At 32.2% G+C, this 576,716-nt stretch overlaps 12 protein-coding genes across 20 annotated transcripts; 10 read left to right on the plus strand and 2 right to left on the minus strand.

The window, feature by feature from the left end:
• The first annotated feature begins 40,172 nt into the window (after positions 1-40,172).
• On the plus strand, positions 40,173-191,782 carry LOC124534345 (POU domain, class 6, transcription factor 2). 8 transcript variants are annotated; one of them, XM_047110125.1, is made up of 14 exons: positions 40,173-40,501; positions 45,563-45,656; positions 63,403-63,423; positions 76,028-76,125; positions 153,620-153,749; positions 154,019-154,195; positions 155,502-155,642; positions 155,747-156,233; positions 172,335-172,516; positions 182,310-182,490; positions 184,228-184,281; positions 185,154-185,237; positions 187,894-188,030; positions 188,791-191,782. In XM_047110125.1, the coding sequence occupies exons 4-14, from the start codon at positions 76,051-76,053 to the stop codon at positions 188,913-188,915; spliced, it is 1,773 nt and encodes a 590-aa protein (XP_046966081.1). In that variant the 5' UTR covers positions 40,173-40,501; positions 45,563-45,656; positions 63,403-63,423; positions 76,028-76,050; the 3' UTR covers positions 188,916-191,782. The 8 variants fall into 8 exon arrangements, with proteins under 8 accessions (XP_046966081.1, XP_046966083.1, XP_046966088.1 ...); XM_047110127.1 differs by having other exon boundaries at positions 153,623-153,749; XM_047110132.1 differs by lacking the exon at positions 185,154-185,237.
• A 1,930-nt stretch (positions 191,783-193,712) lies between these two features.
• LOC124534342 (tyrosine-protein phosphatase non-receptor type 4) lies at positions 193,713-208,030 on the plus strand. The gene is made up of 15 exons (XM_047110117.1): positions 193,713-194,284; positions 194,427-194,555; positions 194,883-195,096; positions 196,475-196,683; positions 197,617-197,769; positions 198,758-198,996; positions 199,404-199,556; positions 200,131-200,395; positions 200,676-200,781; positions 201,753-201,995; positions 202,751-202,867; positions 204,020-204,243; positions 205,599-205,731; positions 206,731-206,942; positions 207,500-208,030. The coding sequence occupies exons 1-15, from the start codon at positions 194,135-194,137 to the stop codon at positions 207,578-207,580; spliced, it is 2,628 nt and encodes an 875-aa protein (XP_046966073.1). The 5' UTR covers positions 193,713-194,134; the 3' UTR covers positions 207,581-208,030.
• A 22,042-nt stretch (positions 208,031-230,072) lies between these two features.
• LOC124534191 (fibroblast growth factor receptor 3-like) lies at positions 230,073-379,220 on the plus strand. Its single transcript, XM_047109901.1, has 14 exons — positions 230,073-230,502; positions 238,718-238,853; positions 243,262-243,356; positions 247,005-247,149; positions 268,468-268,645; positions 273,733-273,989; positions 274,789-274,826; positions 275,603-275,766; positions 364,246-364,312; positions 369,974-370,127; positions 373,720-373,980; positions 374,868-375,072; positions 378,253-378,464; positions 378,858-379,220. Exons 1-14 carry the CDS (start codon positions 230,203-230,205, stop codon positions 379,145-379,147), a joined length of 2,502 nt encoding a protein of 833 aa, XP_046965857.1. The 5' UTR covers positions 230,073-230,202; the 3' UTR covers positions 379,148-379,220.
• LOC124534359 (glycine-rich cell wall structural protein 1-like) lies at positions 335,396-336,962 on the plus strand. Its single transcript, XM_047110154.1, has 2 exons — positions 335,396-335,542; positions 335,850-336,962. Exons 1-2 carry the CDS (start codon positions 335,528-335,530, stop codon positions 336,789-336,791), a joined length of 957 nt encoding a protein of 318 aa, XP_046966110.1. The 5' UTR covers positions 335,396-335,527; the 3' UTR covers positions 336,792-336,962.
• Positions 379,221-380,366: 1,146 nt separating the features above from the next.
• Positions 380,367-382,372, plus strand: LOC124534402 (integumentary mucin C.1-like). Its single transcript, XM_047110262.1, has 2 exons — positions 380,367-380,459; positions 381,584-382,372. The coding sequence occupies exon 2, from the start codon at positions 381,586-381,588 to the stop codon at positions 382,198-382,200; it is 615 nt and encodes a 204-aa protein (XP_046966218.1). The 5' UTR covers positions 380,367-380,459; positions 381,584-381,585; the 3' UTR covers positions 382,201-382,372.
• Positions 382,373-383,594: 1,222 nt separating this feature from the next.
• LOC124534400 (integumentary mucin C.1-like) lies at positions 383,595-385,277 on the plus strand. Its single transcript, XM_047110260.1, has 2 exons — positions 383,595-383,733; positions 384,405-385,277. Exon 2 carries the CDS (start codon positions 384,442-384,444, stop codon positions 385,192-385,194), a length of 753 nt encoding a protein of 250 aa, XP_046966216.1. The 5' UTR covers positions 383,595-383,733; positions 384,405-384,441; the 3' UTR covers positions 385,195-385,277.
• A 7,252-nt stretch (positions 385,278-392,529) lies between these two features.
• On the plus strand, positions 392,530-450,543 carry LOC124534327 (BMP and activin membrane-bound inhibitor homolog). Its single transcript, XM_047110098.1, has 5 exons — positions 392,530-392,994; positions 436,304-436,472; positions 444,899-445,053; positions 449,032-449,200; positions 449,788-450,543. The coding sequence occupies exons 1-5, from the start codon at positions 392,889-392,891 to the stop codon at positions 449,957-449,959; spliced, it is 771 nt and encodes a 256-aa protein (XP_046966054.1). The 5' UTR covers positions 392,530-392,888; the 3' UTR covers positions 449,960-450,543.
• Positions 450,544-462,808: 12,265 nt separating this feature from the next.
• On the plus strand, positions 462,809-468,154 carry LOC124534358 (4-hydroxyphenylpyruvate dioxygenase-like). The gene is made up of 10 exons (XM_047110153.1): positions 462,809-462,844; positions 463,361-463,459; positions 463,912-464,013; positions 464,789-465,001; positions 465,544-465,644; positions 465,856-465,960; positions 466,173-466,260; positions 466,541-466,663; positions 467,309-467,548; positions 468,065-468,154. The coding sequence occupies exons 2-10, from the start codon at positions 463,367-463,369 to the stop codon at positions 468,137-468,139; spliced, it is 1,140 nt and encodes a 379-aa protein (XP_046966109.1). The 5' UTR covers positions 462,809-462,844; positions 463,361-463,366; the 3' UTR covers positions 468,140-468,154.
• A 10,444-nt stretch (positions 468,155-478,598) lies between these two features.
• On the plus strand, positions 478,599-485,329 carry LOC124534281 (4-hydroxyphenylpyruvate dioxygenase-like). Its single transcript, XM_047110032.1, has 9 exons — positions 478,599-478,742; positions 479,083-479,172; positions 479,467-479,571; positions 480,613-480,828; positions 481,432-481,532; positions 481,851-481,955; positions 482,375-482,582; positions 483,128-483,367; positions 484,040-485,329. Exons 1-9 carry the CDS (start codon positions 478,740-478,742, stop codon positions 484,112-484,114), a joined length of 1,143 nt encoding a protein of 380 aa, XP_046965988.1. The 5' UTR covers positions 478,599-478,739; the 3' UTR covers positions 484,115-485,329.
• Positions 485,330-486,549: 1,220 nt separating this feature from the next.
• LOC124534326 (translocation protein SEC62) lies at positions 486,550-501,186 on the minus strand. 2 transcript variants are annotated; one of them, XM_047110095.1, is made up of 8 exons: positions 501,053-501,186; positions 493,406-493,532; positions 491,166-491,299; positions 490,114-490,233; positions 489,550-489,767; positions 488,404-488,590; positions 487,658-487,839; positions 486,550-487,064 (listed from the first exon to the last, which is right to left on the minus strand). In XM_047110095.1, the coding sequence occupies exons 1-8, from the start codon at positions 501,086-501,088 to the stop codon at positions 486,920-486,922; spliced, it is 1,149 nt and encodes a 382-aa protein (XP_046966051.1). In that variant the 5' UTR covers positions 501,089-501,186; the 3' UTR covers positions 486,550-486,919. The 2 variants fall into 2 exon arrangements, with proteins under 2 accessions (XP_046966051.1, XP_046966052.1); XM_047110096.1 differs by lacking the exon at positions 501,053-501,186 and adding an exon at positions 497,980-498,098.
• Positions 501,187-502,707: 1,521 nt separating this feature from the next.
• Positions 502,708-511,329, plus strand: LOC124534239 (probable serine hydrolase). Its single transcript, XM_047109973.1, has 2 exons — positions 502,708-503,017; positions 509,995-511,329. The coding sequence occupies exons 1-2, from the start codon at positions 502,981-502,983 to the stop codon at positions 510,900-510,902; spliced, it is 945 nt and encodes a 314-aa protein (XP_046965929.1). The 5' UTR covers positions 502,708-502,980; the 3' UTR covers positions 510,903-511,329.
• A 3,986-nt stretch (positions 511,330-515,315) lies between these two features.
• Positions 515,316-525,237, minus strand: LOC124534330 (NFX1-type zinc finger-containing protein 1-like). The gene is made up of 14 exons (XM_047110101.1): positions 524,487-525,237; positions 524,011-524,224; positions 523,468-523,513; positions 523,112-523,346; positions 522,411-522,575; positions 521,226-522,092; positions 520,524-520,679; positions 518,688-518,835; positions 518,308-518,391; positions 517,461-517,735; positions 516,969-517,115; positions 516,292-516,466; positions 515,913-516,055; positions 515,316-515,493 (listed from the first exon to the last, which is right to left on the minus strand). The coding sequence occupies exons 1-14, from the start codon at positions 525,156-525,158 to the stop codon at positions 515,428-515,430; spliced, it is 3,393 nt and encodes a 1,130-aa protein (XP_046966057.1). The 5' UTR covers positions 525,159-525,237; the 3' UTR covers positions 515,316-515,427.
• Positions 525,238-576,716: the final 51,479 nt, after the last annotated feature.

Below are 576,716 nucleotides of genomic sequence, written 5' to 3' on the forward strand. Positions count from 1 at the left end.
TTTAACTTTGTAGGTCACATGGTCATGCTGTATTTTGACAGTCAAGCCGTAGAAATATTATTATTCCATACAATGCCCCATCGACTTTAGGAACTAAGATGTCATGTTCCTTGTGCCTGTAGTTACACTGGGTCACTTACCCATCAAACCGGAACACAACACTACTAAGGATTTTTGTTTGGGAGTAGAGTATATAATTTTGTGTTTAGTATAAATTGGTATCCGTTAATAAATAATTCGTATTTCGAATTTGGAATTTTCAAACCGGTTTATTTATTTAAATCTGAGTTAACTCGAATTCGAATTTCGAATATTAAATCTGTACATGTAAAAATCGATGTTAGTAAATCTTTTTGAGATAAATTGACACCGACAACCTGTGATCATGAATCCACACATATATCATAAAGGACAACAGTGCAATGGTTTAGTTATGTGAAAAGCAGGTACGATTACCCCTTTCGCTATTCTGGTCCTCAGTCCCAGCTTTATACTTATACTAGTAGTTGTCCGCGTTTTCGCTCACTTTTTAGGGCTTTAGTTGTCATGTGTCAGGCGAAAAAAGTAGCCGATATCATTTCTTGGAGTTTATTATATATATTAATATAATTATAACATAATTTAATAATAGAAAGATTCATTTATTTAAATTATTGAATTATATGTTGCTAATCTATAATAAAAAGTTAATATTACTGTCAATTTATGTTAATATAAGAGTAATATATTACATTTTTTAAATATGTATTGTAAATTTACTTGGTGAGAAATAAAAGGCTTTTTTATTTTTATTTATTTATAATATTCATATAGATTAATGTATTATTTCATGAAGAAGGCATACCACCCATGTTGTTATAGCTCGCCGTAAGATGGCGCTGTGTTACATTCTTCTAAACCGTTCAGCAGGCATATACATACAAGATACACAGGCTCGTCAATATATGGTAAGCTAGTATATATTAAAACAAATAGATTTGTTTGTATCGTCATATAGTAACATAGAATGCTAAAATAACATTTTTATTTTTACAATGCAACTATAGAACGTAAATATTAATACTAGTTCGACTTGCGGCTTTACCCGTGAAAAATTTAGAAAAAATTACCTATACCTACTTCATTTATTTATGTATTCACTCACCTGATCTTATACCGTCAACAGTACTCAGTTTTGTTGTGAAGAAGGGCGGATGAGCCAGCGTAACTACAGGCATTAGGGACATGACATCTTAGTTCCCAAGTTCGGTGGCGCAGTGGCGATGTAAAGAATGGTTAATATTTTTTACACAGCCATTGTATATGGTGAACTTATACCATAAAAAATATCATACAAAGTGTCACCCCTGTTTGAAGAGATGAATGAAAAAAATAGGCTATATCCTTTACTGAGACTGAAACTATCACCAAATTTTAACTTTAAAGTTTAAGCGTAAAGACGTAACAGTTAGTCACATTCGCAATTATATTAGTATTACCTAGAAAATACAATGTACTCGCATTACAACTAATAAGTACCTATATTAGGTACATAAAATCAATAATGAATGCAGCTTATTGTTAAATAAATTCATAAATATTTTTATTATGTAATTTATTATGTTTGAATTAATTAAATATGTTATTTATGGAGCTGTAGAATGTAGTTTAACGAATGGTCAGTCATCTTGGTTAGTCTCACACAAAGTTATTGTTAATTATTTTTTTTATGTAATAGCTTGGCGGACGAGCATATGGGCCAACTGATGGTAAGTGGTCACCATCACCCATAGACAATGACGCTGTAAGAAATATTAACTATTCCTTACATCGTCAATGCGCCACCAACCTTGGTAACTAAGATGTTATGTACTTTGTGCCTGTAGTTACACTGGCTCACTCACCCTTTAAACCGGAACACAACAATACTGAGTACTGTTATTTGGCGGTAGAATAACTGATAAGTGGGTGGTACCTATCCAGACGGGCTTACACAAAGCCCTACCACCAAATTAATAGCATATAAGTAGCTGCGTCAGGTTACGCGTACTTAATATTCGTTCATCTATACTAATAATATATATGTAAAAGTAACTCTGCCTGTCTGCCTGTCGTTCTTTCACTGTCAAATCAATGAACCGAATTTGACTAAACTAGTAATGAAGCAAACTTGAACTCCAAGGAACTTTGAACTCATAGGCTACTTTATTGAACACGTGACAACTGACCCTTTGAAACGCGATCGAAGCCTCGAGCAACCACTTGTACATATTAATTTTAAACTTCTTAATTAATGTGTCTTCAAAATATTTTATTACATAAATAAATAATAAAAACGTTTAGATTATTTATGTATCAAATTAAAGTATCGCAGTACGAAATAATTAAAATAAATATTTTTATCTTGGTATGTGTGTTTGAGACTCGACAAATGTCAAACTATTTTATTTATTATTGTGGGTGTACTTTGTAGCAAAGTAAAGTAAAGTAACAGCCTGTACATTTCCCACTGCTGAGATAAGGCCTCCTCTTCCATTAATAAAGGGTTTTGGAACATATTCCACCACGCTGTTCCAATGCGGGTTGGTGGAATACACATGTGGCAGAATTTCGATGAAATTAGACATATGCAGGTTTCCTCACGATTTTTCCTTCACCGCCGAGCACAAATTATAAACACAAATTAAGCACATATATATAGTGGTGCTTGCCTGGGTTTGAACCCGCAAACATCGGTTAAGATGCACGCGTTCTAACCACTGGGCCATTTCAGCTCTCTTGTAGCAAACTGTTGGTCAATTTTATAAACGAGGTTTGACAATCTTTCTAGACATACAAGTAATCAAATTATTATTGAAATATGTGTATATTATTGTAGAACAAAAAATGAGTGACGTAGTCAAGGAATATAATGCGGTATTAAAAGCTAGTCATATATGGAAATATATGATATATTGGCTTCACTCTTTTTAATTTAATCTATTATATCTTGTTCAAGAAATGTTATACATTCTTCTGCTTTATTAGGATCGTAATTGCGTGAATTATTAAAGAAATTTCTATTATATTCAATATTATATTATATAAGACTCATTAAATATTCGAAGCACACTAGTAACTTATGCCTTTATAGCATGATAATGGAAATAAATATAAAAACGATGATGTAACACATTCTTTATATTGATCCAAACTTAGTCTTGAATCAAGTGAGGCAATACATTTGAAAAGATACGACTTTTATTTTTTTTTAAAAACAATTTATAAAAAAATAGTTCTAAATTTGAATTATTAAGTCAACCTGACATGCTGGATTGCCATCCAGTCAGATAGAAAAACAAAAAAATTACAACTTTACGCAAACTCTCAGACACTAAAAGATTTTATTAATTATTAAATTCTCATCTTGGTCCTCGATATTAGCCTGAATTTGAAATAAGAACTTCTCCCAAACATCCCTAATATAATACTATTTTATTAAAAATACGTATAGTATGATACAAATTAGATGTAGCATCGGCGAATTTGAATCGATTACTGCCGATTTATACAACCAATAAAAATAGCTCCCTATCGCGCCATTCGACGCTATTCGTCGCTATAGATTCCCGTGTCAGTTCAAACTGAGAAGAGGCTTTAGCCCAGCAGTGGGAAATTTACTGACTGTTGTTCTTGTTGTTAATTATTACCATTGCTCTTAGACACAATAATTATTTCACAATCTAATAAAGACCACAGACTAAAATTTATTTTATAAATACTCGTATAGAAATGCAAATGAGACGATTATTCTAGATGTTTATGGTTTTTAAAGATGGACGAAACAAATTCTTTACGTTAGGCCATTCTTAAATTGTTTAATTATTTGAATAAGAATTTAAATAATGTTTTAGCAATAAAATTTTACAACCCGATTCCAAGTTGTTGTAAAGTAGGATCATAATGTTTTATTTATAAAAGTCAAATGGCGTCATTGTTCTTAGCGCATTTTGTTTAATGTATATTTATTTAACACATTATAGTATTCGGACGATACCGTGACTTCATCTATAATAATTTATATTATAATAAATAAAGAAATAATAAATTTTAGACAACATTACATACATTACTCTGATCCCAATGTAAGAAGCTAAAGCACTTGTGTTATGAAAAATCAGAAGTAACGTCGGTACCATAACCGGCGGCCGTCAAAATCGTATTTTATGAATATATTAACAGCTCATATTTGAGTGGCTTGAAATCTTTACTTACATTACTTGGCTTTACACTTAAATAAATATAACAAGGATCCAGCCTAAATGAAAGAGGCGTACTATTTTGGCGACCTTTTCGCTACATAGCGATCTCTTCCAGGCAACCAACGGTGTAGGACAGGTCATAGAATTATAGGTGGGTGGTGCTGTAATAATCGACTACATAAGACTTTCGTCACCAGCTATATAAATATAAATACAACATATATTCATAAAACTTTAACGCTTCTGTTGTTGCAAATAATTGTTTTTAAAATAATACGAGTTTATTGATTTTACTTGGTGGTTGGGTTACGTGTCGTCTGGGTTGGTATTTCTCATCACCTCGAGCATATAATTAGTTAATTTGTGTTTTCGCGAAACAAAACAGCATAAGTCACATAACGTCTTAATTCCCAAGATGGTTGACGTATTAAATTTTTTATCTTACGTCTAATAAAGGTGGAATAATTAAAATTTGGAAAATTCGTATCTTCTAAGTTCTTTACCTTTTTTAAAACTGATTTTGACATTAGGAATAATATGTTTCTCTTTTTAAAAAATGTAAACTCCTTGTGTACAATTAAAAAAAAAGTCCCAATCAACGTTCTTTAATCAAATACCAATAAATATTACGTTCATTTAATTCCGCGGTTTAGTTGTGATAGTGTGATGAAACAGACACACAAGTTTTTGAGCCTTTTTAATATTAGTTCGATATAGTGAATATAAGATAATATTATTAGTTTTAATTAATAATGTCTCGAACTAAGTATTTTCTTTCTACGGGCATTGGGTTACACTTTTAAAATTCTCGAAATAGTTGAAAAAAAAAATCCATACAATAATTTCTTGGTATTAATTATTTTCTCAACATAATATTTTTTACAGAAATTATAAAAATGTATATTATACGAGTTCCATATCAGTATCTTATTCCGCGAATCCTCTTAAAATAAAACTAGCCAGTTGAACAAGGTGTAAACTCGAATCCAAAGACTTTTATAATAAAATATTTTTATAAAAGGTGTTGCTCGGACAAAACGTGGGAAGACGCGTGTTAAGACGTATAAAAAGCGATAAGTACATTTTTTTAAAGACGTCAATAATATATTAGAGCTGTCTTTATAAACAATGTCATAAGGCATTGGGTCTTACAAAATGACTTTTGTAATTTACTCAATCAATAATTATGTCTTTAATAATGATCACTGGCAGTATAGATTTTTTCTTTTTTAGTTTGACATTCATGTTTTCTGGAATGATCTCGAATAAGTTAGTACAATAATGAAATCCTTTATCATCGTTACGTTGTTTGTATTTCCAACATGACCCTATCATAATATAGGTAGTTAGTTAGTTATACCTCGTTGATAGAATTTTATATTGATTAATATTAAAGAAAAAAATGTATAAATAATTATTAAAAATTTCCATGTAAATTCTTGAAAAGTTAAACTTTCAATTTATTGAGATTTATTCAAAACAGCAACAAACAGTACGTGACGAAATTACAAGTCCCGAAAGCCTAATACATGATAACTAAGATCTTCGCGGGCTCATTAGGACGTTATTTAACAAGCCCACATCACAGAACGCATCAGACATATTTACATATGCATGTATGCGTGCAAAAACACGACCGCGTGCAGGGACCGCAAAGAAAATGCAACAAATGACATACATAAAATTAAAATTAACTTGCATTTCAAATGTTGGAAGAACTCTTTATAAGTTCATTCAGCGTACGGAACTCACATTCCCGTAGGAAAAAGTATTAAAGGATAAAAAAAAGTCGCAAAACCGAGTCGACCCACGGCCGAAAGGTGAAGGTCGCAAAACAAAGACGGTCGATATGTACATAGTAGTGCTCTCAAACCGGTAGTGGGCAGACAGACAGCCGGTGCAACAACACTGCTACTCTGTTACGTGCCGAAATAAAAAGATACTTGAACGAGATTGGATCTCTTAGGAGCTGATGCACTACTTATTTTTACAAAGTAATATTACATTTATATACGTCAATATGTGTTATATACGTCATATCAAGGATACATTTCAGTTTATTTGTATGAATTACTTGGGATGCAAAACAAATTACAAATTATTTCTACATCAATCATAGTATCGTTTTGGATACAGGATTTTGTGCGTAATAAAGAAAAATTAAAAAAAAAAGTGTGACAACATCACATACATTGAAATGGCCCAGTGGTTAGGACGCGTGCATCTTAACCGATGATTTCGGGTACAAACCCAGGCAAGCACCATATGTATATGTGCTTAATTTGTGTTTAAAATTCATCTCGTGCTCGGCGGTGAAGGAAAACATCGTGAGGAAACCTGCATGTGTCTAATTTCATCAAAATTCTGCCACATGTGCATTCCACCAACCCGCATTGGAACAGCGTGGTGGATTACTCTGATCCCAATGTAAGTAGCTGAAGCACTTGTGTTATGGAAATCAGAAGTAACGACGGCACCACAAATAAGAAATGGTCGTGTCGATTGCAAGCTGTATAAATAAAAATTTATAACAATATTATATATTTGAAAAAACTCTCTCTGTCTATCTGTCGCTCTTTCACGAAACCAAACCGGTGAACTGAATTTTGAAATTTGATATAAAGCAAACTTAAGGTCCAAGAAAAGATATAGGCTACTTTTTTGCCTATCACAAGACAACCAACCAACGTTGCTAGCAACTATAATTGTATTCGTAATAATAATATGACGTAATATATTGCAATTAACATCTCTATATATGTCGAGATCGAGGCGAACGCCAGAAGTCGCTGTTCTCATATTTTACGAGTAGTGGAACTTCACGTGATCTTTTATATCAGTTTCAGCTTTCGCTTTTCATCATATGTGATATTTGATAGGAAAATCGATTATATTGGTACAGCTCGCTACGTAAATAGGGCAGATATTCGTTTGAACTTGCTTTAAAGCATTTGATGTGAATACAGGAAATGTTATAAAGGTTAAAGAGCTAAGCGTTACGGTATACGGTTTGATAGTGTTTAATAAATATTGTGTTTAATACACATATGAATATGAATCGATTTGATCGATTAAGGCTCTACTGATGCAAATATGTTTTACAGTGCACACAACTTCGACAAAAGAACAAGGAAATTTCTTGGTTGTAGGGCTTTGTGTATGTCTGGGTAGGTACCACCCACTCATTATATTCTACCGTCAAACAACATTATTGCGATCAGATTTGAAGGGTGAGTGAGCCAGTGTAACAACCACAAGGGACATAAGATTTTAGGTGCCAAGATTGGTGGTGTTTTGGAAATGTAATGGTTAATATTTCTTACAGCGCCATTGTCTATGGGTGGTGGTGACCTTTTACTATCAGGTGGCCCATATGCTCGTCCGCCAACATATACTATAAGATAAAAAAAATAAAAATAGAGTTGAAATCATTTGACCCTAGTGGCTTCTTGGATTAATTTTAGGTGTCGAATATTATATTTAAATATTTTTAAAACAATGAAAGCAAAGAGTTCTGTTAATTATCTATTTCTGTTTGTTTGTTTGTTTGTGCCTCAAATTTGTAACATGTCTCTTCAGGCGTATACGCTGAAATTTTACATACTTTTCTTTAGTGACGACGACAATACAACGGCGTACTTATTTTAGTTTTTTTCGAACGAAATACTTTTACACTTACAGTGGAGTGAAATGTCTAAAATCTTCATCTAAGGAATAAGTGTTATACCTTTCAGAACTTTCTTTTCTGAAAACGGTATAAAATAAAATTATTTCAATTTATTTTTCATTTATGTTTTAATTTACATGGAACTAAATAAAAAAAACTCTTGACAGTTAATTATTCTCAAACATTAATAATTTATTATATTGTATGGTATTTCATAGATATATAATAGCAAAAGCGAACCATTATCTTTTATAATAGCTAGTGATTCGTTCAAGCTTCACACGGGTGCAACACTGATATTAAATGGATTACAGAATATTTTTATGACATCACATTGGAAACTTCTAAAATTATCAGTGTATCTTTAGTCTTTACTATATTGTCCATGTACTATTCAAAAAAACCTTCCTCTCGAATCACTCTATTAAAAATTATCGCCTCTAAATCCGTTGCGTAATATTAAAGATTTAAGCATACATAGGGACAGACAGCGGTAAGCGACTTTGTTTTACACTATGTAATAATAATGACATGTTTATGATTAGACATAGGCTGGAGAAAGAAAGAGAGAGATAGATATACTATCACGAAAAGTACATGAGAACAAGACTGTGTTTAAAAACTAATCACAGAATTAAATCAAGACGCAGTGTTCTCTAAGAACTCACCTCGTATATCACTCGAGAAATATCGAAGATAGTTTCACAATAGTACGTTATTTGCATGTGCATGTTCTATAAATGCAATGACTATTATGTATAAACTCGAAGTCATCATTGCATATTATTAAATGACATTTCGCGATCGCGTTCCGTAGTGAGTTTCGAGATTGTTCTTAAAAATTTGTTTTATGTATAAATGTATTCAATAAAATCTTGAAAAAAGGATTTACCTAATAAGGATAATATAAAAGAAAACTTATTTAAGTAATTAAAATATCTAATCATATATTATTATATGAAGTCGATGTTCCTTTTTTAAATAGACCTTTCTGACGTCACCTTTCTAACGGACTCATTATATAATAAAGATAACAATTAACACTTAATCTGCAACGGATCACAATTATGTAAGGACTCTCATGATACCTATACATCGAAATCTATTAAGGTATTTGAACGTTATGACGTAAAAATGAAACAAACACAAACATATACGTACCCTGAACACATTACAGTACTTCTTGGATAGTCGTATAATCTATATTAATATTATAAATGTTAAATTAACTCTATCTATCTTTCAAGACCAAACCGTTGAACCGAATTTGACGAAATTTGTTATGAATCAAACTAGGACTCCAAGTAAGAACATATGCTACTTTTCTGTCTGATATATGATCAGCATCACCCTTAAAATCAAGCAAAGCCGCGTGCGACTATTATTAATTTATATTTGTCGAAATCTCTGACAATGACTAGTAATAATACACGATTACGTCAGCGGTATAAGAGTAAGTTAGTTTAACACGTTCGTTAGTGTTAATGCGTAATAAAGCGGACATTATTCTCCTACAAATACAATGTAGCTGTAAATTACTTACTGTCGCCAAATAGCGCATCAACGAATAGTTTGCCATTTGCCATAGCCGCCGACTAATCTTGATCGTTGGTATTTTGTTTGTGGGGAAACTTATACCTGTACGTATTTTCTCATACATATATTGTGTATTCGTTATATAATTATTATGACAATTCATAACTGCTTAAATAAATAAATTACCAAATTATTATTCGAGTATGTTTTGCGTTGTAACTGCTTAGTATAATGTATTTTGTTTTTTTGGTATAGGTTGGCGGACAAGCATATGGGCCACCTGATGGTAAGTGGTCACCATCACCCATAGACAATGAAGCTGTAAGAAATATTAACTACATCATATTCCTTACATCGTCAATGTGCTACCAACCTTGGGAACTAAGATGCTATGTCTCTTGTGCCTGTAATTACACTGTTTTTGTATTTGTTGCTATGTGTGTTTTTGTTTAAAATTTAAATATATATTTAATACAAATTTAACTGAAGTCAATTGTTTTATTAATAATGGATATAATGAAAACTTCTGGTTCTGATGTTTGGTTTTTGTACCTGTGTAGATGGGAATTACTTCTATTATAGTTGTAGTAAGTACTAACATCTTCAATTAACGTATTTATTGTTTTTTTTAAAGTATGTATTTTACTTCGAAGTAATCAAAATGTTATGCATGTATAATAACTCTAAATTGTTATTTTAAACCAATTTTGGTTATATTATCGAGGAATTTGGGAACACTTACATAATATTACAAACGATTTTTTTTTATTCATGTTTTTATTTATTTTTTAATTAGTAATAATTACGGCTAATTCGTGTCGGATCAAATGGAAAGCGCAGAGACAGGGCGCGAACTTGTGTCCCATTGTGTGGACTTGAAACAATGATCTGGAACTGTAATAATGAGTCCACGAGCCAAAAACTGTTCTACAATGACGCCAGATTTATACAGAGACACAGATTATACAAATTAAGAAAAGTAATCGTTCTATTTATCATGTATTGTTTTTTCAATATATATTAAATTTTATTTCCTTATATATCGTAGATTAATTAAGATATAAAGATTTGATGTAATGTTTGTATATTTTAAACATAAAATTAAGTACAGAAAAGAGATAGTACATTAATAAATAAATAAGTATATTTTCCTTTTATTAATTTTCCTTAGTTCTCAAAGTGTATTAAAATAAAACTATTAATACGGAGTTATAAAAAGCAAGTTGGCATGACATTAACACATGAATACGATATTACAATATTAAATAACCCTTCTTTTGGCTTCACCGTAGCTCGGAACAGATGTCGCTTCGCGGCACTTTTTGAATCGTATGAAATTCAATGATGTTTTTATTGATTATCAATTCGCTACTTATTATACCGCTACAGTTGTCTTGAAAGTACCGCTAAGTATCTCTAAATGGTTATTGTACATGTATTTTTTAATAATCAAGTTTTAAGAATGTTATGTTTATTATAATTAATGCTTATTTAAATGTTATCTTTAATTTTATGTATACTGTATAATTTGTTTCGTTGAACATTCCAAATCGATCCGTTTGAGGCGAAATTATCGCTATTCTTTAAGAACAGAACTTGGGAGTCGCTGCGAAAAATAATCTCGAAATGTCAAAAACTGATTTTGATTAAGGCATTTAAAGGATATAATAGCATAACGACGTAAGTCTTCTGTAACTGCGACGGATTTTTTAAAAGTAAAAAAGTATTATTAGTATTATGTTCATTATTGTTACTGATCAAATAATTTTATGATTTTTTTATTTACATTAAAATATTTCACTCTTATCCCTCTGCATTCTATGAATAATATTTTCAGACACATATAGTATAGGCATCTCTCGTCTCAAAGGGGTTTTGTTGTTAATCATCTTCGAAATCATTTATAAAAAAATATATTGATTTGTTCAAATTGTTAACTAATAAAAGACAAATATCCATAACTATTTCATCCGTGTTGGATGATGATATTTGTAATCGAAGGTTCGTGGTGCAAACCTTCAAAAAGCGAGCAGAAATACTATATATATATATATATATATATATGAGTAGCCCAACATCCCCTTGCCAAGCATCTCCAGTTTTGAGTAACATTTGGAGTTTAGTCTACCGTTGCTGCAATGTGGACATGTCAAAATTCGTGATAATACCTGCACAAGATATCTCCTAATTGACGAGTAACAGATAGATTTAAAAATAGATTTAAAACATGAAATGATGATTGGATTTCGTACATAGAATTATGTTGAAAAACGGTTCTTCCATAGGACTTTCTTGTCTGCATACATATATTATGGTAAATGATAATTTATGTCAAAATAATGGATCTTGTCTTTCCAATTCACATCAAGCACGTTCCACAGAAATAATTTTTGTATCAATTAAGACGTCAGATACGATAAATTCGTTGAAAAACGTATATTGGTTGAAAAACTTAATTTTTTGACGAATAACACATATTAACAGCGCATACAACGTTTTACAATCGGTAAAGATGCTTTATAGCGTCGGAATTGTTCTCTTACTGTTCATAATGTACTCAGAATTCTTGACGATAATTATCGTATGAAATTCTTCGCCTCCGTTTGATCGCTAATATCACGTACAGAGACAATATCCCTATTAAAAAGCGGTATCGAGCGTATTTTTTTTCCATCATTCTTGTGGGTTATTTTACCTCGAAACTTATGTCACATAATACTGTCACGTTCGGTAATTTGCTTTTTATAGTCTGCGACAATTCTAGTGTCGCTTCACTTTGTGTCATTTGTCGTATTTCTAATTATGCAATATTTTCAGTGTGACCTTTCGTTATCGGCTCCTAATACGGGTATTAACTGACGTCGATGGCTATCTTCGAAGGCTCATAATGCATCAAATTACCATTGTTTTGTTGCAATTAAAATAATTTATGCTTGATTAAATGTCGTTTGACTAATTATTATCATCGGCTACCTCAGGAATTCTTTTCGGTATCATATTATAAAGGCAGATACACAAGATGCGTGTGCAAAAAGTTAATGAGTTCTTTGACGGTTTTAGACTAAGAGTTTTTTTTCAGATATCATCTTTTTTATTGCATGTAACTTAACATCAACGGCAATTGTTATCGATCGAGATAATCCAGTTTGTTTTTTAAGCGATTAACAATAGGACATGACTTACCGGATCGCCATTAAGTGTTTACGCGAACACATAATTATAAACTTAAATAAGTACACTATTAATATAGCAATCATATTTAAAAATAAGAATCCAAAATAAATGTTTGTGTTAATTAAAAAGAATGTGTTCGATATTTAAAATTTAGAATATTAATAATCTGTTATTAATTTATTAATGAATAATAGTTGCGTGTATTGTAGAACGATCTTCATAGTCAAAGGCTCGAGGTTGGCTTCTTATGCAGATTTTACGAGCAGCGATTGCTAAGCAGACGTATCGTTTAATTGTGTGGACCAGACATCGAGGAAGAAATACTTCTTTGCTATAAATCTACACATATAATATATAATTATGCTATTTATTTACAAAATATACAAACATAACTATGTAACTTAAGATTACTGACAAATATTTCAGACAAATTTATTTTCTCTGCAAAACATATAGAGGATCTTTCTTGATCCATCATATTGAATAAGAAATTTAGGAGATGATTATGATACATGGATATGCAGTCGTACAACTAAATAATAAAGTTGTTACTTTTAATCTTAATATTTGTATGAACTTTAATTGATAAAGTGCAGGGGATTTTGACTTTACTACATGTGACTGAAGAGATGATGTCATGACTCATGTAATATTACATTAACCATTTCTTAACTATTTTGCAGTATATTTAAAATGAACTGTAATTAATTAAAAAAATAATTTAGTAATGAATTTTCCTTTAAGAATGTCAAAACTATTTTCTTGAGAAATTAATTATCACAGTTTTTTTTAAATATATTATTTAAGTCAAAAGTCACCATTTTTTAAATCTTTCTATGTCTATTTCTACCACAAAGGTGATTTGAAAGAGATCCGTATAGTAACAAAACGCCTTTGTAGGTTTTTCACTTATTGTACATCCCGTGCCATGATAATACATGCGTTTGTGAAACATAACACATCCCAGCACTGGATTTGCGTACTGTTTCCAATACAATACATTTGATTATGAAGTAGATATAAATTTCGTACATACGCCCTCGTAACGAACTTGACTGCACTTAGCGACATCTAAGTTAATACCAGATGTATATATAAGGCTCGTAATGCATGCCAACATTTTCAACTAGAATTGTATTGACATTTTATAATTGAACTAGCGACCCGCCCCGGCTTTGCACGGCAATGCTGTTACTATTATAAATATACTACAGATTTTTCTTGTTTCTTTACTTTATTGTCTATGTATTATATACAAAACCCTTTCTCTCGAATCGTACAAGATTTTATAGATAATAAAAAGGCGTTAAGTTAATATGTGTTGACTTCCAAGCAGGATATATTAATTTAAATAATTGTATTAACTAACATGACTTTGTATTTTTAAACGTTGAAAAAGAGTAACTACTGTATTACTTGCCGGTTCTTCTCGGTAGAGTCTACTTTCCGAACCGTATTGTAAAATGACGATTCAAAAGTGCTTGTAAAAGCCTACTTGAATAAAGTTTATTTGATTTTTGATTTTTTTGTTCTATATATTTAAAAAAACCGCATCAAAATCACTTGCGTAATTTTAAAGATCTGAGCATACACAGGAACAGACAGCGGTAAGCGACTTTGTTTCATACTATGTAAATATTTGCGACATCAATTACCGATTTTAACGAGTCTTGCTTATCTAAGATCGTTGTTGCTTACTATTCTATATTTGTACATGAATACTAGCGATTATATACTTCTAATAGGCTAATAGTGTTACACCTATCTGTTAGAATGGGATGTTGTCAGTGCCGCATTTAGGCGCCGCCATAAAAGTTATAATTGCACACCGACAATTCCATATTGTTGTTTTGATTGCAGTATATGTAAACATTAACATAATATAAGTCTTTTCAATAAACATTTTCATAATCATAACTCAATATTGTAACAAAAAGTAAATGCTTTTCTATATCTTATCATCATCAATTAATATGACATAATTACATTTAAAGATATAATATCATCATATTTATATAAGTTACTTAAAAATGATATATTAAAGTAATAGGAAAAATCATAATGTAAGTTTCAGTATACTGTTAAACAAGGAATTTATTATGCTTTATCTTAGTATTTTCCATGTACTGTAACAGGCACAACAATTAATTGGTATCATGCTAAGGCGCGGCCGATGATAATTGCGCAGGAATAATGTCAGCATGATTCATCCCCGTCTTAGACAGCCTATACGAGCTAGTGATGTCATCACGAGCGAATGTATGAATGACACGTGCTTCATTAGTGTTGTTCTATCGAGTGATTAGGCTTACAAAACATGATTCTTATTAAAAGTTCATCCGAAGAGGTTATTTTGTTACAGTCATATTTTTCACATTGAACCGTGTTTTTTAAATGTTCAGTTTTACTATTTAAAATTGGAATATATCAATACTGTTGAAGCAATTCGATGAATAATAGTACAAAATTATAATTGATTATTTATGTATGCACAGCATGGGACATAAGACATTTGTGTGAGTCAGCGAGTGAGCCAGTGTGCAGTGCAGAGGCCCAGATATAAAACCTCGTTTTAGGCTAATGAAAGTTATGCGATTATTCTGTCATGAAATTACCAGTAACAGGCTTCGTGCAAGTATCCGTCTGAGTAGGTATCACACACTAAACACATATACTACCGCAAAACAGCAACATATAATATTGTTGTGTCCCTGTGTGATGGGTGATTACTTGTGTAACTATAGGCACAAGGGACATAACGTCTTAGTTCCCAGGATTGGTGGAGCATTGATCTGCCAACCTATTAATATTTAAAAAAAAACACCAGTACTAGGTTCCGTTTGTGAAACGGTGGATAAACGAGTGCCAAAATTTCATCCCCGTTGAAGGCGTGCTTCTACGCGCTTACATAAATTCCAAGAAATATTGTGATTTGATTTCTTCACCTTTAACGTTGGTAAATCTCGAAGGCGTACCAATTGCAGAGTTCACAGTGAAGATATTTCCTACTGTCCAATCAGAAATATGCCGTATGGAGATTGATCCACTTCGGTATTACTACTGTGATGTGCTGTCACAAAAACTATTTAACATTTTGAAGGAATCAAGATCTTCAGTCATATAAGCTAGCCGCAATTCCAACGAGTCAAATTTAAATATTATTATAGCATACTGCCCTCACTTTGACACCGTTTATGGTGATGCCATTATTTGTCAACGAGACCTGTTCAGTCGTGAGAGGGCGAAATGAGAAAAAAATTGTAATTTTGACATTTATCAGCTTCGACATAGTTTGAATAACTACACTTGTAAAATATCAAATGAGGATCATTACCAAATATTGCGGACTCATGTATACGAATTATTGTTTGTTTTTGTGTTCTTTGAACTGTTAATACTGGCACCTGCGTAACAGTTTCTACCAGAGCACCATAAACTTAGACCTGTTGATGGCCCAATAATATTTGGCCCAGTTGAAAGAAAAGACCATCTTTTGGTCGGCAGGCGGTCGGTCTACAGAAAACATCGTGAGGAAACCTGTATATTAAGAAATCCGTCACAACAATCTTTTTTTTTAAATATAAGACAACATCACATACATTACTCTGATCCCAACGTAAGTAGCTAAAGTGCTTGTGTTAAAATCAACAATCAATTAATAAACTCAAAACCTTTTTTCTTTATTCGAGTAGGCATTTGCAAACACTTTTAAGTCATCATATAATAGAATTTACTTAAATTTAAAGCTAATATATATAACCTACTTACATTGGAGTCGGGATGGGATCGAAGCGTTGTCCTCTGGAGGACAGGAGACGCCACACCAGAATGGCATTAACAAACTCTTATCCACTTTTATCAACGTAAAAAGATGATCGGTTCGTCAAATAATTGCCAACAAAAAATTTCAATATGCATTGCAACGCATGCCATCAATGGACTACTTGAAAATGACGTTAAAAATGCTTGAATTTTAATTAATATATGTATTTAATTTGTATAATAGTGACCAGTGAGTTTATTGGCGGTACTTCTTGGTAGAACTTACTTGTGGGACAAAAAATAGATATTTATCGCATTTTAAATGTAATATAAAGAAATTATTAAATAGGAATTGGTATGTGTAAACATTTCTGGGTTGTTTTTTAATTGAAATATTAAAATATGCAACGGTTTAACGCGATTGGGTGTATCGAGTAAATATATCGTGTGTAAGAAGGAATCAATTGTAAATAATTGATACGGAGATAAAAGGAAAAGATAACACGAGAGAACAAATTAATAATGATGATGATTAAATATGTAATTTCATAATTAAATATTTTATCTAGAGGGATATATGAAATAAACATTCGACGGACTTTGTTTTAGTTTTAGTCATCTTCTATATATATAATAAAATTGGAGTGTCTCTTTGTAATATTAAAATACCCCTTTTTTACTCAATGAACATTTTTTACATTTTTTGTCGGTCTGTCTGTCTGTTCCGGCTAATCTCTGGAACAACTGGACTGATTTTGACGGGACTTTCACTGGCAGATAACTGATATAATAAGGAGTAACTTAGGCTTCAATAACATTTTTTTTGTTAAATTCAAACGCGTACAAGGTCGCGGACACAGCTAGTACAATATAATAAGAAATGATAATACATAATGATGAATTTAATGATAAGGCCGTATGATATTAATTATTAATGACGCTAGTCCAAGATTTATCATTAGCAAGGCACAGCCGTAAATACGCTGAGTGCATCTCTAACTTCTCAACATCAATATTCAACTGAAGCGTTTATTATCATATCTCATTATACGAGTTAGTGCTTGTACAGGGTAGCAGCCCCTTCTTAGGTTATGACCTTACAACTAAGCACTAAATTTAGCTCTTAAAACAACGAAACAATATCAACTCTAGCTAACTTTCTTAAGGTACCTTATCGAATGTCGTTGTGTAGTTGTAAAGTCGAGATTCAGTTTCGAAATGCAATTTGGAAATGAGATCCGGAGGGTAGATGTTACCCTTAAGGGGTGTAGGGGGAATGGGGCCTTACCACTATTATTTATAAGGGTGGGGGTCAGTCGACGGATCGCTGGCTAGCTATAGCTTTGCGCACTGCAGCCGGCGTCGTACGTAAGCGTATCCGAAAATTGTTTTGTTGTATTGATTAGGACTTCTAATTCGATGTAATGGTATTCATAATATTTGTGTTCATTGTGTTGTTGTATATCTTCGATTTCATTGTCTTTTTTAATGAATTTGTAATAAACATAGTTTAAGGGAAATAGAGATATATTCCATTCGTTAAAACAATGTCTAGTATTTGTTAGTTAATAAGACTTTTCTTTATATATAAGCAATATTGAAAAATTGTGGGAAAAAATTGCAAACATATGATTCGAACACTTTTTTACTACTCATATTTACATATTTTTTTAAATAAATTAATAACAAAAGGAAAATAAAACAGAAAAAAATTTCTTCAACTATTTTGTCCTTGTTTGCTTATAGAGAAAACAAATTTGAAATCAAATGTTAGTACCTTGCTTATCGCACATTTAAATTATAATAAGTAGTAATTACCTATATAGTGTAGCAATTAAGATCTACATTTTTACTCGTCATCACAACAATGGGCTTGATTTTATTTATATTAACGAATATTTGACACCACTTAAGCTCAGTAGTCACAACGGGTTCCTGTAATAATATGTCTCAGATACGATCAGTGGAGTCGTACTATCGTGTACGAGTTATTTGTGTACGCTATGAGGCGTTTTCCTAGAAGCTTTGTATTGTGTGCTTCCAGACATTCAGAGGATAAGCTTTCACTAAGTTTCTAACGATAATACTTTTAACATGTAGTATTTCTTTATCATTGTAATAAAATTAGGTTAATGATTTTGATTGGTATGATTTTTAGAGATTTAAATAATTATAATTGTTGTATAAAATCTGTTTAATATTAAATGTATCATAAGCAATATGTAATATAGTAATAATATTTAAATTGAGCTTCACACTTTTTTATATTGAGGTCTCAAGTGAAACAATAAAAACTACACACTAAATCAAATCAAGACGCGTTGAATCGCAATTCCGATCCTCTGGGCGAAAAATGAACCAGTGTTCGCCAGTGGAGCCAATAAGAGGTGCATACGAGGTCTTAGTAAAGTTTTTGTACAATAGTGATTTTTTATATTTGAAGTAATAACTCCAAGGTCAAACTGTACTATAGTCGTATGTATGTAGTGTATTTTTCAGTACTATAGTCTAGTTTACTTACGAGACAAATAAGGCATATCAAATACATGAATTGAACGAGGTTATTACAGGTATTAATAACATTAAATAAAAAAAAATATATATATAGCATTCAACTTAAATAAAATGAGTATCAATAAAGTTTATTTAAAAAAATTTAGAGTGTCATTAATAATAAAATAAACTAATATTATAAATGTGAAAGTAAGTCTGTCTGCCTGTCTGTCTGTTATGAAGCAAAATTGAACTCCAAGGAAGAATATACCTAGGCTTTTTTTTGTCCAACACATCGCTCATCCAGAACGACATCGTCGCAATTGCAAAAATCTCTAAAATGACTTTTTCATTCCAAACGATCTCATTTCGTACATACTTTCCAGTGTAATATTGTCAGAATTATTGTTATATAGAAGTCATTCAAAAACTATTAAAATGACAAACGACCCCTAAAACCCAAGTGAAGCCGCGGGCGACTACTAGTTACATATAAAAGTTTTACCGAAATCTGCGTGTGTATACGTATTAATAAAAAGCAAGCGGACAGCGTTCTCACAAAATTATACCATAAATCTTTTCCGATGAAAACATTGATACGTTGTCGGAACTATTCATTGTTCGGATGTATTTGGGGCGAGGAAAGCCGAATGAGTAACTAGTTTGTATAAAACATTATTAATTTCACGCCTATCTAATTACGGAAGCTAGACGTTTATTAAATCTGTTTCCATTGACTTACGACGATACAGTTCTTATTATCTATTGTATTTATTTTATTTAATATTTTACTGTAGAGGTATTATATCAAAAAATCAAAATATATTTTATTGGAGTAGGCTTTAACAAGGACTTTAGAATCGTCATTTAACAACTATTCTTAACTAAAGGTAATCCATTTCTCTTTAAGAGTATCCTGAGTCTTCATTATCTTCAGCTACGAATTTTTTTACCTACATTTACATATGTAACGTGCGTTAATGAGACATGTTTCTACTGTTTAATTAACGCAATTGCAATTATACAGTAACTTACTAACTTTTAGTATAAATAATAATAAAAAAAATAAATAACATTTTAAAGATATGTCTACTTGAGTCCATTATGTAAATAACATAATTTTTACCTGTCAGTCAAAAACATTGTTCCATACCAAGTTATTCCTGATATTCATTCAAACATCAACGTATTATTTTAAATTTATTCAATTCATATAACTAGTGATAGAAAAACGAAAGTTGGAAGAAAGTAAGATAAATTATCAATTTCCTTAATATATTTACGATTTTGGTTCGTTGTATAATGGAAACGCGTCATAATCTTATGTTTATACAAGAAGGCCACATACTTAAAATAAGTAGGTTGTTGAAATGATTTACATTAATATTTTGCCCCAGCCTTGTTGTATTTTAATTTAATGGCCGCTAATAGCTCAGTAAAACAATTGTTTTTATACTAATTAACTTTTCTACACTAAGTATATTGTTAGATAATACGGCGTTGTGTTAATAACAGGGTTTGATTAAGACGTAATATATTATTATATTATGACGTTTAATTACTTTGTATAACAGTTAAAAAAAATCAAACATACTTTTTTAAAAGTATAATTTATTAGGTGTATTTTACTTATCTAACGATGGACGGATTATGTGAAAGAATGTTTTTTTGTGAGATGACGTCTGACAGAGAAATAAGGAAAAGACATGCTGCGCCGACACCAAATAAAATTGGAATACGAGGATGATGAATTAATTAAATGGTATGCCGACACGGCGGGTCTTTAAGGCTCACCAAGCAAGAAAATTGTATGTGCGCAAACGCATATCAACAGAGATGTCATGAAGCTTGAACTTTAATCGTTGTTATCAAATCAATCATCGAAACAAGAAAGAAATCATAACAAAACCCGATAAAAATAAAATATTAATTATAATTTCTAGAATATACTCAAAGCTAGCTAATTGTTTATTAAGGATATTTTCATAAAAATACAGTCACATTTTTATCCTTTCCAACAGATGCAGCCTGAAAATTTCCCACAGTTAATCTAAGGCTTCCTCTCTCTTTGGTTAGGATCATATTCCACCCTACTGCTCTAATGTGGGTTGGTGGATTCACATGGGGCAGAATTTCGCTAAAACTAGACACAGGTTGGCTCACGATGTTTTACTTCACCGCCAAGCACGAGATGAATTATAAACACAAATTAAGCACATGAATATTCAGTAGCGCTTGCTTGTGTTTGAACCCGCAATTATCGGTTAAGATGCACGCGTTCTACCCAATGGGCCATCCCGTCTGTTTATAATCGTCAAGCCGTTCTTGAAATATTTACATCTTCGAATAATTCAAATGGAATCGGAACTGTTAGTATCATTATGAATAATGACATCTTAATAAGTAAAATTGTAGAATCTTGGTATTTATATAAAAAAAGTCGAGGATTCCGTTTGAATTGAATATAAGTGTCTAGTTATGGCCCGTAAATGGTTTAAAGAAATAGCATCTCAAATGCAACCTCAGATATCACACTAAAATTTGTGTAAAGTCAGTGTCTTATTTAGGTCGTTTGTAGCTTTCAAACATATAAACATAATGTAAGTATTATGTGTACGAATTAAAGTCTGTGTCTTTTAACAATTTTCAATACAATTTTTCTTTTTTTTATGTAATATGACTAATTAACATTAATTATACTGGCTTCTAAGGTTAGTATCATGACTGCGGCCCGCCTATGCTTTATTTTGCCGCCTAGTGGCCCTTGCCTACCAAAAGGTTGCCGACCGCTGGTGTCGACTGTTATCTGTGTAGTGGCCAGTTTGTAAGGCTTTAGGCATCAAGGTCCTTGTTTCCAAATAGGAGTCCTTTTACTTAAAAGTGATTGAAATTTTCTGACAAGAACTATCCTTAGAGGAGTTCGGATATTGGTAGGTTACACACCTGTGCCTTGATAAACAAGTAATAATACGAAGTGATATCTATGACTCCTGCGATCCAAGTCTCTAGAGGATATCTAGAGAACTGCCTTGGCCGAATTCAGTCACGGAAATATTGTTATGACTTTCTTGATAGTCTTACGCTTTTTATTTGTCTTCTGCAATTATAATATAAATAGTTCTTAAAGGCATTACGAATAAATTGAATTAATTGTTGGGATGTACATACATTAACATAATATGACATCCAAACTACATGAAGTTGCTGTCTAAACCACCAATTAAGTGTCAAATACCTCGAAATAAATAACTTTTCACACCTTTTCATATTTTATTACAAATTAAAATAGTGAATGTTCTGTAATAATTATAATAATAATTAAAACTTTATAACGAATTAATTATTTGCATGCAAATAAAAACATTTAATTGCAACGAAGAAGTGGAACCATTCACGCGCCATACATAATAAGTCCACGCACCATTTTTTTATTTTACAATTTATTCGTAATCGTAACTAACTTCAATTTAAAAAACATTAGCGCTATTCTGTAATATTTTACATTGAACCTCATTCGTGACTAAAACTTTTTGTTATGCAATATCGAACGTAATATTCATAATTCATGGAATCGACAATTGTTCTACAATTTTCAAAATTATGATTCTTTTTTCGAATAATTTAAAATTAGAACGCATATATTATGTGGCTGTTAATGCTTAAGACACAGTTTACTATAAGTTTTAGCGAATGCATCATATTCTTTGTGGTTGTTTTTTTCACGATATCGATATATTTTCTGTTCGTAATCACTGTTATGACCTATGACATTCAACATTTTAACTTTAACTTATATAATTTTTTACAGAACACTATACAACTCAGGGGCTCGAATAAAAACGGCTTGCGAAGCAGTATATTTAAATTTTCTTACAATACTAATTGTTCTAATATCTGGCTCGTCTTTTTAGGGGCTGTAAAAATCTGTTACCTTTGCCTTTAAATTAATTAAGGCTATTCAATTCCTTTATTATATATTTCATGAATGTTTCATTACAATGATTAAATAATCTATGTATAGTGATAGAAAAGAGTAAGTACTGAGTTTTGTTGGGTTCTTTGATTCACTGTGTACATTCTGGTTAAAGAACAATTATATATGTATATTAGCTATAAATTCATTTGAAAATTGTAACATAATAAATATTAGTTATTTTATGAGCTTACTTGAATATAGAATATTTAGTACTTAGATACTTATTTAGTATTAATAGATTTTTCTTATGATGGTAGCTGTCCGTGACGAAAAAATAAATATTATAAAGCTGTACTTAGTTACACGTTGGACCATTAACTTTATTTTTACAAAAAAAAAAAACTTAATAGTCATAATTAAGCGTCGATTAAATGAAATAAAACAATATTGATACTCTTTTGAGAAATGAAAGAGTTGACATTGGCAGCGAACGGTCGATATTTAATGCGGGCGATAGTTCGAAGGGGGTTAATTAATAATAACGGCCGTATGGGTGATTAATGAAACTGTACCCTTCCTAATTTATAGTTGGACTTAGCCTCCCGCCCTCCCCTCGGCCCAAAGCAAACTAAATATCCGATACCTCGATGTCGAGTGCCGAGTTAACGGTCTTGATACTTGACATTATCTCATTGCAATTAATTTTTAATTTAAGAATATTAACGCATTTTACATACGTCCTTTTAATTCTAAGCTTTAATACAGTTAACTTAATTAAATTGTATTAAGTATATTTTGTATCAATATGTGACTAATTTTCTAAAACTATATCGAATATTGTAATTGAATTTAAAGGTATGTAGGTATACATACATATATATATTTAATTGTTAATTAAGTACTTCTATGGTCTTCATTAAGCAAGTGGGCAGTAATATTTCAAGGTCAAATTCGTGTTCAAACATCAAGATATAATATCGCAAAAACTTAAGTTCGTGGCATTTCTTATGTCAAACTAAACATTTAGTGTGAAGTTTAATCTCCGATGAAAGACATATGCTTACATCAAGCCTCAGTACGGGATAGTAAAAAAATCAGATGACCTTTAAGTATCAAAACTATGCAGTCCCATTACATTATTATGAAGACAAGTACGAGCAGTGTATTCGGACTTTGAAAATCTAATTACGTAGCCAGTACCCTTACCTCGATCGCTCCTTCGCGCCCCCGCCACCCCGCGCACCCCGCACCACCCCCACTGGCATGTTTCACTTACCACCTCATTTATAAAATTATATCATTTCCTAATCAGAATAATACGTGTATGGAATAAATTTCGCAGAATTTATACTATACTATTTCCAATAATTATTTAAAGATTATATTATAAGCCGAAATGGTCGAGGGGCTAGTAGGCGTAAATCTTAATTGAATCTTGTAGATTCAAATCCGGGTAAGGAAATGTATTTTAATCTGATTAATTTATATTTATATGTACATATGAACCTGCATATTTCAGACGAACATCTTACGCCTCAGTAGACAATAATCTATTGTTGTGTTATACGTTTATGGGATTATAATTTTTCTATATGTTGTGAGTATGTTGATAGTGAACTCTTAGTACGTTGAATATTTTTAGACTAACATTAATTACCGTAGTTCTAAGACTTTAATTTATATTCGAAAATCTAGTGTATATTATCATTATTTTATTACATTAATCAGTATATACAAAAATCACGGTAATCGAAAAAAGGTTTATTCAAGCCTAAGCCTAAAAATCGAAGTTTTTTTTCATTAAAAAAATAAAATTATATAATTATACGTTCTAATTCAATCTGTTTCTATTATCGTGAAAATAATTATATACTATACAATTACAGTGAACGTAAATACTACTATATACGCGTGTAAAATGTAGTATAATTATATTAAATTTATCTTAGACAAACATACTATTATTTGTCTGGGATAAATTAAATCTCATATATCAAATAGCATAGTACATATATGATTAGGACCATGCATTTTTTAATTTCACGTAACACTAATTATAAAAAAAATACTCGATTTTTTAATACCTACCTAGTTGTAGTAATCTGTTACATCTTACATGTGTATTATGAAAGTTACACCGAATATACATATGATACCAAAATCGTCATTCAAATATCACCCCTTAACAGAAGAATTGAACCAGTGCCCAGCAATAGAGCCTTAAGCGGAGCGAGCCAAGTTTGTCCAAGCGCACGAATTATACATGGTGTATTAATACGGTGTTCAACTCTACTATTGCTAGTGAAGTTTTAATTCGATAACCCGCCGCCTCGTGTTGCCCCTCTCCCCCCTCCGTCCACCCCTCGCACCCCCGCGATAATGTATTTATGGACGATACCGCGGACCTAATGAGCGCTCATACGCCTCTTTATGCGGTCCTGGTACTTGGAACTTGGTAACTGATGCTTTTAACGGGCAGTTATGATCAACTTACTGTACCCACAAAGAAAATCTGATCAACTCATTCATCAGCCATGATTTTATATTATTTTACAATCGACTAACGTGTTAGTTTGTTATATGTATCTAAATCAGTATTAACCAATCACTGTACAATTAAATTGATAATTAAATTATATTTGGTAACATATAACCTATCAATGAAATTGTAAGAACAGTAAGTATTAAGTTTCTATATTCATTGATACATTTACAGTACTCTAAAATTTATGAATATTTTTGTTTTAATTTTTACCATTATTCCCAATTAAAATCAAAGTAAAAATACTCGTGAATTTTAAGAATATTCATCTATAAATCAAGATGTGCAACATTCCTTGAACGTATTCATAGAGCAAGTATTTTACAAGGAAACAAAATTTACACGTTAATAGAGCTAGCGGTACCTAACCTTCGGTTGACATAAAATATGATCTATTATCTTTAGTTGATACATAAAGGAGTTGCATCCGTTTTATTTACAAGCTAAACGATTTCACACGATTATGGATAAGGATTTATATCGTCTGTTGAATCGTATTATTAAAATAAAAAAGTAAGGTCAAATAGACTTACCTTACAATATCTATTTTTAATAGATTAATTTTATTTGGTGTAATTAATTTATAAAGGCTTTGGCATAACGAATATGTCATTACACACATACATACATGTCATTACATACATCACATATCGTATCATTGTGCTAACGAAAAGACCTTTTCTATACAACGTGTTTTAGGGAAAAAAATTAGGCCGTCATAAAGATTCTTTAATTTGTATTAAAGAATATTTAAGACGGCCCAAGACTTCAGACTTAATACAATGAGTGCTACAAGTATATTTTATAGTAAGTCACAATATGTTTTTATTATTATTTCCTTGACAAATAAATAACGGAAACTCACATTTATTTAGACAAAGTTCTCAATTTCTCAAAAACATATTTATAATAATGCGTTATTATCATAACACTACATATATATCGAACACAGTGTAGACATCTAAAGAACTTAAATCTGAATTCCTAAATAAAAAACAGTTTTTATTTTTATATATTACTGATGCATTTTTGTATACACCTTAATTAATAACTTGGTGCTTATCAACGCTGCCCTTATATTTTGCTTACATTGTAAATATTCAAGGGATGCAAGAAATAGTGCGCTTGTGTTTACAAACATACTTGGTACTATGTGTTCGAAATTCAGTCAAATCAACAGCCAATGTATCAACATCGAAAATCGTCCTACATTTTATAACATACCTATAATATATTATGATTATGTTTTATGGGGTAATCAAACAGATCATTCGAAAAGTAAATAAACGGAATTCATTCACACGCGATGTTAGTTGATATTAATGGGATATAGAATTTAAATATTTATTTTATATTTACTCTCATAAAAGTTAAAAGCCATACGTCAAATTTAATTCAAAATTGAAATTATCAAAACGTCATATGTTATTGTTTTATCGTAGACTAGAGACCCTCCCTGAATTCGCACGGGCAAGACTGATTCTAAATATACTCGTACGACATCACATTAGAAACTTATAAAGTTATCAGTGTTTATTTACTACATTGTCCATGTATTTTATACAAAATCTTTTTTCTCTCGAACCACTCTATCTATTAAAAAAACCGCATTAAAATCCGTTGCGTAATTTTAATGATCTAAATATACATAGGAACAGACAGCGGTAAGTAACTTTGTTTTATACATGTAATGATAAACATAACAAAAATAACATTTAAAACTTTGAAGATTATTCAACACAATTATAAATTTATATTCGTTATATAATTATTTTAAATAATTATTAGTTTTTATAAGTTTTTATAAAATACACAATTTGTAATATACGACCTTTTGTATGTTACGTAAAAGTGAAAATGAAAATCTAGCGCTAGAGTAGTGCGAAACAATGAAAGTTGTGTCTAAGATCGGAGTGTGAGTGCAAAATTTTAATTATAAGTAATAATGATTAAAGCCATCAGTAGCACGACAACGGGCTGACCTCCTAGCACCCTTTGTAACATCCACAGCATAAACTATGGATGCGGCAACTGCGAGTAATCGTTAAGCGACGACAGCGCTACAACGGGTTGAACGTTAAAAATGATACGAAAATATCGCGTTTTTTTATTTTTATATTGCGCTTTTTTGTAGATTAACTATCAGTAATATAAAAAATAATTAACTGGATGATGTTAAAAATGGATACGTTTTTATTTATTTATACCGGTAGCTAAAGAGATTTTAAAAATAAATTTATATAGAAAAAATAATTAGATGTTGCAACAGTTATTTATTAATTATATTAGAGATTTTTATTTAATTTGCTTTAAAATCTCAAACGTAAACATATTTTATTTAACTACAAATGCAAAAGTTTATATGAATAGGGGCTTGTATGCAACCACCAGAGAACGGCTTAATGAATTTTGATGAAATTTAGCACAGAGCTAGATTATAGTCACGGATAGAACATCAGTTACATTTTATGGAAAAATGTATCTAACGCCTATAATCCTATTAATTTATCTAAAGTTATTTTTACGTAATGTCGCTACCCGCCTCGAACTCAATCGTCCAAAACTATCATTGTATCCTACTATGTTGTATGTATTATACATATAAACCATCCTCTCGAATCAATCTATCTATTAAAAAAACCGCATCAAAATCTGTTGTGTAATTCTGAAGGTCTAAGCAAGCATAAGGACAGATAGCGGTAAGGTGACAAGCGACTTTGTTTTATACTATGTAATAAAATGATGATACGACAACGTTATATTTATAGATTGAAATTACGACAAATGACAATTAACACAAGCACACGACATATAATAAGAGTGCACAAGTGTGCACTCAAAACACAACGAGCGCACTCGTTGTGTCCTTTAGTATCCGAAGGGACCGGATATCCGACACGGTCGGAAAGATTTTAGGCGCACGACCTTGACCACGTTTTTGAGACAAGAAAGTATCCGACTTCCAGACTCAGGGCTTGTACTGAGAGTTTCCCGAGGGTAAATGCCAATAATAAATTTTACCTGGTGGTAGCGTCTTGTACAAGCTAGTCTTGATAGGCTTACTCACTCATCAGATATTCTAACGCCAAACAAAAGTGCTCAGTATTGTTGTGTTCCCGTTTGACTCACTCGCCCTAGTGAGCCAGTGTAATTAAAAGCAAACATTCTGACTTATTATTTCCACTGGTTTGATGACACTATAGATCTATTGTGTATGTATCAAATTCGCGTTTCACCGATTTTCACGTTTCGATTGTTAATATTTCACGAGTGACATACGAAGTGAATACTTTTAAAAACACTGTAATTTCGGATTATATTAAATGGGGGAAATGGTTATATGTATTTTAATTTTAGATATATTCTTGTATTACTTCTTCAATGTGATTAATTATTTATTATATAAAGAAATATTTTACATTGAATAAGTACCTACATTAATAATAAATTAAAGAATAGTTTTAAATATACATGATTTATTTTTCTCTGACGTACTTAGTTCCTATTGGTCAAATTATTCCAGAAGTTTCACTGTATACTGTAAATCGATTGGTGCGATATATTTAGACGGTTGTTCGAAATTTATTTTATTAATATAAAATCTATTTATAATCGTAGGAACGTTTGTTAGATCGAGCAAGTTTGGAAATACTTGATCGATTGCGGCCATATTCACACAATATATTTGTTTTGTCGATATGAAGATTCATATCTAGTGCCTATCGTAAACTAGTAGATAGTAGACCGGATAATCCGGATAAAATCCCTGGTTGCGCTGTAATGAAATTCTTAACAAATGATATTACCCTTTAGACCAAAATAACTTCAATATATAATGGCTGTAAATCTGTAACGCTGGCTGTGGTTGCTAGTCAGGCTAGTGTTTTTTTTTTGGTATAGTTTAGTGAACGAGGCTATGGGCCACCTGGTGGTAAGTGAACGCCACTGCCCATAGACAATGGCACTGTTTATTAGTCATTCCTCTCATGGCCAAAGCACCACTAACTTCGGAGCAAAGAAGTTATGTCCCCTTTCCTAGACAATGGTGCTGTGAAGAATATTAACTTTTGAAATAAAACTAATTATAACGGCAGTCTACCCGTGACCACGAACACTGTAAAGTGCTCGAAACGTCGGAATGTCAAAAATAATTAATATACGCGATTCAAATCCATTATAACTAGTTTTATTTCAATGTGTAATAATCGCGAAAATTTAAGAAGAATATTAACTATTTATAACATCATCAATGCGCCACCAACTTGGGAGCTAATCAGCTAAGATGTTATGTCCTTAATTATTTTTGTTACACACTGGGTCACTGACAGTTCATTATTATTGGTCCGATAGTTATATTGGGTCCCTTATCTTTAAAATAGTGAGCCAAATTATAAAGCACTTTTTTATATAGTAATGAAGTGAAAGTAGATTGTTTGCTATGCTGAGATAAATAGGTCTTGCTGGAGTGTTTCTTATGAATTCTTGCCACTGGTTCAGCTAGTTTACATATGAAACTTAGTCTTTAATAATACCCTGTCCATCATTAAGTGTTCCTCTACACCTTCCATTCTCCGTCCTCCTCAGTACGTCTTGAACGAACTTCCTATAATTAATTACACTCATTATCATTATTGTTCGGAAGGCAGTTTTGCTTCTATAATGAATTGTTCGGCTCCATCATTAATTAGTTTATTATAATAAGAAGCGGAACTCCGTTCGTAGATTAATCAACTTTTATCTGATTGCCATTGCTTTTGTGTTTTCGAGTTGCAAAAGTAAATGAATTGAGGATTTTATTTCGATCTCAAGTGTTCATTAGATTTGTTATACATTTATGCCTTAAAATTGTAGGAAAATCTTGTTGTCTCAGCCGTTTTTTCGACTAGTCATTAAGTATATAGTTCTGCGGTTAACAATGTAATGTGTATATTTTCGAAGTCTTTATATTACATCAACTACACTGTAAATACGCATTTGTGTGTTAAATCAAAATGCTGGTGTCACGACATATATTTGTTTTGACTAATTATCTCGTAGGCCTGTTAATATGCAGATCTTGACGACTTAAATCCAACAAGGGAATACAACTTTATCTGTCAGGGAGCCCAAATATTTGAAGTGGCGAGTGTCGACTTGCCTCATAGAGCACGTAAGGCCTTCGATCCTGCGTCTGATATCCTTCCGGTATCGCATTTATCGAACTACGAGGGGGTATACACTGTACCTATATCTAGGTATTCACTATAATATCTTGTTCAGTGTTGACTTATGTCTACCTAAAAAGAACTAACTTCTGTTATCAATAAAATATATTACAGCTAAGCTTCAAAACACCAAGCGTTACATTTTTATTTACAAATAGCTGCCCGCGGCTTCGCTTGAAGATTTAGGGTGTTGGTTCTCATGTGTCAGGGAAAAAAGGAGCCTATGTCCTTTCTTGGAGCTCAAGTTTTGCTTCATACCAAATTTCATCAAATTCGGCTCAGCTGTTTGGTTGTGAAAGACAACAGACAGACAGACAGATTTACTTTCACATTTATAATATTAAATAATGTTGTAAATTATTTTTCTAGTTTTTAAATTGTAGATTATTAATATTAAACTGAAGTTCAATTAACTAGAACCCATTTTGTATCTTCAAGAGATATGTTGTCACAATTTCATCCATTCATGACAATGACTTTACAAATTAAAGGATATATCTTAGAGGATGTAGTCATAACTAATATCGTACCCAAATCACCGAAAATAAGCTAAGGAAAAATAGTGAGCAGTTCATAAATATGGCTCTGCAAAATCTATTTCAAGTGTAGAGAAACGAAAGAAGAATAATTATATTAACGTTGTTAGTCTTATTTCACAATCTCATTTATTATTCACGCCTCAGTTTCAAACTTCTTGTTTATTTTGTCAACGAACGTCTGAATCTAGAATTATAGTATTTATAGCAGTTTATTGCTAATTAAGAGATAAGTTTGTGCAATGAAATATGAGAGTGATAAATGATTAAGAATTAGTGTATTTTATTTTTAAAAATTAAACAGGAATAGTTGGTAGATGTTCTCTTGGGAATACTGGGTCTCTGAGATCTCCCTTCAGTGTTGGTTAGTCAAAAAAGCGAGCATGGACAGGTGATTTCTACGAAAATAAAGTTGACTCGTGTTTCAGGATCATACTGCAATTTCAGTGGATAATTTCTCACGACTAACTAGGCCTTTGTGCAAAAACGTTTGGGTAGGTACCACCCACACATTAGGTATTCTACCGCCAAACAACAGTACTTAGTATCGTTGTGTTCCAGTTTAAAGGGTCAGTGAGCTAGTTTACAGGCTGAAGGGACATAAAATATTATTTCCCAAGGTTGATGACATTGTCGATGGTTATGGTTAATTTTTCTAAAAGCGCCAATGTCTATGGGCGGTGGTGACCACTAACCATCAAGTGACCCATACGCTCGTCTACAAATCTATAGCATAAAAAAATCGAAACTGCGCGACAAGAACTTGAATGTATTTGCTGTTGTATATCCAGAAGACCCTTGCAATTTATTGGTTCCTTTTTTGTTTTGATGCTGCTAAAAAATATACAATAATAGAATTACAGGACTAAGAAACGTTTGTACAGTAATTATGCCTAATATATATTTTTGGAGAGATGATATCATGAGTCTTGTTTATTTTCGTTGTGTAAGGCGCATGAATGAGAACCGAGTTATGATGACTAATTATCAATTCTGTATTGGTTTAAAAATAATGTTGTTTAAAGTAACATCCCGTTAATGTCACACGGCTAGGTCAAGGCCTCTTTTTTGATTGAGGGGAAGGCTTGGAGTTTATTCCATGGTCGTTCAGTACAAGTTGTGATAAAGTTGCAATAAAGTTTTGATGTATCTTATTTGGATTTTCTACAAATGTAAACATTGGTAGTAACTTTGTAAATAATGACCGAATGGCTTAATGGTAAATATGCTAGGAGCGTTTCCCAGTTCAGATTCTCTTGGTGAAAAACGAACCAGCCTTCCTATCACTAGTGGAGGCAATAAGCCGACGTGTTATACTTTTAATGAAGTTTTTGCAAAACTTGATTTGATTATTTAGGGTATTTGAACTCATAGGTGGTCTATCTTTAATTTGTAAGATTCCAAGTCCTCATAACTTTTTCTGTAAAAGTAATGGAAGAAGATTTAAAAAGTAATTGCATTAATCATTTAAATACCACGTTCAGATTATTGCCCATATTTCATGCACAAACTATAACAAATAAGTAATTACTCGTTAAGTGAAAAAGTGAAATAAATTATTTGAGTGCTCTAGCACCAATTCTAAACGTAAAAAATTGCTTATTGTTTATATTTAAATAACAATTTTTTTAAGTATATAGCGTCACAAGATTTGTGTTGACAAATTGTTTAATTAATCAGTTAAAATGTTAACTGACTAATTAACGTAAAACAATTACGTAACACTTTTGGCTATTGACGGTAATATAAAAAAAAAACATAATTGTTAGTGTATATTTCAACTTTTATTGATATATTAGTTATATTTTATATATGCTAGTGACAGACAGCATATTTCTGATGCAACCAGCCATGGTCGCCAACCAAGATGCTCAGCTAGTCTATTACGAAAAAATGTTCATGATGCCAAAACAGCGTGAAACTATTAAGTGAAGAATCTATAAATATCTATTGTAGAATTACAGGTATGTATTCTGAACGCTGTAAATTAATATATGCGCTGATACAGTTACAACATACAACGCTCCAGCTAATCCTAATGAAAAGTCTTGCAAAACCACATCATCTTTGATTTTAAGATGCTTGAGATGATGATGATGGACGAAAGATGATGTCTTCTCCAAGCAAAATATAATATACATATACATAATCAAAAGTTAATACAGACAATTTATCAGAAGTCAACCCTGACGAAATGGTGCTTTTCCATTTTATAGTTAAGAAAAAAATTATTATTAAATCTTAAAAGCAGAAAGAAGAACTGATTTTGACTCTACCCATTTTGTCCTGTACAACTGTGTAGTCTATGTTTTCCGAGCCTCTAAAGCCGTATCCTATTCTTAAAATTTAATGTTTTTTTCATCTGATATCATCTTAGCATTTATGTACTTTTGGAAACAACTTTTATTCCCTCGAACTCCTGGTCAGCTCTGGTCTGACTTTAATCTTTGCACTGAAGTCTATTAACTGGTATTCATACTTTTGGGATCTTATCACTCAGAACATTCGAATACAGAACTGGCAATTCTGTCATCCTATACAGAGACAGTGGTACCCTGAAATTGCTTATTGAAACACTAGAGAATATACATATAAAGAATCAATGTAACGGTCTGTTTGTGATAAGGATACTTTTATAAATTTGAAGGTCTTTATGAACATTTACCAAAGCATTAACAGCAGAGGTACAATATTTTTTTGTGAGTTAAAACAATTAAAAAATGTCATGTGTTTTGTACACTATCACCATAATTTTTCCTTTTCATTTCCTTGATTTTATATTATCATTTTTTTATCACTTTACCACAAAAATATATCCTAATAATCGCGATTTCAAATGAACAAATTTAGATTCGGTTTTCATGTAGCTATTGCGTATTGCTAGCTGGTTGCCGTAGTGGTCATTTCAAATGGCTGTTACGCTTGCGAGTGTAGAATAGATACCTGTTAATGACTAATACTTTATTGGTTATACTAATAGTTATCTTGGTAAGTATCTTTCCTGTTATCTTGGACTCGGTGTTAGTTTGCAAGCACACCTGGTTGGTATTCTTTCACTTCTAATTAGCACTACTTTTACTTTTACTTGGTGGTAGGGCTTTGTGCAAGCCCGTCTGGGTAGGTACCACCCACTCAATCAGTTATTCTACCGCCAAATGACAGTACTCAGTATTGTTGTGTTCCGGTTTGAAGGGTGAGTGGGCCAGTGTAACTACAGGCACAAGGGACATAACATCTTAGTGCCTAAGGTTGGTGGCACATTGACGATGTAAGGAATAGTTAATATTTCTTACAGCGTCATTGTCTACGGGTGATGGTGACCACTTACCATCAGGTGGCCCATATGCTCGTCCACCAACCTATACCATAAAAAAAACAAAAACTTACTACTGTCTTGTTCCAGTTTGAAGTGTGAATAAGCCTGTGTGAGTGAATAACTGGCAAGGGACATAACTTCTGAGTTACCAATTTTGGTGACGCTTTTGCAATATCAAAAATGGTTCATATTTCATTTTAGTGGTAGTGATTATAGCTAATGGTGACTTACCATCTCGTAGTCGAGGCCTATTTGCCAGACACAGTTATATTTACTTAGACTAAAAAACTCGCGGTACAGGTTATTCTAGTAAAAGCCATTGCATGTGAAAAAATCTAGTTTTACATTCTGTTGATTTGTTTCTTTTAATAGCGAACTAGTCTATATGAAACAGATAGAGAGCGGCCCAATACGACGCGCCCTATTACGTATTCTTCTACATAGAGATTTGTATTTTATTATATTGCTATCAGTTAATTTATTTTAGTGTAAGACTGTAGCGATAACGTTAACTCATTGTGATGCAATAATAACATTTTGGTGACTGTTGATGACATTACATAATTCAAAGATATTTAGTCTAAAAGCAGACCAGTAAGTTGAATAGCGTATTTTATATTCAACTACCAATCATAGTCATCTTGACTCTGCAAGGACAGAATAAGGTACCACATAAAATGTTAAAAAGAAAACATAGATACAAATAAAAATCTAGATTCTTATCTCATCTATATAGACGTACATAGATGAACTGATTAATACTTTATCAATCGAATGGACAGTTTAGAGAAGCACGTAGGACAGACATAAAAAACCTTTATTTATATTCATATAGAAGGATATATAATTTCCTCTATATAGTAAAAATTCCAGCTGATTTTTGAGAAGATACTATAATAGACACTAGACGGATTTGGAAATATTTCAAGTATTTCTTATATCTTTTATATTCGATTACCTTATACAAAAACGATTAACAGTGTCTTAATGAATTAAATAAATTATTTCAAAACAATTAATCATAATAATAATCGAATACGCAATCCCGATCCTTGGAACTGGCTAATTAATCATTTAGACAGAATCGATATTTAAAATTGAAAGAATGTTATTCGATACATAATCGATACCATTGAACGTAATAGTGGCACGTGATCAATTATTTAGCGAAAGGCAACTTTCGGCCTCTCCAACTTGGCCGGATTTAAAGTTTTGACGTCATTTAGTTATTTAGGTACAAGACTTGTTTCCAAGGATCTATCTAGTTTAGTATGAGATTATCTTCTATTTCTGAAACGCTTGTTTTGATCACTGTATCTAAAATAGATTGATTATGATATTATTTCCTAGATTTTAAAGAGTCATGATAGCCCAGTGGCAAGAAGACTTTAGTATTAACTGAAGATTAGGGCTTCCAACTAGGGCAAGCAATATTGAGTTTTATCTTAGCTGCAATAACTAAAAGTTTGGTAGTTGACAGTGTCATATTCCAGTATCTCGGAAAGCAAGTAAAACCTTCGTATTTGCGTTTGACTCCTCAGAAATTGTGTTGGTTAGCCGTCCGATTTAAAAAGTAAGTAAAAAGAAATAGTACTCTCAAGTATATATACGCAAACGCTACTGGACTATAATATTTTTAGCGTAGTTAGTTCGTCCTTGCAATTGACCGCCGTTGCTGAAATTCGGTCAGGAGGCCTCCATTGTATAAATATAGCACCTTAACGAACACGTCGACGACATGTTTCGAGAAACGTATGATACAAAATGATTTAAACACTTAAATTGAATCATGCTCGGACGTAATTGTACAGCGTTGGATTTACTAACCAAGTGCTTATGATTACACACACATTTAAAAAATTGGTTTATGTACGACTTACAGGCTGTCGCCCGCGGCTTCGCTTGCTTTTTTAGTTGTCATGTTTTAGGCAAAAAAAGCCTTCCTTGGAGTTCAAATTTGCTTCATACCAAATTTCATCTCATTCGGTTCAGTGGTTTGATAATGAAAGAGCAAAAGATAGACAGACAGATAGACCGACAGAGTTCCTTTCAGATTTATAATATTAGTATAGAAGTAAAGATAAGAACATGGAACATAGTCCCATGTGTAATTTTTTAATATTATTATTTATTAAAACCTTTTTCGTTAAAACCTTTTTCGAGACGCGCGGCATCTTGTAATGTAAGTATTATGTATGTATTGATATTTTACTTTCTACAAAACAAAGCTGTCTTTAATTTTTTAAAGAAAAAAAATTTGCGCTTTAATAAAAAGGTTTTATTAAAAAAGGTCTTTAATGAAAAGTGTGATAATATGATCCAAGTCTTTTAAGAAGTGCAAGTTTTTTAAACGTACAAGTGATTCGAGACATTAAGTTTAGTTTCCGATGTCCTAAGACAGCCAAACTAAAAGGATAGAACGTTGGGACATGACCGCAATAAAATTTAGATGCTGGACCAAGTTCATTTGACAATTATTAAAGCTATTTGGAACTTCGCTTTCGTCAAAATCATTTAATTCAATACATCAATTTTTAGATTACGTGCTAAATTAATCATCTAATTATTTACAATTTTTGACACATATTCCTTTTTACAAACGAAAAGGGTTTTTGGTTTTTTACAGCCTCTAGTCCGCTGATGTTTTTGTAATTATAAGGCGTTTTACAGCTAATATGGGATTTTGTATTTTATAAGAAAACGACATTATTAATGTATCATCATAACTTTTCACTTGTCTTTCTTTCCATTTGTGTCATCGGGATCCGTTTCTAAATTGATCTTGTTTATTCAAGATATAAATAAAACTTGCCGTGTAAATGAAAACAATTAAAGTAATGTGTGTGGTGTGTGGTACCTTCGGTACTTCTGATTTCCATAACACAAGTGCTTCAGCAACTTACATTGGGATCAGAGTAATGTATGTGATGTTGTCTCATATTTAAAAATATTTAAATATTTAAAATTTAAAAAAAATTGTCGTATTTTTATCTATTCTCTCCTGTAATGTGTCAGCCAGTGTAGGGTTATGCAGGTGATAATTTAGGTGTGATGGGCGAAATAAAAACCAAAATATAGACAATGTTGACGTTTATTAATAAAAAAAATATATATTTTTAAGTCAGAAAAGAAGTTTAATTTGTATATATGGCTGTACGTCGAAAGTCAGTTCTTTTCCGAAACATCATGACAAAAAGTTATTAATCGTAATTCACGAATAAGAAAACCTACGAGTACATGTTTCATATTAAATTCTAAGATAATTTCTGTCTCTACAGAGTAGCAGAGTGAAATGATTTGTATATTAATAAACTTTAAGAAAAGAGAACGAGATACAAAAGACATTACTGATATTTCTTCAATATTTCATAAACGCAAACCAACCAGCATTGACTAGATAGTGACCAAAGCAAGCCACGACCGACTCGAAAAGAGAGAAGGTCTAAGCCCAGAAGAATCACAAAAAACTGTTATTGGTAAGAAGAATATGTAAATCTGTCCTATTTATTGGCTATTATTTAAATTGTTAACCAAAACTTTTATTACGTATTTTTTACTCCCTTTCAACATATTTAAAATACGTCTGTTTTGTAAGAGGGCTATTGATTTTACTGTCTTAAAAATCATCGTTTCGACTATAATTACAGACCTTATATATAATAATTACTTATTTATTAGTATATTATAGTCATTCATTTATACATCCTCTTCAGTTTTTATGTTATCGAAAGTTTATTTTTCATATTTCTTATTATGTGTGCATGTAATTAAATTTGGTACCACACAACTGATGCTATAGTGATGATAAGAGTTTATTCAACTCTTGTTGTGAACCCTTTAATTTAAAGTACTTTCTTTGTTATGTAAAATTTTACGATGTCATAATTTTATTTATATCAATGTGATGAATGTGATATTTTCGAGTGTTTTGGTTTTTATACTTGTATTTATTTTCTTTGATATGATTTGTAAAATCGTTATCGTATTTAAAAAAAAAAGTACGAAATGTCTTTGTCAGAAATTATACGTTTGACGGGAAATTCAAAAAAGTTTAAAAAAAAAAGAATTCGAATTTCGAATGCGAATATAATAAGACAGTGATATATAATGCATTAGTTGCTGGAGAGTTAAGTACTAAGAGTTACCCGTGTGAATAGTAGTAATAGTGTGTAGTGTGAGTAGTAGTAGTAATATATCATATTACTAAGTGTATACCGACGTATTAGAAAAGGTAAGCAGTTTAAATTTGTGAAATATTTTTAAGAATATTACTTTTGGATCGTGTCTCGCGTACTGTAAAAATTTTATTTTATATTTAAAGATCTTTATTTAGTTAGTATTTATTTATTTATGATTAATTAGTAAACAAAAGTTAATTCGATTTTTTTTATTTATTATTTATTTGGATTTAAAACTCTAATATTAATTTGTTCTTTGTACCAATGAGATTATTTGTATTCTTATTTTAGACGCGACTTATACAAATATTACTTATTTAGTTGTAGTTATTATACTTTCATACTTAAAGATTTCATTGTGTCATTTCATTCCGAATCTTATTTTATTACATAGTTGCTTTTGCAAATTTAGTATACTTTTATGCAATCTTATATATCGTTCGTATTTTATAACTATTTACGTAAGATATTTTTTTATATGTCGATAAATTCTCGCGAAACTAATATTAAGACGATGACAAGTTGTGATGTTAATTTATTCAATATTTCCATATTAGGCGAGTCTTACTTGTAATTACTGAGTTGTCACTTGTCAATTTTTTTGTCTCTTTGTTGCGACGTCGTGAACTTTTGTACAGTGTAAGCTATGTTACAGTTATAAGTCACGTTACTGAATATAGTTTCTTAAATTTAAACAAATAAAAATTTAAAAGTTTTATTTATTTACTCTCTTATGTAATTGATACGTTATGAAGTTCTTATTGTACGGTATCGTATTTTTTTCGGTTACATAATTTCTCTATAGATTTTACCGGACTCGTTATTTTTGACAACAAAACCTTAGCTAAATATTATTCGCATAAAGGCTATGTGCATGGCAGAATAGTGTATTCAAATCGAGTAGTTTCGAGTGGAAATGGCCCACTAAGGTGATGCGCTCGAATCGGCGGCTCGCTCCGATAATGCATTGTCCAGTAACGCGAGCACCCCCGAAAATATAGCATGCGAAAAAACCGTCCTCGCCACCCCCCGCTAGCGTTAATGTCCCCCCACCGCGCACTAAGCTTCTTTTTTTAATACATAACTTTTTTTCAAGATGCATTTTTACATGTTTCGGCCTAAAACTTTACACACCCAGAAGCGCGAGCCGACAGAATCGGTAACGCCTATCGCCGCTCGGATTTCTCGCTCGCGCGCCGCCGCAGCGCCGGCCGGACGATAGTGGCGCGAACGAAACAGCACGACTCATGGCCGCTGTTGCGTCTTAAACCAAGATTAAGGCTCTATTCCGCTCTTCCGAATATAAATTCTTGTTTGAAACGCATCGTACATCAATATTTGCTTTCGAGGCCTAATTCGAACGTAGACATGATATCATGCGTCGTACGCAACTATTAAACTTTAATATTAATATTAAAACTGCGACGTCTGAAAGAATGCGAACGCTATACATCTCACTCTAGCGTCCAGTGCGAAGGCATTCGCGCCACGACAATTGAGTTGAGTTGAATTGAATTGAGTCGGTTAAACTGTAAAAATGGTGCGGGCGGGCATAGCCGCGCGAGAAAGAGACGAACGAAAGGCGGGTTGGCCGAGACCGCTGCCTTCTTCTCCTCGACTTACGCCGAGTCGCGACTAGTGAACGTCAGCGTACTGACGTGGACGGCCGTATACGCGTTCGCCCGTTTCGTTTGACAGCCACAGAAAAAAAAACATTTCGCGCGACTTTTGACAGATAATATCAAACTTTTTAGTGAGTTCGGAAATTGGACAGATTGTATCAGTGTTGTTTATTATTATATGAACAAGGAGATATATTTGCAGTGTATTTATTATCGGCTTGGAGTGGCCGTTGAAACGCTATAAAGTGATGAATCAGCGAACGCCGGCTAATTAACAACTGTTCACTGTTACGAAAACAAATCCAAGCACCTCAACGTCTTAACAATTGAATATTGTAAGTACAAAATTTTTCATTAATTAATTATTACATAGTTTTAAGTAATTATAATATCATACAAAAACATATAATATAAGTATATAGAATGTAATACTTACATATATAAGTTTTCCTTTAATATTGAAATAAATGTAATATTTAATCATAAATATTAATATACCCTCCAAAAATTTTAACTTCTATTTTATATATTATAAAAGTTAGAAGAAAACTAAATTATCACATAATCGAAACATTTCAAAGAAAGAAAATTATTTGCAATAATATAATCATTAATGTATATTATTAATAAACAAAAAAGTATCGATTCGAAGATTTAAATGAGGTCCCGTGCAAAAAGTTTCTTTGCATAGTCACAGAAAATAAATATTATCAAGTGAATTTCGTTCGTTTAAAAAAGGAGAGGTGATGTTTTTCGCGATTAAGAGGAAAACTTGTATCTGGGCGGGGCGAAGCGGCAACAGCTGATTGGTTCAGTCCGTCATGTGTTCAGTTTTTCTGTAGGTATTTTTTATACGTTTTTGTTTTCAAGTGAAACCCACGCTGTAGTGGAAATTTTAATATCATGTATATAAGAGCTATGTACTGAAGTTAGTGATGTAGGTATTGTTGTACGATTGGCGGCAAGTTCGTTTTTTTTTTTAAATACAACAGATTATAAATATTGGTATAAAAAATGTACTTCGAATTATTTAATTATCGCTGCATGGTGTTTGTTCATTATTAAATATTAAATTAGGTTAATTTCAAAATACATAAAATAAAATGGGAAAAAATTGCGTTTAATTATCATTTGTGTACAAATATTTAGTTTTAAAAATACGAGAATAAATACTAAAATTCAAGACAAAAATGTATTAATGCAATTTAAAATAATTAATAATGTGCAGCAATAAAATAGTTTATGTAATATAAACTCCATGAATTATTTAAAAAATATTCTTGAAATTAGTAAGATAACATAAAATTATACATATAATACTCAACATACTGATGTTTAAAAAAAATCGTAATTCATATTAAAAAAAAAAGTTATTGTAACTAAACTGCAATCTAATTGCAAGCAAAAAGTAAACTCGTGTCTATGGTTAAGTGAAGTAGAAAAACGCATTCGAATGCATGAATAAATTAATCTACAAAGAAAATAATTATTCAATAATTCTAACACTAACATAGTTATTATTATTTTTTTGTATCAATATATTTATCGATACTACCTAGAAGCGATTGTTAAAAAAAAACATACTATAAAAAATAATTCCATATCAGTACCTATTTAAAAATTAAATTACATTTGAAAAAAGAATAATTTCCACCAAAAAAAAAAATTATAAGAGTATTATTTATTATAGTTATTTTAGAAACAGGAACTATTAATAAACAATTCAATTAAGAAGTAACAACACAGAACGACGCAAGATATGAATAAAAATTGAAATTCAAACCAAACTGAAGAACAAGGATTGAAATTCAAATTTGGAATACTTCAAAACAATCCGTTCTATTTCTATCTGATCACATCACTATTCCTCTAAATTCTTCGTTCATTGTGCTTAATTAATATCACACTCATGAGTCAGTATCTCATCTTCATTGCTCTGAATCATTTAATTGTACCACGCCATCCTCTTGATGCGGTGATTGTACCAAAATATAACATTTCATATTATCTTAGATTAATGCGAAATTAATCTTATCGAATATCCAAAGTATATTATGCATACATATCTAATATTCTATCGCTCTGCTTGTTACTAAATACCAGTGTAGACTTGAGTATGTAACATTAGAATTGGGTATATGTTGAAAAGACTATTTAAAGATTATTTTGTGTTTCAATTTATCTTCAAATTAAATGACAGCATATAAATATATAAAAAATAAATCAATTCAACAAAACTAAAATATATGTATATTTTATTGTTAAATATTTTAAGTACTAAAATACGATTTGAAAATTATTGTCTCAATTAATTCAATGCAATTGGTTTCGAAAATTGAAACATAATATATACTTTAAACGATGTAAAGTCCTATGTATATATATGTACTTTATAATATATATTTTATATCCTTATTATGGCCCAGCATCTCCCTATTTTTTAACGTAAGAACGTAAAGAAGCAGTAACATCTTACCATTTTACGACAAACTGAACACCGTCTCGACATCAAGTTTTATAACCGTTCGAACAATTACATCTAATCAGTCCAGTCTTTCCTCTCATTTCCTCGCATTTTTCATCAACGGACCAGAGTGGGAAAGATAGATCGACTCCGCTACGCCCATCAATGTCTAATTGCTTTTATTATTTTAAGGCATCGTAATCATTATGGCCGCAATAAAAATTGTAATTACTTCTCATTAGTTCAATTAAGAATTTTCTAGACACGGTATAGTTGATATGTTGATTGCAAACGTATGATGTATTGTTGAGAAAGCGGCATTTTATTGTTATTACGGTAATAACAAGAAAATTTGTCTATGGCTAATATCCTATAGCGATTATAGTAATAAATTATACGTATTAGATACGGTTCATATCAATCAATATTAATGATCGATACAAAATATGGAACTAATTGTTTATTTTTTAAAATCTTGAAACGATTATAAATCCCACCCTCGGGCCTCGGTGTAATGGCATTATGCTTTAAAACGCGCCAACGAAACCTCATATTAATATTTAATACTCTTTAAGAAAATAAACAATTATATCAAATCTTTTTCGAATCGAATTCGATTTTTAAAAACTTTCAGAACTACAACTGAAATGTCATCATTGAAATCATAGATAGCAAATTGCATTTTATAATCTATAAATTACTGTTAATATATTTAAAAAACGAATTAAATTAAAATTGGAATGGAACACCACACAAACAAATCACGTACATCATAAGTACGAGCGTGAAAAACTTCAAGCGACTTAAGTGAAAAGTTACACGCACGTGGATAACACGTGGCGAGGGAAAAACGCGCAGCCCCGCGCCCGCCTCCCCCGCGCGACTTCCTAAACGAACCGCGGGAAGATACGCGATTGCCTGTTTGAATTTCGAACATGATCTACGCTTATGAAACCATTCATTTTATTAAGTTTGAATTTCGAATTTAATTTAAATAAAGAAAATTATATTGGACTGTATTCAGGCATTTTTTTAATTTTAATTATAGAATTATAATAATGTAGGTTTAATTTGAAATTTAACGAAACGTAAATAAAATCTTTTTTACGGAACAAAAAAGTAGTGAAGCTTATTTCAAACAACATGCAGGCTATTAGTAAAATTATAAATAGGTATTATATTTCATTAAAAATCTAACGATAATTGCATTTACTTTTTACATGATTTATGTTTTTTTTTAAGAGAACCGACTAATTAATATATTATAAAGGTAAACCTAGATTAAAATAGTTATTAATAATAGCTCGGAAGACCTTGAACATTTTGATTTTATGCATCAGTAAAAAAATAAGATAAAAAAAAAATTTTTTTCAAATTAATTTCATAATACAATAATTAAAAAGCTTATATCCTTGTTTGACCTCCGCATAATCGTTTATTTTAAATTAAGTTAATCTCATGATATTACCAAATTAGATTCGCATATTAAAATTAATTTGTATCTATAAAACATTTCGGATGAGTATAATTAACCGATCTTAAAACTTTATTGCGTAATTATTAATTTATAATAATTTAACGAAATATAAAACGAAAATGGCATTGGACACGTGTTAGGAGGTTATTTGATTTCGATTAATATGATATAAATATGACTTATAAAAATAGAATTTGTTTGATTCTATTTTCAAATATATTTTATTTTTTATCTATTCTAAATAAATGAGGTGAAGCTTTTTTTATACAGCCTAATTGAACATGCTTTATATTGTGATATAGAGTCAATTTCAGTCTATTATGTATTAAATATATTGACATAGTTTAGTACAACTGCATCCACAGAGTATGTAAATCTTTCATCTCACTGGTATCAGCAGAATGAACTTTTGTAACAGTCTCTTAAGTAATTTGAAAGGACATGGTATTGCTTTCTCTTTTTCATGAATAGATTTGAAAAAGATAGCAATATAGTTTTCTTGTTCTGAACGTATTACCTCATTGATGAAAAGGCTTATACGCCTTCCGATTCCAAGGTAACGGATTTTAAATCCTGATCTGGTCACGAAAACAGTTATTGAGTCAAGAAATTCTTGTTATCAGTGTGAGGGTTGACATTTGACTCTATTTACATTCCCGTGTAAACATAGAATGTTTCGCAAGTGACATTGGCGGAATAATCTGTGCTCTCTTGGCACAAATAAAAGCTAAAATGAAAAAAAAAAACAATGTTACTGTGTTTGCGACCACGATACAATAAAATATTTTGTCCAGTTCCTAAAGAGAAGCACCTTAGCGGGAATCAGTTAGAACTTTATTTTATATGATGGAAATAAAAAGTATTTGCTAAATAACAATCAAATATTATTTTTGATTTAACTTCTAGTTAATATCAATAATAATACCGATTTCTGCCCGACTTTTATTACCATGGATGAATTAATCGATTCTAACAATTAGTTTATTTTAAAATATATATAAATTTTATTTCAAATATTTTTATCTTAAAATTAATATCACATTGAAAATTGAAACACGATATATTCATTTAATTTTACATCAACTTGAAATGTATTGTAATTACTGCATAGGACCTAAAATTAATAATTAAATCCTTAAATAAGATGCAAATTTACATAACTTTTATTTTAAAATCTGGCAATACTTATAATTTTGGTTTTAGATAAGTATTCGTAGCAAACGCTTTTTTAAATAAAAAACTAATAAAATTAACGTAAACTATGTATTCATAAAAATACAGATAAAAAAATACGAAAAATATATTCAATTACAAATTTCTACAGACTTTATCAAAACACTTATTACTTTATTATAACCGACATGCTATATAAAACTCAGTTAAATATAAAAAATGACTATTTTATCTGTCAATGTATTTTTAATCTGTTACAATTTTTCCTTTTATGTGTGGCAGTCGTGGCGCTAGTCCCAGCACGGCGGCAAGCTGTTTTACCCCTACCTGAAAACGTCATCCCTACAAAGGGACTTCCTTTTTGCCAGTGGCTCCGGTAAGTCGCAATTTTTTTAATTATAATATATTATTTAAAATTATTTTCATAATTATTTAAGATTATTAAATCGAATCTATAATAGGGTTATTAAGATATTTGTTACGAACGACAATTTTTTTTTTTTGTTTAAATTTGTGTTATTTAAAAATAGAACAATATAAAACAATAATAAGTGTGGAACGTTTTAGGTAGTTTATTATTCTTCGAATTTTTGTACTATCAAACCTCATTTTTTAAACAAGTTGCTATAATTTCATAAATAACATTGCTTTATATATCAAATATTTGATTATGGCAATAATTAAATATTCCGAGGCACACGTCTTATAACGTGAAAGTCTATACGTTATCTATGCCTAGCTATATAGAAAGGCACCAAGTTATCTTATGTAATGTTTAAAGAATTTGGTATTATACAAAACGATACCATTGATTTACAATAAATATAATGTTTGTATATTAATGAAAATTTTCGAACTATTTTTTGTTTAAAGTTTTGTATATTATTTTGTTTATCTAAAATAAACGTTGATTATGATTATATACTTGAAAATAAGTTAATAGCTGCGTGACAAACTTCTCCTTTTATATGAAAAACAATATTATACAGTATTATCTCAGACTCATTTTTGAAGGCCCTTTAAAATAAATACATATGATATTTAAAATTTCAATCATATATTCGGCAATGATAAACAAAAAGAAATGCATCACAATTAAACTCTAATAAAAAAAAAAACATTTTTTTGTTAACGGTAGTGAAATTCGAAGAACACACATGTTAACGGTGATTATACTGTCAATGCATAAATTAAACGCACGATAATGATAGTGGAACATCTGTGAAGTATTTCAACTTAATCTCCAGTTATCGTTCCTATAATAGTTAAAAGGGCCTTCGAAGCTATAAAAATTGATCTCAGTTTGTTTGTTCGTAAAAATATTACAATAAATATAAATCATGGCGCGTCGAGTGAAGTGTTTATTGTTAAAACAATTCGACTATTAAATTTGAACGGTGTAATTTTAGGGATTAAAATCTTCTATTCAGATTCTATTTCTATAGTTTATATTTTTCCTTTAAGGTAACATTCAGATTATTAAGAAATCTTGTAACTAAACAGTAGTGACGTCATAATACATCCATACATTTAATCAATAAATAAGACAAAAATCATTAAACATAACAATATTGCTTTGCAAATATTCCAGAATTGAGCAAGAGCTCATACGGAGTCACATACAAAATTTCCATAATGTTTCAATTATTTCTGGATCTTACAAAACTTTCCCAAAAACAATTATTCAGAATTTTTTTAGTAGACAAGTAGCCATGGTCATCCATAGACATTCCTACCATAACAAAGGAGAACTCTTTTACATTCCAAAACTGCATGCAAAAGTATCATAAAAAATAGAATTTTTGGACTAGGAAATAAAATCACCAAATATGCAGCGAAAGTATAAAAGCCAATTAAACTTAACACAAATATTATATTATGCGATTTCTAATTCTTCTTCATCAATGATTCTTCTGTTTTTCTCAAAAAAGATAAATAAAAGCGGTAAGTACGTTGGGGGTAACATGTCCCCTACGAGAGTCTTTGAACGAGAACCTAATGCAATTAAAATGCCTCTAAGTATCCAACTAATTGGATGTCAAGCATAATACAACGATAATAGATTGTGCACTTGACACAATCTTCGATTAACCGATTTAAAAATAGAAGACATTATACATGAAGGTTTTACTATATGATCTCCAATATTGAGATCACTAATCATTGTATCCATTGACAGAAAAAAGGTTGTTATTAAAAAAAAAAAACTAGATATATTTTTATTCATAAAAAGAATACTTTTAACTGAAATATATATTGTATTCGGTTTTGAAATAAGAACATTAAAATTTAAATATTTAAAAATCGAACATAGAAATGAATAATCGTATCATATAAAAAATGACTCATGATATCCTAGAAGGACGTTAGCGTTTCGTTTCAACTGTTGGCCAAATTCAGAGTTGTTAAGAATAATTGTTTATATAGATGAGTATCCAGCCGCCACACTACATCGCAACCGACACGATTAGATCGCCTCCGAGAACCGCTCATAAATCCCTAACACAACCGCTCTGTTTAGTTTGGAAGCTTCCATCCCAGTAATTATACGATAATTCATACTTTAATAAATACTAATAAATCCTTCCCACACCGCCGCATTATCAACTATTACACGATGTAATTACAGACAATAAATTACCAAATAATACATCAATCAGATGTGTTATAATTTTTTTTTTATTCATCGGACGGCAGGCAATTTTATTAAAATTATATGCCGGTTAAATTGGGGTAGCTCGAGGCTAAGTCGGAACTTAATTATATAGGTAATGTTTAATGATATATCCTTATAATAAGCTACCTGATGTTCACGGCGCGTATAAATCAAATATTTCATTAAAATTCGAATCGCTATCCCAACCCTTCATTTGGATACTGTTATTAGGTACGGTGGGACTGCTCCGCGAATCGTCTGAAAACGCGAGACTCTACTTTTCGATGGAAATAGCATTAACGTGGCGACGTTGATGTATGGGATCGATTTAGCGCGTGCATAATTATGTTTTTGCGAACCCTATTTTACTTTAATCCAAGGATTTTTAATTAATTCGAAATTAGATGATTCACTCGTTCGCTCGTGGCTTGCAGTCTTAACGTTTTTGCCTTAAAAAAGAGAAAAAACTAAACGAAGTGTTAAGTTTTAGTCTTAGTTTAAACTAAGTGCAATTTTAATGTTGAATAACTTTTCTTTTAGTTTGACATTTCGTTATGATGAGAATTAGGAATCTGTGATAATGATATTAGGTAGTTATTAGTTTTGAAAATAGAATAAAATTTAAACAAAGATATTATTAAGTAACGTCTTAGGCTTAAAAAAACAACATGTGATCCCAATGAAATTTATAGGTATCCATGAAACGTAACACATTCTGTTATTAAAAAAAGCACTACGAACAATTTGTAATAATTTATTTTTGAAAATAGAACGAAAATAATAAAACTAAATTACGATACAAAAACAAAGTCTAAATATGTTAAAAATTCACCTGTAAAACAATAAATATTGCAATGGATACAAGTAATAGTGCATACAGTTTTTGCTAATTCGTTTCCCGACGTGGCCCGCGCAGTGTTGAACGTCGCCTCGGGCGGTACAGTCTGCAGAAAAATAATACTAATGTTATATTTTGTAAAATTCAATTATCAAAATTAATAATCTTTAACATTATTATCTAACATTGTCGTATATTTGAGAATTTAAATATAATAAATAATAATTAAAAAAAACTAATTACGAATTTTTATAATGTTTATTTTACAATGAAATATATATAATTACATTTCCATACAAACTATGTTTCTTATAATTATAAAGTGTTAATAAAATTTTTTAAGATATATTTTTATTAATATATTCGATTAAATAATAAAGATGTCTTATAAAAATGATTATTTTTAATCGAACGAGTGCACGTAATTACTAGTTCTTAGACACATGCGTTGGTCGCAGCTCGCAACTATCGAGTCCCATCACCTGGAGCGATAATAGACATAAAAACTAGAAGCTGGTTTAGTAATAAATTGTAATACTGACTTATTGATAACTTATACTTTAGAAAGTCGTAACTAAAATTGTTTGATAACTTAAGTATATACTAGATGAAGTAAATTTGAATTCAGTTTAATCAATTTTATCTAATATTACAAGTTACTTTTATGTTGCATTAAATCTTGTATATAACGACGACAGCAAAATCATTTTTTAAAAAGACTATTTTTGAAAGTAATAAAATAAAATGTGTATTGATATTTGTGTTGCTGTCTGTACATTCAGAGCGACCTTGGCTGTAATAGAGTGTTTTGTATTTTCAATTAAGCTAAGTGCATTGGCTTTTTAATTACGCCAATATTTGCTTTTTTAAACTTCACTTTATTTAACGATTACTCTAAGTTTAAACAGTTTTAACAAAATGTTAAATATAACTTCTAACTGGGACTGGTGCAACTTTTTGACCTAATTAGCTCTGATTTTCAGAGTATTGGGAAAAGTAACATTTTGTTATGTCCCAACGCTGGGCAAAGGACTTGTTTCGTGGGAAGAGGCTTGGAGCTTAGTCCACAATGCTGGTTGGGCAAAGGACTTCTCTGATCATATAGAAAAGCTTATTCTCATTTATATGAAACATTTATGTTTTATTACAGTATTTTAATAAATTGTAATTAAATAATCGTGAAAGAAAACTCAAGAAAGTGCTTGACCTTATTTTCTGCATAACGGCTATGCAGCAACTCTCACAAGCAAAACAGCACTCTTTAATATCACTCCCCTAACCCAAAAATGGAGGGAATTCAGGCCCATGCACTACTCCTTACATCCTTGTATGACTTTTCATACTGGGACTTATGAGAAATCTCAAAACTATACATCACATCCTAACGCGTTGTCATTACAAAGTATAAAACAAAGTCGCTTCTCGCTGTTGCCTCTACGAATGCTTAGATCTTTTAAATTACGCAACGGATTTTGATGCGGTTTTTTTAATAGATAGAGTCATTCGAGAGCAAAATTTTTGTATATAATGCAAGGACAATATTGTAAAGAAATAGTGATCAAATTAGAAGTTTCTAATGTGATGTCGTAAATAAACAAATTCTTTAGTATATTCAGTATCAGCATTGCACCCGTGCGTAACCGGGGCGTGTAGCTAGTTTAATATAAATAAAATCTTTGACGAATTTATCCACTTAACAAAAATTAACGTTTTTGTTAAGATGAATAGGATAAAAAGCCCCCATGGTAATTTTAATTTAGTACGTATTGTAATTCGATGTTACAATTAGCTAACTACGCGGAAGAAGGCACTCGATTTTAAATTGGTTAAATTTACAACTATAAATGGGGGGCAGGTTTAGACAATCATTACAAGAGGTCGCTTCCTTTTATTTTCATTACATAATATATTTAACAGAGGTGATGAAGTGGTGAAACCGCGCTGCTTATTTCCCACGGGTTACCGGTTCGAAACGAGTCACATCTTGTAATATGTATGCATGTATGCTTCGAATTAATACTTTAATAGTAACCAGTGAAATCAAAAAGGGAGCACAACTCGAAAAGATAGTCTAAACCGATTTTTTAATCGACTAAAACCCTTTTTATTTTGAAATATAAGGGATAGAGTCAATGTCTGACTCTATTTTTTCCATGATAACTTAAATAACTTTCTTTAAAAACAACAGTCAGATTTTATTTACGTATGGAGGACATGAAATAATTAGTATTTCAATTTTTGTTTTGTCTTCGGTAGTAAGTGTGTAGAAATTTCACGTCAATAAGTTGTGTTGTAGTTGTCGTTGTAGTTGTCTGGTTTAAAAAATCAATTGTAATGTCGGTTCCACACCGGGAGCATTCGTCTGTAATGTAACAATTTAACTTCGATTTTGAGCATTTGTTTGTAGTCTTGTCAGTTGTTTTTCAATGCTGTTAAAATACTTGCAAATGCTCTCGGTCACTTTTCTTGTATTTAACTCAAACATACAATTAAAATATGTAATACATATATATGACAATAATGTATCTAAATCTGTATACTTAACATATTTTTTTACGTTACAGTATCATTATTAATTGACTTCATCATTGATTTAATTCATATATTTTACTATTTTATAAACAAAAATCTGACAAAATATAAGTATAGAAAAAACAGCGAAAAAGTCATCAAATCGCTTTTAATTGTGTTAAAAAATCATACACTATATACCACCTCAAACTCTTTAGTTGATTTATTTAAAAAAAAAATACTAAGATCACCAAAGTATGTACTCATCAATGTATATGCAAATAAAACAAAATTTTCGTTGTACGTTTATATACGAACTGTTTTATCGTAAGTGCTCCATCAGACGCTAATTATTACATTTAAATATGTCTAATTTATGTAATATTGTTATCTCTGAGTCGTGGAATAAAAGAGAATATCAACTTTTGAATATTTTATACTTTACGACCGCTATTAAGCAGTAATAAAGTATAATATAATATTTCTTTATCTCATACTAATTAAGGTGCCGCGAGGTCGTGCAAGCGTATTTAACGTTATTTTCCAAAGCGATTTATTTATTAAAATAATTTGCGTCATTAGATTGCTTCAGAATCACTTCGCGGGTGCGATGGATAGTATTTATAAGAATTATGTCCTAGTGGGTTTTACTTTATTAATATTGAATGTAATTGTTACATTATCCATAATATATCTATACATAACAAAATGTATATACAAATATTCAGTGATGATGTTATCCACATACAACATACATACAACAACAGCCTGTAAATTCCCACTGCTGGGCTAAAGGCCTCCTCTCCCTTTGAGGAGAAGGTTTGGAACATATTCCACCACGCTGTTCCAATGCAGGTTGCTGGAATACACATGTGGCAGAATTTCTATGAAATTTGTCACATGTAGGTTTCCTCACGATGTTTTCCTTCACCGCTGAGCACGAGATGCAATTAAGCAAATGAATCAGCGGTGCTTGCCTACGTTTGAACCCGCAATCATCGGTTAAGATGCACGCGTTCTAACCACTGGGCCATCTCGACTCTCATCAGTTATCCACATGTTTCTATTACTATTGTGGTATAGGTTGGTAGACTAGCATATGACCTACCTGATGGTAAATGGTCACCACCGCCCATGGAGTAAGGGATATTAACCATTCCTTACATCGCCAATGCGCCACCAACCATGAGAACTAAGATGATATGTCCCTTGTGCCTGTAGTTACACTATCACACTCACTCTTCAAACCGGAACACAACAATATTGAATACTGTTTTTTGCAATAGGATATCTGATGAATGAGTGGTACCTACCCAGACGGACTTGCACAAAGCCCTACCACCAAGTAATAAAGTGTCTTGAGTAATTTAATGTTTTATTTCCAAGTAATGTCATAATCAAAATTTCATTTTTTATTACATCTTTACCGTTGTTCGTTAAGTATATATGTATTACGATAATTAAGATTTAAATAGATATTTTGTAACGAATGACTTTTAAATGATCTCAAATTGCGTCTGGACGAAGTCGTTATTGTTGTTGCTTACTTTTTGCTTTTACTACATTTCAAAAACGAGGTGCGATCTTATCTCTGAAATATTTGCCTATTACTTTGTTGGTAAGTGTTTTCGTCAACGGGAACAAACTTTTGTTGATAGTACAAAAGTTGCTAACCATTCTTGTGGAGACGGAGAGATCTTGTAAATAATATTTAAATTACATTTATATAAAACACTTATATATAACTTTTTTATACGCTATAGAGATACTTTTCTAACACCAGTTTCAAAAAAAAAAAATCTTGACATATTCAAAACTTTAAAGTCAATAATTTGGAGTTATAATCCTATAATATGATAGCTAATATTTTTTGTAACTATGATATTATTACAAAATTTGTATAGTTTTATGATTAGAAAGTACAATTATAGCCTTAATGAGATATCTTAGCGGTTATGCATTTATATATCTAGATTAAATGCAGGTGTTAAAGTAGAGCAGACACACATTCATAATCAGAGGGTTGATGTAATATTTTTCATATTTATACATAAAATCATTAGTAGATCATAAAGTAATGAAATTTACACTAAACTATGTTTAGACAACCCTGTATTTTTTACCTTACTAATAGAATTAAATTAGTCAAATTTCTTATTATTGTTAGTTGCAAATGTACCAGCTGTTGGTAACAAGTTACCACCACCCATAGACATAGGCTATCAATAAACATTATTTAGTTATAGTCACGAATTCGCAAACATAGTTGGTGAACTAGTTCGGCGGGTGTACCTATGATCGTTAATATGATTGTAATAGTTAATGAGATGAAAGTAACAGCCTATACATTTCCCACTGCTGAAATAAGGCCTCTTAAACTATGGAGAGGGTTTTGGAACATATTCCACCACGCTGTTCCAATGCGGGTTCGTGCAAAGCACATGTGGCAGAATTTCGATGAAATTAAACACATGCAGGTTTCCTCACGATGTTTTTTCTTCACCGCCGAGCACAAGATGAATTATAAACACAAATTAAACATATATATAGTGGTGCTTGACTGGGTTTGAACTCGAAATCATCGGTTAGGATGCACGCGTTCTAACCACTGGGCCATCTCAGCTCAATAGTATGAAATGGGTCGACGAATGCCAAACGAATTCTTCGGATGTTCTTCCTCGATGTGCTGGTATGCGTTCAATCCTTTTCACCAATTTAAGCTTATGATGTCTACAATAGTTATTTTAAAATGTGATTTGAACATATATATGTTTTCAAATTTGCCAATGCGAAACCAACTTTGTTAACTGTTACCCCTAAAAACGGGTTATATATCCTCTTGGTGTGTTTGACATTCGTAATTTATAGATGTTACATTTTAACATCACATTTAAAATGCGAGATGTTTAAGTACAGAGTTTCAGGAACAAATGCCTCTGTGAGTTTCAAAGCTTCCTCTACTTAAGCTTTTTAATAGAATAAAATCATGAAATATCAAATATTAAAAGGATACTCTAATCAGAATACAATATAGAATATAGCTGTAAGACGATAGTAGTTCCCAATATTGTACCTTAAATGGTAGATGAGGCTTTGTTTTATTACAAATGTTTTAATTAATATATACTTTAGAACATTCCATTTATCTATACTAATATTATAAATAGGATTTCTTTGTTTGTTTGTGTGTTTGTAATGAATGGGCTCAAAACTACTGGACCGATTTAAAAAAAAACTTTCACCATTCGAAAGCTACATTATCCACGAGTAACATTAGTATTTATTGCTAGAAAAGATAAGGAATCCTTACTAAAACTTAAGTAACGTAACCCAAGGTGTTAAAAAACTTATGTCCCGTGCGCAGCTGGGACGGGCCGCTAGTAAGTAATAAAGCTAGACATATACAAGGTTGTCTATTAAGAAAGTGTAAAGTTGTATGTTTGACAGCATTAAATCATTACTACAAAACCAGACGGTCAACAAACTGAACCTACACACTTGAATAAAAACAAGGCATCCGAACATCGTTAACTTGTACAAAATTAAAAATACAACCATATAGAATTTAAGACCATTAAACGATATGGTCTGTAAACATTTGTATATGACGTGCTACCAAATTAACTTCTAATTAAGGTGTTTATTACGATAACAGGGTTAATTAAGTAATTAATAGCTCATTAACGGACAATGTATTATGATGACATCAAACGCATAATACGTATCGAAATGTAATTTAATATTCGCTGCAGTCCACGCTGCTGTGTTCTCGTTTCAATGCAATGCTAACGGTTAATAAAAGAATATAAAAACGCTAACAATACATAATATATTGTCTATTGTAACTGAAACACTATAAACATAACTCAGATTTGTATATTGCATGTGATTAATAGTTTTTATATGGATTAGAAATATTTTTTTATTATTTATATCGACTTTAAATTTACTTCGAAAGTTTCGATTATGAATTCGCCAACATTCAAAGCGCACATGAGCGAATCAAATTGGATTATCATAGATTATATTCTAGATTTCGACCAATGAGATCGCGTCAATTTAATATGATTTTTTTATACGGATGTGTTTAGAATATAGCTCTATAATTCCCACGCACACATAGCCATCCCACGCACACGTATTAACTACATTTTATTTAATCAATTTTTTTTTTTATATATTTTAGGAAGGCAGACGACTAAATGAGCTTGATGATGGTCACCGACGCCCATAGATACTGGAACTGTAAGAAACATAAAATACTCATCACTACATATTATAAAACTAAGAACCCCGACCGCATCTATTTGTCTGTTTGATCGTGATAAACTCTAAAACTACTGAACGAATTTGCACGCGATTTTTACTAATAGACAAACGGATTCGTAAAGAAGGTTTAGGTATATAATTTATTAAGGTTTTTTTTTGTAAATAATTTGAAATGGAACGTGAATTGTTAAACGGGTCAGAAATAAAGCAACCAAAAAATATAAATAAAAGGTAAAAATATATTTAAAAAAAAAAACGTAAGTCAGCCCGTGCAAAGCCGCGACTGCCCGCAAGTACTAAAATACAATATAGTTCACTGGGCTTTGAGCTATCCCTTCTGGCAAACCACACATCAGATATGCTACCGCCAAACAGTAGTACTCGGTGGAGTGTTCTGAGTGAGCCAGTATAACTGCAGACACAAATGACATAACCTTTTAGTTCCCAAGATTGGTAATCCATTGGCTATGGTAAGGGTTAATATTTGATAAAGTGCCATTGACTATTACATGTGGTAACACTTACCATCAGGTAGACTATTTCATAAATAAACATATATGTGCTGACAACCCGATCTACGATATCCTTTGTATCTGTAATTAGTGACTCAGCATTCAAGAAAGTCTACAGAAAGTTTTACCAAGTCAATTCTAAAAGCCAAGTGCTACACAATATAATTGAATACAATAAATAATCTTGTAAAATTATTTCGAATTGCTTTTATAGTCTATTTAAATCTTACTAAGCTGAGGAAGTTGTTGAGTCGAGATCGTTGTAATGATAATCAAAGGTAACTAAGTGTTCTATATTGTATTAAGCGCTTGAAGTAAAAAAGGTATTGTTTGAAAGAGAATAGTCTTATTAAAACGAAATACAAATAGCGATAGAAATGTTAAAATATCAGTGGCACCGTGGATAGAATACGTTCATACAGATTAAAAAACATCACGAAGAAACTTATATGTCGAATAAATTGTTCCACAATTATCTAACTGCAGAAATGGTGTGGCATATTGGAATGAGCTTGAGCCCTACCCTAAAAGTAAATCATTTTAATTTTTATATATAAGAAGTAATTGTGCTTTTTATAAGTAATCATTTAAGAATAAAAAAAAATATTTATTAATAAAATATAAAATATTCTCATTTGCCAAAACTGACACGTCAGAAAAATTACATTATTTAATTTGTTTTTAAATATTAAATTAATAAAAACTTAACATTTCGCAGATTTGTTACTTATACAAATTTACGTTATTTGTCTTAATTTATTAATGTATCGAATTCTAGTTTAATGAACTTAAATATAAACGAAAGTTTGTAGTTTGGCTGAAACAATATATTTCTATTACTCTGCCACAGACAATTCAAAGTGACTTTAAATATGGCGGGAAACTTTCAGTAATGCACTTTGCAACTATTTGTTTTTTTTTTTTTTAAACGTCAAATGAACTCGTACAAAGTATCATTTTATCGAGCCTAATACATTATAAAGCATCATAATATATACATTGCTGTAACAGCCATATCAATATTAGTATTAATTGGAAATTATTTAATTTTTTTTTATGTCAAATGAAATGTTGCCAGAATGATTAATATAAATGTCTCCAATAAAGTGGTTGGAGTAAGGTATAGCATGCTGTTTTGTTATTAATGTGCTTCAACCTTTACCATCATATAATTTTAGAAAAGAGCGTAACGTCGACCTCTTTGAAATTTTCCAACAAAATAATAACAAGAAAAAGGCGGAAATTAATTTCGTTTTAATATTAATTTTATACTTTTGCAATTTCATTAACATTAAATAATATTTTCCATACTAAATGAACCTTAATAAATGTTTCCAAACGTAAAACTGTTTAAGAGTTGTAATTTTGGACATGAAAAAAACATGCAATTTGAAATTAAAATCGCTAATGACTTTAACCATTAAGTTAATCATTTTAATTAGAAGTTGGCGTTCGTTTGCGTTTGTAACGCTTTTTTGTTAAGACTCGGGCTTGTACTATCGAAGCGACGATGGCGTCTTAAAGCATTAAGCACGAATTACAATGCGTCTTAAGTAAAGAATGAATAAAAAACTCCTGAACTAAGACAGCGATGTATTATAATTGTATTTATAAGTTTCACGAGCGAATCTAAAGATATCAAAATTAGTTTTGGTGAGTGTACACTGGTAAACGTGACGAAACAAATAGTATCTTATTTAATATGAAATAGAGCTCATTTTCGTGTCTCGTTCGGGATTTAAATTATTATTATTATTAATCTGAACTTCGTAGTATTGTGTCTACTTTCAAACTGATTATGAGTTATTAGATAAATAAATAACTAAATATTATATGAAATGAGCTAGATAATTGTTTGATTCGCTTTTGCAAAGTAAACTGAATTAAGTATACTATACATATATGTATATATAGTACATAATACATATCTCAGTATATATATATTATATACGTATGTGTCATTATAATTATACATGTCTGCCTCTTATTTGTATTTTCCTTCTCGGACATGCTTCAAATCTCTTCAAGGATCATTTGTAAAGGTTATTTTGTGTACATATAAATAATTTAAAATAAATAGATACATCGATAATATTTAATATTTAAAAAATATTATAATATTTGTCTAACATATATTTTATAGAGCGTTTCTTTAATAATACAAAGTTCGTATATATTTCAGGATCCTCTGGGTATATCCCTTTGGTAGAGTCGTGGAACTGTCAAACTTAGGCATAATTGTAAACTTTAGTAAATAAACTATATTGAATATCTGTGTATATGTCGAGATGAGAAGGTTTTATGTCAAGCCTGATGTAAACTATAAGCTATGTTGTCTTGGTAAAAATAATAGAAGTAGATTCGATAAAGAAATCGAAACTCACCACAGAACACGGTCGTATATTCATTCACAGTATATTCATATTATTTAAAATATTTGTCTTATAAATATCAAATCACCGTGAATCTGTTATCAACATTTTGCGAATGATTTACGAATTGATTTCTGAAAGATTACAGGTACTAACTTACTAACTAAGATAACACAACAAATGATTATAAAAAGCTGTTTTAATTTGTATATAAAATATTATATGACGTTTTTAGTTTTTCAATAAAAAAATGTAGTAGGGCGTAAAATATATACGAACAGATTTATAATATTATGTTGTGTTTATTTTGACGACCTCCGTGGCCGAGTAGTGTGTACACCGGTTTTCATGGGTACGCCACTCCGAGGTCCTGGGTTCGATTCCCCGCCGAGTCGATGTAGAAAATTAATTAGTTTTCTATGTTGTCTTGGGTCTGGGTGTTTGTGGTACCGTCGTTACTTCTGATTTCCCATAACACAAGTGCTTTAGCTACTAATTTTGGGATAAGAGTAATGTGACGTTTTCCAATATTAGAAAAAAATAATAATTATAATTTCGTAATAATAATAATTTTGTTACGAGTGTTAATTGATCTTATATAAAACAATTATTAACGAATATTATGAAAGCTATTCATAACCTTAAATTGATTAAAGCATTGAAATAAGGCAATTATATTCTAATACAAACTCCAATAAATAAGCCTAAGCTCCAAATACAATTATTGTAGAAGTTATAAATTATACAGGCTCTTAATATAAAATTTAACTGAATTAAACCCATTCATTTTGGGTCTGTCTTAGTCAGTCGGAGACGGACGTGGAGCTACGAAGTTTTTAACAAGAAGGTTTCATATTTTTAATTCAATATTTTTTATTATAAAATCATATTAATTTTTTTTACAAAGTTTTTGGGGGTAAATGTTTGTTTTTGTTAGAGATTTTATAAATAATACACTTATTATTGTTTTTACTTTTGCTAAGTCGGTCACAAATTCATGTGACTTTTGTTTTATCATCAAATAGACATATAATATTTACAATTTTATTCAAGGGACAAAGGAATAAACTGAAATTCCTTAATATCGATAACAAATAGCATAAATTAGCGTAGGCTTTGAGCTAAAATATAAAGCAATCGTCTGATTTGTTAAAGTTCACTGTATTGACAAATCACGACACTTTTAGACCAGGGCTGCGACTGCAAAACTGTCAATTTTTTTTAAACATACCTCTGAAATCATACATAATTATTTATTCAAATAAAATAATTATTTAATAATTATAATCTGTAACAATATCGAGTAAGTTTTTCTGTTGATTTGACCTAGTAGCACGAAAGGAAAGAATAGTTGTCAAAAACACATCTTTTTTTACACTAAAACATGTTTTAACAGTTATTTCACTAAACATCCCGTCTTTTGAAAGAATTTAAATGTGTTACAAAAAAGTAACAGGATTAATCTAAACTGAGGCCGATAATAAGGGGCGTGGATTTGTAATCGATTTTTATTTACACTGTGTGAAAAACGATCGTAAAATTATTAATTAAAAATAATTTTATTTTACAATCGAAATATTCCTATGAGAACCTTATAATCAGGACTTGACTGTGCTTATGATATGACTGATTTTAATATATATTTTTATCTATTATTATCATAAATTATTATACTTGGTAATAAGCATTGGTGCAAGCCCGTCTGGGTAAGTACCACCGACTAATCAGTTATTCTACCGCCAAATAACAGTAATCAGTATTGTTGTGTTCCGGTTTGAAGGGTGAGTGAGCCAGTGTAACTACAGGCACAAGGGACATAACATCTTTGTTCCCAAGTTGGGTGGCACATTGACGATGTAAGGAATATTTACTATTTGCTTGGTGACCACTTACCATCAGGTGGCCTCGTCCGCCAACCTATACCATAAAAAAATATAATTAAAATTGTATATGTAAAATTTATACGCTCCAAGCTATCTCTCATCGTTCTCTTCAGGACGCAGACGGACACTTGAATGGCGTCTCATTATCTCTAATTATATACCAATTCTTCGGCTTCATAATTTCTTCTTAATATAGAATATTATAAATGTTTTAAGCATAACTCCATACAAAATTCATTGTATATCATATAAACTTATAATAAATTAAAATCAATTTAAAAAAAACCTGTAATAAAAGTAGTATTTTTCAAAAATATTGATATAGTCACTTATTAAATAAATATAAGAAAAATATTAGCGTCATAAATAAGAAACAGGTATAGGTATATATATGTGTATATATTCTCCCTGTCTAATATGAATATGATAGTATAAAACTACATGCAAATTTTCACGGTCAGTATACTTCTTTATAAATCTCTCAGCAATATATATTAACATCTATTTATATATTTTAGATATAGTGTTGCACTTTAAAATATAATACACGAACTGATTTTATTTTAGTGTGCGTGGCAGCTACGGTTGACCATCGTCCAATGTCATTCTTTACTATTGTGTGTGTATAGTACGACACAACTTAGATGTAGCATCGGCAAAATTCGTGAAACCGATTACATCCGAATTAAGTACGCTATACCAAATTATCAATATTCATTCCTTATGTGAATATGATCTTTACACAAACGTAAGAACTTGTAATATCATATAACCTAATATATTCGCCAATCAGATACGTCGATTTACATGCACTTGCTTTCTTGGGTCTAACTGACTCGAGAATCTATAGCGTCTTGGTTGTTTAAATCGGCAGTAATCGGTTTTATTGTATTTGCCGATGCGAAATCTAAGTTGTGTCGTACTATACTTAGTGACCAACTGCTGACCACTATTTTTTCGATGCCATCTCAGCTTTGACTCTGTCTAGATATAAAAATAATCAAACGACGCAATATTTTATATTAAAGGAAGATTAATAACAGCACAATGTCGACGATTTTAATATATTCACAATCTTTATACGAATTTGACAGGTCCTCAATAAAAAAAAAAAACTTGCTATATGCTTCTTGCTTCTTATGCACTAGGAAAAACATAGTACTAAGAACTATTTGAAATTAACTCTGCTTAAAACAAAACCGTGGGCACAAATCTATTTAAAATAGAATAAAAAAGCACAATAGATTACTAAATCAGTTCTTTACTCGTTTTTGACGTATTCATTGATTTGAATTGGGAATTATGTGTGTTAAAAATTTAACACTGTCAATAAATAAAATCATTATTATTAACTGTATCTACTGTCAATTAAAAAAAAAAACAACTGTTTGATTAAAAAATATTGTCCCATTATTTTTTTAATTTACTGTAAATCCGTTAAACTCTCATTATAAACGATTTTCTTGCTTTGTCGCTTTATTTATTAAATCTTAACGCAATATAATACCAATTGTTTTCGTTCAAACTTTATTTCATTACAGTAAATTTTAAATCAAAATGGTTATATTATTATTCTTATATATTAATATTCTTATCACTAATCAAATAAAAACTATTAAACTTTCATTATGTTTAATATCTTTCACTTCCGTATTGTTTATGTGACTTATGATTTTTGGCAGTATTTTTTTGTCCTATAACATCTTGCAATAAAAAAAAAATAATAAAAAAATCGTGCCGCTGACGTTTATTTCTTGTACGTTTGGCGCTAACGTGTAACACGGAAAACATAGTATTGATAACGCTAATTTAACGCGGTCGTGTGGGTTAATCCCTATCTATTGGGAATTTATGATTTATAATTATTAATTCGATTTATAAATACTATAATAATACAAATAATATAATAATAAATAATACGTGTCGCTATAAGAATAGTTGCAATATTTTATATTACTATTTATAAATACTAATATATTGAGTCATGAATATTAATAATAATTTTTATATCAATCTTTATAACTGAATATTGTTATTTTAGTCTTTTGGAATTACTTGAATTAATAAACGTAAAATACACTTGTGTTAAACTATGTTTGTATAATGTTTATTAAATAACTTTTTAAACAACTTAGAATATTTTCTGAATAAGTTAATACATATCGATATTATTATTTTTTCCGGAACATCAATATAATGAGGTATTTAATATCTTACTAACACTTTGTGCAAATAAATTATGCAATATGTAGGTACGTCATAATTTTGTAAGCTAAGCAAATTACAATAATTTTGAAAACTGAAACGTGTAAATCTCCAATGTGCGTCTGCTTTTAAAAACGACATCAAATAAAACTGTCATTTAAAAAAACCAATGTGAATGAATAGCTTCTTTCTACTAGCACTTAGAGAGTTAAGGGGAAACCGGGGTAAAAAGTGTAATTATGTTGATTATTTAGGTCGTAATGCGCTGACTATCCCGCGCCTCCCCCTGTCATTAATCGCCACCCCACCCCCCCTTTCTTACTCCCTTTATTATTTCGTTTCAATTATTTTTGTGATTATCTTTTTATAGCGGGCGCGCATTAAAACTCAAAAAAATAACAACCACATTAAATATAATTAGAATTGAAATAACAAGATGTCCGTTCTTCGCGCCTTTTTATGGTAAATATAATTGTATTAAGGAATAAGTCGTTTCGTAGTACTTACATTTCGAGATTAATATTGGTTCTTTGATTATTATTAAGTACCAATTCGCTTAGTCAATTAAAAAAAGCAGTCAAGTATTAATGGTAATTAGGAAAATTATATCTTTATCCGATTATACTTACGAAGATAATAAATTATAGCTCTGGACTCTCACATACGAATTTAAAAAAAAATATATGAAAAACCTTTCATCCTATAAAATTAAAAAAAAAATTATGCACACCTTATTGATTACGAATCTTGTTATCTATTGGTTATATCGAATATCGATATATTGTTTTTATTTATTCTTATAAAATTTTATGTATTGCAAAATTAAAAAAAGAAAAATCTTTAAAGTCAGAACTATATAATATTTTTTGTTGTCAGGTTACCACCGATGGGATAAGAGTAAGATTCTTTTTTTTATTACTAATCAGCTGGACGCAGACACGTGCTCTAGAAATTACTGAACCGATTGTGATGAAACACATAATAATGGATATGTAAGAATAAGAACGTGAATGCGCAAATCTATTTAATTAATCAAAATCAATGTGTCCTATAGCTTAAATTTAATAAGCATTTATAAACAGTTTTTTTTTTAATTAAGTGATACTCATTTGTTTTTAAAATTATTCCTTAAACGTTTTCTTACTAATATTTTTACTATGTTTGATAAATTATATGTAATGAAATCTATATATTGTATATTTAAAACATCAATACATACTTTGTTTAAGTAGTTACAAATAGGAACACTTTTGAATCGAAATACAATAAGACCGGTTGAATCTAAAGTCATTAGAATTGGATGTAGATTCTACAGAACCGAAAAGAATCTTTACGCTATTTAAACCATTAATCTTTTTTTACTATCAAAAATGAATTCAATATATCATTCAAGTCTAATCCTTTGAAATAAAGCTTTGTCGAACGATTTAGTCTTATTCACATTCAAGTAGTACCAATAATAATAATTTCTATACGTAATATAATAACGCATAATTATATTTAATACATTGACGCGTGACTATTAACAATAGAAGTTGGATTTGCCAACCCTTTCATTCAAATCACTAATGAATCGTTAATTCGTTAAATAAAAATGAACTCTAAACTATATATATAAAGTTGATTATCGAACGATAGGTTTTAAAATCATATTATTATAGGGAACGTTTATGGATGAGCAATTTTTATGATTGTACACGTAGTGTATGTACAGATGTAAGTGGAATAAATCGTAAAATCTTTTCGATGGTAGTGAGGAGCACGAATGCTTTCGTATCGTTTGAGTCGCCGCTTTATTGTGAACATTAATTACGTTATTGTTTCAAATAATAATGCTCAATGCAACGTGTAAATGTAGAACGTTAATTCGGTTTTATGTGTGATTCTGTTCGTGGCTGCGTTTAAGAATATTCATTTTTATTTATTATCTGTAATTGTATTATGAGCGTTTCTTAAATTGGAAATTGTGTATATTTTATTACATTTATATTGTATAATAGGCTCGAGCTTCTTGTTGCTACCTATTTATGTTATTTTATATGATGTTTTAATAATTTATAATTTTCTTTAATTTATACAAAAAACAATACAACATATATTCACTTATCTTTATTAATTAATAAACGATACAGATAATTGGATTATTAGACAAAACATTTTTTTCTCGTTTCAATGTATTGTGTTCATTGTAACATACTTAACTTGCTGTACATATTATCTTAGAAAAAGACGAACTATATAGCTATATGTTTTTCGACGATGTTCTTGGTAAAACTTACATACCGAATCAGTATCAAAGTGACATTTAACTTTATGCTACAACATCGAAATTCGAAAGTGCTTAAATAGACTTTGCGATTTGTTAACTTTAAAGTCTTATTAAATTTTTTTAATATCAGCCATGATACTTCTTACTTCTTTCATCTTTTTGGTACAACATTCGCAATCGATATTGATCTTTATCGCCATTCATAACAATCCGAAACTATATTAGTACTTTATTTAGAGCGATCATACAAATGCGTTTTTAAAGTAAGCGAACATTTTTAAATAAAACAATTAAAATTAAACTCAACAATGATATAAAACAAACAATTCCGATGAATCTGAACAATTCAAAGCGTGCTTTTAGTCTATTATTTATTAAAACCAGTAAGTATTCCGTAACAAAACATGTGGTCAAAGCGCGCGTCAACAGACTATACGAACATTTATTTAATCTGTTTCAACGTTCGGAAATTGAAAGTGGCGGGACAGACAATCGAAAACATGGCCCTTACTGCGTCAGGATAGAGGCTATTATGCAACGAAAATAAAGAGTACACACGGTGGACCATTGATGTATCTACTGATCTATTATTATATTTAGCGCGTTAACCGGGCCTCGATGAAAGTGAAACCGATTTCAATTGTTATCTCACTCGCCGGTTAATTGACCGATATTTGTAAATGTTCGCGGGGTTAATTTTGTGTTTAAAGCGCGTTTGTGATGGAGCGGAATGCGGGGATTTCGGTAACAGTTCGTGAAAATTGTACACTAGTAAATAAGTTTCATAATTGTCCCGTATGAAACAGTTTAACGATTTAAGTCGATGCGATAATTAAACGATACTTTTGTTGATGCGTGTGAATGTTGGTTGAATAGTTTCGTGTAAAACAGTAATCTGTCAGTATATACGAAACAGTTTGTCGTTGTGTGTGACTTCGAAACTGTCATACGGCTTTGTATTACACTTATTTCATTATATCTTTGTCTTAGAATATTAGCAGCATTAATCTGTCATAAAGTAGGGTAAGCGTGCACATACATCTTCATTCGCAGGAGGTTTTAGTGGGTACAAATACTCTTACAATTTGACGACTTATCTGGCAACACTTGGAAATGTCAAAATTGACATTTTAATTTCATCATCACTTTTGAAACAAAAGTATTCAGATTAAATGTTACTCTTAAACCTCGTATAACTTGTTGGGTAGCTGCACAATCTGCTGACACCCTCATTAGTCATGTTTGAACATGTATATATGACATAGATACAACAACAAACAACAACAGCCTGTAAATTCCTACTGCTGGGCTAAAGGCCTCCTCTCCCTTTTGAAAAGGTTTGGAACACAATCCACCACGCTGTTCCAATGCGGGTTGGTGGTGCTAGATAATATAAAATAGATGAGAATATTCTATGAGCTCTCCTACCCTAAACCGTTGATCGCTTGTAAAAAATCGCAATTTGTATAAGATAGTCAAAATTGTACACCTCTTTTATTTAGGCTGGAACCATATGGTATATGGTTTTCTCAATGTGGTGTACAATAAATCATAAAGAAAGAGAGTCCTTGACGTATTCATATCATATTCATTACGGCTGTATATGAGTCAAACAGTTATTTAAATAAATTAATCTTCACAGATACATTAAAGAACACATTTTTCACCTTCGTAGCGCCGCGGCACGTTCACATCAATAAAACAGCTATAACACAGCAGCTTAGGAAGGCTGTTTTACATACACTCGTAAAATAGTTAATTAGTTTATGTGAGTCGGATATAATTAAGGTGTTGCCATAATTATGGACCGAGATAATATAGATTTTTGTTATAACACGAGTACCATTAAAAACTAAAAGTGTCAATAAATTATAATAAATATAACTACGTAGGTTTATATATATGCAGGGGTTATTCACCACTAAAAGAATATTCTTCAATCGAACTCTAAAAATAAAATGATAAGCACACTCAATCAATCTGTATAGGTATATAATAGATAAATTATGTACTAAACTAAAATTTAAGTAATAAAAATAATATGTATATATAATCAATGTAACATTAGATACATATATGCCTCTGATATTAAAATTAAAATTAAACTCAGCATATGTAAAAGAATATACGAAAATTTGCTATAAATAAAAAACGAAAGTTTAACTAAGGATAACTCTGTAACTATATTGAATCTTTAAAAAAAGTTGCAATTCTGTTTGTAGATTTGATGAAAAAACTTTAATCAACAATAAATTTTACTTATTTTTACTTAATCGCAGACTTATTTTATACAATAGTGTGTATAGATCGGCCCACAAGACGCGCCCCACCATTTTAAATTATTATTATCGTTCTGCATTAGTATGTGTGACGTTCGTGCTTAAAATACGTGTGTGTGCGTGAAACAATTAAAAGTAACGTCAGCAAAATAAATACAAGTTAAATTTAAATAAGTATAAATTTATTTTATTAAAAAATATATAAATCTAGATAGTTTTCCTTTATTTGTGAATAGATCTATTTGCAGAATTGACAGTCGAAAATCTTTACGTCAAAAACAATAGTACAAGTGTTTGTAGTAATTGTATTAGCATTTTTAAAACAGTATGTTTATAATGTTTAGTTAGCCCGCGGAGTAAGTCCTACCCTACACACACGCTGTCCGCTCCGTGAACGTGCCATTGCAACGTGTAATACGGTCATAAATCACGCATTAGGACATTTTACACCGCGTTTCCTTCATTACGATTTAGTTCTCCTGATGTTACAGTAATAAACTTTTGTTTCAGCTACAAAACTATTATTATATTACTATTATTAAAACAGTTCAAAGGAACGTGACAGTGATGTTTGTTATGATAATAGATGAACAAAGGACATCGTTTTGTCCTTTTTACTCATTAGTGATATAGACAAAGATAGAAAGAAATGACGCGTTATTTATCGTGTTTTATAACGTCCACTTATCAGTTATGAATGTTACGGGTTTTGAATAAAGCGTGATTACACGATACTGAAAAGTTAGCGTTTTTCCTTTTGTGGAGACGCAGCTTTACACGTTATCTCTTGGAAGTATCTAATGTAATCGAACAAGTTACCATCCAAATACTTTGACAGTTGCGTTATTACACTGATAGTTTTTTTTTTTTCAATCGGCAGCGGTGAATATGTTTTGAGTTTTATTTATCTGAATTTTTGTATTCTTTCTTTAATTAAATATGGAACAGATAATTAATATAATAAAAGTCAATTAAAATAGTCCTTGATATGATCAGCGATTTTTATTAAGAAATATTTTTAATTTTCATCGAATGTTTTTAAATAATATTATTACATGAATTACAGTAAAGTCAACTGACAAATTGCTACGTAAGGAAAAACCGTTATTATCCTCTCTAGACTGCCGTTCTCTCTCTTTCTCATATACGATTTCTTTTTTTGTAGTTATATTAATTCCTATTTTAAAATTGTTATGAGGTTTTTTTTATTTTAATTATATTTTGATGACATTTTATTATTGTCAAAGACTGTTTATCTTATGGTGTTATGATATTTAGTATATAAGATATAGAAACAACTTTTTGAAATCTGTTATACCAATAACTCATTATTTTAAGTATACACATAGTAATACTGCTATTCTTAAAAACAAAACCCCTCAAGACAATGAATTAGTTTAAATATCGAAGGATAAAAATCTGATTAGCCTCTATGTGACATTTATATAATGTTACCATGTAAAGAAACAGTATAAAATACAAACTATATAAGACACTATAATTACTGTATATGGAATTTGGCATATGTAACAAAAATTGATATCTGCAATTTTTCCTTTTTTTTTACCTCCACCCAAAGCAGATAAAAACCTTCAAAGGAATTGCACTGCAAGTGGAATGTATTAAAAATTATGAATTTAAAAAAATAAAATTACATTACAACAGTGACGTTTTCCATACTTATTAATTGTAATTGCATCTCAAATAAAGTAGCCCTCTACGTTCGGAAATAATACAAAACGTATTTATAATTGAAGACTAATTGATTCACATTAAAACGCACTTCATTTAAACCTTATTAATAATTGAAACTTTTTACGAAACATTGTCACTGCGCTGAAAAAATATAAAATTAAAAAAAAAATCTCTCTGGATTCCTCGAAGCGCGTACGTAGAGAGCCCTCGTCGCACTCGACGTACAAAAGCACTCATCATTGCCCTTCGGGTGTCCCGATCACTTATTATTTCCGAACGGCATTGTTCTAAATTTAAATTGCGCGGTAAAATCGTGCGTGTGCGTCATTATGTTTTTTTTATGATGCCTGTTTAGGTATATATTTACTATACAGCCAGCATTAGAAAAAATAAACAGCAGTAAGAGTTATTTAATGTGTGCGTTTTATCGAATTTTACAAATGAAAAAAGGTTTTATACATACAAAGTCTCTTTCACAAAGTAATATTTGATATGATAAGGATGAAATTTAACGCACTTATAACATAATGTTAGTAAGAACATTAAAAGCGTACATTTAACATGAATAAACCCGTCATTAAACATTGAAGTCGTTTATAATACATTCGACTTTTGATGATTTGAAATTCGTGGAAGCCGCATAAATATATAGCATTAAAAACACATAATGGCTGTATAATCAACTGTTTTTAGAATTAGACATCAGCCGTCGCTGGCCGAAAAAAAAAACAATAATTATAAAGCGCGCGTAATTCTAATTTCGAATTCAAATTAAAGCCGCTTAATGCGCGGGAGCGACCCCGTTAAAAAAAAAAGAGTTGACGAGTGCTCGCGGAGGGTGGTAATTTTTCATTAATTTAAGTTCACCATTCCCTGTTTTGTTTGCTTTTAATCGCATTTCTAATTAATCCCGTCGAGAATAACGTGACAACTGTCGACTATGGCGGGCATATTTTTTTTCGAGCAGTATAGCAGATGTCGGCCGATTTCCATTTGTTTCTGAGATTAATGATTCGGTACGATTGTGAATTTTTCCGGTCGGCTTTTGTTGTTTTAGAAGCAATTTGTCCGCTTACTTTTGTAGAGAGGCATTCGTTAAAGCTTCGACAAATGATATTCGAGTCGGAACAGAAAAAAGCATTAAGCGAAAAGGGTATACTGTTAAAATAATCTCGGCTAAGTATTCAGCGATCCTTACTAATGGATCGTCGTTATTCCGTTTGTTTGATACCTATACGAGGCTGTTACGAGTTCAATCCGCATTCGGTATGCCATAAAACTGAAGTTAGAATACTGGCACGTTTTATGAAATATGACTACGTACTATATACAGGCTGGTTTGATTTCCACATCAATAATTTATTCAATACACAAATCTATATTAATTTTATAAATATGAATGTAACTCTGTCTGTCGCTTTCACATCGAAACCATTAAACCGAATTTGATGAAATTTGGTATGAAGTAAACTTGAACTCTGAAGTAAGGATATAGGTTACTTTTTTGGCTGACACATGATAAACAACACCCTAAAACGCGAACAAAACCGCGGGCGACGACTAGTACTATACACTCAAATTGTATATTGTCTAGATGTCACCGATTTTTTTAACCAATAATGAAGATGGATAATATAAGTACGGAACTCGTTTTCTATAACAATGTGATCCGAGGAACCCTAATAAAGTCTAGTCTCGTTGATAGAGGATTCCTTAATTTAATCATTTTCAACAATGCAGTTACAAGATGTGAAATGCTATTGTCTAAGAGCTCGTGCACATTTGCCGCGTAAGATGTTGGAAATCAATTTACAGTGAGAGACACACTATTTGGATGCGTGTCCCTATTGTTATGTATACATAAAATAAAATAGGAGTGTTTGTTTGTAATATTAAAATATATAAAATAATTATCTTTGTTAATCTGTATATTTATCTATTTGTTCCGGCTTAACCGATTTTGATGGGATTTTCACTGGCACATGGCTGATGTAATAAGGAGTAACTTAGGCTACAACAATAACTATTATGTTACAAACAACACGACTGATTCTTAATTATATTCGACCAGTTGTCGCACATAACTTCACGTTTTTGGAATTACTTAATAAAAAAATGTCCTATGACTGTCATAGGGGGTCAAACTTAATTCATACTAAATTTAACCAAATACGATTCAGTGGTCCAAACCACTGAATAGCCGAAACGACCGATCATGACATAGTAATGGGTAGAGTTACTTTCGCATTTATAATATAAGTACAGATGTCGTATATTACCTTTTGACATTAAACGGTCCTACGGACAGTTTCCATTTTGTTCTTGTAACAAAGCTCTACTTTTACAAGTGTGTGACTGAACTATAAAAAGGAGGCCCCAGCAACAACCTAAGTGCGTCATTGTATTGAACCTGAAGATATAACATCTTCATAACCATATAACATCTTATTTCTAAAGATCAGTAGCACATAAGTGATGTAAAGAATACTTAATAAATCTTAGGGCTATCCTGTGGCCCAATAGCTCGTCCGCTATCTTTTTTAAAAAACGGCTAATAATATCGAACATGCTTACGCCTTGTTTAAAATAAGATATTAGTGCAGTACTGTTGAATATCGATAGTATCGATAGTATTGATCAAAACAATACTATCGATAGTACTATAGATATTCTGAATAGTTTTCCAAGTCAACTATCGGTAGTTCTGCAAGAAAGTAGTGTAGTTTTCTATATTGTTGCAAATAATTGGAGATATTTACCGAACTATAAGGAACTCAAAATTTAAGTACCACTAATCCATAATAATAAAATACGATTTTTATAAACAAAGCTTCCAGCTATTGTCAAAGTTTTCATTTTACTTTGAAGGCAATTTCACTTCCCCGTAGCTGTTTGAATACCTTGCAAGCACTGCGTAATACCGCGAATAGGATTAAGAGATTCATAATATACTGGACTTATAACTTTCTCATCGAGATATTGTAGTTATAGATGCGCTCATCACGTTTTTTGAACAAAATTTAAATTCAATATTGAAGATAACTATGCAAGTACAAAATACAATTTTCTGTATTTAATAAAACTGACTTAATTTACTTTAAAATTAAACTCATAAACTCAAATTCCTTTATTCAGTATAGGAGCATTACACTTACTTATTGATGGTCAAATCAAACGCCACCACCGTTTCGGAAAACAAATATACCGCTTTTAAAAGAACCGGTTCATATGTATACAACAACAGCCTGTAAATTTCTCACTACTGGGCGAAGGCCTCCTCTCCCTTTGAGAAGAAGGTTTGGAACATATTCCACCATGCTATTCCAATACGGATTTCTAAGAAATTTGACTCATGCAGGTTTCCGCACGATGTTTTCCTTCACCGCCGAGCACGAGATGAATTATAAACACAAATTAAGCACATGAATATTCAATGGTCCTTGCCTGGGTTTCAACCCGCAATCATCAGTTAAGATGCACACGTTTTAACCACTGGTCATGTGTATATCCTATAAAAAAATAATGACAAATCTATGTGTTAAATTGACGTAACTATTAATGGGGAATACATCAGATTTTCCCCATGATTTACGTCGTAATTTCGTGACGTCGCATCGTGGCGTCAAGATTAAGTCACAAAGTGTTGAGCGTCACAAATTTACACACATAACCCAGTGCCAAAATAGCCGACACCTTAATATATAATACGTGTACACGGCCTTTATCGTCTGCAGTGCACTATAAGTGTCTGGTGCCTGTAAATTTTCGCAGGCGATCTGCGGCCGGTCTTTGTGCTATTAATTTGTAATGTCCCCCCCTGACCGCCTGGGCGCATGAGGTTAACGCAAGGCGGATAAGTCTCGGCTTTTGATGACTATCGACGATTCGTTACTTATTTAATATCGATTTATTTTGTTCGTTACTATTATCGAGTAGAATATGGACTTCAAAATGATGAATTACAGACTATTAATGATATCAAAGATATCATATACATAAAATCACAGTGATTGATTTACTACGAAATAAATGATCAGGCAGATGCTTAAAATAGTAATTAATTAATTCTGTTGTAGTAATGATTAAATTTAGAGAAAATTTTCATGAGTTTATTGCCATATGGAATATGTATGGTTCTATCGAAAGAAAAGAGTATTAGTATTTTTTAAGTAACATTTTCTCTGAAAGGACGTAAAGTATGCCGGATTAACTGTGTTTTACTACGTTTATGTAATTAGAAAACAGTGTAGTTTAAGACTAATTAATCAATAGTAAAGTTCTAATAATAAAATATTATCTGATTAGAGAACGCAGCGGCGCCACCGGCTAATCGGTATTGAATTATAATATATGCGTATAGATTGTTATCGTTGCTTGCCGTAATTTGTATAAACTATAATAGCAGTGCAAACATCCGCAAAAATGATTTGCAACGTACGATGTATAATTAACAGCCGCTCTCAGCTGATAAATCGTTTCACTCGAATACAGCCACCGATCACAAAACCAACGTTGACTAAACCGATATCTCGAGATATATCGACGGATCGGTGCCCCGCATTGAGTCCTCGCCGATCTTCAATGGGGGTCCGCGTTTCCGATAGGATTAAGCCAGACTTACTGCTCGGTCAGAAACACGGCGCGACGCAGTAACCCCCCCTCCCCATCTCAAACCTAGCCTCACCCCCTTATCGCCCGCCGCATTAGGAGCAATCATATTCGACGGCTGCTACGTTTTGGCATCAGTTCCTATTGCTTAGGCCGGCCGGCTATTTGCAGAACAATGATCGGTGGTGTCTTAGTTTGTAATGTTGTTAAGGTTCGGATTTGTTTGGAGCCGAGCTGATTGAAGTGCTCGTACGCTTTTACTGTGTTTGTTTTTAAGTGAAAATTTTCACATTGATCACATTTCGTTTGGAAATCTGCCACTTTAACGAGTTCATTACGAACGACATCGAGTTAGGAACATTACGAAATTGTTTTGTAAAATAACATGAAATTAGCTGATGGCTTTATATTATATTTATTTATTTTCCATATTTATAAAACACTTCCCAGATCCAATCATAAATTATTATGATGAATGACTAGAAATATATAATCTTAAGCGTTAAATATGAGCGATGTTGCTGGTGTAAATGTTCTTAATCCGGAAAAATATGCCGACTAATATAAGTTTGTATCTTAGAACTCGTAAAACATGACTTTATCGACTATAAGGTATTGAAGAATCATTCGAATTTATCGGAAAGCAAACAAAATCAAACGGAACTATTATTCGATGTGATTCCCAGTATTGTAGATCTTACAGAGGCTTCTAGTGAAATCAGTGCAGTACAACGAATAAACAAACGAGCTTATGTGATGACGATGCGTTTGCTAAATGAATATTTAGCTACAATACCTTAAATCTATAACAAAAAAGAATTCCAATACAAAAATAACACAGATTTTTTTATTATCATAATGTAAAAAATGATAAACACTTAGATCTTAAATGCATGTAACTCGAATTAACTTAGTTCACAATTGTGTAGCTGAATATCAGAGACGTTACGGTTCCCCCAGGTAAATAGACGTGAATTTTCCTTCCTAATTCGCCGGGTCTTGACCTACTTGCAGACGCGTTGGGGTCGGTCATGGTTGCGTTCTTTCCTACGTTCCTTTATTTGGGTGTACGTACGGTATGTTGTGTTATTCTTCAATTTATCTTCGATGTGTGCGTGTGCTCTTTTGTATTGAATCGTATATTATTTATTATATCAATACAGATTGAAAGATACGTCTTTCTAATATTGAATCTTGTTTTATGACGTCATTCTTTATAAAAAGAATACCCTTTTTTGGTTGGATTATAATTTTGATATTTTTATTGTTTTTTTCTTGTCTTCGATAAAAAACATCTAGTCATTTTATTGACTTTGTATTCAAAATTTTAATATATTTAGTGCACAATTTATCTCACAGAAAAGAGCAGATTTGTAATATTGAAACTTGTATTATGTCGTCAATGTTTTAAAAAAGATTACCCTTTTTAAATAGGTCGGATTATAGTTTTTATTGTTTTATTGTCTACGATAAAAAGACATTAAGTCTATATTTTATTGACTCTGAACACAGAGAACTGTGTTCAAGGTTTTAATATATTGCGAGCACAACTTATCTCACTTGTAATATTATATAAATTAGGACGGTAGATATTCAAACATATCCTCCAATGTTTCTCATTTCCTTATGTCTTTTTATTTTAAAACGTCTAGAATTTTCTCGACGCATTATTAAAACTTTTAACTGGCTAAATGATCTCTGTATATAAATGAGAATTATTTTACAAATTCTCTCTTAACTTGGAACTATTAGAAGATTTAAATAAGTTCCTAAGTACATTTCTTTCTACGTCAAAATAATAGTATTACTAGCGCCCCGGCTTGATACTAAATATACTACAGAATTTATTTATTTATGACATCACATTAGAAACTTCTAAAATTATCAGTGATTCTTTACTATCAATGTATAATATACAAAAACCTTCCTCTCGAAACATTATCTATTAAAAAAACGCATCAAAATCCTTTGCGTATTTTTAAAAATTTAAGCATACAAAGGGACATGGGACAGAGAAAGCGACTTTGTTTAATACTATGTAGTGTTGGGTTATAATACATAGAAAATGTTGTCAATCCTTACGAATAAAAGATAATCTGTTTCCGTCCTCGCTCGGCATATCTTGACCCGAGTTTTGTAGACGCGTTAGGAACGGTCATGGTTACTCGTTCCTTGTTACATTCTTTATTTTGACTGTGTGAGTATTATTCTCTGTGTGAGTTTCGTCCTTTCTATTTTGTTGCTTTATTCGTTTTCTGCAAAATCTATATTCCATTCAACAAAGATTGCATACTTTCAATCATACTTTTTATTTATATTCTTTATGGCATTTAAACACCAAATATATATACATATTATTATTCATAATTTGATATTCGGTTACAAATATATCAGTAATTGATTTTAACAATAATAGAGAATTTTTTATTTGTTATTTAGTTAGTAATAGTTTGAGAACTTTGAAAATTACTCTACAAAAAAAACTAGCATTTTTAACTTAACGTAAATTTACATAATACACATAGTACATATACAAATTGAGAGAAAATAATTCTAAGAAAAAATATCGATGAAATATTTGTATATATTTGTTATTGTGTATGATATCAGTATACGTACACATGTATTTATCTAACATTGTTATTTTCAGACGAGTCGGGATGCGAGGCTGATATGCTGGAGGGCGCGGAGGGGGGCCGGCACTCGCCGCCCCGGCCGCAGCAAGAACCCATCAACCTGAAGAATGAGGTGAGCCTCTTAACCTACTACCTCTTACTTATTACAGCACATTGTTATCATTTGTCCTCTTTATCTTAGCTTCTTTCCTCTTAAAGTGTTCTTTTAATATATTTTTTTTTTGTTTAAAATCTTGCCTTTATTAAATCGAGAAAGGTTATAAAATAATTTAATTGTATTTATCTGTCTTACGAAACTTTTATTTCATTTAAAAGAATCAATTAAAATTTTCAGAAGCGGCAACAATAAGCCGTTAATTAAAACTTAATAAAAAAAAAACGCTAATCTTCTCCTTCAGGAGGAAGTAGATTATTTCAAATCTCTTATTAATTAAATAATTATAAGAAACAAAACTTTCCATACTTCTTGAAATACTTAAAGTTATCTTTGCCTCGTTATTGTTTTACTAATAAAAAAAATACAATTCTAAATTTAAAAAAAATGCATTAACCTATATCTAATTATTAATAAAACGAAATGCTTGAATTTCCAATACATTCGATCAACAAAATAAGAAATTACAATTCTAAATTTAAAAAAATCACATTAACCTATATATAACCTATTAAGAAAACGAAATATTTGAATTTCGAATACATTCGATCAGCAAAACCACGAAAGTTGTGACACAAGAATTAAAAAAACCCTTAATCCGCAAAAGGGCGAAACAAACGATGTCAAAAGGAGAACCGGGGTTAGACCAGGGATCCACTTTAGTGTGAAATAGGGAGACAATGCAACCAAGTTCAAAGGAATGCGGCAATTGGTTTAGGTAAAGTGTGATCGCGATTTGATATCGTAAAGGTTAATTTCTTTGTGTACACTTCTATGTTATATAGTGATACTTTTATATAAAAATATACTGTGTAATATATTTTTATGTATAATAATAATTGTGTGACTTTTCTGTCTCTAAATGTTAAATCTGGTCAAGATGATCTTTTGTTTAGGATAGGTTTTTGGCTTATGAAGATTCCTTTGTTTTTATTGTATTCTGAAATTATCGAATTTATTATAAGAATTGAAATTTCGACAATTTAAAAGTCGAACTGAATCTACGTCTTAATTTAATAAAAAAAACAAACTAAGGGAAAAATCATACGTATAAAAAAAAACAAAATACATGTATTTACGTATATATAATTTAATCTTGTCAAAAAGAACAAGATTAAATTCGTCATCAAAAGTCACAAATCGCCCCAGCAATTCTCACAAAACATGTATCCAAGTCAAACTCGGCAGCTTAAAGCAAAACTTAAAACCCGCCCCAAAACAAAAGAGCCCGATGTGTTTCTTTATAAACACGTGGCTAAAAGAGTAGGAACAAGGACAAAGTTAAGTGCGAATATGCACGCTTAATTTTCAAGTGTTGACCGTCGAGTTAGGCAGCAACGGACGGTAAAAAGACGACTCGGCCGCGCTCAGCTCAAAAGGTGCTCACGATTGCGCCGAAAGACTAAACATCCACCGCTTCGTTAGAGGCCTCCGTAAAAAAATTCGAAACGATCGCAGCCGACCAATCGGCGTGGTACCGGCGCAACCTACTTGCCTCAGAATCTATAGTATCGATTAGTGAGCTTTTTTTACACACACGCACTCACACACCGCCGTCGCGGGGGCCAGCCTTTTTAACAATCTTTTTTTCGACCACCCTCGCCCCCGAAACCGCCATGTCCATTGCGCGGATGCAAAGACCACCCCGCACCCCAACCCTCATATAGCAGCATTGAAAATGGAATTTCCATGAGTGATGGAGTGTCAAACGGGAAGTGCAAAAAGGAGAAAAAGTACATTATGTTAATTATTGAACGCGTGGTCCGTCGTCCGGGTTTAAATTGAATGTCATGTCGCATTGTGCCGCGTGTCCTCCGATGTTTTCCCTCCTATTCCACTCCGGGCCTAAGTTCGCTTTTATTTCCTCGTCACGTAATAAATAATTACAAACATTTAAAAAAAATATACACAATAATCATAAGCAAATTTACTTTTGTAAATTTTTAAACACCATATAAACATACAAATTAAAAAAAAATAAGAATGATTTTAAGTTTTAAATTACGTCGAAGAATTAAGAAGAAATTTATAATTAAACGTATAGTTACAATATACCATTTCAATAAGTTTTACAACGAGTTCTAATCTCGAAAATCTAAACAGGATTATAAAACAACCTTACGAAATAAACTGTCGACTTACGCGCGCATGTCTGTTTATTTCGCGCCAAATGATTAAAACGCGCATTCAAACAACAGCTGTTGTATATTTTATTCTACATTCAAATAAAGTTATACTATCATTAGATCCGTTTTTTAATTCCAATTGATATCTTTATTCGATATCATTCAAATATGAAGCTTAAGAAAGCATCGTCTTGCAAATTCTTTTGCAATGTCTAAGGAGTTATGTAACCTCGGAACACAATAAAGGACTAGTTTAACTGTATGGAATAATATAACACGCAAAATAAGTAACCCTTTAAGCAGTTATCGAAACTAGTCCCCGAAACTATCCCCACAGACGCTTTACTAATGGAAATCCCGAAAAAATATTGGGAAAAAATAAAAAAAAATAAAAAACGCAAGCACATTTGAATGAAAATTGGGTGGGGTCGGGCGGCCCGGTCCGGCGGCCGATCGCCTATTATTATTATTATTACTGGCATTATATCTGCATTTTTTCCCGCGCACGGAGGCGCCGCCATGTTTATTTTTCTTCGTTTTTCTTTTTTTTCGGGAAATCGGCGGGCGTTGCCCCCCCACATGTGCGATACAGCTACAGCGAACTATGCGATGTCTACAAGTGGACGAACATTTAAATTGGCTCTCATCAAATATTGACTGCGTGTAGTTTTTTTTCATTAACCGGTGGGCTTTTTTGCGAGATTTCCTCTCCGATACAGTATCAATTTGAATCAGCGTTTCTTTTGAAATACCTGGATCGTTAAATTATAAAATTCAATGAATTAACTATATTTTAAGGGGATTTGTACGGTTTGCGTTTATGTATCGAGCAAGAGTGATTGTGCACACAATGTTTTATCGTATTCATCCATCCATTTATGTATGTGTCCATCCATCCATCGTTCCCTGTGTACATTTGTCTGCCTGTTTACTTTTAGCGCGTAAACTTTTTTCAATGTCTCGAACCGGCCTCGGGTAAACAGCGCTAGTAAAAAACTTGAAGTGTAAAAATTTAAAACGATTTAATTTACGAAATAAACTCGCTAGCGGGATGTAGCTAAGTTTATATAATATAAAAATAAAATTAAACGGGAGAAGTAGTGTAATTTAATATGAAGGAAAAGCGATGTCGCTTATAGAGGTGATCAGATTCAACAAAAAAAAACTTACCGTTATGAGCGCACGCCGCCGCAGCCACGCAAATTTATTATCATTAAAAAATGCAAAAAATCATAATTAAAGGGGTGGCGGTGGGGTGCATCCCATTTTTTATTTTAATTGCCTTGTAAATTTACAAACTTATAGTGAAAATGTCGAGGTAATTTTTTTTTAATGCGGTTTTGGTACTAACTTCGATATTCATGTCCAATACCTATGGCATAAATATATGTTTTTAAACTAAATGTAAAATTTAATTTTACTCAAAAAATTTTAATATATAATTAGCAAAAAAAAATACTCTTTACACTTTTAAGGACTGTTATAACATTGTATCTTATTTAAAATATATTATATGATATATTAAAAGGAAATAAGTATTAAGAAAACATGAAAGTTGAAAAATAAATAAAGTAATAGCAGGTTGTACGTAAATACCTTAAAATTATCAAAGAGCTAAACCAAACTAATCGAGAATATGATTTCCACTTAAAAATAAAGCAAGCATAACAATCAGTGTCCAAAAGAAATTGAATGAATATGACGGAGAATTAACGCTGAGCGAGACAAAGATAGCGGCTAACGAAGTACGAGCGAGATGGAAGATTTTCATTTAATTTTGCAACTCATTTATCTCCAATCTTCCATCAAACGACACATTTTTAATCTGTGATTTGTCTTTTTAACAAACCTCTTTACTGTTGGCTGAACTGAATTAATACTTTATTTATGATACACATTCTTGATTATATCTTTTTGTTATGTTTATTTAAATTGTTAATATACTTAATTTTGCGTCCCTTACGGATGGTGTAGATAAACTTTTCTTAGAAATATTTTAGGCGAGGGCTTAAGATAATCTAACCTACCAAACATTATTATAATATAATGACTAATCATATACACAAAAGTATTAAGTAAGTTAGTAATGAAATATGTAACTTGACTAATTTTCGTTTTGGGTGTTGAGGGAATACATGACCTTTTCTGTACTTCCGATATGTATCAATAATTTCATGATTATTATTCTTATATTTTTACGTCTTAAAGCCAAGCAAACACACTTACTTAATTGATAATGTCTCATATGTCCTTTTAAATACTCAAACCACACGCACACTAGCTTAGAATATGAGATATGTGAACATAATAAAACAAAACGTCATAATACATTTATAAATTTTTAGACCTAAATGACGCATGTTTAAATCAATCCGACCGTAATAAAACTCGTAAAACTAAGTGAAAACAAGTTAATTTATTTATTTTGAAAATATTTCATAACATAAGAAATAACTCGGTGAAATGTTTTTCCTAAATTAGATTTCGCGCGATTATGAGAGGAATATTTTTTTTATCTATGAAATGAACAATTTTTGACACGCATTTTAAGCTGAACAATTTTGTACCTAGTTAACGAATGATTACCTATTTCCCTATTGCTAAAATTATTTCATATATATGTAATTTGTATATAATTTTGTATTTTCATCAGAAATCTTATCTCAGGAACTACAATGGCTAAAATACATATATTTTTTAATTAAATTAGATATTATACCACTAAACAACAAGTGTTGTGTTATGGGTTTGAAGGGTGAGTGAGCCAGTGTAACTACAGGCACGAGGGACATAACATCTTAGTTCTAAAGGTTGGTGGCGCATTGACGATGTAAAGAATAGTTAATATTTCTTACAGCGTCATTGTCTATGGGTGATGGTGAACACTTACCATCAGGTGGCCCAAATGCTCGTCCGACCTACTTACCTACCGAACCTATTCCATAAAAATAAAAAAATATATTACACATTAATCGTTGCCCGCGGCGTCGCTCGCGTTTTAGCGGTTGGTCATGTATTTTAAGTATAAGTAGATTATCCTTTCTTAGTGTTCAAGTTTGGTACATATTCAAACAGAGAGTTAATGCACTTGTGTTTAAAGACGCATACCTACATACATAGGACTCATAAATGAAATTTTGAGCACAAATATTAAGAGTAAAGTCATTAAGTGTAAATGTTCAAGATGTTTTTAGAAAAAAATATTTAAACAAAATATATTAAATTATTGAAAATCTTTTTTTGTCTTTTAAATTTTATAATGTGATGTGTCATATATAAAGAAGCGGTAATATTCAGTATCGTTGCATCCAGTTTGTAGTTTAATATCTTAGTTCCCAAGGTTGGCGCATAGTCTGCAAGGAATGATTAAAATTTCATACTATACCAATCTTTATGAGTAGTTGTGGCCACTTACCATCAGGTGAACTATTTGCTCTCCGATACAAAAAAAATAATAATTAGAAATAACCATTAGTTGCTTGCATTATCAAATGAGATTGCAGCATAAATGTGTGGAGGAAAGTATTTTGAAATATCCTAAAACAAATACACTTTTGAAGTTGCTTGGGACTGTATATATTCATCACACATGAGATTTACACTAGAGGGACACTATTGTAACAAAAAAAAAATTTTTTTTTTTTTAGAAAAGAGTACATGTGGTCGTTTTTTTCCATAACATATCTCGATAACAAATAAAATTTTGAAGGGTTGAACTATTGTTACTTTTGTTCGTACATAACGACTCTACGCATTTTGAAGTCTACTCAAAAATTCTAATAAAAAATATATTTTTTTCTTACAACTGTACCTAGTGTAGCTTTTCATGAAATAAAATAAAAAACGTAACAGAGAAGAGGATGGACTATTTTTTCGGAGTTTTTTTTTAAATTTATTTATTTCGTCATAATAAAAATATTTATATAAGAATTAAATATAAAAGAAATATTTTACAATATATTGCCGTCGATTCCAATAATTCATTATCCTTACTAATAAATAAACAATATCATCAAATAAGTTTTGGTTACGAAAGAATCCTACATCATATTTCACAAGACTGACGTCATTTACATATAACACAGTAAAATATGTTCCCTATTTTTATATACATAGAGATTAGAATCGTAATTATGCCATTCGAGGTAGGGTTGAAACAAATCGCGCCTGGCCAGGGCTGGCCAGAGACGGTGATTGATCAAAGTCGTTTGTCAGGCTCGCGTCGCGGCTGCTAGCCCTGTGCTATTAGCACGTGATTCTACGTCTAATGCGACCGAATTTAGTTTTAATTACCGTGGTGGCAATGCTTTTGGGCTTGTGACGTTTGAATTTGGCAAGATTATTCCTTTTTTATTTCGATACTACTAATATTTTCATCCTTCAAATATCACTAATATCAATGGACTTTCTGATTAAATGACTAACTTGCATTTGTCTTATTAATAAGTTCAATGCAAATGATAAAGTGATCATAATTAAAAACAAAAATACATGTATGCCACGAATACGTAAAATGGAAAAATTCATTACAGAAAATTAATTTTCCGTTTCACGTACATTTTGCCGTTAGAATGTTTTTTCGCAATGCTTATACTCGTACAGATTGTTTGTGGTGTGAAGAGAACTTTCCAATTAATATTTACCTTTCCAATTGATTGTGATGTTATCAAACAACGTTAAAAATTTATTACAATGATAAATATATTATCTCTAAACTTTTATTCGTAGTCAGTAATAAATAGCTCGTGTTGTACATTCATAATCTATTTTGGATGATAAAAGTAAAAATTTTTACATGCAAAATAAAATTGTCTATTGATGTTATTGTCTAGACGCGGTAGAGTGTTAAGTCAAGTTCGAGTTTCTTTTATACTCAGTGGAAGTTCTTCTGGGTAGGTAGACTTATTCTACCGTTAAACAATATTAAGTATGTTCCAGTTTGAATAGTGAGTGTCTCAGTCACATTGACAATGTGAATATTGTAACTTCTTTCAGCCCTTGCGCCTACAGGCTATGACCACCTACCACCAGATTATACATTTGTAAGTCTGTCTAAATCTAAACTAATATTATAAAAAGGTAAAACTTGTTTTTTTGTTTGTTGGTGTTTACGTTCCCAGTCAATTATACAATTGTAATTTTTTTAACTGACCAGGTTATCGAATTAAATACAATAAATTAAGATATGCTACAATTTCTCACAAATTTCAGTCACTGAAATATATCTTTATAAGAAGCTAAAAGCTTATATTCTAAATTTAAAATAAGATATAAGATTCACGATCACATCCAGTAAAATCAAAACATAAAAAAACAGTTTAATCATTTTTATTGTTTAAATAATGAACAATTAAAAATGAAACGAAAATGAATGATACATTTACAATCACAAATGAAAAATCTTATTTAAAAAGGCAATAGATTCATTCAGGCACGAGATAAAATGGATTGTCACCTATCAGTGCACCCAATAAGGCTATTACGACTAATGCACAACTAAGAGAATTCATTGCTAGCTTAGACTTGCGGCTGGCAATACTAACAATAACATTTTCAAATGAATCATTTTCATCGCTATAACAAAAGCGAAGTTATATATTTTTAAACGATTTTTTTGTTCTGGCAACATTGAAGGAACAATGACAGTTATTTGTGACAGTGATTTTAGAAATACTTTTTGTCTGTTAGAAGTGTTACTCCTTAGTAACGGTAACGTTTTAGCAGGACAATGTGTATTAGTTACTATTATTTTTTTTACTTCGATGTAATATAAATTGAAATTTTTTGTTTGCTTATAGACAAGCTTTTAGGACCGCTGTTTTCGAGATCCCAGTTTCAAATTCAAGGTCAAATCAAAGTCAAAAAAAAAATTCAATTGCTGTTAACTGTTCTGAAAATTGAACAAGCTAACGACTTCACAAGAATATTTTATTGTTAATATGTAGGAAACTCAATACATTTTAACTATTGATCTATAGTAATCTATATTCCAATATCTATTCTACTTACAACTAATCTATACATACAACAGTAACTATGTCTGTCTGTTTGTGAGTTGCTCTTTTACGACCTAACCAAAGAACCAATAAATCAATGAAATTTATTAAGAAGCTAGCTTTAACTCCGAGAAAGGCTAAGGGATTTTTATGCCTGCCTAACCTAACACATTGAAGGCAAATCTTCTTGTCACAACTAGTAGTATATATGGAAAATAAAATCTTATTAACTCTTTGATTTGGTTTATATAGTATTAAACATATAATACAGTTATTAAAAGGATATTTTCACTGTTTATACATACTGCTTTGTTAAGGTAAGAAGACATATGTCTTTATGAGTTAATATACTTATATGCACATAGATATAATTATCAGATATGTTTGTAATAAGGGTAAATTACGCGTACATTGAAAATCATTTAAAGGAAATTCAAACTTTAAATTTTCATTAACATTTATTGAATGTGAAACACTTCGATAGATTTGTAACACAACACAATATGAAACAATTCAATATTTAGTTGCTTTACCAAAATATTTTATGCTAAATTAAAACTTTATTTGGAAGCCAAACCATCGTATTTGTCTATTAATAAATAATGTATCCAGTAAGGCTATTGCGAACGCTATACAATTTTATTTGTTTAAAGATATCTAAAGTGTGAATGTTTAAATGGAATTATTTTTATATGGCATTTATGCGTTTGCTTAATTTCTGTAATACCATAAATGTATATGATCATATTTGGTTCGGTGGTAAAAATGACTCTGCATTAGTCGATTGGATTAAGTTGAATATTGAGGAAAGCATCCTGTTAACATAAACATATTGCAAAATTCCTTATTAGATTGTGGCTTTAGTCTTTGTTTCGAAACGTAATTCTCCTCCAAATTTCACATCTTTCAGATATACTGTATACATATATGATAAATGTCATATAAGAGGTTTTAAGTTGAAATATTTTCAGACAAAAAATCAATTCATTAGTAGTTACGTAAATATTAGTGTAGTTTGTACGCAACTGGAGGCGACTACTAGATATTTTCATAAAAATGAAGTCACGCACATAAAAGCCGGGCGCTTCAAACGCTACGATGGAACCGCTCGCTTGCGACGCACCCAGCCTGTCCTCTGAAAATGGAGCGGCCGATAAAAAAGGTAACGAATTATAAAAAAACGTAGCGCACAATCGCGAGCGCGGATGTGTGGGCGGTGGGCGAAATGAAATGAAATAATGAAAAAAATGGGCAAAAAGCAGTACAAACATGCATTGTCCTGCCGCCCCCTTAATGAGTGGTGGCGCCCTGCCCGCTGCGACGTGTGCCCGAAGTGCCTGATTATCACCTGATTCCATCAGCGCGCCGTATCATATTTTTTCGCGGCTTTTGTGCTATGACAGATATATTGGGCACAGCCCAACACACGCTACAAGATACGTTAGAAGCGAGGCTTCATTGTAAAATACCAGATTATTTTAATTATACTACGTGTCTTTTAAAATGAAAGAAGAATTCTATGTTTCTATAAATTAAAATGTAATTCGTATACGTTTTTTATATCAATGAAGTAAATAATAATTTATGTATAAAAGAAATCAAATTATTGTAATGTAGTTTTAAATGTTAAACGTGTTTTGTGGTTATTGGAAAATTACGTTGCAAAAGTTAATAACGCCTTAGAATTGTATTTGAAAAGGTTCACGATTAAGGTTTATTCCGCGTTGTTGGTTCACGATCACCCGACGAATTAGGCATCAAAAACAGCGGCCGAAATTAATTTGTTTATGCGAAACAAAGGTGGGCACTGGCTGCATGCACCCGTGCTTCGCCCACCTCCCGAAAAAAAGAAAAAAAAATAGGAAAAAAGGGGGGCGTGGGGATGGGTACCCACTCCCTCCCGCGGCGCGATCGGCATCGGACTTCTTTTTTTAATCGCGTCGCATTCAGAATGGTCGTTTTTGGTAAGCACACACTGCGCATTGCCTATTTTCCAATTTAGATTGCTTTGTATTACCGTCTGAGCGATGCGCAATAGTTTTTGAGGCTCGTGACACGTGAGCGCCGGAAATTAAATTCTGTGTAAAATAAAAAAAATGTTTGACTGTTTTTTTTTTTTAAATACTCGCGAGCCATTGAGAGTCCTTGATCTTGCTTAATTCGCTTGTTTCCCATTCTTTTGCGCGAAATGAGAGTTTTGATTCGGACGAAAATCAAAAATAAATTAGAAAGAGTAGTTATTCTAACGAAATGGTAGTTAGTGTTTCCGTGGAATTTTAAAACAATACTTTCGCTGGATCAGTTTTGAACTGACAATAGTGACTCGTTTTGAAGCTAATGCTATTCGGAAAAATAACGAATTTATTACAATACTTTTAGAGACCCATTTTTTTTTTTAAAGAAACATGAATATATACATAAGAAAAACAACTTATGGTTGATAGTTAAAATATGTTTACAAAAAAATATCTAAGAAATAAAACGTACCTTCATAGTATATTATACTATATTTAATTACACACTCTCTTAAAAGTATACTATGCTTGCTTTGAGTCATTGCTGACAAGTTCCTTCTAAAGGACTCATACATAAAACTCAATATAAATTTTTTTTTTCAGTAGCAATGATTTTCACTTGCATTATAAATACATATAAGTCCAAATTTTTTTTTAAAAAAAAAGTATTTAATGTCATTTCATTATTTCTTAATTATTTCCCATACATTTTGTACTTTCTAAACGGCAAGTAATTTGTGTTTATAATAATAAACAGGGCATTAAAAGCGCAGACCAATAACTCAAGTATCAAAATTCCCTGATAATTAGCAGGCTATAGCAATAAATATCGCCAAGACGATTATTAAGCGGCGACGGCTAATCACAAGGAGTTGTAGTACGACTACTAAAATTTGAGACTTGCTTATTATATCGTGTGTCGGATGTCTTATAGATAAGATATGAATAATAGATTTAATGAATGTGATATTAAATGAAGAAGATTTTTTTAATAATTAAAGTTCATTTTATTTTTATAGTTCATCAATGTTCAGTACATGAAGATTTTTTCTCAAGAAACTTAGGACTAAATTCGTTGAAGTTTTTAAAATTATATTTATTTTAATAAAAAAAAAAAATAACTTATTAGATGCCAGTTAGCAATAAACACTTTTTTCTTAAATTAACAAATCGATTCTCTTGTCCGATTTGTTACCCGGTGGTCAATTTCAACGGAGCTAACTCGATAACGGAGAAGATATAATAGCACGCATATGTTTTTCGCACATACAGATGGACTCTTTAATCTCTTACTCTTATAGGCCGATAAAAGAACAATCGTACTAATCCGGAAAGAGATCCGTCCCGGGACCAACGGCTTTGTATGCTTTTACAGACACGAAAGAGTAGAGCCAACTTCCTAACTTCTTAACTGTTACAGACAATTTATAGGAAATGTTCCAATATCGAAAAAGAAGCTAGCTCAGAATATGTAGCCTTACAAGCCATTAGAAATTTGATAATATTGTGTAAAATAATGATTCGATTTTTAAATACACCGAAAAGAAATAAAACCGTCTTTACATTAAAAAAACAATACAACAATTATTCTGATGTTCGATTTTTAAAAAACATTCCTACTACTTTGAGTAGGTAAATAAACGCATCTTATTAAAAATCCAAAATATCAACTCTTGATACAGTACATGCAAAGCCTAAACGGCAATTGAACCCACCAGCTCTAAATATTAAAATTATCACAACCCATAAGCAATTTACATTCGATATTATTAGAAATAAAATTATGTTAAATATTTATATAGTATATTCAAGAAACTACATATTCACGTCAAAGCCTACCCGTACAAAGTCGTGCTTAAAGCAGGTAGCGGTCGAGTTACCTGTTTCCGTGGTATAACCGCCGTAGCGCCTCGAGCCTCACTGGTTTTCTGCACCCTTCTATATAATTAAAAGCCAAGCTGCTGTAATTAGAGGCGCGTACAAAGAAATCATTCCGAAAGGAAAGATTATATCACTTAGAGCTAGTAGCGTTTACAAATCACCTATAGATTGTAACCGTAATAAAGGAAATTTTGTAACAGATATAATAATCTATAATCTCACCGTAACATATGTTTTAATTTAATATAATTATAGCGTTTGTATTAAGAGACATATGCTATTGATTTAATTAAGAAGTAATGACCAAATATGTCTTAAACGTTTTTATTTATATCATAAAATTATATACTCAGAGTGTACTTTTAATACCGTTTTATGTATTAATTAGAACAATAAAATTAGCCTCCTGGCTATTTCATTTCATTTTAAATTGTTATATAATATATGAGACAAAAAAACCCACTATGTTTCTTTCGCCGGTTCTTCTCTTTTCCGAACCGGTGGTACTGTTTCAATTGACCATCAATAAGAAAGCGTAATACTTCTACATTGAATAAAGTTATTTGAGTTTGAGTTAAATACATACATAAAACATATGTAGCACTAAGGTCGTTAATCACAATTTTAACTTAAAATAACACACAAATCCGTTGTATGTATATCTTTGTAATATGAACAAACTCCTTCATTTGATAGTTAAACCAACACTTGTCTTTTTTTAAATCACGATCTTATGTCATATTGACGTCATTTTAAATTGAGTATGACGTCACACGACGATGATTGCAATGCTTGTAATGATACATATATTTTTTGAAATTATATCAGAAAGTTTGAAAGATATGCGAGTCCGTTATAATCTAAAATCATTTACTTACAATCTCCGTAGTCGGTTAAAAGGGATATTGTAATAAAATATAATAATAAACATCACAAGACAAGACATGATAGATCATTTCTCGGTGGTATCAAATAGCGAGCCTCCGATGGTCGAGTGTACTTACGACGATATAAATGCGATTCATTAATCAGTCTAATTAGATCATTACTGGGATACAGTTACTGGCCGCTCACTATCGTTGAGATTTTTTTTAAATTAATTTCATGATTTGCACGATCTATATTAATATTATAGATATGAAAGTAACTCTGTCTGTCTGTCGCTCTTTCACGACCAAACCGTTGAACCGAATTTCATTAAACTTGGTATGAAGCAAATACGAACTCAAGGAAGGACATAGACTACTTTTTTTGCCTAACACATGAAAACTAACGCCCTAAAAATCGAGAGAAGACGCGTGCAACTACTAGCGATTTATGTTTAGTTATGTGTAATGAGATTTTAATATCAAGTGAAGGCTGTGGTTGTTTATGACAATACAGATTATTATTATCTTATTATTACGATAAGCATTTGAACTAACGTAGATCCAGTTTAATATATAACAGAGCTCATCCTAACAAATTATCGAAGTAACAGCCTGTCAATTTCCCACTGCTAGGATAAGGCCTCCTCTTCCATTAAGGAGAGGGTTTGGAACATATTCCACCACGCTCGAATCAAACATATTATATATTTACAATGATAAAAAATAGCGTCAATATCCCTCGATCTGTTTGACAAGAGTACTGATTTTCTTGACGAGTAATCTAGATAAAATTCCTATACATTACCGTAAAAACTATACTTGTGTACCGTTTCGGCTATTAAATGATATTCATTGATAAAAAAAATGTGAAATTAGCTTCGCTAAAAATATAAAGTAAGTATATGTCTTATATAACGTTAACAATATCGAAATTTTAGTATATGTTAACGTTAACAATATTATTGATTGTGAGTCGAAATTCTATTATTTATCACAGATCAAAACTTGTCTACGGCTTATAGATTTAAACGGTAATTTTAACTTTCAAAGTGGTTAAGGAGAGGGAAGAGACAAAAACAGAGAGTGGCTTTGTTTTATAGTATTGCAGATATAAATATCTCAACGAGCTGTCTTGTATGATTCCTCATGTTTCTTCGTTTTTTCTCTAGATAAATTGCTTAAAGATATATTTTTTTTTATTGATATAAATTAGCGGACAGACAGGTGGGCTTTATGATGGTAAGTGGTCACCACCGTCAATAGACCAATGCCCTACCAACCTTGGGTGCTAAGACGTTACAGCCTTTGTGCCTGTAGTTACACTTACCCTTCAAACTAGAATACAACAATACTGAGTAGGTACTATTGTTTGGTGCTACAATATATGATAAGTTTGTGGTACCTACCCAGACAGAGGTATCTATCACCAAGTAAACTAAAATAAAACATTTCATACAAATTGACCATTAAGTCTTTTAGATTTATTTATAATGAAGAATAAAAAACTTCATATCTTTGGTATACCAGTATATTCAATTACATCTTTAAATACAGATAAATATGCCGCGATAATTTATCTTAAAGTAAATAACTTGAAGTAATAAAGTCGTGTACACATAATTGGCTACTTAAAGCGATTTTTCCGCGTTCCTAAGTCCACTGTCCTGTATCAGCTTAATTAGTACGCCATGATTTATTATCGTTAATTTTATGATAATGAGCCTATGAATAATTTGCGGCTATTCTGCAAGCCTTTGATATACGGAACCAGACTTCGTACTAGTCGAAATAGTAGCTTGGTTAAAGTTAATTTAATTATATTATTATTAGGAAGTAAGCAATATGTCCGTTCGATCTTGGCTTATATACGTAAAGTTCAATAGACAACGTGGGATCACATGTTTTATGGTATAGATTGGCAGTCTTGGCGAATGTGCCACCTGAATTGAATTGGTCACCACATTGGCGCTGTTACAAATATTAACTATTCCTTATATCACCAATCGCCGCCAACGTTGGTAACTAAGATTGGACGAAGTTACATTGGCATTTACTCTTAAACAGGAGTACAATAACATATTGCCATTTGGCTGAATATGATGAACACATGGCAGGTGGAAAATGAATAAATGAAGTTACTTATGTAATGACGAAATTCCAACTTTATCTAGTGTTAAAGTCACCGCCTGTTTCGCTATATGCAACCTTTGTATATTTTAATAGTAATACCCATCCATGTCCTGTATACAGCATGTTTCATAGTACCCAAATTGATACATGATTAACTCTCTTGTTTAAGTCATTTATAAAGTACCATCGTATTTGTTTTATGCGTGTTTTGTACTTTTTCGAGCTTCATGATTTGTATACTAAATAAAGTTATATATTTTTATCCGATGATATTCTCAGTCCGGAATTATAAAGACGAAGGTTTTTTAAGAAGACGATATGGCTGGAAAGAATGTTACTTGTGAAATGACGTCAGACAGAGAAGTATGGAAGGAGACATGTTGCGTCGAATAAAATTAGGATAAGGGAAGGATGATGAGATAATACAGTCGTACATTGAAAGATGATATTATAAACTGCCATCACACTATGAGATAATTTATATACGTTTGTGTTTTCGTACATTCTTGTTTTCTCTGTTTCTTGATATTGGTTGCCGGTCTTACAATTTGGGCAGTTAGAAACCTTTTTTTTATATTGGTTCTTCTTGCTCATGATGAATCAAAATTTGAAAAACTTGTATTAGGTCTTGGATCATCAATTTGTTTTAAAATAATTTCAAGCAACACGGAACGTTTGCCATTATGATATAAGTGAAATACAAAATGCATTTAATTGACCTTTATTTTTTCCTTTTTAAACGTTTTTATTAGTTATTATTGAGAATTTTGTGAAGGTTTTGACATGTACTTTTATTAATAGGTATTTTATATAAATATAAAATATACAGGTAAAACTACTATATAAATGTGTTTGTATGTACGTTTTAGTTTTTTCCTTGTCAATTACATGTTTGATGTGGTTTATTGCGGTATTCGGATTCTTTAATACTCATACTATACACACAGTTTATTTATTTATCTCTGTCTTTTTCTATCCTTGAGTTGTCTCTCTCTCTATGTTATAAATGAAAAAACCGTATTTATTGATGGTTCCTCTTAGAAATTGAGTGGATACCAAACAGCGATACTCAGTATTGTTATCTTCCGTTCGAAGGGAGAGCAATAAGGATATAACATCTTATTTCTTAGGATTTGAGGCCTAGGAATGTTTAATATTGCTTACAGAATTCATCTCTATGGGTAGTGAGTATTTCCCATCAGATGGCTCATTTGCCGATCTACCTACCTATACTATAAATATAAAAAATGGTTGGCACAGTGTTCTGTGAAACAAAACATTAATGTGACATTGGCGATAATTATAATCTTCTTAATATAGTATAAACAAAGTTACGCTTACCGCTGTCTTTCCTTATGTATGCTAAGATCTTCAAAATTACGCAACGGATTATGATGCGTTTTTTTTTAATAGAGTGACTCGAGTGGAAGGTTTTTGGTATATTATAATACATAGATAATTTAGTTAAGAAACAGTGACATTTTTTTAAGTATCGTACATACGAGAGCACATGCTCTTAATAAACAAATTCTGGTGTATATTTATGGCAGGGATTTAATATAGTTTACACGGGTAAAATATTATTACTTTATTTTATATTTCCATCATATAAGTGTTCATATTAAAATTTAAACGCGATTTTTTAGTTAGTCTACTTTATATGTCAATATTACTATGTTCCCACTAACCCACCTATGATGTTATTAATAAAATATACAATGATACGACAACAAGCCGTTACTACAAAATAATTGTATTAAAATTCTCACATCGCTTAGCGAGGAAACGGGTTAAGTCGACGCAATGTTGTTCAATTACCGTCCCTATTTCGTATGCATTAAGACTCATAATAATATTACGTTACGTATAACCACGTACCGAACCTTCAGGCCCGTGTATCAGAACAGGAGCGGATTGTAATAAGTTGCCGGTAATTTATGTTACACGCAATTAAAGTAAGATTGTGCCGGCCTCCAAGCCACTTCATAGTCCAGGAGTTGCATTGTTATTTCAGAAAATTGCTTTATAATGATATTATTAATACATTATTCATGTCCGATACTACAGACTCGTTAATAAGTATCCTTTAGTTTAAATTTTAGCATCTGTCGTTTTAATTGCTAATACAAATTCTGTTGCCCGTGTAAAATGATATATGGAATTAATAATTGGTCGTGTCTCGTGATAAAATGCATAACGATTTCCATTGCGAACGCTTTCATGCTTATAAACAGATAAAACCAACAAGTAATACAGTAACGATAAGAAATGAGGTACCGCTAAAAGCACCTATTATGTATTTTGTCTTAATTTATCTACCGGTCTAACAGTGCAGCTTGAACTAAATACGTTCTAGAAAGTCTATGTTAATGAAATATCATCATTCGTACTATGTTAATAAAATTCATAATCAAATATCATATAACCGACCCACGCTCGGTTACTATAATCGCCGATACGAGGTTTCCTGTCACTAAATGAGATTAAATATATCCACGGCGAACGTTTCGCAATAACATAAGAACGTTTAATAAAGTAGTCCAGTTTGTGACGTCATAATTTAAAAAATAATAATAAAAATGAATACCTTATCGACATTTTAATTATGCACCGAATACGAGATATAACGCATGCGAAAGATTCATGATCTCTTTGCAGGAAACTATAGTAGCATGTCGTGTTGTAAGCCTTCACTTAAACGGAATGAACATAAATTAGCGCTCTAAAGAAGTGTTCTATTACAAAATCATTTTAAAGGGCAATCGCCGTAACTTGGGAACCATAATGAGTGTTTATAATATTGTATTTTAAATAGATTCTTTCATCATAGTTTTACAACTATAAAAATAACAAATCACTTTTGTAATTATGAAATACAAATTAAACCATTAGATTTGACCAATTTTAGTGCTATGACAATATAAAAATTATGGATAGACTAAGCTAAACTATGTATATACACCATCACTACCAAAAGATGTACTGTTTCCGTAAAAAACGCCTATAAAGGAAAGTTCACGGCTTATTAAACAACTATAGGAAACTGCAGACGGCTTCAAAATAATCTTGAATCTTAAATAATCTTTAATCTTTTAAATTTCTAAGTTAATAAATGCATATTTTAGATTTTATTTCTTTTAATTTTACAGCAAATATTATTTTTCCAAATACAAATAGATCGGTTTAGCGAAATAGTTTGTTCATTAATAAATATATTTCAATCATTTATTACCAAAAATATGATGATGTTGTATAAAACGCGGGCTTATTCTAAAGGCATTTTCTAGCAGTCAGCCCTAGAAAGTGTAGTCCTTTAATTGTGTGCAACAATAAAAGTAACACACACTAAGAAATGATTTACTTAAACATACATACCTCATAGTATAGTATTAGATAGTTTTAGGTATTACAGCATTAAGTTTGCATTTGTCCGATCTCAGATTCTAATCAATATGCAAAGAGATTGCGTGCGCCCGCGCCGGTCGTTCCCGCTTTTTATTTAATTAACTACGTTACTTTCGTTTTTTAATCTGTTAATGTAACGATACCGTGCTCAGAAGATTTGTGAGTTCTTATGAACTGTCTGGAAAATATATGTTAACACGAAATTTTCTCAGTTTATAAAATCATCTCTGAAATGATTGATACGATATATTATGAGTAGATCGTTTTTTTTTTAATAATATTTCAAAGTGACACTGTGATTCTATTTATAGAGCCTAAAAATCAAGTTCATAATTGCTTCTTGTGTTATTTTTAGTAAATATGTGTTCGTAACTCGTTTGATATTTTTGAAATAAATATCTCCACCAAGTACTTTATTAAAGGGATATAATTTTCGCTTAATTAACAAAACTAAACTCGATTGTATGCGTGAACCAGTTTTTGTTAATTAAAATATAATTTATATCTTTGCCTGATCAGCGCACTTGTATACATAATTTATTGACTTAATACATTCTTAAGTTTAATTACACGAAGTTGTATTTAACAGAACTTGTATTTTTTTTTATTATTTTTAGTAGATTGATTTCATAATGAGGGCTTTTTCTTATAAGTGGAAAGATTAAGATTCTATCTTGATTTCTTCGGCGCAAACACAATCGGCTACGTTGCTTTGTTCCTATATTTTAAGAACATTTTTCTATCCATATTTATTTATAGTATACTTAAAACTTTGACGTTCAATTAATTTGTTCCTGTATTTTAAGGAATTTTTTCTATCCATGTTCATTTATACTATATTTTTTAAAACTTCGACATTCAATTAAAAAGGTAAGGAACTCTAAGTTTCTGTATTAAACGATCTCGTTTTTATATTGGAGAAAGAGAAAGAGACGCAAATATCCAATACATTTGTGATATAACGATTAACATTTTATAAATACTATTCTACACGCGCTCTTTGTCTTGTGCCTTTCAAAGGTATTCGGAAGGCTCTGTAGGTGGTAGGTGGTACGAATAAAGAATATACGATTATTACAATAATCAAATATAAGCTGAGCTCTCCTTTTCTAATTCGAGATTTTGAGCTCGCTATGTATAAAATTACTTTAACTCTCCAGATATACTTTGATAACCAATAATGTACATAAAAATAAAACTAAGAATTTAGAGACGAGCAATTATCCGATAGAAGGTTTGATAGTGGAAATCGTATTAGTGGATTCAAAATGTTTATTTGCGATTGAAATTGCTAACACATAGCCTGATATGATACCTATATATATCCTTATCGATTCTTATTGATATAATCCACATTCAGATCCAGTGTTACACAAATACGACTAATCCAAAATACAACACAACAATTATAAAAACGTTTTTGCGTAAGGCTGCCTTTAACTCCTTGTGATAAAGCTTGCAATTGCAGATTAAATAAAAATACTTCTCAAGTTGATTGTTTGTTCTCATTACCTATCTGTACCGGAATCGGTTAAGAGCACCACCCATAGCACATCCTCCATAGGTGGAATAAGAAATGTAAATAAGATTTATCGAGCTTCAACCAATCAAAGAGCTGCCGATTCCTCAATTATACCTTTTCCTCCTCTACACTTATGAATGCAATTTCGTTAATTAATTTTCGTATAGCATTTATCTTTTCGTGCAACGTTAACGCATCACCTTCATTATAATGATTGGTACAAAGAATATATTTATATTAATTCAATGCATAAAATGAGTATAAAGTAACAGGATACTTTCCATTGCAGGCTTAGAAAGTATGATGTTTAATGGTGTAGTGATCTTAGTGTTAATGTAATAGGAAAGGCTGTTTGTCATACATTTGCAAACTATTGTTTAAGTTTTTTGTTCTGTAGGATAGCCTTCTTAATTGGTGGTAGGGTTTTGTGCAAGCCCGCCTGGGTAGGTACCACCCACTCATAAGATATTCTATCGCTAAACAACAGTACGCAGTATTGTTGTGTTTCGGTTTGAAGGGTGAGTGAGCCAGTAACTACGGACACAAGGAACATAGCATCTTTGTTCCCAAGTTTGGTGGCGCATTGACGATGTACGGAATAGTTAATTTTTCTAACAGCGTCATTGTCTATGGGTGATGGTGACAGTTTACCATCAGGTGGCCCCTATGCTCGTCCACCAAGTTATTTCATAAAAAAAAAATAGCCCAGAGGGTCAGAATTCTGCCTATCAATATATCATCTGTATACAACGAATATAGATGGTAATTCCATGCTTGCAACAATGTTTGCGTGTACAGATATAGGTAATTGACAAACCTTACTCCCATAAGAAATCAAAGTGAACTGTTACGATAAATTTGTACAACACATATAAAATATATATTAAATAGACCATTAACTAGTGTTTCTTATCGTTTCTTTAGTATTTACATTTCGAACCAGTAGAGTGGTTCTGTATGAACAGACTTGACACTCATCGCAGGGCATGGTCGTGAAATGTCAGTTGTGATATGCGGCATTGACTGTAATAATTATTACACTTGTACATTAATATAGCGGGTGAATGTAAATCGTTTTTCAACATGAACTAGTGAAAAACGAAGTGAGTTATTACACTAGTAAAACATATTTGAAATAAGAAGTGAACTGAAGAGAATATCGAAAGTTATACGTCAATTTTAGTTGACATTAATATTTTTAAAATGTGTTCCTTTTTTAAAATTTTGAATGTATTTTTTTATACCTAATTATTAAGTAATAATGTGTGAATGGCCTGTGCTATTCACAATCTTAATGATTACAAAATTTCATGTTAAACCTTTTTTTATGAATTTATAATGCAACGCTGACTTCTGAACTTAGTATGTGACAGAAGTTCTTCCAATATAAAGAGAGTTTATAAAATTAAAAATGAGTATTATAGCAAAGAGGTGTTAACACTAATTAATTAAAACATAAGCAATGCCAATGTGTCCACTTAATTGTGTCGACAGTTAACAGTTCCGATACTTATTTTATAAAGAATCTTATTAAGTCATGTGCTTAATTTAGTTTTTAAGCGTTTATTACAGTTAACCTTTTAATTAAATTTATGTAACTATAAAATAAATATCGATTGAATTTTTAGTTATAGTATAACAAAGGAATATTGTATGAAATTTAAATAAATACCAAAGAGTATTAATGCTGGTTGAATTATTCGTAAAAGAAAACGTAAAGGATTTGAAGAGTTTAATACTTGAGCTTCTCATTCGCATTAACTTACTTATTAAGTGCCTCCAGGGCTTGGTAGCCATATAATATATCAATGCTTTACGGTCTGCTCCGCCCAACGCTCGTTCGAGTGCAAACGTAATGCGTTGCCTCCGTCGTCAAACAAATGAGTACACTGATTAAAACCATGCACTCCTGTTTGTTTCTTTTCAGCGTAACAGCTACTCGCTTATGATATCCTGGTACTTTTTTTTTATCGAGAATCGGTGATGGTTAGTTCTTTGTTTTCTGTATGTCTCTTTGTTTATTTTGACTTTGGTATTTTATTAACTCTAAAATGTCAAATCAAGCGATTCGTTGCACGTTACAAATTAAAACATTTTTGTATAAAGAACATCTTTTCAGCTTATGATATCCTGGTACGTTTTTTATTATGAGAATCGGTGATCGTTACTTCTTTGTTTTTTGTCCGTCTGATAGATATTATATGACTTTGGAATTTTTAAAATATAACTTGTAAAATCTTGCAATTCGTTGCACGTTACAAACTGAAACACTTATGCATCAGAAATGTTTGTAGAAATAGTGACACATAAGTTAAAAAATATCTTCGAATTTTCGAAGTACATAAACTCAATTTTAGATGCATGGTGTATTATTTAATTGAGTAGATTATGGATTTATGTTTTTTATCTTACGCTATTTTATGAAAACTAAAAAAACATCAATAAAGAAAACACCGAGAAAATAAGGAGGTTTTATTATATTTTTTCCATATCGATGACTCGAACAACTCAAAATCGTTTCACCACAAACAAGTTCCTTGAAATTGGCAGTGCACTTTGAACACAATAATGTTATTCATTTAATATCAAATAATGAATACTAAAAACATGAAATGAAATAAAGTTATGGCAGACATTGTCCGCCGGGAATTTATGGTGACGTCGAGACACTTGGTTATTGTCTTTGGTTCTAATAATATCGCCATAATGTTAAGGTTACTCAAGATATATTCATATTATATTTGATATGAATGACGTTTAAAGATAATACGTCTTTCATAATAGTCCACTAATGTTCTTAAATATACGAGACATTTCTTTCATCAGCATTTATGTATTTTAGTTGTAGGCATAATTTGTTATATATTGTAAGATTTGAGAAGTCTTTACAATTTTAAGGAATACGTGTATGTAATATTTGACCATTCATATTTAAAAAACAAGTGAATTACGTCATTTCTACTGTCATTCGTCTGGCTAACAGGTTGTACCCAAGATCAGAGCTTCGCCGAAAACATTCTCATTAACAGCAAAAGTGTGAACTCTCCCCTGGCTCTGACAAGCACATAAAGCCATTGGTCTTGTATCCGAACTCTTTCCTGTCCTGTGTACTGTGTTTGATTTACCAACCCATTATGAGAGCAAAGGTATAGAGATTGCATCTGTATTTGCACTAAAATATGTTCTGAGTAAGTTAGCCAGTCTCCCTAGAGAATGGCTACCGTGGGCGAAATCGATAAGGACGATAATACTACTGAAAATTAAACAAATACTCAAATATATACATACATATCACACATAAAGACAATACATACATTCTTAAAGACAATTTTTTTTTAAATAATTATATGTCATGTACTTTCTAATTTTAACATTAATCAATTTTGCGTTTGTTTAATTTCAGGTAAGTTTCGAGATAGACGTAATCAGTACGTAAGTCGAGTTACAAATGAATAATTCATTCATAAATCATAACTAGTTTAGAACAGGGAGTTTGTACTACAAATAAACTATCAACGAATGTTATATCAATATGTCTTTAGGTTTGGTGTAGACAGATATAGAATCAGCGAGATTATTATAGTGCGAGCGTTTGGTTGCAAGAACTATACGCCTTGTAATAAAAGAAAGTTACCAAAGAGGTAATATAAAAAGAGTACGTGAATATGTTTACAGTATAGCGGTAATCATCATACATTTCTTTATATTTGATTAATTTGAATTTTGCAATTTGTTATATTCGTCAAATACCCTCAGGCCCCTCTCTCTAACTTCCGCTAGCAATATTTTTTGTGCATTTTTCCTCTTTTATTTACGACTTCAATATACCTTTATATAAATGTTTGGGTATACCATTTTTTATGACCCGATCAAATCGTTCTTTTTGCGTTGGGTTCAGTATAGCGTCGGTTGGTAATGCATTGGCAATCGTATTTAACTCTTAGAAAACTGAAAGTTTTTAAAGGCATGTAACTTAGAAAACGTTTATAAAAAATCTTCTTAAATATATATCTAATAATATTATATTTCTTTATATCGATAAAGCCGTTTACGAGTGATTAGACTTAAAATCGAAAATGTGTCGAGCACACTCCCTTTTTATTTAAATCACACACTTTCTTATGCAAAAATTTTGTTTAACCGTCGGTACGTTTCTTCTTGAAAAAACAAGCCAATAGTAATAAATTTGATAACATTTATACGTATTACATAGTATACGAAATTTCTTAAGTAGTATGAAATTTTCATTGAACAAAATTATTGTAACAAATTGAGTAGATTGACTTTTGTGGTTTTCAACCGACTTCCAAAAGGAGGAGGTTATCAATTCGTCTGTATTTTTTTTTTTTTTTTTTATGTTTGTTACCTCATAACTTTTCACTGGGTAGACCGATTTTGATAAATTTTTTTTGTTTGAAAGGTAGTGCTTCCCGTGGGGTCCCATTTTTTTTATTTTTTTTTCCGATGATGGTATCCATGTGAAAACGACATAAGTCTTAAATTTGCATTATGTATATGCGCGACAAATAGGTGAATAACTGAAAATCACGTTAACCAATTTTGATAATTCTTTTTTTATTATAAAATATATACTTCAAGGGTAATTTGGTAAAAGTTTGGTAAGGTTCTGAGCACAGGATCCATGACAAAGTAACGGAACGGAAGGGAACGGAACAATTCTGAGGAGCACGTTAGCGATACTCGGTCGAATCTTTTATTTATAGGTTATTTGGATATTTGAGTCACCTTCCGTAATGTGGTTATGTTTATGTAATTATTATAGTCGAATATTATAATCAACTAGCTACCCACCCCGGCTTCGCACGGTTATTTCATACTAAAAATACTACAGAATTTGTTTATTTACGACATCACATCGCAAACTTCTAAAATTATCAGTGTTTCTTTACTATATTGTTCATGTATTATATACACAAACCTTCCCCTTGAATCACACTGTCTTTTAAAAAAAACCGCATCAAAATCCGTTGCGTAGATTTAAAGATATAGGGACAGAGAAAGCGACTTTGTTTTATACTATGTAGTGATGGAACTCCTATACGGCTCGCAGTTAGGGTGCGATATGGAGCAGAATTTCTTACTATCTTTAATCAAATTTTGTGTATGTGATGTGATGTCATATGATGTCCGAAATATAGTTGGTCTTTTTCAAAGTTTTTTTGCTGAGTTCGATTACAGCTCTTTCGAGGGATCCTTGTAGTTTACGCCACGTGACGTATTAAATTCGCATTTTCGAAAGTCTATTTTTGCTTTATTCGCAAGTTTCCTTTGAAATTGTCCTCGAAGTAGTTTCTGACTCATATAAACGGAACGCTTAATCTATCCATATTAAAAAAAATTAGTTAGTCAACATCAGCTTCACTTAAAATCAAAAAAATAAATAAAATTTTAACAAAAAGAAAAACCGACTTCAAACAAAACACTATTTTAAAACAAATGAATATGCACGAAAAAGTAATAAAAATAATTGCGTATTCAACATATTTTTTAGAGTCTTCCTAAGTTACATGAAATGAAAAATATTAGACTACTTAAAAGTCGATTAACGATTATATCATGTAGTTATAATTATTGTTATATTTGGAGTCGGTGTCAGCCAATAAAACCCTACATAACCCTATGTATATCCATCAAAAAACAATACGAGAATACTTTAACAAATATGTTTTTTACAACTTACCTTTTACACAATAATATACTGGATCAATCAAGGGGCTCGTATCGCTTCATTTTTTTGATTGTTGGGGCAAGGGCACTGTAGCTGACACCGGCTCCAAATATACCAATAACTATAACTACATGATATAATCGTTAATCGACTTTTAAGTAGTCTAATATTTTTCATTTCATTTAACTTAGGAAGACTCTAAAAAATATGTTGAATACGCAATTATTTTTATTACTTTTTCGTGCATATTCATTTGTTTTAAAATAGTGTTTTGTTTGAAGTCGGTTTTTCTTTTTGTTAAAATTTTATTTATATAAAAAAAATTACTTTTCATCTTTCATATAAGTAAAGAAAAGTATTTGACGCACTGGTTTTGTTCAAGCTATATGCTAAATATAAACTAACAATTAAAGTATCATAGCTCGAACATACTAGTTTATATATAACAGACCTATGCTTTTTTTTAAATTGCTTTGTAATCGAATACATGCAATTCAAAATACACACACAACGAATTTATTGTAATTAAATTCTAAAACATTGAATCTTCAAAGATTATATGAATTATTTCAGTTGTTCAAGATTGAAAAACATGTAATTCGATTTTTAAATTTATAAATATATTTGGATATGTAAGATGTGTCACATCCAAAGCACACTACCTAGTCTGCATCATTCCTTAATCGAGGCGAATCGCATTTTGAAGGCAAATTATCAAGGCGTGGTGGGGTGAGGTGGATAATTAAAATCCGTTGATTAATATGTAAATGTAATAAGATTACTCTCTCCTGAATAATTTAAGGGGAAGCTGGGGTAGGTTATACAAGCGACGGCCTCTCATTATGGCTTTGTATCGGCCACTTTAATTCATATGGGACGCGGTATTGGTCCAACGCTTTTTAGATAGACAACCTTCATCTGTTTCAACGTGCTTGTTCGCACGAGTACCTCCACATATAGATAATATAGTATAATATGAACTTATAGATTATAGTATTCGAATTTGAACGGTGAGTGAGCCAGTGTAATAACAGACACGAGATATAACACTTTAGGTCTTGCGTCTGGCGTATTGGCGTAACGCAGTAGGTTTTATATCTTAGTTGTTACTAACATGTGACTTTACATATTACTAAAACAATATGTTGCAGATAAAATACGTACAGTTAATAAAGATTATATTTTCAAATAGTGTTTCCTCTCCACTCCTTAAGATTATAGTTATTTTTCCATACTCCACGTCATTTAAAACCTACGTCCTCAAAATTTAATGTATTTTTTTACGATGAGGAAACAAAAACATATTTCTTTCACATTTATAACATTGGTGTGATATTTAAATCACTTCCTGTTGTATTTGTCAACTATTAATATATTTTAATAAAGTACTTAATTTTAAAATTTATTAATTAGTTTATTTGCATTGCATCATAAATAAATATATGATGCAATGTCTTAAATTATATTGTATTCTTAAGGCTCTCGATGCAATATTTGCAGAACTGCAAAATAACTATTTATACTTATATTATATTTACATTATCTATTTATTACGTTGTATAAGCTACTAGTAGTAGAGTTCAAATTTGCTTCACACCAAATTTCATCAAATTCGGTTCAGCGGTTTGATCGCGAAATGTCAACAGACAGACAGATAGACAGAGTTACTTTCACATTTATAATATAGATTATTTAATATATTTATTTTCACTCATATGTAAATATTGAATTGAATCTTAAACCGGTTCCAGGCAACTGACCTGAAATTTAACACAAACTTGGCTAACCACTGTTATATCTTAAATTCCGTTTATCATTCTTTTCAGACGATAATTAAAAACTTGATTTAAAAAAAGGTTTTAATGACACATTTCAATGTTCACGTTTCATATTATTTATTTAAAATATCACACACAATTTTAAATATTCTAAAATATTTCAATAGAAGTATAATTCGCTAGCTCAGTTCCTTTGTAATTGAAATAGACTAAGACTAGTGCACCAGTATGTACGAAGTCTACATAAGTCTTGATACATAAAGGTTTACTCCGAATATGTTATGTTAGTCTCAAAATCTAGCTTAGAAGCTAAGCTACACGTTTTCTCATAATTCCTCCAAATTTCTCCCGCCAAAACGGCCATGTTGTTTCCGCCATCTTTATTAAGAACGCATGGCCTCCCGCCTCCTGGCGTTGGTCAACAGCCAGCTAGGCGTTAAAGGCATCAGCTACGGCCACCCACCAACTATTAGACCTCTCTACGTTTCTATCGTTACTTTAAGCTGGGCTAACTTTCACGGGTCAGTTTATATTGGTTGACGGTGTTTGGCTCACTTGTCTAATGGCTTTGATTAAACTGCCAGTTTATTTGACGGTACGATGCGTGCGTGCGGCCACGTATGAATTTATGCTTAGACGACGTCCTAGGATAGAATTATGATCGACGGTGAAAATTACGCGACGTTAGCTATTCAACTTATGATCAACTTTCCGTTGGCTTTCATTGGTTTTTGTTCGAAATTGATACAATATTGACTAGATATTAACCTTGTTAACTTAAAAACAATTCTTAAATTCATAACATTTAAGAAAGAATATTATTTACAATATTCTCCAATTTAACACAAAGATTTAAAATATTCTTGAAAAATAAAATCGGTATTAATTTACTTTATCAAGTTCTGACGATAAACATAGAAACACATTGATAATTACACACACACACAATAACACATTTGAACGAATAATTAATAAAATATTAAACATACGGAACCATGGATTTAATATAAAGTAAAGTCGATTAGTATCCATGTTTACAGCTTTAAACAGGCTTAACGCCATAAAAAATGGTCGCTTGAAATTGCTCTGAAGGCGTTTAATTATAACGACGTCAGCAAACATTGATGTCATTTAGAACCTGTCGAAACTTCAAACTTATGACGCAAATATTAACGAAGGAACTACGGTTTTATTTTTAATAACATAACCTCGATCTCCTCGATATATTATTTACATAAATACTTTGAATTATATATTAATTGTTCGGCTTTCAAAAGTTATTTTAATTCATATGTATATACTAGTCGTTCACGGTTTCGCTCGCATTTTAAGGGTTGGTTTTCATATGTCAGGCAAAAAAGTAGCCTATGTCCTTTCTTGTAGTTTAAGTTTGCTTCATACCAAATTTCATCAAATTCGGTTCAGCGGTTTGGTCGTGAAAGGGCGACAGACAGACATAGTTTTTTTACATTTATAATATTAGTATAGATCTAATTGTTCGGCTTTCAAAAGAATTTTTAATTCATATATTTGCATATTAAGTTCGAACTTTAGCAGTGATCTAATTTATTTTTATACCGGCTGACGTTTCGACGGTAAGAACTAGCGCGCACTGGTAACTTTTGTCACGGTGACTGTCGAACGGTGACTGACGAAACAGTCACCGTGACAAAAGTTACCAGTGCGCGCAGTGCGTTACACCTGTCTTGGTCACGATTCGACCGTCAGATCCTAATTAAAACTCGAATGTAATATATTAATCGTGAAAGTTTGAAACGTAATTACATACTTAGTATAATTTATTCGCACAAGGACATTTTTATTTAACAAGCATATAATCTTCTAGTCAGATACAATGTTACGATCAGTATAGGCGATATGATATTTCTGGTAAGAATTGTTACCCGTTCCTAGAACGAACGTGTTAAAGCTTTACCTAACACGAGAATAAACCTAGTATTCTCAGTAATAATATTACCTTTCCCAAACAATAGGTTTCCGAGTCTTGCTTCTGGCCTCTCAATAATTAGGATAGTGCATCTCCGAACCGAATGAGAATAAAGCCAGCCTACCTTTGTACGGTTGTGAGGGAAGACTGTGCGTGTGTGAGTTAGTTTGTATATGCATCTTGATTCTGGTATTTATGTGGACTACTAGGGTTGTGATAACCGTATCTTTGATATATACGATCGTTAATTAATTTTGATATTGCATAATTTTAAACGGATTATTACTAATATGATTGAAAAGATAAAGTTTCTCGTCTTGGATTTTAATTGATCATAAGTAACAATTAATAAATCTTAATGTATAGAAATGTATTCATTTTTTATTATATATTCAAACTGTCTGAAAGGATTCGACATTACTGTATTTAATCAAATGAGAATTATTTAAAAATAGAATCACATTTTTTCTTTTAAATAATATTACATATAACGCAATAAAAAAAGTCCCAAAAATACTTTTGAGTTATTTCCGTTGATCAAATTATAGAACAGTTTAATAAATATAAATAGAAAAAAAACAATCTCCAAATAAATATTCGTAACGTATGACAAAGTAAATGACTCGCATAAAGTTCCTTGGCGAAAACAGCCCTGTTTCAGCAACACAGAGGCACGTCCTCCACATGCCACCGTCTGATAGTAACGTCGTATATTTCCGTCAGTGCGTACTGCCCCGTCTTATTATCCAGTTGCAAGCCGACCAAACCCGACCGAGAAATATAAAATCAATCGCAGAACCTTTGTCTCGATCGTCCATCAAATTTTCACCAGCCGACGTTTAGTAATCAGAAAAGTCTTCGGAGACTTTAATTTTTCCAGTATTGAAATTGGCGTTCCGTTAATTAAAACCAAATCGAATTAATTACGAAGAGGAAATTATTCCGCCCTTTGAGTTCGTTAAAAATTGGTCAAGGCATTTCTGTTGTATACGATTCGGTTATATACGTTCGGAACGAGAAACACCGCATGCCATAAACTAATATTCGCTCGGACACTACTTGGAGTTATTGGACAATGTAAATGAACGCTATCTCCTATAATGCCTGCCTTATTTCCCCCTAGCCAGGCCAGTGCCCGGAGCGACCCCGCCCGAGTGGGAGGCACCTCCACCCGACCGATGTCTCATCAGTAAGGATTGAACCCTTTAATGTATTCACCGTAACTTCGGGATGAGTCTTGTATTAGTGTTATAATGAGACGTGGCCCTTAGGAATTATGGCTATACTTATGGGCCCTCTGGGGTCGGGATTACCTTCAACCTAGTTTCAATTTCTATGTATGGAAGGTTTCATTAGATCACGTTGCTGATATTATATTAAACGATACGAAATATGTATCTTTATACCCCTGTGATAATACATAAGCAACCCGATGTGGCTATTTCTTTTGCAATAATCAAAGATTTGTTTCCTTTGACGAAATGATAAGAGTGTCGAAAAGTACGTTCTCAATTTCGGTATGATCTAAAATTAATCTAATTGTTCCCTATTTCTGGCTTTTAATTTTAAAAGGATCTTATTTATTAGATTCCGTCCTGAAGTCACTAACAAATCGATATTGCTACCAATTAGTAAGTACCAATTTTCCAATAAAACTTCAAACTGTTTTCCATTCCATTATCTCTCGCCACCCTTTATTGCCGGCAAAGTTAAGCTACGATTCCTCTTTCCACTCCGCTCAGAAATTATTACAATAATAATATTATTATATTAATAATTGTATTGATAAGGAGACTCTCGTAATAAGGGTAAACCGTTCCCTTTCTGCCAGCCATCCTCAATAGGAGAATTTATGTAACTAATGAAATAAGCGAAGTGCCGCTCCCCGCTCCCCGCAGCCCGTCCCAACCCTCTCCCACCCACCCTTCATTATCGGAAAGTTTGAAATATAATTTGAAATTATGCTCAATGTTATATTGAAGATAAGAGAAACACAAATTCCTTTAATTGGACTTGTTAAAGTGACTCAAATTAAGTTAACACCGAGTTGATGGTATTACTTTTGAAGTTCAAAATTATGACGGACTGTCCGTCGGTTCTGCGGAATTCATGGGGTGATTAGCGGTTGAAAGAACAGTTATCGGTTCCTCGGGCCGCCTATCTTATTTAATGGTCTGACTTTTATGGGAACCTATAGCATTGTTTTATGAAGTTCTAACGAAGTTCATCTAGTCATTTTTATTATGAAATGTTCCTACATTTGAAAAAGATAAAATTAATTATTATTAATTAATAGTTTCGCTTTAATTGATACTGTCTTGTGATGAGAACTGTTTTGTTTTTAAGAAAGTGATTTTTTATATTCACTTTTTTTAATTGTAACTTATTTAGTTTTTGTGAAAAACGTTTTATTAAAATCAATTGTCGAATGGTCTATAGTAAAAGTTTTGTATGGATATCCTTAAGGGTCATACGATAGGTCAGCTATTGATTTTGTCAATGCGCCCAGCTCGGCTTGTATCTAGGGGTTCGCAACTTGAGACCATCACAATTAGGCGTCGGCCTCAATCTAATTATATTTCTGATTGGCCTGGTGTTGACGGATTGAAGCTTATACGACGATGTATCGAATAATAAATCAACACGATAAATAAATCGAATTTATTCTCGATTCTAAAAAATCGATAAATAAAAACGTAAACAGTTGTATATAATATTGCATAATGATAAATTAAATTTGATGCTGAAATTTAACTACTACTAAAAAAGTTGATGTTTAAGTTATCTCGATTAAGAATTTGGAAAACCTGATCGGCTTTAAGAATCGAGGATCGATTGAAACGAATTACAATCATCGCAATTAGATACAGATCGGGATCTAATTATTCGGATTCGATTCGTAGCCAGCACAGCACTACTCTGATTGTCGACAAGCGATTTCGGAAATTACTAAGGCGTCGACGCCGCCTCATTCCACCCGGTTCCTTGCGTTTCGGTTAGACGGTCAATCACTGCGTTTACCCTATAAATTTTAATAGGAGAATTTACATAGGCACATTTTGTTTATAAAACATTATCATTTCACAGTTTGAAGTCATTTTTAAATACATGCAAAAATTCATATTTCGAATGTATTCTATTGTTTGCTGTTATTAAAAATTTGTCATATCGTATTTCATTTAACTTTTTTAGTGTGACTACAGGCACAAAGGACATAAAATCTTAGTCCCCAAGATTGGTGGCGCATTGGCCATGTAAGGAACGATTAATATTTCTTACAGCTATATTGTAAGTGACCACTTATCATTACCATAAAATAAAATTATTAACTTTCCTTCAAATATATATTATATATCATAACTCTATACACAATAATTTCAAAGGATAATAGGTACCCACGATACAAACTATCCCGTCGTCTTCCACAGCGGTCATATAGCAGCGACTAGCTAATATCGACCAAAAATCCCCGGCACTCATTACCATAACAATTTAATTAATCAAGTCCCTCCGTTATACGCACAATAACTATCAACTATTGTCGTTTATAATCTGTAAGTCTAAATTATAATTGAGTTTCGTAAATTTTAATAATATAACGTATTTCGTTATTATTTAATCTGACTCTTGGCTTAGTAAAAGATTAATTGAACTTCGTTTTATATAAATATTTTAACTAAATTATTGTTGTATGAATTTTCATCAAGATGAAGTATAGTTTGGGATATTATACATACTAGCCGCTTTGTCTCGTTATAGTACACGAGAATCTGACAAAAAAGAAAAATGTCCTAATAGTTCACTAATGTTTCACAACTGGCACAAAACAGTCCTTAACTCTAACTAAAAAAAAAAGAAAAATTTAAGAAAAAGTTTTAACATCCTTACTGCTCTACAGAGGTATATATGTGACAGATTTAAATCTGAAGGTCAAGTTAGATGTTAGTCTATCAATCTGATGCGCTCTATACGCATATAATTAAATTAAATAATTTGCTTACAAGAAGTATGAGGTTTTAGTTTTTACATCTTATGTTGTTCACTGGTTTACATTTATATAAGATGTTGCTATAATGTTAATAATAATACATTAAACTATCGGGTAGTATAAATGTGTACTACTGAACTTGAATAACATATTGTATAATAGTTGTAATTGTTATTTTGTCAAAAAATATATGTCTGTCTGCCTATCGCTCTTTCAAGACAAACCGTTGAACCGAATTGGGTGAAATTTTGTATGAAGCAAACTTGAAATCCAAGAAATGTCATAGGCTACTTTTTTGCCAAACACAAGACAAGCAACACCCTAAAACGCGAATGACGCCGCGGGCGATTACTAGTCAATAACATATGCTTTATCAGTCTCATTAATGTATAGTTAAAATATCAAGACATTACAATTTATACAGTATTGCTTGATTTAAAGATATTCCATGACGGATATATTTAAAAGAATCGCTGTTGAATGTACAGGATCTCGGTTGAAAAACTGCAATAATGGCGTGTGTAGATCAGATAATCGCAGGTTATCCGCACCGTTTCCTCGCCTCCTCCCTAAAGACCTCCCTCCCCCCCAGTACATCATCTCATTTGAATTTCTAACTAGGAAACCTCCATGCAATTATTGGATTAATGTAAATTACGCAGTCTACAGCTCCACGGTGCACTATCAGGACGGGGTTTAATTAGAATCCAGTTAATTCTAATAATAGTGCTGGCAATGAACGAAAATTTCTTTTAATACCATCGTGGAATCGTTAAGACGAAACTTGACGTGATATGTAGACTGGATGTCTTTACGCAAAACACATCGCCGAAACAGAACATTCGTTTAACGAAGAGTATTCGTACAGCTCCTTCATTATCAATATTAATAATCTTATATTTTGTTCCGTGTTTAAGTTAAAATGGTGAAGCCTTTGCACAGATATGTCATCTGAAATTACATTGGTATACATTATCATGAGCTGATTAGTTTGCCTATGTTTGAAGAAATAAAATATCAGATATCGTCAGTTTAAACGTTTGCCAATTCTAATAGTTTCGAAAGCCGTTATATTTAACCTCGATGTTTAACAAACTATGAAATGTTAACACATTAATATAACATGTTTATGAAACATAGTTTTTTATAACTAATGCTGGTTAAAAAATTCTCACATTCTCGAATGATTTTAGCAGTTTCAGTATATTCTCCTGTTACTAATTGTTTAATGACGGTTTCAGACATCAAACGAACGCAGTGCTAAGTTACCGCTTCGAATTTAAAAACCAAATGTTATAACGTCCATTAAATAAACGTGTCGATCAAAGACCGTGTCAATCGAAATGCGCATTTTTAATGACCACAGTCATTAAGGAGATACATTCGCAATTCTATTCTTCTGCTCACCCTACCCAACTTATACACACCACAAGTCAACGTCCTGAAATCCGTAGCCCAGTGAAGGAGAGTCCGCAAACCCTAAACAAAGTTGAGGCGCGCCAAAACGACAAACAAAACACTGAAATATCCCGCCGTGACCTCGAAAACGTAGGTGAAAGGCCCCGGGATTCATGTAGGGGAACAAAAAATGTCTAACCCCCGCAAGGAGCGGGGGGAAGCCGCCCATGAATGAGCGAAGGAGGCGCGCGTCCTTGGAGCAAAAAAGTCACGTGACCCGCGCAACAGGTGGCGCCGTAAGCGTGTCCTTGCTTGAATTAGAAAAAACAACAAGTTCGAATTTGGAACTCTGCCTTCGTGTTACATTTTTTTTTTCGTTTTCATCGTTCTATGCGGACAGCGTGCATGTGTGTATCTCGATGACGTGTAAGATAGTACGAATCGATTTGTTGCGTCTTATCTTATGTGTGTAACAGATTATACAGAATACAATAAATACATTTGTATAAACAACAATATTTTTATCTATCTACTACATAATTTAAGCAACACGTTATCTATCCGAATATAATTATAAATTTAAGTACGTATATGTCAAAATTACAAGATGTTACAATGATAACAGTAATTATTATTGTACGCTCGCAAAAAGTATTACAAAACTAAGCTGATACTTTTTATATCCAACAAGTTATAAAACAAGTAGAAGCTTGCTTCGTGAGCGTCCTTTATGAATGGGTCTCCCTCGGCCCCGCTTAACACAAATGTCACGACGCCCCGACGAGCCGGAAAACTCTCTTTTCTTCCTGAATTGTTGACACAATCCGCCATTCGAGAGTAAGCCTTAACACAGTGGCTTAGAGCTAAAACGTAACTGTAGCCGTTGAGAAAATTTAAGGAATTTTCTGTGAAAGCACTCCATTACAATTTAGAACGTATTACGTGGTGATATGGTCGTTATTCGCGTAGCTAGCGTCGTTGTTAGCGGCACGAAATCTTCCAGTCTCCTGCGGCAAATTGTTTCCTCACGCGGCGTGTTTGTATTTTATTATACATTTTTATTTCTCGATAACATTAGCTTAACCGACTTTTCATTGCCTTCGCTAGGGTTGTCGCCTGGCATGTATAATAAAGAAGCGAATTAGTTTAACGACTTATTTCTTGTTACTCTTTCATGCGTTTTATGCTGCCGCTGGTTTTGATAAATGCCAGTCATAATGTTAATTATTTTTACGACTGCATGTATAATTTTTACATGCTGATAGCGGCACTAATAGTTTCATTTGTAGGCAACTGAGTAATTATTTCAATTTCGCAATGATTAAATGTATTTATTTGTATAATCAATTGATCATTAGCATTGCACAAATCCGCCGGAGATCAGTATGAAATAAGACGTCTGACCTTTATATAATTAAAGCAGTAATTACAAGTAAAATAAAAATTAAAACATGAGCACGGAGTAAAAAATAATAATTAATGAACGTTATAACCGTTTTAGCTTGTAAAATGCACGCATTAACTTTCAAAGAACATTACGGAAACATTTATTTAGCTGTATATTATTTATTTATCGTTTAACGAAAACGCGACGTTTATATTAAATAACGTGAATTTTGTAACAGTTTTAAAGTTATAAGCAATTATAGTACGAGACAACTTAGATGTAGCATCGGCAAAATTCGTAAAACCGATCACACCCGAATTGAGTATGCTATCCAAAATTATCTATATTTATTTCTTATGTGAATATGATATTCACACAAACGTAATAACTTGTAATAATTATATGATCTAATATATTCGTCAATTTCACACGTCGATTTACATGCACTTGCTTTCTCGGGTTGAACTGACGCGAGAATCTATAGCGACGAATAGCGTCAAATGGCGCGATATTTATATGTTAGATTTCTGCTGGTTGGGTTAATCGCCAATAATTGGTTTAAAAAAAAAATCCTATGCCATATCTAAGTTGTGTCGTACTATACAATAAAATATAAACAACTAGTGATGACCCTGAAAAAGATTTAAAGTTATCACAGCGCGTGTAACAACCCTAAGAAAAGTTGGCGCGTTGTAGGAACGTCAAAAACGTCGGGGCGCGAACAAATATGTGCTTACCCGGGGGCCGGTGGCGCCGTCTAAACTCCGAGTTAATCCAACTCGGGCCACGTAACTGTCGTTTTTCTTTCGAGTTTTATTCGCCTTTTTACATACCTTGTTTAGATGTTTCGGTTTGCTTGTTTAAACTATGACTTTTTTGTTTAAATTTTAACGGACTCTTGCTTGAAATTGTGACGTAATTTTGTATTTTTTTCCTATCTATCCATGTAATAAAATTGGAGTGTCTGTTTGTATTATTAAAATAGCCCTTTTTTACTTAACACGGTACATATACCAAAATAACATTTCTACAATTTTTGTCCGTCTGTCTGTTTGTTCTGGCTAATCTCTGGAACGGCTGGACCGATTTTGACGGGACTTTCACTGGCAGATAACTGATATAATAAGGAGTAAGTTAGGCTACAATAACATTTTTTGTTTAATTCAAACGCGTACCAGGTACGCACAGCTACTTGTACAGCGATTACAAATAAAAAAAAAAGTTTAAACGAAACGAATTCAATTTAACAATTTATAAAAATGTTCAGCGGTTTATTTAGTCGTAGTTTAAACAAATTACTCGGTTCGCCTCGGCCTCTCGACCCTCCAACGGAATCCTTTACATTTCCCTCTTCGCACTTGTCTGATTTTTTTTTTTTTATTACCTTTCGGCGCGAACGTTAGACGCCCGAAGCGCCACTTGGTTCTGCACACTTTACTTTTACTTGTCATACTGTATTCCTCTCTGTTTTTGTGATTTGAGAGTTTCGCGTGATTTCGTCGACGAAACTTGAAAACGTCATTCGACAATGGTATAGGTACTCGCCCTCCGCATACTTTGGTTGATTTACACTGTTATGTGTTATTATTGTTCACTATTATTGGTGGTTCTTTTGTTTTTTTTTTGTATGGTATATGTTGGCGGACGAGCATATGGGCCCCCTGATGGTAAGTGGTCACCATCACCCATAGACAATGACTCTGTAAGAAATATTAACTATTCCTTACATCTTCAATGTGTCATCAACCTTGGGAACTAAGATTTTATGTCCCTTGTGTCTGTAGTTACACTGGCTCACTCACCCTTCAAACCGGAACACAACAATACTGAGTACTGTTATTTGTAAGAAACAAAACCCTTAACTGTTTTCAATTGCATTACAGATGAGATCATTCTTTGTATACTTTACAAGCAAGTTGTAATTTTAAAATAAATATTACCTAGACGATGTTTCTGATGTAATTAAATTATATTAGCTTTAGGGGAGAGGACTGATCTGTAACATAGGTAATTGTATTAGCCTAGCTAGGATATCTAGCACCTATATTGTTCTATATCAACTCTTGATCGTCATTTTTTGTGGAATATAATACATTAACGATCTTTATGTAAAAAAATATAAACTAAGTCATTTTGGACATCGTCAGTTCTAAATAAAGTTACTTTGATGGATTTCATGTTTTTTTTTTAATTGTGATATTTACAAGCTATGGCCTGACCCGCAGCTTCAATTGCATTTAATTTAGATTATACATGCCACTTTTAATTTAGTAGCACTCATTGACGACTGTCTTCTCTGTCCTGACCTTCTCAATAATTTCATTATATATATAAGATAATTAATCAAATGTTAATGTTACTCTTCTAAAATAAGTGTGGCGTAGCCTATTTTTCTATTATAATTTTTATTTATTTTTTTTTACTTTTGTTAAATTATAAGTGTGTATTTTATGTTTTAATTATTTTTTATAAATTTTATTATTTTATTAATATCAACGGACAGAATAAATACGACAAGTCTTTTTATATACGTAAGCGCGCGAGCGATGTACTTATTCAAATATACAACATTATTCAGCCTTATAATATTAATTTGCAGATACTTGTATGATCACTACATATTGTAAAACAAAGTCCCCGTGTCTGTATGTTCGCGATAAACTCCAAAACTACTTAACAGATTTTCATGCGGTTTTCACTAATAGACAGACGGATTCATAAGGAAAGTTTAGGTATATCATTTATTAAGGTTTTTGTGTATATAAGTTGAAATAGAACAACAATTGTTAAACATGTCGAAAAAAAACAGCAAAAAAAACTTATGTCCATCTATGGTAAGGCGAGACGGGCCTATACAATAATAATAAACAAATCTTCGAGACGTTCGATCAAATCGCAACGACAGACCTCAAATATTTATCCCAATCGAAACCTCCATTCACGGGTTAAAACATTAAAATACCACATCCAAATTTAACACCTGCGTGCCAGACGACAAAGATCGGCATACGTGTGCTGTGGGGTACGAATTAGGAGCGGCCGCTATAACAACAGGGGGACAGGGAGATATCGATTTTGGATGAGAAACTGGACTAGAGACATGCAAGGCTTAATATCAATTCGAGATAACCTTTACGTGAACACTGTTTCGCTTTGAGATAGTTATTTGAGTTATAAAATTATTTATATTTATTATAATCTCGTTTTATAACTTCATGTTTATAAAATTCGTGCGTTTTATTATAGTAATAGTTGTGATTATTATTAGTATTGTTCGATTTCGATTTTAATTAAATTTAGTTTATATTTAATTGTTAATAACATTGGTTGTTAAGGATTTTTAATAGTTGTTACACGTTCGTTATATACACAAAATATGCCGTCTTAATTCTAATAGAACAAATTAACTTGTAGCAAATGTTATAAGGACATATGTAGTTGATCGAAATGATATCTATATGTAGAATGGTGTCTATTATTAAAACACTGGAGTCCGATACCAAACTCAATTAAAGAAAAAAATGCTTTAAAAACTAATTTATATTATTAATTATTGCAATCTAGTTATACACTGTTTCGTTGTCATTAATAGTTAGTAAGTGAATAAAAAAAAAACAAAAGAAGATCACAGAACATTCGATTTTACATATTACTTTTTCTTTTTAAATATTGTAACATAATTTTAACATTTTGTAACATAATTGCGAATAATGGTATGATTACAAAAAAAAAACTCTAGTGAATTGTAATAAATCATAATTCAAATTTAACTGTGATATATTTATATGTATGTTAATATATAGACAATACATAGACAAAGATATATCAGCCATAATTTTTAGTTGCAATATTATGTAAAAAATTAAACTTAAAGTACACAGACGTAAACTACTGTGAAATGAATAATAATTACAAAACAATATTACTGTTACTAAAAATTATAAAGAAACTTGTGGATAAGGGCCTTAAAACATTAATAATTTGCTATAATAATACTTACAAGTATAAATATTTATATAAACTTTGAATAGAAAGTTATACAATGCGTGTATGTTGTCCGTCGTTGCGCTTAATGTCAAAACGTTGTGTAAAACATGCCTATTATTTGTATTTTTGTATTTATAAAATTAAAATTGTAAATTTTTAAGTATCTAAATTTCAAAGGAAGGATTTGTTACGCTAGCTCTTCTTTCCAGCATTCACATCGTAATGATTAGTATTGTAATTTGTACATCTTATTTTGTATACTAATGTTTATAGTTTACTTGTTTTTAAATATGATTTTAGATATATTTTTCTAAAAAAAATATTTCATTAATTCATGTAATGAGAGTATCAAATGAATTTGAGTTAATTAGTGCAAAGTTTTATTTTGAGTTGCATTTCGCTAAGCAGAGCTATAACTAATCGAAATATCATTTAAATCTATCCATTACGATTACGCGAATACTAACCGATACTATGTTATCATGACTATATATCTCTGTATCCAAGAAACATCAATACTAATATTATAAATGCGAAAGTAACTCTGTGAGTTGCAATTTCACGGTCAAACCACGAACGAAAAGTAAAAACTTCTTTGTGCGTTAAATTTAATTTATCTTCGTCCGCATTTGAATTTATCAAAAAAAGTTATTACTGTAGTTGTACTCCTCAATTCATCAGCTTTCTGCAAGTGAAAGTCCCTTAAAAGCAATCTAGCCAGAACAAACGTATAGACAGGCAGTTATTTAGTTATGCGTGTGCATATAATAAAATTGATTTCAAGATTACTATCTCCTATACTGAGGAGTTAATTATTATTATTCCCATTGTCGTTATAAGTGGACTAGTAACAAAGAGTTTCGACGATCATCACGTCATCCTCCTGCCCTTATCCCAATTTTATTCGAGGTCGGCGTAGCATGTCTTCTCCTTCCATACCTCTCTATCGGACGTCATCTCAGAAATAACATTATTTCTAAGCATATCTTCTTTCACACAATCCATCCACCGTTTCTAGTTTCGATCGTCAACTATAAAGCTATCGATTATCAAATGATCGAGGATCAGAAGCTAGTCTAGTAGACATCGTATGGTGGATTCCTCAGTCTGAAACCTTAAACACTTATTATTAGATAAAGCTTCTCTAGTGATGAACCAGGTCTTCTTTTTATATTACTATGGCAACACTTTTAATAATTAAAAAAAAAATTGGATATTAAAGCAAAGAGCAAAATTTTTTAAAGCCTAATTGGTATTTATTTCTATTATATATTTCTTTATAATTGCATGTGTTTGTAATATAGTATGTATATATTGTTATTGATTTGAACAATGTACACACTATATTCTAAACAATTAGCCTCCCGTTTTCCATATTTAACAAGATCCGAACAAGCTATATTTTTAAAATAAAAAACATATATATATTTACGCAAATTGCATAAATATAAAAAATTAAAACTAAGCTTAAAACGAAAACACAATTGAATTTTTGTGCAAATAATAAAATAGTATTTGAATTTGAAATAGCAAATACGGCAAACATGAAATCTATTACAGATTTTCTAAACGCAGAACAACAAAGGTCGTAGAATAGCAAATCTATTTGTTGACGCCATGTCGATAAATAACTATAAATGTATGTAAACGTTGATTGTAATTCGCAACGAAACTGCATTACACGGCCGAATGGAATCGTCATAAAATTTTACTACCTCCGATACGATAAGACGTCTCTCTCCTTAGTCGGGTAACATTTGAAACATCGACCTCAAAAACTTATTACAATGCGCCCAACCCTGCTCATTATCTCTGGCCATAGCACCGAATCGATAGCAAAACACACGCAAACTATTTCACACACACAAGCGCATTCTAAACGAAAGTACGCTTACTCGTAACCGGCGCGTCAACTTAAAACTTAATTATAATTAATTAATTCCAATTGGTCTCTATCCCCGTCACACTAATACTGTCTTGAATATAGCCATCTCGCTCTAACATAGAGGCGAGGGGTAGAAACGCGGTATTGTGTTTTCGAAGACCTTTTATCGCGGAGGCATTTCACGAAGTGGAGCATTCGTCGGTTCGATTCCTTTCGGAATTTATTAGCACTTAGATTTTAATTGGACTTCTATTGAGTGAGCTTTTTTCGAATATTCTAGGTACTTACAGTTAGGTGTAAACTAAGCCATTCGTTAAAAAATTTCAAAAATTTCGCCTTTTAACAAATAAACAAAAAAATTATAATAAAAGTGAGGTATTTTATACGTGAAGAATAGGCGTAATGTGAACCGTTTAGAACACACACAAATAAAGAAATTTTAAAAAATTTCGCTCAAAAATATTCAGCTTCAATATTCAAAAATATCTAATTTATTGGTGCCAACAAATCAAAACAAAATGGCTGTCGTTGAACGAAGTATAATTTAATTGTAATCATCACTACATCGAGCGTTGACGAGTATCAATGAGGATGCGACTAAGGGTCCTTTCCACCCTACCCCCTTACCACCCAAGAAGGGGTTGTGCCCCCCTCATTACCATATTTCATTTACTCAACGAAATTATGCTAATTACTTATATTGCTTTGTGTAAAAAGGAAATTTATAAGGATTAAAGTTACTCCCTCACCGCCTTAAACCGGTTCGATCCGATTCAGACTAGTTGCAGCAAGTTTGAGGATGAATTATTTAAGAGGTTCAAAAAAGTTCCGAGGGCACCCGTGTTTCGCGATTGCGATTATAATCGGACGCAATTAAAATTCAAATTGGGGGATTTTTTAATTTTGTTATTGATGACCCTCTCCCGCGGTCCGATTGAATTGGACTTTGTTAAAACTTCCCGGGAAGTTTGCTGTGATTCTTGTTCATAATTCGCTTATTTATACTAAGGACCCTTCCACACTGGCTTTAAATAACACAGTTTTAACCTTTACGTAATTTAATAACGAAATATATTTTTTGCACACAAGAAATAAAGTTTAATGGTTTAAATTTAATGCGTCGGTTTTGATAAAAATATATATTTATGATATTGCAATTTTCAATTATAAATAATTCAACCACTGACATTTACTTAAAAAAAAAAAACATCCAATATTGTAATATCATTAAATATCATCGCACCGAATACAGGCCTCGCGATATTGTGTGTCGTTATTAACATTGTCTTAATGATTCATACTTTAATATATAGGTGAGGGCATATTACATAGTCGTGCGATATAAATTATATCGTTCGAATTGAATTATAGTAATGAAATACCGAGTTGCTTTGGGCACGGAGAGCCCCCGGCCGCTAGTTTCACAACTTATCCCGGCTAAGGCGACTCCTTATTTAAATGTAAATTAGGTTCATTTCACGAAATTAATGTCGTAGAGTTCCACCCCCAACGTAGAGACACCATTATACGAGCCTTTTTCGGATAGTTTCATTCAATAAGGCGTTTTATTAAACTCGAATCTTTACGAACGTGCGATCGCATACGCATTCATAAAATTAATCGTCTCGAATATTCTTCATTGTTTATTTTATTATGTGTGTTATTAATTTCATCATTTATTATATACTGGTGATGTTGTTGCAACTCGCTATAAATAATGGCGTGTATTATCTGGTTGCCATGTTCGTTTTGCTGGTAATTGTTTTCTTTTATAAATTATTCATTAACATTGTTATTGATCGAAGGAATAAATTTTGAATTTAAAGATTTTTTTTTTTCAATTTTTTTTTTTCTATTAATACAAAAATAATTGATTCATTGATATTGTTCTATATTCAATATGTTACGAAATTTTATTTTCCTTATTGAATATCGCAATCTATAACAAAGAGTCACACAAATTAATTCAATACCATCATTGCATAGTATTAAACAAAGTCACTTACTGTCTGTCCATATATATGCTTAGACCTTTGAAATTACGCAACGGATTTTGATGCGGTTTTTTTTTAATAGATAGAGTGATTTGAGGGGAACTTTTTGTATATATTATAAATAAAAAAAAACCGCCTTCAAAAATGAACTAAAAAGAAAAAAATAATCAGTTACATCCATATCCAATTTACGATTTTTTAATCACCTCTCAAAGTCGGTGCCAACATTGCTAATATAGGTACATAATACATAATGCATACATACAAAAACTAAATCTATTTATTGTATAGATGACACCATTAGACAAACCTTACTATCGATACAAATTAAATGATTTCAATATAGAAATTTATTTACTTTGTTGGCACCGACTTCAAAAGGTGATTAAAAAATCGTAAATTGTATATGGATGTAACTGATTATTTTTTTCTTTTTAGTTCATTTTTGAAGGCGGTTTTTTTTTATTTATAAAAATTTATTTAATGCTTTTCAGTGTTGTTTTGTTATTTATAATTACAATTGGTAGTGTTTGTCATTCACTTTATTATACTCAGTACATTTCGGCTTTCGACTTGACAAACATAACTCAACGCCGTTTCAATACGATGTGGACTGCAACTCAAATTAAGCGTTACCTAAGTTACAATAGCCTAATGTTAACTGCTCATCGCCAATTAGACAATAACATTTTTCCCGATGCAATGCCGTTAATCATTGAGGAATTCTCCTGGTAGTCCACCATCAGCTAGACTTCATCATAGGCATGTTTACTAACACCAATTGCTTGACGACTATCTTAAAGAAATAGAACTAAACCCGTAAAATAGTTACTTACTAATAGGTTCTGATTACCAGTTGTGGTCTTCATCATCAGTTCCACTTCATCAAATGTCACTTTTCGTGAGCATATGACCAAGGCACTTTGAATAAAACCGAAATCACTATAGGTGTGCCTATAAAATTTGAGGAGTTCCCTCAATTTCTCCAGGATCCCATCATCAGATCCTGATCTCCTGACAATGGGACCACCTGTAAAACATGCCCTTTCAAACAAAAAAAGAATTGTCAAAATCGGCCAAGCCATCTTCGAGTAATTCGGTAACATACATAAAAAATAAAAAAAAAAAAAAAAAAAAAAAGGCCCCGACGAATTGAGAACCTCCTCCTTTTTTTGAAGTCGGTTAAAAAAGGACAATATATATAAAAAAAACTGATAATTTTAGAAGTTTCTATTATGAGGTCGTAAATATATATTCTCTAGTGTATTTAGTGACAGTATTGCCCTAGTTTTTAAATATAAATGATATATTATCCCCTCTTTTTTATTAATATCGATCTTCTAAGATGCAAAACTCTGGTCACCCTCTCCGGACGAAGTAATGGCCGCTCTATGATTATATGGACAGACGAGTCATTACTCCTGTGTAAGTGTTGTTGCGAATTGCTAATGTTGTGCTTTTAGAATTTTACACACTAATTAATTGTTGCCTTAAGAATGCTTTCACACCACTCATTTTAAATAGTCCTCACTCATTGCACTTTAAGATCTTAACTCGAGTTGTTTATTAAATGAGTTTGTGTTAAATATATTTAAATCTCTCCGTCGTTGGAGTCTGTGAAGAACAATACACTATTAACAAAAATGTGTAGTCTTCTTAAGTCCCTTTGAATCGTCATAAGTTGAATGCTACCACTGGTTCGGAATATAGATTATACAGAAAAGAACCGGCAAGTGCCTAGAAACTATAGCTACTGACTTCATCTAAGTCAACGAACATTATACCGTTTGATAAGTAACTTCTGAGTATGTTTTCCTAAACCTCTCAATTTTCCATTGCATTCAACTTTTGTCGTAGAACCGACAACCATTGGGGAAAACGTGTTCTAGAGTGGAGACCGCGTCTCGGCAAACGTAGTGTAGGACGTCCTCAGGCACGGTGGAGTGACGATATACGCAAGGCGGCAGGCAGGGGCTGGATGCGAGTAGCCGGAGAAAGACCACAGTGGCGTGCACTGGGAGAGGCCTATGTCCAGCAGTGGACAAAAATAGGCTGATGATGATGATGATGATGATGATTCAACTTTTGTAATCATATTGATGTAAATAAAAAATATGCTATCTCATTCCAAAATAACTGCTTTTAGCTCTAATCTAGACAACATGTACAGCCTGTATATTTCTCACTGCTGGGCTAAGGCGTGCTCTCGCTTTGAGGAGAAAGTTAGGAGCGTATTCCACCACGCTGCTCCAACGTGGGTTAGTGGACATTAGACACATATTTTCCTTTACCGCCGAGCTCGAGATGAATTACTATCACAAATTCAACACATGAAAATTCTATGGTGCTTGCCTTGTGGCTTAAAAATGCAGTCGTTTATGATAGACTACTAATACTATTTTTAATAACATCTCACAACAAACCGTTAAAACGCGAGCGAAATTGACGACAGCAACTATAACAATATAAATTAAACAATACATGAAGCCTAATAATGTAACCCAAGAAACATAAACTATATCTACATAATATTAGTAAAGTTGAATTAATATATTTAAAACTAGTTTTCCTGTTACCATTTCAACTTTGCTTTTGAAACTGGCTTTTGTCCGCGGCTTTGCTTAGTATTTCTAAATCAGAATCGAAATTAAATATATTTTTAATCGTATTTTGAATTATATGTCACGAAATCACGTTTCCTTTGTGGTAGGGCTTTGTGAACATCTATCTGGGTTGGTACCTCCCACCCATCAGATTCTACCGCCAAACAACAGTACTTAGTATTGTTGTCAGGTTTGAAGGGTGAGTGAACCAGTTTAAATACAGGCGCAAGGAACATTACAACTTAGTTCCCAAGGTTGGTGGCGCATTCGAACGTAAGGAATGATTAATATTTCTTAAAACGCCATTGTCTATAGGCAGTGGTGACCACTTACCATCAGTTGGCCCACATACTCGTCCGCGAATATATAGCATAAAAAAAATCACAACAAGTTGACATACAAGGACGCTTCAAATAATGCTTTGTTTTTACGTTTAAATAGACTGACAAAGTTTAGAACGAAAAAAAATAGAAGTCAACAGTTGGCCTCTAAGTACACGCACACTAATAAACTACTATGACACGCACACGATGATTATAACATTGGCTCATTTGTTCTCTTGTAGTGAGACTATCAAGATATAAATAATCTAAGATGTAAAGGTAACTTGTCCCCTACGGCTCTTGAACTGCCTAACAACAAAATGACGCTAGTCAATTACTTCGCGCTTATAACAAACAGTAACACTAGCAGTAATACTAGTATGTATAAGAAATATATCACGTGATCAAAAAATATAGTTCAACCTCTTTAATATTACCTTTTTAACTGTATCACAATAAAATGATTTGTTTTCAAATATCGAATAAATAATTTATTTAAGAAGTTTTTATGTAATAAAATGTTCTAATTTTAATTGTGTATTTTAAATAGTGTGTATGTTTATAAAGTTATATTGTAATACCTATTTAACTATTATATAATATACTTTTATTTCTTGGATTATATTATTATATATATTATGTAACCAAGAACTGAATTATAGGCATGAACTTAAAAACATACATTTTAATTCGTTAAAACTGTTAAGGGTGACAAAAAATATATGAAACATTAATTTTAAATTGTAATAAGTAATACTATGTGTGACATTATATGATGTATGTGGGGTGAAAACACCACTTTATCACAGACAAGGCGATGTATTTAATTTAAAATTAATAAACATAAATTGAGAAATTGATAATAATTCATGATTACATTTAAATAAAGAACAAATAGATTACTGAACTGTAACTTATAATTTAGGAATGATTAATCACTTCGGAAACATAATAATTAATAAACACAACTAACATTTTGTTATTTCGTTAATTCTCTATCAAGAATGTAATAGTTACGACGCTATTTTCCTGTTTAAACTAATTTATAGCGGCACAGTCGAAACAAAAACAGAAAATATAATCGCAAAATTACGATCGTGATTAGTTTTAGACGCGATACGAGGCAAAGGGTTGCCCTACTGCGACGCACACGCGCGCATCTACCACGCACACACTTACAGAACAAGGCAACTACTTAGCATTTTCAAATTAAATACACTAATCACTTGTATAAATGTGTATAGGCTCGATCGATAGTGTCTGTGTGCGGGTGGTGATTATAATGAAGGGTAGAAGGGCGAAATAAAGTGGCTCCATTCGAGCGCCCCTCGGCTGTTGATGTCTTTCACTTCATAGGTTGTTACCAATTCCTGAACGACTGATTTTAATATTAATATATTATGTTAGAACGATGTGACATGTATATTATGTTTTGAATGGAATCGTTTTCTGAGATGTCTCATAAGGCATTATGATATTAATTAGTGGGCTGGCTGATAGTTTTCATACCAATTGAATTGAGAAAATTTTACAGTACATACATTGTCTGTTACCTAACGTTTGAAATAGATTTACGATTCGAAATTTAAAATAACGATTGAATGAATATTCTATACATTTTATTACTTCTATCTAACGAATATTAGATACTTATGATGTTTTATTACCATATTACGCTTACAAAAATATTATTTCAAAATAATCAATTTCCGAAAGTGTGTGTCATCCTATATTAAGATGTGTGAAAGTGTGGTATTTAAAATAGATTTCGGTCTATCAAAAAAAAAAAATCCATTCATACCAACGAATTGACTACACAGACGAGAGCTTTTTATTTTCGCGCACTTTTTTTTTATCCTGCTGTGTACTTGAGCACAAATAATGTACAACGGGAATTCAAACAACTTCAAAACATTCGTACAGATAGCATTAAAAAAAACTCACGCGATATCACGCCGATCGATTAATTAGCGTATTACATACTGTGCCGATCCATCTGTCGTAATTAGCCCACGATCCCTCGGCAAAAAATAATGACGCACCCTAAAACACTTTCTACTTTTTTTTTTCATTTTTAATCCAATTTGCCGAGGATTATGTTGGTAATTATATTTTTCCGATTGCCGCCCGTGGCTGTGGAAATTCGTTCGCTTGATTGCGAACCGAATTTCTGAAATGCTGATTAGGCTTTTTAAATTCGATTGTGTGCGTGGAAGTGTCGTGTGCGCTTTTTGTGTTTTAATGCTAAATCGTAGTGATAATTTCGTTTACGTAGGAAATAAACATATTAGTATAGTCATATATTAGTATTCATGTAGTATTTCCCTTTCCGAGATGATGGATAAGTGATTGCTTTAGCCCATAGCGCGTTAAGAAATGTAAATGGATAGTAAGATGTTATGTCCCTTGTGCATGTCATTCAATTAGCGAATGTAATTCTAAACACACACGTAACTGTTATATGACCATCGGCTAAAATTATAATGATTTTTTTTAATTATTTGTAGATAATATCAGAAATACTTGTACCTCAAGACTTATTATTTTATTTAAAAAAAAAGTATCTTACGTTCCAAATTCAAAATAGCTTGACGTTCAATTAAAACGACAATTCAATAAATAAGAGCTCATTTAAATTAGGAATGTTTTGATTACGATTTCGATTTTTGTTGATAAATATCTGTTATGCAAAACGATGGCCTACTTTCATCATGCAGTCACTCCTGGAAGATATACCGGTCTAGGGCGAAATGTATGTGTGGTTGCGGTGAGGCTACAGGGCTGCTTGACCTATTGCTTGCAGTACCTACAATATCCTGTATAATTAGACGATAATTGAATTAATGCAGCTTTTGTTTCTAACGCAATTGCAATAGTAAGTAAAAGTAACTGTCCATTTTCTTACAGCTGGGCTTATGTCTTGCCTCCTTTTAATGTTTTTGAATAGCATGGCAGGTCAAATATCTCAAGACTTTTTTACTAGCCAAAGTACGACACGATACGTCACAAATAAGGTATTTGAAGATTCAGTTATATCTGTTGTCATTTGTATTGTACTCTAAACATGCTGTGTTTAAGATTCTTCTCACGGAGTCTTGACCACTGATATATTTTTTGTAGTTTCGTATAAATTAGCATCCAATACAAAACCAATACAAAATAAAATATCAAAAAGGGTTTGTAAATTAGTTGTATGTGAACAATGGGGTGCCGTCGTCAATTCGTAATGACATGAATCAGCTAATCTTTACAATATCGTTAATCGCTTTTATGAACTTACTTCATTTTAGACTCGATTTATTTTTACATCTTTGTTTTGGTGACGTCATAATATTTTGACATTTTAACCTTTGATACGAATTAAATACAATATTTCTGTTTTCATATTATAACTGGTTGTTGATGGCAGTTTTGAGCTGGTTATCACGTGTTTATAACAAATTTTCATAAAATTTAGTTCTATGGTTTGACCGTTAAAGCATAATCATAGATAGCCAGTTACTTTTTAATATTATTCTAAATAAGTAAGACCTTTTTCCTTGATAATGTCAAAATAAAGATAAGGATTTTTAAGTTATCTATGTATATGAGTGTGTTTTATAATAGTTTGCGTAGAGATATGACATTGCCCTTGTCTTACACTCTAGTCTAAGTTCGTTTGGTTTAATGTGTTATGGCGAAATTAATTTTTATAAAAGGTCAAACAAAAATAGGCAAAAGTATAAATATTTAAAAAATATATAATTTATATAAACGTTAATGTAAGTTTTCGTTTTCGCTATTGTTAAATCATAGCAATCTAAAGCTAATGATTTAGATTGTTGGCAACCCTTTTCTACGCGATACATTTGGTTACGTATGAAAATAAAAATCAGAAAAGTTGGTAGTATATTATTTGTTAACTATTTGAAGAAGTTTTTATTACAACAACACCAGATTGCTTAGTAACACGCGGACGAGAATCAATCAATTTGTTTTGTCCATTTAACAACTTGCATTTGTGTCTTTTTGCTTTCTTCTGATACAAGTTTTAATCTTTCATAGGTCAGTTATATACCTACTTATTATTAATAATATAATACAAAGCAGCAACTTATGCAATAGTTGTTCATATTTGTATATGTTTATTAAAGATGAGGGACCCTAAACATGGATAACTTCACTAACAGGAGACAAAAAACGCGTTGTGATGATAATATCATAAAATATTCAGAGCAAACATGGTATCGGAAAGTTAGCGACATACAGAAATGGTAACCACGGAACCCTTTGCCCAACAGTGGGTAAAACTAACCCTTATTAAGAATATGGATGACATTTAAATAAATGAAACGGTATCGTTTAAACTTCATACATATTATTCTTGACATTAAAATCATTGGCATTTGCTTATAAAACAACAATTGTAACTTATTGAATAAGTTACCGCCCGTGGTTTCGTCCGTAAGGCTATCTTGCCAGGTGTTAGGTGATCTATGGCCTTCTGACCTTGACAATGTGTATGCAAAGTTTCATGATGAGTTGAGGCCTAACAAACGAACTAAGCTCAATGTATTTGAAATTAACTACATATATATTGAGCTTTAACTAATAATGCATTGTTAACTATTTATGTTAAACTAGTAGTCATCCGCGGTAGTACCTAGTCGCTCGCGTTTTAGGATGTTGTTGTTATGTTAAGCAAAAAGGATTGCTCTTTCTTGGAGTTCATTTTTGTTTCACTTACTATTAATAAAATTCGTTTCAGCGGTTTGGTTGTTGAAGAGCGTAAGACACGAGTTACTTTCACATTTATACTATTAATATAGACTACTAATCAATTAGGGTTATATATACCTATTTAATTGCGTTGTATTCTATATACATTTTGAGGACTAACTTTTCTAGTGGTGTTGCTCGTAAACGCAGAATGAAATCACTTCAAAGTCCGATATAACCCCACCCCTTCAAAGAGCCGGTCCATTCAGTTGACACGAGGGTCTTATTAGTTATCAAAATTCGACGATCCAGTATTAATCGACTAAAAATCGAATAAAAATCGACTTATATATCATCTTTACATAGTATAAAACAAAGTCGCTTACCACTGTCCGTTTCTATGTATACTTAGATCTTTAAAATTACACAAATGATTTTGATGCGGTATTTTTTAATAGATAGGTTGATAAATGAGAAAGGCTTATGTGTATAAGACACATATATATAGACTGTTGTTTGTATTGTCTAAAGACAAGCTGTGAACGTTTTAAGACATTATGTTGTATATTCAGTATTAGCATTGCACCCGCGCGAAGGATCGCTATTTCATACAAAACACATACATACCTATATTATATTTAAATTAAGAAAAAATACCTTTAATACATTTGATTTGATGTTACAATGTGTACATGCACGTAGACAATCGTAAGTAACAATAATACAAGCGAGTGTACGAGTGAACAGTACGCCGCCGAGGCGATCTCGCCCGCATGCTTAGCACCATTAAGCGCCCCACTAATGAGAGCTCATGACTATACTAATGTTATACAACGTAAGGACGCTTGCAAACACGCGACTTTTATTTTTAACATGTCTTTTACCGACTTTATTTTGAGCTACGACGATTGGTTTAAAATATTCACTGTAACTTAACCAATAATATAATTATGTAACTAAATATCGTTAATTATATTAAATTAATAATAAAATAATATTACCAGTAATACAACAAACATTTTAAAATAAATATTAAACATTAAAAGAGCGTGTACACTAATGTCTTTACAATAAAGGACTTTAAATGTGTATACTAATATTATAAATGGAAAAGTAACTCTGAATGTCTGTGTGTTGCTCTTTCACGAATAAACCACTGAACGGATTTGTGAAATGAGTTATAAAACAAGCTTAAACTCCAAAAGGAACAGGCTATTTTTAAACCAACTTCAAAAATAGGAGGTTCTTAGTTCGACTAAATTTTTTACCTGACAACCATAGACTTTTAGTAGTAATTAATATAATACAAATAATTTCGGATAATAGACATATCTTATATAACTCATATCACATATCATAAATTTAAAATGTTAAATAAAATGCTTAATAATATTTCGGTAAAATATTGTAACTGACATTATAACACGGTGAACGTATAAGCAATGCAACACAGGCATTAAGCGGCTAACCGATGAGAGCACGACTACACATTAATGCTATAAGGATAAGGATGCTTGTACACGTTGATACTTAATAGTTTTCATATATTAAGCCGTAACGAAACCCAGCGCAGTTGCTATCGGAATAGTGACATGGCTTATTCTGACTCACCATCACGTAATGACAATGAATAAGGTGCCTGAAATGTATACTTGAATATTTAGATTGTGCTGTCATTTTTGCATCTTGTGCTCTAATGCGAATGATGATAATGATTTTAGATAATCATCTAACATACAAAACGTGATAACATGTTGAAAATTCGATTCGATTCGATCTCATTATTTTCGATTTATCATTTTTTTGTAAAGAAAAACGTAGAAAATTAGATTAAAATTGTTCCTAATGTCATCCATCTGCATTCAAATTATGCTGCTTTCCAGCTGCTTCATAATTGTCTTATAAAAGCGAATCCTTAAGCCTGAGGCTTGTGTAATACTAATCACAAGTTACCACTAAATTAGAGATTAAAATAAATACGATTTTTATGATATAGTTAAGCAGACTAACAAATGTGTCACTTAATGGTCACCACCCAAAAGCACAGACGTGCAAATATATGACACACGTAACGCCTTAAAAGTTAGGTATATCTGCTTATCAATATTATTGATACAATACGCATTAAAATGCATATAGAGCAGCAGCATAAGGGCCTAAACGCCAACAGTGAAGCAATCCAAACGAGTACCTATGTTATAATAAATCGTTACTAACAAGTTATTTATTGATTAAACTGTTATACCACTCGTATAATTGAGACGATAATATAATCAAAACTAGAAACTAATTTATATTTAAATTTGGCTAATTAAAAGTTAATTGAACATTTGTTTCAAGAAAAATATATTTTCTAATTCATTGCAATATGTAAGATCATTATCGCAAGGTTAACGAGCGCCCTTAGTTCACCACAAGGGTTAATATCTATTAATAATGTCAATAGTCGTTACTCTGTGTTTTTACGTCTTGGTAATAAAGACCAAAGTGGCTTGTCCAAGAATCACATTATGACCGCTACTGTGTAATGTACGCGATTGCATTGGAAATAAAAAAAATGTAACATTTTTTTATTTGTTTTATAGGCTTGTGCTATAAATTGTTAGGACAAACGAAGACCAATGTTATCAATATCCTTGTCATTGAAGCTTAGGTACTACTGGTACTTGTACTGGTACTTGTCCACTTCTTGCTAACAGTCTTCCTTCCTATGGAGAAAGAGATTTGATGGAATGAGCTACAAATAAAATTGAGGTTTTATATTTTTATCATTAAAATTCCATATATTTTTCTTCGCCATCGAGACGAAATAATAAAAAAAACACATGACATTCCAAAATCTTGAAAAAACGTTCCATATTTAAATTTATCAAATAGCTGTGGTAAAAGAAAATATTACATTCAACCCCTTACTACACTCGGACGCCGCACCGCTTCGAGGAAAACTAACACATAAACAAACGCTGTAAACACGCATTTGTATAAACGTGTGCGTGCACCCTAATTGCTTTTGTCATTAATAGACGCGAATACTTCTTAGCCGGTGTATTGTACAATTAGTAATAATGATGTATAATTAGGCTACGGTAATGTGTGTAATGTATCGGTGTAGTTTGTCTGTGTGCGAGTTTTATTTATACAGGATGCTTAAACAAAAACATTAATTAAAAAAAAATGAAACTTAACTGGATGGAAGATATTTGTAGTTATTTTTTTTAATAATAGAATTGAAATCCATTAATGTCGGCATGTATTGTTTAAACTTTTAAGTAATAAAAAAACTAAATTAATATTAAATATGCAGAATATATAAGCACTATATGTTTTTAAGAAAACCGCAACTTATTATATTATTAGCCATACAAAAACATCCGCATTTATTATTTATTATTATTATACGACTAAATATTTAATTGCAATTCTTCCGAGAAGTTTTTATATATAAAAAAAAGTTATTTATATAATTAAAGAAGGTTTGATAAAAAAACGAACAATGCAGTTAATATTTTTTAATTTATGACCAATTACAAAATACCATACGGCACTTTTTAGTATCGTATGAAGACAGATAAAGCCTACGTCTATTTAATCATATAACTATACTTATTAATAGACAATGGATTAATTAATGCCAGTAAGAAATCGTTGTATAGACATTTTAATTTATCTCAAAATACAAAAGTTCTGTAATAGCTTTTTTCCTCTAATAGAACGACATATTTATTTTATTTTTTATGTTATGGAATAGGTTGGCAGACGAGCATATGGGCCACCTGATGGTAAGTGTTTACCATCACCTATAGACAATGACGCTGTAAGAAATATTAACTATTCCTTACATCGTCAATGCGCCACCAACCGTGGGAACTAAGATGATATGTCCCTTGTGCCTGTAGTTACACTTAAGATGCTATGTCCCCTGTGCCTGTAGTTACACTGGCTCACTCACCCTTCAAACCGGAACACAACAATACTGAGTACTGTTGTTTAGCGGTAGAATATCCGATGAGTGGGTGGTACTTATCCAGGCGGGCTTGCACAAAGCCTAACCACCAAGTGTAACTCAAATAGCATAGAGTCACTTAACATTTTTTTTACATATTCATTATATTACTATTGCTACTAGACTTGAGCATTGGGGATTGAGTTCTGATACTCAGTCAAGAAAAGGAGAGCCTGAGCGCTCAGAAATAAACTTATGAATTGTATCTCGCCTTAGGATCTTTTATGGACCCCATTAATACCGGAACGTACCACGATTATAGAGATATTTCTGTTTAGGGGTAAAATAATAGGTTATAAAAAAACTATTCGAATTACTATGATACGCTATTATGACGCTTGTTCCCTTTAAATATTATAATTATAAAAGTTAGTATCGCATTACATTTTCAGAAATTTTATATTGATTATCGAGTTAATTCTTACAGAATAGTTCGATAGGGTCACGAGTTTAATATTCTAGCAAACATTCTTAGCTATAGCGGACAAAACCACGTGCAAAAACAAACTATTATTATAAACGCGGCGTTATATTAAAGGCGGTGTTTGAGAGCGCTCACAATGCCGCGCTGCGCTCCCGCGAACAATACCGCTATGAAATATTCAGTGTCGCGACGTGATCATAATCGAAGCGTAATTAGGCGATAATGCATGCGTTAGCCTAGCTGACGGTGGATGCACGCTTATTTATTCACGAAGGCTGCGGCTTGTAGAGGAACATGCGATCTAATGTTTGAACTGTGTATTGAACTCTCACTCGCAACATAGGCTCGTTTTTTTTTTTTGAAAATCGAATATAAATGGAATTATTTAAATATGGAACATTGCTAATCGATTTGACAGTTATCATTTTGAATATTCGGAATCAACTTTTACTTTTCTTCGCCAAAATCTGACGTATGCATTGTAATTATTAAAAAGGGCTTAAGTTGTTCTCTTAACTAAGCCAAAGGAAACTTAAAAAATTATGACATAGGACTTAACTTTGTATGAAATAAGTGTAGGTACTTCTTGTATTTTATTTCAGTGCATGCATTTATTTTATCTTCAAAGTCACTGCTGAAACTGATCAACGTTACAGTCACTCCTTGTTCTGACATTACAAAGAGTCAAAATAAAAAAAAAATAAAATAAAACATGGATAGTATAATAAAGAAACAAGAAAAAAATCTGTATAGTATTATACTCGTATTTAGTAAAAGTATACCAGTACGTAGCCGGGGCGGGTCGCTAGTCAAGTATCGTTAATTATTCTTGAAAAGCAATTTATATTTTAATCTCATTATTATGATATATTGTAAATTATTCAAGTATTTTAATAACATGTCATGTACTAATACGCGTTTAGATGTCCTTGTGTTAGTCGTTTAGAGAGGCCATAATAAGATGATTCACGTCTAAATTAATACTCTATTAATGTTTGTGTCATGGTGACGCATAAAAGTAAAAGTTAATGAATAGCTTATTAACAAAGGGCAAAGACCTTACTTATAATATTATCTCGTATTAGTTCGCTGTACTTAAAACATTGATCGACCTTTGATTTTTAGGAAGTCAGTTTAATAAACACTGGCAACATTATACACAATATGTCGTATTACCTAAACTGTTAAGTCCATTGGATTATTTTTACTCACGGCGGTCAATTTAAAAAAAAACATTTGTGCATTATTATGCACAATTATGTGTGTTCAACTTGTGCATTCATAATTTATTACGGGAAAGTTCTACCTTCAAAACGAATTATACTCACTATACACTAGTCTCTTTGTTATTATGAAAATACTTAAACAATCATAATTATATTATTAAAACTACTATTACATTCGATTTCAGTCACGCGTTAATAATTAAAACAATGTACGCACGTAATAAGTTTTGTAATTAACTAATAAATTAGAAAATCAATCTATAATTTATAACGTGACCTCCGCTAGAGGCACTCAAATTATTAACAATCAGCCATTATGGAATTCATACAATTCATTAATAGGGTTCCGTATGGCATCAATTAATTTACAATTATTTATATCTTTGTAAATATTTTATACAATGTAACTATTTACATAAATAAGTAGTCAATAAAATTCCATCTACTACTTAAAATGAAAAGAAAAAATGTCTGTATTACTTATGTTATTAACTTGAAACAAAATACTATTATTTAAGAATGTATTCCAAATTTGAAAATTGGCAAAATCCCCAGGATTCGTATTTTTTTTTATTCAATTGTAATATGAGTAAATCTCAAACAATCACGCATTCGAAAAATATAAACAAATCAATCACGTCAATGATTGTTATTTACCGTGTATTATATATAACCCTTAGGGCGATTCCTCTAGAAATTTAAAAATCGAACAAAATATTTAAATATAAGGCATAGGTAATAAAACTTCCTTCAAAATAAAATAATTCTTCAGCGGTAAATTTGATTATCGAATTTAAATTGAATGTCAATATTAACTTTTTTAGATAGTGGTCTTTGTTACTTAGTAAAAAAAAAATTAAATCAGATAGAACCTCTTTCGTTAAGTCGCTGAACACTTGACCCTTTCTATTAAATTTTATAAGCAGTATAATCGATGTGTGCTAATTAACGATCAGTATGTGGAAGTGGTAATTATATTTGTAATTATTAGTGTCGTAATTGCCGCTTAAAGAGACGTATTATCTAGACTCTAGGTTATTACTTAGGTAATTATGAGCTAAGATAGGAACCAGTTTTACTTCGAAAAACCTTGTGAAATGTATTGATAACGACCGCTTGTCTATGGCTTTGCTTATTTACCCGGTAATTATATTATATAAAATGAGCTTTTGATTTTTTTTTAATTTTATTCGCTTAATTTATAGCGTATTTTTTTAACATCCTATGTTTTTGAATTAAATTTATTATTTATCTGTGAATAAAATTGTGATCTTGGTTTACTTTCAAAAATCGAATCACTGTTACGTTTGAATCATTTATTTATCGGTAAAACTTATTTATAGAAATCGTTGGTAAATCCAAAATTAAATTTCGAATGTAGAGACACTTTCACATTCTTATTTTTAATTTTATGTGTAAAGGTTATCAAGTCTCAAATAAGTACTGATCCTATGGTTTCTAATTAATTGAGAAATTTATTATATGTAATAAGTTTATATTTATATAAGGTTTAATGGCATTTGTAATGTAATTGTATATTTGTTTTTCTTTACACTGATATTAAATAAATAAAAAAAAAAAAGTATGTCTTGATACTCTTGGTATTGATTTAAACCAATTATAATACATAAAACCTGATTGTTGTACAATTAAACTTTTTTATAGAAGTAATGACAGACAGCGTCTAAATTGTAAGAAAAGCGATCACTTCCAAGCATACTTAAGGTATCAGAAATTATGATACAATTATACATAACCTATATAAGATACATTTTAAATCAAATTATTACCAATTAAAGTAATGCATATTTTAAATATCAGTACTAAATAAAAATTTGTATAAATGTTAGGACTCATTTATTTGGAATGACATTTATTTACAGGAAGTACCTAATGTAACATTAGTAAATCAACAGGGCCGTAATGAAACAAAATTACATATGTGTCCTGATCTAATCTAGATATAATTACATGAGCTGTATTGATAACAATAATTATATTTCCGCACTTACAAGGCTGATCGAAGCGAAACAAATCGAAATGTTGCCAGGACAAAAAAATACAAAAACGACTTTAATGATTTTGAAATTCGAATAAGTATTTGATTAATTAAAATTTTATATAAATGAGTGCATTGACAATAAAAAATACGTTAATTTAAATGGCAATAATATCTGTTGTTGCATAAGATTTACTTAGTGGTAGGGCTTTATGCAAGACCACCTGAGTAGATACCCATTCATCAAATATTCTTTCGTCAAACAGTTGCTTAGAGTTTTCTGGTTAGTTAAGAATCAGCCAGTGTTACTACCGGCACTAGGAACATAACATACAAGTCACCGATAATAAGATTAAAAAAAACAACTCTCACTATTATTTCATAAAGCTTAAAAATAACCTTGATTATTATTATATTCCTGATTAAATACTTTGGTAAAATCGGGATTTTATTATTAGTAATTTATTTAGAAAAAAGTTTGTATAACTTTTTATGTTAAACAGTGACGTCATCAAGGTCATTTTGTGAAACGAATAATAAATCTAATGGGTAAGTCCCTGAATTATGACAAGACTTGGGTATGTACAATTTATCGTAAGGAAAACTATATTTTCGCCATTATTATTAAGTCTACGTGACGATGGCATATTTAATGGGTTTTTATTAGGATATTTTGTTTATGGAATAACCTTTGCGTGGAGAAACCGTGTTAGTATGGAATCTAACCGAGAAAAAGTTCTAACAATAAAACCGCGGTAAAAACAACAAAGTTTGTTTCGCTTATAACTATTTATAACTTCAATATTTTACATTTAGGGCTTAATAAATATTGTATAGGCAAAAATAACTTCTATGAAAAAGGTTTTTTTTTTCTTTCATATGTGTCATATGTAGGTCAAAGACCCTAACTTGAACTATTATTTAGGCAATTTTTTTAAAAGTATTTGTTACTTTTTAAGAACTATTGGCATTTTTTAGATCATCAATTTTATTTAATATTGAAATAGATTAGATATTACTCGAAATTAAAAGTACATATGTATTTGAACATATTAACATCATTTTTTAAATCACAAGTAAAACAATATATTTAAGCTTTTTTTATTACGCACTTATTTCAAATACAATGAAAAATGTTAGAAAAAATAAATTGATCATTTTGAATATAAGCTCACTTCTAACATTATCTAATCTGCAAACTTCAAGACTAAAAATATCCAAGGAGTATTTAATGTTTACAAATTCTAATTTTGAAATCAACCGTTGCAAATTCCATAATTAAATTATTTAAAAAACTTCTGAAAATCTCGAACGGTTCCAAATTTAAAACAGACAAGAAACAGTTGAAATAACTAAAAGCTAAGTTATTTCATTACACGCTAACTTGCAGTGTCGTAATAGTGTCTGAGTAGAGGCCGGACTGAGCCATTAAGGAGGGGAAATTAGTGCATTATTGACTGATTTCCCTTTTCAACTAGCTGATCGACGGCAACCGGCTTTCGATTTAAAATACTGCCTGAATTTACTGCATTAGCGTTCATCGATTACCTTTTTCGAAAGGGTTAGTTTTTAATATCTTTCGAATTAAAACTTGATTTGTTTTTTTTTTACATTTTAATAAATGCTATAGCTTTACATAGTTCAAAAAATTTTTATAACGAAATTTATAGAACATAAGAAGAGGATCTAAAGAAAATATAAAACTCATAAATAAATCAGTTGTTATCTCTTTAGTTTCCCAATTCTCTATGTAAATTTAAATTAAGAATAAACATTATTACCCAAACATGAATTTCAATTTAATCAGCATTAAAAAGTCCCATATCTGTGGTTTTAGACGACGCGTCGGATTTTTAAAATTCGAACAATAGTCAATCGTTCGGAATCGGTCCGCGTGGCTACCTCCAAGTCGCACCCAATTAGTTTTATACCCGCTTTATTACCAACCAGTGTTAATTATTATTTTGTTCACTTCTCACTCGAAGACCTAATTAGAACGGCTTTTACCTATTAATGAATGTGCGGATTTTTATTTAATCCATATTTAATGCTTTTTTTATTTTCGTAACTTGCCGGTTTTTAAAATATAATAAGTATAATAAAGTAAATCAAAACTACTTATTACTTAGCTTATCGTATCAATCTCAAGAAAGACAGTATAACATTTTCATTTGTCAGCTGCATTTTTAGGCATAATGATATAATTACACGTGCATTGTTGAATAAAAAAAAAAACTTCCCGCTCATTCTCATTGCGTTCCTCAGTCGTAACCGCGCCGTGTGCGAGTTACTTTAATAAGCGAGACCATAAATTCACCCACTAATTGGTGCGATTAGAAAATTTTAATCATTTTATAGATTTCTTTTGTAATTTTATCGGGTTCTTTATAGCTGGCCGAATCGTTTTCTATTTAATAGTTAGTTAAAATTGATTGTTACCATGTTATTTGGTTGATTTCACCAATTACAAATTTTTCAACGATTATTAAGCACGATTTTAATATCTTGCTATAATCAAAAATTATCGGATTCAAATGTGTAGGAATTCGATGTTAACCATAGTGTACATTTAGTCTTTTTTTTAATTATTCATTCGTTTTGAAATAATAATTTATCTCGCATAAGATATCCTAACTATAAATTTATATTATGTCCGTTGATATAAATTTATCAAATATGGAAGGCACAATTCGCATTTAATTTTTTACAAGATTTATTATGATATCTTGTATGTGTGACTGAAGCCTTATCAACATAAGAAGTTGTTTAATACTTTTACAAAACACATACATTTTAAAATTTTGTTTCAATTAAACTACTCCAATAAATCTACAATTCACCTATACCTCGATCGCCTTCATAAACAAAATATGTCTTTATATATTTTAAATATATATGTGTGTGTGATCATTCTCTCAGCTTACTAGAGATACCTACAAGACGTATGACCTATTACTTCATTATACATACTACTATTATACTATTATTATTAACAGTGGTTATTGTTGGCCCGAGGTTTTGTAAATCTCGTTCCATCAATACTATGAGCTGTAATATAAAACTTTCTTGGATCAAAGGATTGGATCTTGGTTCAAAGGATTTAAGCTCATATAATAAGAAAAGTAGTCTATCAAGTAGTGTAAGTAGTGTATCAAGCAAAAAAAGTAGCGTATCTTGGAGTTCAAGTTTGCTTCATACAAAATTTCATGAACTTCTGTTCAGTAGATTGGTCGTCAAAGAGCGACAGAGAGACAGAGTTACTTTCACATATATATAATATGATTAATTCCAATCGAACGACCTTGTTTGATTAGCAAACATCAAAAATTGCACATAAGTGTATAAAATAAGCAAGTTATATAATTGTTTATATGCTTGTAAAGCAACGAGCATTCGTTAGTAACATATAACATAATAAATGTAACGCTTCCCCTCGATAATACATTAAATATTTAAAGAAATTGCAGTCATTATTTGAATATTCATTGTTAATTCCATTTTCGTTCGTCCCTCATTGCTTCGATAGTAACATAATTGCGCACTAAATTATAAACATACCTATTTTAATTAGAGAAATTTCTAATACAATTATATGTTCGTAATATGTTTTTAATTACAATTGTACATTTATTAATATGGAATAAAAAGGGACAGCTTGAGATGTCCCTTATGACGTTTCTTTGAGAAGCAAACTTGAGATACAGACATGGTGTATTACACAGATTACATATACATATTACGCACATGGTAGTTCTTTCTTTGCCCACGTTCGAAAACGCATTTATTTATTATGTTACCCTAATTTAAATCTTATTGCGCCACACTAATTATACCTATATATTATAAGTACCTATATAACAACAACAATAACAGCCTGTAAATTCCCATTGCTGGGCTGAAGGCCTCCTCTCCCTTTGAGGAGAAGATTTGGAACATATTCTACCACGCTGTTCCAATGCGGTTTGGTGGAATAAACATGTGGCAGAATTTCTATGAAGTTTGTCACAAGCAGGTTTCTTCACGATGTTTTCCTTCACCGCTGAGCACGAGATGAATTATAAAGACAAATTAAGCACATGAAACAACGATGCTTGCCTGGGTTTGAACCCGCAATCATTGGTTAATAATGGTTATAAATGCACGCGTTCTAACCACTGGGCCATCTCGACTTTTTATTATAAGTATATAACAATCATAAATACTTCTCTATGTATTAGTAATAATACTTTTATAAGGTTTGTTAATAGTATTAAAACGAGTACATCATAATTTTTTCACTTGAAGGCAAACGATTTGTTGGATTGCCATTTATCGATAAGGATCTTGTTAAGCCCGCAGGTGATCTACTCACTAATCACTATCGACTTACGCCGTATCAATCACGGATTACATAGTGGCAATATAATGATCTCAAAATAATGTAATGACGCTGTTGGCCTTTAGATGACCAGTATAACTTGACACGTGAAGCTACAAATTTCGACCTTATTACGAGTGATCAAGAGTGACGAAATAAGTCGCTAAATAGCCACAAATACATGAGATCATGACTAGCACTTGATTTATTCCTTTTAACCGTCTTGACCTACATTCGTGTATTGCCTTTAATTGTTAATAAGCATAATTAAAATGCGTGTAAAACATACGCACTAACTGTTTGTAGGACAACAATTTAACGCAATACCATATTGTTAATTATAATATTAGTCATTTGGGTTAATTCGTTTCAAAAATCGATTTACTGTTGTTTTAATCACTTTAAATATATTATATGCAAATGTGTGTTGTTGTTCTTCCATTATGAATAGTACAACGCAATTACAGACTTTCCTTATGTGTGTGGCCAATTTGTATGAGAATTTATTCCAGTTTCACTTGAGATATATCTTACCCTTACTATTGATAAGGAATGTGCTATCAAGAATCTTGATAGCACATTCCAATCTATTTTTTTTGCATAGATATATATGTACAGTACAGTAACAGCCTGTAAATTTCCCGCTGCTGGGCTAAGACCTCCTCTCCCAATAGGAGAGGGTTTGGAACATATCACGCTGTCCCAATGTTGGTTGGTGTAATGCACATGTGGCAGAATTTCGAAAATTCACCGCCGAGTATGAGATGAATTGCAAACACAAATAAAGCCTTATTGCCTGGGTTTGAAACCGAAATCATCGGTTAAGATGCACGCATTCTAACCACTGGGCCATCTCATATGTTCAATTACTAAATCCAACTATCTTTCTGTATCTTTATAATGTCGTATAGAACAATGCCATGTCAAAAGACATTCACACCCATATATTTCATGATTAAATTAGTAATCAAATTGAAACATAACGTATCATAAAAACATACGTAAACCGTAATCACTAGAAACGAAACCACAACAAACCTAATTACTAAAAATCACCCTCGGGTCCGATTTTAAGTCAAGAATATATAAACAGCTTACATTAACGACTCACCGGGAGACCTCGCTAAAAACTATACATTTTCTTACATTTATAGTCTTTTTTTTTTTTGATTAGCCATAATTAACGAATGGACGGCTACCAAAACATAGAATTTACTTTTTATTATTTTCTACCACCTAATTGTCTTATAGGTGTGACAGCCATTATTTTAATTGCAAACTGTAGGTTTAATTGTTGCTTACATTTCTTTCTATGTAGTTTTAATGACGCCCTATAATATATTATATAATACCGTCCTTATTTGCTTATTCTACGATATCACAAATTACTAGTTCTGATATACTTGCATGCCAATATGTGTTTTATGGATGTATTATGATGGGTGGATATCGCGTGTAGGAATTTAATTCTAGCTGTACGTAGTGGCTATTGTAGTTAATATGAGGTTTGGAGCTAAAAGAATAGTTCGGCTTACGTGACTGCTTTAAACGTTTATAAATTGAGTGTGTTTATTCTGTCAAGCTAATGACAGTGTGAATTTTCTATTAAATTCGATTGTTATTCCATATTTCTTTTGCGGTCGCCACGATGACTCCGTGGATCGAAGGAGCAGATCTGAATCGAACACGCGAGTTCAAATACGAACTCTATCAAATCAAATAAAAATAAACTTTATTCAAGTAGGCTTTTACAAGCACTTTTGAATCGTCATTTTACAATTAAGTGAAGCTACCTCGGTGGTAGCTTCACCGGGGTAGATTTTTCGTTCGGAAAGTAGATTCTACCGAGAAGAACCGGCAAGAAACTCAGTAGTTACTCTTTTTTAACATTTAAAAAATACAAAGTCATGTTATTTTAATATAATTATTTAAATTAATATATCCTGCTTGGAAGTCAACAGGTATTTACTCCACGCTTTTTCATCATCTATAAAATCTTGTATTGAATAATATGCTTTTTCTGCCAATGTATTTTTTACAAACGATTTGAATTTACTAAACGGCAAAGATAAAAAATGTCTGCGGAATTTTATTTCATATCCTTAATATGTGATATATAAACATTGAGTCGGAAACTGTTTCGAATCGCGTAAGAGCTCAATTCGTATCTCACCGAAATTTTCATAGCCGATTGACGTTTACGCTATTTTGATGCGTGTATCATTTGAATGTTATATTAATTATAGAGAATGTCGCATATCACGTTCCGACATTTTACGACCGTGTTCTGCGGTGAGTTTAGAGTTTGTTGTTACGGAATAGTTTTACGTTGAACATTCACGGGCTGTTGCTTTAGCGACGCGATGTTTATTACATCGCTTTTTATACGTAAATATATTTATGTATATACTAGTTGTTGTCCGCGGTTTTGCTCGCGTTTTAGGGGTTGGTTATCATATTTTAGGCAAAAAAGTATTCTTGGAGTTCAAGTTTGCGTCACACCAAATTTCATCAAATTCGGCTCCTTGGTTTGGTCGCAGAAGAGCCACAGATAGACAGACAGACAGAGTTACTTTCACATTTTTTACAATATTAATACAGAACTATAGTTTCCGCACAATTACATAAAATCTACTCGTTTCGTTTACTCGTTTCCATATAATTATTTATCCTTAAGACTGTTATGTCATTTCTCCTATTAGAAGTGAAATTTCTACATCGTTATGAGAGCTACAATTCAAGGAATTGTATGAAATATTTTCATACGTAGCGTTCTAAACGAGATTCTGTTAGATTTTACTTCCGTAACGTTACAAAGATTGAGGAGATGCGTGATTGAAAAATACCTAAATATATCACTATTAAATTTATAATAAACTAGCCACCTACCTAGGCTTCGCACGGGTGAAATGATGCTAATAAATATACTACAATTGTTTTTTTACGATATCACTTTTGAAACCTCTAAAATTATCAGTATTTATCTACTATATTTTACATGTATTATACATATAAACCTTCTTCTTGAATCAATCTATCTATTAAAAAAAACCGCACCCAAATCCGTTGCGTATTTTTAAAGATCTAAGCATACATAGGGACAAATAGCGGAAGGTGAATTTGTTTTATACTATGTAATGACGACAAAAATAAAACGTTAAGAATTTAGTTGATTATTTTCACTTATTAAATTCGATACATAATTAGTCGTATACAAAAAAATTATAATTTAAATTATTTTCACACAGAATATAATTATGTACATCCTGCGAGAATATTATCGAACTAACAACACTGTTATCATTAATATAAATACAACCTGTTTTATTTAAGATTTCGGAGAGGTTGTGGTATATATAGTAAGACAAAACTTTACCCAACCCATAGAAATAGCTGCCTATCGCGCCATTCAACGCTATACGCTAGACGCTAGCGTCAGTTCAACCCGAGAAAGCAAGTGCATGTAAATCGACATGTCAAACTGACGAATATATTAAGTCATATGATATTACAAGTTATTACGTTTGTGTAAAGATCATATTCACATAAGAAATAAATATTGATAATTTGGGATAGATTATGGATATCATCGGATGTGATCGGTTTTACGAATTTTGCCGATGCTACATCTAAGTTGTGTCGTACTATACGAACATATTAACATATCGTTGATATACGAAACAAACCCGAAAACCGAACGAACCTCCCAATTTTTTCGCTCGTTTAATATTCCATAACAGTCGTTAGGAGTCATCGAAATAACAAAGACAGTTTATTGGCTGTAATAACTCGGTACCTTTGAAATGCAGTAACGTTACAAATTAGGAGAGAGGGTGGCGCGCATTCGATACTACTTACCGTACCGGCCTACTATTTTTTTACGGTTTCGTTTCTCCTTTTTCACATCATTTTCCATGGTCCGAACGGGCGACCCGTCCCACGGCCGCCCGTTTTCTTTTTGCTTTTATTTTTGAAATCAGTAAATTGCATATTTGAAAAACTACTGCTCGCAGGTACGTCGATTGAACCCAGTGGGTGTGGTTATCGGTGCTTGCTTTCATTCGTACACCAATTTATTTTTTACGTTTTTTTTTGCAAGAATATTATATGTTTTCCTCTTCATTTCGCCGTGAACCTCTGTTCTCTTGTCCGTCTGTCTCGTCGTTTTAAATTTCGAACGTGTTTAATAAGTTTGAAATATTCATACGTTCCATACAGATATTATGTCATTTTTTTTTTATTTTCACATTTACTTTGGTCGTGGCTTGAAATTTTATAAACCTAAATTATTTCAATAGCAATAGTAATCAAGGTTATATAATGATGAAAATCATCCGTGATAAATATATCTCATCAAGTTGCAAAGCTTGAAGTTTATGGAAGTTATTTCAAAGACTTTCATATAGTTTTAAGATTAACAAAAACTGAAAAAAAAAATCGATTAAAGATTTATATTATATTTATATATTTTTGAGTTGTTCTAAATGCTATTAATAAAGCTAAAATTCCAATTATAAATTAATCGTAACGTATATTTTAATTCTTCCTAAAATAAAGAAATAAATTTCAATATTAATAAAATATCAAATGTATTAATAATAATTTAATATATAAATCTTTGATTTATAACATTTTAAAAATTCATTAAAATTACGAGTATAACTCTATAAAGGATAATTGAAATGGTTCGTATATTGTTTTTTTCTTAAATTGCCGCTGAAACGCAAACGTAGAGCCATCGTTGAAAGGGTTTGCCAGTAAAAGGTGGAGCTTAAACGATTCCCGGCCGACATCACAATGTTTTTTATGCGTGTAGTAGCATCAATGCAGACGTATATAAAAATTCTAGATACTTTCAAATTGAATACACATAAATGTTTATGAAGGATATTAGTGTAGTTAAATAATTTATTTAAAAAAAATGACGGCTGTTTAAATTGTATTCGAAATTCAAAACAGTTATTAGTATTTTTTTATAATAATAAAAATCAGGAACAGTATAGCTTCTCCCTTTAAATTGTGATTAACTTTTGCCTACATTACAATATACTAGTTTGATTGCTAAGTTTTGTCTTCCAAATTTGTAACTTAATAAATTATTTTTATAGGTCTAATGTTTTTATAAATATTTTCTAACATAATATCTAGAAATATTTTAATCTTTGTATCGTATGTGATTGGATGACTTAGAAATTTAAATAATTATTATTTTAAGGGCAAAGCGTAAGCTGTATTAGCCAAACATTAAAAAAAGAGAATTAGAATTATATATACCTACATTTATTAAATGTAAGACCTATTTTAGAAGAATAAATATGAAAAAGATACTGTCCTGTATACACAGATTATTATAAAACTCGGATAAAGAATACGTTTCAGACACTAATGAATTTCCGGGTAGAGCTACTTATGAAAATTATATGAAACGATATTTCAGTCATATGCAATAAAACGTAAAATAAATTAAAGTTAATAATATTTCCATATTACAAGCGGTATGACAGAAAGAACACAATATAAATTATTTTTGAATAACATAAGTGCCATTGAAAACATCGTTCTTCCATAAAAGTAATTATCGATAATTGCACAACCCTAAATTGATTTCGACAATAGATTTTTTTTAAAAATTTGAATTTAGTACTTGAACGTTTATAGGCAATAGATTGAATGGCGGTGCTCATGCGCCACTCCACGGGGGGTGATTCTATAACATCGCGCACGCGCCGGAATGAAATTTTTTCATTCAAGCGTTGTTAGAAAAAAATTGTTTTTTTTTTTTTTTAAATAAATTACTAGCTACGACTTATTCACTAGCAAGTTATTTTGCCTGTAATCTTACTCACAAAAATACGTTGTCAAATTGAACTGACCGTTCGAAGAATTTGTACGATCAACTCTCAAAAAATCAGCTTTATAGTTATATAAGCGAGTTATCAAATGAAAAAAATAATCTTACAACAAATTTCCTCTTTTTATCATAAACATTAGTAAAAACTTTTTATATATTACTTTTTTTTTATATGATTCGATTGTAAAAAAATAAGAAATACAAAATAATCAATGCAATATATCATCAAAACGCTTTTATTTTGGCAAATACTAAGTTTGAAATAAGTAATAATTGATAGTATAAAATATTTTAATCGTGGAAAAATTAAACCTTTTCCACAACTAAGGCGCCGTAATCCCCGTCCGGTTTATGCGTTTATTTGCAATAGAATACTAGAGTAATATTACTGAATTATAAACTCGATATTTTTCATTTTATTTTTTCATTTTTATTATACATGACTATTTATATAACTTCGTGTAACATTCTTGATATCGAGGAATATACATTCATATATAGTCGCAGCTAAAGCTTCGCTATAACAGCTAGAGGATTACAGTATTAACTTTATCTAACGACTTTTTTTAACACTGTTTGTATAGAGTTTGAAAAATCAGTTTAGACAACTTTAAAATATTTTTATTAAAACCTAACGAAACTTTTTGTTCGTCATAATTTATTATTCGAAATTAAATTCTATTTTCAAAAATTCTATTTCGTTTAAAATAAAATCGGCTTTGAATTTTGAGATAAAAACTGTCTCACACTTATCCCAGCTGTAACCTCGTTACAGAACGATAAATGAAACGTAATTGGTAGGAAATTACGCAATAAATTGGAGGTTATTATTGAATTTAATGTCAAATTAATCGTAAGGCCCCTCTAACCATCTGTCGCGTCTGCCCCCCGCTGTCGATGCTTGATCAACAATGAATTTTATTATGTTATTTGTTATGTTTTAAGTGCATTTGTTAACAGTATAGATCAAAGCAGTCGACGTTTTGACTCAGCGAAGTATATTTACGTGCGATATAGCTTCGATAACTACACACATACATACATACACACTGATTTTTAGATGGCAAAACAAAATACAAAATGAAAAACATTCATCGAGTTACCATTCATAAAAATATAGTTTGAAATTTGTAATTAAAAAAAAAATCAAAAGGCAAAATGATGTGTAATTCAAAATATTTTTATCATACTCTAATTATAGAAATATTTATAGCATCGAACATTCGAGAGCGATGAATCGTTGCGGTACTAAAAACCTGAATCAGTCGTTAAGAGCATCATTAATCCTAGTTTCGGCGCGCGGGCGAAACGAAGGAAGTTAATCAAATTTTGTTAGCTACGAACACCCGATAATACTCCCTCGCATTCGTATGAATGTATGTCCGTTCAATTAATTTTTCTCACTCGCTTGCGGGCCCGTCCACGTATCGAGTCGCCCGCGACACCCGAGAGCGCGTCTGCATAATACATCGCTGTACGCTGTTACTGTACGTCGGACTTTAATTATATATCTGCTACAATTTTGCCTTTTTTCGAGTATTTTTCACAATTCGTCTCCCCAGCACCCTCCCGGTCACCCCACCGAACGGCCGCAGAAAAAAACGCGTCGTGCGTGTGTGTATCGGATGGCTCGGCCGCTGGGACAGTCGCTACGCGCCGCCCGCGTCCGCGAGCGCCGTAGACGGCCGTCTTGAGCCGGCCCGCGATCCGCTGCGAAACAATTAACGGTGATAACGAACGCTGGAGTCGCGGAACAAAAATACACTTAGACATTTTAATGCAATTAAGCTTGTAGAATACGACTGCGAGAGTCCGATAAGCCCCGCTCAACTTTTCCTGTAACAGGCTGTTATTTCACGATTTAAAATCGGTTCTCAACCCGTTAATGACGCGAGTACAAGTGCAGATCGGCGGCTCCGTTCGGCCGCGGACCAATCTATTTAATAACCCCCGCCGGTGACACCCCGCCCGGCGGCCATCGCCAATTTTAACCCCCCACGTACCCCCTAGCACCCGCCCTGAAAAAAATCCGGAGCGTTTTAAAATTAATGAGTAAAAATCTACACACACACCCATGAGGATGAGTACGCGTGTGTGCCGGTTCGCCAATAATACCCACTTTGCGGACCAAATAATGACGTGTAATGGTGTTCGCGGACGCCGGTGGGATCTAGCGCGAGCCGCCGTCCGCTTCAGACGGAATCCGTGATCGCCTAGCCTTTTCCATTAGGAGCAACTATCCGAGAAAAAAATCGAGTACAAATTGAAAATTCGTCGGTTCGGGCGCGCTAATTCCAAGCGGAGCGGCGCCGCGGCGCGAAGCGAACGCAGTTAGATAACATTTGTAGAGGCGAGGGGAGCGCGGGGTGTCACCCCTACGCAACGCCGTTTTTATTTTGGCCGGCCTTTGCCCCCTTACCCCCTTCGTTCGTCCAACTTCATCTGAATAATTACTGATTTTTTCGTGTACCGCTGATTATTTCGAATGTTATTTGCTGGTGATAATTTTTCCGCCGCGCCGTTTGTCCGTTTCGGCTTGCCCGCGCAATGTTCCCTCCTTCGTACATAAATGTATTAACTGCGGCGATCTGCAACACATTTATGTTATTTCATTGTATACCGACACACTAGAATTACTAAAAGAATAAACTTTATTATGAACAATTTACATACATGTATTATACAGCAACATTGCTTGCAACACAAGCGTATAATACTGATATAAATACAAAAATAACACAGTATGTATACATATTTTGGTATATAATTCTAACTTACAATAATACGCACGTTAACTTTTTCTAAAAAATATTAAATGGAAGTTAAAATTTAATTTCAAACAAAATGTCAACGGTATTACGTATTATAAACTAAAAATTATACTAATTAATTAAGAGTGATTAATTAAAAATGCCATGTCACCAGACTAATCTTAAATGAATATTGTATTCATAGTTTATTATTAGCAGTTCAGAGATTACTCACATAAATTATATTATACGAATACCATGATATAATAATTCATTTAGTATATAACTTTTTAAAAGTCGTTACGAGATATTAAAAGTCGCCTCGTAAAAGATACATGTACACTTAAACAAGGCATTAAAATAAATAATTAAAACACTCCATCTAATATCTAAGATATATTTTTTTTATAATTAAAATTAGAACGAAACGCCGAGACGGGTTTTGTAATTGAACACAATTAAAACGCTAATCGAAAACTCTAATTATTATGCTTATTCGACAAGTGACAAGTCGGGCCGATGGCGATCGCTTTGGCAAGGATTTCGGAGGGACCACCCACTACCCACCGGGGCCGCATTTTTTCCAGCCACCACCGAAGGGGTTGATTTTTTAAACTGATGACGCGCTTTCATTCTGCGCTGTGCAACTTGGCGCGCGGTTGTATGTGTGCCGGCCGTTGATAAATAAATAGAAAAAAAAAAATAAAAAAATATATGTGCGCGCTTTGTCGATAGTGTCCGTGTTACTTTTTCGCCGCGGTATCTCTTGTCTATGGTTCCGCTTCGCTCTGGCCTCGAAAAAGAACTTTTGATGAACAATACAACTTCTACGCGAAGCAAAGTGTTAGAAAAATAGTGTATTAAAAGTGTCGAGCGATCGCGTTTCGATTAATGATATATTAATACGTTTTTAAATAATAAATAAACTTATAATAAATAATTGTTTTATAAATTACGGTTGATTAATAACTAATTTTTAATATCTAAGTCGTTTGATATGGTGGTAAAGAACCGGACGTTTTCATTGGACGAGTGAGTTTGTACGAAGTTTTGCGAAGTTCGAATAAGTTGAGGCGACGGGTACTTTACACTTTCACATACCAAAGGATGATATATGGGACCATAGTGTAGCAACGAAGTATTTGTTTTAAATAAAGTGAACAATTGCTGAAGGTTCGGGGAGAATGACATTGTCTTTCGTAAGTATTTCACAAGATTATTATCATTAGAAAACGTCAATCAAAAGTACTTTTACAATTTAATATTTTAAGGATACCGATTCATATAAAAACTTTTTGGTTATTTTATATTAATACATTCGTTAAAGGTCATACGTTTAATTAAAAAAAAAACAAGTTTATAATTACAAAATTGCTTGAAAATATAAAAATTAACGCTAAGACGTAATGTTTAACCTTAATTATATCCATTATATATGTTCTTTGTACTATAAATAATTATGCATATTAAATATAATCAACAATATCCTTATTTAATTTATCAAGGCCGATATTTAATTACCTTTCAATAATTCATATCGTATATTATTTATAATTTTATAAAGAATAATTACCGCTTGTGATAGGCTCGACTTATGGCTTTGTCTGTACGATTTAGTATGATTTACGCCTAGTTGTGCCCTTCGGTTTCGTCGCAATATCGGTTTCAACAAATTCTGAAAAATAATAACAATAATGTGCAAGGCTAGAAATCTAAATTAAAAAAATTATTAATCAAGTAGATTTTTAGAAGCTAGTATGAGTCGTTATTTAAAAAGATTATAAATATATAGTTGACACCAGTTCATAATGAATATTTTATTCATAAGATCCAACCAGAATAACAGTAGTAACTAATTATTACTATTGCACCAAGTAAATAAAATGTATGTAGAAATTCTAGCCGAATATTGAATTAATCTTATGAATAATAATAGCGTTAGGTTATATATTAAGTTAATAATTTCGATAAAAGCAACACAACGTAAGAATATGTTATGGAAAAAATCCTTATTAATAACTCTTCTAAAATAATCTTCTACCTACATAACACGTAATAATGTTACTAAGCACAATCCCCTGGAAAACATTTTAAGGTATGCCAATCACGAATATTTTTAAATTATTAATAATTCATAATTCAAAGTTAAATTAATAATAAATTCATTAATATGTATTGATTTAAAAATATATCTTAACGAATTGTACGTTACCGTTTTTATATAAATATATTGCCTTGAGGTAATTTAATAAACTGTTTTTAATGACTTATTAATAATTACAGACAAGCGATATGGCCTTTCAAGATATATCTATCGAAATGGGTTTATATAAACAATTGAAGCACGCAGCTTTGTCCGATTGATATATTCTAACAGTATCAAATATGAACTAACGAAATATTTAAATTTAATTAATTAAATATAAGTGATTTTGTTGAGGACTTAATCAAAATGTTCTTTTTAAATAAATCGATTAAGAGTACATATTCCTATCTTTTAATATGAAGTGTTCCAAACCTATAACAAAACTGTGCATTGACTAATGCGCGCGACCTAAGTTTGCTGGTCAAATATTAGGTACAAGCGTTCTCTACTTACAATCTATGGGAACAAAAGGGCGAAATGCGAACTAGGGCTAGCAAGGGTCAATACGTATATCACTCGGCCACAATAACATACATACATAATAGTTTTGACTGTTTCACTTATGTGAGTATTTATGGTGAGCCTAAGTTCAGACAGGCAAGATTTTCTAATAATATAAATAAGTATATAAAAAAACAAGTCTTTAAATAAGTTGCTTAAAATAAGAATAATTTATTCAGTTCATATTATGGTCACATAAGGTAAATAATATTATATATAACAGTTTTATATTACGTTTCTTCATTGGGTCATTAGTGATTTTTTTTTCCTTATTCATTTCATATTAATCTAAACATTACATATTACTAATGAAACGTAAAATACTTAAAAATTACATTAAATTGTTAATTTTCGATTTTTCATTGTTAGTTTAATCGATATATTTCTATTCAAAATTTCATGGGAAGACTATACCTATATACTAGTTGCCTGCTCCGACATCGTACGATAAAAATAAAATTTACTCATATTTTTGCTGAAATTATATCACGGAACCCGATCGCAATCTACTGTATCAAATCTAAACGATCTAAACACACATACAAATACATAAAAAAAACATTAAAATTGAATCAACTATCTAGTACACTATAGCAGTGAGACAATAAATATCAAAAACAATCATTTTAATACACGACCAAATTTCCTTTTCTAATTAATTAAAGAAGTAACTAACTAACAAACTGCTACTAATTATTTCACGGTTCTCCTTAAACCCGCAGATTCGCTCCAACTTCTCGATAGATCTAAAATTGAAATTTTAATATGTGCGAATCAAATAAAAAAGATCCTAGATTAAACTCTCTCTCTCTTATATGATTGCAATTATTATTACAAAATTACTACATAGACTACACGATTTAAATTCCAAAAAATTCAATATGAATTTATTTAAAAATGTGTCTCGAAGTGCACTTACCAAACGTTTCGTAATTTAATTAAATAAATTTAATATTACGGAAGCGCTTGTCTTTCACAATAATTAAAGTCTAGAACAAGGTCCAATTAATTAGCCTAACCAACTCTGAAAGTCGCTAGTTTTTATAACGATTATAATTTGAATTCTGCATCTCATTAATTACTCCAACTTATTATATAATATTTATTACTGTTACTTATATATTTTAATTTAGTCGAAATTTATTTATAGAAACATATAATGTACAAATTTAGAAATATATACATTAAACTGCGACAATTATTGAAATGAAATCAAATAATAAAGATGTGTTAACGAATTGTCTCTACATTGAATTGTCTCATCGGATACTAGAGATTGTTATTGTATTGCACGTGTTAAAGGGTGGCTGTAACATTATCGACTTACTAACCCTTAACTGCCCCTGTGTTATCAGGATAACGCTATAGCTAATGGTGTACTAATGCACAAATTGAACTCAAAAAAATCATGATCAAACCGATTCGCTAGCCTGAGCTAACAAAATCGAATATTCATCTTAGAGAAAGATATTTTTATCATTTAATAAAATACTCGTTCAAACCAATTACTTTTAATCGATGATATCCTATTACCCATTAACAAGTAGACACTAACAGCGAATTATCCTATAAAGCAATTTTTCAGCTGTATCTTATATGGTGATCAAACAATTATGAGATTAGTATCGACTGTACTATCGTGGAATTTACATAATTTCATATCATGTATAACGATAGCAAGTGATCAGAAGTATCGCCTTATTTTCTTAAAAATACTAGCGGAACCAGCGGGTTTAACCGCGAGAAATTCATATAACTTTATAGAACCCAAAAATACACCTTCCATTAATCCCGAGGGTTAAAAACTAGCCTATATCATTCCACGGTTTTGTAGTTTAAGCGTAAAGTGGTCAAAAACAGACAGTTACTCTCACATCCATAATATTAATAGGGATATTTACAAAATCTAATACTAAAACTTGGTTAAGTAATAATTATTTTATCAATCTAATTACAGTGAAAAATAATCGTTTGTCGGCTATAAATAGCTAGCCAGTAGACAAGTTTGTCCATTTATTGACAACGAGCTTTAAATCAACCGATTTTTTTTCCACCAAGTTTAAGGCTTAGGGATGTAGGATCTCTCAACAGCGGCTTTGCTGCCGTTCATTTACGATACAAATTAGCCTACATCACCCTCAAATCCAAAAACAAACACAATTCAAGTAGGAGAACACATTCCGTCACATTTTATAATGACACTGACAATTCCATAAGAAGTAGTATTCTTTATCTTTTGTTTCCTCAACCGTACCAACCAATTTCGTGTCTTCTCCATCCTATGTGACATTGGCGAAATAATCTCTGTCGGCACAACAAAAAGCCATTGACATAAGAATTGAATTATTCGATTGAACTAAAAATTAAATTAAAAAAAAAACCGCTTGATTTCTTTCACCTGTTCTTCTCGGGTCGGGGTGTTTTCTTATCCGAACCGGCGCTACTGTTTCAATTGACCATCAATAAGAAAGTGTAAAACTTCTATATTGAATTCCTCCTTTTGTATTGAAAATATATGTATGTTTAAATGTATTTAATTTGAAATATAAATGAAGAAATCCATGTGTGTCCAGCAGGCGGAGTCGGACCGTGAAAGCGGCGCGAGCTCGCCGGAGGGCGGCGGTGGTCGCGCGCAGTTAGCCGAGCCGCGCACGCCGTCACCGCGCGCGCGCACGCCCCACCAACCGCACTTGAATGGCTCCAGTGAGTTCGTAAAACTGATTTATTTACTTACTAATCATAATCTATACATTTATTATTAACTTACAACTCAACATCAGTCACCTTCCAAATAATAAATATTAAATAAAGCTTCTAAAAACTATTTTTTCAAAGATTAACATCAATATAATTCAAAATCAATTTTAAACGTATGAAAAGTTTTCAAAATAACTTATATTTATCTTGTATAAGAGTTGTTGAATACAGTTTCAATAAAATGCATTGTCACTTAACGATTCGTTCCTCCACAGTGGCATCAATGTTTCAAAACCTTCAGAACCTGGCCAACATGCAGCAGAGCATGCCAATGTCCCAGCAACAGATGTCTCAACAGATGTCACAGTTGGCCGCCAACCTCCAAGGCCTCACGTCCATGCCATCCAACCCCGTCATCAACTCGCCACTGAACTTGAGCGTTAGCGCACCAGGTAAAATATATCCAAGACTTTAAAAAATCTATCAATTACTACAATGCATATAGATTCTCGTCATGATCATAATATATTCTATTATAATAAGTGACCTCTTATATATTCTATTTTCGCGCCGTGTCCAAATTATACATGAATAATTAGGTTATAACCTTTAAGAATACATGAATTGGCTATAATTAAACAGCGCCTGGGAACTTATTATTTAATTCCTTGAACACAAAACCGTTCACCGCTCACCTTTTCAATTATAGACCGCTCCGGGTCACGTATCTAATTCGTCTTTTTCAGCACATTACCATTCTCGACGGACGGTCATTCGTCGTTTAGGAGGGTAGACGACTAATTAGACGAAATGGGATAATCAGAGAGACACGGTTTATGCATTAAAATTGCTCTTAAGTCGAAAATCACTTCCATAATTAGGTGATTACCGAAACCAATCGATTAATGAATCCGAGATAGCGGCTTCTCTAGACCGATCGTTATACCTCACTCGTAATGGGTAAAAAACGTATTTAAATAATGAGAATAATTACTATATTTTTTCACGAACGCACGGATGTAGCTAGCGTCTGTTGCGGGTATCATTAACAGTTTTATTGTCTTAATAGACCTTATTATACATTTTTTTCGGTTCTTAATTGATGCGCCGTAGAAAAGAGCATTTATTATAAAATGTGAAATGTCATGGTTTAAATGAATAGGTTATGTTAATGTCGGATTTAACGGGCTTGTAAGGCATGCAGATAATGTTTTAGATTTTTGTGAGACCGTTTTGTTCGCGGTAAATTAGTCTTGCTCGGTTGCCGATGGATTTTGTGTAATTTTCTATCGTTATTATTATGACGGTGTGAAGGGGTTTTTTTAATGACTATATTATTTTATTGTATCTAATTAAAGGTAGAAAGTCTTATGATACACGATTGTTTCGTGAGTAACGACTCGTTGCTATGACGAATGTTAGTAAAGCAAATAGTCTAAATTTATTATACTTTTTATTACCGATTGAAATTGAATTATGAAATTTTACAAAATTACCTTGACTTAATGGACATTTCAAATATTGTTATTATTATAATTATATTGGTAATGTTTTTAAATTATTAACGGTATTAAATATATCCATATGTAATGATACGTACCATTATTTAATAATTATTATAATAAAACGATTCAAAAATATAAACTTTTTTTTTGTATTCAAGTAATAATAGTTGCAACATGAATTGTAATGAAAGAATATCTATAAAAATCTATTAATCATATGAATAAAAGGTTACATTGTATTAATATTTCTTAGGTATGGGATCACCTAATCCAGTTGGCAACAACAACATGCTGCCACCAGCTATGCCATCGCCTATGCCACAACTCATCTTGGCTTCAGGTCAGCTCGTCCAAGGAATACAAGGCGCCCAGCTATTGATTCCTACATCTCAAGGTATGGAAAACTATAAACTAATATTCACATACGTTATATTGATTTAGATCCCTTTTGATTCAATGGTAAGTACAGTTGTTATAAATATACATTTTTTTAATCAGGGCTCGCAACGCAGACCATCCTAACGATTCCGGTAAACCACGTCAACTCAAACGATCAAATGGTGAATCTAGCGTTGAATAACGGCCAAGTAGTTTCTACGTCCTTAGCCAACCTCCAAGCGATGGCCCAACCTCACCAGTTACTGAACTCCAATCCGCAACAGACGTCAAACATACGACCAAACATGTTGAACCCAACGCTATCGAACGCTCTACTAAATCAGGGCTTGCCAAACTTCTTGTCGAATGGTGCCGCCAACGCCCAGGAGCTGTTACAGGCGTTGCAGCAGCCGCAAGCGAATCACAACCTTCTTCAGACGGTCCAACAGAACAATATGCCTCAACAAATGCAAGGCAGAAGATCCTCTTCGCCAAGGCCCGATAGACATTATAAGGAGAGAGAAAACTTTGAGCGATTCGCAGGTGGCTCTAGGGAAAGGAACGAAAGGGATAATTCTGGATCATCAGCGCTTAACAGTATTAATAGGTAAGTTATATTTATTTAACTTTAATTATTTTCACGGCACCGAACCACTCACTTTAGGACATGATTTTGTTTTCAAATCTGAAAGGCCAATATTGTTTTTAACGAACAAAGGGTTTATGTTTAAAATTCAACTCGTTCACTTACATATAAAAATTTCCTAAATATAACTACACGTGTCTAAAACACACGCATACAAAGCAATCGAATGTTAAAACACGCCATCCTTAACAGAAGAGAGCAATCTCTTCTCTCAAGATTGGGAACAGTTTGCCCAACATTATTACGAGCTATTACTTACTTTCTCGTTTTTCTAAATATAAAAAATCCTAGTAAGTACGTATCGATTTCCATACGAAAGTTTTATAAGCAACTTTTCGTGGTTAATAATAGCTCCCAATTAATAATATCTTAGAATATAGCTAGTTAGTTGTGAACAATTGTTAGTTGACCGTCGAAAACTTTTGCATGCAAACTTTAATATGAATTTGATACATGGAGCTGGCCTGAGATTTTAGTGGCTTCTGTTCGCTGAAGGTAACACCGACAAATGCTAAATTTGACCATTAAATTTTCCTAATAGAAATCAGATATGCAAACCTTACTGGTTCTTGATGATTATTCGAACTAGTTGGTGGCCCCGCCTACACTCGCGTTTTAGGCGATTGTTTACCATGTGTTAGCCAAAGATGCACCCTATGTGATTTCTTGGAGTTTAAATTTTCTTCATACCAAATATTCATCAAATTTTTTCATTGGTTTGGCAGTGAAAGAGCGACGGACAGACAGACAGGCTTACTTTCTATAGAAGTGTAGATTATTGGTGGTTCTGTATAAAATATCATTACTCTTCGATAATGTTGACTTTGTGCAAGCCGGTTTGGATAGTTACTACCATTGCTTTCATTACCGCTAAACAGTAATAATAAGTACCAACTGCTGTGTTCTAGTAGTCAGATACTACTTATACAAGACACATCTTAGTTCCTAGTCGATGACTGTTTATCATCGGGATCCTATTCTTCTGTCTAACTTTTTTCACAAAATTCAATAATAACTTTTAATTAGCACAAGTCATTTATTAATCGCCTTATTAATCAGATGGTTATTTTTATGACATAAACGAACGTGTCCAATGACAATGTAAGAACTAAAGTAAGTGGAATAATATTATAGAAATGTATGAAACACAAAAAATATAAACTTATAGTTATAAATAGTGAGAAACAAAAAAACTGATATGCGAGTTTAGTTATAAAACTGCAACGCATTTTTTAAATTTTGTTTTATAAAAGTTTTAATGGAATACATTCGCTAACTTTTTTTTTGCTGATGATAAATTAGGTATTGAGTATTCTTATGAGTATTTCAACAAAATTCCATATTCTTTGATACTTATTAATTATATAAATGGAATAAGTTGCCACTGTGCTTCGTTTCTTGTAATTATTAATAGTTATCAATCTTATCTTTGTATTCGATTTTTAAATTTAATAGACTAGTTTCTGCCCGCGTCTTCACCTACTTGGAATGGTGGGTGTATGTACACTGTGAAAACGAACGCAGTCTGTGCAGCAAACTTCGCTTCGCACGAACGTTTGATATTAGTTATGTTGCTTCGATTTACTTATTACTTCTTTACATATAAAACCTCTTGTTTAATTGTTTTGTATATTTTAATTATCCTCTAATTAGACTAACGTGTCATAATAGTTGTCACTGTACCACTTCCATTAAATAACTTTCCAATGTAAACAAATAGAGCTAAACGAAGTAAGATAGCTAAGAAATATAAAAACAAACGTATGATTTGAAAAAAAAAAATGTTTACGAACAATATCGAAACAGTTCTGTGTAATAATTCCAAACGTAATGTAAAGAATATTAAATTAAAGAATATTTCAAAACTCGACACAAATAGCAAGAAATGTAATTTAATTAAAAAAATATTATACCAGTTTCACTTCGTATAAAGTATCTATTTCAATGTGTCGTTGTAAATGAATTGATATATTGACAGACGATAGTATAAGTTGCCTTAATAATATGTTAATGCAATTTTTTTATCACATTTATAACCAAAAAAAACGATCAGGATATCTTACCTTTTTTCGCGGAGCGTTCGTGGAACAGTATCGTAGAATGCGTTCATATTTTTAACTGTAATAATAAAACACATATTACACGGCTATTACGAGGTCTATTTTTTAAGCATTCTTGTAAATGCAATTGATTAGGAAGAGTTCCTTTTTATAAGTGGCATTTCTTTAGACTATCATAAGCAAAAAGAAAAACATACTACCGTATATGCACAAAACAATTTTTTTTTTACATTTATGTAACATTTTTATATAATTCCTTAAATCAAAGATCATATGTAAAAGTACTAAAGTAATTTTGCTAGATTATTTGTAAAACTGTTGTAATATTATTTTAAATTAAAGTAAATTGCAGTGTAAGGAAATCAATGAAAGAAAATTACTTTAAATAAAATATAATTTTAAACATGGGATAAATAATGATCAAATATAATAAAAATAAGAATCTCTCCAGCCGTTCCTTTATCTGAAGCCAATACTGGATGTAGGTACAAGTAGATAATTCCTACATTTGTCATCAGAACTGAAATCTGCACTTATAAACTGTGTAGTATAAGGAGATGGCATCTAATTCCATTATATGAATAGACGTATACACTACATACAAACCAACAAACAAACATTGGGAGTTAAATAGAGCCTGTAAAAATTTGTTACTTTGTATGGTAAAGTAATTAAGGCACAAGTGCGATTATGCTTTGTGCGAATGATGGATATATATTATGGTATAAAATAAAATATCACCGCCCTTGAGGGATTAAGCGTTATAACACCAAAGTCAGCCCGAGCCAATGACAAATGTTGGTTGTAATTATGTGACAATGAGTGCAATTAGTTTCTCGTCTGTGTTCGTTACTAATCAACGGTTTGTGTTGGAATGGCCAAGTAGGGTACAGTTAGATGGAATTTGAGAGCTGAACTGTGTGTATCGCTTTTGAGCATTTGCCAAAACTATTATCTATATACACGTTATGAAATTTGTAATTGTTTTACAAAAAAATATTAATTAATTATGAAATTGAACTTTTAATATACGTAACCTAATGGTGATGATGTCTTTCTGAATGATTTCATCCTTTCTGACAATTTTTAACGTGTGTTAAATAATCAAGTGCGTAAGAAATATTCAAGCGTTCAAATGTGTGCAACACACACACACACACACACACACAGGTAGCAGTCTGATAGTAAGGTAGTTTGAAACGATCGGAAAAAGTGTAGATGCAGGACCAATAGTTTTCGTACTTAGTGAGTCACGTGAATAAAACAACTACCTACCCATAAACACTACCAGAGTCTAATCTTCGGATTGCTACTTGAAATTTCTGAAAAAACAAGTTTTTTTATTGTTCCTTACAGGTTATTTGATATAAAAATTAAATAGAACCAATCCTAGCTTCTTTGAGTTTCCAATCACTCTAGCGGTAATACTACATATTTTTTTGCACTTATAACTTGTTTAAGTTAAGGTACCTATTATAATAAAATAACTTCAATTTCACAGAACCAATTGATAAATTAGAATCAGGAAATCAAAAGATAATAAATGAATAGAAATATATTTATCCAAATCAATTATAAATGATATTGCTATAACTGGTAAGTTGTCTAATTATTTCGAAAGCTTATAAACAAAGAAACCAATTACATTCAATAAAAACACTCAATATTAATACACTAAATCGCCAAAATATATAACCGTACCGAATCTATACTATACAATAATATTTTTTAAATTAAATTTATCCAGTTATTGAAATCATCTTTCAATGATTTTAAGTATTTTAATGATTCGTAATCATTAAACATCGACGCCATTGCATTATTTATTATGTTTCTAATTTCATTCCATTCAGTTTGAATGATAAATGAACATCGTGCAATGACAGTATTAGCATTTTAATTCATTTGAAATAAAAAGGTACGGATACCGATCTTATCGGGGAGGGGTGAGGTCCCTTGCTTATTACACGTCATTACAGAACACGACGTTATAATTATAATGATATTGTATTATGACTGAAAATACATTAAAAATTGTATTTCGATATGATTAAAGTGTTTTGAAATGAATTGTATAATAGCATTCGTTATGTGGAATAATGATAATTATGAAATTAAGAACGCAAGGATGACTTGATATTGTTTTGTTTATATAGATAATACATAGGTGTTACATTTATAACTCTTTGAATATTTTGTTCATAAATATATCAATATCACTGCATAGTATAAAACAAAGTCACTTTATCTGTCTCTATATCCCTATGTATGCTTAAAGCTTTAAAATTACGCAAAAGATTTTTATGTTTTTTTAAATAAATAGAGTTTTTCGAGAAGAATGATTTTATAAATAATACATGGAAAATTTAGTAAAGAAACAATGATGATTTTAGAAGTTTCCACTGTGATGTCTAATTATTGCAGTCGTGCGAAGCCGGGACGGGTCGTTAATACAAATATAAAACAATGAAACCTTCATTAAAGTTATCATTATAGGCAATACTTGAAGTAATTGTTTAAAATATTAAACTAAGATTCATAATTGAATCCATATAATATTTATATAATTAACTCGTACACGAAAAACGTATGACGTATTTTTTTTAAATAAGGTCTTAACTAGTTTCCGATTCCGCAAAGTCAATACATTCTTCCTGGGGCAACGTATTAAGTCTATAATAAGATTCCGCAGATATTTTTAACACTGCCAATTAATAAATAAATAACTCATGATAAAAAATAAAGCATATCACTCAATACAAGAACTATGTATGGGGTTCAATTTCTGGGATATATTTTAATTGTATTTTATTAACTTACCTGTAATATTTTTTTGTAAAGAATAGCACTTTTTGAAATTCTTTACACTTCTTACAAAGTTTGGTCCCCACATTCTACTTTCTACCGGTTGTAATATTACATTTAATACAACCTTATATGACGTCATTTAGACCCGCTTGTTTGAGCTTGTTTCAATAAAGTATATATTTATATTTGATATAAAATTATACAATATAGGAGGATACTCTAATATCTAAAAATAATCTAGTTTAAACTTTATTCCGTACAAACTTCAAGTTAATAATAACACTTACAAGCGATAGAACATTAATAAAATTATCAATAGTGGCATATAAGCAGTAATTGGTCACCAATGCTAATAGACATTATCACATGGCCAATGTGTCACCAATTCCCAATTTCCAACATTGGGAGCTAAGATGTTTTGTTTCATGTACCAGTAGTTATACTAGCTCACGCTTCAAACTATAATGGAACAGTACTAAGAATTTCAGCTTATTAGATATATCATAAGTGGGCAGTACCTAATATATCAACATAGTAGTAGATTTCTTCAAGAGTTCTATTTAGCAGTTTTGCCTCGAATAACGCGTAGCTCTTCGCCGGTACTCTTGCGATTGCTCCGTCGAAACACAGGTATACCATTGTTGTATACACACTACGAACTACAAGATTATCTACAATTCTCCGATGACAATGACGGTAGCCGGAATCCGTCAAAAGTACTTCATTATCTATAGCATATATATATCAAAAACGTCCTCAAGTATCTTATATTAAACATTTATAACGAGGAAAATCCAGCACACATCTATAATCTACCTTAATGAGATATTTTATGCTAATTATGGACAGGATGTTCCAACACAGCGTTGTTATAATTACATAACGTCGTTCGAGAACCTCGTGAACAATTTTCTGGTGTTGCCCGCGCGGAAAAATTAAAATACGGCTGTCGTTTACGACATCTTGATTTTCACAAGTGTTTATTTATTAAGTACGGGTTAAATAAGTCCAAACTATCATAGAAAAGTACTTGATTTTATTAAGCTAAAAACTTTTCAGAACCTGCACAACAAATCAATACGACTTGAAAAAAAATTCGTTGTTTTTTTTTAATTTGGCTTTTATTTATGCCAAGAGGGCACAGATTATTGAGCCAAAAAATTGTTCATTGGTTTAGGATTGCATTAATGCGAACGTAGAAAGTTTCATTACTCATCAGTAATAAAGTACAGAACACATGCGCGGTCAAGAAAAACAGATTGCGATACGGAATATTTTAAGAGACCTAAGTTTCCACCAATATCGAATTTAGATCAAGCCAGATAATCACTACAAGATATCGTAGTTTACCGTTGCAGTCAAAGTTTGCGATACGTGTGTACATTTATATTGCATAATGAAAAGTATCAATATAATAATTGAACTCGTAAATTAAGAATCCGTGACGCCTTATTCCCATAATGACGAAAATAGCCAAACTTATACGTAAGATTAGTTCGATATTATATTTATAAGTTTCTTAATTGTATTGTTATTGAAATACCCAGTTGTTTTTCTTAGATTGCGTCAAAGGGCGTTGGGTTAATGTAACGTCCAATACGAGAAAGTTTCCTTATCTATATTTCTTTACTTATATTATAAATGTGAAAGTAAGTCTTGTCTGTCGCCAATGCCAAACCACTGATCCGAATTTGATGAAATTTGATATGAAGCAAACTTGAACTCCAAGAAAGAAAAAAGAAAGAAATTACTTTTCTTGCCTAACACAATACGATACTACAATACTATTCCATATCACCTCGGTTGTCTGGAAGAAATCGCTTTAAAGTGATAAGACCGCCGGTTGTACCATCTTTTCTTTATGTATACTTACTATAAGACTAATCTGTTTAATTTGTGGTGTACAATAAAGTATTTAAATAAATAAAATAAATAAATACGATAACCAATCCCTAAAACGCGAACGGGTGCGTGGAAACTGTTAGCGTTTTTCACGACTGTCTTTTGTCAGCTTCGAATTAAAACTTACGAAAATGTTACTGCTAATCTCTAATTGGAGATCACTCAAACCAAAATAATTCATATATACTCACTCACACATTCTCACTCTCACTCATACAGATGAGTGTATGAAAAAAGAGTTATTGACGTAAACGGACATTCGCAATATGTTTGACGTAGGTTTGTATGTGAACATATAATTAGGTACGCTCAAGGCATTAAGTATTCCAGCGTATAATTACCTTAGCGCCCGTGACGCGTCTAATCCGAGTAATAGTGATAAATAGATCCTATGCGATATCGCGTTTGAATATATTAGAGTTTACGATGCGGTGCTTGGTAATGCTGCTGCCACACTACTTATAAAAATGTTTTAAAACATTAAGTACAAATACTAACATATGTTAGATGCTTCCAGATTCCATACTATTGACAGCGTTGTCATTAAGTACTACATATACTAACATATGTTAGATGCTTCAAGACTATTGACAGCATTGTAAAATTGTCGAGTAACAATTTATCAGTTTGAATCGATTTTCGGAAGTTTTGTATAATAACTGTCAAACTATTTAAACAATTACATATTGTCTGTCTGTCTTGAGAAAGGGGGGGAGTGAAATATAATAATTAAAAGTAAATTAATTTCCAATTAATGCTCAAAAAACCATACATCAATGAGGTTTCTTATTTATTTATATAATTTTACTACGAATACAATTAGACACATTTGAAAAGATAATACATGACATTAATTTACTTTTAATTATTATATGTCGTTAACATTATATTACATGATAATATTTTCTAGCATTTTTGACGAAGTCTCAACTAAGATATATAAAAATAAACTTTGTAACAGTAGTGTGGCAGCAACATAATGCAGCTAGTACGTTCGTCTCAAGGACAATGTATATATTATAATCTGTAACACATACAAACGTGTTTTTTAACATACAGTTTATACCTATATCAAATAACATATATACAAAAAGTTTTTAGTTCGTCTTAATGTACATGACGCATTACGCCATAATTATCCATGTAATAGATTCAACATGAACACAATTAATTTAATTATAAAAATAATAGTTTTCCTTGTATGCTTAAGTACAGTAAATTAAAAAATAATCTATTTATAATGTCATTTTCTTAAGTTGATATCGTAAAAACTAAAATAAATATTGAAATAATGAAACATAATTTAAATTAAAATAATTAATATTCAAAAATTACTCGTAAACATTTCAAACGGCTTATTTGATTCCTAACACGCTAATGTAACAATGAAATTATGTACAAGATTTTACTATTCGATTGTACCGTGCATCCATTAAGTGAATTTATATGTGTGCGCGTAGGTACTTCAAAGACATTAAGTTAATGCGACCTCATAATTACTGGCTGGAAGCATTAATTCTCGCATCTATAATTAAGTTTAATACCTCATTTCTGTTGGCCTACAATCTAGATAAATATTGTATGTCATTTGACGTCTATTAAAGTTACATTATAATGTTGAATCATTGTGAAATACGGGCGTAACGATTTTTTTTTAGTAAGAATACGTTTTACTTCCGAGGCCGAATTTGAATAAAATTATACTTGGAAACATACGATACGTTAAATTGTTTTTAATCGTTGCGTACACCGTATGGATCTATTCACTGGCTCTTCCAGGACAAATTATCGATGTGCATTAGTATGTATGACTAATACTTTCAATATGTCTTAGTATGTCTAAAATTATTAATTTAAGAATACATATAAATTAGTCACGTAAATTAATTTGAGCTGAGATTTCCTAGTGCTTAAAACGCGAGCATTTTAACCGATGATTACGGGTTCAAATCCGGGCAAGCACCACTGAATATTAATTTGCTTAATTTGTCTTTATAATTCATCTCGTACTGGGTGGTGAAGGCAAATATCGTGAGGAATCCTGCATTTGGCTAATTTCATAGAAATTCTGCTACATGTGTATTCCATGTTCCAATCCTTCTCTTCAAAAGGCAGAGGAGGCTTTTGCCCAGCAATGGGAAATTGACAGGCTATTGTTGTTGCTTACAAATTATTTTATATATTAACGCACGTCGATAGTTTATTTAACATTAAAACGACGCACCTTCGTGATTGAACAGATATACATATAATTAAATCACATAATAAGTTGACATTGTTTGTACTTGTTAATTCCTAGAAATGTTATAAAGTATTTCTAATATTAAAACACATTATCATTCTTATTTATTTATCGCTAGCGATTACTTAGATAATAATTATTAGCATATTAGTGTAACTTTATATATTTGAATATATAACTAGCATCAGCAAAAGTAGTGTTGTTAATTAATTAAACATTAAGCATTTATATATAATTATGCAATAGACACAATATTTACTATTATTATTTTTTTAAGTAATGATTAAGAGCCAAATTTTGCCGTCGAATATTATAATATTCCAAGTGTTGCTGTCGTGCTGTGGCTTATATAATAATGGGCATAAAAGACATGAACCGTCATTGGTAACCAAAATTAGTATATTTGTTATTCCTGGTGTATTAGCACGACAAGGGCGCAGGTACTGTCTGTCTCTTTACAAACATCTATAAGCATTGCCGCTAAAATATACGTCCTGTTATCACGTCTACTAACACCAATATTTGGCTGATGATAAAAGTGTCAAGACTACAAGCATTCGTCCGAATAATCATGTAAATAATGATTTTAAGTAATAAAAAGCCTGCGTTCCAGAGCGAGAATTCGTACGTATATTTCACCCTATATAGACATTGTACATGTTTTTATCTCCAAATTATACGATGGGAGTTACAACGTGTGAAACAATCGGAAAACCACGCTAATTATAATTAAGATAACCTTTGAAAAAACAAAATTATCCTGTCATGTTGCTTAAATGCTTATTTGTTTAAAAAATATATTCACGCTGTATATAATTCTGACAGCTGACTGTGACTAATACGAGATTATTGTAATCGTGTAGTCACAGTTTCGTTTAGTCGCCCCCGGTTACGAGGGGGGGGATACTCAGCTAGGTTTAAAAAGTAACATATTTGCTGTACCAGACTATAATGTTAAGACTTTGTAAAATTTAATGTAGATCCGTTGAGTTGGTTTGGATTTATTAAACATTATCACATTACTATATCAATATATGCTGCAACGTTTTATACGTAACGCATTGCTCAAAAAAGGTTTTTAATTCTGTCATATATTTTAGACTAAGAACGCTTCGGACATTTCTTTAAGAAAAATAATCAATTCAGCTTGGTGTGTTACGATCTTAAACGAGTATTTTAAATATGAGAAGAATTTCGTATAAACGAACAGATAGCTTAAGGCGCTTGTAATTATTGCGTTATAAACGTTAAAAGCCGTTTTAATGCGCTTTATTGCTTGACATAGCAACACGGGGTGTGTTGCCAATTTTTGATTCGATATACCATTAAATTTATTTATATTAATTAGACAATTAGAGAAATTACCCTTTCTTATTAAAATATTTTCATAGTAATTAATTTACATGATATACTACATAATATATAACATAACTTTGTGTAGCCTTAGTATTAAATCTTAAAGATAAGGCTTAGACTTTTAAACTATTTTCCAAGAATACATTTTCGAATCGATTCAGTTGAGAAGTTAACGTATCAATACTAACATAAAAAGAAAAAAAAATCAAACAAAAATTAATCTAATCACAGATAATAAATAAGCTTTTTAATCTAGAGTCTTGCAAGAAATGATAAGAAACAAAATGATATCACGAGATGTTTCGTTAATAAAATAAATGTATTATTTCTATTATTATAATAGTACTAGCGACCCGGCTTCGCACGGGTACTTTATATGTACATTATGGCCAAATTATATAAAATCATTTTAAATTGTAACCTACGTGTTATTCTGTTGTACATTCTCTATTATTGTAAAATATTAATCAAATCGGTCCAGTAGTGTTATCGTGAAAGAGTAACAAATATACATATATCTATCCTCACAAACTATCGCGATTATAATAATCCGTCATAACCCTTACGGAAAACGACATCATCTTACCTAAGAAGCGGCAATAGATACTTCATACCAAAAAACCGGAAACACATCTCAATGTCATCGTAAAAACAATCGTGCCTATCGAAACTAGTTACATTTTTTTTTTATGTAGATTTCGTTTCAATAAAATGTCATTAATTACAGGCCGTAATACAACTTCTTAATTGTAGCCGTCACTTTGAATACTAATAATCGCTAACAATGCACATACAAGAAAAGGTAAACATTAATACACGTTATGAATATCAATAGAGTTTTAATGTTAAGAAAACTAACAGAGTTTTTATTGGTACCATTATTGTATGAAATTAGCAGCTAATATTCGTTATTAACAAGACACAGTTGGTTTAAAACCTACAGCTGAGCATAACCTCTTAAGTATTTAAGAGCTTGCTTCACCACTCTGCACCACTGCGGAATAGTGGGTAATGTTGCAGAAATGCATAAAAGAGTGTTATCCTTCAGAGAACAATATGAATTAAGCTACTCAATTATTGGCTATATCCTGGATTTGAACCCCCACTATTTAAGTATAAAACATATGTCAATCTTATAATTGCAAATGATAATGCTAATAACTTGGCTGAACAGATCTATGAATATTTTTTTGCCCGGTATTACAATTGTTTTCTTTTTCTGTTTTATTGTAGTTTTCTTCTAAATTTTAAACGAATCAAATCGCAAAAACAAATGCAAAGGCGCTATCTAAAAAACTCTATCAAAATATCTTATTCAGAAAATTTCCTACAAGTTTCCGTTTTCCATAAAAACCGACAATTTTATTGAATTTTCATGTAAAGAGGTTATTTTTACCTGCAACAAAAAACTCTCAACGATTTTACTATCACAAAAGAGGTCGTGTATGTCAAGAGATTGTAATTTTTGCACCAAAACTGTTATTTTCAAAATAATTATCTCCAAAAGGCGTAGTTTCGTCGAGAATCCAACGCGTTGATAAATTGAAGGAACAATTAATGTTCGCATAGTTGTGTGAGTTAGTCGAGTGTGTGGGGTTTGATGTGTGTGTGTGGTTTTATTCTAGTGGAGACGTGTGTGGCAAGGAAATTGGTTCGTTAAATAAATGTGCATTATACCCAACATGAGTGAGTTTAGTAAATTACTTTTATAGAATATTACATATTAATTTTTTCATAAATATTTTCATTTACGAAGCTTATGAAGTAGATTTAATAGTTTTCTATTACATTATTTTTTAAACTTACCTACGCTTAAAATTTTTAATAAATAAGAACTCATTCAAGTGTGTCAGTGACATGATTTTGCAAGAAAAAAAAATTGAAACGTTACATATGATATTGTTTGCACTTATATTCGGCTTCGAAGTTTTTTAACGCGCACAAAGTAATCTCTCGATGTTTATCACACTATAATATAACAAAACTGAATTATAAAATGGATTAAATTAAATACATCGACAAAGCGTGCACTATGCGATTGCATATCAACATTAAAAGTCAGTCGTATTTGTTGTGTGCAATGCAACGGATGAGGCCCTAATTAGCCCGCAATTACCACTAATGCAACGACGCACTTAATGAAACGCGCCTCATTTAAACATCGCCTCACCGCTCGCGACCAACTTACAACACTATTGTTGTCAGAGGGACTTGAACCGTTTTAAAAACCTTCCTTTAAAATGAGACAGTGTTTCACTATTGTGATTATTTTATAATTAAGCACGTCACACACGATATGTTTAATTTTTTATCTTAAGATTAAATATCTTTCGAAATGCAATTTTATTTAACAAGAATTCTTTTGACTCTTACACTATTTCTCACTTGAGAAAAGAAATTAAATGGCTTATTATATTCTAGTTTCACTTACAGCCTTCTGAAATTTAATCAAATTTAATTTTTGTTTCATTCGCATTAAAATACGTAATTTAGTATAGATACTAAATTAATATTAAAGATATATGAAGACTAAATATTATTTCATATACTATCGTATCTTAAAATCCCAGAACCTATATATAATGTACATACATTTATTACATATAATTGTAATTAACTAACATGACTGTATTTTTAAATGTTGAAAAAGTCTAACTCCTTCCTGAGCTTCTTGCCTTTTCTTTGTACTAGTACTTGTATTTTGATTTTTTTTATTTTATTCATTGTTGAATAAAATGCCTGTTAAACTGGATGCTCGGAAGTCATACCACGGCCTAAAATTAGTGCTTAATTTAAAAAAAAAAATTAGGAAAACACAATAGATTTTTTTTTATAATATTAGCATCGTGTGTGAAGCGCTTTAAGCCGCTTTAAGTTTAGACTTAAAATTATGCTTCAAGTTGCACACTTGCAACAATGTTGCCTTTATAATTAAAACGCATGCATTTTTTATCTTTTCTTGTGGAAGCTAATTTTAGTGAGGTTTGAATTTTTGTTTCATTACATTTTATCTCATTAAGATCGCATTGGAAATATTTATCGTCGCTAAAATACATAACATTAATATAATATATATCAATTTCATTCTAACTTATAAAAATAAAATGTCAATGTTTAACCTCAAAGCATAAACTAGTTATTAAAAAAAAAAAAAAACAGTTACGCTAAGATGATTTCTCAAAGCAACATAAATGTAAATGATTAAACGGGATAGGTTTTTATGAATAACATATGTAACAATTATTTTTAATTAGGTTATAAAGACTTTTTTGTAATGTCCTAATGTACGGCGGCCAGCATTAAAGACGGCAATCAGATACCATTGCGTCACCATCACTTAATGCCAATCTTCTAACTAAACTGAGAATTCATTTACAAAATTGAACAGATTTAATTAGAAAAAAACATACAGATTTGAACCTACGAAACTGGCAGTCCACTGCACTCTAACATCTTAACTTTCGTCATTCGTGAGAAGCTGATAAAAGTAATTAATTTTGTTGTTAAGGAAAAATAATGATATCGACATTTTTATGACTTCTGTTTAAGATAATATATTATAGCATTCGGTGAAACGGCGTTAAGTGTATAAATTAATATTAATGAACGTACACAATGTTTCTTATGTAGAATTAAGATTTTATCTACAAATTTTGTTTAAGGGTAAGTAGTTAAAAAAAAATTGTGTCTCATGCTACCTTGGCAATAAAATCAAAATGTATTTTTGAATTGTCATTTTACAAACTATATTAAGTGAAGATACCACCGATTCGAGCAAGGTACTTTTATCCACATTTAAAATATAAAAATATGTTAGCCAAATACAATTATATATGCATAATGTATATCCGGTCAGAAAGTCAACAAGTATTTACTCGACCTATGTCATAAAAAGATGTGTTTTTTCCAAAATACTTGACAATCTCTGTGTATGTATCTAATTAAACTAGGTAAAAACCTTTAGCTTGTGATTTGACCTGTCTCATATTGTGGTCAGTATATAAGTAAATAAAATTATATAATATTAGTACTTATTACAATTGTTTATGAAATATTAAGATAATACCGACCCTCATGAGGACGTAATAAGTTGTCACTAGTACCTACCTTTAATGAAAACGCACATACTAAAAAAAGCTATCTAGAGCGTTTAATATACTTTAAATAGTTTTGTTACTTTATAATTTCTTGAGGAATATTTGAGAAATTTATATTTATCAATAAAATATACCATAACGTAGTGTATTGTTCGGGGAATTATAAAAAATACATATCACTTATAAGAAGTTGTTACGTTTATAGATAGAAATTATTACAGTCGGGGAAACATCTGCGCGGAAAGGTCGTACATTCGATTTTTTACTAAAAACTCACCAACGACGTATTTAGTAATATTTTTAAACTTTTTCATCATTAAAATTCCCGTAATCATCAATAGTTACATGACTTAAGTTACTTAGTATTTTGAATAGTTCATCGTCGTTTTTTAATTAAACGAAACGTGTTTATGCTTGCACAAAATATAAACTTAATTGATTAATTTTCTATTAAATTAATCAATTAGGTAGATATTTTGAATTTAAATTAAGCGCCGAGATGACCCAGTGCTAAGAACGCGTGAGTTTCGACCGATAATGGCGGGTTCAAACCTAGGCATACACCACTGAATTTTCATGAGCTTAATTTCTGTTCATAAACCATCACGAGCTCGGCGGTGAAGGAAAACATCGTGAGGAAACCTGCATGTGTCTAATTTCATAGAAATTCTGCCACATGTGTATGCTACCAATCCGCATTAAGGAGAGCAGGAAGGAAATTTACAGGCTCTTGTAGCAACAACAATCAGCAGATTAATTTCATCTGTTATCATTCTCTTGCTCTTATATACATATGTATTGCTGTATTGCGTTAAATGAGTAGCTGACGGTAGTGTTTTTGACACGGTAGGATTCCACGACGTCACGCGTGCGTTTGAGGCAATCACGACATCGATTGATTGATGCGCTAAACAAAAACCTCCTTATTATACTCCTCTCACAACACAAGTTGCTCCATAGCTCAGTTATGTTTAAAGGGAGAATATGAATACCGAAAATTATGCGAAATTTTTTTAAGAAATTCGAAATTATATGTTGTTTGATATTTCTGCACTTCAGTTAAATATCTGTTATATATAAGTATAGAAATGTAATGGTATTTTTTTGGTTAATATTTAGATTTTTCAAGAAAGTATATAAGAAGTTTAACCAAAGGAAGTTTATTGACTATTAAAACTAGCTAAATAATAACAAAAAACTTAGTTTTTAACCTGTCAAAAAATTGGGTCAAAATTAGTTATGTCAATATAGTCAGTATGTCAGTATAGTTTTGTCAGTAACAGTAATATAATGGTATAATCTTCTGTTTCCGTCCTGATTAGTGAATTAGGACTCCTTATTCCTTCCGGTGTATGCTGGAAAAAAAATCTCTTGCAGGGATCAAATCAAAATAGTATTTGTTCTATTAGGCTCATCAAAGAACATTAGTATGTCAGTAAACAAGATTTTTTTATATATATATCCTGCCTAGAAATCAAGAAATACAAAGTCCACGCTTATCGCCATTTATTTATGATGAATATCCTTATACAATGTGTTGTCTTTTGAGAAGTATTTGTTATATAAAAACTTTTTTCAACGAACTTTTATTCCCCAGGCTGGCAGCATCGAACGGGGAGATAACGATCACAACATCTCATTCGAACGCTGGCACGACGAGCAGCGCCGGCAGCGTCGGCTCCGGGCCCACGGCCTCACCGCACCCGCCCGTCAAACTGTCGCCCGGCTCCGTGAAATCACCGGCGCACGACGATGGAGATCTACTGGCTGACTCGCCAAGTGAGTACAGCTGCCATAATGACACATGTCATAGATATTTTGCCGACGTTTTACAGCGATTTTTTTCGGGTATGATTATCTGATTGATACAAATCGTTATTATTCAGTATATAGACTAGATGGCTTTATCCTATCATACAGGATAATTTGTATTATCGGATTAGAAGAAGTAGATCTTAACTGTTGTTATAAAGGAAATGCCTTATGACGACATAAAAAAAGAAAAGATCATGACACGTCTAAGTGGAATGGTGGTTTTCGCTCTTTAGGGCATAAAATGTGTCTTAAAACGAATTCTTAAGCACCTTACGGATGGTCTGTATTTTATACTAGATAAAAAAATATACCGGTCGAATTGAGAACACTCCTTTTTTTGAAGTCGCTTAAAAAAGAAATTTAAATTACTAATGGTGACGTATCCAATTTATTACTTATTATAGAGTCAAAAAGTCGTGAAATGTCAGGAAGTGTCAAGCGACATTAACTGTAATACGTATGACATTTAAAGGATACACGCGTCAAAATAGCGTATCACCGGAAGTAATTTACAACATACCACCAGTAAGATACGAGACTATACGAGTTCTTATAGAAGGGCACTGCTGAAAATATTTTCATAAACAGCTTAAACTCTACAAAAGCAGCCTGTAAAAAGGCCTTTTTAGGAGAAGGTTCGGAACATATTTCACCACACTACTCCAATACGGGTTTGTGGAATACAAATGTGGCAGAATTTCTATGAAATTAGACACATGCAGGTTTCCTCACGATGTTTTCCTTCACCGCTCTAAAACAATATAAACTCTATACCCAATGACAAATCGAGATATATATTTATATTTACAATTAACAAAATTCGATCGACACGATTTTTATATTCCTTAAAGGTATTTTTACTAAAAGAAGACTAGTCGTATCAAGTTCGTATCGTATATTATAAATTAATCGATTTAAAACAAAGCAAAACGTCAATTACAAACTGCGAGTTATTTTAGACTTTTGTAATTCAATTGTACTCATCCATAAAAGTTGTTCGTTCTAAGCATAGGCGATCCATTAGCCGACTGGAACTTTAACAATGTATAGTTATTTCAACTAATACTATAAAGAGTTCGAAGTCAGACAGTGTTTAGAGTTAGTCAGTGCGTCGGTAACTGAGTGCAAAGTCGATTACGGTAGACACGAGACGCGGAGTACGTCTGTGAACGTAATATGAATGCATTTAGATAAATCGTATATTTGTCGCTTATTTTTTATTATATTTTTTTATTCTTTTTTACACCAACTTTAGTTTGGTATACTCAATTTAGTAAATCACAAATTGACTAAAAAACATTATTAAGACTAAATTAATAAATAAAAAACGCCTTGTGTTAGGCTCGATTTCCATCACAGGACACTAATTATTGTAAAGAACAGCTTTGTAAATCTGTTTACATGAAAAGAGAAACTGTGCGAAGTCCTTGTCGTTTCTTCTCGCTATAGGCTGTTTTCCAAAACGGTTGTTGAATTTAGGCACGTAGTACGATTCAAAAACGCTTAATTGTGAAGTTTACTTGAATAAAATTGATTGGATTTGAAGACTTAATATTACATTATACCAATGGATTAACATTGTAAGATGCAGGAATGCAACAGGCGGCCTATCGCTACAACAGCGATCTCTTCCAAGCAACCTTTGGGCAGTGGGCTGGTTGTAAAATAAATTGGAGCACAATAATTTCATTAAATAATTAATACTAGCGATAAGCTGCAATTCTACTTATGCCATTTCTTTTTAAAAGCATTTAGACATAATTTATTATTTTAAAATGATAACAAATATAATAACTTGGTTTAAAGTATGAGTTTGATACAAAATAACGTTTTTCTAGCAAAATAAAAAAGTGTCAAAGTACGTCCTTTTACATTAACTGAAATACTATCATTCTCATCGTCGTCCATGTAATAAGTCATGTCGTAATCATATTTATGCAGTTATCTGCATAATTATTTACTGCCTTCATATTTATTATTCAAATAGTGTATGAAATGGTTAAAATTTATAATGAAGGCTAATGTTTATAAAAACATACCATAAGGCTTACTTAGGAAAATGAAAAGTATGTTATAATACCTTCATTACATAGTATAAAACAAAGTCGCTTACCGCTGTCTGTCCGTATGTATACGTAGTTCTTTAAAATTACATAACGGATTTTGATGCGGTTTTTTAGTAGATAGATTGATTCGAAAGAATTTATGTATATTACATGTACAACATGGTTGAGAAACACTGATAATATTAACGGTTTTAAAGTGATGTAAATAAACATATTTTTCATGGTGGTAAGGTTGGTGGCGCATTGACGATGTAAGGAATAGTTAATATTTCTTACAGCGTCATTGTCTATGGTTGATGGTGAACACTTACCATCAGGTGGCCCATATACTCGTCCGCCAACTTATTCAATAAAAAAAAAAAACACTTGTACCCGTGCGAAGCCGGACCGGGTAGCTAGTTTTTTTTATAAAAAAAGATTTTATTATGCATCTATACAATTGGTCCTGACTGACTCAATATGAACACTTCAGACTATATCACTTTCTTTTACATAAGTTTCTAACAATACAATCGGGCTGGAATACTTTTCACCTTAATGGGGTCATCGTATTTTTTTTTACAAGCCGTGACCTGAGGTTACAAACTATAAAAATGAAAAAAAAAAAGATTTTAAATACAATACCCAGGATATTGATTTTTAAATATAAGTTTATTACATAAAATTAATACATAAATATTAAAAGTAGTTTATATGTTACTAGCGACCTGCCCCAGCAATGCTGATACTAAATATAATACCGAATTTGTTTATTAACGACTTCACATTAGAATCTCCTAAAATTGTCAGCGTTTCTTTGTTGTCCATGTATTAAAATTAAAAACCTTCCTTTCGAATCACTCTATATATGAAAACAAAACGCATCAAAATCCATTGCCTAATTTTAAAGATCTAAGCATACATTGGGACAGATAGCGGTAAGCGAGTTTGTTTTATTGTATGTAAAGATTCTGAAAATAAATCAATTCATACGTCTATTTTAAGCGGCAGACATCTCTTTGTATATTTATAATTTACTATTTTTATTGGCCCATTTTGTTATGGAAGAACTGAAAGGCTAACTTGTGTATTGTCGGACCTATTAACCTACCGTCTCGGCTAGACTTTTATTTCTGTTACGTGACCTTAAAACTAGCTAGACCAATTTGTTATTTCAGATCTTCACTTAGACTTAACTTTTCACCTTTTGATTGGTAGAACGGGCTACTTCTCTTGTTTGAATAAAAAGTTATAAAATAATATTAGTTCATTAATATAATTTTTAACTTTGCTATTTTAAATTACTGGTGTATAAATATATCAGTATTGTATTACAAATGAAATGCAATAGTTTTTTTATGTTACATAATAATATTGTACTAGGTTTGTGATAAATGCTTTTACAAGAAATACATTTGCTAAGAGATGGTAATTTTGAAATGAAGCGCCTTGGAAGCTAGTCTAACAGTCAACACAGCCTTAGTAGTGCAATTACGAGCTAGGTAAAAGTTGTTTTAACACTCTGAAATTAATTTGTATCACTTGATCAATAATTTACGATACTTTAACAAAGAAATATGAATATAAAACCTGTTCCATATTAAAAATAAAAAACATTCGTTCGATATTTGATTTTTTTGTATCGATCATTTCAGTATCGGGACTGAAGAGGTTATATAGATTTATTCAAAACACCAATACCTGCAATTTTGTTTCTACTCAACTTAAAAAAAAAACAACAAAAATCCATTCTTCGAAATACTAAACTCATTACGCATTTGTCGATCTACAAAATAGCATTACTAGTTCCATAACGTAACAAATGCACAGTTTCGAAATGAAACACGTGTTTATGCTGAGGTGGGACTCAGACGGCTAATTGTTTGATAATGAGTGTATCGATTCAATGCTATTTCTCGTTTAACCGATCTGATGTGAGCTAATTACTTTTAATGTAAGTCGACGATGGATATGTTGACTTATAACTCGATTTGCAAGAGGCATGTACCACACGTTTGAGCAAATATAGGAGCCAACTTGGTGACTTAGGAATCTTTTTTGACGAGGGAGATACTTCTTTAATGGTTTTTCTTTTTCGTTAGCACAGCGAAAACTTAAATATATTACTTACAGATATATGTATATGTATTGACCATTAAAAAAAGACTTTTAACTTTAATCCAATAAAAACATGTTTGAACATATTGATCTAGGTCCAGGGTCGATGAAATACGAAATCTTATACATAAAGGCCTCCAAATTTTGTATAACATAAAATGATTTGTTCATCCTAAATTACTACAAACATTGCTATTGTCAATTAATTAGTAATACACAATCAAGTGTCCTATTCGCCCGAACGTCTAACATAATCATAAAACAATAATAAAATAAAATAATACACAAACAAGAATAGATAGATAGAATATTTTCTACAACATTTTATTGAATACAACAAATATACAATCACGAAATTATTCAAAAGTCATACAAATCATACTCGTCGGTATGCCCTGCAGTAGGTACGTCTAATTATTTACTTCAACATTTTCCTTCAAAATGTCTCACTTTAAATTAAGAATTGCATACATTACGAAATTACATATTTATGCTTAGTATATGTTATCGACTACTTGAAAACAATGATGATACATTGCAACCAAAGTCCATTTTTTTTATGGTATATATAGGTTGGCGGACGAGCATATGGGCCACCTGATGGTAAGTGGTCACCATCACCCATAGACAATGACGCTGTAAGAAATATTAACTATTCCTTACATCGTCAATATGCCAACAACCATGGGAACTAAGATTTTATGTCCCTTGTGCCTGTAGTTACACTGGCTCACTCACCCTTCAAACCGGAACACATAATACTGAGTACTGTTATTTGGCGGTAGAATAACTTGTGAGTGGGTGGTACCTACCCAGACGGGCTTGCACAAAACCCTACCACCACATACACATAAGTATACTCGATATTTAAACATTAAACTTATTATAACATATTATAAGATACTAGCGACTCGCCCCCGGCTTCGAACATATTAAATATACTATCCAATATTTTGATGTTCAATATTCACAGCTTTATAACTCATATTGATCTATATTAAATGCACTGCGTATTTAAGGTACTTAATTGGATAGGGATTAATGCCAGATTGAATAAAATTGCTTTGTAAATAAGTGAAGGATAAAAATGGTTATTTTGGGTTATCTCCAAGATATAGACATATATCATTTATGATTTTTTGTAGACCTTTTAAGGGTTTACAACAATGTTGTACATAATTTTGATCTATCTCGTAGGTTTTCAAAAACAGTATTTACCTACGACATCACATTAGAAACCTCTTAAACTATCTGTTTTTCTTTACTATATTTAACATGTATTATATTATACATAATATAATACTTCATCTTGATCAAATATTTTAAAAAACGCATCAAAATCTATTGCGTTGTTTTGAAGATCTAAGCACAAATAGACAGGACAGACAGAAATCGATTAACGACTTCGTTTTATACTATGTAGTGATTTATAACAAAACAAATGATATAAAAACATAATAAATTCCCAAAATTTTCCAACCTAGCATAACATAATTTCCATACATTACAATTATAAGGTTTAAGGTTAACGTGAAAGATTAACCTTCTTTGTTAAATATTTATTCAGTAACTGAATTTAAGAATTATAATTATACATGAACTAGCATTTGCTAGTCAATATTTTGATATTCTTGCATACAATGGATATAATACTACTTACACTGATTCAGGAATATATATTTTATAAATATTAAACATAACTCATAAATAATTAATAACAATTATTGATGTTGTTTTATTTATAGATTATTTTAACTACAGGACATGTTAAGACAGCTTAACAACTTTGTTATTGAAGTACTGCTGAAAATATTTGGTCAAATCATGAATAATCTTGAGTATTTATTATGGATTCTTTAAAATAATGACGTGTTTAAGGCAAAATTGTCATCGAAACTTTGAAAGTAAAATTAAACACATAACTTAGTTAAGACATGGCTAAGTAGTGTAGGAATAGTGTTATACTAAAAACAGATATGATACCAGTAAAATTCTACCACACATGTGGCAGAATTTCGTTGAAATAAGACACATTCCTCACGACGGTTTCCTTTACCACCGAGCTCGAGAACACATAAATTAAACACGTGAAAATTCAGCTCTTGCTTGGGATTGAACTCGAAATCATCGGTTAAGACGTACGCGTTCTAATCACCGGGCCATCTCAGCTCTCTAAATAACTATTTATCTATGAGATATTTTCAAAATACTTTCTAGACAATATCGTGTCCGTGTCGTGATGAGAGAAAACGCCACTTGCCTTGCCCGAGGGCCCAGTTCTATTGATTACTATTTAATTCGTTGTTAGTGGATACAATTACTAAATTACTTTGTTCCTCTGATGTTTACTGGCAGCACTAATTTGTCTATATTAAATCGATAGGATACTTTCGGATGAGACAGACAGCTACGTTTGCCTCGATGAATTTTATATAGCGAATGTTAGGTGAATTGATAACGGCATTTCGGTACAGTCTTGGCCAATAAATAATTCCATTTTTAAAATTTTATTACAATACCAATGCACGAACTTCAATTTATTAAGCTTGAGTTATTTTATTTTTTTAAATCATTAAAAGGTAATTATAATTTATAAAACGTCATTTATATATACTCGGTATTTTAAGATAATTAAACTCAGTGCATAATTTTTCGGAGAGATCGTTTTTCACATCACCTAACTTAAACGTGAAACATTCGTAATATAACATAGATAGAATACCTTTTCATACATAAAAATGTAGCCAATTTCACGATCGACAATAACTATTTCCCAGAATTTTAATCTTGAATTTAAAAATTTACAAAAGCGGTCAAAATAAAGCCTAAGTGGCGACATCAAAGGGGCCGACTCGCGCCGCATTCTCGTCTCCGACTAAATTAATTAATTAACTAATTAAAACCCATTACAAATAATTAACGTAGTCGATAAAATTGAACACGATCAATAAAAAGAACAAAGAATACTGGTCCTCTACCAGCTTGTTTCGGCATCGGGTCTTTTGTATACGATAGTATATTGTCTTTGCATTTCAATAAATACACATATTTCCGTATATAGAAGAATTCACTTTATTCATACGCTAGCATCTTTAAATTAATTTGTAGTTTTATTACCGAATGGAATTCAACAATACGTCCCGCACTTGTATATATGAAATAAAAATATTTGTTGCGTTTGGTGTCTGTTTAATTCTAAAATAAAAAATGAATATTTTGCATAATTAAAAATATATAATATATTTACAAATAAAATAATACCAGCTATCTAAAATATAATTAATAAAAATAAAATAGTTTATATTTAAGAAAATACGTTGATTTGATATTATTTAAAAAAAAATTAATTAAAAACATTCTATTTTGTATTTCTAAACAGAAATACAAAATATTTAGTTAAACTTTTAAAACAACAATTATATAATTTTCATTAGGCATCCGATAATAGATATTCCATAATGAAATGGGATTTTAATTACAAATCGAATCGAAAACTTCGATAATATTACGAGGGTAAAACTTAGAGCGCCGTTTTATTCCTCCAATAAACTCTCGAAAGCACTCAAATGGTTACTTTAATAATATAAAATTAATCGATACAAAGCTATACCGTTCTAAATCGTAATTGTACCACGAAATAAGTCGATTCGGCGCGGATAATTTGATCTATTAACAATGTTTCACAAATTTTTAATTCGCGTATCGAACTTTAATGTGCCAACGATTTTGTTCCTTATGTCATTGACATAGAATCTTAATACACATCATATAATACGAATACTTTAATTAAGGACAATCAACCGTTGAATATAAAACATCGATACGACGGTCGGTTTCTATAATCGTTGAATATTTCGTATATGGTGTTAGCATGTGAGAACCGCATTAACGAGCTTTCAACAAACGCAAATCTGATATTAGTGTATCATTTTGAAGAGGAAACTATTTCGTTATTAACTGTGAAAAGCTGTTCGAAAAACGAAACGAAATTGAGATCGAATTCGATACATAATATGGTTACATTTAACGGACATAGAGTAACATTATCATCACGCAATTCATATGTTTTTTCTAGTAACGTCGTTACGTACAAAGTAGGGAAATTTCTGTTAAATAATTATGAAAGCTATCTGAAGATCTGTTACTCTGTTTTAAATGATTATTATCACTAGTCAACTTGAGTCTGAGTTAAGTTTAATATTATATTTATATCCTGTATATAATATAAGGTTTACTTCCCAAATCTTTAAATGAAGTTAAAAAATAATTGCAAAAGTCGATACAAAAACGCTCAACGATTAATTTCGAGACAGCGTTCCCCTTGTAAACAGGCCAATGATCAGGTAATACCGATCAGAAAGTTCGTTCCATAATTAAGAACGTACATATCTAAAACACGCCAATACCGAAGAAAGTAACTGCCAAAAATACTTAAATGGCATTACTTTTTAAATTGTTCTCTTACACGTAACGCGGGTCAATAAACGTTCGGACAGAATACACGCAAACCGTAATTGTATCTAATTAATTTATAACATGTATTAAACAATTAAGAGTACGGTATCTTGATGCATTAGTATTGAATTCGGCGCGCCATAGCTACCACCGCCTTTTAGCCAATTGACTTATCTTTGTAAATTAATTAATGGGTGCGTCTCATCACGCGATACTGGATAATTGGGAAACAAACTCACAATTGGTATTTAGCTGTTTTCAAGATAAAGACATCGAATAAATGAAATAAATGAAAAAGTAATGAACAGAGTACAGCCGAATAGTTAAAATTCGTCGAGTGTAATTATGACAATCAAATCATTAAATTCATGCCCGCAATTGTTTTCATTGTGATTAAAAGTGTTTTAACATTTTTTTTTGTTTTTGTTTATTTTGTAAAGTGAAATTATATGATGCAAAGAATGATCACTTCAATTATTTTCATTACTTTCATGATTTCAATTATTTTTTAAAAATATGTATTAATTAATCAAAAAACAAAAGTAGGCATACGGTTCACGGAGGAATCATTTCGTACTGAAAAAAAAAACGAAACAATATTTAATGTATTGCTTTTAAAGTCGAATAAGTAATCGCATTCGATTTTCAAAAATTGATTGAATTACTCTCTCTCATCTCAAGAAATTATAGACAAGTTCACACGACCCCAAGTTGGCACAATAACAATTCATCGGCACATAAACGAAATTACGAATCGTCTGCGTTTGGTACACCGTACACCGGTAAATGGAGGAACGATTGCCAATTTACCAACCCTACCTTGTCTTAATTGGTGCAGACTACTGCTCAAACTAGTGGGGTAAGGCAGGGAAGTAATTTGTCATCGGTTAGCTAAGCAGGGGGACGCTGCCGCGGTACGTCTCCTCACTAATGATATTCCGCATAATTAGCACCGCCACCATCTGCTAATTACATAAATTGCCCACTAAACCTATCTATAATATCATCTTCGAAGGCGTCTGGAGATTATCGAAACATTTAAATACTGAATTACATCATTTACATATTATCTTGATCCGTCTTTAATAATATTGACCAATACTTTTTATTGATTTGTATCTAATTTTTTCTGTCAACAGATCAACCAACCATCAGTCAATCATCTGGCAACGTAGTCGACGGCATAAACCTAGAAGACATCAAAGAATTCGCCAAAGCTTTCAAACTTCGGCGACTGGGTCTCGGCCTAACGCAGACGCAAGTCGGTCAGGCGCTCTCCGTCACTGAAGGGCCAGCGTACAGCCAAAGTGCCATCTGCAGGTGAGAATTTATCCAACGCACTTAAATTTACTCGCTCACCTCACTTTGTATTTTATTATTAGTCGTTTTTGTATGCCTAAATACATTTTTTAGTGATACAATCTCTAAAAATAATACTGGCAATATTATCTGACGAATCATAATGTAATCGGAGTCGCACGCTTGGTTTAATTCATTTATAATATATGATAAATAGTATTTAGTTAAGATTTCACGTAAATCATACAATTAATAATTGTCAAAACATCGTGTCTGTTTCGGGTCTCATAGGGCCCGCGGGGCTAACAGCAATTTTTATCGGTCAGTCGTCACGGAGTCCAGATATCACAATAACTTTTTAATAACGTTAATTGAAGTGATTTGTAAAACAGCATGACTCCTTTCGTTGCTTACAATTCGTTTAATTAATTACCATTTGGACGGCTTCCGTTCTGCTACGCTGTGTCTTGGCCTACGATTTTTAAAGGCCAGACAGGCGTGGTAATTAAACATTTTTTTTACACCCACAAATAGATTTACATACATTAAGAGTTTCATTTTCATCGACGTAAAAATGTAATTAACTATTTACATTATATATGTTAATGTAAAGTTAAACCATTTTGTTGAACTGAAATGTTTAACAGATAAAATATTACTCTAACTTACAAGAAGTAAATAAAATAAAAAAAACAAAATGGCGACGACCGATCCGTACTCACGAATAATTGTCATTCCCTTGCCTTTATTTCATGGGCTTCGATTTCCTAATAATGTTTAATTGAAAGTACATCAAACCTTCGAAGAGCGTTTCCGCGATCGGTCCGTTCGACCAAGGAGGCAGACGTCTCGAAAGAAATTTCAACTCGGCCCCACCGACCTCGTTCGTATAATAAAATCATTAATCGTTACTTCTGTTCCAGTTAATTAATTATCTCGGCGTAATTACTTTTTTCGTGTAATTAAAAGAGTAGAATTCCCCTGTCTTTGTCCCGTTGTGATTTCATTTTCCATTAATTTTTCTTTCGCCCCAATTTGCTATTGTGACGCCGCTACACGGTTTCTACCCCTTTGATTATGCTGGACTCAATTAATTTGCATTATAATTAAAATTTATTATTCCTGAATACACCTTATGCATCACTTAGACGGGCCTGGTGACGCTGCCGGCTGCGCTGACAAAGGAATCTATTATTTTTTTATAACTGCTTAATAGTGCATTATTAACGTATATTTTCATACTACGAAATGAAAAAAGTTTTTATGTATGGAACGAAAAGATAATATTCCATTAAAACTTCTACGTATTTAAGATACGACACTTTAGGTTGTCATTGATCTTTACGAATACCGTTGACTCGAATAACTTTTAATATTTATATGGTCAATGTTCTCATGATCATTGTCGATATGGACAAATATTGAATTAAGCATGGACGGTATTACAATTTTATATCAGATAGACTGCGTCAACACGTCTCCCGCTTGCGACAGAGGTATTGTTTACTATGTTTAAGATTTCTTTTATTTTTAGGATCGTCTTCAATTATCATACGTGGAATAAAGAGTTCTCAATGGCTATTCGGTCGCACGTCTTGCGTAACAGACGATAACATCGCTTATTCCGGAGAATAAACCATGCGTGCGGCTCTATTTCCTTGTATGCTTAACATTAAACATAATATGTTGTGTTCCTTAGATGTTTAAGGAGTGCTTTCTCTGAACATACTCTAACATATAATCTGTTACCGTCCCCAGTGCCCTGGCTTCGCAGATGCTAGCAGCTCAGCTGTCTTCACAACAACAAAACATGTATGTGTTTTGTTTTCTTTACCCTACACCAAGTATCCTCGAAGTTACCGTTAACGAACAAAGACTAATATTCTATAGATTTTATTACACAAACATTAAAGAGCAATTAGATAATATTATCGAGTACGATAGCTTTGACGATACTGACCTGTTACATACATTAAGCACATGCTTCCACACACGGAACGGTCCTATCCGTACGTCGATTGTCTTAAATCAAAATGTTTCAACGCTGTTTAATGTTATCTTATCTCGATCGGCGATCCGTGCATACCACGTGAATGTAACCGCATACATTTATTTCTAATTACCGGTTTTGGCGTTCTTTCTTTTTTACTTTTCACACGTATACCGTATTTACATATGAGTAATTACTGTAAGAAGGCGTTATGCATCAGGCGAGTCACATTTTGATGTTAAGACAAACGCGCTACACTAATGTATACCGGGCACAGTCTGTTCGACGTTATGAGTAATCGTTGTGAGAATATTTATCAAATTTGTTATATGTTACGTCTCGAATAATTTCAAACTTTCCATCTTATCTAGCATGATGTATTATTTCATTACCTTTGTTTATTTTTTTTTTTCATTTATAATTCATTTTGCGCAATTCAAAGCCAGGGCATTGGCATACGTTACCTTTCGTTTCTAATTGAATTCATTTTATTGTTACAATGTACGGTATTAATCAAACTGATTACCTCGCCGGCCTAAATTGCCTATTGTTTTTTTTTTCTTTATGTCTAAACGTTAACGCAATGTCAATGTCCTGTATTAATGCCTGTTAATTTGGATTGGGATAATTTAATCGCGTAAAGGCTTCATCGCGCGGTGCAAGTTTCTAACATTCAAATTTATGTTCGATACAGATTTGAGAAATTGGATATAACTCCAAAAAGTGCGCAGAAAATCAAACCGGTGCTTGAACGTTGGATGAAGGAAGCTGAAGAGAGGTAACTATTACTGTTTGAGTGATTATGTGCGTATTGTGCAAACGTGTCCGTGTATCACATTTGGCCTTAACGCTTAGCAACGTGAAAGATATTTCTCAAATCTGGACTAACTGAGCTTTGGTTAGGTTATCTGTGCACCCATATGCTTCGTTTTATCTATTTATTATTATTATAATCAACACATATATATGATATAACACACACATTCACGCTTATTACGTTACACAGCTTGTTTTTACATTGAATGCTTATCACATTATCATAGTAAGTATTTATGTGTTAATTTATATAAATCTAATTGTGGATACTTAATATTTTTTTAATAATTCATGTTCACGTATACTAGGAATGGCAAGCACATGATTCATAAATTATTAATTACATACATATCATTTAAAATTCAATAACAATGTTGCTTATTTGTTAAAAACAAATTAAACATACTTGATTTGAAAATAATGTAACAGAAATAATATCATTTTCGTGACTCGAATGGATTCACGCGACGTAAACACGTACGTAGGTACAGTCGGGGTAAGGAAAGGTTCGTCACCTTAAGATCTATTTTCGTGTGCTCTGTAAGAGCGATAATCTGCTTTACCGTACGAGTACATATGGCACTGTCAGACAAATTTTGACAATTCAGTGTAAGATATCATATCTAATTTAAATTTATAACAACTAATTACGCTACTAAATAGATTTCATGTCGATATAAAACTAGACGCAGTCCAAAGATGTTACACTATATTGAACCAAGTTATCATAGTATGTTAGTTTAATATTCTATTCAGATGTCAGCTTAGTGATTTAGTTTCAAAAGGTACTAAGAATTTACGACTTGATAAAGGAATGAATTTGAAAACTGAAGGTTTTCTTACTCTGACTATACATGTGTACCGTTGATGTTTTAAATTTCATAAGGAAACCAGGTGTCGTTTAAATCCCCAAAGACCACTTAATATCTTGTAAGGACCACTAGGATCTATCGATTTAACATTCTGCATCATTAAAATGCATTATCTGGATGCAGCGGGACGGGTTTAACATTGCAAATGGTGCGTTGAATTTGCAATCGGCTCTCTCTTGGTGGTAATTTTTAACGAGCGCCTTGGTTAACGACAGCCCTTGAATTAATAAAGATATAACCATCCGTTTCATCTTCATTAATGTTAACTAGCAAATCATCTTGTTAAGTTTTTAATTGTCATTTCACAATCGAGGGTGACGTCTGTTTGTTCATTTGATTTTAACAATTACGCAAATTGAATCGACACATTCTACTTCATTGCTCTCATTCATTATCATTCGTTAATAAACATAGAGATTTTTCTCACATAAAACTTTTAATTATATGGAATAACATCGAAAATTTAATTCCATGAGTTTAAAAAACAATCACAATCATTAATTGTCAATACTTTTTTTTAAATATTGAAAAGTTGCATACGATAAAAACGGCAGAAATTATAATTTCATGAACTTTTCGGTCTTAAGAAACAGTTGCTAAAGTAAAGTAATAGATCTTTTTAATGAATAGCGTAAGAAAATCTTACTGATTATGAGACGATAGCTGCAAGATCGGTCATAATCTTATTTTGAAGAGACCGTGGATGTGCAGAAAAATAAAGAGGATTCTTTGTTACAAATCTTTAATAAAGAATTAATTTTAGTTTACCCAAAAAAATTACTGGCCGGCTAGAAAATTTATTTCAAACAATATAATGAAATTAAATCAAAACAAAATCTATCATAGGATTTGAAATACTTAAAAAAACTTTTGAATAAACTCGAAGTTTCGCTTGCAACCCACTAATAGCTTGTCAATATCCCAATAGTCAAAGATGTATCTCATATAAAATAAAGACGGAGACACGTGCGGGTTTCGTCGGTATATTTTCCTTCAACGATCGTATAAAATTACCAAAATATCAGCCATCTGGGCCAGATCGTCTCAGCGGTTACCTTTATCACCATATCGATATCGTATGTATTCTTTTAAACATTACAATTTATACGAGACATTTGAAACGCATATAATTTCCCGTCTACAGACAGTACATTATTTAAATTATTCATAACTAAAGATTCATGTATGTAAGCAGATTCAAATGACATTGAAATTATGAAACCAGACCAAGGTGTACTATTATCATTCGATGTTCATCAGCTTATTTTGGTTTTCAATATGAACTTGAAAAGAAATTAAGTCTGATCTACTTTACTTCGAGAGTTGCATGTTTAATTGATGCTTGCTTTAAATAACTTGCGTATGCTATGCCGCTTGTTGTATCGTATATGCTTTTTCTATCTTTGAAGAAATCCTTAAGGAGTTATTTTTTATTTTGTCATCTTTCATTTTGTTTAAAATAATAAAGAAAACATATTAAAAATCATTAAATAATTCTTTAACATACAACATATCTTTATTTGATGTCGGCTACAATTGCGTTTGCTACGGATTTTTTTTTTCAAACAAACTTGAAAGCTTTATATTAGATTTAGCAATAGTGATGCCACTTATCAACCCGGACCAATCTACCAAACAGTATTAGTTAAATCTGTACCTGTTATCTTAACGTTTCAGCAGGGTTTACGTGCATTGGAAAATTGGTCGTTATCGAAGTTTTTTAAATTTCATTCTGTATCCTTCCAGGTACGCGTCGGGTCAGAACCATTTGACAGATTTCATAGGCATGGAACCGAGTAAGAAACGCAAACGACGGACCTCATTCACGCCTCAAGCGCTGGAGTTACTCAACGCGCATTTCGAAAGAAACACACATCCGTCTGGTGAGTTCAATTAGAGTTTTTGAAATATAGATCTCAATTTTAGATTACTTACACACCTAGAAAAGTAAATTTGTGAACGCCTTGAAAAGAATAGTAGCCAACTCTTAGCCGTTCATTACCCAGACATTAGTATAATAGAATAATGTTTAGCGTGTGTGAAGTGTAAATTTCAAGCACACTCATATAATAAAGTTAGTATGTATTAATTCCTTTGAATTACATCACTATCTTAACTTATAAATAACTTAAAGCTTCAATACATTAGTATTGCTGGTGATGTGGAAATACCCAGAAATACTGCCGTAGTTACGCTTAACACAAACTTTAGGTAAAGTACAAAAATCGAAACTTACTAATCTCTAACTATAAAAATCAAAATAAATATGAAGGTATTATTTATTAAACATTGGCATTGGCATAATGAATTGAATTTAATTGAATTAAACACATCATATTCGCCGTCTTAAATTCGTATTAAGTAATTAAATTTATAACTCTAGACTTTATACTTGGAATTACATTATCGTATATTATCCAAAATTTAATGACATATGTATAGATATTATCTCACACAAATAACTAATGATACATATACTGTAAGAACTATGAACGCGAATAGAAGATGGTTTATTATAAGTTGTTTATACGACAGATATTTACTACAGCATATCATGTCGTGTCTGTATAATTTTTAACTCTTTAACATACTATACGTTAATAATTTTATTCAAATTAATTTTATTTTTATTATTTTTTTCAGGCACCGAAATAACTGGACTCGCACATCAGCTGGGCTACGAGCGGGAAGTTATAAGAATATGGTTTTGTAACAAACGACAGGCTTTAAAGAACACCGTTCGAATGATGTCAAAAGGAATGGTCTAAATTAAATATAGAACAAATATCATCAGATTATGACAGCCCATTGAAAAAATACTAAAGAAGAACCCAAAAGCTGCCAGCCTGCCAAGTGTGATACCATATTTATTTTAATTTGACATTATATTTGAGTTTGACATTGCCAAGGACATTCGCCAAATCCCTGGCAATGCCAACATAATCAGCCTTGTAGCGAGGTGAACATGTCATCAATATAAAGTTTAAATCGTATATTTAGTGGACGTATCCAATGCAACAAAAGTGTTGTTGTTTGACAGAAAGATATATTTATAAGTATCTTCGCTACATCATAGCAACGATTCTCAAATTTAGTTTCTTAAATGTAATGTTCTAAATTTAAATTAATATGTAGCACATCGAGAAGACATTTATCTTCTATATTTTTGTGCGCAATCATTTAATTTTGGTAGCTCAACTAATTGCTCTACCAACATAAGTACGTCTGATTGGTGTCACACTTGGTCAAATATAATGTAATGAAAAAAAGAAGATCTGACATAACAATATCAAAAAAACGAAAACACCCACAGATTATACCAAAACGCGAAGACATGTAGTCTTTCTGTCATTATTTGCAAAACTATACAAAACATGCTACGTGAAGTTTTTATTCGGTTGATGTAATACTGGCCTTATTCGAATCTTGTTACGATTCAAGCCAAGTTTAGTAAAGTAATACGATTTTTTTAAATATTAATGTAAATTTAAACATTTCGACTGATATATTCGTCTCGACGTAGCTACTTTTACAATGGTATATAAATGGTAGTATTAAATAGGTGTTTAGTACAAAATTAAAAATAACGAGTATCACGATTTAAAATACTCTATACAAATATCATTCTAACGTAGTGATGCGAAACATCGATCACGATTAAAACACTAATCTTGACGCTTATGACAAAAATGTAGGAGGCCGTTTTGTTTTTGAAAAAAAAAATGCATTTTGTAAATAAGTACAACACTTGAAAACTGAACTCATGGCGATAATGAAATGTAGTTTCTAGATACATTAATTTATTGAAATACTCTGAGTTGTTTCGTTCTACATAGCGAATGTTGCACTTTATAGTTTTAGGATTAATTAACAATATTTGGAAGTAGTTAAAATGTCGTCAATCTTAGTGGCCTACTTGATTTTAATTTCGATTATTATAATTTTATTATTTTGTTAATAGATAGGTTTAAACGATATGTATAAAATAATTATATGCATTGTCGTAAATTGTACATATTGTTCTCGTAATTTTAGTTTATTAAAATGTATTATTAGTTTTATATAACTATAACTGAACTATAAGTTTAGCTTCGTAAGACGTTTGTCTGGTAATCAAGTTGGATATTTGTTGCAATGTTAAATGATTTCTTTCGAAAGTACGCCTTCATTTCCATATTTGCAGAATAAGTGTTTGTTTAAATGGAATTTTCTATTGTAGAATACAAATAACAGCAGGTCTGACTTGAATTATTAATTTTGTCTTATCTGTGCATATTATTTGGGTAACTACGAAAAAAAACTAATAAAATTGCCTCGCATTTGGAAAGTAGATTTCGAAATATATACTTATATAGATTTTCAAAAAATAAAAAAATTATTATATATGTTTTAAGAGAAGGAGGTGCCCGAAAAGTATGCACATCATAAAAAAAGAAATTGTGCTTAAAGAAACTTTATTAGATCTTCCATCTATAGTAAAACATTTTCTATTGAAAGGACTGATTAATTTTCTATAATAATTTAAATACATTAATAATAAAACATTTTCATTTTAAGAGATTTAAATAAACAGAGTAACTATTGATGTAAATAGTTTAAAATAAACATTTCATTCAAAGACCTACTGTTAGCTGTATTACCGTTAGTGATAAGGCTGTAATTTAACGTATGTTAATGACCAATGAAAACCACCTTGTGATCATTAATATTTGTACTGTTACCTACTACTTAACAAGAGTCGTTAAAAAATAATATTATAAAAAAAATTGAACATATTTTTCGGCTGTTGAAAAAATTGTAAATACAATATTAAGGATAATAAAAACTATTTGGATTAATATTTAGGAACAAAGTGAAAAAATATTATCAAAATTTATATTTTCAAAAATTATTACAATTGCAAAAAAAAATGTGTATTTAAAAAAAAAAGGAATGTTTGGCCATAATCAAAATTTTATCGAGTACTGATTTTTTATCGACTTAAGCACACCACTACACCCACAAACAAGCAGTACGGTAAACAGCGACTTAAGAAAAGAAACGTGCAATGCGATAGTGCACGTAATGTACTTATAACGGAATCAGATATCTCGTCCTTTAATATTCAATTTTTAATCGTGTTAGATCTAAATGGATACCATAGGATAATAAGTATACATATTCTGTGTTTCGATAGATACAAACATTTTATAAATATCAGCTATGAGGACTCGATTCAAAGCATTGCCGAGTAACTGTGCTTTCATATCGATACATTTTACGTGTAACGAAATATCTGATTCCCAGCAAACATTAGTGTAATAGATCGAAGCATAGAATGCTAAGTACAAATAATTAATTTAACGATAAACTGCTAGTCCGTTACATATAAAAAATAATATTATTAAATTTTATTACATTGCAAAATCGCGTTGCACCCTGGTTTTCATGATCCGCATGTATTTATAATAATAATAGTTTAAAATACAATTATTAAAAGTCTACTACACATAACTTCATCTGTAACACATATTCAAACCAAACTGTAACAGTATCTAATAGTGTATTAATTTTTCTTCCTGTAATGGTACCGAATGGATGACTATGGCTGCTGGAATATGAAGAGAAGCAGATTAAAGGCAGATAACTGTTTGAATGATTGTTTTATTCACATACCTTTTATTTGTTCAACGTCCGTGAGTCGAGTTCTATTAAAATTGAAATATTTTTAAGAGCGATTCAACTTAATAGATCTATCTCTTTCTAACACCCTTGATTTAGCAATTTAAAGAGGAAGATAGAGTAACTATCCTTTAAACAATAATTATAGGTAAAATCGTATAGATTTATTCACTCACGACGACTCGCCCCTCCACTTAAAACTAAACCTGATTCTTAAAAATTAATTCCAATTCTATAATTTGTATTATTTTGCTGACTTTACTCTTATTTTAATCCTCTTACGCACACAAAGACACGTTTTAAACACAAGCGTCATTTAATACTCTTAAGGTAGTCAAGTTTAAAAAGCGATATTCTTCCAGATTAACACTTATTAACACTAACTTATTTTACATTTATTTTACCCACTAATCCGTGCTTAATAAAACATCCCGTATTTCTATCCAAATCTGGCTTATAATTCTAACTATAATATCTATTTTAAAAATAATTAGAATTATAACAAAACACTGCAGCCGCGTTCGATTTCTTTTCTTACCGGCCAGTATCAGACATTCGGTCAGTATTTATCGTGAAAAATTAAAATATTACATAACAACATATTCTAAAAATAGTCAATTGACATATTATTAATCAAAATTATTCTAATAAATTATAGTTATACAATGTGCAAAAAAATAGTAATGAACGCCGATAGTTTTTATAAATTATTTTTTTTTATAATAATTTTCATTCACATAACAAAATCGATCGATCTTCACTAAGAAAAACTTTTATAAAGAATTTAATAGCGATTTACCAGTATTTCTATAAAATAATATAAGCACGAGTTTAGCCTATTGCACAGATATGCGTTTTTTTTTTAATGACAGGTGGCAAACGAGCAGGAGGTTCACTAGATGGAAAGCGACAACCACTGCCCATGGACATCTGCAACGCCAGGGGGCTTGCAGGTGCGTTGCCGGCCTTTAAGAAAGGAGTACGCTCTTTTCTTGAAGGTTTTCGTGTCTTATCGGTTCGGAAAAACCGCCGGCGAAAGCTGATTCCACAAAGTAGTTGTGCGAGGCAGAAAATGTCTAAGAAATAGCGCTGTTGTGGATTTTCGGACATGAAGGTGGTGCGGGTGAAACTTAGAATTTTGGCGAGATGTCCGAAGGTGAAATTCAGCAGCCGGGATTAATCCGAACAATTCCTCGGAACATTCCCCTTGAAAAATTCGGGCGTAATATGTTGCATTAAAAAACAATGTTACAATTTTGAATGCACCAAAAAAGTATGTTTATTTATCAATGGTTTTAATTCTATTATGTTAAATGAGAGAAATTAATAAAATTATTTTGTTGAATAAAAAATATGACATGGCTTCGTTTGAGAGAAGGGCCCTTAGTAGTATCTGACCAGAAGAACTTGTAAGATATAAGCTCTTCTGGGTACATACCACCTTCTCATCAAATATTGGAGCAGCGAAACTACAGGTTCAAAATGTAAGGTAATCTTAGCTCGCAATGTTGGTGGCGTATAGGTGGCGTATTTAGGAGTAATTAAATTTCATACAGTACGAACGTCTATGGGCAGAGGAGACTACTTACCATTAGGTGGCCCATTTCCGACGGTATACCTATATTATATTTAAAAAACAAGTAATAGATTCCACGGGTTACAGAAAGCAACACATTGTTAGTAGGTGAATAAATAATCTTAAACATTGCAACGTGTAAGGTTATTTGATGTTATCTAGACAATAAATTAGATAATACTAATTATCTCTCTGCTTATTACTATTTTTAAATGTGGTTACGAAACATACAGAATGTAATTTTACGATAAAAATATATGTTTAATGATTCATTTGCAATAACGAAACGTCGCGTTAATATCAGTAAATGTCAATGTCACAACTTCAATATGGCGAAGCAAAGATTACCGTAAAGTGGAAAGACTGCGAAGTGATAATCGTATTTTATAAAACCAGCCTATTAATCACTTGTTTATAACTATAAGAAAATAACACAAATCAATTCTTATAGTATTAATGAATATTAGTCATAAAACTATCCACAAAAATGTTTGAAATCTCGTTTAGAAACGACAATAATAAATACATGAAAATAATGTAAAGCGTTCACATATATACAATATTTGTTGTTCGTGTTACGTCAACATTGAAAAAGATCAGGGATACTTACTAAATATGAATTGCTAATAGCAAGGGTCATGATTCACAAGGTTACAGGTTACGGGAATGCGTAATTGAGTCGTTCAGTGCACGATACAGCGCTGAGTCTTGTTATCTGGTAGAAAGCCGACTGTAAATAATTCTTGTGAAATGATTGAGAGTGTATCGCGTCGTGCCTTCAGCAGCTCCAGCGGTACTTACAATGTACGCGCTTCAGAACTTGCGCGCGAACGCAAACTCAACATCTTTAATGTTACTGTGGTGTTCTTGGACGACACCGAACAATCGTTTCAGATTGAGGTATGTTTCACTCCTAAATTCATCTATCGACAAAATCGTCGTTTAAATACTATCATAAAAGAAATAAAAGATTTTTATTTCATATAAACATTTGTTGTCAAAACAATTCAAAAATGTCAATAACAATTTTTTTTTTCTAAAGAAAAAGGCAAAGGGGTCTGTATTACTGGAACATGTATTTCAACAATTAGAACTTGTTGAGAAGGACTACTTTGGTTTACAATTCACTGAAAATGGATCAATTCCCAATGCAACAAACACAGAGATAACGGTAAGAAACATTGAAAGCATGCTTATCACTGTCAGTACATATTTACTACTATCAATATTGTTACTACAAAAAGTAAACTTGTATGAGTCATTGTGTCTTATGAATTGAAACCATACAACAGACCTGTTTCATTATGTGTTAGGTGTTTAATTGTATCATTGGTGATGACTCACACTCATTTTATCTGTTTAATCATTTCAAAGTTTTAAAAAATGTTTCATTCGTATCCTGGTTCTCAAAGAAGATAGTGTACATATGTAAATTTAAATAAATAAAGTTTTACAATTTTGTTCGTATTTTAAGCAATATTTTTAAATACTTTTATAGCGGTGGTTAGATGGTGGTAAATCAGTGAAGAAACAAGTCGGTGCTAGTGCTCAATTCTGGTTGGCAGTCCGTTTTTATCCACCAGAGCCTTGTCGTTTAGCCGAAGAGTTCACAAGATATCTACTGTGCTTGCAGCTGAGGAAATTGTTGCTTGACGGTAGAATGTCAGCTCCAAAGAATACTGCCTTATTATTAGCGTCATTTACTGTGCAAGGTACTGTTAAATTAGATATTTATTTTATTTTCATTATTTTATATGTAATATTGTCGAGATATCAAACCTATTTAAAAAAAATTGTTACTATTATAAAATTATATAGCTTTTATCAGTTCATTATGTCATGGTATTTTTTTTGCGAACTTAAGCTTTTAATTTAACAGTAAATAAATGTAATGCTCCTATTTCAAATAAATTCATTTGATATCATTTAGTTTTTTAAGTAAAATAGAAATCCTTTTTTGTACTTTATTTTTAAAAACTTTAAACTTTTAATTTTTTGAATATGAATAAGACTACTTTTGTGTGAATTTAAAATAGCAAGTAAATATATTAATTAATCTATAAAATTAATCTTGTAAATATTTCAACATGATTAACACAAATATTCGCTGAGAGTTATCTAGGCTATTTTTAATAGGAATTATTTTTATAAAACCCTTAAATCCCAAAAACAGCTGTTAATATGTACAAAGTCACTTGGCATTGATGAATTATGCATTGATGTTGTTAAAATTCCTTTTAATATATTAGACAATTATTGGTAATTCTGTAGTTTATTTGATAAAATTTCTGCACTAAGTTTTCCTTAAGTTTATCCTTCCCTCACTAAATACTGTATTTGAAATGTAAATATCTAATATAATCGTATACTGCTAATATATTAAAGTAAATCCTTGTGTGGTATTAGACTTGATAACACTGACCTTGGATTAGTCAAAAGATATTGTTGATGACACTTATCCTGTTCTGTGGTCATGTTCTGAATAGTGTCTCAACTTTTGATGCAAGGCTTTCTAAGCCCGCATGCCGTTGTACCAAGAGCGTTGACACCCGGCTCTTTTACTTTAAGCTGTGATGTGATAATGAAGGGTGTATACTGTACATACAATACATATGTGCCATTTTTATTATTATTTGATATATCATAATGATTAGAGCACAAAGTACTTAAATAGTGACATTTGAATATTATTTGACCTTATTAATTTTCCTTAAGATTTGTCATCGTGGACCAAAATGGGTTGGGTTCAAATTATTATTACTTTAATCATATGCTATTATTTCAGTTACATTAGAAGAAAATGTTTTGTACCTTTTAAAGTAATATATAATTATGATTATTAATACTAACGACCCATCCCAGCTGCGTACGGGTGCAAAGCTGATACTAAATATACTACAGACTTTTTGGTTTCTTTTACTATATTGTACATGTATTATATACAAAAACCATCCTCTCAAATCACTGTATCTATTTAAAAAACCGTATCAAAATCTGTTGCGTAATTTTAAAGATCTAAGCATACATGGACAGAGTGTGGTCAGTGACATTGTTTTATACTATTATGATTTTATGTATTTATATTTACAGCTGAATTAGGAGATTATAATGCAACAGAACATTCGTCAAACTATCTATCCGAGTTATGCCTTCTACCAAAACAAACCCAGGAAGACGAGAGACGTATAAGAGAACTCCACAAGTTACACAAAGGTCAGGCACCCGCAGATGCAGAGGCGAATTTTCTAGAACATGCCAAGAGATTGGATTGTTACGGAGTCGAATCACACCCCGCGAAGGTAATTAAACTTTAACTTTTTTTTTTATGTAAGCATTGTTATCAGTCTGTCAGTACATCCATAATGCCGTTATCAACCCAAATTTAAATATTAGCTATGAGCAAAAAACGGGGTAAAAATGTAAATCTATGTACCTTATAGGTATATATAAGACCATACAATTATTTCTAAAACCAATCAAGATATCAAAAAACTCAATATTGTCAATTTAAGATTATTGGTATTAAAAATTGAAATTACTTGTCACTTGTCTGTTAAATAAAACTAATATTTACATAACACCAAATGCGATCGAACATTGTGAATGCTAATTCAACTCACAGTTAAACATATAAAATCGATAGGTTATTTATTCAGTGAAATTAGTGTTACACTATTTCGTCACGGTAGCATGCGTAAACGATCCCGTGGCGTCCGCCGAAAGACGGAGAGAGAACCGCTGGTTTTTTAGTGGGTAAACCCGGTGGACGCCGAGTGCGCCCAGGAAACCGGGGAGTAACACCCCCCCCCCCACATTAAATCACGTGGGGGAGGCGCGTAAAGCGTTTTTCCAGCGACAAAGAAAAGTGTTACTCTATCGATATCATTAAAAACTTTAAATTAACAATATATCTGGGCAATACGTGTCCATCTATGGTGATATTATGTTATTGAAATCGGATAGTATATACACGAATTTTTTTTTTTTCATAAGCAATAATTGAGCCAAGATGGCCCAGTAGACAGAACATCGTGAGGAAACCTGCTTGTGTCTAATTTCATTTAAATTCTGCCATATGTGTTTTCCACCAACCCCCAATGAACAACGCGGTGAAATTTGTTGTAAATATTCTCCTCAAATGGGAGAGGAGAACTTAGCCCAGCAGTGGGAATTTTACACGCTGTTGTTGTTATCGTAAGCAATATTGTAATGTCCATGTATTTCCTTTGCAGGATTATAACGGAAAGGACATATTGATTGGCGTAACATCAATCGGTATAGTCGTATTCCAGAACAACATTAGAGTCAATACATTTTCTTGGAGTAAAATTGTGAAGATATCGTTCAAAAAGAAGCAGTTCTTCATTCAATTGAAACGAGAACCAGTGAGTAGATTGTTCATTCATTTTCTAAGTCATCATCATCATGTAAGTAATCATTCAAGGGTGGCTTCTGTTTAACAAAATAACACAGATGTGTCCACTTGTGGGATTTGACGCATATTTTCCTCACAACCCCAGATCAGTTAGCCCCACCCTCCTCTCACAGACTTTACTGTAGTGGAGCAACTACTAAAATAATCTGAGACATCGTAATGCATTCCTCCCTAATAGAACTGGGGGAAACTCTTTCCTCAGTTGACTTAGAGAGCGCTCAACTATTATGTGACGCAATTTTTGTAGATTTCGGCTATCGGTGTCACTTTCAAACTTGTTGTTAATTTTTTAATAAATTAAAAATGACGATCAGATTAATGCAATCGAGGGATTCCTCTTGAAACGTAAATCAAAAAGGTTGCCTGTTTGGGAGTTGAGATGTCGTAAATTTTTTTTTGTAAAATTTACTGACTAAACGAAAAAGAGTCGAGATGGCCCAGTGGTTAGAATGCGTGCATCTTAACCGATGATTGCGGGTTCAAACCCAGGCAAGCACCGCTGATTCACGTGCTTAATTTGGCTTTATAATTCATCTCGTGCTCAGCGGTGAAGGAAAACATCGTGAGGAAACCTGCATGTGACAAATTTCATAGAAATTCTGCCACATGTGAATTCCACCAACCCGCATTGGAACAGCGTGGTGGAATATGTTCAAACCTCCTCAAAGGGAGAGGAGGCCTTTGGCCCAGCAGTGGGAATTTACAGGCTGTTGTTGTAAACGAAAACAAAAGACTGTAACGTATCGTAACGTTTTACGAGACACCTCCTCTCCCCCAATTGTGTTACGTAGTTCTTGAACGCCCGCTATTTGGTTTTATGCCCAAATCTATAAATTGTTTAATATTAGATAAGGCCCCCAATGGCCAGGGAGCGTTGCCCAAGGACAAATAACCAGCTTTTACTGTACTGTATCTATTAATTTGTTTTTCTTTTGCAGTCCGAATCATACGATACTGTATTAATCTTCAATATGCGATCGGGTCGTGCGGCGAAAGCGCTCTGGCGCTGTAGTGTGGAGCGACACGGGTTCTTCCGGCTACGGGCCCCCCGGCGCCGGCCGCTGCTGGGGGCCCTGGGAGCACTCGCTGGAGTCACCGCCCCCACCGTAGCAAGAACTGAAACGCAAGCCTTGGAAGACGCGAGACGATCTCGATCCAGCAATAGAAGTTTTGTTCGGTAAGATGAATATAGATTTCATTGATAATTTTTCAATATTATGCAAAGAAATCAATGATATACAAATATAAATATTGGAAATATTTACAAGTTAGCTGGAAAACGTGCTCTAATGAGTACATTTTCATGGTTTTTGTTTGTCCGCCAACTTATATCCATAAAAAAAAGAACGAATGAACGAAACATGAAGAATCATACAAGACAGCTCGTTGAGATATTTATATCTGCAATAGTATAAAACAAACCCTGTCTATGGGCGATGGTGATGGACCACTTACCATCAGGTGGCCCATATGCTCGACCGCCCACCTATACCATAAAAAAGAACTATCTTTAAATAATAATAATAATAATAAATATGAGTTAGTTTCGGGTATGATCCGTCCATTCGCATTCCATCGTGGCAGGCGCAGCAGCTCCCGCACGCGCGAGCGCTCGGCGGGCGCGTCGCCGGCGGCGGGCGCGGGCGCGGCGCGCGGCGCGCGCGTCACGGCGCACCGCGAGCCCGCGCCGCGCGCCGCCTGGGGGGACGCGCCGCCCGCGCCCGCGCCGCCCGACGAGTGAGTCCGCACCCTCCACTACACCACTACATACACACACAACTACATACACACACCACTACATACACACACCACTACATACACACACCACTACATACACACACCACTACATACACACACCACTACATACACACACCACTTCCATTACTTAACTATATTTTTGTGTATCTTGATTGATGATGATTATGAATGATAAAAATTCCATATTTTGTAGGCTTTAACAGACGCTTTTGAATTGTCGTTTTGTAGAACTATATTAAACCTTACATTATATTCACCTAATGTAAAACATTCACTAGTGAAGTCAATACAAATATAATTTTTGTTCTGTAGAAAATAGTCTTTATAAACAGTTACATGGTTGGCATATATTATAACATAGTTATCAAAAGAAATAAATATCAAGTATTGTTGTTGTTGATACTTTGTAACGAACTTATCTTTGAAAGCTAATATCGTCAAATACATATATCATATCACTAACAGAGATGCACGTAAACACCTTTAACATCATACAAATATCAAACACTAGCTAATACCGGTCATAGTAAAATCGTTCCGGTTCGAATCGTAGCGACGGCGGCTTCCTGGAGCGTGCGCTGCGCGTGCCGCTGACGTACGTGGACGAGTCGGAGTCGGAGTCGGCGGGCGAGCGCGACGAGGGGGGCGAGGGGGGCGGCGCGGGGGGCGAGGGGGGCGCGGGGGGCGTGTCGGTGCGTCTGGCGGCGGGCGCGGACGGGCGCTTCGGCTTCAACGTGCGCGGCGGCGGCGGCGGCGCGCCCGTGCTAGTGTCGCGCGTGGCGCCGCGCACGCGCACCTACCTGCAGGAGGGCGACCAGGTAACGCGCGATGACGTCATTTCGAAAGTTTTATATAATCTTTAATGTTGATATAGTACTCCTAAATCCCACCTATAATTATTAAGAGAGCGTAAGAAATCACTTGTATATATTTATATGCTGAACTATATATACAATGGTATCTTACCAACTTTCTTACTTTCTGGTCGGTTTTCTCCTGCCTACCTAACCATAGCCGTACTTAATAAATTGAAACGCTCTTATCAATTTAGACATCTCTATTATACGACGAAAATAATGGTATATTATTTTTCTATAGGTGATATCAATAAACGGCAAAGACGTCGACGAAATGACTCACGACCAAGTTGTGCAAATGATAAGAAACACGAAGGGCGTTCTTACTTTATTAGTGAAACCGAATGGTAAGACAAAAGACAAGCACATTAAAAAAAAAAAATCTCAAAATTATATTTATACACTAGCTACAACATACATAAATGTATACTTTTAGATTGAAGAAAAAACAATTTTCTTAGCTTTCCTTTATTTGTATATAAACCTACCTCTTGAGACCACATTAAAAACCTTTACATAGTTTAAAATATAAGTGTACAAACATACAGAAGTGACTTTGTTTCTTAAGATCATATGTAGATATTAATATCTAACAATTTATTGAGATTTATTAATAAGGGAAATAAAATGTCATTATATAAAGTTACACTTACTTCAGTTCACTACTTCCCTATCAGATAACATTCTCACCAGTTAAGAAACTATAGATTTACGTCACAATACATTAGTTGATATATATGTTGAACAATTTTTATTTCTCATAGGCAATTTTATTAGGTATATTAATTAGCAGCGCACGCGATTAATATACATGTCACCGTAAAATTAGAAAATTCGTTAGATTACAATCTGACGACACAGATTGTAAACTGTCGAAATATTGTGAACAGTGAAATATGATTGCAATTTAACGTATTATTTTTCAGTGTGATCTGTGATCCAAAAAATAAACCAATGCACTAATCAAACTATGTAAGATCGAGACGCAATCACGTATAGTACGACACAACCGAGATGTCGCATCGGCAAAATTCGTAAAACCGATCACATCCGAATTGAGTACGCCATCCCAAATTATCAATGTTTATTTCTCATGCGAATATGATCTTTGCACAAACGTAATAACTTGAAATATCATATTCGTCAATTTGACACGTGGATTTACATCACTTGCTTTCTTTGTCGTGTGAATCTATAGCGACGAATAGCGTCGAATGTCGCGATAGGGAGCTATTTCTATTGGTTGTGTAAATCGGCAGTAATCGATGCTACATTTAATTTTTGTCCTGCTATAACTATATCGACAATTCAATTCCAGCTGTTTACGAACCAGAAGAATCGGGTCCGGAAGAGCCAGCCGTCTGTTTCGTGCCGCTCGGTTCTGGCCAGTTCGAAGGTGACCCTCTGGAACAGTCCATGCTGCTGCTGGGCGATGGTCTAGCCAGTGGAGCGGCCTTGAAACAGTATGAGACCTTGCTGAGGAGGATATCTGAAGAGAGTGCATCTGTGTCCAAATTGCCCCAAAACATCAATAAGAATAGATACAGGGACATAGCGCCTTGTAAGTATTTTTAAACCTCATACATAGTGCTCGCTCTTATTAGAATATGTGTTGTATGAAATTTTTTATTATGGTTGTACTTAAGATTTTGAACGGTAACAAATAAATAAACACACAATTTTATTCATATAATTATCACTTTTTTGTATATAGAAAATAGCGTATATACTTGTTGTGGCTTGAGGCTTTGCTCGCGTTATAGAGGTTGGTTGTCATACAATACAAAAAAAAAACAACATATGTCTTTCCTTGGAGTTTAAGGTTGCTTCATATCAAATTTCATCAAAATCGACTCAATGGTTTGGCAGTGAAAGACCGGCAGACATATAGAGAGACAGATATACTTTCACATTTATGTTATATATTAACATAGATTTAGGGTGTATGTGACTAACTACTGAATAACTATTGACGACCTTCATGGTCGAGTGGTGTGTACACCGGTTTTCATGGGTACGCCACTCTGAGGTCCCGGGTTCGATTCCTGGCCGAGTCGACGTAGATTACCATTAGTTTTCTATGTTGTCTTGGGTCTGGGTGTCTGTGGTACCGTCGTTACTTCTGATTTCCATAACACAAGTGCTTTAGCTACTCACATTGGGATCAGAGTTATGTATGTGATGTTGTCTCATATTTATATTTATATTTATAACTGTATTTGGATTTGATTTATTACAAACAAATTACCTTAATAAAATATTTATTTTTAAAATTTGTCCTCGTCCAAATGAACTAATGACATATTTTACTTGTAGATGATTCAACACGTGTGATATTAAAGAATGGACCAAATGGCGACTATATAAACGCATCATATATAAACATGGAAATACCAAACTCTGATCTAGTACTCACATATATCGCTACTCAAGGTAAAACTCTCATTACTAGCTAGTAGGGCTTTATGTAAGACCACCTGTAGTGGTACCACCCATTCATCAGAAGCACTTAGTTTTGTTGATCTGGCAAGCACCGCTGATTCATGTGCTTAATTTGTCTTTATAATTCATCTCGTGCTCAGCGGTGAAGGAAAACATCGTGAGGAAACCTGCATGTGACAAATTTCATAGAAATTCTGCCACACGTGTATTCCACCAACCTGCATTGGAACAGCGTGATGGAATATGTTCCAAAACCTTCTCCTCAAAGGGAGAGGAGGCCTTTAGCCCAGCAGTGGGAATTTACAGGCTGTTGATGTTGAGCTAGTGTAACTACAGGCACTGACAACATCTCAAGTACCAAGATTGTCTCATTGACGATGTAAGGATTGTTGAATATTTCACACAATGTTAGTGTTTTTGGGTTATGATGACCACCTATCATCAGATGGTCCATATCACTTTTGGTATTTTTATTATAATAGACAGTCCTATGTGATCCAAGTAGGAACAGTAATGAAAATTCAATATATTGTGATGTCATGAAATCGTTCTTGTAGGGTAAGCAACACAATACGTGAATGCTAAATAAAGATTCCAAATTCAAATTACGACCATTGACTGTTTTATAGTGACATGCTTAAATAACGGGTATAGTTGTTTATCTTGTGTATTCCGGTCGAATAGAGCAGAGATGGCCGACCCAGTGGTTAGAACGCGTGCACCTTAACCGATGATTGCGGGTTCAAACCCAGGCAAGCACCGCTGATTCATGTGCTTAATTTGTCTTTATAATTCATCTCGTCCTCAGCGGTGAGGGAAAACATCGTGAGGAAACCTGCATGTGACAAATTTCTATGAAATTTCTATGAAATTTGTCACATGCACGTTTGTGATAAATCAACCCGCACAACAATAACAAATCAATCACACCCGCATTGGAACAGCGTGGTGGAATATGTTTCAAACCTTCTCCTTAAAGGGTGAGGAGGCCTTTAGCCCAGCAGTGGGAATTTACAGGCTGTTGTTGTGTTGTTGTAATAATCGTCAAACCCTCTCTTTTCACAAGAGAAATAAAGTTTGGATTATGAGAAGTACTACTGTAGTGTAACCAACAGAATAAATATTTTTTTTATTATATTTCAGGACCCCTACCGTCAACAGTGAGTGATTTCTGGCAAATGGTCTGGGAAAGCGAAAGCAGTTTAGTTGTAATGTTAACAGTGCTGGCCGAGAGAGGTCGTGCCAAATGTCACCAATACTGGCCCAAGGTTGGCTCAACACCCTTAAAAGCTACAAATAGTCTAACCGTCCTCACTAATAGTGAACAGAATCATGGTCATTATATAAGAAGAGATATGACCCTAAAGGTAAGTTCTGCGTGTATTTTGATATATAAGAAACAGAAAAAATTATAATGACGTCAAAATATTAGTCACAATACTTTGTTGATTGTTGTTTTTTTGTACATCAAAATTTTGATGACAATATTTTGATGTATAAAACAACAACATCGATTACGTTTATTTAAGTGTCGTTTTATAAAAATGGTTTAATGGGACTGGAGCGAAAAAAAGTTATTATGTTTATAAGAGGTTAAATACTGTTAAAATATATTATCTAATTTATGCCCCTATTCGACTGTGCTCGCATTTAACCTGATCGAATTATTTATCATAAGTATGTATAGTATCGGCAAAATTTAGATGTAGCATCGGCAAAATTCGTAAAATCGATTACTGCCAATTTACAGAACCAATAGAAATAGCTCCCTATCGCGCCATTTGACGCTATTCGTCGCTATAGATTCTCGCGTCAGTTCAACCCGAGAAAGCGTGTGCATGTAAATCGACGTGTCAAATTGACGAATAAATTAGGTCAAATAATATTAAACGTTATTACGTTTGTGTAAAGATCATATTCACATAATAAATATTGATATTTTGGGATAGCGTACTTAATTCGGATGTGATCGGTTTAACGAATTTTGCCGATGCTACATCTAAGTTGTGTCGTACTATATCTGAAACAAAATTTCACTTTAGAACGACGGCAGAACAAGATCAATTAATATGTATATTGTTAGTGTACTTATTAAATAAATAAATAAATAAATAAATAAAGATCTGCATCAGGTTTTGCTACGTGACAAACGAGACAAGTGTAAAATTAAAGATAGTGTTTTAAATTTTCGCGATTACACATTGAATTAAAACTAGTTATAACGGATTTGAGTCACGTCAGTCTGCCCGTGACCACGAACGCTGTAAAGTGCTCGAAACGTCGGGATGCCAAAAAATAATTAATATAGAGTACGACACAACTTAGATGTCGCATCGGAAAATGCAATGGAATGAAAATAAAACCGATTACTGCCAATTTACACAACCAATAAAAATAGCTCCCTATCGCGCCATTCGACGCTATTCGTCGCTATAGATTCACGCGTCAGAGAAAGCAAGTGCATGTAAATCGACTCGTCAAATTGACGAATATATTAGGTCATATGATACTACACGTTATTACGTTTGCGTAAAGATCATATTCACATAAGAAATAAATATTTATAATTTGGGATAGAGTACTTAATTCGGATGTGATCGGTTTTACGAATTTTGCCGATGCTACATCTAAGTTGTGTCGTACTATACGCGATTCAAATCCGTTATAACTAGTTATATTTCAATTTAAAGATATTGTATATAATGTGTCCCGTCTCCCGTAGAGCTCGTGCGGCGCGAGTCGCGCGGTGTGCCAGCTGCAGTACACGTCGTGGCCCGACCACGGCGTGCCCGACGACGCCGCAGCCTTCATCGATTTCACTACGCTCTGCTCGCAGCTGCGCAACCGCACGCACGGTGGGGCACGCACACATATCTGCGTCTACACGTGTACACACACGCACACGCGCATACACACGCACACGCGCACGCGCACGCACACATGCATACTACTTACGCCAGCTCGCAAACAGTCACGCACACGCTCACGTGCGCATACAAGCTCGTGCAAATAAACATGTAGAGACACTGCCTCACCAAGCTGCGCAACCGCACGCACGGTGAGGCACGCACACATATCTGCGTCTACAAGTGTACACACACGCACACGCGCATACACACGCACACGCGCACGCACACATGCATACTACTTACGCCAGCTCGCAAACAGTCACGCACACACTCACGTGCTCATATAAGCTCGTGCAAATAAACATGTAGAGACACTGCCTCACCAAGCTGCGCAACCGCACGCACGGTGAGGCACGCACACATATCTGCGTCTACAAGTGTACACACACGCACACGCGCATACACACGCACACGCGCACGCACACATGCATACTACTTACGCCAGCTCGCAAACAGTCACGCACACACTCACGTGCGCATACAAGCTCGTGCAAATAAACACGTAGAGACACTGCCTCACCTACTAGTATTATCTATACATATAATAAAAGCGTCGTGATTGTTTGTAATTTTAAAATAACAGCTTTTTATTCAATGCATATGTATGAATACCCGTGTATTCTTATGCATATATCAACATAATTTTTTTTTTTCAAAAATTGTCTGTCGAGTATGTTTCTTTCTGTTAATTTCTGGAAAGATTGGACCGATTTCGACGAAACTTTCAGTAACAGATAGGTAGCTGATTTAATAAGAAGTGACTTAGGCTTATAACAATAACTTTTTTGTTAAATTCAAACGCGCACGTCGTTGTGTACTCAGCTAGGTAAATTATTAAGTCTTATATGCTTAACGTTTTATTTGCTTAACTTTAATTATATATTATAAACAATGGTTATAATTTTTAAAACAAATTGTAATGTATAATATATACTAATTTTGTAGTTATACCAACAGTAGTGGAAGAAATAAACGGTGAAGAAGAACGGGTGTTAGACCCACCCATGATAGTGCATTGTTCTGCGGGAGTGGGTAGAACCGGCGCGCTCATACTAGCAGAAACTGCCTTGGAACTGCTGGCCAGACGACAGCCCTTGTACCCACTGGACTTAGTCAGAGCAATGAGGACACAGAGACCTATGTGCATACAGAACGCTGTGAGTATATTTAATATTATGTTATAGTTAGTTAATCTTGTGATCTTCGATAAAGTGCCTCGTCTTATATTCAATGCTGAGCAAACGGCTCTTCCATTAAATAAATAGTTTCGAGGTTTTTTTCACTACTTTGTCCCAAGAGAGGTTGATTGATACACATGTGACGAAATTGGCATAAAATTTAATTTATTCTTATAATAAAAATTCAATGAACAGTAATTGTAACAACAACAACGACAGCTTGTCTATTTCCCCCACTGCCGAGCTAAGACCTCCCCTCCATTTGAGAAGAAGGTTTGGAACATATTCCACCACGCTGTTCCAATGCGGGTTAGTGGCATACATATGTGGCAAAATTTCTATGAAATTAGACACATGCAGGTTTCCTCACGATGTTCCGCTTGACCGCCGAGCACGAGATAAATTATAGTTACAAATTAAGCCCATGAATATTAAGTGATGCTTGCCTGGGTTTGAACTCGCAATCATCGGTTAAGACCCACGCGTTCGAACCACTGGGCCATCTGAGGAGTAATTGTAACGTTTATCATATACAGAGTCAATACAAGTTCGTATGTGAAAGCATCCAAGCCGCGTATTCGCTTGGCCTCACTGCCGCCGACAGCGCGTCCAACTGATGACCGACCGTTCCCATCGGGGACGTTTGTGCTAAACTAGCTCATATTTGTATCAAGGTAAGGTCGATATTCTACTGTCAGCCCGTCTTGCAGCCGTTAAGTACTATTAGAATATGTTAAAATTGAAAGCAAGTTTATATACGTAAACATATGTCGCGATTTTGTAGTTTTCGTAGTTATACAGCGTGTTTTGTATATCTGTGACGGTAATTTTAAAATAATTTTGATACATAATGTACTAAAAATATTAGTCATGAAATCTCTGTCTAAATTTAGTTAAATTATATGTGTATAAATATTGAATATAATAATCGAAAGCACGAATTTATCAGTTAAGATATTTAATTTATTGTATCGTTTATGCTAAGCTGCATATATTTTTTTGTAATTGAAAACAAATAAATTTTGTTGTAAACAAAAATATTAATTCATTATGAACTGAACACTTGATAAGAGCTTCTAAAAATCAATTGTCTTGATTGTATTCTGAATACGTTTCAGATAAAAACCTCCTTTCAAAAGTAAGTTTTTATTTGGCTGTTTAATGAGTTACAATATCAAATACTGTCATTAATGACAATATCTTACTTTTTGACATAAATAAAATCTTTCAAAAATAAACTCATATTTTTTTGTAATCGTAATGTTAAGCTTTTGTTTAGTTGTTTGTTTAAAAAAAAACGCTTTTTATATATAGAAAAAAAAACTCGAATAAGTTATAACGGAAAACATATCAATGTTTAAAAAGAATTTTAAAAATTATTTATTTTCGTTAAATTTTAAATTATTTTTAATTATATATAATTTAAATAGCTAAGATATATTAATTAGGTAATTCTTGCCTTCGTAACGAATTTAATTTGTAGTCGCTTCACATTTTGTATATTTTTTATCTGTATTTTTAACTTTCTATGTTATCTGTGCCATTTTATTTAAGTTTTCAAACTGACACTAGCCTATTGTAATCGTAAGTGAAATATAAATTCTTTATTCATAAAAAATAGACACTAATGTAAATATTTTTTTGTTACACATTCTATAACGAATTTATGTTGACTACAATGTGGCAACCCTGAGTTAGTAGTACTATAAGTATAGTACGACACAACTTACATGTCGCATCGGCAAAATTCGTAAAACCGATCACATCCGAATTAAGTACGCTATCCCAAATTATCAATATTTATTTCTTATGTGAATATGCTCTTTACGCAAACGTAATAACTTGTAATATCATATGACCTAATATATTCGTCAATTTGACACGTCGGTTTACACTTGCTTTCTCGGGTTGAACTGACGCGAGAATCTATAGCGACGATAGCGTCGAATGGCGCGATAAGGAGCTATTTCTATTGGTTGTGTAAATCAGCAGTAATCGGTTTTAATGAATTTGCCGATGCTACATCTAAGTTTCGTACTGTACTTATTGACTCTTGACCGAAATAATGTTTACCATGACATTTGTAAATTAATTATTGACTTGAATTCAAGCGATACGATTCATTATCGATTTTTACGCCTTATGGAATTGATTGTCACAATAATTATTTAAATTGCAATCGTATCAACTAAATTCGTTATAGAATTATCAATGTATATAATTTAAAAATTAAACAACATTATAAACGGTTATTACATATATTCGTAAACTTCTAAAACAGTATTAGTTACAATTACTATTATAAGATACAAACGGAAGTGTTCTTCGACGAAAATGGGACCTAAATTAGAGGAAAACTGTGTTCTAGGTCGTCTGTAAATAATTAATCCTTGTATGCAATTCATTGACATGCGACTATTGGTGTTTACCTCGGATTATATCATGATTGTCAATGTACAGTGTACAGTTTTTATTAATCGACGATATCTGTGAGATATATTCTCATTCGAACAGCAATAATATTTAGGTCATTTTTATACAGGACCTCATTCAAAGTTTAGACTGATTTATTAAAATATATGATATGACATAGGAATAAACAAAAACGCAATATTGTATGGATTTGTAAGATACATATATTTTTGGACCGAAGCTGTATTTGGTGATTTTGGTAAATATACCCCTTACCCTTCCATTTTAATCTCCATCCATTAAAAACTCTCCCTCACTCTTAAACTCTCTTAAATTATTTCTTACTGAGTTGTAATGGTTATAGTCAATTCAATCGTATATACATATTTACATAAACCTATAATCGTCCGTATCCCGATTGAATTAGACCAGTCTTGTCAAATTATCCCTGGGATTGGTTCTTGCTTATATTTTTTTATTTATAACATTAGCAATGCAATAATTCTTGTTTCCATAAAACTAATTTATTGTTTAAGATATTAATTATTCAGTCGAAAACATTATTATCATAAAGATATACTAGGAAACGGCATATACTTTTATGTAAACAGTACTTTAACAACAATCCCTTAAATTAACAACTAATACTTTTCACATAATTTTTTTTTTTTTTTTTAATTAATCGAAAAAAGAAAATAATATTCACTCATTAATTTGAAATAGTTGTATCTTGCTACCGTTCGGTGCTAGTTTTATAGTAATTAATCCCATTTGTAAATTCAAACGTAGTATTTTAGATATAGTATTGAATTTAGACATATCGATACTCTTCAAACGTAGGCCTGTATACCGTTACTGAATTTTTATATTTTATCTGTGACATTAGTGATTCCTTTAAAAAAAATCTTTAATTTGACAATTAAACATTTTATAGAGTAAAAGTAAGAGGTCTCAGCCCAATATTTCAGATACTAACAGGCTGTTATTTTTTATTTCACTTATCCATAGGAATACTGCGTGACCTTATAGTTTTGCTATGATTGTATTAAAAACTGCCATCATTTGTTATATTTAATTTTTTTTAACATTTTTATAAAGATTAACATTTTAAAATAGTATAAAATATAGATAATAATATTAAACTTAAATACAGTAAAAATAGGTTCATCTGAAAAATATCATATAATATTGTCGTTGATTTTATGCAAGTAAATATAGATTTACGCACAATAGATATAGTAGATCATTTGTTTCATAAGACCTATGTTTCTTAAAATAAAGATTAAATTTGACTAATAACACTTCAGATAGCTTACAATAATACTATAACACTATAATATTTTTTTATATTTAATTAAAACATATATATATTATTTACGTACGATTTGTACATTTATGACCGGATATTTATTTAAAATATATTTGAGTTAAAAAAAAGCGATCTATATTTTTGTTACTAATTTATTCTTTGTATTTAATAAAACTTTTTTTTTCTTACATATTTTTTATGTAACTTTACTAACTTTAGAATATTATTTAATAACGTATTAAATTATGTTTCTTCAATATTCTCTAACGATATGTTGTTTATACTAATGATTTTATTTATATAATATATATTCGTTACGTATACTCCGGTCCAAAGACAAAAAACATATATAAACTTTTTGTTTATGATACTCCTTAAGATCATTCACATGTATTATATCAGACGTTGTCTTAGGAGCAATTCCACTAAAAAAATTTACTTTATCATACAATCAGCAACGAATGAAACCGATGAAAATTAGTAGAATTAACCTCCCTAATAAGTATATAAGTTTCACGAGAATGTTTTGAGTGTAAATCTACCTTCACTTTCCTAAGCTTTGTTTCTGGACTGGATATATGAATAAGTTCTTTATAAAACCGTTCTTGCCGAACGTACGTAATAATAACAATAATCAGTATTTCATAATAAAATACGTCTTGCCAGATCCGATGAGATGCGCTAATGTAATATTTGTTTAACAGTTTGTGGACGGTATAATGCGGTATAAACAACAAACGTCAAAAATGACAGTTATTTAATATAATTACCATGATTTTCATTTTTATTTCATAGCGCTCGATGTTTCGACATTATCTATGTATGTTTCGAATATCGAACTCCAGCAAATTAAAAAATTAAAATATACCGTATTACATGACGGTTATAATAAAAATATATATGTTCATTTAAAATGTTTTATATAAACGTCAATAAGATCTGAACTATAAGTTTGATAAGTAACATCACAAGATTGGACAGAAATTAGTCTGAAGTTTAATTGACAGCTTTGAATAATGGCGTGTCGCAACTTTGATTTGATTTGTTGTTGATATAAATAAAATTATGTTAATTTATTTATTATTATTTCTAATATACTGCCTATAGAATAACACGGAGAGTTTTATGTTTGTAGTTCGAACCTAAAGGCTCGTTCACACGGAACTGTCAATATTTACAGAATAGTTTTACACTGATCTGTTTTTACTGAATGTCAGTGAACATGTATTTATAACAAGTTGTGATTTTATTGGTTCTGTATAGACTTGGGCGATGTCTGAATTTTGTGACATAGGTTGTGTAACGGTTATTGCATTCAATATCATATCGCAGTGTTGCCCTGTCTTTCTCTAACTGAATATTGTACGATATGAGGGAAAGAGATGAAACGGGTGTGATATCGAAATCGGTTTAACATTCGCTTCATCTCTTTCTCACAGATGGGTTACTGTTTAGAGTGAGACAGCGAATATTTCATCGAACACATGCCTAGTACTGTACACTGTCTGAAGTCGCTCCTTTCTGTTTACTCTATCGAATCGGTGTTTTGTATCGAATTTCTTTATGATAATTATGTGAACATGGTCATATAACTTCCATTTGATTTAATCCGTAAAGCGGACCGCCGTGTGAACGAAACCTAAGTCGCGAAATATTAATAATCATAATGTGCGAATGACTGACGTAGTTTGTAAGCGTTTTGATGTTTTGAAACGTTTGTTTGTAGTTGATAAAGTTTTGCGACGTGTAAGCCAAATTTTTTTTTCATAATACGCGTGTAATTTTTTCGTTTCCAGATATTTTGCACGGTGCAAAATCGTCTTAATTTCAAGTATTATTTAATTAGGTTTTTTTTTTCGATTGCACGTGTTCTATTTATGAATATTTTTGGCTTAAACGTCGTAAAATGATTGTGTTAGATTTTCTACCTAGTGATTGTCTTTATACAGTGCTGTGCATATTTTTCTGTGACGTAATAAAAAATAAAAATAATAGGACGTGTTTTTTTTAATACCTTTAATGATTTTTAAGGTTATGTTCTTTTCGTTTAAAATATCCAAATTATAAACATATGTGTAACTTTCTTTAAAATACATTTCCGATTGCCATTAGAAATATGTATGTGTATTAATATTTTAAGTTTTATTGGTAAATATATATTTAATGTAATCTTGGAAAATAAATTTTTCATGACTATTTTGGGTTCATGACAGTAAAGAATAAAAAATCCTTTTCCAAAAAATATCTGACAATGTCTTATGTCTTTGTCTGTCTGATATGATAACTTATTTATTATTATTAACTTATTGTAAAAGTTACACTATCGAATTATCACTAAACACTTAAAATAATATTTAATAAAGGTTATATTCAAGATACATCTTTATAGGTGTGAACAGAACAGAAACGTGCCTTGACGGGGCCCCGTATAGAAGATTGTTTGGGGCCCTGAGGAAGAGTAAAGATTTCTCACAAAAATAATGTATTAAATAATAATTAAATATTTATTTACCATAATTTATTTATTTACCATAATTAATCTGTCTGTCATATGCCATCTGTCTGTTACTAACGTGCGTTTTAGGCCCTCGTAGCCCGGGGCCCCCGTATAATTGATACGGCAGATACGGCAGTAGCTACGGCCCTGGCTGTGAACAATATTGATGTTCAAAAATAGAAACCAAACTAACTTATATAAAATAAAATCAAATTTTAAACTAAATTATATAATAAATGAAACTAAGACATAACTAAGAAATATAAAAGCAAATTATAAAAACTTTTTAACAGATTTTCAATGCATACTAATGATGATGGTTCATAAAGAAAAATACAAGTCAACCTCTGAATGAACACTTGAAAAAGATCCCTTGGTCCTCTAGCTAAAGTTTCCAATGAGATTATGAAAAAGGGAGATTGGAGGGTGCAAACTCCCATAGGCTCGAATATTCCAGGCGCACTTGGGTTTCCCTTGTGAAAGGAGTGGGGCCGTCGTAGATAGAAATCATCATCCTACCAAAACATTATATATATTTTGGTTAAATTCGCTGATACCCAGTTACTTTATTTAACAAACGATTCGTTTTGCTGAGTGGAACTGGCTACGAGGCGTTATTTAAGAGCGTCCGTAAATTAAATGGCTTAAATATTACTCAAAATTTTAAAAACTACATTATCAATTCTTTTAATATAAGAGCTGGCCGTGAGAGATAAAGTAGGTTTAACTAATTGGATTTTAGATTATTTGTAGAGAGCTAGTGTCTATTACAAGACACGAGTCCGAACTCATATATTCCGAACTCAGTTAAACAAAAAAATTAATTATACATCGTTTCGTTGCCATTAGTAGTTAGTAATTAAAAAAAAAAAAACCAAAAGAAGATCACAGAACATTCGATTTTACACATTAGGTACTTTTTCTTTTTGAATGTTGTGAAAAAAGGGTTTTATATATGGTAAATAATGTTAATTAAAATTAAATTAATTTACATGTATATATTATATAGATATTATTAAAATAAAAATCTTAGGCGTGAACAGCTGGGTTCGTTTGCTTTATTAAAAAAAAAAAAAAAAACTAGATCTTCCTCTTACACTAAATTGGCAAAATGTAAATTATTTATAGTGTTATTAGGAAGTTCGCTTGCCTTATATATGCTCTGTTGAATAAGAAAAAACGAGACAATTTTCCATTACATATATCGTAAATATCCATTGCAATCAAATATATATAAATGAAAACTTACCTCACTAATTTTTGACGATGCTTAATATTATGGGACCAATTTAAATTCGACGCAATATCATCGAAAAAAAAATTATTTTATTTACTTGTAAATGTTTGTGTTTTTCTAGTTAGATATGATTGAAGTTCTCTTAATAGAGTCTGAACGTCAGTTTAGAACGTGAAGTAAGTGGAGGAAAATAATCTGTAAACACGTCTGATCTCTCTCAGACTCAAAGTAGCAGAAGCAACGCAAGACGGCGTATAAACAAACAAACGCACCTGTTAATGCAATACGCGAAAACTATTTACAAAGTATTTTTAAAACACTTCAAAAACTTTACAACGGTCGAACGATTGAAGGTGTTCCTTGCTTGCTGGATTATTTTTAGCTGCTTTATGTTAAATACGGTTTAAACAGTTTTTTTTTTAAGGATTCCTAATGTTTGCAACGCAAAGGCAATGTTGATATTCTGCATTTTAGTGGATAATCTTTTTTTTTTTTTAAAAAAAATATTGTTTTAATTAATATAATAATACATAAATACATATTATTTGATTCGTTAATTTCATTCAATTTTATCGCTAATAATTAAAGTCATCATATTATTCGTCGAAATAAAAAAAATAAAACTGATTATTCGTGATTTCGTTGTGTAATATATCATTCTCTAAAATAAGAAATATTTAATAAAAATATTCTTTTTTTTAAATGTGTAATTATTCCTTTTGCCTTTCATAAATCTTAATAAATAAAAAAGTTACAATGTCACTTTCTACATAAGGGCCATTTCATCATCTTTAGCTTAGGTACTGTAAAAACAGACGCAAATTAAAAAAAAAAAATCATCCAATCGATCAATCAACATTGAAAAGTTAAAATATAGTTAATAATATATAGACACGTTCCAAACGTTAGTTCCCCTGCTCGAAAGAGAAAACTTTTATTTATACATATTTTGTTTTTTTCTTTACGAACGATTATGGAAATTTGTGTCGTTTTTTCTTTTTCAACAGAGCATTTATAGGGCAGGCGATCTTCCTAATTACATAGTAAATAATTTAAATCATGGCAATTAAGTGTTAGAGGAAAATCTACTTTTTATTTGAAAATAAAGCAACAAGCCAGCTCTATATTAGCTTAAATAGGTACAATTAGTTAAACCTACTTTATATCTTATGCCCGTCTCATCATTAATGTACATGGCATTTTTTATTTCGAATAATGCCTAACATATCGAATGTAAAATATTAATTGATACTCTCCCTTAAAAATACTAAAAACCTACTCAGTAAAAGATGTGACTCTGGGTTTATACTATTGTTACAAGAGTAACCTTAGCCTTCAATACGGTGTTATGTACAATACATTTACATTTGATTCTATATCATAATTTATATGACATTATTATTGCATATTATGAATATAGCAGGGGCTGTTGTATTTGCTTTATTATATGCAATTATTATTGTAATTAATTGATCAATAATTTGTAAAACTGTAATTAATATTATTTTATATGTCATAGCATTTAATACTGGCATGTAACACTGTTTATTTTTTTAAATATGATTGAGCTGTCATTAGAAAACAATTAGACGATAGCGTGGGGGATTCTAACAAAAGATAGAGAGATTGAAGCATCATTGTAAAACGATAATATTATTTTGGCCATCCCGAGCTACTGAAATTACACAATATAACACAGTTCAAATGGCAATTAGGCCTTACCTACTCGATAAGCAACATAAACAAATTCTACATTATATTTTTTACTATTGCTCTTCTCTATCTATACGTCATGACCACACATGGTCCCTTATTAAGTTTGATAATCAAAGACAATTTTATTGCTAATCACAAAATTCATTATGAATCTAAGTAAATTGTCTCAATAGTGTTATATAAAAACTAATAACTATAACACGACAAAAACAACACACAGACAGTGGAGTAGCTGATAGAACACCACTAGATACCTCACAGTCAATCCTAGTGAGAGATCCTGGCTTACCTCCAGTAACCCAGGATATATATATATATATATATCCAGGCTATTATTGTTACGTATCCAAAATGAGTAAGAAGTAGTCAAATGATCTATGTCCAGATCTCATTGTCTTTAATTAGTATATACAATATTTGACACTACGGCAAAAAGCTGTGTTGAAGAAGGGTCTACGCTGGATAGAGTTATCTGTACCGCATGAACTCCTCTAGCTTACAGGACGCCACGGAAGCAAGCGATCTTTTGAGGCCCTCTGGAGTGGGTACCTCTAGTTTTTTAATGAATGTTCCAAAGAGTTTGGGCGCATCAGCACTGGCAAGTTCTACATGGCAAAAAAACAACGTTGCAGTGAAACTACAAGACGAAGGAAGGTAAGACATCAGTCCAACGTTGGTGGCACATTGGTTATGTAAGAAATGTTTAAAATTTCATACATCGCTGATGGCTATGAGCATTGGTGATCATATGTCATCAGGTGGACCGTCTGCCTGCCGATACCACAGAAATATCTTCGCAGTAATAATTAGCATAGAGTGAATAAACTCAATAACATAATCAACAATGGTAATAATTATACAATTCTTTATACAAGTGTTGATGTTTAATTTTTATCATCGTCATTACATAGTATAAAACAAAGTCACTAACCACAACTTGTGCCCATGTATGCTCAGATCTTTAAAATGACACTACCGATTTTGAGGTGTTTTTTATACAGATAGTCTACTTCGAGAGGAAGGTTAATGTGTAGTGAAACACTGATCATTTTAGAGGTTTCTGAAGTGATGTCGTAAATAAACACATTTTTTGCGCTTACATTGTAAACGCTGCTTGAAACCTACCAGATAGATCAAAATAATATTCTCTAGTATTGTACACCTTAAGAAGACGCATAAGCATGTAGGTAATATTAATTAACTTGAAGATACTACAGATCTAAAAAGCAGGGACATAGCGGTTTTGTCTTATGACAAAATAGCTGTGAACGTTGTAAGACATTCTCTAATATATTTAGTATCGGCATTGTAACCGTGCGAAGACGGGGTAGGTTGCTAGTTTTGTGTATAATTCAGGTAGGTGAATTTTTTTTAACAAAACGTTTATCATTTTCATAATAAGAAATACGTAATACGTAACATTGAAAATGAATTGACACAATTCCAAAACCAATGTCAATCTTCTGTAAAGGTTAAGGGTGAAACGAGTGACGACGTACCTACTAACCTATAAACAGTAATCATAGTATTACATATGTGTGATTGTTTAATTTTGTAAGTCTCTCTTTGATATAATTATAAAACACTATTAACTAAAATTTAATTTCTTTAAAACTAAGCTTGACAATTTACTGATCAACAAGTTTTTATAATTTAAGGATACTTATATTTTTTTAAGTTGTTTTAATGTACTTAAGTTCTAGCAAATAAGTGACCTGAGTATACTTTTATGTTATTGGTGGCAAACGAGCATGAGTATCACGTGATGGAAAATAACTACCACCACCCATGGACATCTGCAACACCGGGCTCACAGGTGCGATGATGCCTACGTCGTCGACAAAACCGTGAGTCGTCACCTTCGCCCGTTGTTATTAACGCAACGCATTAATTTAATTAGATATATTAAACAACATGCCACCAATAAAGGATCTAAGAAGTCATATCCTTTGTATCGATAGTTATACTGGCTCACTCAACCCACAAAAAGGAATACAACAATATTAAGTACCTACTGGCTAGCTAGCGCTAGACTATGTGGGTATCTTCCCAAGCTACTATATGTACCGATATCCATACTGTAGTAAGGCTGACGTGAAAATAAATACTTTTAAATTTGAATCACGAAATTGTTCTTTTTTTAATTTAATTAATGTCTTGACGAAATGAATTCCGCTATTTTTAAATTTAGAACAAAAAAAAATTAACAATTAGATTAATTTCTAAATGTAATTACTGTTTAAAAATAAAAAAAGCAGGTTAAGTTAATTCGGTGACCCGTTTCCTCGTGTTCTGTGAAGAAGACAACCAACTTCGTGTAATGGATATAACTAATGAAACTCGAATGTTTTTCACGTCTATTTATTATACACCAATTTAAAATCTTATTAAAACTTGATAACAATATCAAATTGATGATATTGTTAGAAAAGTACAAAATAGATCGCTACTTAGGTATTATTAAAAAATTATGTAGCTATATATTAATACATCAATATAAAATAAGTTATATGTTTAAATGGCTATAAAAATCTGTTCTAACCTTCTATTCCGTAATATTTGTAAGCAACAAGCTGTAAAAGAATACATTACGCGACTAATAAAAATCCGCGCGTCTATTTCACGTCGTGACGAAACGTTTTACACGAAACAAATTCTCGGATGTGAGGTAAAAACGAGTAATATGGAGCAAATAGTAGCACATCAGGACTGTTCGCTACAGGGGCCAGTTGAGCTACGGATGCCGCGTGGGCGGCCGCCCAGCGTTCGAACCGAATCATTCTACGCGTAAACGTTCCCGCAACGGACATGAACTCGAAAACGTAACGCGTCTTCATGTAGTGATCACTAATATAAACAATCACGTAACAGATATGATCAGTGATTATTTACATAAACGATCGTAGATAGATATTAGGTAGATAATTAAATAAAGTGCCCCGTTATTGTGTTGTGTTCTGTGTGTATATGTGTTGTTGTGCAATATTTAGTTTTGTGTTACATTATAAACATTGCGAGCTGTGTATCTTGGTAATAATAGGTATCCAGTTACAATTGAATTTACTTCGAAATCCTTGGTTTTCTATTATCTTCTATCTTCAGCGTTAATAACTACGTAAATAAAATAAAAAAAGTTATTTATATACTTGAATACGTATATAAAATGTTAAAATACAAAATAAATACTTTGTTAATACAAATATATATCGTAACAAGGTCAATACTTTTGATTGAGAATGATTTCTTATTGATTCATTTTTTTTCATTAATTACGCAATTTAATTTGCAAATTACGCAGTGTATATTTTTACATATATGTTTAATTAAAAACAACGTTTTATTTATTTTCAAAAGTACTTACTGAATTAATTTTAATGTTTTCCGAAAGAAAGAGGTCAGGCTTTTAAAAGCTTTCCATAAGAATACAAATAGAAGCTATAATCTATTAGATTTTCTTTGAAAATACACTTCTTAAAACATATTTAGATTTCTTTGAATTTATTTATCTTTAGATTGAGTGCGACTTTACCCAAATATACTATCAGCTGCAGGGCAATAGAAGCTTGTAAGGTTACTTACAACGTACACACATACAAGCAAAATGAGTTATAACACGATGGTTACATATAATATAAAACAAAGAATCTATATTTAAACGAAATATCTTTCCCGACCCTAAACAAAGTGAAATATCAATTGTAATTTCTTTACTCAATATAAAAGGATTACACTTATTAATAGTCAAACTAAAATGACCGGCGGTTCGTAAAATAAACCAAAACCTGAGAATAACCGGCGAAAACTCAATGAAACGGTCTTTGTTAAGAGTTAAAATTTAAATTCGTTATCTTATATTTTTGTAATATTAAAAAATTAAAGAGTCGAAGGGCGATCCTTTCATTCGTAAAGTGCGCTATCATTTTTGTCATACCTTAATACCTTTTAAACTGAAACGTCTTTTAATTTTTTTTTTAAATCAAACATTAGTAGGAGATGTCATTTTTCTGTAGTCTCGTTTTAAAACCGTATTTATTGCACTACAAAAAGTGCTACATTAATAGAGTGCAATACAGAAATATCATAAAACAATCAGTTCATAAGTGATATTTCCGCTTGTAACCAGTCAGCCTACCCAGAATAGCCTTAACGCATGCTCCACACCTTTGCGATCCACTTAACAACTATTTATATACATAGCTCTTTAAAAATTCAATGTTTTATAGCAAATTTTGTGTATAAGTATCGTAGATATCAATAAAAAGATTACATTAAAAAAATCATAAGTTTTTATTATCGATACCGTGTAATGTAGTCAGGTGTAACGAGTGAGCCAGTGTAATTACAGTCAAAAGATGTATAAGATTTTAGACCACATATTCTATTGCGCGTTTATAATGATTGTATAAATAATTTATAGCCAATATCTAAGGGCAAAGAATACCATTTACATAAAGATATATTTTTTCATTCGTCTGACTTCGTAAAGGTAAATAAAAATGTAATACATAAAATAATAGTGTCTGTCTATATTTTATTTTAACTTGAACTAATAAAAGCTGACGTCTTGAAATTGTCTCACGTAAAAAACGTACTTACGTCAAAGATATTATAGTTCATTATTCTTTGCACTGAAGTACCCACGTTTTTCGATTTATTATTAATGAAATAAAAGACAAATATATACTATGTACGTAGAAACAAAAAGACCTAAGTACAAATAATATTATATTATGTTTCATTTGAGTGATTTTACTTAAGTCTTTTTCCAAATATTTGAGACTTAAGATTCTCAGGGTAACAGTCTGTGCTAGTTATTAGCACCTTTGCTATTTGAATAATTATCATGTGCTATATTTAACAGCAGAGTAGACCTATGAGAATCACATATATATCTTATATGTGTATGGAATAAAGTGATATGATTAATTCACGGGTATTGAGAGATTACCCAGTGGTTATAGAACGGTTAAAAGGTTTTTTTTATTTGTAAACCTGTTTATTTGAAAAGAGCAACTATGCGAGTTTCTTGCAGTTTCGTCTCGCTAGAGGCTGCTTCCTGAAACCGTGGGAGTATTTAATTAAGGCCGATTCAAAGACGCTTCTTAGCGAAATTTACTTGAATGAAATTAATTTGATTTCGTATATATTGTGGGTTCAAACCGGAGCACCTTTATTTTTTTTCATGTGGTTAAATAGAGATTATAATTCATGTCGTAAGGAAATCTGTGATGGTTGAAAAATGGTCATTAGTGTGTCCACCAACAAAATTAGCTCAGCTCCGTAGATTGATCTCTGAAACTTGATGAACCAAATGTCCCACACATTTGGTTCATCAAGTTTCATAGCCCAGCTGTGGGTGGGTCCCGCACATTTGGTTCATCAAGTCTCATAGCCCAGCTGTGGGTTTATTGCACGGAATAGAATGTTCTCAATCCCAAATTTTCCGATAAATTTATCTAACACAAGTCCTGGAGATAATTGTTCTTTAATGGTATCACCGAAACAGTATCCAAATAGAACAATCAACAGACAAGCCTTCCAATATTACAACAACAACAACAGCCTGTAAATTCCCAGTGCTGGGCTAAAGGCCTCCTCTCCCTTTGAGGAGAAGGTTTGGAACATATACCACCACGCTGTTCCAATGCGGGTTGTTGGAATGCACATGAGGAAGAATTTCTATGATATTTGTCACATGCAGGTTTCCTCACGACGTTTTCTTTCACCGCTGAGCATGAGATGAATTATAAAGACAAATTAAACACATGAAACAGCGGTGCGTGCTGGTTTGAATCCGCAATCATCGGTTAAGATGCACGCGTTCCAACCACTGGGCCATCTCGACTCACTTCTCGACTTCCAATATTAACAGATTCTGAAATGATAAGTAATGTCAAATGAATTAATCTCACATAATACTAAACGCTCATTGGTCGTTCATTGCGTGACCATTAACCAATTACGATTCAGATTAACCTCAAATAATCTGACGTTGATTAGCGTTTCAGAAAATAGATGTCAATATTGTACAAATATAAGATAATCACAACATTCCAGGAACCCTATACTATTATAGTGTTGTTATACCATTGATAATAAACATCGTATAAAAAAGTCGCCTGTCGCTTTTATGATTAACGTTTTTATCGATTTTTATGTAACAAAGTTCCTTATTAGTACGTTACAGTCCGATCGCTTCGCGAATTAAAGATGGATTAAAGTAATTGTAGATATACCTTCGACCGTCATGAAACATTATATTACTACTGTATCATTGCATAGTACAAAACAAAGTCGCTTACCGCTGTCTGTCCCTATGTATGCTTAGATCTTTAAAATAACGCAACGGATTTTGATGCGATTTTTTTAAAATCAAAATCAAAATAAACTTTATTCAAGTGGGCTTTTACATTCACTTTTGAATCGTCAATTAACAATTAAGTAAAGCTACCACCGGTTCGGAAAGTAGATTCCACCGAGAAGAACCCGCAAGAAACTCAGTAGTTACTCTTTTTTAACATTTAAAAAATACAAAGTCATGTTAGTTAATACAATTATTTAAATTAATATAGCCTGCGTGGAAGTCAACAAGTATTAATTCCACGCTTTTTTATCATCTACAAAATCTTGTATCGAGTAATACGCCTTTTTACCAATATATTGTTTATAAACGATTTAAATATACAAAACGGCAAAGTTAAAAATGTCTGCGGAATTTTATTCTAGATAGAGTGGTTCGAGAGAAAGATTTTTGCATATAATACATGAACAATATAGTTAACAAACAATGATAAATTCGGAAATGTCTAATGTAGGTCATTGATAATATTATAGTAAAACTGGAATTTATGTGCCTTTAGATCAACGACAATTTTTATTTCTTTTTTTCTTCAGTTTTAATTTAGATTTTTCTGCTGACGCTACATTATTTCCTATTATTTATGATACCGAAATTTAAATGAAAATAATACTTAATAAAATTGAAAAGGTGTTGAAGTGAAGCTTTAACCAAACAATTACAAATGGCGAGCGAATAAACACAGACGATTTTTTCATATCTTATGAATTATTATATGATTTTGTTTGTTTGCGTTAATCTCGGAAGCTACGGGTTAGATTTGAAAGAATATATTTGAACGAAATACCAAGGAGAGGCCGACAATTTTACAACAACTGACCGCATACTATTATAATATAGCATATGTTTGTGATCGACGTTTTTTAATGAACATAAAAAGTTGCGTTGGCGTAAACATTGGCGCTGCTAGAAATATTCACCATTCATTACATCGCCAATGTGTTCCAACATTGGAAACAATATGTGTCAGTAGTTATATATAGTAGTTATATATACTGGCTTAATCAAAAAAATCCTTCAAACCCGTACACTACTCAACATACTAAGTAGTACTGAATGGCGGTTGGATTTATGATGAGTGGATGGTACCTACACAAGGTCCTACCACCAAGTTACTTTATCAAGTTTGGACTACCCTCAACAAAATATCCAATTCATATCTTAAACGCCGGGCCAACCCACCTGCAAAGTTTTCAGCGTTGCAGATGTCCAGCCATGAAAAAAAAGACTATAAAATATTTGGCATGAAAGTAATTAAGGCACAGAGTATTATGTGTTTTATTATTTTATAGTAAAGACAACCTAAATCAGCTTCTCCGATCTACACAACATTTATTATACTTACATGATATTAAAACAACGGTTTTTACCCGGGAGACTTACGAGAACTTCTGCAAATACTTGCTAATTATAACTTGATGCTAACTTCCATACTTACAACTTATCTCAATGAACATAAAAGTTAATACCATTAGGGCTTAATAATATACAAGTGAAACATACAATACAAATCATGAGTCGATAATGCTAGCCGCATTTCCGCGTTGAATTGCAAATCCATTCTTCTGCGTAAAAACTTTTGCAGCCCTTCTGTCGTCAGTGGTGGCAAAAAATCGAGTTATATTTGTAACAAAGGGCCAAGGTCCAAGTGTTCTAAATTAAATTATTTTATTTGTAATTGTTATTTTTTTTTTGGATTACCTGGGTATCAAATACAAAGTTAAGTTAGGCAAAATAGAAACAAATAAATAATTTTTTGGTTGTGGTGACTTGCAAATATTGCAAATATAATAATAAGGCGTATACAGTTTATAGCCAAACTGCCTTTATATCACAAACCTACTCAAGAGAAGAGATACTTATTTTATTCGTTCAGATTCCTTAGTTGCAAGCTAAAATGTATCTGAAAGTAAAAGTTGGAATTGACGCGGTGAGATTGATTTACAATATTCGTCTCAATTACATGAAACGATAAAAATACTTGGAAAGTCCTTAAAAAGGCTGCCTTTTGTAATAGAAAATTATAATCGAATTTCGATTCTGAGGTTCGATCTTGTATTGAAGTGGCTTTCATGTATTCAGTCTCATTATATGAAAGACTGGCTGTCACCCACGGTTCCACTGGCGTTGGTTTTCAGCTGTTAGTCATAGCCTATCCCACCTTTGAGTTTAAACTTACCCCATACAAAATTCTATTAAATTTTAGTATAGTAAAGTAAAGTAACAGTCTGTACATTTCCCACTTCTGGGCTAAGGCCTCCTCTACCATTAAGGAGAGGGTTTGGAACATATTCCGACACGCGGTTCCTATGCGGGTTGGTGGAATGTACATATGACAGAATTTCGATGAAATTAGACACATGCAGGTTTCCTCACGATGTTTTCCTTCACTGCCGAGCACGAGATGAATTATAAACACAAATTAAGCACATATATAGTGGTGCTTGCCTGGGTTTGAACCCGAAATCATCGGTTAGGATGTACGCGTTCCAATCACTGGAACATTTCAGCTCCCAAATTTTATAATAAAATAAATAAATGACAATAATAAAAATATTATTATAGAACAACAAACAAATATTTAGTATAAATTAAAAATTATTGAAATATACGCAAAAAAAGAAATAATTTATGTAAACCAATAATGAGGAATTAGATATGATTACAAGTATAATATTTGAAACCATTTAGCATAACCAATTAAACATCACGCATAATTGATGTATAAATAAACAGACTACATAAAAAACTCAAGGCCATATCATAGTTGACTCATTTCAACTAAGAAAAAATTGCTTAAAGTAAAAATAGATGCTAATTCAAATTAATCTGTCTCGAGAAGGCTCTAAAAAGGTTTTATTTACTTTTTGTTCTCATTTACGTTTTACAATTCAATTTAAAACTAACAATGTCACCAATTGGATATATATCAATTTAAATGGCAGAACATTGTAAAAAATCCGTATTTTCTTATGGCGTGCCCCTTCACGTTTAATTATCGGCGCGATTAAACAAATGCAATCTAATTTGTAATTTTTTGCCGCCATTTCACGCCAATATACCTGTAGCTAGAAGTTTAGAACGCATGCATCTCAACTAATGATTGCGAGTTCAAGCTCAGGCAAGCTGATTTTTTTGTTTATAATCAACCGACTTAAAAAAGGAGGAGGTTATCAATTCGTCTGTATTTTTTTTTTTTATTTTTTTTTAATACTTTTTAGTGCATTTTAATTTGTTTTAAAATACTGTTTTGTTTGAAGTCGGTTTTTCTTTTTGTTAAAATTTTATTCATCTCGTATTCGGTGGTAAAGGAAAACATCGTGAGGAAACCTGCATCTGACTAATTTCAACTAAATTCTACCTGTGCATCCACTAACCCGTGTTTGTGTAGAGTGTTGAAATAAGCTCCAAACCTTCTCAGGGAAGGGGAGGCCTTAGCCCACTATGGGAAATTTAAAGAACGTTCGTTATGATTAAAAAATTCTTTATTTTTATACCTTTTTGAAAATTCCAGGAAAACTGATATTGTATCTCTCCTAAAATCGTTCGTTTATCGTTAATTGTTTGGATACTTGCTTACAACAAATATCCGTGAAGCATAAAAAAAGAATATCACGACAATCGTGATGATAAGGTTCTTCGCACAGGTTTGACGTCGAGCGTGAAAACCATAGTAAGGATTGGTGATCTAATTCCTTACAGATTTTACCATTCTTTGGTGATAACGTTGGCCAAACCCGTCGCGACCAACAACTTCTCGCGTATTCCTCCACCAAATATCAATTTCAATTTGAAGGAAGAGTAAGTCAGCTTAACTTCAGGCATAAGTAACATAATCTAGTTTCCAAGGTTGGTCACGCATTGGCGATGTAGTGCCAATATTTATTGCGGCGTCCATTTAACACCAGGGTGATTATGCCAGTTTTCTTCTTAAATATGATAGAGTTCTCTCCATTAGAATTCAATTAATACTCAACTATTAAATTGGAAATGCATCCCAATTTTTCTGCACTGTACTAGTTGCTACGTGCCTTGTAAAACAATGTTTTGTTTGTATTGGAATACCTGGGACATAGATAGACTTATTTTAGTTTTTGAAAATTTTGGCTACAATGTTTAATAGCAAGGTCCAATGTCAACTAAACCAGAATATGTTATGACATTTATAAAAAAAATGTTTGACGTATTAAAGTTTTTATCTTATTATTTTCCTTCGTGATGATACACGGTCAACACACAAGCGTGATCATCTATTATTACAATAATTGATTTAATGGCTCTAAAATACTAACCGGATTGATCGATTTGATATTGAGTTCAAAAACCGATTTTTTTTTCTTCAAGATGCTTGCGAGGTTGCGCTGATAGCGACTAGCATCATTTTATTTTATTTTTTCGTCATTTTTTGATTTATCGTAGGCCCGTGCGAACGTTGCATCGCTCGAAAAAAGAATGAAGTGACAAGTGACAGTATGAAATAATAATGGGAGCTATAAATATAAAAAAAGTAAAAAGAGGTCGATTATGAATCGATTCTCTAAACAAAATATTCGAAATTCAAAATGACACATTTTGTTGGCGCTAAATATAAATAAGATAAAATTAATTTAGACTCAATTAAACCAATGAAAGTTTTGTAACTTCCCAATACATTGCATTTCACGTATACACGAACAAATGCAATTTTTTTTTTAAATAAGAACATAGTCTAATAGAATATGTTCGATATTCAAAATGACATAATTCTTTAGGCGTCACGTCAGGCGTATACCGGTAAGTTAAAAGGACTACTTAGTTAATTGTATCTTTGAATGAAGCGACGAATATAATCATTTACAATCAAGATTTTATTAATATTTTAACAAAGATTTTATTAATATTTTAACAAATAAAACCTTCGAACTAATTATGAATGAAGGTTATATATTTCTGGTAATACGATAGTTTTTTTTTATGAAATAACACTGTATCAGTTTCGAATTACCAGTCATAAATATGGTCTTAATTTTTTACATAAAGATTTTTTTTTCAATTGGTAGTTTTAGTTCCCGACCTTATGTATATGTAAATATGATTTATTTGCTATATCTAAACTAAAAATGATACAGGAAACATTGTTTTAAAGATTAATATCTTGACCACTTCTTACAAGGCGCTTATTGCAAGTGTATTTTTAAGTTAGTTGTACTTATTTATAGATTAATAATATTAAACAGTTAAAGACCGTTTGATTTATATGAATATTGATTAATGTATTATACAACTAACGCACTCACGGACAGAACTTTGCAAATGAAGAGATTGCCTCTAGAAGAATAAATATAAATTATACATAAATAAAATATACTTTATTCTTTCTTTGTTTTTTTATATAAGTTTTTAATTATTTGCAAAAAGTTTGCAATTTTGATTTTGATAATATGCCTATGCCATAAAACGAAACTTGCTTTTTTTTTGTAAATATATATAAACATGAAGTTATTTAAAAAAAACTATTCTTGTTAGTAGTTTTGAAATATTAAAAATATTATACATGATGTATAGAAACGCACGGGGAAAAATGAACGCAGGGAAACGTCATAAATATATTAACACGGAAAGAGCGGATAAATCGCTTATAGTACGACACAACTTAGATGTAGCATCGGCAAATTTTAATAAAACCGATTTATAGAACCAATAGAAATAGCTCCCTGTCGCGCTATTCGTCGCTATACATTCCCGCGTCAGTTCAAATTGACGAATATATTAGGTCGTATGATATTACAAATTCTTACGTTTGTGTAAAGATCATATCCACATAAGAAATAAATATTGATAATTTGGGACAGCGTACTTAACTCGGATGTGATCGGTTTTAAGGATCTTGCCGATACATTGATGATACATCTAAATTGTGTCGTACTATACTTTGGTATTGATTATATCGTAAGATTGTTTTATATATCATGCGAGGTAAAATTTTTGTTCTACCCACATTAATTAAGGTCGTCTATCTCGTGTAGGGGAATATCAAGTATTTTAATTCTGATGAAAAATGTCAGTCAAATATTTAATTACAACTTTATGATTAAATTTTGAAACAATTTTAATACCCTGTAAGTCTGTTGTTATTATTCCAATTAAATATAATTTGAATATGAAATAGCACGTAGGTGTATAAATATATATGTTATTATTGATATGTCTAGACAAACTAACTTAGCGTCAGTCCTAAAAAAATAATAATATCTAACAGTTGCAAATTACACACACAATACTAAGTAATAGATTTTTTTTTAATAAAAGGTCACCATATACACGTACTCTAGTAAATATTATGACATTTGACGTGTGTCAAGCTTAGGTGTCACGCACACCAGGATAATAAAGCATCGTTCTATCTAGATACGTAAAAAATACTATGAATTTATTCAAATACGAACCAGAATAAAATAGCTGAAGAAAATGTGTTACAGTATGAGTATAAAATGCATACTTACCAAAATAACTGAAAAAACTGAAAAAAAAACACAAGTTTAGACTGATTAATTAAATAGTGTCATAATAATATTACATATAAATATTATTATATACAGTCAAAATCTGGTACCCTTATGTAGAATGACGGTCGACAGCTTTTTCAACGACGAATAACAATATGAAAATCGTAACTCTATTTTAAATCAAGCATTAAATTAAATGTAACCTGACATTCGAATCCGCCCAAGCTAACCCTATACTTATTGAATTATTTTATTTATTTATTGAAACGTAAAATGTTCATGTAATAATATTATTTTCATATTGGGATATGTCAAACATAAATAAGAAGTTAATAATATCGGGTTTCCTAATTCCAGTAGATAGTTGAATATAAAATTAAACACAGAGTAAATGTTTGGGAGAGTTTCAATAAGAATATAATGTTTTCCTTCTGTGACGTTATTATCAGAGATCAATGTTTGTTTTTCTTATTTTATTGATATTTATTACTCAGACTAAACTTGCCCTTGATTGTCTTAATTAGATATTTTTTGTTATAAATAAATATAGGTTGACTGTTTTGTTAATAAATTTGTGTTGGTGAACTTTCAAATAAGCTATCGGATGGTAAGTGGTCACCTCTACCCGTAGACATTAGCGTCGTAAAATGCTAGCCAGTCAATACAACAATGTGATTATTATATGATTATGTTCTAGGATTAGCACATTCAACCAAATATTAATTTATAATTGGACTGTTTGTGAGTGAGTTCATATATTATTATTTACAACAGTCTTTCAACGAATGGGATTTGAGGCACTAGTGTATATGTATATAGTATATTATATATACTACGCACGATTAATATATTCATATATATAGTATAGATTATACTTATAAAAAACGTCAAGGAATTCTGGGATAACTTTTTCGCAATTGACTAAATCTTTAACTTTAAGTTACATAAATATATGTACATATATACACTGCTTTTTTTAAATATATTAATAGATAGTGATGTACCTTGAAGTACCTTATTTTTGTCATTTATAATTAATCATTTAAATGTTATGAAATCACAAGCCTGGATACGTATATAATTGATAATCTACAAACTGAATCTTAGAATTTGAGGGTGAAAGAAAGTAAATATGACTAGAAGTGTTGACTTTAATTTCAAATTGTCAAAAAATGTGACCGTGAAGTTAATTTTGGTGTTTTGACGCTCATAGCATGTTTTATGCATGATGAAATGGCAATCAACATTGTGCTGTGTCATGATACTCGTGTGGCCCGAGAACGCTTCGCCGGACACATCCTTCACCGGTATCAGTACAATATTACGAGGATACATAGGCAGGACGACGACCTCAGACGATCTAGAAACAAGAACATCGATACAGGATGAGGAATTGGTGCATACATCGTTGGCTCCAGATGTTACGTCAAGTCTGCCTGCCAGTTTGGAAACGAGAGATGATTCTGTAAATGAAATGCATTCCACTCCGCACTTTGTTCCAAGTGCAGCTACAATTGAATTTACGGTGAGTAGACAGCCTCAATTGTTACTTCTGTAGCTAACCGTTAATAGATTACTAATTATTATGGACATTCTTGTCCAATATTGTCTTGTAGTGTAGCCATTCTTATCCATGTGTCTGAAACACCAAACTATTTTAAACGTTTCTAATTGATTGAGAGAATTTATGAAACGAAAATAATGGAAAACCAAAACTAGAGTTGACCTTATCATTGGGGGGAGGACAATATTCCCTGTATTGCCCATAGTCCCACCGCTGCACGTTGGGCATGCGGTTTGGCAACCGCAACGGTGACGCTGCTGCCCGTCACCCCTTATGATACCACTATCATAAGGGGTGACGGGCAGCAGCGTCACCGTTGCAGTTGCCAAACCACGATAACAGACAGCACCGATCTTTGGGCCTTCTCATCCACATGAGAAGGCCCAAAGATCGGCCTGAGTGGCACGCCTTAAGGGAGGACTACGGTTAGCAGTGGAATAATACAGGCTGATGACGGTGATGATGATAATAACATTTGATCGAAGTTTGTCAGACGAATCATTTTAATTGTCGATTTTAAAGATTAATAATGTATGGCGTTTTTGAAGCATTGTAGTAACATATAATTACGTACTTTGCTTCAAGAACGATCGATTTATATAGAAACTGGCATGTAACTTTACTTGGTGGTAGGGCTTTGGTAGGGTGCAAGCCCGTCTGGGTAGGTACCACCCACTCATCAGTTATTTCTACCGCCAAATAACAGTACTCAGTATTGTTGTGTTCCGGTTGGAAGGGTGAGTGAGCCACTGGAACTACAGGCACAAAGGACATAACATCTTAGTTCCCAAGGTTGGTGGCACATTGACGATGTAAAGAATAGTTAATATTTCTTACAGCGTCATTGTCTATGGGTGATGGTGACCACTTACCATTAGGTGGCCCATAAGCTCGTCCGCCAACCTATACCATAAAAAAAATGTAAAATCCGCTTTGATGAACTTTTTCAGTTTTCAAATTATATTTTGCGAGCAACATTAGTATCAACAGCGCGCGCCTGTCATACAAACCTGTCTTGATATCTTACTTTGTACAATTTCTTGCACTTTGCTTTCAGAACACATGAGGCGCATACTTCTAGCGCTAACTCAATTTCTTATAATTTGTAGTACCTTCTCAGTTCTATATAATCAGTACAGAAAACTTTACAAGCGCGATTCAGAACTGTTAATACATGAATACCTGTATATATAACAACTGTAACATAAAATACTATCATGCTAATTATAATCCATTGATTACGCGGATCTACATTTAATCACAATATTGTACAAACTTTGTGTTTATCGTGGTCAATAAATCACACTCAAGCATGTATACTACCGCAACATCTGGTTAAAACGTTAAACATTAAGCTTATCTTGGCACTCGTGGCCAGTCGCTCTTGTTAGTACTATTGTTTTTCATCGAATAAAACGCACATTACTAGTCCAAATGTACAATGGTAACCGTTATCTAATCTATAGACGCGTATCGATATAACGTCAGCCAATCTCTAGTGTTAAACGTTTATTATCGATACTAGAACGAGAAATGATAGGCGATACACAAATATACGCTGTGGACTCACTGGCCCTAAATATATCAGCGGCGCGATGTGTGTCGCATGATTAGCATTCGATAATACTAATATCGATTTATAAATTACAATTTTTGCTATACTTAATACGATTTATTAACGACATGAGTTTAAATGATTGTCAGTTCACAATGTTGTTGGTTTTTTGAATTAAGTTTTAGAAAAAAAAAGAAGATCGATCCTCTAGTAGTGATCGTAATCCTTTACGTGACATAAAAATGGGAAAAAGATTATATAATCTTATATAAAACATACGTGAAAATTAACTCGCATATTTTCCTTAAATTAGAATTTACTTACTTTTCAAATACGACGATTTTCTTATTAAATTATATTCATACCTATTTCATCGTAAAATTGAAAATGATTAGCTACTTAATCCCTTGCCGTTTTTCATTTTTTCTTAATACAAGTTCAGTTAAATAATTTTGATACGTCATCGGCGATGAAACCGCAGATTTTTAAAACGCGAACGATAAAATCGAACACAATGCGTTGATCATCAAAATGTACCCATAGCTTAATATACTTATAAATCTTAATCGCTAAAAATTCCGTTTATTTTCGTATACCATCGCATGCTTTTGAAATTTAATCAATTTCGCGTGTACATTTTGTTTGCTTTTAGTGTTGTTTACGGTTTTATACGTCGGAAATAGACAATTCATATCCGTTGAATCATTTCTTATATCAATAGTTATCAAGGGAACCATTTGTATTCTGTTATTAGGATATGATGCAAGTCCGTATAAAATGTGCGTTTTTCGCGAAGTGTACGTTTTAGTAACATTTACATGCTGTCTGTTATCGTGTTGTGGAAACGAACTAATTGGTGTCGGGGATAAATCTCGTATGCATCGAAACAAATACAATGTGAGTTTGTAAAATCAACATTACATAGTATAAAACAAAGTCGCTTACAACTGTCTGTTCCTATGTATGCTTAGTTCTTTAATATTACACAACGGATTTGGATGCGGATTTCTTTAATAGATAGAGTGATTCGAGATGAAGGTCTTTGTATATATTACATGCACAATATAATAGAAAGAATAGTGATAATATTAGTTTCTAAAGTGACGTAAATAAACAAATTATGTAGTATATTTAGTATCAGCATTGCACCCGTGCTTAGCCGTGCGATCGCTAGTAGGTTATAACAAACTAATATCTCTCGTATAAATGATGACTATATGTGACTGTATATATACTGTCAGCAATTTCCGAATGCATAATAATACGAATCCTGTTCTAAATTCAAATAACCCTATCAAAACTAATCAAATTATTATGTTATATAATTGTAAAGATATAAAAATAGTCGGAATCATTACAATTCATTCATGAAATTGTTTGGTATATGTATCATACAATTGTTAGTAGTTTATCTTTCACAGATAACAAACAATCCATTTCTTTATTAGATTGCAGTTGTATTATGTTCATAACATTTAATATATTTTGAAAATTATTTATATGAAATATTATCGAATATTTTTACTTCAAGGGGTAACTATATGTCATGGCTACATTATGAAATGTAATGTTATTTAAAAGCAAGCATTATTAATTCAATGTTAATGAGTTAATAAACACACTTCGCTGATAGCATACACGACTATATACATATGTATATTTGCCTACAACAGAGAACACTAGACGATATATGTTGATTAATTATTTGCTTTAACATTAACATCTAAAGGATTTCAGTCTGGCTTTCGAATGGAGAATATGACTGTGATGTTAGTAAGAATTGTACATTTAGTCATTAGAATTTTTCAACAGTCCATTCGCTAAACTTTTTTACCAGTTAGAACGAAAGTACTTACCAATTGACTTTTTCCTATCAATAGACTCTGCGTAAGCGTTTTATTGTTACCTGTAATTACGATCATACAAACAGCACATTTTTGATTAATCATGGATGCTTACTTAAACAAGGGCCTATGTGCCACATCTAACTTGAACGCCAATTGCTTCATAATTTACTAAATAGTGATCTTCTATCTAGGCCTATGTTTATCATTGGACAGCAAAAGGCTGATGATGATAATGGTGATCAGTGGCGGATTTACAAATCTGCCGCTAATAGGCTAGAAGGCTATTCAATTATCGCCGCTCCTTACTTATTTTTTGCAACATTTATGATTTGTGTTCTATCGTCCTCATTACATCGGTTTATCCAGTTATTAATATGATTATTAACTAGGTGATATTTCTGTCAGTTACTAGATTATTTTACAAACCCGCTATGTAGTGACGAGTATACGGATCACGGACGTCATGTGTATACATATAATTATAAGTTTTTTTTTTAAATTTCTGTAAGATATATAATAACAAATTTGGGCTAAATTTGCCGCCCCTCTAAATCTGCCGCCCTAGGCTCCAGCCTACTTAGCCTATTGGTAAATCCGCCACTGATGATGATCTATTAAAGTTAGGTATGCAACATTATTAGCCATTGGATAGTAACATATCTAGTAACAGTTGTACAATCGTTTAGTGACAAAAACGTTTTACCAAATTAGTCTATACCATCGCAGTAGGAATAAAGATAAAAACACTTAGGTGCACTGCTATGAATTTATAGGTAATTTATCTTTATTTATAATACAATACTATAACAATTAACTACTTATATCCTTGACGATTTCGTCTAGTAATGAGTACACCGGTTTTCATGGACACGCCACTTCGAGGTTCCGGCTTCGATTTCGAATGTAGAAAAAGTTTATTAGTTTTCTATGTTGTCTTGGGTCTGTGTTTATGGTACCGTCGTTTATTCTAATTTTCCATAACACAAGTGATTTAGCTACTTACTTTGGGATCAGAGTAATGTTAGTGAAGTTGTCCAATGTCGTCTTCCTTTTTAAGTTTTTTTTGTCATGTTACTTCAAAAATTCCGATAACAGTTTCTTCGACGTTAATTACGCCATTTTTTTGTAAACCCATAGTGAATGTCAAAGACATCTTCCCCAATGTCATTGCGTCAATTTCCTGTTCAATGTTGTATTTTGGCTTTACTCCTATCGTTGATATCAAGTATATATAGTTACTAAAGAAGATTTTTCATATAATTTATATAATTTAGAAAAATACATGTATATTTTAATATAATTTACTAGTTGTTGCCCGCAGCTTCACTCCCATTTAAGGGGGTTTGTCATATTTTAGGCAAGTAGCCTATTTACTAATTTCATCACAATAGGTGCATAGATTTGGTTGTGAACGAGCGACAGTCAGTCAGACAGACAGACTGACAGAGATACTTTCACATTTATAATACTAGTATAGATTTATTTTTTAATTAAAAAGACGAGTTTATATATCAAAATATCCCTGGGCAGTGAAATATATTTTGAAATGCATAATTATGTTGATATAGGTACATATTTTAAGCATACAATCCACTTCTAGCTCACAACGATAATGTTGTTTTAGGACGTGAGTATATAAAATATATATTTCTTGTATATTCGTATTTGTTATATGTTTTGGATATTAATATTATTTTCCTTATTAGTTGTCGCTTGCGGATTTGCACGCGGTTTAAATCTTGGTCGTCGGTTTAAAAAAGTGGCTTATGTCTATTTGGTTCTGGCTTTGAAAGAGCAACAGACAGATCTTTTGCATTTTGATTTCAGTAAAGATAATGAAATAAGCTTGAGAAATGGCCATTATTAACATATAAACTTAACAACTAAACATATTAACTCTTTACATATTAACAACTTAACATATTAACTCTTTAAATATAACTTACGATATTCTGAGTTAGTTCATAATACCTATCCTTTATAATAGGTATGACATCCTGGGACCAACCTGATTAATGATAATGATTTTTACAAGGCGTTTACTTGGTGGTAAGGGTTTTATACAAACCCGTCTGTGTAGGTACCAATAAGTGATTAATTAGTATCGTTGCGTTGGTTTTAATAGTGAGTAAGCTGATGTAACAACAGGCATCAACATCTAACTTTCCAAGATTAGTAGCGTATGGGCGATGTAAGGAATATTACAATTTGTTGACATATTTTATTGATTGTATTGTGACGTTTCAAATACGTTTTCGTGGTAATAAATCTGTTAGGCTTTCCGAGTTCTTGATACGCTTTTATGATACGTGTATCGTCTAAATATTATAATCAATTTCGTATATCAATTTTGGACACGTTGCGATCTTGTCTTGTCATAATTTTTTTACAGTACAATACAGTACGTCAGATTTAAAGTCAGCGAACATTGGCAGATTTGAAAATAATATGATCTTAAATAATATTCATCAGATTACTAGAAAATCGCAATGAGAGATCAGGATCGACGGCTCTGGGTGCTTAATGGCCACAAATAAACAGTTTAGCTTGTTTATTTCCAATGACGGACGAGTGTCGCAATTACTTAATGTACTGTGTACTCACACAATAATATAAACAAAAACATAATTGTTGACAAATCTATCCTAACAAATGAAATGTGTTTTTCGTAATAAAGTAACAGCATATAAGTGTCCCAATGCTGGACTAAAGCCTCCTGTATTGTCAATATTTTCGTGTGATACATCATTTGGCACGCTTTGGCTCACCGTCGCACTCTACGTTGATAAAAAAAAAAAAAAACAAAAATCAAAGTATACTTTATTCAAGAGGGGATTTATAAGCACTTTTGAATCGTCATTTAACAATTAAGTGAAGCTACCACCGGTTCGGAAAGTAGATTCTACTGCTTTCTAACATTAGGTAGGGTAAAAACTACACATTTTGTTTTTTGAGTATTCAAAACCAAATTATTTACATTAAACCAATCTTGTATCTGTGATAAGGCACCGTTCACATCGTCATAGTCAGTTTTTTTCCTGTCAACCTTAAAAATCAGTGAAGTATCGTCAGCAAACAGTACTATATCACAAATACCTTTAACAAAGAAAGGAAGGTCATTTATATATACTAGAAATAGAAAGGGACCCAAAATTGAACCTTGTGGAACACCCATTTTTAGCGAAGATCCAGTAGACTTTATTCCATTAATGAAAACTTGCTGGATTCTTTGACTTAAGTATGAAGCAATGAGATCAAGAGCCCTTTATGCCCTTTACCTTTAACGCCGTAATATTTGAGCTTATAAAGAAGCGTCTTGTGTTCTACACAATCAAATGCTTTAGATAAATCACAGAATACTCCAATAGCATTCTGTTCAATATACGCTACATTGATATACTATGTTGATAAAGAGTGTCTACTGAGTTTCTTGCCGGTTCTTCTCGGTAGAATCTACTTTCCGAACCGGTGGTAGCTTCACTTAATTGTTAAATGAAAAGTGCTTGTAAAAGCCCACTTGAATAAAGTTTATTTTAATTTTATTATGCGTGGCTACACTATGTACTTTATTACTAGTAATCGCCTGCGATTATTGTTGGTTGCCATATGTTAGGTAAAAGAAGTAGCCTATGTCCAGTGTCCTGTTTCTTTTGAAGTTCAAGTTTGCTTCATACAAAATTTTATTAAATTCGGTTCAGCGGTTTGGTCGTGAAAACAGACAGAATTATTTTCACATTTATAATATTAATATACAGGGTTATTGGCAACTCGACGTATATCCGTTAGGAGGTGATAGGGGTGACTATTTGCAAAAATTGAAACCCCCATATGCATAATCCAAACTATTTTTGAGTTATCAAATTTTTTAGCTTTTTTCAAAATTTGTCAAAAATGCAACTTCAAAAATTTATTTAAAAAAAGTATCAATTAAAATCTATTTTTTCTTTTGTTTGTATAGATTAAAAGGCACAATAATGAAAAATTAGCGGCTTTAACTGTACGAAATTTATAAAGCGTACTTTAATCTGATTGGTCAACAATGTACAAACATTTCTTGAGTTAACGTACAAAATAAAATGAGTTTAATGTTCAACACAAATTTCCAACCCCCTTTACACACCCTAAAGGGATAATATCCGTGATAAAACTCCTATATTCTGCCAAAAGATTCAACTAAGATACATAGGATATAACTCATATACGATACAAGATTTTATCGCAATCGGTTCAGCGCTGTAAGCCTAAATAGGTGACAGACGAGGTACTTTCTCATTTATATCATTAGCAGTAATCGATATGAGTACTTACCTATGTAATTTATGATATACACAACATTTCCAGGAAGACGTATACAAACATCGTCATTATCATTTTCAACTTAACGCTACAATATTAGAATATATATTTTTATAGGAAGTAAAAAAGAAATAATACTTTTTATTAAACTATTTAATAAATGCGGTTTACATTCATAACATACTAATTTCCTCCAATTAACTAGTATTGTTAAAAGATTATTATTAATTAGATTATACATGATTATTTTTTTAATAGAAGTCTTTAGTTTTATTAACTTAACTACATGCTTATTTATCAGTTTTCTTTTGTTATGAATTAATTAAACAACAATTCATTACAATGCTTCACGTTTGTTGGGCGTCAAGTGAAGAACACATTGTTTTTCTTGCTGAAAATCTCATGTTCGTGTAATTAGGTCAAATCTACAAATGATACATGCTATCTTTTGATAATAGATATATCTTATCTGTTTCAGGCCCCAACTGAAGATAATCTCAACCATTTTAAGGTGCAACACGCGGCTCTGCCGCGCGGGGTCCAAGTGACCCCGCAACCCCTCGTCGGCTCCGACCACGAGCTAATGTTTAATGTAACATGGAACCCACCGACTGGTACGTATACAATATAACCACTCACCATCATCATCACTACATATATAAAACACAGTCGCTTTCTGTCCCTATACCCCTATGTACCTATGCTTAGCTGAGATGGCCCAGTGGTTAGAACGCGTGCAACTTAACCGATGATTGCGGGTTCAAAACCAGGCAAGCACCACTATATATATGTGCTTAATTTGTGTAGGTATAAAATTCATCTCATGTTCGACGGTGAAGGAAAACATCGTGAGGAAACCTGCATGTGTCTAATTTCATTGAAATTCTGCCACATGTGCATTCCACCAACCGCATTGGAACAGCTTGGTGGAATATGTTCCAAACCCTCTCCTTAATGGAAGAGGAGGCCTTATCTCAGCAGTGGGAAGTTTACAGGCAGTTACTTTACTTTTTTTACCCCTATGTATGCTCAAAACTATAAAACGCAACGGATTTTGATGCGGTTTTTAATAGATAGAATGATTCGGGAGGAAGTTTGTTGTATATAATACATGGAAAATAATAGTAAAGAAACACTGATAATTTTAGAAGTTTGTAATGTGATGTCGTAAGTAAACATATTCTGTAGTATATGTAATATCAGTATCGCAGCCGTGCGAAGCCGGGCGGGTCGCTAGTAGTATAATTTGTATTGTTGTTCAAATTCAAGGTCATTCACACTGACCCAGTGTAATAACAATTAATATTAATTAATCGTAGGTTTCTTATCAACCAGCATGTGTTTAATGAAATGTTACAACCAGCCTTATAAAATTGCATTGGAATATAAAGACTCGTCAGAAGCCCATGGCTGTTACATTACAATAAGAGCATTAGTTATTATTATACTACTAAATACAATACACAAAGTATTGTATGTATATGGTTGTGTAGTAATTCGTGTATAGGTATGCATAAATGAATATAACACCCTCAGAAAAGTATTAAATATGTTATGATAAAATTAAAATATATGTACACCGCTATGTTATTCCATAATATAATACGTGCCTTAATAAAATTATGGTAATCCAAATTGGGGGTAGGACTTTGTACTGATTCGTCAGATATTCTACCGCCAAACAGCAACACTCGGTATTATTCGGTACTGGCCTTTTGGGTAAGTGAGAGTAGCTATAGACCCTAGGGAAATAATATCTTGGTTCAAATAGTTGGTAGCGTATTGGCGATGTGAGGAATGGCTTATATTGTTCAATTGCAATGTTGGGCGTTGGTGACCAAGATATGACCAATATAATAAAATAATATTCAACTCGATATTAAAAGTTACGAAAAAATATATATGTCTATTTATTGTACGAGATATAACTATACCTTTTATACCCATTATTAATTATGTATATCATAATGGGTACCCATCCCGACATCGCATGGGTCATAACGTTCGAACATCTTCAACAGTTATCGACATATTTCAACCAACCAACCTTTCTTATGAATCACTTTATCTATTGATGAAAACCGTATAAAATTCTGTTTGTTAATTTTCGAGTTTATCGCGCTCAGACAGACGGACAGACGTACACGGGGGAACGTATCAAGAGAATACATAAAGAGCACGTGTTTATCATAAAGGCAACAATAACTGTTTCGTGGAGTCTTACGCACGCGGGTACAAGTCTTGGGGCGCAGCCAACCAGCTCGTCTTCGCTAACGTCACTCTCATTAATCAGTTCGAAGTTTCGTTCACTGTTTATGAAGACAATCAAGCACGTTCCACTACAATTGGCTTCAAATACAAGTCAAGATTTAATTGTTATATACGATCTCGTAGAAAACTGAAAGACTTACTATATTCTTAATCCCCTAAATCTAAAACCTATATCCTACCTGAAAGTCACCAAGTATTAACTTCACGCTCTATCATTTGTAGAATGTTGTATTTAATAATACGCTTTATTTATGTAAATTCCTCAAATGATTTTAAGCTATCAGTCGGCAAAGTTAAAAATATCTTAAATTTTATTAAAGAAACGGATACCTAGCTCCAAAAAGGATTTATTGACTTTGCGGAATCGGAAACTTTGCTTTCCGAACGTATATCCAACGAAAGGAAAAGAACAGTGCTTGAACAACAAACTTGTGAACCATTATCTCCAGCGTAGTGTGCTGGTCATCTTGGAGATTGTTTTATCTTTACATATATTAAAATAGATATAGATAACACAGAGCCCATAGCGTCGCTGAAGCCCTATAACAAAACAACTTCGCCGATAAAATTCGACGTCGTGAGAATGGGCAGTTCTTAGAAACTGTTCGTGCGTTCCTCAATAATAATAAAAACACTTAAGTTGCTATCATTACCTTTTTGTGTGCAAAGCAAACAAGTGACAAATAAATTCATTAGTTAAAAGCGATCCGACATTGTTACACATTTAGTACACGGCATAGGAATTGGCCTATTCAATTGTTAACCTTAAAAAAACGTGCATATATATAATTATTTTGTTATAAATATGTAATATATGTAAATTCCCACTGCTGAACTAAAGGCATCCTCTCTCTTTGAGGAGAAGGTTTGGAACATATTCCATCCCGCTGTTCCAATGCGGGTTGGTGGAATACACATGTGGCAGAACTTCTATGAAATTGTCGCATGCAGGTTTCCTCACGATGTTTTCCTTCACCGCCGAGCACGAGATGAATTATAAAGACAAATTAAGCACATGAATCAGCGGTGCTTGCCTGGGTTTGAACCCGCAATCATCGGTTAAGATGCACGCGTTCTAACCACTGGGCCATCTTGACTAAATTTAAAGCAATTTAAACCGCGACATTGTTTCTTAGGTAATTTTAATTCTAAAACTCCGAAACGCTCTTGTGTTTGTAAACTTCTATGTATACAGCTGTGTAAGTTATTTTAATTGGGCATTACCTACATAAAAAGTCGACGTCTTCGACGACGTCGAAAGTCTTTTTTCTCATTCCAAGCAGACGAAACGTTTCATGTGCGGATGTTGATCAACGTTAATATTATAGGTCAGTCGCTAGCTTTAAAAAACGTATATTTCACAGCGAACTCGGTAAAAATATTCACTAGTTCAAACATCACTATGAACTATTACTCATTGACTTCGTATACTTAGCTTTGATTAATGAGTATTATGCGAGTCTGCAGCGCGTTCCGCTGGATATGATTTAATATCTAAAAATAAGACGTATTCGGAAAAACTTAAGGCTAAATTATCACTTATCGGAAATCTATAATATATGATAAAGGATAATGTTGTTTCTTTCGTGGGGACTACCCACTCATCAAATAATTTACCAACAAAAGTAGGCACATATAAATACTTCTAAATCGTCATGTAAGTTGTTGAATTATATATCAAACCACCGATTCGGGAAGTAGATTATAAGAATTATGAGAAGAACCGTAAAGTAAGTAACGGCCTGTAAATTACCCACTGCTGGGCTAAGGCCTTTCATTAAGGAGAGGGTTTGCTCATGTGGCAGAATTTCGATGAAATTAGACACATGCAGGTTTCTCACGATGTTTTCCTACACCGCCGAGCACGAGATGAATTATAAACAAAAAATTAGTGTTAGGTTAGATTTGAACTCGCAATCATCGGTTAAAATGCACGCGTTCTAACCACTGGGCCACCAAAATAAACATTGTCGTACATATGAATATAGTCAAGCAACTAAAAGTGTACTGTACTACAACCGGACCGTACATCTCTTTTATGATTTAACTTCCGCTAAAAAATTTAAAACTGTTGAAATTTAACTGTTGATATATAAATGGGCGAATTAAATGAATTAATATACTTTATTGTATTTTAGATTATTTTAGGAGTTCTATTAGTATTGCGTCTACATATTTGGCGTAACGTTTAATTAAATCTATGTATTATTATGTTATAGATATGTCGTACTGTAATTTATCCATGTTGCTAAACCAACGAATTTAAAAACTTTGAAAACAGTAACTTTGTAGTACCCTCAATGAGCAAGTTCGAATCGCATTTGTCCGTTTTTTTAGGTTTAAGAAAGTTCTCATAATCTTTATTTTTTATTAATCATGTATTGCGATGTGAGGTTTACGAATGGAAGATTAAGTATTTTATCCTATGTAACATATTTATTCTGTATACAATTAACCTGTTGACGAATAACAACACATAATTTTATATTTGTATACTGTATTCATTAATTTCTCAAATTTTTTTATTGTGAATTCAATCTATTAAAATAAATTATAATTATACATAATTTGTCAACAATAATTCAATGCTTAGGTACTAATTTACATTTTTTCATTAACTTAACTCGGATTAAAAATATATACTCACTGGTTACAACACATACACTTTCATTCTAGATTTTCATCCTAAATAGTGTAGTAATAATTTTCATCTTTATATATGTTAATCAAAACAACAATTTTTGTCTTTAGGTCCTCAAGTCCGTGAATACTCCCTAGAGGTCCACAGCATGACTGACACCGTGGACTGTCGGTCAAACCTGTGCTACGAATACAACATTCCAGGGGTAAGAAGTTAATTTAATTAAAGTTCTATCCTTCTCCAATTGAAGCAGAATGAGAAATAAACAATTCTTCAATGTACAGTCAGAGTAAGAAAAAACCTTCATCAGTTATCAAACTCATTCCTTTATCAAGTCGTCAATTCTTAGTACCTTTTGAACATAAACTGAAACTTACATACTAATCTTTGGTATAAAAGGATCAAAGCTAATTTTTCCAAATAAAGTCGTTTATTTTCTTATTTAAATATTTTATTGTTAACAATTGTATTCGACAATAATGTTAAGTGTCTTCTTGTTAATATTTCTGTTGCCATAGTTACATAATAAAGTTACAATTATGTGTCTATGGTCAGTTATAACTAATGAATTTAAAACTTATTGGTGTATATAATACATAATATAATACATAAATACTTCATTATATATTATCTTGGCTAATTAACCTCACAGCTAGATGTGACTTCTAATGACATATATGTCATTCTTAATCGGTAAAGAAGATTATTGCCAATACTGAACACACGGAAATAGTTTACAGAAATATCTTAAGGTGACGAACCTTTTCTTACCCTGACTGTATATATTCTATATGATTAGTTAGTCTAGGGTTCTTACTTTATAATGCACTACAAACAGATTTCGATGAATGTATCTTTATTTATAAAAACGCACTACATTATTAAGCGTTTCCATAACGAATACCATGTAATTTCAAGATCTCGATCAATGATAAAAAGTTATAAACTACCTTGATCATAAATGCTATCTTGAAATGAGAACGCCTAGTAGTAGATATACAAAGTTGTCGTTCACAATATTTTAGTCAGAGGCGGAGATTGACTTATGTTTATGGATATTCTAAAATTAAAAAAGGGTTTATAATCATGTTTTCTTTTAATATAGCTAAGTCGTTTAACTAATTAAAACTAAAAAATAAATAACAATGACTATGTGATCCGGAATACAAGCAGATAATTATAATAACAGAAGATATCATACTAAAAAAAGCTCAAAAACAAGATATATGACGTGGAACATCCTGTAAATCCAGAACGGTATTGCTGTAACTATGTAAATAATATTTGAAGTCGTATATATGAGAAATAGAGGAAAAGTTTACTTGGAGGGTGTAATACGTAATACTGGTTATTCTTATTTAACGATAACTTGGTTTTAGTTAGTGGGTGTTAGAAATTATCCTCAAACTAAAACTGTGATGGTATTGGTATTAAAATCATAGACAAAAATAATAATAATAAATAATACGAAAAAACCAAAGGTACGGCACACGTGTCTGTTCACAAAGTAATACAACAATAAAAATAGTTTTTTTTTAATGTGCAACGAAGTTCGTGTCAATATTATTTTAGCATTACATCAATATTAAAATAAATAATAGTAGAAAATGAAACATCGCGGCAACGTATGTTTGAGAAAATCTCCGGAAATCGTTACGTAAATCTAACCCAAACTACATTTGGCAAAAGTATTTTAACTGATTTCGTTTGTCTAAATCATATCCGACCGGAAAGACTGTCAGAAATGAATATGAAAGTCCATTAATAATATTAATTTTTTTTTTTTTTTAAATTAAATTAAATTTAAAATTCCATCTCGTTCGAACCAATATAATGTAAATAAATTGAAGAATAAGAAGGATCTGAATGCATCCAAAGCTATTTTAAATTGGGAATAATCAATCATGGTTACTATAAAAATTAATAAGAACTAAAACTAGAGTACTGTACAAATCTTGACACGTGGAATGGTGGTAAGAATGCCAGCAGCATTTCCCAGTTGATTCGCAATTCCGACCCTCTGGGCAAAAAACGAACCAGCCCTGTCACCAGTGAAGGCAATGAGGAGGTGTTATACTTTTGATGAAGCTTTTTGAACCACTAATCCAAGGGCCAAGCGTTTCAACAGACAATGGCCAGTCCAAGGTCACTGATATTACGACATTCTGTTTACCATCTAATATTGACTTATCCATTGCTATATATATAATAGTTAAAGTGGTTCTTGAAAGCGAAATATCTTTAGAATGAGTACTCCCTATACCTTCACATGATCGGCAATACGAAAAATGTTTATACCAGACATGAATGCGTACTAAAATTTTAAGAATAGTAACTCAATAACTCATGTCAGAGTTTTTCATCGAATCATTCATTTCGATCGTGGCTGAAAATAGAAAACCAAATTTAAACGTACTAAATTAAATTTAACTTTATGTCGATCTACGCGGAAGCATACCTAAAAGACTTCTTTGAAAGATCGATAAACATTGTTCGCGAACCGAAATGCTAGGATTGTACAGTCGGGGTAAGAAAATGTTCGTCACCTTAAGATCCATTTTCGTGTGCTCAGTATGAGCGATCTGCTTTACCTATCGAGAACATATGACACCGACAACAATATTTTGACAATTCAGTAGAAGATATCATATCTAATTTAAATTTGTAATTACTTTTTACGTTATTAAAAAGATTTCATGTTGATATAAAAACAGACGTAGTCCGAAGATGTTAAACTATTTTGAACCAAGTTATCAAACTATATAAGTTTAATTTTATACACAGTGATCAGTTCAGTGCTTTAGTTTTAAAAGGTACTAAGAGTTTACGACTTGAATACTGACGAAGGTTTTCTTACTCTGACTGTACAATTATAGCTGACGAGCATAATGTTTGATAAACTTAAGTAGATTACTAGTGAAGAATAAATCTTTATCTTATTTCCATTTCACGAAGAATGTTTAATATTTATATTATATTTATAAACACCAATAATGTCGATGGTATTTATTTGATTTAATCAATTTTGATAACACTATTAGTATTTGATCTCCAGAATGTGGTAATTTTCATATCGATATGGACCATTAATTTCACGTACTTCTTATCATAACAATATAGACCCATAATTTAACGTACTCATCGCTTATATAATTATGAGTCTTATGAAATCTGTCGTGAGCATACTCAGGTTTAACGTTTATGATCCATTAGGGACAGATTTGACTTGTTGACCGTTAAATATCTCTGAATACAAAAGTAAATAAATAAAAATTTTAACAAAAAGAAAAACCGACTAAGAACAAAACACTATTTTAAATACAAATGAATACGCACTTAAAAGTAATAAAAATAATTGCGTATTTAACATATTTTTTAGAGTCAGAGTTATATAATGTTAGTTAAAAGTTATGAGGTAGCAAACATAAAAAAAATACAGACGAATTGATAACCTCCTTTTTGAAGTCGGTTGAAACAGATTCTACACATGCCATATCGTTAGGCTACTTTATATTCTTACTTACGGCTCAATTGCATCGTGTTTTTGTAGTACAATTTATATCAACATTTAAGAAATACTTCAGAAATACCCAATACTAAAAAAAAGAAAAGAAAAACGTCACATAATGTTTTGTGTCTACACCGTAGTGTGTGCAAACATTTACGTTTCATGCTCTCTAACTCACTATACTGTCGAAAAATGTTAGCCCAATCGGTGATATGGAACTGGCTTAAAAATCAGGTCCAATATTTGACTTTATATTTTTATTACTTGTTTACATTTATTTGACACTTACCTTTGCGTAAGATGAAATTGAATAATAAATATAATCAATGATATTTATTTCGTCAGGAATCGTTGTGGAGTGTGATCCCAGCATACGCCAGTCCTGTACCGGAGGGCTGTGCAGTGCGACCGGGCTGTGCATATCTGGTGAAGCTGATTGCACATCCATGGGACGGTCACACAGTTGCCAATCTGTTTGTGGAGCTCGATGGTGAGTACGAATTCGATATTTAAAAGTCTGTCTACTAGTGCGTCTGTATATGTTCCACCCACTCCTTAATGATTAATTCGTCTCTCGTTTGTGCTGAATATTACCGCAGTCGTCAATTTCCTAACGGCGTAGTAAAATATTTTCACAGTCCATAAATATATCTTTGCTAAAATTAAAATGTTAAATTTAAATAATATATGCTTGTAACCCAACATAGATATAAGGATTAGTGCGAAGAAAATAGAACATAAAAATATATTGAAATTATAATTTATTATATATTTTTTTCTGACATCAAACTTTATTGTCTTGTGATTTTGGTTTGGATATTGCTTATTAGCAAGAGATTCAAATGTAGTTCTTTTATTCTTCAAGAGATATCATTTCCTTGTCCAAAATTTTCGAGTACCACTAAAGTAATATAAATCGAATAGAATTTAGTTTTCGAAATATTCTTATAAACCCTGCAACAAAAATAGCACGACTGGTACATGTAACCGTTACATTGAAATTTGTTTATCCAGTAATTTCTCTAAGACTTTCCATTACGTATGCATAAATATTGTTTATTTCATAAAATTCATAGTTTTAAAACGTGCGTTGGATCAACGTCGAATTTACTTTAGCTGTTCTTCAATGGCTGCAGTGAGGCAATTTGTAAATGTTTGGATGTCTGAATAAACTTTTAAATATAATACGTTGAATGCGTTAATATCAATTTGTACAGTGCACTCCAAATATATATTACTTAATTACGCAGCTGATATAGGTTATGTATTTTTGTTGTTAAAGTCATAGTTATATGGCATTGTTTTCAGTACATAAAAAGGTTGTTTTCAAGGTAGAAGAGTATATTTACTAATTTACTAATAAGACCGCCTCGTTTATATTAAAGAGTTTTATACTTTTTATTTGGTTGAATGTATATATCCGCATATTACATTAAATAATACATTTGCTACTTAAATGACGTCAACAAGATTTCATTAGAAACCTATGATGCATCGCAATCGTCATAACGAACAATAACAGCAATCTTATTATGAACTATCGTTAGTCAATTTACTTTCAGCATAGCTTTAAAGCGCTTGCATCGCTTGAATGTAACGTTTGTATGTATTTCTGTCACTTATCACTAGTGTTATAAATGAATCAATGTTTATTTCTGTGACGTAATCGATTTCAAGCGGTTCAGTAGGAACTACTAAATTATAGTACGACACAACTTATATGTAGCATCGGAAAATGCAATGAAACCGATTACTGCACACAACCAATACAAACAGCTCCCCGTCGCACCAATCGACGCTTATCGTTGCTATAGATTCTCGCGTCAGTTCAACCATGTCGACGTGTCAAATTGACAAATATATTAGGTCATATTATATTACATATATATTACAAGTTATTACGTTTGCGTAAAGATCACATTCACATAAGAAATAAATATTGATAATTTGAGATAGCGTACATAATTCGATTGTAATCGGTTTTACAAATTCTGCCGATGCTACATCTAAGTTGTGCCGTCTTATACATACTTACTTTTACATTTGAATTATTATTTCTGGCAGTACAATAATTCATATTATACGATCGTTCAAATCCATATCACCATCTGAATATATTAATAGGACGTAAGATTTATGTTAGTACGATGCATCCTATTAATATTATAAATGCGAAAGTTTGTAGGGATGGATGTATACTCTATCACGAAAAAACTACTGAACGGATTTGCATGCAATTCTACAGTAATATAGATTATACATCAGAATAACAAATCGGCTATAATTTATAATGATTTTATTTAATTTGGTTTTAATATTACGATACATCAAGTACCCGTCCGAGACCGGGGCGAGTCGCTATGTATATAAAAACTATGCTATTGAAAAAAATCTAAAACTCTGTTTAAATATTTACACTGACCGCGTGCAGTGGAATAATAAAAAAAAAAAACATTTAACATTAAAAGTGGTTGTAAATTTTGTCCGTAATTAATTACTTTATATAAAAGTCGGTATAAAGAAATGCATCATAGTTATTCCTGTTGTTTTATTTCGAGTTGAATTGTATTTTAATGCCGAGTGTACTATGCGTTCGAACTCGTCTGCTTTTCGTTCGATCAACACTTTGTTTTACAGTTTACATTAAACTTAATTATTAGCGCTGGACTAAAATATTTTGTATCACCACGCATGATAAGGTTAGATTATGAGCTTCTAAACTTCGGATTATGAATAAACGACTCAAACTGTAGCCTTACATTTAATTCGATACTGTATGGCGAATGAAAAGTGCTCGCTTATGAATGTATTCTGATATTGGCTTAAGTCTTCGTTTGAAGTGGCTTTTGCCATATACATATACTTACTTTGAAATTAACTAATTTTTTAGATTACGTTATGTTAAAGAGAATAAGGTTACCTGACGACGTTTTTCTTCACCGCTGAATCCGAAAATAATTTCATAGACATATCACTTTTTTAGATTTTAACCACAATCCACGATTTTTAGCGAATGTCCGAATTAGGCTTTTGTCTGACGAGATGATAGCATATTAACGCGTACATACATAGCATCATAAATCATACATACATAGCAAAATAATAGAAATGCATGTTTTTAATTTCACTTAACTACAAAAACGCTATTTATATTTTCATACATACCAGTACAACCAAGACAGTTGAAGATAATTTCAATGAAACACATAAATATTCATCCTAGGTGATGTAGGTTTCCCAAGACATTATTTTACTAATGTACAGTCAGAGTAAGGAAACCTTCGTCAGTTTTCAAATTTATTCCTGTATCAAGTCTTAAACTCTTAGTACCTTTTGAATCTAAACATCAAATCATTGTACCGCAATTTGTCATTCTCAATCGGTAAAGCAGATTATCGCTCATATTTAGCACGCGAAAATAGATCTTAAGGTGACGAACCTTTTCTTACTCCGAATATACATATCTAATGTCTAAATTGAAAAGTCGATTAATTTACTAAATATTTCTACTACTAACAATATATATACTACTATTAACATTCTCCAAGGTTATATCTAGTTAATTATGTTAACGAATATCACGTGTGTTACATATTTCAGTTAGTTTAATTCTATCAAAACATTGTAGTTGAAAATAAACATATTTCGTTATGCAAAGGCGTTTGTGAATGTGCCAAATAAAACAAGACATAATCGTAAAGACTAAATCGGATATTCATAATGGAGTTCATGTATTTTGTTGTCAATGGAATTGAAATGTGTAAATGATATAGGCAGGTCTGGTAAATGGATCAGCTGATAAGTAGTGACCGCTACTTACGTCATCAATCTTGGGAACTGTGATGTGATGTTACAACAACAACAACTACAGCCGTAAATTCCCACAGCTGGGCTAAAGGCTTCCTCTCCCTTTGAGGAGAAGGTTTGGAACATATTCCACAACGCTGTTCCAATGCGGTTTGGTGGAATACATATGTGGCAGAAATCTCTAGTTTCCTCACGATGTTTTCCTTAGCCGCTGAGCAAGAGATGAATTATAAAGACAAATTAAGCACATGAAACAGCGGTGCTTGCCTGGGTTTGAACCCGCAATCATCGGTTAAGATGCACGCGTTCTAACCACTGGGCCATCTTGACACTTTTTGTGATGTTAGTATTTCTTAAAATTAACTGTCCATTTCATCCACGTGAAGTGTATGTTGGACTCGCCGCTGCCCAGGACGCCAATCGCCTGGCACACCGGAATACTCACTGCAAAACCAGCGGTACTTTCTCGTCTCTTCAGCGGGCGCCATAGGATCGCTTATCATATGCTCCTATGATGATAATGATTAACACGGAACACAAAAATCCTAGACATTTCACCTTAGCGATAGAAGATATAGTGAGTGAGCGGTACCTACCCTAACAGGATTGCACAAAGCGCTACCACCAATTGAATTGATTTATTATCCATAATATAAATCAAAGTCGCTTCCGATATTCTATCCCTGTGTATGCTTAGATCTTTGAAACTTCGAAACGGATTTTAAATGTGTTTTTTTTAATATTTCTTTTTATATTGAAAGATGTTACAGATTTATATGCAGTTACTAACATAATAATTAATAACATTAAATGCTTAAATATATACAAATATTAAGCAACACTAGTTATTGTATGCAGTTTGTAGTATCTAATGACAATAAGCTTGAATTGAACCTGTGCAAAGCCGGGTCAGGTCGCTAATAATTTTAAAAAGTGATGTTTTTTTCATGGTATGGTACTGTGATATATCCATATACATTTTAGTCGCTTTATTTAATCTAATGAAACCTTCATTCTCAGTTTTTTTTTTTTCAAATCAATTGAATTTAGAACTATGTATAGCCGTTTCCAACGGCAGCAGAAGCAAAGATAGATAAACACCTTCGACCTTGAATGGTTCAAGATCTAAAAAAATCAATCTGTAGTACACATTACGGATTCATAAAATTGAATTTAAATGTCAGTAAAGTTAATATAGGAGTTGATCTTTTGAAGTAAAATTAGATTGAGATTAGTTTAGCACTAAAGTTGAATATTATTGTGTTATAAATAAAATAGTATTAGCTAGCGACCCGCCCCGACTTCACACGGGTGCATAGCTGATACTAAATATACTACATAATTAGTATATTTACGACATCACATTAGAAACTTGTAAAATTATCATTGTTTCTATATATCAGTTCATGTATTGTATCCAAAGACCTTCCTCTCAAATTACTCTATTTATTAAAACACACCGCATCAAAATGCGTTGCGTAGTTTTAAAGATCTAAATTCATCTAGATCTCATAGAGCAAGACAGCGGCGAGCGACTTTGTTTTATACTACATATGTAATAATAAAGAAATGTTTGTAGTGTATAAAATAGCAGAGCCGTTAGGAAATCGTAGAGAATATATAAATTAAAGTTTGTTTATTTTTCTCCCTACCGTTCGTTATAGTGTAGACAAGGTTAGCGTGATCAGCCAAATAATTTTGTTTTAGATGGAAAACGTTTTAACGCTTAAGTGATACAGCAGAAAGTTTAGGTTTTACTACAGCTACTATATTCCAAATTTCTACTAATTATTATTATCACAAATAATTAGTAATTTTTTAAAATATTTTAGTTACTAGAGTTTTGATGCTTGCATTTCACTTTCTGAATGCACTCACCAATTGTCGATAGGATTCGATCGGGTTTACCGTAGACTTTTACGAAATTATTAATATATATGCCATACAAGATTTTAATAACATCAAAATCAAAATAAACTTTATTCAAGTGGGCTTTTACAAGCACTTTTGAATCGTCATTTAACAATTAAGTGAAGCTACCACCGGTTCAGAAAGTAGATTCTACCGAGAAGAACCGGCAAGAAACTCAATAGTTACTCTTTTTCAACATTTAAAATTCAAACGTATTAGTTAAATAGGTACAATTATATGTGTATGTAATATATCCTGCCTGAAAGTCAACAGGTATTAATTCCAAGCTTTTTGTCATCTACATCTTGTATCGAATAATATGCCTTTTTTACAAATGACATATTAACATCATTTTGAGTCTCGTAAGTAAATAAATGACACTTAGACCAATTAATATATCACTAAATATTATGTTCCTCGTTTGTCTGTCTAAAAATTTCATTCGGATTCCCCAATGGAAGAGTGATTTATGAGAAAAGTATCAGATTGTCTTGTAAATTGGCTTAAATATGACGATTATTATTGAATCTGTCAAAAAAGCAGTTAATAAGCATATGACGTGTTACGTTATAACCAGTTTTTGAAGACCCTTTGGAGCTGAGATGACCCAGTGAGCTGAGATGGCCCAGTGGTTAGAGAGCTGGGATGAATTTGTGTTTATAATTCATCTCGTGCTCGGCGGTGAAGGAAAACATCGTGAGGAAACCTGCATGTGTCTAATTTCATCGAAATTCTACCACATGTGCATTTCACCAACCCGCATTGGAACAGTGTGGTGGAATATGTTCCAAACCCCCTCTCCTTAATGCAAGAGGAGGCCTTAGCCTAGTAGTGGGTAATTTACAGGCCGTTACTTTACTTTAGAAGAATTATATAAATGGGTATATAGTTTAGAAATAAACAAAAATAATTATAAAATTTAATCATGTTTGGTATTAAATTTCTAAATATATTTTAGAAAGCCTTTTTTGAACAAGGGTAGGCAACAAACATTTTACAGGTTACATGATAATTATAAGAATAACCTAATTTCATTGTTATCTTTTTGAAAAAACTGAAATTTGATATTCATGTCATAGGGGTGGATTTCAGACAGAGACTGCCATATTGAATTTGTGATGACGGTTTTTAGCTAATTCTTCGTCTTATTGTCATCAGAAGTCAGAGCGTGTGCAAAATGTCATCCTCATTGAAGATCGATTAAGATTCCAAGATTTTCTTACATTATACTAAATTATACACAATACAAAATTACACTGGACACTTAGAAGATTTCACATTAATTAGTTATTTGCTAGTCAAATGAGATATTTGGTAATAGGTAGACGTGTTTGCTTGGCATCGGGTTACTCCGCACACATCGCTCGAGGGTCGAGGGTATATATAGGACGCATTAGGAAATTATTTTATTTGATCGACCTAATGACCTTTTGGTTTTGGTCGTCCAGATTATATATTTTTTAAATTAAATCTAAAAATAATCTTCGTGTTTATAATCGTAATAATGAAATATGCTAATACTAGAAATGGAAAAATAAATCTGTCTGTGTTTTCATGATGACGTTTTTTAATTCAACCATCAAAAGTACCTATGGATCGATTTTGAAAACGACAATAAATAAATGGCTAATGATATTAATGTAAGCTACTGAGAAAAAGATACATAATATTTACTTATATTATTAAGGTGAAAGTTAATAAACAAAAATAATTTAATTTATCAGCAATTCTCAGTATTAAAAACATGAGCCTTTGGTTGATGGCAAGATATAACTTTGGAAAGTCAGAAGTGCTTGATAGTTAGTGTAAAAAACCAGTTAGAAGTGACAAGATTACTATTTCCAACTAATTATAATTTATAAACACATCTTTATAATCTGTGAAAAAAGAACTAAAGGGTATTTTTATGGCGAGCTAAATTCCACGCGGCTGAAGCCGTAGGGTTCAACTAGTATTTCATAATTGTTTCATAGTTGACTTAATGTCTGGCAATTAACCTTCATAGACACGTTGTCAAGGGCTGACTTCGACTATTTATTTAACCCTTACATCAGTAAAAATATACAATAAACACTTATTATTCGATACTAGTATTTTGTCATTTGTGAAGGGATTTTGCAGTAACTCTGCACAATACTCCTAATATTGGATATTGTTCTGATTATTTCAATGTAGGTACCGATTTTTTATTAAATTATTAGCGTAGTTTTAATATGTAGTCCTATATATTTTTTTCATAAATGATTAAGGAAATTTGCAACGTTCTATAAACAGCAGATTCATTTGTTGAATATCTTTCAGGGCACTGGTTGAACTGCGCCGTTTATTAAACTACTAATAATACTAGACTAATTAATTAGACATATACAAACATATGTAATATATAGAATACTAGCTACCCGTCCAGGGTGTATATGCAACATATAGGTGGTTGATTCTCCGCTTTTCTATTCATTAATATGCACGTATTTTGCATATAAATATTCATTTTGAATATTTTTGTTTATTAAGGAAAAAACATTTAATCTTTTACGCATTTTAAAAGATCTAAGCGTAGAGATGGTGGGAAGCGTCTTTGTCATATACTATGTGGAGATAATAATTCTGACATAAGTCACGTAGATATCCGATGATTTGCAATAAAAACTTTTTATCATAATTTTATCGTAATCGATTGAATATCGTAAGATTGAATGATATTTTTATTTCATGCTCTAGAACATCGTTACATAGTATAAAACAAAGTCGCTTACCGCTGTCCTTGTGTATGCTTAGATCTTTAAAATTACGCAACGGATTTATTTTAATAGATTAGAGTGTTTCGAGAGGGAGGTTTTTGTATACGATACATGAAATATATAGTAAAGGAACTATGATAACTTTCGAATAGTCTTAAGTCGTAAATAAATAAATTCCATTGTATATTTAGTATCAGTATTGCCGTGCAAAGCCGGGGCGCGTCGCTAGTTTATGTTCCCACCTATTCCAAGTTGGTTAGTAATCTGAGTTGTAATTCTCTCAGGATTTAAAATAATTAATGATGAATTTAATATGTCGGTTTAGTAGTAAGGTAAAATATAATTTGTCATATTTTTAATTTGGAACCGGAAAATGTATACTTTATTGAAAATATTTTCTTAAGATTATTTCGTAATCAAATCCTAATCAGTTGTAATTTATTCGTGCAGAAAAAAATGCAATTTTATTTTATATAATGGGATAAAGATATAATATTAAATTATATTATTGGAGGGAAGAAAGAAATATCATTAATTTTTATATGTATAGTAATACTCGTTGTCGCTTGGATTTGCTTACGTTTTAGGGATCGATAGTCAAGTATTAAACATAGAAATGTAGCCTAAGATCGTTCCCTGGATTTCAAGTTTTATACTAAATTTAATCAAGGTCGGTACAGACAAACAACTTTTGCTTTTATAATATAAGTATAGATAAACTTTCAACAGACACTGTATACATTTCGAATGAGCTATAGAAAACTCCTATAATATACATTCAAAAGACATGAAAGGGACTTCATTAAATTATATTTTGACAGATAATCAGTACTCTCATTCGACACGAGAATTATTAAATACGTTTTACGTAATGATAAATATTTTATCAACTTTGAATTAACAGAACTATTATTATCTCAATGACTCATGACGAGTTAAAAGCTCTGAAGCGTATTACGTTTTACTACAATGTAATTAATATTTATATTGAGATTGAAAATGAAGGTTGTTTTGTGTAAAGGATCTGATACAATCTTCAGTATTTTTACATTTTTACAACAACAGCCTTTTAATTTCTCACTGCTGGGCTAAGGCCTCCTCTCCCTATGAGAAGGTTTGGAGCATATTCCACCACGCTGGTCCAAGGCGAGTTGGTGGATACACATGTGGCAGAATTTAGTTGAAATTAGTCAGATGCACGTTTCCTCACGATGTTTTACTTCACCACAGAGTACGAGATGAATGAGGAGGCCTTAACCCAGCTGTGAGAAATTTACAGGCTGTTAATGTATGTTTCTCAGTTTTAATTAACTTAGTTTGATATATTCGATGTCCTATTTGGTCGAGTAGTGTATACACCGGTTGTCATGGGTACGCCACTCTGAAGTCCTGGGTTCAATTCCCGGCCGAGTCGATGTAGACAAAGTTCATTAGTTGTCTATGTTGTCATGGGTCTGGGTGTTTGTGGTATCGTCGTTACTACTGAATTTCCATAACACAAGTGCTTTAGCTACATACATTGGGATCAGAGTAATGTATGTGATGTTGTCAAATATTTATATTTATATGCAAATTATATGTACATGGTTCCTTGCTCTTCGTTAACCAGCATTAATATATTATAGTTCTGTACGCCCTAAATGTTATTACAGGCGGTTTATAAAACATCGTCTGTTAAGCATGTTATGTAGGCCAAATCTTAATAATAGCTTAAAGTACAATGATATTTACTAGAACATCATTGTTAGTCATTACGGCTGCTATTATTTTCTGATTGATTAAGTTTTAGTATTTTCTGATGATCTGCGGTACAAAAGTATTTGTTTTTATGTTGTGTATACATTTAAATTAGACTATCTGTTTTTAATATTAAAATAATCGCTTTTTTATAAATGCATACACGGTCCATATATAGTATACCAAAAAAAAAACATTTTTTTCAATTTTGTCTGTTTGTTTCGGCTGATCTCTGGAAAGGCTGGATCGATTTTAACGGGACTTTCACTGATAGAAAGGTGATGTACTGAGGAGTAACTTAGGCTACAACAATAACGTTTATGTTAAATTCAAACGCGCACAAATACGCGGACACAGCTAGTTGCTATAAAGTAATATTTTTAAAAATAATGTAAAATAACTTGTATATTATAAACTACAAAATATGGTGCACTTTTATAAATTCAACATAACATACAAAGTATATATGGCCGTATTTCAAGTGTTATATAACTTAATTTAACAAAAGTTATTGTTCAGTTCGCAGATAATGTATTATTTATTAATGCTGTATAACAGCGGTCGGCAACCTTTCGGTAGGCAAGGGCCGTAAGGTAGCAAAATAAACTGTAGGCCCACTATCCAAAATTAATTACAGTTCATTTCATAGAAAAAAGAAAAATGCTATTATTTTTTTTAAATATACAGAATTTAATTCATACACATAATACTTACATTATGTTTATAGTTTGGACTTTATAGCTAGAAAAATAAGAAATGAAAACTACGAACGACCTAAATAGAAAACTTATTTTACTCAAATTTTAGTGTGATGTCTGAGGTCGCATTTGAGACGCTATTTCTTGTATATTACCTGTCATATTTGTCAACTTTTTTACCGTCGTGCTTTCGTCGTTTCGACCGTTGCTGTATAAGCAGTTTTTGTGATATTAAGTCGTTGGTAGGAGGCATCCGGCTTGACGGTAGAATGGTCGCATGCGCAAGGGCTGCTCGCTTTACTGGACAGTTTTTAGATATTGCAGCGTAACTATATAAGTATTTTATAAATAATTTTACAGTAAAAGTAGGCTAAGGTACTCCTTATTACATCAACTATGTGCCAGTGAAAGTCAGACGGATCTATTATTATAGTATATTATTCACCAGGTTTACATACAGATACATTTAGTAAAAAGCGGTCATTTTAAATCACAAACAGAAACTCCAACAAACAGCTTGTAAATTCCCACTGCTGGGCTAAAGGCCTCCTCTCCCTTGGAGAAGGTTTGGCACATATTCTACCACGCTGTTCCCATGCGGGTTGGTGGAATACACATGTGGCAGAATTTCTATGAAATTTGTCACATGCAGGTTTCCTCACGATGTTTTCCTTCACCGCCGAGTACGAGATGAATTATAAAGACAAATTAAGCACATGAATCAGCGGTGCTTGCCTGGGTTTGAACCCGCAATCATCGGTTAAGATGCACGCGTTCTAACCACAGGGCCATCTCAATTCTCAACAGAAACTCCAATTTTATGATAGTATGTATGTATTGACGTGTATTTTCATTTCTCTCATTGAACCCAAGAAGAACTTGAGGCCCGTTGTGTTCTGGGCCTCAGGCTATCGTCAAACATCGGCCTGGAGTTGTTCGAGTATCGATTTAGTTAACATTGACTGATCCGGTAAACTTGCAACGTTTTTGTTTTACGGAATTTGAGGCATTGATTGAATGGATTATTTATGAGTTTACGAGATCGCTCGTACGTCAGACACCGTGTTGTTTTTACGTGGCACATGATTTACGGTGTTTGATATAGCTTTGAATTATTCGTACAGTGAGTTTTTACTAAACAATTACGAATATTCAAGCAAGTGCAAGCATTTTTTTTCATTCATCAATCGTTGAATCGTGTAAGTGTATCAAAATTACCATCGGTGCGTAATGTAGTAATAATAATACATAATAACATGTATAATGTGTGTATCGTGCTTATTAGGCGAACAATATTTGCAATCTAATGCTATAAATGTGTAAAAAGGCTACATATGTAATCGATATAAATTCAAGCAAATTACACATCATCAGCCAGTGTAACTAAAGGCACAAGGGACATAACATCTTAGTTCCCAAGGTTGATGGCACATTGGCGATGGAAGGAATTGTTAATATTTCTCACAGCTTCATTGTCTATGGGTGATGGTGACCACTTACCATCAGGTGGCCCATATGCTCGTCTGCCAACCTATACCATAAAAAGAAGACATAAATAGTATAAAACAAAGTCGCTTATCTATGTATGCTTAGATCTATCAAATTAAGCAACGGATTTGGATACAGCTTTTTTAATAGATTCGAGGAGAGTTTTTGTATTTTATACATGGAAAATATAGTAAAGAAACAAGAAAAAATCTGTAGTATATTTAGTATCAGCATTGCACCCGTGCAAAACCGGGTCTGGTCGCTAGTATTAGTGATAAACTTATTTCCGATTCTCGTGCCAAGGTTGTTTTTTCTTTAGATTTACCAACTACGTATAGCATTTAGTTTCGAAACTATTAAAGCGAAATGAATAGCTAATTATAAGTAAACACCGCACGCAATCAGAATTTAAACAAAATTAACAATTAAATACAAGAGTTTTCTAACTAAAAACAAAAGTATACCTACGTTATACATTATTATAATAAAATTACAAAATATATTAAAATGAAAATAAAAGAAAAGAAATACTTACATATAAATTTACTCCAAGCCTTACGTAAATATACAAGGACTGATCTCGGGAATTCAGCAAAGAGTTTCTATATAAATAATAAACTCTTTACTGAATAATAATCTTTATGTACCTGATATAGAGATTATTATTAAATTGACTTATCCGTGTTCATTTATTCATATTATTAATGTTTGTTACGTTTATTTGTCCGTCTGCTTTCACAGCTTAAGAAACCGTAGTGACATATAGTAAAAATTTCGTAAAACCGATCACACCCGATTTAAATGACTACAAGATCATAAATCTTTATTCATTTCTTATTCAAAAATGATCTTTATACCAACGGTATAAGTTTTAATATTATAGCCAAATACATTCCCAAATTGTCGATTGTTTTTTTTTTATTTGTTGATGCTACATTTAAAATTATTCGTACTAAAGTTCGAATTTTAAAGAACCGTGCAATTGAAGCACCGCTAATTCTTATTCTGACTTCACGGTTACTAATTATAAATCTGAATCTTACCAAAATTATTACTCTCGATGCGCTTGACCTGTGAATTATTTTTATAAAAACATTCTAATGTTTATGTTATACGTGTAGTGTTCCACATCTGTTAATAATAGTACAGGAATAGTGTTTACTCGAAAGAATACGCTCGCAAATTCACGAACAATTCACAAACAGAAGTTTGATTTTTTCGTGTATTGAAAACCTTTAGAAGATTATCCCGGTCAGTTTTTATATGGAATTCATATCAACCAAAAAAAAAGTAAATTCAAATATGGATAGCAAAGCCTAAGGAATCTAGACACGCGGCAGCGTGTTAGCCAAGTTCATCGTGATGTAACGCATCCACGGCCTCTGCTTTGTAATACTAAGTGCATGACGAAGCTCCTTTCAGGGGTCAAAGGTGATTCCCGCACTCCTCGCTAGTGCGTATACCCCAACCCGTCTGCCATCTCAGGGCCGTCTGATAACTTTTTTCAACCCAAAAATGTTACAATAATACAATGAAATAATAACTCCGAAGGTTACGCAAACGTTGAATAAATTTACGTACATTGTAATATAAAACTTTTATATATTTTCATAGAACGCCTTTGAAGCCCTTTTATCTCTTGTTCGTATATTTAACGTATCATCATTATATATAAATAACCGTTCGTTTTTATGTTACAAGTAAATTAAACATTGAACTGGATTCGTGCCTTTTAATCTAAAACCTCGGCCTTGTCTGATGTCGTGATCAATTATCGCACATCAAAACATAATATTAGATACCTTTAAATAATTATTTTTTTCAAAATAATGATGAAATACATAATTCACATTATTTTATTAACGTAAGAATTAATAACATTAAGTACATCTATATGGATCAAAGTGTTGGGCTACAAAAGGGATGACTGAAAGACAATTGCATGTTGCGGAGATGAGAATGTGTGGTATTACGCGAATGGATAGAGTATGGAATGAGTACATAAGAAGAAGTTTGAAAGTGACACCGATAGCCAAGAAGTTATGAGGAAGGCGGCTATCAGGGTATAGCATGTAATGCGGAGGAATGAGAAACAAATTGTGAGGAAAGCCTTGAGCATGGATGTGGATATACAGGTAGAGGACGACCAAAGAAACGATGGATGGATTGTGTGAAAAACGATATGGTTAGAAAGAATGTTACTTGTGAGATGACGTTTGACAGAGAAGCATAGAAGGAGAAGACACGCTGCGCCGTACCCCAAATGAAATTGGAATAAGGGTAGGAGTAGTAATTCCTTAAATATATACAAATATGAATTAAAAATGGTTACTTTATACATGACCGCGCGGAATGATGGCAAGAATGTTAGCAGCTTTTGCAGAACCAATCCTATAACCAGTGGAGTCAATGAGGCGATGTGTTTGATTGAGCTGTGCTTTGCTTTTTGCACCACTACTTCAAATTATATCATTTTAAATATATATACATATGTATTTCAATGTTATGTATAATTAATATGAGCTTGCTAATATCAGAATCAGGAACGATTCGCTTTTTTTAATGAAGTTATTTTATAAACGTATAATAATATATCAACATGTATGTATATATAACACAGACACAGACACTCACACATACACACACACACACACACACACACACACACACACACACTAGATAACACGTTCAACTTTGGACGTAATAGTATAGGAGTATTAAAATAGCAACAGCCTGTAAATTTCCCACTGCTGGGCTAATAACTCTTTTTCCTTTAAGGAAAGGGTTAGGAACATATTCCACCACGCTGTTCCAATGCGGCTTGGTGGAATGCACATGTGGCAGAATTTCGATGAAATTAGACATGCACGTTTCCTCATGATGTTTTCCTTCACCGCCGAGTACGAGATAAATTATAAACACAAATTAAGCACACACAAATATATAGTGGATTTCGAACCCAGACCAGCAGGTCTGGGTTCGAAATCTAAATCATCGGTTAAAATGCACGCGTTCTAACCACTAGGCCATCTCAGCTCGTAATAATTTACCTAAATCACAAAAAACGTAAATATTTCTTAAGTCCATTCTTGCGTGTTCGCTTCAAAAATATCTTTTTTAATTTTTTTTGTCCATTCTATTTCGAAACATAAACATTAGGGGAGTCGAAAATATTATGTCGTGTCAGTTCAATCACTAATGTCAGTCTAATGTCTGCTAGAGTATTCCATTAATAACACAAAAATGTATATACAGAAAAAAAAGACTTATTAAAGACTAATAAGGTTGATATTTGAGTGAAAGTTTTTGACACAGACCTATAGAACCTTATTCGTTAATCTATACATAAAGCATAATTGGAATGTCTGTTTGTAATATTAGGAAAACCGCTTTTTACTAGATGTACATATACCACTGGACATGTAATAAAGATATATATACCTATTTAATTTTGGTGTGTGTTGCCGAGATGGCCCAGTGGAAGATTGCGGGTTCAAACCCAGGCACGCACCACCGAATATTCTTGTGCTTAATTTGTGTTTATAATTCATTTTGTGCTCGGCGGTGAAGGAAAACATCAGGAGGAATTCTGCGTATATCTAATTTCATAGAAATTCTACCACATGTGTATTCCACCAACCTTCATTGGAAAAGCGTGGTGGAATATGTTTCAAACCTTTTCCTCGAAGGCAGAGGAGGTCTTAGCCCAGCAGTGGCAAAATAACAGGATATTGTTGTGTTTGTGTTGGTTGTGTGCAGGAAATTTCACTGGGAAATAGCAGGTATATTATGAATACATTAGGCTACAACAGTAACTTTTTTGTTAAATTCAAACGCGAACGAAATCGCGGGCACGGCTAGTAATAGATAATTTTCGTATAACAAATACATATCACTAATTTGAACGATATGACATTTATAAATTATTCCCTCACAAAAGCGCTCCAATCGACGTAAAATTATCAGTTTGCATTATTTTGATTAGTCGAGCTGACAATATGTGTCAGTGTGCGTGTAAAATACAAATAAAGGCAATAATAAAATAATGAAACCATAATACATTAAACGTTCTATTTTATTTGAAGTTTTAATAAATTCAAATTTCGAATCAATATTCTATTCGATAGCAAAAGTAATTGTTAGAAAAAAGGTTGTATATAAATGCGACTACAGAATCTATTCGAATCCATATTCTATTCAATAGCAAAATTCATTGTTAGAAAAAAGGTTTTATATAAAATTATTATTATAATGCGACTATTGTGTCTTCGCGATTTTTTTAAAGTAAAATTGTATAAAGTTGAGTTTTGAGGCTAGTGTACATAAAACACATAACCCGATTGAATATTATTACCGTGGAACACCAGAGTTACACAAATCATCTTTCAAATGGGAATAATTTATCAATAATAATAGTTTAATGCGTTATAAATGTGATTGATTTACGAATATTATGACAATGATTGCCCATAACTTCACGTCCATAACAGTATTTTAATATGCTAATGTACGTTCGTGTAATGATGTTTTGAAGTATTAGCTATTTATTACATAGTTTTAGTGAGCTAAAATATTCGCAATGCAACGTTGAAACGTACCGCGTTTATATATAAGTGGATATAAGTCAACAGTTACGAATTATTTTTGCAAACTTTTATGTAAGATTTTACAAGTATATGTACATATTTATGTAGGCTCGCTTTCAAGTATTTATTAACAGAAGCATTATTAATGTGAGGTCCTTTATTATATACAGCTAGTAGTCGCCCGCAGCCTGGCTTGCGTTTAAAGGTGTTGGTTGACCTGTGTTGGGCAAAATAAAAATATACATCTATGTAATTACTCGATCGATTTTAATGAAACTTACCCTAAGTTGAAGTGTACCCAAATTAAATTAAAAATTATCATCTTAATACGTCTTTTAGTTATCGAAAAATTGTACTAACGTACTTGGACGCCTAAATGGATCATCATACTTAAAAATAAATTCAATTCTAACAATGTTACATAAGAGTCGTGATTGCCCAGTGGTTAGAACGCGTGCATCTTAACCGATGATTGCGGGTTCAAACCCAGGCAAGCACCGCTGATTCATGTGCTTAATTTGTCTTTATAATTCATCTCGTGCTCAGCGGTGAAGGAAAACATCGTGAGGGAACCTGCATGTGACAAATTTCATAGAAATTCTGCCACATGTGTATTCCACCAACTCGGATTGGAACAGCGTGGTGGAATATGTTCCAAACCTTCTCCTCAAAGGGAGAGGAGGCCTTTATCCCAGCAGTGGGAATTTACAGATAAATTGAACATTTTTCTGTTTTTATGCCACGAAGGCCCCTAATAAATGGACATTGTTCCCATAGGAGTATAATCCGTAATCACATAGCAAAAAGTACATACATTATAACTATGATTCAATATTGAAGATTGGACATCTGATGTTCTGGCTGTTTTCCGCTAGATACAAGACAATCCAATTATCAACAAAATTCTGCCCCATGTGATTCCACCAACCTGCATTGTAGCAGCGTGGTGGAATATGCTCTGAGGAGAAGTCCTCAAAGGGAGAAGATCCCTGAGTCGAGCAGTTGGAAATTTACGGGCTGTTAATTTTGTTGAAAAGGAATGCTTTCACATGAAGTAACAGTCTGCAAATGCCCCTGCTAATCGTAATATACATATGAGGAAAGGGTTACGAACTGAGTTTGCCATTCTTCTCAAAATCGAGAGCGAGAGCGTACTCCTTCCTTAAAGGCCGGCAACGCACCTGCAAGCCCCCTGGTGTTGCGGATATCCATGGGCGGCGGTAGTCACTTTCCATCAGGTCAGCCTCCAGATCGTTTGCCACCTATGTCATAAAAAAATATATATTGTAACGGTTTGTATATGATCAATTATTTGTATCCGGTCTTATAATTACTGTGATGACGAATTGTTTATTTGTAATCGAATAAGGACGTTTGGAGCTGGTGTACCCAAATAAGGTATGGTTGTGTGCGTCAAACGTGCTGACAGTAAAGCATACAACTTGTCAACATCGAACGAGGGACACACTTCCTTAAGCATTAACCAATAGATTATCAATCCATGCTAATCAACGTTACAGTATAATATTTTGTATAATTGTACGAGGAAATTAAATAACAGTATACTAAATGATCACAATGTGTCTTTATTTCTGATATACCGCCATTGACACACTCAGCATAAAGGATAATAGACGATGATCCGACATTTATATAATACTAGCTAAACCTGCAACTTTACCCACACGAAATTTATAAAATACAAGCTTCCAAACCCTATTTACCCCCTTAAAGTTGGACTTCATACTATCTGAACCTGTCTACCCTGTATGTAACCTACCTGTCAAATTTCAAATTGGTAGGTATTATAGTTTTTGAGTATTCGTGATTGATATAAATGAATAGTGTTTTACATTTTTATTTATTAACTACCTGTCAATAAATACCCGCGACCATGTACGCGTTTGAATTAAACTAAAATAAATATTATTGCAGCCCAAGTTACTCCTTATTATATCAGTTATCAGCCAGGGAAAGTCCCGTCAAAATCGCCCTAGCCGTCCCAGAGATTAGCCGGAACAAACAGACAGACAGACAAAAATTGTAAAAAATGTTATTTTGGTATATGTACTGTGTATACATACATAATATGAATGGAGTAAAAAAGGGCTATTTTAATATTACAAAAAGACACTCCAATTTTATTACATGCATAGATTTAACAGATTCATTCATTCAGCACATGCAAATTGCTGGGACGTAATAACGTTTATATTGCTATAACCAAATAAATTATGTAAGTACGGATTTAAACTTCTTAACACTGTCTATTGACGAAGGTGACCTATCGTCATTCGGTATCATCGTCTTCCGTAAAACAAGAAATAAAGTCTAGAAGTTCTTATTTAAACAAATAACTCTAGCAACTCTACAAGAACAGAATTTACGAGTAAAAAAATCTAATTCCGTCGAAACGTTTCGGCCTTGTAAAGTGGTCTTCATTTAATTTGGCTCACTCTCGTGAAAATCAACTGTTATTAAAGACGAAGAATGAATGAATGAATGATACTATCGTACAATTTCATAGTTAATAGAATTGAATGAATATTTTTTGGCTCCGTAGTCATTTCACTTACATTATTAACATATGTGCATATTATATTTATTGGAACAAGTAAAAATTGAAGATATCTTCTGAAAATGTCATAATAGTATTCGAGAACGGTTCGTTTTATTAGATTAAGCCTCGTTTAGATTATAAATGTGATAGGTGGCAAACTGGCAGGAGGCTCATCTGAAAAGCAACTACCACTGCCCATGGACATATGCAACACTGTGGGACTTGCACATTTAAGAGGGGAGTAAGTTCTTTTCTTGATGGTTCTTAAGTCGTTTCGGTTTGAAAGTTCACCAGTGCAGCTGTTCCCACAAAGTGGTTGTGCGAGACAGAAAATGTCTTAAAAATCGCGCTGTTGTAAATCTGTACCTAAAGCGTCCCAGCGTCATCTCAAACAGTAGTAGTAATACCCCGATATGCCGCCCGTAAAGAATTGTGCTATTGACGCTTAAATAATCTTATACAGTCTGGTCCAATCGAAGAAGGGGAATAAACCTTAGAATTACATACTCCATGCAATTTGCGTAGCCTTTCTATTTTATGCTCTACTTGAATTGTAATAAAACAACATCCCTTGCGTTCTTACATTTACTTTAATGTTCATTCCAAAGTTACGATAACATCTTCGTCGACATTCAAAGCGCCATTTTTTTTCGAGAATTCATAATGGATTCAGATTTAATTCAACATCTCGAACAATAATATCGCGTCAATTAAATGTCGATTTTGTTTATTTGTCTTTACATTCTTGTAAATTGAATTGGCTATAAAATATACCTTAAATTTAGCTATTGGAAAACCTAGAAAATATGACCCCAATTTTTCGCATAAACTGAGTACTTAACAATACCCTTCATCTGCTTGATGTAAATAATGAGTAAATTACATTTTTGGTGATTCGGTTTTCCGCTAACATACGAGTCATTGACCTGGGGCTAACTCCCATTCGTTCGTAGAATTCCCTGAACACGCTGAACGATAATTTGCTCGATCGATTACTACAACAGCTTGAGATGGCTCTTACATACGCCACGGAAACCATAAATGATGATTAAACATTCGATTTTTGTTATCTACAACTTGCAAATGAAATACCAACAATTGTTTAGCGGTCATCCCAGCACCACACATTGCTACTAAAATAAATATTACAAAATCAAAATAAACTAAAGTTGAATAAATTCAAGTAGGCTTTTACAAACACTTTGGAATCGTCATTTTCCAATTAAGTGAAGCTACCACCGGTTCGGAAAGTAGATTCTACCGAGAAGAACCGGCAAGAAACTCAGTAGTTACTCTTTTTCAGCATTTAAAAAATACGGTCATGTTAGTTAATACAATTATTTAAATTAATATATCCTGCTTGGAAGTCAACAGGTATTAACTCCACGCTTTTTTATCATCTATAAAATCTTGTATCGAATAATACCAACCAACCGTGCAAACTAAGATGTTATATCCCTTGTGCCTGTAGTTACACTGGCTCACCTACCCTTCAAACAGAACACAATTATATTTCATTCCAATCATAAGAGGAAAAAAGCTAAATATTTGGCAGCTAATTGACGCGATCTCATTGGTCGAGCTTTATTAGTCTGTGATATTCAATATGGATTGGTGAAATAATACGCTTTGAACGTCGACGAAACTGTTATCATAATTTGTAGTAAAATTAAAGTCGAGATGAGTAGGAGATAGAGCTAATTGTAATAGTGTTTCATCATAAAAAAGGATATATTTATGTTTAACTCATAGTGCAGAATATAGCTGAGTTATTACTAAATTTAGTTTGTTTATCTTTTTTCCCACTTCCATTTGAATATGCTATGAGTATTTCTATTGTGTCATAGAATACATGATGATTATATAAAATCGACTTTGATTAAGATCCGAGGTTGTGATTCTCTAAATATATTCAGTACCAAGTAGATTAATCCTGTTTTGAAAATATAAACGATAAATGTATGAAATAAGTTAAAAACAAGATTACTAGATTCACTTTCACATAACAAAGAAAATTAAGGTCATGAAAATGATGTCAAAAGTCAATTGATTCAAAGTATTGTGAAAGTATGTAAATAAAGCCGCTTTAAGAGCGCTGTAATGTTTTCAGCAAGGATTAGTGACTGATGATGCAATAATTTCGGCATGTATATTTTTGAAAAATTACTATGTACATTCGGATTGTTCATAACCTATAGCCACATGAATGAAACGTAATTTTTTCCCGAAATTATACATACATGTCTCCTAAAACAGCATTATTCAATTACAGTTTCTTTGCAGAATGTGTAGCCAAAGTTTGTTCCTGCGCCCACGCACCGAGACTACCAACGCCCAATGTATCAGCAAAAACCCTATCGATACAAGGAGAGCTGTTTGTCAACGTCACGTGGACTTTACCAAAACCGAAAGAACCGCGAAGACTACCGCCGAGATTGAAGAAAAGTTTTTATTTTGTCAGGTAAGTCAGCGACGAATACTTATAATTTCTAATATTTTGTTGCAAATGTCATTAGTCCATGTATCACAGAAACAATATAAACACTAAGACAAATCATTCAATCCGATCCAAATTCGAAAATCAATTACTTTGTACATGCTCGTCTGGGTAGGTACCACCCACTCATCAGTTATTCTACCGCAAAATAACAGTACTCAGTATTGTTGTGTTCCGGTCTGAAGGGTGAGTGAGCCAGTGTAACTACAGGCACAAGGGACATAACATCTTAGTTCCCAAGGTTGGTAGCACATTGACGATGTAAGGAATAGTTAATATTTCTCACAGCGTCATTGTCTATGGGCGATGGTGACCACTTACCATCAGATGGCCCATACGCTCGTCCGCCAACCTATACCATAAAAAAAACCTTAAAGATAAGCCTTCCGAATGATATTCCTATAAATCTATTAATCAATCTTATTGCATTTATCCATAAGTTGAGTGAGTTAATAAATGTTCGTCATATGTTACGAATATCAAAGAAGATATCGTTTGCAATATGATATAAATATATTATTTTGAGCTGAGATGGCCCAGTGGTTAGAACGCGTCCATCTTAACCGATGATTTCGGTTTCTAACCCAGGCAAGCACCACTATATATATGTGCTTAATTTGTGTGTATAATTCATCTCGTGCTCGGCGGTAAAGCAAAACATCGTGAGAAAAGCTGCATGTGTCTAATTTCAAAGAAATTCTGCAACAGGTGCATTCCATCAAACCGCATTGGAACAGCGTGGTGGAATATGTTCTAAACCCTCTCCTTAATGGAAGAGAAGGCCTTAGCCCAGCAGTGGGTAACTTACAGGCTGTTACTTTACTTTTTACTTTTTTACTTTTATATAATTTTTAATGATATTATGAGTTAGTATTTATCATACTTTTTCGGAAAATTCCAACATTATAAAGAACAGCGTCCATTTGATCATCTGACTTGACAAGAACGATTTTTCTAAGGGACCGGACGTAAAGATTGAAGTACATATTTAAAAAAAAATGAGTATTCCCCTGATTATCAAGTATAAAGAAAGTACCAAAATCTGTTTCGAATGTTTGCTTGTTAATAAAGTTTTACAATTCAGAGGTTTGTATTGAAGAAAACAAATTATACGAAAACGTTATGAATTGAAATTAATTGGTAGGAGCCGATGAGGTTCGCTTTTACCAAAATAACTTCTCATTATAACGTCAGAAATGTTTTGTGTGGCTAGCTGTCTCATGGACATGTTTTTTTAGACAAAAGACGATCATTTAATTGATTATTGTCCTAAAGAATGCTATCTGTATTCCTGACTAATCCTCTTTTCTCATCTTTTGGTCATATTTTGTGGGTATTTTAGAGTCAATTTTCAAATTCATTTACGAGTTAAACATCTACGAACTCATTAAAAAATCTAACACAAGTCATCCGTCGGACGCCACTCTCTCTCTTTTATAGGATTAGGATTTTATAATCTTCAATCCGAATGCCGACTTTTTTAAATTTGGAATTCATGGAAAAGATAACCTTTGCAACATTACGTGTGCCTGTGTAATCCTTATGGTGTCTCTTGTTCTCTGTTCTCTGTGGCGCAATAATACTACAACTACATTGATTACACTATCATGGAAATGTTTCGTTATTGCGCATGCGCAGTAATAACAGATTTGCTCGTTAGTGACTTTACTTCGTGTAGGGTCCATGTAAACGCCTTTTTACCTTAATAAGATACTACGCAAAACCATAATGATAAATTTAGCATACTGTAACGTAATTGTGGCGCACGTTACATGTTTCATCCATTTTTAAACAATTTCGTCAAAAAAAATATTAAATTTCTAACTTAGGTTATCGGATGTCATCTGTCATTTGACTTTGACAACCATTTCTAAGGCTATGTTTATGCGTAATTTAAAAATACCGCTAAATTTGACATTTAAAATAAAAATGCACTTTTTATGCATTATGCGTTCCTGACCTAATTGTGATTTATTATCTTTATATTATCTTTGAGATGATCTTTGACATTTGTCTAAGACCTCACTTTCCTTCCGCCTTTTAAGTCGAAATGTGACGCTAAATTATTTTCAAAGTTTTTGTAACTTTTATTTGGTTTAAACTATTGAATATTGTTGAAAATTGAAGTTTTAAGGCACGATATGTCTTAATTTAAACGATTGGAAGTAAATCCATGTCGGATTACAAAAATAAATTTGGATATTTGTCGCCTCGTGGTAAGTCGAAAAACTTTCTTCGAAATTTGAATATATTTCAATTGTTCGGTTTCGTAACAACGATTGTGGTTCTTTACAGGGAATCTTTAGAATATTTCCCATGATGCATTTTGTTAATTTTGGAAAATAACCGGGATTGACCGGGTAAGTTGGTTGAATTATTAAAGTGAAACTATAGATTTTTGAAATTCGTGTTAGGTTCTAATTAAAATTGTTTCTCTTTTGCAGTTATTTTCAACAATTTATTTCTACAATTATTTTCAATGGTTATTTTCAATTGGTATTTTTCTACCATTATTTTCTACAGTTATTTTCTACAACTGTATTATCGAGGATTATTCCTTGAATTATCTTCTTTGGCTGTATCTTCGAGTGAATTATTTTCAACGCTTTTCGAAGAACTTATGAACTTTATTTCTTTGGATATTTTGAAGATTAAATTTTAGAAACCGTAAAGGAAGTGAAAACTTTATAACAATTATTTAACCTCTGGATTTCGGTATGTAATTTTTACATATTTATTTTTACCGCAATTTTGGAACTTCGTGGGATTTAGTATACATTTTTATAACTTTAAAAAAATATTTGAATGCCAAATTTTCAATTTGGCATTCAAACATTTTTTTAGGATATTTACACATTATTGTAACGTTATTTAAACTTCATTTTTGACTTGTTTGTAACTTTTATTACCTAACTTAGTCTAACTTTGAAATATTTTTTGCTAACTTTAAAACATTTACAATTGGTAAATATTTAATTAAGATTAGTGAATTTAAATGGATGTAAACATCCAGGCGCCCGATTTTGTTACTATTGGTACTTTAAGACTTTTTAATTGTTAAAATTATTTTGATATATTTTTTTGAATAAATTAATTTATAACATAGATTTGCCTTTTTTGTAAATCTACTTGTAATGTTGAAGGGTTTAAATAACCCTGACTGACTTCCGGAGCACTTTCTTTCGAGGATTTGTTTAATTTAAAAACCTTGTCCAGCTCTACCGAATTTTTAGTTTGCCTCGAAGAAAATTAATATTTTTTTAAATTTAAATTTATTTTTAGCCAATTATATATTACAATTGGCCCCCCCTTCAAAATTTTACATTACAATACATTAAGATAAAAGGTTTGAATATGTAGGCAATTTAACAAAGCTTTAGTGATAACAATGTTTTTTTTTTTATGAAATAGGAACGAACGGACAATTATACTACCCGAAGTTAAGTTAAGTTAGTTGGAAGTGGTAACACAAGCCATAGAAATTAATGTCATTAGAAATTTTAATTCCTTAAATCTCCCATACGTCACTGACCTTGAGAACTAAGTTATTATGTCCCTTGTGCCAGTAGTAACACTAGCTCAACAACAGCTTGTAAATTTCCCACTGCCGGGCTAAAGGCCTCCTCTCCTCAAAAGGAGAAGGTACAGCAACAACAGCCACACTGGCTCACTTAGCCTTAACACCGGAACACGTCAATACAAAGTATTGCTGCTGGACGGTAGAATAAATGATGAGTGGGTGGTAACTACACATGGGCTTGTACAAAAATCAAGTAAACATCCATATCTCTATATATAAAATAACATATACGACTTCCATCGTACGAACGTAAAGTGAGATGATAAATAATATATTCCGACATTATTCTTGCATAATGAGTGCCTTTTTGGCAATTTCAATTACGTATTCGATTCACAAATCTCGAATTTCATCAAATTATTACAAACTTCGCTCTCCCGGCTTATGTTTTAGAATTCAAGTGTCGCTTCATAAGGCTTCCGGGAAATGAGCAGTTTCCTCACGTAACATTTTATTTTGTTCGTGATGTTGATACTTGTAATTTTAGAAATAAATATATTATAAAATACATTATTCTGGTAGACTTATTGTAATATGTATAAAATCATAAATGCCAAAGGTAAAGATCTTTTGGAAAACTTAAGATAATGTTAATCGATGTCGAAACAGAAAAAATAGAGTTGTATTAACTATACAAACTTTTTAGGCAGATCCCTGTTTAGTTGTAATAATTCAAGGCACTGAATTTGGTTTAGGAGCGTTTTAAATATAGATACTAACACTTCAGGATGTTTTAAAAAAAAAGATAGACTTGAAATAAATGAATGAATATTATAAGTTAACCATACATTATATTTTGAGTAGGACAGTCCAGCTTACCAATCTCGTTTCTCCAAAAGATTTATCATCCGTCGCAATAAATAGAATCAAATAATTTGAGTTAGTTAAGGCTTTTATGCTCTTCTAAAACAAAATAATTTCTTTGGACATATACAGATGTCTTATAATTAACATAAATTAACAGATAATTTTAAATGCTTATGCTGCAGTCATATGAGATATAGTAGAGATATATAATGTATTAAAAATGTATTAAACAACGCATGAAACGAAGTAATATAAAATTATCTCGAACGATTTTATTATGCTTTTATATATACATCTCTCTTTCTGTTTCTATGAATCTAGATAGAATGTTGAAGATGAGTATGTATAGAAAAAATAGCGGCCAACAAGTGACAATAAGGACACACTCAAATAAAATGACGATTGTTAGTTTAAGCTAATGTCACACTGACCAATAGAATATAGTTGGCATATCTGTATAACTTATTTTGTATGGTATCACCATATCTAGATATAATATAAACAATGTAATCTGAGGATAAGAGGCCACGTCCAGCAGTGGAACAATCATAAGTCATTACTGCTACATATATTTATTCTTTGTGACATCTTATATATTATGTATGATTAGAAAATTGACAATTTAGGGGAATGTTATCCTTAATCTGATCTACATTGTCCACAGTATTGGAAAACAAATGGTGTCAGATATACATCCCGCACCTTGGTTCGCCTACACGATATCGCGAAGAGTTGATGCCGTTGGGTTCGTAGTCGAACCAGACGGGAGTCAATGGCAGCTGCTGCCAGTCACAGAACGCAGCTCACGGAGCGATAAGCGGAGCGATCAGAACATCTTGCTTGATGTCAAGCTGTTAGCTCGAGTCAGCTTGGTCGATGAGCGAGGATGCATCGGCCCACCAGGAAATACTACTGCGTACGGTTCGTTGCTTGCTGTTTTTATCTTCATAACATCACTAATAATTGTTCAGGTTTTACCGAGAAATTATCAGCATAGGGAATACTTTTGTCAATTCCACGACTCAGTCCGGTACATGGAATTTATTTGATACGAATTTAGTATAATTATTGTTCACTTACCATATTTAAGAAACAATTAATTTGTAACGGATGCTATAATTGTCTACCACCAGTAATTCAAAAGCGTCTCAATTGAATTGCTTCGTTTGAAGTCACAGCATGTTACGTAAAAAATTACAGAAAGTAGTTTACGGCTTGCTTGATTTTGAGTTACTGGTAACAAAAAAATAGTTGGTCACTGAGGTAAAATAATGATACATTAATAATTCTTTAAATTGAAAAACATCGTATAAATTACTAGATGGTAGAGCTTTGTGCAAGACCCAGACGGGGTACATAATATTGTTGTTTTTCGGTTTAAAGAGTGAGTGAGGCATTGAAACTAAGACATAAGTGACATAACAGCTTAGTTTCAAAGCCTTGTAGTGCGTAGACGATGTGAGGTCTTGTTAATATTTCTTAATGGTCATGTCTATGGGCAATGATAACCACTTATGATTTGATGGCTTATTTACAAAACTGCACTAAATTAAGAAATTATCTTCCACTTTGATACTGACCCTTAAAATTCTAGCGCAGCCTCAAGCAACATCTAATATAAAATGTTAACATAGATACCGAATATTTATATAAATGTTATCGAATAAAATTTATTTTTAAATGTGAATTTTATTTAATAAAAACTCTTTTTTTTTTGTAGATCCGGCAAATGTCTCAAGATCTCCTATAGGAGCATTTGTAAGTATATTATTTACTCCTACAATTACATTAATACGTAGGTACAAAATATGAGTTCGAGTGTAGTGAACCCTATAGTTTCAGTTAATAATTTATTCCAAGAGGAAAGCATAACATCGATACAAAGTTGTCATACCAAATAATATTTAGTATAATCTTATTATTGATCAAATTGTTCAAAGTAACATGTTTACGTAATTTTTTTTAAATTGCTTAGTCACAATTACTTAGTTACAATTACTGTTAAAATAATAGCTGATACCTACTGACACTTGACAAAAATAGACAGCAATTTATTAACTTATTTTAAATACCTACTATTATAAAACGTTCTGTAATATCGGATTGGGACAGCTATGTTCTGTAATAATATGTGTACAGTTTTGTTTCATAAATATATAAATCACGATACGTTACGGTCTAACATATTACTTTTACGACCTTTACCCTTTCAACCAGAACATTATTTTATTGATCCTGAATTTATTGTTGGCATGACACAGTTTTGAAAATTTATGAATAAACATCGTTGAAAAGCTGGACTGTCCGATTCAAAACAGAATGTATGGTCAACTTATAACATTAATTCATTTATTTTAAGACTTTTTTACATAATAAAAGATAAATATTAATAATTTGGGATAGCGTACTTAATTCGGATGTGATTGGTTTAACGAATTTTGCCGATGCTACATCTAAGATGTGTCGTACTATACGTTTGCGATACATCGTTAAAAAGAAAATACATTCTAGTAATAAACATGTGTTACTTTAAGGCATTGTGGGCTGCATTTGGCGGAGCCTGCGTGCTGGCTATGGTTGCAGTACTAGCCTGCAGCGCGAGAGCAGTTAAGAGAGTGTTGAATGCATTCCGTCCCACTTCCGTATCAACTCCCCTGCAACCTTTGGGTCATCGACCTCTCTGGTTCCCACTGGGCACGTGAGTACACTCATACTTATTTCAACACATTCGCGCTCAAACTTAATCGATTTATTATAATCTATAATAATAATAATAACAGCGAAATGCAATTTAATCAGACTCTGATTATATAGGAACGTATACAACCAATAATAAAAGTTTTTTTTTAAGTTTGTTCTCAATACCGCCTCGCTTATTATTTTAGACCACACTCAAACATCACGCAGGGCGAAATATGTTAAGTTACTTCTTACTTTTAAGGGAAACGATACATCAATTTCGAAATGAAATGATAATGGATGGATGAGATAAATATTTGAAATCGTTATGTACATATAATAACACTTGTTGTGTTATTTCGTTTTTGATACATAAATGAGTATATTATTTATACAAATATAATTATTTATTAAATTGAATCTACTTTATTAAATTTAATACTGCAAACTTCCCACTTCTCCGCAAAGGCTTTCTCTCCCTATGGATAGAAGGTTAGGAGCTTATTCCACCAGGCTGCTCCAATGCGGGTCGGTGGATTCAAATATGGCCGAATTTTGTTGAAACTAGACACATACAGGTTTCTTCAAGAAGTTTTCCTTCAAAGCCGAGCTTGAGATTAATTATAATTAAGCACATGAAAGCTTAGTGGTGCTTGCCTGGGTTTGAACCCACATTCATCTGTCGCCCGTCTTAGATATATCCAGATAATCTGTCTTAGTTTTTTTTATACAAAATAATATAACAAGCAAATGCAAACCTTAATACTAAAATAACATTTAGTAAAATCAAAACGGCTTAGTAAAATCATGACCAGCATTGTTATGAAATTTCCATTATCCGTTGAGTACCAACGATGACAAGCAAATTTCACGTTGTTTCTGGGTTAGTTTTCGTCGCGTGGTTAATGACGATGCATAAAACCTCCTTACAATCTATACTTATATAATAAATGTGAAACTAACTCTGTGTGTCTATCTATCAATCTTTCAATATCAAACCAATGAACCGAATTTATAGTTATTTGTTGTGAAGCAAACTTGAAGTCCAAAGGAGGAAATAGGCTAGTTTTTTGCCTTTTACATGACAACCACCCTAAAATATGAGCAAAACCGCGGATGAGCTGAGATGGCCCAGTGGTTTGAACGCATGCACCGTAACCGATGATTGCGGATTCAAACCCAGGCAAGCACCACTATATATGTGCTTAATTGGTGTAATAATTCATCTCGTGCTCGGCGGTGAAGGAAAACATCGTGAGGTAACCTGCATGTGTCTAATTTCATCGAAATTCTGCCACATGTCCATTCCACCAACCCGCATTGGAACAGCGTGGTAGAATATGTTCCAAACCCTCTCATTAATGGAAGAGGAAGTCTTATTTCAGCAGTGGGAAATTTACAGACTGTTACTTTATTTATTTTACTTAGTAGATTACTTAGTAGATTTTACATAGTAGATTACAAAATTGTGTGGAAACACAGCTGCATTTTATAGGAATTACAGGACTGCCATAGTCCAATAAGATGACAACCATGTACGGATACTAGGAGCGTTACAATTAAAAAAAATGTTAACGTCCCAACAGGTGATTTAAACCCGGAACCTTATGATTTGCCACTAAGTAGGTGTCAGTACTTCTACTGGTACTCGCAGATTATCCCAAGACATTTTCACTTCATTCGATGAGTTGAACCGCTGTAGCACTCGAAAATCTCAACAGTTCTTAGACCCGTGCTCTCGAGCTGATTTTGATAGATGTTCAAACGATTCCAGCTCACTTAAAAACATTCCAATCGAAGTAGGAATAAAGAAAAACAAATTAATTTTACATTTTTCCTGAAATGCTAATAACTTAGCTACAATAAATAATAATAAATATGAGATAACATTACAGACATTAGTCTGATCCCAATGTAAGTAGCTAAAGCACTTGTGTTATGGAAAATCAGAAGTAACGACGGTACCACAAACACCCAGACCTCAGACGACATAGAAAACTAATAATAATCTACATTGACTCGGTCGGGAATCGAACACGGGACCTCGGAGACCGGAGTGGCGTACCCATGAAAACCGGTGTACTCACCACTCGACCACGGAGGTCGTCAAAACAACAAACAAGCTACATATATTGTGCACTACTATGAGTTTATGATTAATATATCTTTATATAGTGTTATATAGAATAACACATTACTTATTCCCACTAAAATTTTTATTTCAAATTCCGGATAACAGTTTCGTCAACGTTCAAAACGCCATTATTTTCGCAAATCCATAGTGAATATCATAGATTAATGAAGCTCTAGACTAATGATATTGCGTCAATTAACTGTCAAATGTTTATTAGGCATTTTTCCTCTTTCAGCTGGAATAGAGTAAATGTATCAAGAATTATGTTTATGACTGCCCATTGATTCGGCTGTGGAAAATAATATGAGGTCATATTACTTTTCTTACTTTAATTTCTAAAGCTGACACTTTGCTATAAAATCAACGTAGGCGCTCATATCATTATTTATTTAATTTAAGTTTGATACTTTTTCGTTTTTAAAATTATATATAAGTATGAGTAATTAAAGAATGTTCGTTATACAAATAATAATATATGATTCCTTGTAATAAAATAATATATAACATCAAACTATGTATATAGTATACGTTCAATGCACACACAAGGGAATACAGATGGCCTTACTATTGGTGAAGGGGGAATATGTCTATTCTATGTCTAAATGTTAAACGAATATTATGTCGTTTCCCGTCAATAAAAAGAATAAAAAAGAAAATATAAAAGAATATGAGTCGGTCCAAACGTTTAAACGTTTTTTTCAAAGTTTATACCTCCATCTTAAAAAAAAAACCACACCCGACAAATCCCTGCGTATAAAACATGTATGTCAAAAAGTTGATACTAATTCTATGTAATGGTGCCATAATATTTTAATATCGCATATCGCCTTGGAGTGTCCGATAAACTTAATAACTCACACATCGAAGCTTATTGAAGCTTTATTGATTCGAAGCTCGTTTATGCTTATATCATAACACTATTGATCCCTAGGCTTTATTTTTAATATTTGTCACTTTTTCCTTTTCCAAGTACCGAACTTTAGTACACGAACTTATCGAATTATTCCACATAATATAGTGGATGTGGGTTTGTGTTCATGTTTACCGTACGTAGGGTCATTTATTAAGTAGTGTAGGTAACTGCTTTGTGGCCCCGCGTCGACTAGGAGCCTTAGACAGGTTAATTATTAGAAAAAAATATAGTGAAATTCTTAAACTTTTTCATTTGAATAGCATTGTGGCATAACTTTGTATCATGATATGCCACAATGCAATATGTATACAATCATATGTATATAATATTGCGTTGTAGTAGAAAATACGTCATAAAATACGTTATAATGTTAGGAAATGGTATAGGGCCGAGACATGTATTGCCTAGAGGTTCCTAGATTGTTATTAGCACTGACTGTACCTGTAATCTGCCTGTCTCGTTTGTCTATTGACTAACTTATATGATTGTAGACCGCAAGGGCTTAGAAAAAATCCTGGAACAATCCATTAAAATAATTATTGGGTTTTTTAGTCAAAAACCCTTGGTAAAATTGGAATGTTTGAAAGATGGAAGTGTTTGGCCTCATGTCAACTCAAAGCATATAATCCAGTCGGTCTGCACGTGTTCTGCAACTATCTGATCGTGTCGGAACTTGAATGCGATAGAAAAGTACACCTGTGTTGAAGCCAACACTTGTTCACTAAGTTTATGTACTTCGCAGTTGTTGAGTCTTCAGAAGATAGGTTGCAGTCCTAAATGTTATTATTAACATGATTTAGGAAATTCCCTAATAAGTAATGAAAACGACATCATAACTATAATATTGATAATTTATAAAATGATTAACTATTAGGAGTTTACCTCATTTTTTAGTTTTTGGCTTTTTAATCATTTCAGATCTAGGGGTAATTTTTGCCGTGGCATTATTTAAATACGAAAATAACTATCCCTAGAAGTCCCTCTCACGGCAAAATCATTAAAACAAATTTGTTGAAATTTGGTACAAAGAAAACTTACATTTCAAGTCTATATACTTTATTAAGAATGTTTATATCTAATGCCTGACGACATCCACTAAAACGCAAACAAAGTTGGTGATAACTATTATAATAAAAAAATAATATTCAATAATAAGTCTCTTTATCATGACTATATCCAAACATTTTTTTAACTATTGTTTAATTTAAAGTCTGTATTTTTGAATGTCAAGTGACATTTAAAAGTATAGTATTTAAAGTATAGTAAACTATATGAAAAAAATATTATAACATTTGATGGATACATTCGTCAAAACACACTTAAGTTGATGTACAACGTTTCGCAATGAGATATGTCATGATAGAGTACAGACACAGTACAGAATAACACTGCTGATTAAAACACATTATGAATATAAGCATCTGTTTTTGGTAGTAAGAATAAAAACTGTAATATGTCGGGGAGACATCCTTATTCTATATCGAATTCGTAAAGTTTAGTGATATATGTGCTTATCATGCATCGATGCACGTTTTGTCGGTGATATTACGTTACATTTATTACAGAATCGAATTCCACGAATTCATATCGTAAGGGTTCAGGGGTAATAAATATAATCATAGTTTGTCCCAAAATGCTGCTTGCATAACCAGTTTAAATATCGAATCATTATTTTGAGAATATTAATAAAATCATAGTTTGGCCCAAAATGCTGCTTGCATACCGAGTTTAAATAACGAATCATTATTTTGAGAATATTTTTAAAATCATAGTCTGGTCCAAAATGCTGCTTACATATCTAGTTTAAATATCGAATCATTATTTTGAGACTATTTTTTTGGATTTGGAATTAAACACGAAAAATTAGAATAAAAAATGCTTCCTACATATCACTCAATATCATTCGATCTCGGATATAAGCATTCATTTTGTCCCAATTTTATTTGCGTACAGAACGTAAAAAGTCTATGGCCACTTATTTGTCATCAATTCCTTGGGTAGGCTTTGTCCTTTTTGCATATTTTTAATGGGTTTCAAGCACTTACTGTACTTTGTTATTGTCCACAATATTTAGAAGTATGTATTTTGTATATTATTGGGATGATTGAGGTACTACTCGTTAAGATTAACGTAAAAAAAATACTGTATCATTTCGAATAACAAGTTTAATTCGAGCTCTATAAAACTCTCAAAGAGACCAAACTCAAACTCGTACTCAAATTGCTTTATTCTATATAGAAGTATTACACTTTATTATTGATGGTCAATTGAAACACTACCACCGGTTCGAAAAAGAAAACCCCCTTACCTGAGAAGAACCGGCGAAAGAAAATCAACGGGATTTTTTTTTGTCTCATATATTTTATAAACACAACCAACGACCAAGAAGGTATACACTTTAAATTACAGTTTAATCAAGTTTACCATATAAATAATGTATACATATAATATTTATAGGCCGTTTCTAGAAAAAACGCTTTTACGCATTAAATATTTTTCTTATTCTTCTTTTTTTGATGAGTAGGTTTGAAGCATGCACCGTGCCGATCCAATGCCGATAAAGGAATATACTCAATACTAAAGATTTTCCGTCTCCCAATATTAACCCCATGCTTCCATTTGGAATAAATCATGGGCAACATTGACATTAAAAATGGACGTGTACCTCACGATAAGAATGTTATAAAAATTCTTAGAAATAGTCAAAGTCTAGCTTTATAGCATAACTTTAACCAGTATATAGTACCTTATATAATTTACTACTGAATCTTTGTATAATTATACTATTCTGTGTTTGGCACTGAAAATATCCTTATCGCTTAAACTTATTTAATGAATGTTATATTACACATATCGATATGTTTAACCTATGATTAAACGTTCTAGTTTCAGGAACTACCTGTTCCGATATTATATTATTATATTTGCATAAGATAAGACTGGAAAGGTTGTCATATAGATATATAAGTGTGACAATACATACTGGTATTTAATTAGCGATATGTCTGTTGCTAATAAATACAGTGAGATAAAATATAATTGCATTATTTCCAACTAACCTGATTAATTTTTATTCAACCAATCGAGTCGACAATTTCGCAATGACGTAAGCAGATAGCATCACGATGGATCGTTGAGGGAAACGATCGGTCCATTGTTTTCGGTTCGACTCCGCGCGATACAATCGCGATGTTTCAAGCTCATTTGTATGTACTTTCACGTGATCTTTCTCATGCACTGTTTAATTTTTTACGTCAGAGTTACGAAAACAATTTACGACTTATTTGTTTTAGGTTATCTGTATTTAATATAGATGTTTCAATTAATTCCACATTTTTTTAAACCACTGAGGTTTAAAAAAATGTGGAATTAATACATATGGTTCCAGTCAGGATAAATAACATACATATATATAGTTGTAATTAACTAAAATGACTGTATTTTTAAATGATGAAAAAAAGTAACCACTGCGTTTCTTGCCGATTCTTCTCGGTAGAAGCTACTTTCCGAACCAGTGGTAGCTTCACTAAAAATACTTGTTAAATAACGATTCAAAAGTGCTTGTATAAGCTTACTTGAACAAACTATATTTTTATTTAAATCAGCTGTAACGTATCCGTTAAATAATTGGTTAATTTATAAAAAAACTTCAAACCAAAAAAAGTATCTATTACATGTATATAACTATATTATTTAATATAACTAAGCTAAAAGGTTACAACGCTTGATAATTATTTAGAAAGGAAAAAGTAGGCAGGCAGTCAGACTAAATATTTGTTTGTTTTTATGTTTTTGTTTTTATGGAATAGGTTGGCGGACGAGCATATGGGCCACCTGATGGTAAGTGGTCACCATCACCCATAGACAATGACGCTGTAAGAAATATTAACTATTCCTTACATCGTCAATGTGCCACCAATCTTGGGAACTAAGATGTTATGTCCCTTGTGCCTGTAGTTACACTGGCTCACTCACCCTTCAAACCGGAACACAACAATACTGAGTACTGTTATTTGGCGGTTGAATAACTGGTGAGTGGGTGGTACCTACCCAGACGGGCTTGCACAAAGCCCTACCACCAAGTGAATAATAATTCTGTATGATATTAATGTTTATCTGCGCTGTGTATTTAGATTTATTCATTACATTCATCGAAATTTGTGAAATCATTTTCTATTTTTCCATACATTTTCCATATTGTTTACAGGACAGGCTCAGTGTTAGACGTGAATTTTAAGCAAAGATTATAGGTTTATAGGTTATAGGTTATAAGCAAAGATTATAGGTTAGGATTATAGGTTCTGATTCAGACGATAATTGTTTTCCTTGTGCCTAATGTTGACTTAGAATTATTTTTTTAGCATGATATATTAATTTAAATAATTGTATTAACTAACATGACTTTGTATTTTTTAAATGTTGAAAAAGAGTAACTACTGAATTTCTTGCCGGTTCTTCTCGGTAGAATCTATTTTCTGTACCGGTGGTAGCTTCGCTTAATTGAAAAATGACGATTCAAAAGTGCTTGTAAAAGCCTACTTGAATAAAAGATTTTTGATTTTTTTTTTAAACGTAACATCGTCACGACTCATGTTTCGACGAAAAACCAGAGAACCGAGAGGGCCCAGTGATTTTCATCTTAACTCATCATTGCGGGTTCAAATCCAGGAAATCACCATTGACCTTTTGTTTGCTTAATTTGTGTGCTATAATTCATCTCGCGCTCGACGGTAAAGGAAATTCTGTCACATATTAATCCTTCAAATTTTCTCCTCAAAGGGTCAAAACAAAGGTCTTAACACAGCTATATTATTACTATTATTTACAATATTATATTAGTTTTGGATGTAAAAAATATATCAATTGTATATTATTGTTTGCATTCGTTGTTCCGAATCAATCCAGTGTTGGTACTATTAAAAAAGTTGGTATTCATAAAAAAAGTTAGGAGTAGTCCTTAAAAATAATGAGCATCGCTTTAATTTAACTCATACATAATGTTTCATTATTAAGAATATAAAAACTTTACGTTTGTAACATCGAAAGTATCGGATTATAGAATAAAAAGCACTGCGATCGCACAGAACATTAAATTAGTGAAGCAACAAAAATAATACGAAATCAAATCGAATACAAATTCCGAATAGTGTGTATAGTAATAAGTAATTTATTACACGTTGTTAAGTAATGATAATAAGTACAGTGAGAGCGCTTTTGACGTATTAACAAAAAGACGCTTTGCTCCGAATTTATATTCATAAGGCGTGTTTGTGACGTCACAGCATTAAACCCAAAAGCGGATTAAAACTAGAACATACCTAACAGTCTTAAGACATGTAATAATCGCGCTCCAAAATGTAAAACAAGTAATTTTTCGCAAGACTTGAATGTACGAAAATTCTTCGTTTGTTAGAATCATGGATTATGCAAGACTATGAAGGCCATCAAACGGGCGACTACCGTAGCGGATGCGCTGAATAATGATTATGACTTAGACCAAACACGATTTAATATTGCGAGAAAATTACCTGAATACATGTCAAATTATTTTAATATTTATATTAATATATTTTTAAGGAAAAAATATTGTGACTTAAAAAAAGTTAAAAATTCAAGATCTTTACTTGACGCAGAAAAGTTTCATTGTAGTGTATGTTATTTTGTATTGAGTTAAACGCGCCTTGATTGTCTATTTAATTACACGATTATATATTATATGTTTTGTAATTTTATGAATATATTTATTAGATAAAAAAGTCCTACATGTTATAAAGCTTTAAAACAACGTATTAAATTACATCGTTTTACTAAAAAATAGTTACTTGTATATCTTAAAAGTTTTCAATTAATCGTTTTATATACAAATGTAAATTAGTGTATAAAAATTGATTCAATTCTGATTATAATTCTTCAATAAACACTACATATATTCGAGATAGTTATTAATTTTGAATTAAAAAAAAAAACAAAACGCTACGTTCGTGGACACAATTACATAAAAAGATTTCAACTCTTGTCTCACTAAGTGCCAGTTCGTCAAGATTCAGACTTATTAATGATCTATTTTTAAGCTGTTTTATGCTGTCAATGATCTCACAGATTGTGATTACAAAAAAAAAAACTAGTAAACTTTGTGTAATAACGATGTAATCTGTGAGATTATTAAACACTACAATTTAGTACAGGGAGCTTAAGATAGTAAATAACGAAATAATCTATTTATGTAATTACTCAAAAACTACTACACTTTACTTGGTGGTAGGGCTTTGTGCAAGCCCGTCTGGATAGATACCACTCACTCATCAGTTATTCTTCCGCCAAACAACAGTACTCAGTATTGTTGTGTTCCGGTTTGAAGGGTGAGTGAGCTAGTGTAACTACAGGCACAACGGACATAACATCATAGTTCCCAAGGTTGGTGGCACATTGACGATGCCACGATTACGATTAAAGAATAGTTAATATTTCTTGCAGCTTCATTATCTATGGGTGATGGTGACCACTTACCATCAGGTGGCCTATATGCTCGTCCGCCAACCTATACCATAAAAAAACGATTTTAAAAAAATTCTTGCGCGATTTTATTATACTCATTCTGGTCATTCTCCTCCTTAGGCCACTGGTTGAATCTATTTCTAACACAGCACGGTCGATCGGAGTTGATATGTATTTCTCCCCACTCTTGACAAGAATGTTAGATATATGAGAATACCGCATGACTGTAATACGTCAAAAAGTGAATAAATATGTCCAGGGCTCTACAATTGAAGGTGTACCTGCTAAGAATTCCAAATAATCCAGTTTTCAATGGAGACTAAAAATTACTACACTCAATAAATACTGACGACCTCCATGGTCGAGTGCTGTGTACACCGGTTTTCATGGGTACGCTACTCTGATGTCCCGGGTTCGATTCCCGGCCGAGTCGATGTAGATTACCATTAGTTTTCTATGTTGTCTTGGGTCTGAGTGTTTGTGGTACCGTCGTTACTTCTGATTTCCATAATACAAGTGCTTCAGCTACTTAAATTGGGATCAGAGTAATGTATGTGATGTTGTCTCATATTTATTTATATTTTTTTTTGTATCACAGTGTTCTAGTTTTAATAGCAATTCATTATAAATTAGGTTAAAAGGAATATAAACTTTGCTTTGTAGCTCATTGATAACGTAAGAAAACGTGTATGACTTACACAACCAATGACCATGGGCAGAAGTGACCACTTACCAGGTTAATGAACCTCAGCTTGAACACTGGCCAGTCTTCCTGTCAATAAAAGGAAACAAGAGGTTTCGAAATTGGTATGTTACAAAATATTGGTATATTTATTCATAGCGCGATATAGTACTGTGGCTATGAGGAGCTATCTTTATGCAGTTAATCGAAGAGAGAGGACAGCGTGAATCATACGTTGAAGAAATTGATCTAATACTAAGTATAACGTGTTCTTACTAAAACTTAGCTAGTTTAAAATAATTGCTTAATCCAAGTAAGCTAAGATGTCTCATTCTAATAAATTGTGTTCGATTGATACATTGAAAATTGACATAGAGGTTATGTCACTTATACCATTTATTCTATTATATAAGATGGCCCAGTGGTTAGAACGCGTGCATCTAAACCGATGTTTTCGGGTTCAAACACAGGCAAGCACCACTATAAATATGTGCTTAATTTGTGTTTATAATTCATCTCGTGCTCGGCGGTGAAGGACAACGTCGTGAGGAAACCTGCATGTGTCTAATTGCATCGAAATTCTGCCATATGTGCATTCCACTAACCCGCATTGGAACAGCGTGGTAGAATATGTTCCAAACCGTTCAGCAGTGGGAAATTTACAGTCTGTTACTTTACTTATTATATAAACTAGCTATAGATTAGATGGCCAATGAATTAATCAGGTAAGGGTTTTGCATGCTCTCGTTGATAAGGGCGAATTTCTTGAATGCTGAACTCGTCCAGTTCCGAATGTGTGTATTAATTCATTAATTCCATATTAATAATTAATTTATGTATTTATTTAACACACAAGTTTTGTTTACATTGTAAATACGCTGCTGTGTATACAATATACGCTACGCTCAGTGCTGGTGCCCTGAATACAAAACTAGCTTTCGCTGTGTTTTGGAAGACTTAACTTCAAATAACCAATCAATTTACCAATTAAATTTATTAGTCACATTTTTATAATACAACAACAAACAGCAAAAACAACAGCCTGTAAATTCCCACTGCTAGGCTAAAGGCCTCCTCTCCCTTTGAGGGAAGGTTTGGAACATATTCCACCACACTGTTCCAATGCGGGTCGGTTGAATACACATGCGGCAGAATTTCTATGAAATTTGTCACATGCAGGTTTCCTCGCGATGTTTTCCTTCACCGCTGAGCACGAGATGAATTACAAAGACAAATTAGGCACATGAATCAACGGAGCTTGCCTGGGTTTGAACCCGCTATCATCGGTTAAGATGCACGCGTTCTAACCACTGGGCCATCTCGACTCTTTTTTTTGATAATATTTGACGTTAAATTCATTCAATTATCGTTATTTCTATTCCAACTTATGATAATAAATAAATATTGGACAACATCACATACATTACTCTGATCCCAATGTAAGTAGCTAAAGCACTTGTGTTTTGGATAATCAGAAGTAACGACCTTACCAAACACCCAGACCCGAGACCACATAGATAGCTAATGAAATTTTTCTATATCGACTTGGCCGGGAATCGAACTCGGGATCTTGGAGTGGCATACCCATGAAAACCGGTGTACATACTACTCGACCATAGACCTAAGAACCTTTTTTAAAGAAACTATTCTATTCATCCATATGACCTTCTCTTATTACTTTTATAAGAGGTCAAGATATTAACTTAAGTTCTATTGCTGTTTAATTTTGGTATTAAAATATTACATAGTAATATCCAATTTAACTCGTATTGTCTTGCAGTTGAGTAACAGGCTTTCTTGCTTCGGTGAGAGAATGGGAAATATCGTAGTGATGTTCCAAATTGTATGTTAACGAAGCATTAAATGAGTTGTTATAGTTAATAACCACACTAATGAGTTAATTATTATGCTCATTAACAATTCAGTGTGAAACATTGTGTGACAGTTAACACAATAGGGCTATAATAATATAGAATTTTGTTTGTAGGGCTTTGTGCGAGCTCGTCTGTAGTTACCACCCACTCATCAAAATCCTCCATCCATCCTAAGAAACAATACTTAGCCTTGCTTTTTCCTATTTTTATAGTCAGTTTATAAGTAACAACTGGTACAATGGACATAATAAGGATAAAAAAGAAAAAAAAAATTCATCACTTCCCAAAGTTTTTGGATGGTGGCGCATTGGTTAAGAAATGGTTAAGAATTCATAATGACGCCGATATATATGGGCAGTGGTGATCATTTACCATCAGATGGTCCAATTACCACATACCAATTCCATACAATAAAAACACAAATATGACACAAAATTTGCTTTGTAATTATGTGCAAACCACATATATTTTTGACTGCGCTACCTACATTACCCTTTTATATATTATATAAAGTATGCAAACAAATATCACGTAATATATCTATCTATAATTATCATAGCAAGTGGCTACATTCTTTCAAACCACCGTAAAACCACATAACATGAAACTATTATTTTCATTTTAATGTTACATTATATAACTTTTTTTATAATATTTTTTGTGTGATTATAATTGTCCCTCATTCGTTTTATTAAAATATGAGTTTGGCAGAAATTACTTTAATAATGCCACTCGCCAGCAAGAAATTTGTAAAATTTAATACAGCTACATTGAAACCAAACACTGATTTAATTATTACACTTGTTACCATTTCGTAGACATTTAAACGCAGCTGTTTCAAATTTGATTCCTGTTTCAAATTGCATTACGATAAGTGTTTTATGACAACGTTAAATTTCTTGTTTATTTTCCGCGGTTTTTTTGTAACAAAAAATACGATTCATTTTATGCGTTACGTTTTTTTGTACGTAAACAACGTTTCCTAATAGCTCGTTTATTGTGTATTTTAGTGATGCTTTAGGTTTCATGACGACGGTGATAAAAAGAGGTAACCCCATTTCACACGATACCCGCTTTCAAAAGTTATCCATCTAATAAGACACAACACGTAGAACTGGAGATCTGACCTTCAATCCTAGAGTATTTCTATGAAACCTATTCCCGCATTTCAGTCGTGATGGGGTTTTTCTGCTGAAGTTAGCACGGAGAGCCGTAACTGCTTCATGTAAAACTTTGATAGGTCACGGATAAGACAATGGCACCCTGTCCCCCACCCCCTCTACATTCACATAGCCCCAACGCCACGAGTGAAGCATAGTGGCAGTGGATACGTGAGGTGGTCTTTTCATGCGCTACGAGGCACAAGATTTTTTTTGCTGACAATTTATTTGAGATGAAAATCAGTAACACTTATTATTTCAACAACCCGGGATTTAAAGCAAATACCTGTGGATTTGCCTAATAAACTGAAATCACACTGATGTCGTGTGTCATATAATAACTTGTTTATTATTATTAATAATAAATGTTTTAACATATTCATAAGATAAATCAAAAGGCTTAACTCGAGTGACCCTTTGCGTCAAATATTTATTTACGTTCATCCTTTTGGGTTAATAGGAACGGCCTGACATAATACGAGTATTATCTCTACAAATACATATTATGCTTTATATAAAAATATTTTTGCTCACTCGTGTGCAATCTTTATAAATAAATAAAATAGTCCACGTACCATTTCATCAGCTATCTTTCATCTCCAGTTTGACAACCGTTATAACAATTTTATTTTATATGTTTAAAAAAATATAATATGTTCAATAGCTAGACATTCCTAGTTTAAAAAGTGAAAAATTAGGATTTGAACACGCAGGCAAGGGATCCTGTGGCACCCCAAGAGGGTACCGTTGATTGAATATTTTAGTACACTTGGTGCCAATGACTCCTTAATTTTATAATATAAAATGTTGCTTGACTTTGGACTCTCTAACTTAGTCTCAAGAAGGTTTGACAAAAGAAAAAAATCAATCAAGCTTGCCCCTTATAATAACATAAATAAGATGGTAAATAATATACCTTAGCCACACTATGTCTGTGGAAAGACATTGTTAACAAAAAGGTCGTAACATTATTGGCTTATACTTATACATCTACTATGGATTCATATCAAATTTTATGACTGATCAGCTGATTATTGGCAATTCAGTCTTTAACGCTTTTAAGAACACAAGGTGAAAAGTCTCATGCAATAAAATAATGTATCTTTGTGTATATTACATCAGTTGGCGTATCATCCAAGTTAGTTGATGTTGTACTTTCGCTACGGGCCCTTACGTGAAGGTTTTAAGCACAGCTGATTGCTAATTCTCCTTCGTTTAAGTTTGAGTCTACATGAGTTATATGTATGTGATTAAGATAAACAATTTGGAACAAAAATATGTGAATAAAATTAAAATTAACATGTCGATGTACTTTCAATTAAAGAGTCACTGAAAATTGGAGATTGTTTGTGTTACTAGTTAGTTAGTTTTTCAGTATAATCTACATTTACAAATTAATATCAACTTTCTGCTGTAATTTATACAAACCTTATACATTAAATGATTATGTGAAGATAAGAAATTATTGTATACTAGATAGATACCCGGCTGCGCTCGGGAATGAAATAAAACAAATACGTTTATCCATTACTTTTTATATAAAACATCAAATATGGCCGCCCGTTGATTTAATAAAATACCTACATCGATAATTTTACCGAATATGTCGATTAAAAATACATGATTTTGAACAATCTAAATTAATAATTGTGTATAGGTTTCGTTTGAATCTATCGTAGACCGGCACTAAATTATCAATACACTTTTACGTTTTGTAGAGGAAATATACTATTTCAAACATTTTTTTATATACATGTAACTGGTACCAGGTTCATACCTCGACCTCTCTATTTAGTAACGGTACCATCTCATATTTTCATAAGACTTGCGGTCAGACAAGTCATATAGGAATCCTTGAAATTCATTATAAGTACTTTTACAAATATTAAGCAAGCAATTAATGTGTAGCTTTATCCAACCTTCGCCTATTATTACTCAATACATATAATAATATTTGGCGGTCGTTTACACTTAAAAAAATGTCAAATTTTAAATGGAAGGGTCACTTGAGAAAGGCTTCAGGCTATGTATAGTTATTTGTTTAATTGTAGCATGTTAAATTATTATTTATTTTTGTGCAATCAATGTTCAGAATACATTAAGTTCAAATGATTCAAGGTGTAGTGAGTAGTAGTGCGTTTATTTTTTACATTAAAACGTACAGTAGAAGTATAAAATAAATACTGATGTGATATAATTTGTATAAACATATCAATTATGGTACTCGTAAACATAGTCGGTAGCTCTTTAAATGAGTGAGGGTACAAGCATGCAAACAACAAAAAATAGAATGGAAAAGCACTGTGTATGTTAGTAGGTTACTGTTATTATTAGTGAGTTTTGCTTGCGACTGTACGCGAGTTCGAAGCATGAGTATTTTCAGATGTTAGATACCCTTTTAATTACCTTTGATAATGTACATGTCAAACTTTATTATAATCAGTTGATTACTTAAGATACCAAATGAAAGTTGTAAACAATTTAAAAAAACAACCAATAAATTTTTCTTTAACAAGTTTCTCTCAGGTCAAGTTTTAAATTTTACTATCAATAAGTAAGTGACTTGTATTCAGCGTGCATGTTGTAATAACGTATCGCAATACGTTATCAACGCAATCGTGTGTGGTGATAGAACGCGAAATTACATACATTGTCTAATCATCAAAAAATCTCATCGCTTAAGGTTCGCCCTTGCGAAACGTTAAAGCGCTACACCCATACGTTACTCGGGCCACGGTAAGAATCACGACCCAATCTTAATGCCTTCCATTGTGAAACTCTTAAGAAAGTCTCTACTCAAATATGCTTAGGAATTCCTGATAGATCATAAGCAAGTTACATGATTTTCATTTATCGGACTTCGAAATTCGAATTTTAGAAAAATATTATCACTCTTTTCTTTTCTTTCTTTGTCCATTATCTGACATAATTTCACACAAACACACACACACACACAACATACACACACACACGCACGCACACCGGTATGTGTGCACACAGCACCAGCTCTAAATACATACCACTACATACATTATACACTTAATTATTGCTTCTATATATCCAATCAAAATTATTCACATCATGATACTAAAGAATAATTAAGCTTCCAAGAAAACAATCTCGCTCGCAACACGGAAGCTAAGAGCTGAGTCTCGAGACCAACCCAGTTGTTACATTACCAAGTCATGTTCGATTTGATCACAGTATCGTGATGATGTAACGATGATTACTTCGGATGAATCACGAATACGGGGTTAAATGCTTTCCTATCTATATTGTTACGAGCGACAAGCGGCTTGGGACTTTTGCTTTCTTTGAATTTCACCGACTAAGATGTTATGTCCCTTGTGCCTGTAGTTACACTAGCTCACTCACCCTTCAGACCGGAACACAACAATACTGAGTACTGTTGTTTGGCGGTAGAATAACTGATGAGTGGATGGTACCAGACGGGCTAGCACAAAGCCCTACCACCAAGTAAATACTAAAAGTAATAAAGTCTTTTTTCACGAATCCATAATAAACATCAAAGATCTAATACATACATTGATATTTTCTATTAACGCCCTAGGCTGGAATAGGCTATACATAAACTAAATGTAATGTTTGTATATTCTTTATATATTGTATATTTCTTTTTTACCTTCGATATTTGAGCGAAAATTTTCTTATATATATTAAAACATGTTTAAAATAATACGTGAAAACTGAGCGTAGGCCGTCTGGTTGCTAACGAAGATCCCTCAGTAATCTTGAAAGTATTCTAGTACTCTTTATCAAATTTATATCCAAACAAAGATTTATATAATTCTTCTATACGTGTATACTGAAATCCTCCGCGCTTGGCCTTTCTTTGTGTCTGATTTGGTTAAGACCTGTTAGGCGACACTGTCGGGGTCCTAGGATTATTTTTGTACTATAAGTAAAATTCTTATGACATACATCAATAGTCAATACGGTCAGACAATATTATATACATGATTATACTATGAGCTGAGATGGCCCAGTAGTTAGAAGGCATGCAACTTAGCCGATGGTTGCGGGTTCAAACCCAGACAGTTTATAATTCATCTCGTGCTCTGCGGTGAAGGAAAACATCGTGAGAAAGTCTACAAGTGTCTAATTTCATAGATATTCTGCCACATGGATATCCCACCGACCCGCATTGGAACAGCGTGGTGGAATATTATGTTCCAAACCCTCAACGGGAGAGCAGATCTTAGACGGCAGTGGGAAATTTACAAGATGTTATTGTTGTTGTTTGTTTGTGTTTCGATGCCCTCAGATACATAAATAATCTCATCCTTTAAAGATGATTTCAGCAATTGAAACAAACGGATTAGAATATGTTACGAATATAACAATGCAACTCTTAATGCATTAACGCATTACAATTTAGATGGTGAGATTATGTATTTGTGCAACACCGACCAGTCTCTTTGTATTGAGTAATTCTTTATTCTCTTGAAGATTCTGTTGTATACGTAACGATGAAGAGTTAGTTTTTAACCGCCGTCGGTTAAAAATATGGCTTGTTAGCTGATCACGTGGTTTCCCGATCGAACCAATAAAAAGGTTGAGGTTTTCTTTTGGATAATGAGAGGATTGAAAATTTACTGTATTGAACATTGTCTTATCAACTCGTCAAATGTCAAATTACTAATTATAAATGTTATAAATGCGAAATTAACTCTTCTCGTCTTCAACTTAAATCTAATATGCGGTTGAAGCCGAAGGGATAAACTAGTATGAAAGAATGCAATGTCTCCCAAACTGTTTTTCTCTTGACCGGTTATATCAAATCAATTTCATTCAAGTAAACTTCACTATGAAGCGTTTTTGAATCATGAATAATTTAATACTACCACCGTTTCGGAAAGCAGCTTCTAGCGAGAAGAAACGGAAAGAAACTCGTATAGTTGCTCTTTTCATAAAAACAGATTTACAATGCTTGTATTTACAGTAATGAGTGTCCTATGATGCAACCCTATGATGGAGTCTTATATGAATATATGTATGTATTAGACGACTTTTATAACTTTTTTTAACTTGGTACATTAATTTTAAAATTTGAATTATGCGATACAAACATTAAAAGTGTTTCTATTGATAACTTATATATACATCAGATACTACGTTTAATGTTCTTGTTTATAAACTAACGTGTGGTTAAAGTTTTTAAGCTTTGCATTAATTTTGTATGTATTTTTTTTCTATAATTGCGAGTTTAAAGTTATTTTAGACATATTTATTTCTTAGTCAATATGCTGGATATTTGAGTTGATTAGTAGAATGCCTAGATCGCGTCAAGTTTGCCTCTTCTGCCAAGCAATTGCTTTTAGATAATGATATTTTTAAATAAATAAAAATCGCCAAGTGTGTCTGAATATATTAGTATTATTGTCGTTTTAATAAAATAATGCAAGTGAATCAATTCACTCATGAGCACTAATAATAACGTAAGCTGGTAAGTTATATTTAGTTTTAAAGACAAAAAAAATCAATTAACAGCAAAAAAATAAGTACCATACAAGATTATATGAAAAAAATTATTACGAAACTACTTACTTTTTCCAAGTTTTTGTTTTTACCCTAATAGCATGTGGATCTGGATTCAAGTGCTCTCAACCCAGTAGAGATCGGCGTGCCCCAAATCAGTATCGTTTTGTTTTAGATTTCAAATAAAACCTCAGACATTTCTCAAGGATATCAGAATCGGTAGTTTGAGAACCTTTGAACTGCTGTGTTATTTGTAAAATTTAAAGTTCGTTAAATTTAAATTAAGAAATACGTTTCGTTCAAATATGATCTAAAGTTAATTACAGTTTATGTAATCGAGTGTTTCAAGGTAACCTATTCAGAAAATTTTAAAACGTCTTCTATACTCTTTAAATAATTTTAAACTCAAATAGAGAAATCTTGCCTTTGAAGGTTAAAAGTCAATCTGTCAATGTTGCTATTACGAATGAAACTAAAATGAAATCAAATGTTATTATATTTAATGGGTTTCAAGTTTAAATCAGTTAAAGAACCGATAAGTTTCTGATTAAGCAATTGAAAGCCGTGTGAATGGAACTGTAATCACTTCAAAAGGAAAATTTCATTTGAATGTTTATTAATTCAGATCAGTCTTAGACTTCGGACCAATGTTGTGTACGTGTGTGATTATAAACGCGATTTATCGATAGTAATATTATAAAGGGGTTATCTTTATTGTCTGTATGTAAAGCTATATTATTCCTATGTATTATAGGGAGTAAGTTAAATTTATATCAATTAATTTTCCTTATTAATAGCCATGTGAAGTTCGGGTCGCTAATATTTATTACATTGGATGAATGAAAACTCTTTGAAAACTTCTATTGACAAATAAGATAAAAAAGAACAATCAAATTTATTAATTTACAAACGTCTACTTGTTGTTTGTTCCTCTAAACTGCTTCAATACAGTATGCTGTATTTACATATACCAGATTATCATCTGATCATCATAATGCAGTGCTGTGGTTAAAACTCAGGCAAACATCAATGAAATTGTATGTGTGTATAAATACATCTCTATTTAGTAAAAAGCGGTTATTTTATTATTATAAACAGACACGCCAATTTTATTATATGCTACATGCATACAAGATAATATAAATCACGTATAAATTTATTTAGGAAAATACTATTTTAAAATAAGATCTCTGAGGATAAGGTTCGGAACATATTCCACCACGCTGTTCTAATGCGGATTGGTGGTATATCTATTAAATTAGACACATGTAGATTTCCTCACGATGTTAAAAGCAGAGCACGAGATGCCTTATAAACACAAATTAAGCACTTGAATCTTCAGTGGTTCTTGGCTGGATTTGAAGTTTTGAACCCGCAATCATCGGTTAAGAATTAAGATGCATACGTTCTAACCACTGGGCCATCACAAATAACGGCCCAACCTATTTTTTGACTATTTTTGTGCCAAAAAGGCACATATTATTTCGCCAATGTCATTAATAAGACACGATACAGATTAATTAGTACAGTCGAGGATACAAATTAATTTTGAAGACATAATATTAGTCGAGGCTTTGTAAACCTATAACCTATAAGAACACAATAATAACAATTTGATAAAAAAAATGCTCCTAAAACACATAAGAACAATCACAAACACTACTTGGTCGTAGGGCTTTGTGCAAGCCCGCCTGGGTAGGTACCACCCACTCATCACATAATCTAGCGCTAAACAACGGTACGCAGTATTGTCGTGTTCCGGTTTGAAGGGTGATTGAACCAGTGTAACTACAGGCACAAGGGACGTAGCATCTTAGTTCCTAAGGTTGGTGGCGCGATGTAAGGAATAGTTAATATTATTTACAGCGTCATTGTTTATGGGTGATGGTGACCACTTACCATCAGGTGACTCATATGCTCGTCCGCCAACCTATTCCATAAAAAGAAAAACAGACTATTTATAGCTAAATCTTATTACGTTCAATATATTTACATAGAAATTTACACAAAAACAAAACAAAAACGAGGAACTTTATACGGGAACGTCGTTTATAGGATGAGATTGGGGAAGGAGAACAGTATATGGGATAAGGAACCTTCGTCTAGACCACATTCACACAAAGAGTGATCTCTAACCTTAATCGGACCAACCTTAATATCTTGGTGTGCGTGACAACTACCCTTGAGACTCACCAAACGTCAAATTTACTAGTGTGCGTATATATGGTGAACTCCTATTGGTCAGAATTTCTCTCAACTCGTTTATTAATAAATAAATATGAGACAACATCACATACATTACTCAGATCCCAATGTATGTAGCTAAGGCACTTGTGTTATGGAAAATCAGAAGTAACGTCGGTACCACAAACACCCAGATCCAAGACAACATAGAAAACTAATGATAATCTACATCGACTTGGCCGGGAATCGAACCTGAGACCTCGAAGTGGCGGACCCATGAAAACCGGTGTACACACCACTCGACCACGGAGATCGTCAAAACCTATAAGCTATAAGAACAGAATAATAAAAATTAGATAAAACCTGCATGTGACAAATTTGATAGAAATTCTGCCACATGTGTATTCCGCCAGCCCAGTTTTTAAACTTTGGCAGTCTATCTATTATAGTCATATATAGTAAATAATCAAAGCTTATATAGCAGTTTATTGACAGTCTCCGTGATATTTCTTAATTTCTTTAAGAGTAACAAATATAGTACCTAATATTTATAAATAGATAGAAAGATATCATTTTATTATACAGCAACACATACATATAAATTATATAATACAATCAGCAATAAGTGATCTATTCATTCCAGGTGCGGTCTGAAGGTTGTCATAGGGACCATTACACCCCCTCAGACCGTATACATGAAATTGACAAGGCTTCTAAAAATAAAAACAAAAAAAGCCTTCTTATCCCTTACCATCTCATGCTCATTTCCCCGCTCGCCCTATATCACAACAAAAAAATAACATCAGGGAATTAAACCTGAAATTTAAGCATGATTAAAAACAATACAAATTTTAAATACATTTCTTGTTATGTAATCTAATTATAAAGAGAATACCTTGTTGACTTACAATCCGATGTTTTTTGGTTAATTTAATTCGACCCAAATGTTATTAAATGTTCGGAGGAAGTATGAATTAACTTCAAATTCAGAAAACGACGTTTCCAAGCAACGGAGTGTATTTATATATTCAGAGTGATTAAAACTTTGCCATATTATAAGTTCAACCGAACGCTTCATTTGGAATATTTTTTAAAATTTCTCACCGTCTCTGGCAGCACTAGTATATGGACTGTCACTTTTGACGTTATATTAGATACAATTGACTGTATAACATATTATGTTTTGCAATATGTTTTTTTAATTAAGTAGCACATTTAAAATATATATGACTAGCTGTGCCCGCGCCCTCGTACGTTTGAATTTAACAAATAAATTTGATGAAGCCTAAGATATTTCTCATTATATCAGCTATCTGCCAGTGAAAGTCCCGTCCAAATCGGTCCATCCGTACCAGAGATTAGCCGGAACAAACAAAAAGACAGTCACACAGAAAAAAAATGTAAAAATGTTATTTTCGTATATGTACCGTGTAAAGCGGCTATTTTGATGACACTCCAATTTTATTATATGTAATGCTTTTAATAGTATATTTGAAGTGATAACTACTAATGGAAGGGTAAACTGCTTCGTTACGTAACGCGTTACAGCGCGTTACCATCGCCGTATTCGTAAGAGAAAGGGAAGCCAGTCTGTCTGACTATGTACGGCATCGGTAGGCAGGATTAGTGCTACTAATAATGTATAATATAGGTACACAAAATTCTATTAGACATATTCAAGAATTTTAACTGAGAATAAAATATATTTGTGTAATCAATAAAGATCTTATTAATAAATAATTTTCTTTACATTAACATAAAACTTAAGTAATAACCAAAGCTTTTCTCAAGTTAAACAACTTTAATATGAAACGGGCGTCCTGGGACGCACATTATTTATAATTAAAAGGTTATTAATATTATAAATGTGAATGTTTTTATATATGTTTTTTATTCAATTACATCAGAACGGCTGAACAGATCTGAATAAAATTTGGCCCAGGGATTGATTTTAGTCTAGAATAGCACATTGGATTTCATCACTGACACATGAGCGCCATGCCCTTTCCCTTTAATGAGAAGGTTAGGAACATATTCCACCACGCTGTTCCAATACATATGGGGCGGAAATTCTCTGTATTATTGTCGTTTCGCACGTGATAAATGAGAGAGCTGAGGTGATACGGGTTCATATCCAGGCAAGCACCATTATGTATATCTGCTTAATTTGTATTTATAATTCATCTCGTGCTAGGCGGTGAAGGAAAACATCGTGAGGAAACCTGCATGTGTCTAATTTCATTGAAATTCTTCCACATGTGCATTCTACCAACCCGCATTGGAAGAGCGTGGTGGAATGTTCCAAACCCTCTCCTTAATGGAGGAGGAGGCCTTATCTCAGCAGTGGGAAATGTAAAGGCTGTTACTTTACTTTACTTTACTTTACTTTACTTTACGTGATAAATCTACGGATAGTAGTCCGTTATAAATTTATTTCAAAAAATTTACATCCGAACAGATAATCATATTTTACTTCATGTTAATCCTTTTTAATAATTTAATTTCCGAAGTATCCTTTGCTGGTTGGGTGGCCTTTGATTGGTCACGCTCCTGTCACGGTTGACCGGTTGGATGGATTTGAATTGAATTTGTCGAAGACGTAAATAATATCATATAATTGAAAAGGGTACTTAATATTGATAAATTATGTTAATAAGGATCTCTTGTATTATATTTACGCTTTAAATCATCTTTATATTCATACCTCATTCATAAGTTTCTGTCCGCAAGTTTTCTCACAATTAGGGGGGAGGGGGGTGCTGTGGATATTATGTAACTAAGCTGTTATGTCTCTTGGGCCTGTAGTTACACTGGCTCACTCACCCTTCAAACCGGAACACAACAATACCGAGTACTGTTATTTGGCGGAAGAATAACTGATGAGTGGTTGGTACCTAACCAGACGGGCTAGCAGAAAGCCCTACCACCAAGTAAAAAGTAGTAAAATATTGGCCATCTTTTTTTTCAAATATTAGACATCATCACATACATCATCGATGTGAAATTCCATTCTAAAATTTCACCCAAATCGGTTAAGTGATTTAATCCTGAAGAGGAATCAGAGTTACTTTCACATTTATATTAGTAAAGCTTAAAAGTAAGTAATAAGAATTACTAAATCATAAATCGTTTAGCGAACGTTCAAACGAGAATGAGCTAATAATTAATAATTGTTTGCATTTAATATCAATTAAGCTAGATAAATATAGTCTATTGTAACAAAGAATTATTACACATCAATTAATCATTGAAAATTGAAATCAAATCTTATACACTTAGAGATTAATTTCGCGTACCACGTTATATCAATATAAAATAGTTAGTTGATAGTACAATTGTGTGAGAAATTATTGAACTTAAATAAAACTATTAACAGTTAATATTACATTAGTTACTAATTATAAAAGAACGTTAATGAAAAATGTTAATGACATGTGTTATGCTACAGCCATACATGTTTTTCGATTGTCAAAAATCGGTGCACGGCGTATGTCGTACATTTTTTATCTTGATCATAACTCATATCTTAAATCCCGCGGTGTATTTGTGATCTAAGGATTGGTTAATATTTCTTACAGCACCAAAGTCTATGGGCGAAGGTGAACACCTACCATTACGTGGGTTAACTGCCAGTCAGCCAATCTATTCGAAATATTAAAAAATAAATACATTTTTGAAATTATTTATCTAGTACTAATTTTCGCTTTCCAGAGATAGCGAATGTAGTGTACACAGATCTGCAATAATATAATAAATATTATAGGACTTATATTGTATATGGATATATATATTATCTGTGTATGTATCTGTCCCCTCGAGTGACACACATCGCGGAAAGCGCGGGAATATAAAATATATGATTTGGGCGCTGGTGAAGACGGTGTGTGTGCACGGCGAGTGGATATTTAAATATAATATATATTTATATGTAACTTGTAAAACGATCTTACAATTATATATGTGAACATTACAGCGAACATTTTGACTACATTAAAAAACACAATTGCCAAAATCCTAAAAACCATGAAAAGAAATATTGTATGGGTTTATATACATTGAACACTCACGGTCAACACACGCCGTCTCCAGAAGGAAATTTGAACTAACAACTTATTTACCTCGTAATATTTTCCAGTTGATAATCAACTATTACTTTTGTTTAATGGCGCTATCCATCTGTGCTAAGACGGATGTTTTAACTGTATACGCATCGAAATCTAATATATAACTTAAATAAAAATGGAAGAAAACTTACTAGAGGCATCGTAAAGAAAAAGCATATGCTAAGCGAAAGTAATGGCATATTTACTTAATAATGTTGCATAACAGTGTTACACTCATGACGACATAACTTTCTGTCCTATGGAAGGGCTTCGCCCACTCCAATAGACACGACACACGTTCAGATAACCAAAGAAATGAAGAGAAAAATTACAAAGAATCACAAATGATACCTGATTTTCTGTGAATATGATGTGAGTGATAACGGTGCAGAATTTGTTATCTTTATCCTTATCTAATACCATAAATAAGAGAGAGATACGTTCAAAACACAAAAGCAATGTAATCAGAACCCAAGTTTCTAGAATATTTCAGAATACAAAAATCATTAGATCAAAGTGTGTGTGATCAAAACTATGTGTGTATGCTATGTAGTTGTGTGTGTACATATGAACATTCTTTTTTATTTAACTTTGAATATTAAATAATAACCTATGGTCATTCTTAGAACGGTGTCATAGTCATACAATTACCTATCATTTTATTATCTGTATAGAAAAGTGATTGATGTCTTCAAGGTCAAAGTGATTGCATTTGATAATATATAAAGTTATACACATGAAAAAGTTTGCATTTGTTTGTATTGAGTTCTACTGAACACAAACACATACACACTTTCTCTCACACATATACGGGATTTTTAATTTAAATGAATTTTAAAATATTTTACCCTAAACGTGGTTAGATTAAATATGATTATATACGAAACGTTTTTATCTGAAAATGGCTTACATATTATGCTGTAAAATTTATGAAGCTCTGGTTATATTTTTCGCTAATAAAAAAACAACAATCCCGTTGAATATTAATTGAAACTCTTATTTCTGCGTTTTTAAAAACAACCTTGCGATATGTTAAAAGGTTACATGAACATTAAATTGAAATCGAGATGTAAATAATCTAAATAATTAACCTATATAGGTATTCTATAAGGAGAAGCTGGAATCTCACTGCAGAACACGAAAATGAAATGTCAGTGAAATGTGTCAATGCGAATGCGAAATCTATACTTATAATATCATAAATGTGAAAGTAACTCTGTCTGTCTGCCGCTCTTTCATGATCAAACAGCTGAACCGAATTTGATAAAATTTGGTATGTAGCAAACTTGAGCTCCAAGAAAGGACATAGGCTACTTTACCTAGGCCTAGCCCTAGCACATGACAAACAACACCCTAAAACGCTAGCGAGACCGCTGGTGACTACTAGTTGTAACTGTAATAATTATAATTGTATGATACGTGTATTGAAATAGCCTATCACCGTAAGTCAGTAGTCAAGATTTGTTGTGAGAAACGAAGTGAATTCTTACAGAATCCAACTATTGGCCTCCATTTTAAAGGCCATTAACTTTGCAAATTAATGTATTTCGTTCCTTTATAGGTCTTTCGTAAGGGATCGCTCGGTCTGAGTTCAACAGAACTAGATATTATATTTTAATTAGTTAATTTACCGAATAGATGTTTGAGTAAAATTTTCTTTGTATTATATGTCTGTTGTATATTATAATCTACTTACTTAAGTGCCCTTGGTCGTGGAATTTCAGAATAAAATATGTGGTATCTCTACATAGTATGAAATAAAGTATCTTCCCGTCCTCTGAACGCTTAAATATTTTATATCTTTAATAGTGATTCAAGAAGAAGATTCATTAATATTCATTTATGTAATAAATGTATATTATAGTAGAAAGAAGAAGAAGAAACTGAAAATATCAACTTCACTATTCTATATTTATTTCGTTTTATGTTTGTTCTATTCTCGACCTCCATGGTCGAGTACCCATGAAAACCGGTGTACACACCACACCGGTTTTCATGGGTACGCCACTCTGAGGTCCCGGGTTCGATTTCTGGCCGAATCGATGTAGCATTACCATTAGTTTTCTATGTTGTCTTGGGTCTGGGTGTTTGTGGTACCGTCTTTCCATAACACAAGTGCTTCAGCTACTTACATTGGGATCAGATGTATGTGATGTTGTCTCATATTTATTTATATATTTATTTATTCTATTACAAGATAAGCAGCCGGGATCACTTGATTCTTGATTTAAAAAGACAAAAGAAAAATGTCATTTACTGGATATTCATTCACACAACTATCTAAACAAATTTTACGCTTTGTCATTGTTATACATATTTTAATGTACATTAAAAGCAAGCCTAAGTAATATTATGACTTGACGAAATATGCACTACTTTGTGTTGGTTCGTTGTTGTTCGTTCGTTACATATATGTGATCTCATTCCTAACGGGTTGTCCGTTTTTAAATAATAAGAAAGATATTATCGCGAGTGAAGCCGCGTGAGACTATTAGTAGCTAATTATGGTATTGTATGTTAAATCACTAAATGGAACTATATTAATTTAAGTATGAACCAAACTTGAATCCAAGGGGCAGGCTATTTTTTTTGTTAGGATAATACCTACGCTGAATTAAATTTGAACAAGCCTGCGGAGCTCTGTACAATTTGATATTACAATTTACTCGATTTTTATGGATATCTACATCCTTCGTTGATGTCCTAAATATACGACTACGGTTTTCAGCCCAGTATTGTATAGAAGAGGCTTTTCCTCATAAGAGTAAAAGTAGAAGTAAAGTAACAGTAGTAGTAGTAGTAACAGCCTATACATTTCCCACTGCTGAGATAAGTCTCCTCTTCCATTAAGGAGAGGGTTTGGAACATATTCCACCACGCTGTTCCAATGCGGGTTGGTCGAATCCACATGTGGCAGAATTTCGACGAAATTAGACACATGCAGGTTTCCTCACGATGTTTTCCTTCACCATCGAGCACGAGATAAATTATAAACACAAATTAAGCACATATATATAGTGGTGCTTGCCTGGGTTTGAACACGCAATCATCGGTTAAGATGCACGCGTTCTAACCATATTCCCACTGCTGAGCTAAAGGCCTCCTCTCCCTTTGAGGAGAAGGTTTGGAACATATTCCATCACGCTGTTCCAAAGCGTGTTGGTGCAATAAGCTATTAAACCTACTATAATATTGTTTTATACTTTTTAATGTCGTTTGTGAAAATGGCTTTACATTTTTGGACCTTTACAATTTTGTTACTATACCGTAAACTATATTTAAGGAGCCATTTCTATTTTGCTGTATATACAACTTCGCATATTTATAATACTAGTTCATCTGCCGGTGAAAGTAGTCTGCAAGTGCTAAATACACTTAACCAGTACAAAAAGTGCCATTCCAGACCATAATCAATCTCTGTGTCAAATTTCATTCATATCCATTCAACCGTTCTGGCGTGATTGAGTAACAAATATCCATACAAACTTTCGTATCCATAGTATTATTGTATTCATATATTATTATATTTTGAAACATGACAAATATAACTTGACCTAAGTCGTTGACATCTTATGTTTAAATTAATTTTATTTTACATAAAATAAAAGAAAAAGTTATGCATTTTATTGCTTAGTAAAATAAATTAGATAAGAGATTGGACACACAAGCGCGGACATGCGATGCGAAAGCGAAACTGTAAATAATTTCATCTCAATCTCAATTTATTATGTTCACGATTTATATTACCTAATTAATACACAGATAGACTTTAATGTACCCCAGTCAGACAACTTAAAAACAGTGGCATTTATTTTAAAAAAATATAAGCCGCTTCATATTATGACAATCTCACTGAACTTTTTGCTCATATATTTAGGGTTGATTGCAAATATAAGAGGAAAAAAATGATAATAGAACTATAGACCCACATCTTAAAGAATAATAAATAAAGCACTTTTCGCTGTGTTTTCCACTAGTTTAAATTGTAAGGTAATTGAATTAGCTTACAATTTTTGATGGGAATTTCTTAGCTATTACTAAACTTGTTTACATGATTGAAGCAAGCGGCCAATCGTTATCAAAGTTTAAATTTAAATCTCGAGGCCAATTATAAGAACAATGTAATAATCCTGTAAAAATGCAATATATTTTTAATTTGAATATAGAAACATATTCTTCAAGAATAATATATTGGAGGCTAAAATATGAAATTAAATAAATAATAATAAAGTCAAGCTCAAATGTGAATTCAACTTTTGAAATATCGTTAACGACATAACTCTAATGTATGATGAGATGAGATGACTTCTTTTTTTATTTATTTGACAAAATAGTTCGTTCAAAGATAAAAATAAAACTTTACTTAGACCAAACTCGTTATACTTCACCGTACGGAATTTCATTAATATATATCAAGTAATATCCATGTGATATCTGTGTGTGGGATGAATAGTAAAGTTTTCTGGAATAAATGTCTTCATGCGAAGATAGTTTTATTATAGTTATAAATGAAATAATGATATTTTATTATAGAATCTACATTCAGAGCATAAGGTTGCTCAAATTTTAACATATCCCGTATATATATCCATTAAAAGTGCTTGACAAATGATTTTTTGGTTCTGGGCATAAATTTAATTACCATTCCATATATATTAAAGTAATTCCATGTTGGTATATATTATAATCGACTATTCAATAAACAATTAAAATATATATCGGCGGACACCGACCAAGTTTCAGCTATTATCTTTAATATTATCCAATTCATCAAGAATGTAACTGACAGTCACTAATTTGTTACTACCATATCAACCCAAGATGAAAGATGACTAAACAAGTCTGAAAGATGACGTCACTTTCTTGACCACATCACTTAGTTTTCGTTCTACGCGAATATAATAACTTTTCTGAACCCAACTATTTGTTAACAACTATAAGTATGTACAGTTACTGTAACTAATTAAATCTTTTACAACAAAACCTATTTTAGTACTCTTTGTTGGACCTGTGTGACCGCGACTTTATTTAAGTATAGCTCGCGCTTCGCATAGTCGGTGTAGTGTGATCTTTTAACGAGAATTTGATCGAGCGAAATCGTTACGAAAAATGTGATAATTCGTTGAAATTAAATACCCTTGACCCGAGCCGTTGCTTTGCTATTGTTTCATTGCGAAAATTGATGAGATCAGAAAAGTTCAAAGATTATACAAGTGTCTTACAAACGTTAAAAATTAAATAATCTTTTAATACAATAAAAAAAGAAACACCTTAAATTTAATGACTGTTCTTGAGAATTTATGTCTTAAAAATAATTTGTAGTGATTATTCTAAGTACCAATTTAATCTATTGTGCAAAATGAAGTTAAACAATTCATTCAACATAAAATAATATTAAATTATGATTGTATCACTAGCGAGGCAGAGGTTGTAGTCTGTTTTTTTTAGTTTTTTAAAGTATTTCAGCCTTTGTATTAATAAACGTTGTATCAATTCACATGTATAATAAATGTTGCCATGGTAATTTGTAAAACGTCGTATGTAGTCTCGACTGTGATAGTAAAATCAACTCTTTTATTATTACAAGAATTTTTAAAAAAATAAACACATGAAAATTTATTGGTGTTCGTTTGAATCCGCTATTATCGTTTAAGATTGTCGTGTTCTAACCACTGGACAATATCGGCTTCAGGATATTAAAAACGCCTTAAACTTGTTTCCTAAGTTTAAATCAAGTATAAGTACATTTTAATCCGCGTCGAAAACTCTAGAAGATTACAAACGAAATTCCTATCGAGTTTCAGAAAGACGATATTTTAAAACCTTATCGTGAGAGATTTATTTTACAAGTGGATCTTCGAAATCTGTTTAAGCCGTTTGTCCGTTTAGAAAGTATACATTCTAAGTGAGATGCGGATGGCATCGCAAAGAGATTCAGAGGTGAGCGGCCAACTTCCTTGATTTACGTCGTCATCGACCGATCGGTCAAATGATACAACACTAAGCCTGTTACAAATATGACTTTCATTATCTGTACAACAATAAAAAAAAAACAAAACCGCAATATATCATACCAATATACGACCAATCATCTGTATTTAAAAATCAAATTGAATTGCATATTTCGAATGTTATTTTTAAATATGGAACAAAGGTTATTTTTGCTAAATTCATTGAGATTATTAAAGAAACATTTTGTCATATTTACATAATACGAAAATGAAGTAAGATCGATAAGACACATTAGTTATTCTGTTTTTGAAATAATGACTCTCAGATGCGAGAGATTAGTCGGTAATTATACAAATGAAATCACGTAAGAGTAAGTTATGATTTGTTTCGATATTAGTAACACAATAGTCGAGCTGTGCTCTTTGAATTACGAAAATTCCATTTTTAAATATTTTTTAACTTTTTTATACATAACATATGTAACCTTTTTTTTATTGTTTTTATTTTTATTGAATTTAAGGTTATGATTTATTAATTTAATGTTATTTTTCAATTCATTTCAAAATAAAACATAAAGTGTTTTATTGTTTTTCTGAAAGTAACTTCGCGGTTAATAGACAAACGGTGTACAATAATATGATGGTTACAATAACATAATATCGGCGCCTGCGCAGATTGGTTCGTAACACGTCAAACAACTTTTACCGAGGCCATAAGTCACTGGACAGTAGACAGTGACGTGACAATTGATAGGCTAGCATCTTTCTTCAATAACCATATATCACCTTTTTAATTTTAAATTACTTTTTTTTCAGTTTCACCATCTTGACCTGATCTTAATGTGATAAAAAAAATCCTATACAATGTTTAATAAAAGTGAAACCTCTTTGATATTTTATATTAAAATGATACATATAAGAAACGTCGCATTCAATTTAATTTAAAAGATACTATATAAGTACTACTTATATTTTTTTCTTTATGTACGCACACAGCAATAATGTAAATACAATTAATTTATTTGCTATGTTTTATGATAATATTGTTATTCAAAGCCTCATTAGCTCCATTAGCTAGTAAACATGGACATATCAACCTTATCCGTGGAGCGAAAACAGAAACTTAGGCAACACGATGAAATAACCACTTAAATATGTAACTTTTTTTAGATAAAAAATATCAATAAAAAAGTCGATCAAACGAAAGGAAGTAAAACGAGCAAACACAAAATGGAAGTCGAAATGATCTGCGAAGTTATTTTTATTATCTGTGTCTATGTTATCAAATTACTGCGTTAAATGAAAAAATAACTTATTGTATGCATTCAATATATTAATACTGTTGCATATAATTAGTGTAAGTCTGAGTACACCCACACATAACTGTCAAATAATGATACCATTGTTGTGTTCCGGTTTTGGGAAAGAACCAGTATAACTATTTATTTATTATGGAATAGGTTGGCGGACGAGCATATGGGCCACCTGACGGTAAGTGGTCACCGTCACCCATAGACAATGACGCTGTAAGAAATAGTAACTATTCCTTACACCGTCAATGCGCTACCAACCTTGGGAACTAAGATGCTATGTCCCTTGTGTTACACTGGCTTACTCACCCTTCAAACCGGAACACAACAATACTGCGTACTGTTTTTTAGCGGTAGAATATCTGATGAGTGGGTAGTACCTACCTAGGTGGGCTTGCACAAAGCCCCACCAAGTATACTAGACCCTAGAGACATAACATCTTTAATCCCACGAGTAATAATGAACTATGGCCATCCATAGTTCCATCCATGTTAACCGTACCCATCAGATTTGCCCAATCGACTGTTGGATAAAAATCAAAACCATACAAATAACTCATAATAAAGAGTTTATGTAGGTGTAACGTAAAAAACGATTAGGAAACTGGTATGCGGAACACTCTGGTCCAGGACATAATAATGTTTACGTAAGTAACAAATAAATAGTCGGTAAAAGTGCTTTACTAAAACGGGAAATTAGACGTTAATTATCCCTGGGTATAAATTTAATTAACATTCCTTAACATTAACTGACGGTAATAAAGCATTGCAAGCTCATTGATATCCAGATCACTCTGTGTTTAGTTTAATCCCGTAAAATGGTAATGTAAATTATAGGAGCTTATCAATCGTATCAATAACAATAAACAAATGTGTACTTACACAAATGTTGAAAAAGAGGAACTACTGAGTTTTTTGCCGGTTCTTCTCGGTAGAGTCTACTCTCCGAACCGGTGGTAGCTTCACTTAATTGTAAAATGACGATTCAAAAGTGCTTGTAAAAGCCTACTCGAGTAAAGTTTATTTTGATTAGATTTTAATGCACTCTATTCGCAAATTCTCATAATGGATAATTAATTTCATTATCGAAGTATTTGTAAACAGAAAAACCTAATAACAGTTTTTACTGGATAGACTTGAAATTTTGAGTCACAGAGTCTATAGCCTTATAATCTAGTTAATAAACTAACTATGAAGTCTTTAGTCGATCAATCTACATAACACACGGTCACCTTTAGTACCTCTAAGAGCACGCTTGAATGCGTGTCAGATTGATCGCTTTGGAAACGAACGATGATTGATGATAAAACTAATTTTACAGCTCCCCTCTTATATGAACGGTAACCAATACGTCTAGTTCCAATAAATAAGTGAGCATCTTAAAGTGTTACTTAACGTATGACTAGAAACTAACAGGAATATCTAATGTCCTAATAAATATCGAAGAAAGCGAAAGTGAGTTTGTTTCATCATGTTATCAATTTTTGCACACATTTTCAAAGATATAGAAAAGGACAATTGGTTATTATGGACACGATAAAGCACAATTTCCGTATACGTTTGTCTTCTCTGCCTATCAGGTTTGATTTCACTGTAGGTGGGGGTAACGAACACTCCGCGACTGTCCTATGCCGATGGAAACTAAGTATTAAACTTTACTTATCCATTTTTCTGAAAAAACCTATTTGAATTTTTTTTTTTGCGTCTGAAAAAATATTGAGTTTAAATTACGTGATGCGTTTTGCGAGTCTTTATTGAGTTTACATACTATTTTGAAACAAAAATTAATTCCAAATAGGTTTAATAAATTGTGGATACAATAAATCGTAGATGATTTTAGTTTTTTTGTGTTATCTTTAAAGTAATATGACATATATACTAGTATTTTTGGATTATTAAATATTACACAGCAGTAGATCTCGCTAATAGGTAAAGATCTTCTATCCTGAGAATATTGCTAGCTTCATTCGACCATGCATTTGTCTATGTTCTTAGATATATAAAATGCTCCAAAATAATATGTAATTATGCAAGTTTTGTACAGCAAAAAATCTGCGTGCTAGGCTTTCGTCGAAACCAACTTAAATATTGCGCAAAAACGACTGGCCCTACTTTGCGTCTAGTGTTTCCGTATGCATCTTCAAGAGCTAGTTAATATCCACCTTTCTAAATCTTGGAGAATGATCGTCGTGCACAATAATTGGAATGTTGATGCGAATTACCAGTATGTATCGATATTTGCAATCGAGATTCTTGATAGCTATAATAACATTTCCAGTGCTTCATTTGTGTTTATCAAGTACTAAGAAAAGGAAGAACATCGTGAGGTAACCTGGCGAATTGGCAGTGGTGAAATAATCTCCCAAATATCCCCTCAAAAATAAAAGAAGCTGTGGCCAGTTCTGAGATATTAATGAGCTAGAAAGGAAGATAAGTTAATGAGCTAATTGGTTCTGTACAGTGGCGTAAACAGGGCGGTGCCACCGGTGCCCAGGCACAGGGCGTAGACTCTCGGGGACAGAAGAATAGACAGACTGGGCAGGACTATTGTTTTTTTCGTTTTGCTCTTGTTAAGATTCCGCTGAGCTCCTAATACTCGATTCCAAGACAAACGTACTTACATGCATCATTAAAAATATACACCGTGCTCATTTTTTGGCAGCGCACGAGCGTATTTTTGTTTAGTGTTTATAGTTAACGGGCAACGCATTTGCATTAGTGAACCTGCGTTTAAGTTTAGTGAGTGGTATAGTAAAGGCTTGGTGGTAGGGTTTTGTGAAGCCCGTCTGGGTAGGTTAGGTTAGGTTAGGTTAGTACACCAAACATCAGTTATTCTACCGCCAAATAACAGTACTCAGTATTGTTGTGTTCCGGTTTGAAGGGTGAGTGAGCCAGTGTAACTACAGGCACATGTGACGTAACATCTTAGTTCCCAAAGTTGGTGACACATTGACGATGTAAGGAATAGTTAATATTTCTTACAGCGTCATTGTCTATGGGTTATGGTGACCAATTACCATCAGGTGGCCCATATGCTCGTCCGCCAAGCTATACCATAAAAAAGAAAGTAAAATAGGCAAAGGGTCTGCTTAAATAGGGCGCAGTTATAGAAGCTCGCACAGGACGCAGAAAAGGCTATTTACGGCTCTGGTTCTGTAAGAATTAATTATCCCTTATGGACATTGGGAAATCAAATGTTATGTCCCTTATACTTGTACATATACTGACTTGTGGCGTCCAAGTATCCTAAGCGAGTGTGACGTCCTAGGTCGTCCTCCACTCGAATAACTTCAGATTAGTACACCAAATACAGCTTATATACCGGCCCACCTCCTTCAGAATGTCAATTTCATAACATTAAGTAGCATATCAAATTATTCTTCTATTAAAAATACACGTAAAGACGTTTCAAAAAACACGAATTCGTCACGCGTCATTCAGGTTAATTTTAACGTTAGCAAGTCACAATACAATGTTTTAAGTCAACACATGAAACCGCGTTAGTTTGTCCGCACATAGAATATTTTTTTAATAATACTATGTACGGTCAGGGTAAGAAAAGATTTGTCATAAAAGATCTATTTTCGTGTGTTCAGTGTGAGCGATATTCTGCTTCACCGATTGAGAATGACATTGCGTCGCAATTATATGATGTTTAGATTCAAAAGGTACTAAGAGTTTAAGACTTGATAAAGGAATGAATTTTAAAACTAACGAAAGTTTCTTACTCTTCGCTTCGTTATCTATCCTTATATTATAACCAAAAGTAATCAAACTCTAACTGTCTGTTGAGCTGAAATGAAATTTGGTATGAAAACAAATCCAATAAAGGACGTAGGCTGCTTGTTTATAACCCTTATTTTGATGTTTATAACATTAGTAGAGGTAACCCTGTAAAATTAAAAAGTACTTGCGATGCAATCAAAATACCATGTCACAACATTACACGAGACCAAAGTCGCAGTCCACAGCATCTCTCTAACAATATAATTGCTAATTAGTATGCTACAAAAGTTCTTTCTTGGGTAAACAAAGTACCTATTTAGTTGTACAATAGCGCTGTTTCTGACGCATTTGGTAAACTATTTGCGTTTACAATTAGCTCTTTCATCGACTACGGTTTCCTTTAAAGAGAAATTCTACGCTTCACTCGATGTATATTGTTGTGAGTTTATTTAGTAATAATTTTGACGTCTATAATTCATGGACGGACAAATTTTGAAAGGTTATATAAACATTAGCTAAATACGTTTATTATCAACTAGCTGTGCCCGCGACTTCGCCTTTGAATTTAATTTAAAAATATTGTTCAGTTCGCTGATTTTACTGTAACTTATTAATTCTGTATTAGGCAGATTTTTTGATATTAAGCCGTTAGAGGGAGGAACTCGACATACCCTTGCAACGAGTCTGTTATTATTATTTGATAATTAATTCAAAAATAAATTTAGACTAAGTTACTCCTTACTACATCTGCTAACTGCCATTAAAAGTCCCGTCAAAATCCGTCGATCTATTCCAGAGATAAGGCGATACAAATGGACAGGTAGACAAAAATTGTAATAAAAATGTTATTTTGGTGTATGTATCGTGTATACATACATCGGTATTTACGTTCCTCCAATTTTATTACATGTATAGATTATGTTTTGCAACTTAAAATCTATATAAGTAAATGTTAATTGATCAGTTCACAGCATCTCGACTTCGGATATAATTAAGAGTAGATCGCAAAACGTATATAAACATATAGAGTTTATGATAAAACTAGTAACACGTTAAGAATATTCGTCTCGATCTTAGCATTCAAGATAGTTTAAGGCACATTGCGCAAAGAGGTCACAATACAGTGAAATCATTTAATTTATATGTACAAATTTATTGATATAAAAATTAATGACTTTAAGTGCTTAACTAAATACAAATATGAATTAAAAATAGTCATTGTATAAATGACCGTGGGGAATTTTGGCAAGAATGCTAGCAGTATATCCCCGTTGAATCGCAATTCCGATCCTCTGGGCTAAAAACGGACCAGCAATGTCACCAGTGGAGACAATAAGGCGAGGTGTTAATATATTATTTAAAATCTCTTTTGGATTTATTTATTGAAAGGAGAACGGGAAAATGATTCGATAGAGCTGAATAAGATTTTTCTAACAAAACATAAAAATCTTGCTTTTACAATTTGAATTTATTAATAAACAACGACTTTAAGTATATTAAAAGTATATTATTGTTGTTTAAAGTCATTATATCATTAAAATAACAGATTTTTAATATTTCTATACTAATTAAGTAAGTCGAATTAGCTTGAAAATGAAATGATCATGATTAAATTAGAGATTAAGGTGGCGTGGAAGTTGGATACGTTACGTTGACGTAATTATATTTAACAGGAAAAATGTGACTAATTATATAAAACAAAGTCCCTCCACGACGTCAGTCAACCTGCCTGATAGCTATTCCGGCAGATTGACTGACGTCGTGATGATGAAATAATATAAACTGAAAAATTCTTTAACGGATTTTATGTTTTTAAATTTTTGTTCAAAGTTTGAAGGTCAATGAATGAAGGTTTTGTGTACATCGAATGAAAAATGACCATGATTTTCGAAAATCTCTGAAAGAAATCACGCCTGGGATCTTTAAAGGCAGTGCAAACCATTTAAGAGTTTTATAAAGTTGGAATGAATTGCTAGTATTGTACATTACATATTTATAAAAAACATCATATATATATTTGAAATTTGCATAAATATGTTTATTGAATTTACATAATGTTTAGAAATTAATATCATATCGATACGGAGTCCGGGACCGCTGTTTATGTATAATCACGAAGACAATTTCGCAATCATAACTACACTGATTTCTATTTCGCAGTGAGATTCACATTCAACTATTGACCGCATAGTGTTATTGATGAAATCACTGGTAGATTCTGAACCGAGATTACACGTGTAAACACGTAAATATTTACCTTAGAACGCAGGTTCAACCATGATAAGCCCCTTGTAAACGTTATCAGATAAAGTTGGATGAATTTATGACACATACGTCTCATATTTCCATATGAAGGTAAGGGATTTTTAAATGGGTCGGTTAATATTTCACAACTCAGCCTTATTTTGTATTGTTGTGCTTCGCTTACTACAAGCACAAAGGTCATAATATAATAGGTTGATGGTGTATTGGCTATAAGGGTTGGATAGTATTTGTTATAGTACCAATTTCGATAGGCTGTGTTGACCACTGACCATCCTTTCTAATTTTATTAATAAAAGAAGATTTTGCTCAGTAACGTATTCTTTAATATTAATCTACATCACTAAATATTGTTCTCTATACGAAAGTTATCACAAAAAAATCACATTAATGCTATAGAGAGAGTAACAAGAATTCGTTGAACTGTGAACTTACGCAAGTTCTCATATATCAAGCGTAAGACAAATAACAAAACTGTGCACACAACATCCGACCTTATTGTTTTACCGTAAATATTATATTGGCGTCTATTGTTTTGATGCGGTCAAGCATTTGCAAGAATAAACCAGTTTACAGAATAGGGTACGGTCAAATAGAGAGCGTTTATGATAAACATAAAATTTATATGAATTACATAATAAAGTTGACGTTAAAAATTGGAAACCGGATGCCCCATCTATGAAATAAATAAATAAATATGAAACAACATCACATACATAACTCTATCCCAATTTAAGTAGCTAAAGCACTTGTGTTATGGAAAATCAGATCCAACAACGGTACCACAAATACTGAGACCCAAGACAACATAGAAAACTAATGACAATCTACATCGACTCGCCCGGAAATCGGAAACGGGACCTCGGAGTGGCGTACCCATAAAAACCGGTATACACACTAGGATACGACACAATTATAAAAAAAATAAAAGTATAAGAAAATTAAAATAGAAAAACATCAAAAATAAAAGCATATTAACTAATTATAACTACTAACTGACCTAATCTAAAAAAATACCAACAACAACAACCAAAGCAAAGATAGTTAACGTGTCGTTAAGATGTAGCATTCAGCTTCACAGTTAGGTTCCAAGAACCCAACTTAGGTGTATCCCTTAAATATAAAATCAATGTCGTGAGTCATTGACATTAAGTTTCGTACCTTTTCAAAAAAAAACAATTCTACGGATTATAATTTTTGACTTTAGAAAAAACATTAACTTTGTACAGGATAACGCTAACCGCATTTCCCTGTTTAATCGCAATTTCGAATAATTAGACGAAAGATTTTCCAGCCTTCCTGCAATCAGTGGATACAAGGCGAAGTAAATTGAAGCGCTAAATATTTAATCTCTACTTTAATTATAACGTAATAAAAAAAGACTGTAAAGAAATATTTTTTTTTGACTTGAGATAAATATCTATTTAACACTAGTGAGTAATAATGATGTATTCAGATATTTAAGGCGGTATCATTAGCTCTTTACTTAAAATATAGTTTGGATTTATTGTTTCAAAAAACCCATTAATGTCACATAATCCATTGCTGGGCAAATACTTCCTCTCAATGTTTTAATGAAAAGCTGTGGAGTTCTCTATCTATTCAATTTATGTTATTATTACTTAGTTATACGGCTTTTTGAAACACCGTCTAAGTAGGTATCGGCCACTCATATATTCTACCGCCAAGTAGCAATACCTAGTGTTCTGGTTTGTAGGGATCCAGCCATGTTAACAGATACAAAACAGCATAACATCTCAATTCCTAAGGCGAGTGACGCTTTGGTTATGTAAGTAAATTAAAAAATCATACAGCGCATATCTATAGACAGTAATGATCACTTATCAACAGACCCATTTACTCGTACGCTATCCCACGCTTTAAAAAAAAGTTTGACGAAATATCTGACGTTTAAAACTAGGTAATGGATCGAGGTAATCAATATGTATGCATTAAATTGCAATCTTATGTCACTTGATTACAATTTCATAAGAATTCATTCGAGTAAAATGATATTTAAAAAGAATGCCTTTCTTGCCTGTTCTTCTCGGTTTTGGATATCCTTGCCTTGGATTCAAACTTCATCTATACCAAATTTCATCAAATTCGGTTCAGTGATTCGGCCGTGACACAACAACAGACGCACAAATAGTCAGAGATATATAATAAATTATATTACGTAAATATAAGTGTAGGTTATTGAAAACTTTTTTTTAATGGCTAATTTCTTTTAAATCGGCAAAGCTAATGATTTATTATTGATTTTATTCGATTAAAGTCGTATTCAAAGTTAATTATAAAATAATATATTATTTTAATTTTACAATCGCTTAGAGTTGAGACACTCCAACGTTCAATTAAATTTCAAAATTTATCTAATTTAAAAAATATATATTCTAGCAGACCGTGCCTATTTGTACCGTATTTTGATTTAAAATTAAATTTGATACTGACATTTGAACTTAAGACTTTTATTATTCTTATACTAATAAAACTCAGCATTCAACACTTGTATACTAAGTGTGTCTGTAAATAATTACAACTTACATTCATTTTTATTTTGGAGGAGGTTATATGACCTTATATCGTTTTCTGTAACCCTGGTATTATATGCAATTTCAATATAAAATTAATAACGGTCAGTTCAGTATTTAATGCTAAATACATTAAAAGCCGCCTTCTGTGTATGACATTAGTTAAGATACTACACGTAGACCCACACAAGTTAAGTAAATAATTATAAGTTATAAGAAAATGAAGTCGTAATACCAGAAATTCTCAAGCTAGCCGTGTAATGAACATAAGTGTTCTCGTATAAACCGTGTAATATAGATATATCATCAACTACGCTTTATCCCGTACTCAGTGCAGACTCTATAAATTCTTACATTTTATTACACGTAAATATATTTTTTTTATTTTCAGTGACTTGGCTGAATAATTTATACTTTAGCCAACACAAGGCAGATATTAAAAGAAAAAAATATGAATCAAAATATAAAAAAATGAACATAAAAACATTTTATATGTTAACAGACAATTATGAATAAAATGTAGGCATGTATTATAAAATTAATATCATACATAATTACATTAATAAAAATACACAAGATCTTTTCATAATTTTAAAATTAATTCTTAATTTAAAATTATATAAAAAATAAAATTCACATACATTATAACAGAACATATTATGGAATGTGAAATAGATCTCCATTTATTAAACAATTACATAATACACGCAACAAAAAATCCATTCACGAACGAATGAACGAAACGAAACATACCAACATCCTTTCTAACAGTTTTATTATGATTTATTCGAGTGATTATAATTATACCTATCTGACCTTTCGCGTACCATTCACATTATGTAAGCTGTTCAGTTTCAAAAGTAATATACTTGGGTCAATCTGTACATACATATAAATATATACGCGCCACCAAACGAGGAAATTAAACTAAAACGTTTTGGGTTTCTAATTAATAAAGCTGTTTAGCGATAAATAAGTGGTGAGTGGTAGCTACTGGGTACCATCTTAAGCCACGCAAAGTAAAATGTATAACATGTCACTGTGATCTAGTGGGCAGCTGGATGTACATCCCTTAACTTAATATCTACAAAAACCGGTACCCTTTCTTTTCGGGAGACGCCTCAGAATCGCTTGCGCATACAACCGTGACGTCTTAATGGTAATCTCACCTCTGCGGGCCTCCAATTCCTAGGGGTTCTCAGGGCACAGAGACAGGTAGTCCCGGCGATACTTATGGCGGGAGGAGAAGGGGTTCATAGCAATGACGCCTTCTCCCCAGTCTTCTTCGGCGAAGCGGGTCAGCAGCACTGTTCTCACACTCCGCTGGTCTAGTTATAACTACTTGACTGAACCGGGCATTTGAATTTACCTCGGTATCTGCAATTTAATAAGCTGTCGACTAAACCTACTAAATAAGTTGGAAAAATAATACTTATACGATAAATAATAATTTTAATTGTTTGACACAAATATGCTATTATATTTCATATAATATAAAGATTTATAAACTAATACTATCAAGGTATGTCTGTCTGTATATTAGTTGCTCTTTCGTGAACCGATTTTGATGAAATTTCGTATAAAGCAAGCATAAACTTCCAGAAAATATATGAGCTATATACCAATATGCAATTTTATGGCTTACATCACAACTAACTCCAAAAATACTAGCGATGCCACGCCCGACACACAGTCATTTATATGTTCACTAATTGTCAACCGTGGTTTCGCACGCGTTTTAGGGTGTTGGTTGTCATGTGTTAGGCAAAAAGAAGCCTATGTCCTTTCTCAGAGTTCAAATTTTCTTCATATCAAAATTTTATTCAGTTCAGCGGTTTGGTCGTAAAAGATCAACTGACAGACAGAGTTACTTTCACATTTATAATATTAACAGAGAATATAGGTAACAAAAAATAAAGCAAGCAATACTCACCCTTATTCACTGCTGTGTATTACATATTATAGTATTACATAGAAGATAATACATAACAACATTCGTTGTCCAAAAATAAACGAAAGGAAAACATTTTTACGATACTTGCTTTGTTGATGGATCCCTAATACCCGGGATAGCTCCGCGAAGGCTTTCAAAATACCTCATCGTTTTACCTTTATTTTATAAGACGAAATACAAAAAAACTTTTATACGTCAATCTCTCGATCAATACAAATTTTCGTAACATGCATTGAATAGTATCGAAAATAATAACTCAAATATCTATACGAAAACGAATTATAAACTTCGAAAATTATAAGTCATTCTTTACTATGTGGTAGGGTTTCACTTGGTGGTAGGGCTTTGTGCAAGCCCGTCTGGGTAGGTACCACCCACTCATCAGTTATTCTACCGCCAAATAACAGTGCTCAGTATTGTTGTGTTCCGGTTTGAAGGGTGAGTGAGCCAGTGTAATTACAGGCACAAGGGACATAACATCTTAGTTCCCAAGGTTGGTGGCACATTGACGATGTAAGGAATAGTTAATATTTCTTACAGCGTCATTGTCTATGGGTGATGGTGACCACTTACCATCAGGTGGCCCATATGCTCGTCCGCCAACCTATACCATAAGAAAGAACTATATTTTCCATGTATTCATTACAAAACCTTCATATCTAATCACTCTATATATTAAAAAAATCGTATCAAAATCCGTTTTAATCCAAAATTTTAAAGATCTATGCACATAGGGACAGACAGCAGCAGACAGTAAGCGTTTTTGTTTTATACTATGTTATGATATGTACATATACATGTACTAATGCAGTTGAATGGTATAGACGATAAAGTGCTGGCATCTAGCGGAGAGTTACATTATTTATTACATTCATAGGAATAGGTCAAACAAACAGTCTCCAAATCAAATAATCTTGAACCTATATCTTGAAGATATATCGTCTTAATAAATTTGACACTAGCGGTCCGTCCCGGTTTCGCAAGAGTGGACATAAGTTTTTTTTTTTATATTTTTTGTTGTTTTTTTCCAACATGTTTAACGATTATCACTCTATTGAAATTTATTTACACAAAAACCTAAATAAATTATATATCTAAATCTTCCTTATGTATCCCTTTGTCTATTAGTGAAAACCTCATGAAAATCCGTTCAGTAGTTTTGGAGTTTATTGCGATCATACAGGCAAACATACGCGGCCGGCTTTGTTTTATAATATGTAGTGATTATGTTTGGTTATTTATATTGATAGAAGAGACGAAGACGAAGGTGATGCCTGTATGCGATGTAATCGGATTAGGAACTGTATATGCCTATTTATTTAATAAAAGGTATATAGGGATGAATAATTTTCAATAAGGCTATTATTTGTAGGCTTGTTAAGAAAAGGTGGATTGATCGAAAAAAAATTGTTATACAATTGCCTGAGCTACAAATACCATTTATATTGGAATCGAGAAAATATATAATCAAATACATATGCTATGATTTGATTGTATAACTCACGTAATTGTATATATTTTTTTCGATGATTCGAACATAAACGAGTCTCTATAAATATTTATAATTTACTATTCACAATAAATATCAATTACTTCATAATTTTTATGTGTATACGTGTTGTTTATTATTCTCGAGCCTGTAGTCCAAGAAAATAGATCACATTTTTTACAAAGATTATTGATTTATTTTCTTGTTGGAAATAAAAGAAAAGTGCTTTTTATCTTGAACTATAGTCCAAGTCAATCTGGGACTCAAAATGATATCTAACCCGGGTTCAATGTAGGTAGCCCAATAGTTATCATCATCTGATGGATTAATGTGGAAAAGCAAACAAAATGTATCGATGTCAAAGGATTTTATTGTCGTACTAACTTATTCGAGACATTCGATTCTAGAATACAAGTAAACTCGTTTGACACACAAACGAAAAAAGAACAAAAAACTATATAGCCAGTAAACATTATTAAAGACCTATTTATTGACAAGTCATTTTGTAAGACCCAATGCCTTATGACATTGTTTATATTAGACAGCTCTAATATCATCATCATCAGCATCATTAGCCTGATTTTGTCCACTGCTGGACATAGTCCTTTCCAAGTGCACGTCACTGTGGTCTTTCTCCGGCTACTCGCATCCAGCTCCTGCCTGCCGTCGTGCGTAAATCGTCACTCCACCGTGCTTGAGGTCGACCTACACTACGCTAATATGTCACTTGTTATAGTGGGGACGAATGTTAAAACAGTACAACTGATAACAATATTGTGCGTTGTAAATGAACTACGGAGAAGACGTTCGCAATGGTTTTCTTTGGTACTAAGTGAAGAAGAAAATCCTTAGACCACACACTATTCAAATAGATAATGGATATGATAGGTTACTTAGCTTACATTAACGACATCGATAAATCTTTCGTAAGAAAGGAAATGACTTCACGGCAATATCTGTGTTGTTCTGCAACTCAGCACGAAATGTCAGATCAAAACCTGAACTGAAAAACCTGACTTCATTCACAAAAATCATAGATTATTGTATCAATTATCGATGTTAAAGATTTATATATCTATTCAATAAAAAAAGGTAATTACCATAATATATGTATATACTGATAAAACGTCCATCCGTTTTGGTCGTGTGGAAACATCATGTCGCTATAAGTGTGCGTAAATAGTGTGGTAAAATTTGCACACGTACTAGTTCTCTATAATAACTCCTGTGCAGTTGGCTGATCTGGAATGAACTCCACGTTCCAAATAAGTTAAAAGAAGATCATCATTTAGATATACATAGTCCTTCACGTTCACGGTTGACCTCTCCAATGATCCTCCATGATTTCGGTGATAGTTTTACTTTTGAAAGTGGGATACTGGATATCGATGCAATTGCTTCTTGCGGCGTGTATCGATAGAGTAAGTAGAGCTATCACCCAATGAACTGTTAATTTGCTAATTATTAAAAAATCTATTACGAAATGCTCATAGTTTTTAAGCTTACTATCATTAATTTTAAAAAGATCCATTTCGATAAATCTGTCGTATATTTACTTTAATTTATTTGAGTTCTTTAAAACCACTACAAACTTAATGTGGTTCAAACCCAGGTAAGCACGGTATGTGCTTGTGTGGTGGTATGTGCTTAATTTATATTTGTAATTCATCTCGTGCTCGGCGGTGAAGGAAAATATCGTGAGAAAACCTGCATGTGTCAAATTTCATCGAGTTCTACCACATGTGCAATCTACCAAAACCGCATTGGAACAGCGTGCTTAAAATTATTCTAAAACCTCTCCTTAATAGGAGAGGAGACCTTAGCCCAGCAGTGGGAAATTTACAGGCTGCTACTTACTAATTTAATCGTATAGCAAATCCTTAAAAAAACATACATCCGTTTCTGTAAATTATTACATGTCCAAAATCGTTCAGATATTTAACCAAGTGGATTATTGTATAAAACATTAAAATTACAACGGCTTTTAGAGTCATCAAAGCGAACCGTTGCATCACGCGCCACACGCGGACGCAAAGAAATGATACACTTAATGTCATTTCCTTGTTAGGTATCCTTTCTACTGTTACAAAATAACCACAAAACAGACGAGAAAGCGGCCTCCATACAGACAATACTATATTTAAAAACCTGAACGCCTAGAATCTATGCGCTATTTAAGAACGAAACTTGATAAGTTAGTTTTTTTAAAGAAACTAAAATTTACATACATAGATTTTTTTAACCGGTTACAATTCAGATACATATATGTATGTATGTTTCTCTCCTTTATTTTGGTAATTTTATCCTAATCCCATTACAAATTATACTTGTTAACAAGCGTTAATAATAACGCCTCAATTTTACACAAATTAAAATTTTACGTTTTTTTATATTTTCGTAAAATTGAACAAGAGATTCTGTCACTAGTAGGGGCAAATCGAGGTGTTATAATTATAATGAAGATTTTTGCACTATCGTTCATAGGTCCTCAACAGCGAAAGATAAAAAAACATAATAAAGAATAATATTTATTAAAAAAAGAATACTTTCATTTTGTTTAATAAATAAGTGTATGAAATGATTCGAAATTCCATCACAATTCATAAATTTAAACAGAAGTTACTTTGCCTATTTATAACATAACATATGGCTGTAAAACTGAGAATGTTACATTTAAATTTGACATTTTTAAACATGAGAAGGAAAACGATTGTCAAAAACTTTTACCGGTCATTCCTTTTTGGAATAGAACATTGGTGTTCAAATTACCGTGCTGCTTCGATGCTCCTTGACCAACTTTTCTTTTATTCTCGCTGAAAAAAACGCGCTGCCCCTACGTGGATGGGAGTGAGGTGGTATGTGGAATTCGCCGGTGCCCTGGACGCCGAGTGCGCCAGACACACCGGAATACCCACTAAAAAACCAGCGGTACCCTTTCCGTCTTTTTGGTGGGCGCCACGGGATCGCTGACGCATCTACCGTTACTCCTTAACCACCTCCCACGAGACAAATTATACTAAACATACGAAAAATTAACGTCATTTCCGGTTAAAAACATTCGATCGACGCTTTCTACTAAACTACCACGTCTAGAAAAATACTATACAACTAATTATAATTCAATATCACAGAAAGCGACAAGAGCTATTGTTTGTATAAGAATTTACGATCTATTTATTGGTTATGTTAGCAAACTTACGCAAAGGAAAAAGCGATAACATTCAATGTACATTTAAGGCGATAGAAAGTGTCCTTTTAAGTTACGCTGATTCACAAGTTAACGAATTCTTAAAGGGCGCTTCGGCGTTGAGAATTCACAATTACGTTATTAGAATTGCAACAGCATCGCTAAGCGGACCACAGACAATTGGTTCTTGTTAGTATAAATAATTAGCAGCATATGGAGATGACCACGGAATTAACATACAAACTAAAAATAAACTAGCCTTACGCACGAACGTTTCGGACTTTATATCGTAATGTTTTACTTTGACACAATTATGTATAGTATAGTAAGCGGGTATACATTATAATTTGACTATTATTCATATCTATTATACCTACTGTGCCTTTGGTATATCTATTTTTAGAGCATCAGCTTTAGTAGATTGGAGCCTGGTTGTGCCAAAATCTCAATTAATGCCTGCAGTTTTTAGTTCCTAGTTTAACACTCCTCTATTTAGGCAAGTACGTAAAGGTATTGGTTTTTACTTGAGAACGAGCTAATAGACACTTGAATAATATATCTCTTGCGCAGTTCCATTCAAAATGGCCGCCTTGACAGTTACAAGACGTCACAATAATAGTATATTTTGTGTTTTATTAACAAACCTCTTTTCACAATACTTAATTTTAATAAATGATTAAAAAAACAAATGAATAAACAAAAAGATAACATTTAATCAGGCCAATTAATTAACAATATTTTTTAATCTTGGGCCTAAATCAAAAGAAGTTTCGTTATGTATTATGAAGATGTATTCATTTTTAATATTCATAACAATATACATTGACAAGCTGAAGTTGAGTTATGATGTCGGAATATAACCTTATTCCTAATAACTCACATTCGATGATATGTTGTAATATAAGATACAAATAAAACTCGATGAAAGAAAATAAACTAACGCAATCGATATTTATAAAGAAGGCTATTGTAATTACAAAATGTCAAATTTTCATTGTAAACCAATAATTATTTTTTATGTTTGCTAAAATCGAATGTTCTTTTTATTAATCGACTTACGACTCGAAGTTAGAATTTTATTATCTATGGAAAAGGGTTTTTGGCGAGCGGGTTTTGGCGGGCTGTCATATAAAGTTAAATATGAAGCAACAAAATGGCGGCCTGCTAATTGATCACTACAATAAATATACATATATCAAAATATTAATGAGTTTTCTTATTCATAGTGTACAAAATTATTAGATTATTTTATTATTATTTAGTGAAATTGTTTGCTTATTTTTCATAATCATCATCATTATTATTATTATACATGCTTATCATTACATAGTATAAAATAAAGTCGCTTACCGCTGTCTGTCCTTATGTATGCTTAGATCATTAAAATTACACAACGGATTTTGATGCTGTTTTTTTAATTGAGAGAGTTATTCGAGAGGAAGGTTTTCGTATATAATACTAGTTTTATATACATATATGATACATAGGATACACATGCAGCATTGCCTCCTTCGAAGACGGGCCAGGTCGCCAGTTTTATATATGTCTACAAACAAAGGAGTTTTATCATCTTGGTGTGTGTGACAGCTACGATTGACGCACGCCATACTTTAGTTGTGTGCGTGTCACTTAGTAGCCAACTATTTGACACAATTTTCGTCGTGTTCTCAGCTACATCAGACTATCTAGACTTATTAATAATCAAACCATACATGTCAGCTCATTGTAATGTTTAAACTTAACACATAACTTATTTAACGCGTGACCTTCATTTAGAATCCATGTGTTTTTTCCATTGAGTTATTAGCGGTTAATTAAGCTATGCTGAGTAACTTCTTGTGATTTATTTATTTATTTTATCATAAAATATTGCCCAATAAAACCTCTTTTGATTTATTTGGTTTATGATGTAATTTACTACATAACGATGATGGATAATAAAATACCCCATAACTAAGAGACGCCGTACATAAAATACATTAAACTATACGACCGCTATAATACGTTTATTAATAACAATTCGTAAAACGCATACATACTTAATAGTAAAAATTGTTAACAGTAATGTATACTTGCCTAGTTATCGATCGCGGTTTCGCTCACGTTTTAAGGGATTGGATGTCATAGTAAAGTAAACTAAAGTAACAGCCTGTAAATTTCCCACAGCTGGGATAAGGCCTCCTCTTCCATTAAGGAGAGGGTTTGGAACATATTCCACCACGCTGTTCCAATGAGGGTTGGTGGAATGCACATATGGCAGAATTTTGATGAAATTCGACACATGCAGGTTTCCTCACGATGTTTTCCTTCACCGCCGAGCATGAGATGAATTATAAACATAAATTAAGCACATATATGTAGTGGTGTTTGCCTAGACTTGAACCCGTAATCATCGGTTAAGATGCACGCGTTCTAACCACTGGGCCATCTTATCTCAGCTCAGCTTGGATGTCATGTGTAAGCCAAAAAACGTAGCTTATGACCTTCTTCGGACTGACAGACAGACAGATAGAGTTACTTTTACGTTTACAATATTAATACAGATAATATAGATTTCAAATCTAGAACATGCTTCCAAAACAGTTATAAATAAATCTAGATTAATACAATAGAAAAAGGAGTTTTACGTGATTGTAAGGTTTTGTATTACCGAGGTTAGTTAGTATTGTTGAATTCCAGTTTGAAGGGTGAGTGAGCGAGTGTAACTACCATACAGGAACAAGAGAAATACCATCTGGTTCCCAAGCTTGGTGTATTGGCGATATAAGAAATGGTTAATATTTCTTATAGTGTTATTGTCTCCTTCGATAGTCTGCCTACGTAAATCATTAACTAAAAATGAAATGGCCCGACGATTTCACATAAAGCAGTACGTACGTAGGGAAATACTAATACCTCGCCGTTTTAAGATTTCACTCAAACAAAATAAAATTACAAATTCAATTAAAAAAAAATTATTCAAATTTCGAACGAAAATTAAAACGAATATGTTTAAAAAAAATGGACGGAAACAAAATTGAATATTTATAAAAAAAAAGTATATCAAAGAAAACATTTGTACACGTAACGCGTTCTTTCCCTCAGTCTATCGATATCATAATGTGTGATTTGAATATCTAACGCGACAACGACGCCTGCGCATAAGAAATCGGAATAGGCAGTTATACAACTCCTATTACGGTAGCATCTCATTTGCAACGCATTGACGGACAAAAGATTATATATAGATATGTGACATAATGCGGGTTGTGAAAAAGAGAACGGATTTGATTATGATTCTGATTAGCTCAGTATCATTGTTTTAGCTCGTTAAATGAACGCTATAGTGTTCAGCGTAAAGCACGTCACACACGACGGATGTGCTGCATTTTATCTTAAGATAGAGTTTGTCAAAAAAGAAAGTTGTTTTGGAAAACAAAATTTATATAAATCTGACTCCGCAAAGTCAATAAATCCTTCTTGGCGCAAGGTATCCGTTTCTATAATAAAATTCCACAGATACTTGTAACTTTGCCGTTTCGTAAATTCAAATAGTTTGTAAACAATACATTGGTAGAAAAAGCATATTTATTCGATACAAGATTTTATAGATGATAAAAAAGCGTGGAGTTAATACCTGTTGACTTCCAAGCATGATATATTAATTTAAATAATTGTTTTTAACTAACATGACTTTGTATTTTTTAAATGTTAAAAAAAAGTAACTACTGAGTTTCTTGCCGGTTCTTCTCGGTAGAATCTACTTTCCGAACCAGTGGTAGCTTCAAAAGTGCTTGTAAAAGCCTACTTGAATAAAGTTTATTTTGATTTGATTTGATCTGAATACTCTCAGAGCCGAGATGGGTCATCTTAACCGACGATTGCGCGTTCAAGTTCAGACAAGCAACAAAAAATATTTATATGCTTACTTTGTTTTGTAATTGGTCTAACGATTATTGTCGGATGAATTCTTTCAAATGTGTATCCCCGTATGAAAGTTACATAGGGGCAGCATTTTTCTACGCAATTTACTTTTGTTTCTTTGACGAGAATGAAAAGGTTCTATGTATTAATATGTTTCATACGCAAATTACAGCATATGGAACTTTTACCTTTTACCGAAAGAAATAATAAAAAAAAACTATTATCATCATCGTGTGTGACGCGCCTTACAATATGTGTCAGAGGTCAATTCTTTGAATCCCCGTTGTGATAAATATACGGTTTAAGATTTGAAATGTTGCAATATTTTTTATTACAATTAGATAAATTTCGTGTATCTACATCTATGAGGATGAAATATGTGTTATAGACAGACAATCAAAATGGTGAACAGTATAAAGATTATAGAAACGGTATTTTATGTAAAGCCTAAAAAACCTATGATTGATTTTTTATTTTTATTCGGCGGAGCTCTCTATCTCATGAACAAGACTTTCGTAGATAATGTCGAAATATCGAGGTCCACCATAAAAAATAAAATGCATGATAAATATCCCGTCTTAAATACTTGTGATATTAAAAATACCCATATTAATTTAAAACCTATGATTAATTCTACAATATATTCGTATCTTTCGAATCCTAATATCAAAAATATTGCCGAACAATCCCTACCAATCATTTAGTGTTACTACGTGTCTTCTTTAAATTAATAATATTAAAAGGTCATAATTACCTAATGAAACTGCAATACTTAGTACTATAAAGAACTCGATGGACGAGTTCGATTTGTGATCAAGTTTTTTCAACAAGATGTTCTTATTTCAAATGTTTGGACATCTCAATACAATCTAATTGCTCAATAAATAAATAAATAAATAATAAAAATCCCAATGTAAGTGGCTAAAATAAGTGGTTATGGAAAATCAGAAGTAACGACTGTACCACAAACACCCAGACCCAGGACAACATAGAAAACTAATGGTAATCTACATCGACTCGGCCGGGAATCGAACCCGGGACCTCGGAGTGGCGTACCCATGAAAACCGGTGTACACACCACTCGACCACGGAGGTCGTCAAGTTGTTCTAAATGTTTCCAAAAACTAGTCATTGCCGGCTGCTTTGGTTATCTTCAATAACGTTCATAATTTTACAATACAAAATATCAAAATGACGTCTGTCATATCCTTTAGAATGTTCGTTGGCAACGTAAATATTGTGACGTCATTGAAAATGTATAAAATAAAATGCATGATATGAAATTACGAATTATTATTTAATTAGTAAAAACATTAACATCAATTACCAATAGGCTTTTTTATACTGCTTCCTGCGATGCGTTATATACCTGAACCCCACATGTAAATATATATAAGTTTTATGAATAGTTTACAAACTTATCTAAAACACTTAAAGATATTTATGATGATATATGATAGAAAACAAAAGAAAAATCACTTATTAAGGTTTATATTCATTTCTTAATTGGCGAAGAAAAAATTATTTGCGCAATTTCATGATAGAAAACCAATACGTAACCTCATTAAAATGAAATCAGGAATCAATGAAATTGTTATTAAAATATGATTTTGTATAATATAAAATGTTTTATTAAATTAAAACAATTAACATTTTTATGTATACGTTATAATTCAATATATCTTTAAATTACTTTGGTGTAAGTAACGATTTACTTATAATCAAAGAAAAAATAGTCAAAAAAAGTAAAGCTTTTGTTACGAATAACACTGAAATATATTCGAATCTAAATTGAAATGTATTCAAATGTATTAAGTAAATCGATTTCATGTCAAAACATCGAAAATGTCAGAAGTTTGTTACGTTATTCGTCAGGAAAAGAAAGGAGCCACTTTATATACTTCTAAGGTCAGGAGTTTAGCAATAGTAATTGCTATCGATCTGTATATACATATATATTCTCATTACGTATATTTACAATCGCAAACGGATATAGCCCAGTGGTACACGTGAATTACAACCGATGATTGCGAGTTCAATCCTAGGAAACGTCCATAGTGATAGGCATTGAAGGAAAACATCGTGAGGAAAGCCTGCATGTGTTTAATTAAACCAAGCAACATTGGAACAGCTTGTTATATAAACTCTATATCAAAACAGTTGCTTCTGAGTATCTTGACGGTTTTAATGGAGAATCTACATGTCACCGGTGATGTCTTTAAATTTAATTCGATACTGTAACTTAACTAACCTAACGTGTAAAGAGCCTTTTGATTTTGATAAAAAACAAATCCTGTAAATGGTATGCTTACGTCTCGTCCACTATAGTTATATCCTGTTCAGCTGTTGGCTAGTCTCCCTTGAAGTTACCTTGTCCGACATCAGAAGACCGTCATCTCGCTAATACACACAAGACATCTAACGTCTTATGCATAATCACCGAGAAATCTAAATAATAAGATTCCATCATATAAATTGATCTAAAATTTTCCATTAAAAGTTATTTAAATATTCAGAGCCGTACGCTTCCTGCTTAGAGAAAGTACCGCGCATGCGCTTTTTGCGTTTCTGATGTGCACTTGAACCGCAGGTCTGCGGTTAATCACCGATCGCTATATCGTTTACTGATATGTTGAATGCAAATATTAAAAAAGTTTGGCCAAAAAATTCTTTGATAAAAATTGAAAGATATGTATAATTGAAAATGTATCTTCTAATCGTTTGAAGAAACGGTAATGGGGTTAAAACAATACATTAATTACATTTAGTAACAGTCTGTACATTTCCCACTGCTGAGATAAGGCCTCCTCTTCCATTAAGGAGAGGGTTTGGAACATATTCCACAACGCTGTTCCAATGCGGCTTGGTGGAATGCACATGTGGCAGAATTTCGATGACATTAGACACATGCAGGTTTCCTCACGATGTTTTCCTTCACCGCCGAGCACGAGATGAATTTTATAAACACAATTTAAGCACATAAATATAGTGGTACTTGCCTGGGTTTGAACCCGCAATCATCGGTTAAGATGCACGCGTTCTAACCACTGGGCCATCTCAACTCTCGTAATATTAATTACAATTAACGAATCGTTATTCGTACTGTACATTACCGATCGGTTTTTCTTCCTATATTTTAAGAACTGCATCTGATAAAGCTTAGGAATCATTCTCAATTAATTAAATATAAGTACTAAATGCATGACTAACTTTTGTATAATATAGGTGACTAAGTAAGCATATGAACTATCGTCATTTGTCCTGTAAGAAAAAATTAACCATGCCCTACATCACCAATGCGTAACCAACCTTGGGAACTAAGATGTCATGTCTCTTGTGCCTGTAGTTACACTGGCTCGTTCACCCTTCAAATCGGAACACAAAAATGCAAAGTATTTCTATTTGCCGGTGGAATATCTGATGAATTCATGAATGACAGTTAACATCAGATGCATTATGATAACTATATGTATAGCAACATATATATTAATATGTAAAGATCCTTATATATAAATATAGATCAAAGGATATAGAGCCGCCCAAAAATTAGGACCGGCATATTCAATTTACAATATATCAAAAATAGTACGCCATTCGTCATTTTCCATTTTCGTCATTTACATTATATGTATAACTAATTAGTTACCTATAATTTAATTTAAAAAACTGCAACATAATCTTATATTCAAATTAATCATATAAGCGTACTTCAAACATATTGTTTTATGTTTTTCTTTGAAATATCTCTTAATTATTTTCATACAAAAGTACTTAAATTATTTCTGCGAAAAATTTTAAAAAGAGAACGTTAATAAATTATTACCTATTATATAATGATTTTTGTTTTGTTCCAGCATTATTGTATTGACATTTTTCATTTTTTTTTAAATAATAAAAATGGAAATCGTTGATTCGATAAACCTATTTTGATGACGTCACACGAGAAATGCATATTATGTATATTCGGTGAAAGTTTTAAAGCAAAATTGAACTTTGGTATAACTGCTTATGTAAATTTATTTTGAGTATTCGAACTTTAAATGGTATGGCTGTTATTTCCTCACATACATAAATTTATTCAACGAAATTAAGAAAATGTATTAATTCTTAATTAATTTAAAATAAATATGGACGATATAATATGTATGTTTAGGTATAGCTAAATTATATAAGAATAAATTTATCGAATAGAAGATACAGAAAGAATACTTTAGTATAAATTTTATTCGAAATGATTAAAGATATTTTGTAATTTAAAGTGTATACGAAATACTCAGTATTGCATATAAAAAACGTAGCATTCCAACTCGGACTCATTATAGTTTCTTTAAACCAGCTCCACGTTTAATAAATTTAAAATAAATCTAAAACTTAATGTACTGTATGTAACATGGTTAACGATTGCCGAAGTTATTTACTATTTTGAAAGGGTATTCATTATTTTTGACAGTACCTAACGTCAAAGTAGTAACAGAATCTAATGTCAAAAATAATTTATAATATAATTTAAAATTCTTTATAGATCAATAAGGTACATTTAAAATATGATATGTTTAAGACATTTATGGCTTATTAACGTTAAAAAATATATACGATAGAAAATTTAAGTTAATAACTAAACCTTCTGCAAATGTCATATATTTTGTACATATATGTGATGTTTATGTTGATCGCGACATCAGTACCAAATAAGTCATCTAATGTCACATACTTTGATGAGAAATACCTTCAATTCGTATTAAACGTAAGCCGTAGTATTTTACATTATGACGGGCGAAAAAAAAATTCAATTTATTTAACAATGATACCAGCCTCCGACCGTCTTTACCCGCTAGTAAAAGATTAGCATTGCAGTTTAGGTAGCAATGAGACTACCACTATTCAAAATTTCATCAAAATCCGTCCAGCTACTTTTTTCGTAATACGTAATTACGAGTAACAAACGCATACATGTTTCACATTTATGCTACAAGGATAATGTGTCGATTCGATGGTGTGTATACCTGTATAGTGTATACCGTGACACAAAGTTGACCTTCAAAATTTCCTAAGTTAATCTCTTAGCGCACATTTACTTTAGGAAAAGTAGGTCTTCTTCAAACCATCACCGTGAAGCTTAGACTTTGCGTGCGTGACTATCCGTCAGACAGTCAGAAAGCCGCCTTTTATATACAGAGATATAATCTCTCAATCACCATCTCCATAATTCGAGAGGCGTTTGCCCAGTAGTGGGACAGTAAACCTCTTACTTTATACCATTATACCAGAGCATATGAAATATAAACTTTAATTTGAATTTCGAACGATAAATACGATTGAAACTTATTTACATAGGAGACCGTTATTAAAATTCTAAGACTCGATTAAGACGCGTTTCTATGATTTACATAACATATTAACGAAATTAGCAGATGCGCTCACGCAGTTTTCCTCGTGGCGATAGCGTAAACACAATATTTATTTTTTTAGAAATCGAAAGTGATGCGCACGCGTCACTTCACAATAAATCTCTGATATACACCAATCATAGGCAATCCGCAAGGGTCAGGACACGGGTTGTGTCAGAGATCAACAATATGTCAATACGACAAAATGTCAGACACAATACATTTTAATAAAGTTTTCAGATTATTATCTTCGGTTGTTACATTGTGAGTTGTGGTACATCAGTGGTTAGGACACGTAAATTTTAAACGTGAATTGCGGGATCAAACCCGGTCATACAAAATGTTTAACAGCGTCAGTTTGATAAGATGTGAAACGTAACAGAAAAATAAAGATGTTTTATTTAGTAGTTTTGTATACAAGAAAATGAACTGTTAATGTTGCGTCTCTTAAGTATATTTTAGTTTTTTTTTTTTGTTATATAATCTAATATTTATCATGTTATTAACGAATTAACAAATCATTTATAAAAACTCTCTAGTTTTAATTTATTTAATTTATTCTTTAATATATTTATATAATTTAAAATATCTCTTTAATAACACTATGATTTGAATAAAAAAATTTAACTACAACGTAACTTAAATTGCTCTTTATTAAGATTTCAAATAATCAAAGATTGTTCACATATATTTTTTAAAATCTAATTGACAATATATAAACAAAAAATATCTTAGGCCACATTAAAAATTAAAATGGTATTAAAAAAACAAACACACAAAAATATTAGACGTGTTTATTTTACTATTTATCCGTGCAATAAGTTATTATAAATCTGTAATTATTTATAGCATCGCAGTTCAAATAGAAATAGGACGGATATGGCGTCGTCCAAGGCAATAAAAAAAAGTTAAATTATAAAGTTATCGCTGGTAATAAGTAGGTCATTGTAAGCGATCAATAAATTAAATCAGCGGATTGATGGTACACTGTGAGAAATCTCGCATCCTCTGAGTAAATAAAATTTATTGAAGATATTTAATTATTTCGATACTCTTAACACTTAAAGTGTTTTGAATATGAAAGCTAGTGTAACTGCTAGTTCGTGCCATTTTAGTTCCCAGCGTTGGTGATGGGAATATTCTGGAAATGAAACGATCGCCTATTGGCTGTTTATTTTCACATTTAATTGTGTATATAATAAAATAGACAAAAACAAGACCCGCATAGTTTCTTTCCTCAGTTCTTCTCAGGTCAGGGTGTTTTCTTTTCCGAACCGGTGGTACTGTTTCATTTGACCATCGATAAGTAAGTTATGCTTCTATATTGAATAAAGTATTTTGAGTTTGGTGGCGCATCGATAACGTCGGTTGGTGGATAATATTTCCTGCCTGTTACTATCTGGTGACAACAGCTTACAATCAAGGGGAACAATTTCGAAATGAACACAGTTTCAAAGTTCCTATCAATATCACAAAGTATATATTACTAAAAATAACATATAATTATGCTATTTAAACAATTTTGTTTCAATTTATAAATTATAACCTTACAACATTAGTCGAGAGGTTTCGTCGGCATCATAACGTGTAATGATAATTAAATTTTATATTTACTCAATTTACATTTCGTATAAATTATGAATGTTTTCATTCATATTTGAATGTTTTCACTCGGAGTAAAGTTATCGAATCAAGTAATATAACCCACAATCAAATTTATAGGTATTGTTTTTGATAACTTTTAATGAGTTATTTAAAGTGTTCTTATTTTAACTTCAAATTAATCTTGATAATTAATTTTCTCTTGAATGTAATTCGAATTGCTAACATATTTTCACTATTTTGAAAGACAGTTTAAATTTCGATTTCGAAATTCAAATAAAACAAATTAACATTTATCTGTCTTTATAAATTGAAAGATGTAATAATGAATGTAATATAAAACCTCAATAGCTTTTTTCTTTTGAGTTATTAATCAAACTAACATGTTATTTAAAAAAATGTTTTGGCTTTGGTCAGAACGCGTCAATATTAATTGAAGATTGCAGGCTCGATCAGCTAAGGCACAGACACTAAGTTTTTCTGTTTAATTTACATATACATGTGTTGGAATATGATTAGCACATGTATTTCCAAAAAATTGATCTTGAAATCTGACCTCTGTCCAGGATTTAATCATTTAAAATCGTCGGAGTTTTTACTATAATTTTATTTCAATCTATTCAAATACCTATTCCTAATATATCATTGTTTCATATTGATATCATTCCAATACCATTTCATACTTCAAATTCATACAATAAATATAGTGCAAAATTATATTATAATTCCGCAAATAATTTATAATAAAGCTATTCACATTAAATGGATTCACAAAAACCTTAAAACTAAGTGAGGAAGAAATTAACTTATTCCTGATCGTGATTGCGTTAAACTAACCGCATATTTACATGTGTGTAATTGTGTAAAACATTTGTGTATTATAATTATGATATTGTGAATACGCACACATAGATATATCGTTTCGTATTATATGTGAAAAATTATTTTGTAAACATGATGAAATTTGATTATATGTTTATGTGTGTGTATTTTCGCAGAGGATGGGTTTTTCCTTGTATGTCCTTACATAAACCTATAGAAATCGTTTTATATCGTTTTAAATCAAATAATACGAATCTGTTTTATAATAACGGTGCGTAACTGAAGCTACATATCGTCGCGTAAATGTGTTATTATATACTTTTATAAGTTTTTTTTTTTAAATGTGTTTAGAATAGATTTAAGATTGTGCTAAGTGCGACAACGTATCAAATTTTTTACATCGTGAAAGTGTCCAAAGGCGATGAAGATTCACATTGTTTTCACCGAAGGCGAATTCGGACTGGTGTCATTAAAATCATAATTCTCGTATAGCCCGAAGGCCGAATCTTAGGAAGAGTCAGGGAGAGAGGCGTCGACGAGCCGTCTGTATAAAAGCCACCAGAATCAGGTACAGAGCATCACACAACCACGACTACTCCGCGAGTCAACATGAAAGCGTTCTTGGTAGGTATTCGTGTGTAGTGAAAGTGATGTGACCTGCGTGACCCGCTCAGGAGTCGTGCTTCCTTATGGGATTGTGACTCAGTGCTTGCGATGCCGATCACCGTGCGATCGCTATCGACGGGAATCGAATCGACCTGTACTTCAGGAAGTTTCAGTGATAAACGAGCGGGTTTACCGATACATCGATTTTATTCCAAATTGTTTTGATTTTCAATTTTTTATTTTTTAATCGAAATTGTTTGATTCGGATACAATTTAACATTACGGTTGTTATTAGCAAATGTGAATTTTTATTTTTGTTACATAGGTATTAGCAGCCGTAGCGGCTATCGGCTCGGCAAGACCCGAGGCGGGATACTCTTACAATGCTCCCGGCGGTGGTGGCCTCGGTGGCCACGGAGGCATCGGCGGCGGCAGTATCGGCGGTGGCGGCGGTCACGGTGGATTCTCCTCCGGCGGTCTGAGCTCCAGCAGCTTCGGCCTTGGTGGCGGACTCGGCGGTGGTCTCGGCGGCGGATTCTCATCCGGCGGTGGCTTCTCATCCGGCGGTGGATTCTCCTCCGGTGGTGGATTCTCCTCTGGCGGCGGATTCGGTGCCGGCGGCGGCGGCGGATTCGGTGCTGGCGGCGGCGGCGGCTTCGGCGGCGGCTTCGGTGGTGCTCCCATTGTCCAGAAACACATCTACGTCCATGTCCCACCCCCAGAACCTGAAGAACAACGCCCTCAAGTGATCTCTGGCGGAGCCGTGCCCCAGAAGCACTACAAGATCATCTTCATCAAGGCCCCAGCACCTCCCGCACCCGTCGCTCCCATCATCCCCGCTCAAGCCCAAAACGAAGAGAAGACCCTCGTATACGTCTTGGTCAAGAAACCCGACGAACAACCCGACATCACCATCCCCACTGCTGCTCCCACTCAACCCTCAAAGCCCGAGGTTTACTTCATCAAATACAAGACCCAGAAGGAAGGTGGTTCCATCGGTGGTGGAGCTATTGGAGGTGGTATTGGCGGAGGTCTTATTGGCGGTGGTATCGGCGGTTCTGGTATCGGCGGTGGCATCTCTGGAGGCAGCATCGGCTCTGGTATCTCTGGTGGTAGCATCTCTGGCGGCAGCATCGGCGGTGGCAGCATTGGCGGTGGTCACGGTATCGGTTCCGGTATCGGTGGAGGCATCGGTGGCGGCCACGGCTCCTCGGGCTCCGTCAGCTCCTCCTACGGACCCCCCGGTCACTCCGGCGGCCCATACTAAGCCGCACCCCGCGTGCTAACTTGTGATACCTGCTCAGCCGGCGACAAACTTAGTTTTAAGTAGAGAAAAAATTACGGTGCCTAAATGTATTTATGTAAATAGTAATTTTAATGTATAATTTTAGTTGTATTATAAAATCTTTTTGCATAAAAAACTCGATAAATCAACGAATTTCACTCTTTTCATTTCGTCGAAACCACACATCACTAAAACATTCATATTAGCATATAGAATTCTATAAAACAAATAAAATTTCGAATTAAATTCGAACAAAAAAGAAATCGTTCGAAATTCAAATATTAAAGATAAACATCGCATAGAGGTGCCAGTTGCATAATATTGTCTGAAATTCCAAGGTCTTATAACGCGTCCTCTCAATCCATTAACGCGTGGACGACACCTGTCTGAGATGCAGTAGAAAGTCGAGTTTTCTCAAGTTGTGTAATGGACAGCGTGACCCCGCTTGCATAACAGAAAGAAGCGCCTTACAAGACACGAATGAAATGAGACTCACTAAAAATTATTACGTATTACGTAAAACGGCCATTCTAAACAAATTCATTGCGTAATTCATGACATTATGGAATATTCCCTTGACAAAACAAAATATTACTTTTTTAAGTAAACACAAGAGTAAAATAATGAGTAATTTAATATGTAACTTAATCTATTAATTGTAATAAATAACAAAACTTTTTTTAAATTAGATCTTTATTAAGAAATATTATGAATATCTAAAAAAATCACATAAACGCAATTATATTACTAATAAAGCTAATCACGGTGTACAATCTTCATGCATTCATAAATCAAAATTTAGTTACAACTAACAGTGATGACAGAACTTTTTGAATTTCGAATGTCGAATAAATTTTAATCTAAATTCATATCGGACGAAGGCGAAAATCTTTGTGATTAAAAAAAAAACGTCAACGAAGTCGTACATACAAACTCATCAAGACGTTACAAAATAAAAATTTGAAAGGTACTTATATAAAAATGTATTTAACGTCGCCGTAAACAAAGCATGTGTCATAATTTCGTAATATATATTCTATGACTGATGTGTTTTTAAAAGGTCATCGAACGCTAACGCTCGCGTTACAGTAATTATGATAAAATATGATTTTTTTTTCTATTAAGGCATACGTACAACTTAACTTAACGTTTGTTTTTTTTTTTTAACCGCAATGTGCTCTGCAAGCGTATACTAATACGTTTTGTATATTTTGATTTTCTCAAAGTTGGTGACATATTGGGGATGTAAGGAATGGTTAATATTTATTATGGTGCCAATATCTATGGGCGATTAAGACACCTAACCATAATGTCACTAAAAAGCCAATCCGCCTAATAAAGAATAAAAAAGTTTGTTTAAAAAGGGTGTTTACACGTTGTTGTAAAAAAGTAGACCGTTTTTAGTTTTTACAGACAGTCTGACAATTTTTAACTTATGAACTTTACCGTTTCATAAATTCAAATCATTTTAAAAAAATACATTGATAAAAAAGTGTGGAATTAATACTTGTAGACTTCCAAGCAGGTTATATTACATACAATAATGTATGTATGTATTTAACTAACATGACACTATTTTTAAATCTGGAAAAAGAGTAACTACTGAATTTTTTGGTGGTTCTTCTCGGTATAAGATGTTTCCACAATCAGAGGTATCTTCACATAATTAATATAAAGCCTAATTGAAAGTATATTTTGATGATACCAACCCACCAACCTTGGAAATACTTTAGCCACGTTGGCTTCCAACCCACAAACGTCACAAGCTGAATTGGTATGATTCAATTCAAATATCCCAAAACCACACGAAACCTCATACAAAAAGGTATGAGACAATGTATATTTGAACTGACGGTATTAGTAGTGATTCATATTTCATACAGTAATATCAGTTACCCCATTTGCTCGTCTGCTGATCCTGATAAAAAAAAACAATTAAGAAATCTATGACGTAAGTTTCGTGGGCATGGAAATCAAGTATTTGGTACGACGTCCATTATATTCATATTCGCAGATTGATATAGACTATGTTGGCGATGTTTGGTCCAGATCTCTCCAGTTTCCGCTTGATATGATAAACACAGACTTGATTACTTCTTTTGATAATATTAATAGCTACGATAGATTCGCTGATATTTTTAAAGATTTTTCATCCTGGCTGATTTCGTCCAGAGACTAACTAACTAGACTAACTAACTTCGCAGACAATAAATAGTATAGACAAAAGTATAACTGCTTAGCGTTAATACAAAAAGAAGGGTATGAATCTTAAATTATTCCATAAATAAATAAATATTGAACCAATGTATGTGACATTACTCTGATCCCAATTGTAAATAGCTTAAGCGCTTGTGTTATGGAAAATCAAAAGTAGCGACGGTACCACAAACACCCAGGCCCAAGACAATATAGAAAACTAATGAACTTTTTCTACATCGACTTGGCCGGGACTCGAACCTGGGACCTCGGAGCGTACCCATGAAAAATACAGACGAATTGATAACCTCCTCCTTTTTGAAGTCGGTTGAAAACCGTTGTACACACTACTCGACCACGGAGGTCGTAGTAAGCCTTGTACCATTAATATTATTAGTCAGTAAATCACAAATACATCTTAATACAATGTAATCCTTCCACCGTAAAGGATTACAAAATTCAATCAATGATCGAACATCATCAAAATCAATCGTATCTAACAGAACGATGATTTCAAAACGATTTTGATAATAATATTATTAACCTTTCGAATGCGCCCGCGCACTTACATTAATCAAAGTGACTGGTCAGTTCTAAGACGCATTATGCCACATGTCGTACTGAAATCATTAGTGTACAGTCGGAGTAAGATAATTCCTCACCTTAAGATCTATTTTCGTGTGCTCAGTATGACCAATAATCTGTTTTACCGATTGAAAATGACATATTGCGTTGCAATGATTTGATGTTTAGATTCAAAAGGTACTAAGAGTTTAAGACTTGATAAAGAAATGTCTTTACAGACTGACGTGTGCTCGGTATGAGCAATAATCTGTTCTATCAATCGAAGGACAGACATATTTTGACAATTCAGTAGAAGATATCATATCTAATTTGAACCAAGTTATCATATTATATAAGTTTAATTTTATATGCAGTTGTCAGTTCAATGCTTTGGTTTCAAAATGTACTAAGAGTTTAAGATTGATAAAGGAATTAATTTGAAAACTGACGAAGGTTTTCTTACTCTGACTGTACATCCATTACGATTTCCAAATACGACTGTATCTATTTTTTTTTAATCTGTTTTTTTATTTCGCGGTAATCCATATGACGGCGAAATAGATTTGAACCTGCACCTCGCAATGTCATTTAAATATTGTTAGTTAATTATATGCTTTATCAATACTAATATTATGACGTAAATTCGTTAGTTTGTATTTGTATCTCCGAAACTAGGGATCCGAATTAAAAAAGTTTTTACTGGTAGAAAGCTAAATATTTCCTAATTGGCATACGGAATGAATTATATATGATACATTTCATTTTCTTTATTCTTTATTACCCATTTTGTTAAACAATCATGACTACAAAAAAATACAACTAAATATTATTTATGAGTTTTTATATATCATCATAATATGTATCTCTTTTCAAAGGTAAATATTTCCCTTATTATGACATTCCAGTTTTATGTGCTATAGACTATAGTGAATGCATTTTTTAAATATAAGTACAACTTTTTTTAACATTAAACAATCTACATTAGTATTATAAATGTGAAAGTAACTCTGTCTGTCAGTCTGACACTATTTCACGACCAAACCGCTGAACCGAAATTGATGAAATTTGTTATGAAGAAAACTTGAACTCCATGGAAGGACATAGGCTATATACACATGACAACAACAACAACAACAACAACAGCGTGTAAATTCCCACTACTGGGATAAAGACCTCCTCTCCCTTTGAGGAGAAGGTTTTTGGAACATATTCCACCACGCTGTTCCAATGTGGGTTGGTGGAATACACATGTGGCAGAATTTCTATGAAATTTGTCACATGCAGGTTTCCTCACAATGTTTTCCTTCACCGCTGAGCACGTGATGAATTATAAAGACAAATTAAGCACATGAATCAGCGGTGCTGGCCTGGGTTTGAACCCGCAATCATCGGTTAAGATGCACGCATTCTAACCACTGGGCCATCTCGACTCTTGACAACACATGACAACCAACACCCTAAAACGAGCGAAGCCACGGGCGACTACTAGTATACAATAAAACGTAAGTCAAACAGATATAGCGCCAACATTATACCTGTATCATACGCATCTTATACAAAACCACGCATACATTAAACTAATTTAACTTAAATTATACCTTATTAACATATAATTAAGGTTGAATATTCAATGATAACATTATATCAGCGAAAGCACAATACCACTCTCACTCTCATCACCGTCATGACCAAACTTGTTCACAATTTACTTTAATATTCGTTACACAATATTGACCTTAATAAATAGGATGTTAAAGTCGTTTTTTGTATAATAAATTATTATGTTATGTAAGAGGAACGGGTTTATAAATATGTGAGGTTATCTTAAAACGTTATTGATGTCTTAATTCAAATATTAGGCAAGGGTATTGATTTTTAAAATATTTAGTCGTTTCTTTTCAATAAGCATGCCCTGTAGTAATTTACTTGACTATTTTTTTTAACTAGACTTAATAAACTAAAGAATAAAGAGCTGAGATGGCCCAGTGGTAAGAACACTTGCATCTTATCCGATGACTGCGGGTTTAAACCCAGACAACGTGCTTAATTTGTGTTCTTGTTCATGACTGAAAATATCGTGAGGAAACCTGCATGTGTCTAATTTCATTGAAATTTTGCCACATGTGAATTCCACCAATCCGCATTGGAATAGCGTGGTGGAATATGCTCTCCCTGCCTCTCCTCAAAGGGAAAAGAAGTCTTAGCAGTGGGAAATTAACAAGCTGATGTTATTGTTGCAATAAACTAATTTAAATCTTAATCACTCAGATTATAAAACAATAGACGGATGAACGCGGAACAAAAACAACAAAACAAAATGATATTAAGCAAGAAGTGCTATATTTTAGACTATCAACAAGCAACTAATAAGCAACTTTGACTTTAAGCGGCTACAAATTACCGGTGTTACGAATTGATAAAATTAATAAAAACGGTGACAGCACTTTTTACGCTTTTTAAACTAAAACAAACGAGCCGAGATTATTGTGTTCGTGTGCGTGACAGCTACGCTTGACACTCACCAAACATGTATTAGTGTGCGTGTAATCGTATGCTTAGTGTAAAAGACCTGACGTTCATACTACCGGGAATTTTTATTCTCTCTCTTCTTTCTTTGCTTATATCTGAACGGAATTTAAGATATTGGGTCTCCCGCGAAACTCCGCATTGTTTAACGATTAAATATATCATGAGTAGGTAGTGCTCATTGGGCTTGTACGGATAAGCTCTTGTCTAAAGCCATGTTCAAAGGTCAAAGGTGTTTTTATTATACATCTTTATAAAGTTTTGGTAGCGCTTCAGCGCTGTAATGACTGGATTTCATAAAATCAATGAGCGGTGGTGACTTCTCCCCATTAGTGGGCCAATTTTCCGTCCACGTAATTGTCTATACATATAATAAAGATGAAGTGTCTGTTTGTAATATTTAAATTGCCCATTTTTACGCAATGCATATTACTATACACGATACATATACCAAAAAAAAATTTTAGAATTTTTGTCGGTCTGTCTGTCTATGTGTTTGTTCCGGCTAATCTCTGAAACGGCTGGACCGATTTTGACGGGACTTTCACTGGCAGATAACTGATATAATAGGGAGTAACTTAGGCCACAATATTTTATTTTGTTAAATTCAAACGCGTACTATGTCGCGGGTACAGCTAGTATATAAATATAAAACACTTGTTAATGAATTATGAACCCCTTGCACCAAACTATAGCTGTTGTCAGAAATCGTTGATGCAAGACAAAAATGCCGAATCGATAACCCTTCTTTTTCAAATCGGTTAACAATACTTACTAATACAAGTAATGGGGACAAAAACTTCAATAATCCCAACTTAGTTCATTTAGAACTTAGTTATGGATCCCTTTCTGCTCAATAAGCCAGTTTTTATTAAAATATGATATATCAGAAAACTAGCGACCCGCCCCAGCTTTGCGCGGCTGCAATGCTAATATGTACTAAAAATACTAGGTACACAATGTCTTATAATATGATCTTTATAATCTTTCGGAGGTTTGAATATTTGTAAAAATAATGATCATAAACGCAAAATATAAGCTATAAAATGTAACTGAAATATCTAAAACTAAATGAATTAAATATTTTTTATAGTCTAGGTAATTCATTTCTCGTCAGAGTAAGAAAACCTTCGTCAATTTTCGAATACATTCCTTGACCAATTCGTTAACTCTTAGTACCTTTTGAAACTAAAGCACTTAACTGACAACTGCATATAAAATTCAACTTACATACTATGATAACTTGGTTTGGAAAAGTGTAAAATATTTGGACTGCGTCTAGTTTCAAATCAATATAATCTTTTTAATGGCGTAATTAGTCAATACAAATTTAAATTAGATATGATATCGTCTACTGAATTGTCAAAATATGTCTGTCAGTGTCATGTATTCTCGATCGGTAAAGCAGATTATCGTTCATACTGAGCACACGAAAATAGATCTTAAGGTGACGAACCTTTTCTTACCCCGACTGTACTTATAAATAAAAAACTTAAAGATAATGTTTTGTTTTCAGTAAATGCGGATATAATATATCTATCTAGATATGTATACGATTAACCGAGCATTGAAATAAAGGTCAAATCTCTGTGACATCTAAAAAGGAATGACTACTTAACCCTATTAGAGGGGTAGAATTAGTTCCGCGCGGATGAAGCCAACATGACCAGATATTATTTACTTCAAAATACATCAAAGGGATACTAATCCACTTACCTACACGTTATACTATCTCACTACGAAAGGAGTTGGTTGTATGTCTTATTTTTAGCTTTGTGTAAACAGTATCAAAAATGGTCAAACCAAAGTCAAAGTAAAGTAACATGGCTATACAAGTATACTGAGCTAGCCTTAGATCTCCTGGGAGAAGATTTTAGGATTTAATTCCACCTCGCTGCTCCAATGGTAGCAACCTAATTTTTACTGAAATATGGCCCTTACCTTTTCTTCATTTCTTTCGGCTTCAGTGAAAATATCCTAAAAATGATTTTTGACTAAATGACTAAACGAAAGATGACAGCCTTAACCGGTGAATCTAACTTGATAACATTTTCTATTTTTTTGATTCCTTATGGTACGTAGGTGAGCACAAGTAGAGGTAATATCGAAATACTTCTCGATACGTTAAATGTAAGATGAAAGTTTGCTTTTCTAATCATATAAATATGTCTCGTCTTACCCAATTATAATAAGGATAGAACAGATTTTCAGAACACGTACCTAACACCTAGAGGTAATAGTAGAGTAGTATGTAGAGGGTGAAAAATGGGATGAAAATTTGTATGAAATTTCGCCATCTTCATCTTCATCACATCATAGTTACAAATATGAAAATCGATATTTAGGCTTATGTTTATGAGTAAAACGTATAACGTCACAACTGACAGATTTTCAGATATGATATAACATTGAGTAGAAATCAATAAGTAATCATCATCAATCAATACATATCCACTCAAAAAAAGTAACCATATCTTGAGTTTGGATTGTGTAAAATATATGGGCGTGGTATACATTGTTATACATTTTAATAATAATATAAAGTAGGTATATATTAATTTAATACCAGAAAATCTATTTTCATTTATTTTTCTTATTTAAAGGATCACTTCAAAAAACTCGATCTCGACTTATATATGGGTTAATTTAACGTGTTATTGTGTTAAAACTTCGGTTTACGTTAGTATAATTCCCAAGCCAAAAAGACTTATGTCTTAATAGAGCTATTAATACACCACTAATAAATCATATTAACGATTTTCCATCAAATAAAAGGCAAGGACGTCGCTGGGCGTCGTCGTCTGGACGTAACAATATCAATATCGTTTACCCGGTATTTTAGTGGTTTTTAAATGAAAGGTCATTAAGGACACTTCGTTTAACCAAAATAAAGATACTTACATAGAATAGTCATAACTCTGAATTGATACGTTATTATTAACTGTGATCACTTTGATGGAACTTTTTCGGAATAATTGAAATCTAATAGTAATAAGTGAGATTTTGTATTAACTAAAAAAATCTGCTAGAACAATATTCATATAACTTATTTTAAAAAAAGCAGTACGTTTCTGAGGAGGTTTTAATATATCATTGATATCAAAAAAGTCTGCCTATGGTTTTATAATTATAATAAATATATATGACTAACAAAAATAGTTTTGCTAGTAACAATTATCTTATCCTAGTGTTAGTACAATAAATAATACTAAAGAGAACAAGAACAAAAATAAAATCAAAATTAATGTTAACAATCACTGCTGGTTTTGCTTGTAGTTAAAACAACCCTCGTTCAATAGTTTTGGGTTGCCATACTATCCAATCAGACCGGACCACACGTTCCTTTACAGTTTAATTCTAGAAATAAAAAAAACAAAAAAAAGTTTAATTATATCTACTAAAAAGGTTGTAATCAAGCGCATTAAATAGAGTAGACAATGTTCCTAATATTTATGAATGGAATAATTACTATGCGTAGTTTTTCTCCGGAAACAAGATGTATAACATTGTTGCAAGTATCATAAGAACTTGGATGTGTTTTTAGAGAGTGTGATTGCCCTCCGCGTGGAGAACGTTCTTAAAACAGGAACTGATTTATCGTATAAGATTGTTCTCTCGAGGAAACATTTTTATTGAACAATTTCATGAAGTAAAAGTTAACAGTGTTTGAATGTCTCACTCCTATACTAATACTCTTTGGTTCTCTTATCCTCATCTTGAGACCAAGGTTTGGAGCTCAATTCAAAACACAATAAATATAAATAAATAAATATGTATATGAGACAACATCACATACATTACTCTGATCCCAATGTAAGTAGCTGAAGCACTTGTGTTATGGAAATCAGAAGTAACGACGGTAACACAAACACCCAGACCCAAGACAACATAGAAAACTAATGGTAATCTACATCGACTCGGCCGGGAATTGAACCCGGGACCTCAGAGTAGCGTACCCAAGAAAACCGGTGTACACATCACTCGACCATGGAGGTCGTCAAGCAGATTGTTATCCGACATATACGAATTACCTCATTGTGTTCCTTCTCTATATAAAACGTTTTCATCATTAACATACGCCTTTATCGATCGGCTTATTTTTTTCGCCAAATTCAACAATCTTCCTAATATTTCAGAACATGTACACAAACACAAAATCTCAATGCATTATATACCTACACTCCCGCTATCTGCAACAGTCATCCTAATATTTCAGAACAAGTGGTACAACATACTTGGTGGCTTTGTGCAAGCCCTTCTGGGTAGGTACCACCCACTCATCAGTTATTCTACCGCTAAATAACAGTACTCAGTATTGTAGTATTTCGGTTTGAAGGGTGAGTGAGCCAGTGTAACTGCAGGCACAAGGGACATACCATCTTAGTTCCCAAGGTTGGTGGCACATTGACGATGTAATGAATAGTTAATATTTCTTACAGCGTCATTGTCTATAGGTGATGGTGACCACTTACCATCAGGTGGCCCATATGCTCGTCCGCCAATCTATACCATAAAAAAAGTAGACCTTTACAAAATCCCAATGCATTATATACCTACACTCTCGTCCATTAGTGAAAACCAGATAAAAATCTGTTTAGTAGCGGAGTTTATCGAGTAGGTATAGACACGACGAAGACTTTAATTCATAATACCTTGTAATAAAAACTCTTTTTTAGGTTCTTGTCCGATTTTGCACCAACAATCAACGACGATATTCGTGAGCTCCAATTACAAAACCATTTCAGTACATGTAATTTCATACTCATTAAAAGAGTAACAATAATTACGAAGCAATGTATGGCTTTAGCCGCTAAGACTTTTTATATATGAAATCTTGGAAAACACTTAATACAAGTATGTTATAATTGTGATCTTTATGACTTACGATCGCGAGATATTTTAATTTAAAACATAATTTACATTGCCTTTAAATATTCTGATATCATTATTTTAGAAGAAGCTCAAAGATGTCACTTCCTGATTTTTGGCTGTTGTTCCAAATTTGAAATATCAAATGATATAATATAAATACTCTTAACAGAAGTGACAATGAATATTTAACTATCTGACTTATGTGATAAAAAAAAATTACATGAAAAATTTTCTATAAATCAGAAATAAATAATCTGAAACACCCAAACTTCGCGCCAAAAAGTTACCCCAAGCCTCTGTGACAAGCGATTGCGTTCTTTTTTTTTTTAAATTATGTAAATGTATTAACGCATTAGGAGATAAAAATATATAAAACACACTGCTTGTACAATACGTGCAAGTATTGTACCGGCAGTAGTTTGCTTAATTATATAGATTAATAATAAAAGCATTATATCTTATTGCGATAATGAGCACGATAAATTTGTTCATGACTATCGCGACACGGCGCATGCGCATAGCTATTGTTTTCGCTTTACTCGACACTAATATTCGTTTATTATTCAATTTTACCTTTCATATGTACCGAGTGAAATGATTCAAGATTGTCACTTTTTATTTACACTTCTTAATAGTTATAGTAGTAATCTGCCTGTAATTTCCCACTGGCGAGCTACGGCCTCCTCTCCCTTTGAAAATGTTAGGAACATTTTCTACCACGATGCTCCAATGTAACCTACATGGTGGATTTCGATTTGGTGGGTTGGGGGATCAGTTACTTCGAGGGAAGCCAGTTTCTGTCAAGCCGGTTTAAATTGACAAATCATTCATTTAAAACTCGATAAAGTTTACCTTTAAATTATACTACATACCTAATAAAAATATAGGTAGCAAATCGTATCTACAGTAATGAGCATGTTAATGAAATTGGTGTGTATTTCACTCTTTGGGTGTAGAATATCCAGAAACGCTTATATACGTATTTACTCAATATTTTATTCAATATTCAAAAAATAAATTTCTTTTAACAATACAAAGTTGTCAACCCTTACTTGACCCCCTTAAGAGTAGAATATCCAGAAATACTTTATACACATCGATTCTTTTTCAATCAGTATCCCCAAAAGTAAAGAAGTAAGTTTGGTACTTAAAAATGTTTGACTTCCATACAAACTTTCAACCCCTATTTCACCCCCTTAAGGCAAGAATTTTTAAAATTCCTTCCTTAGTGATCTACTCAATAAAACGATCCAACTTACCAAATGTCATGGCCATAACTTTAATAAGTAAAGCTCGACGCTTATACATCACTTAGTCAGGCCATGTTACTTTATAAGTATAATAGTTACTGGATTTTCCTTGGTAGAATCTACATTCCGAACTGGTGATAGTTTAACGTTTTATACAATTCAATAATTGATTCAAAAGCCTATTTCAATAAAGCATATTTTGATTTTTGAATATCGTTACAAAAACATTGTAATCACATCAAAAACCGAAATGATTTTCCCGGATTTGAAAACTAAAGTGATTCATCTGTTCTAGCTACTGGACTATCTCGGCTTTATATAAAACACACACCAACGTATATATCAAACAATATTTAAAGGTATTATATCACAAATCCTTACCACGTGTAACGGAGGCAGGAATACCACAATAATATTCCGATAAAATGCTATTTCGATTATCTGAGAGAAAAATGAACCAACTTCCTTGTTAAAGACACAATAAAACGAGTATTTCTTATTGATGGACATGTTATATTATTAACGATACTTGAGATATTAGTGAGTTGAAATGGCCCAGTGGTTAGAACGCGTGCATCTTAACCGATGATTGCGGGTTCAAACACAGGCGAGCACCGCTGATTCATGTGCTTAATTTGTCTTTATAATTCATCTCGTGCTCAGCGATGAAGGAAAACATCGTGAGGAAACCTGCATGTGACAAATTTCATAGAAATTCTGCTACATGTGTATTCTACCAACCCGCATTGGAACAGCGTGGTGGAATATGTTCCAAACCTTCTCCTCAAAGGGAGAGGAGGCCTTTAGCCCAGAAGTGGGATTATACGGGCTGTTGTTGTTGTTTGTTGTTGATATATTAATATGAACGATCTTTTCGTCCTTACCTGTTTTAGAACTACTTATTATTAATAACAGTATTCGATAATTTTAAGAAAGGTTTATATAAAGGTTGTTACACGCGACTTTGCTCGCATTTTAGGGGTTGGTTGTCACGTGTTAGGCAAAAAAAGTAAGTCCTTACTTGGAGTTCAAGTTTGCTCCATTATAAATTCCATCAAATTCGGTTCATTGGTTTGGACAGACAGAGTTACTTTAACATTTATAATATTAATATATGTAGATAACATAATTCTATAATATTAATAAAGATACACGTCGTTTATATATAATGTTACATTGACTATTTCTTTGAATAAGTATTTGATAGACTATTTGAGGCATATCAGCAACAACAAGCATATGATTAATAGCACAACTTAGGAATGAAACGATCGCCTCCTGGCTGTTTCTATTCGTATTCAATGTATATAATTAATTTATCAAAACCCGCTGAGTTTCTTGAGTTTTTCCGGTTTTTCTCAATTCAGGATATTTCCTTAACCGAACCGATGGTTTTTAATTAATTTAATTTAAGTATCAATAGGTAAGAGTAATGCTACCATATTGAATAAAGGAATTTGAGTTTGAATTTGAAAATAATCAATGAAGTCGTTACGAGACACACAGAAGACAAAGAGTCGAAATTATTGGCTACTTAGAAAGAGAAAGAATGAATAATTAAAGAATACTACTTAACAAGTAGGAAGTATTATAATTGAAACCATAGAGTTACGTTACTTAATTATTTTTCCTTATTAATGAAATACAACGAAGTATACTTTTTAGTATATAAGTATACTTATACTGAGACTGCCGACTACAGAGAGGTGAGATGGTCCGGTAGTTAAAACATACATCTTAATCGATGAATGCGGGTTCCAACCTAGGCAAGCACCAATGGATTTTAATGTGTTTAATTTGTGTTTATAATTAATCTCGTTGGTGAATCGTAAGGAAACCTGCATGTTGTGACACAATTTGCGTGTAAATTATTCTAAGCTCGGATTTGAACCTGCAATCGCCTACGATGTCAATATCTTATCCACACCTCTTGCGTGTATTTATAGCACTAATTAATATTTATAAAGGTACATCAATTGCCTTACATCACCATTTATCTCATCAAGATGAACGGGTGTACCATCTTACCTTAAGTGGTGTGTATATGTCGTTGGCCTAGGCTTAATAGGAATCTAGATTGTACATAGAATGTTGTACTTTTGCCTTGATCTGTAAATATTGATGCGTTGTAATTACTAGAGAATTTTATGTAGTTACATAAAAAATAAAATACGAATAAGTATTTAGTTATGTTTAGGTTATGAATGCAACAAAGTTTTCGTAGGATGGAATAGCTTTAAATTATCTTACGAAAATTTTGAGCTCGATTCAAATTTTTTTATTTAACAGTATCTAAAACAAAATTCAGTTATTAACGTTATTTTGGTAGAGAAAGTTCTCTACCAAAATAACGTTAGTTACAATTTTTGTATCCGTCTGTCTGTATGTTTCGACTAACTCGTGAAATGAATGGACCGATTTCTATCTTCACTGGCAGATAGCTAATGTAATAAGTAGTAACTAAGGTTACTTTTATTTATTATATATTTCAATTTTATTCCAACGCGCACAAAGGCGCAGGAACAGCTAGTGTAACAATATGATAATATGATATATGCTTCGCGGTATCTGGCCATCCGATCTTACTCTCAGAAAAAACGTGACAAATGCTGCACATAATCTACTATAAAAAAAAAGTAAAGCAACATCCTGTAAATTTCCCACTGCTGGGATAAGGCACCCTCTTCCATTAAGGAGAGGGTTTGGAACATAATCCATATAACATATCTACTATAACTAGTCATTTTTGTTTATTGACCGATCCGTTAAATAATTCTATGATATCTTCTTTCGAATATATTCAATGATTACAAAAGGATTAATATTTTTAACTTAACACCGATTAAACATAAACAGGTTTTTATTATTTTAAAGACAATTTGGATGATGTACGATACTTGAAGATAGTCTTTACCTCATTATCATCATCTGATATGTCGAAAAGTATACACACCGGGACTAGACTAGTCCAAAAATTGATTATAGTCCAAATATAGCGTCTGAACAAGCAAGAAAAGCTTGAGTTTGAGGCATGCGTTTTCTGGAAATCTTGACCTATATTCGGTTAGCGTAAGGCATCTTAAAGCTTGGTACAACGATCATTTCCAGAAGTTAGCGTGATCTGCAAAAGACATATCCATGTGTATATGCATATGCGTGTGTTCACGTGTATGTGTAGTATCCTCGTTGTTCTATTCAGATTACATAGCTACTCGAAAAGTTCAGGGTTCGTATCCTCGGGCGAGTAATTTCAAGATTGTATGAAATTCTCAACAACAGCGTCTTAAGATTATTAGGCGTGTTTCACCGCCGTGCCTTGGTCACGCATCTGATCTTGTGCTGGTTATAAAAGTGAGCAAGTGGATAGTGTACTGGTCTTAAAAAGATTTTGTACTTAAATAACAAAATAGTAAACTACTAGTGGCGTAGTTATCGTAGGGTCAGGTTAGGGCCCCGGAGTTCAGGGGGGCCTGTAAACTAAACCTTAAGCTTCTGAAGCTAGAAAAACACGATCCTACGCACAAGATCTCTTATTTGGTATCTATAATTTTAAAGGGTTAATTATTAGTTAAAGTGGGGTGAGAAAGAGGGGGTGAGGATCCGATTCTTTTTCTATGCACCGAGGCCCTTCGCCACCTAGCTACTCTACTATAAATTACAAGATCAAATAAAGAAGCACAATGAAGTGCTTGGTTGGAACACGAGTGAGTTCGTTTTGTGACAAAATATCTTTTTGATTCTTATAATGAAATATTACCAATTTAATCTTGTCTTAGATTTTCGCTATTATTACACATTGAAATAAAACTAGTTTTAACGGATTTAACTGTCACTACCCGTCTACTGTCTACCCGTGACCAAGAACGTTGTAAAGTGCTCGAAACGTCAGAATGATAAAAATAGCGATTTAAATCCGTTAAAAATAGTTTTATTTCAATATTACCAATTTGTTTCCGCCTGCGGTCTGTACACGTTTGAGGGTCTATAATCTATTTCTATGACAAATTTCATTCAGATCCGTTCAACCAGTCCTGGTTGATATAGTAACAAATAACCGTCCTTCCAAATTTTAGCACATTACTAATATAAGACTTTTTTTCTCAGAAATGTATTAAATTAAACCATTCTGTATTCTCCGTAGAACATTAAAGGAATATGATTGTTTAAATTAGCGAATGGCCGGCCTTAATGACAAATTCCAAGCTTCGAATTTTTTTATATGATTAAAAAAATGTTCGTATTATTTGACCTGAATCGTTGGATTAAATTCTTTTTTTTAGTTTTAGTTTTCGTTTTATTGAATTTTTTAATAAATATTTATAAATTGCTGCTCCAAGAATTAAAAGACCTTGTTCCATTTTTTTTGCGTTACAGACAATATAATTCTTAAAAATAGAATTTTCAATAAATAAAGAAATAATTTAGGGCAAAATAATAACCTTTAAGAAATTGTATCTTTATGTACAGACAGATATATACAATATACGTCCAATTAATACAGATTATAAGTTCGATAATATTTATAAAACATGTAAGCTGTCTACAAAAAAATAAACATCTTAAATAACAAACAACAACAGTAAAGACACAAATGTATGCAAATCAACGAAGCCTACATCTGATCGGCAGTTCGAGATAAAAACGACATTCGAATATACATAAATAAGCGAGAGAAATTTCAATCGAAAACCGTAACAGGAAACAGGATCACTGCTCGGTTGCGTAACCTGTCCACATTGTTTTAACGAATGTTTAACTCGAATAAGTGAGTTACGTAAATATGACTCACGCAGAAAGTGCACGGACGCACCTAGACACGTAAGGACTTAACAGTTTATGCCGAAAACGTGCAATTCGGTATCAGAACTCCATTGACTTACATCATTATGTTGACAACAATTCACACAATTACGTAACCTGGCTATTAGAATAGGTAACAAGTTCAATAAATGTCGTATTGGGTAAAGGACTTTTCCATTTGGAAGGTTTAATGCTTGACGAAGGTATTAAGTCACGATATTCCAAACCTATATTCGAATATGGAATAAAAAAGAACGTCTGCTAAAGTGCTAATATAGGTAAGCTTTCCATAACGGTGAACTACTATGGTAACAGATATTTCAATTCATGCAGGTTACCTAACGATGTCCTTCCTTCACAGCTTTAAGATGTAAGTAGGTAAAGGTAGTAAATTTCCCACTGTTGAGATAAGGCTTCCTCTTCCATTAAGGAGAGGATTTGGAATATATTCCACCAGGCTGTTCAAATGCGGGTTGGTGGAATGCACATGTGGCAGAATTTAGATGAAATTAGACACATGCAGGTTTCCTCACGATGTTTTCCTTCACCGCCGAGCACGAGATGAATTATAAACACATATTAAGCACATATACATATATAGTGGCTTGCCTAGGTTTGAACTCGTAATCATCGGTTATGATTCAGGTGTTCTAACTAGTGGGCCATCTTGGCTTTAAGATATAATATGATCATAAATTTAAAGACTGACGCTGAAGGTATAGGAACCGGTTTTAAAACCCACATGAGCGATCTCTGGATTTTATCACGTAACTAACATTTGCTTACACTAAAAGTAAATTGTCGTCCGATAATATTATCGTATCGGATAAAACGCTCTTGCGATCGAACGTTGAGTTTGATAAAGGATAAATGGTCAAACAAGATCGATTGGGTATGATCCAATGGCGCAGAAATGACGTACAGAATTAACGAGTCTTGCATAATACAACTATAGTATTCCATTATATGGTAATCGAGGGATGGGAATACACGAAGTTCTCAGAGTGAAAGTGCGTGTTACGTTATTTTGACTGATATGGTGGAGAGCTGATTTGAATTAAAAAGAATTTGCATTGCGACGGTTTTTATAAATTCGAAATGCATAATATCGTGAGAAATGTTTTCTACTGTGTGTAAAACAAAGAAACGTTTATATTAATTACGATGTTTGAATACATATCACTTTGAAATAACGCAAAAGTATAGTACGACACAACTTAGATCAACCATCGACAAAATTCGTAAAACCGATCACACCCGAATTATTTCTAATGTGAATATGATCTTTACACAAACGTAATACCTTGATATATCATATGACTCAATATATTCGACAATTTGACATGTCGATTTACATGCACTTGCTTTCTCGGGTTGATGACGCGAGAATCTATAGCGACGAATAGCGTCGAATGGCGCGATAGGGAGCTGTTTCTATGGGTTGTATAAATCGGCAGTTATCGGTTTAATTTAATTAGCCGATGCTACATCTGAATTGTGTCGTACTATAAATATGTCACTACCGTGCTTAATTTCGAAGAGATGTTTAGGGGCTGAGTGCATCACTGCTCCAATTAGAATTAGTAAATAAAGCAGAACACATTCTGATTAGAGATTACTTTATAAAAACATACACAATATTGAGTTAAAATAATAATATAACTACTGAAAATGACAAAATTTAATACACGAGTCTATTGCCCTTAATAACTGAAAAAGATAATGACTATGACGATTTAAATAAAACTAATTATAACGGATTTGACTGTCTAGTCTACCCGTGACCACGAACACTGTAAAGTGATCGAAACGTCGGGATGTTTAAAAAATAATTAATATACGCGATTCAAATCCGTTATAATTAGTTTTATTTAAATGTGTAATAATCGCGAAATTTTAAGACAACATTATACTATGACGATGTTCCTTGCTTGGATTTAACCACACAATCTTTGGATATGATCGATACATTTTATCCATAAAGCAATACTGACTTGTTATGAATTATTACATGTTTGTTAAAATGCTATTTAAATAAGATGTAAAAGAAAGTAAATCTCAGACGGTTAACTCTTTCACTTCGAAATGACTTCATAATACACAGTAGTCATTCAAAGTGACCACTTCGAATTCATCTCGAACGAGTGTTTGTATTAATATGCACAGACTCCTTCAGATAAATCTCAATTAATGTAAAGGGAACGATGACTCACTCGCGTCCGGTAAGCTAATAGATAGTGTTTTAAGAGTGATTGAGTATTACTCGGCTGCAACAAATACTATAATGCATATAACCCTGTAACTGGTTTAATTATTTGATAATAAGAACATTATTTGACTATATCCTACTTACATTATATATGCGAAAGTTTGTGATGATTTTGGATGTATGTATGTATTTGTTACTCTATCACGTAAAACTACTTGTTTAATTTGGATGAAATTGTACAGTAATATAGGTTATACATCAGGATAATACATTGCCTATTGGTAATGATTTTATGTCATTTAATCATAATATAACGATATATAAACCCCGCTAAAAATAAAATAAAAATTATAAATTATGTGTGTCTATAAAGAGAAATAGAAAAAAAAAAGTGTTATTCAATTTCGAACCTAATGTCAAACCACAGACGATTTCTTCTTTATATAGGCACATTGAAATCAATCAAAATCAAAATAGTGTATTCAACGTACATACGAACACATTTGGCACACAGTCAAATAGGTTATCTGATATACTTATTCATTAAGGTTCTATATGAAGTATTAGCTAACTTACCTAACACACCTTCGGAGACAAGATAGAAGATATTATGTCCCTTATTATATTGAATAGCTCACATTTTAATTTGTTTGGCAAATAGTGGCCACCAACAACCAAATACATTGGCGCGATAAAAAATTAACCACATACATCACCAATGTACCACCAACCTTAGTGACCAAGTCATTGGAATACAACAATGCTCAGTACTGCTGTTTGGTTTTAAGATTTGTGATGCAGAACTTACCCATATGGGTTTGTCCGAAGCCTTTCAACCAAGTATGTAATGCCCTTATAGTGAAATATTTACCAACTGCAATCTCAACAATCAAAACATTTCGTTTTCGTTAAATATGTATGATTACGTTAACATATTTTATTAACAGTCGAGATCGTTGAATACCATTTGTTCTTTCACATTTAAAATACCACTTAAACGGTAATTAAACACGGACAATTAACTATTTAAATAGTGAGAGGAATAAATGCATATGTCAGTTGTAAAAAATTTAAAAACTTTGATTGTTTTTTTTTTTATGTGCATGGAGTTATTGCTTTTTGTAGTGGAGGCATTAGCGTATAAATGTCCCACTGCTGGACTAAGACCTCCTTTCTCTTTCAATTCCACTTCATTGCAGGAATTTCATAAAAATTAGATACATGTAGGTTTCTCGAGATATTTTCCATCACATCCGAATAGGAGTTTAGTTATTATTAACACAAATTAAACATATTCAGTAGTGTTTACCTGGGTTTGAATCGGTAATTGTCGGTTAAAATAAACGCATTCTAAAGACTCGGCAATATCAGCGTTAACTTAACCCTAATAATATCTTATCTTATCATTAAACTATTAACTACTAATAATAGTAATTGTTAATTTCATATATTATTTAATTAATGAAATTAACAATTATTAAACGCTATTTTCGATTAGCTTAACTAAATAATCCCCACTATTCATTTAAGAATTATTAGTTCTATAAGAAAAACCGTAAAGCCTTCCTACGAGAATCTACGAAGACAATTTTGTCATGGATTTAGAGGAAAGAGTCTAAGAGAATCTTGTTAGAATTTACTCAATAACCTACCTACCATCAATAAATAAATAAAAACAATAATAAACAAGTAAAAAAACAGCCGTTTCTGAGCTACGATGCTACAAACAGACACACAATTACACATATTAAACCAACAACACCTCTTTTGTATCTGTGTCAGAACATCCAGATTAATCATCTCAGCTTAAGAATCACTATTTCGTTAAGATACTTACAATTACCTCTTCAAACTGAAGTTACATAATCCACCGTTTCCTTAATTAATAATTTAATTACTAATTAACGCAACTTTATATTAAAATCATCATTATATAACGAAAAATTTAAATACTACGTTCACTTAATTTTTGGCCACTTAATAAAAACGCAAAATATAAACGGATCGTAATAATGAAAATCTAGATATGTGCATAAGTATATAATATAATAGAATACATATAAGCAAAAGGGGCTTTAGTAAACACAAATAGAAAGCATCTAATGATTCAGACATGCAAATCACTACATAGTATAAAACAAAGTCGCTTTTTTGGTACCTATATATATAGCTTACATAGGGATATGTATGCTTAAATATTTAAAACTACGCAACGGATTTTTATGTGGTTTATTTAGATAAGAGAAGAACGTTTTTATACATAATACATGGACAATTTCGTAAAGAAACACCGTTAATTTTAGGAGTTACTACTGTGCTGTTATATCAATGCACCCGTGCGAAGCCGAGGCGGTTCGCTAGTTTAATGTACAAAACATTTTTCTTTAACAAACTAGCAACCGAATTTTGAATTTGAATACAAAATGAATCATCAGAAGAGGTTCATAAAGATAAAAAAAATCATAGGTACCCTTGCTTTTTAAAAGAACCTTATTTTACTAAGACGATTAGAAGACATATTCGCTATAAATACATATGTACACAAGTAATTTAAACTTAAATACTTAGCTTCATCTACTACAAGGCATTTCACATTAGAAACGATTTATCTGCTCTTTAAACAATATTTAGCAAATCATTACGTATTACGAAACAGTAACGCCATCTATGAGCCCTTTAGTGTGGGATCGAGGTCAGATCGCAAGATACGTCTCAAGTGCTGCGCAGACGCACCGTGTCCGAGAATGCCACTGCGATGCGTTGCACTGTCGCTTGTGGTACAAAATATAAGATGATTAATAAACAAGGAACTATGACAAAAAATCCTATTTAAAACACTCGAAACTCCTTTCTTTACCCACACGGAAGTGGGGGAAGGTGGGACTCACCAGTGTCCTGGACGCCGTTTGCGCCCTGGAACACCGGAATACCCACTAAAAAGCAGTGTTAACCTCTCGCCTCATCGGCGGGTGCCAAGGAATCCCTTTCGCATGTTACCGTGACACCCAAACGGTCAGCCCGCCTATGTGAGCCTCCAGACTGAAAACATCTTTAGGTTTAGGTATTAATTCTAAAGATTATTTCTTTGATTTTAAACGAATTTGAAACAATATTGTCGACTAAAATATGACCGATTTGTAAGTGACTATACTTTAAGAGTTTCTTTTTCCGGCCTTTATATAAAATTTATCGAAAACGTTACGTCATCGTGAATTTTATGTAGAAATCAGTTCAGCAAATTTTCCTCCTCTGTTTGTAAATCGATTTTCTATTTCTTTGTCTGGTAGCTTTGACGAGCTTTGTTTTTTTATAAAATTACAGATAAGAGTTTCAAATTCAAACAAATTCATTTCTGTTTTACAAAAATTTTCAACGATCATTATGTTCGAAATTCAAACTCGGAGCGAATCCTACTTACTTTAATATTATAAATGCGAAAGTCTGTAAGAATGTATGTATGTATGTTTGTTACTCTTTCGCAAAAAAACTGCTGAACAGATTTCGTTGAAATTTTACAGTAATATATGTTAAACATCAGAATAACATATAGGCCACAATTTATAATTATTTAATATAATTTGGTCATAATATAACGATAAATATCAAGTACCCGTGAGAAGTCGGAGCGGGTCACTATTACTTGATAATAGATATTTTTTAAGCATTATTATTACACACATAATTACTTACATTTAAAACAGTTTTTGTACAAATCATAAACATTTGGAATGATAGAAAAAACATTTCCCCTTTAATCGTAATTCCGATTTTCTGGGCAAAATGTGAATCAGCCCTTGTATTAATTTAATAGGACCCACACTAGTTATAATTATAGACTTACATTATATTTACAAACTATATTCAAAGACATTTGATGTAAACCGCATTAAAATCAGTAGCACTGTTTATAAATTATAAGCGAATACACGAAGGGGGTTAACTTTATTGTATACTGTTTAGAGAATGTTTACGTAAGTTTTTATTTTTATATCATTAATACATCTAATACAGAGGATCGGATTGCGATTCAACGGTTAAATGCTGCTAGCATTCTTGCCACCATTCCACGCGGTCAAGATTTATACAGTTACTAGTTTTATTTCATATTTGTATATATTTAAACATTTAATGTTATTACAACAACAACAACAACAACAACAACAGCCTGTAAATTCCCACTGCAAGGCTAAAGGCCTCCTCTCCCTTTGAGGAGAAGGTTTGGAAAATATTCCACCACGCTGTTCCAATGCGGGTTGGTGGAATGCACATGTGGCAGAATCTCGATGAAATTAGACACATGCAGGTTTCCTCACGATGTTTTCCTTCACCGCTGAGCACGAGATGAATTATAAAGACAAATTAAGCACATGAATCAGCGGTACTTGCCTGGATTTGAATCACTAAACCACTACCATATCGACTCATGTTATTAATTATAATGTTAATAAAAATTCTTTACATCTATAATCTTATAACTTGAATTCATATAAATGAATTGTACAAAGTAAAGTCAAAGGGCAAGTGAATGGGAGCGATCTAGATATATCGCATTTGGTAATTTCGCGTATTCAGTAACAATATCACTGCTCACTGCGATATGACTCATCGTTACCTTACGAAATTGGGTTACGCGTTTAGGTAATTTGTATTGGTGTAGGTATTATAATCTAATCATCTTACACGAGTATGGAGTGAATGATAAAATACGAAATGAACTCGTGAGCGAATTTTGTAAGCAGGAAAAGCTGAATTGAAACGTATAGAACGTTTGTTATATGGTGTGGGTTTCAAATTTCAATGTGTAGTAATTAATGTTACATTATATATAATTTATATATATGTGGGTAAAAGACCTTCTAGCTTTTCAAGAGACTGTTGTATGCCTACTCTACCACGCTGTTCCAATGCGGATTGGTGGGATACATATGTATGTGTTATAATTTTGTCGATATAATAAGGTGTTACTTACGCCACATCAATAACTTTTTTGTTCAAAGCAGACATAACATATCTTTTGAATATAAAATGAATAAATAAAATAGACTGAATTTAACTATCTTAGCGATTGATTTATAAATAAAAAAAGCAACTGAATGTATAATTAATAGTAGAGATTAAGATAAGAAAACTGACAGCATCAACAAATATATTAATGAAGGCAAAGAAAGTGATTTTCACGTTTATACGACTATCAAAGATAAAAGTATATCGCTATAAATAATTACAAAATAAGCTCGCGAAACTCCACTAACGCACGAACGGATTTACGGGATATCTTCCTTTTACCTGTTTATCCACGAGACCATCTCGGCTCCCGTATACAGTATATTCCAGAATTAGATGACGTTTTTATACCCAGATAAAGTTCGACTATGTATGTTCAAATATTGCCAAAATGTAAAAATAACGGAATTTACTAAAGTACACAGGAGCTGTGCATTTATATGAGTGTTTACATAAATTAAATAGCCAACACCTAAATGCACAATACGCTGGAAAAATTAAATTTACTACATCATAAAATAAATAAATCTAGCAAATTGCACTTTACTAAATAAATTACTTTCTTCACACCTTTACAATCCTAGTGTTTATAAACTTAGCTAAAAAATTAAGTAACTATTTTCGATACCTTTACTCAAATGAGTTATATGAACTTTATATGGAACTCTTGGGAATAGAAAAGAAAATTCAATGTCAACAAAACACAGATCAAAGTTTAATAATAAATAGATAATAATCAAGTAAACTAAATAGAAAATACTTATGAAAGATATCGACAAGTACGTCGTTAAGTATATTATGCGACACAACTTAGAGGTCGCATCGGCAAAATTCGTAAAAAGAATTGAGTACGCTATCCCAAATTATCAATATTCATTTCTCATGCGCGACATATTCGCGACTTTGCTTAAACGTAATAACTTGTAATATCATATGACCTAATATATTCGTCGATTTGACTCGTCGATTTACATGCACTTGCTTTCTCTGACGCGAGAATCTATAGCGACGAAAAGCGTCGAATGGCGCGATAGGGAGCTATTTCTGTTGGTTGTGTAAATCGGCAGTAATCGGTTTCATTTTCATTCCATTGCATTTTCCGATGCTACATCTAATTTGTGTCGTACTATAAATCTTACGAACAGCAGATCCCAATGAGCATATCGGGACCATATAATTATATCTAATTAAATCTCCTATTGATCAGTGGCATTGGTAAGCTTCCCATTGTCAGTGGGCAACATGATGCCTTTCAAAGTAAAACAGATCAATTTACATCGTTATTATAAAACAAGTGATGATCTTAAATAAGCTATTCCTTTAAAACAAATGACATACGCTCATACAGGAACATTTGACTGTTATGAATGCAAATGCACAACTACTGGTCCAAATATTGTCAACATGTAGATTCAAAAAAAGAACAATCAAGGAATTCTTTAATTACTCTTTGAATCAGGCAATTCTTTATTTTTATGGTATAGGTTGGCGGACGAGCATATGGGCCACCTGATGGTAAGTGGTCACCATCGCGCATAGACATTGACGCTCTAAGAAAAATTAACTATTCCTTACTTCGTCAATGTGCCACCAACCTTGGGAACTAAGATGCTATGTCCCTTGTGCCTGTAGTTATACTGGCTCACTCACCCTTCAAACCGGAACACAACAATACTGAGTACTGTTATTTGGCGGTAGAACTGATGAGTGGGTGGTACCTACCTAGACGGACTTGCATAAAGCCCTACCACCAAGTAATTCGTTTGTTGATAAATGATTAGCAGTCAATATTATAAATGTGAAAGTAACTCCCTCAGTCTATCTATCGCTCTTTCACAATCAAACCTCTGAACCGAATTTGATGAGATTTGGTATGAAGCAGACTTGAACTCCAAGAAAGGGCATAGGCTACTTTTTTTGCCTGGCACATGACAACAACAGCAGCCTGTAAATTCCCACTGCTGGGCTAAAGGCCTCCTCTCCCTTTGAGGAGAAGGTTTGGAACATATTCCACCACGCTGTTCCAATGCGGGTTGGTGGAATACACATGTGGCAGAATTTCTATGAAATTTGTCACCTGCAGGTTTCCTTACGATGTTTTCCTTCACCGCTGAGCACGAAATGAATTATAAAGACTAATTAAGCACATGAATCAGCGGTACTTGCCTGGGTTTGAACCCGCAATCATCGGTTAACATGCACGCGTTCTAACCACTGGGCCATCTCGACTCTCGCGCAACACCCTAAAACGCCAGCAAAGCCCGCGGGCGACTACTAGTATATTATACCACGGGTCGTAACTCTCATTGCTACAAAGAAATTATTATGTTGACGTCTAATAGCTTCTGAGGTAAAATTACAAGGAAAAGTACCTGTCTAATGCAATAAGTCAGATTCAGGAAGGATTGGATATCTTATGACTATGCTTACGTCGACTTTACAAATTATAACTTAAATGTACCCTCAAAAATCCAAATAGACTCTAATTCATTACCAATAAAGTCTCAAATCGCCTAGCAAATTGCCTATCAATTGCCAAACCAAGTTCTCTGAAACAAGATGATTTGCGTTTTGCGAATTAATTTAAACCATATGTAAATGTATTAAAGTTTAAAATTGTTTGGAGATGATAATAACGTCAGTTGTGATTGGTTTATGCGTGTGAACGGACGGTGGGTAAATTATTACGTAAAAGTTACGTCACACAGGCCGCGCAAGATGACCTATGACATGTCTATAGGGATGGGATGTACAAAAATATCGAGTAATTAATATCAAAAACTAATTAATTACTTTAAGTGTCGCGATCACTTTAACTAATTTCCCTTTGATATCGAGATAATTTGTTTTAACTTGTAATAGTTGCTCGAAGCAATAATTACATATTTTTTTCTTCGTATACTATATTCTAATCGTAAGAAGAGAGAAAAGCCAAATAAAAAACATTTAAAAGCAAATTTATGCGGTGTCATTAATCAATAGCTTGATTAAGCTATTATATTCACTATGAATTAGCGAAAAAATGGAGTTTTAGACGTTTACGAAACTGTTATCGGAATATTTGATATAAAATGAAAGTGGAAATAAACATTTAAATAGTGTTATATTATAAATGAAGATATATGACTAATTAACTCCTAATCAAGCACAATATAGCTGAATTATTAGAAAATCGCATGAAATAAGTAAATTTAAGGTTTGTTTATCTTTTTTCCTATTTCCGTTGGATTATGTAGATTATATTTTAAAATTGTTAATTTCGTTACAAGTCTCTGTAATGCCAAAATAATAATAAAGTAGCACTAATAATATATAACTTACTACTAAACAATTTGGATGAATACATTTTCCTTATATTCTAAACTAATTTATGTTCAATTATCACCCCACGTTATAATAAGTGAGCTTGTTGGTGTAACTAGTTTACCCTTTCATTACCGATATTATTTACGGATTATAGTTCATGAATGAACCAAGAGCCACGAAATATTTTCGATATTATTTTATCGACATATTATCGACGACGCCGACACATCTCTAATCCAGCAGTTGCGTGTGATACTGGCTAGTGACGGGATGCCCTCAATGTAGCAACTATTCTAATCCCTTCGAGCTATAATTCTTTTTACAATTCTGTAATAATTGTAACACGTATGGTTTTTAAATATGCATTACACGATATTTACCTAATTACTTTTATAAATAATTAAGTTCCAATCATATTTTGTTCCACGAGAATTATTTTTTTAATAAGAAAAGTATGAATTAACTTCGTAAAATAATTTTAAGACTCATTTTATAGATTCGAAATAAAATAAACGATAATAAACAAAATAAAATTATTGATTCTGAATATATTTTTGTTCCAAACATTCTTTTAAAAGTTACTAATAATAATAGACTAAGTAAGAAAGGCTCTCAAAACGTAGATAATATGAAACTCAATCGAATGTAATCTTAATTAATTAAACATGAAAACAAATATTTTTATAACAAAAGTATCTTTCATCGACAGAAACAGCGAAATACCATGTCGAGGTCAAATGGAGGAAAGTCCGCTCTACGTACACAAAGAATTTGAGGTAACTTTTATATATTATATAATATATATCCTTTTACAATATTATTTCATCTTTTGATTACATAAAGTATTTCTATGTATTTATATCAAAGGAATAATTTCGAATGTCTTTATTATACATATTAATATTCTTATAAATTGTATTTTCTATATTAACATAAGAATTAATAAAATAAAGCGATTAAATATGTACAAATATGAATTAAAATTACTGTATAAATCTTGACCGCGTGGAATGGTGGCAAGAATGCTAGCAGCTACCCCGTTGAATCGCAATTCCGATCCTCTTGGCTAAAACGAACCAACCCTGTCACCAGTGGAGGAACTGAGGCGAGGTGTTATACATTTGACGAAGCATTTTACACCACTACTCCAAGGGTCCAAGGTGTTTCAACAGCAAATGAGACAAGAAAGTAGAAAGATATAAGATACAAATATTATTACTTACAAAGAACTTGATCAAAACAAAATATACCATTCTAGCTTTATATATGTTATATATATAGTTCGTGTGTAAAACATTTATTCAAAAAAATCTTAAAATATCAACATTATCAGATTGATAAATGACGTTATAGCTTTTGACATATAATTTTTTTTTCCAGCGATTTTAGCATTTGTTTTTTTGTGTTAGTAAAAGTCTCTCCGATGATGTTGATGAATGCGTACACGTATTACTCTCTGAAAGGGTCGTTCCATCGTCGACGTGGTTTTTTTAATCATTCATATAAATTTCATGAAACTACTATAAATATAATCACATATCATATAAGCATATAAAGTAAATAATTAGTATTTATATAAAAAATATATTTGAATATTTTGATCTTTTTTTTTACTCTGCTACAAAACTTCAAGAGCCAAACCTTATAAAAATTATAGAAAATTGTGGTAAAAAACTTTTATACTATTAGTATATAATGTGTTTTACCACTTGTACACCGCATGTGCTTTTACGCGGCTTACAGTAGAGTCAACAAACTGAAATTGTTTCTTAAACAAAAAGAAATACGCCCCCTGCAGACAACCACACCCTCTCTCTCTTTATATTTCCGTCTCTTTCTATTGTATACGGTTTTATATAATACTATTTAAATAAAATTATTTCAATTCACACGGAATTTGTGTAACAATTTATGTCTTGTGATTTAATTATTCTTCAAACGCTGATATTTTTTTCATTGTGTCTTTTATTTTTAACTTCGTCCCACGACACTTCTTCTATTATTATTTTCTATCTGTATATCTATCTATGTGTCCATTACTCTTTTGGTAATATATTTTCTATTCCATTCTTATAATTTTCCACTCAATCAATTAAAAGCGGAGTTTTGTTAATCAGAATCAATTATCCGAAAACTGTACTCTGGACGGTATTAAAATTTAATTAAAAACTTTACAAACATGTTTTGTTAACCCTATTTCAGTTCATAAATCGATAGCAAACTATTTAAACAATTATTTATTTTATATTTAGAACTCAATACCTCATTGGTTAATTATTTAGTGACTAGTGGTTCGCAAAACTTTATGTTTATTCTACAGATTTTTTTAAATTTCGAAACTTATGATAGGGTTTGTCGATCGAGCGCGATTTTGGTTTGTTTTTTTATACAGCCATAACGCCGCTGTCAATGTGGCCAGTATTGTGCTCTCTAAAATTAATTATTTGATAAATCATAACAAATTAATAAACAGAAATCAATCAAATGAAGAGGATATCTTCATTTTTCTTTACATCTACGGCTAGAGCTCTTCAAAATGAAACTGGTTTTTTATCATCACTCCATAAACTCTACACTGGGACAAAAATCGGCTTAAGCTATTAATATATAAGATGATGTCCGCGTTACTGAGTTCGATAAGGGTAGCGTCTCCATTGAGACTTACCACAAATTTATCCGCAAATACAGATGCACTCTCTATGGGAATAGGAACTCATAAATCCGACGGAAAAACATATCCGATACTACTAGACAATGTTAAGACCCATAACTGACGGCCTTATACTTTCCCGGGCACGGAAGTGTACTGTTCCAAATTTAAAATTATTTAATTATTTTTTTCAATCCATACTTAGGTTTAACATCGAAACCTCAGGATAGCCTTAAAACGGTACACTAGAAAAACGAGGCAAATAATCAAACACTATAGTACATAATATATACCAATATTATAAATCTGTAACTTTGACTGTCTGTCTGTCGTTCTTTCACCACCAAACTGCTGAACCCAATTTGATAAAATTTGCTATAAAGCAAATTTGAACTGTAAGGAAGGACATAGGACATTTCGCCAAACACACACACACACACCATTAAAAGGCAAGCGAAGACGCGGGCGAATGCTAGTATTCTATAACTTAAAAGGGCTCGACATCTTGTAAGTTGTAACATAAGTGTGACAATTTGACAACTTTTATTGGATATTTCTTCATTCTTGTCGATGTTTCTTATTAATTAATGTAGTTACAAATTTCCTCTTTATTTATTTCCCTTGGGATGAACAGAAATGTACGGTATATATATTTTATCCCGTGAAATGTTAGTGATTCGACAGGAAATTACAAAAAGGAATTTGTTCGAAGTCCTTATAAAGACGCGACTAAGCTATTTTAAGATATCATTTTTATTCTTATTATATTAGATAGGTTCTCTTTCAATTTAGTGTATTATATATGAGGAGTATATAGAAGTCTGTTGATTTGAAAACTTAAAATATAATTTTTTATGGAATAGGTTGGCGGACGAACATATGGGCATCCTGATGGTAAGCGGTCACCATCACCCATAGACAATGACGCTGTAAGAAATATTAACTATTCCATATATCGTCAATTCGCCACCAACCTTGGCAACTAAGATGCTATGTCCCTTGTGCCTGTAGTTACACTGGCTCATTTACCCTTAAAACCGGAACACAACAATACTGCGTACTGTTCTTTAGCGGTAGAATATCTGTTGAGTGGGTGGTACCTACCCAGCTTGCATAAAGTCGTGGCACTAAGTAGTATATATTATATACAATCACATTTATCAAGTTAATATTTGAATTAAAAGCGCGTGAAACTTTGAAGCGTAACTAATAATATAATGCTTTGATATACTAAAACCTTCTCTGAAACGTAAGGCATCCGGTTATGTCTTATGTACTATAGACAAAATCTTTTCTCATTTATAAGTATAATAGGTCAACTGCCCTATTTTCTCAGGACAAGTCCTGATTTTTATAATGTCCTGATATGTCTTGGATAGTTTTTAGAAGCGATTTGGGATATTACAGTAACCTCACCTAAACCTAGTAAGGTCATAGCTTAAACTTTTGAAATCCCAACATTTCCCAAGTTTGCTTATTATTATAGTTTGAATTTAATTTACCATATCTTCACTATAAATAAAATTTATCTATACTTCCTCGCTCTTTATTCTGCGACCTATTTTGAAACTGAAATTGTTTAAATTTTTGCTAGCAACCCCAATGTAAATTAATCTACATTACATGGTAATGCTTACTTTATGGCATACAAGATATTCATCATTAGAACACGTTGATTGTTGATGATAAAATCTAAAATGGTCCAAAAGTAACACTAAAATTGTCACGTTCTTCGTGATAATTAAAGAAAATATCGTGAGGAAACCTGTCACATAAGCCGTAAGACAGAGCTCTAGGGAACAAACGAAGTGTCCATCAAATCCAAGAGTTGACAGACATATCTGACGTATAAAATAACGTATTTTTAAGGCTTCGTTTTCGTTTTATCGTCAGCTGTAACAATGAAACAGATAGAGAGTCTGGTGTATATCGGTCCAAACTTATTTCTTTACTACAAATCTCTTAGACTGATATATTATACAACGGTTTTATTAAATTTCGAATATAAACTTAATTGAAATAAAACACTCCACGCTTAGTAAGTACTTTCACTTTTAAATTAATATCACGAAGCATTAAAAATAATTATATTTGTAGCAAATTTAATAAAAGTTATAATTTAGATTAATTTCAATACAGCTACTGAGACACGACTTTTGTCGCAACATCTACGAAGATAAAATTAAACATTTGTTTTTTTATTACAACGAACAAACAAACTGACATGATAACAGTTGGTTCACAACATTCCCCGTCAATATACTTACAATAATATTTTGTTGTAGTGTCTATTTAATAACAAACTATGTATAAAAGAAAATCGCTTACCGCTGTCTTTCCCTACGTTCTTTAAAATTACGCAACGGATTGTAATGCGGTTTTTGTTAATAGATAGATTGATTTGATTGGAATATTTTTGTATATAATAAATATACAATACTTATAGTAAAGTTGTACTATATTTATATTATATCTAGTCTTCCTAAAGATAAAGTTTACAAACAGACGTATATAATATATATGCATTTAAAGAATAACAAGAAAAGGTCAGTGAATAGCAATATTTGTTCAATAACATAAATCTAAAGAGTTTGCTGAAAAGAACTAATTATGGATATTGCTAAGTATTGGATTATTTTTGGCCTTAGATTACCGATGTATTGAGAACGCTTAATGACTTTATAAAATCACGTTACAACCCAAGGAGTTGACGTTTAATAAAGATGAAAGGATAAAATTGACGGTCCAAATAAAAATTGACGACCTCAGTGGTCGAGGAGTATGTACACCGATTTTCATGGATGCGCCACTCCGAGGTCCCGGATTCGATTCCCGAGACTTTTCTATGTAGTCTTGGATCTTTTGGATGGGTTTGTGGTACCGTCGTTACTTCTGATTTTCCATAACACAAGTGCTATAGCACGTGTTTATCATATCTATATGTATGTGTAATGGGATCAGAGTAATGTATGTGATGTTGTCCAATATTTATATTTATTTATATTCATATTTAAATAACTTATTTATGTCATTTAAAAAATAGCTCTACAAGAGTGTTTTATTTTCTATATTACTTCTTGGAACATTTTGCGTACATGTGGGGGTATTGATTACATCTGGAGGTAGAATGTTTGCAGTCCCGTATGATAAAGCTCTATAAATCAAATCTTCATTAAAAGAGAAACCTTAAAAGTTCCAATAAAAAGATCCCTCGGGGCTATTCAAAATAAATCCTTACAAATTTCGTCGCTGAAATTTTATTTAAAAACGAAAAGAATAGATGTCATTTGTCGTGAGAGAGTATCGAATAACAGATTGAATAGAAATTTGACCGACTTCAGATTAAATACAAAATAAATGTATTTTTTATATTACGGCATAAAAATGACTTTTTACTAGTAAAGTAAAGTAACAGCCCGTAAATTTCCCACTGCTGGGCTAAGGGCCTCCTCTTCCATTAAGTAGAGGGTTTGGAACATATTCCACCACCCTGTTCCAATGCGGCTGGGTGAAATACACATGTGGCAGAATTTCGATGAAATTAGACACATACATGTTTCCTCACGATGTTTTCCTTCACGGCAGAGCACAAGATGAATTATAAACACCAGTTATAAGTTACAGAAATAGTTCCACAAAACCCTACGACTAAATAGTGGAGAACACTTTTCAAAACAACTCAACTCAACTGTTTAGTGTACTTATATATTTCTCTTTACTTATGTTTTCGTTTTAATATAGCTTATTCTTAAGTTCATTTTGTTTAAATGAATTAAATTTGTTTCAGACAGAAGACAGTGCTGTCGATCACTTCGAAGTTAGCCGGTCTCGTGTACACCTGGGCGCTCTGATTGGCAGCGGTGCGTTTGGACGCGTACACGCTGCCCAACTGGACATGCCGGGCGGGGAAACTATAACAGTGGCTGCTAAAATGCTATCCGGTATATTATTTACGTTTTCATATATGTTCTAATAACTTTTAAGTTCTGAAGACTGAACAATCGGATTAACTAATATGATGTCTATTTGTTATCAAATGGCGCAATTTTCGTATTTATCAATTTCAAGCAAGCAATTGTTGGTTTGGTTTCTAGAAAATGCCAAAATATTTTTAATTGTTGAATACAAAATAATCTAGCTAAGTTAGAGCATATTCAATTTTGAATATCCTTCGAAATTATTTTCAGTTTTGTTTTGGATTAGCTCCTTCATGCTCTGCTCAATGCCTCAGTTATTTATACTTACCACCTAATAGAATATCACAATCACAAATGTGTCAAGTAGCCTCGCTGGCAAATAAGCGTTGAGAAGAATTGGTCACCACTGCTCATAGAAATTGCGGTACCGTCGTAACTTTTTATTTTCCATAATACAAGTGCTTTAGACCCTTACATTGGGATCAAAGTAATGTACGTGATGTTGTCCAATCTAGAAATTGGCACAAAAAATATTTTTCGTACCGGATGTTACCAATTCACCACGAATTTGGGAACTAAAATGTTTCAATGATAATTTAGCTGTCCAATCTTCAGTCTGGACACAACGATTCTAAGATTATATTCGTAATCATCATATCAAGATGACCTGTTCATTTATCTTGGTTTATATTGCTTCTTGTATTCTGAATTATTAATGGAACTTATGACACAATATAAAAGACACAGTATTGGCAAAGAAATAAGTGTTCTAGCTCACTGAAATTGAAATGATGGCTGCGTGTTGGTGCGTACTAAGTTTACGTTCACGATAAATATCATGAGAGCAATGTCGATAAAAGTTCTTACAATAACAAAAAGTTCACACGGCCCGATTTTAACGACATTTATTGCTCAAGAAAAATTTAAATCGAATTTGAATGAATATGTTCTAATGTTTAATAAAAATGATTGCGATATAAATAACGGAGGTGAATATTTGTGGAGAATTAATGATGCAATTTACTTCATCGATGATTTGTTTATATTCCAACAAAAAAACGTGCTTTCTAGCTTAAAATACATTGAAAGAATTTTTGAATTCAAGTAACACCAGTTAGTGTTGTAATGCTCTGGCACGAAGGGTGAGTGCCAGTATAACTTGAACCACAATGGACATAACATCTTAGTGCTCAATGTTGGTAGCACATTGGTGATGAAAGGAATTTTTAATAGTTTTTACAACGTCATTAACTTTGGTGACCTCTTACCGTCATTTTGCTTGTTTGTTCATTCGCCTAAACACAACATAACAAATGGGCTCCATATTAAAAGATGAGACGGTTCACCAGTTTTTGATTTAGCAATTGGTCGAATAAAAACAACAACACTATACTTAAGTTATTTGTTGAAAAACTTGGGCCTTTTCAAGTCCTCTTGAAGAAGCCCAAGTAAAGACATACGAGTGATCATTCATTAAACAATAACCTAACTGTTATTTAAACTTAAAATATCTGATTGAATTGTTTATGTAACATAGTTTCGCTAGTAATATAATAAAATTGTCTTGAACTAAATTTTAATAGTAAAGTACCTCTTTAATTCACTTACACTTTGGAAATATTTAATTAATACTTTACGGACCGTAATGAAATATTTACTTTAAGCCAACGGTGATCAATTCTTAGTGCTTGGAAAACTAGTACTCAGTGAAGTATTGAGCGAGAAAATTAAATACAGTTGAAATCTATTTTGAAACTAGCGAGTTCTAGTCTTTTGTAAATGTTACACTTCCAAGAAAGTTTTACTTGAAAAAATACAATCCTGTGAATTCCCTTTTTTTGGTAGAATTTCCGACATCATATGATTGTTGTCGGTTGGAGATAAGGCACCTCCTTGCTTTATCCTCAACAACAACAACGTGCAAATTTTCCTCTGCTGGGTTAAGAGTGTAAGGTTTGGTTGATAGAATCGCCCTTAACAAAAATATTACCCTTATCTTACGACACTCCCTGATCGAGATCTGATGGCTCTATGGTCTATTACAGTCTTCTAGAACACTAGTTGATCTAATTCATCCCATCAGTGATTTCCATTAACAAATTATAAAAGGTTCCCCCATATACAAAAGGTTGCGAACCACTGCCTTATATTATTAAAATTAATAATAATTCTCAAGCATAGATTAACATAAAGCAAACCATTTAACGTCAGCTTAGAACACGCGCTTAATGAATTTCACTTGTTACAATAACCATTACATAAGGACGTCTAGGAAATGAAAGTGTGACTATCCCGGGAGTCATGTTGGACCGGTTTAATTGCCTTGTTCCGCTTTTGACGTTTATTTTTATTTCAATTATAATTCCATTTTATATAATTATATAATGACTGAATATTGTTTACACGGAGATTGCAACTTCATAACGTTCTTTATATGAACAATCGTTTCTTTATTTTCGTTAAGGACTCTACAACTTTAAAAGGCAATTCACAATTCACAGCTAGACTAATGCCTACTTTCCTTTGAGGAGAAGAAAATAGGAAACTTAATAGCATGTTAATGTTCTACTGTTGGGTAAAAGAATCCTCTCCGTTTTTGAAGAAAAAATTGGTATTTACTCCTACACGCAGCTTGAATGTATGTGGTAGTTTTTATCCGACAGAAGTAAGTTATCCTCGCGACGTTACCGAGCTTGAGATTAAACTAACGCTCGTTTTCCTATTGTGCCTATTATAAATTACAAGCACATGAAAACGTAACAGTCCTTATGTTAGAAAACGAATCTTTGGCAATATTATGTTTAAAATTCGGGTATTTTGACCACCAGTTAATGTTCTGGGCTCGTATTTACATAACCTCAATATTGTGCGTCACTTAAGACACCTAAAAAGTGCCTACAACAGCACACACACTCATTGAACTTTTTCGTTGAAATTTGATCCACGGTAATTAGTACCAAAATTAGTTCATTTACATCTTGTAATTAATCAGTACAAGTCATTATTAATATCATAAAAAAATATTGTTACAGAATTTGTTTCATTTTAATTATAAAATAAAGGAACTATTACACAGTTTAGTCTTGTCCGTTAATTAAAACTTCTGTAATAGGCTTACTCTTCGTTAAATTAATGAAAGATAATTATTTATTATTTTATATATTTTTAATTTAAAAAAGTATAACAAATATTTTTGGGTATTCCTAAAGAAAGAAGATTAATATTTTAATTGGTAGTTAAATTACGCTCATCAAAAGAAAAATCAGCAATTAATAAAATATCATCATAAGTTGTTAACAGTGACTAACAAAAATATTGGTAGCTGTATGAGACAAATTGGAATGAAGGATTTGCAATTTATTTGTATTATTATAAATATGAATTTATGCTAATGATATATCTACTAAAGTACTTAAAATTAGTATCGTTTTAGTCCAGCTAAATTGATTGAGATAAAAATGCGAGTAAGCTCGGGTTAATATATCCGCCAGAGACAACTTTTTACTTCGCTAAGTTGGTGATACATTGATACCAATGTTTTGGGCATTGGTGACCACTAACAATCAAGTTAAGCATTCGCTGGTTCGCCTACGCATTATAAACAAAACTATTTCAGATAACGCTACGGAGGAGGAGATGCAAGACTTCCTTCGAGAAATAGCCATGTTGAAACATGTTGGTTCACACAAACATGTCATCAGACTAATAGCGTGCTGCACGCGGCGGTCTCCACTGATAGCTCTATTGGAACACGCTCCAAGAGGAGACTTACTCACTCTCCTTCGAGCGGCGAGAGGACGTCGCCATATTGATGAACCAAAGACAAGTGAATCAATTTCTGAACGCGGCGCCAACGGTCGACCGTCTGAAGCTGACAGTACGTATTTACATTTTATTGAAAAGCGCGAGCGACATTTTCACTATTTATTATAAAAATAATGAGGATTTTAGAGGTATTAGTGAAACCGACATGATCAGATACGTGCTATAATGCTAGATTTATTTCATCTTCAGTAAAACTATATGCTGTTTTAGTACTACTATAGTTGCGTTTACGTTCCATTGACAATATCACCTTAATAAATCATCATATTTATATTAATAATAATAGTCCTTAAACAATTAAATGTTTTCTAAGCGCCTGGCTATTTTAAGCAGCAATTATTTTCAATACTAATATGCTATTATATTTAAGTAGGTGCTTAAAGTGAAAATTGTTAGTGTACAGAAACTTCATTAATTTTACTAAATGATTAACTGTTAAGTTAAATATTTAAGAAATATTAAGATTATTGCGAAACTAAAATAACATCTATTTCATATAATAATGGAACGTTAGGTAATCTTTTTAATGTAAGTGAAACGGTAAATTTGTCGAATCACGGCTCCAATCTTTTCTATAGTTATTTTCCAGTAGTATGTAATATCTTAAGTAATATTAAGGGGCCACATGTCTTTTGATCCCTAAAAAACTAAAAAAGTGGTAATATTCATTGCATTATTTGAATGATATTCTCCTAGTGCCCAGTGAGTTTCAATTATAACACACACACGCCCAAAACCAAAGAAATCAATAAAAAATTTGAGCACTTTCGAGATGGAGCTGTGATCCGATAAAATAATTTTTATCGGATCACAGCTCCATTCGTTAATACGAATTTTCTGATAAGGTTAAAATACTTCTGAATTCACTTTTTTTTTTGTAAAATAACATGAAATTTGATGCAAAATCCACATTCAATGTTATTGCTATTTGTTTCCCAGCGGAGTATACCAACCTGAGCGACTCCGATCCACCTATTTGCGGGAATTCAGATGACAAGCTGTATATTGATGCTAGTCAGCCAAAGAGCAAGGATCACTACGTGGCTGAACCAGCGTTACAGCTGGACAGCGCAACGATGCGCGAATATGCCTTACAAGTAGCACTAGGTATGCAGCATTTAGAAGAACGGGGGATTACGCACAGGTAAGGTTCTCCATATATACGATAAGATTTACAAATTCGTTTCTATTCTATTAAGCAAATCCTTTTATTATAATCTTTTTAAATACAATGTCTAAAGCGAAAACCAAGACACTGTGGGCATGGCCGTCTTTACCATACTACAAGGGGTACGTGTCCAGGGCCTGAGAGGGTTCCCCAAAAAACCAAAAATTTCTTTCAAACGTTTGTGCTGTCGTTGACAGCTATGTATATTTTTGAAATTTCCATATTTGTTAGTAATAATTAACATATTTACCAAAAGGCTAGTGATGATAGTCGTCAGCCGATATTAAAGGTAGAAAGCCATAGACAAGCTCTTCATGATAGATATAGATATACTGTAGCCGTAAAAATCGTAAAATTGTACAACCAATCAGAATAATACGAATTTACGAAAATTACCGCACCGTTATTTAAAACTATACTTTAGGTCTGGCTATAAACAAATTATTTGTACATGGTTGTAAATATATACTAAAAAGGCCCCAAATTCATAGGCTCCAAATGACCCCAGCATAGCTTGAGACGATTCTGGCTGTGGGAATTAATTAATTCTATTTAGTACATAATGAATACCAGAATCATCGTACATAGGACGACGCAGATTCCTCAAGAAAACTATGTTTCTTGCCTCCGCTAAGCACAAGATAACTTACATGGATACAAAGAATTGATCTTGGTTGTAATACCCCAGTTTTGTATTTAATATAACAAAACAAATTAACACCAATGTCTTCTGATTATATGTACCGTGTAATAACACATTACTCATTTTTCTCTTTGACATTATTAACATAATATTATATTCAGTCGAACATTTCGAGATACTTAATTAATTAGCTTCATTATAATAACTTACTAATTAAAGAAATCATTAAATATTCTTTATATTTGATTAAAAAAAATAAGTCCTCTTATGGACGATTCTTATATAAAAATATTTTTATGTATTTTAAATGTTTAAAGCTAATTAAACCGTATTAAAGTTTTTCGTTTTCATTTATTGATAACAAAAAGTTTCTTTCAAGTTCGTAACTTTAAGAAATCAATCATTTGTATGAACATTTTTATCTAAATAATAAAAAACACAACACGACTATGGCTGACTGCGCCTCAGGGGCAAAAGCCCGGGAATTTGACAATATTTTCTCAGAAAGCCGTGGCTGGGTTCATGTTCCCGGCTTTCCCGAAGTAAATATTTGATTTACCGTTAAGCACAATCATGTTACGCAAACAAAAGGAAAATGTTCCGTAATCCTGACGCTGCTTATAAAAAGCTTACTTTGTAAATACAACAATACTGTTTTTATTCACCGGTGATTTTTAAAAGGTCCACCTGAATCGATAATGCCTCATCGTTTATCCCGTCAAATAGTACCCTGTAATATATTTCGGTTTTAACTGTTTATTAATAGACATAACTCTCTCATTTCCCAAGGCTAATGGTACATTGGTTTTGTGAGTGTTAATTGTGACCATTTACCACCAAGTGGCTCAATTGCTATCTGCCGATCCCACAACAAAAAGTTCGTATAGTTTTTCATATGGATGGTATCCAATCAATACCAGCTGTTATTTGTAATGTACACATAAAAATTATATAACTTTTTAAACGTAGAATGATTCTTTAAATAAGTCAAAACAATTGCGAACCTAAAAGGCTTCCGAGTTTATTTTGCATACCTATTTATTAAATACATGGTTTTTAATTCATATTCGATTATATTTAATGAACTATTTGCTTATCTTTTTAATCTATTTTTATTTAAAAATAGGTAAAAACAACCGTAATAGTCATTTCATCGTGTAGGCTTTAGTCGTGAAAGTGTGTTAGTTTTGATGAGCCCAAAATAACCACAGGATCAGTTACGGGGTAACAAATTCACCCATCAGGTTTGGCAGATTACTGGCTTAGTACTTAGCGCGCAAGTCTTATCGAAAAAAAAGCATGGTAACGAGTGCTTGGCAAAAAAACTAGTTTCAAATAAAAAAGGTCGCAACTCGTAAACTCCTAAAAAGTAAAACACTCGTCTAAAAATCTTTAGACCTATTTAGCTTGTTAAACGTCGCTAAGCAACCGTTGCTGGGTTATCGAATTCGGAGCAGAAATCCACAAACCTCCCAAAGATCTTTAAGCGTTTAAGGAAAAAAATACTCTCACATTCTCGAACTAAGACTTCATATCGTATGTGAATTGATAAAATAATTGAATGTTAAAATTTTGCGGGCATAATATTTAAATGAAATAATGTAATGTAATTGATATAATTTTGGGTTTTGTATGTAAATAGGAATATTAACCGTCATATTTGTATTATATTAAGAGTAATATATTTAATATTGATCGACGGGAACATTGACGCATGAAAATAATATCCTAATAAAAATATTTAGACAACTTCGGTTTAGCAGAACGACACTTTTTTGTCTTTTTCTTTGTTATCTAACATATTGACGTTATAACCTCTTGCTACAATCATATCACTATGAAGAGACATACTTTTAATGGTAGTATATAGTTCTTACTAATATTTTTTTACTCGTATATCTCTTTAAACCCTTGCCACCTATTGCCTAGATCGACCAATTACTTCTCTTTCAATCTTGAAGGTACTGTTCAATGTACTGAAAATTTGTAATGGGTAATGCATTAACGAATCGTAATAGTCGTTAATCTAATGTCTTTCCAGGTCAAAAAGGGTTCCTAAATATCTACAAAGAAATAGGGCACACTTATGCATAATAATATGTACCGTGCACTTCACTTGTTTCCGTTGTGAGACCGAAAATAACGATTGCTTGTCATGGCCAAAATCGTCCAAGAAAAACATCCTCATCATTATAATATCTCCTAAATTATTCAGTAAAAGTAATTCATTGCAAGCAAATATACATGTATATAGGAGTTAATTTGGGTGATTATTTCGGATAATTTCAACCCCTATATGCATGATGCAAAAGAACCATTTCTGTGTTATCCCGGTTTATCGATTTTTTCAAAATAAGCCAAAAGTGCAACGAGTAAAAATAGTATTATATATAATTATATTATTATATATAATAGTAGTATACTATTACCTGTATTATTCATCTAATCATCTTCATCTTCATGTTACAATCTAAGCCGTTCGCCTTAATTAATCATTTTTTAATGAATTTCAGGGATCTTGCAGCACGAAATATTCTAGTCGACGGTGCTGGAGTTCTGAAGGTTGCGGACTTCGGTTTATCCCGTTCAGGGGTGTACGTGCACACCCGATCTCGCCCTGTACCTTTAAGATGGCTTGCTCCAGAGGCGATATACAACTCAAAATATTGGAGCGCAAGCGACGTTTGGGCGTTTGCTGTTCTTCTATGGGAGATTGCTACTCTAGGTATTTCGAATCTTTTAAAGCTAATTAATCATGTTGTTCAAATCTCTGAGACAAAGAAATACTGACTAAACATAAAATCAAAATCAAAATAAACTTTATTCAAGTAGGCCTTAATTATTATAGAAACGGATACCTGGCCCCAAGAAGGATTTATTGACTTTGCGGAGTCGGAAACTTGGCGTTATAAGCTTATCCTTACTTCTAGTGCACATACAATGATTATCACTGATTTTATCAAAGTGATCAATGTTACTGTGAATATACATAATATTGTTGTAAATATACTGTGACGCAACCGTGAGTATTCCTACTCACTGTTGCGTCACCATAAAATTGTGTAACAATAATTTACGTGAAATATGTTTAGTTTATAAATATTTTCTATTTTTCTAGGTGGCTTCCCCTATGCCGAATTGAGCAACCGAGAAGTTCCTCAATTCTTGACAGAAGGAGGGCGACTTCCCAAACCGGCGCGAGCTTCGCCGCGTCTCTACCAACTGATGACTGAATGTTGGTCCGAAAACGCCCAAGACCGACCAACGTTTTCCGAAATCGTGGAGAAACTTACAGTCCAACAACAATTATACGTTGATCTCGACTGCGTATTCCCTCCAATAGAGGACAACTTCACCACCCTTAGCGATTACGATTTCACTCAACAGAATGACTTACATGATCGGTGACCTACTTAAAGACTGAATATTATTATTGTTATTATTTCCATTGTTTTAAATATAAAATGTACGTAAGCTGTAATATTGTTTTTGTTTCAAAAACGTATTGTTGTATCACCTTTCACTGTATACAATGTATACTATGTGAATTATGATGTAGTTAAATATACTAATTTATGAAGTTTAATCCATGAATAAAAAACTTTAAATATGTTAATTTTATCCTTAATATTTTCTATTACTATTTTCGTGCAAAGGAATTGTTCAGCAAGGTTTAATAAAATACACTCGACCTCTAACGTAATAAACGTATACTTCACGTAATTTAAAATCAAATTTAGTTTTACAAATACTTATGAATATTATCTTTGAACATTATAAGAGAGAGAGGCTGCTGTATCGTAATGTCAAACCCAGTGCACTAGATCGTCAATAAACATAGCTGTCTGATGGCTTCCTGCTGCTGCCATCGTTGCCCAAAGCTTCACCATCACTTATTTACATCTATTAAATAACGTTGCCATTTTTGTTGCATATTTTTAATTAAAAATAAATTATAAAAATTATAAACTATAAATAAATAATAATAAGTTCTCTCCAGCTTCACTTGCGAATGGTTAAATGAATGCACAATTTCATGAGATTGATTCACATATTGACGACCAGCGCTGAGAGCTGATTAGAATGAAAACTTCCAAATAATTTTGGTGTTTTGAATACTTTTATATTCCAATGGGATAACAATACTACGCAAGATTTCACCTACCGACTTTAACATGGAATTGTAATTAAGCAGCATCCTAATTACGAGCAGTTACTTGAGGAAAACGTGACTGAAAAATCATTAAATTTTATTAGCCAGTGAAGATATTAAATTAGCCGTTTAAGAACGACGTCATAGCATTTCACAGATTTCATTGTTTAAACTAAGCGTGTAATCGTGGCTACTAATAATATCGTGACAATGCTCTTTAGAAGTTCTAAGACCACACAAGTAATTTACTAATTACTAAACTGACGAAATACATAAAGTAGCAAATTACACATTCATCATTGTTGCCTACTTAAAGCAGCTAATGAAATTCTGAAAAGTATTATTTCAATTATATTGTTATACTAAACAAAAATACAGTAATACATGAATGATTTATTTTGTTGTTTTATGGCTGATCGGCAATAAAAGTAAACCTCAATTTCAAAATAAATGTATTCGAAATTATGTTTTACAGTCATGATGGAAATATATTTTGTTAAGTCACGTTTTTGGACTAACAATGTCCACTATAAACATATTGATGATTTCGAATATAAATATTAAAAAGTAAGTTTTTCATTCTGTTCTATTAAATAGCACGTCACTACTGAGTGCTAGATATGTCATATTGCCCATGTACTAGTTTAATGTAGAAGGGATCATGATCGATTCATCCACGGTTTACTACAGTAGTTTTGACGACCTCCGTAGTCGAGTAGTGTGTACACCGGTTTTCATGGATGCGCCATCCCGGATTCGATTCCCGAGACTTTTCTGTGTAGTCTTGGATCTCGGGGTGTTGGGTTTGTGGTACCGTCGTTACTTCCGAGTTCCTGCTTCGATTCCCGGCCGAGTCGATGTAGTTCAGAAAAGTTCATTAGTTTTCTATGTTGTCTCGGGTCTGGGTGTTTATGGTACCGTTGTTACTTCTGATTTTCCATAACACAAGTTCTTTAGCTACTTACATTAGGATAAGATGTATGTGATGTCCAATATAAAAAAAGTCACTGAGAATTACAATGCTCTTTTGTGAGTTTTACAACTGTTTTTGATTATAGTACACCAATGAGGTGAGAAACCATAAGTATAAAACCCCTTACTCGTATAATCAGTAAGAATGGGATATTGAACACAATCAAAAAAATTCATGATATCCTAGACACGAAAATCATAAATTTCCGGAGGTTTTACTAAAAATCTTAATGAATAATCGTAATAACCTTTATTGACCCAACTGAACTTGCGACCAGGGCCTCGAAGTCTCTTAGTCTTGAATGGAAAATATATCATTTTCGTTTTAACTTTACTGTAATTAGTACACATTTTTGTTCTGCTAATAATAGTGATAAGTATTCAAAAATGTACCCGTCTAACACGAGAACTGCTAGCATCCTCTTTGTGGTTGGTAACCATTACATTCTAAGCAACCCAGTAGAACGTTTTTCAACGACCTGATGACAATCCTGACATTTGAATGATTTCTACATCTCCTAATAATTTTAGTAGGTAATTGTAGAAAATGAGATTTATCAGATTATTAATTTTACTCATTTTATTCACTTTTACTCTTATGAATGTATATGAGTGTGTATTCTAAGTAATATTCCATCCCTTGAAACATGATTCTGTAAATACATATCTTGCAAAGCAAAAATAATACTTTATTTTATTATTTATGTGTTAAATTACAGACATGTATAACTTATGCTTGGAATTCGCTCTAATATATATATTAAATTTTGGAATATTGGATGCAAAATGGCCAAATCCCGAAAATGACACATTGGTATTCATTGCCAACCCCGTGGAAGCAGACATGCCAGGTCACTGGATGCCATTGAGCGTAGTGAAAATTATCTTACAAGGATCCACTGAAATTGCAATAAAAAAATTAGCTCATATTGAAACTGATACAACAAGAATGACGACTACAGCAAGAATGACGACCACAGAATCAACAACAACGACCACAACAACAACAGCACCACCAGAAACTCCATCCACACAGACAGCGACTGTCGTAACAACAGAGGATGAGGTACCTACAACAACGACTCCTACGACAATTACTACAACTCTGCCATCATCACCAGCGCAGCCTCCAGAAACAGAAACGACACCTACTACAACAACTACGACACCGACAACAACTACTACTGAAGCAACAACTACGACACCAACGACAACAACGACCCCGACGACGACAACAACGCCGACGACGACGACGACACCGACAACCACAACGCAACGAGGCCCCAAACGAGGCAAAAACCCAGTAGACCATCACGAAAACATGAATAATAAATAAACATATATCTTATTTTGGATGCTTATTTTATAACATTTTTTGATCGTTTTAAAATAAATTAAATAGTAAATGTATATTAATACCAACTTCAAATAGTATTAAATTTATATATTTTAAATAAGCTACACGTGCAATAGGTAAGCGCCTTAATAAAAGTCATGAGCATAAACTATATATAGTAATCGAGACGAAAATTTATTAGGCGCTTTGAAATGGTTTATTGTTGTTTTTCATACTTAAGTTTATTTGTAAATAAATATCAATACTGATGTACAGTCAGAGTAAAAAAAAACCTTCGTCAGTTTTCAAATTAATTCCTTTATCAAGTCTTAAACTCTTAGTACCTTTCGAATTTAAACATCAAATCTTGCGACGCAATATGTCAATATCTATCGGTAAAGCAGATTATCACTCAAATTGAGTACACAAATATAGATCTTAAGGTGACGAACCTTTTCTTTCTCCGACTGTACATCAGTATTGATATTTATTTACAAATAAACTTAAGTATGAAAGAAGAATCTATTTTTATACCAATTTTGGTGTAATGAGAAATAAGCAATCGATCTTAGGTACGATAGCCATCGATTTATTTCATTCAAAATATCAAATGGATAAAAGATTACAATAAAAGACATCCTGATGTGGCCCGCTTGCTTTGCTATACGATATTCAAATTACTGTATTTTTAAATGAATTAAAACTTACATTGCATTGAGTATAAGATAAGAGTTAAATTATAATGAAAGAGACTAAAGAAACATACTTTCATACTCTATAAGAAATCAGAATTGAAACCTTCATGCAGAATTTTGGTCACACTGACTAATCCGTTAGAATAGACTAACGCGACCCGCGTTTAGAGATCATCGTTTGATGGAATTTAAGAACAAAATTTTTCTCTTTCCGTACGATCGAGGATATATCACACAACTGCAACTTTACCTTACCCTCGGAAATATCAACGTCTTATTTCTGGTCTGCTACTAAGAATTACCAGTAAATGTTAATTTTTATTTATTTATTTGAATTTTGGGGCCAATGTTAAAAATCATATACAGTATTTATTTCTCAAAAGAGTTTACTGTTGGATCTAGTGATGTAGTACACCTGTCACATTTAATTATAAATAGCATGTGAGTATAAAACTGAAAATGCTATAAACTAATCTAGGATATTCTAAAACCACACAGAGGATGTACTAATTACTAAACTAAGAATAAACACAAGAATGGCAAACAGTAAATTAACTAATAGTTAATCTTAACTACCTCATTAAATATCTAATGAAATTCTCAAAAGTATTATTGAGATTATAGTGATTAAACAAAACAAAAATATAATAATAGAGAATTCATTTGTTTTGTTTTTTTTATTACCGATCGACAGTAAAAGTAACGCTCAATTTCAAATTCAATGAAAGCTGTATTAAATATTCGAGAATCATGATTGAAATTATTTTTACATCAAGCATTTCAGACTAACAATGTCGAATATAAATATATCGACGATTTCGAGTCTTAAAACTAAAAAGTGAGTTTATTTTATAGTCCTTTTTATAATCAATAACACATAGCTACTGATAGTTCAATATAGCATATGTAGTGGTTGGATGAAGTGGTCTGATTTTGGACCATTACCATTCTCAAGAGAGCCATAATAAAGTATCCAAGGATAGATAAAATTATAAATATCATAACTGTTGCGTTATACAGCGCACGCAACGAAAGCTCTCAAAAGGAAAAGAGTCCCCTATGTTTGCAAAATTTTTCATTGACTGATGGCTTCTATTGGTCGAACCGACATGGTATGTAGCTTATGCCAGCCAACCCTTCTCGGTAAATGGTAAAATGATAGAAATCTCTCAAGTATTGTTATTCAATTTGATAAAAATATCCAACTGAATAACAATACTTAAGATGATGCTTTAAATCAATCGAACAAACTCAACAGCGTTATCAAATAATAATAGTATATATTTATTCAGAGACATAAGAATTAACAACATTAAATGCTTAAATATATATATACAAATATGAACTAAAACTAGTTACTGTATAAATCTTGACCGCGTGGAATGGTGGCAAGAATGCTAGCAGCATTTCCCCGTTGAATCGCAATTTAAATTAGTATAGATGATATAAAAACAAAGACATTTTACCCATTAATTACCCTTGTTATTATTATTATCTTTATATTTTCAGAATTTTACTCTTTATCTGTTAAAAATCCTTAAGTGACATGTATAAGATATGTTTGGAAATTATTGTAGTAATTATTTTCAAATTTGGAATATCGGATGCAAAATGGCCAGATCCCGAAAAGGACACATTGGTATTCATCGCCAATCCCGTGGAAGCAGATATGCCGGGTCACTGGATACCATTGAGCATAGTAAAGATTATGTTAGAAGGATCCACGAAAAGTGCTATAAAAAAATTAGTCCATTTCGAAACGATATTACCAAGAACTACAGTAAAAATGACGACAACAGAAGCACCAACCACGACCACCACAACAACACCAACAACGACGACGACGACAACAGAAACACCATCCACGCCAACGACGACAGTCATAACAACAGTGAGTGAGGTTCCTACGACTACTTCTACGACAAGTACTACAACAACAACGACAACTCCACCACCACCACCAGCGCAGTCTCCAGATACAGAAACGACACCTACTACAACAACAACGACGCCGGCAACAACTACTACTGAAGCATTAATTACGACACCAACGACAACAACGACCCCGACGACGACAACAACACCGACGACGACGACTCCGACGACGACAACGACACCAACGACGACGACGACACCGACGACGACAACGACCCCGACAACAACGACTCCAACAACGACGACAACGACCCCGACAACAACGACGACTCCTACAACAACCACGACACCGACAACCACAACTAAAGCAGGACCAAAGCGAGGCAAACCAGTGACAGACGCTCACGAAAATAGAAATAATTAGATACGGAATAAAAATAATTCTTCGTTTTGTCTACAAATAATTTTATACCGATCACAAGTTATCAAATAAAAATAAATAAATATTTTATAGTAATAATCTTTAAATACAACTTACAAGGAGCGTAATAATACATTTATAAAATTCTGTTCCCATATAATAAATATTGCGCACGTGTAAAAATGATAATCATTTTAATAAAAAAAAATTTGCAGATTGATGCTAACTTTTTAAGCTCATCGATAAAAAATCGTTTTCGCAACAAAATTGAGAACCGTAATTATGAAGAGCAACAGCATACTCATAATTTAGCGGTAGGTCAGTTTTTGTCATCCTTTTTTAGGGCAATATATTCATTATTTTATATGAACATGATTTAGATATAAACCTATATTACTACACAACTTAGATGTAGCATTGCCAAATTCAATAAAACCTATTACTGCCGATTTATACAACCAATAGAAATATATCCCTATCGCGCCATTCGACGCTATTCGTCTCTATATAGATTCTCGCGTCAGTTCAACCCGAGAAAGCAGGTGCATGTAAATCGACGTTACAAGTTGACGAATATATTAGGTCATATGATATTACAAGTTCTTACGTTTGTGTAAAGATTATATTCAATTAAGAAATAAACATTGATCATTTGGGATAGCGTACTTAATTCGGATGTGATCGTGATCGAATTATGCCGATCCTACATCTAAATTGTATCGTACTATACCTTTGGGCAATGAGAAATCGCTTTAAGGTGTTTGAATAGATACGATTGCGAAATGTTATGCACAAAAATCTATGACCTTAAATTTCAATTCGCGTTTCAAAATGTCACTTTATCGCAAACGAAACACTACCAAAAAAAAAGCAGGGCGGCATTACCAAAAAATAATCAAAATTGAATCGGAAAGAAATCTTTTCCGTTTTGCTTGGTCAAAGCCTTAAGTTTAAGCAATACCTAGATATCCTTTCAACAATTATATGCAAGAGGTATTCTCAAAAGCGATTCATATTTCTTAAATAAATATTCACACTGTATTAGCAAAAGTATAATTAATATTCATTAATTCAATATGTATTGAATTTAAATGGCGCCAAACAGGATTCTCGTTCCACCTTGATTAAAAGCTGGAACGGCTGGCGTTTGTGGTTCCTTTATCTGGGAAGGGTATAATTTATGTTCGCCGACCAGCTCTCTTTAGTTTCTTTTTAATCATCACATTTGTTTGTTTTATTCATTGAGTTTTTGTAAAAAAAGGAAGCTGCGTATTCAATATGAGAGCCGAGATGGCCCAGTCTTTAGAACGCGTGCCTCTTAACCGATGATTGCCGGTTCAAACCCAGGCAAGCACCGTTGAATATTCATGTGCTTTGCATTTGTGTTACATGTAATTCATTTCGTGCTTGGCGGTAAAGAAAAACATCGTGAGGTAACCTGCATGTGCCTAATCTCATAGAATTCGTCAGTTAAACAGCGGAAAGGAAAGTTAATGTAGCACTTATTTTTATATGAATTTTACTAGAACTTAAATTACCGAATTTCAACAAAAGCAAATAGATTATTGTTTCGTTAACGCTTCATAAATATCATAAGAAATATTTTACATCGTCACTCACGAATTTCATTAAAATATAATCCATTTGAATTAACTATTAATTTGCAAATGATTGGAAATTTGTATTAGCATTATTTAAGAATCTGAATTGAAACTACGTTTTCGTGTTTTTTGACGAATGTTCATGTATTGATGTGTGTGTGTGTTTGTGTGTGTGTGTGTTTTTGTGTGTGTGTGTGTGTTTGAGTGTGTGTGTGTGTGTATGTGTGTGTGTGACTACTACCCATGCAATATCCACAGAACTACTGTGAAAACCTCTTTTTACCTACCTCAAAATACTCTCCATAATATGTAAGACCCGTTCCGATGCGGCTCTTCTGATTAGTAGAAGTGCAACTTTGGTACTTTGATGCAGCGGACCAAGATCAGTTTCACATCGATCAATAAATAAATAAAGACTCATTAATACCAAATCACTTTTGATCCGATTAGTCTGTTAGAATGTTGATTTGACAATATCATTAAAAATTACTGAAATTGTTTGTGTTTAAATCACATTGGGCTAGGTTAGTTAGTTTACATAGACGTAGACATAGACTGGCAGTGTTTGAAGGAGGTCTTTGTGGAAATACTCTGATAAAATAATTAAGTATATGGTGAAATTACTTGTTTAATATGATAATTAACTGAATAATAAAACTTTGCTATGGTAGTAAACAGTGGCGGATTTACCAATAGGCTAAGTAGGCTGGAGCCTAGGGCGGCAGATTTAGAGGGGCGGCAAATTTAGCCCAAATTTGTTGTTATCTTACAGAAATTTAAAAAAAACTTGTAATTATATGTATACACTATACACATATTACGTCCGTAATCCGTATACTCGTCACACATATCGGGTTGGAAAAATAATCTAATAACTGACAGAAATATCACCTAGTTTATAATCATACTAATAACGGGAAATAATCGATGTAATGAGGACGATAGAACACAAATCGAAATAGAATAAAATTGAATAGACTATTAGCCTACTAGAGGTAGATTTGTAAATCCGCCACTGGTAGTAAAACTGCGGTATCATTCGTTCTTAAGAATTTATAGGTAGGATTCATTCAAAAACGATAGGCTACGCATAAAAATAACGATTAATTAAAACTGCGAGTCGTTTCGAAGAACTCGTTATTTTGTGACACATCGGAACGACAAAATGGGACACAACATTTAAAAACAGAAGCAACATTATTGATAAAATCTGTAATTAGTTTGAAGTTTTTAAGTGAGTTATTTTTACAAATTATTCCAATTAATAATTAATTTAAAGGACACAGTAGTAATTTACTATAAAAATATACATTTTACTCGACTTTAAGGTTTAAGGTCAATATTTATAAATAGATAAGTTTAACACGTTCAATGCGGAACGAGGTCTAATACGGCTGGTATAATTATATCTGCCTTGCGGTGCGGCTAAGAAAAACATCGAATTGCAGAGGTCGTAACATCTGTTTGATAAATTGACAAATATATAGATAATGTTGTGGTGTACCTGCTTTGCCTCGTACCGATATTATGATAGTTTTCATACGGGGTCTTAAACGCCCCGTACGGCAGGAAGTAAAAAAAAATGTTAATGGCTAAACATTTTAAATATGTATAATTATTGATTTACAATTTATTTATTGATCAAATAACATTGATTTCAAATTGCCGAAATTTTATGTGATCTGCTTTAATTATTAGCCGTGAGATAAGTATGCTCAAGTAATTTAATTGCAACAGATTGTTCCAGATTCACTTAGATACGTTTATCGGGAACTATTCGACATGTATCGACATGTACATGTATTATCACGGAGCGGAAACGTCAAAACAAGTCAGCCAATCACCGACGTCATTCCTCGATAAATAACTTAAGTTTAACTGGAACAGTTGATAATAATAAGTTATTATTAGCAAAAAGAAGTTAAATTGTCTCCGTCTAAATGACATTGTCTTGGATTAGATTTGACAGTCCCCCAGGAAGGTATATTAGGGGAGGATCTACCCCGGGGACTTTATATAAAAAAATTAGTACCTATTTAAAGTAATTAATAGCTAATCGAGACTCAAGAATTCAGTAATGATAATTATACAGCTACATATATCTGTTTTAAGCCTTACTGAAGTAGTGGTAGGGCTTTGTGCTATTCGTTGTGGATAGCTAACAGGCACTCATCGTATATTCTGACAGCCAAACAGCTAAACTTCGTATTACTGTAATCCGGATTGAAGGGTGAGTAAAAGAGTGTAACTACAGGCAATTGGTGACGTAAGGAAGTGCTATTATTTCTAACAGTATCCACGTCTATAAGCCGTGGTCACTTGTCAGATGGCCCACACGGTGGTCCGACTACCTATTGCATTAAAAAATTAAAATACTCATTAAGAAGCCGTTCGTCATCACAGGACACAATGCAACATGTCTAGACATGCACTTAAAACAAAAGTAAGTTATCAATAAAACGCTGTTAACTACAATAGAACCAAACCGGACAGACAGCGCCACCCATAAAACATAAATCCCGACATATTGTTTACTCTGCGGCCTTTTCTACCCTTATCTGATCCCTGATAAGCAACCTGTTGAGTCAGACCCCGTATCGTGTAGGGCTACTAAAACACCGAGCAGTATCCTTAACAGTGAACAGTTTCACACAGCGTTTTTGAGAGTACTGCTCTCAATCAAATTTATCTTAAGCTTCGAAAATCACTTTTCTTTCTTTTTAGAGTAACAATATATTATTTATGTGTGTTCAATTTACAATTATGAAATTATACAATTTTGATGGGTATATGTATTAATATAATAATTAATGGTATCCAAACTTCTATCACCCAAAGGCACTGATCCATTGCTTGGTTATCTCCAGACCTCTGGGATACTTCAGATTATGTATAAATTGTTAGGTTTAGTTAGGTAACTTTAAAGCTATATAGATTCAAATAATAATAACTAAAATAACTAAAATCATAATAAACTAAATATTTGATAAACTTATTGATATATTACGTAGAATGTTTTATAAACAATTTCACAATATCATTTGGTAGAATTTTAAAGACACTTTTGTTAAATTCAGTATTAAATATTATCACAAGTAAGAATAATAAATAACATCTAAATATTCGACAGTATCGCGCGTTTCGTGACTTAACGCCGACAGAGTCTTCTCAGAATAATCTTCCATGTAATTAAGCTTCGAAATTGGCTTTTAAAACAAGCCATTGTTTTATTTGTTTAAAGATTTCTTGCAATAGACAGTCTTTTGTATTTTACTAGTGAAGTAGTCTTTAATATATTAATCCGAAATACTTTATAAATGATCTAGTTTGTCATACTTTAGGCGCCATAATATGTATAAATATAGAAAAAAAAGTACAATTATTAACACTCTTTACAAAGGTAAATAAAATACATTGTTTATATTACTTAATGTTACACAAGCTTCATCCATCCAATCAACGACTTGAATGTTTATAAATTCTATAGGAATACCTAAAAAAATCTACTTCAAACAATTTTAAAACGAAACTAAAAATTCCTCAAATAACTAATTCGAACGAAACAAAACTCATTCGTAAGCAATTAACAAAAACTTAAGTCGATTTTAAAGAATGCAATCAATCGAAAAAGTTTACGTATTCTGGATGCTTAGTAACTGAGAAGGAGTCATTATACATCATTATACCGTAGGGTGACCATGTGTACTATAACAATTTCAGTGTTGCCATTTGTTAAGCAGAGAATAAAATATAGCTCAGATGGCCCAGTAGTTAGAACGCATGCATCTTAACCGAATGTTCATGTGCTTAATTTGTATTTATTATTCATCTCGTGCTCGGTGGTGAAGGAAAACATCGTAAGGAAACTTATATGTGTCTAATTTCATAAATATACGCAGAGTTTTAATTATTTGATTATTAAGCAAACTAGCAAATGTATCTCCTAATGATAGTTGATCACCATAGTCTATAGACTTGATACTGTGCAAATATTATCCATTGCTTATATCGCCAATGAACCACCAAATTCAGGAACTGATACTATGTATGTCCCTTGTGCTTATCAGTGCTAACCATACCTGGCTACGCCTACGCTTAAATAGATCTTTTTAATTTATCAAGATTTGGTCCATAAGATTTAATTATCTTTATAAGTTATAGCTGATAAATTGTAATAAGACATTATTTTGACCGATAAAAAGTTCGTACATTGATCCAGAATAAAAAATTAACTAACTTTATGATTATTAAAATAATATCAAACAGAGAGACTCGATTAGCATAAGTAAATAAAAAAAAATCAAACAAAAAGAAACTATACCCTCATTAATACATCGAAAGAACTAAACTTTTAATTTATATTAATTAACTCCCAAACATTTATTTCGGATTTAGCTATGAATATTAATATTCCATTTTGAATATAACATAAAATGTTTAATAAAATTAATTATAACTTTAAATATTTACGTTTCATGTTATAGTAGTATACAAGCAAATAAACAAACACACTTTAGAATTTATAAACATTATTAATGACGGTAATACTAATATACGGTCTTTGTCATTTTATGTTCCCGAAAAAAAAAAACTGAAGACGATTCTAATTCGAATATGAAAAACGATGAAATAAACATATCATATTTTTTCATTTTCATCCTGGACACCCTTGTCCTTGTACGGCTATGCCTTGGACTATTGGACGCAGGACGCATTCCTGTAACAAAGGCTTCGTGAGATGGATGCCTTTGTTTTTTCTGTGCTCTCTCCGCTTACGTTAAGCTTCAGTTAGCGTTTTCGAATTTCGAATGATATGTTCGATTGTCCAATTTAGCATTTTTATAGCCATTCTTTGTTTTTCTTTATCCAACCAGTTCCTTTTATAACTATAATAATATAGATACTCCTATAAAAAACAAAATACTCTCTCTATTAATATATTGTTATGGATGATTAAAAACAATGTTTTCCTCTTAAATTAATTCATTAATAAGAGTAAATTAGAAATGTTATTTAAAATAACACACTTTTTTTTTTAAATATTTGTGTGGATAATACTTCAAAAATTAGTCAGCGCTTTAAACTCGTATTAATAATAAAGAAGCAAAGGTGGTCATAGAACTGTTAGACAGAGTCATTGTATAGAAAGTAGCAACAAAAACAACAGAATGCAAGCCGCGTGGCCGCGCACAAAATGCCTGGCGCTTCACCAATTCTTAATTCCACTCAAAATCCATACAAACAAAATACGACTTTATACAATCAAGATAGAGCTCAAAACAAAAAAGGTAAAAATTATTACCGTGCATCGTCTAGTATGAATAAAGTGTTGACAAAATTTCCGAAAATATCGATAGATTATTTTGAACATTAATTATTTAGTAAATTTAAAGTTTAGGCTCAGTATTTTATAAAACATAATATGTAGCTGCAATAGTTATATTTTTTGTGTTTACATAATATGTTTGAATAAATTTAAAATACTTAAAATGACAGTTTTGTATTTTAGAATATTTACTTAATTCCGTATGGATTTTTCGTAAATTAAAGGTAAATTAGGGCACAAATCATGAGTAATATATTTATAGGAACGTTGATCTTCATAATAAAAATTAATAATATATTTGTATATCGATAATCGATATATCGGTGTCGACTAAACTACTTTTCCGTGCAATTCTCTTGCTCGCTCTTCTTCACGCTTGTTTCTTTCACACACGCATGACGCACCCGGCACCCGGCACCCGCCGCATGGCGCACGCCGGCTGCCGGCACTCGGCAGCCATTAGTTGAGTTCCGACCGCGTTTCAGTACGTATGTGTCGTTTAATTCACAAATACAATGAACGCGTGTTTACATTTTGCATAAAAATATACGTGCAATAATTTGGAAAATTAACAACAACAGCGTATTGGAAACAATTTAGTATATAAGTGTTTAATAATTAAACTGTGTTTACGTTGAAAGGATACAATTAATCAAGTGATATAAATTTGTGATGACTGATGAAGAACAGAAAAAAACTCGTTTGATATTTCGGTAATGGTGATTTTTATGCGTTACTGTTTGTGGCAATAGATTTTAATTGACAAAGCAATGGCCGTAGTTAATTTTAGCGTGTGCTTGGTGCTCATTCTATACCACCTCTCGTCGGCGCTTAGTGACGAATCTTCCTCGGAATCATCAGATCTCGGATTAACTGGTGAGTGAATTTGATGACAAATAATAATAGACTAACATGAAACTAACCTTAAGCTACGTTATTTTTAAGTTTATTGCTGTGTATGTCAAATTTTAAAGTGATTCTTAACACATCTTATTGTTGGTACAAGTATTAGATAATAAGCTTATTATTATAGTTTATTCTATATCATCTGTAATAACTTATTTACACGAATTAACAATAAATGTTTTTATTTAATAAGATTCAATTAAGTACATTTGATTTTGAATGAGTTCTGAGACTTACATATTAAGGATTATTTTGTACAATGTCTATCTATTTAGTTCAAGTCCACAAATTCACAATAGGTACCTAATTTTTATATGAAGTACATACTCTATAGTGGAATTCTGTATCCGACGGTAACGTTGATTCTTGTCTTTTTTTTACTTATTCTATTAGCATACTGTTGTTGTCAATTGTCAATTGAAACGTATTCACTATTCATTAGCTATATTGTTTCCATTAGTTATGTAAATTATTTAAAAAAAAAACCGTGTATTTCCACGCACATGATCTCACACGCTTCAACTACCCATCTTATTGAATCACAAAAATATTTAATCTATAATTTGCTTTGAAAAACTGGTGTTACTACAAATATTTATTTAATTGCTTCCCTATTTGAATGATCTCTAAATCACATCCAATATAAATTATAATTCCATCAGTATTCTTAATTCAAATACCTATTTTGTATATGGCGATTTTTATTACTTTTTAAGCAATATTTTATGCACAGAGCATTCCTAATAAGGCCTAAATATTGATTACACATAAATCTATTTAAACTTATAATAAATATTTGCATAAATTTAAAAACAAACAGACGGAATTGTAAACGGGAACTAGTTTGTAATTAAAAAAAAACAATCGCATAAATTACGATAAACTTCAAATCGAGTGTTAAAAAGTTACTAGGGTCACATATTATCGCAGGAGGTCAGTCAAATCTTGTCTTGGCTACCAAATCGTCGACACTAATGGCTTTATTTTCGGTATATATTTTTATAATCTATATTATGATTCTGATGAGTTTGTATAATTGAACGCGACCTAGCTGTGATTGATTTTTTTTACATAGTCCGTTTAGTGAGGGATATTTGATTATGTAACATTACGCTAAGATCCTATAGACCGATATAGTGGCTTAGCGGTAGCCGTGTATCGATGATTTTTTTAAGATTAAAGCTTAAGGTTATAACCGCAAAGGATAGCTTGTATTACAGATAGAATTTATATAATAAAGCCATAAAGAAACTTAGGCATATATAACAGGAAAAATTCGTCGGTAGACACTCACTGCCATGTATCTATGCATATAGTAATATTGGAGTGCCTATTTGTAATATTAAAATAGCCGCTTTTTACTAAATGCATAATGTACTATACCAAACTTACCAAACTATTATTTGGCATTTTTTTGTCTTATCTGTTTTTTCCGGCTCTGGAACGGCTAGAACGATTTTGACGGGACTTTCACTGGCTGATTATGTAATAAGGAGCAACTAAAGCAAAGACAATAACTTTTTCTAAAATTATAAATATTAAATAAATCATTGGCAGAGCTAGCATACTAAATTACACATAGAAAATAGGCGAACTGGTAAATAGGTGGCTTAATGGTAAGATCATCATTACCACAACAGCACTCAGTATTGCTGTTTGACGGTAGTAGAACTTGTTGTTCTAACAAATTTCACAATCAATATGAAACTCTCTCATTCGGAAATCAAAGGCTAGGCTAGCTTCAGTTAATTAAGTACTAGCTTCAGGTAATTAATTATAAACATGTCTTTAGTTAATTCTATATAGTTGCAAGTGTGAAAGTTATTCTCAATCGCGTTAACGTAATATATCTTAACAAGTATCGTCATGTTTTCGGTTATCGATCGCGTGACGTCACCAAACCGATAATGTAGGTATCGAAGCGATCTGATAACAGCCAGACTTGGCGCCGTACCTCGTCAATACACCTTTTCTATTCTTAAACGTTTCAAACTATTTTCAACAATACGCAATGGTAATTGAGATTATAATCGCACGTACAATAAATACAATTGGTTTTGCGGTATCAGTGAAATTGGCATTCCGGTATGTTTATCAGATGAAATTTATTATCTTAGCATTAAGTTGTGAAGATCTATCACCCCGTTTTTGATCGAACTGAAGTAATCTATATTCCATAATAACATAATTGCTTCATTCCAAGGATTTGTCCTGTGAAAGATTATTAGAATCGATAAGATTAAAATGTCAACGACCTCATCAGTCAGATGACAATATCGACTATTGAAAATGAATAATAATAAATATCAATTAAATTATAAGTTATCTGATAATGACTAATATTCAATACCTACGTTACGTTTTGAGTTTCAGGAACATAAACTACGAACAATAGAAGTCAATGTGAATAAATTAACCTTAGACCTTTATTATTTCATAATCCCATTAAATCATAAAATTAACTTGGTGGAAGGACCTTGTATTTCCCTGGTTTAGAGAGTTAGAGTTTAGTTTGTAACCAGTGTTATTTCGAACAAACAAATAGGAGATCATAGTTTCCAGACCAACGGAAAAACTTGTTACTTCACAATAATGGTATTAGCACTATTTTTATTTTTAAAGTTTTGTATTACTATTTACTACAAAACACAGTATGAATACTTTTACTTAGCAGATATTATTTATTACATGTATTATTTGATTTTTTTTACAAGTGTACTACTTGTAAAAAAATCAAAACATCGATGAGCTAACTTTTTTTTATATTCTTACAACATTAGAAATATAACAGCATTAAAGTATATTCAAACATAAACTACTAAGCTAAAAAACAAAAGCAGCTATCCCGAATCTACGAATCTATTACCATAGAATAAGATAAATATAACCACAAAATAACATCGTCATGTATATAATAACCAAAAATAGTATTAATAACTTAGGAATAAAGTACATAATTGCTTGTACTTAAAGTTTAAACTAAAGTAACATGTGGGCGACACGCGCGGAGACAGGCGCCAGTGACGTCATGGGACTCCTCCAATGAATTCCCCATTCCTGCTTCGATCATAAAATTTATTCCCAACTGTAATGTTACCCGTAAACGAGCACCCAAGTCAGTTAGCATAAAATAAATTTTAAGTAAGCTTTCAGCTTCAAATATTATACACAATCCTAACTTATATTTATTTTATTATAAGTTATGTATGACAAATTTCATAGAAATTCTGTCACATGTGTATTCCACCAACCCGCATTGGAACAGCGTGGTGGAATATGTACCAAACCTTCTCCTCAAAGGGAGAGGAGGCCTTTAGCCCAGCAGTGGGAATTTGCAGGCTGTTGTTGTTGTATGTATCTAAGATATAATATATATCTATTACTGCAATTAACGTAAACATTAACTTGCTATGTGATGAAATTGGTATACGAAAATGCAGACGTATTATATTAAACATATGTAACATATCTTTTAAATTATGACATATAATTAAAACATACGTGAAATGTTTGAATTTAACGTTAAAACACACGTAATGTATGAAAATTGTAAGACGGGTGTAATAAATCATTTCACGATGAACATTGCGCCCGCGCATATACGCGTTCACGCAAATTAAGTTGTTCATGATTTATTGGCACGCATCCTCACGGGCACGGTTTGATATTTTATTTATTTACTTTAATACAATGTTTGGTATTAAAATGTATTACATGTAAGTACCTACTTTGTTCCTTTAAAATTTTCTTATTTCACTTAACTTCATTTTGAAAGTTATTTTATCAATTATGAACTACCACAATTATCAGCTTTATTATATTTTATGAGTCAGAAGTGTATCATATTCACACGTTAAATAAGTTGCATAATATGTCGCACTCAAAAAAGGTTTTATGCTGTTACGTTTGGTAGCAAAGGCTCAGTGTAGATTTCACTACCAGAAATCAATTTTCTTGATCTATTTCTATAACACCTAACCTTATCAGAAAGTGGGACAACAGTACGTGTGTTCAAGTTATTTAATGTGACAAGCAAGGCTTGCGCTAACGATATCTGCTTTCACTACAATAAACTATTTAATTTAGCACACTAAAAATATATCCAAACTATATACCTCGTTTATCTTGTAACTTGTTATGAGGCGGCATATTTAAATTGACCGTGTAAATCTATGGATGAATTTTGATTAATCAACGGAAATAAAAGGTAAGGAAACTATGCAAAACACTTATTACATACGACCCTTTGTATATCAATATAGCTGCTGATGATTTCACACATTACAGGCATTTTAAAAAGAAAAACAACGCCACGTTTTGGCAAACGTGAGTTATTCGTTAAATACTTTCATTGAACTCATTAACATTCGTGGAATAATTTGAAGATGTTTCATTGTGAAGTTTCTCAGTAGAACATTCCACCGAAATGCTTTGTTTAGCGTGACGCATCAGATCTAGTCCAGTGATTCGGTAAAGCAAACGTAAGGCTTGGAAAGTAAGACTACTCAAGTTTATTTATTTTCAAGTAGTTTTATATTTCATAGAACATATATTCTTATAATATCGTTCGTCTAAAATTGTCCAACTTCGAAATGAATCTATTTCATTGTCTGTTATGAAAATTATCATTCAATAATTATTGTGTAGAAATTATTTACAAGTTATCACTAAGTTGTGGTTCTTATGACACGCTTTATAAAAAGATACTCATATTCAATAGAAAGACAAAATTGAGTGGATATACTTCTCCTAGAATACTAACACAACTATAAAAAGTTAGCCAATATTTTAGACTAAATAATTAACTTTGTAATTTTGTCCTGTAGAGCTGGCGAGTCCCCCGCAATGATGATTAAAGTATAAATCTAATCATTCGATCGCATGATAACGAGTAATAAACTTAGATAAGGGAAAGTGGCTTTCACGCAATACGAATAACTCACGATTACTGTCTCCGTTTTTTTCTATGATATTTCTGCTATAAAATTTATTTCCGTAATTATCAATAACAGTCCGTGAAGGTTTCACTAGTGACTAGTGAATAAAAGTTACATTACCTTATAAAGTTAAGGATAATATAAACTGAGGACTAGATTATTTTTCAGAATCTCTAATTGAATTCACTTAAACCGATAGCCGATTAAAATTGCCAACTCAAATAAGGCAATAACTAAATTACGATTAAATTTAAATTTCTTTCGTTGTTTTATAACATTAAGCTTAAAAAATTACAATAAATTCATCACAGACCTTATGAGGCTCAGCATATTAAACAAAATGTACTAACCATACACAAATGAAAAAAAAAACATATTTTTTATTTCGCCTTCAAGCAATATGCTCATATCAGTTTAGAAATCTTGAAACAATAATCACAGATAAGGATGGACTTAATCTCAATCGAGAAGTGAAAAGAAATTCCAAGCGAGCTTATTTATAAGTATATAATAGTGTTACCATTGTTAAATATTCCCACGTGTCACTTATAACGCAAATGAAAGTTGACTCACCCATATTTTATATCAACTTAAAATACTCATGTTCATTTAAAAATTATTTATAAACAAAGCCCTCTCTGATTCGTCACCCCAAATTTTGGGAACCACAACCGTAGTCTTAACAAATTGAAGGGGACTCTTAACGGTTGTCTGGCGCCAAATTGTTAGACCTGGCGCCAAAAATCCTGAACAGGTCGCTGTTTTTAATAATATTAGACCTTATTTGTTTGAATTAAAGTCCAATTTTATTTAACTATTACAAAATGGAAGACGAGGGGATAACGAAATGTGGCGGCGTGATGTCGATGCATTTTTAATGGGTGGGCAAATTGAGTCAAAGGCAGGTGTCCTGCATTTGACTTATGCTTTAATTCGTGGTAATTATATCAAGATCATGTGACTTGTTAAATTCTACATTAGTTAATTAGTGAGATTCTGTTGTTATGTTTTTCGATCGCATTATGATCTGCCACTGAAGCTCATTAAGCATCTCAGTAAAGAACAATGGAATGCCGATACATATCAGCACTCGTACCCTTTTACTCTCATTAACAATAGCTACATCATTAACTTAATAAAGGCCGGTTTATGCAAACTCGTTTTTAATACTGATTAATTTTAAAATAACATATAAACGGATACATGATACTCAAACAAGGGAGTCAGTGTATCGTTGCAGACGACAGTTGCACCTAGCTTCCGGTAATAGCCGGAAAAGCGGCGCCATAGGCGCCTGCGCCGGCAATCTGCGGTCTGCTGGCATTCACGCTTCAACCGCGAAACAGGTCGGACGTAACGCGCCGTTGCGCTTACAATTAATAACCCACGCAAAATAATTACTCACGCCATAACGTTTAGAAAACGCTACAATGACTTCATGAGTGGCGTAAAAGCTATTTATTCATGTAATTAAAGTGAAACGTTCACATATTAAGTGATTTGAAATTAAAACATTAAATTTACGCTACAATAACTTCTTAGACACTTCACTATATAATTAATTTAATTGCTCGAGATATGAATAATCTTATTGTATATCCAAACCGCACACTGTAAACATTTTAAACTATTAATATCTCATACAATATTGTATATAATACGTAATATTTCCCACCGTGTAGTCTAATACAATTAGTTATATATTGTATACTTGGCAACATCATTTCACTTCAAATTCCTCACGTACATAGTTATATGCAAAGGTTTCCACAGTACATAGGGCTTGCAAATAGAGCATTAATCCAACTCACGCTTCGCAATGCACTTGCAAATAGTCGATATGTATGCGAAGTGCGACTTAGCTTGTCGAAGGTGACTCGAACTTGAGGCGCTACACTGCTGTCGAATACCTACTGCACATCCTCTGTATTCCAACAATTTAATGTGTACACAGCTTTAATAACAAAATATTCTGGATATTTCAGATCACAACTTAAGATTGTACAAAACGGAATTCATTTATGTTCATTGTGGTATTAAATCTCAACACAATATGTAAACAAAAAAGGAACGCTATAATCTTAGGAAATATTTTCATACAATAAAAAACACAAACTTTGAAGTCTGTATAATACAACTATTATTTCACTGTGATACATTGTAAAGATAAACACAAAGTATGAATGAAATTTCATTACTCTTAACATAGAATCGTTGGTTTTTCACGATCGTGTGGGCGATGTTATGAATAAAACGTTTTTACATTATAAATATGTATTTGCAAACGAGCTTCATAGTCGAGAATATTAAATAAAGACATACATTCATTCATAGAACAAGAAATTATTGAATCGTTTATGAAACGTGCAAAAAGAAACAACGATACTGCAGTTGAGTTGATCTTAAATCATAAATTATGTATTAAGATAAATTGATTACTAAGTGAGGAAAAAAACTAAACAATGAGAAATGAATATTACGAATGAACTATTTTTAAATTAAGAACAGCTTTGTTTTTTTTATTCACCAATTATTATGTAGCGGTTAAAATATTTGCTCTTTTTTTAATTGGAGCTAATAATAAAACCTTTTTACAATTTAAAAAAAAATTAATATTCAAGTATTAGTTGTCTGTTAAAGTATTCATAGCAACAGATAAAACTATTCGCTTTAATTTGCTTAGCGATAAAACTATAGTCATCGATTTAAACAAACATGCCCATCGACAAGTTCGTGACTAAAATTAATTGTATTCTCGTATTGACACACTGAAGTTTGAATGAAGATGAGTTACAAGCATCAAATATTCTAGTCCAAAAACTAGTATTTCGCTTATATTTTTGGATTCTTATGACAAAGATAATATCATAACAATCCAAAAATATTTCAGTCACATTATATCGAATATCCTTCTTTTTAAAAGGTCTTAATCCAGCTGTGGGATATGACCAAGTTGGAATTCTACTTACAAAGCACCTTTACTAAAATAAGTTCAAAATATTAGTTACAAAGTTCTCCTCGATGGAGTACAGGTTTCAGGTCGATAGCATCACGTCTAGCTTGACGACTGTTTTTGTTCACATATAGGAAATCCTTAAATACCTTCTGTAGATCGGGTTATGTGAGATTCTTATCAGCTAAAACCTCTGAAATGCCATCGAAGACTCCTATCATAGAATTTGTTGATGTTTTTGATGGCTTTGTCATTTATCAGGTGATCATGAAATTGGGAAAGATAATATTTGTAACGTTTCGATCAAACGTTTACTTCTGTCACATATATTAATTGCATTATTTTTTAATAACGTTAGTAACATTCAATGGTCGTGTCCATAATGATTATGCAGTCAACAAGCGTCTCTTGTCTCCTTGGAGTGATTGATTGAACGCAACACGGCCGTCATTGATTTTTGAATATCGATTGAGGAATAATCTAGCGAATGTACATCGATGGTACTCATTTTGAATTCGTAATGGATTCTTTCGCCATCATAGGGTCCGGTTATTTAAGGACTCGACGATTTGCATATTCACAAACAAGCTAGGGCTGTCGATTATTAGTTTTTTGTCAAATTATTTACGAGGTAGTTCTGGAATTTCGTTTTTGACTGGACCATATGATTCAATAACAGAGTACAAGAAGAAGAAAGACGTGAATGTCAACAACGTGCAATGAGGTTCTAGTAAACAGATATGTCATTAACGCGCAAAAAGTGAAGACTAGAAAACGTCCTAATTGGGACGTTTGCCTTTAGTCGTCTAATCACCATCTTATTAACCATAATTGCGTAGTAATACGTTTTGCGTAATTAAAAAATCTAGTTATCCCTTTTACTTATTGTTTTTATCAAGCTATCCTTTTCACTTGTAACGAAATGTAAAATTAACGGTCCCCGGCGCGGCATACTTTTTTCTGTTGTTTAGTATGGGTATAACATATCTGTTATTATATTAGAATATCATTGACAACGTGTAATAGTGAAACGAATTTAATATGCGTATATCTATATATAGATACAGTTCTTTTTCTTTTGTAAGATCGACGCTTCCTTATAATTACCTCAATTCTCGTCTATCGAATATCGAATCGTTTTCTAAAAAACAAATAGTTTCACTTGAAAAACAAATACTTATAATAACCTATATTTTTTTACACCAACAAACGTTTTAACACCATACGAATAAAAAATTCAACCATGAAACGGAGATTACATTAGTAAATTAAATGAGTCTCATTAACTTATACCAGTTGTCGCTCATTGGTCGTAATTCGATCGTCATTAAAGCCTACAAATTTATAAGACAGATCGTTTCAAAAGATAAGGAAAACGAGGTTTAATTGGACTATACTTTTTTGACTATTTTTGCAATAATAAGTACACACTCAAATGTCAAAAAATGCATACCTACTTGACTTTTAAGATTCTTGTTTCCTTTGTTGTGTGTCAAAGGCACACTAGTGTGTGTACTTATTTTTTAAATTAAATTAACTTTCTGCGCTCTGTTATTTAAATATTACCCGGCTCAATTTCTTTCTGATTTTCGCTTTATTTTTGTAAAAATATTTCTCCCATATTCATATATAGATAAAATAATTCGTATATCAAATCTTTAACGGCAAAAACTGCAGATTTATTGAAAACGTTTTGGACAACCCTACTTATTCACGTAACATACATTGAGTAGCTAAGTTGTGATATGAATGCCTAGAGCTCATTTTTTTTTAATTAATTTAAAATAAAATAATTACAAGACGGTGAAGCTCCCACAGAAATATAAATCAGTCCTATACATATTAAATTAATTACTGATAAATATGTATTCAAATATGAAATTAATTATTCTAAAAAAAATAATCACAAATCCTTAACAAATCGAAATCATAATTGCTAATCGATCGATTAAAACAACAATTTTTTTTCTGAAACAAAAAAGAACAATCGTTTTAATTAATTCAGTAAAAAGCTATTCATTATTAAAAACCATTTATTAGTTCTATACTGGATATTTCATTTAATTCTTAATTGACACCTTTTAAACATGTAACATTAAATTAATGATTCAAAATGTCTCGTAAAGACACAAACAAATCGGTACTTCCACCGCTATGGTTAAATCATTGCAGAGACTTCCTTGATCCATCACCACATCTGGGTGGTCGGTAATATGTTACGACCTCTTGGAACGGTGCATTTACATACATTGATTAATCATTTTATTTTATTGCCGTGTTACATCACAATGTTGTAATGAATTTCTTCGTTTAACATATTCATTAAAATTAAGCTTCTAAATCTTTTAATTATGGAATAGTGTTCATGCGTTTGAATTTCTTAAGACATCCGTAACAATTTCGGTAAATAAAAATTGTTTTTTTTTTTTTTTATGTACAAAAAACATATGATTCAAATTTGGAACGAATCGAATTTGTTAATTGAAAATATCGATTTCGCAATTCCTTAATTCATCAAGCAAAATATCGATCTGATAATATATTTAAAATGACTCATAGTATTATAAAATATTTAGCTATCAAATAAATAAAACATGACAAATGTCTTAATTTGATTAGATTTAGATACTTAATATAAGGATTTTAAACTAAAGTAATACGTTTTTTTTTTATCATTCAATTCTCAATTATATTGTGTGAAATTATTTGAATTATGAATTCGAATTTCGAAATCAAAAATATAGACGGAAGCTGTCATTGTCCGTTGATAAAAATCTATAAAATTTTGTTTCTCTGAATTTTACAAAAACGCTTAAATTAACCTAGCAAAATTTAAAAGTAGTTATACTCTATTTTAAGCTGTAGGATCTCACCGCCAATCCAGATGTGTTGCCTACTTACAACTCAGCAATTTGAAAGGTTATCAGAGTCAAACTTATTTAGCCATATTAATATTGCAAACACTAATACATTTTATTTGGAATCAATGTCTTCATTTTCCGCTCACCCGGTGGTCCTCAAAGAGATTATGAAACGTCTTCATCCAGCGACATAATTATATAAAAACTTCAATTATTCTTAATTACTATAGCAAACATATAAATTTGCAATATCACAAAATCTATTAAGAATAAAATAAACGTACGTACGTAATAACTTTCAACATCTGCAATTATAGTCGTAAAAACATCTATTAACATACGTATCCGAACTTCAGATCACACTTTGTAAAAGTTATTTTGGCGTTCTAACACATTACATAGAAGTTCAAAATAACCTTGCCTTTGAATCGTTTCGAGAAGCTCTCGACATATTTCTCACGTCCAAAGAAAACAGTATTTTAGTGTGAAAATGTTTCATAATATTCTAATATATGAAGATTAACGGCATTGAATTATTAGCATGTGGATAATATTAGTATTTAAATTAATTTAAAATTGTAACTAGTTAGAACCAGCTAAAACCGGTTCGAATCTATTTTATCAATTTTATAAGTAATTCAACAGTGCTTTATTTAGCCTAGCGGGTTAAAATTCGCTATAAATATATGTAGGAAACGATTCTTTAAGAAATATAGAATTATTAACGACGCGTAATTCTGAAGGTCCTATTAGATTGTTTGGTTGCTTTAGATACATCTCAGAATATAACGAATAACGAATAGTAGTGATTAACAAAAATATATTTGACATAAATGAAAAAAACATTTCTCTCAGTATAATTATAGTTACCAAACTTGAATTGTGTTAAAGACATAATATCAATTATAAATTAAGTGTCTAAAAATCTTTACATCGTTTTTTAATGCTGTTGAGAGTTCAGGAGTTCTTAATGGAGCCAAGTCTGAAGACCAATATCATGTGAACTAAATAAATATAAGCGTTCCTAATTCAGCTTGTAACATTTAATCAAAACTACCAATAAAACTACAAAATAAATAAAAACTTATGATAAATAAATGTTATTTTTAATTAAATTAATTGTTATCAGATATAACTGAGCATTGATCGTGTATTAGCGTGATTTTTCAATGAGTGGGCGAGTGTAATTTCGTACGATTTCTGGTTTGTCTACATTTAACTTTGCTGTCTATTTCACACCTACATCAATACTTTATTAATAAACTCGTAATTGATGTAAGATAATCGGTATTTCTGTATCTGTGGTGCGATGACATTATTTCATTGCTATAATAATATTTTTATTGATGAAAGTATAATATATAAAACATCTGAAAAATATATTTTCGGTGTATGTGTCTCAAGTCTAATAACTTAAGATAAATATTTACAATAATTACGTTTGTTTTTAATTTTGAAGTATTCGTACTATATTACAGCCAGTATTCAGATTTTGAGTCAATTTTTCGACATTTCGTTTATATCTGTGGAATATCACAGATTATTTTCTTACTATAAAAATGTATTTGTATTAAGGAAGAAAATAAGTAAATATTCGTTTATGTATTTATATATACAGTCCTTTTTACAAAAAAATATGACATTTTCGCAACCTCTTTGCTGATTTTTTTTTTAATATGGTTGTTGGGTGTAATAGCAATAAATTGGTTGGCGGCTATTTTTTTAAATAAAAATTTCCGATACATAATAATTATACTAGACTATTAAATGCAGTATGAAGTTTCAAATTAACATAGACGCCTTGCCTTATATAGAGTAATACGATCTTGTCAGTACGTATGTTACTTATACATATATACTAATATATGATATCGATATTACAAATAGCAACTTAATTTTCATCATTTAGTGATATAAGAAAAATATTCATGAAAACAATGTGTAAATATGATTTCAATAATAGAGTAAATATGTGTATTGATAAAATCTAAAAAATATTCAAGTATTAACGAACTTACTTTTCCGCGCTGGCAATACTAAATTATTTAATAAAACAGTAATTGCGCTGGCAACCCTAATGATCGAAAATTGACAGATACTCCGTTTGGAAACTCGTTAATTAATATTGATTCGCACAAATTGCACGCTGAATTAACATCGTGACCAATACCGTTTTCAATTACCAAACATAGAAAAACATGTGTATAAATAATTATTATTAACTTAACTAACTCGAAGGCCTTCATATAAATTGTTCATACATATTAGATATTTAACCTAGTAACAGAAAACGAAAGCCATTAAGGGTTACTACTCGTAATATTGCACATTAAACGATAATCGGCGTACATTATGACAAATTAATTGACTAGCGAATCTTGTAATAGACTCGATTATATACCAATCGATATTAGTTAGATAACATAAATCGATTTTAAAATCGAGTTTTTTTAATAGAATTACGGCGCTCATTACGTCGAGGTAAAGATAATTAATCAATGTTTACTACATATTATTTTAATTGACTCGCAGATTCATTTACCAAAACATTAATTGGATCTAACTATGTAATATAATTTACTTAAATCTTCGATATTTATCGCTTTTGTAACATAGTGTATATTACTATATCTATTAAGCATTTCCAGTAACAACTAGGTGTAGTAATTAAATTATTCTTATTTGCAAAGAAACAGTCCCTTTCGCAATATTAGCGGCAAAGCTTACGTACACAAGTAAGGCGGCGCCAATGTGTTTGTTTATCTATCTGTTATAATGCAGGAGCTGTAGGTAAATGCAACTTGTTCGCGGGGGCGAGGCGCCGATATCGAGGCTTGCTATCAAACCGCTGAACTTAGTAATAGTTGAATTCAATGTGTCAATTCCGTTACCACTGACGTATACACAGCGAGAAATTAAAACAATGTTCCAAAACAGGTGAAGAAAAGTCCAATAAACTATCTAGACCAGTAAATATAAAGTGAATAAATCAAATGAAACACGCAACAATACGGGTCATAATCGCTTAACAATCACCAACATGAAACAATCTAAAACGCAAATAGGATTTAGGAGGCGCTGACGCAAATGTAAACTAAAATTCATGGACATCTATTGCACCGACGCAAATGTATGCAGACGACACAACGACCAACAATTCCAAATACGATGCAAAACATGGCACTAGACGCCTCGCCGTATAATACAATGTTAGAAAATGAAGTAATAATGGCATTACATTTGTAGAATGACTCTCTGAACGTGAACGTCGAATAAATCTTGATTACTGTCAAAGTAGAAGATTTAAAGATAATCTTTGACACTAAACTGTGTCTAGACACGTCGTTCCTTATCCTTTTATACTGTTCAATACTGCCAATCAACCAGTCCATAAATAAGTACTCTTAGACTCAATAGACTCCCATTCGAGAGCCCTGGTTCCTGAAATACAACAAACTCCTGGTCTTTACGAAGATTTGTTGTGAGAGGAGATTGAACTCCGGTAGTGTGGAAACCAGATTTAGTGTAGTAGTAACCGCTGCAACCACAATTCATTCTTGTGGTCATTTGAACGTGAAACCAACTCGACGGCAATATTAAGTTCAGAATTTTGTTTCGTTTGGAATATATTCTACACTATACTATTGGAAAAATTAAGTTTAAAATGTTTTTAATTAGAAAAAAATAACGTTGTTTAATGAATTCATAGCGCACTATCAGCGGTGCTCGCTTATTTGTTTTATCGATAATGTTTAATGCATACTTATAATTGCTTTCGCATGTTTTTACTTCTGCTTCATTACCTTTTCCTACATTTTTTTCTTTCCAATCGAATGCAGTATTTATGGCTATTATTATAAAGATGATTATTAGATGCACGCTATGATGTGCGTCGGCGCCTTGTTCGTTAACATCGAGTATGCAAATGTTACCAGTTCGTTTGTTTGAAATAGGGATGTTTGATTCGAATTCGCATGGCATCAATATTTCGCACCATATCCAAGTTTTAATTTAGCATTGGTTTAATATTTTTTGTTTATTAAATTCAGACGACCTCCGTGGTCGTGTGTACACCGGTTTTCATGGGTACGCCACTCCGGGATCCCGGGTTCGATTCCCTTCCGAGTCGATGTAGAAAAAGTTCCTTAATTTTCTGTTTCCTTGGGTCTAGGTGCTACCGTCGTTTTTTCTGATTTTCCATAACCCAAGTGCTTTCGATATTTACATTGGGATCAGAGTAATGTATGTGATCCAATGTGTTATGTAGTCCAATATTTTTTTTAATTATTTATATGTGGAATGGTTGGTTGGTAATAATATAGATATGACTTAGCTTGTTAAATTCTATAATTAATTTAAATAAATAGCGTACTGTTTATATTTATGATAACATTTTATACCCCACCAGATGTCCACACACTTGAAATCGGTTGCGTGCGAATAGTCATTAAAATTATCGGAAACCACCGTCTGTGTTAGAGATTACAGTTTAATATGAATATGTTGTTTATGAGATAAATTTCCATATTAAATCGAGGCTTAATGAAGTCTTCTATTAAACTGAAAGTCTTTTAGTAAACTATTTGAAACCTTTGTGATTGCATATATGTATACCCACTGATTTTAAATGAACGGGATACTGATGATTTATAATTTATTATAGACAATCCCAAATATAATGCAAGAGCTATAGAAATCCTAATTTGTCTTATAATTATAAAACAAAAACACGCTTTTGTAATGAAAATTGTTTCTTATTGTTCAATAATGCGTCTGATAATAAAAGTTGATTAAGTTTTATAAAACAATCAAGTCCAATATAAAATCTTACGGCAGGGTAATAAATTCCATCAAGAAGGTCAAAAGCCAGCTGCCTGGCGTACCATCTGATTGCACCTTAGGCTCAACAATACTGAATGCTTTACTACGGGCTATAATTACTGGATTACCGGTTACGTTCCATTCCTCTAAACTCGACGGAAAACCGGAGGTTAGCTGGATACTATTAAATGCAACTCTGTGTATAATAGGTTGCATAATTCCAAAGAATACATTAGTCGTTAAACAAACATCAGCATTCCTAAATCGATGTTTTTAAAATATTTTATATTTGCATATGATTTCAATCAATATAAAATAGTTATAGTATACAGTAAAGCGATTGTGTAATATATTACATATGTATAAAAATGAAACAGATTCTTGAATTGAGCCAAAAACATGGAATGATTTCAGCTAAATGAGATCACAGCGTGACTACTCTTGAGCGGCATTTCAAAATTTTAAATTCAAAAAGAATAACGGAAGTAGCGAGAGCACATCAGTGTCCTAATGTAGAGGATGTGATTCAGCAGAAGTGAACTTAAAACTGACTCAGAATAATGTTATCTGACTTTTATAGCTTGCACACGCTCCTTCTCATCTGCCACAGAAATTTTAATGTGTTATTTTATTTTATCAATAACAGCGGATGTTCGACTATCGATAGCGGTGTCTGCATTTCGTTTCGGCTTATTTTCACTTTCACGATATGTCCTCATAAAGTATGCAACAATTTCACGCGTTGTTTTCGTATTTGACTTTACTGCGAATTTATTACGCTCGCATCGACCGCGAGTCCGCAACAAAGCAAAATGAGATTAGTCATCGCTATTTATTATTTTAATATGTCTCACAAAAGAATTAATACGATAGCCGAAGACCTCGAGTCGCAAATGGGAGTTAATTGTTGGCAATAAACTCTGCCAAGTGTCATCGAGCCTAATGTGATTTGGCGATAAACAATCACCTTACAGAGAAACTCAATTAAGAAAAGGTTCCCTTATCAGTGCTGTGGAGGCAGTTCGAGGGCAAAAAGGACAAAAAGGACAGACAATCTCGCCTTATATTCTTATCGTATCCAGTCATTTGTCGGCGACATTCCGGGAATAGCGTCGGCGGATGGCCTAATTGACTTAGTCGCCCACATTATATCATACTACCATTAACGGTCGACGCCTCTAGGAGCCCCTTTTGTTCTCGACGAATCCCGACAGGTACTCTCTACCTGTATTATCAGCGGAGGCAGTTTTTTTTCTAATACACTTTCGCAGATAACATTTTTACCTGGCCCTGTTTATTGCTTCGTATCTTTTTAAAATAATGTTTCAAGTATCGAGGGAGTTAATGCGTTCGCTATTAGTGTGTCACAAGACAAGAGATTAACAACCGGAGTGCGTTCACTTTAGTTTTACATGAGTTTTTTATTAACATTTTATCAATTTTATTTGTGTAAACATTTTAATGGAACTTATATGACGCTTTAAACAACTTCTATGGTAAATTTCTGTGTAATTGCATTAATTATTATCATTCGACCTATCTGCTTCATGGTAACTGGCCAAGCTAGCGTTTCTAACAGTGAGAAGTCAGCGAGAATCGCCAGTGAAACATTATATTATGTTTCAAAACCGGCTATTAAAACAAACATTCTCTAGAAAATATAATATTTATAGGATGTTTCCGCCGATATGAAATATTACGAAATAGATAATTTAAAACGTACCTCAGCTATGATTCATGGGCTACCTGTCAACGACACTTTTAATGCCACTCCATCATACACTGTCGCCTGACATTTCTCAAACACTCATTATTCTTAATGGCTTTCGAGAGCTTGCTTTTGAATGTATCGAGAATTGCTTAAACATTAAATATTCTAAATGTTTATCAACAGCGCTTTATCCTTTTCAAGTTATAAAAATAATATTGAAGACAATCTTTCACTAAGAGCCTTGGGCTTTTAGTGTTATCGTTGAATTACTCTTTCCTTTTTCAGCGATGTTTATTTTAAATATACCCGCTTCCTACTTATCTCGGCCTGATTCTTTATGCTTTACGCTCCCCATACATTTAAATTATCTCTAAGAGCTATGGTCCTCTCGATGCTCTTGAGAGACAAATGTCTACGTTTTTACGATTCTAATATTACCTTTTCAGAGCTCTTATGAATTTCCGTTACCTAATGTGGATTTCCGGCGACCCCTGGATCGATCCAGACAGTTAATAAATCACTGAGGAGCGAACGCCGATACGGCTAAAAGCTTCGACGGTCGTACCGAAGCAGGGACCGGCTAAGTTGAAGTTCGTGTCACTTGATAACGTTTCGTAGTTTTTTGTGACGCGGGGACAACATCCACAGATAGTGGGCTTCGAGATAATAAAACCCGGCACTCAGTTTTGGGTACATTGGGATTTGGGCCAATGTTTAGATAACTTGCCTTCTGTCGCTTATTTGCTTCAAAGTTTAAACACACCTCGTCTAAGTTTTAAACCGTATTTACATTCATAGTTTGTGCTTGGAAGCAAATGCGTACTGATTATTTTCGGTTACATAAAGCTTTATGCTCCAAATAACAGATTTCATATTCAAGTATGGTCGGCGGCTGGCTACCATCTGTTATCGAATCGGAATTTATGTTTTTCGTCTTTCAACCGCACCTGTTGTGGGTTTAAATATAAAGTAATTCATTACAAAATCGATAGATGATTTTTTTTTAATTTTCTCATGCAATTGAGTTTTGTTTTAATCTAATGTGTTTGTTTTGTTAATCGTCGTGGGCGTGTTTAAGTGCCTTTTGTCCGTGTAAGAGTATTATTTATTCATCGATAGACGAGTGGTTTGTCTACATGTTTCGGTCTCTGTGAATCTTTGTTCTCACACATCGGGCTCGCCTCGTATTTTAATGCTATTCTTCCGCGCTATCGCTTCGGGTCGTATTTAAATTGAATTTACGTACTAGCGCCAGCATCTGTCCGAGCTAAGATATTTATCACCTAGCTTGCTGCATGTATCGTGTCAAAACGAACGGGATCGTTACGTTGCAGATAAATTTTTACGTGTCACCTCTCGCTCGTTCGTATGCGAAATGATAGAGACAATGCGATTATCGATTGCGATATGGACTCTATTACTCATAGCTAGAGCATATTTCTGTTTGTTATGAATAGGACGGCATTTTCAAGTATCGTAATGACTCGCTACGGTCGCATGAGCGCATTCAGAATCCGCTTTTCTTAGGTAAGGTTGTATGTGTCGATTATGATCTAAAATATTAATCCTTAAATGGTTAACTTAAGGTGCATAATTGCTTGGACAATTTGTTAGGTTTCTAGTAAGGAGTGCACACGAAGCTTATCCTTGCCGCCGCCGCTGGCGCCGGCGCCGCACTTAGAGCGCTATTTTTTCCCTGCGGCAAACCACGCTGAGCTCATAATTTATTCATTAAATTCGTAATTTATTCTTCATACAGACAGCGTAATTTTCTAGTTCGCAACCATTATAGTTCTTATATTTATAATGTCAACACTCCGTAGAGCCGAGGTCCGTCTTGCGTGTATTTGGGTCGTAGATCTGGTCAAATATATAAATTGTCATATAATTTTATGCTATGGTTTAAATGACTAATTACTTTAGACGTAACACCTACAAGTTAATGTAAATTTCATGAAATACCAACGAATAATAATGGTAATTAACTCGTCGAAATATGTCCTACGAAAACCTCCAGTCGAATGAGTATCGTTAATCATTTCATTATTTCGTTCGTAATCATATTAATTAATAGTAATAATTAGGCATTAATAAAGTAAGACGTTGCCACTGCGAACACGCCTAGAAATTAAAAAAAAAAAAAACAAACAGTATATAACGGCGCTTCATTGCTACCACACGAGCATTAGCTGGAAGTCCTCGACATACCACTCGCCCTTGTGACCCAAATAAGACTAACCTATTGTTTTCAATACAGAAATACTTTCCCATAATCTCATGTTGTTTACTCACTAGAAATAAATTCTGGGTCACTGCCAATTCTAGGCGCTAGACTTAGAAAATAACCTCTAAGACTTTAAATCTTAAAAGCCAGATTTAACGACTCGAAACGGTACTTGAGCTTCCAAATAGAATTTTGAAACGTTTATAAGTGTATTTTTCGTTTTAATAGTAATTTGTTTTTAGGTGATGTTTCAATGAATACTGACATGTATATAAAAGTGAATGTGATCCGCGGTTTCGCTCGCGTTTTAGAGGTTTTCATAAAAAAGTAATCAATTTCATTTCTTGGAGTTCAAAGTTGGTTCATTCTCTATTTTATCAAATTACATTTAGTATTCTGTGTCCGGAAAAGCAACAGGTAGACCGAAAGAGAGAGTTATTAAATCTAATAGTCATTCATTATTAATTTCTCAAAATTAATATTATTATATATTTTCCTTTAAAAAATTGAAAAAGGCCTAATTTGAACGTCCGTTATTTTTAAACTCACTGGGATACCACTTTCAAATAGATTTTTTAAACAAGCATCAAGATGAGGGCTCATTTGAGACCATTTTACAGTGACCCTAAACGTCTAGTTATTACGTTTAAATAATTATAGAAAACAGATTGTTGAGTGGATCTTGTTAACTGGTCGTTAAATCCGTAAGCAGATCGTGGCGACAGATGGGAACGTAAACTGAAAAACTGTAGTACGGTTGAAAAAACAATGCGTGTAGTTAAAATTCCGTATATTTTTATTTAATTTCCGTTACACGTTATTGTAATTACATGTATACCGACTATCTTAAGGTCCGTTTTTCTCGTTAACGATTTCAATTACAAATACCATTGCGATTTTAAAATCGATATCGATTTCGATAAGATCAAAGTGTGTCTGTTATAATTTAAGTAAATTGTTGTTAAATATCACTTTAAAAATGTTAAGACACATCCAGCAATACATAAGCATTGTCATATACTTTGTTATTGTTCAACAAACTTGTAATGATACACTAAAATGCAACATATAAAGAAATCACAAAGATAATCTATTTAGTCAGGAAAAATCTTACATAAGATTTACGTGATTCCAAGAAATAAATATTCAAACTATAGCTTTAAATTTTAACAGTTAGTGATTTTTAAATACATCTCCTCAGTAGGTACAAAGAGTGCAAGTGTGACGACTGTATAATTATCGCAAGGTGCAACAATTTAACTGCAGAGAATCGCGTTATAATCGGTTTTATAAACACTCGATTGGCATCTAGTACGTTACAACATGTAAGAAAATAATTCATTATTATTTTATATTTCAATTCCGAAATAAAAATTATTTTAATTTTTTTGCTAACCGTACGCCACATGCTTTATTTATATTACAGGACGGCCTGTAAATCGAAACATTGTTTACTGTTCGTAATATACGAACGAAATAAACGCTACTGGACTTGTAATAACGTGACTATTTTTAAACAAATCAAAACAAACATACAATGTCAATTTGACAGTAAAAAAAAACATATTAGGATCGCTAACGCTACGCCGAAACATGTTGAACATAAAAAAAAATATGTAATATACATATAAGTACATATATCAATCTTATTTATTAGTAAATGTTTTACAACTATGGTGGTGAATGAAAACATCGTGAGGAAACCTGCATGTGTCTAATTCCATAGAAATATTGCCACTTGAGTATTCCACCAACCCGCATTTAAACAGAGCGGTGGAATATGTTCCAAATCATCTCCTCAAAAGGAGGCCTTAGCCCAGCAGTGGGAAATTTATAGGCTGTTGTTGTTGTATCGATAACAACTAAGTAGTAGCTTCTTTCAAGCTTGTGATAAAGGGAAAGACTTGCATGCGAAGAAATTTATACGAATTAACAATCGGCAACAGACTAAGGCAAACAAAGCCTTTGTAATTTCTGAACTGTAACTTTGTACAAATAAAATTTCAAAAAAAAAAACACTCTAAGTTTCCAGTCAATTTACACACACATAAAAAAACAAATCAACATCTGAGATCTGTTGATACATATAAGAGTTTGTCACAACTGGAATCAAACTTAAACACTTGCGAAACAGTCGCAAACACAGCTGCACTATATTACGTCAAACTGCCATCAAATATAATCAAAGTCAAATTTATATGAAGGTGACGATAAGATCAATGTTACTATTAAAAATATTAATAGACGTATCTGTATTACAATTGTATTATAATTAATATAACTCTTTCTTTACAGGTGAGTTCTTGGCTCGTGTGATTTGGCAAGTAAAATACATGTTTATCATTTTAAACGTTGGAGGATTTCGACACAATGGCATGTAGGTACAAATCGCCACGTCCCAAATAAATCTGTCAGTGACATATATTTAAATTAATACAAGTTAAAAAGTAAACGGTAAAAATCACGCTCTAAAAAGAACGAAATAAGAAAATATTTTAGCCCAAAAATAATTTAAACAACTTGAGACAAGAATTGAATCGAAAATATTTAAATGTCATGTATGCAAAAAAGCACGAATAACAAAATTCTCAGGATGTATGGATTTTCTAATGCAACGTTTCAATCAAGATGAATTCTAAGAAACAAAAAAGCCTCACTAGATGTTATCAATTCAAGTCAATATTGCGTAGATACTAAAGAGAATGTGGATAGTGGATACAAACTTATAATTTATTGCAAATAGTGAATTAAATAGAAATTAAAATTCTATATTCAAGAAGGCACCTTCTGAATCGTAATGTAAAAGTATTGAATGCAAAACTACCATCGGTTCGGAATGTTGATTGTACCGAGAAGAATCGACTAGAACTATATAAATAATTTATTAATAACATAGATAAACTATAATCAACACAACACGGCACTTAAAACAAATTATGTACGATACAACAATATGCAATGAATATGTATGAAAACAATATGACAATAGATTTCAAGGTATAATTAAATGAACAATACTGTGCAGTAGCGGTCGAATGTTTTCAGAATGTTAGACGCGAACTTCAAACAATACGCGAAATTGATGATATAAATCTTTTATTAGCATAACAATTAACAATCGGCTTTTTTCCAAAGCACTTGTGTAAAGGACATGCATTGTTTGCGAACGGCGGCGCCAGCGCACTCGGCGCCCGCGCCAGTCGCATCCGCTAGTGACGTCCTCTTGTATCGACTTTCATACCGACTAACCAATTCATTAATCTGACGTTATACATCTAGCTAAACATAACTATTGCCTCATTTCTTATTTAAATTATCTGTCAGATTTATGAATCACTTAATAACATTTACTGAGTAAAATTAACGCGGCTTTGTAGGAAGCCAAAGCAATGTCGCCACATAAATTAGATTTAGCGACTAGGAAAATTGCAATAGATAAGTGGATAGGCGCCTCTTAGATTTTGATCGGCGTTGCGAGGGATTAGCCACTTATCGATATCACCCTCGTTGTGCTTCGCGTGCCGACCCCATTCCTCTTTCACGGGCGCCAGTCTCGATGAACGATTAGCGCTGCGTGCGCATCACTATTGTCTCTTTTAAAGCCTGAAGCGTTAATTGTTCCCACTAATGAATCAACGTTTTTATTTTTGTGCGAACTTAAGACAAGTTTCAATTATAGATTTAGCGAAACAAAGAGTACGATAAGCTTGGAAAATAATGTCTTTTGATTGTTTCGCTTAACTTTCGAAGCGCAAGTGAATTGTTAATTGCTATTTCTTCACGAGATCGTAATTAACTCGTTTAAGAATGGCCTGTGAATGGGCACACTGTTTTTCATCCATCAGTGTTTATTATGAGCTTTTGCGCAGTGGCGTCGCATTAATCATTAGTTTTATTTCACGGCTCGTGTTACGTACTCCTATATCTGTAATTGTCCGCAACGTTGGCGCCACCGGTCTTTGGCCGTCTGCCACTGTAATATAGCAACGTCCACCTGATGCACATTATCATTTACACCACCAATGTGTGTACAATAAAATTTAACACTAATTTTTAACAGCGTTGAAAGCATTCGAGAATTTCAAACATCGTAACCGAGAACTGGGCCATACGCTTTAGAATTTATTATCTGTTGAAAGTGCGCTGTGATTGTTTATCATTCCCGTCTTTCGGTTCGAATCGCCTATTTCTAAACGGGAGTAAGTCGTGTCGCGTTCGAGGCATATTTTTGTTTGATACATAGCGATCGTCGGATATCAATGACATCGGCAATATCTTCGTGTAGTGACGGCTCGGCTCGCTATATGCACTTGGCGCGCCGCCACGGCTGACCTCACCGCGCGCCGTTTTTGGCGCCATCGCAGAAACGAAGTCCGTCAACGTTGACGTGCCAAATCGCGATCGCGAAAATTTTATCGATATTTCAAACACTACACTACGAGCTGCATAGATAATATAAATAAATAATGTACAGATATTAATAAATACGAATTAATGTCTGGTAGAATAGTCTCGTGAGTCATAAGTTAATGCGCACATATCGTGTTTACAATTATTTAATTCGCGTTTAACGCTAGGTACAAATGTGGGGGCATAGGCCAGTTGTCAGGCTCGTAAATCCGTCTGTCTGTCTGTCACTCGACTGTAGCTAATGCGTTTTGACTGTGAAACGTTTTCGTTGTTAGTTGTCGGAACGATTATTTGTATTTATTCTTATATGAATTATTTATTTAGACGCGGCTTTAACAACTATTTTAATTATAATAGCGTTTCAATTGAATGAGTTTCGTTTCAAACGTTTGTTACTGTAGATGCAGAAAGACTTGTTGTACAGGCTGACAAATAGGCCGCCGGTTAAGTTTACCACACCTCCAGTAGACATTTGCAAAAGTAAAGAAATGTCCAATATGGAAAAATGTGCGTCAATACGTGTACAATTAATAAAATAGTGTCGCCCGGCCGCTTCTGTCTGTATCTAATTAATTAAGGTTTTGTTATAAATAAGTTGAAATAGAACGACAATTGTTGAAAAAAATCACGCCGTCAGGGTCTTTCAATAATAAAGATATTTCATAATAATTAAAATTAAACATATAAACAGTTAAAATTATAAAAAAATCTAATGTCCACCAGTGTTAAGTCCCTTGTGCCTGAGGCTTGATCAGGACTGGGCTTGCAAAAGCCCACGCTGTAATTCATACCATTAATTTGGAGCCATAAATGAATATACAGTTAATGTTATATATATTGTACTGTCAGTACGAAATATTGATCTGTTTTTTTACGATCTCGCCGCTTCAAACGCCCTTAATTGCTATGTTCGTTTTTGGGGTCAAGATAGATCAAGTGTGGTCGAGTGTGGTCAGAGATGATTATTGATGAATGTTTTTAATGTCATCGTATAAGTAGTAGAAATAATGACCTAAATATGTCACTGCATACCTCAAAGTATGTCATTTTCACATGTCATTCAATATATACTTAGTTTTTTCACAGTATTTGAAAGATATATGAAAGTTATTGTTAGTAAGTGTTATGAGTGCTTAGTTAATTGAATGTTATTTTTAATTATTGATTTTGTAATTTTAATGTTGTTAAAGCATTTAAATTAATTATTTATAATAGGGCGCGGCTTCGCACGCGTTTGATGTCAAGGCAGGCAATATTTCATGATGATCAGTTAATTAGTTAACACATTATATATTATACAACATGCGTATTCTCTTATATATTATGTACATAACACAGAAATATCTTCGGAGTGTATTATGCCATTTTAAAGCTATATAAAGGGACTGCCAATGATATTCTAATAAACAGATATGTTATACCCATACTAAACAACAGAAAAAAGTGTGCCGCGCCGGGGATCGTTTATTTTACATTTCGTTACAAGTAAAAAGGATAGCTTGATAAAAACAATAAGTAAAAGGGATAACTAGATGTTTTAATTGCCCAAAACGCATTACTACATAATTATGATATATTATAACGTATTACTACGTAAAACGACTAAAGGCAAACATCCCAATTAGGACGTTTTCTAGTCTTCACTTTTTGCGCGTTAATGACATATCTGTTAACTAGAACATCATTGGGGACTGCTAATGCTTACAATATTTTTATAATGAGATATCGAAGGCGAAGTGATTAGAACGCGTCCGTTCCATGATCTACGGTACGTAGCCTTCCCGAAAGATGGCGAGCGTTCGCCGACAAGTAACATTAGTATGATCGGAGATGAGTCACATATTCTACATAACATATAACATATTCATTCATCTCTTGTAACCATTTTTTTTAATTTATACATATTTGTATTGTAATTGTTATTACAATATAAATCATTCGAATATATATACCTTGTTTATTTCTGAACTAGATCAATAAATATCTGTATTTAACTCCAGGTATCTCTAAGTAGAATCCCTTTATCATATTTAAAGTTTACAATATCAAATTTTAAAAATAACATTAAGTATTATATCTTAAGAAAAAAATTGTTACAAAAAGTGTCGTCTTAAAATAACTTTAAAAGTTTATTCAACCGTGCTACAGTGTGCCAATAGTTTTACCCGCAAATATAAGAAAAACTATCTATACTTAATATTATAAATGTGAAAGTAACTTTATCTATCTGTCGCTCTTTCACTACCAACCAATGAATTATAAACACAAATTAAGCACATACATATATGTAATGGTGCTTGCCTGGGTTCGAACCCGAAATCATCGATTAAGATGCACGCGTTCTAACCACTGGGCCATCTTGGCTCTTAGTGATCAAATAAAACATAAAACGATCAGTGCACTTTCCGGGATTCGAACTTTGGATCCGCTTTGAAATCTTAAGATTGACGCCGTTAAACCACTACGCTCTCTCGCTTAGAATTACAATTTGTAACAAGGATAAAAAATTTAAAATTATTATCAGAATTATTCGGCCGTAATTGCTAGACGCTCATAAAATATCCTCTAGATATTATTTAAATGTATAATTATGTCGCCATAATTCGTATAATGTGTTTAAAACAATGTCGTCCATTTTTCATCGCCCACTCTATCCATTATTTTATTCGTAACATTAATGTTACAAATTTGACTTCAGGATTAATGTATTTGCAATTCGTATGATTTATGATTACAATATCGAAACAATACGTAAATCTTTTAACCGAAAATTGTTCATATAGCTTTTACTATAAAGTTCATAATCCTATAATGCGCTATTTTACATACGTACTTTATAGAATTATAAAAATCATATTTTTTAATACAATGAGTTCATATCAATTGTCCTTTATTATGATTCGTAAAGTAATTCTTCTTAAAGTAATTCCAATAATCAATAAATAAGATATAGGAATTGTTATCTGTAATTGTGTTTTTATAATAAAAAAAGAATTATATAAAGAATGAAAATATTGATACAAACAGATAAAATTGATATAATTGGTTTCGCCGTCGTTTTACGAGCATGAAATGTATCAGAACTAGTTTATATATGTATAATTATCTGTCATTATGTACCCACAAAGATATCGGGCCCTTTTCCGCTTATACATTAATATAATCGTCGGGTCAGAACATATGTCTCAGAACAGAATTAACAGACCGACATCCGTCGATTAAAACTCGATTTGAAACCGAAATCGGTTTGGAAAATAAATACGCAGGTAGCCTCAAGCTGTTCCAATTTCGAGCAAATTACATATCGTTGTAAAACTGAAGTTCTCATACGAAAAGATAAGTAAGTATCCTTTACTTAGTACTCGATTTTTTTATTGTTTTTTTTTTTCTGTTTAGGAAAAACTATAATCTATTATACATCTGCTTAGGTTATTAATAATAATTATATTAGCAAAATCGAATAGATTATTCGTTTGTTATAAAATTAAAAAGGAGGTTTTATAAGACTTTTATCTCAAGTAGAATACCATCTCCATTGAAAGCACTGACGTCATTTCGTTTTAATTATAGCACATATTAGAATCAAATGAAATATTTCTCAAGACGATCGTCTCTTAGAGCTTTCGGTTCGAAAATTTATAGCTAAACGTAAGACTTTCCAATTAATCTTAGATACCGGTCGAAAGCGTAAAAACACGAAAGGAACGCGCACCGTTTAATGTCAATTAGCGAACGCTAGCATGCATCTGCATACTTTAAACATACGATTTAAAATGAACCCTATTCAAATACAAATAAGAATTAATTTCGATAAAATCAACAAGCACCGGTTCCATCTAAGCAGCTCTTATTGCAACGCCATAACAGATAAAATGAATGTAGCTTATTCAAGCATCTCTACCAATTAGATTCTTTTTTTTTTTTTCGTGAACGATAAAAAGTTGATCTCGTGCGCTAAATTGGACTCGTGTATTTGGTTGTCAATAATTACAAGTGTTTTAAAATTCTAAACTACAATGTTGATTATTTTGTACGTTACGTATTTTTTATCGATTCAAAAGACGTATTATTTACCCCCTTTTTTCTGACCATTGTAGTCTTTAAAGCTTATTAAATTTAAATACATGATAATGCCTTTAATGATATCAATAACGATTTGACGATATAGTTGTAAGATATACTGTATAAAGCAATCGACAAAAAATGACATTTTTCAAATTCAATTCAAATTTAAAATTGTTAATTAATACTTTAAGCAAATATAAAATAAATCAAGGATGTGAACAAAAAGCAAAGAATTTATTTGAATAACTAAACACGCATCAAAATTTGAAGATCACTCACGCAAACGCCATCGAGCATCTTATTAAATAAAATCGTGCTGGGAACGTACACTAAAATCAAAACAAAAACAAGTCGAGTCCTCAAATGAAATATTCGTTTCGAAATTATTGAAACAACTAATTTAATTTGATTTAAATCATTACGATCATTTAAGTTATTTATTATTGTATGTACTTTTCCATTGAAACCTGCCTCGTTACGAGTATGTGGCGACATTTTGACATCTCTATGTATCCGTCCGTCAGCAGCATAATGGGGTTCTGTATAAAGTGGAATAACATGTTCCACATCCTGAGACTGTAGGTCTAGTTCTATCTCTCATATTCGTTATATGAGTTGTTGCACATAAAAGCAAAGTACATCGGAGCATTGCTCTTTCTTATTCCTTGACTGTTATTATATTTACTTTAAGTTGAAAACGTTCTTAGTTTTCGGCTTGGCCTTCGTAGACGTTAAAACTATTTCGACCGTAAGTTCCAAATGGGCGGCTACCCTATAATCAGCGGTCCCTTGCCGAAGCGCTCCGAGTTGATTACAGACAATACACTACTTCGTTAGTCCGTCAAATCATAGACCGTATTAATGGCTGGTCGTGAAACGATTTCATGTCATTTTCGACTGCATTTTTGTTTTTTTATAGAGTTAATTGTCTGTGAACGGGGGATAAATAATAATGTTCGATTTTTAAAATTGAAATTGACTTTTAGATAAGTCCTACAACTGACAATATTTTCGTGTAAATTTTAGAGTTCTGAATTCGATTTTTGTTTTTGAAGATAGATCGTTCGAAAATTAAATAATACTGGCTGCAAAACCAGCTCCAGTATATGAATCCAGTTATTAGCGAGAGATGAAAAATAAAGAATGTATCGAAATAATGGATCAACTATGTCAGACATTCCAAGCGTAGCCGGTGAGAGTTAACTAGCGCGGTGCAGCTGCTTTGGCGCCGCGTATAGGCCACCTGCTTTTTATTTGCTATTTACTAATTAACCATCGCCTTATAGCCAGAACGTTTAATTAGAATATTGTATCGTACAATGTATCCTACTGAGTAGGTATATAATTTAAAAAAATCCTTCGTAAATATATAAACTTCTGATATAAATTCGTTGCAAAATTATTTTCTCTTGTGTTAGTTCTACTTTGTAACTCTGATCCGGTTTTTAGCCTCGATCATGAAGTCCTGATTAGAAAAGTCAGCACATAGCTTCAGAAAAACTTCTCGTTATGATCGGGAAGCAATATAATATGTTCAGACCAGTTTCGAGATGGTATCTTTTAGAATGCTTGCTCCGTCCGGCTTCAGATGCTGACGGCTACTAAATCAATTGACAATAACGGATTTTTGATATACTTACAAGCTGATAAATCAAACTTAAAGTCTGTATATAATATATTGATACCGGACATTTGTAATTTCCCTTATTTATATAATAAAGGTGAGGCGTTTTTTTTTTCTTTTTTAAAAATAGAATCGAAGAAATTACTAGGCACTTCCAAGAACGAAGAAACGTAATTATTTTATGAACAAAGAAAGCAATGAAATAGCATATAAAATAGTAAAAATAAATGATGCCGGTAATTTTATACTTCCAACTCTTCCGAGGGCTAGCGAGCTTCATTATAAGATAAGAGGCCATTATACTATTATATGAAACTGCCGTGAATGAGCAGTTTTATTAGGAAGCGACTGTCATTAAATAAATCTAGTTTAAGAAATACTACTGGGATGTAGGCACAAATAACCTATACCAAATAAAATGAAATGTATTCATGGTTCCTTAAGCTTGTAAACAATGTTTTAAGTAATTATAGCCGTAGAATATGTGTATTGTGTTTAATATATGAGAATAATATTTTGTTGTATTGTTTATTTTAAAGACATTGTACACGTACATCGTGACTGAGAAAATACTGGTGCAATTTAATTTAATAACGAGCAAGAACAGAATACGTTAAAATTACAGAGACGTTTAAAAACCTTCTGTAAACAGTCATTCAGTAAAATAAATAAACCAAGATCTGTACCCTGTCGGCGAGTTGTCGAGTAATATCCCGATAATTGCCGATCTTTGCCGAAGGATCGCGAAGTATACCCACTGATTGCACAAGATTGCACCCAATTTGCTACAAGTAAACACTGTTACATACTGTAATATCGGCCATTTCTTTTTAACCGCTAAACGTCCTGTGCGGCGCGTAATTTGATGGTTGTCGTGGTTGCCGACAATTTTCTTAATGGTCAAAATTTCAATATTCCTCAAACATATCACTTTATTTACAGAGGAAGACAATGCCTTAATTAATAAAAAATCGTTTCAATTTTCAAATATGGAATGTTAAATCGCAAAGAGAACGCACTAATTATAAATTAAACTGGTACAATAACAATTTAAAAAATGTTTAATTTTCCTCAAACATATCACTCTATTTACAGAGGGAGACAATTTATAACTTTATTAATAAAAAAATCGTTTTAAATTTCAAATATGGAATGTTAAATCGCTAAGAGAACGCACTAACTATAAATTAAACTGGTACAATAACATTTTAAAAATTGTTTAATATTCCTTAAACAAATCACTTTATTTACAGAGGGTAACAATTTATAACTTTATTAATAAAAAAATCGTTTTAAATTTCAAATATGGAATGATAAATCGAAATGAGAACGCACTAATTATAAATTAAATTGTATCAATTAACAACAATAACAATTTCAAAATTGTTTAATATTCCTCAAACATATCACTTTATTTACAGAGGGACACAATGCCTTAATTAATGAAAAATCGTTTTTATTTTTAAATATGGAATGTGAAATCAAAGAGAACGCACTAATTACAAAATACCAATTAAACTGGTACAATAACAATTTAAAAATAGCTTCATTGTTACCAATTCATCAAGGAATCGTTATGGAAGGGCTTGCAATAAAAATGTTTAAAAATGATTACCCAGCGACTCTCCCGCTGCGTTCGGGCCACATTTCTTAGGTTTGGTAGGCGTTACACTTGATTCCATATTTGTTTGTTATGATTTACTAGCTTTACCATTTTTAATTTGCAATAATTTTTTTATTTTTAATATTTTATTCTTTATATCTCACACTAACAGTATAAATTAAATTCAAGTGATTTGTATCAAAAATATTACTTTACATTTCTTTTCCAAATAAGAAATAAAATCTCTACTTTCATTGCAAAAATTTCATTGGATAGTAATATTTATGCTTCATTGTCCGATTAGCGAATCATTTATTACTGGGTAGCACGCGAAACATTGTACACTTTTTACAATTTTTCAAACATTTTTTTTTTAGTTTTTAACAGTTACAGTTATTTCCGCTCTCTAAAATTAATTCTTTATTAAATCTAAACAATTTTGTAAATTTAGATCCTCAAAATAAGAACATAACCGATCTACGTGCTATCATCCCACAATCACAAGGACAAAAATCGGCTTACACTATATTAATATATAATTCTAGTCGCTCGTGCCTTTGCTCGAGTTTTAGGTTGTTGGTTGTCATGTGTCAGGCAAAAAAGTCTATGTCCTTTCTTGGAGTTCAAGTTTCATCAAAATGGGTTCAGCGCTTTTGTCGTTAAAGAGCGACAAACAGACAGACTTACAAATTTCCTTTACATTTATAATATTAATATAGATTATCTTTACCGGTTACCATGGCAACCTTTGATAAATAAAACTTGACAAACCATTCGATTCACATGTAATATTATTAAAAGTTTTTTCGTAAACTCATAGCTATTTATCATTAATTAATTCATTACTTAAACCGAAGTCTAAGCGAACTTCAAACATAACTCATTTGTTTTTACAAATAGATGTTCAAGCTGTGATTCAATATGATATGTATTCATTAATCTCCTGCTAATTATCGTTTAACTATTTACCTTCTTAATATAAACCATTAATAACGTTGTTTAATTTAGACTCGTGTTTATTTATACGTTGACGATATAATGAGGATATATACGTCTCAAAATACTGGCATAGTAACTGAAGTAATGTTGACACGTTAAAAAAAACGTAATTCGAATGAGGAACAGGAAAAACAAAGGAAGTATGAATGATGATACGAACGGAAAAATAGCGTTGGCGTAAGAGTTTATAAATATATTTATAATCATTAGAATGAACAAACGGACGAACAAAGAAATTGGTATCCAGAGTTGTTCTTACGGATCTTTCGCGATGTTCTTCGGTGTCATCAAACATGAAATGCCTGCCCTAAAATTCCCAAATTGTTTGAGGTTCATGGTTCATTGACCTGCTTCTGAATCTGTATTGTTTAAGAAATGGACTGTTTCATGCAAAAAAAATCTCGTTAATTCTTGGAATTAGCGCGATTATTGCAAATAAATGTATGTTATAGAGGAATTTGAGATCAATTGAATTATCAAGAAAATATATACACAATATATTTTCTTGATAGTTCAATTTATTTTAAACAGTATAATTGTATTTGTTTTTCAATTTTATCACAAAAAACTGAACGTACCTCTTAATAAGCCACCTGTTTTGCGTAAGTTTATATGGATATAACTGGTTCCGTTCAATACTCTTTAAATATTTGTGTACGAGTGCGGCTGTCTTACCATCGTTTGTAATAATACCGCTTACCACCATCGCTTACAGCCTCTTTGTTAGACAACGTTGTTAAACGATTCTACATATTTATGTTAAGAAATTAAGCCTATTTGAACTTGACATCATTTTCACAACAAGTATATATACGTTCTATAATATAGTAGGTATGTGGTATTATATAGTATAAAACAAAGTCGCTTGCCGCTGTCTGTCCCTGTGTATGCTTAGATCTTTAAAATTACACAACGGATTTTGATGCGGTTTCTTTCAATAGATATATTGATTCAATAGCTAGATAATATACAGTACAGCTAAATAGATATACAGAAATACTACAGATACAGACCTGTGCGAAGCCGGGGCGGGTTGCTAGTAAGGTATAAGTCGTAAGTGTGCAATATTCGAACGAATTATTGTCTCAGTTAAAATATGAAGCAAAAGGAAGCGTCCGATTCCGTATCATACATGGTTTTTGCCCTTTAATCTGTTTGTAGTATTTAATATTATAGCAACAGAAATATATCATAATTGAATTTTCAATAGTGTAACTAACTTAGGTCATAGTTATATTCATAGTTTTACCCGTTGAGTAGGCAACTCTAAAAATGTAACAACTTTTTTAAATGGGTAGAACGAAATGGACCATCTATGTAGTTAATTTTTTAAAATATTAAAAAAATCCGTCGATCGAAATAACATAAAATATAAACATATCGCTTAAGTAAATTAGACTGGAATTTTAATTATATTTAATCACCTAACAACTAATACATTATAGAAATAAATTATAATAATTTCGAATCATACATTAAATCAGTAATAAAATATTCATGAAATGTATTTAGGTCTGATAAAAAATCAATGTTTATATTTTTTTTAAATATTAATCTTTTTTTTTTTATTAATAATTATTACTTTAAAATTAATACTACATTCTTTCACTACTAGGCTAAGGCTAATAAAAAAAACTGATTAATTTTCAGTTGCGGAATTTAAGAAAAAAAAAAAGACCACAACAAAAAAGGGCTTAAGTAAATAATAAAATGTGTAACCGTTTCACATCACATATAATATAACTGGAAATTATTAGTGCCTGTCTAAAATTATAAAAACACATGGGAATCGAATATTTTATGATAAATTATGTTACAAACCTATCACTGGTGGTCATGTCAGTGACCTCACAGAATTAAGCACAGGATACCATTACAACTCTATCTCAAAGCATTAAAGTCCATAATTGCGTAAATTTATTTTAAGCAGCTGTATAGCTAAGGTTGTGATTAATATAATCTCCTTATAAATAACTGAGAATACTGCATATATTGTAATTTAAATCATTAATCGTACAAGAAAGTATAATTAATGTGTTAATTTATTAAACACTACGAATGTAGTGAAAATAGGCGTGTAGTATGTGAAATTTGTGTAGGCATTACAATTAATAGAATGACATGATGTTTGTCTTTTTTCTGCCTAATCTTTATATTCTACCTTTCTACCGCTAAACAGTAATATTTAGTATTGCTGAGTTCCGCTTTGAAGGACAGCAAACTAGTATAATTACAGACACAAGGAACAATATCTTGTTTCCCAAGGCTGGGAATTGTTGATATGATTTTTCTTACAGTAACGATATTGGTCACCACTGTTCAAGTGTTCGATTAGTCAGTCTATATACTTATATGTAAAAAAAAGTAAGTTACAATATTTTATGGCTTCGAGTGCTATATAATATTCTTTGAATGTGTTGTAGATTTCGTAAAACTGTTTTTTAAGAGATAATCATTAATATTTCGTCTTTCAAAACGAAACGGACATAATATAGCATTTTAAAGTATATCAATTGAGATACATTTCAAAATCTTGATAATGTATTAATGTAATTGAAAACAATACAATTTTGCGGCCTTCGGAGTCACATTGCCATCCCATTTGAGGATAAAATAAAACAAAGAGATTTTTCATATTACTTGATCCTGATAATCTTTCAAACGCGTTTCTGCGTAGTGGGTTCTATTCTTCATGCATTTGATTAAGATGTTCCTGTAAAATCATAAGAAAGTCTAAAGTTTAGAACAACAGTTTTTACAAAGTCCCAATAAGTACGGTAATTTAATGATATATATTTTTTAATATGTATTTATTTTATCGTATTTTTTTATTTAAGATTTATAATTCGGGTTTCCCCGGAATCCAAACCTTAAATGAAAAAAAAAAAAGATTCATTGTGTAATTAAAACAAGAATTCACATCGACAATAACAAAGCGTTAAGGTAATGTATTACGTGAACGTAAACTCAATCTGTAATATTAAACAGTCGTGTTAACTTATATTTGAATTACAAAAAGCAAACTGACTTTGTCCATTAAATCCTTGCTATTTACATCGCATATTGATTGCATTTGAACACACTCGCGCATCGAGTACGCTGTGAGGGAGCTCTCAAGTGAAGAATATCATAGGGTTTTGAGTTTAATGAAAGAAATAAAGCCTGAATCATCATATTTAGAAAAATAGGCCCTTTTAAAATTATGTATATAAGTGGTTCGAAAAACAAAACGGCAATTTTTTTGTAATTTATTTGTCTTTTTTTCATTTAATAAGTCATGTTCTTTTGCAATTGTATTTTTCTTAATTAAAACATTACTCAAATTACATTCAATACGTAAATAATTTACATTGTCTTCCAATGTGTTCCGTTTCCATTTACCCCTGTTGACAAATTGACTCCAAAAAATCTTTTTAAATACGTAAATACCACATTTTTTATATTTACAAAAAGCAAATACAAGAAAGCGATCAGAAATGCCCATTACATTAAGAACTAGTCTTGAGAATATTTAATCTGTCTCAGATCTCAGAAGATGTGATTAACATTAAATCACTATAAACTGAGTTAATTTCCAATTACTAACAGCCCTGAATGCAAATCTTCCATCATTGTAAATTCCTTTGAATGTACCGCAAAGTAAATGTTCTCGAATGTTCCAGACAGTTGTTTCGCGCTTAAATGCCTCGAGACGCGAGTGAGGGTAGAACTAATGCTTACTGGCATGCCAAATCTTGGCGTGTATTGTCTATTATCAGAAGGCTTTGGCTATGAGGTAACATGAAATTTATCTCAAGTTGACTTGAGCAAGCATTTTTGAATCGCCATTTTACATACGATAATAAGTGAAGCTAGTTTTTAAAAATATTTCAAATTGAAGTAAAATAATTATTTTTTGGTTCTTATATTAGTACATAAAAATGATATTCTAATAAACAGATATGTTATATCCATACTAAACAACAGAAAAAAGTGCCGCGCCGAGGACCGTTTATTTTACATTTCGTTACAAATAAAAAGGATAGCCTGATAAAAAACAGTAAGTAAAAGGCAAACGTCCCAATTAGGACGTTTTCTAGTCTTCACTTTTTGCGCGTTAATGACATATCTGTTTACTAGAACATCATTGGTACATATATTGTTCGTTTCGTGCAAAACAATTTTTGTACTGATTTATTTTTGGAAGAACTTGTAAGTGATTTTTTAAATTCTTAATTGACTCAATCCAATTTAGTGTTCATTATACAAGTAAATGTTTCTTATTAAACTACATTTAAACCTTTATGTCAACTCGTGACATTAGTTATGTGTCCGTTTCAGCCTTCACATGTTAGTTGTGGACAAGTTGTTATCATTGGTTTATTTTTAACAGTATCGGTGTCGTGGCGTCGATACCGTGTCTTTATTGCGTTACAATTATTCTAGAATTTAAATTTATTATACTAACTAGTGACCCCCCCCCCCCCCCCCCGGCTTCGCATGCTTGCAATACTGATACACTACATAATATGTTTATTTACGACATCACATTAGCTTATAAAATGATCAGTGCTTCTATTGTCCATGTGATATATACAAAAACCTTCCTCTATCTATAAAAAAACCTATCTATTCTACCTATCTCAACCGCATCAAAATCTGTTGCGTAATTTTAAAGATCTAAACATACATACAGGCAGACAGTAAGTGATTTTGTTTTATACTATGCTATGATAATAATAGGTAGGTATTCAATGAAGAGTTTAAGTTTCGATCAAATTTAACTAAGAAAAACAGGCAAAGAAAAATGAATTTTCTTAATATCAAAATCGAAGTTATTAAAGAACGAATTCCCTTGCATTATTTACAATGCTTGTTTCTTGTTTCTTAAAGAAGATATTTATTTTATAACGTCCGTTGCGTATTGGCAATATCTTTCAAACGAAAGCTCGGTCCGTGAACGACAGCGAGCAGAAGCCGCGTGAATTCCTCGTCCACATTCCAGCCGAGAGTTCTTACTAACTATCTATTGCATCTTGAAGATCAAGTGCATTCCATTATACTTTAAATAAACATGTGTGCTGTAACTATTTTTATTAATCGCATACTTAAACACATCAATCGCGTACCCATTTATCTATTGTCAACAGTCTAACATTGCCAGTGTATTACTGGTACGGGCTTAATTGCACGATAAAAACATATATAACAAAAAACTAGTAAATAAATCACAATAACCCATGTCAAGGCGAGGCGCTTATTCTCGGAGCACTCGTAATGTTTTTTCACGATCTAATTAAACTGATTGAAAGCCAAGCTCCGGATAAGAGCGGAATGCGGTCGATGTCGAAATATCGATTTGGCTTTTTGTGCTGCGTTACACCGCTTTATATCTATGAACGTACATGTAACTGTCGATGAAGCGGAGGGCCCGAACTTTCCAAATGCATTAATTCACACATCAATACACGAAATCGTTTACCACCAGCGCCTGTTTACACCTAAGATAATGTTTACCTATGCGACTGTCGCGTATCTTACGTCAAATATTTACACAATAAATTGAAACGGTGAATCAAACACAAACACGCTCGAAAACGCATACAAAGCCCGTGTTTATGGAAAGCCAGAAGCGGCACGCGCGTAATCAATGAACGCTGAACATCAGATGACAGGATTGTTATGATTTAAACCCGCTATTGAGAGCTAAACGAGGCTCATTGTCAACGTGACATTTAGCGGCGCCCACACAATCGGGAAGGGTTATCTCGAATCGTTCGTTTTAAAAAATGATCAGCTTTAAAAGGTTGCGTCGTGTTCAGGTAGTCGGCCGTCAGTGCCCTATTGTGGCTTAACGAAGCGATGAACACTCGACCGTCGGACAGGTGGCGCTCGATTTGTTGGCTCACTTCCTTATATTTGCAGTTTTAGAAGTTCGACGAACGCGTCTCATTATTCAAATATTATTCGTGTGGCGTGAAAGCGCCTCGATAACCTCGACGACGACGGGACGTGGACGGAATAACTGATAATTGTACAAGTGGATCCTGTACTAGAATTTGCATGCATACGATATTAGTATCTAAACAAAGTCGTATAAAGACGAGAAACGCTAAGCAAATTATTCAAGAAGCGGATAGACTGGCTCATTTCCATTGCATTGATGCGAAAGCGACGCTTCAGCTTAACCGACGTTAATCAAACCGCAAGGATTACATCACAGCACATCCTACTTTCTGAATGTTATAATAAACGTTGTTCGCTTGTTTTCCTAGGAAGTAATGCGCATCGAGATCGCTTACGCAGCCTCTATGTGTAATAACGGTCGCTCTTTATTGCCGAGCATTTCATCGATATGGAACATCACTATTTATTATATCGCTTCCATCAGAAACGTACCGTTGTTCATGTTATTTAATGGAAATGCGTTAGTCCTAAAAATCTAGCAGAGGAAATAGTGATGCTATTTCATCATAAGAGAATTATGTACAATTTCCTTGTAACTAAAGTGGCACACAATGAAGCTGGTCTTAAAATTTATTACCATAAAGTAATGTGATTTGTCAATGTACGAGCGGTGTTATAAAAGCAATTTACGGAGATATCATGGTTAGATAACACAAACGCTACTCGACCTACATCGCTGCAGTGTGTGCAGAGTGCACACTAAAATAGGTAAACCAACAAACTTAAAAAGATTCAAAATACTTTGAAATGTAATGTGTATTGGTAACTCGCACACTTAGCAGCTTAATTAGTAAGTTCTTATAAAATTACGATGTTAGTCTGTCTCACAAAGGAAAGGATAATTTCAATGATACTCATTTAAAACACATCTTTACAAAGTTTAAAACAAAGTCGCTTACCGCTGTCTGTCCCTATGTATGCTTAGGTCTTTAAAATTAGGCAATGGATTTAGATGCGATCTTTTTTAACACATAGAGTGATTCGAGACGAAAGTTTTTGTATATACATGTAAAATATAGCAAAGAAACTCTAACAATTTTAAAAATTCCTAATGTGATGTCGTAAATAAACAAATTATGTAGTACTATATATATATATATATATATATTAGTATTGCACCCGTGCGAAGTCGTGGCGGGCCGCTAGTTACATAATAAAATCGCCTTGAATAAATCCGGGACTATTTTAAAATGCCTACGGCCCCGTGAATTGCTAGCAAGTATTGCAATAGATAATTACGCGGCGACATATATTATCGAAGATAATTCACAGTGCAATTAGATGAATCGTGATTTAAACGATGCAGGTGATAAACTTGCTAGCCAATAGAAATTCAGGTAATGAAACAGTTCAACCATTTATTCAGGCGTCAAAGCGGCCAGTTCTGTATCTAACTGGAACGTATTTAAATCTAGTGGTTTTACTTTTGCTTCCATAAATTTCACCCGGGATCAGATTAGAGGATAAGATTTGTTAGTTGTCATTTCATCTATCAGTGTTCCTGTATTATGAGAAAATAATAATTCAAGACAAGATTTTTGAATTTAGAAATTAGAACTATACGCTAAAATAAACATTTCTTTATCAGACGGGCGGGTTTTTTGCTATGTCGTAAATTTAATTGAGCACCGGTGAACGTCCCGCAATTCGACACGTTATGATGATACCTCTTATGTTATTCAAATATCGGAATGCCAACAAGGCCATCCAATCAGCTCATAGCCAGTTATGGTGACTCCAATCAGAATAGCGAAACCGGCTCCGGCTCGCGCCACAAACGTTATTAGCGTAATAAAGTACTAGATAAAACGTGCTCGGACAGCGTGTGAACGTTGAGAGAAAGCTGTTGTCGCAACATTAGTAACCTTATTACTAACCGATAATTCTGACGTATCCAAAAGTTTTTACTTCGATTGCATTCCATATAATTCGAAAACGATAAATATTTTGGTCATGTAACGTACACATAGACCAAAATATTTATTTACGACGATCATCATTAAAAAGTTAATTGAATCCGATACTAAATGATGTGCTGTGAGCCATGAATATTTATCTTCAATACACGGAAAACTTACCATGCCTCCGGCGATTTTATCAGAAATAGTAGACTATTTGCGCAAAGTGAAGCGCTATCGTGTTCTGAATCTTAATTGAATATCCCATCTGAGATGAGCGAGTACTCTTAAGAAATAGTAACATAACTTGATCCTGAACTCATTGCGTCCATATTTAATGAAATTGAAGAGACGCTGCAAGTAAACCGATGGTATTTATCTTGTTCTTATGATCTCGGCCGACGCGGGCGCGGTGAGCCTTCATGCGAACATTTCAATCGCGATTTAAGAATACCGGCTCCTGATGCGATCGGGTTTTTTCGTGTATAATAAACACATCTTCAACTTTATTGGTAGTAGCTATTGACTTTACAAATCACGGCTGTTAAATATAATTCTTCGTGCTATCGTTTTTTTTAGTTCGTTATTTCCTATAGTTTTTTATAAAAAATATACTTGATCAGAGTTAAAGATTTATTTTCTTGAAAATTCAATGTTACCATTGTAAATGCTGATGATAATGTCGAATATAATTATGAGATCAATATTTTTATATTTACCAAAATTTAAACTAACAGTAGCGTCGTTGATACGGCAAATAAATATTAATTCTTAATAATCATAAAACAAACACAACTAAAACCTTTTTACACGTTTACGTTTACATCTACGACAAAACGAACCACCAAAAGTACCGTGAAAATGCATCAGCGGCGTATTAAAAAACAAATACAAGCAGCATGTAATATAGCTACGTGAATAATAAATCTCTAGAACAAAATCAAAAGTTCGGAGCCGATAAGAAGCGTTTTACTATGTTATGCTGCTTTATCCCTTATACACTCGTCTTCGACTCATTAGTGTCGCTATCCTTCACTAGTCTCGCTTCATCTCTTTCCCCCTCGCCTCCGGAGGGCCATTTATCAATTCCAAATAACATGCCGGGACCTTTTCTTTTCTGTTTATTTATTTTTTATTTACCTTCCTTTGGTGCTCCGTTTGTGTTCCTTTTTGATTCGAAATTGATTGTAAAGCCGTTCTAATGACGACCATCTAATGTAACGTACGATGCTTCGATAAAGCTAATTGAATCGCTAATGAGTCAATATTTATGGATGTTTGAAGCTGTTTTACGGACTTTTAAGGATTTTCGGAAATCTTGTTAAAAAATACATTATTCAAAAAATAAAAATATTTTTGCATCATTTGGATCTAAATTACAAATGTCCATAAAATTTTAAGTTTCGAATTTTGTATTTCGTTTTAATGTTTTATTATAGTTTTCCACTAAGTGCCAATTCGTATTCCGTCTTGTCTCGACGACTTTATTCTGGAAAAGAAACATCATGTTAATTTTAAAATACTTTGCCAAATCGCTGTCATGTCTTCTTCGCTTTTTATATTTGGATTCTCAGTTGTTATTTCTTTGAATAATCTAAATAACCAACCACTAATTACAGTAGACAATCTTAAAATCTTTGATTTTCTATATTTTTTTTCGAGGACCGTCGAATCTGAATTACAAATCATCCAAATTGGGCATGATGAAGTCGATTTCGTGAACGAAAGGAATTCCGACGGGGATAGACATCAGGGGGGGTCTGATTGCGTTTTCTTAAGTTCGACCCGAGAGCAAATAAAGCGGCGTCCCTCTGAAATTAATTTCGTTTTGTTTCATCGTCTGGAGTCAAAGCATTTACATTGAATGCGGTCGGAGGCTGCCCGCTCGTAGGATATTTATGTAAGGGTTCTCGGTGCATGACATGCGCATTATTCATACACAAATACTGGACGCGGACCATCTGTATATTATTTTTACCGGTTTATCGACTTTTTGGCATGATTCAAAAACGTTTCAGAACGGAATATAGCTTACAGAAATATTAGGCCGTCATTTTTATTTCATATCGGAAATAAGATAAAAAACGTAATTCTTAGTATAGAAATATCACTGCACTGTAAAACAAAGTCCCCCGTATCTGTCTGTCAATAAGTCCGAGATAAGCTCCAAAGCTACTGAACGGATTTTCATGCGGATTTCACTAATAGACAAAAATATTCATAAAAAAGGTTTCGATATATAATTGATTAAGGTATTTACGTTAATAAGTTAAAATAGAACGACAATTGTTAAACATGTCAAAAATAAGCAACGAAAAGATATAAACAAAAGGTAAATTAGAAAAAAAATTACGTCCACTCGTGCGTAGTCGGAACGGACCGCTAGTTCATTATAAATGACAAATAAATAATTGATTTGTATATTACTTTTCATTAATCGCAGTGCATAGTATTTTGTATATATTTGTCCATATATCTGCATTTTTACGTAATCGACGGATAAGTCAAGTCGATAGTACGGTCACTAAAATATTTAGTGTTGATTCATGGACTGTATATTCACATCCACGGCGTGTATTGTAAACTATTAAAGTTTACGAGACCCGGGCGCCAATGCGTCGACTCCGGTGATTGGATTCACTGCTTGCATTTGCAGCATTTCCCTTCACATACGTAATAACAATTTCCTGCTCAATGGTCTATAAATAAATTTTATTTGTGGTGAGATTTAATTTTATAGTTCAATAACTATTACACGACGTTCGGTTGTTTTGTTTACGCCAGCTAATTCATTGTCCAAGTTTCAATATTATTATACAAAATCAATTTAAACTAAGCCAAAGATAATAAGTATATCATAACTTTTTGCGACTTTAGGGTAAAAATGGTCACTTGAGTGTTACGTAACGTTTAGAGAGGGGGAAGGGGTGTATATAGGAAAACGTTACGGTGCCTTACAAGGAGATAAGAGGGGGTCAGAAATCGTCAAAAATTGCGTTACGTAATACTTGAACGCTCCCTAAGCTTCCTGGTTCGATTCCTGGCCGAGTCTATGTAGAAAAAGTCCATCAATTTTCTATGTTGTCTTGGGTCTGAGGGTTTGTGGACCTTCGTTACTTCTGATTTTCCATAACACAAGTGCTTTAGTTACTTACATTGGGATCAGAGTAACGTATGTGACGTTGTCCAGTATTATAAAAAATTAAGTATATTATTTTTCTTTGCAGATCCAAAAGCTGATACTGAAACTGAGGGTGTCAGATGCTATTGCAACACAGCACAATGTGTGAGCACAGGGTATATGTGTCGATCGCGGAAAGGAGGCGGTTGCTATAGCGAAGTCCCACCCAGGAGACACCACGCACGGCATGGTTGCCTTCACCATTTAGCTGAGAAGTAAGTAAAGATTTAAGTATTTCACAATGTGTGTCGGATGTCCTTTCTCGGAGTTCATATTTGTTTCATAAAAAAATTCATGAAATTCGGTTTAGCAACTTCGTCGTGAAAGAGCGACAGACATACAGAATTACTTACACATATATAATAATATTGATTTACAAAATTGTATGGACAAAGTTCTAGTATCATTATGGACATATAAGCAAAAAATACTAAAGTTGAGTTTCATTAATTACATTAATGCTTATGAAATGTAGTACGAATTTTCTGGCATTAAATTCAATACATAATTCATTCGATTCAATGAACATTTATATAAAAACTTTTTGCTTTAGTTCGTTCGAATGCAACTGAATTCGATTTTTAAATTGAAATCAAAATTATCGTTGTATAGGAATGAGCTTCACATGAAAGGAATTCGATCTTTGGTTCGATGAGAGATTATATCGCGGCTAATTACATATATAAACTAATTAACATGAGATCGAAATCTACCTTTTTCGATACGGACCATATCGAATGACAGTAAAACAAAACTTATGCATCTGTTTAACGAAAGTCATAAAAATATTTGTCGATGTTGAATTTTAGGTACAAAATTTAATTATTTTCGGTCTTGGTTTGATTCATCTCTTACCGAATCTTTAGTCAATAACGTTATCTATTTTTTTTATTTGTAACTAGCTATGCCCGCGACCTTGTACGCGTTTGAATTTAACAAAAAAAATATTATTGAAGCCTAAGTTACTCCTTATTATATCAATTATCTGCCAGTAAAAGTCCCTTTAAAATCGGTCCAGACGTTCCAGAGATTAGCCGGAACAAACAGACAGACAGATAGACAAAAATTGTGAATAATGTTATTTTGGTATATCTACCGTGTATGCATACAGATGCATTGAGTAAAAAAGGGCTATTTCAATATTACAAACGGACACTTCAATTTTATTATATGTGTAGATTTGTAGTAATGAATATTTTTAATACCGTACACGGTTTCTTGTTAACTTTCATCTAAGAATTAATTAACTATTCTTTTGTTGGACACGGCACTAAGAGATGCATTGTCATCCATCAATTCTGCTTATCACGTTCGAAACCTGCGGCTCGCTTGACTAACTCATATGTTGCGTTCGATGTATCTTCAGTCAATTTGTCTTCGGTCGTTTTGAAATTACTTTATAGCTCTTTCATCATCGCTGTCAGCTTAAACAATTATAAATAGATAGAAAACGTTGAATCATTTGTATTTCGATTTCTCATCGAGTCGAAATGCCGTTTTCATCTATCTAATTTGTACTGAAACTTTGTATTTTTGTGATAACATACTTTTTTAAATTAATTACCCCTTGATTGGTCATATGTTTCTGTATATTAAAGGAGCTTGTTCGTTTTAATATCTCATTCAGATCGAGCGAGGCTCTGTCGAGGAAACAGGTTCCATCTACGGACGCATGCCTGCTTTTATTTGCTTTAAATTATTTTTGCTCGTTTTTGGCAATCTCCTGTCGTTCATTATCTTCGCTAACGATCGCGCAGTCTACTTCGTTAAGATTACCAATCTCGATGGAATTAAATTTCTGCGCTTCAATCGGTTATTCATTTCGTTCGGGTTGTTTATTGTCTTTATAAATTGCGATTGAACGATGTCGGATCTTTGTCCTCATTCGTTGAGATAAGTATGACGGTAGAAGCTTGGGTTGGAGTCGGAGGTCGGGATCCTAGATAGCGGAGCGGCTGCGCGGACGCCGACCTGAACAATGCGCCATATATAAACCTCACATTTTACTTCACACTTTCCCTATTACGTTTACATAGAGTTCTGAATTCAATAAAATTTCGTAAAACTCGTTGCATTTGAATGTCACTCAATTGTTGATAATGTCACACTCGCATCTCGGTATAATAGATAGCGTGTATTTCATCCTTTGACGCTTCTATTATTACTAAATGATAATAGTGCGCTAGCTTCTTATCATTTGTTTCTTGATGTTTTATTTATATTGCAAATAAATAAATTTGACAATGCTTATGCACTCCTGGTCATTGCATTCATAACCTGGTTTTTACGTTCAAAATTGTTCAGTACCTCTTAATGTACTGCGTGTATACGACCGTGTATATGTTTCTAATAAAGCATGTTTGTTTCGTTTTAATTCGTAAGTTTTATTACAATTTTCTATGTCCTTATCAAGATATTACAACTACATACATACATATAAATGGAAGACAGCTAATAATGAAGACACAGTATCTGAAATATCGGTTAAAGTTACATTGATAATTTTACTTTTATCTCAATAGTAGTAGTAATAATTAGTCATCGATCAGTATAATCTTTTAGAATGATACTAGATTAATGCTTATTGAAGACGAATCGTCAGCAATAAGCATTACAGAAACTAAAAGAAAAATGTGCATATCAGAATAGCGAGTCTATCTAATCTTTAAAATAAAAAATAAAAACTAAAAGAGAATTTTACTTTAATTTTGAGGATGTTGTATCCTCAACTTGCTTGGCTTGCCTTTCAAATGCCGTTTTATAAATTTTCAGCATTAGAAATTTATCTTACTAAAAACTAACTAATGTGTTTTTAAAATAATTTATGTCCTAGTTATAATATCCGATAAAACACTACTTCAATACACGTACATAATTCAATTACGCTCCGCTTTATGTTAATTTAAATAAGTATATTTAACCTTCTTGCATTTAATTAATAACTGGTTGGTTGATGTCGCAGTGAATAAGGTTTTAATTGGTTATTTCGTTTCATTAAAGTCCATATTTTTATTATCTTATCGTAACGGTTTTGTATTGTTTTGCACTTCGAACGGACGATATATTTTACGCTTTTAATTTACTTTGATAATTTTTTATTTCGAATATAAAATGTTTTCTTTTTTGTATATGACCATGAAGGTTTTACTGCTATACAATGATTTAAAGACGATACTGTTTTAACGTTTTAGTGTGTCTTAGTGATACTTAAAATTGTTTAGGTTTTATTATAGGTAATGTTTTAATTTTGTTACATTTATTTGCCAAATGTGATTTATAAAAATTATTTTCAGTCGAGTAAGTTTGACACCTTGATATAGTTTTCCTGAATCACTGGCATCCTTTCTTTTTGACATATAGCCATAATGTTAAATAATAAATCCTCTGTGTATGTGTAATTGAACTCTCTCGAACGGTTAGACCTATTGCGATGTTTGTTTGTTTGAGAGTGTTGTTCGATAGTTTGTAATGTGCCCGATAGTTGGCACTTGGGATCGAAAAATAAATGACATTATTATCTCATCATATGTATATTCATATATACTCAGTATTGTTGTGTTCTGGTTTGAAGGGTGAGCGAGACAGTGTAACTACAGGCACAAGGGACAACATCTTAGTTCCCAAGGTTGGTGGCACATTGACGGTGTAAGGAATAGTTAATATTTCTTACAGCGTCATTGTCTATGGGTGATGGTGACCACTTACTATGTGGCCCATATGCTCCTCCGCCAATCTATGCCATAAAAAAAACATATTTCAAATTAAGGTGTTTCTTTGTCTGGTACTCAACTGTTGGAATCCTTAATACTATGGTAATACTTTATTTTAATTATCATTTGTATGTATGTTTACAACATATCCCTTAAGACTTATCGCATTCATAAAATACGTTTGTGATGTTTGAGGGGGGATTATATTAAACAATAATTATTATTCAATAAAGCGTATCTGAAAACATTCGCAATGTATTGAGCTTTACTTTGCGAATCGTGGTGGTACGTACATTTATTTTATGCTATTGATTGGTGGTAAATGGTTACCACCACCAAAGACCATAACTCTGTAAAAAGCATTAACCATCCTTTCATCGCTAATGCTTCACCAACTTTGGGAACTAAGATGTTATGTCCCTTGTGCCTGTAGTTACACTGGCTCACTCACCCTTCAAACTGGAACACAACATTACCATGTACTGTTGTTTGGTGGTAGCATATCTGATGAGTGGGTGGTACCTACCCGCTTTATACACAGTGATTCTTTTTAAATAATTATAACATTAAGATCATAATCTAAACTACATACACTTCAATAACAAAAACCTTATAACATGAGATAAAAATATATTTAAATAATTAATTAATTTAAGTATTTTAATAAAGATACAGAAATAAGTTAATTGTACTAAGTATTTTTGTATTTAAACATCGTATAATATAATACATTTAATATTACTATGAGAAAACAAGCAATTTTGAACAAAGAACTATTTAAGTTACAACAGGATTATATCGTAAATCGCTTGAGTGGAAATGTTTTAAAATAACATTAACATAAAAGAACACTTAGTTTAATGTTTTCCTCACTAACTTAGTACATCACAGATAAACAATACCATAGTAAAAAATCATAAATACTTTTTTATTAAAGATAGTATTTAAAAATAGAATTCTTATTTTCTTACGAAAACATTTTTTTTTACATATAGCAAAAGTCTTAAATCGAAGCTTGTTTTATTAGCATTCCAAAGTTAAATGACAGCATTTAATATCAAAACAACGTTAAGGTATTAAAATGTTTGATCAAATTTTTGGAATGGCCGTCGGTTTACCGCTTAGTTCCCACGAGAAAGGTCGTAACTATTCAAATGAGTTGGCTTGTGGATTGTGCCAGCTGCCACAGTGTTGCAAGGTTAACTGTCGGAATTAATGAGGATTTTATGAAGTGGAAGATAGACACCGGTAAAGATTGATCGGAGAGAAAACATTATAATGGGCCAAAACGCCAACGCCCAATTCAATAATTATAATCATTGGTTTGAAATATTGGATTACAATTTAAAAAAAGAATTACACTATTAATTGTATCTGATTCGAAATTCAAAACAATTATTCTAACGATTACTTATATTTTACACCGATTTATATCATTCTTGTCTTGGTCTTCATGTCTTCCACTTATTTTCGAAATATTTCTTGCCCTCTTAGTACGACCATCTAAACCTTCCATCCATCCTAAGCCTTTAAGCACGAAATTAAAGTAAATTTAAGAAACGTTGCGAAACGTTTAGAATAACTTACTTTGGATAAAAAAAATATACTAATCATTTGTATTCTCTGCTCATTCCACTTATTCGTCGGCGCTTTTGTGAATATTCCGCACACATTTTTCGCGTTACGTACGTTTTGAACAAACATCAAGACCAAAATCCTAATCGATAAACCATATTAAAAAAAAAAAAACATTTTCCCACGACCTCCTTTGTTTACATAGCGCGTCAATTCATTCCTTACGTTACAGAATTACGGATATGAAACCTTTTTGCAACAAAAATTGTTTTTTTTTTTATTGTCTATGCAAATTTGAGTTCAAAATACGATGATTAGATAAATATTCATTATTAGTTGAAAGCGTAATTGCAAAAACAAGCAACTATCAATATTTTATACGATATTTGTTATCATTTATTTATTGTGCAATATTTACTTGCAGTGTAGCATAATGTATTAAATCAAAATATACGTTATTAATAGGCTTAAGACAAAACTTTACATTAATAATTTCACAATATTATTTAAAGTTGAACCACTGGTTTAAACCTACTAACGGAAATTGCTACTATAACTAGACGAAACAAAAAAAACTGTAGTTGTACTATTTTCTGGTGGTTAAACGCCATAGAGTCATTAACTAAATACAATTGTATAATTATTCTTTGTTCTGCATGAAAATAAACTCCACGGTTTTTTATACGCCACATTTAATACGCTATATTAATTTTATAAGTTAATACTACACATTGTATTGTGTTGGAAGTATATATATGGTTTTTTTTTGCCGAAAACATTTAACGAATTTTTCACGATTCAGTCATATAGAATCTCATACACTTACTAAGCATAGTAAGATTGTTCCCTCTATACTAAATTCATAATTGATCAACTAGGATAGCTAACAAAAGCCTCGGTAAATCGATAGAATCTACTTCAAAATTACAGTGATGAGTATCTTGTTTCCTGAGCATTTCCATTTTAGTTGTCCAAGTGTGCGCTAATCTCATTGGTCAGCGTTATTTCGTTATGTCACGCAAACAGAATAGAAATGCCTTACTGCAAAACGCAATTCTCAATTGACATAAAAGCAATTTTATTGCTGGCTAGAAAAATTAAAAAATATCTAATTCTACAGATTCATAATTTGAATTTAGAAAATAAGTATTGATAAATGATAGTGGACTACAAACGCCAAGTTCAAATATGTGTTGATAATGAGTAAAATTGTAAAACCATACCTTCTACTAAAATCTCTTTTGTATATATAAATATGTTTATAACAATAGTACTTCACTTATTATTTATGTTTACTAGAAACTGTACGATATTGATATCGCTTAAAAATATTTTTAGCTTCACCGTTTCGTAAATTCAAATCATTTGTAAAAAAATACATTGGTTAAGAAGGCATATTATTCAATACAAGATTATATAAATGATCAAAAAGCGTCGTGCTAATACTTATTGACTTCAAAGCAGGATGTATTGTGTAATTGTATTTAACTAACACGACTTTGTATTCTTAAATATTGAAAATGACAAATTACTGACTTTCTTGTCGGTTGTTATCGGTAGAATCTGCATTCTAAACCGGTGGTAGCTAAATTAAATATAGTTAGTTGGATGGTAATTTAGAAATGATTGTAAAAGCATATTAATGTATATTTTTATTTTGAAACATAACGTAGCTTAAAACTTCTATGTTTAAAATGACTTAACCTCCACGCTCATTACTTATTAAAGTTATATTTTGGAATAAGATCCTTATATTTAGGATATGGTTCTCAAACTTTGATTAAGAACAATAATTGTGAATACTAACATCATTTTAAATTTGGTTTCGCTGGGGCTACTTTCCGAAACGGCGGTAAAGTTCAAATTTGACGATTTACAAATGCTTTATTGTAAATATTACTTGAATGCATTAAAATTGTTTTGAAATTTACAACTCGAAATCAATATAACGAAAAGACATATTTATTATTAATTTTAATATATGTCTTACACAGATAGGACCGCGTTTAGGTTCACTAGTATAACATACAACTTGACAGTTTCTTATTAGTGTGCAATTTCGACACTATCCAATCGTATGTAAATTCGTTTCAATTCGTAACTGCCAATAAAAAGCCATTCGAAAGATAAACATTGCAATCAGTGTCCGTCTGGTTGGCATTTGAAGCGCCGCTTGCGCAAGACAGCTGGTTAGATAGGATTGACATCGGCGATTATTCAAAAGGGCGATTATGTATTACTAATTTATTTAGCCTTCATATTGCTATGACTTAAAAAACATATATAATAATAAAACCAGACTGACGATCTGTAAGTTTTTTGTACCAATTGTCTTTTGGTTGATTCGATATATAAAAAGTGATACAGCGCCATCTAACGGCGAATTGCAGCAATTAGTATAATATAAAAAGCGTCTCAATGAAACTAACCTTTACAGATTTTCATGAAGATCGGACAAACTTCTTTTTTCTGATACAGGTTAGGGGATGAGCGAATGAGCGACCTGATGGTAAGTGGTCCATAGACATGCCGCAGTACCTTCGCATTCCCGCCCATAGACATGGTTAGAAATATTAAAATTCCTTATATTCCCAATGTTGCCAATGGTTTACATTTACTAAGTGGCAAAACTTTTTCTAAGTTAATACGCTTTGTTAATTTTAAAGTAAAATTTACCATTAAAACATTTGAATGTTTTTTTTATATATATACATATATGTGTATGTAAAAATATTTTTAACCGCATGCGATAAATTAAAATTCAAGGTTCAATATGACGTTAAATGTATTACATAATAAAAACATGTATCTCATACGCTATGTACTCGTTATTATCAAGTAGGTAGTTTAATCGACGTGAGTTTTCGATCTCACGGGTTATACGAACTATTGCGTTTTTCGCATCTGTATCGCAAAGAATCGATAAATTCACGTAAAATAATAATAATGTTATATTATTAAAATTATGTTATGGATTCTAATATAATTATTATAGATAACCTTAAAACGCCTAGTTTCCGACTACACAATTTCAAAAATTCCTTCTTGGGGCAATATTTGTATGATGAAATTACAGACATTTTTAACTTAATTTAATTTTTAATGCAAGATTATACAGACAACAGAAAAGCGTGGAATTAATACTTATTGAAATGTATGGTATTGGTCTGAAAAATTGACTGACTATAAAACCATGCTAATGATTTTAATATAGTATATCCGTATAGTGTCGCTATGATGATGTAAACATTATTTTTATCTAAGAGAACTACAAAATAATACAAAATTGTTGCATAAGTCAGGATGCGACATTATGTTAGGATAACTTTACTAAAACTGCTTTTATTATTTTTCAGAAAACAAGAAGCGCTGTCGTACTGTCAAAATGCTCCGTCCCAGGGTGGCCCTCCTCCCAGGGAACACTCCCTCCTCTTATGCTGCTTCAAGGACCTCTGTAACCACGAAGACAGCCCGTTGGCTCGAGCCCGTCTTAATCTCACCAATGATTTAGGTAAATATTTCATTAATAACTACAAAATAAGCAAACGATATCACATATCATTCCATAGTATAAAACAAAGTACACTGTTGTCCCGATGTATGCTTAGATCTTTCTAATTTCGCAACGGATGTTGATGTGTTTTTTTTAACAGATAGAGTGATTCGAGAGGAAGTTTTATATATAATAAATGGACAATATAGTAAAAAATCAAGCAAAAAAATCTGTCGTATATTTAGTATGAGTATTGCATCTGTGCGTATCCGAGGCGGGTCGCTTGAAAATAAAGTTAATTATTGTATTATAGATAAAATATTTTATTTTGTTTGTCTAACAGTGAATTGTAACCTTGTCGTAATAAATGTAATGAACAAAAGTAAGCACCTACTAACTAAGCTTAGTTAGACTTGTCGTACGTAGATGTCTGGTTACATAACAGTTCTTACTTAGTTTCTTGGATAATATCGTTTTCAATGTGTGAAGATATTTAATCTATACTATACTATAGAGAGGTGAACCTAGTATATATGTATATGTGTCTGATTATATCTGGTTGTGTTTATATATAAATTTCTTTTTTAAATAAATTGCATTCGCACTAAGCCGGATCGCGTAGTATATTGATATATTTAAATACATATTAGAATTAATATTCGGCAGACTTCCGAGCGTATATTAAAAGTGGAAAATGATTGAAATTTAAGAATTGTGTTGTACTGCAGCGCCATCTAGCGACAAGCTACAAAAAAGAGGATGACGTAAAAAATATTTTAATTTAAATACTTCTTAAATCGTATGTTTCTTATTGTACCCACAGATTAGTAATATTACCCCTCCATAATTATCAGCAAATATTCGCTTAATTAAAAGTGCTTCCACTTCCCCTCATTAACAGTTATATAACTAAATTAAAAATAATATGATCTGTACGTTATTTCACCCAAAAGAGCCAGATCTCGAGAAATATCAAACAAAATTGATATTTCTCCAGAGCTCATTTAATTTTCCATATTCACTATGAATTTGCGAAAAAATGGCATTTTGTCGACGAAACTGTCATTGACATTCTGGAAGTAAAATAGAAGTGGATATAAGTAGTTAAGTGTAATAGTGTTCTATTTTTAATAAATATATAATAATCATAATCTATTAGTACTACACAATACACCTGAGTTATTAAGGTTTGTTTCTTTTTATCCCTATTTCGATCGGAATACTCTATAAAACAATATGAATTATCACAATTTGTTCATAATAGGTCAAATAAATAAACTACTTGATTTTAATTACTATATATTTTGCACGCAAGCCAAAAGATTCTAATTACAATTTTAACGAACAATACACGCACTGCTATAAAAATTATTCGAATCATAAACTTCATGACATATCAATCAATTCTAGTATTTCTGTGAAATAATAAAATGTCCGAGTTTATTTTACGACACTGTCAATAAAATAACCGTTTCCGAGAACAAAGATATTATTCTAAGCGGTCTCTTATCTAATGTAAATTGAACAGTGACTCAACTGCAAATGTACTTCTTTAGAATAACTATACAGATATGCATTAAACTATTTAAAATCGCGGACCCGCTTGCGATATTCATAATGAATACGACTAGGAATACACATATATATAATTATTGTGTTCCTGTAATTTACAATTGAATGACTGTTCTCATTGTTTGAGTGCAAATAATCATAATAACTAAAAGCATAGAAATTAAGAATGCAGCTTAAAGGTGAAACATTTTGTTATTTAAATATGAACTTATTGCGAATAGAAACACACAATTAAGATTCTTAAATATTAATATAAATAGTGTCAATATATTGAAGCCTGCTTGACCGAAATTCGTCCACGGCGCTGCGGTCAGTCTGAAGGTACCTTGAACTGTACAAGAGCTAATTTGATGTACAAGTATGTGCTCAGATCACGTGCTCTCGCTATTTCCTTTCTCATAATCAAACGACAATCGGCAAAACTGTACGTGCGTTCCTAAACACGGGAGTATCGCTACTAATTTCCTGTCTCCTAGGCACTATAAGTTACTTTGACGACCTACCTGGTCAAGTACACCGGTTTTTATGGATACGCCACCGAGGTCCCGGGTTCGATTCCCGACCGAGTCAATGCAGAGAAGTTTTTGGGTCTGGGTGTTTGTGGTGTCGGTGTTACTTCTGATTTTCCATAACACAACTGCTACTTGGTACTAGCTACTTACATTGGGATCAGAGTAATGCATGTAAAGTTGTCCAATATTTATTACTATTATATTCACTGACACAAAATTCATCTTTTTATCATCGAGTTATGCCGTTATATAAGCTACCCAATACAATCGAGGCATAAATCTAGTTTTTTTAGGTAAAAAGTCTTATTCTCTGACAAGACTTGTACGTAATACAAAATATAGTAACTTCAGGTTACGTCAACTGCTTCATTACTCATTACCATTTGGTATGTGGGTTAAGAAAATTATTACCATTGTTGTAAAAGAAATATCGATTGCGTTATTTTTTACTAAGTTTTCTTTTTTTTAACATAGCAGGTAACAATTGCTTTTACAATTATGTAAGAATTGAATTTATAATATATTTTACATTGCTTCAAATGATGAATAAGTTTTCGAGATCAGACGACTACAAATGCGCAATATCATTCAATTTAATATTAGCATTACAGAGATTTACTTAATATAACAATACAATGTTCATTATCTATTTACAGATTTCTAATAATAATCTAATAATATAAATTCGAAAAAAAACTCATTTCTGTATGGCTGTCAGTTGGTATTTCACGGCCAAGCCGCTGAAGGAATTTATAAAAAATATCGTATGAAGCAAAAGTTTTTGTCCAATTCTAAATTCAAAATGTGATCGAAGTTTTGACAGCGCATAGATTAAAAATAAAGAGTCCTGCCATATAAAGTCGCGGTGTCGAGTAATTAATTGTTATATTAAACCCATTAAACATTCGATCCTATAATGTCAGTATGATTTCCGGCTACCGGCCCACACGATAGGGCATTTTGCAAATTCTAAGAACATGCGCATCGTAGGCATTTAATTATTATAATTCCGCTTAATGTATCACTAACAGCTATAAATGCATATTGTTATCAATGCATACGTATGTAATTATCTGTCGTCTTAATTTGGCTACCATATACTTTTTCAGTATAGTATCAATGGCTTTGATAAAAAATTGATTACATATAACATAAATTCATGGAATAGACAAAGATTCTTTCTTAATATATTATACCAGACGTTCAAACCCATGTAGCTTACAATTATAGAGGCAGGAATCTTTGGTAATAGAAGTTTTTCTTGGTGGTAGGAATTTGTACAAGCCCGTCTGGGTAGGTACCACCCACTCATCAGTTATTCTACCGCCAAATAACAGTACTCAGTATTGTTGTGATCGGGTTTGAAGGGTGAGTGAGCCAGTGTAACTACAGGCACAAGGGACATGACATCTTAGTTCCCAAGGTTGGTGGCACATTGACGGTGACGGACGATGTAAGGAATTGTAATATTTCTTACAGCGTCATTGTCTATGGGTGATGGTGACCACTTACCATTAGGTGGCCCATATGCTCGTCTGCCAAAATATATTATAAAAACAAGAAACAAAAAGTATAGCATTCAGACCATTGCATGTATTAAACAATTGTATTTTCTCTATAACTGATGTTGTAACCATTTGTGATATTTTTTTTTAATTCGGTTAATTATTTACTAGTAGTCGCCCGCGGCTATGCTCGGGGTAGGATGTTGGTTGGTTGTTATGTGTTTGGCAAAAAATGTAGTCTATATCCTTTCTCGGAGTTCAAGTTTGCTTCATACCAAAATTTCATCAAAGTCGATCCAGCGGTTTGGTCGTGAAAGGGCTATAGACAGACATAGTTACTTTCACACTTATAATATTAATATAGATTTGAGTGCAATGAAGTTAACTCTATATATATTTGTTTACAGAAGGCAGTGTCGCGAGTGAACGCGGTGCCTCCTATAACGGCGAGGTTTGGTTCAAAGCTGCGACCATAGCGGTGCCGGTGTGCGGCGCGCTCATACTCTTCCTCCTAGTCGCGGTCGCCGTGCGGCTGCTACGAGCCGATGCGTTACTTCAGGCAGATAGAAAACTCAGGTAAGATTCAGTTAATTATATAGCTTTGCAAGTATGTAATGATTGTATGTACAGTCAGAGTCAAAAACCTTCGTAAGTTTTCAAATTCCTTTCTCTCCTTTATGTCGTAAACTCCTAGTACCTTTTGAAAATAAAGTTTATTTCACTTGATAGTATGATTTAAGCAAGCTCGTCGTCGTATCTTAGTACCAAAGATAGGTGGCGCAATGGTGATATATGGAATGATTAATTTATGTCAATAGGCAACAGACCGCCTCCTTTTAGAAAATAATAATAAAATGTAGGTTTTGTTTTGTTTTTTCTTTATTAACTACATATACGTATATGTGGCGCTGTAGGTGTTTGTATGGTGTAGTTACTGGTATTTATGTGTAGGTAAATACGTCACCCTAATTTAAATTCTCAATTTTTATCCGAACTTACAAATAAATCACTAGTTAGCGACATTTGTACGATAAGACATTTGTACATACTGCAAACACTTTTATTTTATTAATAATTTATTGAAATAAGGTTTTATATAATTTTAAGTCGTGATTATAAAATTTAAAGCATAATTAGTAATTGTGTGATTAATTAATTTACAGGGGCGGGTACATATCTCCGTCACAGCACAGCACAGACGACGTTAAGAAAGTATGGGTGGGCAACTCATCCGCCCCCCTACTGGTGACACCGGGCGGCTGTCTCGTCGCTGTGGAGCGCGCCCAGCTAGTCGACATACCCCCCTGCCAACAGTTCTGTGATATACAACGATAGACTGCACTCAACGAGCGAGCAATCTCTTTAGCGCACTGTACCATGGCCTGACGGAATAGTGTTAGGTAAATCTAAGGCTTTAATGGGAAATATATTACATATCAGCGTTACAGGTTCAATTGAAGTAGTAGTTACACCACGTCGCCGATAGATGGCGTTGTAAATATAAAAATGTTTTGATGTTAAATAGGAAAGTTGTTATTATGGGAAGTATGAAATACAGTGGCGGATTTAAAAAGAAGCATAGACTATATTTTTTTTCTCACCTGGGTGACCATAGAGTCAGTGTTAAGTGTTATTGAAATTACACAAAATAGTTTTTATATCTTGAATGTGTATTGGGAGGCTAAAATAAATCGGTAAGATATGAAGACATTTCTATAAAATTTCGGAAATCTTTAAAACCATTACAAAACAAATAGATCCCAAAACTTGCCCAAATGTGGCGCCATTTGTACTCAGCTTGCTGATAAATCCGCCCTGATGAAATAAAGTATGTAAATTCGTTTCAAGTTTGAATCTTTTGAAAATTGATCTCAGTGTAGTGTTCGTCATTTCACGGTACAGCGCGCACGCATACCAAATCTACCACAATGTATATTTAACTGTTAATATTATAAGCGCTTTGTGTTCCTCTTATTTGTAAATGTAATCGATTCGACTTTTAATATCTTGAAATGACTTAGCGGCGACCGTAACATAAGTTACCAAAGTTTCGAGAACATTTTTTCGTGTGACACTTGTATGACATTATTTTTTTTTATCTCCTTGGCAATGAAAAACATATAAAATCTAATTTAATATAGTACGACACAACTTAGATGTAGCATTGGCAAATTCGATAAAACCGATTATGGACGATTTACACAACCAATGGAAATAGCTCCCTATCGCGCCATTCGACGCTATTCGTCACTATAGATTCTCGCGTCAGTTCAACCCGAGAAAGCAAGTGCATGTAAATCGACGTGTCAAATTGACGAATATATTAGGTCATATGATAGTACACGTTATTACGTTTGTGTAAAGATCATATTCGCATAAGAAATAAATATTGATAATTTGGGATAGTGTACTTAATTCGGATGTGATCGGTTTTACGAATTACGCCGATGCCATGTTACAAAATGTCATACAAATCAACTTATAAAATATATGACAATAGGGAATAATAATGGTCATATATCGGCTAATTTTAAGCATTATTTAATATGACAAATGACAATATGACTCGATAATTTTAATTTCTTTGCATTTAAAACACTAATCTGATATGATAAACTTCTTAATTATAAGTATGGAATGCACTCTTGTTAATATCTTTGTAGCTGACAATATTGTATTTGTAAAATATAGGTAATGTTAATTGTTTATAACTTTTTGGAAAACTAAGAGGATAATACAAATTATTATGACTGCTTGTCATATATTAATATATCTTACACAATGTTAATGTATACATACAAAATAGCCGACTGGGTTAGCTTTGATAGTCACTAATAATTTGACGGCGTCTTGCAAATTATAGATATAATTAATACATTTTACAAATCAATAACTAGCCTTTTATGTTCGCGGAATCTTAGAAACCATTCAGGGATCTTATTTTTTTTTTCAGATTTGCGGATAATACTTGAGTATTTATATAATTAACGATTTGTTTTTCAAAGTAGATAATCAAATCGGAGAAATAGTGCCTTCTAAAACATTTCATAGTTAAAGTTATGTGAGAAAATTAAACTAAATTCAAGGTAATTTAGCTGTAAATACATGCGCATGCGCATTGGGTACGGTCAGCAAATTAAATAGTTAAAAAGCTACCCTAGCATTTGCTTAATAAATATTAACGAACTTACTTATAAATCTAATTGCAAAGGAATATTATCTTCAATATGTTATCTTTCGATCAATATTTAATGGTATTTTAATACCAACATGTTTATTGTATACAAACTATTATATTACTTGATGTTTCAAAATGACAATATTACTTCAATGATTGACTTACTTTACTCGGTAGTTATATTACCTAATCATTGAATCACTTGAAAACTATAAATTAAAACTAAACTTTTATTGGAGATCATTGCGTCGTTGACCTTTTCAAACTTAAAAAAAAAACCAAATTAAAAATAAATAAATAAGAATAAATCAACTGGCAACACTTACGAGGCTACACAGATTCCAAACGCGAACGCGCATAGATATATAACATGTCACAATAATGATATAAAAAAACTATTTTTATAATCTGTAAATTATAACATTTGTAAATATAGTGCACTAAGTTACCTGTTACTGAGCGTTAATCGAGTCGAGATTTGAAAGTAAAATCCATTGGTAGAAATACTAGTCTTTATATCTGATCTTTAAACATTTATCTTAATTTACTTCAATGGATTTTACTTGTGGTCGAATTATGTATAATTGCATTGATCGTATTTATTCTTATAATTGATTAATTGATATAATACATTATGTAATAGGTTTTTTTTATTAAAACGATGTAATAAGTTACTTAATTTTGTAAATATTATTCTCAGTTGTATATTTTATCTGGCAACACCTATTTCTGTGTAAGTTTTTTTTTCTTAATTTAAAATCTAGGCAATGAATTCGTTACTTTTCGGCCATTATTCAGAAATTGACTTGATTAAGCTTCCTTGAGGTGCCTTACCTTTTTATAAGTTTTATATAATATATAAGTGTTTTAATATATGTGCAAGTAAAATACTCCATAATGTTAATGAATATACCTGCGACTTTATGTAAATATGTATGATGTATAAAGAATAAATGAAATTATTTTATACACTTATGTTTTTTATTACAAACTAGCTATACCCGCCCGCTTCGCTGGGCATTAGTCGCAGAAAAATAAATTTTTAATTTTGTACTTAATTACTGATCATCAACAATGTACAAATAATAAATAAACAAATAAAGAGATAAAAACATGCGAGATCTAATCAAATTCTTACAAAAAAAAAAAAAATATTCGTCATCTATTTTATCTTCTTCAATGGTGTTCTCGATAGGCTGCAGATTGGTCATGACACCCATCAACTCATACGATGTTCTATAGGTACGATGAAATTTTTAATTAAATTTCTATAGTCTGTAAAAGTTTGTTTCGAACCAACACGTCCTTTTATCCGGTTCTATCGAATATCGATGTTATTACATTTACAATTACCTTGTCAATACTTGCGAACGTACGTCAAAGCATCCTGAGCGTATTCGTGCATATGTCTTGGACTTACACTGTACGAAGATCTTTGTCCAATATCAGCAGCTACTTTATCATTCGATATTGTATCTCTCGCTCAGAGTTTTGATTGTTTGTATCGAATGTAGTTTAATCGTTCATTCTTGACCATAGCGTACATGTCAACAATGAATTGTTAAAACAGTTGACGACACTTCAGAATATGATTAGATTGATTATTATCTTTAATCATTCTACGATATGCAAAAAAAATCTGCTTGCATAAACATAATTGGATAATCGTAATAATTGTCATACGATTGATGTGTTTCAGCGACACCTTGATTGTTTTTGTGTCGCTTAGTGATAACAATACCTCGTTTTGTAATTTCTGTCCCGAGAACTACAGCTGTGACTTCAGGAGCTACGGCAGTATTAAACCGACTTTCATGTTCTGCATTCAATGGCGTTCTATCGGCATTGATAATTACTTTGAATCATATGTTGTTTCACCTTCTAAAGCAGTTTTAAAATCTTTAACATTTATTTTCATAAAGCATAATCCAAAATTTAGCGATGATTTCTCGATTAGTTGTGGTACTGTCCATGGAATAAATGTCCAAAAACTGGAGATTTTATTTAGATACTGGAAGAAGTGGACCAATCATATGATACACTTTAAACTTAGACGCGAAATTATTGTATTGCACAATATTTGTTGCTCCAAATGATGTAATTTCAAAGCAAGAATTGTAATTTCTAATATGCAGAAGAAAAAATTCAGACTCCTCAGTAGTTCCCGTAACGTAGATACGAAGAAGTTCTGGTGGTTCAACCAGTTGTGGTAAATACATTTTGCCAGTGGAGTAGCACTAAGCAGTTTATTTTAAACAACTTTAAGCATAGCGTGACAATATGGGCATACTATATTCATTGAACCAATGATCACATCGGGATTTATTGAGATTGGTTCTAGTTTTTGACTTAGTCTATTTTAATCGTTGATGAGCCAGTCGTTGGGCTCGCTCGTCAGGTTTTTCAGTATCTCTTAATGAAGATGCTTTTTCGAAGATCTGAACTTGATCATTACGTTGACTAACTGTTTTGGCAACTCTAAAAGTAGAAATTCGGATTCTATTTGTTTCTAAACGTATTTCTTGTTGGTGTGTTGTTTCCGTAGCTCTTTTGGATCACGCTGCGCATATATTTTTGATGTTCCGATATTTTGTTTCTTCAATGGGATGGTATTTTCTATTTATATAAATTATTTGATTCAATGATGATCAATGATTTGCATTTTTTGTTTCATATTTTATCTATACTTATCGGTTGATCGTCATAGAAATGCAACGTGATACTCGTAAGGGCCATCTGTTGGTTATTTTTAATGATACGGATGAAATAATCACTTTCTCCGTAAAAATAAACGCGAAATAATATCGGTTGAACGGTGCAGTTATATTTATATCTCAGCGCTACCTGGTTGTGAGTTACATCAAAGGGGATAGCATAATATGTATCTTTAATTATTTAATCTTAATGATCGATCAAATAGTTTCTGAGTTTATCGATGACATACATACAAACACATCCACTTTTGTATATAGATATCAAGCACATGTTTTTCCTGTATACCAATTTTTATAAAGATCGGTGCATCTGTTCTCGAGTTATAGCAGAACATACAGACAGACAAAAATGTCAAAAATGGTAAAAATTATGTCAGTCAATCAAAAAAGAATACTTATGACGAATTACGACAAAAATAAGAGTACAGACAGACTCTAGAGATTTATATTATAGTATAGATTTAGTATTCACGTGCGATGGCTTTATTATTAGCGTATTTAATGTATAACTTTGGTTTTTCTGTACCGATTTCTATGATTCTTTTTTATGGAATAGTTAATACTGTTAACTTTTTTAATTTGGGATGATTGAGAGTGTTATAAACGCAGGAATAGACAAATATAATCAGAAAGCTTCGAAATACTAAGCTATTGGGAGTGGCACGTGTTATTGTGAGTCAACCATAAAAGATAGACAAAGGCTGCCATAGGATATTTTTTACTTAATTTTAAGGAGAACATTTCCGTAATACACAATTTCTATGTAGCTTTAACCATTAAGGTTGTACACGCGACGGAAGCTTAAAATGTGGAGTAACTTCTCCATTTCGCTTCACTGCTCTGCTCCTATTGACTGTAGCGTGATGAAAAGTATACTATAACCTGCTCAGGAGTATGAAAAATAATTGTACCAAGTTTCGTTAAAATCCGTCGAGTAGTTTTTGTTTCTATAACGGTTATATGGACAGACAGACAGACAGACAAAAATTTTACTGATTGCATTTTTGACATCAGTATCGACCCCTGATCACCCCCTGATGGTTATTTTAGAAAAATATTTCATGTACAGAATTGACCTCTCTACAGATTTATTATAAGTATAGATTTCCACGTGACCATCAAAGAAAGTAATTTTATTATAATTTTATATACTAGCTGTGCCGCGACCTTGTACACTTTTGAATTTAACAGAAAAAAATATTGTAGCCTAAGTTACTCCCTATTATATCAGTTATCTGTCAGTGAAAGTTCCGTCAAAATCGGTCCAGCCGTTCCAGAGATAAGCTGGAATAAAAAGACATACACCAACAAAAATTGTAAAAAATGTTATTTTGGTAATATGTACCTTGTATAATACATAATATGCATTGAGTAAAAAAGGGGTAATATTAAAAACAGACACTCCAATTTTATTATATGTATAGATTAAAAATTAGATATACAAAACTTTTTTTAAATCAATTCCATATTCATTCTCAGAACACGATAAGAAGTAAAGTACGTAAAATAAAATAAACTTTACAGAAGCATAACCATTTTATACCGTTGCCTAAACAAAAAATGGGTGTCTATATAGTGTGTAACTAATCACATTAGTTGGCTGCGTATTATATTTTTCTGAGAAAAGAAGAACTTTTCCTAGGAAGGTTTTTTTTGTCGTAGATCATTAGTAATTATTACATTATTTTAACTATCATATTCGTTCTCAGCTACTCACAATAAATAAGTATAAGAAATTTCAAAGAAAAGGCCCTAATTTGAAACTCTTACACAATAATTTAATTCTTTTAAACCTAGATTCGTAACCTTTGTAACCTAGGCTAAAGTTTTCCGAGACTACTGAGGGATGTTTATCAATCAAAGATTCAGGAGAAGGTCAATGAGCCTTCAGTCGTCGCAGTCGCAATGACCATCCATGAGTTGGAGCGACGGTCTAATAAAATAAGGTATTAATAATTGCGCTCAAGATATTATAGTCCATAAAATTTGAGCAACACAAATTTTGTTTTGATTTCGTTGATTAGCGATATAGGAAATGGATGAAATTTCCTACAGCGCCAATGTCTATGGGCAATGCTGATGTACAATCACATCATTTGCCCTAACTCCCTCATTATGGCTAATGAAGGTACAAATTTTTGTTTGTAGAGTATTTTTGTGATACATATTATTCGCGTACTATAATATACTATTTAGTTTACTCACGCGGGAAAAAGTATAAATCCTGTGTTACTGTTGGTTGAATTATTTTCTGATGGTGAAAGAATTATTAAAATGATTTCAGTAATTACAGACTATCGATTTAAAACAATCGGATCTTCATGCTAAAAAAAGCTTCGTGCTAATGCAGAATATACATATCTCCATGCGAATTTCAGCTAGATCCATTCAGCAGCTCTGGTGTGAATGATTACTACATACTTTTATTTATTCGGGTTTAACAAACAGCGTCACAATAGGTCTAAATACTAAGCTTAGATTTAAAATTGTGTAACCAACACAGCTAACCACATACATCCAATAAACTTTCACATTTTAATATAAGATTAACATCGAATCACATTTAATAATTATTATATATTAAAACGTTATAATATATAATTTTTGATAGTCGTTGTAAATTATTCTCTGATTTTCACCCACTCATGTATTTTCAAAACACACGAGAAATAATCCATAAATAAAATTTTAACAAAAAGAAAAACCGACTTCAAACTAAACACTATTTTAAAACAAATGAATATGCACGAAAAAGTAATAAAAATAATTGCGTATTCAACATATTTTTTAGAGTCTTCCTAAGTTAAATGAAATGAAAAATATTAGACTACTTAAAAGTCGATTAACGATTATATCATGTAGTTATAGTTATTGGTATATTTGGAGCCGGTGTCAGCCACGGTGCCCTTGCCCCAACAATCAAAAGAAAGAAGCGATACGAGCTCCTTGATTGATCCAGTATATTATTGTGTAAAAGGTAATTTGTAAAAAACATATTTGTCAAAGTATTCTCGTATTGTTTTTTGATAGATATACTGTAGGGTTTTATTGGCTGACACCGACTCCAAATATAACAATAATTATAACTACATGATATAATCGTTAATCGACTTTTAAGTAGTCTAATATTTTTCATTTCATTTAACTTAGGAAGACTCTAAAAATATGTTGAATACGCAATTATTTTTATTACTTTTTCGTGCATATTCATTTGTTTTAAAATAGTGTTTAGTTTGAAGTCGGTTTTTCTTTTTGTTAAAATTTTATTTATTTTTTGATTTTAAGTGAAGCTGATGTTGACTAACTAATTTTTTTTAATATGGATAGATTAAACGTTCCGTTTATATGAGTCAGAAACTACTTCGAGGACAATTTCAAAGGAAACTTGCGAATACAGCAAAAATAGACTTTCGAAAATGCGGATTTAATACGTCACGCGGCGTAAACTACAAGGATCCCTCGAAAGAGCTGTAATCGAACTCAGCAAAAAAACTTTGAAAAAGACCAACTATATTTCGTACATCATATGACATCACATCACATACACAAAATTTGATTAAAGATAGTAAGAAATTCTGCCCCATATCGCACCCTAACTGCGAGCCGTATAGGAGTTCCATCACTACATAGTATAAAACAAAGTCGCTTTCTCTGTCCCTATATCTTTAAATCTACGCAACGGATTTTGATGCGGTTTTTTTTAAAAGATAGTGTGATTCAAGGGGAAGGTTTGTGTATATAAAACATGAACAATATAGTAAAGAAACACTGATAATTTTAGAAGTTTGCGATGTGATGTCGTATATAAACAAATTCTGTAGTATATTTAGTATCAGTATTGCACCCGTGCGAAGCCGGGGTGGGTAGCTAGTTGATTATTATATTCGACTATGATAATTACATAAACATAACCAAATTACGGAAGGTGACTCAAATATCCAAATAACCTATAAATAAAAGATTCGACCGAGTATCGCTAACGTGCTCCTCAGAATTGTTCCATTCCCTTCCGTTCCGTTACTTTGTCATGGATCCTGTGCTCAGAACCTTACCAAACTTTCACCAAATTACCCTTGAAGTATATATTTTATAATAAAAAAAGATTTATCAAAATTAGTTAACGTGATTTTCAGTTATTCACCTATTTGTCGCGCATATACATAATGCAAATTTAAGACTTATGTCGTTTTCACATGGATACCATCATCGGAAAAAAATAAAAAAAATGGGACCCCACGGGAAGCACTACCTTTCAAAAATTTATCAAAATCGGTCCACCCAGTGAAAAGTTATGAGGTAACAAACATAAAAAAAAAAAAAAAAAAAAAAAAAATACATACGAATTGATAACCTCCTCCTTTTGGAAGTCGGTTGAAAATGAAAACACTCGACGGCAAATTGATGCGATATCATTGAAAGGCTTGAATGTTTTATGATATTATTATAGAACTTTGTCAAATTAAAATGGTTACTTATATGTATCTAATTGTAGTTAAGTAAAATAATGCTAAATTATAAATAAAGATAAGTTTTCTTTATATTCTTTATATTTCTTCTCGTTTCGAAGACATCTCATTTATAAGATTATAAAGAAGAAACTTATCCGCGGGAAGTCCGACTTGTTGATGAAATAAAATCGTTCTTAATTCCATAGAATGAAATATTTATATTTCCATCTGATGTAAATCGATGAGTCGATAAACATATATATTTGACATGAAAATAATAATATCGTGAATTCTTACAAAACACCATTTAAATATGTAGAGATGTTATCGCTTATCAACGGATCTCGAGGTATCATTTCTGTGAATATATAATTTTTTTCTAATACAAATATATTCGATGGCTTTATCTGTTATATCGATATAAAAATGAGTATTTTTTTTCTTGTTAAGTTTTATACAATAAAAGGGCAAAATCGTTTATATAATTGCTAATCTTTGATCCTAATTTGACTAACTTTTAAATATAATAAGTGAAAAATCACGAAAAAGACACAAGTAAAAATATAATTATAAGTAGACATTTTAAACCAATTCGACTTCATAAGTTTTTTAATGGTATAGGTTGGCGGACGAGCATATGGGCCACCTGATGGTGGTCACCATCAACCATAGACAATATGCCACCAACCTTGGGAACTAATATGTTATGTCCCTTGTGCCTGTAGTTACACTGGCTCGTACGTAATATGTCGTATTCATAATAGACAATAATAAAACTAAAAGATACATTTACCAAACCGAATGGAGAATCACTTCAGATGTTTTCTTTTTTTTAATAATATTTTATATACTTATACCTAACTAAGCACCTAAGTCAAACAGGTCACCCCCATAGACAGCGCTGTGCACGAAGTGTTATATACTCCTTTAATCACAATCCACCGACCATAGCTAAGTAACTACAAGTAGAAAGGACTATAAATTTTATTAATTGTAAAATTACGATTCAAAAATGCTTGTAAAAAAGCCTACTGGAATCAAGTTTATTTTGATTTTTTTAAATTTCTATCGAAATATAACTAAGATTCTATCTTAATTCACATGAATCACTAAACCACACCACTGCGTATTGGCAATGTCAGGAATGGTTAATATTTTTTACAGCGACACTGTCTATTTACCTTTGTGACCACCATCGAATGGTCTATTTGCTCCTCCTATATATCATTAAAGCGATATGTTCCTTGTACCTATATTTACACAGGGTCACTCACTAGGTTTTGACTGAGAATTAAATATGTTAGTGGAACGTATCTACCCAGATAGGCACAAAAACCACCAATATGCTTGTCTGTCCATCTAAAGACATCATTATATTTACATTTGATATATATAATTGATACTGATTATTAAAATTATATTATGGGTTACCGTTTTATTATAACATTATGAATAAATTAAATCATAACGAACATGAAGATCATTATTAATAATGTTTCAAAATTAATAACAGATCGACAAGAGAGATAAAATATCAATATAAATAGTAAAGTTCTAGAAAAATCATAGTTTAGTTTGTTTAAATTGATCGAACTGTGTCGTGCTTTTTTAATAACATTTTTTTATACGAAAGGTAAATATAAATAATATTCAATTATTAATAAATAAGCGTTACAACTATTAATAATTGAACACTTATTACCACCTTTACTGTCCATGAAGTTTTTCTATCGTTCAAAATTTTTATTTATCTTTAAAAAGGATAGATTTATCTAATTTATTATTCGTATTATTTTTAAAAATATATTTTACCGTTGAGCAGCATTGCTTAGTACTTAGTCTGGTTTGATGGTTTGATAGCCAGTGTAATTACACGCATAAGAAATTCCTGAGATAATGTTTGATGACGTATTTATTTTATTAATAACTTGTAGTGACTCGCGGCTTCACTCGCGTTTTACGGTGTTGGCTGTCATGTTTTCAGCAAAAAAGTAGCTTATGTCCTTTCTTGGGTGTCATATTTGCTTCATAGAAATTTCATGAAATGCGGTTCAGCGGTTCGGTCGCTACAGACAGACAGAGAGAGTTTCTTTCACATTTATAGTATTGATATATATTTTGCTGGAATAAGAATTAAAATCCGTAGTAGAAATTACCACGACCAATAATCTCTCAGTAACGAGATCTTTTAAACTGTATCCTGTTTGACCCATTGTTTTGTAAGCACGGCTTCTTCCATAAAGATCAATAAGAGAGCTAAAACTCTGCTTAAAGTGTCAATAATAAAGAAAAGAACTGCTTGGACGAGAAACACTGTATAAGCCGAATATTTCCACCTTCTTTAAACACATATATCTAATATAAGTTCACAGTACGACCTTCTATATCGAATAACATACATTTAAAGTTTTATTACTTTATTTGTCCTTAAAAATTGTCACTTTCACAAAAAAAAATGACGGGACGTACTTGGTAATGGGTAACTGAAAAAAACTATACAATTATTCATAAAACTTACACCAAAAGATAGAGCTCGTATCAGAGATAAATAATATCTGAACTTATAAATGCGTAAGTAACTCTGTTTCCTCTCCACGATTAAATCGCTGAAACGATTTTGATTATATTTGGTATGGAGATAGTTTGAACTCCAGAGAAGGCTCCTTTTCCTTTAATTCTTAAGGTAAAATATTATAAAGCTCACGCAGATTAACCCGTATGCTCAGCGAGTATTTACTATGTAATTATTTCAAGCACTGGCATCACTAATCGTTAAACTTAATTTTACCGATGCAAAATAGGGTTTCATATTAAGTAGTATCTTATAATTAAATGGATCTGTTCTACGTGTAGGCGTCCTTGTTTAGAACTAAGGCTCTATCACAAAACAAACCTCTTGATATCCAAGTTGTTCTATTACAATAAAATAATAAATATTTTTTTCTTTCCATACAAAAATCTTTGGTTAGGTATTACTAAACTCGGCGGTATCATTACGAAAAATTGCTTTAAAAGCACTTTTTGTTTCATTATACATTTGATGATTGTAGTATGTACATCATACATAATAACTAATAATATTAATTGCATAATAATATACATTACATATAATACAAGTACATATATTCACGGTTGATGAATTTAACTCCAAATTAGCGGCCCAACGCCACGTTGATCGAAATCTATCATTTGCATTTATTGACAGAAAATTTTCACGAAAACCATCAACTGTACGTATAAAGCATGTATAAAGTCTGAGCCCTAGCAGGCATTACTTCCAACTGAGATTAACTCTTTATATAAGCATTTTACATAATTCAAATATCGTAATGGACTTTCTATCATTTCACAGATCATTTCTGGAAAATAATTATTTTCATAAAATGCTAGTTGTTGCCCAAGGTTTCGCTGGCGTCTTAGTGGTATCACGTGTTATGAAAAAAAGGAGCCCTTGTCCTACCTTGGAGTTCCAGTTTGCTTCATAACAAATTTCATCAAAATTAGATTCATTGGTTTGGTCGTGAAACAGACAGACAAACAGATAGAGTTGCCATCACATTTATAATATTAATATAGATTAAAAATTAAAACATATGCTTATGTTAAAAAGTAGGATATATTAAAATGTATTGCATTAAAGTAGAACTTGGTTTTATTAAAGTAACATATTTATTATCCAGTCGCTTTTAAGCTCTGCAATGTTGCCTCTCATTTGTATTCTGAAAACGCATCGATACAAACAAGTAAGCGTCATGCTCGGTGCTTAAATTACTTAATTATAACTTAGAAACAACATAAAGTCTGTTGCCTTTCCAATAAATATCGCATTTACATTCGATTGCGAAACGAGTTAAAAGAAAAAGAAAGAAAATATTAAAATGTTAGTGATTAAAATAAAACAATTAAAATATAATAATAAATATTATAGTTTTGTTAAAAAAAAAGTGTATGCTAATATTATAAACTAATTGTGCCCACAACTTCTTGCGTGTTTAACAGAGTTATTGTTGTAGAGTATGTTACTCCTTATTACATCATCTCTCTGCCAGTGAAAGTTTCGTGAAAAATGGTCCAGCCGTTATAGAGAATAGCCGGAACAAACAGACAGACAGACAAAAAAAAATTGTGTTTAAAAACATATGCATTTAGTAAAAAGCGGTTATTACAATATTACAAACAGACACTCTAATTTAAAGTTAAGAAAAAGTAAGTCGGTTACGCTTTCAAAGCCAAACCACTGAACTGAATTTGATGAAACTTATTACGAAGCAAATTTGAACTGCGAAGAAAGACATAAGCCTATTTTAATTCAAATACCCACGACCCTGCTCAATAGGTTAACGCAAGCAAAGCCGCTGGTGAAAACTTGTATTAAATAGTTGTTATTTGTTTTCAGTGCAAAATGACAAAAGCAGATCGAAACGTCATTAAAGCAAATACTGGCAAAGTATTAAATTTCGACCATCTTACATTTTGGGTGGCGAATGCGAAGACGGTAAATTCAACAAATATATACTTTTTTAAAAAGTTTACTATCAAAAACATTTTCATACTAAATTTAATTATAAAAGCTTGTATGCAGACGCATAGTCGTTACAATAAAATATACTACTTTTAGGAAAAATGAATGTCATATTATCGTCTATGCTACTTAAATATAGCATAGGTTGATATTTGTAACGATAAATGATGGTTCTTTGAAGAATGTTAGCTTAAGAATGTTTTACTGAAACACCACACATATAAAAGATTTATTTATTGGTGATGATTTATATATTGATTGATGAAATATTTTGTAACAATTTTGGTAAAATCTATTGTTACTAATTGTTTTACATACATTTTCACATTGCTTATGTATTTTATCACTATTATACGTATATAATTATCGACAATTGTTATTAATGTATGATAAAATAAAATATATTATTTTATTTTTTCTTTCAGGCATCTAGTTACTTTATCACCCGTTTCGGATTTAAACCTTTAGCTTCCAGAGATTCATCAGAAGACAGACCTGTTGTTTCCTATGCCGTTCAACAAAATAAGGTACGTAAATAGATACCTATTGACTTCCAAGCAGGATATGTTAATTTAAATAATTGTATTTAACTAACATGACTTTGTATTTTTTAAATGTTAAAAAAGAGTAACTACTGAGTTTCTTGCCGGTTCTTCTTGGTAGAATCTACTTTCCGAACCGGTGGTAGCTTCACTTAATTGTAAAATGTCGATTCAAAAGTGCTTGTAAAAACCTACTTAAATAAAGTTTATTTTGATTTGATTTGATTCATTATAATATTGAGTGAATAGTGAAAGAAGAAAAAATGAATGAATATTTGGTTGTAAGGCTTCGGGGTAGCACAACTACCTATCATATATTCTACCTCGAAACAGGAATACTTATCGTTAGTTTGTTGCGTTATGGTTTAAAGGGTGAGTGAGCCTGTGTAACTACAGGCACAAGTTCACTGTAACTCAGTTCCCAAAGTTAGTGAAGCATTGGTGACATAAGGAATTATTATTTTTTCTTACTGTACTAACCAGTTGGCATTTGCCAGTCCGCCAAATTATGGCATAGAAATATAATACAACGTAAAAAAATACCAGAGGTACGAAACGTCTATCCTAATATAATAGCAATTTATTGAATATGAGTTTTTGCTTTGAAGATTTTAGTATTAACGAAGCTTACATTATGAACTTTATATAATTAATTGATTTATATGAATTTAAATTATGTATAGTTTGAAATATGTTTTATTAGTAGCCTAGCGAAATTGAAATGGGTATGTTCTATCATGATTAAATTCCCTTTTTCCAGATAATAATTATATTCGAATCGCCTGTTTCGAACGAGAGTGAAATAACAAAAGATTTAGCAGATCACGGAGATTTCGTCAAAGACGTAGCGTTCGAGGTATCTGATCTCGACGCAATCGTGCAAAAAGCGAGGAAAGGGGGCGCGGTTGTCGTCAAAGATGTCACCGAGGAAAGTGATAAGAATGGAATCATAAGATACGCAGTTTTGAAAACGGTAAGTCGCCAGCAGATTAGCCTCGCTCTTATATCGACTGTATAACGTTACATTGTGTTCTTAATATTGATTTCGTATAAATATTACTTCCTTTCACAAAAACAGTCTATATAGGTCAATGACGTTAGTGCTTCTTTTTTAAAGAACTAGCACTGCTCTAAATATTAATTAAGGATTTACTAATATTCCTATAATATCCCTCTTTTTAAGTTTATCACTTGTGTTAGGACTGGAGCCGACAATAGGCCAATCAGTCAGGATCGATCCCGCGATTTTTTACATCGCTAAGCGGTCTGTAAAGCGCTTTTGACGCTTAAATTATTTTAGTATAGTTATTACCAAAAGCTTTAGTTTCAGTTTTAGTTTGATGATAAAATTAAAAGAATCAATTTACTAGATTTGTCTTATTCAAATATTGAAAGGCATTAACACACGGCACCCAAAAAAAAATATGCTTCTTTCAATGTTTATTGAACTTCAACTAACCGCTAATAACTTCTATCGCACATAATAAATTGTATAATATGAGTTACATATTTCAGTACGGTGACAATACCCACACGCTAATCGACAGGTCTAAGTACACTGGTCTGCTGTTCCCCGGATACCAAGCGCTTGAAGACGATCCTCTGAATGAGCTATTGTAAGACCCATTAAGATAATAAGCTTACAAGTTTGTACTACGTCTTTAATAAAAAAAAATCTATAAAAAAATGAACTTTATATTTGCTTATGAATAACAAAAAGGCAATTACTGAATTTTATTTTCAATTTTAATACTTATTCAATTATCCTCTGAGTGCAGAAGTCAAGAAGGCCAACTGTTAAAAATTTAAAAAGTGTATCTTTTTCAGGCCCAAAACTAATTTGAGTTTCGTAGATCATGTGGAAGGTAATATGGCTGATGGAACGCTCGAGGATTCTGTGACTTGGTATGAGAAGAACCTCAATATGCACAGGTAAATAAAATATAAAATTTGTTCCTACTTATCAAATTACTTCCTATTGTTTATAAGAACATTCCAAATTTAAAAAAGTTGAAACTAAGATTGAACCTGTTGAATTAATAATATTATATGCTATACTTTCTCTGAAACGAGTTACAGCCTCCTTTATGAGATTGGCGTAATACTTGTTAGGTGTTATGAATAAAAATATATAAAATCTTTAGGTTCTGGTGCGTGGACTACAGCCACGACTTGGTGCCGTATTCTTGTATTAACTCCGCTTCTGTTATTAATCAGACGGAAACTGTACTCGTAAGTATTTCTGTTTCAACACAGACGCCGTATTTTTATTGAAATGCATATTTTTAGATACTCATAATTATGTGCTTATATTATAATTAAATTAACGTAGGTATTCTTTTTGTTGTTGATTAATTTCTACTCATGTATTTAGATGATAATATTATATAATATTCTTTTAGTTATCATATTGTCATTTACTACTTTTTTAAGTACTTTATCATATTGAAACTGTCAAATATATACAAGTTTTTTAAGTTGTTGGTAAATATATTCATGAAAAAAATTACAGCTTTCGCTAAACGAAGCCGCGAAAGGAATCCGGCCTACAAGCAAAGCTTCGGAGTTTGTAAAGGCTCTGGGCGCGTCGGGAGTAGAGCACATAGCGCTTTATACCGATGACATTGTATCTACCGTGAGTACTAAAACAATTGAAATAAAATACTACCCTTCGTTCCTATGTACAGTCAAAGTAAGAAAATCTTTGTCAGTTTTCAAATTAATTACTTTATCAAGTAAAAACTTTTAGTACCTTTTGAATCTTAATATCAAGTCATTGCGACGCAATATGTCATTCTCGATCGATAAAGCAGAATATCGCTCAGATGAGCACACGAAAAAAGATCTTAAGGTGACGAACCTTTTCTTACCCCGACTGTACACAAAATACATACACATAAATTGCTCCATATTTTTGACTCTTTACATATGCTCATTTCATATGCTTATTTTTATACATATAAAATACTAACGACCCACCCTGGCTTCGCACGGGTGCAATAGCTGATACCAAAATGTGACACAGCATGTGTTTATTTATGACATGACATTAAAATTGTCTTCTAAAATTGTCAGCGTTTCTGTACCACATCGAATCAAAAACCGCATCAAAATCCGTTGCGTCATTTTAAAGATGTAAGCATACATAGGGACAGAAAGCAGTAACCGATTTTACTTTATACTATGTAATGATAATGATTTTTGTAACTTCAAAACTTTTGTTAGCATTTTTATGACAGGTTCTAATTTTCTCTATATTAATATTCTAAATTATTTTCAGATGAAGAGCTTGAAGTCACGTGGCGCTGACATTTTGACCTGGCCGTCTACATACTACGACCTGATTAAGGAGAAACTTAAGGATAGTCCTGTGAACGTAAACGAAAGTATTGAAGAATTGAAAGAGCAGAACATTTTGATCGACTTCGACGAAAGAGGTTACATGTTGCAAGCCTTCACCAAGCACTTGCAAGTTCGCCCCACTTTATTCATTGAGATAATACAAAGAAGGAACCACAGGGTGGGTATAGTTAAACTAAGGCTCTGTCTTATTAATAATATGCGAATTTATAGCAAGATTAATAGTTAGATGTCAGTCCAGTGGTTACAATACGTGACTTTTATAATATAACCGATGACTCTGAGTTCAAGAAACACTGACTTAATGTCCTTAATTTATATTTAGAAATGATTTAGTACTCGTCGTTTAGGATATCTTCAGGAGAATATACACGTCGTGTATCAGAATCAACCATATGTATCACCAAACTGCATTGGAGCAGCGTGTTTAAGTGGGTTTCCAAATATATTCCGCTAAACTCCTTATTCAACCGTGTAACTCTTACTTAATTATAATTATTACATTAAAATTTAAGGTTTAAACTAAGATAATATCCACCTATATCATTTGTACAACGTTGAGACTTGTTACAATTCACTTGTTCCTGTCATGATGACGAGATGAATGAAATGAACGATGAACTCTTTGCATCGTCCGATATAAATAAAATAAAAATAAACGTTTCTTTTTTTATAGGGTTTCGGGGCTATGAACTACAAATGGGTGTTCGAGGCTATTGAGCGCATAGACAAGAAGGAATCAGACAACTAAAAGAACATAGATAATATGAAAAACATTACAACGCTAATAGTAATATGTCAACTTGTATAGGCTATTTGACAATTCAAAAATAAAGTGTCAATTATTGTAATCAGTGTATAATATGACTTTATAAATGGTTATTTATCAACGAAAGTTTAAAATAATACTTAATTTATTCAAAAAGTCATAAATGCAATGCAAAGGTTTGTCACATGACACAAAACGCTCCTGATTGGCCGGGCTTATAATGAAGTCACTTACTTGTTAACCTTGCTTTTTTACTATGTGTAACACAGATTAAAATACAGGTAAGTGACGTCACCGACCCTATTGCAGCGCCATATTGTCCAAGTAGCGTTTTCAAATATGGCATTTTTAATATGAAATTTTTTGGCAAATATGTACTAGAAATTAAAAAAACAACTATTACTGGGTTGCTTAACCTCTAAATAATATAAAATGGTTTTTAAAAACCAGTCAAATAGCCTATTTTATGCCTAGTTGAATGAGTGAATGAGTCTTGACTTGACTTGAAAGATGGTGCTTTTTATCTGAGCAAATTTTAATGTGGAATAAAAATAAGGAAGGATTACATTCATTATCGTTGATTACAATTACGAAAACTTTATTTTCATTACAATTATATATTTTTATTGTTATATTATGTAAAAATGTAGAACGTGTATCAATGGTGCTGGTATTTTTGTACTTATAATAAAATAAATTATCAAATTTCTAAATTGTATAAACGTTATTAATAATATATAATAAAATACTTCGATTTTTTTTCATTTAATGATACCAATATTTCACCAATCTCGAGATGTTATGTTGTTACATTGGCTCACTCGCCTTCAAACTCAACCCAGCAATACTAAGTTTTGTTCATTGGCAATTTATTCTAATATTATAAATGTAAAAGTAACTTTGTCTGTCTGCCTGTTGATCGCTCTTTCAATACCAAACCGCTAAACCGGTATTGATGAAATTTGGTATGAAGCAAATTCTAACTCAAGGATGGATATAGGCTTTTTTATCGTAGTAGGATATATAAGTGGGTGGTATCTACGCAGTCATGCATTTAGCCCTTTCACATAGTCTAATTCAATTAAACCAATAATAATAGATAAATAATCGAAAAAAGGTAATTTCACTATATCACTACTTAAAATAACGCAACTGAGAACTTAGCATAATGACCAATCTATTCATCGTTTATAACACTGAACCTGAACTACCTAACTATATAACACGTGAAACTGGATCGGAGCCTGCCTAACCTAACCTAACTGGAAAATTGGAGTTTATCGATGACAAATTTCTTTAATTCTTTTAGGTTTTTCATATTTTTTATCTTGTACAACCGTAGTACCACTCTTTAACCGACCAGTAACTTTTTTGTACTCTTTAATACCAAAACTTTGTTTAAAAGCAAAGTAAAAGTAAAGTAACAGCCTGTAAACTCCACTGCTGGGATAAGGCCACCTCTTCCATTACGGAGAGAGTTTGAAACATATTCCACCACGCTGTTCCAATGCGAGTTGGTGGAATGTACATGTGGCAGAATTTCGATGAAATTAGACACATGCAGGTTTCCTCACGATGTTTTCCCTTCACCGCCGAGCACGAGATGAATTATAAAGACAAATTAAGCACTTATATATAGTGGTGCTTGCCTGGATTTGAGCCCGCAATTATCGGTTAAGATGCACGCGTTCTAACCACTGGTCCATCTCAGCTCAAACTTTGTTTAATTACAACAATTTAGTACATCGCAATCTACATTCCTTTATATTATTCCGCACATCCAGGGCTAGAGATCTTCAAAATGAGACCAAAACCAATTTTCTATGTGCTGCTATCGTCTCATGGTTACTAGGACTGAAATCGGCTTATGCTATTAATATGTAAGATAAATTTATTCAACTTGACAGCTGCTGCCATTTAAAAAGCAATGGAAAGTTATTTTATAGATGTAACAGATGTACAAGAGAAACCAGCTTGTTTATAGAACGTAAACAGATTCAGACCTCGTGGCTTTCCATGGATACCGCAGAAATTTCATGTCTTTGAAAATCTCTAGCAATTCTAAAAAATATACGAGAATAATACAAATACGATTACAACAAAAATCCGCGATTTCAAACTGAAATCGGCATCACATATTTTGAAATACATAACAAAGAAAACGAATACTATATTAATAATAAAAGTTATTACAAAATATTGTGCAATAATCAAAGATATTATATAAGTATATAAATTTTATATATGTAATAAAGTCAACGAGCACGTTCTTTTTATTGGCTATTCTGGGGTAGAGACGCCACTCTATATTAACTTAAAATTAAAGCATTATTTCTCCTTTAACCAACATTTTTATGATAATAAATAAAAAAATTAAAGAACTAAAAACGACTTTTCACAAAAACCAACTAGTTATAATAGTCCATATCGTATCAATAGACTTATTCTGTAAAACCAAACTCGAAACTGACCGCCGATCGCGATCGTGAAATGTCAAAAGAGATAGGAAACTTAGAAACTTTAGAATAGTAAGTCTTATTGAGCAAATGTACCGATTACTCATGCTCAGCTCAGTAAAGTCCTTCTCTTCTCTTTACGGGAGATTTTTGAATCTTATTCAACTATGCTGCTCTAGTGCCGTTTATTTTTGTTACGATATCTATATAACAATAATAATATAAATTTTATGCAGATTGATATAATATTTTCTTCTCTTTACGAAAGATTTTTGGACCTTATTCAACTATGCTGCTCCAGTGCTGTATAATTTTGTTATGATATCCTGTTAACCATTAAAATATAAAAAAAGATCTAAATATTCGTGTCTTATATCGAATTACTTTTTTGTTCCATTTGCTGTCGAAACGCTTGGCCCTTGGAGTAGTGTTGCAAAAAGCTTCATCAAAAGTATAACACCTCGCCTCGTTGCCTCCACTGGTGACAGGAGGGCTGGTTCGTTTTTTGCCCAGAGGATCGGAACTGCGATTCAACGGGGAAATACTGCTAGCATTCTTGCCACCATTCCACGCGGTCAAGATTTATACTAGTAACTAGTTTTAGTTCATATTGGTATGTTATTAATTCCTATGTTAATAAACAATTGCGTTTATTCATCAAAATATCAATTTTTATAGTATTTTTATTCTGCTAAAATTTCCACTCAATGTTTTCGTTTTAAAGTCACGAAAATGCTGATAGAACAACGTTTGTGTCAACTACAGTAATGCTCCTAAAATGAACAACAACAAATAAAAAGATTTTCTTTTTATGTGATAAAACTTTTTTTAAATATATTTGGAAAATCTAATGAAAAACGCTAGGCAGCTGACGGTGTAAGATGGCAAAGATCATGTATTATAATAAAACTGTTTACCCTTATCATTAGTATCTATTATTGCATAAAAAAATATTTATATGTTTATTATGAACCCAATAAGTATACACGGTTAATTATACATGATTAATTTTTTTTCTTGTTTGTTAAACATCAAACAATATTGATATATGTTATTATAGAAGCAACGCTACCCCGTTTCTGTCCCCGTGATTTTATTCACGTTTTTTTCTTATACAGCCGTAGTATCGCTCTCTAACGGGCCAGTCACTTTTTTCCGCTCTTTAATACTAAATTAAAGTAAAGTAAAGTAACAGCCTGTAAATTTCCCACTGCTGGGATAAGGCCTTCTCTTAGGATTTAATATACACAAAACAGAATTTAAACTGTAAACACTGTTGAACTGTCATGCGTGGAACTCGAGCATACTATAGCAATGTGCGTGCACCAACCTCCACAATCGGATTTTAACCTTTTTGAATGTGTGATGGAGGACGCCCTTAAGCGAGTCTGTACTGGGCGAAAGAATATCGTTATTTGTGGAGATTTTAACATTGACATTTTAATGCAATCTTCCAAAAGTACTAGGTTCATAAATTTATTTCAATCTTTTCATCTAAATAACATATTTTGTGAACCTACAAGAATATCAGCGACTTCCGTAACCTGTATAGATAACGTGTTTTGTAATTGTGAGGCCGTTAATAAGGAAATTTTGACAAACCTTACATCAGATCACTTTGGCCAAATGGTGTTAATAGGTATAAAAAAATTCAATAGAAACGAAAAATCACTTGTAGGCCAATTACTGTAAAAGGTTTAATCAACTTCAATGATGCTTTACAACGTAACCTTCCACAATTGAATCTTAGCTCAAATGATCCCGACTCTTTATATAATTCTCTTTTATAATTAATTGATAACGAATTCAATAATATATTTCAGTTAAAAACTTTTTATCAAAACAATGAAATGCAGTTCTCAGACTGGGCCACTACCGGTATCTATATAAGTCGAAATAAATTATATGAGCTATATGAGCTTAAGAAATATAATCGTGATTGTAGATTTATCAATTTTGTTAAAAAATATTCTAAATTATTTAAACAAGTTTATCAAACAGCTCGTTCGTTGCATATTAAAAATAAAATCTTAAAATCTAAAAATAAAATGAAAACTACTTGGGATATTATAAGTTCGGAGACAGGTAGGTTGAAGTTTGATGCAGGGCAGTTATCCCTTAGTATAAAAGGCAAAATTGTAGGTAAAGATTTAGATGTGGCCAATGAATTCGAAGAATATTTCTCTTATATTCCTCTGAATGTTACTAAAGGACTTAATACGTCACCTAATGACGCTTTAGACTTACTTAACTGTTACGTTCCCCAGAATGAGGTAGAATTTTCTTTTGAGAGTATAACTCCGCACGAAGTATTAAAAATAATTAAAACATTAAACTTTAAAAAAAAACAGTGATCTATGGGATTTATCAGTTACAATTATTAGCAATGTAAGTGTCGACTTGGCTCCTTATTTAGCTATCATCTTTAATAAATGTGTACAATCTGGTATCTTTCCTGATATGTTAAAATTAAGTAAAGTAATCCCATTATTTAAATCCGTTGATAAAAATGATCCAAACAATTACAGACCGATCTCTATTTTGCCAGTATTGAGTAAAATTTTTAAAAAGTCATTCTTAATCAAATGCTATTATACTTTAACTCGAATAAGATATTACATCCTCAACAGTTCGGTTTCACTAAAGGTCGCTCGACTACTGATGCGGGTGTAGCTTATGTCATATGGAATGTTGTTATGGGGTAATGCAGCAGACATTGAAGTTGTTTTTACTCTACAGAAAAGAGCTATGAGATTCATTTACAATATTAGCTCTAGGACATCATTACCCGAAAAATTTAAAGAAATTGTTATATTAACGGCTGCTTCACAATATATTTATGATAATATAATGTTTATACACAAGAATATAAAAAAATATTCTATCAATGCTGATATACATACTATTAATACAAGAAATAAGAATAAACTTGTAACCCCCAGTTTCCGTTTGCATACGGTAAATAGAACGTTTTTGGGCAATGGTATACGCATATATAATAAGATACCGGAAAATATAATCAATTTACCATTCTCAAAATTTAAAAAGATTATTAACACTAAATAAATAAATAAATAAATAAATCATATACAAAAAGAGTACTTTTTAGAAAGAAACGGCTGGAGTTAGGCTCGGGTTCCATCATAGGACACAACAACAACAGCCTGTAAATTCCCACTGCTGGGCTAAAGGCCTCCTCTCCTTTTGAGGAGAGGGTTTGGAACATATTCCACCACGCTGTTCCAATGCGGGTTGGTGGAATACACATGTGGCAGAATTTCAATGAAATTTGTCACATGCAGGTTTCCTCACGATGTTTTCATTCACCGCTGAGCACGAGATGAATTATAAAGACAAAATAAGCACATGAATCAGCGGTGCTTGCCTAGGTTTGAACCCGCAATCATCGGTTAAAATGCATGTTTAAATGCGTTCTAACCACTGGGCCATCTCAGCAAACAATATTGTTATATGTTATTACAGAAGCAAACGCTACCCCGTTTCTGTCCCGGTGAATTTTTTCATATTTTTTCTTAAACAGCCGCAGTATCGCTCTCTAACCGGCCAGTGACTTTTTTCCGCTCTTTAACATTAAACCTTTGTTAAATCTCTCTTTATTTTTCTTCACATCTACGGCTAGAATTTTTCAAAATGAGACTATAGCCAATTTTCTACGTGCTGGTATCGACCCATAATCACTGAGATCGGCTTATGCTATTAATATACAAATAAATCGAGTTTATACAGCTTGACAGCTGACGCCATTAAAAAACAATACAAACATATTTTATGTAGGTACGAAACATTGAGCAACTTCTTTTACTGCTACAAGAGAAACCAGCTTGTTTTTAACATACACAGATTCAAACCTCGTGGCTTACCATAGATACCGCAAAAATTTCATGTCATTGAAAATGTCCAATTATTAAAAGAAATATCCAAAAAGTATACGTCATTAATTCAATTACGATTTATGACAACGATCTTCTTTCAAACTAAGTTCGACATCACTTACTATCAAATACATAACAAAGAAAACTAATACTATATTAATAATAAAAGTTATTACAAAATATTGTGCAATAATCAAAGATAGATATATAAGTATATATATTTTATATATGTAATAAAGTCAACGAGCAGGTTCTTTTTATTGGCTATTTTACGTGGGGTAGAGACGCCACCCTATAATAACTAAAAATTAAGGCATGATTTTTCCTTTAACCAATATTTTTCATTTTAATAAATAAAAAAATTAAGAAATGTTGATCGAATCTTTACAAAAATCGATAATCATAATAGTGCATATCGTATCAATAGACTTATTCTGTAAAACCAAACTCGAAACCGACCGCAGATCACGAACGTGAAATGTCAAAAGTGATGTGAGACTTTGGTAAGTCATATTGAGTAAATGTACAGTCAGAGTAAGAAAACCTTCGTCAGTTTTCAAATTCATTTTCTTATGCAGTCATAAACTCTTAGTACCTTTTGGATCTAAACATTGAATCATCGCGACGCAATATGTCATTCTCGATCGGTAAAGCAGATTGTCGCTCATGCTGAGTACACGAAAATAGATCTTAAGGTGACGACCCTTTTCTTACCCCGACTGTACCTATTACTCATGACTACTAGTTTTGAAATATTCAACAACTCAGTAATGTTATCGTCTCTTGACGGGAGATTTTTAGACCTTTTTCAACTATGCTGCTCTAGTGCCGTTAAATTTTGTTACGATATCTACATAACAATAATAATATCAATATTTTTGCAGATTGTTATATTATTTTTATTCTCCTACGAATTTTTTTATTTTAAGTCACAAAAATGCTGAAAGAATAACGTTTGTATCAACGACAGTAATTGATTTAAATTAATAAATAAAAATATTACATTTTTATTTGATAAAACATTTTTTAAATATATTTAGAAAATCTATTGAAAATACTAGACAGCTGACGATATAAGATGACAAAGTTCATGTATTAAAATAAAACTGTTTACACTTTATCATTAGCATTTATTATTGTATTAAAAAACACCAACATATTTATTTGTTTATTTTCAACGCATTTCCCAATGAGTATACACGACTATTGTTACATTATTAATTGTATTTCTTGTGTTGAACAACAAACAATATTGTTATATGTTATTATAGAAGCAACGCTTCCCCGTTTCTGTGCTGACATTCCGACATGTTTACCTCGCACAATCTCCGGGAGAAATTAGCATACTGTTTTTAGTAGCGCGTCGATGCTGCGCAGGCTGTGTTGAAAATATTGTGTAAACAACATTTGTTTGTATAATTGGAATATTTTCAACGTTTTTGTAATTAGAAATCTATTAATCTAGCAATTGTTTTTAATGTTATCTTTTCTAAATATCATGTTGAAGAAAATACGATTAGTTGAGCTGTTGTTATAAAACATAATCACCATTTTTAATGTTACTCTAATTAATCCAGCAGAAGATACAAACACGCTTGACACATGACATGGTCGAAATTTAAAATAAATGAAGTTATTGAACAATTACATTATTTATTTATCAAAATGAATGATTTAAGAAAATAACACGATTTTCATTGGAAGTATCAATCAATCTAGAATTCTAGACACGTCGACGATACAGCGATCATCAAAACGATGGCATTCATAAATTTCATATATGACCTATTTTTGTATTGACCTACATGGACAAAATATAAACTCAAAGAGTCACACATTCACACAGAATTTAAAAAATATGATCATATAAGTGTTTTTGTATCAAATCTCGCTTAGAAACAAAATAGATTTGAATTATAATAATTTATACTAAATTTTAAAAATACTTGTTTTTACAAGTACTTATATTGTTTATTAATTTTGTATAAGTATATAAATCGTTATGTAAAGGAGGCTCGTCTACAACCGGTCAATCACAAACCTGAACGACACAACACATTGTTAGCCTTAGTCCACATTGAAGCCATAATACAAGATGTTTTTTTTTATAATTCAGTGTAAGCTTTTAATTTCCAATTAAAACCAAGACTTTTCAACCGACTTCAAAAAAAGGAGGAGGTTCTAAATTCGACCTGTATGTTTTTCTATGTTTGTTACGCGATAACTCTGCCAATTATGAACCGATTTGAACAAATCTTTTTTCGGCAAATACCTCAAGGGTGGTCCCATTTAAATTTAATAATAAAAAAACAACCCCCAAGGGTTGAAAATTGGGGATGAACTTTTTTATACGCAATATCTCTGCCGATTATAAACCAATTTGAAAGATTATTTTTTGTGTTCACGCATTTGAAGTCGGTTTTTTTTTAAAGTTTTTATTATCTGCTTGAAACTCTTTACATTTTTATTACTTGTACAAGAAAGGAAATAGTTAAATCAACGTCCAATTCTAGATCTGTGCGGCTTCACATATGTGGTCATCATCATCCTTACATAGTATAAAACAAAGTCACAGCTGTCTGTCCCTATGTATGGTTAGATCTTTAAATTTACGCAACGGACTTTGATGCGGTTTTTTTAATAGGTTTATGTGTTTAATACAACCACAATATAATAGAGAATGACTGATAAACTGTGAACATTGTAAGAGATTCTGCAGGATATTTAGTATAAGTATCGCACCCGTGCAAAGCCGGCTCGGGTTGCTTGTCAAACATATTTCTTGTACGCTAGGCGATGTAATCTGTTTTTTATTAGAAACAACTAATGTTATAAAGTAATACGTTTAAAGATGTCTGTTTCATGGTACGTACAAAAGCGAGATCCGTATTGGGCCATCTAATAGTAAGATATACATATAGACATTCAAAGACATGTTTTAATATATTTTGGAATTATTATTTATTAGGAATATCTCATGTCTAACCTTAACTAAGATTGTATGTCACTTGTGCTCTTGAACTGACTCATTAAAAACGTTGTACAACAATCTATATTAATATTATAAACGTGAAAGAAACTCTGTGTGTTTGTTTGTCTGTCGCTCAAAATCAAAATAAACTTTATTCAAGTGAGCTTTTACAAGCACTTTTACCACCGCTCTTTCATGACCAAACCGCTGAACCAATTTTGATGAAATTTGGTATGAAGCAAACTTGAAATCCAAGAAAGGACATAGGCTACTATTTTTGCCAGGCACATCTACAAACAATACCCTAAAACGCGAGCGAATCCGCGGTGGATTACTTGTACTTAATACTGCAGTTTAACGGTATAATAGTATTCTTGGATAGTAAAGTACCAAGTAACTACTTTACTTAAAACGACCACCTTTATAATCGTACCAAGTATACTCGTACCCTCGTAGCTCTCTTACCAGAGCACAAGAGCCCAAGAGAGTAAGAGAACACAAAACTATTCTCTTGTTTAGTTTTCTCGTTTGTTCGCCATCGCTATGGACTTCAATGAACTGTCGATGTGTTGATGGAGAATTTATAATTGAATACACTAACATTTATAGGATTTTAGCACATAATTACTCGTATAGCCGAGATGGCCTAGTGGTTAGAACACGTGCATCGTAACCGATGATTTCGAGTTCAAACCCAGGCAAGCACCGCTGATTCATGTGCTTAATTTGTCTTTATAATTCATCTCGTGCTCGGCGGTGAAGGAAAACATCGTGAGGAAACCTGCATGTGTCTAATTTCATTGAAATTCTGCCACATGTGTATTCCGCCAACCCGCATTAAGATACCGTGGTGGAATATGTTTCAAGCCCTCTCCTTATTGGGAGAGGAGGCCACTAGCCCAGCGATGGGAAATTCACAGACTGCTACTTTATTTTTTAATTTTATTATTATATGTATCACTTCATCTTCCTTCCTTACTTAAAAAAATATAATTAGCACAACTTGTTCAAATATAGTTCATTTGAACAAACATTCCGTAGTAATTAATATTCGTAACATTTCAAAAGTGGAACGTTATTGTGTTGTGTGAACGAGCCTTTACTTAAGACTTGTTTTTAATAAAATTCAAAAAAGGTTATAAATACTCGATTTACCAAGCGAAATATAAGCTTTTCTGGAATTATTCTAATTTCGTTCTTGTTGTAAACGGACGTAAGCGGTATCGTTTTTAAAAGTGAAAGTCAAGTATAATAATATTATAATGGTAAGAATTAATTTAATTTGACGATAGTTTGTTGATATGACATTCTTATATTGAATTAAACGTTATTTTACGCGTGTAGTTCATACTTTTTTTATCAAAATCAGTAATTCGTAATTTTGCGTTAAATTAGAAATGGTCAGCGAACGAGTGTATTTCGATAATTACACAATCAGCTGATCGATTTGAAAAGCAATCTGTCTGTATTGAATAATAAATATGTCTTAATTATTAAACCTCCTATTAAAACAAACACAGTTTATTTTATATTAAAAATATTTAATGAAATAAATATTTCGTATATCTATATAAAAATTGTTTAATTTTTTTTTTCTAATTCTAGACATCGTATACAGATAAAGGGAAAAAACCCGAGAATGGACGTTTTTTGGCATTCGATCACATTACTTTTTGGGTATCCAATGCAAAGCAAGTAAGTTTAAAGTTTTTTTTTTTTTTTTTTTTTTATTCAAGTAGATATTACTGTATGTAGTTAAACAGCCTCGTGGTACATCTCACTTGCCAGTGTGTCTCGAATCTATTCTGTTACATGTTTCATTAAATTCGATATTTAAACTACTAATTAGTAACAATGAAATTTATAATATATTTTCTTTTTTTTATCGAGACATATCAAATTACTGGATTTTAAATTAAATTAAATCGAACTTGATTAAGAATATTTTTTTAGTATATTATGGTTTTTAATCTAACTGTTTTTGATTAGGCAGCCAGTTACTTCATAACGCGGTTCGGGTTCGAACCTCTGGCATACAAAGGTTTAGAAACGGGATCTAGAAAATTCGCAAGTCATGCTGTTAGAATGAATAAGGTGAGTCTTTTTTAATTATTATTATATATTCAATAGTAATTTACTACGCTTATATGTTAGTATACATTATTAACATTTATACTATATTAAGTCCATGGTTTTGTTTGCGTTAGATCTAGTTTGCCTCTATATATCGTGGTCATTATTCTATATAACAATATACATATAATATGTATGATACACATTTTTGCATGTGTTTCATGAAAGCCTGCTATTGTTCTACAATAAAACATGCACATTTTGCCTTGGAATTGAACATAGCGACTATCGACGATGAAGTCATTAATAAATTAGTTGGAAAATTCGTAAATATACCACACCGTATTAAATAATAAAAACAAAAAAATAACATTATATCAAAAGAGGTTTTATCTAGTAACTGGTATATATGACAGAATTAAATAATTTATTTACACATATGACCATACCATGATATCAATATTTTATTGAAATTCTCTTGACTCCTTTATGGGTAGTAGCTTATTCTACTACGCTTCTCGAACGCCAATTGGCGGATACTTTTCACCTGTTTTGTGTTCTTGTGACGACGCTTTCTATCACCGGCGAAAGATAAATATACACCAAATCTTATTAGAAATTTTAGTAAAGCTTGAACTTGGTGGTAGCGACTAGCACGTTGAGCAAGCCCGTCTGGGTTGCTACCACCCACTCATCAGATATTCTACTGCCAAACAACAGTACTTTATTTTGTTGTGTGCGGGTTTAAAGGGTGAGTGGGCCAGTGTTACAACAGACACCAGGGACATAACATCTTAGTTCCCAAGGTTGGTGGCGCATTGGCGATAAAAGGAATGGTTAATGTTTCTTACAGCGTTTGTCTATGGGCGGTGGTGACCACTTACCATCAGGTGGCCCATATGTTCGTCCGACAACCAATAGCATAAAAAAAATCACAGTAAACATTATGCTCGCCAACTACCATTGACTCATTAAGTGACATATTGTTTTTCATTAGTATTCAAATAAAACTGTAATATATTATAATAATGAAGTGGTCTAACCTGTTATATTACGTTTTAGATTATATTCATATTTCAAGCTCAGTATGAACCAGAGGAAACCGATTTCGTTAAAGAGGTAGAATATCACGGAGACTTCGTCAAGGACGTAGCCTTCCAAGTGGAAAACTTAGATTACATACTCGAATATGCGAAGAAGCAAGGCGCTGTTGTTGTTAGAGATCTATGGCAGGAAGAAGATGAATTTGGTGTTGTTCGGATGGCAATACTCAAAACCGTGAGTATATATGTATTTAATTTAAAATTATTTATTAGGAGATGTATTATCGTTACATTAAATGATGGTAATTGAATGTAGCCATAAATCGTCTGTCACGAGATATATTTGTGACTTATATCTCTCACACACACACACACGATGAGAAGTCAAATGCGATAAAGCGTTCGAGCGCAAGTGCTAGGGCCTTACGAGCTCATCAGTGCACCAGACCTATTTAAAACTACTCAGAATTATAAAAAAAAACATATAACTGCCACTCAATGTTTTTTATAGAAATCTACATTATTAAAGCTGTCACAACCACTACCACCACTAAAAACCACTTTAGCTTTGTATGCTATCAAATAGTAATTCAATTTGTTTCAAAATAATCAAAAAGACGAATATTTCATAAAATTTCTCCATTACGTAAAAAAAATATATTAATAATAATATAATTGCCATTAGTGATATCAATGTAAGGTCACTCAGACCTGTGGCATTTGCTAGTGTGACAAGCTGGTTTGTGTTCAATGTTTTCGTGCACAAACTTGTACTATAATGCCACAAAATGCCTTTGCCAATATTTTTCTTAATTATGTGAACTGTGTATTTTTTCAGTATGGCGACAACACACACACACTGGTTGATAGGTCGAAATACAAAGGACCTTTCTTACCTGGTTACCAACCATTAGGAAAAGATCCTATCCAAAAGTTTTTGTAAGTACCTTATTATAATAATATTGAACATTACACAATGTAGGATTTTGTTCAAGCCCGTCTAGGTAAACAGGTTCTGTTGCGGTTTTAAGGGTAAGCCAGTGTAATAGGTGTTCCAAATATTGGCAGTATATTCCCAGGACACCAATTTTTGTCAAAAACAGCATATTAATCTATTTATTTGAAAAGAGCAACTATGCGAGTTTCTAACCGTTTTTGCTCGCTAGAGGCTGCTTTGCGAAATGGTGATAGCGTTTATTTATCGACCATTCTTAAATTGTTTAAACCCTAAGACTAAGTCAAGTTTCATTGTTTAAGGCCGAAAGTGGAAATTAATTTTGTGGATCACGTAGTTGGTAATCAGCCAGATAATGAAATGGAAGAAGCTGCGTCGTGGTACGAACGCTGCCTGCAATTTCACAGGTAATTAAATATAGTAATTGTCTTATTTTTACAAATTCACGGACAATTGAGTTATAGATGCATCTAGATAGGACACGAAGCAAGACCATAATATTTAAATAAAACTATCTAAAATTCTACCGCCAAAGAGTAGTATTTAGTATTATTGTGTTCCGGTCATAATGGGCTTCACATCTTAGTTGCCAAGGTTGGTAGCCTGTAAGGAATGGTTAATATTTCTTACAGCACCATTGTCTATGAAGTCTATTCAAATAAAATATTTGGCGAAGGCACCTGCCCCAAAGACTTCCTTTACATTAGACACGCTCACTCCTGCCATCAAGATGCAAATGATAAAACTGTATAAGTTATTTGAAAAGGTATAAGTTGTTTGAAAAGTGTACTATTGGATCTAAAAAAATCATTCATTTACATTTTAGATTCTGGTCGGTGGATGACAAACAAGTGTGTACGGAATACTCCGCTCTCCGATCTGTGGTGATGGCGAATTGGGAGGAAACGGTGAAGTGCCCTATCAACGAGCCGGCGGCGGGCAAACGAAAGAGCCAGATTCAGGAATACGTGGAGTATCATGGCGGTGCTGGCGTGCAGCATATTGCCATTAATACCGAGGACATTGTTACCGCGGTAATTGTCTATTGATATTCTTTAATATAACAGAAATGGACTGATCTCGTATATATTGATTTTGCAAAATATATTTATTTAAGAGTAGTTATAGTAGGACACAAATTAGATGTAGCATCGGAAAATGAAATGGAATGAAATTAAAACCGATTACCGCCGATTTACGCAACCAATAGAAATAGTTCCCTATCGCGCCATTCGACGCTATTCGTCGCTATAGATTCACGCGTCAGAGAAAACAAGTGCATGTAAATCGACGCGTCAAATTGACGAATATATTAGGTCATATGATATTACACGTTATTACGTTTGTGCAAAGATCATATTCGCATGAGAAATAAATACTGATAATTTGGGAGAGCGTACTTAATTCGGATGTGATCGGTTTTACGAATTTTGCCGATGCGACATCTAAGTTGTGTCGTACTATACCTACCTACTCTGAATTAAGTATCGAAACAGTATGCTTTTATGACAGTTTAAGGATAATTTCCAATAATTCTCAGAAAATATATTTAATTTACATGTATTAAAATAAATTTTAGATCGAACATCTTCGTGAACGTGGCGTCGAATTTCTGTCCATACCCTCAGTATATTACAAAATAATACGCGAAAACTTGAAAAACAGTAAAGTCCAAGTCGCTGAGAGCATAGACACGCTGGAACGCCTCAACATCCTCATAGACTACGACGACGATGGCTACCTGCTACAAATATTCACCAAGAACACGCAGGATCGACCAACGCTCTTCATAGAAGTTATACAAAGAAGGAATCATAATGTAAGTTTAAATTAGCCTAATTAGAAGAAGCCAATTACCAACAACAACAACAACAGCCTGTAAATTCTTACTGCTGGGCTAAAGGCCTCCTCTCCCTTTGAGGAGAAGGTTTGGAACATATTCCACCACGCTGTTCCAACGCAGGTTGGTGGAATACACATGTGGCAGAATTTCTGTGAAATTTGTCACATGCAGGTTTCCTCACGATGTTTTCCGTCACTGCTGAGCCCGAGATGAATTATAAAGACGAATTAAGCACATGAATCAGCGGTGCTTGCCTGGGTTTGAACCCGCAATCATCGGTTAAGATGCACGCGTTCTAACCACTGGGCCATCTCGACGTACCAAACCGAGGATTTTTGGCCACCGCAACCATTCTCGAGATACTACCTAAATCTATTCCCGCATTCTCAAATCCGATGGAATAGTTCCGACATTGACATCGCATTCAGGCGGAGGATTAACGGCTTTCTGTGCTTTCCGAAGCATGAATTTCGTGCCGTTACTGAAGATTTCTTCTCAAATCCAAGAATTCATATACACAATTGTGATTTTCATTAAAATAATTCACTAGTAAGTTGTTGCGCCCATGTCTTCTTGGGATTAAAGCTTACTTCATGCAGAGACATAGTATTATTAGTTTATATTTATCAATAAATTTATAATTTTCAGGGATTTGGTGCTGGCAACTTCAAAACATTGTTTGAATCAATTGAATTGGAGCAAGAAAAACGGGGTAATCTTTAAATTAAGTGATTAATTCCATAATTAATGTTAACACAATAATAATAAATACGTAAATTTTAGGTTATATTATTAAATAATAGACATGATTCAATCTGTTAGTTAATACGATGGTAAAAAAAATATTGTCTATTGTTAAGAAATGTTTTACGATATAATACAAACGGTTCAATGTATAAAGATTTCTATTGACATAAAATATCACTTTAATAATGAACCATTTAACGAGGAAACAAGTTAATGTCAAAATACAGAAGAAATATCAACGCTTCTCTTGTGGAAAATATTTGGTTGGCAATAAATGTTCTTCGTAAGAATTTTTTGTAGGTCTCACTGGATTGTCCAATAATATATCGCATTATTTTATAATCCCACCTTATGAATTGTATGTTTTCTAATCTATAGAGAAGCATTACATTTTTTAATATGTTTATAGAAATCCAATGCGTTTTATTATGTGTCATATATAAATAAAAATCATAAAAAAGATTATATAGTTTTATTTGATTAACGTATATCAACGTCATAATACATTGTCATATAACGTTGATTAGATCTTGAGACGAGAACGAAATATTTACAAAAACTAAGCTAAGTACTCACGGCGCGTTTTATCCGCGCAGTATACGTGCTTATAAATTGTCTATGCGACTTTGCTTGCTAATTATACTATAAATACTATGCTTTAGTTATTAATGTTTTGAGTTTTAGTGAATAACAACATCGACAGCTGCGGGACAATCGTTCCGTGAGTACTCATCTTTAGTGTACAAAGAAGTACAATTTTACAAGAAATTATATTGCGACACATATAATTGACAAGCAGACGAATCGCTAAGTATTGATTTGTTAAATAAATTAAAGTATTCCAAATATCATAGGCCACTTTTATGATACGAGTTAACTCACAAAAAAAAATACAAAACGATATCAATGTTTAGAATAAGAATTTAAAAAATAAAGTTTTTTTTTCTTCAAATCATGATATCGATTTTTTAAAAAAAAGGTTTTATTTAAATAGAATTATACACGGTCGTTTTCAAACTCGTAAATTAACAGCACCAAAATATTAAATCACAAACATAAAAGTTAACAATATTAATGTGCAAAGACAACACAATATTTTATCTAAACACTAATTATAGTTATCTATCTTTAATGACACTAAAATATCATCATGTCATATGTAAAATATTTGTTTACATATATATTTGAATTTAAAAAAAAAATCTTGATCACCAAAATAGTTTCTTTTAACGTCCCAAAATAAAAGTATCACGTTTTCGAATATTGAAAAAATCATTTATAATTTGTGAAAACTAACATCATGCTATGTTTATAAAACTCACTGGGACAGACAAACAACATACACACATTTTTCTATCATACACATAATAATGTGATATTATTTGGATTTCGTCTTTTGAAGTTTTCATATTAAAAAATACATTTGACCTTGATTTGTTGACGTCATCACCGTCGAACTAGTTTAAAAAAAAAAACAGTAAAATTTTAACTATTTTTTTTTTTAGTATAATGTGTAGTAGGAATTATGTGTTCAACCAAGTTAAAAGGCCGTTTAAGCCGTTTCATTTAGTAACATCGTATGTATGTGATAATGTAACATTTTAAAAAATACTCTGTTACAAATAATACCATGATTATTCTTTAAAAAAAAAAATCAAGTCAGTACTACCTTGTTGTTTGATAGTAAGTCACCAACATTTTTGTTGCCATCACAAAACTTACCAACCATTTAAAAGAAACGTAGCATGTCCAATCATAATGAAATAATTTGGTCCACATAAAATATAAAAAAAATATTTATATTTCTTATAACCTTCATATCTAAATTATTATGCAATGTTAGCGTCATAATTAATGCGTGACGTCATACACATATTTGTTTCCATGATTACATACAACATATGAAGACAAGACCTTGCTTCACAATATACATACATATATGTAAATGCAAATTTAAAAATACAAAACGATAAAATGTTGCCACGCTAAACTTCTAAAATTGTATTTTTAATATTTTTTGTATTCATTTACTTAAAGCTTTTAGATATTTATGTATAAAAAAAAACTCTAATTTGACAGGTTCAAATACTATTTATACATTTATCAAAAAACATATGACGCCTTATTTTATGGGCTCTTGTAAGTGATACACGAAAATATAAGTATTAACTCGTTATGTAAACGTCTTATATATCTATATACATATATAGACATATATGATCAAGACCTTACAAGATTAAAGTGATTCTTTTGTAGAATGATTTAATGACGTGCCATAAAGTTATGGAGCTACATAGTATATCTAGTATAACCTTGCCTTGCCTCGCTAGAAAGGCCTGCATTTTATTTAACAGTGGGATATATAGGCTGTTAACATTAGTTGTATGGATTTCTTTTATAATAAAAAAATATTCCACTATTGTAAATTTTATTAAAGATTCATTCAATTAAATATTATGCTTGTATATATAAAATTGCACATTTCATTTGCTTACTGCAAGAATTCATTATTTGCAAATATATATATATATATAATTTGTATCATGCACACACAGTACTATACTTCAAACATTATAATTTGGAGAATAATAATATACCTGTGTAGCATACGAATAATATAAGTTATATAAATATAAACAAGGATACCATAATAATAATAATGGATTCTTGCACTTTGTAATGATTTCTTGCAGTAAATTAAAGATTTTCATAATACAAAACAATAATATAACCATCTCGAATCTGTCCCAATGAGTCAGTATTACCTAATATTCACTATGTCTATGTTGTGTTGTCCTTCGGATCAGGTTCGAAGTCCGCTGGCTCGACCATCTCAAAGTCTCTATCCGTTGATGATCGTTGACTGTTCTCCGATTCAGATTCTGAGAGCTTATCTGTATTTGAAACTGGATCCTGTGGTTCTTCCCTGGAAAATAATATACATATATAACAACTAGTTATTACCCGCTACATTGCTTGCGTTTAAAGAATTATATGTCAGGTGTGCTTCATATCATCACACTATCAGAATTAATTTCGCATTCGTTTTATTATATATATATATTCATGTTGAATATATCTCACTATCATACTCAATCCCATGATGTTGCCCTTAATTTAGTAAAAAACATTAAAACCATGAACATTCCAATCGTGCATCCTCTCAGTTGAAGAAACCCTAAGTAAGATCAAAGATAAACTATTCTTTAAATCTCCAGATCACATTTAAAATATACTTAGTTGAGTTACCAAAGTCTAAATAAACTTTAGTCAATTAGGCTTTTGCAAGCACTTTTGAATGGTCATTTACAATCAAGTGAAGCTACCACCGGTTCAGAAAGTAGATTATACTGAGAAAAACCGGCAACAAACTCAGTAGTTACTCTTTTTCAATATTTAAATACAAATTAATATTATATATATTTTCTAAATAAAATAGACAAGTACATTCGCAAACCCTAACATTTTAAAACACAAAATAGATATTAGAATTAGGATTTTATAAATGTTTCAACTCACTTAGAATCAACAGTTTCCACTTGAGGAATCGGTGTTGTTTCCTCAACGCTGGGCTCGGCCGGCTTCTCCGCTTGCACTAGCGGAGTTTTTTCTTCTTCCTCGTCGGAATGCTTGTCTTTCTTACGTTTCTTCTTGCTCTTCGATGACTTATCGCTTTCGGAACCCGGCCCGCGGTATTCGTACTGTAATAAAAAATATAACGGAGGTTAAAATATACTATTAAAAGAAAATGACAGTTTTACAGTAGACTCCAGTAACAGGTACAGTTAGCAAAAGAATTTTTATTATTATTTATTTACCAGCCAACCATGGGAATATATTATTACTTATTTTAACCCATCTACAACTTAGCTTAATACTTATAGTACACAAATGTGCAAATACAGATGCACTCTCTTCTCCTTATAATAATCTCATGGGACAGCAAGTCCGATATGACTGGAAAGAGTTTAAAGCTCAAGATGGACGGGTTTACGTGCGTCCCGAAACACACCAGTGTAAAAAGTTCCAAGATTAAAGACTCCAAAATTTTACTGTGATTTTTTAACAAAAAATCCAATACTCCAATCAACACGGTCTAGGGTTTGAATCATGGGGATCTGCAGCCTTATAACAAGCTATTAGATTAAACAGTCAATTTTATTATGAGCATACATGTATTAAAAAAACACTAAAGCCACAAAATCCAAATTGTTCTCTTTCTTTGATATCAGATCAATTTAAACATTATATAGAGAACTAATTACCTTATAAAGTGGCCAGAATGATGCAAAGAATCCAACATCCTCGGTTAAGTTTGGCAGCAGCCAGAGATGATGTCGAGAGAGTGTCAGTATCCACACCAGACAGAACACAACGACTCGCAGTACGGCCAGCACTATTATCATTACGAGGAATGCAGCGGCTGCTACACTTAGATAATATACACCTTTCCTGTGAATAAAAGAGAAACCTTATTCAATACCATTCAATAAGCTATTTGATAATGCGAAAAATAAAATGTGAATTTTTGTAATCAGTGTATATTACGAGTTTAAAAATGGTTATTTATTAACGAAACTTGAAAAGAATACTTAATTTATTCAAAAATCAATAAATAAAAATGCATTTTTTCAAACGTTTGTCACGTGACTATATGTGTCACAGGTTAAAAGACAGCAAAGTGACGTCACCGACCCCATTGCAGCGCCATATTGTCCAAGTAGCGTTTTCGCGCGTTATTTAAATATGGAATTTTTAATATGATATTTTTCGGAAAATATGTACTAGAAATAAAAAAAAAAAATTTTTACTGGGTTCCTTAACCTCTACTTAATAATTTAAAATGGGTTTTAAAAACCAGTCAAATAGCCTATTATGTGTAGGAAGGCAACTAACATACACACAAATATTTACTTAGTGGCTCTGTGTAAAGCTGTCTGGATGGGTACCACCGACTCATCAGTCAGTGGTACCTGTCAATACTGAATATGTAGAACCTCATGGGTGGTGGTTTCTACCTACGTTTCAAAAGGCTTTGTAAACTACCCAACTTCTACATAAAATTAAACCTTATTATTTATTTTCAAAGACTTAACATAGAGCAGATTTAATCAAAAAAATCTTGCATCTCGCCTTGTAGATAGAGCTCATTATAGTAACATGTCGTTCTGACGACCTCAATGGTCGAGTAGTGTGTACACAGGTTATCATGGGTAGGCCACTCTGGGGTCCCGGGTTCGATTCCCAGCCGAGACGATGTAGATAAAATTCTACATTATCTTGGGTTGTGTTTGTGGTACCATTACTTCTGATTTTCCATAACCCAAGTCCTTCAGCTACTTACATTGGGATCAGAGTAATGTGTGTGATGTCCAATATTTATTTAATTATTTACAATGATGATAGCTCACCGTACAGTGGCCGGCCAGAGTGGGAACATGCAAACCCCAATCGTGCCAAAGACGACTAGCGCTCCACACAGCCAGTAGTACCAGGGCATCGGGTCGTATATCCACACATATGCGTCCAAACTGTCCAAGAACAACTGTTCCATGTGCATTTCTAAACGGATTTTACGTTTCTTCTTCTCTTTTTCCTTGTCTTTATTTTCTTTGTTGTCCTTTGTGTCCTGAAATTTAATAAAACGACATATAAGAAAGCTAAGGCTTCCTTATTATTTTGAGGAGTATGGAGCATAACCCAACATGCTTCTACAATGGTCATACTTAACAATAACAATGCTGTAATCTGTTTTATCAACCAGCATTGTAGAAGTACATGTGGCAGTATTTCATTATAATTAGATTATATAGATAGAAGAAAATTGCCATCAACAAATTCAAATTATTTCGAATAAACAAACGCGAAGATTCATTCTCATGATGTAGACCACTAGTAATAATATTTTACGAATCAACTTAACCTAAAAATCATAAACATATGTAAAGGTATGGGTATATTTATGTGACACCTACCTTAGATTCACAGGCACTCGCTTGACTCTTTTCTCCATCCTTCTCATCCCCACTCTTGCTTGACTTTTCAATGTCTTTCTTCTTTGACTTGCCTTTTAATTCTTGCTCACTAACCGGTACCTGTAATATACATTAATACAAAAATCAACAAAAACAACAAAAGCACCAAAACAGGCATATGGACGATGATTATATGATATATCTTTACTTATATTATAAATGCGATGGTAATTATGTCTGTTTGTTGCTTTTTGCGAAACCACTGAACCGATTTTGATGGCATTTGGTATAAAACAAACTTGAATTCCGGGTAAGGATATGTCCTTATGCTTACCACCTAACCAACTCCTAAAACGCAAATGAAAAGCCACAAATAATAACCTATAAATTTATCCGTTAACTTCTGTACCTTACTATTGATAAGGTACAGTATCGAAATCAAAAGCAAACTATAATGCCATTAACTGACATCTAATCAATTTTTACTTCATTATCCTCCTGCCCTTATCCCAATATTATTTGGGGTCGGCGCAGCATGTCTTCTCCTTCCATACTTCTCTGTCAGACGTCATCTCACAAGTAACTTTATTTCTAATCATATCGTCTTTCACACAATCCATCCATCGTTTCCTTGGTCGTCCTCTACCTCTATATCCGTCCACATCCATGCTCAAGGCCTTCCTCACAATATGTCCCTCATTCCTCTGCATTACATGCCCATACCATGATAGCCGCCTTCCACATAACTTCTCGGCTATCGGTGTCACTTTCAAACTTCCTCTTATGTACTCATTCCTTATCATTATCATTACTTATCATTACTGATCGACTTTTACTTCTGATGTCATATTAATAAGAAAAACTTTCTCTCTCGATATACGCGGTTTTTTGATATCATGATTAGTTTTGGAAGTAGTTTAATAGTCTTATCATCAATAAGTTACATAGATTTACATTTTCACCGCGTTTTTTGCTCATAACTCATAATTGAATTTAGGTAGATAATGGCATGGTGTATACCTATAATACCAGGGAATAATTAACAAACATACCTTCTTCGCTCTATGGAACAGTTTGTGCACGAGCATTTGGTGGAGATAGTCGGACACTTCGCGACGCGTTGTGAAGATTGGATTCTTTCCGGTTGCCCATTTCGATGTGAGGAGTGCATCGACTGCCTTTGTACCTGAAACATACGTTTCCAAACATAAAATTCCGTTGAACAAAAATACTTTAAAAAACAATAAAATAAATTCAAATGCTTAATTGTCTCCGTATAATAATATAATTCATTGAATTTTAGATGACGCTTTTTTCAGACGAGACAGTATTCAATGATTCTCAGTAGTATTCCTGAAACTTTAGAATGCTACTGATTATCAGTGGTATTCCAAGACTTGGAAGTTGGTAGTGATTACCCTGTGCTTCACTAATCATTTAAACTTTTGTCCAGATTATGAACTGCCCTGTATCTAATTAGTAACCATTAAAATAAAATACAGCCCGACTATGTGTGCACAACTTAAGAACTGCGTTATCCCCTGCGCTTTAATCTATTTTTGACCGCCATAGCCGAAATAGCCCATGAGAACATCGCATGAAAAATCATTGAAATACATTTATTTGGGACGAACATTTATGGTATTTTATAATAACACTAGCAACCCGCCCCGGCTTCGAATGGGTGCAATGCTGATACTAAATATAATACACAATTTGTTTATTTACGAAATCACATTAGAAACTTTTAAAATTACCATCGTTTTTACGTTTATATTATCCATGTATTATATACAAAAACCTTCATCTCGAATCACTCTATCTATTTAAAAAAAATCACATCAAAAACCGTTGCGTAATTTTAAACATACAAGCATACATAGGGACAGACTTTGGTAAGGGACTTTGTTTTACACTAAGTAATAATGATGCTTCCTTACTTATAAAATATTCTGTGACGTTTTTTTACGATTTTAAAATAATATATCAAGTTAGGTACTTATGAATAGCAAAGAACGATAAAATAATGGTTTTGAAAGATAAATAAAATATACTAACCAATAAAAAGCCAAACACTTATGGTTCATTTAATCCGTCACAGTATGAAAACTCATATCGGTTACACGTTTCATTCGAAACATTACTAATCAAACGTGAACACAAAATATTCAACATTTATGTTTTCTTTTAATTACATAACTGATAACCTACAAGTAGGTCATGCAGTTACATTAACACATTGTATTATATATCTACAAATATCATCCACGTTAAAAAGATAGATAATAATGATGATAGATGTAAATTCTATCGACTTTCAATGTGTATATATTTTGTTTTTCTTAAAATTTGCTTGTTTAAAGTAACTAATAGTCCGGTTTGAATCTTTCATTTACCATCAAAATGTCAGTTTCTTCATTAAGGTTATCAATATTAGTACTAGTAAGCCTTAAGATAAATATATACTAAAATAACATTTTTTGCAATTTTTCTCTGTCTGTCTGTTAGTTTCGGCTATCTCTGGAACGGATGGACTGATTTCGACGGGACTTTAACTGGTAGGTAGCTGATGTAAGAAGTAGCTTAAGGAGATACTTTATTTTAGAATTAGGTATATATCAATTCACCCTGAAATGTTCGTCTCACGTCAAAGACAATGAATATCACAAAACCTCATGCTAAATTACTAAGTCAGTAATATTTGTGATTAAACTGTAACTTTTTTGTTATTATTAATTTTTTGTTATTATTTATTTATTCAAACGCGCACGGAGTGGTCGGCACAGCTAGTTAATAAACCTGTTGGATGTCAGAAGCAATTATGTATTATCTAAACGAACGTGGGTGAAACACAATCGCAGGACACATTTAGTTTCATTATACGTTTTGTTATTTACATTTGACGACATTATAACTTTGCTCGTATTTTTTCTAGGAGTTTTTGTTTATTGTTTTCTATTTTAACTTATGCACCTGGCACATTCTTTTGCTTTTTTTGTCACTATTTATCGACAGATATGAAAAATTAAATCACAAAACGAATTTTCTTGGAACGGATTGTATTAAGTAGTGATCTTAAGGACAAAATCCTTAGTCATTGAATTATTATTATTGATATTATATTTTATTTTAATTTTTGTCAAAAGTTTAAGCTCTTGATTTTGTGATAGAGTCACTGAACTCGAAGGCGGATACGGAAAATCCTATAACTTCCGTTTTTATATTGTTTGTACGGAACCCTAAAATAGTAAAAGATAAAATACGGATCTATAATACAAAACAACCGTTATACCTGTAAAGTATTCGACGTGGTGGTTGAGGAATTTGGTTTTCTTAGTGGGAACATTTGCCTTCAACCATTTCGCGACAGCATACTCCTCACTCGTTGGCTTCTCATTCACGGGCGGCTCACCAAACTCCTGCAAATCAAAAAGAGTATTTATTTAATTTTAATGTCAAAGTTATCGACATTCCATTTTTGAAAAAAAAGAACAGTAACAATCTGTTTATATTAATTATAAATGTAAATATAATACCAAGAAACAACCGGATTTTATTGCAATTTTGGTCACACCGTTAGTTTATTTAAATTATAATTTGAGATATTATTTTATTGGCGGGAAAACGAAATACCATAGAGTAAGCGTTATTTACCTACGATATTTTTTATATCTATCGCATTAAATCGACATAATATATATACATATACATAAATATTCGAATTTCAAAACGGGATTTTTATAAAGTATTTTCGATTACAAATATAAACTTTTCCGTCGCATTCGTCATAGATTTTTCAATGTCACCATACTAATGGCACGCGATGTAGAATACTGCCGTTTGAAGCCCCGGTCATTTGCTATAACTTACCATATAATGGGCCTCATTCAGCCATATTAGCTATTTGATGACGTCAAATCATCTATGACATATCATAACATATCGTAAAAGTATGATACACACAAATCTATACATATAATAGTGTCTGTTTGTAATATTAAATCAAACGCTTTTTACCAAATGCATATTTATGTACACGATACATATATTTAAACAACTTTAGTTTTGTCTGTCTGTTTGTTTCGGCTAATCTCGGGAAAGACTAGACCGATTTTGATGGGACTTTCACAGGCCGTAGTAGCTGATGTAATAAGTTAAGCTACAATAACACATTCTGTTAAATTCAAATGCGTGCGAAGTCGCGATCACGACTGCTTAGAAGCAGTCGTGAGCTTCTAGAGAAGCATATCAATTATTTATGTGATTCTATTGATTAAGCATTTTAATAATAGTTTCGTTTAGCCTTGTCGTTCCAATTTCACAAGCGGTAAAAGTGATAATTTGTTAAACCTGGATTTGTACATATTTTAACCTTTGCGATGCTTTCTTTTTAATCTACATAATATCATTTCAAAATCAGTCAATGGCATACAACACACAGCCTAAGCTACTGGGTCAAGTGGAATGAGTTTTTGTATAGTTTTTATTTTGGAACCTAGATGAACAAAATGAAATGTTCCCTCAAATTTACCTTATAAGGGGATAAAAAGTATATATAAAGTATAGAAAGCGGTAGGTATATTGGCTTTTTTATGAGTAAGAGACGGCTGCTATAGCGTTTTTGACACTACACTATCCAAGAGAGTTAAATTGCCAGGTTTCGTTCATCTCGTGCTCAGCGGTTGAGGAGAACAATGCGAGTAAACCTACATGTGTCTAATTTCAACGAATTTCTACCACATTTGAATCCACCAACCCGCATTGGAGCACCATGGTGGAATATGCTCTTACTTTCTTCTGAAAGGGAGAGAAGGACTTAGCCAAGCAATAAATTTACAGGCTGACATGTGGCTCTCTCTACTCATTTTAATATCATTTTCGTATAAGTACATATTTATGCTTTATACTGCATGCTTTTACCGTAAAACTCTTTAACCAGAATTAAGATCTCTATACGTTATATTATTAAGATAAAACAACATTTAACTTCAAATTCTGTATAAGAACATTAATTAATTGATATCAATATCATAACATAGTATAAAACAAAGTAGCTTACCGCTGTCTGTCTATATGCATGCTTAGATCTTTAAGATTATGCAACGGATTTTAATGCGGCTTTTTAATAAATAGAATGATTCGAGAGAATTTTATATAATACATGAACAATATACTAAAGAAACACTGAACATTTTAGAAGTTTCTAATGTGATGTAAATAAACAAATTCTGTAGTATATTTAGTAATGTTTTTAAATAAACAATAAATCAAAATCGACATCACAATAAATATATACCTAAGTACTTTCAGAAATAGTCAGTTCATTAATTCAAAGCGGATAGTGCAGCAAGGCGTTTAAAGATTACATAACGCTGACCCTGACATTGGCACTTGCTAACAAAAACCGTAATTATTAACAACTAATGAATTACGCAAGACATCCAGTTGAGATTTCTATCACGATTTAAATCTCTTGCGATTTTATTATATAAATTTTATTAAAAACATGCTACCCTTTCACATTGCATACATGAGAAAGAGATAGCTATATTATTGATCCTTTGAAATGAATTTAAAAATAGCATCAGACATATTGCTTAAATAACATGTTCAAAAAAATATTTAATGGTTAGGGTGCAATTTGATCAGCCCACGTCCAATCTAGAATATTTGTTTACTTTTATTATTATTATATTTTCTCCGGTTAATCTACGGATGAAATTTTATTTTGTATTTGATATAATTTTTTTTCTTTAGATAGTAGGTACAGTAAATATTAACATTATTATAAAATAAACTGCAAGAACCTCAAAATGTAATTTGCAAAACTTCTGCCCATTGGAATAGCTTTAAAACAGGAACTAAGTATGAATAATATCAGAGCCTACCGAAGTGAAAGTTTATATGTAGTAGGTCCGAACCTGACCTCTTGGTGTCATTGTTGGCTCCGCTTCTAACACAAACTTACGTTTAACGGGAGTATTGCTGATGCTTTATTAAGGGCATGAATCCCTTAATAAAGCATCGCTATTGTCCAATAGGAAACATTTCATAATAATTTGACGCGACGTCATTGGTCGAGAGCTTAAATAATCAATAGTATTCATTATGGATTTGCGACAAAAATGGCATTTTGGATATCGACTAAGCCGTTATCAAAAGTTCGGAAGTGAGATTAAAGTGGATATGAGTCGTTAAGTGGAATCTTTTTATCCAACAAATGCCATTATAATCGAGAACTGTTAGTAGTACAGAATGAGGCCAAGTTATCATCTTAATTCCTTCTTCGATTGAAATTAACGATAGCTGCTAACTTAAGAGTTAGTAGCTATCGTAAAAGCCAATGTCGCAGCTTCAGTTTGGTTCAATTTATTTGTCATTAAAGACATCACCAATATTACTGTTGATGCTATATAAAATAATCCCCAAAAATGTATTATATTAAACGCATGCATGTTATCTGATATCTATACTAGCATTACAAAGCTTCAGAGTTTTGAATCGGCTAATCTCAGAACTACCAGATCAATTTGCAAAAATGTTTGGTTCAGATGGCCAATTTATTGAGAAAAGTTTTAAAGGTTATAGGACTATATAATATCATACTACAAAACCCAAATAGCGCGCCAGTTAAACGATAATCTCATGAAAGTTCCTCTGATATTTATTCTCGTATCAGCTGAATTTCTTTTCTAACTGGTGGAGAATTCTTACTAATCAATAAATATATTTAACGCTCTACATCCAATAATAGGTTTGACTGTTGTTTTGACATCTGGAAAACAACGTCATCTATTCCTGTATATCTTGAAACGGTGCTTCTTGAGACAAATTCTAAGACAAAGTTTAGACAAATGTCATATGCGAAAGAGTTAGTCACAGGCCCAGTTTTATACAAAACTATAGAACAAGACTGACTAGAGGATCAGCTATTGTATATAATAAATAAATATGGGACAACATCACATACATTACTCTGATCCCAATTTAAGTAGCTAAAGCACTTGTGTTATGGAAAACCATAAGTAACGACCACAAACAGACCCAATACAACATGGAAAACTAATGAATTTTCTACATCGACTCGGCCGGGAATTGAACCCGAGTTTTCGGAGTTGCGTACCCATGAAAACCGATGTACACACTATACTCGACTACGGAGGTCGTCAAAATCGGCGTATATGAATTCACATCGTATCTCACTCGTGAAATATTGACAATGGCCTTACGGTTTTGATATGCCATTATAGTACGTGTATCCTATAAATCATTTAATGAGTAAGTAAGAGTCAATGTCACATATCACATTTTGAAATTTCACGCTTGGGTCCTACGGTGAGTTTCGAGTTACTTCTCACAGAATACGCCTGCAGTTTGTTTATTCAAAAAGTTTGCTTTTTATTATTGAGTGCGCAGCAGTTATGATCACTAGATTGCATTGTGCACTCTAATATTTTTCATTTATTTAAGTATAAAAATAACTACATTAAAAAATTCAAGACACAGATCACTTGAATGTTTCAAGTCAATAATCATAACACAATTTTAAATTGAACGATCGTTGAATTTTTAAGATATCGAACAAGAATGAACATTCAAAACATACCTGTATTGAAATGAATAAATCTAAATAGTTTTAACTCAATCCGCAATAGATCGCAAAGATGTGTTAAGAGAAAGTCGAAGAATTTCCTATAAAAATAACATATCGTCAACAAAACAAAAAAAGTAATGATACTGGTGCATTATCTACTTATAAATATTAAAATTAAATCGTGAGCACGCTCTTCCTCGGAATTCATAAAAATACACACATTAAAAAAAAAAAAACAAAATATCAACACATTTTAAAAATAGAATACTCACAAAATCTCTCATTTTTAATATAAAATGTAAGGCCACGTACACACCCGCGAGCTATCGTGACAGTTCTCGACTAACGCTACCGTACCGGTGAAAGTGGGACATTCTCTTCAAGCTAGTATACCTAAATGATACCATGATTTGTAGGAATAAAATTCTAGAAGTAACTCGCCATAGTTTACACATTCGTTTTTTGAATTTATGACACATATCGACCTACTTGTGTTACAATAACTATATTTACATGTTGTATTTTTTTTTTCTTTTATTTATCAAATCTGTTGATCATGAAGATGAAACAATGAATACAATTGCAGTAAGACCTTCGGAAGATTTCCGCTACATCTATGCCTGCATTAAAGACACGCAGCAGGGCAATTAAAAAAATTGTCGCTATTTGTCAACTGAAAAAGTATGTAGACGTAATTTTTTATATAAATATTTTTCAGTCAATTTCGACAACTATTTTAAATATAACGTCGAAAGCTGATAACGTAACTAAACATAATTATGTAAATATGTATTTCAAAAAATGAAAATATTTAATCACTAAAAAAGTGTTCACTAATTATTTACACTCTGAATTTCAAGATGAATTAAAATCGTATACATATATTAATAACGATATGTATATGTTAAGTAAACAAATTAATTGTTAACCATATTGGAGAAAAAAAATTAAATGAACGAAATTATGAGATTTGAATCTATTGTTCTTATATTTATAAGTTGTTAAAAAAAGAAAAAACAATAAAAATGGTTGAGTTAATATTAAATAGTTTACAACTGCAGTTTTTGAGGTAGCGAGATGGTTCTATGTATCTAACAATGTATATTTGTTCTGTGGTCTGACAATGTATATTAAATTTTATGATGATAAGTTGAATATTAACGTTAGAAGTAAACTTTCGCTTATTAAATAATGCTTAAATATTTAAAAAAAAAGGAAATTGGAGCTCTGAAATAAATTAATCTTTGCAAGCTAAATTTATAGTGATGCCGTCTAGTAATAAAAAATCACTGTTTAATGAAACAGAGTGTTTGCATCTACTTATTATTTTCTATAAAACAAACCTATTGGCTCACATATTTTGTGAGGAGTTTATCAATATTTGCTCTACTATAGTATATATATTATATAGGTAAATAAACAAAATTATAATTCAAGTTCTAAATATTTATGCAGACAATTTATGAGCTTCTTGCGAAAATTGTTCATTGTCACTCGCACTTTAGATTTACATGTGTCAGCAATTAATTAACATGCAAAAATCATTTACATTATTGCTAAGATATCTGTGTTTAATTGTGAATATAAAATAAAGAATAGTTATTAAAAAAACAATGGGTACTTCTCATCATTGCTTTCAAAAACTAGGTCAAACAATAGATAAAACAAATTGATGACAAGAATAATATGCTTAACTTAGATTTATTATCAATCAACTTTGATCATATTTTATTCATATATCCGTTAGGAGGAAAGATACTAACAGTTCTCTAAAGGCAATATGTATGTTGGATTTTTTTATGGCCAGATATATTAACAGTATTTTAGTTAAAGGATTTAATTTGCCTGTGTTACTATAATTACCATTGTTGTACTATAACATTCTCCAATCCATATAATAGAAAATAATTTAAAATATTCAAGTAACTCTTCTGATGCAATGAAACTTATAACTCTTAAAACATTATACAAATGCTAATGCATTTAATTATCAGATTGTTTTCTGCAAATGTAAGCTTGTTAATATAACTGGTGTTTCTTGAAGTGTTTGTTTTAACATGTTGTGAATAAATAAACATTGATATAAAGACGAGAACAATTTTACATAGCTATCTTAAGTAACATCCTAAAAATTGTAAGTAAACTTGTTGGATTAAAAACATTGTCAGCTCAAGACGTCTCATTATTAAATCCAAATTGATATATAAGAACAAGCTAACAAGTCTTCCTACTTTAGAAAGGCAATAAATAGGTCCATGTAGATGAATCTTGAATTAGATTAGTGTATTTTAAACCACTCAATGTAACTTTTACTTAATAAATAAATATTCCCTTTACATTTCCTTGGATATGGTTTAGTGGTTGAATCATGTAAATCATAAGCAAAAATTCCAGGTTCAATCCCAGACAAGCTCTGCTAAGTTTTCATGTGCTAGATATTTAATCCATAATTAAACCTATATTTGCCAGTCAATAACACTGAAATGGTTTTGTAAATCTAAATTTCTCATCCAGATACACCTAAACACAACATTGAGACATTTGGAGACTATTTTATTTGTAGTCTTTTGAGATTAATAGGCAATACTAGATATGTGTCTTATATCTCTAATATTGCCTTGTCAATATTATACACATGTAGTGATATCATAATAATTGCAATTATGATCATTAAGCAGTGGACACCAGTTGATTATTATTCATAAGTATAAAGAAACTAATTAACTACAACTACCTAAATTAGTTAGCATCTGTGTATATATAAATATCAAAACTATTTGTTTAAATAACACCTTATGATTTAATCATATATAAACAAAGGTATTTAAATAAAATATAAATGAACAATAGCAAACCTTTTTTCGCTGAAAATAAATAAAATAAATTAATCGTGGAACGGTTGGCACAGATCAAACAAAGAACAGCCGGAAGGATCGTGGTTTATTTTTAAAATGTTGAAAATACCATGCCACTGATACAACAAGGGTTACTGCGCATTATGCCAAAGTAAACGTATTATTTTTTATTTGAAGTAATTATATCAAAGTATTGACTCATTTGTTCAAACACCGCAAATAGTATACGTGTTTTCAGAACTTTTTAATAGCCGAATAAACTACGTCATTACAATTGTACGCAGAAAAGTTACACAATCACAAATAATTAAATAATTATCAATATAACTTGACCAAATTAATTAATTAAATATATACGTAAATTAATGGTTAATATACGGTCGGCAATATGGAAATGGAAATGAAAACAATAATAATGTTAGTATATAGCGGTATTGTAATAACTAAATAATTTTAGGAAATTGTCATTAAATATTTATTTGACACGTACCTCTTTTCGTTTTTTAATTTTCCTTTTGTCTGCCATTATCACATAAAATTGTCAACGTAGCGATTCTTGTTGTCTTCACTGAAATATTATTTCTTCAGTTTTCTATGACGCATTGCAACTGCAATGTTGCTACTTGCTAGTCTCATAGTAATAAAGATAATTAATAATTTGAAAAAGACAGCTTTAAAAAATAGTAGATGTTTTTAATTAATAAAAAATTAAAAATATTGCAAACAGACACAAATAAATAAACATAAATATTTTAATAAAAAACAAATTTTAAAATTTTACATATTTATAAATTGGAAAATTCATAAAAATTGTGATCGCACAGAAATCATTCGAATAAGCGTTAATAATTTTGAAACAGAAATTAAAATACGTATAAACAAAAAATCTTATCGGCGTTAGCACACATAAAATATTGCATACATGTAACATTTCATGACATTATATGTAAAAAGACATAGCGTATTTAAAGTATATCGTAGAATTAAAAAAAAAAACAAGTATTTGTTACTAATACGTTAGACTAAATTATTTTGATTGTTATTTTATTATTGCACTGACTCAATTATTACAATGTGGAATAAATGTGTAAATTATTGTATAAACACGAGAAAAGGTAAGTTTGTAACTAGTATATATGTAGATGTGCCATGTATCCGTACCCGTATCCGCATCAGCGGATATCCGAGATCAGTATCCATTAATTTTTCACGGAACCTTTACTTTATTAATTTTTAATCCATAGATGAAATTTTTGAGATTCGGTAACAATGAAAAACTAAAAATTAAATGTTTTTTTATTTCCTAAAAAAATATTTGCAAACATTTATCATAATTAATATCATATCAATATTTAATATCTAATTCAAAGGTACTAAATCAAATATTTTATCAGATTAATTACAAAACTTTGTATTTTGTGTAAGAAACTGTTTTTTATGAGTTAACTATTAAAGAGGGCAATAACTTTTGTCAGTTACAGATTGTCTTCTTCCAAAGGTCGATGTGCAATATTATCGAATTTTTTCAATCTTTTAGAAAGAATTCATACCCGTATCTGTATTCGCGGATCATAAAACCAAATATCCGTATTTAGATCCGTATCCGTGGATGTATTTACATGTAATCCCTAACTTCGGACTTTGCTAAGTCAATAATCCATTCTAGTTTCTGGGACACAATATTTGATTCTGTACGAAGATTCTAAGGTTATTTTGATCTCCTGGTTAACTTGTCCCTGACCATTATACAAAACAATATTTATAAGATATATTAATCAATATAAAATTTAAGCAAGTAACAACTACTAAATGTTGGACTAAGACCGATTTGATTTAAACTAATTAATTCATTATATAAAGATAAATATAAGATCCAAAAATGGTAACATTGCTACTGCCAGTACTCATTTTTCCCCTACCCAATTCCATTTTGTTTCAACTTTCAATTTTAAAATTCCTTATTTAAATTATCTTATATTATTTTTATTCTAATTTTTCAGTAATTAATCATTTTTTTAAATGTTTAGTTTAGTTTAGAATAATTTTTTTGCAGTATAAATTGAAAAAATTAATATGCGGTAAAGTTTGTGACATACGTTACAAAAAACAACTGACGGATACGCTTAACGCACTGTGGTATTTGTCAATTTCAAATTGTCAGACGTCAGTAATTGTCTTATATTCAGCTGTTCCAGTTGTTTCATGTAAATTATTTTATTTATTGCTATAGCGCTTGCGCGAGTGATTACGTAGTGTCGTTCTTTTCAGTGTTCCAAATATTCCTATATATTTTTTTATTAAACTTCCATAAAAATATTTTTATTTCTGAAATATTTTATTATATTATATTTAATATATAATTGTGCGCATAGTTTTAAGTGTAATTGGTTTTCTTGAAAAGAACAAACATACTGCAGAATGGCTGAAGAGAAGGTCAATGGATATCACAAAGAAGGTATTATGAGATTTTATACAATGCAGTGAATTGGTTCATTTATTTGATGTTTCATAATAATTTCCATCACAAGCACATTAAAACGGATATTATATTATTTATAGTATGGTATTAATTTTATGCATTAATTGCTAATTTATACTTTGATAACTTTAACATTCTAAATTGTGCATTTAACCTTTATTCATGTTGTAAATGTATTTAACCTTGTGATACTATGTAATTAAGGGTTCTATTAGCCATAGTATTTTATTTTATTTATAAATAATAATTTTATTATTATAATTTACAGTTGAGAGAAACTGAGCTAAATAAGCTGCTTACTTGATAAAATTAATCATTAATCTAGAACAACATTTTTACTTCTCGAAATTTGAAACTAATTTATCAGTTTTTGAAATTTTTGTATGTATATTTTTAAAATATATTTATCATACATTGATTTTAATCTTAACATCAGACTAATTATATTATGTAAATGTTTATAGCTATGGTGATCTCAATGGTCTTAATTCCATATAACTTTTTGGTTTTAAAGAAATCAAAAAGTTATAAAAACTTACACAAAATTATAAATCAATTAACTTGCCAACCTCAGAGCTTATACCTGATATCCTTGAAATAATAAAATTAAATAAGTTGTAATGTTTTACAGTTGTAAAAAACTTTCAAGTTGTTGAGTAAGTTAACAAAAAAAGTAAATATACTTGTATATAGTTTCTCAGGTTACAAATATAACAGTACACAACAAGTATAACTTTACACAAGCTTAAATTACCTTTCTATTAGAATAGTATGTAAAACAGATTTATTATCTTATATAGTTGTTTTAACATAACATAATTTTGATATAGATTAAATAATTTGGGTATATTTGAATGGGAAGGGAATCTTGGAAAGATTGAGTTTGTAGAGGGTGGCATTAGAATCAGAAATTAAATGGAATTATTTATTTCACCCCAATGAAGTTGGGATGAACAGCTGTTAATGAATCTGAAATGGTTGATTGTTTAAATACATTGTTATATATTGTATGTTTTTGTAATCTAATACATATTTATATGTTAATAATATAGACATGTCTCCTGCCATGATTATGTCATCACCTTTACCTTCATGATTATATTTTGAGTGCTGTTTTGACTCAAAATATAATCATGAAAATATTTTAAGCATAAAAATGCATCATTAAATTTACTCCTGTTTTCGTACATTTAACTAAGCTCAATCGAAGTTATTAAAACCATGAAGTAATTATTTTTTGATACATTTTATAAGTACTTATTTAATTACATAAGCATTGATACTCTTCACAAAAAAGTTAGTTTATGGAAATTATTTGCATATAAATATAAATTGCAAATTCCAACCATGTATATGTACGTATATTGTAATAATGTCTTTAAAGAAGGTCAATGACCATATTCTTACATACATTACTTACAACATATTACACAACACTATTTCCTTAAACAAAATCAATAATCTAATAGTAATGTTAGGATGATTCAATCATATATAAATAGTCACACTTATAATTTAGATATGACTAAATTTATATCCTATTATTTAAGGAATACTTTTAATACTGTTTAACTTAACTGTGTATGGAGTACTAAAATTGTATGAGCATGTTGTCATATAAGACTTACTTTGTCGCTCTTATGGAAAGCAATCAATATTTATAAGGTTAAGGTTACGGTGACAGTGACCTTGCCAGATTGGCTAGCACATGGTGGGGGCGGATAAATACCACCCTCTCATTACATATTCAACCGCCATTAACACTCAGTGTTGTTGTGTTCCATTTTTAAGGGTGAGTGAGCCAGTGTTGTTCACTACACATAGCTCCCAAGGTTGGTAGTATATTGGTGTAATGTATCAAATGGTTAATATTTCTTATAATGCTAAGGTCTATGCGGTAGTGACAACTTACAGATTCAAAATAATATATAGAAAATAAAAAAAAATGTTTAAACTTTACTCAGTGGTAACAAAAATCGCAATTGAATTGTCTCCTGTTTATTACTTTTCGTTCAATAACTAATGCAGGTTTCGGTCAATTTCTTTGACACATTTGCTAAGCATGTCAATGTCACAGGGATAATGTGGCGTTTTTTAAGATTATTCTTAAGCATTTGACTATGTAGAACATTAAATGTTTTATGTGAACTTAAATACTATGGTATTAAACATAGAGCTTTTTATACATTACTTCATATCTAAGTCAAAGGATTCTATCAAAAGATTAGATCTTTTGTAAAAATTGGTGTTTTACAAGGATACACTTTTGGTCCTATTGTATTTTTGATATAAAATGTGAATATTTTATTTTATTTATAAGAAAGCAGTAGAGCATTCAATGGCACTGATATAAGATATTAATATTATTGATGCTACAATATGAGAAATCATTTTACATTCGAAACTCGAATCATTTTTACCTCGTCAGGCTAAACTCCGCAACATACGAGGCTAAAGTTAGATACCTAACTAATTTTGATATTGCTCTACGAGGCGAACTAAATATTCGTTTTTTCATTATGTATTGTGCTGTAGAACATTAATTGGAACACTAACTGTATACGTATTGAAGTATTTAACCTTTGCGCTAGGGGCTTCCTCAGCTTTAATGTTAACAAAATGGGACTGATACTGAATAGAGCCACAGTTCCATTACGATATATGTATAATAATATTATGAATATTCGCAAATTGTTATATATTATGATAGATTCAGTGATCATTCATCATAGTCTTTTTAAAGCATGAGTAGTAAAGATAAGCTTCAAGTTTCTAACTCAAGTTAAAATTCTTGGGCATGACTAGATGAACATTATCATAAATATTATAAATATCCACAACAATATTGATTATTTTTATAGAAACGCTTACAAACATTCTATAAACACGCAAAGTAAAAATAATTTTTTCACACTGTTCAAGATTCCGTTTCCACATAGTCCCTAAATATTTTCTTGGACAAGCTCTTCCATTGTATACTACAATGCCGCAAATATTGTCTATTGAAACCTCATGATGGAAAATTTAAAACAGTAATGATTAAAGCGTATTACTCTATATAAATTACATAGAAAAAAACGGAAACACTATTCTTAATATGTATAATAATTTAAGTAGTTAAAAACAACATCTTGGAAAAATACAAGTCATTTCGTGCGCTTATTAGTTACTACTCGAAATAATTAGAGCAGCTTTATTTCTTGAGTTTGTTTCCAGTTAACCGACACCGAAAGGCATTCTATTCAATATGAACAAAAAAAACGATGAGCAATATCGAATTATATCGTCTAGTTTCAAGTGGCGACGATATGGATTATCATAATATGCAAGAGACACGGCGTCTTGTGCTATCAGCCGTGTATTGGGTTTTAGCTCCAAAATGAATGAATATAGACAAATCGTCCGAGCTAAAAAAAATAAAAAGCATAAAAAAATTGGTAAATGCTTGGTGTCGTCATACTAGAACGGAGCAATACGAGGAGGGAGGTTATAAGCCCTCGCATCCATAGGACGAATACGCAAATAGAATTAGCTGGTGTGTTAACAGACAGTCAGTTTTTAGTAAGTAATAGTTTTTGACGACGAGTTAGAGACTGTGATTGTATTTAGGTATTCAAAAGTGGACCTATGTCCTTTCCAGCAAATCAAGCTTACCTCATAGCAAATGTCATTAATTCCACTTCAGTGGAATAGCCATGAAAGCGTAACAGGCAGAGTTAATTTCATACATGTAATATGAGTATAGATATTGTAGAAAGGATTTCGTATTCTCATAAGGTACTTTTAGACAAGACTAAAAATATCTGTCGAGGTCGTATTCGTAAAAAAATTATGGCAATTCATGTTTATGTTGAACGGACTTTGAACACATCATTTGCTATCGCCTCAACATTATCTTCGTTATCACTTAGCGAATACACTTACACGAATCACTTATATTAGGTATTAAGGAAATCTACTATGAATAGTAAATATTGCCAATCGATGTTATTTATTTTTGCACCTTTTTAGTGTAATTGAGTTCTTAATCATGTTCGATTTTTAAAAATACTAGTTGCCAAATACTGTTCATGGGTTTTTTTCAATTTAGTACAAATGCAAGTCATGACCTTGTAGGACTAGCTCGTTAACACCTGTAGTTTATTGACGTTATGTGAGTACAGTCAATAACACTATGAAATTACACTCACACATCCATACATGCACATATACTAACAATAACCCATGTTTTATTTAGAAATCAATGGTTGATGAAGCTGTATAATATACCAATATAACTGTTTCTACGGGTAGGCATGAATACCCAAAAAAAACTTATTGCAAGAACAACTTAAATTTTTGAAATCAAATTATCGATTGAAAGTTATCGACAAAGAGAGAAAATATAAATCGTTGTGGGACCTGAGTGCTTATAATGACTGCCTATTAACTATAAGTAACGTTTGTTTATTATACGTCAGAGAAAAATATATTAAAAAAAGCTGTATACGCCTAACGCGAAGGTTTGTACACGACTTTTGTACTTATAATTTTTTCGTTTTACGGAAGTGATGTGCTCTACCAATGGAACTCAATTGATATTATTACTAAACCATTTGGGTTTCGAATTTTAAATTGTATTAATTACTATTCTGAAAATTTTTGCATCATCTTTTAGATTTGACAATAATTATATTCCCGTTTTCTTTCCCCGCTTTATATGAAAGATATCGGTGCTAAAATTAGTAAGGCAATAAATGTACAGAAGTATTATTATATATTTAGATATATCTCTAAAATTGAAAATATGCCAAGTTTTTAACGTTTAACCTCTTATAATCAAGATGGCGGCTAAAGTCAAGGTCGAGGTTGGTCGAATTTGATTTTGGACTCTACTAATGATGCAATAATTAGCAGGATGGTGATTAATGTAAGAAGTCCTTAGTCAACACGACTAGGCTGTATTTTTTTAAATAAAACACTTGCAAACGAATTATTTATAGTTATCATTTTTTTTAATATGTATGTATATTATTTTCTCCTCTTTTAACGATTGTGAAAAAAAAGGACATAAAAGTATATTTGTATTTGATAAGTGTAACCTAGTTAAAACGAATAATTTAACCAAATCTTCGTTTATATAAAAACTACAAATTTAATCTGTCAGGAAAAAAATGCATATGGCTTATATTAAAGTAACGTCTTAATAATTGTTACAAATTACAAGTAATAGCGATACAGGCTGGATTCATCAGACCTAATCTGTTAATCACTCGCATCTCACCACGGTACCCGCAGGGGTATGTGTTACAAGTCACTTCATATTTCACTCTTGAAATGTCATTGTCGTATGTACATTTTTGACAGCTTCACGGTGAGTTCTGGTTTCTTGCAGAATACCTATAATTATACCAACATATGATGTCATCATATTACATCATAGGTTGATGTCTTAAGTATAACATACGCTCGAATGAAAGAGTATTTAGGCGATCACACGTTAAAACCTACATTAATATCGCAACCGAAAACAAATCAAATTAAATAAATATTGTCTTTGGTTAGAAAAAAAATTCTTCAAGTCGAATTGAACAGCACCTTCTAACATTCCAACTTAGTCCATATGCCGTCTTACATAGGAATATAAAATTGAGGCTATATGTGCATTAAATTAAGTTATTACTGCTACTAGAAAAACTAAGTAGTTAATGGTACTAATTTTATTTAAATTTCATTTAAAAATGATGTTAGAATTAACACCGAACACAATTTCTTTATCATTAATTTCCTAAATTAAAATGTTAATGTTCTTTTACTTTAATTTGATGTTTATCATTGTTATTGTTTAAAAGGTTTTTATTTTGGAATTAAAGAAGAACAATTGAATTGTATGAAAGAACTGTGACGATCAGTGACCACGTCTCGTACCAAGGACTTTAACGTTTACACTTCCTGTAGTGCCGGATTCAGTTTCGTTGGAAATTTTGAAATTTTGAGGTACACACACAGGTGTCATCATAGGTTTTCTTCATTTCTAGTAGATTCGTATGATAATCATGATACGAATTAAGCTCTATGGTCCTTCTGTTTACCACATATTTTTGGCTGTTTTTATAAGGTGTATAATACAAATTATTTGTTGAGAATGATTTACAATGATTATAACATTTTATGATTTGTTTTTTGTTGAGTGAGCGTTTTTGTTGTTTGAGCTTTATTACGATAATAAAATAGTTATAAAAAACGAAGAACGAGAACGGAAATTAAGTTTTTTTTTTTGTAAGAGGTCTATGACGCACTAAGAAATATTAACCATTTCCTAAAGAATTAAATGTCATTTATGCCTGTACTCACATTGGCTCACATATCCTTTACACTGAAACACAACAGTTCAAACGATTGCTATTTGCTTGGTAGGATATCTTATAAGTGGGTGGTACGTAGAATATTCACGATGATCACGTCGGTAATCTAAAATAAAACTGCAAAGGATAGCCACTTATGTAAATATTATATACTAGAACTTTCTCCAAATGCGCTACATAATCCGGTATAAGGTTTTTATTAGCTTAGAAGATTCCTCAATTATGCAAGATAACATCTTTCACCGACATAGATGTATATTATTAGTATATATAGTACTTTAATGTATTATATAATTTATATATAGTTTATATACTAAGAACGTTCACATTATTGACCTTAGTTAGTTTATCTAGCGCTATTAAAACGATCATATAAATTAATAAAAACGCACTCAGACTGTCGTGCTCTGAATGTGATGTGATTTTTGTTATCAGGAGATAATGCAGGGACATATATGCGCATTAACCAATTAAGATACTCCTATCACGGTCTGTTGTAAGTGTAAATTACACTTCGTCTTCTTAATCACGTGATAAACTTAGTGTGCTCATAGTCCATTTTCACGGAATATCGAATAAAATAATAATTTGTAAACGATTTCTTTTCAGATTTACCTCTTGGCATTCAAGTGGAAGAAATAGAAATTCCGGTACCATGGGGCCACGTCGCGGGCCGATGGTGGGGGCCCAAGAACAAGCAACCGATGATCGCTATTCACGGTTGGCAGGATAACGCTGGTACTTGGGACAAACTGATACCTCTCCTCCCAGCCACAACATCCGTGCTCTGTGTAGATTTACCCGGTCACGGTTTGTCAACACACTACCCAACGGGTATGCTGTATTATATATTCTGGGATGGCATTGCTCTTTTACGAAGAATAGTGAAATATTTTAAGTGGAGTAAGGTTACGCTCATGGGACATTCGCTGGGAGGCGCTTTGAGTTTCATGTATGCAGCGTCGTTTCCTGACGATGTTGACAAAATTATCTGCATCGATATAGCGAGTCCTTGTGTGAGAGCACCGGAGCATATGGTTAAGAATACTGGTGGTATGATCGATAAGAATCTTGATTACGAAAATTTGCCAGAGGACAAAATCCCTTGCTACGATTACGAGGAGATGATCGATATAGTCTGTGATGCATACAAAGGATCAGTGTCGAGGGAGAATTGCAAAGTTCTAATGAAAAGGGGCATGGCTCCGGTTCCAGCGCATATGAATAAGAAAGGCTATTACTTCAAAAGGGATCCCAGGCTAAAGGTAGCTGGACTAGCGATGATGTCGATAGAAACGGCTCTGGAATATGCCAGCAAAGTTACGTGTAAGGTTTTAAACATTAGGGCTATACCAGGTCAGAAGTGGGAGAGATTGGATTATTATTTGGACGTCGTGGAGAAACTAAAACAAAACGCTGACGTTAATTATATCGAAGTGGAGGGAACACATCACGTCCATTTAAATGCGCCACAGAATATAGTCACTATCATTGAAGATTTCTTAGAACTTTATTAGTTTAATTAATAGGATTAATTAATACTGGTGATATTTAATGTGATGCAATAAAATAGGAACAAGTGCACAATATATGTTTACGTTAATAGATAGTGCCTTTGAGGCGGTTAGAAGGCGGATAGAAGCTTTTCAAAAGCTTTTAATTGATGCTTATCGACGGGTAATATTGTGAGGTATTTCTTTCCAGACTAGTAACAGTTTTATTAATAATATTGACGCTAGAATGGTTCGTGTATTTTTTTTTTAGCAACGCTATTTAATATTCATTCGACTTTCGAAATTAGTTAGTCAATTAACTGAGTTAATTTAGACATTCGATATTTATTAGTGATTTTCGATTTTCCAAATACCTAATGATGTTAACATCTAAAAATATTTCAAAAGAAAAATGTAGTTTCTTTATTTGAATTCAAATTCTAGCTGCGACGAAAATATACATTATTCAAAGAACCAAAGGTCAGCTTTGTTACATAAACGTATTGTTTCAATAAGTATCTGTTTTATGTTGTGACGTTTTGAATCTACTCGAAATCGCAGACATTTGAACAAAATAGCAACAAATTACTTGCTTATGTAGTTGTTATATATGTAGCTAAACACACATTAATAGATATTTATTCATGTATTCTGGTAAATATTACAACACCGACCATTATGTATCGTTGTGCATCGGTGCAAAGTTAAGATCGTCCCGTTGAGAAACACTCGATTCAGTTAAAAAAAGTAATGATTTTTTTTAATTATTGCACCTAAGTAGGTATTTTCAGAACGGATGATATGCCATGCATGCAAATTTATTCAGACAAAGAAACTCACATACAAATTTAAACCCTGAAAACATTACATCTTAGATTATTTATTTATACATATATGTATATAGAGCATCTCGCTATGAAACAAACGAGCCGAGTTTATTACATTGGTGTGCGTGACAGCTACGCTTTACACACGACATACGTCATATTTCTTTGCTAGTGTGCGTGTACTAACCGGCCAATTGTGGGTCACTCTATTCGTATGCGTTCAGTTTGACAGTCTATCAAAACATATAATCACAACATTACACTCTAAGGTAGGTGTTACTTAGTATTTCAAATCTCTTTATTATTAATAAATTGTCCATTACGTTAAAATATGCTATACAAGATTTCCACAGATTAAATAAGTATAAGTAATGTATGCACTATATCCTGCTTACACCGATTTTGTATTAATGCACATTAATGCACATGTGTGTTTCGAATTTAACCTTTTGACATTTATATCGATACAAAGTGACAGTTTGTAAATGCGGTGATTTTTTTAAGTGTTTTAGTTATAAGTCAAAGGTTCCATTTTTAAATTTCTTTCGTTTCGCGGTTTTTGTTTATCACTTGAGGTAATTGGGTAACATCACATTTTTGTGATCTGTATATTTATTTTGTTTTAAGTCCAAGACGCTATTTATTTAATATATTGAATACTTCATATGTGTGTAATTTTCTTGAGAGTGTATTAGTCAATCTATAATTGTAAACTTTGTTTTTTTTTTAATATTCATGTGTTGAACAAAATGACGAATAAATATAGTAGGATACTCGCAGCTCTTCAATTATTATAATTTGTAATATTTTACATTTCCATTTTTTTTTATTTTATGAATACAATTTTGTTAAACATAATATTAATATTCCATTTTGTGTATGGCAACCCAGTGATATTTTGGAGCAAGTTTTACAGTTGACTGTATTAAGACAGATTATTTTATCTGAGTTATTGTAAAAAGATACAATATTCAAATAAGTTTAATTGAACAAAAACGAATAATATATTTTTTATTTTTATATAGATATATATTTTATTTCTTATACGCAATTTCATACGTAAGAGAAGAATGTTCTGCATTTGTAGCAGGAAACTGCGAATACCGAGCCACTTTACTAAATGACTCATTAAAAAAAAACTTCAAAATAAAACTTTAGGAAAGTCGCTGTCGTGTATGCCCCTAGATCTCTGCTTATGCTTATTATATTTTACTTTCAATCGATGGTCCTGTGATTCAATTCAATAAATTTTCCGATAAATAATAAATTATTTATTAAACACTGTAAGCAAATGTTTTTATTATTTTCTCATCCCCTATCCTTATAAAGTGATTTTGAAATCTGACTACAAAAACAATAATATTAATATTTATTTATAAATATAGATGATAGCACTAGATTCTAGAAGGTGTTTCGCCATACAATAAAACTAAAACAATGGAGCCAACTTATTATAAGTTAAGTTGAAAGTCTGTGTGTCTGTCTGCGTGAATTTTTACTGAAATATTTTATACATCTCTGGTTAGACCTATTTGTACCAACGTTTGAAACTATATTGCTAAGAAAATTGTTTGTAAATCTCTGCATCCTAAAAACTGAACATAGGCAATGAAAAGTCCGCACAGACATTTTGTCGATGGAATTTTTTACTCAGACAGTCTGTACGACAAAAGTCTGTCTGTGTGTCTTGTGGACCTACCATTAGTGACCAACTGTTAGCCACTTTTTTTTTATTCAATCAATCATTGAGCAATCATCAGACTATTTGCGGCTATAACTAAAATTTAGTCACAATTTCATGCAGTATCATTTAGAGATACCTATTACAATTATAAAATTGAATTGAAGAATAATATTTAATTCTTTTGTTATTTAAAATATTACAAAAATATCCTTCGGTCTGAATATGTAAATAAAAGTCAGATAAGGACATTTTGAGCGTTCTTATCTTAATTTTTAATCAAGTAAATGAGATGAGATCGCTAAGATAAATACATATTTATAATTTATACTCAACAATGAATCCTTACGCCAATCTAATTTTAGCCTCTTTACAGCTTTCTGTGTCAAATTATAACGAAATGCAAATATAACAAAAGGAAAACACCATTATTTATCAGATAATCTAAATAATCGGAGGTCAGTGTGCCACTGTAACTGTAGACATAAAGGACATGTACAGTCAAAATAAGAAAACCTACGTCAGTTTTCAAATTCATTGCTTTATAAAGTCGTAAACTTTTAGTACCTTTTGAAACTCAAGACCTAAACTGATAACTGAATATATAATTGAACTTACACAGTATGATAACTTGGTTCAAAATAGTGTAACATCTTTGGACTACGTCTAGTTTTACATCGTCATGAAATCTATTTAAAGGCGTAATTAGTCATTACAAATTTAAATTAGATATGATATTTTTAGACCCAGAAGGAAGTAGGTTAACCTCTAAAACAATAATCTTTAACTTAAAATAACAATCAAACTACCACAAAAGAAAAAAATTTAGTCTACAACACAAATAACCATCAATAATCACATTACACAGTAAGAACTAGCGCGCACTGGTAACTTTTGTCACGGTGACTATTTCGTCACTCTTATCGAGTCCATGAATATGTACCTCCATATATAACGTCGTGGCATTTGTGTCTGCATCTGTACATATTCACGGATTTGACAAGAGTGACGAAACAGTCACCGTGACAAAAGTTACCAGCGCTAGTTCTTACAATCATAATCGCGATCGAATGTGCCAGGCACAAAACACCCGCCATTTTATACGTGACTTGACGCAGGTCCTGTTTGTTTATTCCAACAATATCTTCTACTAAGTCAAAAATATGTCTGTCAGTGTGTATTCTCGATCAGTAAAGCCAATCTTCGCTCTAACTGAGCACAAGAAAATAGATCTTAAGGTGACGAACATTTCATTTGATTTTGAGACTTTCACTGTTGATTTTGGCAATGTAAGAGTACGAAGGGTTTACAATATTGATTTACCTCGATAGTCGTTTCGTTTTTTGTCATGGCAACATTATACCTATACAAATTCAAACTACTTAAAGCATGCAAACCTACCATGAATTACTTAACAATTTCCTAAGGTTCCGTACCCCTAAAGAAAAATAACCCTTTTATAAAAACACTCCGTTGACTGTATATATTGATACCGATGCAGTCAATTGGAGCTATGAAAAGATTATCCCCTGAAACTAATACAAATATAAGGCCACCTATGTTGTATTTCCACTAATTTCCAACATTCGCAAAATGAATCAACCATATGGGCAAAAATCTGTAATACTACTATAGGAGTCCGTAAACCGTTAATTGATAGTTACATCAGCGTCTATTTGATTATATGGTACGGAACCCTAACAGCGCGAATCCGACTCGCACTTATAAATTAAGAAAATTACTGGATAAGTTTATTTAGCATAATGAACTCACTGCGAATAAATAATTCAACGTGACCCCGTAATGTTATCTTCTAACGTTTAATTTTATTTTAGTGTCGTATTAAAACAATTTGTTACTTTTTATTATCACTCTTATCCAAACTTTACTTACATATTAAGTGAAAATTGACCTAGCGAATAAATAAGGTAAAAGTAAAAAAATATATTTTTATTTCCTAATAACAAGACAGAAGTATAAGTTATTTACAGAGGAAATATAGTTTTACATATTTATAGACATTTGGATATGTCATTGACAATTATTTTTTACATTTTTTTAGGCATGTGCCTTCTAAGCAATTGTCTAAATCTTTAACGGAGTATACCTGAAAAAAAAATTCAATATTATCAATGAATTAGGCTTATTAATTAAGGCTAATTAATCTATTAGTTTCATTTGAGTTTAACGACCAACATTGTTGGCTTCGGTGATAGATTTGTAGGCATTTCGATCGTTACCACTCAGCATTTTGTCTTTTGAGACACATTGGTAGGTATACAGGCAAAAGGCCACTTAATGAAGTAAAATAATATTAGTGGCGCATGGATATAAGGAATGGCTAGTATTTCTTACAGAAAGGGGCGGGGGTGCCTACTGACCATGAGGTCCATTTGACCAGTCTATACCATAAAAAATGTATCGAAATATTCTTTAAACCTTAAATATGACATCAACATCATTCAAACCGTTACCAAAAAAAGTCCTACCAAATATTTTTTTTGAGTAGTACCGTGGTATACCTACATTGATAGTATTATCCATATGATTGTCACATTGCAGGACTATTTCTTTTCCAATAGCATTTTGTGCTTTTAATTTATCTCTAATAGTCCGCCATATTGGACTCGCCGCTTGTAGGACATTCATGTTACCAAATATGTAGAATCCTGAAAATAAAATATAATGATTATTAATAATATACTTCCATATATTTTAAATGAAATATTCACAAATAATACTATACATACACACATATACTTCATTATGATACAATACAAGGCTATTTAGGATACTAAAGCTCAAAATTATAACCAGATTCTTTACAAACAACTTTTGTCAATTATCAAATTAGTACAAAAATATTATGAATGATTCAAATAAACCATAGACTATATAAACATACCTTCCTTTGCTCTAGACAAAGCGACACAGATCCTATTGGGTGCCGTCAGGAACCCAATACTGCCCTCCTTGTTGCTCCTTACCAGAGACAATATCACAATCTTATTTTCTTCCCCTTGGTAATTGTCCACGACTGTGATTTTGACGTCCCGTAGTGTGGGACATTTCTTACTTATCTGAATAAAATAAAATTAGTAAATAAATAAATAAATACTATACGTGAGAAAGTTTTTCCTGTTTTAAGGGTGAGTGCACCCATACACTGACTCACTCACTATTAAAACCTACAGAACTAACTCACTACCTACTTAAACTAAAGACATAATTATATAATATCTTAGTACCCAAGGTTGGTAGCACATTGGTGAATGTAAGGAATGATTAATATTTCGTAGAGCACCATTGTTTATGGGCGGCGGTAGCCACTTACTATCAATAGGCCCTTTTGTTTGTACGCTACATAAAAAAAAAAATAATAAAAGCTTTTATTTTTATTTTCTCATCAATGAACATAGTCCCACACTTTAATATTATCATCTATATTATTTGTATTGAGTAGCCAGTAAATTTCTTTTAACAATCATATTTAAATATGTTACAAAAACTAAAAAAAATGAGATGGGACGATTTTTCCGTCTGAAAACTGTGTGTGAGAGAGAGAGATAGAAGCAGTATTACCTCCTTGATGAGTGTGGCTTGTCCAGTGTACGTAGCTAAGATTGTAATATCATTCGAACCATACTTCATGCGACGCAAATAACTAGCTAACGAGACGCACCACTCTGCTTCTTTTGTATTTTTATGACTCCAACTGTCTTCTAAGCCCTGGAAATTAAAAAAAAACTATATTAATATGAAAATGGATCGGGTTCAAAGGGTTCCATATCATTATGGAATGGTATGTTGTATGGGGGCCCAATTTTTTTATTATAAGTACTTGTGGTATAGTGACAATAGAAATACATCTTTGAAAATGTCTACTGTCTAACTATAATGGTTCTTGAGATACAGCCAGGTGACATATGGACACACAGATGAACCAACAACGGAGTCTTAGTAAAAAGGGTCCCGTTTTACCCTTCGGGAACGGAACCCCAAAACAAATGTTTTGTAAAGGAGAGATTTATTAATTTGTTAGTTTATATACATTTTAAAATATATTCCACCTACCTCAGAATCTTCCAAATATTCATGACTAAAGAAAAATAGGTTGTCTCTCATTCCTCTTATCTTAGGATAAGCCAGGACGCTAGGGTGACAGTCCAGTTTGTCATATATCGTGGGGACCAAGAGTTCAGCGAAATGCGGACGCATCCGTCTCTGTACGGTCAAAGTGCGTGCGTGGATTTTGTTGCGTATCATACGTTCGAACAGAGAAATTTCTAGATTATAATTTCTTGCTAATTCATAATGAGCTGCAGTTGGTCTTAGTTGTTTATGGTCACCTAAAATATCACCATTGTATAATACAATATTTAATTTATTTACAGTAACTTACTTATCGAGAAACACAGGTCACATATTGAAAAATGTTTGTTCTACTACATGAAAGTCCCTTCCATTTTATCATCAGTCTCGCCGACACTTGTCGACAATTCCTCGTTAAATAATCGCAGTCAAACAGCAATTGTTAATAATTGTTTTATCTATTGATTTATTATGATAAATAATAATAGTGAACGACAGTGGAGGGCTTTCACTTGTCATACTATTATTATTGGAATCTATTAATAATATAATTGTAAATGATTATTTTCTCTTGTGTTGTCCGCACTCATGACTATTGTTGATATTTAGAATTGAGTTTAAAATATGACAGTTGGTTTCCCATATATATATACAACCCAAAAAATATTTAAAGACTATATATACATACTCAAAAAATGTTTGTTTTAATAAACCATCTGGGTTTAGTACATGTACCTATGTAAGTAGATCAATATTTGTTATTATACATTTTGAATCTTATTACTTAACTTTAAAGTTATAAATTGAATGTGAATCAAAACAAACTTACCTATTAGTATTAAATGTTGACATTTATTCGTCAGGGACGCTATGATATGAGCTTCCATTACTTCAGCCGCCTCTTCCACGATGACTGTAAATTTAGTTTTTATTACATAAAAAGTAAATTAGCTGCTGTACCCGATTTCAGATATATAAGTTTTTATTTACAAAATTTATCTGAAATGATGGTTTTATATACATACATAGTGTGTGTGTGTGTGTGTGTGTGTGTGTGTGTGTGTGTGTGTGTGTGTGTAAATGACACATACAGAGTACTTAGAAGAACATTTCACAATATAAGAGATTAATGACCGCATGCTAGGAATTTCCTGTGTGTGTGTGTGTGTGTGTGTGTGTGTGTGTATGGGGATTATAGTAAGGCCATACCGACGGGAGACTTCAGCTGTTGCAGTAGCGCGTGTCGCCGCGCCGCCAGCGTGGTGGTGAGCGCCACCACGCGCGCCGCGCCGCACAGCGCGCCGTCCGCCGCCGCACACAGCGCGCGCAGCTCCGCGCCGCACGCGCCCTGCGAGCCCTACCCACAGCCACAAGAGACCCACATACAGTGCATACACGTATAGTACGACACAAATTGACAGAGCTGAGATGGCCCAGTGGAGAGCTGAGATGACCCAGTGGTTAGAACGCGTGCATCTTACGCTAATTACTGTCAATAACAGCATTGTAAATGTGTTTATTTGAAAAGAGCAACTATGCGAGTTTCTTGCCGTTTCTTCTCGCTAGAAGCTGCTTTCCGAAACGGTGGTAGTATTTGATTATTGACGATTCAAAAACGCTTCATTGTGAAGTTTACTTGAATAAAATTGATTTGATTTGATTTGATTTATGATTTGATTTGATGATTGCGGGTTCAAACCCAGGCAAGCACCGCTATATATATGTGCTTAATTGTGTTTATAATTCATCTCATGCTCGGCGGTGAAGGAAAACATCGTGAGGAAACCTGCATGTGTCTAATTTTCATCGAAATTCTGCCACATGTGCATTCCACCAACCCGCATTGGAACAGCGTGGTGGAATACGTTCCAAACCCTCTCCTTAATGGAAGAGAGGCCTTATCTCAGCAGTGGGAAATTTACAGGCTGTTACTTTACTTTACTTTTTACGACACAAATTAGATGTAGCATCGGAAAATGGAATGGAATGAAAATAAAACCGATTACTGCCGACTTACACAACAACAAACAACAGCCTGTAAATTCCCAATACTGGACTAAAGGCCTCCTCTCCTTTTGAGGAGAAGGTTTGGAACATATTCCACCACGATGTTCCAATGGTGAAATACACATGTGGCAGAATTTCGATGAAATTTGTCACATGCAGGTTTCCTCACGATGTTTCCCTTCACCGCTGAGCACGAGATGAATTATAAAGACAAATTAAGCACATGAATCAGCGGTGCTTGCCTGGGTTTGAACCCGCAATCATCGGTTAAGATGCACGCGTTCTAACCACTGGGCCATCTCGACTTACAAAACCAATAGAAATAGCTCCCTATCGCGCCATTCGACTCTATTCGTCGCTATAGCTTCACGCGTCATAGCAAGCAAGTGCATGTAAATCGACGCGTCAAATTGACGAATATATGAGGTCATATGATATTACAAGTTATTACGTTTGTGCAAATATTATATTCGCATGAGAAATAAATATTGATAATTTGGTATAGCGTACTCAATTCGGATGTGATCGGTTTTACGAATTTTGCCGATGCGACATCTAAGTTGTGTCGTACTATACTATCAGTAAATCAATATGGAATAGATTATTTATAAACGATAATTATTAATGTGGCAACCCTACGGTGATGACGAAAAGCGGCGAGACTTCAAAAGATGAGATAATAGTGTCTATTCGAAGTATATGGAGACAAAAGGCAAATAAACAACATCTTCTATATAATTGACCGAGAACTTAAATAATCTATGGTATTCACTATGGTTTTGCGAAAAAATAATCTCATTCTTGTGATAAAGTTTTTTCATTGTGGAATGGCAAGGAGGAAGCACAAATCAATATATATACGTTATGCGAGTAAAATAAGGGAAACTGTTAGCCGCCATGATAAATTTAAGGTATCCATCGGTTCGGAATTTAAATACTACATTAAAAATATCATTAAAAAAAGAAATTTATTAATTATAATTAAAATCACGGGTTCAAAAAAGTGAATGGTTTTTATATGGTAGTGAAGGATTTTACCATTAAATCATTAAGCTTGATCATCAAATCGCTCTTGACTTCTTCAACTGCATTAAAGTATAACCGCCATCTTTCATCTTTTGACAACTTATAGAGGTCATTGACTTCTGGAATCTTCGATTTTTCTTTACCTTCATAATTAGATGCCATATATTTCTGGAAATATATAAATATTAAAATTACGATACCGTTTTCTTTCTTTACCTCTAACAACTTAAGTAAATTATATTTAGAATCTCTGATATTTATTTATTTTAAATATATTTCAATTGGATAATAGAACTAAAATAAATGGCAAAAAAAAGTTATCAGTTAACATTGGAATTTAACGAAAAATATTTGTTAGCGAATATGTGCTGGGCTTTTTGCAAGCCCGTCTGGGTAGGTACCACCCACTCATCAGTTATTCTATCGCCCAATAACAGTACTCAGTATTGTTGTGTTCCGGTTTGAAGGGTGAGTGAGCCAGTGTAACTACAGGCATAAGGGACATAACATCTTAGTTCCCGAGGTTGTGACACATTGACGATCTAAGGAATATTTAATATTTCTTACTGCGTCATTGTCTATGGGTGATGGTGACCACTTACCATTACGTGGCCCATATACTAGACCGCTAACCTATACTGTAAAAAAAATGCTATACAATAAGATTATCTTCTAGATATGATTATTGTTTCACAATTATTAGCAACGTCGTACCTTGAAACAGTTGAGTCGATTATTAATTTTCTCGATTTGTAATTCGAATTTATTTATCATCGCTTCTCCTTTCAAATCTTCTGACATATCCTTGACGTATTTAATGCTATTGCGCATCGAATCTATTTCTTTTAGGGCCCATTCTTCAGAAAAACAAGTTTCTATTTTATCTGTCACAATTATTTCATCAAATTGTTTTTCCCAATCATCTAATTCATCGGCTTCAGCTTCTGTTTCGAAATTAAAAAGCCAATCGAGTATGGGATCTTCGTCCGAACACTTTAATTCTAGTAAATTTTCAGAAATTTTCAAATAAGGTTTTATTGTTTTGTAACTGATTATTTCTTTTTCGCATTTTTCTAAATCGTCTTGTACTTCTGTCATCTCTTTGAATATTCTCTCCAATTCGGATCTCTTGCTTGCGTATAGATGTGAGTATTTCGATTTCGTTTTGAGCCTCAAGTTATTTAAATTATACGGCTCTAATATCTTGCTTTTACTCTGACTTCCCAGCCTGACTATACTATCTGTTACTTTTAGTATGCCTTCTAGAAACTGGTCAAGGGCGTGATTCGTGTAGCAAATTATCAACATTGGTGTCCCTTCAAAGGACAAATTCCTGAGAAGTGTTGAAGCGATTTTGACCCCTAAGAACGTTTTGCCTGTACCAGGAGGTCCCTGTATTACAGCGAATTCTCTCGTTAGGGCGAAATTGTACGCTTCCATTTGTGATTCATCTAGATTAAACGATTTCTCTGACGGCCATTGGTCTCTATCGAGTACTGGAAAACAGATTTCTTCTGATTTATCGTTTTCAATGCTGTAAATTGTTTCAGATGTTAGATAGGCGGGTGGCCTAGTTTCTCTCTGGAAATTAGTTAAAAAATGCACACTAGAAATTTAAAACATTGAAAGGCCGTTATGCCAAATAGAACAAGTACAATTTTGGAATATTTGTCAGTTTGAAATGTATGTATGTACTATTCATTTAACTTAATAAAAACGTTAAAATAATTGGCTTTAAGTAAAGTGTTGATTCACAACTATATCTATGACTTTACGATAAATTATTACAAGCGCGTCCATTTTTCATTTGGCCGCTTTATTTATAAAGTTTCTTACAGAATAAAGTCAACTGCTTTTAAAAAGAATGACTTAAAAAAATGAATTCCTGTAAATTCTTACCTGAACATCAACAATATACCTTTTCATCGGCATATCATCTGTACTGGCATCTTGTAATACTTTCAGAACTCTATGGTACGGTTCAAAGAAGACTTCGCTCTCGACCATAAGGAATTGTTCTGAGAATATCGTATTAGACATTGGACTATCAAAGGATACAGCTATCTGAAATTAATAATTTTAAATTTAGAAATTTTTTAGTAGTGGCAATACTGAATATAATAAAATATGGTAAGCGGTACACAAGTCTTTACCACGCGATGTATTGTAAGCAAATCAGTATGAGTTGTTCTAGATTTAGGTTTGTACCCATGAATGTATCATTAATGGCTTAAATTTAGGTAAAGCTAGCGACCCGCCCCATCATCGCACGGCTGCAATGCTGATACTAAATATACAACAGAATGTCTTACAACATTCACAGTTTTTCAGTCATTAGACAATACAAACCGCTATGTCTTACATCACTTTTGAAACTCAAATTATCCATTTTTCTCTATGATATTGGGCATACATCATACATCATCATACACATACATCTAAATCTTCCTCTTCAATTAATCTATGTATTAAAAATAACACCACCAAAATTTGTTGTGTATTTTTAAAGATCTAAGCATACCTTGAAACAGAGAGTGGGAAGCGACTTCGTTTTATACTATGTAATTTATGTAAAAGTAATATTTTCATTGTTTACTTACATAACCATTACTCAGTAACTCCATTCTCGAATCTAGCACCGAAGCACATAGAATATTCTGGAAGTTATCACTGGTAAACAGTAGCAAGGAACCGAACATGAGCCTTTTATTATAAGCATAGTTCTTGAAATCCACTGACATGTTAGCCATGCGCTCATTCCAAGCTATATCAACGAGGTAGCCCACCTTATTGTTACTAATATATGTTCTAATCACACGCACCTTTGGATACACTCTAAAATTAAGGATAAACTAAGTAAGAAATCAATTAATCCTAACCAACTCACAACAATTAAAGATCAAAAATTTGCTATTTACTACTCCTGCCATTGAAATTGACATAACGCATAACTTACCTAATGTTTTCGTGTCGCCTTTTCTTCGGATTTACCATATATTTACCTAAAAATATAATACTGTGATATTAACTGTTATTATTAGTGTCTGAAGAATATCCCAATCAATATTTTCTAAATCAAGTAGAGAATAATCTACCAAAAGAGTTTTATATTTTTTGTATGTGGCAATCTGTGCTCTACAGAGTATTTCGCCAATGTAACATATAATGAAAGACACATTTCAAAAGATCTTTCCTTTCAACCTTGTCTTCCAAAAGGGCTCTTTGATAGGGTATCTCTTTTAATTTAGTATAGTCTGGGGATTTTTTGAGACATTTATTAAGGTATAACATAGAGATAGATCCTGTTATACTTCAATTTATATATTAATTTTTCATATTTTTAAAGATAAACAACAATTTTATATTATTAATATGTTATGTTCATGCATATGAAATATATATTCCAAAGACTCTCCTTAATGGGAGAGGAGGCCTTAGCCCAGCAGTGGGAAATTTACAGGCTGTTACTTTACTTTATGAAAAATACAGTTTTACCGACATATTCCTTCTCGGAGGGGCCCAAAGCAGTCTTCTCTTAGTAATTTAAATTGCAAGTCCAAATAGTGCTCAACACTAGTGTAAGCACCATTAATTATATTTGGTACAATTTTTACATTATTATCTCCAAGTAAGTCTGCTTTTGTTGGAAAAATATTAAGATTCCTGAAGCTGTTGGGGTCATCATTTTTAACTTGAATAACTGCTTTTAGATCCTGTAATAATGTTTAATATAAGCATTTATTACAACTTACATAACATGTATAAAAAACCTAATTAACTATCATAAAGGAATCTACACAAAATTATCACAATTCAGTAGTAATTAAAGAAAAGAATGAAGTATAAATATTGTAAATGAAGGAATGAAATGAATACCTTCAATTAAATATATAATCATTTTAATCCTATTAAGTATTGTCTTATTATTTTTTTTAATTAGAAAAGTTGAAAAGTATTAAATATTGTGATACATACTTCTTTAAGAGATACTTGAAGTTCAGCTTTCAGTTGAAGTAATTTTTCATAAAACCTTTCATTAATTGGTTCCATATGTTCCTCCTGTACACCAATTGCACTCAGCTCTGCTGTTTCCAATACATCATATAATAATTTTAAATATTCCTTAGTATGGCCCCCGAATAAAAATATAGATTCGCAAAAGTCAACGACCGAAAAATAAAATGATTCAACATCATCCCATAATTTGGTATTCATTCGCTTATCAACTATTTTGACTTGTGGCAATCCTTTTAAATATTCCGTTAACTTGACCAAAAAGTCAGACTTTTCAAATTTATTCCTTAATAGAACGACAATTTTCGACTTATCATTTGTTTCTAATGACTTGTATATAGATGCGAATATTTTTACTAATAACACTATAAAATCTCCTTTTAGTTCCCCATATAAAAGTAGCCAAAACCCTGGCCTGTTGGACAGTTCCAAATTCAAAAGTGGTGGATTTAAAAATGATATATCATTTAATCTTTTAAAACCTATTGGTTTTTTTTCGATATCTTGCAATTTAGGCAAAGGTTTAGGTTCCGTCGATTCTTCTTCAGAAAAATGTGACGTATTAGGCCTTGTTTCTTCTATAACTGTTCCATCAAACCAGTCTATTCGAAGGGACTTGCTATTTTCACTCATTATTAAATTAAAAATTAAAATTTTATTTATTATTTGTACGTACGTGTGTCAATATAACAAATACGTTTTATGTCACACGTCATGAAGGGTTAACTGTCATTTTGACAGTAAGACTTCGTTTAAAACTTGTTCTGATATTTTTTTCAATCAAGTTATCGAAATTAAATACATTTTTTTTTAAATAAATTGGAAACTCATTACTACTTACATGTAAAATATGTACATTAAACATTTTTCTAATAGTCAAAAAATATCAGAATCTGTATCCGAACATTGATAATCGGAGTAATAATAACAAAATAAATTAAACGAAATCTGTGGTTACCCGGATAGGTAGTATATATCAATCAAATTTATCAAAGAGAAACTCGGTGGTATAAATAACGATTCGGATTTTTTTCAGTAATATATAATAACTATTCTTTATTCATAAAAATTGCAATGTCTGCTATTATAATTTATCAAATCAGTAAAAAAATTATTTAGCCGCACTTTATTTAAATAAATGAATAATCACTCCCCAAGGACGTACCTTCTTTGAAGGTAATAATGTATGTACCAACGTAATTTAAGTCCAGTCTATCTCATGATGTTTTCCGTCTTCCAACTTATGAAAGAACTCAGAAGAATTTGATGAGTTGATGAAGCAGAAGTGCTTTGCGTGAGATTAAATCTGTTTGGAAAGGGCTTGATCATCGATAGCATCTTAATATTTGATATGGTAGCACTAAAGGTATCTACGTTATGTTATTTATTTGTACACTTTAATATTTTTTAAAGATATTTTATTCGAATTTTTAGCAGGTGTGTTGAGTGATAAAAAAAACTGGTAAGTCCGTTTTCGGTTCAAAATCCAAAACTGTAATATTTTGTTTGTAATCTCACTCGTTAGCAGCATTCGCAATTGACTTATTCATATAGTGTAGACATTTCAAAAAAGTGGTAAATAATTTATCACTGTCTGATCCCGCTTTGATAAAATTAAATTATATATACAAAAATCCAATTAGTTTCATTCCACAATTTTGATCGAACCCCCATGTAATCTCAATCTCACATTTTATCCTTGTTAAATAACCACACCATTCACATAATATACTATTATATGTACCCACGTGTTGAATATAACCAGTATTCGATTCGAATTCGATTGGAAACGGACAGTGGTAACTATCTTACCACCAAATTAAAAAGCTTAGGAGTCATAAATGGACAATGATAAATAATTTACCACCAGTAAAACTACCCCATCCCCTATTTTTTATAAATTTTGATTTTATATATGAAATCAGTGACACACCATTACACAAAATTCAATGCAACTTCAAAAAAAAAAATACATACCAACTTGTTTTTGTTTAAGGGTTAAATAGAAGAAATTTTTGTTTGGGGGCTCCCACCAAGAGGTGAGAGGAGAACTCCATGTGGGGTCAAATTTGCGCCTTGTATAGTTTTAAGCGAAAAGGTGACTTGAAGAACAATACCTTTTTGAGCACATCAAGCTGTTCACATGTCAATTCGATTTTACTTTCGAATTAATCGCAGATTTGAACGAGGCTCGAAACATAAACGCCGAGTATTCTAACTTGTCAGAATACTTGGCGTTCACGTTTTGTGTTACGGTTTATGTCGACGTGTGACATTAGCACGGCCGGTCTATAAGGTGTCAACGGTATTGTTTGCATAGCAGTGAATGTTGTTGATTTTCAATAAGTATGCGCATAGGAGTTAGTTATTAATTCCCCAAACGCACGTTGTTTCTGATGAAACCAAATTCTATACAGCCATAATATTTTAGGAAGATACGTGGGTTGGTCCTCCGAGACTCTATGGACGAAACGACGACGTGGCAGATTAGCTACAATTTTTAGTGACAGTGTGATACTTACCCGGGCGTACCGACCCATTCGACTGCAACCCAATGGAATGAAGCGTGACACATTTATTAAATAAGATTAACTTTAAAAGATACTTTTTCAGTGTTCATTTGGTTTTATTTGTGGGTTTTTCTTAGCGTTTTTGATTTACGTTCCACGAGGAATTCCCTGTTATTTTCATTAATTTTACCTAAATCTCCTTTTTTTATATAATTATCTGAATATATTTGTAACTTTACTTCAGTACTAGTACTACCATTAAAGATAGAGTATTATTAATAGACCTGCTTTATTTATTTTTGAAATCTAACTAAAAATATACAAGCAGTAACTCAATATTCCAAACGTAAAAGTTATTACGTTATACTTATTTTAAGTAAAAACACTTTCAAAAATTTCGTATATAACATTATATTTAAGGATCACGTCTTTTTCAATAAAACTGCAAATAGAATATTAAGGAAATTGGCATTTTGCCAGCGCTATTGGAACCTTCATTTGGCATCGTCGACGTTTACGCTACTCACTTAAAAAAAGCAATATCACACTGTTATATTGCCATTGACGGCTCTGTCCAAGAATAATAGTATGTGTTTGCGTTAGAGCTCCTTATAAGAATAGGCAGTAAATGTTGTATTTACATCAAATTTATTAGTAACCAGAGGCCCGCCCTGGCTTTGCTTATTATATATATAAACTTTTTGCTGTTACATTTTTATATTTTTATAACCGCAGTACTATATTTATTTAATCTATTTATTACTTACCATCCGAATTTGTTTTATTTAAGTAACGTGTTTAATCTCAAAGAAGAGAGATTATTTTTATTCTATTTCTATGACTTTTTAAATTCGTAATATCTATTGAACGGAATAGTGGATTTGAACAATTCAAAAAGTAATCTATATGAATTGAAAAAGTCCTGAAAACAATTCTATTTATTTGGATAAGGATTTAAACAGAAGTATGAATAACATCTATCTAATTTATGTAATTTTGGTCGGTATTTCTAAAAACTTTTAAAATGTAATAAGGACTTATAATAGTTTTACATATAGTATAGGGAAGTTTTTTTTATATTGATATGTTCTTTAATATTGTAGAACATAATTTTGTTTCATTGTCAATAGTTCCCGAAGCTCATGCGACGAAAGACGTTTCAGGGCTTTTTACAGTCTGTTTGTTCCGGCTAATCTCCGGAACCGCTTAACCGATTTTGACGGGACTTTCACTGGCATACAGTTATTACAATAAGGAGTACCTAGGATACAACACCAACTTTTTGTTACATTCAAATGCGTACACAGTCGCGGTAACAGTTAGTAAAGAATATATGCAATTTGTCGAACCTCAGAAATGTATCATACAATAAACAAATATGTTTATTATTTTAATTGAAGGACCCAATCGGTTACATTAAACGTCACATGTCTAGTCTGTCAGAGTGATGTGGGTCTAAAAGGTTATTGTCAGAAGCGAGTAAGGTCTATACTTTTATATTACCCTATTTAAACTAGCTGTTTGTTTCGATTTCGTAGGGATGATATACATAACCATATTTTTTTAAATCATAGAATTCGGTTGAATTGAAACATTCAGAGCTCCTTGGATGGGATAACAAACGAAACACAGAAATGCCATCAAAATCGGATTAGCTATTAAGTTTTAAAAAAGAGTTTATTGACATACGTACACTTATTATATTTAAAAAAGCAGCTGTTTACATTTTTTTTAAGTACTTTAATAATTAAATATTGTATAACATTCATTTTACATTAGCAGAACCTGCGGCTATAGCCGCGTGAAACTTATAAATGTTTACTTATGACAGAAAAAACATCGCTAATTTACACCTCCAATGTATTAAAAAAGTCAATGTTCTTCCCGAAACTCAAACTATCTTCATACCAAATTACATCTATATCAGTTTTGTCAGTCCTTTTTCTATTATATTATTAATATTTATTTCCTTTCATGATAGAAGTATGTGGATTTTTAACGGACAAATTTAAGCTAAATTTACTTCTTTAAATACTTTTCTATCAAGAAACGTTCAAATAGATTGAATTTATTTTAAAACGAAATAAATGAATGTTTCCTGATTCAAAAAAAGAACGGCTGAATATTGCCATTATTTATTTAATATCCATTTTATTGGTAATATACACTTTTTATTTATTATGTACGATTGTACGACAATGAATTATATATTGTCCCTACAAACGTGACTAATCTGTACATTATTTCCCTGAATTTTAATTTATTGCTGTTCTTCATAATTATCGTTGTTTCGAAGTTGTTTAACATCCATAATTTAAAATGTATAATTTCTCTTTATATATAATTTATGGTGTAACTTAACGGTGTAATCTTTCACATCTTAATTATCAAATCAAACTTCGTTCCCGGCTAATCGTGGCTCGGATCAACTAATCTCGTCGACGAACTATCAACCCTTACCGGTCATCCCTTGGGTTCCAACGACCTCTAAGACGGTAGGCATCCGTAAAAATGTCCCTGATTAATCAACTTGGATTTACGGATTACAAGACTAATCATGGTTACGTTAAATTAAAAATGGATTATTGTAATTTTTTTATTGTATTCAGCCAGGAGCACTTAAAATATAAAGCCTATTTTAGAGTGCACGCAATTTCTTTCGCGTGTCGGTTGGATGTGGAGATACAAATTGCAGACATCCCCTAAGGAAACACCCATTTTCCGGGATAAAAATTACCCTGTATCTAAGAAAGTTTTATACATTATGATATCATGCCATCTTACATCTTCTGTATTTTCAGTCTTAATGTAATTACTATTTTTTTATAAATTATTATTTATTAATAAATATTTTCATAATGGTATTGGTACGTAAAAGTATATATTTTATTGCAAGGCAAGTCCTTAAATAATGCTGTAGTAGTTATAGGTATATGGGAAATTATTTTGATCTTATTAAGTTGCTTTAGTAAATCTATCTAGACGTGTAATAAAATTGGGGTTTCTGTTTGTAATATTAATATAACCGTTTTTTACTAAATGCATATGTACATATACACGGTACATATACTAAAAATACATTTTTTACTATTTGTCTGTCTATTAGTCGGTCAGTTTGTTCCGAGTAATCTCTGGAATCCAGCCGGGACTGCTTTTGACGGGACTTTCACTGGCAGATAGCTGATGTAATAAGAAGTATTTTAGGCTACTTTTAATTAAGAATTATAACTAAAATAATTATAAAGTCACGCTGCAATGTCCAAATTATGTCCAGCAACAAGCACAGCCCTCGCGTATGACACCACAGCGCCATCACCTCGGTCTCCCATCAGCTAAATATCACAAAAGCTTCCTAATAGATTAATAATCTAAAGTAAAACCTGCGAACTGAACAATAACTTATTTGTTAGATGAAGGCGCACGAAGTTATATACACAACTAGTCATAAAAAAATATTGTATTCGACCATTTTCGCTTTGAGATTTTTTTCAGGAATGTTTAATTAGAATTTCAAAACGATAGACGCTAAAGAGGATTTTCAAAAAAGTTTTTATATATCAAATTCCTTTGAGTAACAAAACATGATACTTTCATCGCACCGTTTTTGTTACAGTTGATCTCTTGTTTTGTGTTTGACATTTAATTCTTTGGGAATTTTGCAATTTCTTTGCACATTCTAATTTGAACCTTAAACTTTGATCTTAAAGTCTATTTTCGCTTCAAAAGTTTTCATATGTAAAACTGTCGGTTGCACCAACAGATGTTGCGAATCTGATCCGATAACATATCAAATACAAACCAATCACATTGAAGTCCCCTAGGCCTTTTTGAATTTGTTGAAATTGAGAACGAAACCTGATTTTCTGTTTTATCGCCGAGAACTCGACTATAAAATCTCAGATTTAAGACTTGTCGATACATATCGCAACCTTATTTCCAGTGCAGTATAGTTAATAATCGTAAAGCAAATTCTAAAGAAATAGTTTTGGTTAATATCAACGAATATAGTTATCTTCATTTCGGAAGTTGTAGTGTGGCTTCGAAAGTATATTCTTGTGTTCTCTTTAGATTGACAAACTAAAAGATGCTACAATATTTTGAAACATCATAAGTTAATACCAACTTAGTCACATGTATTTGTAGTTTGTGAAGGTCGAATAAAGACAACTAATGATGTTGAGCTTCTTTCTGAAAATCTAAATAGATAAGCGGCTTAGCATTTCAGCTGTTTGGTTCCCATCGATTTTCTTATTTTTCTTAATGTTACAGAGTATAAACTAGCAGGAGGCTCACCTGATGGAAAGTGATCCCCACCGCCCATGGACATCTGCAACACCGGGGGGCTTGCAGGTGCGTTGTCAGCCTTTAAGGAAGGTGTACGCTCTTTTTTTGAAGGTTCCCAAATCGTATCGGTTCGGAAAAACCGCCGGCGAAAGCTGGTTCCACAGAGTGGTAAAAATTAAAAATCGCGCTGTTTTGGATTTTCGGACATCAAGGTGGTGGTGAGCGCAAAATTGCCTCCTCCCCTCCAGTATTCGGAGGGTAGCCTGGGCATCCCTGCTCAGTGGTAAACGTCCTGAGCATGGATGCCCAGAGAGGGATTCTCCATCGCTGTCGCTGATGGTACCGTCCTGGGGTAATTGAACCAAATTCTTTTGGGGGGAAGGGGGATCGAGCCTCCGGAACTCTCACTTAATGGACGAAACTCGGTAGCAGAGCTACCAGTTAAGACGACTTTAAGTGAGAGAGTGGTTCTTCCCCAGGCGTGTTGGCCCATTCGGCTGTAACCCGAAGGTATACAGCATGGCACTACCACTATAAAAAAATCTTAAATATTATTTTCGTCGTTTCTTTTTTAAGAGTAACATACTATTGGTTCTATTTTCCGTAGTTAACCCGTATTAAGTGTTAATTATACCTAACGTGAAATTACAAAGCTACTTCTGAGATTACTGGATAAGAGATGATTCTAGTCTCTTTATATTTGCGTTGTATTTTCAAGTGATTAATATGTGTTTATAAATTTCATACTCGTCTTCATTGTTATGAGGTGTATGACATAAACAAGCAAAATAATTGAAATATTATTAATACTAAATATTATTGATTGCTTTTAAGTTGTGGTATTAAATAGTGTCACTTCATGTATACACAAACGTTAAATATATAAGTTTATTTTAAATCATTTAATAATATATGTTTTATCATCACAATGGTTATAATACAATCACAAAGGTTATATATCATCTTTATATTATCTGTGGATATCGAGTTGATCATCATTCAATACTAGAGGGACGTTTTTAAAAAGAAAATCACTATTGAATTCGATTTGATCAACCGGCAATCAGCAGGAACCGAGATAATAATTTTTAAATTCGATTAGTAAATTCAATTTTTTTTTTTGGAAAATCTATCTATAATAAATAGGCCAGTTTTTGTTACTTCGTTATAATAACACTCATACAGATAAAACGTCAAGTTAATTTTCGGATAAAATATTTACGTTGCAATACAGCCTATACCTTCATATGTAGGTAATAAATATATATTTAGGAGATTCCTTTAACTATACAACTGGTTGGAAAGAATTAAAAAAAAAAAAAGCGCGCGAAACCGTACCAAGCCGTCATTATTCTTTCTTTTTGGGCGCGAACAGTAAGGTCAATAAAGGCGCAATTTCTGATTTGTTATAAGTGATATTAAGTAAATTACTTATTACAATAAATTAAGTAATTTATGTTCTTGTTTTTTTTTTTTTAATCTATTTCACTTCTGTAGGCTAAATATATTGTAAAAGTCAAATACAAAACTGTGACTGAAATTGATCTTATTCATTATAGATTCGACAAACATTATAGTATATAGGCAAAGTTTATCGAAACTTGTAATGAAAAATTATAGTGGATATAATTATAGTAACTATATAAATCTTGACCGCGTGGAATGGTGGCAAGAATGCAGCATTTCATCGTTGATCGTTCAATCCTTTGAACAAGAAACGAACCAATCCTGTGTTATACTTTTAATATTTGTATATATTTATCTAATGTGAATAATTCTTTTGTATACAAGCAAAATCATATTATAAATGAAGTATTAATCAAGAATTTTGTGCATCAACAGATTTATTAGCAGATTGCATAAGTAAATCTAAGGTTAGATGTTTACTCTTTAGATTGGGTTGATTTTGACGTATCGCCTTCAGTGGATACAAGTCTTATTTGATTCAGCAGCTCTCAGCCATTGCAATCAGTTGATTGCTCTAGCTTACCGCAAGCAAGAGCGATGATTGATAGAGTTACATTTATCGATAACTTTTAAATAAAATTTTCCGTAAAATTTAATATATTCTTGATTAATCTGCGTTATATCAAAAATAATGTCGATTATAATTATAAAAGTAATAATCGAAAATGTATCTAATTGAATATAGTGTATTTCATTTAATTTAGAGAAAAATAATGTACATTTTTGTCGCGCTATTCAATTATGCGCAGCTGAAGTATTCATAGTGCTTATACTTTAGTTAAGAGTGATTAAAAAAGTGTAGAAAATTGTTTATTTTTCCTCAAAATACTAGCTATCCTTCTCTCCCTATCCTGAACGTAGGATTATATTACCATGATTGCAGATAATATTAAGTGAAGCGAAACATAAATGAACACAAATTAACGCACTACTTTTCAGAATTATTGTAATAATATATACTTCTTGAATAACAGAAAGAACGAACGACGACGAACGACATAAATAAGTGTTAAATAACGTTAATGATTTGCAAATCATGCATAAAAACACAACGCAAGCAAGCAAGATACATAAGGATATATGGCAGATACAATAAAAGTAAAGTAAAGTAAAATAACAGCCTGTACATTTCCCACTGCTGAGATAAGGCCTCCTCTTCCATTAAGGACAGGGTTTGGAACATATTCCACCACGCTGTTCCAATGCGGGTTGGTGGAATGCACATGTGGCAGAATTTCTATAAAATTTGTCACATGCAGGTTTCCTCACGATGTTTTCCTTCACCGCTGAGCACGAGATGAATTATAAAGACAAATTAAGCACATGAATCAGCGGTGCTTGCCTGGGTTTGAACCCGCAATCATCGGTTAAGATGCACGCGTTCTAACCATTGGGCCATCTTGACTCTAGATACAATAAATTTAACCATTTTGTAAAAATACAAATGACAGTTCATTTCATATTTAATATTTATTTCAATTTAATACTTGATACAGACTACAATCATATTCGTAATTTAAATAACATTCCCAACTTCCTTACTTAATTTAAGTATGTTTATCAGTCAAATTGAATAATTTAAGTAATTTATTTCGAATCAAACGTTATCCCAATGAAAATGCATTAAATATTATTTTCGGTAGAATTCATGTTCAAAACTGTTTGTATAGTTTCGCGTAAAATTACGTAGAAGTATTTCCATTTTAAAAACATAACGAGATCGTGACAACGTTAAGACTTCTATAAAGTTTTAATGATGAAAATATTCTTTGATATATTTCGAAAGATTACAAAGTTGCATGAGAGAAGAGAAATGGTTTAAAAACAATTATTACTGATGCACTGTTTTATTTGAAAAGCAGACATAAATTCCGACGATATTTTTTAATGTAACATGTATAACATACTTAGAACTATATTTACAGTATCACTCATCATATCTCATAGACATTGGCGCTATCATAAATATTAAGCGTATTATATATCGCCAAAGCACCATCAATATTGGGAACCAATAATTTACAACCATTTTCTCTAAAAATATACTTACCAATGTTTTAGTAATTACGTAGAATTGCAACTAAAAATATTGTGGTGGTCTTTTATAAGATGAATTCTAAAGTGGTCTTGTATAAGATGAATTCTAAAATTATATAGTGGTGCTTAACTGGGTTTGAACTCGAAATCATAGGTTAAGATGAACTCGTTCTAACCACTGGGCCATTTCGGCTCTATTTGTTGTCTGTCGTCTGTAGAATGACATGGCGAAAACAACGACCTTTTCGTAACAATTAGAGGTGCATAGCTTGATTACTATGTGGCTAACGTCTAGAACGGTAGTAGTCGCATGCGTATACAATAGATGGTAGGTGAGTTTGCTATACTATTTATGTCAGGCGCTAATTCTGGTTAATATAGACTTATTTAATTTTAAATATCAATTAAATTTTGTATTATTATTATAAGTACGTCTGTGCTGACATTCTAGCAACTCGGTACCAATTTTTGTAAATTCTATAGAATTGGCTAAAACTAAAAGATATGTGTAAGCATTTCCGTAATCGCATATGACGTGCAGCATCTGTTATCTCGCCTGGGTAATGAGAAACAACAAAATTAAATACAGTTGGAAAGTTTTATTGTTACACGTTTCTATCTCTTTTCAAAAAGTCATTCTGACCAATTGCAGAATAGCGAGGGAAAATGTAACAATACACATTAATAATCTGACGATTAAAATACTCTTTGGAGTGAATGGGTATATTATAATCCAGAATGTTAATTATAGGACATATTATGAAAATATAATATGTTTTTTACGATTGAAATATCTAAAATCGTTCTAGATTTTTAGTACTTATAGATCTGCATTAAAATCTGCTATTGATTTTAATCCCAAATAAAACTAACATAACTGCCAGAAATAGTTTGGTTTCAGATTTAGGACATTTTTGTTAATTTTATTAAGCTAACTTAGTAACCCTGGAAAAAGTTCATACGCTACATGCAATATTTTTTTTAAAGTTGACTTTTTTTTTGGCTCAGCACAGAATCTAATGTTTCGATTTTCTACATATTAGTCAATTTCGAATGATTGCATTTAATTAGCTCAAATTACATACGTATAGAAAATATAAAAACTCGAAAAAATATATTAAAGCATTTGAAAATATTTCTGAACTTTGAACAGCCTGCATAAACATTTTTGAAATGTAATTTGGTTATCAATGTTAATCTATTTCCTCACATTTGGACCTGTATGTAGATTTTCGTACATGGAGGTACGAAAATCAGGTGTGTAAAAACTACCTCGTAATCGCCGGTAACCTACTTTTTTCATAAGAAATCCCAAAGGTATTTGGAATTTTTTACTGGTCTTCCTCTCAAATGTGGGCGAACTCATGGTCAGAAATTAGTATCTTATAAAAATACTTTCAAGTCTCTCTTATAAATACCATTACTTTAGTTTCCTATTGTGTCTGGTTGCGCTAATTGTGTTTTAACTTATGTAAGACAAAGTTATTGTTTAATAATGGACCGTGTACAGTCAGTCTTAATAATATGTTTATATTTACAGAAACATTAATATTATCAACAATTACAAGAACTTAAACAAAAGTATCTTACTTTTTTAGACGACTATTCAAAGAGAGTAGTTTTTTCAAACAAGCAGGAGGCTAGCCTGATGGAAAGTAACTACCACTACCCATGGAAATCAGCAAAAATGTTGGGCTTACAGTTGCGTTGTCGGCCGTAGTGTTTAAGGCTTCATGTAAATATTTGTTATGCCTTAACATATTTGATGTATGAGGTATCCTTAGATACGATATATCATACTTACTGACACGGTAAATTAGTCACTAATTAATACATTTCGGGCGCTCGTGTTTATTAATTGTTAAGGGATAAAATTAATTAATATTCATGTGTATTTCCCGTTCCCGCAACATAAGTAATGTATATTGAAATAACATTACGAAATACTATAACAACTTCAAGAAAAATGTCATATAAAGTAATGAATTAAATGATATAAAAATTATAAAATAATTTAAATATGTCAGTATTCCTCTTAGCCAATGGTGGTTTACTTTTTGGTAGGACTTTGTGCAAATCTGCTTTGGTAGATACCACCCAGTCATCTGGGTCATATTAATCATATTTTACACCCACCATATACCAGTGATGACTTATTAAACGCCTCATAGAAAGGATCAAAGTTATTCAAAAGGCACTGGAGAGAGCTATGCTTGAAGATTCCTTGCGAAGTCAAAATAGAAATGATGAAACCTGACGGTGAACCAAAATAACCAGCATCAGAAGAATTGCAGAATCGAAAATGCAGTAGACGGATCACAGAGCCCTTAGAACTGATCTTCGGGGAGGCAGATAAGTTCTTGTTTGGCGATGAATAATGATAAGTTATGGAATGTCCTCTCGGTAAACATAAACAAGGCTCCATCAATTTTAGTTTTTAAAAAAGCCGTTAAAACTATTACCTGAAAAATAATTTAGATGACTTTAATTAATTACCTTTATATAAAATTTATTATGTAATTTTATGTATTTTTATATCATTTTATTACCTTAAGTATGTATTAGTATATAATAAAGATATATATTATATATACATATTTATATATGTGGTAAGTATAAGTATTAGTGAGTAAATATTTGTATGTAAGTTTATGACTGCACCGCCTACGCTGATGGTTTTAAAAATCTCTCTCTGATTGGGTTGTCTGGAAGAGATGTTTGCGGTACTTAGTAAAGTATAACTCATTCATTCATTACCAGAAAAAACAGCTTGAGTAAGTCCCTTATAAGGTGGAATGACGATTTTATGTGGGTCGTGAGGCTAGATGTATAAAGACCGGCCTTCGTGTTGGGGGATACCTTTTCGATAAAAATGTTTTGGTGCTGTGAAATAATGTCATTTCTTCAAAAAAATTGTAATTTTTTAATATTTTAAAGGATAAATTAATCACAGCTTAATTTCGTGTATTAGATGTTAAAATGAGTTGAAAAGGTACGTCAGCCTTAATAATATCATTATCTTTACCCGGTATTCAATATCTTGATACAGGATTACTGGTATACATATAATATATTTATATACATTACAAGATGGCAATAACACTATTGTAGAGAATTATTGATCCATGCTTATGTCATTTTTTTTCTAAGCCGACTGTACCTTGATTTTGTAAGTTTTCTCTAGCGTATTCAGATAGACGAGAAAGAAAGGATCTAAACTATTAAATTGATGTATTTTATTCATGTTTCAGTAGTTGCATAACTCTATATAAATTAACGATACTTTTAATAATAAATTTAATATTGGGTTTTTACTCATTAATTTCATTTGCATTTATGAAATGATGGAATACGTGCGTAAAGTTACGAAAGTTGATGAAATAGCATCTTTAAGGAAGCCAGTACAGTACAGTAACAGCCTGTAAATTTCCCACTGCTGGGTATCCTTTCCCATTAAGGAAAGGATTTGGAATATACTCCACCACGCTGTTCCAGTGCGGGTTATAAATTATATGCGACTATAAATTGTATTACCATGTATTAGTTCTATACGTAGTGATCCTTATTTAAATAAAAACATATTAATTTAAATATAATCTGTAAGCAAAAGTGTCGATTATGCTACTCATGATGGCAGTTTCTAAAAAAAATATTACAAAATTTACAAGAACGAAAAGCCTTATTTCTTAAATGTTTGAAAAGAGTTTTCTCAAAACGTGTTATCATATCTTGCCAAGTTGTGACATGGATTTATGTATTTCTCACGGAGTTCGCATCTCTTCGGAATGTATGATAAATGATTTAAAAGAGCCTGTCTGTTCGAGAGAAAATCTTCAGCCGAATAAAAAAAATCATGTTTCAAATTTCAATATTTTTATTAAAATGTTGTAGAAACAACACTTGCTAATTGATTGAAAACCTACTACCGGATCCAGAGACCTGATCTGAAATCGGCCAAAGAAATTCATACATTAAGCTTTTTGCTTTTCACTGTAAATTCATGTAACCTTTCAAATCAAAATATACTTTATTCAAGTGCGCTCTTATAGCACTTGCGAATGTTAAGAAGACTCAATTATATTTTAGATGTATAAATTCCATTTATGTGTATCTTATGAAAATCATATAAAAACATTATTAACATGAGCATTATGCATACTATACATATCATTTATAGCAAGAGTGATTTGTTAAAAAACTAAATCTTGCTAAATAAATAGTTTGTAGTTTTATGTGTTGGGTTTAAGAAAAGTAAGAAAGTACCTGTATAACTGTAAGAAAAGTTTTTTTTTCTGATATTTGTAAAAGTTTGTATTATTATTAAAAATATATATTGTATAAGTAACATGAGATGGAAAAAAAATTGATCCCGCTGAGTTCCTTTCGCCGGTTCTTCTCAGGTCTGAGGTTTTAAATTCCGAACCGGTGGTAGATTTTTTGTTTATCAATAAGAAAGTTTAATCACTTCTATTTTGAATAAAGATTTTTGACTTTGACTTGGCTTTGTCATTGAATTATTCCTTAAAGGCATAAATAACTTGGATTATATTTATCAAGAAAAATTTTATTTACAAGTTTACCGAACTCCCAATGTCATTATATAGACTATAACGTGAGATACATACCCTAATACTACGTTCATAATCTTTTGTATAAAGATAAAAGGGTATCCCTTAAGTTTTCGCACCGACAGCGATAAGTGGACAGTGCGATCGTTTTTCATCCTATGAAATTTATGGAGCGGCAGAAATTGTTATCGGGATCATGAACCCAGCGAATATGGTCATGAAATAAGTGAACTCATATTGTATTATAACAAAATTTGTGGTTTTTTGTTTGGTGAGTCGAGATGGCCCAGTGGTTAGAACGCGAGCATCATAACCGATGATTGCGGGTTCAAGCCCAGGTAAGCACCACTGAATATTCATGTGTTTAATTTGTGTTTATAATTCATCTCGTGCTCGGCGATGATTTTGAAGCAAAACTTCTATTTCTTTTTAACCTATTTTTTTTATAAATGGAGTTTTGTATCTTATCTATACTAATATTATAAATGCGAAAGTATCTTTGATTGTTGACTATCTGTTTTCCTTTCAAGTCAAAACCATTGAATCGAATTCAATCGATAGCAATCTTGAACTCAGAGCCTAATACCTGAAGTCACGGGCGATAACTAGTATACATTTTAATTTATATATTTGGTTGTTGTGGATGAACTAAAATTGCATATCACTAATGAATCTACAGGTTCGAAAATAAATAAATTTGTTTTTGAATACAATAAAAATAAACATAAAATGTAATCTAGATTTAAAATTGCGTTATATTGTGATTGAACTCAGGCAATATGTTTTAATAGTACACGAAATAAGTATTTTACTCATTACCGATTTATATCTTGTATAAAGCCAGGGTTTAGTTTTTTGGAGCTGTAGATCATGAGTAACTTACAAGTCCTGTACGAGTCGATAAAAGTTATTGTTGATAAAATCAGTCGTTGTTTGGAGTTTGATCGCTAACACACCCTCGTCTGCAGTTAGATTCCTTCTGAAGTTGGCAATTAAATCAAAATATACCTCTTAAACATTCATTTATTAATTTAGAGCAGAGATGGTGCAGTGGTTAAAACGTACATCTTACCCGATGATTGCGGGTTCAAACCCAGGCAAGCACCGCTGAATATTCATTTGCTTAATTTGTGTTTATAATTCATCTCGAAGTCGGCTGTAAAGGAAAACATCTGAGAAAACCTGCATATGTCTAATTTCATCGAAATTCGGCCACATGTGTTACACCAATCCGCGTTGGGACAATGTGGTGGAATATGTTCCAAACCTTTTCCTCAAAGGGAGTTGATGATGATTGATTCATTTCTTATCTTGTTCTATTTATTTAATCCGTTGAATATACTACAATTCGCAAGGATTCCTACAAATAGAGCCATTTCAATTTGTAGCAATGCTAATCTGAGGATCAATTACTGAGATGCAATTCTAGTTCTATTATTACGCTCTTGGAAGTATGGTCTTCCGTAATTATCGCGTTGTTTCGTTCTTGTATTTAAATGCATTTCATTAGTGGGGCCATTGTGTTTATTCCTTAAACGCTCAGCACCAATTAGAGGTCCAATTAGACGGTTTGCGTGTAAAATGAATCGCGTCGGTTCAATATTTGCAAACGTTAAAGTCTAATAGTGCTCTGTTGAATTGTATGAATGTATTTTTTTAATGATATGGGTTGAATTGCCACCAACTATGCAACATCACTAGTAGCGTAGTCCAGTTACAGGCTATACATATATCCTCGTGTTTGAAATGAATTTATAATATTTGATCACACTCAGTCGCAAAGGAAAACATTGCTTATAAGTGCATATGTTATTATTATTAGAATTAATGAATTATTGCCTTCTCATTTACAGAGGAGGAATAGTGGAGTATACATATGTATTTGTTTCTAAATAAAATGAAGGCCGTCCAGGCGATATCTGACATTGAATATATATACATTATTATATGGTTTGTTTGTGAATGTTAATTTGGAGTGAGCAAAACTAGATATGTATATTTACATGATGAGAGAGCCTGTGATTGTGATGTATGGTCTTAGGAAATGCAACATTATTTAAAATTCTTTTTCTATAAAAAAGATTGCGAGTTGATTCTTTGAACATTGTGTTGGCTTTCTATTTAATACAATAAAATTGAATATATGCTAGTTATAACTCTTTATATGATGCCTTAACGACAGTTCTTATCTATACAAATAATAAAATTCAAATGTCTGTTTGTAATATTATAATAACCTTTTTTTATTTAATGCATATGTATGTATATTTGACACACAAACCAAAATTTTTTTTTACGATTTTTGTCTGTCTGTTTGTTCTGGAACGGCTGCACCGATTTTGACGAGACTTTCACTGGCAAAATAACTGATATAATAAGGAGTAACTTAGGCTAAAATTTTTTTTTTTTATTTAATTTAAACCCGTACAAGGTCGGGCCACAGCTAGTTTCATATAAAATATACTCAGCGTAGCGGAGTATTGTATTACTAAAATAAATTCGCAATTATTATTATTGCTAGGATAAAGGTAGCTTAATGATAATTCAATTTATTTAAGTTTGTGAACGACGGCACAGAAGATTCTAGAATCGTATCACGTTTACAAAAGTATCCAATAATTACAGAATAAAGATAATTAAGTAAATCCATCTAAAACGAATTAAGTCTTCAATGAAGGGTTCAGTTAATTAAAGAGGGAAAATTTTAATTATCTAATTTGTAATGATTAGGACGACTCGGTAAAGCTCAGCGAATTTTATGGCACTCTGAAAAACTAATTTGCATACTAAACTCTTAGTACGTTTTACATTTAACTGATTATCTATAAAAGGGTTATTTACTCCATATTCATTTCATTAAGCTTAAAAATTTCAATAACTTATGTATATTATTATAATTATTTTCTCAGTATGTGTCTTCTACATTTAAAAACTCTATGATACTTATTTTCTCAGCGAATTCAATCAACAATATAATTTATATGGAGTTTTTTTTTTTATACAGCTCGTAGTATCGCTATAGAGATCCTATATTCACCAGTTATGGTATTAATTTGGCGTATTCATTGACACCCTATGACTATCTTTGTCAAATATATTTTTTTCGAACATTCTATACAGGTTATTGGTAATTCGACGTATAACCGTTAGGAGGTGATAGGGGTGAGTATTTACAATATTTTTTTACCCCATATGCATACTGCAAAAGTGAACCATTTTTGAGTTATGACGTTTTTTAGCTTTTTTAAAAATTGGTCAAAATGCTATATCCAAAACTTATTTTAAAAAAAAGTATCAAGTAAAATCTATTTTTTTATGTTAAAATTTTTATGAGTCGAGATGGCCCAGTGGTTAGAACGCGTGCATCTTAACCGATGATTGCGGGTTCAAACCCAGGCAAGCACCGCTGATTCATGTGCTTAATTTGTCTTTATAATTCATCTCGTGCTCAGCGGTGAAGGAAAACATCGTGAGGAAACCTGCATGTGACAAATTTCATAGAAATTCTGTCACATGTGTATTCCACCAACCCGCATTGGAACAGCGTGGTGGAATAAGTTCCAAACCTTCTCCACAAAGGGAGAGGAGACCTTTAGCCCAGCAGTGGGAATTTACAGGCTGTTGTTGTTGTTGTTGTTTGTTGTTATGTTTTATAAAAACGATTATACACATATATATTTGTTAATAATTAAACAATAATTATCGGTCCTAATTTAAAAATACGAGACGGAAAACGAAATTATTAACTATAACTTTTCTACTTTGGAATAAAAGTGTTGTTTCTTGTACCACAAATATAAAAAAAAACTATTTATATAAAAAAAAAAAAAACTAAATATTGTCATTTGATAGAAGAATATCTGATATTTGGTTGGTAATTATAGAGCAGTCTGCGTATTTAATCCCGGGCTATGTATATGTATACATTCTACAATCTAATTATTAACAAAAATCACGTGATTGATTTGTCTTTATAATAAGCAGTAGTCTAGTTTAGTCATGGTGAGGTAACAAGCATTATTTAAAACCTACAAATACATAAGTGCGAAGTGATAGCAAAAATATAACACACGATCGTTCTTGTTACGAGAAGGTGTAAATCATTTCAGAGCGCACTCGACGGTCGCCGTGTATCGTTAAAGAATACATCGGATATTCCGTTTCGGATGCGAAATGCTTCGTGAATTTCAATCACGTTGACAAAAACAAACGAGGATTAATTTATGTATACGCTGTGATGATTTCATCTTTTTGTTTGTTCTTTTATATATTTACTTTTAATTGCTATTATAATTATTGTTATAAAGCAATGTGACGGAAATATTCTGAATGATCATATGTGTGTAATAATTATTTTAGTAGTAGTATAATAGTAGTAGTTGCCCTCGTCTTCGTTCGCGTTGTTAGAGTATTGGTTGTCATGTGTAGGGTAAAATAAGTAGCCTGTGTCCTTTCTTGAATTTCAAGTTTGCTTCATAACAATTTTCATCAAATTCGGTTCAGCGGTTTGGTCGTGAAAGACCGACAGACAGACAGATCGAGTAACTTTCACATTTACGATATTAATATAGATTAATTAAAATTACTAGAAGACTAAAAATTGAGGATTGTCACCGACACCCAATTACATCGCCAATGCGCCACCAATCTTGGTAACTAAGATTTTATCTCAGTCACCCTTCAAATCAAAACTTTACAACACTACGTATTGCTGGAACAATATCACTTCCAACAAGAAAACATTGGAATACCCATTCATCCAATGGTTGGCAAAATTAGAATACAATGTAGTCAATTACAATACAATTATTAATAATAGTCTTCTGGAAATAGTTATTGTGTATTATTATTTATTTTTAAAAGTGTTTTTATTATAATTTTATATAAATAGCAAACGTCTTAAATATCAATTTCACATAACACTTCCCTCGTTCATAAACAGCGACGAAAACGGAATAGAAATTTTAATTATAAGCGCAATAAAAGCTTGACTTGCCTGTTGGCCTCGTGCTTCTGCTCTAGTTAGAGTGGAAATTGCTATAAATTGATTGTGTGAAACTATAAGAGTAACAAAACTCTTTTGTTAAATCGTCGCCCAATGCAATAATTCGATATGTATTTTTATTCTGTCCCTTTCTTTTATTCTCTGTCTCTTTTTATTATATTTCAATTACATTGTGTGCATTATGTATCACTAATATCACTATTTAAATTTCCATTTTGTTATTGTTTTAAATTGTCGCGAGATTTTAAATTTGTTATAGAATAGTTACTTTACTATATAATATTGTGGTAACTTGACAACGTATGCACAATAAATGATGAGTGCTTTTCTGCGAATACTAAATACCTTGCTCACTTTATCAGGTATAAGTAGACATTCCCCACAGCTTCGCTCGTGTTTTAAGGTGTTGGTTGTCATGTGTTAGACAAAGAAAGTGACCTATGACCGTTGTTTAAGTTCAAGTTTGCATACCATTTTTCATCAAATTCGGTTCAGCGGTTTGGTCGTGAAAGAGCGACAGAGAGACAGAGTTACTTTCAAATTTATAATATTAATATAGATGATTACATAACAGGCTATGAAAATAAACAAATAAAGTTTGCAATTCTTCACAATGTAAGTAAACGTGTACGACAAGGCTAGTTAGCTGAAAAATAAATTTGTGAGCGAATTCGACCTGCCCAGAAATTAATGAATATTGAGATATGTATTGAGTAACATGCCTTATTCATGTATGTATTTTTTACAAAAACATTCTTTTTAAAAGTTAAGATAAAACGTTATGTTCGAATATATCTTTAATAACTTATTTATAGAATGGGCTCACATAAACTTAAAAAACAAATAATCAAATATGTAAATTCGATAATATATTATATTCGTACGACTACGATGTAAACTACGATAAATTACGGTAAAATAATATATTGTGTCGGCGCCTTATGCTTTCATTATAGAAGAAAATTATACATATGTTCTCCCAGCTGTGTTTATAGGATGTTACTCAATTTTTTATACTTTTAAACGTTGCATTCAAATTCTATCTAGAAGTTTAAATCTTTGGACGAAAAATTAAAGAGTCGTGCCACTTATATTAAGCATCCGAAAAGAAAAAAAATAACGTTTCATTGTTACGTATATGTATATATATTTGACGACCTCCGTGGTCGAGTGGTGAGTACACCGGTTTTCATGGGTACGCCACTCCGAGGTCCTGGGTTCGATTCCCGGCCGACTCGATGTAGACTATAATTAGTATTCTATGTTGTCTTGGGTCTGGGTGTCTTTAGCTACTTACATTGGGATCAGAGTAACGTATGCGATGTTGTCTCATATTTATTATTTATTATTATTATATCAAAACTATGAATTCGAATTTAGAATTTGGAATGTTGTTCTCAAAACGATTGAAAATATAATTTCAAAAACATTCCAAAAAGAATAAGAATTGTTGCGACGTATACATCTGAATGATTTTTATTTTAACGTTTATACTAAAATAAAATGATCTGATATTATCTCAAAGCATTTTTCCAGTCGTTCAGTTCATTCAATGAGGCGTGTCTTCAAAACGGGATTCGAAGGGCGTTTGCTTCGTTAAACCCGAGACGTTAGACTGAGGCGCAACGATGATATATGGTCCCTTGTATTGGTTACAGTTAATGTTTGATTTATGAGATTTATTATCCATATTCCAGGTGACGTATTTGGTTACCGTAGGCATAAAAGCCCTAAGAAATTTCGACTTATTTCGATAAAGAATCGAGATGGCCCAGTGGTTAGAACGCGTGCATCTTAACCGATGATTGAGGGTTCAAACCCAGGCAAGCACCGCTGATTCATGTGCTTAATTTGTCTTTATAATTCATCTCGTGCTCAGCGGTGAAGGAAAACATCGTGAGGAAACCTGCATGTGACAAATTTCATAGAAATTCTGCCACATGTGCATTCCACTAACCCGCATTGGAACAGCGTGGTGGAATATGTTCCAAACCGTCTCCTCAAAGGGAGAGGAGGCCTTTAGCCCAACAGTGGGAATTTACAGGCTGCTGTTGTGTAAGTATAGGCTCCGTAAGAAAATCCAACTAATCAGTATAACTCTAGTCGAACTAAGTTGTTATATCCTTCGGTCTGTTACACTGACTCACTCACCATGAAACGTATGTTCTGGTTGTGTATTTGGTGGTAGAATATTTGATGAGTGGGTGGTATGTTACCAAGTAAATATTACCATCACAAAGACGATAGTATTGGTCTAGTTGCGAGCTTACTGTTACCAGACTGTAGGTATTGTATCGCTGAATTCGAATTGGCAAAACTGCGTTTTCAGGGTATTTTAGTTTTTACGAAAACTATGTATAAAACATATAATAACTATTCAGACGAATAACCTATAATCAAACAAACAAACTATAATCAATGTAGGAAATGAAACTTTCCCAATCAATTAACTATTTAGTAATTATTAATGATAATGTTAGTTACCTATAAATATGATCAAGCTAGTTAACAGCATGGAGGTAATCACAATAGCAAACACTATAACTCTATCAGCGACGAAGGTAAACACGATTTAGTGGAGCTATTCGTTTACTACACGTACTTTAGTTAGATAACAAATTATTAGTAAATCACAAAAAGTAACGTTATTCACTAACAATATTGTTTATCATATACTAAAATGTTAGCTGTGATTTGAACGCGTGCGTCTTAACCGATGAGTGCTGACATAAACAAAGGCAATCACGCTGAATTTTCATGTGCTTCATTTGTTTTTATAAATCATCTTGTGTACGGTGGCAACGGAAGAACAAACACAGTGAGAGAGATAAACACAATAAGAAGACCTGCATATGTCTTATTTTAACCACACACCTGAATTTGAGCAATAAACGCGCTGGAATATGCTTAAACCAATATCTTTAGAAAGAAGACTTTTTTTTCTCGCTGGAAAAACGCCTTACGCGCTTCCCCCACGTGATGGAAAGTGGGGGGATGTGTGGGACTCGTCGGAGCCCTGGACGCCGAGTGCGCCTAAGCACACCGGGTTTACCCACTAAAAAACTAGTGGTACCCTCTCTGTCTTTCGGCGGACGCCACGGGAACGCTTACGCATGCTACCGTGACGCCCTGACGGTCGGCCCGCCTATACGGTCCTCCAACACCTAGGAAGGAAAGAAGCCTTAGCCCAACCGTTCAACATTTTACTAGCAATTATGTTTAACGGAGCAGCGTGCCCGAGCACGTTTTTTAAAACCATGACGTCAGCATAGCTGACGTCACGAGTGTCAGAGTTTCGATCTTTATGCATACTCGGAGGTTTGAAATTAAACTCAGGGAATATTCTTCTCTGATTTATTCCAATATGAGGCGGTCCGATCGGTCCGACGGTTCGACCCAGTCTGTCGATACCGGCGGGCGCATGATCTTTTATAACAAAAATAGGTGGGTAGACTTATTCACTCAAGATAACAGTTGTTTACAAACATTAAAATATTTCAGACTAATTTAACATTTCACAATTCAATAAAAAATATTAATTTAACAATCAAACAGTTTTAAATTATTATTGTTATTAAAATAATCATTCCTGGACAGGTGTTTTTTTTAAATTCGTGGTTTCGCGCCGACATGTATATTAAGAAAAATATTAACGAATTTTTGAGAAAATGGAACAACGAAAAATACAAACTTATTCATTTTGTTACTCGGCCATATAGAGTCAGTAATGAACCATTTGCACGAGAGCAATAGCCGGGCTATAATTTAGAGAGATAGTAATTGCAAAAGTATTTCTTCTAAACCTGCATCAAGCCATAATGAGTACTTGCCTATAGTTTACCAGATTGCCTGTCGTTTATGGTTATTGCTCCGCTCCATAGGGTCGTAACGAGGAGTTATATAGCACATCCCTTCTTCAATCAATGGGCTATCTAACGCAAAAAGCTTAACGGCCGAATTGGGACTTGGATTGATAGACGATGTGTTTTAGATTTACAGTAAACTGATACTGATGCTGTTTTTTTTATTAAAGGATTTTAATACTAATAAAATACTGCCATTTTTATGAGTACTGCGAGTTTAGAATGAAAACATTTTCATAGAACATTTTCGTGCTAGTCATTTCTTTATATCTATACATATAACGAAATTGGAGTGTATGTTTGTAATATTAAAATAGCGCTTTTTTATTCGATGCATATGTATGTATACATGGTATATGTACCATTTTGCCATTGATACATATATCAAAATAACATTTAATACAATATTTGTCTGTCTGTCTGTTTGTTCCAGCTAATCTCTGGAACGGCTGGAACGATTTCGACGGGACTTTCGCTGGCTGGTGATATAAAAAAGAGTTACCTAGGCTACAATAATATTACTTTTCGTTAAATTCAAACGCGTACAAGGTCGCGGGCACAGCTAGTACTAACTAAAGCCTATTGGCTTGGCAGTATAGAAGTTGATGCTGCTGAACAAATGTATCTGGCTGTCACGTTCTTAGGTCGAATAGTGTCAAAGTTTATTGAAGTTAAGCGAACGTCTATTTTTATATACGAAGAATTCATGCAAAATATCCTGTTTCTATGATTTAGTTATCGGTGGAATTTTGCAACCAAATAAGCGAGTATGAACATTAGCTGTAAGGAACGTGTATAATTTCTCTATCAGTACCGCGCAGTCACAGGCTTTATTTCGAACGGCTTAAGCTTAAGGGAATAATTAGTAGCTTTAAGGAGATTTTATATAATATCAGTAACGTACCTTTGCGGCGTGAAGGCTTTTTCGGAATTAATTTATTTTCGCTTTTTAATCTGTGGAACACAGATTAAAAATCGAAATTGATGTTCTTTGACAGAATTCAAGATTAAAGAAAACTATTATATAAAATAAATATAAACAGAGTGTCTTTGAATTAAATATATGTATTTTCAATAGTTCGTCACGGCGTAATAAAATTGTTTTACAATGTTCCAATCTCTCTATATCTTTCTTTAGAATGCCCTGCAATCATTTGTTTTCTAATGACAGCTCAATCATTTTTAAAATATGAAATAGTGTTACATGTCAGTATTAAATGCCAAGCCACACAAAATAATATTAATTACAGTTTCACAGATCATTGATCAATTAACTACAATAATAATTGTTTAAAATAAAGTAAATTCAATAGTTTAAGTTATAACTTAAACAATTGAATTTACTACATATTATAATATGTAATCATAATGTCATAATCATTGATATATCGAGGTTAGGGTTACTCTCTAACACATATCATTTATATTTTTTTTTTATTAATAAACCCTCCCTCCAAAGAATAGACTAATATATGTTCTACGCAACAGGGTATAATTATCACTCGTGGGCTAAAGCAACATTATTTGAGACATATTTTTGGTGTTCATTCAAATGCTCCAATACGGGTTTAGGGGAGAATCTTTTTGCAAATTTACAGAGACACATAGTCTAAACTAAATACTTATTGGCAAAACAAAATTGCCTGTGTTTGAGCCATTCTGTAATTATGAGACTTTTATACCGCAGTCGAGAACCAGAGAACAAAATTTTACCTCAACATGAAAGAAGAAACGATTGAAATATTTGAAAGTTCTAATACCTCTTGAAATAAGATCCATCACCAAATTACAAATCAGATAAAAATATTTAAAAAAGTATTCCTAAATATGTGAAACAAAATTGACTTTTGAGTGTGTTCTTTTCTTCGGTACCTTTTTCTAAGTGTTTTTAAAAGTTGAATTATAGATTTATCCTAATTCAGAAAGATAAATAATCTGTGAGGTTAATGCTATTAATAGATTTACCGTTTTGAGAAAATATCGTCAAACATTGATTGGATCCTAAAATACCTATTTATAGGCTTTCGTTGACTAGACTTCAAGATATACATAAAATAATACACAACTAGTCAAAGGCGACTCAAGAGCGAGCTTCTTTAGCTCACAGACTGAGATTATCAGATCAAAGAGGTCAGTGAGTTTCAAAATGCCGCGCGAATATCTTTTTACTATGAAACATTTTACAATTTAAGACAACGGCTTGAAAGGCAAAATTTGACATACAGTGTGGACGGATAGGTACTCATTTTATCATAGTAATAACCCGTCCCGCCTTTGCACGTTTGCAATACGGATTATACTATAAAATTTGTTTATTTACATCATCAGCTTAGAAATTTCTAAAATGATCAGTGTTTCTTTACTATATTGTTATGTTTTATACACAAAAACTTTATTTATTATTAAAAAAAAATCGGTTGCATGCAGCATCAAAATCGGTTGCGTAATTTTAAAGATCTAAGCATACATAGGGACAGACAGCGGTAAGCGACTTTGTTTTATACTATGCAATTATAATTTGACTTCTAAATTAGTAAAGCAAGGAGAAGGCAAAGTTGAGATGCATATTCAATAATATATAAAATAAAAACCGATCTATGTAAAATATTTAAGGAGGAATTATTAAACGACTTCACTGAACTTACACTGGGATTTGGTCGAAGTTACAACAAGCCCGTGACCCGTGACTCCATTTCTTATGTAGCGTATTAAATCGTTAAAGTTATTAAAACTTACCCTTACCCGGTCGAGATGGAATATCTTCTAAAACAAACTATATTAATTTCGCTGTACATTTTATCTTAACTACTGTCTTTTGCTGGTTCTTCTCAATAGAATACATATTCCAAAAAAGTGCTTGTAGAAGCCTATTGGAATAAAGTTTTTGATTTTGATTAATTTATATGTTTAGTTATACATAATTACATTAGTCTAAAAGATTGTTATATATGTCGCAGCGAGGTGGTTAATTTAGCCTTTTAATTAAAAACCCAGACTCTACAAAAGAGCGTCGTTCAACCAGCGCCCTGAATCACACCGTCAATACATCTTTCATTCATAGAATAAATACTTTCATGTATATGTTAGGTTCATGGAACAGTTATTTGGTAAGATGCTAGAAGGAATATTGCTTGCTTGCTTGTAAATTAAAGTCTTATTTAACCATTTGCCTGCGAGATGATTTAGTATTTATATATAAATAATCATTATATTATTAACAATTAGTTCTTTACTTCTTCTATTTACCTATTTAATATAAGATTTATTTTGTAACTACCTAGGTGATACTTCTAATTTATTTTAAATATCTCAACTTTCGGTGAGAAGACTGTTTATCCTTAACACAGGTTATTTAACTAGCCTAGCTAGGATAGCCAGTACTTGATCTGTGTTTCTTTTGATGACCGTGTTATAATACATTGAGACTTTTGTTAATAACTCCTGTAATTACAATACGAGAAGGTGTTTTGCGTGAAACTAATACAGATAAGTCCTACGCAAAAAATACTGAATAATTATAATGACTAGTTACTTTAATGAGCTTTTATGAGCTGAGATGGCCCATGAGCTGAGATGGCCCAGTGGTTAGAACGCGTGCACCTTAACCGAGGATTGCGGGTTCAAACCAAGGCAAGCACACTATGTATATGTGCTTAATTTGTGTTTATAATTCATCTCGTGCTCGGCGGTGAAGGAAAACATCGTGAGGAAACCTGCATGTGTCTAATTTCATCGAAATTATGCCACATGTGCAAAATGTACAGGCTGTTACTTTACTTTACTTTAAATCAGTGTTTTGTAGTTCGCGACCAAACTAATTCGAAAGAGCATTCCCTCAGATGAACTACACGAACAAGATCCCGATATTTCGCCCCATAGTTTGTTATCTCGTTACTGAACGAGGAAAGGTGACGGTAATAAAACTAATATCGTCAAATATTCGTTCATTTTCCGTATTTATTATGTATGTTTACATTGCACTATATAAAACTATTAGCGAATGTTGCCATTGCGATTCAGAAATGTCAAACGACCGGCATAACGCTATCTAGTATTTGTATATAACTTTTTTATTACCCCCTCAAGGGGTATTATTCGTACTTGAGGCTATTTCATTGGTTTGTTTTGTTTTTATGGTATAGGTTGGCGGACTAGCATATAGGTCACCTGATGGTCACCATCACCCATAGAAAATGACGCTGTAAGAAAAATTAACTATTCCTTACAACGTCAAAGTGCCACCAAACTTGGGAACTAGGATGTTATGTCCCTTGTGTCTGACTCACTCACCCTTCTTTTTTTTTTTTTGTAAACTTTATTCAAGTAGGCTTTTATAAGCACTTTTGAATCGTCATTTTACAATGTGAAGCTACCACCGGTTCGGAAAGTAGATTCTACCGAGAAGAACCGGCAAGAAACTCAGTAGTTACTCTTTTTTAACATTTAAAAAATACAACGTCATGTTAATTAAATACAATTATTTCAATTAATGTATCCTGCTTGGAAGTCAACAGGTATTACTCCACGCTTTTTTATCATCTACAAAATCTTGTATCGAATAGTATGCTTTTTCTACCAATGTATTTTTAACAAACGATTTGAATTTACTAAACGGCAAAGTTAAAAATTTCTGCGGAATTTTATTATAGAAACGGATACCTTGCCCCAAGAAGGATCCATTGACTTTGCGGAGTCGGAAACTTGGCGTTATAAGTTTATCCTTACTTCTAGTGCATATACAATGATTATCACTGATTTTATCAAAGTGATCAATGTTACTGTGAATATACATGATATTGTTGTAAATATATTGCGACGCAACAGTAAGTATTCCTACTCTGTTAAAAACATCCCGAAGAGAGTCTCTAGCTCCAAGATTATAAATAAACCGAATTGCTCTCTTTTGTAAAATAAAGACAGATTCAATATCTGCAGCGTTACCCCAAAGTAATATGCCATATGACATAATACTGTGAAAATAACCAAAATAAACTAAACGAGCGGTATCAATATCAGTTAGTTGTCTAACTTTTCTAATCGCGTATGTTGCGGAGCTGAGTCTTCCTGTTAGGGATGATAAATGAGAAGTCCACTGAAGTCTGGAATCCAATTCTCACCATTTAAAGATATATTATAATTTTGCTTGCTAACATTAGGTAGGGTAAAAACTACACATTTTGTTTTTTGAGCATTCAAAACTAAATTATTTACTGTAAACCATAGTGTATCTGTGATAATGCACCGTTCACATCGTCATAGTCATTTTTTTTCCTGTCAACCTTAAAAATCAGCGAAGTATCGTCAGCAAACAACACTATATCACAAATACCCTTAACATAGAAAGGAAGATCATTTATATATACTAGGAATAGAAAGGGACCCAAAATTGAACCTTGTGGAACTCCCATTTTTAACGTAGATCCAGAAGACTTTATTCCATTAATGAAAACTTGCTGGATTCTTTGACTTAAATATGAAGCGATGAGATCAAGAGCTTTACCTTTAACACCGTAATATTTGAGCTTATAAAGAAGCGTTTCGTGTTCTACACAATCGAATGCTTTAGATAAATCACAGAATACTCCAATAGCGTTTTGTTATTTCTCCCAAGCATCGTAAATATGTTTGAGAAGCGCAATTCCCGCATCAGTTGTCGAGCGACCTCTTCTAAAACCGAATTGCTCACCATGAAAAATAGCATTTGTACCGAAATGGACGAGAAGTTGATTTAAAATATTTTTTTCGAAAATTTTACTTAAGGATGGGAGTATTGAAATAGGCCTGTAATTACCGGGATCGCTTCTGTTTCCAGTTTTAAAAAGTGGTAAAACTTTACTACATTTTAACAAGTTAGGAAATGAACCCGTGTCCAAACTCTTTTTCGTTAAAAATTACTGCTATATACGGAGCAATATCGTATATGATGTTATTAAAAAATTTTACCGAAATGCCCCATATGTCGTTAGTTTTTTTAATATTTATAGTTTTAAATACTTTTATGACATCTATTGCAGAAACCGTTTCAAATGAAAAATCAATAACGCATTTAGAAACACTATTATTTAATAACCTAGCTGCATTTGATGTAGATGATTTTAAATGAAATGTTATTTTATGGGGTACTTTATCAAAAAATGATTCAAATAAATTAGCAACCTCTAATTCAGAACTCGTGTATCTACTACCTGTGTTCAATTCTATTGGTAATTCAAACCGGAACACAACAATACTAAGTACTGTTATTTGGCGGTAGAATAACTAATGAGTGGGTGGTACCTACCCAGACGGGCTTGCACAAAGCCCTACCACCAAGTATATTTAGCTGGACAAGTGATTTACAAGAAACCTTGTAAACCACTTGTCCAGTTAAATATAATATGTCACATTAATATGTCTAATGAACCAAATCGGTCCTAATGACTACTACATTTAACGAATAATTATGAACATTAACTGGAGCGAATGAATGGCAAATATATTATCATCTCAAACATAACCTTTCAGACATAATGAACAACCTGAGTATATTAATTAAAAAAAAGTTATATGGTTATTATCATAAAAATTATAATTTAAAGTGACGCAAAAAGCACATATAACATAAGTAGTTCGTATATAGGATGTTATGAAATAAGTTTGCCCATAATTAAATATTATTATTAGATAAGTTACTACATGTGGGTTTCCACATATATTTTTAACTTTGCCATTTCGTAAATTCAAGTCGTTTGTAAAAAATACATTGGTAAAAAAGCATATTATTCGATACAAGATTTTATAGATGATAAAAAGCGTGGATTTATACCTATTGACTTCCAAGCAGGATAAATTAATTTAAATAATTGTATTAATTAACATGACTTTGTATTTTTTCAACGTTGAAAAAGAATAACTACTGATTTTCTTGCCGGTAGAATCTAATTTCCGAATCGGTGGTGGTTTCACTTAATTGTAAAATGACGATTCAAAAGTTCTTGTAAGAGCTTACTTGAATAAATTTTATTTTGATTTGATTTGATTTGCGCTTTAGAAAGGGTGAGTTATTTTATGTATTGGAAAAATGTTTAAGTAATAGGAGCTTCACTAACATTTTCTAAAACCCTTCACATGTTAAATATATTTAACAAACCTTGGAAGAAAATGTCCGAAAAAACGTACATTTCGTGAGTAAAGTGTCGTATTTCCATGCACTAGAGGGTCTCGGGCCCCTAATGGATTCGACCTTTCAGACAACTCGACTTGACGCGATTTTGACGAGGTTTTTGAACACTTACACGGAACTTTTCTTTGCTTTTTTATGATATGGTTGTTCTGCGTTCTTCGGTTTATATAAATGACTTTTTTTTGTTAAATAATTTAGCATTCGTAGACCTTGTAAAGTATAAGCCATCCAATCAGATCTTAGACTGACGCTTTATGTAGTAAACTTTTCTTATAGAAACCGGTCGTGTTTTGTGAAAATTAACTTTTTTACATCATTAGAACTATTTTATAAGAACGATTTGAAACTCACCCCAGAGAGAAAGAATGAAACAAAGTGAATGATAAGAAAACATATGTATCATGCGTTCATTTTTACTTTCTATATCATTAACTAGCTGCCAGACCCGGCTTCGAACGGCTGGAATACCTGTATAAAATGTTTATACCATAGTATATATCTAATATAGGTCTATTACTTAAAATGTTCTTTTACGATAGGATCAACTATCATTTTCATTTCCGCTAAATTATAAAAGCTTATTGAATTATACACTAAAAGTATCACCATGAACCACGCCGTTCATTACTAGAATCCGTACAGAAATTAGTACCACTTGGTAGTTTTTGAATAGAGACGCCAAGTCTCTACGCTATAAACTTAGCAGAAAAAGAAAGTAATGTCATTTTATAATAAATAGTGATTAATCACTTAAGAGCATTACAAGTCATTTATAGATATAAATGATAAAATTGTAATTTTTGATAATGGTCTGCCTAGCTGTAATTATAATGATGTGTACTGTATCTGTAAATATACTGAGATATAGCATGTTAATATATTATACACCGAGCTTTATTCAGGATCAGCAAAAAAATATTAATTAATTATTAATCATCTAATCCATGACCTTTTTACAGACATTTACTTGGGTCATTGAGTTTGAAGTTAGCGCTTAATTTACAACTAAATACGTTTACAATTGTTGTGCTGACAGATAAATGAATCCCGGTCTCTGATAATGCTGCAGGTTTATTAACAAATTGCTCTTGGCTTTAAGCTGATGTCTGCGAACTAATATAAAAGCCTTGTGGATTTTGCTACACACTGCTACACTAATAGTAAAACATTTCGAGATAAATGTTTTATCATAGAGAAACATATACACGGTACAATATTCATAAACGAATATGAATGTGTTATTTATTACATAAATATTGTGAGTATATACACACACATATACATACACAGTATCCAGCTGTTCATAGAAACACATAAATATTATAGTAAATAGTAATTACTTACTTAAATTTTATTACTTAGATGTGTATCTGCTAACATACTCAGTGGTAGGGTTTTGTGCAAGATTTTAAATTGACATCAGGTATATTACCACTGAACAGTTTGTATTCAGTAATTATGTATTTTAGTTTGAACGAAGTAAGTCCGTGTAACTATATTACACGTGTAACTATATAATCCGTGTAACTATATACACAAAGGAATTCACGTTTGAGGGACACGGGCGATGTAAGGAATGGTTAATATTTCTTACAATACAATGTCTATGGGCGGTGACCACTTACTAACGGTGGCCCATTTGTCCGTCAGTCTACCAATATCATTATAAAAACACAACAATGATAATTTATCAAACCATTATTTACACACAATATTTCGATACATGTATATAGATATATGTTCAATTTAGATACATTAATTATTCTATAGATTTTTTTTATTTGTAATATATTATCATCATACTAAAACATATTATAATACTTGTGATTGTAATGGACCGTGTGTCCGTCTGTTTGTCACTAGTCCGGTCAGGCAACGCGACACGAGCACTCTCCATCGCAAACAAAGAGGCTGCCGCTTTGAGCCGATGCCTTGGTTTTAGGCTAACATTTTGTGCATTGTGTTACCTATGGACATATTTTTGTTTGAGCGTCGCTTTTGTTTACATAAAATCTATATTATTTACTACACATTTTTTCGTATCATAGATGTTGTCAAAATGTACATAAACCAGTAAGAAATAAGGAATTTAAAAATTATTATTTAAACTTTCATAAAACATAGTACGTAGGTATTTCCTTAGAAGATATCATCATCAAATATTAATGCTGTTAAAAGCCGCTTGGATTGTTATTGAGCAAACAAATTATTCATTTGTAATTTATGCCGCTACCTTTCAGGTTTTGTATAGTACGACACAACTTATATGTAGCATCGGCAAATTCAATAAAACCGATTACTGCCGATTTATACAACCAATAGAAATAGATCGCTATCGCGCCATTCAACGCTATCGTCGCTATAGATTCTCGCGTCAGTTCAACCCGAGACAGCAAGTGCATGTAAATCGACTTGCCAAATTGATATGAGCTCATATGATTATAAGTTATTGCGTTTGTGTAAAGATCATATTCACATAAGAAATAAATATTGATAATTTGGAATAGCGTACTTAATTCAGATGTGTTAGGTTTTACGAATTTAGCCGATGCTACATCTAAGTTGTGTCCTACTATACATATTTATCGTTAGTTCAATTTATAGTCGGAAAGGAAATAGTCGGTCAGTGTACTTTTCTGGTCAATGCTGCGGAAACAACAAAAACTTGTTTTTGAGAGATTTATGGTTTCATTGACAAATAATGGTTTTAATTAAAAATAAATAAGTAAATTGAATCTGAAAATTATAGTATTGATCCATACGGTATTAATATTGAGCTAGCCAATATCAATAAATTAAATAGTAAGCATTTTAATGAAACACTTGTTCTTACTTTGTCCACTTTCACCGCCTAAGTGCTGCTACACTTTATTTTGCTTCCGGTGTTTAGGGCAGGTTAGAAAGTGTTATTAGATACGTTACAATTTTATTGTCTATTAATGCATTTATAATTTAAAGTATGGTTACTATTTATAATGATGCCAAATTTAATATTTTAAAATAACGAATCTAAAGTGTTTGTATTAACCAATTTGAATAAAGTAATATATTAGATCATTTAATTCAAACATTATTGTTAGAAATTTTGTTTTTTGAACATAGGTATATTTATCATATTATACTTATTGTTGCGAATGATTAACAATCTTAGTATGTTGTTATAAAAGAAAAAAAAATCAATTCAAATATATGGAAACCTAATTAATTCTCTAATTGTGAAAATCGGGCGGTTTGATTGTAAAAGAATAAGTGAAAGTATCCAAATTAATTCTGTTATCACTTTTTCTAATCCGAGCAGTTGACATTGAAGTTTTTTTTTCCAATCGAAGTATTCAGTAACGAATCGTTAACTCGAAAGCGTTCACTGAGTCAACATTGCAAATTGAGGTTCATCATTCAGCGACATGAAAAAGGAAATTATTTTAAAACGTTATTATAAGCCGACAAATCAAATCGCGCAGTTGGCTTCGAATAGACGACATTATTGGTTTCTATTTTCTCGTTAAATAGTGAAAACAGCATTTAAGTAATATTTTCTTTGTGGCTCTGTGTGTATGTAAAGCCAGTGCAGTTGTTAAGACGTGTGCATCTTAACCGATGATTGCATGTTCAAACCCAGGGAAGCACCACTTAATAAACATGAGCTTAATTTGTGTTTATAATTCATCTCGTGCTCCGCGGTGATGGAAAGCATCGTGATGAAATTTGCATGTGTCTAATTTCATAAAAATTCTGCCACATGTGTATTCCATCAACCCGCATTGGAGCAGCGTGGTAGAATATGTTCCCAGCCTTCTACTCAAAGGAAGAGGAGTTCTTAGCCCAGTTAATAGTGGGAAATTGGCAGGCTGTTGTTGTATATATGTACATACACACCACAGGATATATTTTAATGTAACTTATTTTGATAGCTTTTGATGAGTGAAGCAATAATCGAGACAGATTCATAAAAGAATATTCTTATTGTGAAATGTTTTAGTAAAATCTGATTTTAAAATGGAAATGTAATCAAGAATATAATTAAATTTCATATTACGTTCAAGTAAAGTGAGCAAAAAATGTATGCTATGTGAGATACCTAATTGAAAGTAATTTCATATGCGCACTCACGAAATTGTAACCGAAATGATCATATGCAAATGATAATTTGGAAGAATGATATCGTTGAGGTGCGCGTGAATGAAAAAAAATGTTTTTTTTTTTTTAATTTTATTTTTTAGATGTTAAAATAAATGTGGTCAGTTATTTTTATTTAACATACATATTAGGATAGCGAATAGGTTTTACTTTTTCATATTGGTTAGTCATTTTACAGTGTCAATATATCCTTCTAATATTTTTTTTCCCCCGAAGATATTTTAAAGGATATTTTCTGATATTATAGTCTTAGTTTAGTAACTCTAGTTGTTAATTCGATGGAATTACAATCTAATATGTCCGAAGTGAGTTTAGGCGCTGAACCAACACCTTCCCGTATATTCTGAGCCACGAAGTGATAACATTACCACCTGCCCAACAATTGGATCAACAATCAAGAATTTTATGAGACAAAACTTTTATTGAACCCAGGCTCATGACATCTGCAGTATTATGAGCTATCTACTAAACTGGGGCAGTTAAATTGAAATTTATTAAAATTTAAATATTACATGCTAATAGTTGTGTATATTAATTTTTTATACGTCTTCTAATTAATTAGAATCAAGACTAAAGAAATTTCTAAACAGACTTTCGAACACGAAAGCCGCCGAAATTTGAATTTGGTCTCGTATTTATTTTGACGAGGATAGATATTACGTTACGATTTAATTAAGCTAAATAACTTGTGAAATTTTACTACAGAAAAATTGCGGTGCCGAATTTTCTTTACGGTTTGAAGGTAATTAATTATAAAACGACTTCAAAAGGACACCGACTCCAAATATAACAATAATTGTAACTACATTATATAATCGTCAATGGTCTTTTAAGTAGTCTAATATTTTTCATTTCATTTTACTTAGGAGGGCTCTAAAAAGATTTTGAATACGTAATTATTTGTTTTACTTTTTAGTGTATATAAATTTATTTTGAAATTGTGTTTTGTTTGAAGTTTTTCTTTTTGTTAAATTTTATAGTGCGTATATTTGAATTGTTTGCAAGTCATAATTATTTATTTCAAGTTCCTTTTCAATGTATACTCGCATCAGTATTTTTTTTTATGTAAAGCAACTACCAGAACCACAATTTTCGAGTGCAGAAACGGCAAGAAGTTCTTGGCCACCTATTTTGATCGGTATCTTTATTAAATACGTATAAATTTTTTATTTAGTCTGATTGATATTGCACGCTTTTTATGTCTATGTAGTCTTTCTTTCTTCTCTTCTCTCTCTTAAGTAATAAGTCTTATTATTTTTATTTAGAGTTTTTCTTTGAGTTTGACATTTTATTTATCAATATCCGTTGCTATATAATCGAATCGAATAGAGAGATATAGTAGTCGCACCAATAACGAATGAAATTGAAAACGAAAAAGAATTTGAACACGAGTTGAATCTTTTATCGATATTGAATCGATAAAAGATAATTGTGTTCTTATTATTTGATTACAAGTCTATTCAGACGGTTAAAATATCCGTTGATGTAGACTTTTTTTTTCTTATCGATTAAAAGTAAACAGCTGTCAACGTGATTTTCCATTATATCAAATAGTAGTTCATCACGTGACCTATCGAAAATCTATACAAAAATTACTTTTAATTTTCAGTTACTCTTTGGTATTAAATCGACATTTTTTATTAATTAGTCCTTTATTCAGATGCTAGATGTTTTTTGAACTAAATTTTTAATAATATCATCCTCATTTTTTCTTTAAGCCCAATTTTATTTTGGATCGACAGCATGTCTTATTTTTCTATACTTCTATGTCTGAAATCATCTCGGTAGTCACATTCTTCTATCATTTATTGGTCGTCCACGTCTATAGTCAAGACCTTCCTCACAACAAGGCCTTCATTCCTCCGCATGGCATCCCCATACCGCGATAGCTGGTTAATAAAACATTGACTGAGCGGTATTTTCTTACCATTCGATCATTGAATATAGGCTAATGACCATTCAATCAACCGAGAACGTTACTTTTGCCCTTAGGAACTGACAACGTAAGTAATATTAATCATTCTATTCTCCGCCAATACTTTGTCAACTATATGTCTTCTATGCTTGGAATTACATTGACTTACTTACTGTTTAGATAGAAATCCAGTAAATGATAAAATAGAAAGTAAAATTACACATTATTTTTATTTTCATAAATGATATTTAGTAAAGAGTCGAGATGGCCCAGTGGTTAGAACGCGTGCATCTTAATCAATGATTGCGGATTCAAACCCAGACAAGCACCACTGATTGTTCATGTGTTTAATTTGTATTTATAATTCATCTCGTGCTCGGAGTTGAAGGAAAACATCGTGAGGATAGTTTTAAATTAATATATTGAACGATTCTGTCAATGAAGGACTTGCTGTTATTATTATTGAGCTGAATTAATATCGTGACTAATAAATACCATTTCCAGCTTCCAGACTGCTGCATGTTACTGAGAATTTTTCGATAAGAAACATAATAATTATCAGTCATTATCAGTTCAACCTGGTATTTGAATCCCGAACCTCGGGAACTGTACTCTCAAATCTTTATCTCTCATGTCCAGTACACCAACGGGGCGGACTTAATAATATATAATAATATCACCAAGTCATTACGCATAATAGTTTTACCATCTTGAAATTTAGATCGTCGACGTGACAAGCTTACATTTCATATTCATGTTTATATATTCTTAATACGATCATAAAATCAAAACGCAAAATCAAATATACTTTGTTCATAGCCTAATATAGTTTGTAAAATGATGATTCAAAACTGCATATAGCTTATATACATAGAGTTTATTTCAAGTGACGATACCACTAATTCGGAATAAATATTCTAAAGAGAGGAGCCATCTAGACTCAGTACTCTTTTTGAAAATTTAAAAACAGTTTTATTATCCTCGTGAACATTTAACAGTGTTTCAATTTATTCAAGATGCTTTCAGTTTTGATCGTTAAAATGTTACTCGTTACATTTTTGGGTCGAGGATATAAAATATCTTCAATTGTAACAGAACATCAACACGATATTTTACATTCAAGCGAATTTGGTTCTTATGTGTTGCGAATATGTATTAAAATTGAGTGCGTCAATATGCTTAGGACTCTTAAATGTGTTTATAGTGTTTATTGCTTATTTTTTATTGCATTTCTGCTTTTGAGTGGAAAGTCGTATTTTACTGTTGTCACGATATCTCTTCATAGCGAAGTCGTTTATATTTTTAGGATAATAATACTTTTATGGAAAAATTGTTTTTTAAAGACAATCGTATTTGCTTACGGCTTCTGTGTCTATTTTTTATTTCTTACAAAAATAGAACACATGATTTATGTAAAATTGATTATCAAACAATAATTGAATAAAAAGATATATCTTTGTTAATTTTAATTCATAATACACTGATTTTTTTATTTAATTTTTTTCTTGTTTTTTTTTTCCTTTGGATATTTCATGATAAGTTTTGCTATGCGCAATAATAATTCTCTAGCATCTGTGCGTAGCTATCAGCGTCACGTAGCAGATGCTACGATTAGCGTAGCATTTACATAAATATCACTCCAATTTTGTCAGTTTACGTAGAGCTATGACGAAACATATTATTTTATCTTGATTTTTAGACTATTTAATAAATCAACTAAATGGTATATAGGACGTTTTTATTACAAACAAATATGAGAAAAATATGTTATTTATAAATGTTTAGGAAATGTTTTTGCCTCTCAACTGTGCTTTGATGTTCGTTGTTTCTCTGTTCACTTTTCTAAGTGTTTGATTTATAGTGAACATTATTGGTTAGTGGAATGCACTTGTTTATTTTTAAACCACATCATTGATCATAAGGTTGAATAAAAATAAACTTGTGATTAATTCTTCAAGCGACTATTATAAAAGTATTTTTAACCGACTTCAAACCATGGCAGTTCATATTGCACACGTGTGCAAAAGTAGCACTTTTACTCTCCTAAACTGCATTCAGCAATATGACATATATAATATACAAGATACGTATAAAGTCTGTGGAAATCCTAACAAAAGACAGCCTTCGTAGGCATTCCTCTATATTTCAACCGATTTATTTCGAGCTTTATGTTATCTTCTTCCAATGTTATCAATAAAAACATTGGAAACAGAACGCTATTTATTATTATCTGTATAGCATTCAGAATATTTCATATAACTTTTATGGTCAAATTTAGAATTACTGGGCGATGGTTTGTATTATAAAAACCCGCCTCCCTGATTTATAACAAGAGCTTAAGGGCCTGTAGTCCTACTAACTAGAAATTGAATAACGTACAAAATGGTAAAAAATACTGCTGATTAAGCTGATTTGGTTTGGTGGGCATAGATCATTTCTATAATACAAGTTGTATTTGAATAATATTGAAAGTTTTTGTTTTTGTTGTATTTCTTATTTTTTTTTATACTTTTTATTGCGTCTCTAGTCCTATTTAAACATTTCTTTCTTTCTTTCTATTAGTCGATGGTTAAGCTCACGTTTTAGGTGCTGGTCTTCAGGTATAAGGTAGCCTATGCAATATCTTGAGGTTCAAGCTTGTTTTAAACGTAATTTCGTTGAATACGGTTTAATGTTTCGGGTATGAAAGAGCAACAAACAGCGTTACTTTCGCATGAAGTACAAGATACATATACATATATGTATACGACAGGGGTATACTACGACACAACTTAGATTACTGACAGTTTATACAACCAATAGAAATAGTATGTGTATATGTGCACATAATGTTATAGGTGGCAAACAAGCAGAAATGTCCAACCTGACGGAAAGTGCCCATGAACATCGGCATATGCGTTGCCGACCTTATATTTAGTAAAAGGTTAGTCCTCACTTCAAGTTTGGTAAAGAACCAAGCTAGGTCTACAGTGAACACAAACAAAACGTCCCGCCTTTGACGTGTTACTCCTTTGATAAAAGTTGCCTATGACGTATACAATATAATCAAAATCAAAATATACTTAATTCAAAAAGGCTTTTAATTTTGACTTTTGAATCGCCATTTTGCATACTTTATTTAATGAATCTGACACTGGTTACGAATGTAGATATAAACCGAAATAAACCGCCAAGAAACTCATTAAAAAATACATCAAATTTGTATTGGAGTAAATTTTTTTTTAATTTTCATGCTTTAGTCAAAAGTTATAATCTTCATGTCTTGATACTCTTGGGATGATGCATATTTGATAGCATGAAATTTAAGCCCTCAGACGTGAGTATGCAGTAAAAATGATATATGTAGGATTGTAGGTATAATTATGTATTCAGGTATTTTCAATTCAAATTTACAGAATGAAACCACGTCCGCATAAGAAAAACGTTTTATTTTTGTTTAGGTTACGTAATGATATTTTGGCAACTTTTGTTAGATACATGGTTTTAGCTTTATTAAGCTTTTGGTTCTAATTTTTGAAAATCCCAACAGGACTTATTTGATCTTATTCCCTTACCAGTTTTGGTAATGCTTTATTCTATAAAAAATATAAATACGATCCATAAATACCTACTAAGAACTTTCAAAATAAGAACATTTAAAATATTCGCTGTATAATTATTAAAAATTTAAATCTCACAATGACTGAAAAAGAATTGGAAGATCTTCGATTTCACACACAGATTAATATCGCTGCATTTTTCAAGCCCAAATTTCGTTTCAGATGTTATCTCTATAGGCATGGTAGATTCTAAATTGTATTATATGAATGAAATCCTTATAGGTACTATCCACTCATCAGACATTCTACCAAAGTAAACTAAACTGGAACACAACAATACTGCGTACTGCTTAATCAGTATTGCGTTCCGGCTTCAAAGGTGACTGAGCCAGCTTGAGGACAGGCACACAGGACATAACAATTTAATTTCCAACGTTTGTGGCGCATTGGTTTAGATGATTATTATTGGTGGTGACTTACTACGAGGAATCCAAGTCGCTATCCACAGAAAAAAACCAGTGAACTCGCAGTGTGAAGTATATTGTCGATAACCGTTTGTGTGTATTGTGCGAAATTCCGGCTTCGGTCACTGGGCATATTTTTATGCCATTTCTCTTTTCAACAGGCTTACTGCAAACTTAGATTTTATAGAGATATAAATCTCGCCGCCAGAAATGCCTTTCATTTTTAACGGCGGCAAAAAGGAATCACAAAGGAGACGTCGGAGAGAAATTGCTTCAGTAAATTTTGATTTTTCTCCAACATAAGGGAACTGTAACTTAGGGAGGATTATTATTTTAACTTATGATTTATCGAATTCTCTTTTTATTTTAAATTTTTAAAAATGGATTCGTAATTTTTTGCGGTTTGAATTTTAATGACTGTTCTATTTATCAAGAATTAATTGTTGAATAGATGTATTAAAGGTTAGTTTATAAGGCGTAAGATTTTGTTTTGTTTAAGTTTAGTACAAGAGTATAAACTTATAATACAAATGTGAAATTATTCTTTATGTCCTTAGCTTTTTCATGGCTAACTACTGAACCAAATTTGATTATAATTATTATTATCACTAATTCTGCGAAAGTGATGAGTAAATGTTACCGTGAATATGCATAGAATTGTTTTAAATATATTGTAACGTTACTGTGAGTTTTCTTACTTCGTTAAAAACATCTCGAAGGGAACCTCTGGCTCCAAGATTATAAATAAATCGGACGGCTAAGTAGACCGGACAACAGCAATATTGTTAAGTGTTGTTTCATTCTCAATGTACATAATATTGTCCATGTGTAGACAGTAAGAAATAGAAAATAATATTAATCGCGTAAAGGGACTGTTGTTTTATTTTATAAACTAAGTCTGTGGAATTGTTTGAAGAACTGTGCAGATATAAGTTGATATGTTGCAGCGCCCTCTTGCGGCGAGATACGACCATATTATTTCATGTAAATAATAACGTATTCGCCCAATTTTATAGCAATCGATGTCAAAATATATTAATATCAGATATTTAACGTTTAATTTCTTGAAGAAATAATAAAAGCTAACGTATGAATAAAATGAATTTGAAATGATTATCAGTAAAAACACATACAATAATTATTATTAAAAAAAGGCTTCTATATAATATATAAGACGATAACATTTCGTAAATATACTGTTACATGTTGAGGAGCTCTTTAGTCTGAAGCCAATCCAGAGTGAAGAATCAGATCCTATTTTATGGAAACTTACTAACCAGATTTTTTTATTTAATGTATTAAATAACATATATACTAAAATACATTAAAAAGGCTTGAGAACAATGAAATGAAAAGAGATAACATTGTTATTAAATCTTCTGAGTTAAAAGAAATAACAAAATATGTGTTTAAAAATATGGTAGAAAACCATTTTTATTAAAGGGAAAGGAAAGGGCCGTGTTGAGGATATGTAATATTTATTCCTTATGTGAAGATTTCTGATGATTACAGTTACCAGAAGATTGTTTAAAAACATCTTTAAAGACGTGTTATTATCTGTTAAGGAGTTCCACTGTCTAGAGGCAAGTTTTAGTGTAGAATATTGTCAAGCTCATCAAAATGTATATTGAATGACTCCCATTTAAATTCAGTAACATAAAGGGAATCAGTTTTACTTTAGCTTGTAAAATTTGACGTAATAAAGTAAGATTACAAGTTGAATAAAATCTTGTAAAAAGAAATAAGGAGGGGTATAGTATGACATAACTTAGATGTAGCATGTGCAAATTCAATTAAACCGATTACTGACAATTTATACAACCTATAGAAATAGCTCTCTATCGCGCCATTCGACGCTATTCGTTATTCGCTATAGTCAACCCGAGAAAGCGAGGGCATGTAAATCGACGTGTCAAATTGAATGTTTTGAATAAGTTAGGTCATATGCTGTTACAAGTTATTACGTTTGTGTGAAGATCATATTCACATAAGAAATAAATATTGATAATTTGGGACTTAATTCGGATGTGATCGGTTTTATGAATTTTGCTGATTCTACATCTAAGTTGTGTCGTACTATACTTTTTAGTTCTATTATTGTTACTACGAGCGACCATTTACCTTGATGTAGAAAATTGATATCTCGTGTTACCTGTAAGGTAAATGTCCTGCTTGGATTAGGGTTGTCAACGTATCTTTTTGTTTTCAAAGGCTTGCCATGTCGTTTGTCGTCGGCTTAGAGGGCTTATCTTTCCATGTCCTCGTGTTTAGAAGTGGTTCATAATAGTATGTATTTTTTTATAATAAAACATGCAATTTATTTTTTGAAATTACAATTGCTAAATTTAAATATTATTTAACAGGTTTTTTAGAGTTAAAACTGTTATTGCCTGGTTGGGGCGTAGCGTGATTGCAATGTCCAATGCACGCCTATTTTATATATTTATAGTAAACAATCAACCGCTGTGACGAGGCTGTTTGCAATGAGTATTTATTTTTATTATTTTTCATTGTTATTCATAAAATATATTTTAAAAACAAGATATAAAAAAATAATTGTATTTAAGGTGACAGCCCTAGCTGTGGTCGTTTTCAGTTCGTTCGCCTATGAACCTAATGTGTACCGACTATCGCTACGTCAGTCCTAGTTACGACATCCTTGTGTCTATGCTTGTCTATACTTCAAGATAAATTAAACTGGAACTACACGGTCTTGATAAAAAGTATGACAGTTTAATTAAAAAAGGTCACATACATTGCGATGAAGTAGGATACACGAATATACTTATTTGAAAATAGAATAATGCTGTACACTTCAAGTTATTGAAAAGTTAATTTGTATTTTTTGCCGTCTTTATTCTTAGTTACCTATCCCTAGTAATACACGCCACTAATAAGTTAACGATTTTTTTTATTTCTCTTTCAAGCCATACAATCCTTTTAATGTTTTTATACGGCAAGCAAATACTCTTTGCCATGTGGATGAAGGCTGAGGCTTTGTGCAAGCCCGAATGGGTTGGTGCCATCCACTCATCAGATATTCTACCGCTAAACAACAGTACGCAGTATTGTTGTGTTTCGGTTTGAAGGGTGAGTGAGCCAGTGTAACTACAGGCACAAGGGATATAGCGTCTTACTTCCCAAGGTTGGTGGCGCATTGACGATGTAGGGAATAGTAAATGTTTCTTACAGAGTCATTGTCTAAGGGTGATGGTGACCACTTACCATCAGGTGGCCCAAATGCTCGTCCGCCGACATATATCATAAAAAAAACAAAAAAAAACGAAATATTTTGAATTATTACGCCATTGTATTTCAACGGCAAACGGCATAAAGACATAATTTGGAATTAGAGATGAATAATTGCTCTGTTTATGACAGTGAAATATCTTAGCATATAGTCATATACACATTGTTGTAGCTATGACACTATTGAAACAATTTAAAACTAAAATTCCATATTCAAATATACGAACAGGAAATGGTTCAAAACAAAACAAATGGGATCACGGTTGCAGATCAAAATGTGAATTACGACTGAACGGCTGCAAGTCTGTGGAACATTTCACGCTTGTATCGTAACATCTGTTGGGTTTCATGTAAATAAAATTTTACCTAACACATTTTATTTTATATTGAACTAGTAACCCGCCCCAGCTTCGCACGGGTACAGTGTTGATACTAAACATACCACAAAATGTCTTACAAGTTTTTATAAATAACGAGATATGGGACAAATCACGTACATTACTCTGATGTAAGTAGCTAAAGCACTTGTGTTATGGAAAATCAGAAGTAACGACCGTACCACAAACACCCAGACCCAAGACAACATTGAAAACTAATTAACTTTTTCTGCATTGACTCGGCCGGGAATCAAATCCGGGATTTCGGAATGGAGTACCCATGAAAGCTGGTATATATACTACTCGACCATGGAGGTCGTCAAGTTTTTCAGTCATTAGACAATACGAACCGCAACAAAATTCCTTACTTCATTTCAAAAATCTAAGCATACATAGGGACAGACAGGACGGTAAACGACTTTTTTTATGACTAATGATTATGGTGATACTACGAAGAGTTTATACATAGGTCTAAATATAATAATTTCAGGGCTCTTTGCTACCTTGTCTGGGTAAGTATGATTTACTCATTAATCATTTTACTATTAAACAGTTCTATGGTATTGATGTGAAGGGTGATTGAGCGAGTGTAATTACAGGCAAAAGGGTCGTAACTTCTTAGATTTCAGGGTTAGTACTTAGTAAAACATTTATTAACCTTATGGAATGATTAATATTTCTTATAGTATCAATGTCAATGGATGTGGACTTTGTCATCAGATACATTTGCTAATGCACCATCATCATCCTCCTGCCCTTATCACAATCCATTCATCGTTTCTTGGGTCGTTCTCTACCTATCCATCCACATCCATACTCAAGGCCAAACCAAATATAAGATCACAAAAAGTGCTCCAAACCAGAAATGTAAAAAAAAACTATTCGTAAAAATAAAATAGCGTATATGAATATCGATGCTGGTAACATTATGATAGTTAAAATGAAATTATGACTAAACTTTAATAAGTCACGTGAATAACAATATACCATTAATTAGATTTCTAATGAACGAAAATTGCAAACATATATCATAATAGTGTGATTTATGCTAAATTGTTCTCATAATATGTTTGCAAAATAATGATATTAATAATTTATCAGTTATTTATATTATACATAAAATAATGGAAATAATATAGTGTGTCTAGATTTGTTCCGTTATTTATACTTGTGTTTCTTTACTAAAAGTATAGAAACACAATTTAATTGCTCTATCTTCATTTGCCATTGTATTCATTTAAATCAATGCAAATAAAAAAAATATCCATTGTTGCTGATGTTATCTTGAACCATTATGAAATCTAAGAGTGTATTGCAGTACAAAGTGCAACGAGAGTGTGAGAGCGTTTAAGGATTCACGCGTCGGTTGTCTTGTTTCTGTAAATCTCTAAAGCGACGCGGCGACGTTTATTTCCAGGCCCCAGTTGGATATTTGGAACGGACAACTTTACAATATATAGCATAGGCCATACGCATGCAGGTTTCTTCACAATGTTCTCCTTCACCGCCGAGCACGAAATGAATTATAAACATTAATAAATTACATGAAGTGGTGCTTCCCTGGGTTTGAATCCGTAATCAGTTAAGTTGCACGCGTTCTAATTACTGGGACATCTCGGCTCTTAGAAGAAAAGGTATGCGAAAGTAACTCACCTAAAGTGCCTTCACCTAAAATACGAAAGTCGTTAACCAGTGCGTCCTACCCGTCATGACATATGGAGCTGAACCGTGGACACTCACGACAAGGCTGGTCCACCAGCTTAAAGTTGGTGTGCTATGGAAAAGCATTCCCATCTCCTTGATCCTTTGGCTTTGCGTAGAGATGTTGGATCACTCTGCATCTTCTAACGAATTTTTCACGGGGAATGTTCCGAGGAATTGTTCGGATTAATCCCGGCTGCTGAATTTCACCTTCGGACATCTTCCGCACTACCTTGATGTCCGAAAATCCACAACAGCGCGATTTCTCAGACATTTTCTGCCTCGCACTACTACTTTGTGGAACCAGCCTTCGCCGGCGGTTTTTCCGAACCGATACGACATGGGAACCTTCAAGAAAAGAGCGTACTCCTTTCTTAAAGGCCGGCAACGCACCTGCAAGCCCCCTGGTGTTGCAGATGTCCATGGGCGGTGGTAGTCACTTTCCATCAGGTGAGCCTCCTGTTCGTTTGCCACCTATGCCATAAAAAAAGCCGATGAAAGACCGCAGCACAGACGTGCACTTGGATAGGCCTATGTCCAGCATTGGACAAAAGTGGGCTGATGATGTAATGATATGAAAGTAACTCCGTATGTTACCTCCTCATGCTTAAACTGCTGAGCCAGTTTAGATGCAATTTGATATGGAGATTCGACACTTCGAAGTACGTGTATATAGATACAATACAGGTGATAGTTTACGTATTATAAAAAATTCGCGCAGGTAAAAGTCACATGTTCACGTAGTATATTATAAGTGCAAAACTTTGATGGATGGATGTTTGTTACTCAATCACGGCAGAACAACTGAACGGATCTGAATGAATTTTGGCACGGAGATGGATTATAGTCTGATACAGTACATAGGATTTTTTATCTCTAAAATTTGAAAACATCTTCTCTCACACAAACTAGTAGCTAATAAGTGTTTAATTAAGCTTTTTTGCTACGTAAATTTAATAATAAAAATAAGATTCATTTATTTAATAATTTTCAAACATTTCTAAAATATAAGTTAGTTATTAAATAGCAGAATACATGTGTTTTATTGAATGGAACGTACTTATTAATGAATGAAGAGTAAATATTATATGGAAAGCTGATGCTAGCATTGTTAGTAAACTTGTGTTACTTCTCTTTAGGAAAAACGTTTCGAATATTTCGTATTCGCGTGTGTTTCATCTTTATCCATTCTTGGCCTTTGTTCAAGCGATACTCCACTTATAGACGGAGAGCTAGGGCAAGATTATGCTAGATAGGTATAAAAGTTGCATACACAGCTGACTGACGGCAGTTCCACACTAAAGTCATGTTATTTCTGGTTAACGTATATACAGTTAAGTAATCCTGCACTAATGTGTGAATTTAAATAAATTGCAATTTATTTTTTATAAGGGCTCTGACTGACCAATGTTCTCGCATTTATCTGACTGACACAAATTTTATTTATATGTTACTAGCGACGAGCCCCGGCTTCGCACGGGTGCAATGCTGATACGAAATATGCTACCGATTTTTTCTCGTTTCTTTTCTATATTGTCCATGTATTATATAAAAAAACCTTTCTCTCCAAACACTATGTATTTAAAAAAAACCATATCAAAATCCGTTGCGTAATTTGAAAGATCTAAGTATAGGGACAGACTAACCACAGTATGTTTATCTACCATTACCAACTGTTAGAATATTAGATACACAAAATTCAGAGCACTTTATTACCTCAGCTCTTTGTCTATTATTGAAATATTGAATTCGCAGTTGATTCCTTTGCATTTACTAGACGTTGTATTATTGTATGGAACTAAAATGCGAATAAAATATGCAAAGGATTATTTTCATTTCAATGCAACTGAAGTTACGTTTGTAGTATCGTTTGATACAGAGTATTTTGATTTATATTAAATTATTAATTCTTCTTTGTGTGTGAGTCATTGAACTTAATCGTTGGCCACCTAGGTGGAGATCTGGTTCCAAATATATTAAGCACGAAGGTGATTTAGTACGAATACATTTTGTAATTTAGTTATGATGTAAAAATTAATAATAATCAAAATATGTCGTATTCGATTCAGCTTCTACAAGCTCTTCTGGATACTTATTTTATAAAACAATATTAAGTGAAGTTATCAATGTGTCGATGGATGAACCGTAAACGAAAATACAAAAGTAACTTAAAGTCTCTTCTTTTTCGTTACTGAAGGTCGTGCTTGTCCAGAAATGATTTTACCGATGTGTCGACTAGCTTCCTCATCACTCAGTCCGTGGCTATTCTCAGGGCATTCGGAATATTGAGCCCCGTTATATTTTGAATCTGGTCGGACCAGCGGGTAGGTAGTCGACCGCGCGATCTCTTGCCTTCGATTTTCCCTAATACAACCAGTTTATCCAGACTATCTGACTGTCTCCGGGAAATATGACCAAAATATCTTAGAGCTCTTCAGTTGTTCGAGAATAGACTTGTTGGTTCTTTTTGCTGTCAACGGTTATGAATCATTGAGCTTTTGTATCATCTATATGTTTTGAGTTTCGTCTTACAGAATGTTGTTTCAAAAGTACAGTTTACACAATTACGGAATGAGATATGACGTGAATTCTTAAATTCGCACTGCGGGAAAAAAATCTATATATTAAAACTAGCATAGTTTATACGAGCTTCTTCTTTACTTATTAAAGTATCACTGAAATGAGAAACTAAAGCAGTAAAATGTAAAGTATTTTTTACAATGGCAACCGCCATTATAAAAAATACTTTACAATAATTAAATAGTTTTAGCTATAATTATTCTGAAACAGAATAAAAATCTATTATTCGTATATGCTTAAAACAATCTTATATGACAAAATATTTTAGGCATTATAAATTCCCTTCTCATGCTCGTTCATTTAGAAAAGTAAAAAAAAAACAATTTTTTACACTGACAAAAGGTAAAAAAATTAAAGCTTGCTCTCGTAGTGTTTTATACTCTTTGTTGCACGCGCGGGAAAAGAATTCTAGTCAGAATTTTTTCACACAAACTTTACACAGCAGCGTTGTACCCAAAGTAGTTTCGCTACGACAAAATACAGAATTTTCAGTCACCGTGTTTTATTAAATCGGCGATTTTCTCCGCAATCATTGTGAAAGATTAATTCTTTTTTTTTTCAAATAAAAGATTCATTCATCAAATTATCCCAGAGATGGTTCCTTTTCTGAATATTATGATTTCAAAATCTTGTAAGTCTTAAATTTTCAGGTGCCCAATGTCATGTCGTTATGGAAACTGGTGAATGAAAACATCGTGAGGAAACTTGAATGTATCTAATTTCATAGACATCATGCCACATGTATAATCCGCCAACTCGCATTGGAACAGCGTGGGGAAATAAATTAAAAACCTTCTCCTCAAAGCGAGAGGAGGCCTTGGCCCAGCAGTGGGAAATTGACATGCTGCTGCTGCATGAGGAAATCAGCATGAGTTGGTTCAATAAAAATTTAGCAATTGTGCGTGACTTATGTCGGAAAATAATAGTGAAGTTATCGACAAAATGAAATTGTGCCTTAGTCCAACAGGAACTTTTACCGGCTATACATCAAACGAAGATTTGACATAATACAAACTCTTCATACAAAAAATCAGTTTTTCGTACCAAGCACTTTGTGACAATGTTTCCATATTTTATGGAATTAAAGATATTCTTCCAGATTAATTTATTAGCACTAGTTTACCCATTAATCCGTGTTTTACATTATTCATCCGGTATTTTTATATCTAAATCTAGTCTACCATTTACATTATTTAAGAATAATCCATATATATCCAAACATTGCCGCCGCGTTCTATTTCAAGACATTTCTTTTTCGTACCGGCAAGTAACATACATTCGACCAGCATTAATCGTGAAAAATTAAAATATTACATTACCACATATTCTACAAATAGTCAATCGACATATCATTAATTAAATTATTCTAATAAATTATAGTTATACAATGTGTAAAAATTATACCTCTAACAATACATATAAATATAGATCTTATATGACCTATAGTGCTTAGTTTCTGAACTTCACAAAACCGCAAATTGCTATTGTTTACAGAAACTTAATGGTAAATTATGGCGCGGTTTGAACTTCTAACGGCTTTATAAGACTAACTGTGTAACCGAGAACGTACCACATGATGTTTTATTATTTATTTTTAGAATAATCTATCGTTACACAATTTGCGAAGTATTTATTTTGGCAAAATTTTTCCTCTTCTTGAAACAAATTATAAATTTTATTTTAGGTAATATCGATTGCCTGTCGCAAGGCGGCAGGCAGGAACAGGATGCGAGTAGTCGGAGAAAGACCACAGTGGCGTGCACTTGGAGAGGCCTATGTCATGGCCATTATTTTGTCCACATGGCCTATGACAAAACCGGGCTGATGATGTTATGTACGAGTATGATGTGATGTCGCAGAGAATTGGGTTTACTTTTTGGCGCCAAATTTGTTTGTTTTGGTATACAATTTTTTAATCATCAAACATATACTGTTTTAGTTTTTTCTGTTATTAATTTAAAGTACCTAATGGTTATTATTATATTATTTTTATGATAAATGCATTTACAATTCTGGTAATGAATATTGTTTTATAATTAATAACGGAAAAAAATCATTGATTACCGATATTAATTGTGATTGTCTATATACAAATATAACAGATTATATTAACAGTAAATTATATTAAAAAAAATCATCAATCATTTTAAAAATATTAATTACTAGCTGACCCGGCAAACTTCGTACTGCCATAATCGAAATGCTTAACTTAGTCCAAATATGATGTGCATAGCAACCATCGCACGTAGCGAATATATAATTGATTTTTTTAAAGATTTGTTAAATAAATATTTCTAATACATATTCCATTACAAACTATAATATAATAAAAAAAGTATTGCGTTATAATACCTTGAAAGTGGGCATAAAATTGGCCTGAACCATATGTGTTGCGCCAAATGATGTCATGTGGAAACAACTGTTATATTTTTGAATGTTGGCTAAGAAATGCTTAGAATCATTTACCATCCCAGAAACTAAAGAGCGTAAGGGATCTGGTGTTGGGACACACACACACACTATAACTAAAGTTTAAAAAAATAGAGCAAGTAACTTGAAATATCACTGTTACGTGGCGGTAACCGTCAACTCACAAAGATAGAAGCAAAGAATATAATAATATGTATGGGGATAATAGGATGCACTCTTTGTCATAAGAGGAATCGATAGACGATAAAGGATCGATCTGTTTATTGGTTGTCAAATGTCAAATATTATGGTTACGTTCATACATGTAATATGTGACAAAACTTCAATCAATCAATCAGCCCATTTTCGTCCACTACTGGACATAGGCTTTTCCATTGCACGCCACTGTGATCGTTCTTAGGCTACTCGCATCCAGCTCCTGCCAGCCGTCTTGCGTAAGTAGTCGCTCCACCGTGCCCGAGGATGTCCTACACTACGTTTGCCGAGACGCGGTCTCCACTCTAGAATACTTTTTCCCCAACGGTTATCGGTTTTGCGACAAATATGGCCAGCGCACTGCCATTTTAGCTTACTAATCTGGTGAGCTATGTCGTTGACTTTGGTTTTCTGACAAAATTTAAGCTTTATCCAACAATCTATGTACATAAAAATGATCTGATAGACAGTAAACAACTGAAGTTAGTTAAAATTAAGGTTATTTTGGTACCTCCTGTGAATTAATATGTAGTTATAAAGATATAACTATTCTTTCTATTTGATTTCTGAATAACGGGGGCAACATCAAATGTTTGACAATGTAGGGATTACCCATGTTACAAAAACATGATTATGGAGCTGATAATGACATCAATACCGAACATTTTTAAGAAGCTCTAAACATCGATGTTAATTGATAACATCGGC

This window comes from Vanessa cardui, chromosome 12 (assembly GCF_905220365.1).
Source record: "Vanessa cardui chromosome 12, ilVanCard2.1, whole genome shotgun sequence".
NCBI classification, from domain to species: Eukaryota; Metazoa; Arthropoda; class Insecta; order Lepidoptera; family Nymphalidae; genus Vanessa; species Vanessa cardui.

Bases quoted from the DNA above. Each gene is read 5' to 3' on its own strand.
- LOC124534327 (XM_047110098.1), top strand. From the start codon at position 392,889: ATGGCCGTAGTTAATTTTAGCGTGTGCTTGGTGCTCATTCTATACCAC. The intron at 392,995-436,303 runs GTGAGTGAATTT...TTTTCTTTGCAG, and splicing joins ATCAGATCTCGGATTAACTG to ATCCAAAAGCTGATACTGAA. The intron at 445,054-449,031 runs GTAAATATTTCA...ATTTGTTTACAG, and splicing joins TAATCTCACCAATGATTTAG to AAGGCAGTGTCGCGAGTGAA.
- LOC124534402 (XM_047110262.1), top strand. From the start codon at position 381,586: ATGTATAACTTATGCTTGGAATTCGCTCTAATATATATATTAAATTTT.
- LOC124534345 (XM_047110125.1), top strand. From the start codon at position 76,051: ATGCTGGAGGGCGCGGAGGGGGGCCGGCACTCGCCGCCCCGGCCGCAG. The intron at 76,126-153,619 runs GTGAGCCTCTTA...ATGTGTGTCCAG, and splicing joins CCATCAACCTGAAGAATGAG to CAGGCGGAGTCGGACCGTGA. The intron at 153,750-154,018 runs GTGAGTTCGTAA...GTTCCTCCACAG, and splicing joins ACCGCACTTGAATGGCTCCA to TGGCATCAATGTTTCAAAAC.
- LOC124534191 (XM_047109901.1), top strand. From the start codon at position 230,203: ATGATGAAATGGCAATCAACATTGTGCTGTGTCATGATACTCGTGTGG. The intron at 273,990-274,788 runs GTTCGTTGCTTG...TTTTTTTTGTAG, and splicing joins AGGAAATACTACTGCGTACG to ATCCGGCAAATGTCTCAAGA. The intron at 373,981-374,867 runs GTACGTATTTAC...TTTGTTTCCCAG, and splicing joins TCGACCGTCTGAAGCTGACA to CGGAGTATACCAACCTGAGC.
- LOC124534342 (XM_047110117.1), top strand. From the start codon at position 194,135: ATGATTGAGAGTGTATCGCGTCGTGCCTTCAGCAGCTCCAGCGGTACT. The intron at 200,396-200,675 runs GTAACGCGCGAT...ATTTTTCTATAG, and splicing joins ACCTGCAGGAGGGCGACCAG to GTGATATCAATAAACGGCAA. The intron at 201,996-202,750 runs GTAAGTATTTTT...TTTTACTTGTAG, and splicing joins ATACAGGGACATAGCGCCTT to ATGATTCAACACGTGTGATA.
- LOC124534326 (XM_047110095.1), bottom strand. From the start codon at position 501,088: ATGGCAGACAAAAGGAAAATTAAAAAACGAAAAGAG. The intron at 493,533-501,052 runs GTACGTGTCAAA...TTTGATTTGCAG, and splicing joins AAATTAAAAAACGAAAAGAG to GAGTTTGGTGAGCCGCCCGT. The intron at 490,234-491,165 runs GTATGTTTGTTA...TGTATATTACAG, and splicing joins TGTTCCATAGAGCGAAGAAG to GTACCGGTTAGTGAGCAAGA.
- LOC124534400 (XM_047110260.1), top strand. From the start codon at position 384,442: ATGTATAAGATATGTTTGGAAATTATTGTAGTAATTATTTTCAAATTT.
- LOC124534358 (XM_047110153.1), top strand. From the start codon at position 463,367: ATGACAAAAGCAGATCGAAACGTCATTAAAGCAAATACTGGCAAAGTA. The intron at 465,961-466,172 runs GTAAATAAAATA...TAAAATCTTTAG, and splicing joins AAGAACCTCAATATGCACAG to GTTCTGGTGCGTGGACTACA. The intron at 466,261-466,540 runs GTAAGTATTTCT...AAAAAATTACAG, and splicing joins ATCAGACGGAAACTGTACTC to CTTTCGCTAAACGAAGCCGC.
- LOC124534239 (XM_047109973.1), top strand. From the start codon at position 502,981: ATGGCTGAAGAGAAGGTCAATGGATATCACAAAGAAG. The intron at 503,018-509,994 runs GTATTATGAGAT...ATTTCTTTTCAG, and splicing joins CAATGGATATCACAAAGAAG to ATTTACCTCTTGGCATTCAA.
- LOC124534330 (XM_047110101.1), bottom strand. From the start codon at position 525,158: ATGAGTGAAAATAGCAAGTCCCTTCGAATAGACTGGTTTGATGGAACA. The intron at 523,514-524,010 runs GTCGGTAAAACT...TTATATTTTTAG, and splicing joins GCCCCTCCGAGAAGGAATAT to GTAAATATATGGTAAATCCG. The intron at 516,467-516,968 runs GTAATACTGCTT...TATTTTATTCAG, and splicing joins AAGCCACACTCATCAAGGAG to ATAAGTAAGAAATGTCCCAC.
- LOC124534281 (XM_047110032.1), top strand. The intron at 481,533-481,850 runs GTAAGTACCTTA...TCATTGTTTAAG, and splicing joins GATCCTATCCAAAAGTTTTT to GCCGAAAGTGGAAATTAATT. The intron at 483,368-484,039 runs GTAAGTTTAAAT...TATAATTTTCAG, and splicing joins TACAAAGAAGGAATCATAAT to GGATTTGGTGCTGGCAACTT.